We start from the raw sequence: 550,167 nt of genomic DNA on the forward strand, positions 1-550,167 counted from the left end.
ACTGTCTTCAGTTCTTTTCATTCTATTTTCTTTATTCTGCTCCTTGGCAGTTATTTCCACTATTTTGGCTTCCAGCTCACTTATTCGTTCTTCTGCCTCAGTTATTCTGTTAATTGATTCCTTCCAGTGTATTTTTCACTTGAGTTATTGTGTTGTTCATCTCTGTTTGTTTGTTCTTTAGTTCTTCTAGATCTTTGTTAAACCTTTCTTGTATTTTCTCAGTCCGTGCCTCCATTCTATTTCCAAGATTCGGGATCATCTTTACTATCATTACTCTGCATTCTTTTTCAGGTAGATTGCCTATTTTTCTTGTATGTTTTTGCCTTGCTCCTTCATCTGTGTCATATTTTTTTGCTGTCTCATCTTTTTTTTTCCTTTTTTTTTTTTATGAGTGGGATTGTGTTCCTGTCTTACTGGTTGTTTGGCCTGAGGCTTCCAACACTGGAGTTTGTAGGCTTTTGGGTAGAGCTGGGTCTTGGTGCTGAGACGAACTCCGTGAGACTTCACACCGATGAATATTCCCTGTGGTCTGAGGTTCTCTGTTAGTCCAGTGGTTCAGACCTGGAGCCCCCACCGCAGGAGCTTCAGCCCGACCCCAGGTTTGTGAACCAAGATCCCGCAAGCCGCCTGGGGCAGAAAGAAAAGAAAAAAAGAACAATAACAAGTAAAAAATAAAATTAGAGTAGGAAACTAACAGATATGTTAGGAAGAGTATAAAAATATAGATGACAACAACCGGAAGGTACATTAGTACCACAATAGTAAAAAAGAGGAGGGAAAAGAAAAAAATGGTCGGGTAAGGCCTTGGCTGTGGAGGGTAGGGGACTAAGCAAGGGTGAGTTTAGGTGGTGGGCAGGGCCAATGCTCAGGACCCACAGGGCTGGAAAAGGCCCTGGGGGCTGTGGGGGGAGGAGCTTAGGGTCAAGGAACAGAAGGGGCCCAGGTGTGTCCCCCACACCTGGTCTCAGAGGACAGGGGACCTCATCTGGGAGCCCAGCAGCCTTCCTGGGTTCTAGTGGGCGGGGGGCAAACTCTCTCCTCTCCTCTGCCGCTCCTCCAGTCTCAGAGGGCCCCTCCCGCCTGCCTCTCCTGATCTCCCTGGCCTCCCTCCTATGCCCGCTGGACCCATGCAGCCTGGAGGGGGCTTTGGAGGGCAGGGGATCGGCCTGGGAGCTCAGCAGGCTCCCTGTCCCGAGCGGGCACGGCAATCGCACTCTGCTCCTCTTCTGCTCCTCCTGGAGGGCACCTCCTGCCTACATCTCCTGATCTCCCCGGCCTCAGGGGCACTGAGCCTGTCTGGCCTCCACTTTTCCTCCCCACTCAGTGCCCCTACTTCCCACCAGTTCACTTTGGGGCTCCTCCCGTCTCCTTGGGCATCAGGGTCCCCCACCAGCGGCCCACATATTCTCTTTTGTAATCATAATTGTCTTGTCAAGTGACTGGGTCTTATCCTTCCAACTATGTCTTGTCACTTGGAGCTCCATGTACAGGGTCATGCTCAGATAGATGCCGAGTGTTGGCTGACTCAGGGCTTCCAAATGCTGGAGCCACTTCATCATGTCGTCCTTTGCCCACTAGATGTGCCCCCTACCTTTCTTCACTCCTCTCCATCCTCAGGAGTCTGATGGCTATGGACTCATCCACAGCCTCCTTTGTTCTCGCTCCTAGTCGGGTGCAGCCAATGGGAGGCACAGGCAGCAGATAGAGGGTGGGAGGAGAGAGACACTGGACTGTTTATTTCTCTGGCTTCCTCCCTGTTGAACTATGGGGTCACAAGTAAACCACTGGATCCGGAAATTGTACCAAGGGCCGCTTGTTTGCCTCTCATTCCACAGTCTCTAGGAAGGTCCACTCTTCCATGGGTTTTGCTATGATTCTCTCCTGGCACTTTGCAACTTCTTCGGTACTTGACCAAAGACCGTGCAGTTCATAAGACTGTGCAGTTCAAGGGAAGCAACTGCCACAGACACCTCCTTTAGGAAAGATCCCTGAACCCCTCTGGCTAGTGGGGGAAGAGCACCGTCCATTATGTCTGCTCAGGGACAGCACCTGCCATGGGAGATTCCCAGCTGGCCCTGTGAGACTGGTCAGTTGAGGATGGTGGGTTGTATGGTCAGATCCCTGAATATCATGGTTGTTAGTACATTTTACCCCCGGGAGGAACCCCTCAAAGGTCTCTACTACTGCAGCAGCCTGTTTTGGACAATTTCACCTTTTCTTCCTTTATGTGAGGGCCTAAGAATTTCCCGAGATGCAGTCTTAATGCGTTTGAGCTGCTATAACAAAACACCATAAACTAGGTGGCTTAGAAACAACAAGGATTGATTTGTTACACTTCCGGAGGCTGGGAGATCCAAAATCATGGTGCCGGCAGATTCAGGGTCTAGCAAGGCTTTTCTTCCTGGATGGCTGCCTTTTCACTGTAACCCTGTGGAAGGGGCACGGGAGTTCTGTGGAGCCTCTTCTATAAGGGCACTAATTCCCTTCATGGGGACTCCACCTCATGACCTAATCACCTCCTGGTACCATCACCTTGGGGGGTAGGATTCCAACATCTGAATCTTGCAGGGGTACATTCAATCCATAGCACCTGCCCTGACATTCTACTGCCTTGTTTTGAATTAGCCACAGCTGTATCTACCAGATTCAATTTGTATTTATTTCTGTTTCAACAGCTTTTCTGAGATATAATTCATATACTACACAATTTGCCCATTTTAAGTACACAACTCAGTGCTCCCTCCCTCAGCCCCTGGCAACCACTAATCTACTTTCTGTCTCCATAGATTTGCCTACTCTGGATATTTTTATATAAATAGAATTATACAATATGTGGCCTTTTGTGACTGGCTTCTTTCACTTAGCATAATGTTTTCAAGATTCATCTGTGTTGTAGCAGGTGTCAGTACTTCATTCCTTTTACGGCTGAATAATATTCCATTGCATGGATATACATTTTCTTCATACATTCAACAATTGATGGCAGTTGGATTGTTTCCAGTCTTTTGCTGTCATGAATAATGCTGCCGTGAACATTTGCATAGAGATTTTTGTATGGACGCAAGTTTTCATTTCTCTTGGTTATATATCTAGGACGAGAGTAGCTGGGTCATATGGTAACTCTATGTTTAACTTTTTGAAGAACTGCCAAACTGTTTTCTGAAGTGGCTGCACCATTTTACATTCCCACCAACAAGGAATGAGATTCTAGCTTCCCTACATCCTTGTAAGAACTTGTTTCTGGATGCCTTTTTGATTACAGCCATTCTAGTGGGTGTGAAGTGGTATCTCACTGTGGTTTGGTTTGCACTTTCCTGATGGCTAATTATGTTCAACATCTTTTTCTGTGCTTATTGGCCATTTGTATACAATCTCTATGTCCACAATTCCCTATCTAAAACCTTAGGAACCAGATGGATTTCACAATTCTGATCCTTTCTGAAGTTCATTAAAAAAATTTCAGATATGGAAAGGTAACACAGTTTGTATACTGTAAAATGCTTAATATCCCTAGTAGGCTCTTGGGCTGTATCCCCAAAATCACATCCTGTAGTATTTCTGCAGCAAAAATATGATTCACCCTAAATGAGATAGATAAATTATACCCATAACCTCACATATCTTAAGTCAGTTTTTGCCACCAAAAGAGTTACAAATGACATTGATTTTCAGAACTTTTGGATTTTGGAGTCACAGAGAAGGGACCAAGCACCTGTACACGCCTTTGTGTTCCATCCAAGGCTGTGTTGTGGGCAAAGAGCCTGTGGTACCACCCCTGCTCCTCTGTGACTCCCATAAACATTGTCCTCTGTAGCGTGGCTCCTCGGGGGCCAGTTGCGGAGCAGAGCATAAAGACCGGGTACCACGTCCCCTCTCCTCCCTGGTCTGATATGCATGTTGCCCCACCTCAGAGCTGGGTGGCATTCTAGCCTAGCCCCACGGTTGCCTCAGGGTTGTTGAGGTCACTGTGCTTGTCAAGAGAGAGAGAGAGGACAGAAGTGGGGGCAGAGTTGTGATGCCTAGGGTCGGGGCGGGGGTTAATCCCTGCAATGACTCTCAGATATCTCTATTGTACTTTCTGGAATCTTTAACTCTATTTGCAGAAACAGAGAAAGGTTGAGAATTCAGCCAATGCTGAAACCGGGCGAATCAACAGTGTGCATGACCATTTTGGGGTTTTCACAGAAGTAGACTGCAGGCTCAGGGCTAGGAGGAGGGTAATTCAAATGCTTGGTCCTTCTCACCTTCATTTCCTCCTTTAAGTGGCTCTCTGTCTGAGGCTTTCTCTTGCCTCCAGTGGGCCCACAGGGTCCATCCTTGAGAAAGCACAGGGATAGCTCATCAGCTGCCCCTAAACTGCTGACTGTGGGCTTTACCGATCCTGTCCCAGGATGTGGGAAGGAGGGGCTCTATGCCCTGTCCCCAGTTCTGCTCCAAAGCCATAGCTCAGTGAGGGTCTGTGACCTAGAACTGTCCCCTGAAACTGCTTCTTTTCCAGTGGGATGCTCTGAGCTAGAGACCCCCTCAGGTGGTCTCAGGAGAAGGGTTTACTGTAGGGGCTAAACCGAGGGGACTGGTGAACAGCCTGGCATCAGGGAAGTAGTGCTGGGGGGCCTCCCTCCCATCCATTCCCTGTAGTTACTTCTCCTGCTGCCTGGTTGCCCTGTCTCCCTTGCCTCTTTCTCCAAGTTTCCCAATTCAAGTAGGAATGAGCTCAGTCTGGCTTGTGTCCAGGTACTTTCTTCCTCCTCCAATGAAGGAGGTAGGGATGGACGAGGGGTAGATGGGGGCTAGCGGGTACAAGCAGTGATGCATATGAGGTCTTCCTGGGGAGGACGGCAGTTCCTGAAGGCCATGGTCAAGCAGGCAATGTTCATTTCTCTAGTTCACTCACCCAGGATCACACAGCTAGTCAGTGTCAGAAGTGGCACTGAAAACTAGTTCTCACTGGGACTTCTTTTTTCTCCATGATGCTATGTTTTTGTTTGTTTGTTTGTTTGTTTGTTTTGCGGCACGCGGGCCTCTCACTGCTGTGGCCTCCCCCGCTGCGGAGCACAGGCTCCGGACGCACAGGCTCAGCGGCCATGGCTCACGGGCCCAGCCGCTCCGCGGCATGTGGATCCTCCCAGACCGGGGCATGAACCCGTGTCCCCTGCATCGGCAGACGGACTCTCAACCACTGCGCCACCAGGGAAGCCCTCCGTGATGCTATGTATCTGGCGTCTCTGGAAGAAGACAGTCAACTGTACTGGTTTTGAAAATAAATCCAATCCACTAATTGGAGTTCCTTGTTGCTTTGCGCAGCCCCTGATTTTACTCTGAGGCCAGAGATAAAGAAACAAGACGTAAAAAGAGGTCCGAGGTTGAAAAGAATCTAAAAAAAAAAGAGTGGATATACGTATATGTATAACTGATTCACTTTGCTGTACACCTGAAACTAACACAACGTTGTACATCAACTAGACTCCAATAAAAATTTTAAAAAAAACAAAGATGCCTGAGATGCTCTCTAAAAAGCGGTTTTCTTGTTGTGTCTCTTCTTGTCTCTAGGTCCCTAAGAGCAGACAGCTGGGTGGGAAAAGGAGATTGAGGTGCATGGGCAGGACCCCCCCAGGCTGGCGAGGGAAGAGGTCCTCCGAGGTGTAGCTGCACAACACATAGGCTTCACGTTGCAGTGGGCAGCAAGGACCAGGCCAGTCGCCCAGGGCCACCCCAGCTTTTCCTCCGCACGTGGGTATCCTTGTGCTCCCGGTCAGCTCTGCCTGGCGCGGCTCCCATTAGTTGGTGTGACGGTCCTCAAGCATCTTCCAGAGCCTTTACCCTGGGGGCTGACAGCTGCTGGTTTCTAGCAGCTCCTCTCAACGACTGTCTGTTACAAGCTTTTTACAGACTTCTGCTTTATTTTCTAACATTCTGAGGAGTCCACACAGTCTCCAACTTTTGACCTTAAATCACTCAGAATCTTCTTAGACAGTGAACCACACCTGTGATCTCATTCTGATTGTAAGGCAGGGTCCTTACAAAGAACCTATGAGGTTTTACATGATGAGGCTGCTCTGCTCTACCGACTGCATCTCCTGTTCCCCCACACTCAGCCATGGTGGTCTCCCCTCCCTTCCTCAAATAGCCAAACAGAACAGGCTGCCTCAGGGCCTTTGCCTGTGGGGTCTTCAGTGAGTAATCAGTGACCCCCAAATATAAGAATCTTCACTACCTCTGCCAAGGAACCAGGGTCAGAACTTTCTGAGGGTCCACACTAAACAGAGGCAGTAAGACCAGTCAAAAGCAGTCAAAGTAGGTGCTTTTTTTATTGGTGCCTTCCATCGTTCTTCTCCTTCTTTCATCCCTCTTATTACTCTTGCCGATGCTGGGTTAATCCACTAATCCTCTCTAAAAGGCATTAAGCGATAAAGGTTTAAGGTGTTAGCGCTCCCAGGAGTATTTATCCCTTACAGAAATCTTGAAGACCAGCAGTTGGCCAGGATCAGAACGACTGAATTTCCCACCTGGTAGAATTTCAGATTCTGCATATTTGGGTCTGGGGACTCACTTTGGAATTCTTTGAGTTACTGGACAGGGACAGAAAGTCAGCAGTTATTAAGTAATGAGCTGTAACATAGTTCAGTTTGAAACCAAGGCAGCAAATATAGCTATTGTCACTTCTCTTGTACACTCTTCTCATTAACATACCAGTAATAATAAAACCTTGCAACTTCCAAATCTGAGCTCATTTTAAAGCCAAATCTATCTTTATCTTTTCTTCATGTATAATTGGGTTTCCCTGCTACCAGAACTTCCAGATCTTCATCAACTCATCCCCTACAAACATGCATAAGCGTGTCTGCACACACGTGTGCATGTACACACACACATGCACACACACACATACACATATTTTTTGTCCCCTGTCTACCTCAGATACTCCCAATTTCCATCCCCTGTTCCTTTGCCAGGCTTATTCCACCTAACTCTCTCTTCCACCTCCCACCGGGTGTCTTTGCTTAATTTGTATATTCAGAGCTATCTCAATGGCTAAAAAAATTACTGGAGTGAAGGAGCTCAAAAGACTCTTACCAATCAACCCACAAGGCCAGGCAGCCATTCCGGGGGTCCCATGCCTGTGACTACAGGTTCAGAGCAGAATAAGTAGGGCTCTTGCTTGGACCTTTTAGTAGCTTAGTGGAGGTCACCCCAAATCAAAGAAAGAAGCTGGGTCTATTTGTACTGCCTTGTGAGCCAACTTAGCATGGCCTGGGCTGAATTAGATGCCCTGGCCCCTGTGGGTCTGCTTTCCTCCTTTTACCTGCTCCTTAATCTGCCCCAGGACTAGCTGGGGACTCTTAGGACACAAGTCACATCACACAGTGCTACCCACTGTATGGCATATGGCAGCCCTCTGCCCTCTGCCCTACTTATTTTCCACACTCATTTCCTTAGCAGATTAGTCAAGTTAAATCTCCAGGTATTTTTATGCTCTTTAGCTCAAATTTAGAGTTAGAGTTCCAATTCTGGCCAGAGGTAAATCCCCGTAGCTCAAGAGATCATCTGGACATTCCCATAGTATGTCTGTATTAACATCAATTCACTCCTGAAAACCTCTCAACCTGGAACTCGCCACATTCCTCTCTTTTTCTTTATCTTAAGCACTCATCAAATATTATCTATAAGATCAACGTATACATTTCTCTCTAGAATGACAGTTTCGCTCAAAAGTTTGGAGGACGGGTTTAGCTTGTGAGTTTCCTAGGGCTGCCATAACTGTAAGAACCCAAAACTGGCTGGCTTAAAACGATAGGAGGTTCTGGAGGTTAGAAGTCTGAAAGCAAGGTGCCAGTAGGGCTGTGTTCTCTCTGAAACCTGTAGGGGAATCCTTCCTTGCTTCTCTGCTAGCTTCTGGTAGTTTGCTGGCAACTTTTGGTGTTTCTTAGCTTGTAGATGCATCTATAATTCTCCAACTCCATGAGGCGTTCTCTCTGTGCATTTCTATTCTTATATGGCTATCTTCTTATCAGGACACCAGCTGTATTGGATTAGGGGCCCATCCTACTCCAGTATGACCTCATTTTAATTATATCTGCAATGACCCTACTTCCAAACAAGGTCACAATTTAAGGTTTTGGGGGTTAAGACTTCAACATATCTTTTTTTAGAGGAGGACACAATTCAACCCAAAACAACTAGTAAGTGAGTTAAGACATTGTTTATATATTAAAATAAATATAGATGTGTAAGGAGAAGGAAAAATTCACACGCATTTCTAAGAAAAAGCTGGCAGCTTTTTGAAGTTCATCTCATGGTGGCCGCTTCGGTTCCTCTCCATGATCTCCAGTGATACAACTTTCACCCGCCTCTTCACTCTCCTCCATCTTTAGGGTTGCTTTGGTGGAAAAGTTTGAGAAGTGCTGATAAAGAACCATAACTGGTCTATCCGTCAGAGCTGGTTTGGCTGCACAAAACTAAACACCTGGGACTTCCCTGGTGGTCCAGTGGCTAAGAGTTTGCGCTCCCAATGCAGGGGGCCCAGGTTTGATCCCTGGTCAGGGAACTAGATCCCACATGCCGAAACTAAGAGTTGGCATGCCGTTCGCATGCCACAACTAAAAAAAAAAAGATCCTGCAAGCCTCAACTAAGACCCGGCGCAGCCAAATAAATAAATTAAAACAAAACAAAACAAAACAAAACTGAACACCCAACTTACAGCCACCTAATTAAATCAGGGTCGTCTTTTTCTTGTATGTTTCTATGTAATAAGAAGCCCAGAGAAGGGCAGCTCACTCATCCATCTGTACCATGTGCTTCTGTTCTCATGTTTACCTTCTTGCAGTCACACGATGGCCTCTTCACCTCCAGTATTTTGTCTGTGTTCTGAAGAGGACAAAGGGCAAAGGGCTAAGTGCATGCCCTTGCTGTGTCTGAACTCTTTCTTCTGAGACCTGCCCAGTCCCTTCCACTCAGTGGCCAGCACTCTGTCACATAGCCCTCAGAGCTGGGAAATAGAGTATATTAGCCAGGCATGAGTTCTGATAAGAAGGAGAGAAAGGATATTGACTAGACAACTTACCCTGTGTCCCCCAACTGGCTTTCTCCATTTCTTTTGCCCCATGGCTTGGGGACTGGTATAGATCTAGGCACACAGGAGACAGGCTGATGCTTGTGTGCTGACTGCAAGGGATCTCCCCATCTTGTGGGCAAGACATTAAACGCAAAGGATGCAAATAATATAATGCAGTACACGATCAAATGCCAGAACGAGTGGTACTCCAGAATACAGAGAAGGGAGAGGTCAATTCGAGTTAATGTACTGTAGCAGCTTCACGAAAGGGGATGAAATTCGAGCTGAATTTTGAAAGTGGGGCAGGATCAACAGCAGCTGTCATGAAACCCTGTTTAGATCCCCCTACACATGCTCAGATGGCAGAAGGTAAAAAAAAAACCCTGTGTGCAGCCTCTTTCTCTTATTGCGGTCTGGGTGAGCCTTCCCGCACGTCCCACACTCAGACACAAAGTCTTCTATTGAGATTTCTTGGAAATGACTCTACCTGAGACAGAAGAATTGGTCAATATCTGGGTCTCAACACTAGAGAGTTCTTTTTGTCCAAACACACACCAGTCATTCCACTCTGATCCCAACACCCTTAGCAGTCATTACCATGCAGTCAACGTTCCCTTTCAGGCCAACTCCCAACATCTAGAACTTGCCTCCACCCAAGAACCCTCCAGCAGGAGTTAGCTTTTTCCAATTGACACTTCCCAAGTACCACCACTAAGGGATTGCTGATCTTTCTGTGACTGAATGACATCCAGTTTGCCCCCTGCCCCCCAGCAGTTTTGATATTTTCAAATTTTTGAACTTTCTCCACCATTTAGGCAACAGAGGGGGGATTTGTATTCACTACCTGCAGGACAGGATACTATGGGAGGGATGCAGAGGGAAAGAAAGAAGTCGACACTTGGCTTCTGAATTTCAAGAGACACTTCTGGAACCTATGGCAGAGGGAAGAATTGGAGGGAAAGCGTTTATAAATTTAAAACGGAGTCTCCTAAGAACACAAAGGTTATGTCCCAAAGAAAAGATTTTGAAGAAAGCATGTCAAACCTGGAGAGAAGTTTTCTTCCTGCAGAGGAAATAATAATTCTGCAATTTGTGGGAGAGGAAATGGATAGCATTAGACCCCGATGTGAATCTCTGAGAAAGGAAGTCTGTGCCCAGGTGGACTTGAGGGGTCTGGGAGCAGAGAGAATTTGGCCTCACTTTCTGGGGTGGGGTGGGAGGGGGTGGGACTGAGCAGCCCAGTGAGCAGCTGAATGTCTTCCTGACTGCTTGGGAGGAGCTCGGGAGAGGCGCTGACTGCCAGCAGACCTACAGAGGGGGCCCCGGGGTTGGGTGAGCAGAATGCAACATCAGAAGACAAGGTCACGGCAATGCCTGTCGCAGGAGCACTGGGGAGGCAGACACACATGGGACACTCATCGGCACCAGCGCCAGCATGAACCCATAGTGACCAAGGACCGGATGCAATCTCCCCATCCCCATCCCATGCTGTGATGCCACCAATACCTCTGGGAGATTGGCTGCAACCTTGGGGAGAAGGCACGAAGGGGAATGTACTCAACTGACAAAGAAAATTCCTGGAAATTGTTTTCCCTGAACTAGGAGTAAGCCATGAGGAGGAATAAGAGCTGGAGATAGAAATTACCCAACAGAAAACTAAGAAAAAGAAACATGGGCAGCACACCTGAGAAATTTGGACTTACTGAATTTTTTCTTTTTGAGATTCTACATACAATTAAAAATTAAAAAAAAATAAACTTCTATTTTAGAATAGATTCAGATTTACAGGAAAGTTGTGAAGATAGTACAGAGTTCCCATATACCCCATGTCCAATTTTCCCATATTACTCACAATTAATGAATCAGTATTGGTAGATTATTATTAACTAAAGTCCATGTATTATTCATATTTTCTTAGTTTCTACCTAATGTCCTTTTTTGGTTCCAGGATCCCTAAGAATACTGCATTACATTTAGTTGTCATGTTTCCTTGGGCTCCTCTTGGCTGTGACAGTTTTCCAGACTCTCCTTATTTTTGTTGACCTTAGTGGTTTGGGGAAGTACTGGTAGACTGTCTCTCATCTGGGATTTTTCTGATGTTTTTCTCATAATTAGACTGTGTTTCTGGGAGAAAGACCACAGAGGTAAAGTGCCATTTTCATTCCGTCATATCAAGGGTATATACCATCCATGTGATTTATCACTGCTGTTAACCTTGCTCATGTGGCTGAAGTAGTGTTTATCAGTTTTCTTCATTGTAAAGTTACTCTCCCCTCCCTCTTTCCATTTCGTACTCTGGAAGTCGCTAAGTGCAGCCCATAGTTAAGGACAGGGAATTTCTATTCCATCTCATTGAGGGCAGAGTATCTAGGTAATGATTTTGAATTTTTCTGCATGGGATATTTGTCTCTTCTCTCTCAATTAGTTACTTATTCAATCATCGAATTATATCAATATGGACTCATGGATATTTATTTTATACTTTGGGTATAATCAAATATTGCTTTATTTTGCTGTTCAAACTGTTACAGCTTTGGTCACTGGGAGCTCTTTCAGTTGGCTCCTGTGTCCCCATCATTGTTCTGGTTGTTGATTAATTAAAAAAAAAAATTTTTTTTTGAGCCCTTCCTTACCTTCTGGCGCAACAAGATGCCCCAGGCTCTCTTGTATATTTCCTGCCCTAGTCCTAGAGTCAGCCATCCCCCTGAAGAGCCCAGGTTCCTTTTACTGAAGAATGGTGTTAATAACAAGATCTGAGTGCCTGGTGTGCATCTTGCTACAGGAGTGTTACTTCTAAGCCCACTCAGCTGACAGAGCAAGGAAATACATGTACATGTACTAGCCCCTGTAAATATACATATCTGTAAATCTTTCTATATATCCATCTGTATCTATATTAAGCTAAACATGAATTCATACTGATGTTTCCAACTCTAATCCCGTACCACAGGGATCATTCTAGCCTCCCTCTCCAACAGTGAAAAATCTGGTATCCACCACCGACTAGTTATTTACTCAATTGTTCATTTGCAGTATACATGTGTTCTGGTTTCATCAGTATTCATCAGTTTTGTTTATTGTTTTTTTAAAATCGATCTTGTTTCTCTCTCTCCTTGTTTTCGGCAGCATTGGCTCCTTTAACCTCTGACACCCATAACTTCTGCTCCCTTTGCTTGCAGCCACGTCATAGGCGTTTGTACCTGAATATTTGTCAAATGCTGGCTTGACACGGGTCTTCCGTAAAGCTTGATGTCACCTACCCCTCATGTCCTTTGGTCTCCTCAGCCACCATCACCTTCCCCATTCTCTACATTCTGGTGGGGTAGCTGTGAGTCCGCAATCCCATTTTACAGACGAGAAGACGTCCCCCAGGAGTTCAGAGGCTTGATCTGCTCCCTCCGGGACTGGAGTACACAACACCCATTTTCACGATCTCTCTATTCAACAACTATTATGGAGCCCCGTCTACGTGCCGGCGCCCGCGCTGCGCCAACGAGAAACACACCGGTCCCGTGCCGGAGTCAGCCGGCCCCGCGGGCGAGAGCCGCAGTGAACAGCTCAAGCGCCCCGAGGACGGCCTCGCGTAGCACGAGCGAGCGCCCGGCGGGGGGCGCAGTGCTGGGCCTGGAAAGGGCCGCCCTCGCTGGTCAGAGCGCTCCTGCTCCTTCCAAGGGTTGCAGCTGCCGGTGAGAAGGAGCAAGACTGAACGCTCCCACAGGCATCCGCCGGCTCTCTGGGCGACCGGCACCCCGGCGCCGCCCCGCCTCTCCTGCCAGGCCCCGCCCACCATAGGCCCCGCCCACCCGCCGAGCCCACGCTCCGGCCCCTGACGATATTCGCCGGAAATTGCCGAAGCCCCTCTTTTTTTTTTTTTTTTTCCTTCCTCTCTCCTTTCCCTGCTCTCCCTTTTCCTTTCACCCGGGTTCCCTCTGCCGTGATTTCCCCCCTCCCCCTCCTTCCTTCCCCATTTGAAATCAAGATGGAGGCTCGCGGCTGCTGCCGGCGCCCGTGATCCCGGAGCTCCCGCCGGCCACGGGCCCCCGCCCTCGCGACTGCGTGTCCGGCACGGTGCGCGCTGCTGCCCGCGCTCCGGCCGGCGCCGCCGAGGCCGTGGCTCCGCGCCCCCGCCCCGCGGCCGGCTCGCGGCTCTCGGGCGGAGTCCTCGTCTATGTGGGCGCGCTCCTCCGGCCGAGCCGCCGCCGTCGCCGCCGCCCGCCGCCGCCCCGGGGCTCTGCGTCCACGCGCCGGGCGCGGGCAGCTGGGCGCTCGGCGCCGCCAGGCCAGGCGCGGAGCGGGCGGCGCGCGGTGCTAGGGGCGCGGGGCCCGAGCCGGGCGCGGCCGCGGGCGCCGCCGCAGCCATGAGCGGCAGCAGCGGCGGCGCCGCCGCCCCCGCCGCGTCCTCCGGCCCCGCCGCCACGGCCAGCGCGGTGAGCTCGGGCTGCGGGGGCGGCGCCGGCGAGGGGGCCGAGGAGGCGGCCAAGGACCTGGCCGACATCGCGGCCTTCTTCCGATCCGGTGAGTGCAACTGCGCCGCTGCCCGCGCGCGCTCCTCCAACCCCGCCGGGGAGGCGCGGTCCGCGGGCCCTGGCGCGCCCGGTGCTCGCCGCCCGTCGGGCCCGGAGCGCGCTCGCCCAGGCCGCTGCCCCGTGCCGGGGCTCCCGGCTCCACACCGGCGGGTCCCGCTGCCTGCGCCGCCCCCCGTGCCGTGGCTCGGCCCGGACGCCGCCGGCTCGCCCTTCCCTGCGCCCGCCCCTCGTTCCAGGGTGAAATCTCCCCGTCGCCCGCCCCGGAGGCTACAGCTCCACCGGTTGGGGCGCCGGCTCTTTGTCTCTTTCGAGGGAGGGCCGAGGAGGCGGCGGCGGGGACGGCGAGGGCGGAGGCCCCTGTCCCGGAGGCCGAGAGGACGGGGGCGGCGGGGCCAGGCCCGGGAATGCGGGCTCTCATCTGGGCCCGTCTCCGGGGCTGATTTGTCCCTGGCCCCTCGTCGACCCCGTAAGCCGCCTGGTTTCTTCGCTCGGTCCTCTAGCCTGTCACCTCCCCAGACTCGATCTACACTTCTGGGAAACGGGGCAGCCATGGCACCCGCCGCCCAGGGAGGAGGGGAGGTGGTGGCAGACATGAAGCGCGGCCGGCCGGGCGATGGGTGAGCCATTGTCTCCGGGGGTGGCCCGGGAGGGACATCTGGGAACGTGGTGACCCCGGGGGGCGGCGCGGGGCCGGCACTCGCGGGGCACTGCCTGGGAGGCAGTGCCAGGTGGCCCGGTGTCTCTCGGGCGAGGAGGGGGGTGGCCGCGGGAGAGGCGAGCTTTGCGGCCGGCTCGCGGGGAGGAGGCGCGGGAGGCGTGACAGGGCGTCCCCGGGACCCCGGCGGCGGCGCCTCCTCCCGCCCGGGCCCAGATCCCGCGTGAGCTGGCCCCGCGCCCCGCGTCCCCGAGCCCAGTTCCGTTGGCTGGCGCGTCCGGGCGGCGGCAGCCTCGGGGCCCGCAGCCCGGAGCGCAGCGCCCAGCGGGCCAGGTGCGGGGCAGGGAGGATGCAGACTCGGCGCTGGAGAGCCGAGGAGGGCGGGCCAGGTCGGGGCCGCGGCGGGCGGGCGGGCGCAGGGCGCGTGCGGAGTGCTGGCGGCGGCTCCCGGGAGGACGGCTGGGCCGGGGACGTCGGAGGAGCGGCCTGCGACGGGGCGCGCCCCGGAGGCCGGCGGCTCACGTTCCTTCGTGGCCTCTTTCAAAATCAAGTCGCCAGATTCGGTGAGATCAGTTCGGTAATCCGGGTCACAGGGAGCAGTTTGCAGCGGGAGGGCGATGGTCGGAGGCAGAAGTGAGCAGTGCCGGTGCATCCCTGGTTTAGTACTGTCTTCCCTCTTTTCTTGGTCCTTGTCAGGTGGCGTTACTTTTGAGTCGTTGTAAGAGATTGGTTGTGGCTGGGAGTGACATACGCCGACTCAACACTGTCAGCTTGGGGTTAATATACTTCCCACTGCGCCCTCTCCCCGCGAGTTCCCCGCAGAAAGCAAAGGTTTAGGAAAACATGAACTCCTTCAAATGAAAGCATTTTATTTTGTGCAACTAGCCCGATAGAGAAGCCCCGTCTTACCTCTTAATAGCAGACCTGGGACGTCTTCCCTTCATGCCCTGCAGCTAAGTCTAGTATGTCTTCTCTCTGTTTTTACCACCTGTCACAGAATAATGGATTCTGTGCAGAATTCAGCTCCTTTCTCTTAGAAAGGCGCCTGTGCCCTGGTGATGGAATTTTTGGTGCTTTCTGAGACCGGACTTTCTTATATCTTTATTATGCATAGTAGAGAAATCACTTCTTTCGCTCCGAAGAGTCTCAAAAGACATCAGGTTGGACTGGCTGCTCACAGAAAACTTGCTCCCAGTCAGTGTGGCTGTCCTCAGGCTTTACCTGGCGAGGTAAGTCTGTTGGTGGCCATGCCTAGGCCTGTGCTTCTGCTCCTCTGCTTGGTCTCCTGTACATGTTCAGTTTGGGGCAGAGCCAGTCGGTGCTGCCTACGGGTTTATTCCTTTCTTTCTCCTTCCAAAATGATTGGGCAAACTGCCCCTTTAGTTATCTGACTTGGAAACAGGAACCAGAGCAGATTTTAAGTAGGCAGCAGTTGCGCTGTCCCATCCCAGGGGTAGCCTGGAACATCTTTTAAAAGTGCCTTTCCCTCCTTTGGGCAACTCTGAATCCCTGACCTAGATCTTGGCTCCAGCATCTAGGGCAGTGATATCTGGCAGAGGGAGGGTGGAGAGGGACCATTCATTTGGATTGGTCGGATGGGATGGGACGAACGTTTAGACAGATGAAGCAGGAGGACCCTGGGTGGGGACCTCACCTGGTAGAATGGCTCAGGCAGGGGTCCTCCTGGGCAGTTCGGGTTGAATGTGGATGGCTGAACAGAGAGGTCAAGTCCGTTAGTAAAATCGAACATTTTTTCCTAAGATGTAGAAACTCAGGAAATAGGTTCTCGTTGACTGGGGTGGACAGATCAGGGTGTGAACATTTTCCTAGGGTGTCGTGAGCCTGGTACTTAAGATTGCCAGTCTGACTTAGACAAGGCGTTTCTACTGGTTGCCTTTCATTTCTTGGCCCTGGAACTGTTTGCTTGGCTGCCTTATTTTCTTTCCTCCTTTTTGTTCCTTGTCTGTCCTGCATTAAATTTTATCCTTGTAGTCACTGATTGAAAACTGGTACCCATGGTTGGATGAAAGAAGGAGAATTTAGCTTGATAGAACTTTTAAATAATTAGAGCAGTTCAGGCATAGAAGGGGCCGTCACGATTACTGGACACCCTCAAGCAGGGGCACTGCCACCTGCCAGGGTTCGGAGCTGGGTGCTGGGGGCAGGACTCCTGCACTTGGAGAGGGTCTCGGGAGATGGCTCAGGGGCTGTTTCCTTCTTGGATTCCGTAGTTCCCTCTGAGCCCCCAGCACTTAGTGGTTATTCTTCACTTTTCTTTTAAAAAGGCATCACAAACGTGAGCTGGTCCGTTAAAAAAAAATTTTTTTAAAAAATTTTATGGAAGAGGAAGCAGGCTTCTAGGGAGGTTGAACGACTTGCTCAGAGTGGAGCTCCGGTAGAGGTGGGGTCAGGACCGGGAAGCATGCCCCTGACTCTGGGCTTCTTTCCCGGAAGCCTGTCATGGCCAGGACTTTGCCTACATTAATTCTCAGTCCCACCGGGACCACTCACTTTTATTGCCAGTCTCTTTTGGGGCTCTGTTCTTGTGGCAATAAGTCATTCTTTCAGAGCTTTCCCTTTAACCTTTCTAGAGTGTGTGTGGGGTACTTACATAAATGCATTATTTTTAACCTGCTTGGCATGTTTTAGGTTGGCATTAAATGAATGTGCAGAGAATAAGGGTTTGTGGTTATTATGAAGCGTCACGGCTCATCGTGCTGTGTTCCTTTCATTACTAAATCTTATTCTGGACTCCTGGCTGCAGCGCTTCTCTTTCCAATGGAATATGTGAAGACAGTCAAATCTGTTCCTTAGTGAAGGAGCAGTCTACATATCCTTCTATGTTGGTCTAATGGTTTCCTCGTGGAATATCGAGGGAACTTGTCTTTGTATTTATGCTTCTAACACCACTTAAGTAGCTGGCTTCTGAGCTTGTGTTGCTGCTGCTTTGTATATTTAGAAGCCTGGCGGCTTTGGTCTTTGTTAGCACCAATAATAATTATCAGTTGGTCCTTGTTACCCTCAGTGTTTTGAAAAGGAAAGTTGAAGAAAATGAAACTTGATAGTGAATGTTGGTTTCCCCTTTCTCAGTGGCACAGTGAGGCTCAGTTTTAGAGGAGAGCAAAGAGATAGCTGAAAATATCCTGTAAGTGATTTTCAAGAAATCAAAGAGCAGTAAAACAATCATTGAAGGAAACTTTCCGTTGAGACCTTGTAAACTGACTTACTGACATGGAATATTATATTTTTTCCTTTGCGATTTAACCATCCAAGATTCAAATGAAGATTTAGATGAAGCCGTTTAAACCATTTAAATGATTAACCAAGATTTAAATGAAGCCAGTGGTTCTGTTTGAGATGGGGCATGGGTTTAAGTATGTTTTTCAAATGTATATTAAAAATACGTGATTAGGGTGGCCTTTTCAGACCTCTTAAATGTTGTGATAGATTTGGGATTTGTTTCTAAGTGAAAGATGTGTTTGGAGCTGTTATAATCTAAATCAGCTCTATCTGATATTTAAGTTTATTTACTTGACTCCTCTACTGAGAAAATTTTCTCTCATATCCTTGGTGGAATTCCAGAGAAAAGTCAAATTCTTACTCAGTACTGCCTAGTAAAGTCACTTATGTTGCTAGGGATGAATTGTGTTTTACTATAAAAAGCAGTCTTAACAACCCCCTTCTTTCCTCCTCGGATCTATCATGAATTGGTTTTTGTTTCCTTAAATGCATTGTCTTGACAGATTTTTAGTAGCGCCGCTGGCAGAGCAGTAGCTACTCTGTGGATGGTGAAGAAATGGTTTTGGGTGAGAACCCTACTACATTGCCCTGAAAGGCAGTGGTACCTCTGACGCCGCTGCTCATTTCTTCCTCTTGCGAGTGTTCGGCTGAGTGGACTTGGGTGAACTGACTGGGGTGACTGTGTTGTTTGTCTTGTGGACAGAGATGCTGTCTTTTGTATCTTCTCCCTGCTTCTCAGCCCCGCTGAAGCCTCACTCGTGGGTAGTGAATAGGATGGGCCCACGGGTGCAGAAGGGGTGAGAGGGATTAGATGGTACAGAGACAGAGTTCTCTTTTGTTCTACTCCAGATTCTGCTGGTGAGCTGTCCAGCAAGCCCTGGGCAAGGGGATGAGCATGCATGGGAACCTTCCCAGTGTGCCTTGCGAATGGGAATTCTGGCAGATGTATCGTTATTATTCACCTGGAGCCATTCCGGGTATCGCTATCGCTGTGTCTCTGAATTAGGGCAAAGGAGCAAGGCTGTGTGGATCAGGACCCCGCAGGGTGCCTTCCCCTCTGCCTACTCTCCATGGCCCTGGGCTCCTGTGCCCGCTGTGGAGGCACTGCGCACCCGAGCCTCTGGCTCCTGCCCCTGACACAGTGCTCAGCTCCGACCAGACCGCGATGCCACTCCGTCTCTGCCACTTGAAAAAGAGGAGACCCTGGCTAGAGTTGCCAACGCCGTCTCCCAGCATTGTGGCATCCTCGAGCCTTCCGCACAGACAGTCTTGTTTATGGGAATTCTTGCCCCAGCGGTTAATGGTTGGCGAGTGCCTGAGTCTCATCACTTCTTATTTGGTAATGGAAGCACTCAGTTTGCTTACGGAATAGTTGTACCTTAATTTCCTCTTTTTTGTTCCCTCTCCACATAAGGAAGCCCCTGGAAACCCAAGTTCTGAACCACCTGCCCTCTGGGAAAGGTTGTATGTCTGGGGCGAGAGCGAGAGTGAGAGTAGGGTGTGTGGACTTTCAAGCGCAAGGTGTAGGGGCTTGAGCTGGAGAAAGGCGTTTCTCTGGGGTTTCTGGGGTTTTTTCCTTGTGAGACCTCCTGGTCAGTCTGGACTATTTGGTCTAATGCCAGATGTGCTCTGGCAATGTGAAACCTCCTTTTGGTGATAAATATACTTGACTTGTAGATTGCTGACTTTTTTGATCAGCCACACGTCTACTCTTCTCTGGTTGGGGAGGATTGCGGAGTAATCTATAGAGCAGATCTGTGTTTTGGAAGCATCACACTCTTTGGGCTCTGTCATAAATTGGTACATTTTAACAGTTACCCTGACAGGGGAAGCTTTAATAAAAACGTTAGTGAGCACACAGAGTAGATTCTTGGTCTAGGGTACTTTGCGTTAGCAGTGTCCGCGTGAGTTCCTCAGGCTTATTTTCTTACAGTTTGTAGCCCTGTTGTGGACAGCGATGAATTGCACTCGCTTTCTCTTCAGGAGGGGTTTCTGCAAGGTCCTGCCAGCTGCATGGCCCTCCCCTCTTTTCCTTCAGTCTCAGGAAGGTACTTGGTATGCTGCTCTGTTCCTGTCCGGCTGCTGGGAAGGGCTAAGGCCCTTTGCTGTCTGCTGTGGTTGTTAGCATTAAAAGGAGTAGGTGTGAACAGATAAACTGGTACATCCATTCAGTTGATGCTGAGTGAAGGAAGCCTGTTTCAAAAGGCTACATAGGGTTCCACTTGTGTGACATTCTCAAAAACATAGAATTGCAGGGACAGAGAACAGATTGGTTGATTGCCAGGAATTAGCGGTGGGGAGAGCGTGACCACAGAGGGGCAGTGTAAGGGGCACTTTGAGGGATGATGGAACTGTTTTGTGTCCTGGCTGTGGTGGTGATTCTATATATTAAAATTCATAGAACTGTACATGGAAAAAAGAATCCAGTTGTACTGTATTATAATGTAAAACATAACATAAAAAGAAAGGCTAACCACAAACTGGGGGAGAACATTTACATTACAAATCAGACAAAGAATTATATATACAGGATTAAAAAAAGGCTTCCTCAAATCAATAAGGAAGTAGACAAACAGACAATTCAAAGTACAAAATGGCCAACACATATTCAAGGAAATGCAAATAAAAACTGTGAGATACCAACAAAAGTCAAATCTAATAGAAGTCATTTATCTAGGTGAACTTGAACAAAACTGAGTTATTTTAGAAAGATTTTTTATTGATTTTAAGGATAGTAAGAGTCAGAGTGACCTCAGTGGGACCAAACTTCCTGAAACGTCTAGGGGTCGCCTAGAGAGACTTTGAAGATAGTTACGGGGAAGTAAAGATCCTTTTCTTGGATTCTGTAAGAAGCGTAACTTGGGAGTCCATTTGGCATATAAGTCAAGTCTGCGGACTTAAAAAAAACTATCCGTCACCTGCTTCCAATTTTCCCACTCCAGTGAGTTTTGCTGCTGTCCAGATAGAAAAAGAGTAGCACATGCAGGTGGTCCGCTGTGCCTGGACATTCCTGGTGTTAAAGAAGGAATTTCTAGGAATAAGTTTCATTTGGGGGACGGGGCGTTGTTCCTGCATTAATACCTATGTGAGGTCATTTGCCCTCTGTTCATGGACCTTCCTGTATGTAATTGACTCTGAAGCTCTGTGTTTTCGCCGTGTTGACGGTTAATGAATGAATTTATAAAGTGTTAGTTTCCCCACTTAAGACTCATAACCATAAAATAAAGCTGAACTTGAGAAAAACACAATTCAAATTTAAAAGTATGATCCTCAAATATTTTTATATAGGTTTTGTTGGTGTCTTGTTTTTCTTTGTGTGTGTGTGTGTGTGTGTGTGTGTGTGTGTATCTTGGAAAAGTCATACCACACCCCACTTTGGAATTCTGTGGAATGGGTGGTTTCAGTGCAAGAAGAAATGAATATATCAGAGACTGATTTAAAAAAAAATAAATTTATTTATCTATATTTGGCTGCACTGGGTCTTCATTGCTGTGCGCGGGCTTTCTCAAGTTGTGGCGAATGGGGGCTACTCTTCGTTGCCGTGCGCGGGCTTCTCATTGTGGTGGCTTCTCTTGTTGCAGAGCACGGGCTCTAGGTGCGCAGGCTTTTGTAGTTGCGGTACGCGGGCTCAGTAGTTGTGGCTCGCGGGCTCTAGAGCACAGGCTCAGTAGTTGTGGTGCACGGGCTTAGTTGCTCCGCGGCATGTGGGATGTTCCCGGACCAGGGCTCGAACCTGTGTCCCCTGCATTGGCAGGCGGACTCTCAACCACTGTGCCACCAAGGAAGTCCCACAAAGACTGATACTTGAAATCTATCTTAAAAGAACCCATGTTTCTTAGTATATGTGAAGAGACATGTATAAATGACGTGTGTTTTAATTTTAATTTGAAATTTATGCCTATGAAAAGTCTGTGAGAATTTGGTCAAAACAGTATCTATTTACAATTGTTTTCCATCGTTGATTCCTTTTACTTCACTTCGTCTTCTCGCGCTGACCCACATCTTCAGGGATTCCTTTTTCCTTCATTGCTGCTGCTGTTGAACCCCATGTCTGCAAACCCAAGCAGGGTACTCCTGGGCCATTTGGATTCTGAAAGGTGTATGTTTTCTTACTTGCTTTTACTGTTAGTTAATCCTTGTCCTTCATGGCAGATGTGCTAGGATCTTCAGGAATAACAAAATACATGTTGTTTTTTGGATAACTTTATTAGTTTAGCTTTTAAATGATAAGGACCAAAAAGTACAATTCCTCTATCATTCATTCTGAAGGTGCACACAAATATATTGGGAAGCAATACTTTGATTAGAATGTTGCTGTAAGTATTTCTACTGAACTAGACTCACTCATGCGGTGAAATCTCTAAAGTTTAAATTGTCTCATATTTTGGCATCCTAATAACGAACAGATTCCTCATGTCTAATACTAAAATAGATGTTTCTTGCTTGTAGGTAGCTTTTTTTTTTTTTTTTTTAATTCATGATTATGAGAAATCCCTTCCAGCCGTCTCTGCCCTTTTCAGGACCACAGTGATGATAGCTGGCATGCAAGGGACCGTTACTAGCTCCAAAAAGCCAGATTGCACAGAGGCAGAGTATGTTTCACACATTTATTTCGGAGTTATTTCACCTCCATTGAAATGTTGTTGCACTGTCCTAATACATCTTGGGTTCAGGAACGTTGAGAACCGGTGCTAATTCGATGGTTTCCAGGCCAATCTGTTTGCTTCACGTGACAGTTCCGTTCACGTGTCCCTGGACGGGAGCCTCTGGGAGAGCAGCTCCTCACGAGACTAGTGAGCTTCAGCGTTTTCTTAGCTGGCTGTGTACCTGTTTCTTTCCTGATATTTAACCGCAGTCTGAGAGATGCAGGATCTGCAGGGTTCGTTGTCGGGCATCTCTCGTCTCCATGGCATTGCTTATAGGTCCTGTCTCAGCTCTGCTGGTTGCTGAACACACAGAAGGGGACAGCCTGTTGGTGAGATGGGACCTGCCCCCCTGAACCAAATTACTGGAAACCTTTGACTGTAGACCCTTAATGCAGGATTAAGGTGGGATGATGGTAGATTTCCCGTGACAGCTTGCAGTGTGGATCGGGGGCTGTTTGGGGGGCAACTAGGATGACGGGCAGTCTTGGAACAGCCCTCTGCCTCTGCACGAGCTTTGCTGTAACCTAAATCTTTAGTAGCAGCTGCCAGATCAGCGTGGGAGGGAGGACCCCCAGCCGTCAGGGGTCAGGTAACACCTTTGGAATTAGGCTCCATAAGCGGGTAAAATAAGTGCATCCGGAAAGCAGTAACCTGCTTGTAAGGTCAGAGGATGATATTTAAAAGAGGTTTATTTTCTTGTCTCCACATGTTATTAATGCCAGTCCTGTCCTTCAAGAAAACCTGGTAAAGTCTTTCTCTTAACTGTTATCTCTGCTGCTGCTACCATCTGAGTGCCTGTGATTCGAGATGCTGTGCAGGTGTTTTATATACGTTTTCTTATGTAAAATCAAATTCCCCCTTCCAGCAGGTGGATGCTATTTCTGGGTTAGGATGAGGATCTCAGCCTCTGGGGAGGTTGAATGACTGCCCCAGTTTGCACTGCTTGTAGGGGCTGAAGCTGGAATTTAAACCCATGGCTGCCAGACCACAAAGCCCTGACATGCCATTTGCTTCCCTGATGGAGGGAGAGAGTAGAAATGACCCTCACTCTGTACAGCATCCCACAAGGTACTGTGCTGTAACTTTCAGATCTTTAAAGCTGAATATGTATATCCTTGTGTGTTGAGGATGGAAGCTGTAATTTAAAAGTCTCACACCAAACAAAAGTGGAATGAAAGATTCCAGGGTAGAGCAAGCATTTTTTTCACGTTGGTCTGAGCCCTATAATTTAGCTTCTATGCCTTTCCTTTTGTCACCTAATTAAAAATGATGTTCCTTTTTACATAAATAACCCTGGTAAGCCCAGCTTTCCCACTGAGGTGTATTGAGTTTTCCTGGCTCCCAGCTGTTTCTGTCTGGGGAGGACTCCTGTGGAAGTGCTGGTCCCTGTTTCTCTGGCTGTGGACTTGGCCGGGGAGGAAGTCTCTGCGGCGGTCAAGGTCAGCTGTCAAGGTTAGCGGAGGGAGGTTTGGGAAGGGCGGGGAGAGGCTGGCCGGGGAGGGAAGTTTTTTCAGCGGGTTGATGTGTGTGACACCTTATAAAGATTACTGGGTCTTCCTTTCTGATTGAAGAAGGGAGCCCGGGTGGGGGAGTGGGGAGGGGCCAGAAGCTGTTAAGCTGCTTTGTCCGGGACAGTTTTATTGTAAGGTGGGTGTGGTCACTCCTGGGATCTTTCTGTGTAGCTATTTTGTTGCAGCCACTCATGTCTGTGCTGTTATTCATGGAAATGTGCCCATAGATGATGAATGTTGTGGTCATGGGGAATAGATTTATTTTCCACCATCCTCTTTTAGTGAGATAAGTCTCGGGCATGTGTTCTAGGCTTTCCTACATGTGGGGTGCATTTTCGTCAGTCACACCTCATCCCGCCCTCCCCAAACTGTAGCCTGATTTTATGCGATGCTTCAGGTTTACTGCACGTGCAGGTCCCAGCAGCATTTCCACACTGGGAACATGATCAGTTTTCATGTGTCTCTGAGTAACTCCATATCTACCTTGGACTTTTACTATTTCAGTCAGAGGATGGTTGAAATGCTGGTGTCTTGGATGTAGACATTATATAACCGGAAGGTGTATTGTACTCTTAAAATCTGCTTTTCATTTCCTCCTGGTTTACTCAAGGAGTTTCTAAGTTTCAGGTTTTTTCATTTTTGTTTAATTCTCGCTTTTAAAAAATTTCTAGAATTACAAAAGTAGCACTGGCCTGCTGTTTAGTGGGAGAGTGTGCTTTTGACCTGCTATTTTAGTTTATCTTTGATTTTAAACCAACAAAGGAGGTACAAGGCTGAAATCCATATCAACTTAGTCGAATTGAGATTTCACTGTATGTATCATTTTCGGCTGTTTAGTTGGTTCATGTCTTCATTGTTGATTACATTTAAAGTTTGTTGAGGTTTTCTTTTTGGGGGGCGGGAGCAGGTAAGTTTGTTTTGAGAAGCCAGTATTCATGTTCAAAGAACTCATATTCCCCAGTTGTTACTATTTCACCTCAGGTGCATCACCTACCCCTCCCCTCCCCACGCCCCTCTAGATACACACACACATACACGTACATATATGTTTTGTATATATTAAATTTACATATTACTTTGTTTCTGAACCATTTGAGAGTAAGTTGCAAGGTGATGGTCCCCTTATCTGTAAAAGGTGGCTCGATAGTATTGTCTAAGAGCAAGGACATTCTCTTACAGTAGTGACCCAAATCGTTAATTTTGATGTAATATTATTATATAAATCTGCTGACTTTACTAAAATTTTACCAGTTCTTCCAGAAACTGTTGGCGATTAAAAAATTATTGGTGGCCCAGCACTCTATCCAAGACCACATATTACATTTAGTTGTCATGTCTCTTTGGTTTTAATTTGGAACATCTCCCCAGCCTGTCTCTTCTGTTACTTTGACATTTTTGAAGATTCTAGTCACTTCTTTGGAAGACTGTCCCTTGGTTTGGGTTGTATGATTCCTAGGTTTAGGTTGTGCACTTCTGGCAATAAGGGCTGTGTCCTTCCCCGAGTGCCCTGTCAGGGACACAGCTGTCAGCTGCCCCATTGTGGGACATTTGTTCAGTTTGGTCATTTGATTTAGGTGGCGACTACCAGGTTTCTCCACTGTATTTTTCCCTTGTAGTTAGTGTCTTGTGGGGAGATAATTTGAGACTATGTAAAATCCTGTTCCTTTCCCGACTTTCATTTGCTGGTTGTCTCCGTTAATGGCTTTTGCCTGAATCTGATTACTATGATGGTTACAAAATGGTGATTTTTCTAACTTCATTATGTCTTCTGTATTTCGTTGGTTTTCGACCGTAAGGCAGAGCCTCTCCTTCTGCCCTACTTATTTATTTATATAAGTGTGACCTCATGAATTCCTGTCTTATTCAGTGGGTTATAATCCTTTGTTATCATTATTTAGTTTAATGCTTCACTTGTCCAAGATCTGGCCATGATGTCCTTTCAGGCTGGCTCCTTTATCTTCTGTGACATGTTCCCATCATTTTTGGGGCACTTTGTTATTTTCTGACACAGTAAAATATTCCAGGCTTATGTTGTCCTTTCCTTACTCCAACCCTGAAATCAGCTGTTCTCCAAGGAGCCCTGGTTCATTTTAGCAGGAAACAGCATTAAGAAAGTCAGTCTGGGCACTAAGTGTACTTACTGCTACAGGGGTTTCATTGCTTCTAGAACCTCTCAGTGCACAGAGCTAGGAAGTGGGCAGTACGTATGTGTGTATGTCCACACATACATGTATGTACACACACACAGTGTCACATGCACACGTGCCGCTTTTTCTGCACCTGTCTGTCTAGAATAAAAACCATGATTTGCTACTCATGCCTTCAATTCCAGTCCAGTACTACAAACTGCATTTCAGTCTTGCCCTTCCCAAATTCGTAATTCCTTTCTCTGATGGTGAAGGCTCCTTTTATCCTCAGTGTCTTTGCTGATTTACTCAGTCCTAGAAAATGCAGTAAGCAGTTTCAGAATGCTGAGCAATACCACTGTGATTAAAAGGAACCTACATCTTCAAGTTGAAACTGTTCAAATCGGCAGTTAGCGGTCAGCTTCTGTTCAGCTCTTTGCCTTGTCACTCAGTCACCCAAAGAAAACAGATGAAGTCATGCCTGGAACTCCCCTGAGGCATGTTTAAGAAAAGAGCTGCCAGACTCCATCAACAGCTCACTTTCTGGGGATGTGGAAGTGCAAAATTGAAAAATAAGGAGTTGCCAAAAAAGAAAGGGAGATCGATTTCTAATAAGTATGGTTTATAAAGCTGACACCTGTTGTGGGAAAAACACTTTATCATCTTCATTTCCATATACTAATTGCTGGAAGAGAGGAGGAAAAAGGAAAGTGTTGAGATAATAAGAATGAATGAGGAGACGTGAGGGATGGTCTGGGACCAGGTGTGTGTTAGGACCAGGATGGAGCAGTGGTGGTCCTTTCACAGGAACCCATCACATGCTCCGAGTAGGGGGAGGAGCTGAGTCCCTCTGGAGTAAGTCATGAGTCACGACTTGGGAGACCTGCTTGCTGCCCTTCATTGACCAAATGTTTCTTCCCGGAAACCACCTGCAGTAAATTTCATGCCGCTGTGTAGTGTCTGCTGTGGCGCGGGGTTTCTGGGACGTGTGTGTGTGCACTCGGTTCCAGAAACCGTAGACCACTGGGTGCAGATCTTTCTTATGGTACAGGCAAAGTGAATATTGGCTGTTCAGTGTTTTGCTCCATTAAATGATGACATAGAACATGGGCCCTTGATTTGGGGAGACAGTCTCGATTTCGTATATTGTGTTCTGTATTTTCTGTGACTGTCCTCATGCTTGTCAGAGTGTGCTGTGGAATATTTAGCCTCTGGACCTCTACAGGCCCTTCCTACAACTAGACATTTTAGCAAGAAGAATCATAATTTGCTTATTAATGTTCTAAGGGTGAAAGCCTTTTGATTTAGAAAACTTGGGGAGTAAAAGGTCATGATTGCTAATTGGTCAAGCATTCTGGGGAAGGACGTGGGTGCTGAAGACGGTCTGGAATTAGCTAGTGGTGATGCTTGCACACATTGTGAATAAACTAAACCCCACTGAATGATGGCACTTTAAAAGGGAAAATTTTATAGTATGTGAGTTACATAGCAATAAAAAAACGTTATGGCTAAATGGGCAATATTTCAGATTCTTGAACAGCTTCATTTATTGTGTGCTTAAGCCACCAGCTGTTTAATTTTCATAGCCGTCTGCAAGGTAGGCAGTGACATCCAGTTTTATACCTGAGGGAGGGGACTTAGCGAGGGCTTTTAACTTCCTGTAGGTTAGTAGCTAGTAGGGGTGGCCAGGAGGATGCTGAGCGCGGTGTTTGTTCTCCCCCAGGTGGGTGTCCCCGGTGGAAAGCAGATGCCTGCGGATGGTTTCTCCCGCTGCGCCATGCGTATCACACTGAGGTATGTGACACCATCCAGGGAGCTTTCTATGTCCCTTTTTTTGGTGTCAGGGAGAGGAAAAATAAGTCACTCTTTGAAGGAGGGCGTTGTGGATAAGATTTGGTTGGGCTCCAGTTGTGATTTGATGGTACCTTTGGTAATTTCTTAGAAAGCGTTGGATTAACTGTCCCGTTGAAAATTTCAGGGAGTCTCAGTCAAAAAGAAAAGGACGGACTTTGCTTCCCAGTAAGTGGTGTATTTGGGGACAGAGAAGGGCACACCTGAAGTGGTTCAAGCCGGTGATACTTAGTCTCCCTCGTAGCGTCCTGGGGGAGTTGAAGGGAGAGGAGCTCGGCGCTCTGCTCCTGCTGAGCATGGCCTGGACATTAACAGTTGCACTCAGTGTCCTCCTGCTCCTGTGAGCTCTGTATTTTTTTTTTTTTGCGGTACGCGGGCCTCTCACTGCCGTGGCCTCTCCTGTTGCGGAGCACAGGCTCCGGACGCGCAGGCTCAGCGGCCATGGCTCAGGGGCTCAGCTGCTCTGCGGCATGTGGGATCCTCCCGGACCGGGGCACGAACCCGTGTCCCCTGCATCGGCAGGCGGACTCTCAACCACTGCGCCACCAAGGAAGCCCGAGTTCTGTATTTTTGAACATTGGAGTCAGCTCTGCTCACTCGCATACACGACCAGGAGTACGTGTTAGAACTCCAAGACTGAAACTGTATTAATTTGCATAAAATCGCATATGCTCTGTTCAAGAATTTTCATTGTGCCTGTTTTAGAATTGAGTTGATACTTCATAGAGAGTATGTTAGCGTCACTTAAAAGGAGACGTCTCAGAAGAATTTGTGTGGCTTTGAAATTACTTTTGGGCGAGGTCCCTGAAAGAAAGGAACCACTGAAGACTTTCGTTCTTTTTAGCATTTTGAAACTGTTTCTTCTGATTATATACATTAAAAACATGTAAAGCAGGTTGGGGTTTTGTCTGCTGTGTAGCATGCCTGCAAGGGGACCAGAGGTCTGGTGGAACGAGAGCCTTCCTGCTGGGTGGTGACCTTTTTATGATGTTTGGCCTGTCGTCTTTGTTTCTCAGTTTCAGATGCCCAGCTCAGAATTACTTAGCACTTGAAGTGGTTTTCATCTTCAAAGGACTTTATGGGCATTATTTAATATACATGGCACTGTGTAATGAATGAGCTGTTTATCCTTTGAGCAGTGTCAGTATGCCAGGTGCCATACAGCTGGAGAAGACAAAAATAATATTCTGTCCGGTGGGAGTTTGTATTCTAAAGAGGCAAGATGATTAGGCAGATTCTCTCTTTTGGCCTCTTTTTAAAAATGTGCTGGGGAATAATGTAGAAATTAAAATTATAAGAGGTGATCAACTAGCTCAAGTCCACCTAATTGGAATTGCTCTCAAGGTGAAAATGAAATTTGAGATGCTCTTAAAAAAGACCTAGTCTATTATCTCTCACTTATCACACATTTTTTGACATACATAGTATTTTTCCTGTTTACAGATGAGGATTTTGCTAAAGCTAGGGCAGATTCATTTTTAATTCTCTTTATACCACCCCCAAATCCTGTTTTTCTTTACCTGGTGTAGGGATGTGCTTTGCAACCAAGGCTGCGTGTGAGCCACAAACGCAGTTTTCTGAGTTTCCGACTGGGTCAGTCCGTCCACCCTAGCTGTGCTGGCTGGCCTCAAGGGAAGCTTCTGGACCGCTTGCCCCGTCAGCCTCTCGAAGGCCCATCGCACACCCCACGCTGTGTCTGTGTTCTTGCCCCTGTCTGTGTGTTTGGTGTTCCGTCCTCTTCCTGGTTTTCCTATAACTGACTGTCAAGCATCACTTCCTTTAGGAAACCACCTGTCTGTCTTCTGGCCTCCCTGGCCATCAGTGTTGGCGTAGTACCTTGTGTAGACCGTGTTCTGGTTCTGGGTCTTTGGGTCGTAATTGTTTCCCGTGAGTGTGGGCTGCTGGGCCTCTGGGCCTGGGCAAGCTCCAAGGAGAGGCAAAGTAAATGCCTGTTGTGATTTATACCGGTGGTTCCTTAACCCAGACTGTATCAGAATCACCTAAAAAGTTAAAAAAAATTACAAATCTCCAGCGATTTTCATTTAGTAGTTCTAGAATAGGGCCCTAGAATCTGTATTTTGAAAAAGCCTTACTGGTAACTCAGATGCACAGCTAGGAAGAGGAACCTCTGAGTTATGCCGAGGTGCACATATTGGTTATGGGTTATGGGGCCGTGGCCAGTTTTGGTTAAGGTATGATACGTGCGATGTGCAGAACCATTTCACTTCCATGCCTAGAGGGAATGGAGAACGTGAATGTGGTCCATTTATGACGGGACATCCTTCCTGAAGGAGAAGACTCTGGCTCATTGAGGAGCTCGCTGACCAGTCTGGTTTTCTGTTGTGTGAACAGACTGAGTGCACAATTGGCCCACCAAACTTGCATTTGTAGTCACCGTGTTGCCACAGAGATGTTATGTAGTATTGAAGGAGATTAGAGAAATCACATTGTAAATTATCAGAACAGATGGCTTGTAATTTAACACTCTCCTAGCTCGTATTCTTTGTACTGGTACTTGAGAACACTTGAAAATATCTGTTCTTACTTTGTTTTTCATCTTTAAAAATGGCAGAGTTCATACCATGATTTAAAATGGAGATAATGTATGCCACACACACAGTATACAATGGCAGTGATGTAAAGTGGGGAGAATATTTAAAGTATTTTGGGAGTGGCCTCTTTACCTCTGCTTTTAGAACTCACACATGATTTGCAGCTTCTTTTTTTTTTTTTTTGGTCCACTTAGAGATTTCATACTCTCCCTTATTATTTTGATAGCACTAGTCAGGGCTAATTTTTATCTCCTGGCTTGACAGTAAAAGTAATATCACAAGATCGTATAGATTCAGGCAACATACTCACTTTCAAGGTGTTTTATATGTGATCAACAATGTAAAGGGTATTTTCCATAAGAGGACCTTTTTCCTGTTCTAATCTATGGACTGATGTGCAACACTTAAAGACTGCATCCCTCATCAAGGACAGTTATTCTTTGTCTCTTGCAGGGAACTGCAGCTTCACTGGAGTTCTGGAGTGTGCACATGCGTATGCCCCCCCCCCCCACGCTTGTAATTTACATCGTGTACGTGATCAGAGTGGATACATGTCTAAACCACTTCAAATTAGGAAATGACAGTCCTATTAGTGTAATTTAAAAATTCAGTAAAGCTTACTTTGATTTTTACGTACTTGTAGTTACACAAGAACATAATTTTTAGATACTCTTTTTAATTCTCACATTCCTAAAGTATTCAGGAGTCTTCACAGGCTATGCCTACATACATTTTCATGAGTCTCCTTTCTCATTTGCTGTATGTTAACAGTGATTGGCAAAAAAAATTAACAAGTAAGTTTTCTAGTCCCCAGACCATTCCTGACTTGCTTATATGTCAATGTGTGTTTTAAGCTGAGTCCAGACATTAACAGTACAGGGCACTTCTCTTTGAATCTTTCTCTGCCTGTGTAAGTACTTTTTATGAGCCTGTGCTGCTCGTACCAGTGATGGTTTCTGATGCTACTCAGCGGTGGAACAGGTAGGTCAGTTGTGAACCCAGCACTGTTGGATGTAGTAATTCCTTTAGGATGAATCATTCAGGTGACGTAAGTGTATTGACACCTCTGTGTCAGTGCTAGGGGAAAAAAAAACTTGTTAATTATATCGAAAAGCATCTGAAAAATAATCTTATCGGAGGCCTCAGAGCCGTTACAGGAGTGAGGTGGGAAATGTGGGATTAAGCCCTAATTTCCTTTTTTTAAATGCCCTAATATTTATTTATTTATTTATTTAACAACTTTATTGGAGTATAATTGCTTTACAATGGTGTGTGTGTTTCTGCTGTATAACAAAGTGAATCAGCTATACATAAACATATATCCCCATATCTCCTCCCTCTGGCGTCTCCCTCCCACCCTCCCTATCCCACCCCTCTAGGTGGTCACAAAACACCGAGTTGATCTCTCTGTGCTGTGTGGTGGCTTCCCACTAGCTATCTATTTTACAGTTGGTAGTGTATATATGTCCATGCCACTCTCTCACTTTGTCCCAGCTTCCCCTTCCTCATGTCCTCAAGTCCATTCTCTACGTCTGCATCTTTATTCCTGTCCTGCCCCTGGGTTCTTCAGAACCTTTTTAAAATTTTTTTAGATTTCATATATATGTGTTAGAATACGGTATTTGTTTTTCTCTTTCTGACTTACTTCACTCTGTATGACAGTCTCTAGGTCCATCCACCTCACTGCAAATAACTCCATTTCGTTCTTTTTATGGCTGAGTAATATTCCATTGTATATATGTGCCACATCTTCTTTATCCATTCATCTGTCAGTGGACACTTAGGTTTCCTCCATGTCCCGGCTACTGTAAATAGAGCTGCAGTGAACATTGTGGTACATGACTCCTTTTGAATTGTGGTTTTCTCAGGGTATATGCCCAGTAGCGGGATTGCTGGGTCATATGGTAGTTCTATTTTTAGTTTTTTAAGGAATCTCCATACTGTTCTCCATAGTGGCTGTATCAATTTACATTCCCACAGTGCAAGAGGGTTCCCTTCTCTCCATACCCTCTCGAGCATTTACTGTTTGTAGATTTTTTGATGATGGCCATCCTGACCGGTATGAATGACACCTCATTGTAGTTTTGATTTGCATTTCTCTAATGATTAGTGATGTTGAGCATGGTTAGTGATGTTGAGCATCCTTTCATGTGTTTGTTGGCAATCTGAATATCTTCTTTGGAGAAATGTCTACTTAGGTCTTTTGTCCATTTTTGGATTGGGTTGTTTGTTGTTTTGATATTGAGCTGCATGAGCTGCCTGTGTATTGTGGAGATTAATCCTTTGGCAGTTGCTTCATTTGCAAATATTTTCTCCCATTCTAAGGGTTGTCATTGGATTTTGTTTATGGTTTTCTTTGCTGTCCAAAAGCTTTTAAGTTTCATTAGATCCCATTTTTTAAGTTTTGTTTTTAGTCCCATTTCTCTAGGAGGTGGGTCAAAGAGGATCTTTCTGTGATGTATGTCATAGAGCGTTCTGCCTATGTTTTCCTCTAAGGGTTTTATAGTGTCTGGCCTTATATTTAGGTCTTTAATCCATTTTGAGTTTATTTTTGTGTATGGTGTTAGGGAGTGTTCTAATTTCATTCTGTTACATATAGTTGTCCAGTTTTCCCAGCACCACTTACTGAAGAAGCTGTCTTTTCACCATTGTATGTTCTTGCCTCCTTTATCAAAGATAAGGTGACCATATGTGCATGGGTTTATTTCTGGACTTTCTATCCTGTTCCATTGATCAATATTTCTGTTTTTGTGCCAGTACCATACTGTCTTGATTACTGTAGTTTTGTAGTAGAGTCTGAAGTCGGGAGCCTGATTCCTCCAGCTCCATTTTTCTTTCTCAGGATTGCTTTGGCTATGCGGGGTCTTTTGTGTTTCCATACAAACTGTGAATTTTTTCTTCTAATTTTGTGAAAAATGCCGTTGGTAGTTTGATAAGGATTGCATTGAATCTGTAGATTGCTTTGGGTAGTTTACTCATTTTCACAATGTTGATTCTTCCAATCCAAGAACACGGTATTTCTCTCCATCTGTTTGTATCATCTTTAATTTCTTTCATCAGTGTCCTATAGTTTTCTGCATACAGGTCTTTTTTCTCCTTAGGTAGGTTTATTCCTAGGTATTTTTTTCTTTTTGTTGCAGTGGTAAATGGGAGTGTTTCCTTAATTTCCCTTTCCGATTTTTCATCATTAGTGTATAGGAATACAGGAGATTTCTGTGCATTGATTTTATATCTTGCTACTTTACCAAATTCATTGATTAGCTCTAGCAGTTTTCTGGTAGCATCTTTAGGATTCTCTATGTATAGTATCATGTCATCTGCAAACAGTGACAGTTTTACTTCCTTTTTTCCCATTTGGATTCCTTTTATTTCTTTTCCTTCTCTGATTGCTGTGGCTAAAATTTCCAAAACTATGTTGAATAATAGTGGTGAGAGTGGACAACCTTGTCTTGTTCTTGATCTCAGAGGAAATGGTTTTAGTTTTTCACCATTGAGAACAATGTTGGCTGTGGGTTTGTCATATATGGCCTTTATTATGTTGGGGTAAGTTCCCTCTATGCCCACTTTCTGGAGGGTTTTTATCATAAATGGGTGTTGAATTTTGTCGAAAGCTTTTTCTGCATCTGCTGAGATGATCATATGGTTTTTATCCTTCAGTTTGTTAATATGGTGTATCTCATTGATTGATTTGTGTATATTGAAGAATTTTTGCATTGCTAGGAAAAACCCCACTTGATCATGGTGTATGATCCTTTTAATGTGCTGTTGGATTCTGTTTGCTAGTATTTTGTTGAGGATTTTTGTGTCTGTGTTTATCAGTGATATTGGCCTGTAGTTCTTTGTGATATCTTTGGTTTTGGTATCAGCGTGATGGTGGCGTCATAGAATGAGTTTGGGAGTGTTCCTCCCTCTGTTACATTTTGGAAGAGTTTGAGAAGAATGGGTGTTAGCTCTTCTCTAATTGTTTGATAGAATTCGCTGTGAAGTCATCTGGTCCTGGGCTTTTGTTTGTTGGAAGATTTTTAATCACAGTCTCAATTTCCGTGCTTGTGATTGGTTTGTTTATACTTTCTATTTCTTCCTGGTTCAGTCTCAGAAGGTCTTGCTTTCCTAAGAATTTGTCCATTTCTTCCAGGTTGTCCATTTTATTGGCATATAGTTGCTTGTCGTAATCTTTCATGATCCTTTGTATTTCTGCAGTGTCATTTGTTACTTCTCCTTTTTCATTTCTAATTCTATTGATATGTGTCTTCTCCCTTTTTTTCTTGATGAGTCTGGCTAATGGTTTATCAATTTTGTTTATCTTCTCAACGAACCAGCTTTTAGTTTTATTGATCTATGCTGTTGTTTCCTTCATTTCTTTTTCATATATTTCTGATCTGATCTTTATGATTTCTTTCTTTCTGCTAACTTTGGGGGCTTTTTGTTCTTCTTTCTCTAACTGCTTTAGGTGTAAGGTTAGGTTGTTTATTTGAGATGTTTCTTGTTTCTTGAGGTAGGATTGTATTGCTATAAACTTCCCTCTTAGAACTGCTTTTGCTACATCCCCATAGGTTTTGGGTGGTCGTGTTTTCATTGTCATTTGTTTCTAGGTATTTTTTGATTTCCTCTTTGATTTCTTCAGTGATTTCTTGGTTATTTAGTAGTGTATTGTTTAGCCTCCATGTGTTTTTTTCACAGATATTTTCCTGTAATTGATATCTAGTCTCATAGCGTTGTGGTCAGAAAAGATACTTGATACAATTTCAGTTTTCTTAAATTTACCAAGGTTTTTTTTGTGACCCAAGATATGATCTATCCTGGAGAATGTTCCATGAGCACTTGAGAAGAAAGTGTATTCTGTTGTTTTTGGATGGAATGTCCTATAAATATTAATTAAGTCCATCTTGTTAAATATGTCACTTAAAGCTTGTGTTTCCTTATTTATTTTCATTTTGGATGATCTGTCCTTTGGTGAAGGTGGGGTGTTAAAAGTCCCTTAGTATGATTGTGTTACTGTCGGTTTCCCCTTTTATGGCTGTTAGTATTTGCCTTATGTATTGAGGTGCTCCTATGTTAGGTGCATTCATATTTACAATTGTTATATCTTTTTGGATTGATCCCTTGATCATTATGTAGTGTCCTTCTTTGTCTCTTGTAATAGTCTTTATTTTAAAGCCTATTTTGTCTGATATGAGAATTGCTACTCCAGCTTTTTTTAAATTTCCATTTGCATGGAATATCTTTTTCCATCCCCTCACTTTCAGTCTGTATGTGTCCCTAGGTCTGAAGTGGTTCTCTTGTAGACAGCATATATACTGTGAGTCTTGTTTTTGTATCCATTCAGCCAGTCTGTGTCTTTTGTTTGGGGTGTTTAATCCATTAACATTTAAGGTAGTTATCGGTATATGTGTTCCTGTTATCATTTTCTTAATTGTTTTGGGTTTATTATTGTAGGTGTTTTCCTTCTCTTGTGTTTCCTGCCTATAGAAGTTTCTTTAGCATTTGTTGTAAAGCTGGTTTGGTGGTGCGGAATTCTCTTAGCTTTTGCTTGTCTGTAAAGGGTTTAATTTCTCTGTTGAATCTGAATGAGATCCTTGCTGTGTAGAGTAAACTTGGTTGTAAGTTTTTCTCTTTCATCACTTTAAATATGTCCTGCCACTCCCTTCTGGCCTGTAGAGTTTCTGCTGAAAGATCAGCTGTCAAGTTTATGGGGATTCCCTTGTATGTTATTTGTTGCTTTTACCTTGCTGCTTTTAATATTTTTTCTTTATATTTCATTTTTGATAGTTTGATTAATAGATGTCTTGGAATGTTTCTCCTTGGATTTATCCTGTATGGGACTCTGCGCTTCTTGGACTTGATTATTTCCTTTCCCTTATTAGGGCAAGTTTTCAAGTATAATCTCTTCAAATACTTTCTCAGTCCCTTTCTTTTTCTCTTCTTCTTCTGAGACCCCTATAATTCGAATGTTGGTATGTTTAATGTTGTCCCAGAGGTCTCTGAGACTGTCCTCAATTCTTTTCATTCCTTTTTCTTTATTCTGCTCTGCAATAGTTATTTCCACTATTTTATCTTCCAGGTCACTTATCCGTTCCTCTTCCTCAGTTATTCTGCTATTGATTCTTTCTAGAGAACTTCTAATTTCATTTATTGTGCTGTACATCATTGTTTGTTTGCTCTTTAGTTCTTCTAAGTCCTTGTTAAATGCTTCTTGCATTTTCTCCATTCTAATTCCAAGATTTTGCATCATCTTTACTCTCATTACTCTGAATTCTTTCTCAGGCAGACTGCCTATTTCCTGTTCATTTGTTTGGTCTGGTGGGTTTTTAACCTTGCTACTTCATCTGCTGTGTAATTCTCTGTCTTCTCATTTTGCTTCTCTTACTGTGTTTGGGGTCTCCTTTTCACAAGCTGCAGGTTCATAGTTTCCATTGTTTTTGGTGTCTGCCCCCAGTGGGTAAGGTTGGTTTAGTGGGTTGTATAGGCTTCCTGGTGGAGGGGACTGGTGCCTGTGTTCTGGTGGATGAGGCTGGATCTTGTCCTTCTGGTGGTAGGACCGTGTCTTGTGGTGTGTTTTGGGGTGTCTGTGACGTTATTATGATTTTAGGCAGCCTCTCTGCTAATGCCTGGGGTTGTGTTCCTGTCTTCCTAGTTGTTCGGCATGGGGTGTCCAGCACTGTAGCTTGCTGGTCCTTGAGTGGAGCTGGGTCTTTGTGTTGAGGTGGAGATCTGTGAGAAAGCTTTCGCCGTTTGATATTACATGGAGCTGGGAGGTCTCTGGTGGACCTGTGTCCTGAACTTGGCTCTCCCACCTCAGAGGGTCAGGCCTGACACCCGGCCGGAGCACCAAGACCCTGTGAGCCACAGGGCTCAGAAGAAAAGGGAGAAAAAAAAAGAAAGAAAGAAAGAAGGAAAAGTAAAATAAAATAAAATAGGATAAAATAAAATAATTATAATAAAAAATATATTATTAAAAATAAACAAAATTAAAAGAAAGAAAGAAGAGACCAACCAAACCAAAAAACAAATCCACCAATGAAAACAAGTGCTATAAACTATACTAAAAAAACAAAAGAAAAACGGACAGACAGAACCCTAGGAGAAATGGTAAAATCAAAGCTATACAGACAGAATCACACAAAGAAGCGTGCACATGCACACTCCAAAAGGAGAAAAAGGAAAAATGTATATGTATAAAAAAAAGGAACAGAGCAACCAAATCAATAAACAAATCTACCATTGATGATAAGCTCTAAATGCTAAAATAAGATAAACATAAAACCAGAAACAAAGCAAACCCCAAGTCTACAGTTGCTCCCAAAGTCCACCGCCTCAATTTTGGGATGATTCGTTGTCTGTTCAGGTATTCCAGAGATGCAGGTACATCAAGTTGATTGTGGAGATTTCATCTGCTTCTCCTGAGGCTGCTGGGAGAGATTTCCCTTTCTCTGTTCGCACAGCTCCTGGGGTTCAGCTTTGGATTTGGACCTGGCTCTGCGTGTCGGTCGCCTGAGGGTGTCTGTTCTTCACCCAGACAGGACGAGGTTAAAGGAGCAGCTGATTCTGGGGCTCTGGCTCACTCAGGCCAGGCGGAGGGAGGGGCACGGAGTGCGGGGCGAGCCTGCGGCGACAGAGGCTGGCGTGACGTTGCACCAGCCTGAGGCGCCGTGCGTTCTCCTGGGGAAGTTGTCCCTGGATCCCGGGAACCCGGCAGTGGCGGGCTGCACAGGCTCCCCGGAAGCGGGGTGTGGAGAGTGACCTGTGCTCGCACACAGGCTTCTTGGTGGCGGCGGCAGCAGCCTTAGCGTCTCATGCCCGTCTCTGGGGTCCGCGCTGATAGCCGCGGCTCGCGCCCGTCTCTGGAGCTCATTTAGGCGGTGCTCTGAATCCCCTCTCCTCGCGCACCCGAAACAGTGGTCTCTTGCCTCTTCAGCAGGTCCAGACTATTTCCCGGACTCCCTCCCGGCTAGCCGTGGTGCGCTAACCCCCTGCAGGCTGTGTTCACGCCGCCAACCTCAGTCCTCTCCCGGCGCTCCTACCGAAGCCCAAGCCTCAGCTCCCAGCGCCGCCCGCCCCGGCGGGTGAGCAGACAGGCCTCTCGGGCTGGTGAGTGCCGGTCGGCACCGATCCTCTGTGTGGGAATCTCCCCGCTTTGCCCTCCCCACCCCTGTTGCTGTGCTCTCCTCCGTGGCTCCGAAGCTTCCCCCCTCAGCCACCCGCAGTCTCTGCCCGCGAAGGGGCTTCCTAGTGTGTGGAAACCTTTCCTCCTTCACGGCTCCCTCCCACTGGTGCGGGTCCCGTCCCTATCCTTTTGTCTCTGTTTCTTTTTTCTTTTCTGCTGCCCAGGTACGTGGGGAGTTTCCTGCCTTTTGGGAGGTCTGAGGTCTTCTGCCAGCCTTCAGTAGGTGTTCTGTAGGAGTTGTTCCATGTGTAGATGTATTTCTGGTGTATCTGTGGGGAAGAAGGTGGTCTCCATGTCTTGACTTCTCCGCCATCTTGAAGCTATCTCTGTCCTAGCCCTAATTCCTTATTAGGCATGGCACACCACTCAGCAAGGTTGGCTCAACCTCCTGGGAACCGTCCTCTGCCAGTCTGTTGGCACTGGCTTGAATGAATCGGGGTGAATTTGCCCAATTATTGAAATGGATGGCTTGAGGGCAGGTTATTTGGCTTGTAAACCGACCTGTCATGGTAATGAGGCATAACGAATGGTAGAATTTGCCCAGGATCCAATTTACATCAAGGGCAGAAAGGCTCCTGCTGCCTTAGCCCAGGATCTTGTTTTCCTGAGATTGCTTCAGGAAGATTTGGACAATGACCTCCCAGCCAGTGGGATTTGGAGAGTCACTGGGTAGCTTTCCATACACTTACTTCTTTCGTAGGGAAAGCTAATCTTTTCCCTTCGATCAGAGTTGGAATGAATCCTGTTTTGTTCCTCTCAGCAAACCCACTGGCGTTGATGTGCTTGTCTTTTTCCTCTTATAAGCCTCTAAACTCATTCCCTTGTTTGTTGGTTATGTCTGGAGGAAGAGTTTCCTCATTGCAGTGTCTGCATGTTTAGCTCAAATTCAGCCCTTTACACATAGTGTCCTGAAGTGTCACTGTCATTTTGCCTACTGAGTTGCTGGTTAGGAACACTAAGGGCACGTGTGGCCCCCGGAACCACGGGCAGCAGGACAGGTTGGCCCTTTCCAGTTGGCCCCTGGGTGTGCAGTGGCCGTGGAGCTCGCCGCCTCTCAGTGAAGGAAGGATGCTCTCAAGGAAAACGAATGAATGCAAGCAGCCCTTACCCGTTACTCCCACCCTTAAACTTCCCAGTAGCTGTATGTTACTTTATTTTTCCTGGTGACCGTCTGTCTTTCTTTCCAGGGCTCTGTGTCTCTGTGTGTCCTTCAGAGGGACTTTCCTCTCTGTAGGGGAGTGACTCACCCAGAGGTCATTCTCACAGCCTCAGCCCTCCCCCCGAGCAGAGCCCCATCTGCTCAGAAGTAAGCTCTTCAGAAAGGCCCCTGAACCCTATAAATAGCTGTCACCAGTGCCCTCATTCAGAGCTATGTGAACTCCCACCCGTGTATCATTCTGAACCCTGGGTTCACCATCCATTCTGGGTTTTATAGCTTCCAGAGGAGGTCAGGTCAGCTAGAAGGGGATGGATGGTGGCCACCAGGGGCACATGCCCTGATTCCAGACCTATTGAAATAACGAATGCTTTTCTTCACTAAATGGACTCTTTTATCTTTCTTTTCTAATCCCTGTTTCTCTCAGTTCTTCCTTTTTCCTGCATTCCTCTTTTGTCTCTCCTCTGACTGCTTAAGAATGGCAGTGCCCTCCCTGCCATTGCTGGACTCGGCTGGAGGCAGTCAGAGACTTTGATTTCTGGGGCAGGAGTTTAGGGGGTGCTCCCTGTGGAGAGTGTAGATGACACACTGGCACTAAGTGCAGTCTTAAATGGGGAGGGAAGCGCTGCCCACGGAGCCCCGGCCCTGTCCCCAGGCCCCTCACGTCCACGTCACCTTCTGTGTGTCCCCTCCTGTCTCCTGTGTGCCTCTTCACTTGGCAGGCCCTTGACTCTGAACCTCTTTCTACTTGACGCCTCTTTAACCACAGTTTCATGTAATGTAAAATTTGCATTTTATGATGATTTTTGCTAAACTTGGTTTAGCAAATAAGCCCAACAGTTCTTATTTTGGGGTAATTTGATTCCTTCCCCTAAACTATGGTATTATTATTCATCGTAATTCCGTTTGACTCAGTCACCCCAGCATCACGTAATTTCTTCCTGATGTTTTATTTTCTAAGCCATCATTCACATCGAGGCTGAACCTCACTCGTGTTTGTATCCCCAGTACCCAGCACACAGTCGGTGCTTACTAACTGTCGGCTGGAGGAATGAGCAAGTGCACGCACATCCCCATGTCTGAGGGCAGGAGGCAGATGTGGGCTAGAGGCCCAGACACGTTTATGGTATAACGACCTCCCCCGTAGAAGATTGTGAGAGGAAGGGAGCCAGCTGGTCTTGAAGCCGGGGCGTGCGTGTGCGAGTGGACACGGGCTAGGCGGCAGCGGAGAAGGACGGGGGTAGTAGAAGCAGCATCCCCTTTCCTTGTGTGGCTGTGTGCATGTTGCTGCTACTCATCTGCTTGCTGTTGTTACTGATGAGAGTTAGCTGCTTCTCAAGACCCACGCCTCTCGCACTTGGACTTGTCTCCTGGGCAGTCACCGTCTCTACCTAGACTGGCCAAGCTCACCCTAATCCATGTTTGCTGGCCGATTGATTACTAGGTTTGATCAGCTGCAGAGGAGAGTGAAGAAGCATCTTTTCTCAAGGTTTCCTTTCAGATTTAAGATCTAGTTGCCTCTGAATGTTTTCATTTCAATGAGTGGATTTCCCAGTGAGTAGACTGGAAAGGTCGCGTTGGGGAATGATAGTGCTGGTAAGATTTTCTAAGCTCTTGGGAATGTTTTCATAGGAGAGCTTTCCGTAAGCCGGTTAAGAATGTTTTAGGTCCTTCTCGATCTTCCCTTTTGCATACTTCGCTACCATTTCTGGAACTTCCCCTCCCATCCCTTTTAAGGCTTTAGTTACATGAATCTGAAAACAGGCCACAGGGCCTTTTAAAATTATATACATCAATATGAGGCCAACCCAGTTTTTCATAAATAGGTCAAGATGTTTCTACAAAGTAGGGTTTCAAAAACACTCTATCCTTTAAAGAAAGAGGTATTTTAAGGAAAGATGACCAACGTTCAAAGCTCAGCTGTTGGCAGGGCCTGAGAATCCTGGCCACGAGAAGACGCTGATTTCTGGGGCCTGCCTTGGATGGACTGCCAGGTGCCACAGGCACTAATTACTAAGGGAGAGCCTGCTGTGGGCCAGATGTGGCGTGAGGCCCAGGCCGGGTGTGAAAGAGGAAGGCCAGCTGCAGACCTGTAAGGAGCTCTGGGTCCCGGAGAGGCAGCTTGGTTCTGAACAGGGGCCGTGAGGAACCGGCAGCCGCATTCCACCCCAGGAGGGTAGCAGAGACGGCGTGTTTTCAGTCGAAGTATTCCTGCTTTACTTAACGACTGGACGTTCATGTCTTTCTCATGGAGAGAGCGACTTAAATCTCTCCCCAAAGTTCTTTTTATGGATAGTTGTGCTTTCAATCTCTCTGTCAGAATCATCTGATAATAGTGTGATATTGGGAAGGCCTCCAAACTGTAACAAGTCAGGGAGGGGAAGAAACTATGGTGGGATTTGCAGGGTGGTTCTTCACAGTTATCTGAGAATAGATTCCCTTGAAGAACGGTAATAATTTCTGACATGATCCTTGGAAAAGTTTCTAGGACTCTGTCTTATGTTTGTAAAATTGAAAAGAAGTCTGAATAGCTGTGAAAACTGGCTGTGTTCACAGGTGTAAACACTCACAGCATCACACCCGAGAGTATTATCCTGAAGTCAGTGAAATGCTTTACCACGCATTTCACGGGCCTTGTCGTCCATGAAGAGTGTATGTGCCGTGTGTTCAATTCCCCATCAGGTTTTCTGTGCTGTTAACATAGCCTCATGCAAGAGATGCACTTTAAGTTTACCCTAAGTTCCCCCGAATAGGGAGGTCCCACATAGGTGAACTAAGTAGAGAGTCCCCACAAATATGTTATTCATCACATTTTTAACATAGCAGATTCTCCAGTGAATCTGAATATTTGGCAACAGAATGTGACGTATACAGCCTGGTATAAATCTCTTCCTTTTTCCCTTGTACTTGATTTTCAAGCAGGTTGATTTCTAATATACTGTTTGCCTGTAGTGGAATAACTTGCTTTTGTGTTGTTTTGGGTCCTGCTTTCTAGCCCTGGAGAGTGCCTGTGTGTGCATATCTGCTCCTGATTCACTGTGCTGCCCTTCGAGCTGGCCTTCAGTTCGTTGGATTTACTTGGCCTCTTTTTCTTTCTTTTTTTTGTTTTTTGCGATACGCGGGCCTCTCACTGTCGTGGCCTCTCCCGTTGCAGAGCACAGGCTCCGGACGCGCAGGCTCAGCGGCCACGGCTCACGGGCCCAGCCGCTCCGCGGCATGTGGGATCTTCCCGGACCAGGGCACGAACCCGTGTCCCCTGCATCGGCAGGCGGACTCTCAACCACTGCGCCGCCAGGGAAGCCCTTACTTGGCCTCTTTGATATAGTGGATGGCCAGGGCTTATGAGTTCATGCTACTATTTGCAGTAGAAATGTTTAAATTCCTGTATGTCCATATTTTTCATTTTAATTACTGGTCCTGTGTTGAAAATTCATTGTTGGAAATGTCACCAAGAAACCCAGGTCTGCCTGGCATTCCTCTTCTGGGGCAGGCCATGGCCTTTGCCCCCAAGGTGGGACAAGGGAGCCTCAGAGCAGGGAGGCTTTTGCCAGTTTCCCACCCAGATCTGATAGCCAACGCTCTTGGTCACTAGGTGACCTCTGCAGCCATTGTCCTTGGGGCTACTACTTAGAGGGTTAGGGTTTTGACTCCTACAGTTTGATTTTTACTTTTTAATTAGGTTATTTGAGGTGAATGCATGGATTAAGTTTCTTGTTCTTTGTGTAGGACAGAATTAAAGGGAAATTTAAGACATCCTGGTCTGCTTTTGTTCATCACTTCTGTTGTAGTCTTAATGGGTATTAAGACTGCCTCGTTCCATTTTTCTTTTATAGATGGGAAGGTCTCCATTTTTATTTTTATGTCATATTCTTCCATACACATCTTTATTTGACAGTGTAAGTTGTATTTTTAAGGAAATATTCCCACATTGCCATGTCTTTTATTTTTGTAGGATGATGTCATTTCTGATGGTTACTAATTGGTACGTCTGAATCTCTCTCCTTTGATTCCAGGTATTATTTATAGTGATTTTGAAAAGAGAGATTTTGTTTCAAAGGTGTAAAATTTGGGTTACTGCTCTAACTTTACCACTGAGTCCCAGGAAATAGCTTGCCCTGTTTCATAAATTCTTTATAAGTTGGCTTCTCTTGTGGGTGATAATCAAGTCTGTGATGTTCTTTGTTTTATTCAACTGGAGTGCTCGAGTTATTATCATAAAGTGCATATCAGTGAGATGCACTGTGACTTGCATTTATCGTGTGCAGTGGTGGTAATAAAATTGTCTTCTACATTTAGTTATGATTGCTCATATTGGATTCACAGTGAGTTTTTAAAGAAAGGGTCACCCACTAGTAGATTGAAATCTACTGTTGGGAAACTAAGAGTGGTAAGTACTTAATGGTATTTTAGGATTAGCTTGAAAATATCTGTAAGTTGATAGTATTGATACTTGGATCATAGGATCGTGTTGTCACCAGCTGTGGAGTGATTTGGTAATTAGACAGAGCGCTTTAGAAAGGGCTTATTATTAAGAGCAAGTGGTAGCCAGTTTTTATAGGTGAAAGAGAAAGTGGTTGAGAAAAGCAGGGTTCCAGGTGATTAAATGGAAAGCAGATGAAGCTGGGGAGAGGGAGAGGAGGAGGTAGGAGGGTGGGAAATCAGGCCATGTGTTAGGGATTTAAGGAAATGCTTTATAGAACTCATTTATATTCTTGAGGTGTGTTTTCCCTAGTTCCCTCAAACCAGAGGTTCCTGTTGTGACATGTCTTGGATTTGTTTTTTAAGTTTCATGTTAGATATATACAGTTTCTTTAGCTTTATGATATAGATAATATTTAGCTTTTTCTTTTTCAATTAAACACATTCCATGGAGAGAGTGTAGTAATTTGTATATCCTGGGGTTAGAAAGCTTTGGCTTTATTTAAAAATTTGATATATCAATACATTACTTTTAGTAATCCTTAGCTAGTCACTGAACCCTTCGCCATTCAGTTTTACCATTATTTAAAACAATCTTTAATGCTCACTTATTCATTCATGCATCACACATTTATTGAGTGCCTACTATGTGCTCAGCAGTCAGTAAAAGTAAAACCTTTCTTGGAGTCGATTTGAAGCTCTTGGGAGATAATATTATATATGTAGAAATGTGTTTTATCACTTTTTAACCATTTGCATTAAAAATATTAAAATTTAAACACTTGTTTTAACCTGATATATAATTTCAGCAGTAGCAATTTATAATAATGAGAAATTAGTTGGAATGTGACCCTTTTTCAGCATTCTAATTATTAAGTTGTACCTAGCCTTGCCCTAAAATCAAAGACCATGAAGATATATGGGGGAAGGATTGGAAATCATCACAGTCCTGGAGCAGTAAAGATAAAAAGAATGTCCAGAAGGCCCAACCGAGCCCGATTTACCCCAGAAAATAAGTTAAGTCTGACATCTGGTTTGTACTTCAGTTTGTACGACCACAGAGAAAGAACTGATTTATGTTCAGGAAAAACTGTACACACAGCAGATTATTTATACCCTTTTAAAAGAAATAAAATATTTTGTAATAGCTTGCCAAAAATATAGTGCCCATTATAAGAAAAGCCCGTTGCTAAGTCTCTCATTGGTCGCTGTAAGTAATGATACTTTTGACTAAAACTACAGGAATGCCAATCCAAATTTTTCAGCATTTTGAAAGACTCTGAAATTGCACCATTTAAGGTAATGCCGGCTAGCTAAACTTTGTAACATGTGGTCGTAGACCATAAGCTGAAGAGCCCGAGGTCAGAATTAGGCAATCTAAATTACTTGGGATAATGGAGGGCAAAGGCAGGGCTTAGCCGATAGCTGTTCCTCTGTCTGTCCTGTCTGTTTCATGACTCTGCCGAGTGCAGATACGGAGAGGTTGCTGCAGAATCATTGTTTAATAGACCAGAAGTTTATCTGAAACCTGACAAGGTTTAAGGACTAGTTCCTTGCTCTTTCCGGGTCTTTCTCAGTCTGAAACAGTCTTCCCTGGTGATAAGATTAGAAAAGAAGAAAGAAATTAGCCTGTTGCTGATTAGTAGCAAAAATGCTGGCATCAAAGCGCAGAGGGTGTGTGTTATTTCTGTTTTGTTTTGCACATATAAATGAGAAGTGTCTGTCTCTGTGATTCTTGCCCTCCTGTCGTGGTCAGCGTAAGTCTGGAGCCTTGCTTGTCCTCTGAAAATACAGCATGATGGTACAAAACCCCAGCCGTGAACACCAGCGGCTACAAGTAAAGGCTACTGCAGGAAAGTGAAACGAAGGAGCATGTCTGCTGACACTTCAGCATCACCAAGGTATAGATTCTTCATGTCCTTTGGGGAAAGATCCACTTTACAATGCTGCTGGTTTATGGGAAAACTAGCTCTAGTCACCATCAATCCATACTGGTTTAATACTCAATGTCTGTGGTTTTTAGCAGTTTGCACTTGAGGAGTCGCATTACAGTTTGGCATATATTGCACTTTCAGGGCCTGACTTAGTTAAGGCTCTTTTGGCTGCTGTGGCAACAAAGAGAATTTATCCTAAGTGTATGGGACCCTTAGTCGGCCCGGGGGAGGGAGGTGACAAGGCGTGCCCCCCGGGGGGAGCTGCTGGGAGTTGGCACTCTGAAATAGCTGCGCTAAGTCTGTCTCTGTTTCCTGTTTCTCCCTCGGGTCTTCCTTATGTCTGTCTGTCTGTCTACCCAGCCACTTTCATAGCTTTCATAGCTTAAGAAGGGGGTGACTAGCAACTCTTGAGAAGTTGGTCAGTTACGGTCAGGGGTACACACGGCACACACAGGGCTGCCTCCTGAACCTTTGCCTGAGAAAGATTCTGCTTGGAGTTTATGTTCCCCTGGTTAAGAACCTGTTCTTCAGTGACCTTCTTAAGACATTCCCTCCAAAGGTAGAGCTCAAAAAGGCCAGGTAAGTAACACTGTGTCTGGCATAAGAGATTTTGGTCTGGAGTGAAGACCCATGAACTTGGATGGGAAAGAAATTAATTACATCTTTATTTTTCACAGCTCTCCAACTAAATACGCTATTTCTTTCAATTGTGAATGTAATGCAGTAGTTCTGGCAGCACCTGTGACTTGTGACCAGTGGACGTCGCAGATATTTTCAAATTCCGTTACGTGTGGTTACTGCAGATCTCTCAAAATTTCACTAATGCTCAGCACTGCCTCAAAATGACAGTGGTTACTAGACTGATTGCTAGATCTTGTTATTTCATGGGTAGTAAAGAAGCACATAATACTTTAAAATCTTTAGATAACTTTAAAAAAAATGATTGGTTTTCTGTGTAGTTTTCTGTATTTTATTTTATGTATTGGAAAACAGTATTCCGAGAAGAGGTCCATTAAGTTTCTCCAGGCTGCCACTAGTTAGAACTAAACTACTTCGGAAAAAATCGCAATCTGGAATTGGACCACAGTTTTCTTTTTAAGGCTGTCAGATTTCAAATGTTTTCTACAAGGAGTTTTCCAATTTCCTTCCAGTTTTCCCCACTCTACTTAGAACTCCCTTTCCATAATTTTTACTTTTCTTTTTTTTTTTATCTTTTAAGGGTTAGTAATGGATTCCGATTCTTGTTTTTCCTTTGCATAAATTGTATATTCTTTGAAGATTCTAGATTATTGCAGTATTAAAATTTAGAGATATATCGGCATAAAACTAGATCTTGGTGTGTAACCTCAAGATGTGGAAGCAAGATGTGCTTTACAAACCTACGTTTTTCTAGATTAGATGTGATGAGGCTCAGTTCACTTAAGCCTGCCTGGGCCTTGTAAATAGAACTCATTTTATCACGTTGACAATTACACAGATATTTGGGGAACTCCCCCACGTGATAACGTAGCTAGCCTCTCTCTTGTGTAGTCCACTTAGTATGAGCTCAGCATAATTTATGAGAGTCATGAAAATATATAGGACATGTAGACTCCTGTGTGCTGCGTTGCGGGAGACAAAGCTTCTGAAAGAAAGGTTCACAAAGTACCGTGTTACAGTAAAAGTGTATCTTTGCATCAGAAATACTGATATGTGATGATTTTTTGGAGGCGAATGCATTTTGGGATAATGAATATCTAGCATAGTTCTTATTTAAAAATATGTTTTACGCCACTTCTTTATAAAACAGGCCTTATAAATTCCGATTTATGCTTTCAAAGATGATTTTAAAAATTTACATTGAACCTTTCGAAAATAACTTTTTTTTTTTTTTTTTTTGCGGTATGCAGGCCTCTCACTGTTGTGGCCTCTCCCATTGCGGCGGAGCACAGGCTCCGGATGCGCAGGCTCAGCGGCCATGGCTCACGGGGCCCAGCCGCTCCGTGGCATGTGGGATCCTCCCGGACCGGGGCACGAACCCGTGTTCCCTGCATCGGCAGGCGGACTCTCAACCACTGCGCCACCAGGGAAGCCCTCGAAAATAACATTTTTACTTAATGTCAAATAAACGGAGATGGCTGAAACATTTAGTTATTCCTTAAATCATAGTCACTTGAGAACTGGGTTTTAAGTCTCATCTTTATGGCTATTGAACATTTTATGCACATATTTACAGAGTTGATACTGGTTATATGCATTTCATGAATGCAGCGGTCTTCTGAAACCCTTGACCATTAAATTTAGTTTTCACAAGAGTATTTTTAGATTAGCACGAACAGCCCATTTCCGATACTTTGTTTCTGTGTCCCACTTTCTCTGCAGTAGATTTGTCTCATGGACTCTGCCCTGAGGTTTGAGAGAGGAGGATGCTCACAATTTGACAGTAGTAACCATACAAGTACGTCCCAGGGGACAGAGGATTTATTCTAGAATCCATTTAAGTGTTGACAACAAATTAATATTCATGTATTTAAAACTTTCATAAGTGAATTGCCACACTTACAGTTTGTTTTCAGTGGCTTATATTTCACAAGTTTAAAGGTTTCGGAGTTTAAAGATCCCATTTCTTTCATATAATAACTGGACTATGAATATTACAGAATTTTTTTATTATGGAAAATTTCAAACACGGAGATCTTTTTACTGCCATGCATTTCTGGCACTTGTGTGAATTTCATGTTGTCTTGGTATCTGGCTGCCCTGAAACTTGGGGCACTAAGCACTGTACCTTCCTTGACAGAGCTCCTATTCCAGGACCTAGAGATTTGGAGGGATTCCAACATTTTAAAGCATGCTGCCTCTGGTTTACTGGCAAATAGGGAATTATAAAGAATAAAAATAGAAAAGATAGCTGACAGAGGGAGAAGGAGAAAAAGAAACAGAGAGAAAGAAAGAGGGTAAGTACTGCTGGACTAAGTGGCTTCCCTCCCTGGGCTGGGACCCAGGACCCCTGGGAGAGGAAGAATTGCTCCTGTCTCTGCCGAGAACTCTTCTCCTGTCACTGAGTCAGGCACCTAGGGGTTCTTGGCCGAGTATTTTGGCTGCATGAAGGAGACTGCTTTGCATCTGCATGTAAATATAGGACTTTCTCTGGAATTGCCACAGGCCCATGGTTGCAAATTAAACAGAAAAATTCAACCCTGGCGATAGACCATGGCTTGGCTTTGTTTCTAACTCGCTGCAAGGATTTTATCCGTGTTGTCTACTATTTTACATTAATTTCGTTTATTGTGTATGTACCTTGTTTTGTTTTTATTTTTTACAAATACCCCTACCCAATGATTTTCCTAGTTCGTGAGGTAATTCTTCATTTTCTCACTTCTTCTAACCATTTTTCTCTAAAGCTGCCTCTTTTAGGGCAGAGATTTTGTTTGGCCCTTATTGCTCTGTATTTGCCAAGCAGGAGCAGCCAGGTTGTATGTGTGGTGCTAGGACCACACAGCAAAGGCTTTCTTTTGGTGCCAGAGATCAAAAGAGAGGTCACTGTAGGTGATGGCTGTCGGCACAGGAATGCTGCCACTTAAAAGGGTAGAGAAAATGATTAAGTTCCAAGTCAAGTGAGGCACTTACTGCTCAGGTTCAACTTTAGAAGCTCTAGGTTCCTACCTTGTGCTGTGTTGTGCTTAAAAAGCTGTGTCCCTGCTAGGTGTTTAAGAGATGATGGGTGTTGCTGTCAAATGTTGATGCTTCCTTAGCGTGACATTCCTCACTGATAGACTGACCATATAATCTGTGATCTAAGCAGAGGTGCTTTTGAGCGTGAAAGAGATTATTACTGATAGTTATTCTGGAGCAGTAGGTGTGAACGGGGACTGTCCCTGTCAAACCAGGATGTATGGTCACTCGGCTTACTGACCACAGTTTTATAATTTCCATATACAGAGGACAAGAGTCATGTTAAGACAGTCATGTCTCCCAGTGGTGAGTGTTCTGTGGCTTATTCCTAACTTGGATACAGTGATGTGTGATTCACTGGACACACAGAGGCATTGACAGCTGGCCGAGAAGAGTAGTCAGGAGAGATGATGCTGAGTCAGAGCCCCTGTCAATAGTGGTCTGTTTAAAAACAGACCTAAAGTACATTCAAAGTCCACCCCCAGCCCCAGCTCCTTGAGTGGCTGAATCGCCCCTTTTATGTGTGAGCTAAGTGGGACTGGAGCCGTGAATCAGGATTTGTCAACACTCAGGACCTGGCGCGTCCTTCCCTTCTTCACAAGAGCTCAGAAGGGGGTCTTTGTGTTCCCCCTCCCTCCCCATCACAGAAGAAGGCTTTTTAACTTCGTCCTGTTCTGGGTGAGTGAAGAGTGTTTTGGTTAGAGCCTGTCCCACGCCTGGCCAGCAACCCCAACCCCATCCCCCCCCAACCCCGCCCGCAAGGCGTGGGTCTGGTGTCCCAGAACGAGGAAGAAGTCCTCTCCAGCACTTAGATTCCCTGACTGGAACCCCTGGCAACTTCTTCACTACCCGTTAGAGGAGTTGTTCTGTATTTGTTCTTAATTGTTCCATAATGCTAGGTTAAATGCACCCTTTATTTATTTACTTATTTATTATTTTTTAAAAATAAATGCACATTTAAATGTGATTTTAAAACCACCTAAAAATAAAATTTCCCTTTTTTTTCTTTTACTTTTTCTGCCCTCAGGATTCTTCAAAAGGATGAGCATTTACGTAAACAAATCAGAATTAATGTGTGTTAAAACATATTTTTTTCTTACAATCTGGAATTTTCTACATATGGTATATGTATCCTTTAAGTTCACCTGATTTTGGAAGGCATGTTGGGTAAAGTACCATTTAACTGTAATACAGACGTAGTCAAGCCTGTGCCTTATATTCCCTAGTTTTCTGGTACATCCTTCTGAAATAACCTAGATAAAAAGTTGGTTACATGCTGATATTTTCAGTCTGTGTGGCCTGAATTTCCAAACTGATCATTATATCCTGCCTGGAGCTTCCTATTCTCATTGGATTAAAAAAGATCATTTTGAAGGTAAAGGGGCAAAAGAGGCTAACTGAATTTACCACTGTTTCTTTAACTGTGCTGAGAGTATTGAGTTAAATGGAAGCTGTCAGTATTCTTATTGCTTGCTTTAAAAAAAAAAAGTTACCTAAATTGGACTTTGGTAAGAATCTCATTTTTAGCTTAAAAAAAAAAAAATCACAGAAGTAGGACGTGTTAGAACTGTCTCATCTCTGAATATGAGAATACAGGTAGATAGTTTTAATTTTCTTCTGGAGTTTATTATTTGAGTTGGCTTATTTTTCTACATATGATATTTAATTTTATGCAGTGAAATTCTTCAGAAAAGAGCTAAGGTATAAAGATCATGCAAGAAAATGGCATTTGTACAGTTCACTTTTAGAATTTTTTTTGGCTCCATTGTACGGATTATTAAAAAAATAAGCAACATTGGACTATTACAATGCATTTTTTGGTTTGATTCTTCTATTAGCACTATATCTCAGCCTCCTACCTTTTCACAGGACATGTAGCTGACATTACAGCCTCTTTCTAAGTAATAGAGAAAGACATCTTATTTAAAGGGTATAGAATGAATGTTGATTTTTTCTACAGATGCCACATTGTTCTTAGATGCCTCAAAGTGTGTAAGAGAATGCTGAAAAGGGAAAGCCTTCCGGACGTTGGCCTGGTCGTAATTGTGTTAGTGCCTCTCCAAAGGTTCGGGCATCTGTTGAACCTGAAGTTGGAGCCCCGCTCGACGCTTTAGGGCCAGTGCAGGACGGTGGCTGCTTCCTTCTAGCGCAGATGAGTCTGGGAGCTGGTCACCGCCCTTATCAGCTGTCATTAGCTGCCCACTGGTCCCGGTGCTGACCCTTAAACCTCCCGGCCCTTCTGTGATCCATCCCATCTGAGAATCTGTGCTGACCCCCGTGCCAGGCTGTGAATGGCTGTGGGCCGGCCTGTGATGGGCGTGTTTCTGGGCCGGGTGGCCTGTGAGGTGGGACATGGGACACCCAGATGGGACATGTACCCACAGCCGCCCCAGGGCAGCTGCATTGCAGAAATCCCTTTGTGAGCGCCATTTCAGTGCACGTGGAATGCTCTGGCTTCCTCTCGCTTTGTTATATAGACCAACGTCAGGGGCATTTAAAATAGACAAATTAGAGGATTTTAGCCAAGTTTAGGATCTGAGTGGGTAGCTGGAGAAGTAACTGGGCACAGTGGAAAGGACTGAAAATCGAAGAGTTTCATGTTCCGGCTTCTCCACTTCAGGCTTGCAGTGTCACTGCCCTTCACTGAGCATGCGCTCTGAGTAGGCTAAGAGCCCAGGGTCCTTCTTCTGTGTTTTACATCTGTGAGGGGCCTCTGCTGAGCCTTCCTGTAGGTTATCTTACGGGCTTCTCCCAGGGCCCCTCTCACCTGGATCCCGTTATTCTCTCCGTGTAATAGGGGAAGCTCGGAGACACTAACCCACTTAATTTGCTGAAGGTCACGAGGCTAGACGTGCGCAGGTGTTGGGCTCGGGACCTGGCTCGCTCTTTGTCTGGTACTGCGTTGCCTTCCTTAAGTTCTAACGTCTCTTCCAGTTAAGCTCTCAGTCGTGGGGCGTGTGTAGAGAGGCCTGACCAGGGTGTGTGGACCTGGAGGCGGCAACCTGGTGAAGGGGGCACAGAAAGGACGTTCTGAGTATAGAGCCAGTTGGGGGAAGGGGAACAGCGGTTCGGGGCTGGAAACAGGGGCCACGGGCCTAGCAGGGGGCAGGGGTCTCCTGCGTAAGCGCAGCGTGACTTTGGTGTGGAGGGCAAGGCCCTCCTGCAGCCGGCCTGGGGCTGAGCACCCCTCCCGGCAGGGGCCGGCTGCTGTGTGTCGGGAGGGAAGCGGGCACCTGGTGGAGGCATGGTTCCTTTGTCAGTGGCTCCACGGCCGCCACCCGGGGCAGTGCCCACCGGGAGGGCGGCCAGGGCGAGCCCCCGGTCGCGGTGCTGCAGGTCTCAGACCAGCTCCAGGCCCAGGGGAAGAACGCCGAAGGTGAGATCCTCTGGGGATTTGCCTTATTCCTGAGTTATTAGTGGTGTCTGATTTTGCCGCAAGAGTCTTCAGTCCACAGACTTTGAACCGTGCATACATTTTTTGTGATGATAGCCTTGTTAGGAAAGTTGGCCAGTTTTGGCTTCATTTTCAAGAAATGACGGGGCTTCCTCTTTCTAGCCACATCCTTAACGATTTTCGAGGGTTCACGACAGTTACACAGCTTAGAGATTTGGCGAGCCTCATTTTCCTCAGCAAAGGCCTCGGGAGGTTTCTTTTAGCGTGGGGCTGCGGAAAAGGTGAGCAGAAGGTTGCTGGACTCATTTTTGTCCGTCGCAGCGCTAGGCAGAGAGCACACCGGTGAAGCGGGGCACCTCTGGGCTCGGAACTCAGCGCTGAGGGCGCTTGCCGCAGGCCACAGAGACACCGCAGACTTCGCTCAAAGGGAAGAAACTCCTGAATGTCTGCGCAGCCTTTGATTTCTAATCACCTTATCCCTTCTGTCCTCGTCCCTCCACCTCGACGCTCTTTCGAAGGTGAAGTCTCTTCCCGTGAAACTTCAGTTGATTCCAGTTTTGGCTGTTGGAGCCCAAGTGTCCAGAACTGCAAAAGGTCTTTTCTGCTGAGCCTTTGAGATATTTGAAGATAGGGACCAGGTCCCTCCTGGCCTCAGGCTCTTCTTTACACACCCACATTTTTCCTCACTTCCCCCCAGTAGCTTCCACACTTGGCACTGATGTGGATCCCAGAATCCTAGGTCTGATCTTTGTGACCTGTGCAGGGTACACGCCGTCCTGCCCTGCCCTGTTCCTGTCAGAGACCCAGCTCATAGAACTCTCCAGAACACCCTGGGTTTTTTGTTCCTTTATCTTTTTTTCACCCAGATCCTTCCTCACTTGTACTTAAGAAATTAACATTTTGAATGTAAATGTGACTTTACACAGATTGTTGAATTTCATCTTATTACTTTCAGTTCTTCCTGTTCAGATCTTTAGATAGTATTCTTTTTTTTTTTTCCCACTGACACACTAATGATTTCATTCAGCTGTGTGGTCTGAGGATTTGGTTACCTGGACTTCTCTATCTTGTTATCTAAGTCATTGCTAGCAAAGTTCCATGGAGAGGGGCCCATCTGTGAAATATGTGGGCACCCATAGCTGTTTGCTGTCTCATTACCCTTGTCAGGCTCAGTGTAAGATGGGGCCACGTTCTACCTCATGATCCCCTTTGACTTCTGCTGGTACCACCTTTAACCGAAACAGCACCTTGATCCCTTGGTCTTAATAGCAGTTCTGGGGTTGCCCAACAGAGATGCTTCAACCTCGGGGCACACTTGGATCTGATAGAAACTGTTGTCAGTGTGGACTGAATAGTGAAATTTTCAAAGCAAGGAGACAAGCTTTGCTTTAGAAGGGATTGGCTTATCAAATACAGTGTAGTTTCTACTTCCTTGCCTGGAGATATGGCTAAAAAGCTGGCTCGTAATAATAGAAGCATGATTAAATGATGGCATAAATTCTCTGCCTTAATTTTGCTAAGGATTGAAATACAGAAATTAGTGAGAAATTTACACGTAGAAACTCGGTCTGTGAGAAAATGTCATTTATTAAAAAGGACAGTGTTACACTTTTGTTTTTCTGTGGTTAGTCATAGGACTTTTCTACATTTTGTTTTTCGTCCTATGAAATTATCCACTGGAAAGCTCACTAGCATTTAAGAATTCACTTAACTTCTCCTGACAGCAGTGCTCCCTAGGTATGAATTTGGAATTCTGATGATTTTTTTAATCCTTCCCTGATTTTGTAGAGGATTAATAAGGAAAATGAGACTAAGTACCGCTGAGATCCTCCTCTTTGCCATTACCTCCTTCTAGAGCAGGGATGGCAAAGACAGGCGTGTGCGCTCCGTCCGCACCCCTGGCCGCAAGGCATCAGCCCTCTGTGAACTTTCCCCTGAGCCGGGACGGTCCCCTGCTCCCCGCGGCCTGCAGGCGGCCCTGGGGTTGATGGCAGTGGGTCTCAGGACGGAGCCCAGATGTCCCCTGCTGTCTGGGGGTGTGGGGCGTCTTCCAGCAGGCTTCAGAAGGACCCCTGCGCCTTCCTGCTTTCCTGTGGCTGACCCCTTATCATGTCCAGGTTTGTTACTGCTCTCCTGGAATTTTCCTTATCTCTTTCAGCTGAAAGCCGTGGCTCAGTCTCCGGAACGAACGAACACCTGTGGGTCTGTGGTATTGATACTTTGCTTGTGGCTCTGCAGTAGTTCTTGTGATTTCTCTCTCCATCAACCAGATTGTGACTTAAACAGGGTTGTTTTCTCTCTCCTTTCTTCAATAGTAGGAGTCCAGTAAATATAAATGGTAAAAAAAAAAGTCCCTTGGAGACCTTGTTTTTTAAGAGGCTGATAAAAAGGCATAAGTTTACTAAAAAATGTAGTGCACTCTTTCAAAAGAATTAACGCATCCCTTAAACATTACTGGTTTAAACAGAGTATTACCTGTTAAAACATTCCTTTCTTTGACCAACTCCCCCCCCCCCAAAAAAAACCCCTAAAGAAACTCTAAAAAGAGGAAAACAAAACCAATTCAGCGCTGCGCCTTAACCAGCAGTCTCATTTTTTTCCCCTCCTTAATGGGATCGGTTTCAAACTGGGGCTGAACAAAACACGTGCAGTCTCCCCTCCGTCTTCTGGGGAAGGACGCACGGTTAGAGCTGCGCCCACTCTGGGCTGCACGGCTCAGGGTCTCTGGTGCTGTGACCCGGGGTTCTGTGGGGCACTGCCAACTGTTAACCTTCGACAGACGGTGCCTGTTTTATTTTGAATTTATTTCCATGGCAAGCATTTGTTTTTCAAACATATTACCCAAGAGAACATGGCTCGTGAGGGAAGATGGATCTCGCAGTTCAGTACACGGTTCTCACTCCAGCGCTCGGTGTGCGCTGTGGTTGGTCAAGGAGGGCTCCGCAGTGACCTTCACTTCAGAGCCCCTCAACCACACGAGCAGGTGTCCCGAGCCTGCTGCCTGTTCACATAGCCGCTCCCACGTCTACGGAAACCCCGGCCGCTTGCTAACTGAAGGCCTCGCAGCCCTTATCCCGTGGGGATTTTGGAACGTTTTGGGCAGAAGAGCTTTGCTGCTCGTCTCAGCAGCGGCAGCAGCAGTGTTTGGGGACAGTGTTGAAGGGAATACCGCACACTGTTTTCATGTCCTCTCAGCAGAAAGACAACCGGCCGCTGCCGGAAACGCCGTGTCCTACGGCTGCGAGGCTGTCCCCTGCTCATGGCTTCTGTCCAGTCCTCGGATCACAGGGCTTGGCTTCTGCAAGGTGCCTTTCACTGCCCTCTGGTCCACTGAAGGCACCAGACGATATTGTTCAGGCTTTGAACTTGTGATTTTGTCACATTGATAAAATGATAGGGCGTCAGTGTGCTGGAACGTGTTTGCATCTGCTTAATATTAGCTGTGCGTTACGAGGCAGGACTTCACTGGTTCGGAGGGGTTTTATTTCCCTTGCAAACTGTTTTGTCCTCGTATGATTAACACGTAGACTTTAGAGGAAGGATTGCTTCTTAGCGTCTTTTAAACGCTGCTGAAATAAACTCCCCGAACACTTGTGCCATCATGTTTCTTTTCAGTCCATCCTACATAGATAGTTCTTGATGTTTCAGGAAAAAATTTAAGTTAGATGAGTGAGAGCGAGAGCAGACACTTTCTGGGTCCAGTTCTCATCCTGCATTTGGTCACCTCTTAAGCATTGCTGTGCTTTTCCTGTGGCTCCCATGCTTTTCTACATCAATTGTGGCCTTCTTGTTCATTACTAAACTCAAATCCCCTTTGCTGTTCTGAATCCTAAGCAGAGATCAGACGACTCCTGGAGAGCGTGCTTCCACGGAGCAGTGCACTCAGTGCCACCGGCCACAGCCAGGCCAGCTGCCGCTGTGTGCGGGATCCATCCTGGCCCCCAGTGGCTCACAGACTGCGCTGGTTTTAAGTGGACCTCGGTATCGAGTGATGTACATTATCATGTTTGTGTGAGTGCACCCTATGGCCTTCAGCTGTTCAACATTTTTACTTCATAAAGCTTGTTTGTAATTTAAAATATTGTAGATCTTTTGTTGACTTTCGGGTCTTGGCTTTTGTGTGTGAGTGTGGTGGCAGAAAGCACCTAAGGGGTCATGATGTATTAGATTTTGTCCTACTGGTGAGTGTAGCGAAGTGACCAATAGAGATATTTGGAAGGGGGAAAGACCATTTACTTAAAACCATTAGTGATAATTATTTGTAGGAGAACTTGCCATGATTTTCGTCATGATTTGAAAAGTATGAGCTGCTTCTGCCCCATATACTTAAATATTTTTGCCCTATGTTCAGAACATAGGATTTTTATACCTAGGATTCCTGTAGTTTAGCCTTTCACAGCTGTAGTCATTGAGTCATTACTGTGAATTCCAGTGACTGTAAAACTTAGTCTGAAAATGTATCAGTGCTTTTATGAGCCCAGTATCTCTGTATCAGCACACGAGGTGATGAGTAACTATAGATACTGTAAGTTTCTGAAACCTTTGTGCATCTTCCAGTAGAGACGTTTATTTAAAGTGTTACTGTCTCCCCCCCAATTAGAAGCTGTTATTAAACCTTCAGTGTGATCTTAACAATCTGTAGCATCCTGAATCAAGGAAATTAAAAAAAAAAAAGATTTGCTGACGTGCTTTAGAGAAAAATGGAGCAATTTGTTTAACCCACCTTGGAATCGACTCTCAAGCAAATGACCAATAGACTTGGGTGGGGTAGGGTAGGCATAAATGAGATTGTATGTGTGTATGTGGGGGGTGGCAGCCAAGGGGCCGATTTCCCTAAAATGTAAGTGGCCTGCCAGATCCCAAAGGCATTTTAGTCATTTTCAGTGACTGGATCTTTCTACTTTCTCCCCTAAAATTAGGGCCCCTCCCTCTCTCTCTGGCTCCTTCCCCCATCCTCTGCTTGCCCTCTCCTTTCCTTCCTTCCTTCCCTCCCCCCATAAAGGCTAATAGTGAGTGTTCTCAAACTTGAAGCCAAAACAGAGTTACGGAGGATTACAGGAGAGCTTGGTCCTAATGTTTTCTTCTAAGTTGAATTCTGAAGACTGTTGACATCAACTGAAAAATGAATACACAGAAACACTGACAGCGCTTGTCCTTCCCAGCCCTGACTGGGGTGGACGTTCTTCTCATGGGGGCCAGCCCTGAGGAACATTTGAAAGACATGAGCAGCGTAAAAGTATTAAACGCGGCAGTGAGAGCAGCTCTCCTGGGCTCTGAGCCGGCTCCCAGGCCCAGGTCGGCCTCCACAGCCTGGGGGAGTACCACGTGTACCCGCCGCCCGTGCGTACCTGCTGTGCCGCACACCTGACCTGCGGGGTGTGGCTGCAGAGAAGACTTCCCGGCCGGCGGACGTACAGGGAGGAGTTGAGGGCATTGCTGCTCTCATGCCAGACACCTGGGAAAGCAGGAGAAGGGGTCAAAAAGATACGTGGAAATGATTGGGAGAAGACAGAGTGGGGGAAACTAGATGAAATAGATGGGAAGGCGGTAGGTGAGTAACTTCTGGGGCACATAGGGGGAAAAAATTTAAAATATTTTGAAGCTGATTTGATTGATGAGAAGTAGGCTTCCATGGATTTGGCTAATTCATGGCGTGTATTTTCATAAAAGAAACTTAAATGAAGCATTTTCTTACTGCCAGTGAATAAAAGCATTTGCCTGTTTATTTAGTCTTCACTTGTGCCAGGTAAGTTTTGAAGCCTTGCATTTAATATCACTAATGTTTTATGTTGCCTTGCTTAAAGTTATGATATATGTTCAGCTGTTTGTGGCCAGTGGTAGAACTTTAAAATTTATTTATTTATTTTTGGCTGCACTGGGTCTTTGTTGCTGGGCCGGCTTTCTCTAGTTGTGGCGAGCGGGGGCTACTCTTCGTTATGGTGCACGGGCTTCTCATTGCGGTGGCTCCTCTTGTTGCGGAGCACGGGCTCTAGGCGCACAGGCTTCAGTAGTTGTGGCTCGTGGGCTGTAGAGCGCAGGCTCAGTAGTTGTGGCGCTCGGGCTTAGCTGCTCCACGGCATGTGGGATCTTCCCGGACCAGGGATCCAACCCGTGTCCCCTGCATTGGCAGGCGGACTCTTAACCACTGTGCCACCAGGGAAGCCCCAGTGGTAGAACTTCTAACAGAGGATATAATTGTCTCTGATGTGTGTTTGATGGCTTTATAGGGCTTGTTCAGAGTGGTCTTTAAATTGCTTTTTCCTACAGGTGATTTGATTTAGCAGAGGGAGCATTGGTGGTGTTTATATCTGGCATGATGTATTTGGAATGCAGAATTGACAGAATAAACCAAACTGTAGACAGTTGGGAATCATCCCATAGTCTGAGAACACATCTGTAGACAATCTCATGGCAACAGGCAGATCTGCCTGGCTCGCTCCTTTTACAAATGGGTTGACTTCTCTTATTTGCAAAGTGAAATAGACAACTGTTAACTTCCTTAATGATTCCGTGAAACTTCTCAAACCTTCTCCAGTGAACAGACCCCTTGTGGAAGGTGGACATGGGGTAGGAAATGGGGAGTGGGAAGGTTTTCCTTTGAATCAGAGAAGACCAATTTACCGTTTTGAGTACCTCGGCCTGGGAAGAACTGCTGGAAAGACTGATTCCTAGTTGTGCCCTAGTAAATGTTTTCAAAATATTTTTTTTGGCAACTTTGAGACCTGGGTGTTTTGAATAGCTTGTGTAAACAGACTTTTAAGAGGTGGACCCAGTTAGCACTACTGAGTAGTGTTTAAATGTTGACTAGATTCGTGAGACTATACTGGAAAATAAATTGCAAACTTGAGTTATGTGACGTTTTAAACAAGACTTAGGCCCTTAAAATCACTTCTCCTAGGCTGGAGATGAACTGGCTTCTCCTTTGTTTTTCTTGCTTAGTCACCAAGCGTTAGAGCTCCAGGCTAGCCCCTCCAACATATTCCTTTTTTAGAAATAAAAGTACCTGGCCTCTATGATACATAACTGTGAGTCATCCAGTGGATGGATATTAAAGAACTATAAAAACATGCCCCAAGTAAGTTCTTCACGTTGTTCCAGAGCACACTCTAAATTTGGACTCATTTGAAATTGAAGTGAAAGGCTGTATCCTTGGTGCCCTGCCGGAACAGTCTGGTTGATGCTACTTTGAGTTGCCTTTCGGGCGGGCAGGGTCAGCCCACCTGGACAGAGGCACTGGGTTCGCTTGCACTTTCTCTGAAGCGGTGGCCTCTCCTTCGTATATCCATAACAGTAACCAGTTTCTGATGTTTGAGACATTTGGACAAAAAGCCTCAAGGTTTTGCCATGTCAGTGTGAGCCAAACTTGGTGGATAAATTCAGTTTATTTACTGTTTTATATTAGTGTTTGGCAATATTTGGGCAAATTAGAGCGTGAGTGATTGCTAATACCAAGATGAGTAACAATGAGAAAGTCATGCGATGAAAAAGTTACTTGGCCGGAGCAGCCAAAAGTGACGAATGGGAACTTGATAGTGTTTTACGGGATGTCAGTTTCGGTCTGTCTTTCTTACGTGTCTAATTATAGTGTCACATACAATAAGTTGCAGTCCTGGAATGTATTGCATGCTATTTCTCCCACCATTTTGAAATGTAGTACATAGTACGAACAAGGGCTGCAAAGCTCACGCCCAGCCAGGAGTTAATAGGGGCAATAAGGATTTCTAAGAAAAAGCAAAAGTCACCAGGTGTTTCTTGTTGTGTGTTGTATTGTTTTGTTCATGGTTGAGACGCCAGGGTACAAAGAGGATGCCATTCCCTCTGTATTACCGTGAAATTGTAAATATTGGTGTCCTGGGCTTTGTCTGATTCAGTTTTATTGCCCGCAGCCTTAGTATCAGTATAATAACTGGCATATAATTGGCTCTCAGTCAGTCAGGGTGTACCTTTGAATCTATGTTTATGAAAATCATTGTGCCAAGGAGTGTGTCTAGCAGTTACATTCAGTCCTGTGTCATCTGAATAAATTATGTTTCTTTGGCTGTTGGACTTTTTGAATTTATGAACAAAAATGAACATTTGTAAAGAGCCTTGACTTTTGAATTTTTATTTAAATTGATCTCACATAGAACTCCGATTGAGTAAGAGGTGCTGTGAGTGTTTTATACAGAGTGCTTTAAGGGATTATTGTTACTTAGGTGTTACATTTTGTGGGGTTTTCCGATTATTAAAACGATGTTTTTGCTTATAAAACAATGACAGAATGAGGCATGGGTGAAGAGGAGGGGGAAGGAGTTATTACAATAATGAGAGAAAGGCTTCTTTCTTACAGGATAAATGTGTGTTTTCTCATTGAAGCTTTCATTTACCCTGCGGCTGAACCAGTCCTGGTTGAGCTGGGAGCAGACTCTGCTCAGTTAGCTTTGCTGATAAGAAGTGTGAGTCTGTCTCTGCTTTTTTCATGATTACAACCTCGCCTTTCTCCTTGTCAGCCGAGAAGCTGGACTGGAACATCAGCAGGAGGGACAGTAACTTCGGATTTGTGATCACAGATTTTATAAGACCACTAGTGTTTTATTCCTGGCATCTGCCAGGTTATGCAAAATAAACGGTTTAAAAACATTTTGGTGAAAAGGACAAACTGTGCACTTGTTGGAGCTGAGTAAATATTGTGTGATTCAGTTTCAAGTGATCTTAGAGCAGTCATGATGCCAGCTCACCCTTCTTGGGTGCCAACACGGTGCCATCTGCTGTTCTCAGGGCAGTCTTCCTTGCCTGAATTACTTATTAAACCAGTATGCTATTATCCCCACTCCACAGATGGGGAGACTGAGGTGCAGAGTCGTTAAGTAGCCCAAGGGTACACAGTTAGTTAAGGAATGGGTTGGTGTGAACCTAGATCCTGGTCCGTCCTCATAGCCACTTAGCTTTAACTGTTTGCAACTAAATAATTCAGTAGACATGAGTATAAGTTAATACAGTTTCCTTTTTACATGGCTTATCAAATCAGACCCATTATTTTCCATGCCTTCTGCGGAATCTAATGTTATGAAAGCTGTTTCCTATACTTGAGTGAGTTTTCTGCCGTCATTCTCATCATTTTCCCCGGCACCATGGCTGATGGGCTGTAAGTAGGAACTTCTAAAGGGAGCAAGCAGGCAGGCAAGCCCGCCAGTAACAGCGTTTGACTCCACGTGGTTTTCCTCTTTAACCCATTGATGTTTTTCAGCTTTTCTGCTTTAATTCCTCAAGTGTCCAGGTGTGTCCCGTGAATTGAATCCCATGTTGCCTGGGAACGTTTGGGTGGGGAGAATCTGGTGATGTAGTTTAAGTGGAAACACTGCGAAATGAGCCCGTGCACTGTGTGCACAGTGAATGTATTTTTAGCAGCTGAGCTTTGGTTCATTGTAGTGAAGAAGTTTTTCCATGAATAATTCTTTAATGTCGGTCTTGGGTTTTTACTACAGATGTTGTGCGTCTGGCTCTGATTCCCCCTTGAAGAGCTCATACGAATCGCCAGCTTGGTGTCAGAGTTGCCGCATCACATTACGTTAGATTTACATTTATTTCAGTTTTTAGTCTTAAAGTTATTTTTTAATATTGTATTGAAGAAAAGTGTCTACATGTAAAGGGATTCTGCATGAAGCCCAGGCTTTAGTGAGGATTTTGGCACGTGATTTGTAGCACTTGTCTCCTTTCGAGTACCATGTAGAGAGAAGTCTGGTGCTTCTGGTCCCATGGTTTGATGAAGCAGCCAGTACCCTTAATGGCATATTTATTATCAAATTTGGATGAAAATCACTAGCTCAACTACAAGTGGAACATTTTTGAGATTTTTATCACTTTCCAAACACCCGGTATTTCTGTAGAATTGGATTGGAGGGGTCAGGAAAGGGTTAATCCTGAAAAACAAAAAGGGCTGTTGCTCTCTATCATAGCAAGCGTGTGGCCTGGGAGAATGTGTTGGATGATTCCCATCATAGACTGTACACAGGACCAAGGCACTGTATAAATTCATGGATGAGTGCGGTTCACTTTCACGCTCTCAGGAATGTATTTTGTGTTATGTCTGCCCACCTAGGTTTAAACAGGTCTGTATTTCATTCGCAGAGAGCCGAGGTGCTGCAGTTCTGAATGTCTTCAGAAGTGAGTTCGTATCTGGCACAGACAGTTGGCCTTTTTTGGTCAACAGAGCTAGTTTACATAGTACTTAGTGGATGGATCTATGCAGAGAGAACATTTCAGGCTTGAATCTAGTGGAGGCTCCTAATTTTGAAGAGGGGGAAGGCATCCACGGAAAGGGATTGCTTCCTTAGTCCCCAACGGCCACTGCTAACCCATGGCCCTGCTGTGGGGCAGCAGGTGAGAGGTAGTGCTGCACAGGGCCGACCCGTCCACTCAGGTGTGCATGGAAGCCTACTTTGTGACAAAGGCAATATCACCAAATCTAGGCAATCTGAAAAGAAAAAGAAACATCATCCATAAAATCAACCACTTACGCAAATATTTAAGAAACAGCATTGGTGACCCTCTTTGATCATAAGAGATCCTTCTAAAAATGTGCGTATGCAAAAGAGTCTGTTCCTAAAGAAATTGAGCCAGTCAGAGGAGGGATTTAACTGGGCTCCCTTGAAGCGTCCTGCTTTTGCGGCCTCTCCGCAGACACACGCGTTCTTTGGTCAGCCGGGCATTGCATTTACTCGGTTCCTGCCCATTTAAGTGATTCAGGCACGTGAAATTTCCGTATAAATAAATGTTCCTTTATTTTGCCTTCTCTCTCTCCCCCTCATTTATTCATTTGAAGCCAGACTCAGATGCCTGGGGCACTTCTAACCCTTTGCAAATACCTGGCTCCCCTGTCTTCCAAGAACTCCCTAAATGTTGTTTAATTCCTCCTCAAAAAGAAGTGAATGGCCTACTTAGTCTGTTCAGAAGTATCTTAGGACAAATTTACATACACACCCCTGCATTTGACACCTGTGGCTTTTGAAAAGGAAGCCAGATAACGCTGCATAGTAATTTAATCAGTTGTATCCACACAAGTGCTTCTAGGATTTCCCTCCTAGAATTAGGTAACAATAGCCTTCCCCTGAGATTGATACATATATAATTAATTAAGTGGCTCAGCAGGTCCTCCTGGAAAGGGGAGAATGGCAGTACAGCACCCCTGCCTTTGCCATCCCCCAGGGGCGGGTTGGCGGATACGGGAGGCCCTGGACCCGCAGGGTGTTGACCAGAGGCCTGTCCACTGTATGTCTGACTCTGGGGCCCACCCCGAGGGGCAGGGCTGGTGTATTAAACTTTTCACGGTGTGCATCAAAAAAGCCAATTAGACCTACTTGGCGTGTGTTGCACTCTGTGTCCGCAAACGTTGACACGATTTTGCTGGAAACTAGAATTAAGTTATTGACCGCAAATCCCTTGCCAGCCCTGCAGTGCACATGTAGCATTCTTTCACCCGCATTCGAGAATGGCCCCAGATACTGTCCACTTATTTTCATCGTTAACACATAGAATATACTCTATAATAATTATTTAGAAAAATGAATAAATCGTAGGTCAAATGAGTAGGGAAGTTCATTATGATGATAAAGTAGACAGTAATCAGGACTTAGAGAATTAGGCCACAGTCAGGAAAGTTGCAGACTGGAAAAGATAATTATTAGTAGAGAATTCTTGTGGTTCTTAATATATCTTCCTGAAGCTAGTAGCTCTGCTTCTTCACCATGAAATCCTGATAGTGTGGATTAACCTCTGTATTCAATAACCCCAAACAGCTCATTTATTGTTAAATGTTTACACACACACTCTCTTCTTTTTTTTTTTTTTACGCTAAACATATTAGGAGAGATGTTGGCATATCAAAGCTTTGACAAAAGTAGAAGGAGTTTAGAAAGACTAGAATTAGTGTTAATGCATCCTAATGTGAAAAAAAGAGGAATTCAGAAAGAACGATGCATCTAATCTTTGGAGATAATGTGGTTGTATTGTAAGGAGAGGAACATGTTTAGTATGAATAATAACAGTAGTGACAGGAATAAAGAATGCTTTCATTTATTGAGTGTGATACATATATTATCTCATTCAGATATAAAAGAAGTGCTCCCAGTAACTTCTTGGAAGACTAAAGTAGGTTACCAAATAATTTGTTGTACAAATCAGAATATCTTTAAGAATGAAAGGGAATGCTGTTAATAACTGTGCTGGGACAACAGGTGTCAGTCAGAACTACCTGTAAGGTAGTTGATTAAAAGAATAGGGGCTTCCCTGGTGGCGCAGTGGTTGGGAGTCCGCCTGCCGATGCAGGGGACATGGGTTCGTGCCCTGGTCCGGGAGGATCCCACATGCCGCGGAGCGGCTGGGCCCGTGAGCCATGGCCGCTGAGCCTGTGCGTCCAGAGCCTGTGCGCCGCAGCGGGAGAGGCCGCAACAGTGAGAGGCCCGCGTACCACAAAAAAAAAAGAATGTAATAGGACCTACTTATCCACTAAACATAACTTTGGTTTTTCCATGAACATTTACTGGTCAAGAATAGAAGAGGGAAGGGTCTGCTTAATAGGTGTAGTATATCCCCTCACTGACTTTATCTGGTTTGTTATTATACTGATTAAAATTTCTGTAGACATTACCTATCCTCAGAGCAGAGTTTGGACTTCCCTTTAAGTCAGAGTTTTAAAATCGTGACTGTGCTTTACAAGTTAGAAATGGTGACTTTGCAAAGCATAGTTTACTTTGAAGGTAGAAGTGTGATGATAGTTCAGGGAAAGTGCCGTATATGGCATTGTTTTTAGCAGCTTATGAGATTTGGAGAACTGGGTATTTTAGAAACCTTTCTCCTGGTGGTGGGAGTGAAATGGAGGCCCTGCTGGGAAACAATTCAGAAATCTGTCAATGATTGCTCAAATTATAGGAGTTCAGGTTTGGAAATTTTGTCTGCAGAACTGCATTTCCATGCAGCTTCTCTTAGTAACAAGTTTGAATTTATGTTTATTGTGTGATATATATTGTTGAATGGTCCTCAGTTTGGATCTGTGAGCTGTTTCCTCATGATTCGGTTCAGAGTGTGCATTTTTGTTAGGAAGGCAGTGGAAGTGATGCTGTGATCTTCTCCGTGCATTTTACCAGGAGGTACACAGTGTTGGTACGTCTGTCCCATGACTGGTGACATTAACTGTGATCACTTAGGATGGTTCCTACCGATCTCTGTTGTAAAATTAATAACTTTCCTCTTTGTAATTAATGAGTATCTAGTGGGGATTTTCTTTGAAACTGTGCAAATATCTCTTTTCTCATCATCCTTTCCCCCGTTAATTGTTTACCCATTGATGACTTGTGCCTGTCTGGTATTTGCCAAATGGTTAATTTTCTAATTCCTTCACTTATTCTTTTATTAGTTGGAATCCTACCGTAAGAAAGAGCTTTCCCTTCTCATTTACTTATTTATTTATATCAGAATAGGACCATAGATTGTCATTTTGTTCTATTGATTATTATCCATGATAATCATTATTTTTGCTCCAGTTGTTACAGGTTGACCAGTGGGCGCCTGTTCAAGCTTCAGCTTGTCCTGAGCACTTTGTGAGCACTTCGTAGTTTTCTCTGAGCGCTTCTCTTTTGTTTTTTCTATTGTAGTTTAGTTGGTGGAGTGTGTGTGCGTGGAATCACTATTTGACTAGGTTGTGTGTAAACTTAAGTACATATCTGTGACTACATAAATTTTAAAAACTCTCAGTGAGCTTTATTTAAATGTTAGTGATGATTGCGTTTGGGTGGTGGAATTACTGGTTATCTGTATTTTTTTCTGAAAAAAAAAATGAGCCATATCACATGTATGTTACTTTTATCAGGGGAGAAAATGCTTTTTTTTTTTTTCCCTTAAAAAACAGCAGAGATTAGTTGTGATTAGAAATCACGTATCTCTAAGGCTAACTGAAATTATCCTGCCTTTTATGCTTATCATTTGGGAACACTCGTATCCTTCAGGTTACGTTGTATGCGAAATGGAGTACTGCCACCAGATGCCCGTCTGATGAGCTGAAGTGATTATTCTACCTTTAGAAGTTATGAAGTTCTTATAACCTATGCTCTACCCCTTTCTTAGGACAGATGAGGCGTCTGTCTGCCTGGGAGGCTAAGTGACTTGCCCAGAGTCAGAGAGAGGAAATTAAGAGTAAATTTAACGCTCTGGCTCTGAGTCCAGTGTCCTTAGAAAACCCTTAACGCCGTTTCTGTTTCTTCGGTAAGCGCCTTCTAGCTACAAGGTACTGTATGAAGTGTTTAAGAGCCCTCAGCTTAAACTTGTCAGTGCCCTTCACTGGATAATGTTCCAGAGCTTTATATGCAGAAGTCATCAAAGACCATTTGGCTATGGTTGGTGATTAACACCTTCAGGTGACTCTGAATCGGTTTCTTGGTAGACTGTAGTCGTGAAATGCTGATGAGTCTACTGCTTAGCGTTCATCTTATAATTATGCTGTTATTCTGTAATTCTGAAAACATAGTTGGTTTGATAGAACGGGGGCTGGTAAATTTGTGCCAGTTGTTTAGATTTGTAAACTTTTTCTGGAATGAAGACTTGCCTGCCAGGAGAAAAAAAGCGTACTTGTGCACTGTTAGGTGACATCTGTAGAATGATAGGAAAGCCTTCCCTGATCCACCCCCCCCCCCCGGACTTCCTCCGAGTCCCCTCTCCGTCCTCTGAGAACACCTGGTCCTGGCGCGCTCGCTTCCTGTGGTGCCGCTCGCGGGTGTGTATGTACAAGGTGCTTCCTGTCTGCTCTGTCCTCGGCTCCCGGCACAGCACCCCTCGCAGAGCAGGGGCGCCGTAAAAACGAGCGTGTCCTCGCCCCTGGCCACAAGACGAGTGCTGTCGTAGAGAGGTGGCCCCCCTTGATCTTTATTCCTTCCTTTCTATTTTTTAAAGGACATTTAAAGACCTGATTTCTAAAGCAATTCTATCATTAGTCAGGGCTTTTGGTTGCAAGCAGTAGAAATCGTCTTTAGCCAATTATAAGCATCTCAGATGGTAACAATAGCACATATTTGTCATGAACTGTGGAGGGTCTGAGAGCTTTTCCCCCATTTGCAAGCTAAAAGATTAGCCTGCCACAGTTTGATCAATGCTAACAGAAGACACAAAACTCCTGGGTCAGAGACAAAGGACTTTTATTACTCACGGTAGTAACAGTAGTCATGGTATTGGCATTTTTTTTGGGGCACCAGTTCTAGAAAACCCAGTTTCTCCAGGGTGACGTGCAGAAGGCCAGTCAACACTTGTGCACACAGTGGGTTGCATCACTGGAGAGGAAACCTGAATTTAGGGTGCCTGAACTTTTCCCTGGACTGTATGCGTGGCTGCTCTTTGCTCTGAGGAGAGACCGTCTCTCTTCCTTTCAGGCCTGTAAGCAAACCTGCCCTTTGCTCTGGAGGGAAGAGTCACTATCTCTGTCTTCTCAGTCTGTTCGAGGTAAGATTATCCTTGTAATGATGATCTGGGACAAAGATAGTGCCTCTGCTTGCGTGACGTGTAGACTCTTGAGAGACCCCTGGTCCCTACCAGGGCTCTGCCAACAATATGCATTGCGGAAATTTAGAAAACGAGAAAAAAATGTCACTGGAATCCTGCCATCCTAAGATAATCACTGTTAAAGTTTTGAAATACATACTTTCATTGTTTTATCTCCATAAATATAAATGCTTGTATATGGTATGTATTTCATGTGCTGTCTGACTGATAACTGGATGTGGTGAAGCATCTGTGCCCAGTCGTCTGGGCCCTACCCTGTGCCTGGCACTTAGTTATGCTAAGTATGGAATCGGCATTTTAGAGAGTGGAGAAGTTTCAGATCATTTGGCCCAGCCCTTTCCTTGAAGATGTTAATGCTCTCGTTTCACATAATTACATTTCATTGAGACCTTCTGGAAGCAACAACACACCCTTAATGTGGAACTATAATGGTGGGAGTTTGGGGTACTGTGAGAAATTGGTGCAGTAGCTACATTGCTTGGGTGATTCTGCCCCTGATGTTGTACCATAAGTATGGAGGCCTTTGCATTAGGCTCTGAGTAGGTTGTATAAACCTGGGATCTAGCTCCTCGAACCCCTTTTAACCCCCTTGATCCTGCTGAGTCGAGCCCACTGTTGACTACTGTCAAAGCAAAGCAAAGGACCACCTTTGCTTATGCTTGTAACCTCAGAACCCCTCAGGAATCAGACTGGATGTCTTGGAGTAAGTGGCTCGGAGTCTTGGGAATTGCTTGCCCAAACAAGAGTTAGTTTTAAACCTTATTCTTCCAATCAGACTCAAGTCTTTGTGAACAGTAGTAAGTTAGTTCATTTCCAGCGTATACTTCTTTCAGTGTATTAAAGACTATGGAAGAATGTTTTCCTGAAAAGTATTCCCCCAAACCTGCAACTCAAGGTGTTAAATATTCATATTTCTAGGTTCCATTAAAGACAGTTACGAGGTATTTATATAAATAAAACTTGCCTTGATTTAAAAAAATTTCAGTACTTTTAGATTTTGGATTATTAAGGCAGAGATGCTAAATATTCTTTTCAATGGTGTCTTTCTTTGGAAAGATACAAAGCTGTCTTATCTGCTTTCAAGAAAATATTATTCTTTGTTGAATGATTTAAGCCTATTAGTTCTTGGAAAATTATAATGATATGCTGCCTTCAAACAATAAAACAAGTTCTAGCTTCTTTTACTAAGAAGAGACTGTTGTTCTTAAGGATTATTTCTACTCCTCATGTCATTCTATTGACAGGACCTTATGGAGCAGATAGCCAAGAAGCTTGGTGAGGCTGTGGCGTTATGTATTCTCACGACCATCTCTCTTTTCTGTTCCCTCCCCCTCGCTCTCCCAAGGAGGAGGTGTATGCAGGGATGCTGTCCCACTTCTAGAGCTTTGCTGGCCTTGCACAGAGCCTTGTGCAGTTGGTGTCTTGAACTGTATTTTACCTTTGGTCTGACCATTCCCCTGCTGGGTCTTGGTTGCTTAAGTTAGATGGAGTGCTGTACCCTTGCCCGGAAAGGGAGCTGGGGAGAAGGTGTGCGGTGGGGCCTATTCGAGTGGGTCAGGACAGACTTGAGGGAGAGAATGTAGCCAACGTTGGGGGTTGGGGGCCAAGTCAGTGGTTGTGATTAGGAGGCTCCCCTGAAATAGCATCATCCAGGGCGGAGGGCACAGCCCTCCACTGACTAGAGCAGGGTGGTGATGACGGTGCCCTGGCCGCTAGCCAGTGACTCCCCTCCATAGTAGGGGAGAACCAGCCATGGCAGCGGTGTCTCCTGGGAGGCAGACACTGTGCCCTAGGGGCTTTGCATATCGTGTCATGCAGTCAGGTGGCCCTGCCCTTCCCCTCCCTTCACTGTGATCAGTTGGTGCCCCCATTCTGACCCTGAAGGACGCTCCTGCCCTTCTCAGGGCCGCCTGCCTCCCTCCCCCACCCTTCCCCATCCTTAGGTCACAGCTTAAGTGTCACTTGCTGCAAGAAGGTTTCTCTGACCCCTCAGATAAGGAGACTCCCTCTTAGACACTTCGCAGGATCCTGTCCTAAGTCTTTAATTGTACTTGTCAAATTGAGTGCTTACTGTGTTGATTATATGTTTTATTTCAGTCTCCCCTATAGGATGGGTATACTTCTTGAGGCAGGGAGTAAACGTCTGTATTTCATATCTGGACTCCCAGGGCACGTCCAGTATTACTGTGATTGTCCAGTACCTGTTGACTAAGTTTAGGCTTAGTATTTTCCTCACTGGGCCTGGGTCCACCTCGAAATTGGTGCCTGGATTTGCAAGCAGAGATTGAAAGACCTACCAGCCGTAGAGTCGCTGGGGGAGGAGCGTGTGATTCCAATAAGAGGAAAGATGCTGTGCTTTATGGGTTCATAGTGTATAATAAAGCCATTCATCCAATAAGAGTGCCTCCTCTCAGTTTCTGCTTTGGTGTGGTTACTGATGGTAGATAATATTTTCAGTTCCAGCGTATGAGCAAACTGCCCATTTATTGAGTTGATTTTTTCCTCTCTTTTATTAAACGACTGAGTTTTGCTTTTTCAAAGTTAGCTAAAAATCCTCTTTCCACGTTTAAATGATGTTTTAAAAAAATCATTATTCTTTCAAAGATAATTGTATCCGGAAGGAAAACTTATTTCTGATCTGCATTTATGTTTTGGAGTAACTTAAGATTTTGCTTCTGTTTACCATACAACAAAAGTATGATAAGAGTTAAAATCGTACCTAAGCCATAGCAGTTTTTAAGTAGTAAAACGTGCTTGTAAATAGGACTTCTAACACTGAATTGGTTACAGGTAAATGCATGGCATTTTCATTGTAGCACTTGGCTAAGGTCACGACCTGTAGTTTTCAAGAATGTTTGGCTGCATTATTTGTTAACTTTGAGGGTGAAGTGTAACTACTCTGGTAGTCCTGCCAAGGACTGCCATGCAGACATCATGTTAGGCATCTTAGTTCTGCCAGTTTTCTTCACAATCAGGTTAGGGAGGTGATATTTTACAGAACATGTTTGCTGGTCAGCTCTTTCTGGTTCTGTACTTAATAGTGGAGTAATATTATGAAGACACAGATCTTGTATTCAAATTACCTTTTATAGTCTTAGTACAAAAAGTAACACATTCTTAGTCTTTTTTTTTTTACAATTTTGTTATCCATCCAGTGTGCCTCTCAGTGTCTTCAAGAATGTGAGCGAATTGTGGAGGGACACTGAGCCACCCCCTCTAGAAGCATCTGAGGGTCCCTGTCCCGGTGTGGGAGGGGCTCCGGACCAGGGAGCCTGGTCCCTCCAGGCAAAGGCTCTGGACCTGCTCTGGGTTGGGTGGTAAGACGGGGCTGGGTGCAGGCTGAGAAGCACAAGAAGGCGTGGACCAAATCCAGGGAGGAAATGAGCTCTGGCTGACTGTACAGTAAAACTGGTGATTTTTTCCCTTTTTGTTATTTTGTCATTGTTACATTGCACCTCAGAAGCCATCTGCTACTGATGCTGCAGCGCTCTCTCTCTGGGATCTTGAGGGATGTCTTGAATGATTCTGGTACAAAAAGCTGTCAGTGGAGGCTTTGAGTTTTTCTAGACTTTGATAAAAGTATTAGGACCTGCCGCTAGCTGTAGACTTCTAAAAGCTGTTTATGCTTTTTATATTTTGGGAAATGCTTCTTTGGAATTGTATGTCTTGTTTGAAGCCAAAAACACGTTATCGGTGGTTGTGCTACTACTAGGCTTCGCCTTGACCTCTCCCAATAAAATATTGACTAGGAAGGCACCGGCCCGTCTGTTTGCTGCACAGGTAGTTTGGGAGCCGAGTGGAGGGCGTGAGGGGCTGGGGCCCTGGGCTGCCTGCCCTGTGGGGTGCAGGAAGGGAAGGAGAGCCCCTTCCTCCTCGGGCAGTGGGCACGGAGGAGTGTGACTCGCCCTCCTTCCTCTCAGGTCGTCCTCGTCTTAGGAGGCTTGTCCGCTCAGCCGGAAGCGAGGGCCTGGCCCCTCTGGGCTGCTGGAGGTGGACGGCCATCGCATGGTCAGTGTACCGGAAAAGTGCCCTCCAGTTCAATGAAACACATCGAATTGCATAGCGATTTGGAGAAACAAATGAGAGTGTGTCATTGCCAACAAAAGATTTGGGGAAGGGGCTGTCTGAAATAAGACCACTGTGAGGACCCGGTCTCCTGTCAAAACGTCCTCCCGAGTTTCAGACAGTGTAGTCTGGACAGTGACCCTGAGGGTGCTGGTCGGGAGGAGGGGCTGCGACCTGGACAGGTCATTCGCCTCGCTTGCCTCCGCGTCCCTGCTGTGGAGCAGGGAAGGTCGCAGCGCTCGCCGGGGGTCACGCTGAGGAAATCACTGGGTACCGTCGGCGGCCTCCCGCAGGCTGTGTGGCACCACAGCCGCGCTGCCTGTGTTTCATTAATAACCGTCGTTATGGGTATTTGTCAGGCTTGCTGGAAGGAAGCGTGGGGGCCTGGTGTTGCCCCTCTTGAACGTGTGCAGGCCCAGCCTTTTTCCTGCTTTCTGTGTTCTTCCCTGCCTGTAGTAGAGACTGACATCAGTATTTGTGGTGCGAAGCGAAGGGCCCACGGATTAAGGAGGATACAGGATTCTGTCGTCCTGAATTATCAGCTATTGCCAGAAGGATCCAGAGAACATGTCTGTGTAAACTGCAGCTGCACGAAGTGTCTGCTCTGGGACCCGAGCTCTGAGGAGTTGGGGTGCACGGAGCACATCCCTTGCTGCTCCCTCGGCTACTCTTCTGTGAGGTGTAAGTTCTTTGGAAAGTAGGACGTGTGATCCAGAGAAGCAGGAATTAAGAATTCATCAGCCTATTGAAGCGGCTCCTGTTTCATTCAGAAGTATTGCCAGCAGTGAACAGTAGTAGTTCCTCCGCACTTGAAGTTAGCTTACAATGAAACATACTGTTCATTACATTTGGTTCAAAATGAAGATCTATCTTGTTTCTGAAGTTCATTGGCCAAGGATAGAAGGCTAAAAGCTTCTGGCAAAAATAGGAATCTTTCTGTTGTAATTAAACTTAATTCGCGAAGAACTGCATACCACACTCCGTAATAATTCACGAATTTTTATTATCTGGCCACTGTGTTGTTAAAAACTCAACGTATAACAATTACTAGCATTCTAGAACATACCATTTTTGCCTCTTACAAGGTACTCTTTAGAAAAAGAAGCTTCTTTTAAAAAATTGAACATGTTGCTTGGTTCATCCAGATTTTTGTCTATAGTCTTGGGAACTTTGCATTCTTTGCACTGAACTTGAGACCAGACTCTCCAGATGTTTCTCACCTCCAGAAGATTAACTCAACTCTTTTTTCTAACCATGAGGCTCTCTGAGGTCTCAGCAACCCCTTTCCCTAACGTCTTCCTAACCTCCAGGATGTCTCCAGCCGCTGCCTCTGTCCCGGCGCACACAGCCCGACAGTTGGCTGCCTGCTCCCGAAATTTCTCATTCTCTTTTGATGATATCTTTGTGTAGCTTGTGCATGACTAAAGTACACATTCACTGTCTGTGTGAGACAGAGCCTGCCGTTTGGAGTATAGCATTTTGAAACCACTTTATTATATGTTATGCCTAAGTACTGCCAAACAAGAGGAAAATAAAACTTGCTCTAAAATATAAGTACCTATCTGCCGTTTTGGTATATATCCGTTTTAGGCTTTTCTCTTTCTATGTATGTTTGTATGCCTTTAACCATTTAGAAGCATATGTAACCATATTTTTTACATATTTTTCAAAGGGGTCATTTTGCAATACAGTTTTTTTTTTTGTTTTTTTTGTTTTTTTTTTTGTGGTACGCGGGCCTCTCACTGTTGTGGCCTCTCCCGCTGCGGAGCACAGGCTCCGGACGCGCAGGCTCAGCGGCCATGGCTCACGGGCCCAGCCGCTCCGCGGCATGTGGGATCCTCCCAGACCGGGGCACGAATCCGTGTCCCCTGCATCGGCAGGCGGACTCCCAACCACTGCGCCACCAGGGAAGCCCCCTGCAATACAGTTTTATTACTAGTTTTTTCTCCACCAAGGAACAAGCTATGGAAACGTATCAGAAAACTAAATGTAAAACTGTGAACTTCTAGAAGACAGCATAAAGAACATCTTTGTGATTCGGGGTTCAGCGAGATTTCTTAGAAGCAATGCAAAAAGCATAAACAACAAAAGAAAACGTTGATAAATTGAATATCAAATTTAAAAAATTTCGCTTTTTAAAATGTGCCCTTAAGAAAATGAAAATACAAGCCGCAGATCCGGAGAAACTACTTGTAGGTCATATATCCCATAAAGGATCTGGTTATATGAAGAACTTTTACAACTCAATAGTAAGAAAATAACTAAATTAAAAAATGAGCAGAAGATTTGAATAGACCCTTCAGCAAAGAAGGTATATGGAGGCGAAATAAACAAATGGGAAGATGTCCGATATTGTTAGTCACTAGGAAAGTGCAAATTTAAACCACAGTGAAATACCACTACTCGCCTTCCGGCATGGCTGCAATGAAAAGATTGACACTCCCGAGTGTTGGTGAGACTGTGGAGAAACTAGAACCCTCGTAGATCGCCAGCGGGAATATAAAATTATACAGTCACCTCGGAAAACAGTTTGCAGTTTCTTAAACAGTTAAACATATGCTTTCCACATGAACCAGCAATTCTACTTCTAGGAATCAGCCTCAAGAGAAATAAAAACATGTGCTCACGCAAAGACTTTCATACAGATGCTCAGCAGCATTACTCCTGATAGCAGAAATGAAACAGTCTAAATGTCCACCACCTGGTGAACGGATAAACAAGATACGGTATATCATATCCATACAGTGAAATTCCCCAATAAGGAACAAACTTCTGACACATGCCACAAAAAAAGATGACCCTCAACAACAAGAGAAAGCAGCCAGACGCTAAATACTGCATACTGTATGGTTCCATTTATATGAAATTTCTAGAAAAGGCAGAGCTATAAAGACAGAAGCAGATCAGAGGTTGCCTTGGCCTAGGGGTAAGCGAGAGGATTGCCTGCAGAGAGGAACAAGGGAAACTTTGGATTGATGCAGGTATTCTAAAATCGATGGTGCCGATGGTTGCACGACTATAAATTTACTGAAACTCATTGAACAGTCCACTTAAAATGGGTAACTATTTTAAAAAACGTTGTGATCAAAATTTGTCTGACAAATTGCAATTTGCAGGAAACCCTTTGCCATTTGCTTTTTCATGCAGTTCTCAGAGGTAGATGATATACTGCTTTTCCAGAAGAGGAAACTGAGGACCAGCAATGGTAAATTCTTTTCAGTTCTCAGAGTCCATAACTTGGCAGACCAGGTGGCCACATTTCAGGTGTTCCGACCACAGCACCCTGACTGCTAAAATGAGTGAATTTTATGGTATATAAATTTCACTTCATTAAAACACCTCATGACACGTTTTAAAGAATATATCATGAAGACCTTTCTGTGTTAGGACCTGTTTTGGCCATCACATCTTAAAATTTATGTTGGAACATTTTAGACATTCATAAAAATAGAGTTGGTCGTGACCACCCTAGAGTTGGAAGAGTATCACCCATGTACTCTTCACTTGGCTTCAGCCATCGTTTCATGGTCTGTCTTGGTTCGTCTCTGTTCCCTACCACCTGGATCACTTTGAAGCAAGTCTCTGTCATTAATTCTGTTGTTGATTCTGTGGTTACTTCAGTGTATTATCATCCTTTGTAAATGAACGCTTACTATTCTATTGCTTGTACCGTAATGTGTTAAACCAGTCACGGATTGTTGGTCATTTAGAGTGAAACTTACATAGTATTGCTTGGTAGATGATGCTGCAACAGACCATGCGCCTGTTTTCCAGTGCAGCCAATTGAACTCCACGGCTTAGAAGAACTGTGTTGTTTGAGGGATTGTGTGGAAGAACCAGTTTACTCCTCAGTGCTTTAAAATGTATTTTAAAAAGATTTAACAAAACTCACAGTAAAAATAGCCCTTAGGTAGTTTTGCTTGTCTAAGAACATGTGCATAATGAAATAGCCCAACTGTTTCGCATTCTTTTGTTTGTAGTTTGTTCCTTGGAAACAAAGACATTATGGATATTCATGTTCTCCCCCCCACCAAACCCCGTTGTGCCCCCCTCTCCCTTTTTTGCTTGTGTTTGTGATTAAGTGTCTTATAAGCAGAGCTGTAAGTTTTATAGCAAAGGTCTTTAAGAAAATACCTATCATACCTCCAAGCAGGGCCTCTCACTGCTGTGGCGTCTCCCATTGCGGAGCACAGGCTCCGGGCCCAGACGCTCCGCGGCATGTGGGATCCTCCCAGACCAGGGCACGAAACCGTGTCCCCTGCATCGGCAGGCGGACTCTCAACCACTGCGCCACCAGGGAAGCCCCAAGCAGTATTTTAAGGGTGTCAGGAAATTTTATCAGACTCAGATTTAGGAAGAGAGGAAGCTGGGAGGGGAGGAGCATTGCTGTGCCCCCGGCAGACAGTCCCGATGGTGCTGGCTTATCTCTCCTCCCATTGGTGGGCACCCTGGGTCAGTGGAGGAGGCTAGCCCGGCGAGGGGGCAGGTGCTCACAGGCTACAGGTGTGTGGGATGTGGGCACCCGAGGAGGAGGTGTCAAGTCCGAATGGAGGAGCTGGCGGACCCTTTACTTCAGTTTTGAAGGAAGATCAGAAGTTAGATGCTGGGGCCGTTTCTGTGTTGAAGGTCGGAAGCATGAGATGGCATCATATCATTCAAAGAAACCAAACATCGCTTCAGAGTACAAGACTTTGTCTCACTTCCTCACTTACAGATGGAGAAACTGAGTCTAGGGAGCCTGTGGCTTGCGGAAGCTATATACGTAATCGTTGAGTGAACCCTGACCTGAACTGGGGTGTTGTGGTTTCCCACGGGCCCCCCCCCCCCTTACTGGTGCCTCCTTGTTGGCCGAGTGTGTTTAGCCTCGGACGCTGTCCAGAAATCCTTTAACTTAGGCCGCCTTTCGTCAGGGCCACTGTCAGGCCTCACTTTTCCAGGCCTGTGGAGACAGTTGAGAGGAATATTAGTTTCTTCTAAATCTCCTTTCAAGTATTCGGTGGGCCAAAAAGTGCCTTCGGTTTTTAAAGTAAAAATACAAGACACATTTTTCATTTTCACCAAGAACTTTATTGAACAACATATTCATCCTTTCGTTCCACTACCTTCTGCCATTTTCCAGGCAACTTCATAATTCCATCTTCCCAAAACTTTTTATCTTTTTGAGCGAAGAACTGTTCCAGGTGAACAGTCTTCCAGGGAATTGAAATATTTTTCCATTAAGAGAATTTTGTAAAGACCGAAATAAATGGAAATCCGAAGGTGCAATGTCTGGTGAGTACGGCGGACGAATCAGAACTTCCCAGCCGAGCTGTAACAGGTTTTGCCTGGTCATCAAAGAAACATGCGGTCTTACGTTATCCTGATGGAAGATGATGCGTTTTCTGTTGAGTAATTCTGGATGCTTTTCGTCGAGTGCTGCTTTCAGTTGGTCTAATTGGGAGCAGTACTTGTTGGAATGAATAGTTTGGTTTTCCGGAAGGAGCTCATAATAGAGGACTCTCTTCCAATCCCACCATATACACATCACCTTCTTTGGATGAAGACCTGCCTTTGGTGTGGTTGGTGGGGGTAGTTCATTTCACTTGCCCCACAATCTCTTCCGTTCTACATTATTTTACAGTATCCACTTTTCATCGCCTGTCACAACTTGTTTTAAAAATGGAACGTTTTCATTACGTTTCAGTAGAGAATCGCATGTGGAAATATGGTCAAGAAGGTTTTTTTCACTTATGTGGAACCCAAACATGAAAGCTATTCGCATAACCAAGCTGGTGCAAATGATTTTGAACGTTTGATTTGGATATTTTGAGGAGGTTGGCTATCTCCCGCGTGGTATGACGTTGCTTGTTCTCAGTTACTGTTTCAGTTTGATCGCTATCAACTTCAACTGGTCTGCCCGACCGTGGAGCATCGTCCAGTGAGAACTCTATAGCACGAAACTTCGCAAACCACTTTTGACACGTTCGATCAGTCATAGCACCTTCTCCATACACTGCACAAATCTTTTTGTGAGTTTCAGTTGCATTTTTACCTTTCTTGCAATAATGAAGCATAACATGCCAAAAATGTTGCTTTTTTCTTCCATTTTCAACATTAAAATGACTATACAAAAATTCACCAATTTTGATGTCTTTTTTTAAAATGCACTCTGATGTGACAGCTGTCACATACAATCTAACAAAACTGTTTCAAATGAAATTAACGACAACTAAGTGCTACTAGAAAAAACCGAATGGACCTTTTGGCCCACCCAATACTTTTTGAAACAATGTTTTCTTGTTTCATAATTTTTGAAGGAAAACCATGGAAGAAAAAGGGAAGAGTCAAATTTTTATTTCAATACGAACCATAGATATTATCATCCTCACTTTTTCATCAGTTATTATATGATTTTAAAGTGTCAACTTATTCTGTTTAGCCTTATTTATTGTCCAGGAGTTCTAAATTACGTTAAAATTAAAATCTGAAGTCAGCATAAGTGAGATGGATATCGAAGAACGATGCTCCGGCAGGAGTGATGCACACCCAGGAGGCTCCCTGTTCTCACTCAGCCCTTCTGTTAGCACTGTTCTGTCCTCCGCAGTTTCCTGCATCCCATTATCCCCTTTTCCTCTCCCTTCTTTCCAACCTCCCCACTCCTGCCCTCTTCAGTTTGTCATGAGCCCTCAGGCCAAATCTTGGATCTGTTCCCTTGATACTTTTAGGAATTGCTCAAGTGTACTGGTGGCCACCCGTAGCCATGCCAGTAAGGGAGTAGGCAAAGCTTTTGAGGATTCTTCATACACTTGAACTTTGAACAACACAGGTGTGAGCTGTGCAGGTCCACTTATGCACAGATTTTTTTCTATAAATGTATTACCTGTATTTTCATTTTACACATCTTTAACTGTGGGGATAAGTGTGTGTTTGATTAGAGATCACAAAATGTGGAATCCAAAGAACTAGGGTTTGAGCCCTGATTCTGTCCAGACTATCTTAGCTTCTGGCCTCAGGGTGAGTCCTTTATCAGTTTCTTAGTTTTTGAGGCAGAGATAGCAGTACCTGGATTTCCAACTGCACAGGGGTTGGCACCCCAACGGCTGCTTTGTTCAAGGGTCAACTGTAATGCAAAAAATAGAAAGTCATATTAATGTTACTTTGTGACCTTTTGACTTGGTTTTCTAACTTTCCAAAGAGAACTATAGGTTATAATTAGACCAATGATTCATGTTTATAACAACTACCAAAATTAGTTCCTCAAAAGGGGAAGAATCAAAGAGATGGATGTTTATTATCTCAGAAAGAACTGTCATCTCAAAGATTTGCTACAGGGCTTCCCTCGTGGTGCAGTGGTTGAGAGTCTGCCTGCCGATGCAGGGGACATGGGTTCATGCCCCGGTCTGGGAGGATCCCACATGCCACGGAGCGGCTGGGCCCGTGAGCCATGGCCGCTGAGCCTGCGCGTCCGGAGCCTGTGCTGCGCAAGGGGAGAGGCCACACAGTGAGAGGCCCGCGTACCGCAAAAAAAAAAAAAAAAAAAAAAAAGATTTGCTACAGAAAGTTCAGATGTTAACATGTAATACTTAGGGCCTGCAAAATGCTTATTATGAATACTGAGTAATATAAACCTATTCATAAACATACCTGGTATAAAGCCCATATTCTGAAATGGTTTACTCTTACTAACTTTAAGTGTACTAACAACATAAGCAGTCATTATTACTGTAAACTTGCCCCTGCTGTGAATTAATCTATAATACAACATACTCAATTACACAATAATGTAAGATCTGAAACAGTGGAATATTTTGTCATGTGACTGAAAGATTAAACTATTAAAACAAGCATGTACCAGCTGAAGTGTGTATAGGACTTTCCTTTGCAAACTCTGCTAAGTTCCTTTTTGTTTGTAAATTTAAAATCCTTTCTTTAGAAATTAGGTCTTTTTTGTCACAGATGTCCTCTCTGGGCTAGATCTGAATACAGATATGATTTTAAACAGGTTTTTCAAATAGATATGTGTTTAAGAAACAGAATATGGAAATTTTTTTAGTGTTCTGATCAAATCAGTATGATGAGGGAAAAAACTTCTAAATGGAATTAAAAGTATAAAAAGAAATATAATCGACAAAAATAAAGTAGTGGCTAAAATGTATGAGTTATGCTTATTGTAGAGATCTCAGAGGGAAAGAATTAGAAGTAGGTGTGGATGAGCTCCATCCTTTCAAGGACCAACGGGCAGGTTTCTGAAGGCCTGGAGGACTCCTGTTCACCCAGGTTGGCCCAGGGCCCACGCTGATTGGCGTGTGAGCTTGTGGTCCCTCAGAAGAGTCACACCCCACCCAGCACAGTGGGCTGGCTTCTGCTGAACCTTCAGAGCGCCCGGCCAGCTTCTCCAGGCCAGGGTGGAAACTGCTGGTTATCTGATTTGACTAAATTCTAAGAGGGTCAGAGTTGTACTGGCTTCATCTTTGGACATCTTTTTGGCTTAAATAAAGCTCTCAGTACATTATTTGTTGAATGCTAGGTATGGGGTGTGCGTGTGCATAGAGAAGACTGGTACACGATTCCTGGAAATAAAATAGAATTATCATGAAACACAAAAAGGTGCTTTTGATACCTTTTTCTCTACTGTCAGATTAATAATGCAGCATTATTTCTGTGATAAGAAGCTTGATATTACCAGTATAGTCCCTAATCCGTGATCAGGGAAAAAGGGGGGAAAAAGCCCTTTTCCTTCTAATTGGCTACAACCTTTATTCCTTTAAGAGCATTCTCTCTGACATAATCCAGTATTTGAATGTGGAATGCACAGGTATCAAGTACTTACAGAAGTAATTGATACTTACAGAAGAGGAACAAACATTTTTTTGAATAAAAAATTGATATTAACGTAGAATATTAAAAATATTTGAAAAAAATAAAGCAATTTTGAATTGCTTGTTTTAAATGAGGCTTTGCTTGCTACATGCTCTCTTATTTTCTTGTGATGTGATTCCACTCTATATATAAATAAGAGATGACATCTGTTCTTAAAACTGTTAAAAAAAATTCTTGACCATGTCCCTTGGTTTGGCCTTCTCTTACCTTCATCTCGAAAGGAGCGACTACTCGTTATCAGAGCTTTGCACAGTTGTGTGAGTCTAAAGACGAGTCCAGTTGTGCACGCGCTCAGACACGCACATGCACTGCTGTCATTGAATCACGTCGCAGGCACACAGGGTGTTTCACAAAGCCTGTTCAAGGTTTAAATGTTAGCCTGGGCCAATTACAAATAGCAGAAGTGCCCAAGGAAGGGCTGGAACAGGTAGGTAAGAATTGTTGGCATTATTGAAGAGACAAGAAAGATTTTTTTTTTTTTTATTTTAGTTTTCAGGAAAATCTTTACTCTTCCTGAGAGATTGGGAGAACAAAGCAAATGGTCCCATTCTGACTGGGGTACGTAAAGTCTGCCGAGTGTGGCCAGGAAGGAGGGGGTTTTGTACCCCACTGCTTTATTTTTAAATTTAAACCTATTGTGTTTGATTTGGGTCAGGAATTTTGAGAAAATGATTCTCATGTCTTATTCGTGCAGGACTCCTACCAGTTCACTTATTTTCTAGCAATCAAAGAAACCCAACAGGGCAAGCTTTGATGAAAGCACTATACAGTTAGTGACGGAGTTGAGACTAGTGGTCCGATCTCCTGATGTAAAGTTTATTGCCTCTAAGAAAGGTTTCAGTACCATGAGGAACACCAATGGTATATGTTAGAGGGATTCAGAACAGGTGAGAGGTTCTTCCTCCTCCTAGATGTTTGTTTTGTGCAAATAACCTTACAAACACTGACAAGGATGAGAGTGAAACAAGTCTGCTTTGTACTTAAAAACATCAGTAATTTAAATTGGGGCAGAAGGATGCCGGTGAGTGCAAGGAAGGGGAAGGAAAATACATTTCCCCCCTCCCCCCTCCTTTCTGCTCCCACCCCCTCCTTCTCTTCTCGCTTAAAAACGGATATTAACCTGTAATTAACTAGCTGTTAGGAGAGGAGAGCATGTAGCTTAGCAAGCTAGGGCACTTGGTGCTCACCTGTTGAGTAGGTGCACTTAAGCCATGTTTGTTTCCAAACTCGTTTATGTCAGGTGTACTTTTACTATCAGTATATAATTTAATTAAGTGTTATCTAAGTGTTTAAGATGTGAGTGGGAAAAGAATAAATTTCTGTAAAAGCTAAAGTGAATGATATGGGAAGACTTGATAAAGGCAATGCATTTAAAATAAACTGTCATATCAAGTGTGGGAGAGACCATTGTAAAAAGGGAGATTTTTGTAAGTATCTGTAAGCATTTTGCCCTTGGCTTTCTTCTGGAGTGACTCTATATGCCAGCTCCGTTTGAGGACCAATACTAGAATTGGCATATTTGGGTTTATGCAAGTACGCCAGTGAAGACGTCCCATCCAGGGCTTCATACTCTAAGAAAAGACCTTAGCCCAGGTCCAGAAATAAGGGGCCAGGCTCTTGAAGTGGACTTGGCATTGTGTCATACTGAGCAGGAGAAGGAAAGAGAGTCTTTAAGGGGTGTCTTTATAATGGCTTTCTGCTTTAACTGGCTTAGTTAAAAATTAACTGACCAAACGACTAGTGGTCACATTGAGAAGGAAGGCACAGTCGGACGAGCCCCAGACTATCTCGGCATGGCTGTAACCTACAGTGTGCTCCTGTGAAAGTGGTCACACATGTATGGCAAACTAGAGAAGGACTGGGTGCCACCGCGAAGGCTGGCAATGATTTGTTGGCACTGGTGTCTTCTGGCTAACCTGGCAGACCACTAAGCCTTGGTGTTCACAATCGGACGAACCTCCAGGTCTTAAGGAAGGAGAGGCCGTAGGTCACCTAGGCAGGGCCACTGGAAGATGCGTCTCTCCTGCCTCATTTCACAGACAGGGAAACTGAGGCTCTTGGTTCAAGTCTCACAGGTGTCTGGCCACGCTAGAACTGCTGGCCAGCTCAACAGGCGTCTCCTCCCCTGCTGCTTTCTGCAAGCCCATAGGGTGATCTCAGGGTGATTTGGAAATACAGGTTAACCTGACGGACACACAGCTTTTTGAAAAGGTTACGAATAATCTATTGTTTTAAGTCTACATCTCCCATAGCTCGCTAGAAATCTCGAAAGAATACAGCAGAAGGAATGAAAACCTATTATAATACAAATCAGAAATCAATTCTATTGTCACTTTATTTCATGTAATGATCTTTTAATGGATGGATTAAACTGAGTGTTATATTTCGGTTTGAGGATGATATAGGACCTCATTGATTTGTCGATTGACGTCAGTCGATGTATGTGTATAGACTAGGGTACGTTCTGTTTGCTTCTGACCTGCGTGAAGGAAACCCCTTAGGTAACGAAACACATCCTATCTTAGATCATTTTGCCTCACTCATTGATTTCAAATCAGCAGTATGGTAGTTTTTTTTTTTTCTTTCTTTTCTTTTACATTAAAGTAGTAGAATGCTTAGTTCAGTAGTAAGAACAGAGAAATGAATTTACATGAGTAAAATAGCCTAGAAGTGTATTGCACTTTATTATGCTTTTATATTTTACTAGTCAACGTGCTAGTGATAAAAATTTCATTTTCTTTTTCCCTTCGGCTTTGTTTCGACCTGGATTCCTTATATGTGACCTTGGGAACTTTATTCAGCTTCTCCGAACCTTGATTTTTCATCCATAAAATGAAGACTCTGCTAAATGACCCCTAAGGTCTCGCAAGCGCTGATGTAGTGACCTCAGGAAGTGTGTGATCTCATTTGTGTGCACAGATCTTTATTTGCGATTTCACTGATGGCGTGAGTTAAATTCTACTCCTCCAAAGTTATAGACAACGGTTGCAGACTAGAAACTAGTGTTAAGAACTGGTTATTGATTTACGCTGATTTGATTATTTTTTATTTATTTACACTTTAGTGATTAAGAACTTGTGTTCTGGAGTCAGCTTGGAACCCACCCCTCCCTCCATTGCTGTTTGGTCGTGGGCATCTAGTTTACCTTCTCTGTGAATCAGGAGTGATAACTGGTATCTGCTTCTTAGTGCTATCTTGATGGTTCAGTGAGGTAATCCGTGCAGAGCTTGGCACATAGCAAGAGCTTAGTGGGCTGTTCAGATTGTGATCATGACTTTTCCTTGTCTTCGCTAGCCTGTAGAAAGGTCTTTCCTTCCATACGTTTGTCAGGGTTCTCTGAATCTGCCCTGTGATCTGGTTTGACTATGGAAACACTTCAGGCACTGCTTTCCCTTCTAGAATTTATGAATGGGCTTGGTCTCCCCCCCTGCATTAGCATTTGTCCAGTGCTGGCCATAGGGTCCCACCTGTCCAAACATTGGTGTTCGTCTTGTGTGCCCATTTATTTATACGATTATTTGAAAAGAAGAAGTGGTGTTTCAGACAAGGTGATTTTTATCTTCTTTCCTGTATTTGCTTCACCTTTCATGGATGGCTGGGGTTTGTGTTGTATACCCCACCTGTTCAGAGGGAGCTGAATGGTGGTTGCAGTATTGCTTATTTCTTAGAAATAACCTCTGGTTTCGAATTCTCCTGTTACCGACACTGAGGTATCTTGACGATGAAGAGACTTTTCTTCCAGTGCGTAGTGTAAGCTTCTGTACGGTGGATTTGAGCCATGCCTCCTGGATTTTAAAGACCCTGTGCATCCTATGGCGTACTGTTGGTTGTCTGTGTCATTCCTTTTGGCATGTGCTGGTGTGGAAGCAGCGGTGTAAATTGGCATGTTTATCTTTTCACATGATTCCATAATTTGGGGGAAACTACCTGAGTGTGTCCTGAACCAGGTCAGTGCATTTGTTTTCCCTCTTTTCTTATCACTGGCCCGCTTGTCTTGCTTAGCCAAATCCTCATAATAACCTTGTGGGGTGGATGGCAGCCTGGGGCCCCAAGGCTGGGCAGGGGGAGCGAGCATTCCAATCAAGCAGCCTGGCCCCAGAGCCAGGCTCCTACCTGCGTGGCCACACCTCTCAAGACCCTCGGATGCCGCCAGAAACCGCCTGTGGGATGAAGAGGCCTCGGGGACCCCCGGCTTCAGGGAGTGGGTGCAGTGGCCTGGACATGTGGACTGAGGAGGAGATGCGAGTGTGAGGTGGTGGGGAAACACCTTAGGTTCTCCGACGACGCGTCCTTTTGCTGTGTCCTCAATTCCTCTCGTTTTCGAGTGGATGTTTGTTATTAAGATTACCTAGAGCCAGGAATTGCAAAAAAGCAGAACCCCGAATGCTAGCCCCCATACAGAGTGTGATCACTGCACCCCGGCCCCTCAGGGTCCTCTGTCTCAGGTGTGTGACTCTGTTCTGTCACGGTCTCCAGGGGAGCACACAGTCAGGAAACACATCTCTGTGTGTGAAGAGGCACCCTTTTGGGGTCCCTTTCTTACCGTTGGCCGTGGCCCTTCCAGGCACTTCTCCGCCTCCCCTTCTTCTCAGGACGGGTGAGAGTGGTCATTTAAGTGTCCCCATGTCACCAGTGTTTCTTCCTCCCCTCCCCACACCCCCAGTGGAAAGTGATCGCAGGTGGGATTAGGGGTCCAGTGATGCTCCAGTGCACTTTGCTCAGTCACAGACACGCTTAGTTGCTGAAGCCGGATGTCTCATTTACAGGAAAATTGCCTTTTCTCAAAGATGACAAGGGCACGCTTGACCTAGTTAATGAGAAAATGGTAAAGGAAAGCCATGAGCAGCTATTTCAAACTCCGGTCACTATCCAGAAGTGCGGGCGCCTGTGGTGGCCACGGCATCTTCAGGGTCATGGGCCCTTTCTGTGGGACACACGGCCACGACACTGCTCAGTTTCTCATTGAGAAGTCTGAAAATATCTTGTTTTTTTATGTTACTAATGCTAGTAATGTTAGTCTAAGGTTGAGAGTCAAAGGTTTGGGAAAATATTCAATGAATAACATTTTACAGGTTTGAAATCAAACATTAAAAGACATTCAGTAGGGCTTCCCTGGTGGCGCAGTGGTTGAGAGTCCGCCTGCCGATGCAGGGGACACGGGTTCGTGCCCTGTTCCGGGAAGATCCCACATGCCGCGGAGCTGCTGGGCCCGTGAGCCATGGCCGCTGAGCCTGAGCGTCCGGAGCCTGTGCTCTGCAACGGGAGAGGCCACAACAGTGAGAGGCCCGCATACCACAAAAACAAAAACAAAAACATTCAATAGGGCTTCCCTGGTGGCGCAGTGGTGAAGAATCCGCCTGCCAATGCAGGGGACACGGGTTCGAGCCCTGGTCTGGGAAGATCCCACATGCCGCAGAGCAACTAAGCCCGTGCGCCACACTACTGAGCCTGCGCTCTAGAGCCCGCGAGCCACAACTACTGAGCCCGCGTGCCGCAACTACTAAAGCCCACGCGCCTAGAGCCCATGCTCTGCAACAAGAGAAACCACCGCAATGAGAAGCGCATGCACCGCGATGAAGAGTAGCCCCCGCTCGCCACAACTAGAGAAAAGCCCGCGTGCAGCAACGAAGACCCAACACAGCCAAATATAATTAATTAATTAATTTTAAAAAATTCAATAACTTTCAGAAACAAGACTTTGCTTTTCTTATTAAAGGAATAAAGGTGTTTTTAACCAGCTTATTTTTAGTATAACTATAATTTATGTCTCTTGGGAAGGGGGAAGATTATCATTTACCTTCTCCAAATAGGCTGGATTTTAAAATGACTTTTGAGAAGTAAATGACTCAGCAACGAGGACACGTTTTCAGTTCCTCACGTTTGACCACCAACTTCAGTAAGAAATTAAAAGGAACATAAGCATAATATTTTAATAAGGGGCATTTGGCATTTTCCTCCTTTAGTAGATTATGTAAGTAAAGATGTAAATGTGGTTTAAGAAAAAAGAAAAGCAGAAGAATGGACAAAGGAGTGCAGGACTCTCGGTGTGCTCAGGTTGCCAGGGCTCCCAGCCTCCTGCTGTGTGATCTCCAGCAAGCTCTTGCCCTCTCTGTGCCTCAGTTGATGACTGATCCGCAGTGGAAGGTTGTTGGACGATTCAGCGAAGTTGTCTGCGTAAAGAGCTTAGGATGGTGCCTGTGGCCAAGGAGCGTCTCATGATTGTTAAAGTAATTTTCATTATTTAATTATGAAACCATAATGACACATGTAAGAGGCTGGTGTTAAGGCCCCCAAAGAAACATTGTTTCAATGCTGTGACATGTTTTAATTTGAAACAATTCTTAACCTTGCCAACAATTAGAATCCAAGGACCTGAGCTAAGTGACTCTCTGAGAGTCAGCTCTGTCACACAAGGGCTATCAAAATACAAAAAATAGAGTCCAGTTGACTGTCGAGCAACAGTTTGGACTGCCCGGGTCCACTTATACACAGATGTTTTTCAGTAATAAATACAGTACTACACGATCTGCATTGGTTGAATCCATGGATCTGGAACCATGGTCATGGAGGGCTGACTGTGGGACTTAAGCATCCCCAGAGGGTCCTGGAACCAACCCCCCGAGGTTACAAGGATACTGCAGTCTGCAAGGAAAAATAAAATCTCAGTCTCCTTTGAAGGGGGAGGCGGAGGGCGCTCGGGGCAGGGCTCTGCCTCTGGTGCTCACAGCAGTGGTGGCTGAGTCACCAGACCTGCCCCCTCCCAGCCCCCCGCCCCCCCCCCCAAGCACGTGGGAGAGTTGCAGGCACATTGATTGCACAGCAGCCCAGAGCCCAGACCCCAACCCAAGCCCTGTCCGTTCCCCGGACCCCACGCCAGCCTTCTGCATCCAACAGAGCTCTGATTGCAGGAGAAACGTGGGAAACGGTCACTGTGAAGGCTGATGAACTCTCCTAGATCAGTAAAACCCTGCAGAGAGGGCTGGAGCTATTGGAGTGGGATGCCCGTGCAGTCGGCGCTGGCAGCAGCGCATCTGTTCGCAGTGTTGCATGTTGAAAGCCTGTCAGGGCGGCAGGGGTCGGGCCGCCTCACCGAGGGAGGCTGTGACTTTGCGCTTCCGTGTTGAGTTTATGGGGCTGAAAAGGAAGTGCCTCCGTTTCTGATGCCGTCAGAGGTGAATGAAGAGAGAGACCTGGGCCGAGGTGAAAGCAGGCGGCCCAGGGTTTGTCGAATCGGTCGTGGCCAGTGCGGTGACATGACACTGGGGAATGTTTGTTAAATGGAAAAGCACGGCTAGGATTTTAGCAGAGCCAACGGCATATGAAAACTGAGTTTAGGGCCAGGTGCTTTGGGTGGGTATGTGGGGCGGGGAGGGAGGGATGAAGAGTATTTGTTTCTTTTCCTGTAATTTTTGGGGGATTTGCTCTGTGAGAAGCTGACCCAGCGATTGCTTTCCTCCTCCTCTCCCCCGCGGAGCAGGAAAGCTCCTTCTAGAGCCCTCTTTGGCCTCTCTGGACGGGGCTTTGTTATTTGGAACACTCAGCCCGGGAGTCTTTAGCCCCCATTTCAGCGCTGAGGACACATGTGCTTCCTTCTGCAGCGTCCCTAAGCGTCCTCTCAGCCCCTGCAGGAATGGAGTCCCTTGTGTCTGGATTCTTCCGTCAGAGCTGGTGGCTCTTCCAGGCTGTAGTCGGTGGAGACCCTCCAGGTTTGGGGCTTGACCGTTTTAGTAGGTCTCCTCACTTCACTGTCCCTCACCTGTGATGCTGAGCTGCCTCCTTGGGCTGTGCCATCCTTCAAAGAGTGCCCTCGATGTGGGCCAGGCCCCCTCATCCTGGGGTGACCTTACAACAGCATCACCCAGAGGGCCTGGAAAACGCAGCACGCGGAGCCCCACAGGGTGAGGCACCAGAGCCTTCGGGATGGGGCTCAGGTCTCTGTGTAATACCAGAATCTCTACGTGAGAACCAGACTAATGTTGAAGAACCATTTCTGGAGGAAATAAAATCGATTGGTATTGGCCTCTAGAAGCTGGAAAAGGCAAGGAAATAGATTCCCCAAAGAGGCTCCGGAAGGGATCACAGCCCTGCTAGTATCTTAATTTTAGCCCATTGAGATCCATTTCAGACTTCTGACCTCAAGAACTATTAAGATAATAAATGTGTAATATTAAAAAAATAAACGGTTATTTTCCAAGCAGTAGGTTGTTACCTACACATCTTTTTTAAAATTTTTATTTTATTTTAATTTATTTATTTTTGGCTGCATTGGGTCTTCGTTGCTGCGCGCTGGCTTTCTCTAGTTGCGGCGAGCGGGGGCCACTCTTTGTTGCGGTGCGTGGGCTTCTCACTGCGGTGGCTTCTCTTGTTGCGGAGCATGGGCTCTAGGCGCGCGGGCTTCAGTAACTGTGGTGGGCGGGCTCGGTAGCTGTGGTGCACAGGCTTAGCTGCTCCGCGGCACGTGGAATCTTCCCAGACCAGGGCTCGAACCCGTGTCCCCTGCATTGGCAGATGGATTCTTAACCACTGCGCCACCAGGGAAGCCCCAGCGTGTTTTAAAAATTAAAAGTTAGAATAGTACGGTAAGTATCAGAGTTCACTGCACGTACCAAGGGTTGTTTTGTGAGACTGTGTTTATGACATATGTGTTCTTATTTGGTTGCATTGTACACTGTGTTTCTTACCGTGGGTCGAGGTCAATAAAGTTTGAAAGCCAGTAGACTAGACGGTGTCCCTGCGTTCCTTCTCATCACAGTGTCCTTTTGTATTGTTTGCAGTCTAGACTGTGCCCCAGCCAGTAAGTAAATCATCTACTTTGTGGTGAACATCAAAAGTAAAAGATACTGGGGAGCCTTTAACCTGTCCTTGCAGTGGGTCTCAAACTTGGGCATGCATTTGAATCCCCCAGGAAACCGAGTAAAACACAGCCGCACTCTAGACCTTCTGTCTCAGAATCTATGAGGCAGGCGTAGTATCCCACATTTTAACCAGGTGTCTTATGGGATTCCGAGGCAGGGGTTTGTGGGCACCTTTAGGACATTCGACCTGCCTGTGCGGGCACTTTACCTGTTATATGTTAAACCTTGTTAACATTTCTGTGAGGTGACTCCTCCCCCCATTTCACACATAAGGACCCTGCAGCCCACGTTGATTCGATTTGGTGACTCCATGCATGGTGTCTCAGAGATGCTAAGATCAGGGCCTCGACTCACGCCGAGGTCGGCCCTCCCTCCTGGGTGGGAATCAGGTGGCATGAAATGGGAAAGATAAACAGTCCTGGTTGAGGGAGCTGCCCTCATGGGGAAAAAAATAGGATGGTTGAAAAAATGACAGTTTTAGAGAGAAGCATTTTGTCTTGGAGGCAAATACTGTTACTGCTGCTTCTAGGGCGGCCTTTTAGACGTGTGCCCTCCGTGAGCAGAGCTGGAGATTGAAGAAGGGAGAGCGCAGACGGTGGACTGGGTGGCCCCTCCTCCGCGGGGCTGGGTCACCGCAGGAGACTTTCAGTCCAGCTCTGCCTCCAGTCTTGGGATCCGAGGTGACAGCTTCAGCTGTTGGGCCCAGCTGCTTCCTCTGTAACACAAGAGCGTTAGCGGACAGCGTCTAGCCCTGCGAGTGCTTCCAGACTTCAAAACCTGTGATTTCATCTTTGAAAAAGTGGTGTTTCCTCCCTCACCTTGAAGGAGATACGGAATGGCTAAACAAAATGTATGCAAGTGTTTTGAGCCTCCCAGGGAGAATGCTGTAAACAGAGTCATACACGGGGTGCTGCTGTCCACTGATGCAGGTCTCAGCTGCATACTCTCAGAGCTGCTCCTGGGGAACGAGCCCTGCTTTCTAGCAGGAGAGGGATGTCAGTTGCATTCCAGCATTTCCTTGGTCTCCCACCCATCAGGCAGCGACTCTGGAACTAGGTTCCAGAGCCTAGGTGGAGGCTAGCCGACCCTGAGACTGCATACCTTCTTTATGTAAAGAAAGGGAAAATGATTTTCTTTCAAAACTAGGCAACTCCTTGGAGCCGATAGTGTGTAGGCAGGAAGTTATATCCAAGGGGATTTGCGAGAACCAGAGGAAATGGTCATGTTTCTGGGAAGCTGGGCTGGTGCTGGGTAGTTGTGCATTTTTGTGGCCCTAAAAAGGTACTTTATTTTTAATTTGAAGGTTATTGTTTCTCTCCCTGTCTCTCTCTGGCACATGTACTGCCTTCTCTTTTAAAATGCGTGACATTTTATGCTCAAATTCCCATCTAATTTTGGTCTTAATCTAAGCTGGATTATAGAGGTACCCATTCTCTTAAAAATGCTATTTTATAAGCATTCAGTGCTTAACATACCGAAACCCTTGACTTGGATCCGCAGCCGATTAAATTTGCTGTTCCTTCTGCTTGATGTCCTTCAGAGTACCTGGATGAAGGCAGCATCCACATTTGGCCTAAAAGTAGTATTTGGAGGTAAATTTTTTTTTTTAACATTATTTACTTATTTACTTTTAAAATCTTTAGCTATATTGGGTCTTCGTTGCTGTGCGTGGACTTTTTTCTCTAGTTGCGGCGAGCAGGGACTATTCTTCATTGCAGTGTGTGGGCTTCTCGTTGTGGTGGCTTTTCTTGTTGCAGAGCAAGGGCTCTAGGTGCACGGGCTTCAGTAGTTGTGGCACGCGGGCTCAGTAGTTATGGCTCTAGAGCACAGGCCCAGTAGTTGCGGCACACAGGCTCAGCAGTTGTGGCTCGTGGGCTCTAGAGCACAGCCTCAGTAGTTGTGGTGCACAGGCTTAGTTGCTCCGCGGCATGTGGGATCTTCCTGCACCAGGGCTCGAGCCCGTGTCCCCTGCACTGGCAGGCGGATTCTTAACCACTGCGCCACCAGGGAAGTCCGAGGTAAATGTTTTTCAGGCATAGGTTGCAGCCGTGTTTCTTTGATATTCTACTATACCATATCTTTATTTTGAGAATTTACATGTTTAATCTTAATATGTTTGTCCATTTTCCACTTCTTAATTTTTTTAGGGAAGAAGCAGCTTGTTATATTTTGGTTTTCAGAAAGGATATGAAGGCAAAACCCCACATCATGTTCAGGTTAACATTATATGTATTGTTTGTTTTAAGCAGAATTTCTAGCATCTGTCTTTTAAAATAATTTTTTAAATGGAGCAGACTGATGAGTTATAAGTTACTTTACAACCCTGGGTTACTATAAGAGGAGACATAGCTAAGTTAACCTGTGGTCTTTTGAGGAAGACAGTGAAGTGAAGAATATGCTAAAAGTTAACACTGAGGATGACCTAGTCTAGAATGTAGCATCATCTGAAACATTTTGACTTTACACAGTTTTGAAAGGATAGAGAGTAACTTTGGAGGGCTGGATGGCTGCTTGCTTTCATGGATGAGTTATAAGTTGCTAGCTAGCAATACAAAACAAATAATAAACGAGTTTTATAGAAAAAGAGTGGAAGGACTCACAGCTGAAAAAATTTCAGCTGACAAAAAACGATTGTCTTTGAGTTGTTTTCTGGAGGCTTGACTCTAAATGGATATTGGCCTGGAAGTAGAAATTATAGGTTTGGAACAATGATAAAGAACTGAGAAATAGGACATACCACCCCTTTTCCAATGAAAGAAAGAAGAGCATAGACTACCACAGTGTTAACCGTGTGTGTAGGTTAAGTTCTGTAACATTATGTTAAATATATAACGTGTATTACAAGTAAAGTGTGTAAAAATTAAAGGCTATCATTAGTCTTATTCACGGGTCTCACCCAGCTCCAGGGAAGGGGATTACACTAGGGGCACAACTGGGCGTGGGTGTCATGGGGCATCTTAGAGTTCTGCCTGCCACGGTGCTCAGTGCATAATGGCTGAACTAACAAATGGCAGGAAGGAAATAAAGATCAAAAGAAAAAGAGGGACTATAAATTAAAAGTCAACTTTGAGTTCTCCCTTTAAGAGTCAGAGGTCTGTGACGCGTGTGACTGAATGGGGGCTGGGGTCCGGGAAGGTGAGGCAGCTGATTACTGCTGGGCGAGCTGAGGCCTGCTGGGGGGCGGGGCCGGTCCTCAGGCGGGGACGCACAGACCGGCCGGTGGGCGGGTCTTCACGGCACCTGCAGGGAAGGTTCCAGTCCCTCTAGTCTCTCAGGTTATTTGATGAGGGCGGGAATGTTCTCTGACTGGTGTCAGCGGTCTAGGGGAAGGGGGCTTCCAGCCCTTTCTCCTGTAAAACGCTACCTTGCCAGCTGCTAGTACAGGTCGATTTTAAGGCGACCCTGTGAAGGTTGAGAGCTGGGCTGTGCCAGCTGCCTGCAGCTGTCTGGTGCTGAGCAGACTCACCTGGGTGACTGGGGGATGAGCAGAGTAGTTTACTGAGGGAGCCTCAAGTTAGTAAACGGGAAATTGCAACGTTATTTTCCAGGCTGAGTGTATCCAGGTGGAAGGGTCTACGTAAATAGTTTTCTTTTGCACAGTATTATTTTATTCCAAATTGTATATTTATGGACGCTGTGTCTATAACACACAGGAATTCTGATAAGCGTGAATATTAAGTCTGAAGCTGGTGAATCGAGAGGTCTTCATTGAAACAACTAATCTGTTCAGTCCATTGCCTTGGGCATCCAGTGTGGTGGTGGGCTGACACGCACAGTGGATGCACCCTGGGGGTGTTTCCAGAACTCCCCGGGGAGAGCACCAGTGAGGGGACAGCTGGCTCCTAGCCATGCCTCTCCCTGGCCTCCGCATCCCCGAGGCTTAGGACTGGGAGTCCGGAGGAGGGAGGGCTGCAGCCGGGGAGATGTCCTCAGGATGGAGGAACTTCCATAAACTCGTGGCTCCTGTGAGGCCAAGAATTGAGGCATGAGACGGCTTTGGGGAAAACGGACAGAAATAGGAGATACTGGGTCATTTTAAGCTCTCAGTGTTCAGGCCAGGTTTTTAAATTTATTTATTTATTTTTGGCTGTGTTGGGTCTTCGTTGCTGCGCGCGGGCTTTCTCTAGTTGTGGCGAGCGGGGGCTACTGTTCGTTGCGGTGCGCGGGCTTCTCATTGCGGTGGCTTCTTCTGTTGCGGACCACGGGCTCTAGGCATGCAGGCTTCAGTAGTTGTGGTGCGCGGGCTCAGTAGTTAAGGCTTGTGGGCTCTAGAGCACAGGCTCAGTAGTTGTGGCACACGGGCTCAGTTGCTCCGCGGCATGTGGGATCTTCCTGGACCAGGGATCGAACCCGTGTCCCCTGCATTGGCAGGCGGATTCCTAACTGTTGCGCCACTAGGGAAGTCCCCAGGCCAGGTTTTTGTTCACACTCCTCAGTCCTCAAGGGACTTCAGGCATCTGGTAATTCTGCCTCTAAAGCCTTCAGCTCCTACTGTGTCAGAAAGGGAAGGGAACTGACTCTACGACCACCACTTCTATGTTTTCTATAAATGGGGGATGTTTTCTATAAAAGGAGGATGTTTTCTATAAATCACAGCTCGAGGAGAAAGTCTAGAAACAACACCCTCTTGACCTTCGTGGTAAAGGACGGGGCATCCTTGGTGCTGTGTGAAGTGGAATCCTCACCTGTGTCATTGGTTCCAGCGCGACCCCGATGCCTGCCCCACCTCCTCACTAGTGGGTTTTGATTACAGGTTTATTTTACTACGTAGCATACTCCGGTTTTTGTGTGTAATGCAGGCAGTCAGGGAGGACGTTCTCGTGTGTGTTACATGCTCAGGACTGTGTTCTCTAAGCTGTGTAAGACAGTGTTAAGACAGCTCCATCTGAGGGACTTGGCTGGGCAGGAAGACCTGTGTGTGAGATACCCAGAGCCCCGTGTGGTTTTTACCTTGTATGGAATGTGATGAAATCGTATCGGGAGGGTTTGTTTTAAGTCGTACAGTAATGATTCTGACACCTAAATTGTTGAGTTTAGATATGAAATTTAGGGAAATAACTTTAGCTTTTGTTCTTCAACCTCCGTTAAGAAGTTACAGTGTAAGAATAAAGTTAGTTTTTCAGTGTGATGGAAAAATCTCTTAAGAGTACAATTAAAATCCAGTTTTGCTAATATCATATTTGTTGTATTTGAAACTCACAATGAGTACAGCTCATATTAATATTTAGTAAAAAAAAAAAAAATATTTAGTAAAGTATCCCGTAATAGAGGCCCCTGAGAGTTGCTATCTGAGCTCCCCCCAATTCAGAGGGAGGGCGGGGATCCATGTGAGAGGAGGTTAGTGAGAGCTGGGCCCTGTCTGGGTTTCTGATGGCTGATTTCTGAACGGATGAAACACCCCACCCCCTGCGTCCACCCCCAAAAAGGAAAAAGGAGAAATGGGTTTGTTTTCATTACTACCTGGTTAGGTTTGGGAAGAAATTGTGTCTGTGTGTTTTAATGTAATTTCTCACACCCGGAGTTTTAATTCTGCTCTGTGTGTGGGGGTGGTGGTGTCAGGGGCAGATCCCTTCTGGACAGCTGTGACCATGAGAAGACTGTCCAGAGCTGGAGACTATTTCCCGCTCAGTCTTCCCGAGGTCCACACCGAGCTGGTGAGCAGAAGCTATTTTTGAAGTGGACAGATGATCAATCTGCAGCTGTGAGTATGTGACTGACAGAGCATGTACTGGGAATCAGAGGACAAGTGGCTGGGGAATGTTGGAGAGAGAGTGCCCAGTGTAAGGGCAGCAGCACACAACCTTGCATTCAGGGCTCAGAGGCTGGAGAGGACTGGAAAAACCTCACTGTACGGGGCTTGTTTCTTGCAGTCACGTGAGCTTTCCCGAGGTTGCATGTGGATTTAACTGCAGGTAATTTACATGGGCACAAATCCCATCAGTTTGAATAAGCTCTTTAGAACGAAATTGATATCCTGTATCACCACTTGTTCTTATGGAACTCTTTTGACTTTAGAGGAATCTACCTGGTAGAAAAGTTTTCTCTTTACTTAATATTGTTTGAATGTATCACATTATAATTGATGGGGTCAAAGCATTCTAATTGTAGGCTGTGGCCAAGGAAAATCTGGACAGGAAATTTTACATATATATTCATGGAATCAAGGAGACTAAAACTAAGATGTATTTAATAAGGAAGTTCAAAGCATCCTGCGGCATCCCTCATGATGTTTAAATTTACAATATTGATTATGATACATAGATTTTATATATCTAAAACAGATTTAACATAAAAATCAAACATATCAAGGTATGTTTGATCTAGAACAGGAGTGGGTACTTCTTTTGCTGGGTGCCAGATTGTGAGTATCCTAGGCTCTGTGGACCTAGATGGTGTCTGTCACAGCTACTCTGCCCCGTGGTTGTAGCTTAGAAGCAGTTTTCAGGGGGAATGGGCTTATCCCGTGGGTTCTTGTTTGCCAGTCCCTTCCAGTATTGTCTTAAGACTTGGGAGGAGAAGCGGTCTCTCTCTTTTTTCTCTACTACTTTTAAATGAAGTGAAACTGTCAAACCTCAGTGGGGAATCTCTAGAACCTATCCCAGGAGTTTCATGTAGGTTTGGGTTGATGTAATTTTCACCACCTTGGAACGGTCCAGGTGATCACACCCCACTTTGACGGGTTTCCTGTACTTTTAGGAAGACAGGGTTCAAGGCTGGATCCAGATGATTCTTCTCTTTCTTTACAGCAGTGGGTGGTTCCTAACTGCTGCAGACCCAGTTTCCCTGTTTCTAACATACCGGGTAATGCGCCATGTCCTATCCTGAAATGTAATTAATGTATAATTTAAAAATCAAAACAATGCTTTAACTAAGAAAAAAGAAAGGAAATAAATGTAACTTACAAACATGTATTTAAGTATGTAGATGCTGAGATACGACCCTAGACTAGAACAGTGGTACTGGCAGTGCTGGTCTGCTGGGACAACGTGTCTGTTGTGTCTGCAAGTTCCCCAGTAACTTTCTTCACTGAGTTTTGCTGTGGAAAAAAAAAGTCAGCCGAACAGACCCCTTACGTGAGTGCAGGGAAGTGCTAAGGAACTTGTGGGCTTGCAGCCAGTCTTCAGATCACGCTGTGGTAGCACTACTCCAGAAGATGTGACGATGTTTGCAGCCGCTTGCACCCATGTGTGGAGTCTCCACGAGCAGGAGGTCCACGGAGGACACCTGCTCCTGATGTGCCGTGTTGGTGACTCAGAAACCCTGAGTCACATTGCTGCTGGGGGCATGATTTCCGAAGTGAACAGCTCTTGGTGCAGACCAAAGTAGAGATCTCCTCCATCTACAAGGTAGCTGTTCTCCTAAAAAATGTAGTGTATAAGAACCATGTCCCCAACACGGTTTCTGTTTATGCACGAAATGGAGTTAGGTTGTAAGCCCAGGATTTTCACTTCCTTAAATATCCGGCAAGACACTGGAAAGTCAGGCAAGATGCTTAGTGATGGGTGTGTGTGTGTGTGTGTGAGTGTGTGTTGGAGGGCTGTGTCAGATGCAGTTCCTGTCCAGCATTCTGGCCTTTATCCTTTAAATACTAGTAGCGTTCCCCGCCCCCCAACCTTGCGAGAACCACAGATGCCCCCACAGGTTTCCAAATACAGGACACAGCAAAGGTAGATGTCTGGATCGGCATCTTGCTGTGCTCTCAGAGGGCGGGTGGGCTGCGGGGAGAGCAGCTCACCCTCTGCCCAAGCCTCCTCAGAACTTCTTCTGAGCCTCTTCTCTCCCCTTCTCATGGTCTCCTTCTTGGCCTTTTCCCTTCTGCCTCCCTGCCTCCCCTAGTATTGCCCCATTTTACCTGGTCCTCTCTCTTTTGTATCATTCTCTAGGGTAAACTTTCTTGTCTTGATGTTCCAACATGGTGGTGAGTCTTGTCATTTGTAAGATGTGTTGAAAATAATTTATTACCGATGGTAATCAAAGCACTGAAATTTGTAATTTACTTTTTCCAGTATCGCTTACTTCCCTATTGATTTTTTTTTTTTTTTTTTGCGGTACGCAGGCCTCTCACTGTTGTGGCCTCTCCCGCTGCGGAGCACAGGCTCCGGACGCGCAGGCTCAGCGGCCATGGCTCACGGGCCCAGCCGCTCCGCGGCATGTGGGATCCTCCCGGACCGGGGCACGAACCCGTGTTCCCTGCATCGGCAGGCGGACTCTCAACCACTGCGCCACCAGGGAAGCCCTACGTTGCCTTTTTAAAAAAATATTTATTTATTTATTTTTTGCTGCGTTGGGTCTTCATTGCTACACATGGGCTTTCTCTAGCTGCGTCAAGTGGGGGCTACTCTTTCACTGCGGTGCATGGGCTTCTCACTGTGGTGGCTTCTCTTGTTGTGGAAAATGGGCTCTAGGCACGCGGGCTTCAGTAGTTGTGGCATGCAGGCTCAGTAGTTGTGGCTCGTGGGCTGTAGGGCACAGGCTCAGTAGTTGTGGCACATGGGCTTAGTTGCTATGTGGCATGTGGGATCTTCCCGGACCAGGAATCAAACCGGTGTTCCCTACATGGGCAGGTGGATCCTTAACTCCGTGCCACCAGGGAAGCCCCCTATTGATTTAAAAAATTTTTTTGAGCTAGAGAGAAGGTGGTGGAGTGCAGGCTCCTGCATGTCAAGGTTCTACAGATGGGCTACATTAGCACCTTTCACGGAGGTTGCTTGAGGATTCAACTTGCAAGATAGTGCTTTCGAATTACTTGCCAATGCCTGCTCCGTCCATATAGTGGTAGATGTTACAAAGGAGGAGGTTGCTTGAGGATTCAACTTGCAAGATAGTGCTTTCGAATTACTTGCCAATGCCTGCTCCGTCCATATAGTGGTAGATGTTACAAAGGAGGAGGTTGCTTGAGGATTCAACTTGCAAGATAGTGCTTTCGAATTACTTGCCAATGCCTGCTCCATCCATATAGTGGTAGATGTTACAAAGGAGGGAAAGACAAAGAATGGTCTTCCGTGTTTCCTATTGTTTAATATTTTAACAACCCAAAGGTTTAGAAATGCACTTTGCCTCTGCAGCTTCTCTCTCACTTTGTAATGTAACCCTGCGATGCTCAGTACTGATGAACAAGTCCATTTTCCAACAGTAGCACCTCGCCTTCCCCTTTCCCCCCTGCAGGCCAGACCCTTTGATGACCTGTGAATCTGAGTATGAAAGTGTATGTTGGAAGGGGGTGGTGCTACTGCTGTTGTGTCTGAAACAAGAGTTAAGATTATGTTTTATGAAGCAACTTTGTCTATTTCAGTTGACTTTTATGGATTTCACAGTTGAGCAGAGTAATGAGTCATAATCAGTACTACTTAATTTTCTCAAACCAGAAGGTAGACGCATTTTGTTCTCAAACCCTCCCGGCTGTCAGTGAAGGGGAGCAAACCTTTCCTTGGGGTTAAGTTGCAAGTCTGTTGCTAACACCTGTTCCTGGGCCTGTCTTGCTCTCCTGAGCACATCTCTTTTTGGGAGCCTCTTCTGCCTGTCCTCTGTGCAGTAGAGGTATAGAGCTTTCCCCAGCTTCATTCTCTACCCTTATGAGTTTAATATAATAATACGATTAGAACATAAAGTATGCAAGAACAAAATGCCATGACAACACACTTATGTAAAGCTTTTATTATGCAGAGATCGAGAAAGTAATATATTTTATTGTAGACTCGAGGATCCTTTCTGATCCTGGGGACTTGTATTACTTTGGAGAGTCTTACACAGGCATAAACCTGTGACTGAATTAATTTTTCTGACTATTTACTCATACTATCATAGATAATTTTGGGGGCAGGGGAAGCACATACTTGTTAAGAAATCTACATGTGCAAGATCATTCAGGCAGAGGTGTAGTTGAGAACATAAGGATTTAATTATAACGGCACTGGCAGCAGCATCTACCGGTCCCCACGGTAAGAGGTACGTAAGTTATCTAATCCTTCCGACAGTCATGCCAGGGTAGGTCTTGCTATTCTCATTTTATAGTGCTAGACGTTAAAGATGAGAGATGCGAAATGGTTGTCAGGGTCGCATGGCTGGTAGGGGCCAAGTTTGTGTTTTTGTCACTGTCCTTCTTGATTGCATGTTTCTGTCATACAGGCCTTGTCTTAGGTCCTTGAATACGACAGACATACCCACCTGCCTGTGGCCTCTGTTCCTTCTGGCTTCAGTGAACATGCCCTCCCTACACCCCTACCCCTTGGTTAAGTTCTAACCATCATTTAAGTTTTTTCTTAGATGTTAGCAGATAGGCTGTCTTAACCTCTACATTAGCGCCCCTCCCCGCCCCCAGTATGTTCCCTTTATTTCCTGTAATCCCCAGCTTTCTACTGGATTGCATTGGTGGTATGCATTGTTTCATGTGTGCCTGCTTTCCTGGACTCCTAGCTCAGTGAGGACAGGAACCGTCTGACACGGTTGCCTAACTTGGCATGTGGCACCTGGTGGGTGTTCAAGACATATATATTAAATGGATGAATGGATGTTCGTACTTTTGTCCCCCGTGTCCTATGCAACACACACAGAGTAGAAAGAGAGAGAGGTGTTCATCCTTCGAACCATGGGTAACACACTTATAAAAAAAAATTGCACACTAAATCAGTTAAAAAAACGCGTATTTTCAACATCTGTGTTTTTGTTTACTTCATATATGCTGTATACTGCAAAAGTTCACCAAATTGAAACTTTAAAAAGGATGAAGAAAATCTTAAAACATGGAGTTTCTAAAATATTTTTCTGTATGTTGTAGGATCAACTGGTGTAAGGACCTGCTGTACTTGCAGCGGGGGAGCTCGGGCAGGCTCTGTGGGAAAAGGAAGTAACTAATCCAGCTTCAGCACCTGGTGGGATTTGGGACTGAGATCGGATGGGATCTTGGGACAGATCAGAGCTTGATCTGGAGTGGGAAGTACCAGGCTTCCGCAGGGAGGGGTGAGTGATTGAACAGAAAGGTGAAGCATCTAGATCGTGGCAGAGGGGTGGGGAATAATAAGATTCATCAGAAAGGCTGGGACTTGGCTGGGACTGAGGTCTGAGACCAGTTCAAGGTGTAAGACTTCACCATCCTGAAATGACAGCTTGTTAAGTTCTTGAGAAAGCAGATAACTGCACTGCCCCTTATCCTTTAGTAAATATTTTCCCTCCCCTCTCTTATCTCTGGGTATAGTAGAAATAAAGTACAATTTATTCTATCACTTTATAAGATCTTGGTTAACTTTTTCTCCCTCTCTACCAGATAAACCTAAAAGATTTACTCTGTCATTATCATTGAAAATGCTGATGAGGTTACTTACTCTACAAAGGATGTAATGACAGCATGATGCCATGGACTGACTACTTTAAGCCCATAGAGCAATACTGGTAGTATCAGAGGTAGAATGAATGGCAGAGGATAAAAAAGTACAATTCAGTGTTGACATTTGGACGAGCTGGGCAGTGGATGTTGGGACCAGGCAGTTGTGACCTTAGAAGCTGGTGGCCAGACCAGTGAATGGGTGAAATGCTTCTTCTTTGGCTAATCTGTGGGTAGGGTGGCAGCTGCCTTGGCATGTTTAACCTTCCATATTGTGAGACTGCCAGTAATGCTGGTAAAAAGCCTGATGCTGGTCAGAGGCGGATAGCTCCTGTGAGGCAGCTTGTAATCTCAGTATCTGTTTGGGGGAAGATTTACCCCACAACTGAGTTAGGGGGAAATAGACTGAGATCTGTATTTAGAGAATCAATATTGAAAAATCACATTTGGTGTAGTGTAGGGAGTGAAATAAGTAGTGAAAATTATTTCTGTTCTAACTATAATATTGCATCTACAAATAAAGGGAAGCACTGTAATGATTGCAGATTGCAATGCAAAATGTATTTAGTCCATTTCATGGAAGCAGATACGTCAGCCTATTAAGAGGAATGTACGAATTGTCATATCAGGTCATTTAACAGAGCTGTGGGGCATTTAAAAGTGCTTTATTTATAAAAAGATCTGAAATGGCTATTTTTTTTTAAAAAAAGTATGCTCTTATCTCCAAAGCTAGATTATTTTCAAGGAATGTCTATAATGCAGAATATTGATAAGAAAATATTAGTTTTAGGTTAAAATGCATTATTTTTCTTTTTAAATTATAGTTCATAAAAACTATATAAAAGACAGAAATTTTACTTTGCCCTAAGTTATATATTCCAATAACTTGGAAAATTTTATCTAAGTAAAGTATTAGTGAAGACCTCATTTAAGAATATTTGTTCTTTTTGAGGAAGCTCTGATATATTAAGAAATTAAGGGGAAAATGATATCTCTGAAAAACAAAGCAAAGCCGAGACAAAATATTACCCATTCTCACATGGCATATACAGAATATACTGGAAACCTAGGAAGTGTATTTTGCTACTTGTAAAACATTTCTTTTCAGATAATTTTTTGATACTTTAAAAGTATATTTTAAGCATCTTACAATACAGTCTAATTCATTCATACAAACCAATAAATTCTAGAAATAAAATAGATCAGATCTTTTTTTAAAAGCTGCTGGAAGACCTGGATTTGATTATGACTTCGGGCTGTATTATCTCCAGTAAATGGTGATGTCTCATCTTTGACCCTGGAGTCCCTGGTTTCTAAAGTATAGACCATAAATGTATTTATCTTACAGGCTGGGTTACTCATTAGGTGAGCTAATTTGGTTTGGTTACATGCTTTGAAAACTGTAAAGAACTGTATAAAACGTAATAGTTTTAGCGATTCAGAGGTGGGATGTTGGCCAGTGATCATTCTGCTAAGTCCAAAGGTGGTTTAATTTATGGAAACTGGAGACCTTCTTAAAAAAGGAAAAGTATTTTTTCTTCCACAGCCAAAATGTGAAAACCACAAATGAAATTTAAGCACTTATGTATACCCATTCTAATCTACAAGCATGTATTTGTGGAATGAGTTCACAGGAAAGTTGTCAAAAGCTTTTGGATAGGGAAAGTAAGCTTTTTGTGGTTTCACTGATGAAGCTAAACATTTTTGAGGAAACATGAAATTTGTAACTGAAGGTTGAACTGACTGACCTGGTCTGTTAGGTAGATCACCTATTTAACAAATTATTTATTTATGGTAGGAACCAAGCTAATTTTATTGAACTGTTAATTTCTCAGAGTTAAAGTCCAAGTGATATGGAATTGTGGTGGTTTGTAGTGCCTTTGGTGAGGCAGTTTAAATAAAGCTTTTTGCCAGACCATGAAAGGTCCCCAGAAACTAAAAATAAATCTTAAAACGTTTGTGCTTTTTAAATACAGTGACAAAAAGCATTTTATGTAAAAAAGTTAGTCTTAATGTAAAAGCTATGTGTTTATTCTTCAGGCCTTAGTCTTGTAATAAACCACTTGCCAAAGCAAAGGTAATGAATTCGTAAGTAGCCGTTTTTCTATTCAGCGCATCAAACAGAGCTGTTGGGTTCAGGGATTCTTAACTTGAATATATGCACTTATTTCTCCTGAGGAATATTTGGCCAAGGTGGTAAACATTATTACTATTTTAGTTACTCTTGTATATACCAAAACTTTGTGTGCTTTTAGGAGAGAAGAAGTAACCGTACTGTATCTATTCAAAGTGACCTCTCCTTCATTCCATAGATACGTTTTTAATAATCAGTTACAGAATAATGTTTTCTGAAGAATGTCTTTGTAACATTTCTAAACACCCTTTCTTTTTTGGTGTCACTTTATTGGGATATAACTGACATAGTGTCAAAATCCCCCATTTAAAGTGTATGGTTCTGTGGCTTTTGAGTGTATTCACCAAGTTGTACAGCCATCATTATGGTCAATTTTAGAGCGTCTTCAACACCAGGAAGAAATCCCACAACCTTAACACTTGCTGAGCTACTTTGTTCCTTTATGGATTTGCCTATAAAACAACCTGTTTCATAACTTGAGACAGGTATTCAGAGGGAAGTTTCTAGGCCTCTCTCCGATTGCACCATGTGATAACTTGGTGTGCTAAGCTGCTGAGAGAGGGTTGGAACCCCTGCCTGTCTGCTTGTCAGCATTACGGAGTGATTTTTCCCTCTGACAGCATCCCGGAAGTATTCGCCTTCTGTCCTAACGTGGCTGTGGACACAGTGACTAAGAAGTGCGAGGTGCAGCGGTATTGTCGCGTGGCTGTAGGTGTGGCGGGAAGTCGGGCTGGGAGGAGACGGCTTGCTTGTCGCTTTGAACATCAGAGAATCAGCATTAGTGCAGACGGGCCGGCGTGGCACGCTGGAGATGGGTGCGCACACATGGCGCAGACACCTGCTGTTTCCAGCAGTTGTCGGGTGGAAATCGACAGTTGTAGCCTTGACACACATGGAAGTGAACACAGCACAGTTGAAGACATAAAACCCTCTGTGCAGTCACTGAGCTCATGGACCAGCTTGGTGCTTAAAATGTCTGACTGGTGCCTGAACTTAGCAGCTTCATTTCTGTCCCCGTAGACCCTTTGATTGATAGATAATTAGTTGGCCAATAATATTGGTCAGAACTTGATAGCTAGGTATTGAAGAGGGAGACTGTTTCAAAGCTGAGCCCACACCTGCTTGCCTGGGTTTAATTTACAGGTTGCTATGATTTGTAGTAGAATTCATGGCCCAACTATTTTTCTTCTTTCTTAGCATTAATGCTATTTTGTTGGGCAAAATTACCTTAAAATATTACCTTGAATAGTTATTTTATTTTATTTTAGCCACTGTCCCTATTCTGCCTGCCTGTCATCAATTGAACGTGTAGGAGGAGCCATATAAGATACATTCCCCTTTTTATTTTCCATGGCTTTCTTTTTTAACATTTTTTATTTCTTTAATGTTGTATCTATTTTATTTGTTTATTTTTGGCTGCGTTGGGTCTTCGCTGCTGCGTGAGGGTTTTTCTCTAGTTGTGGTGAGTGGGGGCTACTCTTCTTTGCGGTGCGTGGGCTTCTCATTGTGGTGGCTTCTCTTGTTGCAGAACACAGGCTCTAGGCGTGCGGGCTTCAGTAGTTGTGGCTCGCAGGCTCAGTAGTTGTGGCACGTGGGCTCTAGAGCGCAGGCTCAGTAGTTGTGGCGCATGGGCTTAGTTGCTCCACGGCATGTGGGATCTTCCCGGACCAGGGCTCGAACCTGTGTCCCCTGCATTAGCATGTGGATTCTTAACCACTGCGCCACCAGGGAAGCCCCTTCCGTGGCTTTTAAAGTGATTGTAACATTCAGATGAAGTCAGAGATACAGAGTGATATTTACAGTGAGAAAGTGGAGTTTGGGTCAGATTTCTTGAAATAATGGGCATGTCACAGATTCTAACACGAGGAAAATTAGAAAAACGCTCAGCAATTTTGTTTTTGGAGGGGGTGTGGCAGGTGTTGGAGGTGAACCGACTCCCTGCGTGCTGGGAATGGTTTTCTGTGAGCCAGGAGTTTAGGTGTCGTGAAGAAAAGCACTTCAGTGTTTTGTTTGATGCCCATTTGAACCCTTTCATTAATTCGCTCATTACTTTAAATCATAACGTCAGCGGCAGGGTCTTTCCCTATGGTGTGGCGCGGTAGGCAGTAACCTCTGCATGTTGTGACTTTGGTTCCCAGGGTCAGCGCTCTGTCACCACACGTGGACTCATGTGCACCGCGTCCCGTGACTCCCGTGACTCCTGCAGCCTGCGTGGGGGGTGGGACGGAGGCAGGGCCTGTGGGCACTCTGTCTCTCGTTCAGTTTCTAGATGAGGATCTCCATGTGCATATCATTCAGGACCCTAGTAAAGAGACAGTTCAGTGTTCATCCTTTTAATGTAACTTCTTACACTCTTTTTTCATTTAAATAAATAATTCATGAAATGGTCCTTTAAAAGTTGAAGTCTTGCAATACAATTTTGTAAAGAGCTTGGGAGCACAACTGCAGTGTTTTCTGTTTGGTCTTGAATGGTGTTGCTTAGAGCTGCGGGGTCCTGGGTTTCAAGTCTCTGGTTTAACCTGTGAAGTCAATTAGCCCCTGTAAACCCCAGTTTTCTCATGCAAGACAGGTAGAAAAACAGGCCCTTCGTCAGATTAGGAGATCTGCCAGCTGATGGTATCAATTCAGTGAATGGTGATGCCGAAGATGGTGATAATGATGCTGTTGTTCGCCTGATCTTCATAAGGATGGGAGGAGGTTACACATAACCTGGAATTGTTGGCGGTAGACTTGAGATACACAGTGGAATGCCCAGGGTGTTTTGAATAGTCAATAAAGTAAAAAAAATATTGATAATTCAACTGTTAAACTGCCAGGAATAATTCCAGAATATGTAAATGGTATTCTAACAAATTATGCCTATCCATTTGTTTTTGATGGAAAACCTAATGATTATTTTATAACTCTCTATTCTGATTAGCAGTACAGACCTCCTTGCCCCGTGTCCCCCTGCCCTTCTCAGTGCTTGTGTGAGTGTTCTTGAAAATAAAGCTAGTATTTCTCCTCCGATACTTGGCTGAAATGTACAGGATAAGAATTATATGCAGTGACTCAGTCTGCAGGGGCAACCTTCATGGTCTCAAAGTTTGGATCCGTGTTGTCTTTGCTGAAAAGAAAGGCACAAGCACAGCAGTGTGGAAGAAATAGCGTTCATTCCCCCTACTCCCCTTCCCGGTCCCCCCAAATCCCTGGAGAGATGGAGATGTCAAGCAGTGGATCAGCACGTCACTGACTCATGTTCAATGGGCGCTTGACCGGGAATTGATTTCCCTGTTTAATTCTCCCTGACCCCATGAGGTGCCACCCATTTCTCAGATGGGGACTCTGAGGCCCAAGTCCTCCCAGCTGTAGACCTGAATTCTGATCTGGTTGAGCCAACTCTAAAAACCCACATTGTTTCCACCGTTGTCTGCCTTCACGTTTTGTTGAGGGGGAGGATAGAGGAACATACATGACCGTGAAATTCCTGATGGAAGTACAGATTTCAGTTCAGCGAATGCCGAGGGGTGGATAGAGAGCTGTGTGGGGTCTAAAAGGGGAGCAGTCCCCCCCCACCAATCCCTAGGGAAGGTCCCTTGAAGTTTGAGACTTTGAGACTCTCCTTAAAAGAAGGATTTTGCGGGGGAGGGGATGGTGATAGGAGCAGAAGGAATATTTTCCTGATTTTGAAGTAATTTACACATAATTGATAAATTTGGGAATACCCCAGAGTTCCATCTTCTAGAACGTTCGCTAGGTTTCCCTGTCTCCATAACCGTTCCTTTCTAAACTCCTTGCCTGGCTTTTCTTCCTTTGAAACCTAAGTTTTGCTATTTTACAGGATTTCGTCTTTAGTTTGTGAGTAACAGGTTTTCAAACAGTAATAATAAAAGTTAATAGGAATCATACAGGTTTCTGGAATAAGGCTTTAGAAACTAAATGAAGCTTGAAGTTTATTTGCATTTATGAATGCAACGTGGTTCCATTGGTTTATTCTAACATAAATGATTTCTAAAAATGGGGTCAGCTTTTATCTACTAAATGCAATTCAGTAGGGAGATGCTTTCAAATCATGAGCTTCACAGTGGGGATAAATGAAGAAGAAGGGGTTCTTGGTGGCAGGAAGATGAGGAAGGACTGATGTATTTATGTGAAAATCACTGTAAAATTTTAGCTAAGCTGTTATCCTGAGCCCGTTCCCCCCTCCCCTTTTTATATAACAGCAGATTTTCATTCCCCTCACTCTTTCCCTTGCTGTGAACAGTTGCATTTAAGCATTATCAGCATTAAAAACATATTTGGGAGGAGAGCCAAGCCAAGCATCTGTGAAGCAGCCAGACGTTTTTCAAAACCCTTTCAGCTGCAAGCAGTGGGCGTGTGTACCACGTCCTTTGACACAGGAGGCAAGGCAGGCTGCGGGCCTCCTTTGGGGAGGGGTGTGTGGGCTTCTTCTCTAGGCTTTCGGGAGACGGGGAGAGAGAAAGACTACCTGTGTTTCACTGAAGGTGGAAAGTTCTAAGTCGTAGAAGACAAGACCCCAGTTATCAATATCTGATAAAATTCTGCAAGTCTATTAACTGGTTTGAATTTTAGAGGATCTTAAACTTGGATTTTTCTCTCTACGCCACCTCCCTCCCCTTTCATATAGTCAAGATGGGATTTCTTCATTAAAGCTGTTGGCAAAATCTATTTTGGATATAATATGATAAAAACTTGAAATTTACATTATTCTCCTAAACTGTGAAACAGAAGTTTGTAAGAGTAGTTCTGGGGTCCCTAGAGCTTGAGTGATTAAAGTACTGGTGATAGTGTTTTAGGGAAATAGCAGTGCATTTCATTTCAGTACATTGAAAGAAACAAAAACGTCACTTTGGTTCTCTTTTTTTTATTGTTCATCATTGTTAAATCGAGGCTTTTTTTTTTTTTCCTACTGAGCTTATTTTTGGTGAAGACTGCTACAACAGTGTGAGGGCTTCATTCAAAGAAGAATATTTTCCAAAGACCTCTCTTTCATATTAACTTAAAAATATAGGCCTTGGGCTTCCCTGGTGGCGCAGTGGTTGAGAGTCCGCCTGCCGATGCAGGGGACGCGGGTTCGTGCCCCGGTCCGGGAAGATCCCACATGCTGCGGAGTGGCTGGGCCCGTGAGCCATGGCCGCTGAGCCTGCGCGTCTGGAGCCTGTGCTTCGCAATGGGAGAGGCCACAACAGTGAGAGGCCCGCGTACCGCAAAAAAAAAAAAAAAAAAAAAATAGGCCTTGTTTTGGGCCAATCTCATATACATTTAATTTATAATTAATGATGTATAATTATCCTTTGAACATCATAAATTTGCCTTATATCATAATAGGGAATTAAATGATACTGATTTAGGGAAACCAGGTAGAAATTATGAAGTAGGCAGATTTTGGGATGTTTTACTAATCATTTAGTATGATTATAAAATCTGTACACAGTAACACAAGTACTCAGCTAGAATGTTCTTTATCAGATGCCTTGCGAGCAGTCTGAGAGGGAGTAGGTAGGACCAGCTGTTGGTCCTGACTTTAGACTATGTGCTTTTAAAAAAAAGTTTTTAGAACCTTTTATTTAATTGAAACTCGATTCCTATTATAGGCTGATTTTTATATTGTTGGATATAGAGAACTTTTCAGTTCTAAAACTGATCTTTTAGCGTTCTTTGCATTCTCTTTTATGATTTTAAATAACACAATTTGAAGAGGGCAAAGCAGTAACAACTAAGACATGTATTTGATCATTTTATTTCTTGTTTCTTCTCTTAGCTCAGACACTAATTTTATTTGCTTCTACGTTAGCACATTAGGGTGCGCTCGTTATATGAGTAGTGAAGCCTCTTGATGCCACATGTGGGACAAATTATATTCCATGCAAGTTTGGAATATTTTTTGTAGCAGTGTAATATATTTGAGCACTATAATTTTCACTAAAAAATTAAATTATAATTATATAATTAAAAGTAAACTACATCATCCCAACAGCCTTCCGAATAACAGCAACCAGCCACAGGCCTTATGGTGCTGAGCATGTGCCAGGCATTGGCCTGAACTCCTGACTTGTATTAACTGTGACCCACACTACTGCGCTACAAGGGGGACGTACTGTTTTACAGATGTGGAAACTGAGGTACAGAGAAGTTAAGTGACTTATCCACGGCCACACAGCTCCCCAGTGGCAAAGCCAGGCTTGGAATCCAAATCGTGCTCTTAACCACCTGTTTATTGTTCTACTCCACATTTTCAGCTGACGGATGGCAAGTTCTTTTCTCCATTACGTTAACATGGCCTTACAACATGAGTGTATGTATCTGTGTATGCAGTAAAGGTACAGTAAATCACTATCTTTTCTCATCCTTTGTATCTTACATAGACTATGTGGCTAACAGAGAACACATAGGAGACCAATCCTATGTAAATCTGAAGTCTGGTCAATTTTTATGATTAATAATATGATTAAAATTGGTACGGTTTTTCCTTTGGGGAGTCCTCACAGGAGGAAAATAAAGTGTTGTCTGCCAGGCATAGAGGAGTTTCTGGTTCTACATCCACCCTCTCTCACAAATGAATATTAGGAGGAAAACCTAATAACGTGGGACCTTTTTATCTACTCCGTGATTGCTCGGTCAGCAAACCCGTAAGTTCTCACCGTCCCCTGCCTTGTGGGAGAATAAACCAGCGATGGCAAACACAGCGCCACCCTCTCCACTTGGGAAGGTGAATTACAGGTGCGCTTTGAGTCACCTCGTCCGTTGAGTTCCAGCCGAGGGGACTTTGAGGACAGACACGCAGGGACGAGCAGGGGGAGTCCCCTCCCTCGGCTGCACCCGCGAGTGCACAGGTGTGGGGTGGACACCGTCTCCCCTCCTCCGGGGGAGGAGCATGGGGCAGGGTGTGCCCAGTGAAGAGACCCGGGCGCTCTGACCCCTGAGCTGTGGCTTGAACTCTCAGGCTTCTCTGCTTCCTGTAGCGTTTGGGCTCCTGTTCCTGCCGTGGCTGTCACTCTCCTTTCCTCTTCGTTCACATTTACCCTCATTCCTCAACGTTCAACCCGTGTTTTCTTCTTTAAAAAAAGTTTAACTTTGGGAATTCCCTCGCGGTCCAGGGCTTCCACCACTGGGGGCCCGGGTTCGATCCCTGGTCGGGGAACTAACATCCTGCAAGCCACGCTCTGTGGTCAAAAAAAAAAAAGTTTCACTTTGATTCGAGGCTATATTCCTCAATGCTAGTAAACTTCCTCCTACCCCCATTAAGTTGTTCTTAGCTTCCAGAGTCCTTGGTTGGTTTTTCTTTATGTTTGTAGCACTTGATTGAAAAGAGTTTCCATGTACCTACTATAATGGCCAGTTTCATTATGGGAATCTCTTGAATTAGAAAATTTTGGGAATGATATAGCACTTCGGATAGAGATGATAATGACAAAACAGTGTCTTATAATAAATGTAATTTCTGGGTTTAAAAAAAACTATTCAGCAGTAAGCCAAACTAGTGTTTTCCCCCCAGCATTTACTTTTCTCATACATTTAGAAGGAAAACATATGTCATGAAAATAATTACGTGCATTAAAAGACCGTATTGACTGTCTTTTGTGTGCTGGCAGGATTTTTTCCTTATTTGTGTACATTCTTCGTTAGTTTTTATCTTGTGTGATTAGTTTTTGGTATAGGCATGCCAGTAGCCTAGAGCCTCCTAATTCATCAAACAGAGGATATTTCTAAAAAAAAATAGCAAAGGCTTTGTCTGAGCTTCCCATTGCTGTTCCACAAACTAGCTAGTCCCCCATCACCACCTATGTGCAGCAGGGCTGCTCCAGGGAGGGGTGACTCATATCCTGCACGGGGCCTGCTTGGCCGCACTGCTCACTCACTGCTTGTCAGAGGGGAGTTCATTTAGCATTTTATGCTTCAGGTCCATTGGTTAAAATGAAGAAATTAAAACATCATGGAAAAATTTCGAGGCCTTTGGATAGAGCACTTTTAACACAGGGCTTGATGTTTCTTTCATGTAAGTAGATCCTAATACCTTAAAAAATATAACCTATTTTTCATAAGGATGATTATTTTGCATTTGAAGTTGCCAGTTTGGGGAATGCATCCTGAAGTTGTGATTGCCTTTTTAATTAACAGCATTGGGCATAGAAGCGCGTAGGATTTCTGTCTTTGGTTCAGCTGTGTCTGCTGTAAGTGGGGCCAGTGCCGTAGAAAAGTCTGAGTTTCGTCTCTGACGTTGGAGAGGACGTGGGAATTGATGGTTTCTTTCACGGCTCTCAGAGATGTTTGAGTTTTCACAGTAGAATATGTAGAATACTCACATGCAACCTATGGCCAACTTTTCTGAATTGGTTATTTGTATTCTAGAATATGCTTTCCTATAGAATTGATACTTAGTGACTAGGCTTTCAGGCCACCTCCTAGAAATCAAACTACCCTGTGATATCGCTGAACTATCGTTTTAAGAATATTAGAAGAATAAGCAGGGACCATTAAAATAGATTTGAAGTTCTGATGGGCCAGTGGGATCGCAGCCACATTGGCTCCTCGCTGAAGCCCATGTAGCAGGAAGCAGCACGCTTGGCGGTGGCCTGGGAGCTCCGTGCTCTGTTCCTTGTCGTCAGCTTAGGGAGTAGCGATTCCTGGTGCACCCTGGCAGGTCACTCAGGAATGGGTCCGGCTCTTACAGCAGGTTGCAGTCACCAGAGCTGGCAGCGCAGAGAGAATGAGGTTCGGGGCGTGTGCGTGCCAGCCTGAAGTTGAGTATTTTAACGTCGAGTGCTGCATGTTCAAGATTCCCTGCAGCAGACCCTAAAATATTATTGACATAAAGTTTGTAAAAGCTAGTGCATCTTTTGGGTCAGTGACAAGGAGCATTTGCTGTGACACAGTGTCTCTAATATAGTTCCTGTGTAACTGTTCTCAGCGTTCACCATTCTCAACTTTTAACATCCACGTGCCATCCTGTGGTCGATCCACTTGTCCATGGTGTTTAAATTTGGTTATTGTGAAAGCTCGTTTGCACCTGTTGAAAATGCTGGCATAATTTCTACATTAGTAAACCCCAGAAATCTGAGCCCTTCTTTCGCTGATGCTTCTTAGTTCAGCTAGAACAGTGGACGGTTTCAAATGGCTCAGTCTTTCTCGGCAACAACGAAGTTTCTGATTCGGGGGGAGTGCTTGCGGTCAGTCCCTACACCCCGCCCTCCACTTTTGAATTAAGAAAAGAAGGGCTTAGATTATTTTTGAGGCAGCTGCTAACAAAAATCGTGTTTTCTTAAGAGCTGTGCTTGTCGTTGTGTAACGATGGTGTATGTTGGCCCAGGCTGGGAACAGTTCTACTGGAATGAATGGGCGATGCCTCGGAGTAGAAGAGCTTCCCTGTGTGGATCTGCGGCCTTTGCAACAGACCGTTTCTGCGCCTGGAGCTGATTGTAAGGCTGTCTCCGCCTGTGCACACAGAGGCCATTGAGAAGAACACGTGGGCAAAGGGTGTGCAGGGCTGGGGGTTGCCTGGTGCTCCAGGATCCAGGATGACTGCCGGCCTGTGCTTTCCTTGTCACCACTGCCAGCCAGGGCTTTGACCTCCTGAAGCCCAACTTGCCAGATGATTCCCATTCTAATTAAATGATACAGCCTATGGAATCGGCTCTTTTTTTTTTTTTTTTCCATTGTGGTGGGTGCATGGGCTTCTCATTGCGGTGGTTTCTGTCGTTGCGGAGCATGGGCTCTAGGCGCGCCAGCTCAGTAGTTGTGGCACACAGGCTCAGTAGTTGTGGCACGTGGGCTCAGTAGTTGTGGCACATGGGCTTTGTTGCTCCGCGGCATGTGGGATCTTCCCGGACCAGGGATCCAACCCGTGTCCCCTGCACTGGCAGGCGTATTCTTAAGCACTGCGCCACCAGGGAAGTCCTTTGCCAGTATTTTTAAATGACAAGTCTGTCCATAAAATCTCATTGCCACTTTAACTGAACTGTCGGGACATGGGATGGAACAAACAGGGATGGGCTGACTTCGCCTCACGTGCCTCCACCTCTTGCTAGCTTCTCAGGTAGGCCCGTAGCTGTCAGTTCTCTTCTGGGTTTTAGGATGGGGATGCTCTGGGTATTAAGGGCCCAGACCAGTTTAACCCAAAATATCACTCTTTCATCCAACTCCAAACTCTAATCTTCCCCAGTTCAGCCCGCCACCTCCTGTTTCTGCAGAGCAGCCTAAGGGAAGGGGCTGTTGGTTTATTCTTCAGCTCTCCTCTCTCCCGTCCCCCCTCCACTCATCCTCAACACTCCCCTCCACGTGACAGCTGGGGACAGGGGAAGGAAAAGGGTGACATCTGTTGGCTGTTACTATCACCTTGATTTTGCGGTACGCGGGCCTCTCACTGTCGTGGCCTCTCCCGTTGCGGAGCACAGGCTCCAGACGCGCAGGCTCAGCGGCCATGGCTCATGGACCCAGCCGCTCCGCGGCATGTGGGATCTTCCCGGACCGGGGCACGAACCCGCGTCCCCTGTATCGGCAGGAGGACTCTCAATCACTGCGCCACCAGGGAAGCCTTATCACCTTGATTTTGCCTTTGCATCTGTCTCTCTTTTCGTCAGAGACATTCCCTCCCAGCCTCCGAGAATGTCCCCAAGTGCTGGCGAGGCACACTCCAGGTGACCTTTTGCAGCTCCCCGCCAGAGTCTCCCCTGGAGGTGCACCCTGCTCCGTCCCCCTCTGCTGAGACCCTCACCCCACTCCTGGCCTCTCCTTGGTCCCTCTGCCCACAACAGTAGGATGTGTGTCCCCCCAAACTGAAAGGGGCGGGCTGCAGAGTCTGCTGCCCTCTCTCCTTCCCCCACCTCAGCCTGCTGAGCAGGGGGCTGGCGCCAGGAAACCCCACAGAGATGCGCCTTCGGCCTGGCATCAGAACGCATGGGCTCTTCCCCCTTCTGCCCTTGGCTTCAGGCCTGAGCCAAGTTCATGATAACGGGAAGGTCCTGTTACTGTCACCGTTGGGGATTTGGACTTCGCTGCCGTAATCCCTTGTTTTGATGTATGGGTATAAACCTCAGAATTATAGGGAAGATCAGTCTGAATTATGGAAAAATTTAATAACGTGCAATTTATTTACAAATGTAGTGATACACAGCTTTACATGAACAGTTTTGCTAATTTGTGTATCCTGTTACGGTAAAAAAAAAAATAAGTCTTTAAAGGAATTCGTTCTTATAGTTTAACTCAGAAATTGAAGTTACATTGAAGAAATTCTTAATCATTTGAACCTTGTTTTGGAAAGTGCACTAATTTTGTGGTAGGTTTCTTATAGGACACGCATGCATGCACACACATATGCAGTGTAGATTTGTAATGTAGGCGTTTTCATTGTAGTAATGAAAATGAATCTTGATTTTGTTTGAAGACTTGACAGTCCGTGCTGAGAGAGCATACGAAAGTTCATGAGTTGGACTCTGTAAACTTAGACGTCTTAGTGAAAAAGATGGACTACTTGCCGCTGTTTTGTCTTGCTTGCTTTTAACTTTTGAGTGTGGGAAATTTAAATGCATCTTCTACTTTGTAGTGTATTAGGAAATCATCGGGTTAGAAGTCAGTAATAAGTACACCAAGTTAAGATGATAAAGGAGATTTTGAAGGAATCATGCATTTATGTTATAGCCTCCCCGCCACCCCTTTAATTAGAAAGAAATAGAATGTCCTTCCTTAGGCTTTAGGTAACTGAAATCCTGTGTCATACCCTTTTGTTAAGACAGCTGCTGTTGAAGTGTGTTGAATGTATTTTAGTAGCATTGACGGCCACTTCTAAGTGACATTGAGTAGATCAGGAAAGTAAAATACATTGATTTGAACCATTCATTACTTTGATAGTTAATTTTATGTTAATGGGTAGATTGACTATAGGGGAGATATTGGAGCCAGGGCCCCAGGCAGTGTCCTTGCACCCCGTGCTGTGCTGTAGGGGGCCGACAGAGGAGCCCCAGGTCCTGCCTGAACAGAGGGAGCTTGTGCTGTGCCTCCGCCCCTTGAGGGTGAGCCCCTCATTAGCGCTACCCAGGATGGGTGGCTGCCCGGACCACTGGGCACCTCTCCTCCAGTCTTCTTCGTGGTCAGGAACTGCCGTTTTAGGCTCTGATTTGGAACAGATGAGCGTCTTCAGAGCTGACACTGGCTGGACACTATTGGTGCTCAATACTGTGCTGACTTTTCCTTTAATGCTCTGCGTACGTCTGCACGTGAGAAATTCTTATCCTCATTTGATAGACGGTAACCCTGGTGCTCTAAGGAGTTTATTAACCTGCAGGTGGTACTTCGGGGGTTTGAGTCCAAGCCTGAGTGTTCATCACCTCTGAAGGTGATGATTTCTCCTGCGACTCTGAGCCCCCTGAAAAATCTGCCAAGTGCCTGGCACAGGTGCTGGGCTCAACACAGGTGAGCAAGACACAGTCCCCAGGTGGGGACTAGACAGGGCGGCCTGGACCTGCTAATAACCTTGAGGTCCACAGAGGGGCAGGCTGGCTGTAGGTAGTTGACCTGTGTGTTGTTTCTCAGAGGCAGACACGTGGCTTCTCCATTGAAGAAAGCAGTGGGAATGTGTAAGGGAGCCTTGATGGTAAAGCAGATTGGAAGTGGAGAGGATGACAGTTATTTGTGATTTATTGCTATCTGGGCTCTAGAGCCATCCTAAATGCAGGGTGAAAGATGGTGTTGTTCTGAAGCTCATGACGGTCAGACATTGGTTAGACTTTCCTGTTTCCTGCGCCCATCACTTCCAGCTGAAAAGGGAGGGGGTCAGGTGGGCACCCTCCTCATTACTTCGGCTTGAAAAACAGCTGAACTTTCTGGGCTTTAGACGAGGGAGATTACTGAGGAAAATGTGTCCTGTGGTTCAGGCTTCATTTGGCCCTTTGTGTGTTTAATTTGCATGTGTCGCGGTCAGGCAGCTGGACAGACCTCTCGGCACAGATACTTTGTCACCAAGGCCGGAGGGTGAGGTTAGTGCGACCGTAAAGGGCAGACGTGTTTGCTCACAGGACGCATTTTGTGAGCAGAGTTCTCGGTAACGTCATTCTGAGCTGACTCCTGGCCTGTCCGTTTAACAGAATCGTTTTAAAATGAGCAGAGCGGTTCTGGACCTGGTGACAACCTGCCTGGGGGCTTGTTGGGGGACGTGCACGGACGGGCTTGGCTTTGTGACACCCAGAGCAGCTCCATCTTACGGCGAGAACGCGGAGACCGGGTATAAATCGGTAAATACGCCACTTTGCCCGGGATGGGGAGCTGAAGGCAGTCTGGAATAAGAACAAATGTTTTGCCGATTTCTTACCTAGTTTATTTAAAAAAAACTATTTTTTTCCCTTTCCAATTTTAGGAATTACCCTGTTAAGACACAGTGTGCTTCAGAAGGCACAGAGAAGTGATAAATATGAATTTGTTGGTGAAACTAAGCTGCTTGATTTTTATCATCTTGGGGGCATGTTTTATTTTCGACACAAAGGAGAAAGAAGGGAGATTTTTGCCAACGGAAACCGTAGCCTCCTCTAGCCCAGCTCTGTGTGCTGCTTAAACTAGCGAGCGGTGCTTCTCCCGCAGTTCATCTCTGCACAAAGGGGATGATGTAATCTTTTTCACTGCCGGCCACGTGGCCAGCATGCCGTCACTGTCTTCACGCGGATACCTCTGCGCTGCCCAGACGACTGTGCATTTGAAATGAAATTGCGTTCCTCTCTCAGTGTCTTGCTCCTCTCGCCAAGGCTGGCCTTCACCCGCGTATACATGCGTGTGCCTTCGCGCACCTGGATGGCGTGGGTGACTTTATTGCAGAAAAATGACCAGAGTAGCATGTTGTAGAGAGCGGAGCCGGCTGTGTGCATGCATTTAAGATTGGGGGAGGGGACTGTTGCCATTAGCAACCACTTGCCTGTTTATTAGGAGGGTGAAATGCACAAAGCTCGGGCTTCCCCTTCCTTCCACTGCTTTCTCCTGAGCTCTGACAGCAGCTCACCTGAGCCTGTACAGCCCAGAGGCCGTGCTGCAAGCAGCCTCATGTACATGGAAGCACATCCTTTCCAACTGAACGCATCCTACCACGTGTGCTGCCTTTCGGTTGCCCTTCCTCCGCGGGCGTCACTCCATCCTGTTGATTTAGGGCAGTGACCGCTGCTGTGGACTGCGCCCTTGTTTGTTCAGCTCTGGGTTAAGCAGTTTCCCTGCATGTGCTCATTAGGTTCTGCTAACAACTTCGGAAACACAATTACAGAGGAAACTGCAGCCGGTGGCAGGGGTGGGGAGCTTTGCTACACAGAAGACAGACAGGCTGGGGGGCACCTTGCATTTCACCTCTGCTTATTTTTTCCCTGAAGGAAAGATTAGGTTCAGAACTTTCCTCCTCACGCCGCCCTGGTGGTTCTCTTGCCAGTTGTGAAGAGTCCGTGGGAGGGTGAGCCCCTGCCCACTGGGGCGTAGTGACCCCAGGACAGCTTTGCTTCTTTGGGCCTGGCATTCTGCGTGATGTAATTTTGGTGGTTAGGTGCAGCTGCCTGAAATACTTCAGCAACTATAAGATGTCCTTGATTTGGGGGCCCTCACGCCTCTGGGGACCTTATTGTTAAAGCTGTCTCAGTACTAATTTTGATCAGCATTTATGGGCTGCACATAAGGTAACAACAGAGCACCTTAATCCCAGATTCCGCAAGTGCCTTATTTGGAGAATTTGGAGCCCGAGTAGATGGGAGCTGGAGAGGAGCGCGTGCCTGCCCGCCTGCCACGCACACCGTTTCCCCGTCTGCGTGGCCACTGGCCACCGTGTGGCCTTGCTGCGCCACAGGCTGGGATGGCCTGGCTCTCTTCCCCTGGTGGTGGTGCAGCTCAGGTGGTGCAGCTCAGGACTGGGGAGTGGGGAGCTGGGGTATCCTGTCTTTTTATTTATCGAGCTGATGTTTGCAGAGCACCACTGCCGGGCAGTTTTTGGTGCTTTACGTGCCTCCCCTCACCGAGTCCCCGCAGTGTCCCTGGGAGGTGGGGACTGTCCCTGCGGTGGATGGCTGGGGCCTGGAATCCATCTGCAGAGGGAAGCAGAGGGGTCCGGGGGGTGCCTAATTAATGGACGAAGCAGGTGCCGACAGAAGCCCTGGGATCAGGGAGAGATGATTCGAGAAAAGACTGTGCCTGTTTCTTCTCTAAAATCAGGAGGGAGAGAAGGTAGCAGTAGGGGCATTTGGATGCAGAAGGGAAGAAACGTGAGCTTGTATCTTAAAACCTTGCTCTTCTTGGCGAAATAAGAGGTGACTGCCTGGTGAAAGGGTGCGCCGAGGTCGAGGATTAGAGGAGACCAGGGGTAGGGGTTGGGGGACAGCAGTCATGGCAGCTCAGGTGCCCCAGCGGCTGGCAGCTCATCACCGCTGTATGGTCACCTGGTAAACAGTTTCATTTATGGGGGTGACCAGCCTGTGAGACGACAGTAAAGTCTAATAAGCACGAGATTCTGAAGGAGCCAACCTTCAAGAGCTGTTCTTCCCAAGCTGTTGTGATTTTAGCCTTAACCAGATCCTGCAAAATAAGACATTGAAATAAAAATACCAGTTTGGCTTTGTTTGTACTTACTTACAAAGGAAAGGGTCACGTTCTCACTGTATACTCAGTCGTGTAGTTTCGTGTCTTGTTCGGGATTTCGTCTCATTAAACATTAAGCATCTTCTGTGCAAGGCTCAGTGGGCCGTCCCTCTGATTTCTTGTCTGTCGACAGATCCGATCGCTTTTCCTTCACGATCGCTCTTCCTCCGGCCCTTCCTCACTGTCCATCCCACCGGCCTGACCCAGAGCCTGGCCTCTGTCCACGCCACCCGCCCTCAGGCCCCCCCCCCCCTTGACTTAAGCATATGTGCTGCTCTGCACCCGCTGAGGGCCAGGCCTGTCATTGTCCTGCACAGGATGCCAGAGTGGCAGGCGAGCTCCGAGAGGCTGACCTCGCTTCCTCAGGCAGCCTCACCTGCGTCACTGAGGGACGCACGTCTGTTCTTGATGCGGGGCCTGGTCCAAGGGGCACCTGTGCTCTCTGTTGCCACCTCCGGAAGAAGGGACAAAAGATGACAGAAGAGCCCAGGAAACGATTTTTTAAAAATATTTATTTATGGGCTTCCCTGGTGGCGCAGTGGTTGAGAGTCCGCCTGCCGATGCAGCGGACGCGGGTACTTCCTGGGAAGTACCCCCCAGGAAATGATTAAGCCATTGCTTGAACGTTCCTTAAAACCGACCTTTCCAGATCTGAAGTACGCCCCTTAGAATGGGCTGCCTGTGTGTGAACCCAGCATTTTATTAAAATTTAATAAAACCCAGGTTTTATTTTATTTTGTTTGTGAACCAGAAGGCGCGGTTCTTGCCGTCCTGCCAGGAGAGCGGAGGGACGAGGTCCTGCCTCTGGGCAGGTGTGCAGCCTTCCCCACTTCTGCCAAGCTTGTGGGGAGGGGAGGAGGCCCAGTGGAGGGCGGCTGGCCCCCAGGCAGACTCCAGGCAGGACTGGCCTGCACACCCGGGGCTCCTGGACTCAGGGTCCAGCTGTGCACACGGCCACCATTTCACCCACTGGAAGAGCCTGGCCTGAAGTTACAGGTAGCCATGTAACTTCAGGGAAGTTTGCTCAAGGAAGCACCCTCTGTATCAGCATGATTTTTAGTCCCTGATGCAGATTATCCCAGTCAGATCACTGTCTAGCGGTAGTTAAGAGGAACTTGGCTGAAGAAAAGGAAATGCTGATTCCAGGGCGGACGGGAGCTCTTTGTTCACCACAGGGTGTGTGTGCATCAGGATCTCCTGAGTGTGGGAAGAAAATAGCAAAAGCTTTTGAAAGATATTTATGTATAGCTTATTATTTTCAAATTTATATTTGGGGGTATACAATAGACTGGTACAATAGTACACTTAAACATAATTGGGGACATGTAGTAAAATTCTTTGGTGATGGAATTCTTCAGCAAAAGCATTTGAAGAACATTGCTTTAGGGCAGTGGATCTCACAGTGCGCCTCCAGGATCCCGTGGGCTCCTCAGGGACTTTTCAGGGGATCTGTGAGTTAAAGCTGTTTCCACAATAGGCCAATAGAGTCTGAGCGTTTCCTCACTCTCACTCTTTCCAGAGTGTATAGTGATGTTTCCCAGTGGCTGCCTGGCACCTAACATTACAGCAGATTAAAGGCAGAAGCAGATGTGAGAATCTCGATGTTCTACCAAGCATACATTAAAGCCAGTCTCAAAAGTGTAAAACACTGCCAGCCTTCTTCCTGGTAGATTTTGGAAATACAGAGTTTTAAATAGAAAGTCTTACTTACTTTAACATGTAATAGATTTATTATCATTATTTTCCTTTTTAAAAAAATATATATATATAATTTTTTTTTTCTTTTTTTTTGGCTGTGCTGTGTGGCATGTGGGATCTTATCCCGATGACTAGGGATTGAACCCCATGCCCCCCTGCAGTGGGAGCGCAGAGTCTTAACCATTGGACCGCCAGGGAAGTCCCTTTCATTACTTTTCAAGAAATTAATCTTTAAAATTTTTTCTCAGGGCTTCCCTGGTGGCGCAGTGGTTGAGAGTCCGCCTGCCGATGCAGGGAACGCGGGTTCGTGCCCCGGTCCGGGAGGATCCCACATGCTGCAGAGCGGCTGGGCCCGTGAACCATGGCCGCTGAGCCTGTGCGTCCGGAGCCTGTGCTCCGCAACGGGAGAGGCCACAGCAGCGAGAGGCCCGCGTACCGCAAAAAAAAAAAAAAATTTTTTTTCCTCAGTTTTAGGTTTTAACATAGATATTCGATGTCTAGATATTATGTGGCTGGACTGTGACAGGCAGAACCCACAGAAACCAAAGCTCTCTGAGATCCTCAGTGGTTTTTAAGCGTGCAGAAGGGTCTTGCCACCAAGCCTTTGAGATCTGCTTGCTGTGTTAGAGGTCTGGTAGGCTGGTCTGGGCCGTGCAGTCCAGCAAAATGCCCACAGGAGGAGCCTGGGGAGGAGGGCCTGGCAGGCGGGAGGGCAGGAAGGCGAGGACCGCTTTGTGCCTTTGCCTGGCCCCGTCGCCCCTGGGAGCGGCAGCAAGGTCTGTGCTTTTGGCCTCCACTCCTCCTCCCCAGTTCTGCTCCAGCCTCTACGCCAGTAGCACAGATGGGTTACTGTGTGTGTTAAATAGGCTTCTGTTGGAATCCCTGAGACCCTAAGACCAACCTATGGCATTATTGCTGTGGGAAAATCCATTCCTGAAATCCAGTAATGGCGGACTTGCTAACTGAGTTTTGGAACACAGGCTGTTTGGCGGTTAGTGACCGAGTTTCTGTGCAGGTCTCCGCAGCAGTTCCTTTTTGGCAATTACTCTTAAGGAATCTTTTTTTTTTTTCTTTGCGGTATGCGGGCCTCTCACTGTTGTGGCCTCTCCCGTTGCGGAGCACAGGCTCTGGACGGACCCGCAGGCTCAGCGACCATGGCTCACGGGCCCCGCCGCTCCACGGCATGTGGGATCTTCCTGGACCGGAGCACAAACCCGCATCCCCTTCATCGGCAGGCGGACTGTCAACCACTGTGCCACCAGGGAAGCCCTCTTAAGGAATCTTAAATAGGAGGAACTATTAGGGGAATTCAGTTGAGATAGAGATAGAAAGGGAAACACCTGGGGTATCCTGTTCTTTCGGTCTCAAACTTTCTGGACAAAATGTAAAAATCTAGTTTACTGTTCTGTTAGCTCAGAGAGGTTAGAACCTAAAAATAATTTCAAACTAATCTCTTGTCCAGTAACATGCTTGTTTTTGTTTCCTTGTTCAACTCATTTTGGTAAAAGGTACCAAATGGTTGCATCCTTAAAAAAATACTCGGGCTCATCTGACAGACAGTACACGCTTTAGAGAAGATGTGGAGTCCAGCCATTTGGGAAAACATTTGGCATCACCTCATAAACGCTGACCCAGCAGTTTCTCCCCTAGCCGATCCCTCTGCCCGGAGATGCTCTGAAAGTGTGTTCTGGGATACGTGGACACGGCAGTTCAGGCAGCATCATTTATAATAGCAAAAATGGGAGACAAAGCAAATGACCATGAACAAGAGTGCAGGAATAAGTTCATGGTGTAGTCACAGAATGGAGCATTAAACCAAGCTCAGGGTGCAGATTAACGCAGATGAGCCATCCAAACTGGATCAAGTGACAAGAGAACGCGTGTAGTAGGATTACTTTCGTGTTAAGTCCAAAGACAAGTAAAAGAAGCAATATATCATGTAGCAGTAGATTCATAAATGGCAAAACTCTAAAGAAAAGCAAGGGAATGTTTATCCTAAATGCCAGCACAGTGGTATGTCCGGAGCAAGGAGGTGGTACCATCAGGCTAGGGCGTGGGGAAGACTTCTAAGGAATTAGGGTTCTGGTTCCTAAACGGGATGGTGGTTTCAAATATATAAACGTAACACACATACACACCTTCATGCAGACCAGCCTGACATTCTCTTCTAAGTCTGGGGCCTGTTTTTGCCTGGGCTTTTCATTTTAGTAGCTGAAAGAATTAGAAAAATTGATTAAAAACCCTTTTTGTTTTACAGTGCAGTGAATAATCGAATATTTAAAGCCATCAGGGCTCTTGGAAGTTATCTCCTATAATAGCACCCACTGCTCTTCCTGTTTTGAGGTTTCGAGGTGGTACCTTTGGAGAGTTGACTGATGTCATGCTGTGAGCTTCCATAGAACCATCTGGGCTTGCTTTTGCAAAGAATGAAAGGAAACTTAGTGTGGGTTTTCATCACTTTAAAAACTTATTTTCGAATGGGTTTGCCTTCACCACAGTGGGCCGAGGGGGTGGCAGCCTCGGACAGTGGACATATGAAGGCCAGCAGCTTTTGGGTGCACAGTTAGCTGTTCATTGCAGTGCTTATCATGTGTCTGGGCAGAGTGGGAAGATCCTGTTTTTTCTTGATCATCTATTAAAACGAGAGATGATTGTGTATTAAAAAGAGAGACCGAAGGTGGAAGATGAGGTTGGAGCGTGGTCTGTGCTTTCTGGCCTCGGGTCTGAGCCACGTAGCTTCACAGGGGTAGAGAGCGACTGGATTCTCACTCCAGTGGACAGGCTTCTGACAGTAGAGGGATGTGAACTGGAAAGACGTTGGAAAGGGAGCACTTTTTCAGTTATTAAGGTGTTTATTGTCACCATTTTAGTTAGAGGAGGTGATAGCTCCCCCAAAATTTGTTCATTTCATGTGACTTTTGGGCTCATCTGTTTTTATTTCTTATTATATTCTGATTCGCCCCTTTCTACAGTAGGACAGGTTGAGCAGGACCCTGAGAAGGCCCAGGGGCAAGCGGGGTGCCCCTGGGTTGGGGGAGTGTGACCAAGGGGTCAGGATAAGCTGCAGTCTCTTAGGCAGAAGAATATTCTGACTTTTGAACTGCCTTATAGTTCCTTAAATTACTTATAGTCAGTCCCAGGAGAAGGAAATTGCCAAAGTTAATTGTTGATTTTAAAAAATAAGTTTTTTTTTGGTGTATGTGGCTTTTGACAATAACTGCATGTGACACATCTCCTTATAGAATGCAGTAATTTCAGGTAAATGGGCAAGATTTCCCCAAACCCATTTACTTAAAAGCACTTAGCAAATGTGTATGTCTGAGAATAAGCCGCTTTCTCAGAGGTCAGTGGTAATAGTAGTTAGCGTTCTAGGTGCTGTTAGTCCTGTGAGTGGTATCGTTGGGATCCTCATCTGACCCATTTCACAGATAAGCAGTCACGGGTGCAGAAAGACTCAGTGGCCTCCGTGCTCTCCCTGCTGGGAAGTGCAGACTGGGCAGCCAGGTTCCAGCCCTGACTCCTCACTAAACACATTAGTCCCTCGGCAGAAAGTTCCGTGTTGAGTCGTGGCACCGTGGCTTTCAGGTGATATCCATCAGTGTAACGCGGGGGAGAGGGGTGGTGAAGGGTAGCTTTTATACACTCCTCCTGAACTCCCCTCCGCACCTCTCGGGTCTGCGCCATCTCTACCTTGGAAGGAAGTTGTCTGTAACCCTGTGCTGGCCCTGAGCACCTGGGCAGCAGGTGCGCTGAGGTCTGGGTGCAGTCCCGAGCAGGTCCTGCAGGTGCGGGTTGGGGAGTGAGTACGCACCCCTTCATTTAACTGTCCTTGCTGCATTGCTCTGTGCCTTTCTATACGTCCATTTGCATTTCTTTACTAATTGTGAAAAAATGTTCTCTGGGCCTCCCAGTAGAGAGATCGGTATCTATCTATCTCTCTCTTGTTTCCTCGCTGTCAGGGACTTAGCAGTTAGAGGCTTGGAGAAAGGAAAACAGATTGCCCAGCCTGCATGGCCTACAGCTTTGAGTCTCAGCCCACTTAGATGGGGTACTGCCGGGCACGTCTAAGGAAGTCATCTTTCCGGAGAGCTTGCCTCCCCCCACCCCTCCCTCAGTTATTTATTGCGGACCCTACAGCAAGCAGGAAGAGGCCCCATGGCTCACGGTTGCGCGGCCCGGCCCCAGTGCGGGCCCAGGACACGTGTCTTCTCGCCCATTACATGGCAGCAGTTTCCCAGGTGGGATGATGAGTTTTACAGTCACGCAGTTGGAACTTCTTCCCGTTTTGTGAGGGTCTCAGCCCCGCCGGAGCACTTCTGAGCCGGGGCTGGCACCCACTTACTGAGCTCAGAGTGAATCAAAGGGGAGATGCTGCTACACGTGGGCTGGTACCTCCTCAAGTTCACGGGGTCTCCAGCAGTGATTCCCTCTGAGCAGGCTTCCCTGCGCTCCCTCCCAGAGGGTTTAGCCCCTCCCTGGCACTTCGGTCCTCTGTACCTTGGGAATTGCATCTTTTTCTCATTATCAATGAATATGCATAAGAATCCCAAGTGAGAGAGTCGATCCACATTAAATCCATTTTTATGTCAAAATTTGTTTTCCCATCAGTATATCTGAAATTATTTGGCTTAATAAACATATTTTAACAAGAATTTAAAAAACATACTTTTGTAGGTATGCAGAAGGGAATTTGATGTGAAGAGGTAGCAGGAAAGGTGGTTAGAGAATTGAAATGAATCTCTTTTTCTTTTTTTACATTACCAGATGCATTAGTTTTCTCAGCTTCCTTTGTAGTTTCTTAAATTTCTTATTAGGAATTCAGTAGGAAGGCTAATAATAGGGACCTATTTATTAGAATTTCTTTTCCCTGCTTGGAAATGAGGGTAACTCAGGACAGCAGTACCTGAGTTAACATGAATGAAAAAGTTGCTTTAACCTTAAAAGCCAGTGAGTCCTAAAGGCTTTGGCTGCCCTCCTGGTGTAATCTCGATACAGGTGCCATTATCTGTGACCAGAGTCGGGCTGGCCTTTCTCCCGAGGGGCTGTAGCACACCTGTTGAACCATCAAATCTTGTTATGCTAAATAGAAGGATCGGAAAGAAAACTTCCAACTTAACCATAGGTTGCATTTGGAATTCAGCCTTAAACAAGTTACAAACACCACTTTTTTTTTTTTTTTTTTCCGGTACGCGGGCCTCCCCCGTTGCAGAGCACAGGCTCCGGACGCGCAGGCTCAGTGGCCATGGCTCACGGGCCCAGTCGCTCTGCGGCATGTGGGATCTTCCCGGACCGGGGCACGAACCCGTGTCCCCTGCATCGGCAGGCGGACTCTCAACCACTGCGCCACCAGGGAAGCCCTCCCCTCCCTCTTGAGCCTCCCTCCCTATCCCACATTTCTAGGTCATCGCAAAGCACCGAGCTGATCTCCCTGTGCTATGCGGCTGCTTCCTACTATCTATCTATTTTACATTCAGTAGTGTATACATGTATCATTTTGTTTCCTTTCTTTTTTTTAGATTCCATATATATGTGTTAGCATATGGTATTTGTTTTTCTCTTTCTTACTTACTTCACTCTGTATGACAGACTCTAGGTCCATCTACCTCACTACAAATAACTCAATTTCGTTTCTTTGTATGGCTGAGTAATATTCCACTGTATATATTGGCCACATCTTTATCCATTCATCTGTCGATGGACATCTAGGTTGGTTCCATGTCCTGGCTATTGTAAATAGAGCTGCAATGAACATTGTGGTACATGACTCCTTTTGAATTATGATTTTCTCAGGGTACATGCCCAGTAGTGGGATTGCTGGGTCGTATGGTAGTTCTATTTTTAGTTTTTTAAGAAACTCCATACTGTTCTCCATAGAGGCTGTACCAATTTACATTCCCACCAACAGTGCAAGAGGGTTCCCTTTTCTCCATACCCTCTCCAGCATTTATTGTTTATAGATTTTTTGATAGTGGCCATTCTGACCAATGTGAGGTGATACCTCATTGTAGTTTTGATTTGCATTTCTCTAATAATTAGTGATGTTGAGCATCTTTTCATGTGCTTCTCGGCCACCTGTATGTCTTCTTTGGTGAAATGTCTATTTAGGTCTTCCACCCACTTTTTAATTGAATTGTTTGTTTTCTTGATAATGAGCTCCATGAGCTGTTTGTATATTTTGGAGATTAATCCTTTGTCTGTTGTTTCATTCGCAAAAATTTTCTCCCATTCTGAGGGTTGTCTTTTCATCTTGCTTATGGTTTCCTTTGCTGTGCAAAAGCTTTGAAGTTTAATTAGGTCCCGTTTGTTTTTGTTTTTATTTCCATTTCTCTAGGAGGTAGGTCAGAAAGATCTTGCTGTGGTTTATGTCAAAGAGTGTTTTTTCCTATGTTTTCCTCTAAGAGTTTTATAGTGTCTGGGCCTGCATTTAGGTCTTTAATCCATTTTGAGTTTATTTTTTTGTATGGTGTTAGGTAGTGTTCTAATTTCATTCTTTTACATGTAGCTGTCCAGTTTTCCCAGCACCACTTATTGAAGAGGCCGTCTTTTCTCCACTGTATGTTCTTGCCTCCTTTGTCATAAATTAGGTGACCGTATGTGCGTGGGTTTATCTCTGGGCTTTCTATTGTGTACCATACTGTCTTGATTACTGTAGCTGTGTACTATAGTTTGAAGTCTGGGAGCCTGATTCCTCCAGCTCCGTTTTTCTTTATCAAGATTGCTTCTATTCCGGGTCTTTTATGTTTCCATACGAATTGTAAAATTTTTTGTTCGAATTCTGTGAAGAATGCCTTTTGTAATTTGATAGGGATTGCATTGAATCTGTAGATTGCTTTGGGTAGTATAGTCATTTTCACAATATTGATTCTTCCAATCCAAGAACATGCTATATTTCTCCATCTGTTTATGTCATCTTTGACTTCTTTCATCAGTGTTTTATAGTTTTCTGAGTACAAGTCTTTCACCTCCTTAGGCAGGTTTATTCCTAGGTATTTTATTCTTTTTGTTGCAGTGGTAAATGGGAGTGTTTCCTTAATTTCTCTTTCTGATTTTTCATTGTTGGTGTATAGGAATGCCAGAGATTTCTGTGCATTAATTTTCTATCCTGCAGCCTTACCAAATTCACTGATTACTTCTAGTAGTTTTCTGGTGGCATCATTAGGATTTTCTATGTATAGTATCATGTCATCTGCAAACAGTGACAGTTTTACTTCTTCTTTTCCAATTTGTATTCCTTTTATTTCTTTTTCTTCTCTGATTGCCATGGCTAGGACTTCCAAAACTATGTTGAAAAAGAGTGGCGAGAGTGGACATCCTTGTCTTGTTCCTGATCTTAGTGGAAATGCTTTCAGTTTTTTATCATTGAGTATGATGTTTGCTATAGGTTTGTCGTATATGGCCTTTATTATGTTGGGGTAGGTTCCCTCTATGTCCATTTTCTGGGGAGTTTTTATCATAAATGGGTGTTGATTTTTGTCAAAAGCTTTTTTTGCATCTATTGAGATGATCATATGGTTTTTATTCCTTAATTAGTTAATATGGTGTATCACATTGATTGATTTGTATATATTAAATAATCCTTGCATCCCTGGGATAAATCCCACTTGATCATGATGTATGATCCTTTTAATATGTTGTTGGATTCTGTTTGCTAGTATTTTGTTCAAGATTTTTGCATCTGTGTTCATCAGTGATGCTGGTCTATAATTTTCTTTTTTTGTGATATCTTTTTCTGGTTTTGGTATCAGGGTGATGGTGGCTTTGTAGAATGAATTTGGTAGTATTCCTCCCTCTGCAGTTTTTTGCAAGAGTTTGAGAAGGATGGGTGTTAGCTCTTTTTTCTAAGTGTTTGATCGAATTCACCTGTGAGGCCATCTGGTCCTGGAGTTCTGTTTGTTGGAAGATTTTAATTACGGTTTCAATTTCATTACTTGTGATGGGTCTGTTTATATTTTCTAATTCCTCCTGGTTCAGTCTTGGAAAAGACCTTTTCAAGAATTTGTCCACTTCTTTGTGGTTGTCCATTTTATTGGCATATAGTTGTTTGTAGTAGTCTCTTATAACCCTTTGTATTTCTGTGGTGTCAGTTGTGACTTCTCCTTTTTCATTTCTAATTTTATTGATTTGGGTCCTCTCCCTTTTTTTCTTGGTGAGTCTGGCTAAGAGTTTATCAGTTTTTTTGTCTTCTCCAAGAACCAGCTTTTAGTTTTATTGATCTTTGCCGTTGTTTTCTTCGTTTCTATTTCATTTATTTCTGCTCTGATCTGTATTTCTTTCCTTCTACTGACTTTGGGTTTTCTTTGTTCTTTCTCTAGTTGTTGTACATGTAGTGTCAGGTTGTTTATTTGAGGTTTTTCTTGTTTCTTGAGGTGAGATTGAATTGCTGTAAACTTCCCTGTTAGAACTGCTTTTGCTGCATCCCATATGTTTTGGCTCTTTGCGTTTTCGTTGTCATGTATTTCTATGTATTTTTTTTATTTCTTCTTTGATTTCTTCAGTGATCTCTTGGTTATATAGTAATGCACTGTTTAGCCTCCACGTATTTATGGTTTTTACAGTTTTTTTCCTGTAATTGATTTCCAGTGTCATAACGTTGTGGTCAGAAAAGATGCTTGATATGATTTCAATTTTCTTAAGTTTTCCAGGGCTTGATTTGTGACCCAAGATGTTATCTATCCTGGAGAATGTTCCGTGCGCACTTGAGCAGAAAGTTTATTCTGCCACTTTCAGGTGGAGTGTTCTATAAATATCAGTTAAATCTTATCTGGGCTATTGTGTCATTTAAAGCTTGTGTTTCCTTATTTATTTTCTGTTTGGATGATCTGTCCATTGGTGTAAGTGGGGTATTAAAGCCCCCTACTATTATTGTGTTACTGTCGATTTTCCCTTTCATGGTTCTTAGCATTTGCCTTAAGTAGTGAGGTGCTCCTATGTTGGCTGCATAAACATTTATAATTGTTATATCTTCTTCTTGGATTCATCCCTTGATCGTTATGTAGTATCCCTCCTTATCTCTTATAATAGTCTCTATTTTAAAGTCTATTTTATCTGATATGAGTATTGCTACTCCAAGTTTCTTTTGATTTCCATTTGTATGGAATATCTTTTTCCATCCCTTCACTTTCAGTCTGTACGTGGATCTCTTATAGACAGCATATATATATGTCTTGTTTTTGTATCCATTCAGCCAGTCTGTGTCTTTTGGTTGGGGCATTTAATCCATTTACATTCAAGGTTATTATTGATATGTATGTTCCTCTTACCATTTTCTTAATTGTTTTGGGTTTTTAAAAATTTTTTATTTATCTATCTATCTATCTATTTATTTATATATTTATGGCTGTGTTGGGTCTTCGTTTCTGTGCGAGGGCTTTCTCCAGTTGTGGCGAGCGGGGGCCACTCTCCATCGCGGTGCGCAGGCCTCTCACTGTCCCGGCCTCTCCCGTTGCGGAGCACAGGCTCCAGGCGCGCAGGCTCAGTAGTTGTGGCTCACGGGCTTAGTTGCTCCGCAGCATGTGGAATCTTCCCAGACCAGGACTCGAACCTGTGTCCCCTGCATTTGCAGGCAGATTCCCAACCACTGCACCACCAGGGGAGCCCCTTGGGTTTGTTTTTGTGGTCTTTTTCTTGTGTTTCCTACCTTGAGAAGTTTCTTTAGCATTTGTTGTAAAGCTGGTTTGGTGGTGCTGAATTCTCTTAGCTTTTGTTTGTATGAAAACCTTTTGATTTCTCCGTCAAATCTTAGTGAGATCCTTGCCAGGTAGAGTAATCTTGGTTGTACGTTTTTCTCTTTCATCACTTTAAGTATATCCTGCCGCTCTCTTCTGGCTTGCAGAGTTTCTGCTGAAAATCGGCTGATAACCTTATGGGGATTCCTTTGTGTGTTATTTTTTGTTTTTTTTCTTCGCTGCCTTTAGTATTATTTCTTAGAATGTAATTTTTGTTAGTTTGATTAATAGGTGTCTTGGTGTGTTCTCCTAGGGTTTATCCAGCACGGGACTCTCTGTGCCTCCTGGACTTGGGTGACTATTTCCTTTCCCTGTTAGGGAAGTTTTCAACTATAATCTCTTCAAATACTTTCTCAGACCCTTTCTTTTTCTCTTCTTCTTCTGGGACCCCTATAATTCGAATGTTGGTGCGTTTAGTGTTGTCCCAGAGGTCTCTGAGACTGTCTTCAGTTCTTTTCATCCTATTCTCTTTATTCTGCTCCTTGGCAGTTATTTCCACTATTTTGGCTTCCAGCTCACTTATTCATTCTTCTGCCTCAGTTATTCTTTTATTGATTCCTTCTAGCGTATTTTTCATTTCAGTTATTGTGTTGTTCATCTCTGTTTGTTTGTTCTTTAGTTCTTCTAGATCTTTGTTAAACCTTTCTTGTATTGTCTCAGTCCGTGCCTCCATTCTATTTCCGAGATTCTGGATCATCTTTACTATCATTACTCTGCATTCTTTTTCAGGTAGATTACCTATTTCCTTTTCATTTATTTGGTCTTGTAAGTTTCTACCTTGCTCCTTCATCTGTGACATACTTTTTTGCCGTCTCATTTTTTTTTTCCCTTTTTTTTTTTACGAGTGGGATTGTGTTCCTGTCTTACTGGTTGTTTGGCCTGAGGCTTCCAACACTGGAGTTTGTAGGCTGTTGGGTAGAGCTGGGTCTTGGTGCTGAGATGAGGATCTCCGGGAGACTTCACTCTGATGAATATTCCCTGGGATCTGAGGTTCTCTGTTAGTCCAGTGGTTCGGACTCGGACCTCCCACCGCAGGAGCTTCGGCCTGACCTAGGTTCGTGAACCAAGATCCCGCAAGCCACCTGGGGCAGCCAAAAAAGAAAAGAAAAAAAAGAAAAAGAAAAAAAGGAGAAGAGTAACAAAGTAAACAATAAAATTAGACTAGGAAAGTAACAGCTATGTTAGAAAAAAATATATAGATGAAACAACAACCAGAAGGTAGAACAGAACTACAGTAGTAACAAAGAGGAGGAGGAGAAAAAAAAAGAAAGGTGGAAAAGGTCTTGGCTGTGGAGGGTGGCATCTAAGCAGGGGTGAGGCTTGGCTGGTGGGCGGGGCCTATGCTTAAGACCCACAGGGCTGGAAAAGGCAGTGGGGGTGGGCGGGGCTTAGGCTCTACAGAATAGAAGGGGCCCAGGCGTGCCTTCCCCCTGGAAGCCCAGCAGGCTTCCTGGGCTCAGGTGGGCGGGACAAACACCCTCCGCTCCTCTCCTGCTCCTCTAGTCCCCTCCCAGCAGCCTCTCCTGATCTTGCTGGCTTCCCTCCTTCGTCCCCAGGGCCCATGCTCCCTGCAGGGGGCTTTGGAGGGTGTGGGATTGGCCTGGGAGCTCAGCAGGCTCCCCGGACCTGAGTGGGCAGAGCAAACGCCCTCTGCTCCAGTCCTGCTCCTCCAGTCCCGGAGGGCCCATCCCGCCTGCCTCTGTTCATCTCCCCAGCCTCCCTCCTATGCCCCCAGGACCACCCCAGCCTGGAGGGCATAGGATCCGACCTGAGAGCCAGGCGGACTTCCCCGGAGATCGGGCAGGGGAAACGCTGGGCCCGCCCTCCCCTGATCCCAGCCCCCAAGGGTCCCTCCAGGCATGGGAAGGCATCCCTCCCCTGCTCTCAGCCACCCCTCAGGGGCACCGGTCCTGTCCGGCCTCCACTTCTCCTCACTCCTCAGTTCCCCCACATCCTACTGGTTCTCTTGGGGGTTCTTCCCGTCTCCTTGGGCGTCAGGGTCCCCCACCCGCATCTGGCAGGCGCCCTAGTTGTGGGGAGATGCCAACACTGAGTCTTCCCACACTGCCTTCTTGACTCCGCCCCCTTCTCATGATTAAAGCAATCACAGTATTACTCTTTGAACATGTTATAGTATTATTCACTTCTGTGCTTTGTGGCTTTAATCCCTATAGCAAGGGGTTCCAACCTTTTCAGAAGGGTCTGGAGCATCCTTTTCTATGTCAGGGACTTAGTTTTAGTGCCAGTGATTGATACAGAATTTCAGTGACAAAAGTAATACTTTTAGATGGCTTTGTGTAATTAATCACAATAGCATCTACATCTTTTTTATAAATAACAGTACCCGTATTTGTAAGGCATATTTATTTGTCCATCAGACTTTGCTTGTTACGTACACATGGTTAAGGCCACTATTTGGTCTAATGTGTGTTTTATTTTGTTTTAGATTATAAGCTTCTTACAATCAGGAACACGTCATTCAGGGGGAACATTTCTAGGGCTTAAGAGAACACCATGTGTAAATGTGTCCTTTATGAATGCCAAGTGATGAAAAACACAGTTCTAAGCTTCATCAGAGGGACTGGCTGGTAGAAAGTTCTTCCATACCTTTCTAGTGAGTTTATGTTGAAATTAAATCCAAATGGAAATAACTTTTCAGTCCTTCAGGTTCAGTTTTGAGTTGTATGGGGTTTGCTTGGCTTGCTGTTTCCCTCACGTCTACTCTGTTTACAGAATCTCGTAATGAAAGCGCTTTGGTGTAACTCGGAATTCTTGGGTGAAGACAGTCCTGAGTGCAAAGGCGCGGGGCCGCAAGACCCGTGTTTTCCTACTTAGAAACCACTTCCCTAGAGTCTTGCATCCCTCTTGGTGGTTGAGGACGTGGTGTTGACTGAAAAAGAACACAAAGTGAGAGCAGTGAGTTTGTTTTATTCAGTGACCTCACCGAGGACTGTAGCCCAGGAGACAGCCCCTCAGATGGCTCTGAGGATCTGCTCCGAAGAGGTAAGGGGGGAGCCGGGATACAGCTGAACTTTTTTGCTGGAAAAACACGTGGTCAAGAATAAAAAGATCACTGCTAATTACAAAGAACAGACATCTGAAGTTAATGATTGCACTGTTTTTCTGTGTGTGGGAAGATGCAGGAATCTGGGCTCCCTGAAATTTTTCCTTAGGTATGCATCTTAACTCTCTAGGGGCTGGTATGTGGTCTATGGAACTCAAAGCCACTCAGTGTCCTTCCCATCACAGAAGCTTTTCATAAATAATTTTTGTATGTGTGTGGCTGGGCAGCAAATAACTTTTAATTACGTTGTGAAAATCCCAGAGTCAAACTTTTCCTGCTTAAAAAATCTGAACGAAGAATATGTAAATGTAATTTTATGTACTAGATGAAGGACTCACTCGTCACCGCAGCCTCCTCGAATGAGTGTTTGGAGCAAGTTGACCACTTTGGACTGGTTGCTGACTGTCTGGGATGAGACGGATACTTGGCTCAGAGCTGCAGGTTGTCAGCTGCCACTTAAAATTTCCAACTGCTTGAAGCGCTCTGAGCCTCGGGGGCTACCTAGCTGGGGATGGAGCCCTTACTGTGACCATAGCACTCTGCTAGGCAGTGAGATGTAGGACCGTCCCATCCCTCGAGGGGCTTCCCTTATCATGGGGCACGCTGATGGGTGTTTAGGTAATTCTAACTGTGCAGTGTGATAAGGGTTCGGGGTGCTGTGGGAGTGCAGGATGGGGCATCTGATCCAGCACTGAGGGGCTCCGCAAGGCTACAGACGGGCTGGGTCTGGCCCGAGCCTTTCTGGAGGAGCTGGGAGGGTGAAGAGTGCGTGCGTGTGCGTGTTCACACGTGTATGTGCATGTTGGGAGGTGCGGGGCGTGTTTCCGGCTGGTAGGGAGCAGTGTGTGTGGAAGTTCAGCCGTGAGCGAGGACGTGTGTTCCCTGCAGGTGATTAGAATTCCTGGAGTGGGTGTGTGGAGAGGGTACTGAGTCGGGGGAACCAGTGAGGCCACAGAGGTAAGTGGACGTCAGGTCTTGAGGGGCTTTGTGCCACATCAGGGAGTTCGGGCTTTATTCGAGGGCATAGAGAAGCCAGTGGTGAATTTTAGGGGAGTGAAACTGTGAGATGGATGTTTAGGAGAGAGTGGCAGAATGGATCAGAGGGAATCATGAATGTCCATTAGGAGACTATTGGAGTCATGCACACGAGGGAGTTGCTGGCCAGTGGACACGGTGCCCCTGGAGTCTGCAGGAATGCGAGGGAGGACGGTGAGGGGCAGGGGCAGCCTGGGTTCCTGGTTCGGTTGGGGTGGGTGGTTTGTGGGACCAGGGGCTGCGCTGGAACCCACACAGTGGGGGGCAGGTCTGGGGGGATGCGGGTGAGTTCGGGGTTAGACGTTTGGTAGAGAAGCCTGTACTATAGGCATGCAGGTGCCCAGTTCATGACCCCTCCTGGCTCCTGCTCGGCAGCCGAGACCAACCATAATCAACTCCCCCCGCCCCGCCCCCTGGCAAGAATCCTACATCTTACAGGACATCTCTTACTTCGATCCCTCTGGCCCTGGTTTTTCCATACTATGTGTTTGCACTGTACAGAACTGACCACTCCTGCTGCTTTGCCAAACACACTGGGTTCAGCAAGGACCCTAGATTGCACTTGATGTTCATACCACCCCCAAATCAGAGCAAATCAGTGTACACTGAGAGAAGTTTTAATACCGTCAATTTATACCACTTCTCTGTAATTGAAAGCCTTTCTGTATGTAATAATCAAAAGATATTTATATAAAGGGAAAGAGTAGAGTTATAATTATCGCTTTATTATCCAAAGCCTTTTATAGCGTTTGATTGTGATGTGCATTTAAAAAAATATACTTGGGTATTAGAATTTTTTCTTTTCTTATTTGGTAGAGGGTAAGGGTACTACCATTTACAGACTGTTTGATGTAATGATTAAACAGGTTTTCTTTTAGCAGTCAATTTTGGTTGATTGCTGTACAGTTGTATCACTGTTATTCATTTGCTACAAACTAAGTTTTTTTGTGTGTGTGTTTTTTTTTGGCTGCGTTGGGTCTTCGTTGCTGTGTGTGGGCTTTCTCTAGTTGCGGTGAGCAGGGGCTACTCTTTGTTGTGGTGTGCAGGCTTCTCATCACGGTGGCTTCTCTTGTTGCGGAGCATGGGCTGTAGGTGCGTGGGCTTCAGTAGTTGGGAAACGTGGGCTCAGTAGTTGTTCACAGGCTTAGTTGCTCCGCGGCATGTGGGATCTTCCCAGACCAGGGATCGAACCCGTGTCCCCTGCATTGGCAGACAGATTCTTAACCACTGTGCCACCAGGGAAGTCCCGCAAAGTAAGTTTTTAAACAGCTTTCCTGAGAGGCTACTTCTTATGTAAAGCAAACCTTATTTGGAGTCTGTCAGCACACAGAACCATATGAATCAAAGTGTGTGTGTGTGTGTGTGTGTGTGTGTGTGTGTGTGTAGTTTAGGGTGAGTGATAGGTCTCAGGGTACAGCCTGGGTGAGCTTTCCCCAGAGGCATCTCCTGACAGGCAGTACAGGCACAAGCACAGACAGATGTCTTCTTTCTCTTGGCATTAGACAAACACGAGGATAAGGTTTCTCTACGCTTGGCCCTGTGCTGGTCCCTGAGGATGCAAAGATGAACGGCACATCTGGGCACATGGTTCTTTTTAGATTTATGAGATTATAGAGTTGCCTTTTATAATATTCCTCCTTTTTTTGACTATTGGAATATTTCCTTTCATTGGTCTATTCCTTATGCTTTTTAATTAACCTCTAACACAGTTACTGTGTAATTAAATCATCAAATGTTAAAAATTCTGCAGATTGTTTCATTACAGTAAAATATATGCAATAGTTAAAAATATTCTTGCTATGGTTTTGCTTTTGTGTTTTTTTTGGTTATTTTGGTTTGTCTTCTATGTTTTGTGCTCAAGACATTAAAAGCCAGAGCTATTTCGAGTTGAAATGCCCTTAAACTGCCTTGAATCAGACAGCTTATGTTGCTTTTTCTTTCTGCAAGGTATGATATTACAGGCTATTGCTTCTAAAATTATGTGAAGGAATAAATCAACCAGTCTGACAGTTATTATAACCATAAAGGAAATAAGTAGAAATTATAATGCTGTACTATGAAACCCCATCCATATTCCTGTGTGGTGGCCTGTGAACATGTTTATATTCTTGATATAAATACTTAATTCACTTTATATGCATTTTATAATCATTTTATAAGTATGGACTGTAGTTACATATTTATGTAAAAATAATATAAGCATTGCATTATGTTTTGATTTTTTCATGTATTAGTAAAGAAGACACGGTACACCACTTAATTTATAACCTTATATCCCCGCCCCCCGCCCCAAACATTTTCAGAGAGGATCCAGGCTAGAGAAATGCTTCCTCCCTACGCAACACTGGTCTCAATGCTTGCCCAACTAAAAGCCTTGATAGCGCAGACATTGTGCCGCGTGCGCGCGCTGCCGCTCCCAGCGATCCGTGACTAATCCCGCAGGCACTGCAGAGAAAGGTCCGGGAGTCGGAACTGCGGACGGCCTGCCTGGAAAGGGTGACGTCACCTCCATCTGCGCGTGCGCGCTGCCGCTGATGGAGAGGCTTAGCCCCCTGCTCTTTGTGCTGTGGGGTGCATGCGCGCGCGTTTCCCCTAAATAAACTAATGAGCAAAATTCGGTAATTACCACCAAGACTCCGTACTAATAGTGACCCTCCAGCTTACTACTTAATGTTGCTTTCCTTTGTTCTTTCAGAACGCTGCTTTCTTTATTACCACATTGTTTATTACTGCTACCACCTGTGTCTTTAGAAGGATGGGAATTTGTTCAGTCTCTCTCACTTTGTCTTCCCATTTAGTAAATACTAACGTAAGATAGCTGACCGGCAAATGAGACCTCTGAAAACGGATGAGCTGCACAGTTTGCCTTGTGGATTGTCCTTTAAGGACAAATCCCAGTGCAGGAGGTGAGGCGGACTGTTGAGAGCAAGGTGCCAGTTCATCTGGTTCAGCTCAAATGGTGAAGAAATGACTTTTTTTTCTTCTAACAAGCACTGTTTTTATTCAATACTTAAAAAAAAAAATTGACTTGTTTAATTTGAGGATTAGGTAACATTTCAAATGGCTAGTATCTGCTGGTAGTCCTGAGAGAAATATGGGAGAAAAAATTAACCTGTGTTTTGGTTTAGAATTTTAAAAATTTGGTTCATTTAAAAACTCATTTGATTTGTTTCATCTTAATTTCTTTTGAAACCAGCTATGGAAAAATGACTGCTGGGATAATGTTTGCTCATTGTAAAAATATTTCTGTGGTGCTTTTGTACTTCTTAAATAAAAAAACCTGGGGGTGGTTGTTCCTTATCTGTTTGTTGATTTTAAAAATTCTGATACCAAGGAAATGACCAAGTGTGGGAGCATTCTGGTCAGCAGTGACTCGCTTCAAAAGGCATTTGTCAGCAGTAACAATACAGCACCTCCTTGTAGGGTCGAGGGGTGACAAACGAGATTGATCTGACCAGTGGGGTATTAGATAGTTGAAGTTTCAGACCATTGATTCAACTAAAAGATTTTACATTGTTGAATAACTTGTGGAATGTTTTCTCTTAGGGCAGAGAGGTTAATTTTCCTCGTTGTAAATATAAGTCATATCGTAGGCCATCTGAGCAATACTGAGCTTATAGGTTAAACGGGAAACAGGAAGTGCTCAGGAACATTGAGGTGCTTGCATGGGGGTTTTGGGCAAGAAGCTGGAGAAGTATGTGCATGTCTTAGTTCGTTCATTCATTCATTCATTCAGCCAACCCATGTTCATTGACCACCCTGTACCTGCCCTGTCCTAGGCAGCTGGGACACAGCAGGGAACAAAAACAGACCCGTCCTCTGGCTGGCAGGCGGATTTAGAGGAAGAGAGAGAAAAACTGTTCTCTTGATGGGCAACATAATGTTAGTCACTTTAGGAAATGTGAATGATTTGGGAGCGGGGGGTTGAAATGTACCTCAGGCTGACAGGTTACTGAACCAAATAGCAATTTGAAAAGTGGTAACAGAATCAATTTTGGCAAGTCATACCATGCTGAACCTGGGGTTTGAGATATTTTTTAATGAATATGTTAAAACCTCTAAATATTCAAATGTGATTGCTTTAGGAAAAGGGGTTATTTGTGTTGACTGAAACCAGGAAGGAGGAAAGAAAATCAGCCACTAACTGCATGTTTATGTTAACAATGATAAAATCAGATTGTTAACCCAAACGCACTTCCCTCAGTAGCGTTCAACAAATATTAACATCAAGATCTAGAGTAATGGCAAATGTTCTGTGAACATTTTTTTCAGATTTGGTTTAAAAGAGCAGTTGTTGACTTCCTTTTTGGACTCCCCTGGAACACACCCTTTGCACCTACGAAGGAGCTGGATGAGCCTCGGCTGACTGCATCCCATGCGCTGTTCACTGTCCCTTGAAGCTAGCCTTTCATTAAAATTCACAGTGGCTTCTTTGTCTCAGCAAAACGTACTTTAAATCGTAACAAGTATCCAGTCCCTCTGCACACTTCAATATAGGCCTGTGTATTTTAAAAAGTATATAATTGGGGCTTCCCTGGTGGCGCAGTGGTTGAGAGTCCGCCTGCCGGGGCAGGGGACACAGGTTCGTGCCCCGGTCCGGGAAGATCCCACATGCCGCGGAGCGGCTGGGCCCGTGAGCCATGGCCGCTGAGCCTGTGCATCCGGAGCCTGTGCTCCGCAACGGGAGAGGCCATGGCAGTGAGAGGCCCGCGTACCGCAAAAAAAAAAAAAAAAAAGTATATGATTGACAAAATGGGTACAAATACATGTCCTCTGACTTTGGCCATTTACCTCTGTTATATAGTTATTGCCTTTCACATTGCTCTTCTTTTTTTGCCCCTTCTCTCCTAGTTTTACTGAAATTCTCTCTGTGCCACCTATTAAGTTTGGTGGCACTTAGCAGTAAAGTGCTGATGACTTCCTAGCTGTGGCACTGATGAGGTCTGTGGTCTCTCAAGTGTCACTCCGAAATGGCATCTGCCAGTCCTTCCCCTCTCCATGAGGGTGGGAGGACAGGTGTATGTTTCGAGGGTAGTTGCTGAGTGTATCCTTTTGTTCCAAAGTGTAGGTCCCACAGCTAGATCCTTTAATGTATGAGGAAGCAGCACAGTAGTTGTTGTCCTACCTGTCATGTAATCTAGAATCACTGGAATAGCACAGAAGCCATTTATTTGTAATTTTTTTGTAGTCATGCACTCTGTTTTCATAAATAGCTCTTCAGGGCATGGAACAGAATCTGCCATTAGATCTGAGGACATTTCATGGCTGAGTTCTTGCTTTTTATTGAAAGTTACGTGATATATTTAATCTAGCTTTAGTATGTGTACAGGCTTCCGCAGTCCTTTGCCTGTTGGGTGTGTCTTTTAAAAATGGAAACGAGGTTAAACAGTACTTAGGTGAGCGCCTAATAATAGCCACAAACTCAGTTTCTTTGTGTGGTTAGTTTTATGTTTCTTTCTTTCATTGTTTGTTTCTCTATTTTCTTTTATGTTTTAGACGTTTTCATTGTCAATTTTAATAAAATCAGCATGTCTTTTTTTCTGTGCCATATTCAACAAAAATTACAGTAAAACTATTTAGAATTTATATTCTAGTCTATGTTCAGACATGTACGTATATCATAATAGAAGTTAAACACATTTTCACACCAGTTTAGCCATTGATTCATGTGCCTTTCTTCTTCTGGAAAAACTGTTGAGTCTCAATTTAGGGGAGATTGTCATTGTTTTGTTTCCTTCACTTTGTTTTCATATCAGTATGATATTCTTCCGGTGGGGTGACCTGGAACATGGCAGCTCTAAATGGCATCATTCACTCCATCAAGGTTATTAATAAACAGATGTAGTTCAGAGTCGGTGGGACTTGTCAAGAATGCTTTGGAATTCCGTAAGTCACACAGGCTTCTCTTGAGGTCCCCGAACTGGAATGGGGACATTCTCTTTGTCGAGGGCTGTGTGAGAGGCAGCTCCTGCTTCTGCAGTGTGGGAATCCAGGACTGCAGTGGTAGTGGCAGCTCTCTGAGGGCTCTGCTGTGTCCCGGCCGGGGCACGTGTGCGCACGGCTATGGGGGGACGGTGGGAAGTGTGCGTTTTCTTGTCTGGTGGCAGTGGAAGGGGATCCTCTTTTCAAATCCCGGTAGATGGGGGTCCACAGCTATGGCTTCCTTCTTCCTAGTATTCTGGTATTTGATCTGCCTCCTCATTGCCTGGGTCCGTTCGTGCTGCTTACAGAACCTTCCATCCTGTGCCTTTGCTCTCTAGGTGTTCATGAGCTTGTCTCTGCAAAGGCCGCTGTGGTGCCTGATTCCTCTTTGCATTTGCCCCGCTGCCATCCATGTCCGCCTCAGTTGGAAGTGGGATGTCATCAATCTTTGTAGACGCATGCGGTGAATAATTACCCAATGACAGGCAATGAACTGCTGAGATGACATTGCATCCATTCAAGAGTTTTGAAGGAACCTTAAGGATGAAATTGCAGAGCCCTTGGCTCTTGTTTTGCCTTTTATAAATAGCCAGTGTTCTAAAAGCCTGGTGGGTTGGTCCACAAGGCATGGTGTATTGGAAAGCAAAATGGCCTGGTGATCTGGAGGCCTGCGTTCTGTGTTGAGCCATTTCACAACCAGCTGGGTAGTGCCGCTAAGCCCTTGGACCTCAGGGTCCTCGTCAGGATGTGTTTGCTGTGGTCTTTGCACAGAAGTCTCTGGTGATCGTCAGTGTCGTGGTTAGATCCTGTTAAACTGGGTTCTTTGTGCACGTGTAGGTATTCTGTGGACAGGATTGTTATTAATCTACTCATTCTTTGTTTCTGTGAATGATACATTGCGGAGACTAGATTCTGTTGGATTCCTCCAGAATGTGCTGGTTTTGTTGCTGTTCGGGTGCTTGTTTCAGCAGGCTGGACCCTGCAGCGGGCAGCCACTCCAGCCTCGGGTCAGGTCCGTAGCCTTAGCCTGGAGCTGGGGCTGCTTGGAGCTTGCCCTGAACATGCAAGCGCGGGGGACAGCCAGAGGTTTGGGCCAAGTTTATGTACAGAATTTGGGTCTCCCCTTCTCTTTTGCACGATTTCTTATCTTGATTACAGCTGCTGAGGTTGCCCTGAGCTGTGTCCCGACTTGTTTTAGCAGCTCCAGGTGGCTTAGGCTGGGCCCTGCCCTCAGGCTGAAAGCCGTTATAAAGTCACTTCCTTTTTCCTGGTGGCTCTCCCTGCTTTTGGTCACTCTCCTGTGCCTTGAGACAGTCGGTTTTTGTAGGTTTAATCTGTGCCAGGGCTGGTCCGCAGGAACTGCTCAGGCTCAGAAGCGGAAGCTCCAGTCACGTACCTAGAGCACTTTTTTTGCTGCTAATTCCAGGTCTATGCCTTGCATTGGTTATTTGTTACCAAACTCACATTTTTGGATCCTTTCCTTGTACTATTTTGGCAAAAACAAACAGGAAAATAGGGATGGGGCAGCTCTCTTTAATTCTTTCTAGAGATTGCTCTGCCATGAACGATAGTTACTTGTTTTGATGAGTATGGCCAGCATCCTGAACCTGGACTTCCCCTGGTAGAGACCTCCAAGAGAAAAATGCCGAGGCGTTATTACCAGTATGAACATTTCTGACCCCAGAGTCCCATGTGGGCATTCGCCCTGGAGAGCTGGGCCGGTCGTGTTTGGGCTGCCAGAGTTCCCTTTGCGGAGATGGGTCCTGGCCTGGCCTGAAGTGCCCGCCGCGTGCTTCCTTGCCACACTGTTTCCACTGGGCCTTCTACGATGTTCGGGGCGTGGGGAGAGTTGGTTTGATGTGAGGAGAGGGATCTGGGCCACCCAGTGAAGTGGGTGACACCAGGCCATCTTACACGTTCGCCAGTGACATTCCTCCAGGGGCGCCTGCCCCAGAAAGCCTGGAAGGACAGCGCCAAGTGGGAGCTGTGGCCAGTCCCCAGCTGTTTATAATCCTGCTCTCCTCCCTGACGCTGTTTATGTTTAACTGGATTCCGAGATAGGATGAGGCTCTGAGCTCCCCCTAGAGGTTTTAGTGTGCCATGAATCGCAGTTTTAAAACAACCATGTTGCTGCTTTATTTGCCAGTGTTTATGTTAAATCTGTGGAATTAAAATGAAGATTTTTGAAACAATCTGGACTGATTTCAAATCCCGTCTTTTTGGGACCAAACCTTTCTTTAAAACCAGAAATGATCGAGAGCTTGCTTGGTATGGGAGCCTCTGGGTCTGGGTCTGCAAATCATTCTTCCACATTGAAATAGAAGGTATTCCTGTGATCAGAGACTTTCCTTCATAGAATTCAGATGTTTTCAAATGATGATATTTCTCAAGTTGATTTAATGGGTGTGAAGAAAGCAGCTGCGTTGGCATTGAGATTGGGTGGTTAGGAAATTAAATGACACTCAAGCAACCCGCTAATTTTATTTTCTCCTTATGTATTTCAGGGTTTCGAAAAAACGATGAAATGAAAGCTATGGATGTTTTGCCAATTTTAAAGGAAAAAGTTGCATACCTTTCAGGTAAAGTTTAACTTTCTAATCTGCTCTATTGTTCCTTCTGAGTGCTTCGATACAATGTCAGAGTCTGAAATACTAAACTATACACTAGCTCACCTGTCACAACGTAAAAGCATTGGCATTTCGATGGATTTTTAACTGCTTATTCTTGTAGTGTGGTCCTGAGAAATGAGTGCCCAAAGGGTTTTCTTCTAGCTGGCAGGCACATCATAGGTCAGATAGCATCGGTGATTAAAATATATTCGTGATTAAAATATGTTCGTGTCTGTCATTCAACAAACATTTGACAGTTAAGTAAAAATGATTTTTTTAAAATTAGAGTATAATTGCTTTACAATGTTGTGTTAGTTTCTGCTGTACAGTGAAGTGAATCAGCTATACATATACCTATATCCCCTCCCCCGCCACATCCCACCCACCTGGGTCATCACAGAGCACCGAGCTGAGCTCCCTGTGCTGTGCCGCAGGTTCCCACTAGCTATCTGTTTTACACACGGTAGTGTATATATGTCAAACCTAATCTCCCAGTTCATCCCACCCTCCTCTTTCTCCCATGTCCACACGTCCGTTCTCTACGTCTGCATTTCTGTTCCTGCCCTGGAAATGGGTTCAACTTTTCTAGATTCCACATATATGCGTTAATACACAATATTTGTTTTTCTCTTTCTGACTTACTTCACTCTGTATGACAGACTCTGGGTCCATCCACGTCTCTACAAATGACCCCATTTCGTTTCTTTTTATGGCTGAGTAATATTCCATTATATGTATGTACCACATCTTCTTTATCCATTTCTCTGTCTAGGGACATTTTATCCATTCCTCTGTCGAGGGACATTTAGGTTGCTTCCCTGTCCTGGCTGTTGTCAATAGTGCTGCAGTGAACACTGGAGTACATGTGCAGTTTGAATTACGGTTTTCTCAGGGTATATGCCCACCATCTCAGCAGAAGTGGTGGGAATGAGACCATATGTAGATGTGTCCTGAATTCCTTGCCTCTCTTTCTGGCGCTCTGGTCCTGGAATTCCTAGAACCCATGTCATGGACCTGGAAAGCCCTGGTCGTCTCTGCCAGCCGGTCCTCCACTTAACTCCTGGCCCTTCTGCAGCGTGGGGACAGACTGGACCGGTCTCCCAGGCTCTGGGGCACTCACCTGCCCTCTCCTCTGCACACAGAGGGTCAGCTTGGGGGCTTTTCTGGCTGTCTCCTCGGGGGTTCCTTCCTCCATGAACAGAACAGCCATTGGGTATCATACCTTTTTAGCACCAGTTCACTTGTTACAGAACAAAGGTTTGCAGGAGTTTTCTGCTGTGTAATAGCAGAAAGTAAATCTGTGGACTGTCACGTGCTTTTAGACAGTCTTCCTGGATGTGTTTCCCTTGATAAATTTTTATCTTTCACAAACAGGCATGCTATGCTGATCTCATGTCTCCTCTTGAACACGTTTTATTTTAAATTTGTGGCACAGCTAGCTCCTTTTACGTGTTCTGTGTGTCCTTTAAGCATGTGGGATGGCTATATATTTAGGATGCAGCTTCCTGTGGCTTTTTCGCTAGTCTCATCTCGCTTTGTGTCCAGTGGTGTTTCTTGCCTCCTGTTGACCACTGTTTGATGACTTTGCTGAAGTAAATCTAATTCAAGGTGACTTTGAGAGGTTAATAGAAGACTAAGTTCATGAAAAGGAGAAGGTGCTTTAGATTGTTGCAAAAACAGGGTAAAGAAATGAAAGGGGAAAAAAGGCCCTCCTGGCTTCTAATACACTGTTTTCAAATTAGCATTTGCTCCTTTCTAATCATTTACTGACAAACTGCAAAATATAGACTCATGCCAATTTCATGAACCTCCTGACTAGTTCACAGGTGGATTTTAAAGTGAAAGCCTCTAAAATATTACAGGCTTTCTTTTGTAAGAAAGGCTGAAAGGAAGCTGATCTCGCACGTTCATCAGGTTTTGTTTTAAAGTTTGGCTCTGTGATGAGGGCACGTGCTCCTTCGGTCCCTTCTTTTGTTCCTAAACCTCGTCACTGCGCTTTCTTCTCTTATTATGCTTGTGATGGGTAGGTGAAGAACAGTAGAAGATTGAGTGATAATTGTTATATGTACTCACTCTTTTTTTAAAAAAAAATAGTGGAGCATAGTTGATTAACAATGGTGAATTGGTTTCAGGCGTACAGCAGAGTCATTCAGTTATACATATACATGTATCTATTCTTTTTCAAATTCTTTTCCCATTTAGGTTATTACAGAATATTGAGCAGCATTCCCTGTGCTATACAGTAGGTCCTTGTTGGTTATTTATTTTAAATATAGCAGTGTGTATGTGTACATATTCACTCTGTTCTTAAGCATTTAATACAGAATATATTAATAGATGGTGTTTCTATTTAAGTTACTGTCAAAACTAAACTATTTCTCTTTCAACTAATCCAGTAAAATCAATCTTTCAGAGTTTATCGTGAATCTTTGCTAAAACCTTAAATTCTGCAGGGTTAATTAAAGTTGGATGTCTTTAGTGGGGAGGGAAGTTTTGCATTGCAACAAATCAGTCCAGAACCATTTTTAGAGATGGTAGGACTTCTACCAGCTGGGTTAGCAAAATGCAGTTAGTAGGGGACACCACAGTTTCATAGTATTTCCTAATCTGTGGCCAGAATTGGCCAGTTAAAGCAGCATGAGGTCCTTGCTGATTCCCTTAGGCTTGCTGTTATCTTGTTTAGGAAGGGAAAAGGAAAAAAAAATCATTAAATTAAAAACAAATTGATTACTTATGTGGTAAATGTTTTTTTAAATTTCAGTGAAGGAGTAAACTTCTGAAACATTTTTACCTCTGATCCTGTTTTTTCTTTTTTCTTGAGATAAAATTCACATACCATAAATCCACCTTTTATTTTTTATTTATTTTTTAGATTTATTTTTTAAATCCCCCTTTTAAAAGTGTACAGCCTAGTAGATTTTAGTGTATTCGCAAGGTTGTGGAAGCATCACCATTCCCAGCCCCTGATTCCTCCACCCCTCAACTCTGGCAATTGCCAATCTACTTTTTTGCCCTGACCCCATTTTAATACATATCAGGGCTATTTATTATGGTAACTTTGTAAAAGCTCTCCATGTGAGTGGCTTTTAGTAAATTAAGTCTAAGTGGAATAGCCAGGGCTTTGAAAAAGCAGGCCAGAGGATCGGCGATTCTGTGAGATGCCCGTTAGCTCAAGATCTCTAAGAAACCAGTGTGGACTCCTTAAGCTTCAGTATTTCTGATCCTGTCTCATCTCCGGATCCCCTAAAAAGTAGTCCTTTTGAATGAGGTGAGTGACGTGTCTAACTTCATGCATGACGTCAGAGGAGGGGCAGTAAAAGAAGTGTCCTGTAGTTTATGTTTAATGTTATATCTATAAAAGTAGGTATATTTATGGTATACATATTCAGTGTATTACATATTTAATGTTGTGCGTGTGTGTACGTTTTATATATATATATGTACGTGTGTGTATATAATGTCAACCACTTCATGTGGCTCCTGTGCCACTAGGGTTTGGTCTGGGCCATGAAAGAACTCACAGGCAGCCACCAGAATTAAGAACACCTTTTTTCCCTTAACTTTTTATCATGGAACATTTCAACGTCCAAAAGGAGAGAGAATGGTATAGAAAACTGCCGTGAATCCATGGGTCACCTCAGTCATCTTGTTTCATCTATATTCCTTGAAAGGCTTTAAAAAAACCTCAATATACCACATAGACATAAAAATGAATAATAACTTTGATCTATAAAACGCTAAGCAGTATTCATATTTCCGTTTGTCTCGTAATTTGTTTTTACAGGATGTATACTGCAGTTGGTTGATGTGTCTGATGTATCTTTTAATCTTCAGCTTCCTCCTCCTCATCCTTTTTGTGTCACTCCTGTATGTTTATTAAATGAGGAAACGGTGTTTTCCTGTAGATTTCCCTACATTTTGCTGGTTGCGTCCCCGGGGGGTCATGTCACGTGTTCCCCTTGCCCCGTGTTTCCTGTGAGCTAGGAGCTGGATCTTGATGCTTGGTTTTGCAGGGAAATAGGCAGAAAATTTTAATGGGTAGTGTTGGGTGGTTCTACTGGGAGTTTTATTGGGAGAGTCTGGTTGTCTCTCTTTTATGACGTTATGATAATTATTGCTTCGATGTAATTTTTTTTAGGGTTACAAAATAGTGATAATCTAATTATATCCTTTTTTCTTCATTTGTCAACTTGGGTATTCCATAAAGAGAAACGTCCCAATCAGCTTCTCGGTTTCCCTGAGAACACAGTTCATACAGGAAAGGAGGAAAAACGATTGATGCTTGTCCCTTATTAGTTTTCAGACACATCATTAGTCATTTCAGACTAATAAAAAGACCATTGAGTTTTTTTTTAAGTGTCATTTTGAGTTCATGATTTTAAATATATTTGATGTGTTTCAATTGTACATTTCTTTTTTTTTTTTTCGGCCACATGGCTCGGCTTGTGGGTTCTTAGTTCCCCGACCAGGGATTGAACCCAGGCAGTGAAAGTGCTGAGTCCTGACCACTGGACCGCCAGGGAATTCCCCCACTGTACATTTCTTTTTCTCTTGCGAAGTTAAAATGTTCCCATCCTTTGGCCAGTGGGAGCCTCTTCAGATGGGCTCCTGAATCCAAGTACCACAATATTACAGCTTCTCTCTCTGCTGATGTTACAAGATATTTCAGGCCCATCTTGTCTGTTTCCTGCTCCATGTCTGCATTCAGCCATTTCTCTAAAGCGCCCTGGTTCTTTTGCATGGGGAATGGTGCAGGGTACTGGGGAAGCTTGCTGTGCTGGGTGGGTCACTGTTTCTGAGCCTCTTCAGTGGACACATTTAGGAAATCTGTATATATACGTTTTCTAAGTGAGAAAAGATATCATGGCTTCATACTAAGGTTTCCAATTCAAATATAGAATTACAGATATTTTATTTTTCTTTGATTTTATATCTGCATCTCCTTTTCTTTTCCTTTTGCTGAAAATCTTTGTGCCTACCCTCATCAACCTAATTACTTATTTACGTTGTAATACTGATGTTATCACCACAGTATGACTACCAAATGTAACTTAACACTTCTGTTCTTTTGTTGTCCTAAGGGTACATACCACTAAGAACGTACAGCCCTATTACTGTGTTTTAAAGTCACAAAAAATAGTTCCTCTCCGCGTAGATCAAGTTCTTCCCAACCTGAAACTCAGGATCATTTGTCTTATTTAACTTTACATTTTTAAGGCTTAAAAAAACAACCACTTAATCTTGCTTCAATATTAAGTAAAATGTGTACATCATTTGAGGTTTAAAAACTAAAAAAAAGTTAAAAGATAAGGTGTACTCAAAGAAATCTAGTTTCTCTCCTTGCCTCATCCACCCTGTACCTTCCCTCCCCAGTAGGTAAACTTTTTTGCTTTCGTTTTCTTCAGTGTTGGTTTATTTCTTATACCTTTAAAACACAAGCAGTCTCCATCTCCGTCCGTCCACCTATTCTCACCTCCCCGCCGCCGCCCCCAGACCAGACAGTGATGTACTTTGCACCATTTTCTCTGCCTTTCTGCTTTCCCCTTAAACAGTATTCTAGAGAGAGCAGTGTATAGCAGGACAAACGGAGATTCGCCATCCCTTTTACAGTTGTATATAACTGTGCTGCGTACACACCATAGCTTATTCAGTCAGCTGTCTGTTGACGAGCATTTGGGTAACTCTTTGAGAATAGCTTTTTTTGGGCAAGGTGAACACTGACCTTTGTAAATGGGGGAATTGACAGGAATATAGCATCTTATTGCCCAGAGGTTTGCTGTTAGTGTTGAGACCACTGACTCTAGTTCTTGTTTCAGTTTTGCAGAAAATTCCACGTTTCTTGAGAAGGGAAGGGGGACCTCCCACTCATTTTGTGTATTCTAGTTAGCATCTAGCACTGTCCCAGGCTGTAGTGACTGACTGGAGGGCCGGGTGCCTCTAGAGACCTTCCTTCCACACAGAGTACAGAGTCCCCTTAGAGTCTTCATTCGAGACGGTGTGTAAGCGAGTTTCTGATTCCCAGGATTAGGCAGCGACAAGGTATGGGTGGTGAGCGTGTGACGGTCAGGGCTGGCCTTCTGTTGGCCTCGAGCAGGGACCCAGTGGGCACCCTCTTACCAGAGTTTTGTTAGTCCGTAGCAGACTTAATAGATAGTAGCCATAATTTCTCTTTCACAGACTGCACTTTCTCAGAGCTTTGCTTTGGAAAAGTTTGCTTTTCATGGTTAGTGAGTTGCTGTTCCTCAGGGGGAGTGAAGAACCATTTTCAATGGTATTCGAAACCGGAAATTCAGATGGGGACCATGCAGAGAACAGTACTGTTGGTCCATTGAAATTTACATTATACTTCGCAAAGTAAGAATGCCTTTCTTACAAAAGAAGTTTATTCTCAATATTGTAAGTCACTATACTTCAATTAAAAAAAAAGAAAGAAAAAAGTTTCTTCTACTTGGGTAAGAGGTGAGTTTTTATCAATTCATTTAAAGAAAAAGGGGTGACTCTGAAACTGGCTGCTTCTGTGGTCATTCTGGGCCACACTGCTCAAGAGACCGAGTCCCCTGAAGTTACCTCTCATAAGAGGGAAATGAGTATCGCTGGGTTTATTAGGAAAAGAAGCGTCACACAGATATATATAGCTATTACGTAGACCTTTTCCAGCCTTCTTCTGATATTAAAGTAAACCTCAGTTCGTTTAGCATCTGCGTTTCTATAGGAGTGTTCATCAGGCATTTCCATTTTTAACTTCCTGATACCTGATAGTAGGTATTTTGAATTAACTTTGTTTGGAGTATAAAAGAGGAATCCGTTCATTCAGTGACTATTTACTGAATACCTCCTGTGTACCAGCCTGAGAGGGTATAAGATGTCAGTGAGTGAACAGAGATGCCTGCCTCTGGGGGCTTCCGTTCTAGTGGGGAGACAGACAAACAGAAAGAATGTGTGATGTGTATCGTTTGCTAGAAGGTGATAGGTGCCTCACAGAAGTAAAATGTAGTGGGGTGGGGAGGAATGGCAGAGAGGATGCCGTTTTTATAAGAATTGAGAATAGTGTCATCGTGATCGGAAACTTCACGTTTTTTGCCTTGTTTTTCGGCTAACCCAGCATTTGGATAGGCAGATAATCCTGAATGGGCTGTTGGTTTTTGGTTCCAGACACGTAGAGGTCCAGAAGCTGTGAAGCTCTCATACGCAGATATCCTGTGACGTTGGTAGGTGCAGGAAATGGACTTCCTGCCCTTTTCTTTTCATCATAGGAACTGAGGCGCTGAGTTTCCCGTCTATAAAGTGGGACTGACATCTGTCCGTCCCGCCTCACTGTGAGGCTGGGGGTTGACATCAGCCACATAGGAGTGTCTAGTAGATGGAGCTTTTATGAACTGCAGCGTCATTGTTTTTATTACTTCAGGAACCGAAACTGTGAATTTGTGGCTTTTCTGCTTCATAACTGGGTCAGTGTTTTCATTTGTGTGCCTTCTGTGACATTGGCAACCAAGTTAAATCTTGGGGAATATAATATAAACAAACATCTGTGGAGTTGATGTTTAAGCTCCTTAAGGGTCAGAGACTGTATTCTTCTGAACTAATACTCATGGTTCTAAGATTTTGTTTTTAAACCTCACTGGGAGGGGTCCTCATATGGATGATTCGCACCTGCCTGTCACTGACTGTGACACATCACAGATTGGAAGATGCACCCCCATGCAGGGAGGTTTGCAAGTGAAAAGAAATTATTAAATTATTTAATGGGGAATAGTCCATCTTTACTTCACAAGTGATTTTTTCTTAAAATGATTTTATTTATTTATTTATTTGGTTGCTTTGGGTCTTCGTTGCGGCTCATGGGCTTTCTCTAGTTGTGGCGAGCGGGGGCTACTCTTCGTTGTGGTGCGCGGGCTCCTCATTGCGGTGACTTCTCTTGTTGCGGAACGTGGGCTCTAGGCACGCGAGCTTCAGTAGTTGTGGCTCGCAGGCTCTAGAACGCAGGCTCAGTAGTTGTGGCTCGCAGGCTTCAGTAGTTGTGTCTCGTGGGCTCTAGAGCGCAGGCTCAGTAGTTGTGGCGCACAGGCTTAGTTGCACCACGGCATGTGGGATCTTCCCGGACCAGGGGTCGAACCCGTGTCCCCTGCATTGGCAGGCGATTCTTAACCACTGTGCCACCAGGGAAGTCCCTCATAAGTGATTTTTGATGAAGTTCTAAAATTATTGTGGTGAGTTTTCTGAAACTCTTCTGGGAACGGGCAAAAGACAAAATGATTTTTTGCCCCTCTGTCTTAAAATTCAAGTTCAGGTTTAGGTAAGCTTTTTTTAGGACACGAATGAGAGCCTGTTTCGTGGACGAGCTTGCTGGCAGTTCCCTGGGGGCTCCTCACCAGCACCACCAGCTCGAGGGCATCTCTCATCGACAGTGGAGCAGTCACAGAGGCAGCCAGCACTTCGGCACACACCTGCAGCTTGTCGTCACTCATGGAGTGAACAGAATGACGGCGTGCACACCTGTTGACTCCCCCATGGCTGTCTTAGGTGGACGGATTTTGGATTCTACTTTTCACAGCCATGCTGGAGCCCACCTTGCTCGCGTTGTGAGATACGATGACCCCAGAAGGAGGACAGTCGAGCAGGGGTCATGGGCATTTAGTCTCCCTAATGAGCCACACATTATGTTGCATTTAAAATATTAAGAATGGTGGTCCAGAAAAATGTGAGATGCTGTTCTTTTTACCAAAAGTGAGGTGAATGTTTTAATACAAATATCATACTATATGTTTTAAAACTCACATTTCTGTAATATGTCGCTGTATATTTTTTTAATCTTTGAGTATACTTGCTTTACAGTGGTGTGTTAGTTTCTGCTTTATAACAAAGTGAATCAGCTGTACATATACATATATCCCCATATCTCCTCCTTCTTGCATCTCCCTCCCACCCTCCCTATCCCACCCCTCTAGGTGGTCACAAAGCACTGAGTTCATCCCCCTGTGCTATGCGGCTGCTTCCCACTAGCTGTCTGTTTTACATTTGGTAGTGTATATATGTCCATGCCACTCTCTCACTTCGTCCCATCTTACCCTTCCCCCTCCCCGTGTCCTCAAGTCCATTCTCTGCATCTGCGTCTTTATTCCTGTCCTGCCCCTGGGTTCCTCAGAACCATATATATATATATATTTTTTTTTTAGATTTCATATATATGTGTTAGCATACAGTATTTATTTTTCTCTTTCTGACTTACTTCACTCTGTATGACAGACTCTAGGTCCATCCACCTCAGTACAAATAACTCAATTTCGTTTCTTTTTATGGCTGAGTAATGTTCCATTGTATATATGTGCCACATCTTCTTTATCCATTCATCTGTCGATGGACACTTAGGTTGCTTCCATGTCCTGGCTATTGTAAATAGAGCTGCATTGAACATTGTGGTACATGACTCTTTTTGAATTATGGTTTTCTCAGGGTATATGCCCAGTAGTGGGATTGCTGGGCCATATGGTAGTTCTATTTTTAGTTTTTTAAGGAATCTCCATACTGTTCTCCATAGTGGCTGTATAAATTTACATTCCCACCAATAGTTCAGGAGGGTTCCCTTTTGTTCACACCCTCTCCATCATTCATTGTTTGTAGATTTTTGATGATGGCCATTCTGACTGGTGTGAGGTGATACCTCATTGTAGTTTTGATTTGCATTTCTCTAATGATTAGTGATGTTGAGCATCCTTTCATGGCAATCTGTATATCTTCTTTGGAGAAATGTCTATTTAGGTTTTCTGCCCATTTTTGGATTGAGTTGTTTGTTTTTTTGATATTGAGCTGCAAGAGCTGCTTGTAAATTTTGGAGATTAATCCTTTGTCAGTTGCTTCATTTGCAAATATTTTCTCCCATTCTGAGGGTTGTCTTTTCGTCTTGTTTATGGTTTCCTTTGCTGTGCAAAAGCTTTTATGTTTCATTAGGTCCCATTTGTTTATTTTTATTTCCATTTCTCTAGGAGGCAGGTCAAAAAGGATCTTGCTGTGATTTATGTCATAGAATGTTTTGCTTATGTTTTCCTCTAAGAGTTTGATAGTGTCTGGCCTTACATTTAGGTCTTCAATCCAGTTTGAGTTTACTTTTGCGTATGGTGTTAGGGAGTGTTCTAATTTCATTTTTTTACATGTAGCTGTCCAGTTTTCCCAGCACCACTTATTGAAGAGGCTGTCTTTTCTCCATTGTATATTCTTGCCTCCTTTATCAAAGATAAGCTGGCCATATGTGCATGGGTTTATCTCTGGGCTTTCTATCCTGTTCCATTGATCGATATTTCTGTTTTTGTGCCAGTACCATACTGTCCTGATTACTGTAGCTTTGAAGTATAGTCTAAAGCCCGGGAGCCTGATTGCTCCAGGTCTGTTTTTCTTTCTCAAGATGCCTTTGGCTATTCGGGGTCTTTTGTGTTTCCATACAAATTGTGAAATTTTTTGTTCTAGTTCTGTGAAAAATGCCATTGGTAGTTTGATAGGGATTGCACTGAATCTGTAGATTGCTTTGCGTAGTATAGTCATTTTCACAATGTTGTTTCTTCCAATCCAAGAACATGGTATATCTCTCCATCTGTTGGTATCATCTTTAATTTCTTTCATCAGTGTCTTATAGTTTTCTGAATACAGGTCTTTTGTCTCCTTAGGTTGGTTTATTCCTATGTATTTTTTTCTTTTTGTTGCAGTGGTAAATGGGAGTATTTCCTTAATTTCTCTTTCTGATTTTTCATCATTAGTGTATAGGAATGCAAGAGATTGCTGTGCATTAATTTTGTATCCTGCTACTTTACCAGATTCATTGATTAGCTCTAGTAGTTTTCTGGTAACATCTTTAGGATTCTCTGTGTATAGTAGCATGTCGTCTGCAAATGGTGACAGTTTTACTTCTTATTTGGCGATTTGGATTCCTGTTATTTCTTTTCCTTCTCTGATTGCTGTGGCTAAAACTTCCAAAACTGTGTTGAATAACAGTGGTGAGAGTGAACAGTCTTGTCTTGTTCTGGATCTCAGAGGAAATGGTTTCAGTTTTTCACCATTGAGAACAATGTTGGCTGTGGGTTTGTCATATATGGCCTTTATTATGTTGAGATAAGTTCCTTCTATGCCTATTTTCTGGAGGGTTTTTATCATAAATGGGTGTTGAATTTTGTCGAAAGTTTTTTCTACATCTATTGAGATGGTCATATGGTGTTTCTCCTTCAGTTTGTTAATATGGTTTATCACATTGATTTGCATATATTGAAGAATCCTTGCATTCCTGGGATAAAACCCACTTGATTGTGGTGTATGATCCTTTTGATGTGCTGTTGAATTCTGTTTGCTAGTATTTTGTTGAGGATTTTTGTGTCTGTGTTTATCAGTGATATTGGCCTGTAGTTTTCTTTCTTTGTGATATCTTTGTCTGGTTTTGATGTCAGGGTGATGGTGGCATCATAGAATAAGTTTGGGAGTGTTTCTTCCTCTGCTATATTTTGGAAGAGTTTGAGAAGGATAGGTGTTAGTGCTTCTCTAAATGTTTGATAGAATTTGCCTGTGAATCCATCTGATCCTGGGCTTTTGTTTGTTGGAAGATTTTTAATCACAGTCTCAATTTCAGTGCCTGTGATTGGTCTGTTTTTATTTTCTATTTTCTTCCTGGTTCAGTCTCTGAAGGTTGTGCTTTTCTTAGAATTTGTCCATTTCTTCCAGGTTGTTCATTTTATTGGCATACAGTTGCTTGAAGTAATCTCTCCTGATCCTTTGTATTTCTGCAGTGTCAGTTGTTACTTCCCCTTTTTCATTTCTACGTCTGTTGATGTGAGTCTCCTCCCTTTTTTTCTTCATGAGTCTGGTTAGTGGTTTATCAATTTTGTGTATCTTCTCAAAGAACCAGCTTTTAAATTTATTGATCTTTGCTATTGTTTTCTTCATTTCTTTTTCATTTATTTCTGATCTGATCTTTATGATTTCTTCCCTTCTGGTAACTTTGGGTTTTGTTTTTTCTTCTTTCTCTAATTGCTTTAGGTGTAAGCTTAGGTTATTTATTTGAGATGTTCCTTGTTTCTTGAGGTAGGATTGTATTGCTATAAACTTTCCTCTTAGAACTGATTTTGCTGCATCCCATAGGTTTTGGATCATCGTGTTTTCATTGTCATTTGTTCCTAGGTATTTTTTGATTTCCTCGTTGATTTCTTCAGTGATCTCTTGGTTATTTAGTAGTGTATTGTTTAGCCTCCATGTGTTTGTGTTTTTTACAGATTTTTTTCCCTGTAATTGATATCTAGTCTCATAGCGTTGTGGTTGGAAAAGATACTTGATACGATTTCAATTTTCTTAAATTTACCAAGGCGTGATTTGTGACCCAAGCTATGATCTACCCTGGAGAATGTTCCCATGAGCACTTGAGAAGAAAGTGTGTATTCTGTTGTTTTGGGATGGAATGTCCTATAAATACAAATTAAGTCTATCATGCTTAATGTATCATTTAAAGCTTGTGTTTCCTTATATATTTTCATTTTGGATGATCTGTCCATTGGTGAAAGTGGGTGTTAAAAGTCCCGTACTATGATTGTGTTACTGTCGATATCCCCTTTTATGGCTGTTAGCATTTGCCTTAGTATTGAGGTGCTCCTATGTTGGGTGCATAAATATTTACAATTATATCTTCTTCTTGGAGTGATCCCTTGATCATTATGTAGTGTCCTTCTTTGTCTCTTCTAATAGTCCTTATTTTAAAATCTATTTTTTCTGATATGAGAATTGCCACTCCAGCTTTCTTTTGATTTCCATTTGCATGGAATATCTTTTCCCATCCCCTAACTTTCAGTCTGTATGTGTCCCTAGGTCTGAATTACCTCTCTTTTAAACAGCATATATATGTGTCTTGTTTTTGTATCCATTCTGCCAGTCTGTGTCTTTTGGTTGGAGCATTTAATCCATTTACATTTAAGGTAATTATCGATATGTATATTCCCATTACCATTTTCTTAATTGTTTTGGGTTTGTTATTGTAGGTCTTTTCCTTCTCTTGTGTTTCCCGCCAAGAGAAGTTTCTTTAGCATTTGTTGTAAAGCTGGTTTGGTGGTGCTGAATTCTCTTAGGTTTTACTTGTCTGAAAAGCTTTTGATTTCTCCATCAAATCTGAATGAGATCCTTGCTGGGTAGAGTAATCTTGGTTGTAGGTTCTTCTCTTTCATCACTTTATCCTGCCACTCGCTTCTGGCCTGCTGAGTTTCTGCTGATAAATCAGCTGATAACCTTATGGGGATTCCCTTGTATTTTATTTTTTGTTTTTCCCTTGCTGCTTTTAATAATTTTTCTTTGTATTTAATTTTTGTTAGTTTGATTAATATGTGACTTTGTGTGTTTTTCCTAGGGTTTATCCTGTTTGGGATTATCTGTGCTTCCTGGACTTGGGTGACTATTTCCTTTCCCATGTTAGGGAAGTTTTCAACTATAATCTCTTCAAATACTTTCTCAGACCCTTTCTTTTTCTCTTCTTCTTCTGGGACCCCTATAATTCGAATGTTGGTGCGTTTAGTGTTGTCTCATAGGTCTCTGAGACTGTCTTCAATTCTTCTCATTCTTTTTTCTATATTCTTCTCTGTGGGACTTATTTCCACTATTTTATCTTCCAGGTCACTTATCCATTCTTCTGCCTCAGTTATGCTGCTATTGATTCCTTCTAGAGAATTTTAAATTTCATTTATTGTGTTGTTCTTCATTGTTTGTTTGCTCTTTAGTTCTTCTAGATCCTTGTTAAACATTTCTTGTATTTTCTCCATTCTATTTCCAGGATTTTGGATCATCTTTACTATCATTACTCTGAATTCTTTTTCAGGTAGACTGCCTATTTCCTCTTCCTTCATTTGGTCTGTTGGGTTTTTACCTTGCTGCTTCATCTGCTGTGTGTTTCTCTGTCTTCTCATGTTGCTTAACTTACTGTGTTTGGGGTCTGGTTTTCGCAGTCTGCAGGTTCGTAGTTCCCGTTGTTTTTGATGTCTGCCCCCAGTGGCTGAGGTTGGTTCAGTGGGCTGTGTAGGCTTCCTGGTGGAGAGGACTAGTGCCTGTGTTCTGGTGGATGAGGCTAGATCTTGTCTCTGGTGAGCAGGATCGTGTCTGTTGGTGTGTTTTGGGGTGTCTGTGACCTTATTATGATTTTAGGCAGCCTCTCTGCTAATGGGTCAGTTTGTGTTCCTGTCTTGCTATTTGTTTGGCCTAGGGTGTCCAGCACTGTAGCTTGCTGGTTGTTGAGTGGAGCTGGGTCTTGGCATTGTGATGGAGATACCTGGGAGACCTTTTGCCATTTGATATTATGTGGAGCTGGGAGGTCTCTGGTGGACCAATGTCCTGAACTCGGCTCTCCCACCTCAGAGACTCAGGCTTGACACCCGGCTGGAGCACCAAGACCCTGTCAGCCACAGGGCTCAGAAGAAAAGGGAGAAAGAAAGAGAGGGAGGGAGGGAGGGAGGAAAAACTAAAATAAAGTAGAATAAAGATTTTAAGATAAAAAATTTAAAAATGATTAAAAAGTAAAAAGAAAAAAAATGGACAGACAGAACGCTTGATAAATGGTAAAAGCGAAGCTATGCAGACAGAATCACACCAAGAAGCGTGCACATGCACACTCACAAAAAGAGAAAAAGGAAAGAAAGTATATATCTTTTGGGAAGTCTGAGGTCTTCTGCCAGCATTCAGTAGGTGTTCTGTAGGAGCTGTTCCACATGTAGATGTATTTCTGATGTATTTGTGGGGAGGAAAGTGATCTCCGTGTCTTACTCCTCCGCCATCCTGAAGGTCTCTCTTATATTTTTGATCAAGGAGATTGATTCTGTTTTGAAAGGAATGAAAGATTTTGGGAAATAAAAAATACTGCATTTGTTACTGGTCTTATCTTGGGGACAAGAGGTATTCCAAAAAAACTAGAGCCAATGATTTTTCCCTAAAATTACTGTCTGGTATTTTAGAAGATTACTTCATAATGTCATTCTACCATTTACAATAATACTGCTTCTCACTTTTCTGTTTTTTTAGTGTTTAAGTTTTTTACTCTCCACACGTAATACAGTTCTTCAGCTAAAACAGGAGTAATGAGACAAAATGGTTCTGAAAAGTACAATAGAAAAATATTGTCCACTGGTTTATTTTTCCAAATGAGTAATAGGCTATTTACAAATAAGTAGATCTCCAATGATGTATATTAAAATGGCAAATCTATTACTGTTTGAAATCTAAATTTAAAAAAATTTACTGCTTCTCACTTTTAATAGTACTTTTCATCCCTTCTGATATTCTTATTATTTAGAAAGAAGTAAAGCCACTAGTTTGAAAAATTATGCAAGTTCTTATCAGGGCAAAGGGCCCAGTTGCGACATGCTGGCATGGTCCCTTTGTCTTTATATAAGCTCTTTGAGCCTCAGTATCTTTCATGATAAAGCCGGCGCGAGGAAATCTCCTAACAGGATCCTTGTAATGATCAGATCAGAACGCGTGTGTCAAGCACTTGATGCCATACCTAGCGTGTGTCAGCTGTGATGTCGTGTTGTTCCTATTTAATACCTGGGTTATTGGATTTATAAATAATTTAACATCTTCCTGGGCTTCGTAACCTAACAGTACATGTGGGTCAGTTTAAGTGTTCAGAATCAGCACTTAGTTTTATTACTGTTGAGGGGAATTGTTAATCATTCTAGGACATGGTAAAGACCCATGTTGGTAAAAATGTGTTTTTAAAATGCCTGCGTCTTCTGCTGAATATGTTTTTGGCATTCTAAAAGTAAAGAATTTGGTTTTCTCTTGTTTGCTTGCCTGCTTGCTTGCTTTTTGCTTGCTTTTTCAGTTACGTCTGCTGACAAGGTAAATAATTAAGATGAGAAAATAATTGTTTCATGTTGTGGCTTGAATTTTGAGATCTTATTGCTGTACTTCTAGAAAGAGATGACCAGAGCTGTAAAACTAAATGAAGCATGCACTTGGGAAAACAAAGTTTTCTTTCTCTGTGTTCTTTTCTGAAAACCCTAATAGAAGTAATAAAATAAATAGAGTAGTTTCACCAGAAATGTTCAGTGATACCCAGCAGACCTCCTTAGGATTGTATCCATGTTCATGAGAAGCGTTTCTGCCTTCCTGTCAAAGGCCAGTCACGTGAGATTTGTGCTCAGTGTGTAATGTAATATTTCTAAAGTTCTTAAGCTAATTTAGTTCTATTTGAAAATTCTTGTGTGCCAATCTCTCCCTCTCTCTCTTTTTTTTGCTTTTGTGTGTGTGTGGCTTTGTGTGAGAGAGTGGGGAAGCTTGACCACAGGGGTCAGGTACTGCCCTTGAGAGGGGAAGGTGCCCTGGATCCCAGATTATATAAAGTAGCCGTCAGTGCAGAGTTTGAAGAACATTTCTGTCTTTTCCCTTTCATGAGTTAAAGCCCAGTTTGGTTGGTAGCAAAGAGACAGAGCTGAGAGTGATGGGGAGGGAAGGAGAGGGGACAGTGTGGAGGAGAGAGAGAGAGGGAGACAGAGAAAGGGAGAGAGAGAGGGCGTGGTTTTTTTAAAAAAATATTTATTTATTTATTTGGTTGCACCGGGTCATAGTTGCAGCACTTGGGCTCCTTAGTTGTGGCCGGCGGGCTCCTTAGTTGTGGCCGGCAAGCTCCTTGCTTGTGTCATGAATGTGGGATTTAGTTCCCTGACCAGGGATCAAACCTGGGCCCCTTGCATTGGGAGCGCAGAGTCTTATCCACTGTGCCACCAGGGAAGTCCCCGGAGGTGGGAGTTTAAGGTGATGGAAGCACGTATACATGAAACCTTTTTTTCTCTCCAAACATGAAACTGAATAAAGGAGGGAACAAACACTGGAAGAAAGAGCCAGAACCTTCTGTGATACCTTCCATGTGGTGTGCAAAACTCAGACTTCATCACCGGCGTCCTGGGCAGGATGGCATTGCCACCTGTCTCAGGGGAGCCAGGGATGCCAGCTTTTCGTGGGTCCTGCCGGGCCAGGAGGGCTGGGGGCACAGCTTCGCGAGAGTGGGTGGGCAGCTGCGATGCTGGGCGCCCAGTGGCCCATAGAGTCCTGTTTCCTCTTGTTTCTGTCTGAGCCTCTTCCACATGTTTGTTTCCAGGTGGCAGAGATAAGCGCGGGGGTCCCATCCTAACCTTCCCGGCCCGCAGCAATCATGACAGGATACGGCAGGAGGACCTCCGGAGGCTCATTTCCTACCTGGCCTGTATCCCCAGGTGAGTCCCGCGTGGTCGTGGCTGGTCCCTGTCCCAGAGGTGCAGCGCTGCACACACTCCCCAGAAAACAGCCCACAGGAGCCTGGATTCTGATCAAAGAGCTGTCAAGTGAAGATCATGGTCTTTCTCCTTATTTTCCTTTTGTGACCCTCCTCGGTGCGGGGCTGAGAAGGGCAGTGTTCTGAGTGAGCAGACTTGTGTGGTGGCGATGGGGGTGGCTTGGCCACCGGGCGGGGACCTTAGGTTGTGGTGCCCAAGGCGGAGGTAAAGCAGAGATGATCCTGATAACGGAGACCCGGCGGGCCGGAGGCTCACCAGGGGAGTGTGGTTTCCGAGAGGAACTTTCTGGCTCTGTGCTGCGCTTCAGTTCCTGGGAAGTATTCGGTTGATTTGTAGCGTGAACTTTGCAGGGCATTCAGAATCCCTACCAGCTCATGTCCCTGGACATGGAGTTTGGGAGCTCTCATTCAATCTGCGACCCGCTAGTGACAGCCAGGGGGATTTTCGGCGTAGACGCCGAGGAACACGAGGAATAGGCAAGGCTTTATTTTCTGGAGAGCCCTGACGTGAGGAGCGGTTAACAGCAGTGGGCCAGCGTGTATACCTGCGGAGTCTAGCATCTTTGCTTCTGCTCTAGAAACATATTACTGAGGTTTTACCTACAGAGCGAGCTGACAGCTGGCAGAGGAAACCCTCCCCCGCCTCCCACATTAACATCTCCATTTAATGGTTAAGATTAATTTTTGGAAAACAGAGTGCTGCTCTGATATGATCCAAGCATACAACCAGGCCTGGCATAAGAGGTGGCTGTGTGCCGGGGATCGGAGTGGGACCCCCTGTGGGGAAGAGGTACTCTCACCCCAGAAGGGGGTGTGCTAAAGCGGGGCATGGCTGATGTGCGCCAGTGAAGAGGGATTTCCTAGGAGACTAAACGAGCGCAGGAAAAAGGACACTCGGTCATGATATAGACTAACGAGTAGCCGTAAGGAACATGTTATGCCGGGAAAGCATAAAAGACGGTCAACAGCAGCGTAGTGGATTCTAAAGTTTGAGGTGGGTGTAACAGATCGCCCACGGAGCAGGGCTGGTGACTCTCCCCCGACCTCTTTGGGTTGACACCAGCCAGGGAAACAGCACTGTCCTCTGGCAACCCATCCTCACTGTGGCTGAGGAAGGTCAGCTTTGGTGTCGATGGTCTGAGCTTCAGAGGGGGTTCTTGGGTTTTGCTGTAGGGTATTCTTTGTGGGAAAGCTATTACATCCAATCATCAGCAACATACTAATGGGCCCCTGCTTAAATATGTGGAAAAGTTTTCCCTTTCCTCTTACCCTGATATTTTCTTGGACTGTTGAACTGTTGAAATCACAGAGTTGGAAAGAGTTTTAGAAGTTATTTACTACTCACTGTCACTTATAAATAACAACATAGTTTACAGCCACTACTTACTGAGCTCTTACTATGTGCCATGTGCTGTGCTAATGATGAAAAAGAAACAGATACAGACGATGATGTGAAAAAACAAATCCCTGCCATCCAAAATGTTGCTTGGTGTATAGTTCAATGAAACACAAGTTGAATTTCACCCAGGTGATCTTTTAGAAAACATTTCCACCGTTGGAATTCTGTATATAACTTTGGCAACTTGCTTTCTGGTTTTAAAATCCATATTGGTTATAAATATAAAAAAACTACTTTTCCTTTCATTGGTATCATAAAGAAATCGATTCAGGTATATTTTGAATCAGCTGGATGACCCACTTTAAAAAAAAAAAAAACACAAAACTTTGTCCTGGGAATCGTGAGTGTAAACAAAACTAGAGAGAAGCGAACACCCATGGGCCCATCATCCAGCTCCAACGATTATTGGATTCTGCCAATCTTGTCTACTTCCCCAAGAAAACATAGCAAATCCCAGATAGTCTCTCATTTCTCTCATAAGTTCCTCAGTGTGTAGAGTGACCCTCCAAGCACCGAGCACAGTCAGTTCGTTTCATTGCCTGGCTTTGCTTTTGTATTTACAATTTTAAGTGACAGGCAATGCCAGTTTCTTTTTCTTGGTTAATGAGCAAATGAGAGAGATTAATTTGTATGTAAATGATGCGTTTGCCAGATGATAGTGGAGGAAGGTTTCCCAGTGGTCCAAATAGAAGTGACCACAAAAAGAGTCCTCTCCAGGTCCACCGCAGGTCCTACAGCGACTGACAGAGAGCCTTAGTGCCGCCTTCAGGGAGCCTGCAGAGGTGGGAGCGCTCTGGTTTTAGCCAGACAGTGGGATCAGTGATCATGTCAGGAGATGAATGGTGTGTGAATTTTTGGGGACTTGTGGGTTGGCTTGTTCTTTATTTGAGTCTATAATTTGTTGTTACAGTTTCAGAGTGAAATACACCGTCCTGGGCAGTGGGAGGGGCAGGGGGAGGATGTCCTGTGGGACTCCTGTCTCTGTCCACCACTGTCGATGTTTTCTGCGATGTGATGCTAGCCTTTGGCTGCCCCTCAGCCAGTCAGTTACAGGGCTACACATTCCCGGATTTGGAGAAGTGTGCCATCCGGGAAAGCTTGGGGGTCAGAGTCAGATGGACTGACCTGGTTTACTTAATTTTATGGGTTTTCTGATCTACGAGATGTGATAGTAATCTGTACTTCTCGGATCACTGTATTAATAAGTAAGATTATTTATGCACATGCCCAGCACAGTGTCTGACCTCATGGTAGCTGTCTCAGAAGTGGTACAGTAATGTCCATCTTTCGTATTTGCTCTTCGACTTCCCTTCAGTTGATTTTCTTTTTGCCATGTGTTCTAGAACCAGATCATCTTGTCTGTTTTTTTTCTGCGTGGCCTCCTGTCTTTGCCTCTTAAAATGTGGCCCCCAGAGTTAAAACATAATGTGATCTGAGAGTAGCGACTAGTTTTGAGTACTGTTGTTTGGGCCACCTTCCCTCCCCCTCCCTTCCTTAAAAAACGAACAAACAAACAATTAGAATAATAGATTGGTTTTCATATGATTAATTTGCAAGGGAACTTTTCCTTAAATGTGTAGGAGAAAAGTCACAGCGGAACTTCTTCGTGGTGTGATGGGGACTCCTGCACAGAAATGATAATCACGTTAGTCTTGGTGCACCTCTAGGTGTTTATTGCTCTTTTGAATTATACTCATTATGTTCTAGAAAGTTTTGATTTCTTTGGAATGATTTATAGCAACTAAATGGATAAAGCACTCTGACTCTCTTTTGTCACCAATGAAATCATGTGAAACTTTTGAGTTGATTCATTCATGAACATTCATATAAAAAGGTACCTTCTTCATCTAGGAACTGAAGAAAGGAGAGTTTCTCTTTTTTAGAGACCTGAATTGAAAAAGGACCTTAGTTTCATCTACATTTTTAAAAATCTCACAGCTAAAATGAGGCTCTTAGGTAAAACTGCTGAAATTCCTGGTTAACAAGTCACACTTTGCAGTGAGCAGTGCCGTGAAGGAAGAGCGTGGCACGGAGCCCTTGAGCAGCAGCTGTGCTTGTTCATTAGACGCTCAGAAATAGAGCTGTGGCTGTGGTCACGTTTGCAAGTCGCCACTTTCTTAATAACGCGTGGCTTTTAACTTGATACAGACAGATGGGTGCGAAGGATGTGCACTCCCAGCCCAGTTGGAGTGCTGCTTGCTTTACTTGGAAGTCACCGGTGGGAACAGTTGGATGGCGGAGGCAGGTGACTGGTTAATCCTTCTGTAAGCGCTGTAAGCTCAGGGCACCTTTTGCTTGTGTCTCTCTCCAGCTTGTTCCTCTTGTTAAGCCTGGAGTTATTCAGGATTCCTTCTAAGCCCCGTCAAGTGGAGGGGCTTTGTAGTTTTACGTACACACCACTGTGTAGAGCTATGTGAGGAGAAAGGCTGCCAGAGAATTTACCTTGATAGGGGAAGACCGATGCTTAAAGTGCAGGCACCAAACAGCAGCTCGTACAACAGCAGAACCTGTTGCCTGACAGCCTCCTGTCTTTGGTGTACGGCAGCAGAACACGAGAGTCTGGAGCAGAAGGTCCCAGCTGGGCAGCGGACATCCGACGTCCTGCTCAGGCAGGTCTAGCCCCAAGGCGCTGTGGAGCCCAGAAGTTTCTACTGAATGGAATCTTGCAGGATGGCAAGCTCCTTTAGAACCCCAGGAAGTTCAGAATGCTTAATTTCAGTGACTTGGGGGATTTTAGGAAGCATTTCTGGGAGTGCCCAGCTACCTCTAAGGATTTGTGAAGGTGACCCGAGACACTCCCAGGATCGTGGCCCAGGACCTACTTGAGACAGGAGGAGTGATAGCATGAGGAGTGTTGAGCCCTGTTAACTGTTTTTCAGTTCATATTCATACAGGAGTTAATCCAGTCACTCCTGCAGCTTTCCACACTGGAGTGATAAGCCGGTGTGTTGGATCAGTCCGTTTTCTCCTTAGGGCTTTCAGGACTGTGTTCCTAGGACTGCGGGCCACCATCAACTCAGGTTCTGTCCCCACGGACTTTTTTGGAATGTTTTTGGGAGTATGCCTCTTATACTGATGAAGTTGTCATAGGAACTTGGAGTGTCCGTTACTCTACTGGTATGAATCAAAAGATAAGGAAAAGAATGGCGTGTGAGGGAGTGGGGAGGGCATGGAGGCGGGGGATGGGAGAAGGTAGGGGAGTAAGCTCATGTGAGAGAGTGTGAAATTGGTTTTTATTTCGACTTAAATTTAGGTGAGACTATGGATTTTTTTTTCCCTGTCTAAAATGGTCTCACTTTATTTTTAGAATTTGTTTTTTTTTTTTTTTTTTTGCGGTACGCAGGCCTCTCACTGTTGTGGCCTCTCCCATTGCGGAGCACAGGCTCCGGATGCGCAGGCTCAGCGGCCATGGCTCACGGGCCCAGCTGCTCCGTGGCATGTGGGATCTTCCCGGACCGGGGCATGAACCCGCGTCCGCTGCATCGGCAGGCGGACTCTCAACCACTGCGCCGCCAGGGAAGCCCTATTTTTAGAAATTTTTTATTAAAAAATTTTTGAAGTGTAGTCAGTCGCTTTACCATATTGTGTTAGTTTCAGGTGTACAGCAGAATTATTCAGTTACGTGTATTTTTTTCAGATTACTTTCCATTGTTGATTATTACAAGATATTGAATGTAGTTCCTTGTGCTAGTAAATCTTTGTTGCTGATCTGTTTTATGTATAGTAGTTTGTATCTGCTAATCCCAAACTCCTAATTTATCCCTCCCCCCAATCCCCTTCCCTTTGGTAACCATAAATTTGTTTTCTATGTTTGTGAGTCTGTTTCTGTTTAGTACATAGATTCATTTGTATTATTTTTAGATTCCACATATAAGTGATATCATATAATGTTTGTCTTTGTCTGACTTAGTAGGATGATCTCTAGGTCCGTCATTGTTGCTGCAAATGGCAATATTCCTTCATTTTTATGGCTGAGTAATATTCCATTGTGTGTATGTACCACATCTTCTTAACCCAGTTTGTCTGTTGATGGTCACTCAGGTTGTTACCGTGTTGGCTATTGTTAATTGTGCTGTTAGGAACATTGGGGGAGATGTATATTTTTTAATTAAAGTTTTCATTTTTCACTGGATATATGCCCAGGAGTGGGATTGCTGGGTCGTATGGTAGTTCTACTTTTAGTTTTTAGAGGAACCTCCATACTGTTCTCCATAGAGGCTGCACCAGTTTACATTCCCACCAACAGTGTAGGAGGGTCCCCTTTTCTCTACACCCTCTCAGGCATTTATTATTTGTAGACTTTTTGATGATGGCCATTCTGACTGGCGTGAGGTGATACCTCATTGTAGTTTTGATTTGCATTTCTCTAATGATTAGTGATGTTGAGCATCCTTTCATCCTCCTGTTGCCAGCTGTATGTCTTCTTTGGAGAGATGTCTATTTAGGTCTTCTGTCCTTTTTTTTTTGATTCGGTTGTTTGTTTTTTTTGATATTGAGGTGGTATGAGCTGTTTGTATATTTTGAATGTTAACCCATGTCAGTCACATCATTTGCAAATATTTTCTCCCATTCTGTAGGTTGTCTTTTCGGTTGCTTGATGGTTTTCTTTGCTGTGCAAAAGCTTTTAAGTTGGATTAGGTCCCATTTGTTTAGGGTTTAAAAATTTTTTTTTTATTGGAGTATAGTTACTTTACAATGTTGTGTTAGTTTCTGCTGTCCAGCAAAGTGAATCAGCCATATGTATAATATACATATATCTCCTCCCTCCCAGATTTCCTTCCCATTTAGGTCACCACAGAGCACTGAGTTCCCTGTGCTATACAGTAGATCCTCACTAGTTATCTGTTTTATACATAGTAGTGTATATATATCAATCCCAATCTCCCAGTTCATCCCACCACTGTTTTGCTTTTGTTTCTTTTGCCTTGGGAGATTGATCTAAGAAAATATTGCTACAATTTATGTCAGAAAATGTTTTGCTTATGTTCTCTTCTAGGAGTTTTATGGTGTCATGTTTTACATTTAAGTCTTTAAACCATTTTGAGTTTATTTTTGTATGTAGTGTGAAGGGAGTCCATGGATTTTTAACCCAAGTTTATGAACACTCTGACTTTTTTTCTTTACTGCAGATGTGCGTTCTGTATATTTCCCATGTACTCAGAGGTTGAGATTTAATAAAGTTAATAATTTTTATTTCTTCATCAAGGACATTCTTAAGACAAACTGGCTCTTTTGTTTTAACAGCTAGAACGTGGAGAGGAAGCATACGTGACTCCTAGCACTACCTTGACTTGTGCTCAGAGCCAGCGGTGTCCACCGTGGCCTGTGCACCATTGGCGCGACCAGCTGAAAAAGATAGATTTTACCCCACAGACCCCGCCAGAAGGGTGCCAAGGATCCCCGGGGGCGGGTGGACCACACCTGAGAACTTCTGAGGTAGCTCAGGGGCCTGGGACAAGTTAAAGGGAATAAACTGGGACATTCAAAAGCTCCTGCTATCACCAGCACGCCAGTGCAGGTGGTTTCGGCTCCTGTGACCCCAGAGTCCCGCGTGACTGCTGTTCACTGCTCTGCGTGTGCTGCTGGGGTTCTGTCCCTGCTGTTTAGCGGCCCTAACAGTTACTAGACAGCATGTGTGATCGGTTAACGCACAAAAGACCAGAGAGATGGGCAGGACGGTCATTGCTCTTCTCCTAAAGAGAAGGCAAGATGCAAAACCGTGGACACAAAAGAAAAAGTTTGAAGGTTTTTGAGGTTGAACCCTGTGCGTGAATAGTCAGTCTACTCTGTTAAGGTACCGGGGAGGGTGAGGACCACGGGTGAGACCTAAGCTCTTTCTGTAATGCTCTCTCGTCCGCCAGCTCCCTGGGCACAAGTGCTGGCCAGCCAGGCGGTGGGTGGAGGGAGGTGCCCCACAGGCAGCAGGATGACGGAAGCAGAATCGGCCTTGCCCAGCAGGACTCTGACCAGAAAAAGTGGTGGGAGTCGCGTGGTTTCAACCTGTCTTTTCTTTCTCTGTAGTGAAGAAGTCTGCAAACGAGGATTCACGGTGATCGTGGACATGCGTGGGTCCAAGTGGGACTCCATCAAGCCTCTGCTGAAGATATTACAAGAGTCCTTCCCCTGCTGCATTCACGTTGCACTGATAATCAAGCCAGACAACTTTTGGCAGAAACAGAGGACTAATTTTGGCAGTTCTAAATTTGAATTTGAGGTAACTTCCCTGTGTAGCCAGACCAACTAAACCAGTAGGTGTGATTTATTAAAAGCTTTTCCGTCATCATTTTAGGCTGGTTATAGATTTTTAAAAACCACGTATTCAACAAGAACTGCATATCTGACGTACATATGACGTGCAAAATTAGTTATTGTGTAAAATAACACAATTAGGCTTGTTTCTCGCCTTATCCCAGTGGGTGTTTTGCCCATGGAGGGTTTAGGTTCCAGGCCTCTTGTTTCTGGGTAATGGGGCTACTGGGGTGTAAGGCGTGTGTCTTAGAAAGAGAAGCCTGTTTCCTTTTACTACACGGGATAAAATAGCTTTACTGTTCAGTGCAAGTGGCTTTGGGTGGCTTCAGAGCCATCATCGTTCCCTCAGCCTTGGAAATAAGGGAATGTTAGGGGGAGATGCTCAACTTCACGTTTCCTGAGGAAAATGTGTGGGAGAGACTGACTTTTCATCGTGTCCTGGAGAGGACGGTGTGCCGTGTATTTCACACGTCAGGTCTCTCGTTTATGAAAAGGGAGAGGTTCCTTGGAAACCTATGTGGGGCTCTGGATTCAGTTAGCACCCAAGGTCGTTGTCTTTCAGCTAGTGTGTAAAACAGACCTCAGCCCGCTGGCTTACTCTCCTTTCCCCTGGAAACTGCTCTCCTTAAGTAAGCTACCAGGGTTCTGACAAGGCTTTGATGCAGCTGGTCTCATCCGATGATTATGGGGGGAAAGTATTCTGGCCAGCTGGGAACTTGATTCATGCCATATTCTGTAATAAAATTTAAGTATTTTCTAACAATAAATTATAATAATTTTTAGTTGACTAGATCGCTTCCTCTAGCCACTTTGCCCAAACATTAGGTTTCAGTGAATGTATTCACGTATTTCAAGGTTAACGACAATAATAGTATTAAACATACCACACAATATTAATTCTTAAGCTTTATGTTACATGTTACACACACTTTTCAATGTCTTTTCATGGGTACATTACTTGCATTTTAAAATTTCTCAGTCCATGGTATTGATTTTCAACCTGAAATCTGAATTTAGTTTGAATTTGAATTTGAAACTGCACCCAAGAGGTTTAGATGAAAGGTGAAACCAGTAAGCCTTGATCTTCACACACAAGAAGAAGTGATTTTGGAGGACAGTTAGTTGGATATTATATTAGTTATTCTCTTGACGCAGAATGTAAAGTGTGTTGTATTTAATGATACAGGTTTTAAGCAGAAATAATGATGTGGTGGTATAATGTATGCAGGTTTTTGCTTGTCTAATTGTGATCTTTCCCTCTGGGCCTTTAAAAGTTTCCTGCACTGGCTTTTCTATTGAACTTGTCTGTACATTATCACGAGCTTCTGTCTGTGAAGTGATTGTCTCCATGGACATTATTAAAGTCTGGGCAGACGAGACAGGGATGAACAGACAGTCACGCTTCAGGCAAAAGTGCTGGCCGAGGAGCCGCCCCTCTTTCTCGCTCTGCTGCCTTTTGCCATTTCTTATGTCAAACAGCATAGAGATACAGTTCTAGGTTTCTCTAAGGCTGGAGGTGACAGAGGTGGGGCTAAACGAGCCTTTCTCTGTTTTATCTTTTGGTTCTAGGCCACACATCTTTTCCCTCTCCCTTTGTCTTCATATTTACCCCACCTCACCCCCAGTTATGTTTTCCTTGAGGCATAATACTAATATTAACTCTGCGTCATCTTCTGATAGGATGAGATGAAGATTTCTTGCTCAGGTTGTAATTGACTAAAACTTTGTTAGATTGGAATGTAGTCGATGATGTATTGAATACAACACTTGTACTGCTCAGAATCGCTGCCGGTTATTGCAGTGAATGAAGCATTCCCTCTCTCTCCAACTTTGTGAGAAGAGCTTCTGCCAGCTTTCTTGCTAACCCTTGTGTATTTTCTACATTTCAAAAAAGCCATTCATATTCTGATGTGCCTAAGATAGTGGGTTAATTTCCGCATTCTTGGAAAGAAATCTAATATCTTTAGCTGTCCTGAAATTCATATGATTCTATAATTTGGGGTATTGCAACTAACATATATGTGTTGCTCTAATGGATTTGTCGTTCACTGACTGTACTAATGCCTCTTTCATTTACATTTGTTTTTATGGGGCCAGAACAAGGTATGTTACGTTTTCTATAAATGGATTACTTGCTTTAAGTTTGATCTGTGATTAAGCGTTGCAAACTGCATTATGATAAGACCGTATAAGATTGGTTCATCTTCTCATACATGATTTTTTTTCCCCTTAAGACAAATATGGTCTCTTTAGAAGGCCTTACCAAAGTAGTTGACCCTTCTCAGCTAACGCCCGAATTTGACGGCTGCCTGGAATACAACCATGAAGAATGGATTGAAATCCGAGTTGCTTTTGAAGACTACATTAGCAATGCCACCCACATGCTGTCTCGGCTGGAGGAGCTTCAGGACATCCTAGCTAAGAAGGAGTTGCCTCAGGATTTGGAGGGGGCTCGGAATATGATCGAGGAACATTCCCAGCTGAAGAAGAAGGTGATTAAGGCCCCCATAGAGGACTTGGATTTAGAGGGACAGAAGCTGCTGCAGAGGATTCAGAGCAGTGACAGCTTTCCCAAAAAGAACTCGGGGTCAGGCAACGCAGACCTGCAGAGCCTCTTACCCAAGGTGTCCGCCATGCTGGACAGGCTGCACTCAACGCGGCAGCACCTGCATCAGATGTGGCATGTGAGGAAGCTAAAGCTGGACCAGTGCTTTCAGCTGAGGCTGTTTGAACAGGATGCTGAGAAGGTAAAAGACGGGGGAGGGACGCTAAAATGCGCCATGGAGGGAGGCTTCCTGGATCCTTGGGTCTCGGCAGCCGAGGCTGGTTTGGTCAGGAGAAAAGGCAGAATGAAAGGGCTGGGGAAGGGTAAGCCACTCGCACGGCATCGGTGGGAGACCGGCAGCGTCGGTTCAGAGACCTCCCCTCAGTCTGCTTTCCACTGCTACTCACTGTGCAACGCAGAGCTCTTCTAGAAACTTAGAGTTGCTAATTACTAATAGTTTGGTTTAGAATGCCTGTAAGATAGACGAGAATATTTTCAATTAAAAGAGTGAAAACTTTGTAGGATATATTATTGAAAGCAATAGTTGTTCGAGTATTTTTCTAATAACTGCTCTTCCACTCATAAAAGCCAGTGAGAAAACACCCTTCAGATCTACTGTTGAGTATGTTTTTACAATAAAAGGTGAGTAATGAATTAAAAATAATAGCTTCTGGGAAATAGAGGCAATAATTACTTATGGTTTCATGTTTCCGTATTGTGCTCGAGTCAGACCAACTGGCCAAAGTGAGCTCTTGTCTGTCTCAGCAACGTGAAAGCAGGACACTTATTTAGAGGAATACGTTGCAAGCCGTGAACATGAGTGAATTGATCCCTCTTAATTTGAGCTCACTGAATTTTTTTTCATGGACGGGAAAATTTTTTGTAAAGTTAGAAAACATTAAAAATCTTTGCTATAAAAGGACCTTTTGAAAGGTGACAATCCACCACTATTTTCCAGTAATATTATTTGGTAAGCTTTTAACCTCTCTTTATGGTTAAAGTACAGCTGACCCTTGAACAGCACGGGGGTAGGGATGCTGACGCTTCCTGCAGTTGAAAATCCAGACTGCTCTCTCTGCCTCCAAGACAAAGGAATTGATAAATGACTCACCCGAGGACAGCAAGCTGAAACAGTTTGGATAGAATCAGGCCTCCAACTCTAGTTCTTTTGATTCCATATATTGTGATCTCTAGTTGAACACAACTCTCCCCCACACTTAGTTAATTTAAAGATGTGTAAAATGAAAATATAGGTACTCATTTGTTGAAAAATATCTGCATATGAGTAGACCTGTGCAGTTCAGACCCGTGTTGTTCAAGGTTCAACTGTAGTGCCTTGTCAAAGATAACTAGAAAAGCTTCCTTTCAATTACTAGACAAACAGGTGACTGTCCCTGGAAGTCACATTCACATCACAGAAGCAGTGCTAATTGATAATCATTTCTTTTTCCTTAAATGTTTTCCTGGGAACAATGAAATTAACATCCTTCTCCAGGTAGCATCTGTATAGAATCTTAAGAGAGACGTCATTGTTAAAGTTTTCCCCATTTCTTTTTATTTTTACGGTAAATTTTATTGTTTGCATTTGCACAGGGATTTTTTAAAATTTTTTATTCTTGCACTAAAGAGCATAACCTTTTAGTCATTGGAATTGCTGTCAGTAATCTGTGGTCAAAGCAAAGCCCATCCAGAAACCTGTAAGTTTGTAACTTCACCTAACGGGTCTTTTTTTGCAGAGCAGTGTGCCTAATTATGTAGTTCAGTATAGAAGAGAGACTGGGTTGAGAGTCAGAAGATTAGAGTTTTAATTAGCCTGGGGGATTTGAATACCTCTCTTTACTTATCTGCTCCTTAGTCCCTCATCTGTCAAAGGAACACACTAGATAAGATTTTCTTGTAGCTCCTGCAAGTTCAGAGCTGCTGACTGGTTAGAAGTGGAGACTCTTCTGGGCCCTGGCGCCTGAGAGGTTGTCAGAGGAAAGACGCCACTCTTTCTTGGTTCGGTCCCGTGCTGGGAGCCGCGTCAGTCATTTCTTTTTCTGGAGTGATTCCAGGTTGTCTTTCTTCATTCCGGTAGATGTTTGACTGGATCACGCACAACAAGGGCCTGTTTCTGAACAGCTACACTGAGATTGGGACCAGCCATCCTCATGCAATGGAGCTTCAGACACAGCACAACCACTTTGCCATGAACTGCATGGTAAGATCCTGTGGGAACAGAGGTATCCTGTGAAAGTATAAAGCGGGAGGTTATTTACACAGATCATTCCCAGCACACTGCGGGGAGCCCATGCAGGGGCTTCTGACAGCTCAGCGGCAGCAGCTGACCTCCAGGGGCGGGAAGTTCTCTGTGGGAGCAGTGTTTACGTAACAAAAGCGAAAACAAGCAAACAGACAAACCAGTGAAACTCGAACCAATTACTTGGCCAGTGCCACGTGCACGGTTTTGAGTCTGGCTCCTGCGCTGTACGTCCTGGGAGCCCGCGGGGACCCAGAAGAGCTTTTCAGAGGCCGAGTGAGCCTCCGGGACCAGCCCAGTGTCAGTTTGCTGGCCGCCTGCCCTTCACGCTGAAGGAATCAGCCAGCCTGCTGTTCACCTGGAGGGCATCCTTCAGCTCTCGTCAAACGGGAGCGCTCCTCCCAAGGTGAACGCAGGGAGTCGGGTCTGGACGCCAGCCGTGCCTGGAATCCTCTGGCTCCCTTTGATGCCCTGGGCCTCTTGTGATTGGACAGCCGCGAGACTACAGTGCAAACAAACACCCCAAAAGAAACCCAACAGTGAATTTTAAATAACGGTCTTATTACATTTTTGGAGTTAATATAACTGCAGTAGAGCTGTAGTTCTGTAGGGTATATGGTTACTTCTCTAGAGAGTTATTCTAGAAATTTTCACCTTAGAGACAGAGTTTTGGTGTGGACTTTGAGCCAGAATTATGAGAATTCACCCTCTTAGCCTTGTAACGTGCGTTAAAGAGCATTGAAACGATGTGCAGACGGGGTCTTCGTTTAAATTAGTTCAGTAAGATGCCATTTAATTAAAGTTCAGTCCACAAAGTGCTCCACTTTAGGTAGTTTCAAAGATAAGATTCAGCGATAAAATGTTTGTAATAGACACTGTCCCAGAAGTTTGATACTGTTCTTGAGTTTGAGGTAAGAGAATTTTGGGGTTAAGTGATTCAGCCTGGGGAGAGGTGAAGAGAACGCAAATGTGGGCCTTTGGGGGAAGCGTCTTAGAAGAATTTGTTCCTAAAAAAATTCCTATCAATTTTTCAGAATATTCTGAAACTTCTAGTAATGGTGAAAGGCACGTTCAGCCGACCATATCACATACTTTAAAAACTAGAAATGTTAAAATACATTTTGTAAAAACTAGAAATGACCGGAAAGGGTCCTCTCCCTCCCCCAGCATTACTGTGACACATTTAGGAATCAGCAGAAGAGGAAGCATGTGTGGAAGACAGGTGTGGTGTGTTAGGAATGTAGAGGTTTTAAATTCTGACTCTTGTTTACCGCATGACCTTGGGCAGTCTGTTTAATCTCTTTGAGCCTCGGTTTCCTAATCTCTGAAGTGGGGATAATCTCTGCCTAACACGGTGTTACATTATTTTACTTACTCTGTATGTGTAAGACACTAAGCAGAGTGCTGAACACAAAGTAAGTACTTGATAAATGGTCGTTATTATCAGTGATGTTATCATCTAATTAAAAATACTGTCAGTATTTTTAGTATATTATAGTAAGAAACTCTTAAGAGTATGGGTGACTTTTTTAGGTTTAAGTATATTTTCTGTTTTTCTATGATACATTTTTATCACTTCTCTAAGTAAAAATTTTAATGGAAAAAGGATGTGGTAACCCTGTGCACTGCGTGGTGACAGCTCCTGGGAGCGCTTTCCAAAAGCCTACCAGCCCCTGGTTCCGAACACCTCCCTGAGTCCTCAGTATCTGTCTAGGACATTTATTTATGCAGAACCGGGGCCTGTTAACCTTCAGCCCTTTCTTGTGCTATCTACAGTGTTTTCAACATTTTTTGACAAAGAAAATCAAAGTGCTAGATATCAGTAAGCAAAGTTGATAATCTTTTAAGAAAGCATTTTAAGGGACAGCAACAATCGTGCTCATTCTCCTGTCACAGGTTTTTTTTTTTGTTTTTTTTTTTGTTTTTTTTTTGCGGTACGTGGGCCTCTTACTGCTGTGGCCTCTCCCGTTGCGGAGCATAGGCTCCGGACGCGCAGGCCCAGCGGCCATGGCTCACGGGCCCAGCCGCTCCGCAGCATGTGGGATCTTCCTGGACCGGGGCATGAACCCGTGTCCCCTGCATCGGCAGGCAGACTCTCAACCACTGTGCCACCAGGGAAGCCCCACAGGTATTTTTAAAGTCTATGATGGTGAGAGTCTAGGTGGAGGTACTTCTAACGTAGGGAGTTGTACGTTTGTACATTGCCGTGCTTGTGTACACACTCATTTGGGCTGTGTGCCACGTGGTTCCTTCCTCCTGCAGTAAGTGACAGAGGTATGGACGAGGCATAAGGCATAGAGCAGTACTCTATTTGCGGAGCACAGTCTGTTTGAGGGGATGAAAGTAATCCAGGGCCCTGAAACAGCGTCAAGGGGGACCCACAATGGAGCCATCCAAATGGACAGCTCTTCTCCGGATGCCGACAGAGGGCATCTGCCGATGCTCTTCCCGACAGACCTTTTGGGTAGATTTTCCTCTTTGAGCATACAGAGAAAGCAGAACTTAGTGAATGTGGCCACCTGTCACCGGAGAGGGAGAATGCATATGAGAAGGGCAGACACTGCTCTTGACCTAGAGGATGCTAGTTAGAGCGTTAATGCCGCATGAGTCAGTGAGGCCAGTTCCCCAGGGATTGTGGCCTTGACTGGATGTCACAGCCTCACAAAGTACCCCCTCCCTGCCGCTGCAGACACCTGGATGTGTGGTAGCTGATTGGAGCCTGCAGCCCAGAGAAGTACCTCCGAGGCTGGCGGCTGGCTTTCTAAACCCAGATAAAGGCGACTCCACCTAGTTTAGGTTTAGGTCAGAAGTGGAGGAAAGGAATGAGTAAATGAAGGTACAGAGACAGAACGACAAGTGCATTCTCTAGGACGCTTACTTGGTGGGCTGGAGACTAGGTGACAGTGACAAGGCTCATGTAGGGGTCCAGGTGTGAGCCAGTGGGTGACTGGCCTGGAGGACTATGGCAGAAAGGAGGAAGACTGTAGAGGAGTTTGGGTAGGTTGGGTAATTAGATTTGATTTAGGGGCAAGAATCGTAGGAGCCAGAGGTGAGTCTACGGTTTGGGGAGACCCATTGCAAGGTGCAGTGTTGTGATGCGTCACGAAAAATAATAAGTAATACATACATGGAGAGCAGCAGCCTGGGATTTGTTGAAGGTGTGCATTCCTCACTCTGCCTTTGCTGCAATGTGACGCTTAAAGAAGATTGAAGGTGGGAGGGGAAATACCACAGTGAGAACTCCTTTTGCAAGAAAAACGCTTTTTTGTTTTTTAAAAACCTTGCACCCTTATTTTGCGGCAAGCTAGTGGACTTGAAGACAGAGATTGCAACACAGTAGAAAAGTGTGATTTAAAGTTTGAACACAGCGCTGTTCTGTTCGCACCCCAGTTCATATTCCTTGGTGAATGTGAATCCATTTACAGATTTTCTGTTGGCGCCAGAAAGATGACTTGGGCTTATGTAGAAAGGAGAGCTTGTTTTCACACAAAATAGCCTCTGGTTGCTAAGTACATAGTTTGTCGTTTCTGGCTTCTAGTTACAAACTGCAGCGGTGGGTTCCTGCAGTTCTGGGTAACTGCTTGCCACCTGGACCCTTTTCAGGATTTGAGGCCAAGAAGCGAGTCATAGTGCATTTGTGTGCACCCACTTGTGTGTGTGTGACTGCTTTGTGCCTAACAGTATCCCTCCCAGCTAGTTGATCTGTAATTTTGCAGGTTTTTTTTTTTTTTTTTTCGGTACGCGGGCCTCTCACTGCCGTGGCCTCTCCTGTTGTGGAGCACAGGCTCCGGACGCGCAGCCTCAGCGGCCATGGCTCACGGGCCCAGACGCTCCGCGGCATAGAGCCGCTAACTGTATGCATTTCGGTGGGATCTTCCCGGACCGGGGCACGAACCCGTATCCCCTGCATCGGCAGGCGGACTCTCAACCACTGCGCCACCAGGGAAGCCCTGTAATTTTGCAGTTTTAAAAATAGAAACTGAGACCAGTACCTATGGTTTATGGAAATCCAAATAGCAAAACACATGTCCTATTACCCCCCAGCTGAGCCTGCTGTTAAAATGTAACTTTGCAGCGAGCGCTCTCCGCATTTCTTGGAAAGACAGCCCGTGCGCCTTCCCCTGACCAGCTCCGCTTTCTGCCCCCTTCACAGAACGTGTACGTGAACATAAACCGCATCATGTCGGTGGCCAGCCGCCTGGTGGAGTCGGGCCACTACGCCTCCCAGCAGATCAAGCAGATCGCCAGCCAGCTGGAGCAGGAGTGGAAGGCGTTCGCGGCCGCCCTGGACGAGCGCAGCACTCTGCTGGACATGTCGTCCGTCTTCCACCAGAAGGCAGAGAAGGTCAGTGCCTGGGACCCCCCGCCCCCGGCCCGGAGCCCTGTGTTCACACGGCAGAGCCCAGGAGGACGCTGGGGCCCTGAAGTCCACGGCTGCGCCCAGCCCGCTGTGCAACCTCAGGCACGCCGTTCCACCTCCTTGTCCCTTACTTTCCTCATTCGTAAAGTGGAGAGAAAAGTACGAACTTGAGCGGCCGTTGCATGGTGTAACGCGGTCACTCATATTAGCTGCTGCACAGGGCCTGGTACGCTGTAGGGACTCGCAAGTGGCAACTGCTGTCCTTTATCCCCTCCTGTCCCTCCTCATCATCACTTGAGGATTCCACTTAGGGTGCTTTGGCAGCAAGTAACAGAAAGCCTGACTCTCAGGTTTAGACATCAGGGGCTGTTGAGTTCTTGTCTCACAACACAGGGAATTGCAAAGTATAGGGAGTTCCAGCCGCACAGTGGTATCAGGGCTGGGTAGGCTCCTGGCTGGGCCTGGCCATCCCCTTGGGGTGCCGGGTGTGTGCCGCAGCTTCCAGCGCCGGCCCCTCTACTGTGGTGTCCCACGCGTGCAGGATAGCGGTGTCGTGTCCTCTCACTTTCTCGGGGCGACAGTGTTTTCAAAAGGTCCCTCCAGCCCAGCCCGCTTCCCTACAGTCCCCTTGGCCAGGAGAGGGGTGCCTGCCCACACCCTGGCTTCAGCGGGGCGGGGAAGGGCAGTTCTGGGTTCTCAGCCTCCCCGGCAGGGGCAAGGCTCTGCCAGCCAGGGCTGCGGTGGGAAAGTGGCTTTGGGATGTGGTTTCCAGTGTCCCTCACAGTTACTAAGTCACTTGTGTGGATTCAGCTTCGCATCAGCTTCATCTGCTGATGTGCTGGTCACAGTACCTTATTTCAGAGGTAACGTGATGTGCGCCCTTAACGCTCCCCACATGCCCACAAACAGGCGAACCTGCTTCAGTGAACACGCCTGGAAAACAGCAAAAGGAAAGTGAATTGCTGTGACTCAGATGCTAGTGCTGGAAGCCTGGGTGGTGAAACACCTTTTCAAGACATAGAGGAAGAAAGCTCAGGAACTTCGGGCCACCAGGAAGACACAAGTGGTTGCCTCAATTGAAACTCCTAGAGCTTCCTCAGGGATAGTTATGGGAGGAAGCCTACGTTCATAGGGGTCTGCACTGACGCTTCTAAGAAGGAAATAGTATCCCTTTCATCTAGAAACAGTCTCTGTTGAGGAGTGAAGGCAACAGGGAAGGTAGAGGCCCCACCTTGCCTGGCATCTTGGCAAGGCAGCTGGAATGTTGCACCAGGTGCTAATTATGAGTGATCTCAACTCGAAACCTTTAAAGTGTGAAGCAATTGAGGAAACAGAGTGGGATAGAAAGGGGAAAAAATCTTAAGAGTCTTATGTGAAAGCTGTGAGTAGGGACTTGCAGGTTTCAGTGGTCAGGTTTTTCTGCTAACTGTATGCATTTCGGTGGTTTGATGATAAAGGAGAAACAAAGCCCCCCACCCAGAAACAGTTTGAATGAAAGTAACAGGAGCCCCGTTCAGCCTAAAGCAGCGCTGTCTACACTTCTCTGTGGCCACCTCTGGTCCCTGTCATTGTCAAGGTCGTGGTGTGTTGTGCATTGGACATTATCGTGGGTGGGAGAAGAGCTTTGTGGCCCCCGCTCGTGTGCCATCTGGAATGGTAACATATAGTGTGGGCTGCAGCCACCCCCTGGGCCTGGAGGTGTGTGAGTTGCTTGTGGGCCCCTAGAAAGGTCCTTTAAGACGATGTGAATAAAGTTGAACAGGGACAGGCTGCTTGGGGGAATAATGGATAGTCTGAAGCATAATAACGCGTAGGGAAAATCTCTCTAACCATGGCAGCTTTCAGAATTGCAAATAAACCCAGAAGATTAATTGCTGCTCTGACCTACCTGAAAAGAATGTAGAAATGTGGGTGCCATGGGGTGTTTCCCCACCAGTGTTTTATTATAAAAATTTTTAGACATGTAGTGAAGTTGAAAGAGCCTGAGGTGTTTTTATTTGGATAAAATAATGGCTGTCATTTATGGATTTGAAGGAAATGCAACTAGATGAATACACTCTGGAACAGAATTTCGTGGGATCCTGCGTGAGCTCTGACAGCGCTTGCAGTCCCTGCGTGTCAGTGGCCACAGAAGATGCCAGACATGACCACTGACATGCAGATGCGCCGAAGAAGATCACACCTCCTAAGTAGTTTTCCTCTTCCCAGGAGAGGGATCTCCGAATAGGTTAACTTTGTTCCCTCTTTTTAAATGCTCCGTCTTCTAGTTATGCTTCAGCTGTTCTCATAAACTCGGTAGGGAAAGGACCAGAACCTGGACATCATAAATAAGGTTTCCATCACAGCCACCCCTTTGACCCTCATCCAGTTCTCATTAAGAATTTAAATGTGATTAGGGTGACAGAGGGCTCAACTCTGTGACCCTGTGGTAAACGGTGTCACTGAAGGAAGCAGCCTTCCCGGAAGGAGGACAGCTCGGCTTTGGAGGGGTGTGTGCTGCGTGCCCAGCCTGCTCCTCTGTCTCTGTGGGTGTTCCTCTGTTGGTGTTCGTTTGTGGGTTTTTTTAATTTTTGAATTTTATTTTACTTTTTTTTTATACAGCAGGTTCTTATTAGTCATCAGTTTTATACACATCAGCATATACATGTCAATCCCAATCGCCCAATTCATCGCACCCCCACCCCCCGCCACTTTCCCCCCTTGGTGTCCATACGTTTGTTCTCTACACCTTTGTCTCAGTTTCTGCCCTGCAAACTGGTTCATCTGTACCATTTTTCTAGATTCCACATATATGCGTTAATATACAATATTTGTTTTTCTCTTTCTGACTTCCTTCACTCTGTAGGACAGTCTCTAGATCCATCCACATCTCAACAAATCATCCAATTTCGTTCTTTTTATGGCTGAGTAATATTCCATAGTATATATGTACCACATCTTCTTTATCCATTCGTCTGTCAGTGGGCATTTAGGTTGCTTCCATGACCTGGCTATTGTAAATAGTGCTGCAATGAACATTGGGGTGCCTGTGTCTTTTTGAATTACGGTTTTCTCTGGGTATATGCCCAGCAGTGGGATTGCTGGGTCATATGGTAATTCTATTTTTAGTTTTTTAAGGAACCTCCATACAGTTCTCCATAGTGGCTGTATCAATTTACATTCTCACCAGCAGTTTTGGAAGTTTCCCTTTTCTCTGCACCCTCTCCAGCATTTGTTGTTTGTAGATTTTCTAATGATGCCCATTCTAACTGTGTGAGGTGATACCTCATTGTAGTTTTGATTTGCATTTCTCTAATAATTAGTGATGTTGAGCAGCTTTTCATGTGCTTCTTGGCCATCTGTATGTCTTCTTTGCAGAAGTGTCTGTTTAGGTCTTCTGCCCATTTTTGGATTGGGTTGTTTGTTTTTTTTTAATATTGAGCTGCATGAGCTGTTTGTAAATTTTGGAGATTAATCCTTTGTCAGTTGATTCATTTGCAAATATTTTCTCCCATTCTGAGGGTTGTCTTTTCGTCTTGTTTGTGGTTTCCTTTGCTGTGCAAAAGCCTTGAAGTTTCATTAGGTCCCATTTGTTTGTTTTTGGTTTTATTTGCATTACTCTAGGAGGTGGATCAAAAAAGATCTTGCTGTGATTTATGTCAAAGAGTGTTCTGCCTATGTTTTGCTCTAAGAGTCTTATAGTGTCTGGACTTACATTTAGATCTCTAATCCATTTTGAGTTTATTTTTGTGTATGGTGTTAGGGAGTGTTATAATTTCATTCTTTTACATGTAGCTGTCCAGTTTTCCCAGCACCACTTATTGAAGAGACTGTCTTTTCTCCATTGTATATCTTTGCCTCCTTTGTCATAGATTAGTTGACCATAGGTGAGTGGGTTTACCTCTGGGCTTTCTATCTCGTTCCATTGATCTGTGTTTCTGTTTTTGTGCCAGTACCGTATTGTCTTGATTACTGTACCTTTGTAGTACAGTCTGAACTCAGGGAGTCTGATTCCTCCAGCTCTGTTTTGTTTCCCTCAAGACTGCTTTGGCTATGCTGGGTCTTTTTTGTCTCCATACAAATTATAAGATTTTTTGTTCTAGTTCCGTAAAAAATACCATTGGTAACTTGATAGAGATTGCATTGAATCTGTAGATTGCTCTGGGTAGTAGAGTCATTTTCACAATATTGATTCTTCCAGTCCAAGAACATGGTATATCTCTCCATCTGTTGGTATCATCTTTAATTTCCTTCATCAGTGTCTTACAGTTTTCTGCACACAGGTCTTTTGTCTCCCTAGGTAGGTTTATTCCTAGGTATTTTATTCTTTTTGTTGCAATGGCAAATGGGAGTGTCCTTAGTTTCTCTTTCAGATTTTTCATCCTTAGTGTATAGGCATGCAAGAGATTTCTGTGCATTAATTTTGTATCCTGCAACTTTACCATTTTCATTGATTAGCTCTAGTAGTTTTCTGGTGGCATCTTCAGGATTCTCTATGTATAGTATCATGTAATCTGCAAACAGTGACAGTTTTACTTCTTCTTTTCCAATTTGGATTCCTTTTATTTCTTCTTCTTCTCTGATTGCCATAGCTAGGACTTCCAAAACTATGTTGAATAATAGTGGTGAGAGTGGACGTCCTTGTCTTGTTCCTGATCTTAGAGGAAATGCTTGCAGTTTTTCACCATTGAGAATGATGTTGGCTGTGGGTTTGTCATATATGGCCTTTATTATGTTGAGGTAGGTTCCCTCTGTGCCCACTTTCTGGAGAGTTTTTATCCTAAATGGATGTTGAATTTTGTCAAAAGCTTTTTCTGCATCTATTGAGATGATCATATGGTCTTTATTCTTCAATATGTTAATATGGTGTATCACATTGACTGATTTTCGTATATTGAAGAATCCTTGCATCCCTGGGATAAATTCCACTTGATCATGGTGTATGATCCTTTTAATGTATTGTTGGATTCGGTTTGCTAGTATTTTGTTGAGGATTTTTGCATCTATATTCATCAGTGATATTGGTCTGTAATTTTCTTTTTATGTAGTATCCTTGTCTGGTTTTGGTATCGGGGTGATGGTGGCCTCTTAGAATGAGTTTGGGTGTGTTCCTTCCTCTGCAAATTTTTGGAAGAGTTTGAGAAGGATGGGTGTTAGCTCTTTTCTAAATGTTTGATAGAATTCACCTGTGAAGCCATCTGGTCCTGGACTTTTGTTTGTTGGAGGATTTTCTCTTTTTTTTTTTTTGCAGTACACGGGCCTCTCTCTGTTGTGGCCTCCCCCTTTGTGGGGCACAGGCTCTGGACGTGCAGGCTCAGCGGCCATGGCTCACGGGCCTAGCCACTCCGCAGCATGTGGGATCTTCCCGGACCGGGACACGAACTCATGTCCCCTGCATCAGCAGGCGGACTCTCAACCACTGCGCCACCAGGGAAGCCCTGTTTGTTCTTTAATTCTTCTAGGTCTTTGTTAAACATTTCTTGCATCTTCTCGATCTTTGCCTCCAGTCTTTTTCCGAGGTCCTAGATCATCTTCACTATCATTATTCTAAATTGTTCTTCTGGAAGGTTGTGTATCTCCACTTCATTTAGTTGTTTTTCTGGGGTATTATCTTGTTCCTTCATCTGGTACATAGCCCTCTGCCTTTTCATCTTGTCTGTCTTTCTGTGAATGTGGTTTTCGTTCCACAGGCTGCAGGATTGTAGTTCTTGCTTCTGCTGTCTGCCTTCTGCTGGATGAGGCTATCTCAGAGGCTTGTGCAAGTTTCCTGATGGGAGGGACTGGTGGTGGGTAGAGCTGGCTGTTGCTCTGGTGGGTAGAGATCAGTAAAACTTTAATCTGCTTGACTGCTGATGGGTGGTGCTGGGTTCCCTCCCTGTTGGTTGTTTGGCCTGAGGCAACCCAACACTGGAGACTACCTGGGCTCTTTGGTGGGGCTAATGGCAGACTCTGGGAGGGCTCACGCCAAGGAGTACTTCCCAGAACTTCTGCTGCAAGTGTCCTTGTCCCTGCCAGTGTCCTTGGCTACAGCCTCCCCCTGCCCCTGTAGGAGACCCTCCAACACTAGCAGGTAGGTCTGGTTCAGTCTCCCCTGGGGTCACTGCTTCTTCCCCTGGGTCCCGATGCGCACACTACTTTGTGTGTGCCCTCCAAGAGTGGAGTCTCTGTTTCCCCCAGTCCTGTCGAAGTCCTGCAATCAAATCCCACTAGCCTTCAAAGTCTGATTCTCCAGGAATTCCTCCTCCCGTTGCCGGACCCCCAGGTTGGGAAGCCTGACGTGGACTCAGAACCTTCACTCAAGTGGGTGGACTTCTGTGGTATAAGTGTTCTCCAGTCTGTGAGTCACCCATGCAGCAGTTATGGGATTTGATTTTTACTGTGATTGTGCCCCTCCTACCATCTCATTGTGGGTTCTCCTTTGTCTTTGGATGTTGGGTATCTTTTTTGATGAGTTCCAGTGTCTTCCTGTTGATGATTGTCCAGCAGCTAGTAGTGATTCTGGTGTTCTCACAAGAGGGAGCGAGAGTACGTCCTTCTACTCCGCCATCTTGGTTCAGGGCCCTTATAAAGACTGAACCCCAGTCTTGTATTAGCTCAGTCCTTTTAGAATCCAGTCATTCCCTTACAATTTCTTTATCCTTTGGAGATGTTTTCTCCTTTTTCTTCCTTTCCAGATATTTGCTTTGAGTGAGAGGACAGCAATTTCAGCAGTTATAATCTCTTCACATCTTACTCGTGTTCGTTTGTGGTTTTATAAACATAAATCTTGGGGTTAGAACTAGATGAGAGTGACGTTTCATAGAGTACACTTCCAGAGATGTCTTGGCCATTCATTCTCTCCCAGCCTCGTCCACAGTGAGGGTGTGCACAGGATCAGAATGTCAGCTTGCAGAAATGGAGACACGACCACAAGGTTACTGATTTCACCAGTAGGCAGTGTCTACGGCTCCAGCCTCCACTTTGTTTGGTCATGTGTTATATCCCTTTATATTAAGAAGCTTCATAGCAAACTCGTTAGAATTACCTTTTTATAAATCAAAGAATTAAAGTGATTTGATTTTACTGCACCTGAAAATCTCCAATTTTCACTATTTAAAAAAATTATTAGAGCTGCACTGTCCAGTATGTTAGCCAGTCACCACATGCGGCTATTGAAATTACTTAATGTTAAATAAATTTATTAATAAAATAATTTAAAAATGGAATTAGGGACTTCCTTGGTGGTGCAGTGGTTAAGAATCCGCCTGCCAATGCAGGGGACATGGGTTCAAGCCCTGGTCCAGGAAGATCCCACATGCCGCGGAGCAACTAAACCCGTGCGCCACAACTACTGAGCCTGTGAGCCACAGCTACTGAGCCCACGTTCCACAACTACTGAAGCCCACGCGCCTAGAGCCCGTGGTCCATCACAAAGAGAAGCCACCGCAACGAGAAGCCCATGCATCACAACGAAGACCCAACACAGCCAAAAATAAATACATACATAAATAAATTTATTAAAAAAAGAATTAAATTTCACCTCGTTAGTCACAGTATCCACATTTGAGATGCTCAGTAGCAGCTTGTGGCTGGTGGCTGGTGGCCTCAGCAGTACAGATGGGCGTTTCCATCACTGCAGAAATTCTGTTAGTGCTGCAAATGGTTTACCTTCAGAGTGAACCATAAATCTGATCACCTCGTTTTATCCATGACTGTAAGGGCCTCTATAATCAGATCATAGCCAAAAACAAAGTAACCAGGACTTGTATAGCTCTTTGAAATTTACAAAGCCCTTTAAATACAAAATCTCATTTCATCCTTAAATCAGCCCAGTGAAGGACATGGGACTAATGGTGTTAATGTCCTTATATTCTGTGTGGGGAGTGATTTACCCAAGCTGGGACTTTCTTCAAGGTCTAGGAGAGTCTTTTGCTCCTGACATGACAGCACACTGTTTCACAAACAAAGCACTTAGATTTATTTTCTTATAAAATTTCACGTTCAATAAAAAATTTTAGAAGTAACATTTACTTTGAATGTATCATAGTTATCATCTGGATAATTTTATCGTATGTCTGGGTTGAAATTTAGAGGAAGATATTACAAATACTGCATCAGTATTCCCTTTTGAGTTTTTTAAGGCAAATAATACACATGTAATTGTTCCCATTTTAATGTCATTTCACTTTATTAAAAGCATAAGTCTAATTCTTGGCTTGTAGTAAAACAAAAACAAGATTCTCATGTAATAGAAAGGGATTAGAATATATATCTGTATATATGAAAGAGAAGGATACTAATGAGAACAGGTGGAAGGTACTTAGAGTGATCACTGGCATATTTTGGTTCAGATTGAACCTGTCTTCTCCAAGTTACTCGGTTGGAGCCATCAGACCTGGATTCACAAGTAGAAAATGCATGATCCCTCCTGTGACTTTGCTGGGCCGAGAAGGGAGCCCATCTCCCTTAAAGGAACCAGGAGAGTGAGTGTGTTTATTAATACTCAGGGAGTAGAAATGATGAAAGAAAAAGAAAAAGTAGGGTGATATCTCCTAGAAACGAAAGCAGAAAATGAGGAAATTAGAAATAAGACAGGAAACGCCGAAGCTTGAATTCATATATGTATTATACGTACAAAATTCAGCCAGGCTTAATTTTTCCAAAGAGGAGAAACCCCCTCTAAATAAGTATTTTAAACATTTACCTTCTAGGAAGTTTCTGTCCCTTTGTCTCCTGAATCGGTGTAACCACCTGTGCTCAGCTGATGCTCCATCAGGAGCTCCTGGCGGGCGTGAAATTCACTGGGTTGGGTGATCCCAGCACATTGGAAGCCCCTGCTCTCAGCAAATGGAGAGCAGTGCAATAAATGCTTCTGACAATAAGTTTGCTAATTAATTATTCAGGCTCTCCTTTTAAAGCTTTTGTATTAATCACTCTTCCCTTGTCTGCCTGCCTCACTTTTGCAAACCAGTCATCTTCTACTCAGCAGCACTGAAGTGACCATTCTGCTGAGCAGCAGAATCCCCAGCTCTGAAGCCGGTTCCTGGTTTGAATCCAGAGAAGCATTGAATTCCCTTTGCACTCTCCTGCCTCTACCCCCAGGCTGGCCAGACACATTTTGGTCCACATTTGAACATTTAAAGCGTCAGAGAGTCCACTGGTGCTGTGATCTGGCTAGAGTGTAGCAGCGACTTTCTGTTGTCCTTCAGGAAGTGTCAGGCTCTGTGCTGGACATCCCCTTGGTGTTCCAAGCCCACAACATATTTGTCAGGATGGTAAGAGAGGTGTGTGCATGTGTGTGTAGGGGGTGTGTAGTAAAGTGGTCAGAGAGGTTTCTAAGCAAACACACCAGTGTCCCTCCCCCTCCCATATCCACAGGGCACATTATATTAATAGGCTCTAGGAGGTTCTATTCTATAGGTACCTGTTGAACTTTGACACCAAACTTGATTCTGGGATGCTTTTTCTTTGTGGAATGCCTGTTAACGTCGTCTTCCTTGGCTCTCCAGATAGGGATTGCTGCTCTGACTCTGATCTTTTTCGGGTGTTGAGCCTTTCAGAAAGCATTCAGGGACTGGAGCTTGGCCTTCAGAGTCTAAGGCTGCCATCTCAGAAATAAAAGACAAAAATTGTGCTTGTGCAAAAGTCCCTGTAAAAACCATGGCCAGGTTTATTTCTGTCATTGGGGTATTTTAATCGAGTGAATTTAGATGTGCAGAGTCCTTGTTCCAAAGATTTCTGTGTTACAAGCTATTCTGCCCTATGTTTTTAGAACTGGGCTATGTTTCTGCAGGTAAATACAGTCAATACTTCTCCGGATACTTTAAGAAATTATAAGGAAGTTAAGTAACTACAGGCATACATAAAACTGCTCAAATGTTTCTCTTTACCGATAGCTTCAAAAACTGGGATTGAATGTATTTTAGCGGTCGTCTTGGTACAGTAATATATTAGTCTGACACTTCTGCTTATTGTGAAGTGTCGTGTAACCAAAACTTGTTTTCACCTTGTTACATCAGAAGCGTTTTATCCTCCTTAGGAATATGTTCACCTCTGCTTTGTTTTGGGTGTCTCATAGTGGCCAGTGTGCAGGAGCAGTTAATTGCTGACTTGACCTGGCGACTGATGAATGTTGATGGTTAACCTCAGTCAATTTCGTATTTGAAAAAGGTTTACAATAATTTTAGAGTCGGCGTCACATGCAGTAATGGAAGAAGATGGAGTGAAATAGAGATCAAGAATGCTTATAATCATCAACTTGACCTAATTGTAGAACACGCCATCCAAGAAATACTTAGTAGAAATATGCCTAAGTAGTCATAAGTGTATTCATGCAGAGGGGGAGAGGCATAAAGAATTTTATTACTCCTTCCATTGCCATGGTGATGTTAGGAGGAGCTGTAGAGGAGGGTACTGAGGACCTTCCCCTGGGCCTGCATCCATTTAGTCATGTTTGAAGCCATCAGAAGCCACATGCTATCAGAGGACACTTAATGCCCTGGGAATTAGTTTCGAGCCCTAGGATTTGCATACAGGTGTTTTTTTGAGCCAATACATTAATAATAAAGGGATTTTTATAAACAATTATTATTCAGGTGACTTGTCTATTTTAAGTTCCTAAAAATGTCATAAGTACCTGGGAGGTTATTCTCACATATATTTTAAGAGAATTATAGCATGTTTCTTACCTGGCAGGTCAGTTACCCTGTTTTAAATAGTCACCCTCTGCATTCCTTGATAAGTAGAAAGACGGCGAGGAACGAGAGTAAAGGAGGTGAAAGCCGGGGAAATATGTCGATGTCTGTTTGGCTTAATTGAAGTAGCGTCTTTAATTGGGCCTTGGGCTGCTTGCCTGGGACGCTTCCCCGCGGTGGATGCTGATAGGGTCCCCCTAGGAAATCTGGCAGTGATTTCTCAGCTGTTGATGAGTCCTGGGATGTGCTGGTGGCAGAGAAGAAGACAGGGTAGGTAGCAGCAGCGACCCAGGACGGCAGCCTGCAGCCCACACTCTCCTCGTTTACGTGCCAAGTGGGAAGAGCCCAGTGACTCCGCAGCCTCCCTTCCGTTCGGTGGGCACAGCTGAGGAGTTTCGGCCCCGTTCGCTTGGTCTCCCTTGATTCCTGTGTGTATTTGCTTTTGGAAAGATAGACACATGGACGCCCTGCTCTTCCTAATGATAGGTAGATGATTTCAGGAATCTTCCGTTGCCGTTTTAATGTAAGAGGAGAGCAGGAGGGCTGGACTAGAGCTCCAGGAGTAGCAAGAGGCTGAGGGGAGGAAGTGGACGAGGCATCTCTGCTTTCCATGGCTAGCAGCGCAGAGCAGTTGGAAACACAGATTCAAATGCGCAACGGGAGAATGAACCAGGATGCCCCAAACCGCTAATGCAGGGCAGAGATGCTCCCAGGGGTGACCACAGAGCCACCTGAGGCTGTGATTTCAAATGCAGCTTCCTGGGCCCAGCCCCAGTTCTGCCAGAACCTAAGCTGGGCGAGGGGGAGGGGGGCGCAGAGTCCAGGAATCTGGTTTGAGAACTCATGTCAGTGCCATTTGAGATGGAGGCCCAACCGTGCTCTGTTCTTAGACACTCTCTCAACCACGCTTATTTCAAAACCACGTTAAAAAGTAGCTACTTCTCAATATCATTTGCTATTGGTAGACATGATCCTTTTTTTTTTATACCATCCCAGTATATGAGCAACGTGGACTCGTGGTGCAAAGCCTGTGGTGAGGTGGACCTTCCCTCCGAGCTGCAGGACCTGGAGGATGCCATCCATCATCACCAGGGAATATATGAGCACATCACCCTTGCTTACTCTGAGGTGAGTGGTCAGATCTACTTCAGCTGTAAAGCAACACTATTTCTGTGTCATAGCACTGAAAGTTGAAAAAATCAAATTTTTGGCTAGTCTAGAAGAAACTTACAAGTTTCGAGTTGAACTGAAGTTTCATTGTAACTTTTGAACTGGAGTTGGGGGTGAGGGCTAGTGAGTAAAACAGGACGGAGCAGAGAGCAAACTCTTCATGGCCCTGTGACGTTTGTGGATTTTCTTTAGAGTGCTTAGAGTGTCATCTGCTAAAATAAATGAAATTGTAATCTTGACTACATGTATTTAGGAAATAGTGTTTTGTGTGCTATTCAGTATAGTCCAACTCAATCTACTATTCCTGAATGAAACTTTCTAGAAAAGAGGGAAACCTGATGTACCTCATGTTCTGGATTTCAAAGCATACACAGGGGCTTCCCTGGTGGCGCAGTGGTTGAGAGCCCGCCTGCCGATGCAGGGGACACGGGTTTGTGCCCCGGTCCGGGAAGATCTCACATGCCGCGGAGCGGCTGGGCCCGTGAGCCATGGCCGCTGAGCCTGCGCGTCCGGAGCCTGTGCTCCGCAGCGGGAAAGGCCACGACAGTGAGAGGCCCGCGTACCGCAAAAAAAAAAAAAAAAAATACACACTTTTTTCAAGTGTGTAAAGCCACTTGCTGTTCTAGGAATCTAAGTGGAGTGTTTTTCTTTCTTAGTTTAAATTAATTATTTAACATATCCCTGCTTTATTTTCTGCCACCTTCTGTGCCAGGCTTTGTTGTAAGGACATTATGTAATCATTTGTTTAATGCCTGCAGCTCTGGGGCGGGGACTCATACTAACCCGCTGTTACAAATGAGGAAAGCATGGTGCAGAGGTCAGGTGACCTGTGCCTGGTTAACAGCTTGTAGGAGGTGGAGCGGGGACTGAACCCAGGCAGGCTGCCTGTGTGTTCTCAGCCACCACTGTGCTAGATGCAGTGACAACGACAAATACACGTAGGTCCGGGCAGGTCACTCTTGTCCACGTCGTGGTCCTCTGGCCCTGCCGACCAGTCTGCCTTTATGATACTGGTTAAGTTCCTGGAGGTGAGTGGGGAGTGGGTAGGAGTTCTGTGCGTGCTTGCTTTCAGCATCTATAGTGAGCATCTGTAATACTATGTGCTCATGGGAAAGATTACTGTGAGACTCCAGTAAGAAAATGTTTCAAACCACCTGTCAGAGGGCTGAGCATGGAGTAGATGTTTAGGAAGTACAGTCAGCCCTCTGTAGCTGCAGGTCTGTGTCCTGGATGTGCGGGGTCACCTGTTCTGCGTGGTTGTAGAAAAGAGACTTGAGCATCCACTGATTTGGGTATCCGTGGGGGTCCTAGAACCATTCCCCCTTGTTACCAAGGTATGACTGTATTTACATCCAGATCTTCCTTTATTTGAGCCACATCCACACCTGTCAAAGTTGTTCGGCCATTTGATTTTCAGTCTGACACGTCCTGCTTCACCAAACAGCTGTCATTCTCGTGTCCTTGGGCCCAGGTCTCCTGACCCCACCATGTCCGCGGGTGAATTAAATGAACGTGTGTTGCCCTACAATATTTGCTTCACAGTGTGGTCCAGTCTCCTTCCTGCCCGTGAAAGTTGATATCTACGTGTTTGTTTCTCTGGACACCTCTTTACTTAACATGATCCCTCTTTAACACTATTCTATGTTGTCATGCAATTAAAAAATAGTCAACTCTGTATTATGTTTCTTAATTTTGCATCAGGTGTTTATAAGCTAATTTGGTTATCTAGTTTATTAGAAACTGTATAAATAAGTGATAACTTTTTTAATAGGAAAAGTGAAGGTTGAACAGATCTGTATTTTTTTAATCATACTGATTCATGAGGAATGTGTGAGTTCCAAAGAGCATTAAGTGTACCTAGTGTACCATCTCCATGCATCGTCTAATTTTGACCTGTAATATAGAAAGTGGATGAATGACCCTGTTATCCCTGGTATAACTAGGCCTTCACCCATCTTATTAATGATTTTCTTGGGAGCAGCTTTTCAGTTGCATTGGTAGGTTCCAGATTGCTATGGGATTGAACAGCTCACACACAAGGTGATTGGCAGGACTGGCCTACAGTCTTCACCTACAGGACTTGCCTCGGACTGAACCTGACCTGCCCAGTGTCATCCTCTGGCCTGGTGGCCGGTCAGCCTGCCCGCTGCCCCTTGGCACTTTTAGCAAAGAACAGAATTCTCTCACCATTCCCACTGCATTCTATAAAAATGGGGCATCTTAACATGGGAACTTAGGTTTACCTCTGGTGTGGTTTCATTAGATTTTAAATTGATACTAATAATTTAAAATGATTTGATGGCAAGTAGACAGCTTCCCAGGCTTAAACTGCAATTTTTAGCCTAAGAACATGTTTGCAACTGAGTTGTAAACTCAAGGAGATGGTGGTTGGGACTAGATGAACAGAAAAGACTTTCAGTAGAAGAGAATGAATTGAAGAGAAATTCAGTAGAAGAGAAATTTTTTTTTCCTTGTAAATTATTTAAATTTGGAGGTAGTTTCAGGCTGCAGAAAAGTGTTAGAACAGGGAGCTCCCGCATCGCCTCGACCGGATTTCCCAGTGGTTTGCGCTGTCCTCTCCCCCCGCCTCTCTCCAGCCCTCACATCGACAGTGACACAACACGACCATCCTGCCCACGGGCCATCCGTACTTCCCCCTGTCCCGGCTACGTCTCTTTCTCTTCTCCGGCCCAGCAGCATGCGGTACGTTCGTGGATGCGTCTCACTGGCCGCCTTCACACTGGAACATTCTTCAGTCTTTCTCTGCCTGTGTCTTTGACAGTCTTAGAGTTCAGGCCTTTCCTTCTGTAGGATGACCCTCAGCCTCCCACCCATGCAGTTTTCTTGGGGAGCTGACTGGGCCGAGTGTCACAGCAGGGGCGCAGGATGCTGACCCCTCCCTCGACTGCCGGTGTTAACCTTGACCACCTGGTGAGGTGGGTGGCGTCTGTAAGGTTTCTCCAAAGTAAAATCACCATGTAAAAATGCATCTTGGATGAGCATGTTGTGGAGAGAGGCAGTGATGTAACACGACGTCTGTGCTTCCTCAGACTTCTCACGGCCTTAGCGTCCCTGCTGACTCCTGCCCACGACAGCGCCACTGTGATGCCGTCAGATGCTGGGGACCTATTTCCATCGTTCCTTCTGTATTCGTTAGGTGACCTTCTGCTGTAGGAAGGACTTTATTTCCTTTCTTCCCCATTTTTTAATTTATTTATTATTTCAGTATGAATCTATGAAATCTTATTATATTCCATGGGTTAAAATCCAGTACTCTGTTTAGACGCCTAAATTGTCCGTGTTTGGACAGTGGGACAACTTAGGCCTCATGTTTCTGTGTTTTTCTGATCTGTCCTTATGGTTATTTGAGCGTTACTACCTAGCATAACAGGATGTTCCCAGGCTCATCTTGTTCTTTTCCTGCCTCATCCCTGAGATCAGGCATCTCGCCAAGAGGTTCTGGTTCCTTGTAGTGTTGCATGGTGTTTAGAAACAGAGTCTGGCTGCTCAGGAGTGCTCACCTGCTTGTGGGGTGTCAGTGCTTCTAGGCCGTCTGAGCAGAGTCAGGAAGCATGTGAATGTAGATATCCATCCACCCACCCACCCACCCATCCATCCACCCACCCACCCACCCACCCACCCATCCACCCACCCACCCACCCATCCACCCACCCATCCATCCATCCATCCAGCTCTCCCTCCATCCATGCATCCACTCATCCATCCACCCACCCACCCACCCACCCACCCACCCATCCACCCACCCACCCACCCACCCACCCACCCACCCACCCACCCATCCACCCATCCACCCACCCACCCACCCACCCACCCATCCACCCATCCACCCACCCACCCATCCATCCATCCATCCATCCCTCCCTCCATCCATGCATCCACCCATCCATCCACCCACCCACCCACCCACCCACCCATCCATCCATCCCTCCATCCATCCATCCATCCATCCATCCATGCACATACATCTACAGCTATTGCTATGTCTGTGTCTGTCTCTGTTTTAAAACCGCACATGTTCCTACTGACACTTCCGTCTCTAATCCAGTACCAGCCTTTCCCTTTCTGTTTATAAATCCCCTTTCAGATGGCGAGAAACCTGATTCCTTTTATCCTCGGTATATTAAGTTATTTGTTCGGTAAGTGCATTTGCTCTGTCTTCCCAGTCTCCCCCGTTCCCCTGGCCTCTGATCACCCCCAGTGCCCGTGCCCTTAGGAAGCCCAGCACGGGGTCACAGTGGCACCTCCACCCCTCACTGCTGCAGACCCTGGGCACTGGTTCCTCCATGCTAGGAGGGGAGGGGGAAGGGGGATGGGAAAGCAAGGATCACTCTTGTCTTTTCAGTGATCTTTTCTTTTCCTAACTCAGTGGTTTTCTAACCTGAGCATGCTGGTTATAAATGCGGCTTCTCGTACTCCACCCCCAGAGATAGTGAATCGCCATCTTTAGTGGGTTTCCCAAGTGGTCCAGGGACTCTGATGCAGATGCTTTACAGCCCACACACTGAGACATATTCCCTGCCTGGCTCTCAAGAGCTGCCGGCCTGCCCAGGAGGCACTCATCCCATAGAAATTTCTTGCGCCCCTGCCATGGGCACAGGTCACTTAGGAGGAGGAATATTGGTAAGCAGGGCTTGTGCTTCCTTTTTCTTTCACCTACTTTTCCTTTCCTTTCCTTCCCTCCTCCCTTTCTTTCTCCCTCCTTCCCTCCTCCTTCCTTCCTTCCGCAATTTTTTTCTTTAAATAGTTACCTACAGCTTCTAGTCTCCGATGACAAAAGTTTGCAGTGGAAACTTTCCCAGCCCTGTTTTTCTCCCGCAGGACACAAACACCTGCTTTTCTGTGCTTTAATTAGACCTGTCCCGTGTTCCTGTTTGTGCTACAGCAACAGGAGCATGCCCGTGCCTCGCCAACAGGAGCTTGCTTCAGTTCACCAGGTTTGGGGCTAATGCTGTCTGATGTAGTTGACCGTAGGAGAGTGAAGCAATGCGAACATCTGGGATGAGCTGTAGGTGTAGAAACAGCACAGAGAGTAGTCATTTGCAACATCTTATCTTAAGCAGACTTACCAACTACTTTCTCAACAAGCTAAATTCATAGAAGTAGTTTTTATCTCAGTACAGTGTGCCCGTGTCATCTGTAACCCTAGCCCCTGCCATCCGAGTTGTGACGTGAGACTGTGTACCGAGCGTCCAGCCACCTGCCCGTGGTCTTCGCCACAGCAGTCCCAAGAGGGGATTCTTGGAGCAGAGGAGGTGAAATGCCACGTCCACCGTGGCCCGCCCTGATCCAGTGTGACTTCAGGGTTTAGTTTCTGCATCAGTTTCTCAATTTAACAAATATTAAAATGTCAGTTTACCAGTTTAACACGTTTCTCAATTTAACTTACTGCACACTTCAACAGCACCTTGTAGAAGTGACTGATAGGCTGCCTGAAGAGCTGGTAGAGCTCCTTTCTTAAGGAGCTGTACAAGTGGGTGATGGCGCGATGAGGGTTATTAACCCTAAAAGAAAAGCAAACAGAAGAATGAGTCACCTCGGTAGTAAACATCCTGAAATCCTGTCGGTGATGTGTGACAGCTTGCCTGCCTGGGTAGAGAGCAACTTCTATAGAGCGGTTATTTCAAAGCCCCATTAAGTATTGCAGCATCGCTGTAGACGTGCAGGTGCCGGAGTCAATGTCGGGCACAGCATCAGAGCCAACAGACCATCCGGGGGTCTCTCTCTGCATCCCCAAACTTCAGGCCTCGCAAGGGCTTGAAATACAGAAGCGACAGAGGTCAGGCCCACGTGGAATCTGTAGAACATGCATGTTCTCTGCATACAGTTGACTTAACTGGCTCAGCTGTGCCAGCCAGCTCCTTGTCTGGGTCCTGTTTGGGTTTTCCCTTTCTGAGGATCCCAGGTAGAGGTGTCAGCGAGCCAAGCATGCTTAGGTTGATCTGGTTCTGAGTAAGAAATCTAATAGCGGAAAGAAACGGAAATAGGCTTTCAGAATTCCATCCTAAGAGCTTTGCCTGAAGAAAACCATCTCAGCGGGGAGTCCCAGCCTCTAAAGGTAAGGATACTGGGTGGCCTCCCTGGGGTGTGGGAAGCCAGCATGCAGCCTTTCAGAAGGTCATTGGCCAGCGTTAGTGGCAGCAGCTTCTTTGCGGAGCCATCTTAAGACCGGTTTACGCTCCTGACTCAAAGACAAAGTGTTCATCGCTTTGGCTGCAGAGTGTCAACCACAACTGCACAGTAAGCTGTATGCTCACATGCGACCATTCATAACTCCTTCCTGCTTTCCTAGACCCTGGACTTGAGAATAACTTCGTGAGAGTTGGGGGGGGTAGTGGGGCTGTGAAACATTCTCAGGCTCAGCATGGAGGGCTGTGCCCTGCAGGCTGTGATGAGCCACACCCAGCGAAGGAAGCCAAGCGGGGGGATGCTGGTTTGAGTCAATGCATAAAAGATTTGAAGAAGGACCACAGTTTCTTTACGACACGCTGAGTGTAGTCATTTCTAGCCGTGCCTTTATGCGGTTCATGTATTTTGCCTACATTGGTCATACCTTGGGAATACTGTTGGAGCACTGTTAGATCTGATATAGCACCACATTTGGATATAACTGACCTTTCACAGGTCATACTTGGTCCTTGGGTGGTGGTTTTTGCTACCCTGAGCAATAATCTCCAGGTACTGGTCTCTTTCTGTAAATCAGAGCAGCATTCTGTGTGTGAGTGAAGAGTACTCCTCCTGGAGGCTCTGAGCTCTAATTTGATCTAGTGGGAAATGTAGAGACCCAAGTACCGGAAATAAGAACGGGCAAGCCTCTGTGAGGTTTGGCGGAACGTTTTGTAGGGTGGTACACAGGAATCCAAGTTACATCTTATGTGAAGTTTTGATTAAAAGTAAATAATCAAGAACCGGACCACTGTTCTTGACTTTAAACAGTTAAGTTTCCTCTTAAATATTAAGAACGAACGTAACTATGATATGGTAAAATTTTAAACTTCAACCCCTTCTTTTCCTTTTTTGCATTTTTCTTAACTCATTTAGGTATTAGAGTGTATTAGTTCACATATTTATAAAATGTTACTCTTCGTAAAATGTTACTTCCGCTGCCTTTCAAGTCCCTGAGCGCTGTATTGCAAGAGGAACAAAGAGCAGAATGTGAAAAAATGGCCCAATTTGATGTTTTCAAAAATTACAGCAGATAAGTCCTGCTTTTTGATAGTAAAGGTTGATCTCCTTTTTTTTACAGCTGTGGTCTCTTTGTGGGACAGGGTTTGACTGCCTGAAAGCTAAAAACACGTTTTTAGACAAAACATATAACTTAAGTAAATTAATTCACCTGGTTCTATAGTTAAGAAATTCAGAACTGTATCACATACCATAAACTTATATATATTCATTGTTTTAGTCCTTAAATTATATATGAATAATCTGCTATTTTCAGTTTTTTATTTCATTGGTTTTCTGCTGGTTGTTCTGTACCATTTAAAAGTCCTTATTTTTATACAATAGAACAGTCATCTTTATAAAATTCTAGCATGTGTTCCCCTATATAGTACTCCTGTACTTATAAAGACAAAGGTATTTTGCTAAAACTTTCTAAAATTTATACATGGTATTCTTCGTGTGCTTAAATAATACCTTTTAAATTGACAAACTTGTGAATGCTACACTGAAATAGAGTAGAACTATTTCTGAAAGCTTTATTGGAGAATTGCTGCGTATGAACACACATCTGGAGTTCCATGGGGTCTAGTTTTGGTGCAACAGGTGTCCTCTTGACTGGGATTTTTTTCTAGCCACTTCTGCTGGCACACTCTCTACCCACAAGCGACAGTGCCAGCAGGGGCACCAACAGAGACAGTTTAATCCCTGCTTAGGGGTACCCAGAAGGCAGAGCTTTGCTTCATGTGTTCCTTTATATTAAGGTGATTGTGTGTTCACGTACTCAGTCATTGCCTCCCGCCCCTCCACCATGAGTAGGCATGTTGTTCTAAACCCAGTAATAATGTCTGCTCTCGAGCTCTGTCAGACAGTTGCAAAGACACCCAAGAAAGATTAGTTGGAATATTCTCTCTCGGATTATTTATTTATTCTCAGTAGTAGAATATTAATAGTGTCACATGGATGCCTTTGGAAACTTGGTAAGGGCCGGGAACCCATTTGTCATTTTGTATTGTGGTTTAAGATCCAAAACAACGGCTTAAGATAGAGGTTTACTTTTTACCAGTGGGAAAGTCCCAGGGCTTGCATCCCAGGGCTGGTATGGTAGCTCTGTTAGTAAGAGGATCTCTGAATCCTTTTATCTTTTTACTTTGCCTCTTTTAGCAGGTGGGCTACCATCCTTAAGGTTACCTCAACGTCATCAGTAGCTGCTGAAGCTCCAGCCATCTTCACCAAGTTATTGGCAGCAGGGAGGAGAAAGAGGCAAGGGGGTAACGAGCATACTCAGCCCCCTAGGCAGCTTTCCTGGAAGCCCCATTCAGCATTTTTTACCTCCGTTACGTTAGCCATTCCTACTTGGAAGCGAGTCTAGGAAATGCAGGTTTATAGCTGGAGTATTGCTGTTCCTGACTGTGGGGTTTGGCTATCAAGGAGGGAGGGGCAAGTGGACTTTGGGGAAGCAGCTCTCAGTTTCTGCCACACCTTCTGATGTATATATCCTTCTGGCACATGTTCACCAAGTCATATGCTCTGGTGTATGTTTCCTGACTTACGCATATTATAAGGAGTAAAACTCAGAGGAAATATTTATAAGGAATTCTTTCTAGGCTCTGTACAAATGCGAAATGTGTAACTTGGAGTATTGGCCCTCAGTCCTAAGAAATGCTGCACCCCCATTGTTTAACTGAAATTTTAGGGTACCTGCTCAAATAAAATGTATGGGTAATTATTTTCAGAAAATATTTATATTTGTATATATAAATTACTTATATGCTACAATATGAATGAGAGACAAAAGGTGATTTATGATAAAATGTGTTTCAGTCTATAAATGCCTAAGTACATGCAAAATGGAGGAGAAAGCAATTAGATATTCAGGTGCTTGCAATATATATAAAACCATTGTGAATATGGCAACTACAAATGCAGACTGGACATGTGTTATATTAATACTTGTGACTCAAATACTGAGAATGGTATTATTGTGCTGGTATTTTAAAACTGTAAGCAACTCTTGTAAAGTTTCAAAGAAGACCAAGCACTGCCTTCCTTTGATTAACATGGTTAACTGCATTCCTGGAAAAATCAGTGTATATTGGAGTAGGTGAAAAAAAGAAAAAGAAAAAGAAAAAAACCCTCCATGTTTATATGTCAAATAGAGCCTAACTCACATTATTACAAAAAGCAGGATGATTTTGAGGTAATATCCTGCCTCTGTGAATCTGTCACAATAAGTCCCTTCCCCCAAGTCAGTCACTGTGCCTCCCCTCCCCCAGATCATTGTATCAAAAGTGCCCAGGCAAGTTTCAGTGACTCTTGGGGGCAACTCCCTGCTTTGGAAGACTTGCATTTCCTCTGTTTTTGTTTGTACAGGTGCCCGACACAACTGCTGCAGTTCAGTTGGTTCCTTTTTTTCCCCTGTTCTCTTTGGTTATGTCAGCTTGGTTTGTTTCTGCTTCAGTTTTTCTAACTTGATGTATTAAATCAGTTTTAATCTACAAAGGCTGGTAGCCAGCCTTCCTAAGGAAGTCAGCACTTCAAACAAAGGTCTCCGAATCAGGCATTAGGAAACAAACATGTTGCATTCTAGCAAGATTTAAAGTTGTAAGAGGATTAAAGGAAGAGATTAGAAAAATCCACAGGCCTCTCATTTGCCACCAGTTTTTGGTTGCTAAAGGCTTCCTTTGGCCTGTCCCATTCACCCAGTGCCCCCCTCTCCTCTGTCCTAAGGGTTTGCCCCTGAACCCTGTCTGCGTCTGTTAACAAGCCTCCCTTTCGGGACTTCCCTGGGGGCACAGTGGTAAAGAATCCGCCTGCCAATACAGGGGACACGGGTTCGAGTCCTGGTCTGGGAAGATCCCACATGCCGCGGAGCAGCTAAGCCCGTGTGCCACAACTACTGAGCCTGAGCTCTAGAGCCCTCAAGCCACAACTACTGAGCCCGCGTGCCACAACTACTGAAGCCCATGCGCCTAGATCCTGTGCCCTATGGCAGTAGAAGCCACCGCAATGAGAAGCCTGCGCACCGCAACGAAGAGTAGCCCCCGCTCACCGCAACTAGAGAAAGCCTGTGCGCAGCAACGAAGACCCAACGCAGCCAAAAATAAATAAATTTATTTTTTAAAAAATCAAGGCTCCGTTTCGCTCCTCCTTTCCGTAGAAACCCAAGGAGGCTTTCAGATTCGGGAGGATCTGAGCAGGATCCTGGTCATGAGGACTGGCTTAGGGAACACCCTGAACCACACGCACAGCCCAGCTACATTATGTGCACCACGTCCTTCTTTTTGTCCAATCGGATCCTATAGTTTCTCCCACATCTGGCATAATCATTCATACGTTTAAATGTAAAAAATACATAATGCTTTTCTTTCCATATTCTACCCTCACCTTTTCTTACTTTTTCTGGTTAGTCTGATTGCTTTCATTTAATTGTACTTTGATAGTTAACTGCTGTAATACAGCACTGAAATCTCCTTTAAGAAATGATGGCATTTTAATTAAAATTGCTTCTTCTAAGTTAATGAACCAAATAAAATGGCACTTTTTAATTTTCTTTTTTATTTTGTGAGGTAAAATTGCTATCCAACTGTGTCAGAAAGTGAAGGTACATATTCTTTGCCTGGTGCTAGATTATTGATTTCTTTTCAAGTGAGCTTTCAGATTCAGCATTAAAATTTTGCTCCATTGTGATTGTTGTATTCTCGCTAACATAACTCAAGAAAAGTATTACTTTCAAATTTTAATTTGCAGATATCGGAGCAATGAAATTTTATGTCAGCGCATATGTCATTTAAGGCAAAATACCATGTTTATTTATTAAGACTAGCATCTGGTACAGTGTGTTTCGTGATGATGAATGTTCTTTTAGTTCCGTGTTTTACCATACTTGGTTTTGTGATGTAATTGAATAACTGATGGATTTGTTTTCAATTTTATTTTGTTCTTTATATAATATGCTTTTGAATGAAACTGCGGTTTATGTCTGTGTGTGTGTGAGCATGTGTCTGTGCAAGTGTGTGCACACGTACTGGAGGACAGGTTCTGCAACATGGCCTGGGCAAAGCCTTGGGTCCAGAAGAGTTGCTGGTTTATAATCGCTCGTCTGTCCTGCCGGCAGGTGAGCCAGGACGGGAAGTCACTCCTTGACAAGCTCCAGCGGCCCCTGACTCCTGGCAGCTCCGATTCCCTGACGGCCTCCGCCAACTACTCCAAGGCCGTGCACCATGTTCTCGACGTCATCCATGAGGTGCTGCATCACCAGCGGCAGCTCGAGAACATCTGGCAGCACCGCAAGGTCCGGCTCCACCAGAGGCTGCAGCTGTGCGTTTTCCAGCAGGACGTTCAGCAGGTGGGTCTCGTGGACCCCTGTCCTCGCGGGGGCGACTTGTGCCGAGCGAGAGTGTAGGTGGGCGTGTCGTCATAGGGGGCCTCCCTGTGCTGATGAAAGTAAGCTAGGCCAGACGGGAGAGAGAGACACACACAGACACGCACGCACACACCACACACACGCGTGCACATCTCCTTTCTTACCATGAGTGAAAGCGGCGCTTCGAGAACGTGTGTTCAGGCTGCTGTCTGCCACGAGCTCATAGGCCTGGAACACAGGAGACGATGCAGCGCCTAACCCGGGGCCCCTCTGTTTTGTTCTTGAAACAGGTCATCCTTAGTTATGTTTATTTGTGAGAATAATGCCTCTGGAGCTTATACCGAGGCGCTGGTACAGTTGAAGATCTGTCTGCCCTTCAGTTATTTAATGATAAGCTCATCGTGCTTCTCTCCCCGCCTGGTGGATATTGCAGTCCGAGGGGCACAGGGGGGCTTAATAAACAGTCGTCTGATTAATGAAAAACGGACTTTTACAGTCATTCATTTCTAAGCAGTTGACATCTTTGTTGTTGTTACAAAAGTAAGAGTAAGCCCAGTCCCGATACTATTTATTTCCTTGTTATGAAATACGGAAGATTGTCCTGCTACCAGGGTTTTGAGGATTAACGCTGTGGGAGCTTATGAAATATGATATAGCTTTAGTAATAAATAAGATAAAAGTTGTGTCTTTGCCCTAAAACAGAGGAGAGAGCAAGGGTGTGGATGAGGTGTCAGTCTGGATGAGGAATTCTGGGGTGCAGGGAAGCCTGTGGCATCCAGGAGAGTTGGTGTGAAGCCACAGTGATGGGTCAGGAACAGAGCCTGTGTCCCCTCCCTGGGTGTCCCAGAGTCCGGGAGCACTGCTTAGACAGGCAGAGGCTCAGACTGCGTTCTGCCGAGTATCACCTGCCGCTGAGGGGGTTGTCTGCCGACGGACGGAGGCGTGGAAGTCGTGCGGTGTCCTGACGACACGTAGGTCCTCCATATGCACTGACCATCATTCTTCTAGTAGTGGGAATCTGGTGAGTTCCAGATCCTTTTCACTGCTCTATAATTTTTAATTTTCACATAGTATGCTTTGATTTTACTGATGGCTTTTGAGTTCTCTGAAGGTTGCACATACAAAGCGCCATAGGAACAATCATTTTGATACTGTGCATGCGTCTTTACGGTGTTGTTTTTGTTGAAGAAGGTAATTGCCAGGGAAAGAAGATGGAGGAGTCAAGGTCTAGAAGTTACTGTGAGAACTGAAATTGTGAGGTTGAAAGCACCAATATCAGTTTTTCTTAATTGTCCAAAAACTGTCAAAGTGTGGAATGTTAATAGCTTAAATGTAATTATTAAAGGATTTCCCCCTCCTACCTCCGTATCCCTTGGATCAGCTGTTCATTACGTGTCCATGGGCCAGCACACTTTCTGGACTTGTGTCTGGAGCAGCAGCTGGGCACCCCCTTTTCTCCCCCCAGCTCTCATGGCTCCTTGGGGCGCCCAGTCATATAAGAATAAGCCACTGGGCTGCTTACGTCAGAAGAGGAAGCCTTTGGGAACAGGCTGTTGAGAAAATCATCTAGCTTGGTGCGAGGTACTTACTGTGCTTGAATTCGAAAACAGCAAACATTCATTTTTGCAGGTAGAAAGGTAATTTTGATAATTACGAGGCCAGTTCTTTAAGCTGTTAATTTTTTTTTCTCAAGAGCCAGAACAGGGTTGGATGTCGGCAGGAGAGAGTGTTTTGCAGTCCATGGCACTATTAGCATTCTGAAGAAATGATAATTGCTGTTTAAGGGAAACATTTTGTCGACTAAATGATCCGGAATAGTTTGGACTCATTATGCAAACGGAAAATTGCTCTGTCAGCTTGTGAAGCCAGGAGCGAAGTTGATAAGATTAAGCAAAGCAAACACTTTGCTTAGGAGGAGTCCTTAGGATGTCAGAACTGAAAATGTGTTTCTGAAACTCAAGAAATTAATCACACACAGGGAAAAATTTTGCCATCTTGAGCATAAAGGAGGAAAGGTAAGCTGAGGATAAGTGAGGAAAAGAAAATAATGCTTTAGAAAGATGTTGTCAGCAGAAGATAAATTTGTAAAGACAAAAACAATCAAACTCCACAGAAACATAATAAGCCAATTAGAGATACCACAAGTGGTTTTTGTTCGGTTGCTTTGGGTCGTGAAAAGGCATCTGTAAATACTGAGGAAAAAGAAAAGCAGCTTACCACAAAAGAGGTAAGGATGATGACATTCTTGTGAAGACAGCCCTCCAAGAAGTGTATATGCTCGTCTGTGGAGAAATACTTGAAAGAAAAGACGTGAAACCATTAATGGCGTGTGCCCTTGAGGAAGGAGTGGCATGGGGGATTTCATTTTTAAAACGCGTAATTTTGGTTTAGTGGTTAGTGGTTTTTTTCCATAACAAGCAAAGGCAATTCCGTAATTTCTGGATGGACAGTGTTTTGGACAGGAGTCAGGCGCTGTGGGGTACGGGGTGTGAAGCTACCGTCCCAGAGCACTGAGCATGGGTCCCAGTCAAAGGTTGGGGGGCGCAGGTGGTAGGAACACTTGCTGAAGACTTGCCCAAGCACATGTCCTGCCTACTGGACAGCCTTAACCTTGGTCATCATTAGCTTAAAAATAAAATTAATACCATTTGTCATATTTCTTGGTGGTCAAATAATATACCTATTCCCATTGCCTTTTGTTTACTGTTAGAGCAACCCCCAGTGGATGTTTGGTTGAATTAGTGAATGAAGACTTGTCCTACTGCCAAGCGGTGTTTTCCAGTTTAGGGTATGCTTTCGTTTTCTCTAACAGCATAATTGATCACTGCTGCACTTGTTCAAATGAGATGACAGTTTTGGAAGCAGTCCACAGCAGGATGCCATCAAACCCGTTCTCCTGCTCACTGGTGCAGTCTGCCTGCCTCTTGGGCTGGTGGGATTTAGCTGCTCCAACATGTTGTGTGAGGTGAATAGGCCCCGGAAATCTGCTTTCCTGAGGCAGGCTGACTCCCCCCAAAGAAGCCCCTCAGACGAGGAGCCCTTCTCCTAAAAAAGCCTCTGGCTCCCCCATATCCCTTCACCCGCACAGACTTACCTCTTGGAAAAACTCCTTCCAGGTTGGTGTTGGGCCATTAGCTAATATTCTGAAAAAATGGTCAAGAAAATCTAGTCCACTCTAGATTCTTCTCGTCCACACTTCATCCTTTTTTCCAAAATATCTAAAATTGAATGTGTGGTATTCTGAGAGGTACAGAGGTAAATATGTTGACTAGCTCAACCTTCCTTTTCTCAAGGAATTCCAGCCTAGTGAGAGTGGATGGTTTAATAGTCTCATAAATTAGCCCGTAACATGCTCAGAGTTGGCGTGTGTGTCTTTGGTTGTCATGAGGTGTGATTTTGCCCAGGCATGAGTTTGAGTCATGCCTCTTGAGGTGCTGCCCACATGAGGGAGTGAATAAAACTGGCCGCCCTCATTGGTGTTGTCTGCCTGCCTTGCACATGCCATCTAAGGGGACATGTCTGTGCTGTAATGACTTGTGCAGATTTGGGGGTTCCAGGGAGCCTTGTCCGTATCCCCAAACATCAAGGCTGCAGCTTATGAGGAAGATGAAGACTCCTGTAACAGAGGTGCAAGTCACAATTGCCAGGGTGCCAGGGAAGCCTTCCTGAGAGATGCATGTTTCCGCTGGTCTTTGATGGGTGACTGGAAAGTCAGGAGGTTGAGGATTGTGCAACAGGGCTGCGGGGATGGTGGAGACACAAGGGGCGGGGCCTGTCCGGAGCAGCAGGTGCCCAGAGTGGACAGCTGGGAGTGTGGAGCCTGAACTGGTGCAGGTCTGGAAGGACGACCTCCGCGATGAAGGCTTGGGAGTTGTTTCTGTGAGCTTTGGGACACATTGAGGGGACGTGGCGAGCCTGAGCGCCGTGAATGTTTCCTTCCTCTCTTAGTGCTCTCGGCCAGCCTGTGGCAGAGGGGTTAGTGTTTTCCCATTTCACCACATTGAGTTCAAACCCGTAGGCTGTGTGTTTTGACTTGATGCTGCGGCAGTGGATGACAGGGTGACAAGTGTGGCGTGAGAGCGAGATTCCAGGTGAGGAGACAGGCTCGGGCCCCACCGTGGACCAACGTACAAGTCAGGGGGGAGTCCTGGAGTGCAGAACTTAAGGTCCATGGGGCAGTGGTCTGTGTTTTATTCTCTGGTGTTTCCCAAGCGTCTGGGATAGTAGATGCTCAGTAGTTGCTGAATGAATGAATGAATAAATGAGTAGATGAAGAAATTTAAGGAATTCCCCAATTTTGCTAATTAAAGATTATTTGGAGTTAGTCTCTTTGTTTATTCTGGAATGGGGGAGGGTTGGCCCTGCATTGGAATCAAGTCATCTAACTGGGAGATCTTCGTGAAGGGACCAGGAGCTTTGATTAAGGTTGGGGAGTTAGGGGTGGCTGAAGAAGGAAGGGGTAATTTCATGGCCTGGGAATTTTGCCAATGTGTGAGATCTTTAAAATATTAAAGATTTTGGCCACTTGAACGTAAAGAAATGGGTTTCAGGTCCACGGAGAAGCTATTTCACAGTTCTGCCTTGGGTCCTAGGCTGCTAGCCATTTGCCAGTAAAAGTCATCCCTCGGTGATGCCTGACCCAGAGGTTCCACCTACACTGGACCTAGCTCTTAAGGGAAGGTTCCGGAACCTCATTTGTCCTTTGCTCATTAATTTAAGTCAGAAGGATGGGGTTTTCTCATCAGGGTCATTATACAGCCCTCGCTATGTGATGATTTAACACTCTCTTCTGTTTACATATGAGAATGGTTAGAAAATGGCCATCTATTCTGAGAGTTTCTCAGAATTAGGGAGTACTGGAGGGCGAGTGTTTGATTAGGGATTGGGAACCTGCTGGGAGCAGATAGAGGCTAACTGTTGATCTTTCTGGTGGGTCTGGAGCCAGCTTTCATTACCTTCTTTTTTTTTTTTTCGGTACGCAGGCCTCTCACTGTTGTGGCCTCTCCCGTTGCGGAGCACAGGCTCAGTGGCCATGGCTCACGGGCCCAGCTGCTCCGCGGCCTGTGGGATCTTCCTAGACCGGGGCACGAACCCATGTCCCGTGCATCGGCAGGCGGACTCTCAACCACTGCACCACCAGGGAAGCCCTTTCATTACCTTTTGTCATAGAAACAGAGAAGAGACTTGACTGTCAGAGTAATCTTAGTAACCGCAGCTCTCAAGGAGCCGACAGTTCACTGGTGGGGTTAAAAGGGTGGGAAAAGGGACGAATCTCTTCCGCACAGTGGATGCAATACAGGAATGCAGGGCGCGGGAGCTGGCGCTGTGAGCCAGTGGGACGGGAAGTCGAGGACACATTCACTCGGGTCAGGATGACCAGGAGCGGACAGAGCTAAGAACGAGCCCCAGGCAGCTGGGTCTCCCCATTGTTGAGTGTCAGCCGAATTGCCAGGGTCCCCTAAGAGGAAAGTGCCCAGGGATTAGCTGACAGGGAAGACCGCACGCATGCATGTGTGTATGTATATTTCTGTAGTTCAGTGACTAGACTTAAGGTATACATAACATCTGGACGCGTTTCTTAGATAACATCTAGACATATTAAGAGTTTTCTTAGACAACTTTGGACTGTTTTATACTTATTTCCAAATTAAGAATGAGAAAAATAATTTTTAAAAGTTTAGAGAATTGCTAAAGGTATTAGCCCATGTTGGTAGAGTGATGGTTTGATTGGGGTGTGATGGGAGTATCCAAGCTGAGACTATATGAATAGTAACCTACTTACCTCCTTTCCTCCCCCCCTCCCTCCTTCCCTCCCATCCTAAGGTTCTTTTTTTTCCTTAAGAAATTTAATGTACTTATGTAATTAAAACTACGGTAATACCAGGAGAAGTGATTTAAATTTTTTTTAGAAGATGTATAGATGGATGGATGGATGGATGATGTAAAAGTTTAGAAGCCTGCCAGCCTCTTTCTGAGCCCTTCTTCCCTGATTTCGCCCAGGCTCCCTTCCACACAAGAAAGTGCGTGTGGAGCACGCGCTCCTGGCCTTTCCTGTGCTCTCATGGGAGTTAAGCAGAAGTAGTTCCTGCAATGCAGGGCATTTGGTGTCCTGTATCATATGTTTGCTGTGTGTAATTTGACTGAGGTTTTCTTAAATAGCATCTTTTTCCAAGTGAGCATTAGGCTTAGTGTACTTTGAAATGTTCTAGAAACCATTTTTAAAAAAAATTTCAGTATTATGAGTAAGTAGAAGGTGTGGTACATAATGCAATGGAATATTACTCAGCCATTAAAAAGAATGAAATAATGCCATTTGGAGTAACATGGATGGACCTACAGATTATCATACTGAGTGAAGGAAGTTAGAGAAAGAATATCTATTGCTTATATGTGGAATCTGAAAAGAAATGATACAAATGAACTTACAAAACAGAAACAGACTCACAGACTTACAGAAGGAACTTCTGGTTATGGGGGTGGGGGAGGAGATAGGGGCTTTGGGATTGACATGTACACACTACTGCATTTAAAATGGATAACCAACAAGGACCTGCTGTATAGCACATGGAACTCTGCTCAATATTATGTACCAACCTAAATGGGAGAAGAATTTGAAAAAGAATAGAGACATGTATATCTATAACTGAATCACTTTGTTGGACACCTGAAACTGTCACAACATTGTTAATCAACTATAGTCCAATATAAAATAAAAAGTTAAAAAAAGAGTTGGGGCTTCCCTGGTGGCGCAGTGGTTAAGAATCCGCCTGCCAATGCAGGGGACAGGGTTTGAGCCCTGGTCTGGGAAGAATCTCACATGCCGCTGAGCACCTAAGCCCGCGAGCCACAACTCCTGAAGCCTGCGCGCCTAGAGCCCGTGCTCCGCAACAAGAGAAGCCACTGCTCGCCGCAACTAGAGAGAGCCCGCGCACAGCAATGAAGACCCAATGCAGCCAAAAACAAATAAATAAAATAAATTTTAAAAAAAGAGTGATTATATTTTTAGAACAAACTTAATTCTAATTTTGAAATACAATGATTGAAGAAATGGAGAGTTCTTGGCTCCCCTGGAGAGAAGTAAAGAAATGTGTGGGTGGAGATAGTCGTTACTGTCAGGCAGCGGTGAATGCTGGACCTAGAACGTTACTCTTCCTTCACTCAGTCCTCAAGAGCCCACAGATGCATGTGGAATTTTGTGTCTGTTTCATTTCACTGTAAATATTATGCCACGCACTTTACAGAATTTAGACCCAGAGGCCCTTGTGATCACGTCAGACCAGGCCCCTCATTTTCCAGGTTAAAAAACCCCAGACTCAAAAAAGTCGAGCATCTTGGCCGAAGCTGCAGGAAGCCTAGTGGGTTTTTAACTGCTTCACTGCTCTTGACCTGGGGAGGATGCTTCACTCTGAGCTGATCAAAGAGTCGAATTGACATCTTACTTAAGAAGGAATATTTAAGTGGAGCTTCTCAGGCTCCGGGAAGGGGCTTTCATAGAAGCTGCAGTTGCCCATCACTGCAAAGGAAAATAGCTGCTGAAGGAGACTTTTAACATTTCTTCACATTGTACTTTCTCGCTCACTGTTTGCATTCACCTTACGAGTGGATGAGGGGAAACAGAAGCTGCAAGGGAGAGAGGGCACTGACTCCGAGCCCCCAGCGGTCCCGAGCCCAGCTATTCCCAGCTCACAGCTTCGTGTTCTTCTCTGAGCAGCTGATGGGAAAGGGAAGAGCGTGACTGGGAGGCCGGCTTCAGGAGTAAAGTACGCTGTGAGCGTTAGGGAAGAAGGTGCCAGGCAGGCTCAGATGGCAGGGGTGTGTGGGTTCCCTCACTCCTGATTCTTAACTTCGTGATTAAGTGTCATTAACAGCGTAATACTGGACGTCCGTCCTCCTTGCAGCAGTGGCTGAAACACTGGCCTTTAAGAAAAGTTATGTTATTGAAGAGCAGGCCTCCTTTTTGGTCCCCCATTTGAGTTTAGCAAATTTCAAATGATGTGACTTAGTTGTTCGGTCATCCTTTGTTATAATCACTAAAATAGCATTGATTTGATCATCAAGAAAGCTCTTATCTAGGGCTTCCCTGGTGGCGCAGTGGGTGGGAGTCCGCCTGCCGATGCAGGGGACACGGGTTCGTGCCCCGGTCCGGGAGGATCCCACATGCCGCGGAGCGGCTGGGCCCGTGGGCCATGGCCGCTGAGCCTGCGTATCCGGAGCTTGTGCTCCGCAACGGGAGAGGCCACAACAGTGAGAGGCCTGCGTACCGCAAAAAAAAAAAAAAAGAAAGAAAGCTCTTATCTAAATGCTTCTGTCAGGAGCACTTATTTAAAAGCAGAACTAGAAGCATAGTATGTCTATTTCTAGATTGGTATCCTGATGATTTAAATAACAGCCAGCCTGTTGAACAAGGAAGTAACTAAAGTAAGTGAAAGTGGGTTAGTTTTGGTTTTACAGGGAATCTAGGGTAGGGATGGGAGGAAGTTCATATTTTGCCCCTAGAAAATCTGATTTTATATTAAAAAACAAATTCAGAATATTTTAGAATTACCATTGGTTTGTATTTGTTTCATGTAACGGTAGTTTTTAAAACTGAATATAGAATCGGCAGAGTTAATTGTTTCATTTCTGTGTGCTTAAAATGTGACTTAGAGCAGCCGTCCCCAACCTTTTTTGGTACCAGGGACCGGTTTCGTAGAAGACAGTCTCCTTCCACGGGCTGGAGTGGGTGGGGGTGGCCAGGCGGTGATGCGAGCGATGGGGGCAGCAGTTGAAGCTTCGCTCGCTGGCCCGTCGCTCACCTGCTGCTGTGCGGCCGGGGTCTTAACAGGGTGGAGGCCCCCTGACTTAGAGGGAACTCTCATTATTGTGACAGAAAACACTGATTCCCTAGGCCTTGTCTCTTTAAAACAGTAGCTAAAATTGACAGATGTTTGTATGTTTTCCCTGAATACCGTTTGCATCCAAAGTTCCCAGTAAAAATAGATAAGCTTAATGTGCTCCTGGTGGTTTTATGTCAGAGGTCTGGTCTAGTTTTTACAAACAGTAAATCTTAGCGCTGGAACTCTAACGTTAGAAATACTTTAAAGGTTTTCATATAGTATTTACATTTCATAAAGTAACACAATATAACGAGGGGTAGGAGCCTATGTTCGGATTCTTGAAGTCCTGGGTTTGTTTCTCTTTTTCACGAGGTGTTCTTTCCCGGGCTCTTAACTTTCCTGAGCATCCAGGTCTTACTTAATAGAGATAATAATACAAGTCTACTGTCTTCTCTGCAGCCCTTGGGACACATATGTTTTGGAATTAAGAATCTCTCAGAGTTGAGAAAGAGAACAGTGTGTATACACTGTGATACACGCTCTGGTGAGGTCTGGGCAGCCCCCCATCATCAAGCACATGGGGATTTCTGCAGCCATATGTTCAAGGACCCACACCAAAGGGATCAATAAAGACTATTAGTAGCCTCAGGTCAGGTCTTATCGCCAATGATTTTTTCTGACCAAGTTTTGAAAAAATATTTGGAATTTCAGAGCTGTTTTTAGCTTTTTGTGGATAAGGGGTTATGGACCTGTATTGCCCTCCCAAGCACAGCACAGAATAATCTCTCAATAGATGATGCCAGAGACAATGACATGGTACATGGTGATGATAGAAGGCTGTTCTAGTAAGTATTTGAAATAAACACCTCTGCATTTTCAAGGGAAAATGTCCTTACATTGGTCTTTATATTGCATGTTGTTGACACATAGGCCCTTGAGAATGTCTCCTCTCTGACAAGGGTTTAGTATTTAGTTGTAAGTTCTTAAGTAGTAATTACTTAGAAATATTAATCCACAAAACATAGTGAATATTAGGTAGTAGGGGCTTATGGCAGAAAATTACTTTAGAGGTTGTACGGGATGGCCAGACTCGGCCACGTGAGTGAGGGTAGAAAAGGCAACAGTGGCCAGTTCCCGAGACGTGTGGTCCAGGCGTGGTGTTGTTTGCTGGTTCACCTCCCCCAGTTTTGCTCTCTATTATAATAGTGTCACTTACCCAATAGCCTGAACTGTTCTGAAGCAAAGCAGCTCTTTCCTTCCTCAGTTTGCCACCTGTGTGCCAGCTCTGCTGACTTGAAGAGGCAGTGGCGACTAGAGGTTAAGAGAATGGACCCTGCTTCCTGGGTCCAGGTCCACAGACTGGCTCTTCCACTTGGTAGCCGTTGGTCCTGCGTCTTCATGTATGAAACAGAGTCACGATGTACCCCCATCCAGCTCTCCGTGAGGACTGGTGGTGTAGTGTACGTCAGGGCCGGCTTCAGTAGCAGGTGCTCAGACAGCAGCGCAATTATTCGTTAAGAGATGAGCATTATCATACTGCCGTCGTCACGTTCAATCTTATAATTACATTACAAGCAGGGAGCTAAGCAATCTGAGATTTTCTGCACAGCTGACATTTTGACTTAGATGCTGAGAAGGATTATCTGTGTTTTAAGTCTTGGCGGCTCACTTTGGAGTGATCTTGACCTTGGGGCTATCATGGTGCCTGTTAGAAGACACTGTACAGAGGAACGAGCTTGCCCCACATTCCGCGAACAAGGAGGGGGCGCTGTCGGCCTCCCAGCCTTGCTCTTCTGCCTGTGAACCAGGTGCCCTGGGAAGGACTGGCTTTTGCCCTTTTTCCTCGAGCCGGCTGCAGAGAGCAAGTTGTTGTTCAGGTGAAGGTCACAAGGCAGGGAGAGGGCAGCTGCCACCATGGCTGAGTCAGGGAGGGGGCCGGCTGGACTAGCGTGATGGAGCCCCTGGCTTGCAAATACTTTTATGTTTTAGATGGAAAGATTCCACAAGCTTGTCTTTCAAATGCTCCTTGGGCAGGTACGTTCATTCAGGATTCCTTGGCGATCTGGGAAACATTCTCAGACTTAATGAGAAGCAAAAGCCTCCTGGGGAAGTTTGGTTTTGAGTATGAGCTAGATTTCACAATTGTCTGTGACTGTTTTTAAGAAGTGCTTGGAATTTGTAGTCTTCTTTGAATTACTTTCATGTTTGTTGGAAATATAATTTCACTTGGTATTTATAATTCTGTGAAAAGGAACCACTAATAAAAGAAAAATTGTAACCCTGAGTGATTGGTTCATAATAGCTTTTATTTCCAATTTATGCTTTCTGAAGCAACTTTTCTTGGGCTTGAAAAAACAAATTCTTATTTTTTAAAAACGACTGTGTTTTGCTCCCTCCAGCTCTTTCTACCAAATAGTGTTTGTCTTTTACTTTTTGAAATTGTGCCCTTACTTCAAGTCTGTATTGAGTCATCAGTGCTCATCAGGTTTGCTGTTTACCAAACCTCGATTTTTCTTTTTACACTATGTTGGGGAGTATACAGCAGATACTATAGCTGTAGTTTAAAAAAAGAGTCTCCTAGTCTTTCATGCAGATCTGATAGGGAAGTGGACAGTGGCATAGATGTACTTACGTATCTCTCAACTCTTTTCAAGCTTAATATACTTGATCCTAGTCTTCTGCCTGGTGCTGGCCTCATATCGAAAGGCACATTCCATTAACTGTATCCGTTCTTTGAAGTTGAGACATCTTGAAATTATCATTGGGTATTTCTTTACGAGGGAGACAGGACCTGTGTTCTGTAATACGTAGTAAGAGACTGTCATATAAACAGCAGCTTGATATCAGGTGGTGAATGTGGTATTACCTACTAATGGTGATACTGAAGGTCTCTCTCTCTCTTTTTAATCTGAAGAAAGAAAAATAATATACTAAGTGCACTGGTTAAAAAGCAATGGAATATTCATAGCCTGTGCTACCAAAGAGCTTGACATTAGATGGAAGCTGTCTCTGGTGACAGTTTGTGGGTGGGGATGGCTTGTGTGCTCTATACCTGCCACGCCAGGATATTAAGGTGCTTGACAACTCACAGGCCCCCATTATTATCCCCACTGAGCAGGCGAGAAGCTGCGGCTCAGAAGGGCTACCCCGTGTCTGTGGGGCAGAGGGCTAGACGTGAAAGGTAAAGAGGGAGCTTTTCAGAAGGGCTGGGAGGTGGACAGACAGAAGACAAATGGATCCACAGTAGGAATCACTTTGATAGTGTGACCCCGGGTGACCCCGGGTGACTGGCAGAGCGTGGTGTTGACAGAGGTTCAGAAATAAACTATGGTAATAGGGTAAGCGTGTACCTGTAGCCTGAGCAGCCGCTGCGCTGCGAGGCGTGACCTCCGTACCCCACCCTGTCCTCCCACACGCGCGTACACACACACACACACACACACACACACACACACACACACACACACACACACACACACACACACACACACACACACACACACACACACACACACACACACACACACACACACACACACACACACACACACACACACACACACACACACACACACACACACACACACCGGCTCATTCTACAAGGCTCTTTACAGAGGACCACTGGGGATTTATTCAGGTTCGTGAGCCATTTTATTTACACGCATTACTGACTTTGCTAAGCCCTATGCAGAAAGGACCATCAGTCAGACCGGAAGGTGACTGGTGTGGAGCAGAAGAGGACGAGTCCGGCTGTCCCTGGACAGGCCTTTAGCAGCTGCCTCTTTTTATCTAGATGTCTGTCAGCACAACTGATCTCTCAGTGGTGGAGGTAACAAAGGGCAAGGGATCACTTTTGTAGCAATGAACCTCAAATTAACGCCCCTTTTATTTATTTACTTTAACTGAAATATAGCTGGCATGCAGTGTTAGGTTAGTGTCAGGTGTACTCTGTAGTGACTCGGCATTTGCATACATTGTGAAACAATCACCGGGTAAATTTAGTGCCCAGCTGTCCACACACAGTTATTGCAGTATTATCCACTGTCTTCCCCAAGCTGTGCATTGCATTCCCCACCCTAAGGCCCCCTTAATTTTGCAGTTAGTGGAGGGCTGTGACTGGGCCCCTTCCAGGTTGCCCTCTAGACCACAGTCCTAGCTGTGCGACTCCAGGCAGGTCTTTAGTCCAAGATTGTTTTGATCTGCATCCTTAGTTACCATGGCTACTAATTGCAGAATCCGAGGTGGCCTTCAGTACTTTGCAACACATGAACAAATGTCTTCAGATATTCAAATATCTTTTAAGGAAAGTTTCTGGCTAAAGACGTCACTGACTTCGTTTTTGGCTGATTATCTCCTGTCCATCAGAAGGAGACGAATGTGTATTTGACGTTGTCTTAAATATGTTGTGTGATGATGTTGGCGTTTTGCAACTTCTCAAGTGCAGTAGCCAGTGAACTACTCAGCCCCAGCTGTGACTTAAAAACTTTGGGTTGCCCTGCTTTACTTTTACTCTTTTTCTTTAGTGTGGTGGATTTCAGCTAGCAAGAACTCTTATGTCTTTAAGTTCACGGGATGTTTAGCTTTCACAACCAGCTTAGTTTATAGAATGAATTATCCTCGAAGACCAGGACAGAGGCATTTAGCTGTTTTGTTTTCCTGGGTTTTACTTACATGTTTCAAGTCTTTTAGAAGAGACAGAAAAACATGAACTCTGTAGTTAAACTTCAATTGTCTGAGTTGTGAAGCTTTGAGCCTTATAAAAATGTTAAGTTAAATTGCTCCTCTGTGACTTGACTACCACTATCTCACACAAAACCCAGGCAGTTTTGTTGGCTCAGTCATGCATAAACTGAGGTGAGATTTAATTTAATCATTATTGCATGTAATATTTATACATAGACAGACTTGCACTATTAAAGTAAGAGCTGATTAAAATCGTGGTGGGAAAGCTGACGGAAGATGTAATTCTCAACGTGTTAGATTACTGTCCGGTTGCTCCCAATTTTTTTTCTCCGTTGTTTCTTGTTTCTTAGAGAGTTTAGATAAGAGACTGTATCGTTAATGGATAGCCCTAAAACTGATGGAGGCAGGCATGGTTTTTATGGCATGTATATCTGTATTTCATTGTAGGTGCTGGACTGGATTGAGAACCATGGAGAAGCATTTCTGAGCAAACATACAGGTGTGGGGAAATCTCTCCATCGGGCCAGAGCTTTGCAGAAACGTCATGAAGATTTTGAAGAAGTAGCACAGGTAAAACAATGGCTTTTACTATTTTCTTCCATAAATACCTGTGTGGTTGGTTTTGAATTACAGTTTTAACCCCACCTCTGTTGACTTAGCTTTAATGACGTAGGTTTGAAGGTGATTCAGAAAGAATGCTCAGATTTCAGATGAAGCTGTCATGGCCCGGCCGGAAGATGATTTAGACGGTTGACCCTTTCATAAATGCGGAGTTCTTGAAGCAGACAAATGTCTTGGATATTTTTGCCATATTTATGGTACAAGTGTCTGTTGACGAGTTTGTAAAATTCCAGTTCATAATCAGGGAATAACAGTCCTTGAATTTCTGTAATGATGGGCCAGCATTTCTTTTCCCTTTTCTATTTCTTTTAAAGTCATGTGCTTCAGAAACAGGAGGCAGGGGTGTGGTGTGTTAAGAGCATGAGATTTGTGGAGTTGGAATGTTGGCTGTAATGCTCACCAGCTGTGTGGCTTTGGAAAAGTCTCTTAACCTTTCTGAGCTTAACTTTTTTACCTGAAAAGTAGGCACAGTGAGGGCTGCTGGAGAGGAAGTAAGGTGTGTGTGATAGTGTCATGTATGGCATCTCGCCCAGGTCTTTCCCACATTGGTAAATGTGCCTTTCATTTAGTTTTGTGTTTTGAAAGAAAGAGGAGTGAAGGAGGGAGAGATTACCATGCCATGATATATATGTGGAAGCTATAGGAGCTAGGGTAGAAGTTGTTTTAAAAAGAAATTGTAGGATGAATCCAAACTGAGACACATTATGGTTAAAACGGAGGAACACCAAAGGCAGAGTCTCAACAAGGAGAGAGAAATAACAAAATCACAACCGTGAGAATGACTCTTAGCTGACTTCTCACCAGTAACTGCAGATTCTGGAAGACAGTGGGATGGAGACCTGAGGGAAAGGAACTCTGAACCTGGAATTCCACACCCAGTGGAGCTGTCATTCAACAGTGAGAATAAAATATAGACCAAGACCAAGAGAGTTTACCATTCACTTACTTACAGGAGAACTGAGGTGTGTAGTTTAGTCAGAGTAGTGGAAGCACCCACTGTAATTTAAACTCCACGAGTGCAGGGATTTTGTGTTGTTCACTTCTCTGTCACTAGCGCCTAGAACAAGGCTGGCGTGGTGCAGCTAAGCGTCCAGCAGTATTTGTTGAACGAGTTAATTTAATGAATGAAAAGGAAATATGAGAAGAAAGGCTTGAGGTCAATAATGAACACAGAAATTGGTAAATATGTTTGTAAATCAAAGGATTGACCATTTAGACACAAGACGGTAGAATTGGGCGGTAGTTAAAAACAAGACGGAGCAAAGCCCCGGAGCCTTGAACACAGAAGGTGGAGAGGTGTCCTGAGGAGGTTGGCAGGAGGTGTTGCTTATCTTAGATTTGTAAAGACAGGGGTGCGTGTGAGCGTTTTGGAATGACTACTAAATGCAGGGATAGAAAACAGCGCTTCCCATAAGTATAAAGAGAAAAGAAATACAGAAAACCAGATAAGTAAAAACTCAGGAAAATGGGTCTAGTGGAAGCAAAAGAAAGGAGAACAACAAAAATCATGTCGGAAATCACAAAATAAGATGTAGCAATTTGTCCCCAAATAGCAGTAATTAAAGTCAATGCAAAATAGATTATACTTGTTAAAAGAAAGATTCTCTGATTGAATAGTTTTTTAAAAATCATACTGTGTATTGTTTTCAAAGGGCAAACCTAAAACATAAATACCCAGGAATTTTGAAAGTATGTAAAGTGTTAGAAGAAGATCCACCAGGCAAATATTAAGCAAATGAAAACTGGTATAGGAATATTGGTGTTAAGCAAATAGATGTGAAAGCATAAAGACGTCATTAGAAATAAAGAGAGCCTTCAGTTATAAAAGGGGGAGTGTCAATATACATCTAACGGTTTAGTCTCAAAATCTGTAATGCAAACATAAGCAGGAGTGGGTGCGTCCCTGGGTTTTACATGACAGAGGGTTCAGGAAACTGATGTGAGATAGAGTCATGAGATAAGAAAGCAAACTGCACTTCAGTCCTGTTCAGGGAAAATGCCTTTAAAAAGTTACCTCCTTTAGGGCTTCCCTGGTGGCTCAGTGCTTGAGAGTCCGCCTGCCGATGCAGGGGACGCGGGTTCGTGTCCCGGTCCGGGAAGATCCCACATGCCGCGGAGCGGCTGCGCCCGTGGGCCATGGCCACTGAGCCTGCGTGTCCGGAGCCTGTGCTCCGCAATGGGAGAGGCCACAACAGTGAGAGGCCCGCGTACTGCCAAAAAAAAAAAAAAAAAAAGTTACCTCCTTTACACTGTAAAAGTCTCTGTATGTAAAGTTAAAGTGACACCCAGCCTCGTGCATTCTTGATCTTAGAAGCGGGATGGAAGAGGCTCCGTGTTCAGCGGCCTTGCCGCACCAGGATGGGTCTCTGGATTTCTCTTTTCTGCATTACGTGTGATGTCCCTACTTAAGGTTGCTGGCAAATATTTTGCCTTCCTCTCGTAGCAGAAAAAATGTGGAAAATGTGTTCCATCTCCCCTTGGTTTTTCCATAAGATAAGCTACTGCTCTGTAGCCTTGTGGTTTGAGGATGGATGTGAGATTTGGATCCTCTGAGCAAAGACTTCAGGCGCCAAAGAATCTAAGAGGTGGGACTGCAAACAACCAGACCCAGAGCAGGCTCCTGCCCCAAGTAGCAAGGTCACCCGTGACTGTGGGCTCGGGTCCAGTGTGAAGGCGCTGGCCCGCCGAGTGTCCTCGTGTGCGTCCAGCACCTGTTGACCCCTGCCTCTAATTCCTGTGGTGCCTTCTGTGGCGACCCTCGCCCTATCTTTTCATGGTACTCTTACTTCTTCAGATCTAAGATGACAATCAAAGCCGTCAACACAGGGGCTCAGGGGGCAGCAAGAGGGAAACACTTTCTTTGTCGGGCACGTTTGCGTCTTGAGGTTTCTGGGGCGAGCCCCAGAGCGGAGGGAGGACTGCCTTTACCCCTGGTTCAGAGAAAGGCAGGGGCCTGTCAGCTTCCGCCGCTCCCCGGCCAGGTCTCACTGCTTTCTTATCATCTTTGGCATTTTGACCCTGGGACTCTAAGGGGTACCTGACCCTCTTTTCCTTAATTTGAGAGTCCTTAAGCCCAAGTCTGAACTGTGCATGAAAAAACAAAAACCTTAAACGCAAACACCTTTTGCTCACTTTGCAAACATCTGCACCCGGTTTCCCTCCCTCTGGTCTTCATATAATCACCAGTCGTGTGCCAGGGGTTCATTCTGCCGGGGCCTGGGGAGCCACGCACAGACACCCAGCCTCCCCTCTCCGCGGGCCTCTCTCCTTTGCAAACCCGCCGGGGGGCAGGCTCTGAGCGCTCCGCCCTGGACCTGGCCGTGCACTCATTTCCACCCCCTGCTGGGACCTGGCCCCTCAATTCTGGCCTCTTGGCCCAGCATCTCCAGCTTCTCCTTCTCTTCGTTCTTTTCCTTCTGGCATGAAATGTTTATAGGCCCTCCCGTCACTTGGAGAATGTCGCTTGATGCTGGTGCATGTTTTAGATACCGCTGGTTCAGAGGGAGTGTTGTGCACTTTAGCTCCATCGCCCCTGGCACCGGCCTTCCGGTTTCTGCGTCCCTGGCTGATAAAACTGTAGCCAGGAGGCACACAGGGACGTGCCGTTGCCCAGAGTGGGCATTCAGCAGTCTGTCCTGGTTGGCTGTGAACGGGACCAGCCCCTCCTGTATGATAAATCCCCTCCACTTGCCTCAGGGTGAAAGGCTCTGGTCCTTTCTGTCCGCAGACACACGTCCAGCTCAGTGTGTGTCGTGTGACAGGGCCCGAGTGGTCCCTGATGGGGTTCTGGAGCCCGGTGCTCGCTGCCCGTGTACCTGCAGAAACTGCGCATCACGGACCCACTTCAGGCTTTTTCTGAAAGGAACGTGCCCTGCCTCAGAGGACACCGGGGGGCCACCCTGGACCCCTCTGTGATAAGAACAGATTAAGAGTAAGCTGGGAGGGGGCTGTAGACCTGAAGAAATAGAGTGGGCTTCTCTCTCTAGCCCCCCCAGCTTGTTTAATAAAGATTCTTTGAGGGGCATAAGAGGGAGGAGGGTAGGGTTTTAAGCCAGGAGAGGTCTGTCGTGTGAAGTGGCTGCACAAGGAGCCGGGCTTTATTAAGACCACGTGCAGCGGACTCGGGCTAGACAGACAGCGGCCTGGATATCGAGCCAGATTACACTCTGTGTTTGTAGCTTCATTCATGGAAAGCTGTCTGCCTCTTCCCAGAGAAGACGACGTCAGTCTTGCTCTCGTGCAGGGGCGAGGCCACTGGAGGGAATGCCTTCCCCACCTTTCCTTCTCTACCCTCGCGTCTTCGATTGCTTTCTGTCCAAACAAAGTATAATACAAGTCCTACGGCAGAGGGAGGTCTACGGTCATGCTTTAGATGTATGTATGTTTTGGACAGAATGGCCTTTGGAGGCACCTTAAAAACAGGAACAGAGAGGCATCTTTAGTGCTTAAGAAAGAGCCTTTTCTCATTTTCTGAAACGTACTCACAAAGGTAAAACACATTTTGGGTTTAGGGAAAAGAAATTTCTTTTTCATAGTTAAGTTTAAGGTGAGTTAGTGTGTGTCTTGGGGTTGTGTTTTGAAGGGTTCTTTGTAAAATGAATTCTAAATTGTCTCTAGACAATCTTTAGTTTCAAGATATTGAATTAGCAGTTTATTTAATGAATTTTTCTTAAAGTCTGCTTCTTCAAAACATGACATGGTAAAGTAACATGACAGAGATTCAGAAACGAAGTGTCAAAAGTCTTATGGTTGAATTCATTTAAAACCTCCTAAATATAGATTATTGTGTAGAACGGTTCTAGTGTTCTGAGAAGGGGGAACCCGAAAAGAGCCTCTTGTGTCCTTGGCGGCAGCGAGCTGTGCAGCCGGTGTGACTTCTGCAGGCCCTCGACTTCGCTGCGAGGCCCCTGGTCTCAGCTGTTTCAGACACTGCTAGAGCCACATCAGGAAGCGTTGGACCATTTCTGCACACGGTTCGGCAGACCCGAGAACCCCCTCATGACTAATCTGAAGATCATTCCTTCTGTATGTCGTACAGTGATTGTTGAGTAGATAGATCCTATCCGATGACGCCACGCTGATGAATTTCTAGAGCACAGCAGACGCAGCCACGTTGCACGTTCACGCAGGAGCTTTAAAAAAGAAATGAACAATGCTTTCCACGTGAGGCTTTTTGCAAATGACTGGGCAAGGAAGGTGCTCTTTGACAGTCATCTGCTCTTCTACCTTCTAAATAATTGTCCAAGTTTAGCGTCCCTTTTTAGATTTAAAAAGCTATGAGTACAGCAGCCAGGAAAGCTGAGAAAATTCTGGTTCAAGGAAGAAGCTGGTTTTGAGAGCACAGAAGATGTCTCTAATAGGAGTCAGTACATCTCTGGCATAGCATCTTCCCGTAGGTGCCTTCTCTCATGTCTGCTTGTCCCCTGGGATTCAAATCACCTTCCAAAGACGTAAACATCTCAAAGTTGTTCTCCAGGAAGCCATTTCTGTCAGTAACTTTTTTTGTGTGCGATATAATTAACGTGTCTTCCAGGATAAAGAAGTGTGGCATTCGGGAAAGCAGGAGACCTTAATCATTCATTCTGGATTTTCAGAAGCTAATCAGGCCAATTCTCTAACCCCCGGGGTCTCTCCTGAGCTCATTCATCTTTTGCAGGGAGGATGCTCTGAGCACAGCATGTGGGCACTTTCGGCACACCCGAAATTCAGGCGTGACATGCTTGTGTTTTCCTCCTTTCCTAAGATCAAGAAAACCCATCTTTTTTTTTTTTTTTTTTTTTTAACCAGTTTCTAAATATAGCCTCTGGCCATCTTGCGTAAGACCCAGGCTGTAGCTGCCGTGGGTGGTAGGGAGAGAAGGTCTGATCCTCCTTTGAAAGGCTCTTCTGTTTCTTGAGACCTAGGACATTGTGCAATTTTAATTTATTTCTCAAGAAAAAAGGAAACTCTTTGGGCGCACCCCGGCCTGGCCCTACAGTATATCTCCTTCAGTCCTCGCTGCAGGGATTGGTACCCCACCCCATGGACCAGGAACTGGGCCCCGGGGGAGATGCCCTGGGGACAGGGCAGTGGGTGGAAGAGGGGACTCCAGTCTCTTCAGACCCAAAAACAGCCTCCTTTGCTTGACGCCTCCTCCCTGCTGTAAGTCTAAGATTGAGTGACTCAACCTTCCCTTCTGAGAGGACCGCTGGCCGAGGCCTTTGTTTTGGGGACAGTCCCAGCTCTCCTGACTGCTGGCTGAGTTTCTGCACCTCTTTGTCTCCGTGTTCTGGCTTACAAAGTAGAAGTGAAATCGTGTCCTTGTCACAAGGCTGCTTCGGGGCACAGAGCAAGTGCTCCAAAGCTAGTGTTTCTCATCCATATGTTTATGAACACACGGAGATCCATTTCTTCCATGGCCAAAGGATCCAGGGTAGGTTCTGTGCACAGGGAGGCCTTGGCCTTGGGTTTCAGACAGGCCGCGGGCTAACCCTAGCTCCAGCAGCACCTACTGCTGTGCCGAGGGAGAGCCACGGAGACCTTCCTACTGGCTCAGGGTCTTCAAGCGTAAAATGAGAGGTGAGACGAAATGAGTGCTGTTTCGTGTCCCAGATCATTCAGAAATGCACTTCTTCCTTTGGGACGTTGATTTACCTGCTGGCCAAGAGGCGGAAAGCCTTCAAAATTGGCATGTGTTGGGAGGCTCTGTCACCTGCAGATCCACTTACTAAACTCGAGAGGGAAGCGGCTTCACGGCTATAGAGACAATAGATGCGAGAACAGGACTCGGCTCTTAACAGGTGTGTACGTGCAGCGTACAGCGTGCTACGCTGTCTGCTCCGTCCAGCACCGAGGCCCCGTCGCGCCTCTGCTCAGAGCTGCAGAGCACGGTCCTGGGAGGCCCCACAGGGAAGCGTGGATCCCCATAAAGCCACCATCCCCAGGATTGTCACCTCACTGTGCGGCCTCTGATGAGCGGAGGCCTCTGGGGGCAACGTGTGCAGAACCTGCCCAGCAGGAACCTTGAGGCTGGTAGCTGCCCATCGTGAGGAGAGCTCTCTCTGTGCCCAGGGGCTGCGCTGAGGGGCCGGAGGCCAGCCTCCCCGGAGGGAAGAACTAGGTCAGGGGTCCGCAAGCGGTACCGGTCTGCGGCCTGTTAGGAACGGGAGGTGAGTGGAGGGCAGGCGAGCGAAGCTTCCTCTGCCGCCCCCATCACTAGCGTGACCGCCTGACCATCCTCCCTCCATCCCCCGGCCCCATCCGTGGAAAAAGCATCTTCCACGAAACCGGTCCCTGGTGCCACAAAGGTTGGGGACCGCTGGACTAGGTGACAGAATCTGTGGACAGTGCTCAGGACCTGTTCCCTAGGTGAAGGCTGTTCTTTAAAAATCTGCTCTGTGTGTGTGTGTGTACATACATACACATCATATCTTTTTAATAAACTTTCTTAGACAACTTTTAGATGTACAGAAAAATGGTGGGGCTTCCCTGGTGGCGCAGTGGTTGAGAGTCCACCTGCCGATGCAGGGGACACGGGTTCGTGCCCCGGTCCGGGAAGATCCCACATGCCGCGGAGCGGCTGGGCCCGTGAGCCATGGCCGCTGAGCCTGTGCGTCCGGAGCCTGTGCTCCGCAGTGGGAGAGGCCACAACAGTGAGAGAGGCCCGCGTACCACACACACACATAAAAATGGTGAAGATGATACGGAGAATTCTCATACCCTGCACCCAGTTTCCCGTTATCAAAACTCACACCGTTCTTTAGTGCGGTACATTTGTTATCATTAATAAGCTAATATTGATCTAATATCATACTAATAATATATAATATTATACGAATGTAATATTGAACCGATACTGTTAGGATTAATAACTAATACTGATGAACTGAAGTCCGTACTTCGTTCAGGTTTCCTTCTTTTCCCCCTGTTCGGGGCCCCATCCCGGATCCACGCTGCATGTGGTTGTGAGGCCCCCTGAGGCTCCTCGTGGCCCCGACATTTTCCGTCGCTTCTTTTTGTGTCGTCGTCGATGGCTTCCTTATCCCTCATCGTTACCGCATCGCTGTGATTCTCATTCCTAGTTTAACTCCTCCCTCGTCCGTCTGGCCACGAGGAGGGCTGAGAGGAGGGCTGATCCTATCCAGCCTGAGGCTGTGGGTCACCACTGCGACACCCAGGTACTGACGTGACAGTCTTTCTGTCCTGTCCTTCGGAATCTCCCAGGTGGTTTGATAATCTGCGTGAAGGGCTTCTTGTCACAAAGTCACCGCTGGCCAGAGTCGCGCAGGACGGAGAGTGGACTTTTCTGAAAAGTGCTTTTGTCGTTCCAGAACTCTTTTGAAGTGGGCAGGTGCACTGTCTGCTCTGCGCAGGAGTCAGGACAGCTTAGCTTCCCAGTGGGTCACGGTGAATATATACAAAACCCTTTAACTGTGCTTTGAAGCTCTGCAGTCAGATTGGGAATGACTGCTTTTCAGATGAGGCCACGTAATTGATTTCAAAGACTCTGTAAAGTGTGCACATAGACATTTTCCGAGTCTGGCCATGTCGGTCAGTCTTACGGGGTTCTTTGACGTCTCTCCCATCATTTCTAGGAGTTCTGAAGGATCCTTTGTTAGTAGTGCAGAACATTCTTGTGAGACTTGGATAGTACCAAGAAAGAAAAGTCCCCTGAAGATTGTTTTCCAGAGGGACAGGGAGAAGGGGGTGACTGTCAGCCCTGCAGCGTGTGAAGCAGGGCGGCATGAACCACCGTTGTGAGGGGTGAGCTGAACAATACACTGGGCTGTTGAAAGCCCAGGCCCCTGAGGCAGACCTGGATGCGTCCCCCTCCACCACCTGCCAGCCTTGGCCTCTGAGTCTTGAGATTGGCCTCCTGGCCTCAGTCTTCTGACCTGTAAAAGGGGCTGTGGTTAGGATCAGACAGCTCAGTGTGGGGGAGGCCCTTAGACCCACGCCCAGTAAGTGCTCCTGCCAGGGGCACAGTTGGAGCAGGGAGCCATCGACCTATGCTGGTGACGAAGAGCAGACCGCCCTCCAGCTGGTCTTTATTGTCACGTTTAAATCCCCTGTCGACACTGTACCCCCTCAGAGCCTGCCCAGGACGGACCGCTCCACCCCACCCCACCCTGACGCTTGGGCCTCGCGTGCTCTTTAAGTGTGCGTCAGCGTCATTTTTGAGATCACCTCATACTTATCACACTGAATGTTACTCTGTTGTAAAACTTTTTTAAACTTGCAGAAGAGTTGGAAATACAGCACAAAGAACCTACCCGCCACGCTAAACCGTTGACTCGAGTGTGTGTTTCCTACCAACATCCTGCTATACAGCCGTAATACCGCCATCAAAATCAGGAAATTAACACTGACACATGGCTACGTTCTAACCCTCAGACCACCGTGTCCTTCATAGCTAACGGATCCAGTGTAGAGCCACCTGTGACATTTAGTCATCACATCTTAGTGTCCTTCAGCCTAGAGTCGCTCCTTGGTCCTTCCTTAACTTCTGTGACATGACATTTTGGAAACTCTGAGGCCCGTTGTTTTGGAGAATGCCCCTCACGTTGGGTTTGTTTGATGCTTCCTCATGCCTGTACTCTGGTTATACGTCTTCGGCAGGTGTATCCCGGGAGTGCTGCCGTGTCCTCCTAACTCTGTCCCTTCAAGGGTTGCACAGTTTAATCTGTCCTGTTACCTGTGGTGTCCACTTTGATCCCTGGGTTAAGGTGGTGTCTGCCCGACGTCTCCGTTGTAAAGTGAGCCGTTCCCCCTTTGTAATTAGCAAGTACTTTGTGGGGAGGTACTTTGAAATTCTATAACTGTGCCGTCCATCCTCCAGTTTCACTTTCTGTGTCAGTCGGGACTCCTGGTTTCCGGTTGAGTGGACGGATTATCCTCCATCGCTGTCACTGTTCCCTCTGATGCTCAGATTGTCCCTCGTTTGGCCAGCATGCGCCTCCTCAAGCTGGCTTCTGTCTCCTGTCCACATTGTTCTTGGGCTTCTCCTTGCTTTGGGGCACGGTAAGATGTCGCAGATTCATCTTGTACTTTGTCTCACCCCAACCCTGGAGTCCGCCATTTCTCCACGGAGCCCTGGTTCCCTCCAGAGCAGAATGGTGCTTACAAGTGGAGATCTGGGTGCTACCATGCTTAGTGCTGCTGGGCCATCGCTGTTCCCAGGCCCTCTTGGTGGATGGGGGGCGGGGGCGGGACATGAGGGTACGTGCGCACTTACACACGTGTCTCTTGAAAACCGTGAACTTACGTGGATCCTCCAGTTCCAGTCCAGTGTTGCAGGGTTGACTCAAGTGTTCTCCTTCTCCAAAATGAGGAACCCGCCTCTCATCATCCTGATGCATTGGCTTATTAGTAGGTTAATACCCCTGGAGGCCACCAGTCTCCACCTGGGAGGCTTCCCAGTGCAGGGGCACCCCGTGCCCCATCAGGCTCGGACTCCCCACAGGGGCGCCTTCGCACACCTGGGGCCACCCCCATCTCACCCATGAGGTGCCGACCCTGCTCGGCTGTGGGGCTGAAATGCTGGGGAAGGAGAAGGACGAAGGGCTCAGCCAGTCTCTCACGGGGAGCCGCATGCCTCTTCTGGGCTTCTCGGGGCCTGAATTCTGTTCTTTCCTGCACTGAGGTCCCCCACCCGGCTGGACTGCTCCCCGTCCCCGTCGGCAGCCCTCTGGCCAGCAGGTCCCTCGAACACTGTCGGGTCTCTAACAAACCTGTTGATTTGAGGAAGCCATTTGCAGCCTCGCTTATCAAGAATTAAAACAGTAATTTTCAGAGTATTTTAGACACCCAATTGATACTCAACTCTCAGCTCTCTGGCTACTTTATTGCCATTGTAGTTATTATTTCCTTTTTCTTTAAAAAACGTATCCCCCGAAGTAGAGGAAAGATAAGCACAGAATTACTGATAAGTAGAAACATGTGAAAAGAGGCAGCAGCTTGTGTTTGTTTGCAACGTAACTTTTCACTTGATCTTGGGGAATTATCCTAAAGCGGCATATCATACTGAAAGACACAAAACTGGAACTCTGCACTCTGTCATAAAACCAGGAGAAAAAGTGAGGTAGGCGTTTGTGGCTACGCGCTGTCTTCTGGCTGCGCGGCAGCAAAAGGCCCAAAGCCCTTTATGAGTCACGAGACGGCCAGCAGCTGCCTACCAGATACCCCATCGCTGCCTCAGACGGAAGGGCTTTGCCGTGAGGTTCAGGGTTTAACAGCCTCAAACGAGAATGGAAAAGGCTGCTCATGGAGATGTTCTGAACTCCTAAAATCATCTCTTCCCCTCCTCTTTTCTCTGTTTGATTTACAGAAAGGAACATCACACGCTGACTCTGTTCCAGTGTATTATGGCTCCCAGCCTGGCCAGTTTGTCTTTTATTCACCTTCTGTGTCTCTGAATGTTCTCTTGCGCAGAACACATACACCAATGCGGATAAGTTACTAGAAGCAGCAGAACAGCTGGCTCAGACTGGGGAATGTGACCCGGAAGAGATCTATCAGGCCGCCCATCAGCTCGAGGACCGGATACAAGATTTTGTTCGGCGAGTTGAGCAGCGGAAGATCCTCCTGGACATGTCGGTGTCCTTTCACACCCACGTGAAAGAGGTGAGGCGTCCGGAGGCAGAGACGGAGCCCCGTCTGGAAGGGCCTCTGGACTCCGGGGAGGAATGAGGATGGGCGTGATGTGAGAAAGTGGACCAGAGGTGGCCGTTTGCGCTGGTGGGGGCAGGGCTGGCCTCCTTGCTGGCCGTCCTCGCCACGGGGGCACACGCGTGCCATTGCAGGGGGTGGCATCTGCCGGGGCGGACCTGTGAGGGAGGACGTGGCTGGGAGCTGTGGACCAGGAGGGGAGCGGGTAAGACAGGAGCTGAAGGGGGTCCTTGGCGAGAGGCAGGGCACAGCCATTGTAGCAGAAATAGACGACCTGCCTTTTGGGCTCAGAGCTGTGGGACCTCTTTCTGCCTGTTAGCCTGTCATGTGGCTGAAGTCCTGGCTGCCTTCTGATTTTATCAGGCTGTGCGGCTGCTCTCAGATCCTCGCAGAAGTGCATTTTACATAATGTTGAATTTAAACGTAGCAAAGCCAGCACGGCCTTAATGATATTCACGTTACTGTCATAGGTATGCTGTTCTGATAAACTTGTCTCAGGATAAGAGGTAATGTGTTATTTGGTAAATGGAAAACACGTTGGTATTAATTATACCTTGCATATATGTTACTCTTGTGAAAATCATAGTCCAATATAAAGTAAAAATTAAAAAAAAGAAAATCATAGAAAGTTACAATTGAAGAAACTATTACGTCGCTTTTGAGATAGAAGGATTTATAATAAAAAGTAAAGTTTTCGGTAGGACTACAAATTAAGATGTCAACTTACTGCATCTTATTTCTAAGGTGAAAAAAATTCTCCACTTGACAGCTCTTTATAAGTTGGAAATGAGGGCCCCTTTTAGGTTATTTGAGATTGAGTACATGAAGGCGGTAGTTAACAGGCTAGGAAGAAGGATCTGGGAGGAGTAAGACTCTGAGAGACACTTGGAAGGGGCCAGGCCTGGCTTGCCTTGTGTAAAGGCATCCAAGATCAGGAACCAATGAAATTGTTTAAAGGGAAAGAGCTTCACTACCGGGTCCGGGATCTTGGGCAGTCAGTCCCCCACCAGCCCGTTTGTTTGACTTGAATGTTTGGCTTCAGGACAGCCATCTTCACTTCCAACTCAAACTTCGTGAGCCCAGGAAGACAGTGTAGGGGGCATATTTGGCAAATGGCCGGGACCCTGAGCAGCCCTTTCTGCAAAGGGGCTGGTGCTTTGTGGACCCTGGACAGTTGTCAGAATAGAAAACTGACAGGAGTGGCTTCTTTTCCTGGTTTAATAATGCCACCACTGAAAAAGACTTCACGGTGTTCACAAAGAGACTGTTTTTCCCAAGGAGACACGTTAAGTGGACATCGGTCCATGGCAGTTCTGATTACGGGTGCATGTGTCACCAGTTCCCCTCTCAGCTCGAATCAGGCCACAACCACTAAGTAGTCTCCCTGGCTCTGCAGCCCTGCCACCAAGGCATATGAATTTGATTAGGTCACACCCTTGCTTTTGAACCATCAGAGATTCTGTGTGTATCTGGAGCACCAGCCTGAATCACCTCATCCTCATGATCTGGTCCCTGCAGTGATGTACTGCTTCCCTTCACTCCCCCAGGCAGAGTCAGCTGTTCCCCCTGCACTCTACAACTTTCTTTACACACACCTGTTACAGCGCCTGTTTCGGTAGAGCTGTGTGTTACCCTCTCTTTCCCATCAGTACTCGTATGCCACCTCCTCTTCCTCTTACGCATTTTTACACCCTAGCCGAGAGGGAGAGAAGATGATGCCTGTGAAAAAGCAGGTTGTGCCTTTGTTCATTAAGCTGTGACAGACAGAAAGCAGGCGAGGGGCTCTGGGCAGCCCGGACCTTCCCGAGGGAGGCGCGGTGGGTGGGTATGGGGGCTGGCGTTCCTTATTCGGGCCGCAGGGAGCGCCGCGGGCCCGGAGGGGCCCAAGAGGAAGGACAGGCCGCTGGGCAGCGTTCACAGACTGAGCAGAGGGGAAGGGCAGCAGTGGCGGCAGGCCTGGAGTCTGGAGATCGAGAGCCAGTGCTCGTATCCTGATGTTTGTCTGTGTCACAGGCCTTAGGAATATTCTTTAGCAGGATTCATGAAGATTTAACTTGCAGTTAGGACAAAGAGAGGCTCTTTCCATGAAGCATTATTTATGACTTTTCAACCTTGTTATGCTTCTCCAAAAGCAGGCGTTAAAGGAAACTAGAAGGAAAGCCGTTTACGAAAGCTGCTCTCCGGAGGCTATGTTTGGGTTCACTGGTTTTTGTAACAGCAGCAGCATTTTTAAGGAAAAATCTTACAGTAGAAGCATTCCAGTTAGTAAACTATGGAGTCTGTTTTGTCACTAGGCTTGGAACTTTATGGAAAAGTGAAAATACATTTTGTTTTCTCGACTTACGCTGTAGGAACTTCCAGTATATGTGAAGTTTGTAGACTGAGGAGAGCTTAAAGCTGCTTTGAAGGTTAAGTGGTTCACCTTCACAACTGGAGAATTGTCAGTCCATTCATTCTTTACTTTTTATATGAAAGACCAGCACGGTAGCAGAGAAACTGGTATTTTACTGTGATTTGGTTCCTCTTAATCTCATGTGACCCCGGGTGACCCAGGTCAGGGAAGGATTCGGTGACAGTTGGAGGCGGGGTACCAACATGCCCAGGTGACTGGGAGGGCAGGACTTGAGGGGAGCTGGCCACACACAGGCGTGGAATGTTGTCTGATTCTTCCCCTCGATGTGCTTGGACTCCATTTTTAGCCTCAGCCATTTTCTCGGTAGATTTATTTTTTCCTGACCAGCCCCAGAATCTTCCTCGCTCTCCTTTCTCTGGGCTGCACCAATGCCCTCAGACCCACCAGGATACTTGGTAGGTTTTATGCAGGAGGGACGGCTTCTTCAGTTGCTGTGAACAAGTTTTGAAACTTGTTATTGAAAGAAAACTTCATTTAGAACCAATTTCATTATGTGTTTTGAAACCAAATTAACTGCTTTTTTTAAAAAGTATTTTATTATTATTATTTCTTTATTTTTTTGGCTGGACTCTGCAGGCTGCGGGATCTTTGTTCCCCAGCCAGGGATCGAACCCGAGCCCCTTGGAGTGGAAGTGCGGAGTCCTAACCACTGGACCGCCAGGGAGTTCCTAAACAAAATTAAATGTGAGAGAAGGGCCAAGAGGAGGAAATCATGCTAATTAAATGTGTGTTTGCATCAAGTCACTAAGTATTTTAGCATATCAGATGAATGAAAAAGTGCTAGAAGATTTAAGTTAGCAGAATTAATTTTCTCAAGCAGATCATACAATTTCCAATTACTTGGAGGGAGATAGGAAAAGCAAGTGGCCTTTTTCATTCAGGCAAATACGTGAAGCTTTTTAGAAGTTAACTGTCGAAGGCTCTCCTGACGCGGAGGTTAACCTTCCTCGCTCCCAGATGTTCAGCAGTGGTTTTAAGGCTCACTCTTTCCGGAGAGTAGCCCTCTAGCCCTCTCTTTTGCAGTAAATTTCTGGCTCTCTGAGGAGCAAGTAATACAAAGGTGATCTCATTAACAACCAACTTTGAAAAGGTGCCAGGTCAAGGTGATATCTGCTCAGTGTTGACTCAGGAATTGTTTTTAAGAATCACACCTGGGAGAAGGTTGGTGGTTTTAAGTCTGTTGCAGACCAAGCACTGAGGTTCAGCACGGAGACCTTGGGCTCTACTCTCTTACCCCGGAGGACAGAACGCAGATGCTTGTTCCCGGGAAGAGAGGAAAGAGGAACCCGCAGCTGACTCTTGAACAACATGGGTTTGAACTGCACACGTCCACATACACGTGGACGTTTTTCAGTAGTAAACTCTACAGCGCTACACGATCTGCGGGTATAGAATCGCAGGTGTGGAGGAACCTCGCACACGGAGGGCTGACTGTAAATCCTTCATGGATTTTTGACTGTGCGGAGGGTCGGCGCCCCTAACCCCCGCTTTGTTCAAGGGTCATCTGAATTTTCACGTGGGTGGCAAATATTTTATACCTTGAGGTTGAATACAGAAGGTGGTTGATAGAGGTGTCAGCCCAATTTCACCCTTAAACCCAGATTTGGAAGCATCCTGGGACCCTTTCCTCTTTTTTCTTTTTCTCTGAAAGAATCCATGAGGTGTTTAATCTCCTCTCAGAAGACCCGAAGACTGATAATCTGTCCTCTTTTTTTTTTTTTTAATGTCTTTGAAGTAGTACTGTAGTATTTAGAAGGAATGTTGACTTTATTTTAGGAGAGTTTTCGTCCTCCTGTATTTTGTCCTCCTGTAGTTTTTGTCCTCCTGTATCCCTCTCTTCCCTTCAGTGTTTCTAGCATTTTATTCACCTCCATTCTGATTATAATTCTCCCATTATTAGGCCTTTGTTACCTGTCCTCCTTTCCTTTTGAATGCTCTTTGCACTGTTTGTTAATTCGTTCATTTACTCTTTCACTTACTCCTTTCAAAGTGTCTCCCAAAGCCACCTGTAACATACGGGGAGGGGGTATAAAAATGAATGACCACTGGAAGAACGTACTTCTGCTTCTGTGCATCACGTATTTTAGACATCTGTTGGTTTCTCTTGATAGAGGTTAAGCTACTTGAAGACTGGAAGCCTGTCTCCCTTGTCTTTGTAGCCTGCCTCCCAGACTTAGCAAATACTCAGTCAGCTTGTGGAACAAATGATGTCTATTTCTAGCCCATCATTCTGAGACTTAATGACAGAGAGACATAGTTCCATTTTCAGATATAGCAAAGGCATAATTATTTTCATCCATTCGTTCTCTTCAACTTCATTCTCAAAATTAGGTCCCGAGTTAATTGACAATTACCTTGGAAATGTGTGGGTTATTTGAGGCAACCAGGTGGTGACATTGAGTTCTCAGCCAGAGTTTATTTCTGGAATCGATTCAGTGGCCTTGAGCTGGTTTTTCTTCACTTGATTCCCAGAAACCATGGTTTCCCAGGAAAGATCATTCCCATTTGAATGGGGCTGTGATTCTTGCTGGGTTAAGTAAAGAAGCCTTTTGGTTCTGCTTCTGCAAACTTACACACTGAACTGGGACACATTTTTGTTTGGGGTAATGCCTGGGAAAAGAGGAACCTTTCATTTTATTCAGAAGTCAAAAATAAAGGCATCCCAACCACCTGGAGATGTTTTGGTCGCAGCATACCAGCCTGGCTTCATTTTTTTTTTTACATCTTTATTGGAGTATAATTGCTTTACAATGGTGTGTTAGTTTCTGCTTTATAACGAAGTGAATCAGTTATACACATACATATGTGCCCATATCTCTTCCCTCTTGCATCTCCCTCCCCCCTCCCTACCCCACCCCTCTAGGTGGTCACAAAGCACTGAGCTGATCTCCCTGTGCTATGCGGCTGCTTCCCACTAGCTATCTGTTTTACATTTGGTAGTGTATATATGTCCATGCCACTCTCTTGCTTTGTCACAGCTTACCCTTACCCCCGCCCCGTGTCCTCAAGTCCATTCTCTAGTAGGTCTGCGTCTTATTCCTGTGTTACCCCTAGGTTCTTCATGACATTTTTTTTTCTTAAATTCCACATATATGTATTAGCACACGGTATTTGTCTTTCTCTTTCTGACTTACTTCACTCTGTATGACAGACTCTAGGTCCATCCACCTCATTACAGATAGCTCAAGGCAGGCAGACCTCTCTCTTTACACTCGGCCAGCGCCCAGCTCTCCCCAGGGAGCAGGGAGAGCGCCATCCGGATCTTGCCCTGTAGTGGGTGCAGGGTTACGAGGAAGCGGGCTCACCGCTCCTCTCCTCCAGGTGCGGAGCTTCCCAGCTGCGTCTCCTGCCATCCTCACTGAGTTTGAAAACATACCCAGTGCCTTTTCAACCAGCCACCACTCAAAGGGCCCGGATTCCTTTTCTCTTCTTCCCCTGTGGAGCCGGAGAACCAACCAGTCAGGCATCTGCCGGGTAAACTAATTCAGGAAACTTGACTACAGGTAGCTGATGCTGCCCGTGTAGACCAGCTGCCCTCTGATGGATCTCGTGGTCATTGGCAGTTGTGGTGCAGCCCCGTTCAGGACACCTTGCTTTCCAGAGAAGCCCTGTTTCTGTTCTGCACGACTCTCGGAAGGGGAGGGGTCCCACGCCTCCTCGGGGTGATCCCAGCCTCTCGGCATCGGATTCTTCCAGATCCCTTCTGTCTCCTGTGCAAAGATCTCTAAAATTTGGCTTCCAACTTTCAAGCCTTTTATTTTGACCTTCTCAGCTGGATTTTACTGATGACTCATCTCTCTCTATTCTCTAAAATGACTTGGTTTTTTGTGCATTCCTATGTATGGGTGATACCTTTAAACATATTTCCCAGCTTTTTTTTAAAAAAACTTTTTATTTTGAAATATTTATAATCCCTGAAAGTTGGGGAAAAAAGAAACAGACAAGGAGGTCCCTGCACCCTTCTCCCAGCCTCCCCCCAGGAGTCATCTCGCATAACCACGTGCACTGTCAAAGCAGGAAAGTGGCTTTGCCACGTTCCCCAGAGCTTATTCCTAGATTCTGCTTCCCCCGGTGTGCAGTGCATGCACTCGTGTGTGTGTGTGTGTGTGTGTGTGTTCGCGTGCGCACGCATGCTTAGCTTCGTGAGATTTTATCGCGTGTAGATTCGTGTAACCACCACCACTTTGAATGTACAGAGTCATGCAGCATCATCCCATCACCAGCGGGCTCCCTTCTGCCGCCTCCTTACACCCATGCCTGACCCCTACCCCCTAACCTCCAACCCCTGGCAACCACTAGTCTGTTGTTCTCCATCTCTATAATTGTACTTCAGAAATGTTCCATAAATGGAATCATACAATATGTACCTTTTTGAGATTGGCTTTTTCTACTCAGCAAAATTCCCGAGACCCATGCCTGTTGTTGCGTGTGTCCGTACTTTATTGCTGAGTAGTATTTCATGGTTTGGCTGTATCACAGTTTCTTAACTATTTACCCTTTAAAAGACCGTTGGGATATTGTCAAGTTTTGGCTTTTCCAAACAGAGAAGCTGTGGACCTTCATGTACAGGTTTTTGCGTGAACTTAAGTTTTCATGTCTCTGGGATAAATGCCCAAGAGTACAACTGGCAGGTCCTTTGGTAAACACATTGTTTTAAAAGAAACTGCCAGACTTTTCCAGAATGCCTGTACCATTTTACACTCCCAGCAGCAATGTATGAGTGACCTCGCTCTTTAACATCTCAGAAGTCCAGTGGGAAAGGTTAAGATCAGATGCATAATATTTTAGGAAGTAATGTTTACCTTCTATGATAACATCTCAATAATTTTTATGTTAATATTCAATTCCTTAGATGAACTCTCTAAATACACTCTTAAATGTTTGATTTCTTTAGCTTGTTTATCTGATGTAGACAGAAACGAGCAATTAAATGGCCACAAGCCAGAGAAGCAAGAGGGAAACTCAGGACCTAGAACCGTCCACTACATCATCGCCCCTTGCAAGACTGAGCATTGGATTTGACTTTGGTTTCAAAGTCAACATTCAGTTGCTACCTACTGCTTTGGCAATTATGCCTTCACATAGATTGTGGTATCTGGTATTTAAAAAAAAAAAAGGTGGTCTTCCTATAGGTGGGAATATCCGAAAAAATAGATCTAATCATTTATGCTTTCTTTCTGTAAAAATATAATCTTTATTAAAATAATTAAGAAAGCATACTATAGTGTAGCACATCCCCTTACTTAACTGGCTGAGTGACCTGGGACAGGCTGCTCTGTGGTGCCTCAGCTCTCTCTCTGCAGAATTGGGAATAACAGCATCTCTGCGGGCTATGGACCAACTGGATGCAATTACACACTCACCATCCTAGCTGCCAATAAATGTCCTTGTTTTTCCTCCTCACCTGCCTTGTTACTCGACAAACGATTTAACTATAAGACACAGAGGTGTAATAAATACCTGGGTATGAATACTTGGGTATAATCCTGATACCTTCCTTACTCATCTTTGAGCAACAGGAACTGCTTAATCTGTTTCTGTTGCCCTTTCTCAGGGTGAGCGCCTCACTCTGACCCTTCAGATCAGCAGTCAGAGCCCTGCTGGGTGCACAGCTCCAGCGCTGCATCGACTCAGGGCAGAGGAGGCTGTTACAGAGAATCTTTGCTCATGGTTCCGTCACATTGGCGTACATTGCTTTGTTCACATCACTAACTACTTTTGTTCCCAGCCAAAGCTGCAAAATAAATGAATTTTTTCACCAAGTAAATACGTGTAAAACATTTGGGTTGGCCAGTGGGGAAGAGGGATGTTATTATCTAAAAGGAAAATCCTTTTGTCAGTTTAGTTTAATTCATGTAAAGCTTTTTTTTTTTCCCTAGAGAATGGTTTAAAACTGGTTTAAATTCATGAAGTTTCTGTTTCTTCTTATCGACCCAATATTTTGAGGCAGAGAAAATTTTTAGATCAAGAGAGAAATTAGAAGTTAGTGTGTAAAACTGTACGGAACTCTAATATACCTGACAGAGAATAGTCACTTAGTAGATGATTATTAAATGAATGAATTAATAATATACTGTCTTATCTTTATTTGTAACCCACTGTTACAGTGGGGACTAAATGTATATCCCTGTGCACTAACTCCAGATTTTATCATTTCTTACTGAAGGGAGAGTCTAAATGTCTGCTTTTAAACGGAGAGTCGCAAACATACGCTTTAATTAGTTGTTTGTAGATTGGCCTCAGTTAATGTAACGAGGAGGTGAGGCACTTGTACAGAAGTTCAGGGAATACAACATTAGGTCTTAAAATGCCCAGCTGAAAATGGATGTATGTGTGATCTTGTTTACTTGTTAGACTTCTTTTTAGAGGGCATTTTAATATTTTGATACCTTCATAAACTAAATGTGATAGGGCTTCGGTTAATTGAGAGAAGTAAACTATTCATGTGTATTTCTGTCATGTACTATTTGTTACTGTTTATTGTTCTTATTGAATAAGCTGTAGAAAGATTGATCACCAGCAGTGTTTTGTCAGAAAGCTTAAAAGTTCTAGGTGAGCTGGGCCTACAGAGACTGAAAAGCCTTTTTTGGTTTTGTTGTTGTTTGTTTTCTCTTCCTTTTTATAAAGCACAAACTGCAGAACCACAAGATCAAGGAAGGTTCGGGCTTTCTGCTTGGGGCCCAGGATGTAGATGGATACAAGTTGATGACCAAAATGGGTGAAGATTTTTATAAGAACGAACTTATTTCTCCTAAATGATTTCAAGTCCGTATTCCAAGACACATTAGATCCCTGGGTAGTGAAAGCACTTGATAGTTAGTTCACCAGATTTGGTGTATTGCTGTCTAAGGAACTGTGGGGAAAGGAAGGGATGCCAGAAGGCCTTCTTAAGAAGGTAGATTTCACATATTACTCAGGTTGAGGTCACTCCTAAGCAGAGTTCTAGAAAAGACAGTTTATAAACTGCCTTTTGAAAGGGAAGAAGTGAATGAACAAGTTACGCCATGTGAACCGTATTTCATTCTTTACTAGGTTTCTGATTGGATGAAGAGTATGCAGTGGAATTAGTGAGCATTTAGCCAGGCATTTGACATTTAATTTGTACACAGACAGGAAAATATGGGCTGAATCACTGTGAAAAAGAATCAGTTGAGGGTGTCAGTTAACACAAGACCAAGAGTGTCCTTATCCTCCCATACTGATCTCTGAGTAGGCCATGCCAGGAAGAAAGTGTTTGTGATGGGAAGACATTGCTCATACCCTGCCTGTGAATGAGGAAGTTACTTCCAGCCCAGACCCACAATTGAATCAGCTTTCTGATGAAGGGGGTGATGGGAGGGGGTAGACCAGTCATCCCAGGTGGACCTGAGGCCCCACAGACAGATGGTTTTAATCCCTGGTGTCACCTGCTGCAGGGGAGCAGCCTGTGCGGTTGCCATGTCTTTGAACTGCCTCCACCCACCTATTCAGAACTTCTGCGTCTGTCTGGGACATCTGGAGAGATTGTACATCCAAGTCCAGGCACCCTGAAAACTTGCCTTTGTTGTGCTGAGAGCATTTTGTCTTGAAAGTGGTCAAATTGCGATAAAGCCAGGACAGACTCGGTGCTGAAGCAGAAATAATCGTGGCTGCGTTAAAAGGCTTGCAGCCGAGGCTGGCAGTGGGAGTGTTGGTTAGTGGATGACCTCAGCGGGGCTGGAGGTTGTTTGCACTGCAGACCTCTGTCTCTAAGCACGAGGCCTGTGAGTGTGTGGATTGGCATGGAGGGCAAGTTGATCAAAGTCTAGACCAGGGGCTGCCAGATATATCAGATAATAAAATAGAATCAGAAAAGATCCCGGCAAGAAGTCCAAACCTATGACAGAAATTTCATTCATGGGTTTTGATTCATGAGTCTGTTTTGAATCAGAAGTAGGCGGGTTACAGAGGTAACATAAGCCACATAGGTGGCAGCAGCACGTGTTAAACAAAGAACGTTCCTACCTGTGTTTATGGACAGTGTCCGCAATAATTCCTCCACCAGGGTGACGTATCTCGCTGCTGCCTTCAGTGCTTCAGCCCCCGAATTGGGGGGCGGGGAGTTCAGAGGAGAGACAGCTGGTGCTGCCAGAGCTGGCCGAGCGCAGGGAATAACGCGTTAGTCTCCGGAGAGGGAGGCCGGTCTGCAGGAACAGGCACTATCTCCGGAGGTTTGAAGAGCACAAGAGGAAGTACACTTGGACCAGCTGCATACTGTTTCGGGGAGACAGGGTTGTGCTCAGAACGACCCTGGGTGGCGAGGCACTTTCCCCCAACTTGATGCCTCAGGGAGCGACAGCTGCTGGAGGGAGTGTCTTACCCGCTGGGGATGGGGTGGAATGAAAAGAAGATTTAAAATTCTAAATCTCAACATCTGTTTTTAGCGAAGTAGACTTCATCTAAATACCTGGGAGGCTGAGGTTCTGGCACTGCCCCGATGTCCGAGTCGGCCGTGGGCCCAGCCGTGTCACCTGTGCCTCACCTTGTCCTCGCTTCCACTGCAGAGCCCGATGCCCCCTTAATGGTGTCCCTCCTTAATGTGTGGGCTGCCCTTGCCATGCTCCTGGGGTTTCCTCCTTTTCTGTCCCCGCTTACACATATTTGCCTTGGTATTATTTCATGATACTGACTTTATTTGCCCTCTGCCCCTCCCTTCATACATTTCATTTCATCATGCTAAGGGATCTTTTATCACCCATCCAAGAATAATTGGTACTCCTGAAACCCTTACTCCTCAGTCAGGTGACAGGCATGTGCCCCAGAATCACAGTTGGTCATTTCAGGCTAAAGAACATGCTGTTCATGGCTGGAGCGGTTCCCCTTTGATCCCTGCTTCCTCTGCCTGAAACGGAATCATGTTCTGTGCTCATAGCAGGTGCCCTCTGGAATTCCCCCTGCAAGTTGCCCTGCAAGTTGCCGCCTGCTTCTGTTCCTGGCTTTTTTTTTTTTTTTTTTCAATTTATTTTTTATTTTGGGCTGTGTCAGGTCTTAGTTGCGGCAGGCGGGATCTTTCGCTGCGGCGCTCGGGCTTCTCTCTAGTTGTGGCGTGCGGGTTCTCTCTCAGGTATGGCGCACAGGTTCCGGGGCGCATGGGCTCTGTAGTTGTGGCGTGAGGGCTTCAGAGGGCGTGGGCTCTGTAGTTTGCAGCACGCGGGCTTAGTTGCCCCACGGCATGTGGGATCTTAGTTCCCTGACCAGGGATCCAGCCCACGTCCCCTGCACTGTAAGGCGGATTCTTTACCACTGGACCGCCAGGGAAGTCCCTGCTCCCGGCTTTTACACTTCCCCACTGGTACCTGAATGATTGTCAAGAACAAGAGTAGGGAAAGGGACACCAGTGGTGGTAGCTTCTGTTCACAAAGTGCTTGTGGTAATTGAGCACTGCCACACATTTGTGGTCCTCTCACTTGATTCTCAAACTCATGGTAAAATGATCCCATTTCACAGATGAGAAAACTGAAGCCAGAGAACTCCAAGGACTTTTCCCAAGGTCACATGGGGGATAAGGACCCCCCAGCTGGTGTGTTGCACTCCTACCTCCAGATGGACCAGGCTGGTAGCCTGCGTTCAGACAGTGCATCTTGGGAGCGGTTGCAGCTAGAGCAGCCCCCAAATCTCGGGGCTCCCATCTGACCACCCACCGAACCAGCTGGAGACTCAGTGCTTTCCTGGGATCTCCCACCCCAGTGAGTTCCTCTCAGATCCCTCTCTAGCAAGCAAAGGGCTTTTTCAGGGGCTTTCTCCCAGCAGAGCTTTGGCTCCTTCTTTAGGCTCCCCCCAGGACGGGCGGTGTGGGGGAAGGGACTGGGATAGGAGACACACAGGGGTCAGACCCAGCAGATGCTCGATCCAGGACCAGGCTCCCCCACAACTTATCACAGGAGTTTTCTTCCAAGAACTCCATGGGTCTTTCTAAACCAGCCTCCTCTCTGGATCCTGGACTGTGACCCAAGTCTGTACGCACCTGCACCCCATTCTGGGCTGGGTTCAAGTTCTCATGCGTGGAACGCTCCTGGCCACAGCTCGGGTGGCCTCTAGGTGACAGCGTTGCCTAACTCCGGCTGCCTGGCCGTCACCTGGCTGTGGGCACAGTTCTCTTAGAAGTGGATTTCATGCTGCTGAGGACTTGGATAAGATACAACTCCTCTCTCATTGTCGGGCAAAGATTTATCTTTTCATTGTAAATTAACAGCATGCCCAGAAGTGCAATTTTTTTCACCCTCAGGAAGTCTATGGTAAAAATTTCACAGGCATCCTAGAGACTATTTCTCATTCCTTTATTCAGACGTTATTTTGGGCGTCACGTGTACCACTTCGAAAGCTTAAAAATAGACTTTGTCTGACTCATATTGTATTATGATATGCATCAGTTCATCATCGGTTGGCATTGGAAATGACCTTTCTCTGAGACGTTTTCCTCCAAAATGAATGAGAATATTTCCTGTAGGACCCGACAGAGGAATTCTAAAGGGGCAGAGGAACTTTGGGCATTTTAATCATGGATTTAAATGTAGTCTCGCTCCTTCTACCTCAGTTTTTTTTCCCTTTTCAACTGCGTGAACCCCTCCAGAGCTGGGCCCTTCCCTGGCTCCGCAGCCGGCTGGGCGGTGTGCACCCTCCACCGTGGATGCGTGTCAAGATGTCCAGGCTCTTGAAGGAATTAGCTAGTTCTTTCAGAACTTACCAGGAAGAAAGGAAAGGGTTTGACCCACACATACTCGTGGCACTTTCCCCAGAACCAATGGGAAGAGAGTTCTGTAGGATCTGGACTAATTCCAGCACCTTTTCCCTCGTACTGCACTGTTTTTAGGTGTAAAAGATTTAAATGCGGCACGGTATTAAGTTTACCAGACTAAGTGACATATTTTGAACAGTTGGTTGGAACTTGGACGTGTTTTGAAAAATACCCAGAGAAAGAACACTTCTAAAAACTTTATGATTCTTATTATCAAAATTTATCTTACAAGAACAAAACTATAATAGTGGCTAACATATGTTATTTTGAAGAAATATGTATCGTCTTGTTGAATCTTCTCAGTAACTCCCTGGAGTAGGCGTTATTACCATGTCCATTTTACAGATGAGAATGCCGAGACATGGATCCAGGGAAGTTGCTCTAGGTCACACCCTAGGAAATGTTAAGTCAGGATTTGAACTCGGGCAGTCTGGCTTCAGAACCCACTCCTCGTAATCGTTATTCCATATTACAAGAAAAGTGTTTTTTAATTGTGGATAAAACACTTTTTAATTGAGATATAATTGACATATTATTAGTTTCAGGTTTACAGCATAATGATTCAGTACTCCTATATATTGTGAAATGATCACCTTCCCATGGAAGATTTTTTGTGGGAAATATGAGAGCAAATTGGGAGATTCTTTATGGTCGTAATGCTTTCATCCTTCCTGTTATTTATAACTGCAGCAACCAGTTTCATGGGAATTTAGAGAATAAAACAAAACAAAATGAAAAACAGGGGTATGTTATTGATTGGACCCTTAATAGATGTGCAAGGTGTCAGTCCCTATTTGGTCTGTTGATGAATGGCGTTTTTTCATGTTGAAATGCGGTATCAGTGTGAAGTGTGACCAGGTCTGGAGGCCTCCTTTCTGATACCATACTGACTTTGCTCATAGGTTGGCGCTGCTAATAGGTTTGCCCATGTTGTTCAGGTCACTTCATCACCTATGGCCTCTTTTCCTTAATCTGTAAGATCACAGAGGTGAACCAGCCTCCGTCTAAAATGCCTATAATTAAAATCCTTGGATTGTATGAAATTTGATATCTTACAGAGATGGGTAAATAATACGATTCACATTGACATTTTAACATTTTTAGTAAAATTAACTCTTAGGACCCCAAGTACTTGACTAAAAGTAAGTTCTTTGCCAGCACTCGCCTTGATTTTAAATTTACCTGCCCTATTTAAATACTTATTGACCGAACAAGAGCCAGCTGGCAAGACTTTGTTTTCACCTGAATACATGTTTAACAACAAAAGAACTCTTGAAAGGTTAGCTTGGATTTGCCATCATTAGTCATTAGGGAATTGCTGATTAAAACCATAATGAGATACCCCTCATTTTGAATGGCTACAATTAAAAAGACGGACCACATTGGTATCGGTAATGATGTGGAGGGATTGGAGCTCTCAGACACTGCCAGGGGCAGCGGGGGCCGGGGAACGTGAAATGAGCCACTTTGGAAAACAGTTTGGCATTTTGTTAAAAAGTTAAACATACACCTACCATATGATCCAACCGCTCTGCACCTAGATGTGTACCTACAAGAAAGGAAAGCACAGGTGCATACGGAGACTATACACCAGTGTGCATAGCGGCTGTGTTTGTAATGGCCCCAAACTGAAAACAACCCAGATGTCATCAACATCTGAGTGGATAAATTGTGGCGTCGACACAGAATGGAATATTACTCAGTAACAAAGAGGAGAGAACTGTTGATATACGCAGTAGTATGGATGAAATCTCAAAATAATTATGCGGAAAGAAGCCGGACCAAAAAAAAAAGAGGACCTACTATATGATTCTGTGAATGTAATTATTTTTTTAGAACATGCAAGCTAATCTGTAGTGGCAGAAAAGGCTGGTGATCGCCTGGAAGGAAGACAGAGGGAGGGATTACCAGGGGCACAGGAAGACTCTTGGGGTGATGGAGCTAGTCAGTGTCTTGATAGCGTTGATCTTTTCATGGGTTTACATGTGTCCAAACTTATCAAATATCAAAGTATTTTAAACTTGTGCCCTTTCTTCTGTGTCTGTCAGGCCTCAGTAAAGCAGTGGTGCTGTGTCAGCCACGAGGCCACGTGGCCGGCAGTGTCGGGGCCCCCTCTCTCCCCGCAGCTTGGGCAGCCGTCTGTAATGTACACATACCTTACTGTACGGGAGGTGATTATTCCATCCCCGCGGAAGCAGGAAGCCTTTTCTCCACGCACAAACCACTCCCAAGCCACCAGGGCCCTTTCAGTTTAATTAATTGTCCTTTCAGTTCACTGAATGGCTACCCAGGGACCTGGAAGAGGCAGTGGGCATCCCAGAAGCGGTCGAGGTGCTCTGTCCCCGCCAGGCTGGAAGCAGTCCTTGTCCCAAGTTGTCTTTGCCTATCCATGTGTGCGAACACCTTGTTAATGGTCATGGCAGTGAAGGTGATCACGTGTTTCCCGTATGTACTCCTGTCATCGAAGGAGTGACCTGTGTCCGGGTTGACCGTGGCCTGTGTTGGGAGTGGGGACCTGGCAAGAGCCGCATCCGAATCTCCTGCCGGGCGTGGTGACGGGTTGATTTTACCACGTTATATGTTTCCTTCCTTTTGAGGGATGTAAAGCCCCCTGTCTGAGCAGCAGTTTAATAATTAGTAATGGGCTGTCATGCTCTTGCTAAAAATAAAACTATGCCTCTGCTAAGTAAGAGTCAGAAGACTCATACAAGTATGCCCGTTACGTTTAGCAGACGTTCCAGCTGTTGGGATTTTTTTCTGTTTCCCCTTGCACTTGGGTTGGGTCTGGGAAGGACTGGGAATGGTCGCTGCCCTCCCCTTTCCTTTCTCTCCTTTGTGACAGTCCCCTCGGGCTCTCTGCCTGGTTGTTTCTTCACTTCGCGTCCTGCTCTGTGTCCCACTGGCCGCCGGCCCCCCTGCCGCCCGCCTCCCTCTCAGCTCCCTGGGAACCGCTGCCGCCGGTCCCCTCCCGGCCCGGACCCCCCAGCCCCGGGGAAGTGGGAAGGGCCGGGCTCACAGCACTGTACCCGCAGCTGTGGACATGGCTGGAGGAGCTGCAGAAGGAGCTGCTGGACGACGTGTACGCCGAGTCTGTGGAGGCCGTGCAGGACCTCATCAAGCGCTTCGGGCAGCAGCAGCAGACCACCCTGCAGGTGACAGTGAACGTGATCAAGGAAGGGGAGGACCTCATCCAGCAGCTGAGGTGGGCCACGCCCCATCCCCGTCCCCCGTCCCCGCGCGGACGCTCTGAGATCTGCGGGGGGGCTTCCCCTCCCCCTCACTTTTTGGAACAATTAGCTATAATCCTCTGTCCAACTAGGCAGAGAACGAATAACAACCATGCATGCAAAGGAGACCAACATCACTCTCTCTCTTTTCTTTGCTCTTTTTCTCTCTCACAGTGTTTTTCACTCTTATGATTTTTCTCACTATGGCATTGACTAATACGCCTCCCCAGGATTCAGGTCTTATTAATATTTCCTTTTAACAGCTACCTAGAAATTACTGAAATTTCTTTACAAACCAGATGAATTTAGACCTCCCAGGACTGCGTCCTTCAGGCCCTGAGCAACCTGCTTTTCTGCGGTGAGGTGGGCGTCACTCCTCTCAGACTCCAGGCTCAGCAGGCCTGGCCTCGGGTGGCACCAGGTGACACTCAGGTGCTCCTAGTGGCAGGAAGTGGGGAGGCAGGCTGGGGCAGAGAGCATATCCCTATCCTTGGGTCACAGGGAACCATCACGTAAATTCAGCGCCCCTGCTGGATCCCTCGGGGTGGCTTATCTCATCGCCCCTGACAACTTCCCGTGATGCTCGCTTTTCTGAGAGTCCGGCAGACTTCCTCGACGAAGGCTCAGTTGGCTGCATTACAGCTTAACCCCACAGCTGACGTGGCTCCACCATTTGTAGTGAACGGATGCCATCTGTTCTCTACTTACGGAGAAAAGTGGCTGAAGATGAAACTCTACGACATGATTCACGTGACTGTTAGCCTTCTTCTAAGAGAGCGGCTGTGAAAAAGTGCAGAAGGAGTTCCTCAGCGTATGCTGAGATCCAGGGAGGAAGGCCCGGCTTGTCTGGCGGGAGGGGCGGCTTATTCCGTGTTCCGAGCGGGGCAGTCCCGCTTCCCGCCGGCTTCTTCCCCGAGGCCCCAGCCGCCGGTTCTGGCCTCCGGCAGGGTGAGACTCTCCCATCCAGTTCCTGTTTGTCCCTCTCCGCCCCTTCTCAGGGACTCCGCCATCTCCAGCAACAAGACCCCACACAACAGCTCCATCAGCCACATCGAGACGGTGCTGCAGCAGCTGGACGAGGCCCAGGCCCAGATGGAGGAGCTCTTCCAGGAGCGCAAGATCAAGCTCGAGCTCTTCCTGCAGCTGCGCATCTTTGAGAGGGACGCCATCGACGTGAGTGTCCCCCCCGCCCCGCCCACCCGGTCCTGCTCCCAGAGCTCCAGCACCCCTCCTCTGCCCCTCGCCTACTGCCCCAGCCTCTGCGCCGGGAGGGGGAGGGGGAGGGGAGGGGAGCGGGGAGGGGGAGGGAAAGAGCGGCTCCTCCCAGCTCGGCCCTGGGAGATGGGGCCTGGCTCTGGGGCAGGCAGGTGGGCAGCGGGACAGACACCACACAGCAGGACAGCAACGTGAGCGAGCTTTGAGAGTGGATCCAGGCAGGGCTTCTACAAACAGGGCCACCTTGTCACCTTGGCTTGTTCATCCTTGATTGGACCCCTCAAAGCAGTCCCCTTGTCCTGGAAGCGGAAGCGCAAGCTCAGGGCAGTGATGCTCTTCCTCCCTCCTTCCCTCCCCCCCGCCATTCCTCTCCCTTCAAGAGTGAGTGTTCCCAGAGCCTGTGGTCATAAGCTTGTACGTCCCAGGAAACCCCGTTTTTTCCCCACAGAAGTGTTCTCAGGCGATCTGTAATTCTTACCTAAAGATTGACTTTTGCACCTTATTTGTGACTAGGAGAAAGAAGGACAGGTTTCTTAAGAGGGCGGTTCTTAATTCTCTGCCAGGCAAGATCTTTTATTTTTGAACTTGGTGAAGTACAAGCAGAAGTAAGTATAATTGGATGACGCTGAATCTGTGTGTGAAATATGATAAAAGGAACCAAAACTCCGTGGGTGAGCCTGGCTTCCTGGAGCCAGTGGGCTTCATGCCGCTGCTGGCAGGGACCTGCTGCCTGTCCAGGTACCTCCAGGCACCCCAGGTGGCCCGTGCCTGGCGGCCAGAATCTGTAGAGCCTGCTGTCTCCATATCTATCACTTGTCCTGCGTTCGGAACAGGGCCTTGAGGGCAGTGGGGTCTGGACCGAGGCGCCACCGAAGGCAGGGGGATGGCAGGGCTGCCGCAGCTCAGGGGGACCGTCTGCCCGGAGTGGGCCTTGGAGCTTGTCCCTCGGTCCCGCCCCGAGTGGTGGTTTGGTGTGTGTGCCTCTCACAGGGGCCTTTGGTTGCCTGCTTGTCTAAACTTCCATCAGTGTTTTCATTAAAGAAAGGCCGTCTTGGCTGTTTCATTGTCATCACTGGTTGATGACAAGAATGGAGTCAAACCCTGCACATGTTGCCTGGTAACAGCTACTCAAGGGCTCTGGTCTTAACCTTCCCATCCACGTGGAGCCACATGAAGAAGAGGTGCGCTGGTCTCAACTCACGGTGCCGCGCCACAGCTGCCAGTTTGCAGCGTTTGGGGGTAGCCAGGGTCACGGTGCATCATTGGTGGGTAGCCAGGGTCGGGCGTATCATCGGGGGGTAGCCAGGGTCAGGGCACATCATTGGGGGGTAGCCAGGGTCAGGGCGCATCATCGGAGGGTAGCCAGGGTCAGGGCGCATCATCGGGGGGTAGCCAGGGTCAGGGCGCATCATCGGGGGGTAGCCAGGGTCAGGGCGCATCATTGGGGGGTGGCCAGGGTCAGGGCGCATCATCGGGGGGTAGCCAGGGTCAGGGTTCATCATCGGGGGCTAGCCAGGGTCAGGGCGCATCATTGGGGGGTGACCAGGGTCAGGGCGCATCATCGGAGGGTAGCCAGGGTCAGGGCACATCATCGGGGGGTAGCCAGGGTCAGGGCGCATCATCGGGGGGTAGCCAGGGTCAGGGTTCATCATCGGGGGGTAGCCAGGGTCAGGGTGCATCGTTGGTGGGCATCCAGGGTCAGAGTACATTATTGGTGGTCAGCAAGGGTCAGGGTGCATCATTGGGGGCTGGCCGGGGTCAGGGTGCAGCGCTGCATGAACGGAAGAGCCAGCGTGGCTGCCTTCCTCTCAACCTCCACTTCGTAGGAATTGCTCCTGGTGACTTAGCTGCTTACTGAATAGTTTCGATCAAGAAACACAGAGCAATCAGAAGTATTATTGGAAGTTTTCTTTCCAGGACATTTTGATATTTGAAATAAAATATTGGCTTTACTTGTATTAATGTTATCGCAAAGGGAAAAAATTTTTTTTTATTGTATTTCTACTTTCATAAAACTACTGTTTTAAAACGTAGATCAGGAACCAAAAACATACATTTTCCCCACATGATAGCCACAGAGTTCCACATGGCCTCAACAAAGCCACCGCTCTCGGCCAGGGATAAGGGCTTTCCTAAGCTGGGAACGTAACCCTGCAGTTCAGTCACAGACCAGCTAAAATATAGTTTAAAAGCTTTTAAATGTCACAGCCTGAGAGCCTCTGTTCTCTGGAGTAATCCTGAAAATGTGAAAAGCTGAGCAGTTTAGGCTCTGCAGGGATTTCCTCTCCTGTCTGGGAAGATGCCCCCTCGGACTGCCCATAGGAGGCATGGAGTTACCTTTGTGGCAGAAATTCATCTGTTACCTGGTCAGTGAGAAAAACCCCCCGTATCACTTGTATTTCGGTTGAAATAGCATTTCCCTCTCTCAGAAGTGGAGCAGGGTTTCTTATGGCTTAGAATATTGCTATTTCAGTCTCCAAATATTCCCTATAAAATCTGCTGTGTTGGTCTAAAAAGAACAACAAAAGCCTTACACTAGCATCTTGTGACAGTTTAGTTATGGAGAACAGTCATAACTATCTGCATTTAGAAAGGAAAACAGACTTGCTAAAAGTTCGGGGCTACATTAAAAAAAATTGTGTCAAAGTTATTTCTTCAAAGAATCTCTGTTCAAAAAAGCCTCCTTTCTGGAGCTTTGTTTGTGCCACAGATTTCTTTTCTTGGCTTGTGTGGTTATTAACGACGCTGAACGTGAGGGCAGGATTTTTCCTGATGATCCTGGATCCTGACCATCGCCAGCGTTTCTCTGTGCTCAGTGAGTGTTTTTGAATCCTGCTGCTTTTAGCACACCGACCTTTGTTTATTGTCCATTTCTTGAGTGTTTTTTGAGCCTAATGTTGTCTCCATGAGGCACTGTCGCTGAGTCTGTAACTCACCACCACACCTAACTCTCTTCTCCCTCAGTGTCAGAAAACAAACAAACATTAAGAAAGAAAATTCCTGGACTCCCCTGGTGGTGCAGTGGTTAAGAATCCGCCTGCCAATGTAGGGGACACGGGTTCGATCTCTGGTCCGGGAAGATCCCACATGCCGTGGAGCAACTAAGCCCGTGTGCCACAGCTACTGAGCCTGCGCTCTAGAGCCCGCGAGCCACAACTACTGAGCCCACGAGCCACAACTACTGAAGCCCGTGCACCTAGAGCCCATGCTGCACAACAAGAGAAGCCCGCGCACCGCAGTGAAAAAAGTAGCCCCCACTCACCACGACTAGAGAAATCCCATGCACAGCAGCAAAAGACCCAACGCAGCCAAAAATAAATCAATAAAATTAATTAATTAATTTAAAAAGTTCCCCTTAGAATAGAAATAGAGATTAAAGTTATGGTAATTTCCTTCCTTTTAAAAAATATTTTTCTCATAGCCTCTTGGTTTGTGTCTAACTTGGCGTTGTTTAAAATGATTACTTTATAAATTGATATAACTTAATAAATTAATATAATGTGCACATATATTATGGAGACCAAGTAATAAAAGGAAGAAATCAGGAAGATTTGGGCAATAGGAATTTGGAGAAGCCTTAAGATGTTTATTACTTCCCATCTCCCAGCTGGATTCTGTGTAAACTCTCTCACATTCTCAAATTCTCAAACTAATTTCCTTACAGCTCCTGTGGACAAAGTCAATGAGGATCCATGGGAAATGCTATTTCATTGAAGTGTGGAGTATAATATTCTTTCACAAGAAGTTTTTCTCCTCCTTTCTGGATTTCATAATTTTTGGTCTTAGTTTTTAAAAAGTATAGCATGAAAGTTTTCAAACTACACAGAAGTAGCGAGAATAGTACAATGACCTTCCAGATGCCTGTCCTGTAAATTCAACATGAGTTTGCCCCTCTTACGTCAAGTATCCTCTTGCTATTGCTGTGCTGTAGTGTTGCAGAGGAAATCTTTGCCAGCTGATCATGTTTCTGTCCTAAAGGCTTTGTGAATATCTCTAAAAAATAGGCCATTTTCTTGCATGACCACATCCTAAGCACCCCGCCGTTAAGAGTGATGCTTTGGTGTCTGCTAATACCCAGCCTCTGTTCAGATTTCTGCAAGTACTGCAGAGAAGAGGCACGTGGGGTCTGCCCCTGCGTTTGGTGGTTAGCCTTTTCATCTAGAATCCTCCCCCCATCCGCCCTTCTCTTTTTCCCGTGTTGTGACTTGTTGAAATAACATTCAGTTGTCAGAGGAACCAGGTCCCACGTTTTGCATTTTCTCACTTGATCTCTGGTAGGCTGTTTAACTGCTGGTCTTTCCTCGACATTTCCTGTAACCTTAGAAGGCAGATGGGAAGACCCAGTCAGGTTCGGGTTCATTTTGGTACCAGAAGCTGCGCAGGTGGCTCAGCATGGTTGCTCCTGTCAGGAGGCGTGTGCTGTCTGGTCCCGCATCTGCAGGGATTCTGTGGGCGGTCTTTGGGGCAGGAGGTGCAGCCTGGTCCCCGTCAGCCTCTTGGGATAGTTCACTGGGCGCTGATGACTTTTACCTCAACAGGTGTTGTAGTAGTAGTTTTTTTTTTTTTTGTTACAAAGAAGTTTTTTAATTTTATTATTTCTACATTTAATAGCTAGATTTAACTGTAAAGAGGAACTTTCCTTCATCGTTGTGTGCTTAAATAATTAATTTACTCCTTTAAGAACCAATTTTGTGGATGAAGGTTGGTGCCCTTTAATCAAAACCAAAGAGCTTTTCATTAATTTCTGGCTTTTTAGATCTTTTTTTAACATCATTAGGAATTAATGGACTTTTGTGTATTCTGTGTATTTTATTCAATTGTAAATTTTTTTAGGGTCTAATGGTCCCAGTCACCTGGCTCCTGTGTCCTTTTGACACAGTCACCTTATTCTCTTCCTTCCCTACCTGGCACAGTGAGACGTCACAGCAGATATTTATTTTTTAAGTCTTGGTCCTAAGCAGATAACTTTCCTCTGTCAGATCATCTCAGACCTTGAGTCTTGGAACGACGAGCTTTCTCAGCAAATGAATGACTTTGACACGGAGGACCTCACAATAGCAGAGCAGCGCCTGCAGCACCACGCGGACAAGGCTCTGACCATGAATAACCTGACCTTCGACGTCATCCACCAAGGGCAGGACCTCCTGCAATATGTCAACGAAGTGCAGGCCTCTGGTGAGCAGCGCGTTCCGCCCTGGGACGGGTCTCATGTCCCCGCAGGAGCGCATCCGGTTCCTTTCAGGGCGTGCGCAGGTCCCTTACCCCTGTGATTGAGGTGTTATAAATACCTGCTCTCTGAAAGGAAACGTTTTGCTTTCTTTCACCCACATAATATGATCACATTTAACACTGACTAGTGTACTTACTCTTAATATTCCTGCATGTTATTTCAAGTGGCACGAACTTTAGTTTTACAAATTATATATTGTTGGATCTCCACGAATGAAATGTAAACCCCAAGAAAATATTTTCATGTCCTTTATTTTTTTCTTAGTTTTATATTTTACCAGCAGATGTCACTATAGGCTCAAAAACGTAGAGGGAACTGTAGTGTTAGAAACTTAGCAACAACCTGTGTCCTACGTTACTCATTTTACACAAGTCAAACTAAATGCTTCCTCAAGAGTGAACGGGTATACAGTGGATAACAACGGAAACAAACCGAAGTTTGTGCATTTAAAAAGGACTCACTTTCACCAGATATCAGTGTAGGAGCAGAAGTAGATTGATAGGAAACGGGTTTGCTTTGATTAGCTGTATGTTATATTTGGCTTTGGACCACATCGAATTTATCCTCTGAGACATGCTCGGAGGCAGGCATAAACCTCCTCTGCTGCCTCTGACCTCCTCAAACTTGGCCTTCACAGTAATGGCTTGACCCGGCGCCGGGCAGGTAGTTCACAAATGCAGCATGTACGTCATGCTCCCTTAAGAACAGGTTGAGTTACGGTTTTCTCAGGGTATATGCCCAGTAGTGGGATTGCTGGGTCGTATGGTAGTTCTGTTTTTAGTTTTTTAAGGAAACTCCATATTGTTCTCCATAGTGGCTGTATCAGTTTACATTCCCACCAGCAGTGCAAGAGGGTTCTCTTTTCTCCACACCTTCTCCAGCATTTATTGTTTGTAGATTTTTTGATGATGGCCATTCTGACCTGTGCGATGTGATACCTCATTGAGTTTTGATTTGCATTTCTCTAATGATTAGTGATGTTGAGCATCCTTCCATGTGTTTGTTGGCAATCTGTATATCTTCTTTGGAGAAAACCATAATTCAAAAAGAGTCATGTACCACAATGTTCATTGCAGCACTATTTACAACAGCCAGGACATGGAAGCAACCTAAGTGTCCATTGACAGGTGAATGGATAAAGAAGATGTGGCACATATATACAATGGAATATTACTCAGCCATAAAAAGAAATGAAACTGAGTTATTTGTAGTGAGGTGGATGGACCTAGAGTCTGTCATACAGAGTGAAGTAAGTCAGAAAGAGAAAGACAAATACAGTGTGCTAACACATATATGTGGAATCTTAAAAAGAACAATGGTTCTGTTGAACCTAGGGGCAGGACAAGAATAAAGATGCGGATGTAGAGAATGGACTTGACACGGATGGTGGGACGAAGCTGGGACGAAGTGAGAGAGTGGCATGGACATATATACACTACCAAATGTAAAATAGATAGCTAGTGGGAAGCAGCTGCATAGCACAGGGAGACCAGCTTGGTGCTTTGTGACCACCTAGAGGGGTGGGATAGGATGGGTGGGAGGGAGACGCAAGAGGGAGGGGATATGGGGATATATGTATATATATAGCTGATTCACTTTGTATACATATAGCTGATTCACAGAAACAAACTAACACACCACTGTAAAGCAATTATACTCCAATAAAGATATTTTTTAAAAAACAAAAAGAAAAGAACAGGTTGAAGTGCTGTTTGAATTCCGGGCCTCCCTTCAATGTCCGCAGGCGTGGAGCTGCTTTGCGACAGAGACGTAGACATGGCCACCCGGGTCCAGGACTTGCTGGAGTTTCTCCACGAGAAGCAGCAGGAGCTGGATTTAGCAGCCGAGCAACACCGGAAGCACCTGGAGCAGTGTGTGCAGCTCCGCCACCTGCAGGCCGAAGTGAAGCAGGTAAACGAGTGTGCGGAGTGAAGGGGACCCAGCCGACAAGCGAGCGCTCGATGAGTGCTCTCCTGGTAGCTCGGATGTGTAAGCCTTGGGGCAGATTGTCCCTGATCAGAACACAGCTGTCCTGGTGTAGAATACAACACACCCCCGACACACCACAGCTAGCGTGTAAAATTGAGCCAGTGCCTGGGCAGCTCTGTGTTTACTCTGGAGTGGAAAAGCCTTCGTCACCCAGCAACTGGTCACTTGAGAGTCACCTCCACTTAGCTTGTTTTGTTATTGGTTGTCTCTTGCCTGAAACCCTGACCACGTTGCTTCCCGGGCTGAATAACTATATGATTGATTTTTTTTCCCCAAATAGACTGTTATCAGTCTGGCCGGGATCACAGGCTGTGTATGGCTTGGGTCTTCTTGTGTTCTCAGGATACGATACTCCCATCTCCCAGATGGCATGGCAAAATACCAATGGGACATTTGGAGGAGATTGCTTTTGGCTCAGTGCCAGTGGGATTCCATGCATGTGCATATTTAGCATGTCTGTTACATTTTAGCACGTGAGCAGGGAAACCATGGAAGTATGGCTTTCTGGGATTCTTGTAGTTGTGTAGAAAGGCATCTGTTTGTTTGATTGGAGGGGCTTAATGGTTGCCGAATGGCTGTTGTAGCCCCAGCTATCACCTCCACATTCCAGGTATCAGGAAGGGAAAAGCATATCAAGAAAGAGGCAGCACCTGGATCAGAAAAGAAATGTGTTCCCCAAATGGCCCAGAAGCCCCTGCTTTGATCTCAGTGGCTAGAATTGTGTGGTATTTGCAACCAAGCTGTCATAGGAGCTGAGAACTGGCTTTATTTTAAGCTCTTTCCCAAGTCGAGATTTTCTGAGTAAAGGACATGAAGACACTAGGTACTGGTTAAGTAACCAGCAGTTTCTGCCACAAATGATTACCCAGAATGACCTTCCACATCACTGTGGCTTCCATGGTCAAAACTGACTTCTCATTCTGTGATGCTAAGAATCTGGTGGTGTGGCCCTGAGCATTAGCCAACAGCTAAATTCATCCTTGGGTCAGTGTGCTGTCTTAACACTGACTCTAAAGTGGAAAATACATTAGTGACATCAAAACAGTTCCCTTATCAGGCACTTTGCTAATTCTGCATGTCCACGAGGCCTAAAAGGAGTGAAAGATACATATGTTTGAGTATCAGGGAATTCTTTGCAATCGTAGGTTTCCTCGTATGTGATCTTCAGTCTGGTTTGACCTGTGGACTGATGATCAATCCTCCGGACCCTCCACCTTTTCCAGCTCCCACTTGAAACTAAACATGATAGAATTAATTTTAAAATGCAGCACTTAACGATCAGATACCAGGGAAGGGTAGCGGGCTGTTGCCAGTAGGATCACGAGGAAATCCCTGCTTCGCAGGTAAGTGAGCAGCTCGACCGCCGAGCACTCGGACTGCGTCACTGCTGGTCCATGGCCTGGATGCCCCAGAGGGGCTGCTGCATGGAGTTCCCTGTGTCGTGTTTCAGGTGCTGGGCTGGATCCGGAACGGAGAGTCAATGCTGAACGCCGGGCTCATCACGGCCAGCTCGTTGCAGGAGGCGGAGCAGCTGCAGAGGGAGCACGAACAGTTCCAGCACGCCATCGAGGTGCGGACGCCCAGCCTGGCCCCGGAACCTGGCCTCTCCAACCTCAGGACCAGCCTGTTAAGTCCCCTCACACGGCACTGGCCCTGGGAGCCAAAGGGGGTTTAGTGGAAGCCCAAACGGCTGCGCTTACGAGCCTGCAGTTCGTTACAAGAGGGGGAAGCAGTCTGGCAACTGCAGCAATGGGAGGCTGTCCATGCCCACCAGGGCGACCTTACCGCAAGGGTCCCAGAGGCCGGGGGTGGCTCTTGCTGTCCCCTTGCTGTCAGGGCCCTGGCAGGATGCACCTCACCTGTCGGGAACATCTCGGCACCAGGGAGCCCGAGCTGGGGTCTCAGCTGAGGTTTTTCACATTTTGCTGATGTTATAGGCACAGTTGCTGCTGTGTAACTGGTCTTGAAAAATCAGGGCACTTGGGGTGGCTCTTCAGGACCGGGTGCCAATCACCAGTTCCCTTTCCCCCATAAACAGTGCTGTGCACAGAGCTCCTGTGACCCTGGGGAAAAGCAGCGTCCCTCACCAGAGGGTTTTGTGCCTTGACGGGGTCAGTGCTGTGCCGGGACTTGAGCAAAATGGCTCGGCCAGTCACTCTCACAGCATATGGATTAATTCATTTTAGAGTATTTTTGGAGGGTGGAGGAGTTAATGATTGTGACGGGTGGTCTCAAGGCACAGTCAAGGGAAAGAGAGCATTTGATTATAGAAAACTTGTTTCCTGCTCTAGTTACATACATATTCTCAGCCAGAGATGAAAACCAAAGAAATTACCATTAATGTCTTCCCTAGATTAATTTACTCACTATTCAGCGCCGGTGGACAGACACTAACACTTCTCCCTGAAGCCCAGACTCTGGGTGAATCTTGTGAAAATCGTACCCTGTGCCAAGTGCCTTCTAGTAATTAAATCACTGATGCGCCTCACCGTCTGGGTAACGGACAGGATTACGCTGGGTACGGTGTTTTATGGGGCCATTAGTACCACTTCAGGTGAAATGCAAAATTTTGCCATTGTTTAAAAAAAGAGAAAGCTCTGTGTCCACAGAGACCCATGTGCTTCCCCCTGACGGCTGCCCTGCCGGGCCCTCTGGTTTCCCTGAGGACCCTGACCTCAGCCCCTCACAGAAGCTTCTAGTGAGGATACGAGAGCAGGAGTTGTTACCGGATTTGCCAGTTTGTCTTCGTAGATTCATCGTCTGGCATGGACCTCCAGAGAACACAATTGGTTCATTTTTAGCTTTTAACTGTGTTTCTCTCTTTCTCTTTTTTTAAATCAGTAGTTTTTGAAAACCTTTTACTCGAGTCCAGAGTTTAAGGTAAAAGTGAAATAAAGAGCATTCACTTAGGCCACCTTTTTCTCCACTTGTTCATTAGCCCCTGGCCGCTATCATAAGAAGAATCAATAGGAATAATAAACTTGGAACGTTTCAACAGCTTTTTTAGAATATTGGCTGCTAAGGGTTTTTCCTGCTATCTCTCAAAAGCTGGCAAGTCCACAACCAAGACCCCATTCTGGAAAGTCCTAAGGCATTTCATCATTCCCTGGGTAAATATAAATAGTTGTTGGTAGGCGTAAAAGCTTTTTTTTAACTAACCTGTCAGCTGTGGTTTTCGAAGCGTCCTAGTGAGTGTTAACTGAAGTCGTTCCCGTAAAAGCGAGCAGACGGAAGAGCTGCGGCCTTCCCGCTCCTTCCCCGTGAGTGCGCGACACCCCCGCTGAAGAGCCTTCCGCTCTCTCCCCCCCCTTAGAAGACCCACCAGAGCGCACTGCAGGTGCAGCAGAAGGCAGAAGCCATGCTGCAGGCCAACCACTACGACATGGACATGATCCGGGACTGTGCCGAGAAGGTGGCCTCGCACTGGCAGCAGCTCATGCTCAAGATGGAGGACCGGCTGAAGCTGGTGAACGCGTCCGTGGCCTTCTACAAGACCTCGGAGCAGGTAGGGCTCCCCGCCGCTGCCGCCTGCTGAGCCTGGCTGCACGGCACGGCTCAGTCCTTACCTCGCCGGTCAGTCCTGGGCCAGTCGAGCAGAGAAAAGCGGCATTATGGGATTAAGATTATTCTTGCTTCCCTTACGTATCAAAAAAGAGCAGGTCGGAAAGGATCTGAGGAGATGTCCCTTTTCCTCTCATTTAAATGGATGGCCTGACACAGGGCAGAGAGAGGAGGGAAATTCACCTTGTATTTTGGCCTTGTTCTGAAAGCCTGCATGGCCGCACGCCAGGTGGCGGTCCCGGCCCTCGGGCCGGCACTCGTCATCCCATGGGTGCCGAGTGGTCCCTCTGAGCCCGGATTCTCTCCTGCCGCAGGTCTGCAGTGTCCTCGAGAGCCTGGAGCAGGAGTACAAGAGAGAGGAGGACTGGTGTGGGGGGGCCGACAAGCTGGGCCCCAACTCCGAGACGGACCACGTCACCCCGATGATCAGCAAGCACCTTGAGCAGAAGGAAGCGTTCCTGAAGGTACGGAGCCGGCCTTCTGGGTGTGGTGCCTCAGTGACGGGGTTCGCAGCCCCCCCGAGGGTCCACCTGAGCCGGTGGGGCGTCCGGACCGTCAGTCCCGCAGCTGCGGCCACTCCTGCGGCCCCGCCTGCCTCGCAGCGCCCCTGCCCTGGAGAGAGATCGCGGTGACCCTGCCTCGGCCATAAGTCAGCTGATCGGAGATCTTAAACTCTTGTTTCAGTTGTCATTTGTACTCTCCTTCTAGTTTCCACAGACAGACAACTAGATAGAAAGCTGTGTGCATAAAGATCGGGTGGAAGTCACAATACCAAGTGATCCTGAACAGACACGCAGAGAGATTGATTTGGGGGAACAAAAATGCCTAGAGCTTAAAATAATCTTCCTTTGGAAATTCAGCCTCTTGAGGAATAAAGACTGTCTCAGAACACGTGTGAGCCCAGTGTAGAGTGGACACAAAGCAGGAACACCCCTTGTGGTTCACAGGACCAGTTACTAATACTGTACTTATTCAGGAAGTGTTTGCTGCAAGAGAAATTTAATCCCATTCAAGGCCTGGCTGAAAGTTTTAACTCTGAGAAGCTTTAAATGAGGCACTTATCAAGCCTGCTTTGTCATTTGTATATATAGTCCATACCTGAGTTACTGGTGTGCTTTGCAACAATTAAATTTTAAAAAGTGGTCAAAATGTTTAGATACATTGACTTTGAATGTTTCCACGTTACATTCTTTCACTTGTGAAAAAGTTCTCCTGAGGTTCTGCTGGTGGCCACTCAGACCTATGAAAACTAGGTGTGGTGTTTACTTTCCATGTTACTTGGTTTAGTTTTCCTCCTTGCTCCAGCATCCTGACCTCTCTGACACCATTTCCTGTCACATTTAATCATTTCTGTTTCTGTTTCATTTCTGAAGGTGATCCTCTGAGCTGACAGAGAGTTATTGTTTAGTCTGGGAGGACAAATTGTAACTCTTTGAAAATTCTTACCTGGTAACTTATTATGAGCTTCCACCACAGAGATTTTCTTTTTAAGCAAATCAAGGTGGGAAAACAGTTGGAGCTGCCCAGGGTCATTAGTTGTAACTATTCCAAACAAGACCTGAAAGCCCCACCCCTGCTTGTCCGTGCTGTTTAAGTTTAGGAAAGGTCCACCACTACTGGGATGTTTTGAGGTGGAATCGTTACAATTGCCTCTCTTTCGCTGGAATCCATTTAGTATAAAACAAAATTACATACTACTTAGTTAATATAATTAAGAAAGATATTTAGGTAAAATTACAAAACAAAAATAATCACAGACCTGGTCAGAGTCTTTCATTCAACTAGGATTATGTCTTTGGTGTGTTGGATATCTTTAAACTTATTATGGAAGTTTAAAAATGCTTATGGAAATTAAGAGAAAGGATAATGAACCCCCATGTACTTCTCACCCAGCTTCAATAATTACCAACATATGGGCATATGCCCACCTTAACTGGATTATTTTAAATTCTAGATATTACACCATTTTATTTATAAAGACCTCTGTGTATATAAGCATTAAATTCTGCCTTTCTAAAACCATCCTTCAACCACAATACCATTATTGGACCTGAAAAATTAACAGTAACTCTTATTTTATATAAAATCCAATGGTGTTCACATTTCTCTGATTGTCCCATAAATGTGTTTTTATACGTGGTCTTGATCAAAATCCAAACAAGACCATGCATTGATTTGATTGGTATGTCTCTTAAGTCTCTTTCAGTCTAAATCCCACCCTCCCTTTTATTAGCATTTGTTAATTGAAGAAATAAGTTATTCATACTGTGGAATTTCCCTCATTCTGGATTTGGTAATTGCATCCTGTGGAGTCATTTAGCACCATCCCGGATTCTCTACATTTCTGTTAGTTGTGTTGAGGGCCTTGACCCGGTTCAGGTTTAAGTGAGTGTGTGGGGTACACTTAGGGTACCTGATGGGTGGTGGTGTGTACTTCCAACGGCATTGCTCCAGGACACACACAGGTCTGCTTCTCTGGCTGTCTCTGTGATATGAGGGCTTTTCAGTGCTTCAGATGTCGTAAGTCCACGTCATCCATTGTGTACTTCCCCATCAGCGTTTCACCCACTGGGTTTTGTAGCAGTGGTGATATTGTTTCATTAGGAGTTGCAAAATGGTGGCATTCTATCATTCTTTCTGCCTTGATTAGCTGCAGTTATTCCCTCCTCAGCTATTTGGTTATGCTAAAATAGAGTTTGTCCAAAAAAAGGGTGGGGGGGAGGTAAATGCTTGATTCCTTCCCTTTGTTTATGATTTTCAGAATAATGATCTGCTGCCCTAGCAACCTCTGCATATGATTAATTTGTTCTTTCAGTATCATCGTGGATTTTAACATTTGGTGTGTTTCAATCAGTTACAGTCATTTATCTTTCTATATTCAACTTGTCCCACTAGTGGGAGCCCCTTCAAGTCAGGTTGGCTCAGATGTCCTTTTGATGTAACCCTAGCAGTCTTTACGGCTTCCTTGCTGTTTGGAATGACAACTTATTTCGGTCTTATCATTAGAGACTCATGATGTATTTTTCTCTTAATTTAAAAAAAAAAAAGGTGTTGCAGCTCCATTTACTGAAAAGGCCTAGGAACGATGCCCAGCCCAATGATAACGAGCATCCCTAGTGCCCACATTGTGGGCTTTCAGTGCCATTTACCACAAGAAGGAGACCGAGCTCCTTAAAAAAAAGATTGATTCCAGATCTGGGCTAGGAAATGTGCAAGATATTTCCAATTCTATTACAATTAAGGGATTTTTTTCCTGAACCATTTTGATTTCATATTTATATCTCTTTTCTCTTAAATAAAACTTTTTTAAATACATGAATGAAATTACTTATTCAGTTTGCAAACATGGAATATCAGTTTTCTATTACCACAATAACAAACCACCCCACAATTCAATGGCTTAAACCAAGGGTTAGCAAGCTAAGCCCTGAGGGCTAAATCTGGCCACTCCCATTTATCAGTCGAGGCCACTTTCATCTACAATGGGCAGGTTGAGTAGTTGCAACAGAGAGATGGAGCCCACATGACTCGGGGAGCTGAAGATATTTACTGTCTGCCTTTTATAGACATCCCGGTGCAGCTTAGCCAGGTCCTCTGACTCAGGGTTTCTCCCAAGACTGTGATCAAGTTGTTGGTCAGGGATGTGGTCACCTCAAGGCTCGACTGGGGAAGGGCTTTACTTCCTCTTGGGCTGCAGGCCACGGGGTCACCCTCAGTGTCTGGCCACCTGGACCTTACCATGGGGCAGCTCTCAACATAGCAGCTGGGTTCAGCAGAGCAAGGGCTCCAAGACAGAGATTTTTTTTTAAGTTGAAATAGGATTTAGCCTATGTATTCTCCAGACACAGATTGGCCAGATGAATGCTTTAGGTTAAGACCTGTGTTAGAGCCACGTGATGTCATCCATATACACTGAAGATGCATGTCTGTATGAGTCACATGAACACGTTGCTCTGTATTATTTCTTAGGCTTGCACGCTTGCTAGGAGGAATGCAGATGTCTTCCTGAAATACCTGCACAGGAACAGCGTGAACATGCCTGGAATGGTGACACATATCAAAGCCCCTGAACAACAAGTGAAAAGTGAGTACACCTAGGAGTCAGCTGACGGATGAGCTTGACAAGACGTGTTCTAAAATCTTGGTCCAGGGCTTCATTTGGAATGTCCTTTTCATATCATTAAAGTTCTCCTAAGTTATCTTATTTTAATAATAAAATATTAAACAGATATATAGCTTGATAATTTATTGAATAAAGTTGAAGAATATAAACAGGGAGAAAATGCAGCACGCTCAGGATATTTATTGGCATCGACTGTTTTGTTAAAAGTAAGTGGAAATATAAATCGGGAAAAAATGAAAGCCAGAATCATCTACAGGCCAAATACTTTTAAAAGTTTAAATCACAAAAATTATATACCCATTTCATTGCCATAATGTATCAGTTTTATATACTTAAAGCATTATTAATAAAAGCAAATTGCCAAAGAATGTTATATAGATAGATGGGTATCATTTGAGTTTAAAAACGTACAAAACCGTACACAAACACACACACACACGCACGCACGCACGCACGCATAGAAAAAGACCTGGGAACAATTACACTAAAGTGTAAGTAGGGTTGTCATGGGTGGAGGTTAAGGGTACTGATGATTTTTACGCTGTAGAATTCTGATTGAATATTTTGCAGTGAAAATGCATCCAGGTGATACATCATTTTAAACTTAATCATACATTTTTTTACAAGTTTAATTGAAATGACATGGAAGTGGGTCCTCAGAAAATGAGAATTGTTGAAAACAGTCTCGGTATTCAGGCCCTGTTCTATCAGCTTTAATCCTCACCTGAGCTTCAGTCCTGCCCCAGGCAGAGGCTACGGAAATAAGAGACTAGAAAAGACTTACGCTCGTTTTCCTTTCATTTAAGTGGTAGCTTATTTTATGACAGGCTTCAAATTTCAGTGCTAATTTGCTTCACTAAACTAGTTCACTTTTCAGTCGAGCAAAGATAATGTAACAAGACCAACCAGTGAGCTGGCGGGTACATGCTGCCTGCAGGCTCCTGTTTCTCACAAAGTACTCAGCCTATGAGGAACTCGGTAAATATTTGTGGAGAGGTTATTATTTTTAAAGTTTTCCAATAAAGTTATATTCCAGGTACCACTTACTTGATTTGCAATTTCAGTCAGGGAATCTTTTTCTGAAGTTTTTTTATCTGTTTACTTTGTAGACTTCTAGAGTAAAAACAGACTCAGTGTAAAGAATGTTTAAAGTGTACAAATGTATATAAATTACCTAAATTCCTTTGCCAGTGGTAACCACTGTGAAGACCTTTTTGTGCTTCCTTCTATGCACATAAATGGAAATATGCAGAGATACAAACGTGTAGCTTCAACTCACCCATCTGGCTTTCTAATTTTTTTTTTGAAGTGGGACTATATTCCCCTGCAATTTTCTTCTTACGCTTAGTAATAATTTCATTCTATATCAGAATTTGGAGATCTGCTCTGTTACTTTTAACGTCCAGTATGGCGACTTTGTAATTGATTTAATCTGACCCCTAATCAATGGGCTCATACGTTGCTGCCAGTTTTTCCGAACAGTACCTCAGTGTGTGTGCATCTGTGTACAAATTGTGTCGAGAGCTTGTGCCAGCACCGTATCTGAAAGATAAATTCCTGGTTCAAGGGTGCGCACCACTCAGTGTCGTTACCTGTCACCAGGTGACCTCTGCAGGGGTTGTGCTCCATTTTCCTCCCCCAATAGTGCAGGCACACAGGTTTCCTCTGTCCCTTCTAGCCCTGGGCAGCGTAATCCTTGCCAGGGAGTGGTGTAAACTGGTCTCATTGTTTGAGTGAGACGAAACGTTTCTGTATTTTTAGTGGCCATATTTCATTTCATATAATCGTGGCCTCCATGTTTATATGCTTTGCTCGCTTTGCTAACAGATTATTCATATTTTCCTGTTGACTATTAAGTAAGTTAGATCCACCTTCTATGTTGCCAATAGTTTTTCCTGGCTTTTTACTTGTGTCATATTTTTATGGCGGTTGTTATTTGGTTATGAGATTTTTAATTCTCTTGTAATCCGATTGCTGTTTTAACTTTTCCTTTCTAGCTTCATGCTTCTCAACTTCATTTCCTTCCCTCTCCTAAGGGTTTATGTTTTTGGTTTTGTTTTTAAAGCCCCCATCGTTTTCTTCTAGTACTCCACTGTTTCATCTGACATCTTTTGATGTATACTAAATTCCTTCCGCAGGAAGGTTCTCATGGTCTTGCACAAAACATCTAATACTGGTGTTTTTCCAGCCATTGTCAGATTGCCCCAGCAGGGGACTCAGTAGCTATCCCACTGACCCAGCCGACCTGAGGGATTAGAGGCCAACTCGAGGGTCGGGTGATGTCAGTCGTAAGTGTAAACTGGAGTAGGAGAATGAGGAGGGGTCTGGACAGGCGTGTCAAGGAGCCAGGCAGGCAGGCCGTGCGGCTCAGCGACTATACTCTGGCTCACCACGGCCTTTGCATTAAAATGTCTTTAAATAAGAATGAATGGGATTTTGTGGGTGTTGTGCTTGATGGCCAGCGCCAACATGCGGCTTTCTCTTCATTCTCTCAGATATCTTGAATGAACTCTTCCAGCGGGAGAACAGGGTGTTGCATTACTGGACCATGAGGAAGCGGCGGCTGGACCAGTGCCAGCAGTACGTGGTCTTTGAGCGAAGCGCCAAGCAGGTCAGCCATCACACAGCCCTCCCGGCGCCCTCCTCCCCGCGCCCAGGCCTCCGTCGTCAGACGGGCAGCTTCTGACGTGGCAGCCGATGGAAAACCACTGCCTGACCATCAAAACAGCCTTGCCTTTTACTTGACCGTGTGTTGCCAGAAAACCCCCCAGCCTCGTAAAAGTGTGTTACTCGGTGATTTTGGCCTCAGCGGGTGTGCCATTCAGCTCTGTCGAGCTGCCGTCACCCCACAGTTAAGACAGCGAAGTGCGCGCAGTCGTGGTCATGATTTAAGTCACTGTTAAGATAATACGGTGGGCAGTGTTCCATGTTGGCGTCCTTATATCTTCAAGACAAAATTGTGTTCTTCGGATAAACTGAGCTAAAATTAAGTAAGAAATGTGGCAGAATTTCTCAGAATTCAGTATACTCAAAAAAAGGTCACACATTTGGCTAAGGCAGGGACCTCAAGAGGGTACGTTTACAGTGTCCCCCTCCCCTCCCCCGCCTGCCGGAAGTCATTCTGGGATCGATGGCCAGTCGTGGAGATCATTTTAGGGTAAAGTCTGTCTGACTGTAACTCAGACAGGAAGATGCCTGTCACTTCTCTCTGGCCTTAACAGTAGCCTAGGAATCCGTGCCCATTAGTCCAGAATTCGGAGGGTCAGGAGGGAGCGGGAGGGAGAAGGCTTGTTCTCAGAAGCCCCCGCGAGTCGCCTCACATGCACCACGTCCCCAGGGCCTCCTCAGGGCTGCCGGTCCCTGGTGTCCGCGTGTGACCTGCTCTGTCTTCTGGATCCACCTGGAAACCTGACACGTGCCTGATGCAGCGTAGGCATTCGATAAAATCCGTTTAGCTCAAGAAAGATCACATTTTCCTCAGCACAGATTTCTCACTTGGGGAACATATTTTGTTTAATTTGGTAAATGTCAGTCTCTCACTGGGCAGCCTGCTGCCCAGAGCAGCTCGGTGTCCCAGGGCGTAAGCAGGAGTTCCTGGTCCCTGAACCTGGCACCCTGACCCGACCTCTCCCTTGTCTTGATTGGCTTTCCCAGATGCAGTTACCACGTTCCCAGCAGGGGTGGCAAGCGGTAGTATTTTTTAATGTTTAAATTCCATTTTCTTAACATTTAAGGATAATCTAACCGTATTTCAGATTTATGGGGGCCTGATTTTATTTCTAATTAGAGACTATTTCATAATCTTTTCTCACGTCTTTGTTTATCTCTCTGTTGAAAGACAAGGAGTCATTCAGCTACAGAGAACAAAATTGTAAATAATGCCCTTGACAGAGAAGAATAATGGAATACGCTGTTGCTTTTTCCTAAAGCCAGTTCGCATGCCAAAAATAAAATCATTCAGTTTCTGCCGTTACAGATGATGGCCCGTCACCCCACGGCCCTGTAGGGTTGGCTTCTGTGCTGTACGATAACAATCCCACAGTAAATACCGAGTTATGGGTGGGCTGTGGCAGGTGACTTGCATCCCCTGCTCTGCTCTGGGCACCTCCTGCCTCGGGGCTGCTCCTCCCGGGCTGTCTGTGCCCCCTCTCCCTTACCTCTGCCTCTGAAAGTTGGCTTTCAGTTCAGGGCTTGTTCTTGTTTCTCTTTCCTCTCTCCTTAGCTCTCACTGTTGGTGTCTCCCAGCCCTGACCTCCATTTCTGGTCTCCAGATGTAGAAACCCCAGCTCCCTCCTTGCGTCTCTCCACTTTGGCCTTAACCAAAGCAGAAGTGGACCCGGGACTCCCCGTCTGCCGTGTCCCCGCCCTCATCTTACCTGATTCCCGCCTTTCCCTCATCTTCCCAGCTTCACCCCTTCATCGGGGCCTGATGCAGCACATCTGCCCTCTCCTCCGCCCCCAGAGCCATCACGGGTACCAGCCTAGCCATGTCTCATATGAACCCCCTGGACCGGTTTGCCAACCGGTGTTGCTTTTCTCTCGCTCACTCTCCACTGCAGTCCCTTTTCCATGTGGCAGCCCCATTCACTTCCAGACCAAAGTCCAAAGGCCTGCGGCCTCCGAGGGCCCCCTGTCGCCCTCCAGCCTCACCTCCAGCCTCCCCCTGTGCAGGGCCCCTTTCCTCCTGAGCCCATCCCTTCTCAGCCTGCGGGTCCCTCATGGTCACAAGGGCAGGGCCCAAGCCTCCCCCACCCCAGCGCCCCCCTCAGCACCTGCCTGCATAGAGGGCGCTTGGGCACGATTCGCTGTGTGAACGGAGGAAGTAGGGACCTTTGAATAAATTGACCCAAATGGCTTTCTGCCTTGATGCACTGTCAGTGGCAGCATTGTTTCAGAGGTGGGATAGCCATGCTTGTGCAAAACGAAAGTAAATTCCCAGCCAGGAAGCTGCATGGTAAGTAATCTGGGTCGTGGTTTCCTTTTCATTTTTTTCTTCTAAAATGCCATAAATGCTGTGAAGTATCTAATAGAGACGGTGATGTTTCTGTTCCAAGACCAGCAAGTCACAGCGGACGACTAAGATACTGCGAAGGGCAGATATGAAAGCTTCCATGTTTTTATGTTTCTTTTCCATAGTGTTGCTTTTTCAGATGTTTATGTTTAAGTAAGATTTCACTTCAGATCTATGCACATAGAAGGAAAAAATGGCTTCCATCTAAAACCATGAAAGAATAGGAGTCAGAATGTGTCCTTCTGTTGCAGTCTGGACCTTGCCGGCCCCCTTCTTCCCAGGTGGGGTCATCTCTCTCCTACATCTGGGAGGTTAAGCCACTTCTGCCAGCATCTCCCCAGAGCATCTTTATGCATAATGACGCTCTGTAGGAGCCCCCAGAAGGCCAGTGAAGTGGGTGCACACCTCAGGACTCACTGAAGGCAGGAATAGGAAGAAACGGCTAACATTGTACATTTGAAAGCTGGGAATTTGCATCTGCTTTCTTTTCCTGTTTTAAGTTAGATCACCCCAGGAAGGCTGTCAAGTCCCTGTGACGCGAATGTCTCGGTGTTCAGCAATGCGAGGGTCTCAGACTTCCCGTTCCCCACACTTTCTCAGTATTCTTGAGGGAGGCTATTCACTGGACTCTTATGGCCCTTTAGGGTCATGCTTATAAGAAACTCCTGAGCTTGTTATCATTGATGCCTAAGTGACATGATTACAGTTTTCTAGAATGTCAACTTTTAATTTTGGAATTAAGATACATGTCTCAGAAGCTCATCTCTCTTTGAGGGAGTGTTTCTTGATGCGCCTGGGAGTGTGACTTTGCGTTTAAATGAGATACTGAGGTATTGGGACTTGCTTCACTGACGTTGAGCCGTGAACCTGTTTCCATTCCTTCCGTCTCTAGGCTTTGGAGTGGATCCATGACAGCGGGGAGTTCTACCTTTCCACACACACCTCCACAGGTTCGAGTATCCAGCACACCCAGGAGCTGCTGAAGGAGCACGAGGACTTCCAGATCACGGCAAAGGTGAGCTTGCATTGGCTCAGTGCCTGCGTGCCTCCTGCATGTTTCCAGGAAAACCTCAAACAGGATACTTTGTGTAAAAGAGATCTTTCCTAAAAATTTCATTGAAGAAATACCTTATGCAATGGGAGGAACGGGGTGAGCCAGATGGACTGTTAGACCCTACTTTAGTGGTAATTCTAAGGCCTTTCACACTGTCCTCATTTGTCCCTTTGTTTCTCTGTTTCCTTTTTGTGCCTCTGATTTCTGGAAATGCCTCCCACCTCCTTCCTTTATTTTTTCTTTCTTCTTTGTCCTTTTCGTTCTTCTCTTGTTTTCATTCGGTTTTCCAAGTATTTTCTGAGTACTTGCTATTTTTATGGAACGCTGGTGTTCCCAGCTTGACTTAGACGGATCCTGTGCGTGTTTCCTTTCCTTGTCTTGAACAGTGAAAACTGCTGCAGTAGCATCATGCCCAGTCGTCCAGTCACGAAGCTGTCCGGGTTTTATAGTTGGCAGAGTTTATGTCAGTGGCTGTTCATAGGCTTATAAAACTGGAGGCATTTTCACTTTTCTGCTGAATTAAATACATCTTTATGGCATATGCAGTACATGTGACTGTGAATTTTTAAGCAGATGTGTAAGAATTCACACACTGACATGAATGTTTTCTCAATTAAAATATTTGCAGGGGCTAATTCCTTCTTTTACCTCAAAACAATTTTGAGGCTTCTAGGCTTCCCTTCTCAACCTGTGGTGTTCTTGTTTTTTGTTTTGCAAAGTTTTGAATATACATGCTATGTACTGTTTTCAGGACACCTCTGTTTTTGATGATAGAGTTAAGGTTTTAGAAAAAATTGGAAATTAATTCACATTTAAGAGTAGAAAATAAATGATGAAGCTGCATAATAATTTTTGGGTAAAAAGAAGTGTTCCTGAGGAGACACCTTCAAGATAGTGGAGGAGTAAGACGTGGAGATCACCGTCCTCCCCACAGATACATCAAAAGTACATCTACATGTGGAACAACTCCAACAGAACACCTACTGAACGCTGGCAGAAGACCTCAGACTTCCCAAAAGGCAAGAAACTCCCCACGTACCTGGCTGTGTGGCTGACAGGGTCTTGATGCTCTGGCTGGGTGTCAGACCTGAGCCTCTGAGGTGGGAGAGCTGAGTTCAGGACATTGGTCCACCAGAGACCTCCCGGCCCCACGTAACATCATTCGGCAAGAGCATTCCCAGAGATCTCCGTCTCAACACTAAGACCCAGCTCCACTCAACAACCAGCAAGCTCCAGTGCTGGACACCCCATGCCAAACAACTAGCAAGACAGGAACACAACCCCACCCATTAGCAGAGTGGCTGCCTAAAATCATAAGTTCAAAGACACCCCAAAACACACCGCCGGATGTGGTCATGCCCACCAGAAAGACAAGATCCACCCTTATCCACCAGAACACAGGCACCAGTCCCCTCCACGAGGAAGCCTAGACAACCCACTGAACCAACCTTAGCCACTGGGGGCAGACACCAAAAACAACGGGAACTACGAACCTGCAGCCTGCAAAAAGGAGACCCCAAACACAGTAAGTTAAGCAAAATGAGAAGACAGAGAAATAAGCAGCAGATGAAGGAGCAAGGTAAAAACCCACCGGACCAAACAAATGAAGAGGAAATAGGCAGTCTACCTGAAAAAGAATTCAGAGTAATGATAGAAAAGATGGTCCAAAATCTTGGAAATAGAATGGAGAACATACAAGAAACGTTTAACAAGGACCTAAAAGAACGAGAGAGCAAACAAACAATGATGAACAACACAGTAAATGAAATTAAAAATTCTCTAAAAGGAATCAGTAGCAGAATAACTGAGGCAAAAGAACAGATAAGTGACCTGGAAGATACAATAGTTGAAATAACTACCACAGAGCAGAATAAAGAAAAAAGAATGAAAAGAATTGAGGACAGTCTCAGAGACTTCTGGGACAACATTAAATGCACCAGCGTTCGAATTATAGGGGTCCCAGAAGAAGAAGAGAAAAAGAAAGGGTGTGAGAAAATATTTGAAGGGATTATAGTTGAAAACTTCCCTAATACGGGAAAGGAAATAGTCCAGGAAGCACAAAGTCCCATACAGGATAAATCCAAGGAGAAACACGCCAAGACACCTATTAATCAAACTATCAAAAATTAAATGCAAAGAAAAAATATTAAAAGCAGCAAAGGAAAAGCAGCAAATAACATACAAGGGAATCCCCATAAGGTTAACAGCTGATTTTTCAGCAGAAACTGCAAGCCAGAAGGGAGTGGCAGGACATATTTAAAGTGATGAAAGGGAAAAACCTACAACCAAGATTACTCTACCCAGCAAGGATCTCATTCAGATTTGACTGAGAAATTAAAACCTTTACAGACAAACAAAAGCTAAGAGAATTCATCACCCCAAACCACCTTTCCAACAAATGCTAAAGGAGCTTCTCTAGGCAGGAAACATGAGAAGGAAAAGACCTACAATAAGAACCCCCAAACAATTAAGAAAATGGTAATAAGAACATACATATCAATAATTACCTTAAATGTAAATGGATTAAATGCTCCAACCAAAAGACACAGAATGCCTGAATGGATACAGAAACAACACCCATATATATCATGTCTACAAGAGACCCATTTCAGACCTAGCAACACATACAGACTGAAAGTGAGGGAATGGAAAAAGATATTCCATGCAAATGGAAATCAAAAGAAAGCTGGAGTAGCAATTCTCATATCAGACCCAATAGGCTTTAAAATAAAGACTATTAGAAGAGACAAAGAAGGACACTACATAATGATCAAGGGATCAATCCAAGAAGATGATATAACAATTGTAAATATTTATGTACCCAAACATAGGAGCACCTCAATACATAAGGCAAATGCTAACAGACATAAAAGGGAAAATCGACAGTAACACAGTAATAGTAGTGGACTTTAACGCCCACTTTCACCAATGGAGAGATCAACCAAAATGAAAATAAATAAGGAAACACAAGCTTTAAGTGATACATTAAACAAGATGGACTTAATTGATATTTATAGGACATTCCATCCAAAAACAACAAAATACACTTTCTTCACAAGTGCTCATGGAACATTCTCCAGGATAGATCATATCTTGGGTCACAAATCACGCCTTGGTAATTTTAAGAAAATTGAAATCATATCAGTTATCTTTTCTGACCACAACACTATGAGACTAGATATCAATTACAGGAAGAAAACTGTAAAAATTACAAACACATGGAGGCTAAACAATATGCTACTAAATAACTAAGAGATCACTGAAGAAATCAGAGAGGAAATCAAAAAATACCTGGAAACATATAACAATGAAAACACAACGACCGAAAACCTATGGGATGCAGCAAAAGCAGTTCTAAGGGAAGTTTATAGCAATACAACCCTACCTTAAGAAACAGAAAACATCTCAAATAAACAACCTAACCTCACACCTAAAGCAATTAAGAGAGAAGAACAAAAAAAAACCCAAAGTTAGCAGAAGGAAAGAAATCATAAAGATGAAATCAGAAATAAATGAAAAAGGAATGAAGGAAACAGTAGCAAAGGTCAATAAATCTAAAAGCTGGTTCTTTGAGAAGATAAACAAAATTGATTAGGCAGACTCAAATCAATAGAATTAGAAATGAAAAAGGAGAGGTAACAACTGACGCTGCAGAAATACAAAAGATCATGAGAGATTACTACAAGCAACTGTATGCCAATAAAATGGACAGCCTGAAAGAAATGGACAAATTCTTAGAAATGCACAACCTGCCAAGACTGAACCAGGAAGAAATAGAAAATATGAACAGACCAATCACAAGCACTGAAATTGAAACTGTGATTAAAAATCTTCCAGCAAACAAAAGCCCAGGACCAGATGGCTTCACAGGTGAATTCTGTCAAACATTTAGAGAAGAGCAAACACCTATCCTTCTCAAACTCTTCCAAAATATAGCAGAGGGAGGAACACTCCCAAACTCATTCTACCACCATGACCACCATCACCCTGATACCAAAACCAGACAAAGGTGTTACAAAAAAAGAAAACTGCGGGCCAATATCACTGATGAACAGAGATGCAAAAATCCTCAACAAAATACTAGCAAACAGAATCCAACAGCACATTAAAAGGATTATACACCATGATCAAGTGGGGTTTATCCCAGGAATGCAAGGATTCTTCAATATACACAAATGAATCAATGTGATACACCATATTAACAAATTGAAGGAGAAAAACCATATGATCAACTCAAGAGATGCAGAGAAAGCTTTCGACAAAATTCAACACCGATTTATGATGAAAACTCTCCAGAAAGTAGGCATAGCAGGAACATACCTCAACATAATAAAGGCCATATGTGACAAACCCACAGCCAGCATCGTTTTCAATGGTGAAAAACTGAAACCATTTCCCGTAAGATGAGAGACAAGACAAGGTTGCCCACTTTCACCACTATTATTCGACATAGTTTTGGAAGTTTTAGCCACAGCAATCAGAGAAGAAGAAGAAATAAAAGGAATCCAAACTGGAAAAGAAGAAGTAAAACTGTCACTGTTTGCAGATGGCATGATACTATACATGGAGAATCCTGAAGATGCCGCCAGAAAACTACTAGAACTCATCAATGAATTTGGTAAGGTTGCAGGATACAAAATTAATGCACAGAAATCTCTTGCATTTCTATACAGTAATGATGAAGAATCGGAAAGAGAAATTAAGGAAACGCTCCCATTTACCACTGCAACAAAAAGAATAAAATACCTGGGAATAAACTTACCTAAGGAGACAAAAGACCTGTATGCAGAAAATTGTAAGACACTGATGAAAGAAATTACAATGATACAAACGTGGAGAGATATATCATGTTCTTGGATTGGAAGAATCAACATTGTGGAAATGACTCTACTACCCAAAGCAATCTACAGATTCAGTGCAATCCCTATCAAACTACCAATGGCATTTTTCACAGAACTAGAACAAAAGATATCACAGTTTGTATGGAAACACAAAAGACCCCGAATAGCCAAATCAATCTTGAGAAAGAAAAACGGAGCTGGAGCAATCAGGTTCCCTGACTTCAGACTATACTACAAAGGTACAGTAATCAAGACAGCGTGGTACTGGCACAGAAACAGAAATATAGATCAGTGGTACAGGATAGAAAGCCCAGAGATAAACCCATGCATATACGGTCACCTTATCTTTGATAAATTAGGCAAGAATATACAGTGGAGAAAAGACAGCCTCTTCAGTAAGTGGTACTGGGCAAACTGGACAGCTACATGTAAAGGAATGAAATTAGAACACTCCCCAACACCCTACACAAAAATAAACTCCAAATGGATTAAAGACCTAAATTTAAGGCCAGACACTATAAAACTCTTGGAGGAAAACAGGCAGAACACTATGACATAAATCACAGCAAGATCCTTTTTGACCCACCTCCTGGAGAAATGGATATAAAACCAAAAATAAACAAATGGGACCTAATGAAACTTAAAAGCTTTTGCATAGCAAAGAAAACCATAAGACGAAAAGACAACCCTCAGAATGGGAGAAAATATTTGTAAATGAAGCAATGGACAAAGGATTAATCTCCAAAATATACAAGCAGTTCATGCAGCTCAATATCAAAAAAACAAACAACCCAATCCAAAAATGGGCAGAAGACCTAAGTAGACATTTCTCCAAAGAAGATATACAGATTGCCAACAAACGCATGAAAGGATGCTCAACGTCACTAATCACTAGAGAAATGCAAATCAAAACTACAATGAGGTAACCTCACACCTGTCAGAATGGCCATCATCAAAAAATCTACAAACAATAAATGCTGGAGAAGGTTTGGAGAAAAGGGAACCCTCTTGCACCGTTGGTGGGAATGTAAATTGATACGGCCACTATGGAGAACAGTATGGAGATTCCTTAAAAAACTAAAAATAGACCTACCATATGACCCAGCAATCTCACTACTGGGCATATACCCTGAGAAAACTATAATTCAAAAAGAGTCATGTACCACAGTGTTCATTGTAGCTCTATTTACAGTAGCCAGGACATGGAAACAACCTAAGTGTCCATCGACAGATGAATGGATAAAGAAGATGTGGCACATATATACAATGGAATATTATTCAGCCATAAAAAGAAATGAAATTGAGTTATTTGTAGTGAGGTGGATGGACCTAGAGTCTGTCATACAGAATGAAGTAAGTCAGAAAGAGAAAAACAAATACTGTATGCTAACACATATATATGGAATCTAAAAAAAAAAAAAAAAAAAGGTTCTGAAGAACCTAGGGGCAGGGCAGGACAGGAATAAAGGCGCAGACGTAGAGAATGGACTTGAGGATATGAGGAGGGGGAAGGGTAAGCTGGGACGAAGTGAGAGAGTGGCATTGACATATGAACACTACCAAATGTAAAATAGATAGCTAGTGAGAAGCAGCCGCATAGCACAGGGAGATCAGCTTGGTGCTTTGTGACCACCTAGAGGGGTGGGATAGGGAGGGTTGGGAGGGAGACGCAAGAGGGGGGAGATATGGGTATATATGTGTATGTACCGCTGGTTCACTTTGTTTTATAGCAGAAACTAACACAACAATGTAAAGCAATTATCCTCCAATAAAGATGTTAAAAGAAATAAAATAAAAGGTTATATTGAAAAAAAAACAACAAAGAAAGAAGTGGTGTATATGTACTACTATATTTAAAAAGGATAACCAACAAGGACCTACTGTATAGCACAGGGAATTCTGCTCAGTGTTATGTGGCAGCCTGAATGGGAGGGGAGTCTGGGGCGAATGGACTCATGTGTATATATGGCTGAGTTGCTTTGCTGTGCACCTGAAACTATCACAGCACTGTTAATTGGCTATACTCCAATATAAAATTAAAACTTAAAAAAAAAGAAAAAGTGTTCCTAAAAAAAAAAAATGTTCCTATAAAGTAAAAAGATTGAATTTCTTGTGTGGCCCTTAACTTGGCTTTGAAAACATATCCATGGGGAATTTTTAAATCGTTTAGAGTGACAACAGCTACTTTGTATTATGTTTATTTTTCCTTTTTGATACATTCTGTAACACCTTCTGAGTCCTGCTGTTCTTTCTTCCCGGGGCTCTCTTCTCAGCTCCCCTCCATCCCAAGCTGGAAGTGTACCTTTTCCATTCAGGCTCTCGGTGCCGGGCTGTGGGAACCCCTGGTCTCTGTTCTGGAGGACACACAGTGTAGCGGGGCTCAGTGGGGAGGCCTGGCAGCAGGAGCTTTTGCGTAGGGCGAGCCACACCCAGAGGGGCCGTGAGCGCTCCGAGGGGACCCCCGCCCGCTCGGTTAAGGGGAGCTGACCTGTCGTACCTCTGCAGGTAAGGATCGTATCTTTTCCTTCCTCTAGCTGCAGTATATGTTTGACTGAATAATTCTTATTTTTTGTTAATAATTGGATAATAAATACAGTTATTGTGTGCCTTATATGACTTATATTTGTTTCATTGAATGTCCTTTGGTTATAGATAGTAAGAAAATGCCTAAGATACACTCAGGTAGATTTAAGCTTTGCTCATTTGCACTGACTTAAATTTCCATGGATGCTGCACTCTGCAAGCCATGCGTACAGCCAGACAGCTGTTCACTGCCCAGCTCCGGGGGATGCCATGCCACGCCACGCACACAGGTTGTGGTGGGAATGTTGTCATCTAGAGCTGAGTAGCGTGGCAGCTTTGTGCCACCAGTGGAGTGCATACAAAGGGATTTTTCCATTATTTCTAGTTTGCCCTTTTCCTCAGACTTGGGTTGTGGTTTTGGGAAGAATGAGCAGTAACAGGCATATTTTTGCCTGTATTTTATTTTAAAAATAAGCATCTGAAATCAAAGGTGACATCTGATCTTTCTATTTCCCAAACAGAGCTGTTTCTTTTGTTGGGTATATACTGAATTAGTTTTGCTAAGAGGAACTGATAGGTTTTGAAAAGAGCACCTCTCAGGTTTTTTTCTTAGCATTTTTTCCTTGGTTTCTGGCTCCTTTTCTTTTAATCAGAAAACGTCTGCCCTGGTGCTTGGCGACATCATTCAGTTTTTCGTGTTGAAATGATGCTCTTGCTAGCCTTCTGTCCCTCTGTCTTAGCATCTTCTAAGAAGTCATTTTTCTCTTGTTACGTAGAAAATCCTTCGTTCTGACATGACATCTTCCAGTTCAGTAGTTACATAATTAGTATTGTAACATTTTTAGGGTTCATGGAAATGAAACCTCTCCTCACTCTCTGATTATGACTCAGCTTGATTCCTTTGCAACTCAAGGCAGTAATTTCTCAGAATGCTTTTAAGCACCACCGGCATCCAGGCCATGGGTGTTTCCTTAAAAGCAGATTTCTGTCCTCACCAGGCACGTACTGACTTGGACTCTCTGGGAGCAAGGCTTGAAAAGGAGCATTTCTAACAAGCTCACCAGGTGGTTTTTATGCACACTCAAGTTTGAAACCCACTGCCTTACTAAGACCTTCACAACTTTGTCCCCCATGCCAAGTGCCTTACTTTGCTGGAAAGTGTCTGAGACCATTGAATATGTATCCTTTCTGGGTTTCTGATTACCTGAGAACATGATGAGTAAAGCTCTCGTGAGCATGTGGACTTCAGCCTTCGGTCTGCCTTTATTTTTCTCCAGTCCCTTGATTATGCCTAAAGGTGAGGTTGTTGAGATTATATTTGTACTCTTCAAAAATGAAAATCTGCTTTCATAACAATCTCTTACACAAACAAGGAGGCAACTGTGTCCTGATAGTGAAGGATAAGCAAGAGTTGTTAAATGAAAATGCTAGGTGCCGCGCACTGCTTATCATAGGCATTTATGCAAAAAAGGGAAGGGAGAAAAATACACATATACATACACGCACTTGCTTGTATATAATAAAACATCTCCGGGGTGGTACACAAGAAGCTGATACAGGTAACAGGTGAATGTGGAGTGAGAAGGCTTTTCACTTAGTGTCCTTTTGTACCTTTTGAATTTTGAATTCTGTGAATGCATTTTAAAAATACCAGTTAAGGGGCTTCCCTGGTGGCTCAGTGGTTGAGAGTCTGCCTGCTGATGCAGGGGACATGGGTTCGTGCCCCGGTCCGGGAAGATCCCACATGCTGCGGAACGGCTGGGCCTGTGAGCCATGGCCGCTGAGCCTGCGCGTCCGGAGCCTGTGCTCCGCGATGGGAGAGGCCACAAGGGTGAGAGGCCCGCGTACCGCAAAAAAATAAATAAATAAAAATACCAGTTAAAAATACACCGTTATAAAGGTTCATGGATTAGCAGGTTCATCCTACTTAATTTTGATCGCACCATTCATTCACTCAATTGTTTATTGGCCTCTACAATATACCAGGAACCACTCATTGGTGCAGAGCTCATGGATTGCACGTTCTAGTTAGAGAAACGAGCAATAACATGATAAATGAGTAAATATATATATACACACATGTTAAATAAGAGAAAAAGCCACGGGGGAGGGGACGGTTGCCATCTTTGATAGAGAGGCTTCGGCAGGTCTCCTCAAGAAGCCTTTGACTATCTGATGAGCATTTTTGTTTAAATGAAGTTTGCAAAGGGAAGATTTGTAGATCTACCAGCCTTTGCCTATAGGAAACCTTTTGTTCTGTATCTAATTTCATAGACTCAACCTGTCGGCGTCACATGCTTGCAGCTAGGTCTGTGTTGTGATGTGTTTTTGACATATATGAAAATCTTCCTTTAGTTTCTTGGTGGCTTTTGTTTTCTGTTTTAATGTAGGTAAGGTGCATTATCTTTTTTATCTTCACTTCTATGTCCCCACTGCTTAAAGCATGAAATAACTTTCTTAACCCCTTAAAGATTAAGGGGCCCTTGGACAACACGGGGTTGAGCTGTGTGGGTCCACTTATACTCAGAGTTTTGTCAACAAATACGTACTATAGTACTGCCTGGTCCCATTGAAGCCTCGGATGTGGACTTCATGGGGGCGGGGTGAGAAGTGAGGCGCAGGGGTCAGCACCCCAACCCCTGAGTTGTTCAAGGGTCAGCTGTTTGCAGTGCCCTCCACTGATGTCATTCATGACAGTGGAAAAGAAATGCTTAAATGGTGGTAAAACCCAACTTCCCCGTGCTTTTCAGAAGATTAATATCTTGGTAAACAGCAAAACCTTCTTTAGGCAACCTGATTTTTTAAAAATCCTGTATCAGCCATGTCAATTCTCTTTGATATTAAAATTTAATAATGTTTCTAACTTAAATCCGTTTTGGAATTTATGCTTCCAAGTCTGAAGCTTTGATTTCTTACTTCCTTGATATATAATTGGGCTTGTCTTAACCAGAAAGGTATCGTGTTGATCACAAGTCAGAAGGTTTGTTTGACAGATATTTTCCTTTTAGCTCACTCTACTTGAGTTCATATCCACACAAGATGAAGGCCCTAAAAACTTTCAGAGTGTTTTGTTTGGCTGACTTTCTCCAATAAACAGCTTTTATGCAATTTGCAATAGCAGTATTTTTCACAGAGGTATTAATATCTCTGGAGTTCTGTTTTCCTGTAGTTTTTTTGTAAAGTATGTTTTCATGCCAGTTAAAAGTAACTACCACTCCCATTAAAGTTGCAGGTGTATACACACTTGCATAAAGGACCTAATGTTAATTTATTATCTCAATAAATATTTGGTAGATGGCCACCATGTGCCAGACACGTAGAAGGTGTGTGAGATACTAGTGAGCATAGGAAGCAAATGTCCCTGGCTGCTGGCAGGTGCATTCTAACCAGGAGAGAGACAGGCAGTGATCTTAGCAAGTGAATTACACCTCTTGGGAGGGTGAGGCGTGCTGTGGGGCAGAGCAGAGCAGACAGGGTGAGGGAGGCGCGTGGCAGTCGTGAGGGTTAGGGAGGCCGGTGAGAAGTGGCCTTTATTCGAGCAAAGTGTGAAGAAACCATGGAGACGTCCAGGGGAACAGCATTCCGGGTGGAAGGGGCACTGGTACACAGAGGCGGAGGCCAGCAAGCCTGGAGGGATGGTGGGCAAGCTGGACCCTGTGGAGGAGCCCGGGGGGCGTTCGTGTAGAGTCTGAGGATGTTCACAGCTGGCTCTGCAGGCTGCCTAGTGAACTCTGCTCAAAACTTTTATTGTACAAAGTAAGGTAGTTTATCCAGGTTTTGAACCCTGACCTCCTTCCTTTGGGGGATTTTTAAAGTCAATTTCCTGAGTGTTAGTCATAAAGATTTTCTAGTTAAAGCCTAAGTGAGAAAAGCAGGTTCCGTAGCAGAAGAGTAACTGTACTCCTACGAAGTGCCAGTGGGAACGTTGAAGGAAGCCTAAGGGCCAAATGAAATGGTAACAAATGATACAAGTAGTAAGTCGTAATGCGTGAGATAATGAGTGAAACGGATGTGACGAAAAATCTGTTGAAGAGTCAGATTTGAGTGAAATCACTGCCGTATGTATGTATGTATCCATCTATCCATCTGTCTGTCGGACCAGTGTTTTATGGTTATCCGTAGCTATAAAAGTAGGAAAGTCATACTTAAAGATCTTTCTATGTGCATATAAAATGAAATAAGTGTATTTCTGAGAGAGAGTTTTAAAACAGGGACTAAGTTTAAAATACCTCTATGAAGGCAGCTTCCCTAGTCGTGGCTTTTCCTCCGGGTCTACTGAGAATTAAAGAAGAAACGAGCGCGTGCTGTGATGCTGCGCCATCAGGGATTTGGTTGCGTATCTGTGGGGGGCGGTGGGGGGCGGCGGCGGGGGCTTAGCCACATAGGCTCCAGGAGAACGAAAATCTCAGACGGCTGCTGCCCTAAAAGGGCTTTCGGTCTAACTGGGGACACAGACTAAACAAGCGTAAGGCGGGAGGTGTCTGTAAGCACTACCTATGGCCTTCACAGGAGGAGAGTCGTGGAATGTAGAGGCCGTCCTGAGTGAGCATCCTCTTGTTCATTTTGCAGAGTGACTGACCATCTACCAGGTGAAGACACCGTCCAAAGACTTTTTCCTCGAGGTCATAAAAATGCCATTCATTGCAGAAGAGCTGAGGAAATGGAGCCAGTCTAGGATCGGGGAGATGAATTGGGTGGACTTAGGGTTTCAGTCTGAGTTTCTGTCACCAGCAGTTATTTTCCTGTTCAGAGCTCAGAGTTGTAGGCAAGTTGCCACTGTGTTTCTGGTTTCTGGCAGTTGGGTTCATTTGCTTCACAATACTTTCCTGTTGTTTTTTTGCAGCAAACCAAAGAGAGAGTGAAGCTATTGATACAGCTGGCTGATGGCTTTTGTGAAAAGGGGCATGCCCATGCGGCAGAGATAAAAAAATGTGTCACTGCAGTGGATAAGAGGTACAGAGATTTCTCTCTGCGGATGGAGAAGTACAGGACCTCTTTGGAGAAAGCCCTGGGGATTTCTTCAGATTCCAACAAATCGGTAAATTGCTTTGTGCAAATTGAATAAATGACTGTTTTCTTCTTCGTACTGTTTGTCGATTTAATTAACTGAAGTTCATTGACTCCCTTATTCCACAGAGTAAAAGTCTTCAGCTAGATATCATTCCGGCCAGTATCCCCGGGTCAGAGGTGAAACTCCGCGATGCCGCTCATGAACTTAATGAAGAAAAACGGAAATCTGCCCGCAGGAAAGAGTAAGCTTGTCTTTAAGAACCTGCCAGGATTCACTGAAAAAGTGAAGAAAATGTCACTTGGACAAAGATGCTTACTTCTGTGTGTGCTTTGAAATCAAGCAGAGTTAATACTTTTCATTGCTCTGAATGTGCTTAGTTTTTACAGCAAAAATGCCACTGTGTCCACTGTCCCCTGATGCAGAAACAGTATCTTGTTGTTTTGTCCATGCGCCCCCATTTCATATGTGGTTGACAAGTTGTTTTAGTGTCATTTGTCATCAATAGGTCATGAGTAATAATACTAAGGAGAAGAAATTAATGACACAAGTGCAGCTGTTTGGAAGTTGCTAATTAGTAAACTGTACTAAATATTAATAAAGACAAAGGATTGCCCTAAACCAGCGGTTCTCAGTCGGGGCCAGCTTTGTCCCCCCGGACGGACATTTGGCAATATGTGGAGACATTTTTGGTTGTCACCCAGTGGGGAGGGGGGAGGGCTACTGGCATCTAGTGGGCGGAACCGGGGATGCTGTGAAACGTTTTATAAGGCACAGGACAGTCCCACAGCAAAGCATCCTCCAGCCCCAAACGTCAATATTGCCAAGTTGAGAAACCATGACCAGTAGGTACCTTAACAAAATTTTTTCCAGAATGTTTTTTCCTTTGAATTGGTGACTGGATACTGTTAATTCTTCTATTCTTGCTTGAATTCTCCAGAACATATCACTGACGAATGCTTTTTCAACCACCTTATTATTTCATAGACCCTAAAAGTAAATAGTTAAAATAAGCATGTATCCTGACTGTGAACTAAACTAGTTGCTGTCTTTTCCTCTGCTTTAAGGTTCATAATGGCTGAGCTAATTCAAACTGAAAAGGCTTATGTAAGAGACCTCCGCGAGTGTATGGATGTAAGTAAGTTTTTCTACTTATTTATTTAGATGGAGTATAGTGTCGCTGTTTATTCTTACCTGTTGGCAGTTCTTAAAACAATCACGTTTTGTTGTTATTTTGGAGATTTGAAGTGCGCACGAGCAACCTTCTGTGCACGTTGCTGCACTTCTGTGAAGTTCTAGGCGTGTTGTTGCTCATTACAGAGATGATGCAGCACTAATCCTCTCATTCCGTTTACCACATGATGGCCTGGCTGACATTCTGTCTGTGTAGAATTTTACAGCAGCTTCAGAGAACTGTGCCTACCGTGATGATTGCCAGCTGATGCTCAGTAGTTTAACGAATCTTTGCCGTACTTGTGGAGTAGGTTTATCCCAAAATTTGAAGCTGGGAATGCATTTAGAGCTGAAAAGTATGGAAACTATTCTCAAGTCTTAATAACAACTGAGATTTTTAAAAAATAGTTCCTCATGTTTTTGTTTTTTGCAAAAGGTTGTATTGTTAAGATATATTTTCAATTATACATTAACCCTGGGTACGTATTCACAGAGGTCAGGAGTACCTGTTTCTGGAAGGTGAGGTGTGGGTTTTCGTCTAACCCTCTCTGTTTCCCTCCCGGCCAGACCTACCTGTGGGAAATGACCAGTGGTGTGGAGGAGATCCCGCCCGGCATTGTGAACAAAGAGCTCGTTATCTTCGGGAACATGCAGGAAATCTATGAGTTTCACAATAAGTGAGTGGCTTTATCTTTGGGGACCTCATTAGCCACTCTGGAAATCTGTGCTGAAGTTTCATGACAAGTGAAAGTTTCCAATAAATAAGCATAGATTCCAGTGATTTTGTTGAAGTTTGCAGGAAGCCTGCCAGACTCGCTTCACAAGGACAGACATTCTAGAGACTATTTCAGCAGAGACTCAACTTTGTATTTACTTTTTATAGAAATGAGATTAGGAAAACTGAAAGCTGGTTTTGTAGGAACCCTAACTTCTCTCAAGCCTTTGTCATCAGCTGCTGCATCAGTTACTTCTTAGGGTTAAAAGAAAGAAGTGCCCTCTGTGGGGCTGCTGGCTGGTGTTTGGTCTTTTCTAATAAGAAGGAGGAAGGAACTGAGGACTGAACAGATGTGTAGTGTGACCAAAATAAAGTGCCCTTTCCACAGGCCATAGGAGGAACATGGTTTTATTTTCAAGATCAAAAAAAAAAAGGCAGCAGAAGCTCCTCTAGGTGGAGTCTGTGCAGCCCAAATAGCCTGTGGAAAGATGATGCTGGGCCAGAGCTGGCGGTGTCTTCCTCACTTGCTTGCCCCCCACCCCAGCAAAGATGCTAGAATCTAAATGGGTTCTCTAGGTTGAGTGTTTACCTCCCTAACTTATGTCCTTAGCTACTAAACATACCACTTTCCCAGAAGTAAGCTACTGTTGAAAGTGTTCAAAGGCTAAACTGGTTAACTCTTTGAAAGTCGCAATAATTTACCCTAGTTCAGAGCACTTGCTCTACATTTTGTTAAATTAAAATCTAGAAGTTACAGTTTTCACTGCATTTAATTAAAATGATGAAGTTCAGACATTGTCTGAATTCACGGTATGCTTGGTCTAATTCCCGGCATATCTCACTAGTAAAATGTTTTAAAACACCGTAATCATTTAGTATCATTTTCTGTCTCTGCAGCATATTCCTCAAAGAGCTGGAAAAATATGAACAGTTGCCAGAGGACGTTGGACATTGCTTTGTAACCTGGGTAATGAAACCTCAGCCGCTTGTTCTGTCACAGTTGCTTTGAGGGAAGTTGGAAGGAATACTGTTCATTTCTCAAGTGTCGCCATTTCCTCCTGGTGTCTAAAGAGAGAGAAATAGACTTTACCTCAAAGAATTACATTCTCCAGCTAGTTATTAATGTGGAATAAACTTTTTATTGATAGTAGTGATGGTTTGAGATAGAATGTTGAGTTAGTGTGCCAGGCCTCTTCATGGCCCTGGGGATTCACGGGTAATCGTGAGTGCCCAGCCCTGCCTGGGAGGATTGTCCGGTCGGGAGGGAGGGGAGGAGGCAAGTGACCTGGTGATCAGGCCCTGCTCTCTAAGTGTGACACTCACGTTTGCATATAGCATCATGGGAAGATGGGCCGGCATCCAGCCCCGACTCTGCAGGCCAGGGGAGGACGTGTGTCCTATTAGCAGGATGTGTTTCTTATTTTAATAGTTTCTTTATAAAGCAGCGTTTCTTAAATTGGAGGCTTGAATTTCATTTATACACACAGCTTCTTTTCTACATAAAAGTTTATCATAATTTGATTTTTTGTCATTTGAAAGAGATAGTCTAATTTTCGTTTTGTTTATATAGGCAGACAAGTTTCAGATGTATGTCACATATTGCAAAAATAAGCCTGATTCTACTCAGCTGATATTAGAGCATGCAGGATCCTACTTTGATGTAAGTAAGAGATTACTAAAGAAGCTGTGATATTTTCTGAGTTGCATTTCGTGTACATAAAATGCAGCATGACTCATAACTTTCACCTAATAGATGGCATGATACCATTTTTATCGATCACATTTATAATTGGATTTTCTTATATTCTGTTTTTAAAAGATGCTTCTCAAATACTTCAAGCTGTATATCTGTAAAAAAATTCAGATTTTAATATATACATGTGTGTGTATATGTCATTACTTACAATTTATATATAGTCATTAATTTTTTACATGTAATATCATGTAAAAAGTATGAGTATTAACTATTAAGCTTCTTTTCCCCTCTATAAAAAAAAAACTTTGGATCTTTTTCGATCATTTATTTTTCCCATTTCAATTTCATGATGTTATTCACTTCCAGAAGTGGCCTATCAGTACAATTTTACAAATAGCTCTCTAACAGCTCAGACCGTCGGGAGGTTCATTAATTATATTCTCATTGGTGTAAACATAGTTCGTCTTTTGTGGGACCATGTTGCGGGGAGGTTATTTAGTACAAATGGTGGTGGAGCCTCATGATATAATATATGAGTGATTTGGGGGTTTCCAGAACAGAGCCAAATGTGTGCCAAATAAATTTTGATTAAAAGATAAGGTACTTTTGAATTTTACGTATAATAATTTGGGGCACGAGGCCACGAGGGTATTAGACTTGTTTCCGTCTTTTTGTTTGTACACGGCCGAGTGTGATCATCTGCTCTTCTCCGAAAGTCTGGGACGTTAGGATACGTTTTAGCTCCTGTCTTTCGAGGTGGAGCCCTGCCTGTAGATGCCCCTATTTTAGTTGCCATTCTCATGCCAGTAGTTACACGTCACTGCCTGGGTGAATACGAAGCCCTGCTCCCAGCCCAGTGAGGCCTTCTCTTTCCAGTATTTCACACGACCCTGGGTCTTTGCCATCATGTGGAGCCCAACACTGTGGCTCTATGCAGTTAGGATTATTGAAGGCCTTATTGAGCGTATGGCACACGTGCTGTTTGGAATCAAAAGTCATTTAAAAAAACCCATGCCCTAAGGAGGATGCCAAGAGCTAAGATACTGCAAATACAGTAGGTTGGTGTGAAAACGAGAGCAAGCAGGAGAGAGGACTTCCTTATAGCGAGGGCGAAGGAAGCCTCCAGTAGGGAGGGTTGCGATGTGGTCTGTGGCGAGGGTGCGCACGTGGCTGAAGCTTCAGGAGCTGCAGTGGAAGAGTCTGACTGCCGGGCAGGCGCAGTGATGACGGCACCAGGAGTGGTTGGCTTCCCTGCTTGACCTCTGCACGTGGAGGCCTGTAATACAGGGGAAACACTGTGTCTTTAATATTCAAAGTGATGACCGAGATTTGTTATTTTTATGTTGAGCTTATTAAAAGAAGCAGTAGTGATTTCTACTTTAGAAAAAGTGGTTTGTGTGTATTCATCGTGGGAGTAAATGAATGTAAATTTTTAGTTCCTGTTATCTGACTTACACAGTGGTGTGTGTGTGTGTGTATGCTTTTTCTTAATTCAGGAGATACAACAGCGGCACGGATTAGCCAATTCCATCTCTTCCTACCTTATTAAACCTGTTCAGCGAATAACGAAGTATCAGCTCCTTTTAAAAGTATGTATGAAGCCTCTTCAGCCTGAAAAATTTTATGCACTGTGCATTGTCATTTTGACATTGTTTTATGTATATAAAGTACCCTGAGTTTTTGAAATAACACCTAGCAAATTAATGTTATTTTATAACTCATTGCCATATATTGCCCTGACCGATTTGTCAGTGCATCTGGTAAAGAATAGTATATTCCTTGATTATGCACCTGAACTTTGTTGACTGACCCTAGCCCTTGACATAAAATGAGAAAGGAAGGAAAAATTGTCAATCCTGGACGATTTAGTACCATTGTTCCCAGTATGACTTGTATCAGACTGACCTCTGCTGTTTCTTGGTTATGAATGATTATAGTTAAAATCACACTTGTAAAAATCAAATAATGATTAGTTCTGACGATAGAATGGTGAAGAAAACTTAGAATTTGTGATAAGAGTTGTTACGGAATTCATTATATATAACTGACGCACATTTTCTTGACTACAAGAAAAATAATATACAAACTCTATCTCATGCTGTTTACCCCACCGTTTCCTTGGCTGGTGAATGTTATTAAACATTACAACGTACCCACATCCGTTCATCCCAGTAAGAACATTGCATGAACCCAACTAAGTCCCCAGTTCGGTCCTAACACAGCAATAGGAGATGATCATGTAATTTTTCTAGATATAAAAGAAATACAGAAGATGAAGTTATGAATGCCTGAAACCCCTACTTTTACCCTTTTTGTGAACACAAAAAAATCTAGAAACAGTAAAAAGTGGCTACATTCTTTGGTGAAGGGATACCATTATGGCATTCTTACATTGGAAAAGCTCTCCTGCACTTCCCTATCAGAACCCCATTAAGTGATTTTATGACCACCACGGCAGAAATAAGTGGTTGCTGTAAACATGAAATGAAAGTCAGGAGGCTAAGTTGTTTATATTCACGTTTGCCCTTTGCTTTCTAATTCTGCAAAGGCAACTTACCTCTTAGTGTCCTCAGGATTGATGGGTTTTGTTTTTAGCACGTGGTTCTAGTAAAGATCTCTTCCTCGGTGACCTCACATGTAGTCATTCACTATTAAACCTCTGCTTTAATTTATAAACCTGACTTTATTCTGCCCAGGGGTTCTTCAAGAGAGCAGTCATGAGCTATGCTGAGCTCCCCAGCAAGGAGGGTTTTCTGACAGTGATGTTAGTCTCAGCACATTGCAGTTTTAAAGCACTTTTTGCCAAGCTGCTCAGAATAATAGGTGCACACCATCTGTCCATGAGAAGAGGGGCCTGTCAGGCAGCTGCATTGCCCGAAACCATCCAGGGTATGACTGCAGGGCCACGTCCCTCTCGTTGAGCCCCAGGACACAGAAAGCTGTTGTTACTGTCACTGCCTGATAAAAATCATAGATGCGCTGGTGAGAAAATACCTTGGAGCCCACCAGAATGTGAATCTGTTGTCCTGCTGTCACTCCTCTAATGACAGGCGTTCCCCTACGCAGATCTTATGCCCGGGGAGGCGTGCTGCAATCATTAGAGCTTTCTGAATGTCCCAGCACAGAGAAGAAGCGTTTCCCTGTAGGTAACTGTGCAGTGATGCTGTTCCCGCTGTGAGACAGGGCAGCTCCAGGGCAGAGGGGACGTCGTGTTCATGGCACCAGAGGGCTCAGAATCATGCTGGGATCCTGTGCAAGCAGAGCAGTACTAACTGGACTCTGGCTTGACCTTCGGATGTAACCACTAGCTGACTGTGCTTTGCTACACTGCTTAAATATTTCATTTGTCATTTTTGAGGCTCGGTAGTTGACGTGGACACTAACTTTGTTTTAATCTCTGACTGCATCTGGTTTCCTCTGAACTGAAGAAACATCCTGATTTGAGCAGGACACACTCTTGCATCCATTGGATTAAGAAGCAGTTCAGTTTTATCATTCGCTCTCTATGCGAATCTCTGCCCAATTGACCACAGTTTGTTTTTATCTTGCCAGTCGTGGATTTTCACAAACTCTTTCATTTCTGCAAAGCCCTCCGTAGCAGAGCATTTTGCTCTCCTGGGCTCGTTCACGGTGTCGGTTTCCCACAGGAGCTGCTCACGTGCTGCGAGGAGGGGAAGGGGGAGATTAAGGACGGCCTGGAGGTGATGCTCAGTGTGCCAAAACGGGCCAACGACGCCATGCACCTGAGCATGCTGGAAGGTACGTCCTCCCGCCTCCTGCTGACGCCACCTGTCCACCCACCCCACCCCACCCCCCGCGTCCTTGTGCCTCTGTGTTTAGTTAGGAGTCATCAGTGCAGGTGCAGGTGCCTTGTTTTTGCAATAATTGGTCTCGTTGCTTCCCTTAAGGAGTACATGACATGCTTCGACCTCATCACAAGCCTGTCCTTGTCCCCTCACTGGAGAGCAGCCGCTCCACACTCTGAACCCTGGGAGCGCCTTGTGTCACTTGCCTTCAGCTACCTGGTCTCTGTGTTAGAAGGACAGGTGGAAGGATAGGTAGATCCGTCCCCCAAGATGGTAAAATCCCTAACAGCGCTCGAATCTTCCCCATCTCTGAGCCGTGAACCGAGCAGGTTCCACATCCCTGCCCGTGCGGCCAAACAGCGCGTGGAACGTGGCGAAAAGAGAATCAGACAAATACGCCTAAAAATGGTCATCGCCGGTATAATTTCCGTGAATGCTTCTGTTTAAGAAAGCTGTTTCTGTGTTTCAGCTCAACTCTCATTATCAGGTTCCACAGAGTTATTTTAAGAAGTCATCCTGCCCCAAACGCTTCGGCCAGCCTGTGTGGTCACCATTGGTCCCATTGAACAGTTTCCCAGTTAGGGCAGAGGTGCTGCTGTTTGTTAGTTACAGAGACCCCCCCCCCCCCACCTCAGAGGCCAAGCCAGAGCACCTTTTCCCCCTCTGATGTAGAATCCCGAGCTGGTGGGCAGCCCTCAGGGCGTCACCGGGGACTCAGGCTCTGTCCAGCTGGTCTCTCTCCACTCCTTGGATGTTTTGCTGGTTGGCCAGCTGCAGGGTGTGTCAAGGCCACGTTAGCCTTCCATCTAGCAGGAGGTGGGGAAAGAGCGGGGAGGGGACAGCTCGAAGGGCAGAAACCAGAAGTTGTGGCCCAGGCGTAGGTGAGCGTGCTTGTGGCTGCTCCTGGCCGCACGGGGGGCTGGGAAGGGTAGTGCTGGCTCGAGCGGCCACAGAGGGGCTTCTGCTCGTAGAGGAGGGTGCCCCTGGAGGCTGGCACGTAACTAGAAGCCCCTGCCCGGGTGTCGGCCACTTCAGGAAGAGACAGCCGCCGTGAACGGCAGCCAGTGACCAGAGCGCGACCAACTGGCTTGAAGAGCTTCGTGTCCAGAGGAGAGAAAACCCCCCAGGGAAGGGTAGCCAGAGGCCCAGATGGGAAACTTTAATCAGAGACTGAGTGGATGGGCGTTTTGCAAATGTTTAAGTAGCCATGATGCTACTACTGCATCATTTTTCATTTTCTTTCAAATTGACCGTGCCTCCTTTTTTTCGTGTTCTAGGGTTTGATGAAAACATTGAGTCTCAGGGAGAACTCATCCTGCAGGAATCCTTCCAAGTGTGGGACCCCAAAACCTTAATTCGAAAGGGTCGAGAACGGCACCTCTTCCTTTTTGAAATGTCCTTAGTGTTTAGTAAAGAAGTGAAAGATTCCAGTGGCAGAAGCAAGTACCTTTATAAAAGCAAATTGTTTGTAAGTATAGGCCTTCAGAATTGTAAGTTTAAAGGTGACACAGTTGCAGCTTCTTGTGGTCAGAGAAAAATGACTGTTTGTGGCCTTCAGTGTAACCTCCTAACTCCTAAAGTGTGACTCTGAAGCAGCTTCTTCAGTGAAATTCTGACAGCCTTGAGTCCACTGGAGGGCGCTTGTGAGTTTGAGTGTCCCTAGACTTAGGAAACTTGCTTTTTCTAAATTCCGTAGAATCCAACTGCAGCATAAGAAGACACTTCGTAAGTGAACTTAAATTATTTATCTCCTGTGTGCCTTAACTAGCTTTATAAATAAATCAATCATGTTAGACTATAATTAAGTAAGTTCTCATCTCATTATAATTAATATTTCATTCACCGACATTGGAATTTATTGAAGCAGCCTACTGGGTGGCTAACTGTGGGCTCTTAATGATGAAGTTTGATTTTTTCATTAAAAATACATTTATGAAAAACAGCAGCAGAATACCATTATTAGAGAAAATGTATGTTATAAGCAGAAATCGTTTTAAAGATACACAGCCCCACCTGCCTAGAGACAGCCTCCCTTGAGCGCTTGGTAGATAGAGTGATGCATCTGAATTCTTCTTTAACTTGTCGGCCTACTTCCGGGCAAGAGAAACACACCTGGTGCTCTTTTCCATGGGTGGCAGCCCCACACAAGTATCTATAAACCACAGGTCGACGCTCCAAAAAGTCTCGGACGGGTGTCATCCTCGCCTTCCCTGCGTGGGCGATATCTCAGAGGCCTTTCAACACAAAATTGCTGGGCAGGGGGAGGAAGAACTCACAATCAGAGAATAGAAAATGTGGTAGAATTTGGTTTCTTCACAAGATATGGCAGATCACTTATAAATATTGGTAGATGTTTGGACTTTGGACAACTTATACATTATACGTTTTTATGATATCCACGTATTAATCAAATTCCCGAAGTAATAGAATACTACCAAGTGTAGAAATCATCTTAATAATAATCTGGAGTTTGCAAGTTCAGGCTAACGATAGGCATACCATTTTCTTTGGCTTGTTTCCTGTTTGAGATTGTCTTTTGGATCACAGCCCACCTTACATCATTTTAGATCATATTGTAACTGGAAAGAAAACATGAAGCATTGCTGCCTAATAATTTCACTAGCTGGCCTTAATCAGTCCCTAGGGACCAAGCCAGTCTGTTTTAGAAGCTGACACATCTTCACTTACTTTATCTTTTAAAAGTCAAGGTTCCCTCAGAGGCCACAATTATGAATCACTTCCTTTGCTGGAAAGGAGAGAACGCATTGGGGTGAACCCGATTGCGGGGGAGGGTGAAGACGTTGACCTTCATCTACACTCTTCCGGGTTCTGCATCTCCTGCAAATGCATGTATTATAGAGAGAAAGTTTGTCTCTTAGCCCTTAACATCATTGGCGAAATAGTAGACATTAATGCTATCGATAAACACAGTGGAAACGAACTGCGTTTTAAAGTATCATTTAGCTTCTCCTGTGAAGCTAGTTCGTTAATGAAGGTGCATGGTAGCAGCTCTTTTGCAACTAGGACAGACTCATTTTATTGTTTATGAGGTTGAAAATAGTCAGCTCTTGATTTTCCAGATAACAGGAAATAGAACTTTCCAGATATTTTGTTTTCTTCTTCTGGATTTGCTTGTTGACCTGCTTCAGGATTTCCAGTGGAGGTGCTCAGAGGAAGCGGAAGAGATGAAGCCAATCATGTGTAGCCTAAGAACAAAATTTCCTCATTGTAACTAAAGTGAGGTCTAAGGAGTATGTATCAGTGTAAACAAAACCGTGTCATTACAACCTAGCATGAGCACGAGTCACCAAAAACGGTTTCCTTTGTCTCTGTTCTATATCCTGCCAGAATTTTACTGTTGCCTAATTATGTAATTGTCTTTTTATCCAGACCTCAGAGTTGGGTGTCACAGAACACGTTGAAGGAGATCCTTGCAAATTTGCACTGTGGGTGGGGAGGACGCCAACTTCAGATAATAAAATTGTCCTTAAGGTAGGTCCATCCGAGGCTTGGGAATGTGCTTTGTGACAAGATGACCATGTCTGTGAGTGCTTTTTCCTGTTGTTGAGCCATATTGGTTTTCATGTCCTTTTATCGTTCCCTTTGTGTTCTGTAGAGATTGGGGATTACCACAAAAAGAACAGTAGAATAAATTCAGTTTGGTATTCTAGTGGTGAAATTACTCAAGCTAAATTTTTGCTTGCCTACAAAAGGTCACTTGGAGAAAGGTCTTTCTAAACTTCTCCATTCTTCCAGTCTTGCAAAGAATTGGGTGATTCCATAAGAGATGCAAGAAGTTGAGGTACAGGAGGAGGGAGATATGGACCAGTAGCTCCCATTGTGCACTTGACCTCTGGTTTCCAAAGGAGAATAGGCATCTGATGAATCTGTGAGGGCCTTTGACAGTTTCAGGGCTGAACGTGCCGGGAGTCTTCATGGGGTCCTAAGAGTCTTTGGCTTCCAGTTTGGAGGCAGAGAAAAACAGTGGCGGGTGGTGGGGGCGGGTCATGATCAGGTATAGGGTTTGGTAATGTTATCATTTAAAGTGTTCAGAAACACTAAGGGTGCTTTGGAGTGTGTAGTCTTTGAGGGAGGAATATATCTTTGAATATTTAATTTGAACGCTGTTTTGAGTACACTAACCTCTCCTAGGAAAGTTGGAGGGCTCTAAGGGTGTCTTGTGGACTTTTCCCTCCTCCTGTGTTTGAGAAAATGCAGATGGAACTGTCTTTCTGAGCTATCTGGAAAGACCATAAGCGACTTCAGATGGAGCTGAAGATTTGTAGAATATTGGGAGACGAGCCAAAGGCTTAATGGGCCTCTGGTGTGTGGACTTGCATGTCAGCAATTTTGTCCCTTACATTCTTTTTGAATCTCTCTACGGTATTTCCAGCAACTGTGAGTTATTTAACAGTACAGCGCTCTTGTAGAGCCTGTACTTTAGTGACCGCTGGCTGTGGAAGCCATTGTGTTCCTAAGGTCTTTATTCACATGGAAATGATGGATTGTTTTGCAATGAATATATGACTACCAACCCAGTGTATTCTCGTTAGTACTGGCGTAAAGCCCTATAAAATATAAATTGCACTGATAGCTCGATATTAGATAGCTGAACTTTTCTAAGGGATAAAGTTTTAAAGTATACTCAAGACCTTAAAACTTCCAACTTATGAGTATTTATCCAGATTAGCTGCAGTGACACATGCCAAAGGGTACATCTGAGAAATAGTGCCAGATATTCTAGCCAGATATGGACTACTTTCATTTAGGACATAATAAAATACTCATGATGCAATTGAAGAATCAGATTTCCTTGCAGGCTTTACCAAATGAAAGTTTTCTAGGGAATTGAGGGTAATATTTTTCTGACTTCTAATGAGAGGCTAAAGGAAATGCTGTCCTTATTAATTTCAGAGACTGCTTAGTGGTGGTGGTGGTGGTGGTGTTGATGGCGTAGATGGTGGTGGAGGTGGAGGTGGTGGATATTTTAGCAGTGGTGATGGTGGTTATGGTATAGGTGGTGGTGAGGGTGTCGGTGGTAGAGATGGTGAGGGTGTCGGTGGTAGAGATGGTGAGGGTGTCGATGGTGGTAGAGATAGATGGTGAGGGTGTCGATGGTGGTAGAGATGGTGAGGATGGAGGTGGAGGTGGAGTTGGTGGATATTTTAGCAGTGGTGATGGTGGTTATGGTATAGGTGGTGGTGAGGGTGTCGATGGCGGTAGAGATGGTGAGGGTGTCGATGGCGGTAGAGATGGTGAGGGTGTCGATGGTGGTAGAGATGGTGAGGGTGTCGATGGTGGTAGAGATGGTGAGGATGGAGGTGGAGGTGGTGGATATTTTAGCAGTGGTGATGGTGGTTATGGTATAGGTGGTGGTGAGGGTGTCGATGGCGGTAGAGATGGTGAGGGTGGAGGTGGAGGTGGAGTTGGTGGATATTTTAGCAGTGGTGATGGTGGTTATGGTATAGGTGGTGGTGAGGGTGTCGATGGTGGTAGAGATGGTGAGGGTGTAGATGGTGGTAGAGATGGTGAGGGTGTCGATGGTGGTAGAGATGGTGAGGGTGTAGATGGTGGTAGAGATGGTGAGGGTGGAGGTGGAGGTGGAGTTGGTGGATATTTTAGCAGTGGTGATGGTGGTTATGGTATAGGTGGTGGTGAGGGTGTCGATGGTGGTAGAGATGGTGAGGGTGTCGATGGTGGTAGAGATGGTGAGGGTGTCGATGGTGGTAGAGATGGTGAGGGTGGAGGTGGAGGTGGAGTTGGTGGTTATTTTAGCAGTGGCAATGGTGGTTATGGTATAGGTAGGTGGTGGTGAGGGTATAGACAGTGGTAGAGATGGCAGTGGTGTAGATGGTGTAGACAGTGGTGGTGGTGGCAGTGGTGACAGTAACGGTGGTAATGACGGTGGTGGTGATGGCCTAGTACTTGTAGAACAAAATTGTGACCTGTTTTTACTTTTACAGTCTGGAAAGGAGAATTTTATTTCTAAATCCTTTCTTGAACAGATTGAGACTACTGAGAGTATGAAACAAATTATTCCCTTCTCTTAGCCAAGTGGGGCCTTTGCTTAGTACTCTAGCTGGGTTACCTTTCTTTTACTGTCTCTGAAAAATTGGTGCCTTTTTCCTTGTTTAATTTCTTTAAGGTTAGGAGAATTGCTCTCCATAAAGGTAATGGTCAGTTTGCTCTACTTAAATTATGAGAATTTTCTTTATTTCTGAACATGGTACATACAGATCTCCAAACTTTGCCAAATGGCCTTTCTCAGATACTTCACTTTGTTTAATGTCCCAAATATTTGTCTCAGGCATTTAAATGCCAGTAGTTCTGTGTTGTTCACAGTTGTCCATCCTGAGATGCTGATTTTATGCACAGATTCCCCTGTTCCCTAGTCACACTGCCTCCTGCCCCAGGAGAAATCGGTTTAACTGCTCTCCTGGCATCAGATCTGGGGAGAGGGACAGGAGGCTCCTTTTCTCCTTCACTTATTTCTCTGTTACTGCCTCTCATTAACTTTGAAGACACACCCTCCAGTGAAAACATTTTATTTAGAAAGAGAGTTCTCAATTTTAATTTCCTTCCCCAGCATGGGCTTTGACCTTGTATTTTCAAAAACAATGTCCACCACGAGAAAATGCTGGGTTCGCCTCCCTGCGTGATCTCATCCATAATCCCACTGACGATTGTTTTAATCATTCACAGGGAATTATGCTTATATCATAGGAGGTTGATGTTTTCCGTAAGGAAATTAAAAGCTGTTACTGAGGCCCAGAACATGTAAAAAGGAAAAAAAAAAAACTACCTCCTTTGAGGCACAGTGAAAGAAAAAAATCTAGAAAAAGTGATGCCATATGTGTTCATTCCACCGATGCTTGTTGAGTATCTACGATGTGTCATTTCCAGAGAACCTTTCTCCAGTGTTGCAGTGGAGTTGAGGGAAATCCACCATATGTAACTGGCAGTAGGCTACCCTGGTTTATCCCAGTGGTCTAACCAGAGGTGGATACAGGCAGAGATTGGGGGGATGGGCTGGGGTGTCCACCCCCCGGGAATCCCGGCTTCTTCACCTGCTGGCAGTGTGGCCTTAGGCACATTTCCAGTGTGTCCACACTGCAGGTCCTCATTTATAACAGGAGGATTAAGGAGGCCCCAACTCCATAGAGTGCAAGTGGGGATGTGGGGAGCGGACGCAGCTGGGGAAACGGTGCAGCTGCACCAGTTGATCATGAGTCCAAGGGGGCGAGGTGGCAAGCTCTGGGGCACTGGCCACTTGTCTGCCTAAAGGGCCTCAAGACACTTGGGTTTGGGGGTGGTTGTGTTTTCATATTTACCCAGGGCTGCTTAACAGGTCTTAGGGCTGGAGAATGATTGATTACTGGAATATTCAGAGATCTGGAATAACACGAACGCTATAGAATAAAAATGGTCTTGATGACAGAACCTTCAAAATTAGGGTCATTTATTTGGTGGGAAATTAAACACAGGAGATGGTTGCTTTTCTGCTGAAAAGTTATTTTTTAAATGGGCAATTCCAGGAATGCAGGGACCTGAGTGTGGTTAGTGCAGGTTCTGGAAAAGGCCCCTTCTGTATCCTGATTGATTCTAACACTTTGTCAAGGCCTCCAGTATAGAAAACAAGCAGGACTGGATCAAGCATATCCGGGAGGTGATCCAGGAAAGGACCATTCACCTGAAAGGCGCCCTGAAGGAGCCCATTCACATCCCCAAAACAGCTCCAGCAACGAGACAGAAGGGAAGGAGGTCAGTGCCTAGGGATTTTTTTGTAAGTTTGCTTTTATTGAAGGAAAGGAACAAGGCAATGTTAACATACTATTTTTCAAAAATCATTTTTCTCAAATATTTTTGAGAAGTATTGAGGAGTAATTTTTTAAAGAATACAATTTATATATAACATCATTCTTAGTAATGAAATTCCTTTGTCAAGACAACAACCTCCTTCAGCTTAAAGTAAATGAAAGTCTATATGCAAATCCCTAATTCTTTTCCTTTTCCACCCCAAGTGTTATTAATCTGTGCTCCTTTGTAAGTCGTGCATGTGACCTTGGACAAGTCATGTAGCAACTAGACGTTTTTGCTTCTCATTTCTAAAATGGCAGTGACCCTATCAACTGGATTTTTATTACTGTGAGAACTAAGTGCAGTGATAGATGTTAGACTCTCAGCCCAGGGCCCAGCAAAAAACCTGTTCTCAGTGAAGTCAGTCATCTATCGTCATTAATACCGTGGTGGCAGCCGTAATCAGAGACTGATTTGCACCTCTTTAAACAAATCTGTTCTTCCTCCCATGGCTGATAGCCCATCTTTACCATTCTTGAAAAGCAAATCCAGCAATGTCAGGAATTTCTCTGTGTCTCCAGGGATGGAGAGGATCTGGATAGCCAAGGAGATGGCAGCAGCCAGCCTGATACGATTTCAATCGCATCCCGGACGTCTCAGAACACGCTGGACAGTGATAAGGTGAGCCAGAACTAGCCCCCCCTTTCTTTGGGGAGGTGCATGTGGCCAGTCTCTGGTCGGTCGATAAATGACATTTTGTCATCAGCATTTCAAACAGCTGCCATGGGTTAAAAGAGGTGCCTGGACATTGTACCAGGAGCAAAGATTTGCAGTGTCAGGGCTAGCAGACTTGAACCCTGAAGATTCAGGAAAAAACCACTCGCCCTTCCCAGTGCCGTTACATGGTTTTCTATCCGAGTGTTCTAAGGCAGTGTGTTTAAGCTATTTTATTTTATATTAAGCAGAAGACCCTATTATTTTAAATTAAATCTTACACAGAGCCGTGGTGTGTGAAAGCGGGGCGCTCTGATTGAAGCAGGGGCAGCGGCATCTGCCGGTGGGCCCTGAGGCGTCCGTGAACTACCCACCAGGAAGGAGGATCTGATTTGCAGCAAAGAAGTCTGTAGGTTTACCTTCTACAGCAGTGGCCTAGAGTGTCCTGTGATTCTGTCTTGATAGAATCAACTAACCTACAAAATAAACTGATGGGAGAAGTTGGAACCCTGGGCTTACGTGATGCACAGGTGACCGGAGTCCCCTGTAAAAGCCAGTGGAGGCATTGATGTCCACAGAGTCCTCAGTTCCTACTGAGATAAGCACCTATTCTGTTCTTTTTCTAGAAGGCTTAAGACCAAGTTCTTAAAACAAGGTTTTGACAGCAAGTAGGGATTTCATTGAACTTGCCGTTGGTTCAGAATTCCTGGGTTTCTCAGTGCCTGACACGGGCTGGACTTTCCCACGAGAGACCTTCGTCCCGAGGGGGCTGGAGGAGTCTGCCTTTGCACGATGTCTCCACAGCCCACTCGCTGTCCTGACCTCCGTCATTTGGAGACGGCCGCTGTCAGAGCAGAGAGCCCAGTGTCGGGGTTTGCTTCAGCGGGCAAGTCTGAGTCCCAGCCTTCGGTCTTTTCTCACTTGCTTTCACAGAATTCATGGTGTTGAATGTTGTTTCCAGGACAGAAGTGAGTAGGTTTAAAAAGATTGGTTTCCTACATTGATTTCATTTTCAGAATCCTTCTAATAGGAGTAATTCGCTCTTTCTCAACCTCCTTTTTGACTTCACTAAATAAGCAGCCCTAGAACTTACAGTGCTTAGAGTAGCAGGACTGGAGAACAAAAACAATGTCTCGTTTGATTTTGTTCGGAGCTCAGTGTATTACGTTCAGAAAATATTTCTCTCCAGTAGTAATAATGAGGAATAAGATAAATGACATGTTCAGTCATTTGGTCCCTAATAGCCTCTTCCCCTGAGGCCCACCCACCCCCCATAGTCATTCAGTGAAGAAAATAAAGTTTGAACTTGGAAACATTTCATTAGAGTAATCCCAATTATTTTCTTTTAAAAAAGTAGTAATTGAGGTGACTGGGTTATCTTAATAGTTACACAAGACTTCCACCTGAAGGAAAGGTCCAAAGTAATCGTGGCTCCTGCCGAGGGGACCAATTCACAGACTCGCCAAGGCTGAGCATCGCCGCCCCAGCTGGAGGTCCACCAAGCCCCCAAACTCACAGTCTTACCAGATGTCCTCTCATGGATCTGGTCTGGGTTTACCTGAGTTTAAAAGTTTATTTAAAAAACAGGTTATTTGAGTGAAATTGCCAGAGAAAAATAAATGTAAAAAGTTCTGTCCTTTGGAAGGGGTGTTAAGATTTTTCTGGTGTTTGGCCCAAGAAGAAAGGGTAGCTTTGCGTCTTGGGTGGTTTATGTATAAATGGGTGGTGGGGGGAGTCTGGAAACGCCCCCTGCATCTGGGAAGGGGCTCCTGGCTCTCCAGCCCCCGGCTCTGAGATGGAGCTGCCTGGTACCAGGTTGTGCCTCTGGCCCACAGAGAACCGTGTGCTAGTGCCCCCGGGCTCCCTGTCCCCCGACACTGGGGGCTGGCAGCTGCGGGGCGCCGACTGGGATTCACAGGGGGTTTGCCCCACAGATGAGGCTCTGCCCTGGAGTTAGGAAGAGGCAACTCGTTCTACTTCGAATCTATTATAGCAGAATAGGCTTATGTGAACTTGGATTTGAGTCTGTACAACTCCTGTAGAAAAATAAGGCATTATCCTAGGAACTGTTGCTTTTAAGACAACACATTGGGCTTCCCTGGTGGCGCAGTGGTTGAGAGTCCGCCTGCCGATTCAGGGGACACGGTTCGTGCCCCGGTCCGGGAAGATCCCACATGCCGCGGAGCGGCTGGGCCCGTGAGCCATGGCCGCTGAGCCTGCGTGTCCCGTGCCTGTGCTCTGCAACGGGAGAGGCCTGCATACTGCAAAAAAAAAAAAAAAAAAGACAACACATTAGGTACCCAGTGAGAGAGAAGGGATACATCACTAGCAACAGTATAGGTTTGCGGAAATTAATCATTTTACACTGGGGATCTACTGGGGTATTAGAATTATTAAAGAACTGCCTCTTAAATATTTTATCTGTGAAGGTAGCTCACCAGTTTCTGTTCACCTCATCTCATACCTTAGGCACCGAACTTCATTCCGTAGCTCAGAAATCCCGCCAGGGCCCCTTCTGCAGGTGCCGCCTTGCCTGTGCTCCCGGGTGAAGCTGTGATAGCAGCCCCTCACTCAGCCGCTCTCAGCCTACCTGACGTGCTCATGACTCTTAACCATCTGGCGTAGTGACGTGCCAAAACTGCTTTCTTAAGTGGACGTGGCATGTATTTAATACCCCTCATTGAGTCCATAGGTCCTTAATAGGAAGTACACAAAAAGGATTAAATGTCTTCCTAAGACCGTAGAATGGCAATGGGTTGTCTTCTTCCGTTCTTGTGTTCTGTGTTTGGGAGGAAAATAAGCAGCGTGTGACACTTGATATGGATAAGTCAGAGTGTGGAGTTTGGAGGGGCCATACCCACGAGGCCTTATACAAAAGAAGGCCCATGTTTGCGACCACACATGTCTGTTCTCTGCTTTGGGGAGGTTTTTCTCCTTTTATGTACTTCTCTGGTAGAACATTTCAGGGTCAGTAGATGATTCAGGAGAATACATTTAAGAAATTGCATCCTTTATGGAGTCAGTTTGTAAAATGCACTGTTACTCTGAACTAGGCTTAAACAGAAAGCCCTGTTATCTCTGATGGCAGTAACTTTTCATATGTCCCAAGGTTCTTTCCACCCTACATATTCCAAGTTTAAATAGCCTCTGATGACATGGGCAGATAGATCTGGCAAGGGAAATTACTTAACCGTATTCTGCCTGTTTGACTTAATTTATGATGTCTGTTATGAGTTAGTTGTTATCATGGAGTTTGGTTCCATTTCAGAAACCGGGTGGGGGGATGTTTTCGGCTTGGCCTCTTGGAGAACTCTTGGGGAGAAGTTGTCTGCCCAGTGCTGTAGTAACTCTCAGATGAGGCACAGGGTTTTAGAAGAGTCAGGTAAGGAGGGGCCTGGAGACACCCTCTCTCCAGGGACACTGTTAGCAGATACAGACCACAGGGCCCCCGAGCACCTTTCCTTCTTTGCAAACGTCGGTTTTAAAAGCTGCCATCTCTTTGTTCCAGATGTCAGTGTAGCACTGATTCTCGCCCTTATTAATGGTGCTTGCACTGGTAAAGCGATCTCATGAAAATATAATGTGGGTTCCAAAGAAATCAGATGCTTGCCAGATTCTTATCTCATTTGTCCTGAGCTTGTCTCCCTGATGTTGGGAGGGGACGCCTCCAGGTCACTGCGGGGACGAGGGAGGCCAGGTGACCCTCGCAGGGCCACCCGGCATAGAGAGCGGAAGCCAGAAACGGAATGTGGATCTAATTACCTGGCGGGGTCTAGACCCTGTTACTTCACACTAGAGCTGAGGAGGAGCTAAATATTTCGGCGTATTAAAGAAGCATTTTTAGTATTTTTTCCTTCTGTGTGCATTATTAGTCCGTGGTTTGCTTCATATAACAAAAATTTATATTATAAGGAAAATAGAAAATATGCAAATCAGATATAGGCTACTACTATAGAACAACCCATCTTGAGGTCAGGATGAAAAAAATAACCAAGGCCAGACAGGGCAGGCTGTGGAAAAGCGGCCCGAGGCAGCAGGGGGCCAGGTGTGAGCCTTCTCTAGGTCTGAAGCCGAGCTGTGCTATTTGTAATGAACGAGAAATTCAGTTGAGACTTGATACTTGGCACGAATTTTGCCCCTAAGCTTGTGATGTGAGTATATGAACTCACACATTTTAAAAAAATAAATGGTTTCAGTTACTTTTCATGAAGTATATATAGCACTGTGTTGGGGATATGAAATTTATGTAGTTTAAAAAGTCAGTAAACCTCTGTGAAGTGACAGTCTGCACCATAGGAACTTGGATGGATTTGCATAAATTGCAGCGCTGAGGTAGTGTATAAAGTCATTAATGCCAGTACGTTTTAAGATGAGGCTGGCTTCAAGTTTTGGAGGAAGGAAGCCTGCATTCAGCCTGCTTAGGAAGTGCCTCGTGCTTGCACTCAGCCCCGTCCCTCACGTACCTGGCACTGTGTGCCGCCCGCCTAAGCTCACGCTCTCCCCGCTGCCTGCAGTTGCCAGAAGCAGGAGGGAGCCTTGGCTCGAGGCGCTGCCCAGCCTGCTGCCCTTGCCGCGGTGTCCCAGAGCCTCGTGTAGGTTTGCCCGCGTGGGCATGAAGTTGAGTCGCTTCGTTCAGAAGCCTTTCTGGGCACAGCACATAGTTTTAATCCCGGGATGTCAGTTAAGGGTCCCGACTCCGCCCAGAGGGTAACGGAGTCGAGTAGGCAAAGTATTTAGCGTCCAACAGCAGATGGTTAAGAACAAGCAGGTGCTCCCCAGCCAGGCCTCTGAGCTCTGCTTCTCAGCAGCCTCTCTGTGCCTCAGTTTCCTCATCTGTAACAGGGGACAGTACGACTCCCCCCTCTAGGGCTGTGAGCATTAAAAACGTGCGTTTGGAACAGTGCCTTACACGCCCTGAGCACTGCCTAGATGTCGACGGTCACTGTGTCTTCGTTTCAAAAATTGCCTCCTTCTCCCTCGTTACTGGCTGTTGCAGACCCGCTGCACATCGGCCTCTTAGTGAGCACTCCTGCCTGCAGTGGATTTAGAAGCTAATTGTGTTCCTTAGGAGCTAGAAGCTGTGCTAAGGGTAAGTTGCTCAGACTCAGTTCCTGAACTTGCATGTCTTGGTGGCTCAGCAGCTGAATACTGATCACGTGTTGAACGGGCAGCCTCTGAAGAAGCGGGAGACTCTTGCTTGAAACGTTTTCCCAGCCGCTCCCCTGTAATCCTACCGCATCAGCCGTAGGATGAGTCCGTGCTCTTCACGAGGTCGGTTCGTGCCTTCCCACGTGCAAGGGCATCGAGCCCTGTGCAGCCCAGGACAGGTGCCGTTCCACAGGAACAAGCAGAGAAAGCCCTCCCCGCTGGCAGCCTGGCGAGGGTGGCCCCTGGCATTGGTTCCCTCTATCTTTCTAAGTGACTGTGGCTTTTTGTAATTTTTAACAAGTTTCTGAAGTGCTCTCATAAAGCCACAGAACGAATGCAGCCTTTGCTAACTTTACTCAATCAGAAAAACAAAATTTTCCCCATGCTGGAGCAGAGAGCCTCAGTTCTAAGAAAAGGCAGAGTTTTCAAAACTACAACTTCAGGTATAACTGTTAACAAAAGTGCTTCTAAAAATAGTGGTGCATCGGGAAGTGCTTTTCAATGTAGATCTTACAGTACTGGTCAAAGTCACTGCTGACAATGGCGGCCCAGCTTTGATTCAGACTCGAGGCTGGTGGTTTATCCTGGTTGTTCTTCCTCTGGGTGAGGGACCCAGTCGGCTGGTTACCTGGCTGTCATACCTTCGCTTGTCAGGGGGGAAAAAAGAGGCCTTTCAAATGAACTTTTCTGGATAGGTGCTGCTCACCCAGGAAACACAGCAAACAGGCTCCTTTGGGCTCAGTTTTCCCAAGAGGGGTCTTGCTTTCCAGGGCCTGTGATTGAAAGTAGTACAGGTGGGGTCCAGCTGTCTGCTTCCCGAGCCCCATTCGTGTTTCTGCTTTTCAGCCAACGAAGCTTTTCGTTCATGCCCCGCGGCTCAGCCCTCGGCGCCTCTCGTTCTAAAATGTTCAGAGTGAGGGCAAGTGTGGCATTGGTCCAGGCCAGCTGCCGCTGAGCCTGGAGGCCTGGTACCTGGGAGCTGTCTTCTCTCTGATCTGCTTGGCTTTTTACACTTAAAGTTTGCCTTTTCAAATGTATCTTTTAAATTTAGCTTCTTGACATCTGACTTTCCACTGCACCTCATGTGTGTCCCAGTCAAGGAAGGCTTCCAAGGGTTATTTGCATGTCAGAACCAGCGTGTGATCACATCAGCAAAGAGTAAAGGATTAACCTCCCTGAATGTTATACTCAGTATTTCTTTTCTGGGTAAAAATGTTGGGTAGGTTAAGCTGCTGCTTTTGAAAACGTTTTTTCTCACAGGCTTTCTTTTTCTTTTCTTTTTTTCTGTTTCCTTTTGTTTCGTTCTTTTCTTCTTTTTCTTGGGGGAGGGGTGGCAAGAAACAACATTTTTGCCAGCTTAACCATTTTTCAGTTCTGACAGATTTCTTTTTGCACCCCAATCTGTGAGAGATTCACAGTGGTCCTCTTGGAAACCCAGCAGCAGATTTTGTGACGGCTTCTCCTGTGAACTTGGCCTTGAGTTTGGGGTAAGCAAGGGGCCTGATGGTCCCGTGGTTAGGACGGCCACTGAGAAGCCCAAGCCTCCGGCCTCCGCGAAGTTGCCCAGGGAGAAGCTGGGGTAATGCGTTTCCTTGGGGAATTGTTCTGACTGCCGGTGGTGGCCTTTCTCTTGTAACCACGGAGCTGGTAATTCACGGAGCTGTACTTTCTAGTCCCCTTTAAGCGAGGAGCCACTCTTTGGTCTGCTCTGTGTGAAGCCTGCACAAAACCGCAAGGCCCTTCTAGTGCCTGCACCGTGCTGGGCTGTAGGATGTGACTGTGGGTTGGTACACTATTCCATAGGAGGAGGTGGCTTTTAGTAGACCGCTTCCCCCTCTCCTTCTGAAGCGCTCTCAGAAAGTTGGCCAGACACCCACCCGCAACTGATCTTAGCTTCTCGAAGCAGATGCATTCACAGGGAGGACTACACCATCCGCGTGTCAGTTGTAAAGAGCCCCTGTTCCTCTGGGGGAACCCGCCCCAGAAGTCACCTGCGAGCCAGTCATTCACATCAGGTGTTCGCTGTTGTCTCTCGAGAGCTATATGTTCTCGTAAAGTAGACATGCCTCGTTGCAGAGCTCCGGGGGGGGACGCCAGGGCCCGAGCGGTAGGTGAGAAGCACCCAGCCACGGCTCCGCTTCAGTTACTGTCTTTAACTGGGTTCAGGCAAAGCGAAACAGTATACCGTGGTTCCTCCAGAAAATGTAAAAAGGAAAGTCCTGTGTGACGGTGTTTGAAGGTTCACGTGCCCGCGACCAGGTGAGTATTTCATTCTTTTGGGTGAAACACAGCAACTTGTTGATTTTCAGTCATTGCGAGAACTCAGGCAAGGGCGCCCTGGTTTGGTTCTGCGCATCGTCCGTGCACCAGCATCCCTGGAGTTCCCCCCGGCAGCCCTTTCGTGGCTGGTCCTGGAGGAGGCATTTCATTATAGTATCCACGGTCCTTGCTCCAGTTAAGGCCATTTTACTGTCATGCTTTTTAGTCACCACATTTAATTTTTTTAAGGTGAAAAGCAGAAAGATTGGGAAAAGAATATCTTCTGATGAGAATGTCACAAGGGTTAATGTGAGTCATGGAAATTGAGATTTTCATAAATTGCAATCCTCAACCAAATGCTAGTGGTAAGGAGCCCGTGATACAAGTCCATAAAATACAGAGATGTGACAAAGATAATGTGAAAACTTTCACAGAATATGGTTGGAAAGGAAAAGTGAATTTTTAAACTAGATCAATGGAATGGTAACACTTTCAACATAGTGAAGAAATTGTGTCACTAGGGGTAGAAATGTCACTGACAATAAATAAGGATAACCCAACCTTTTTCTAGTTAGGAGATCAGTTCTACATAAAAGGCTGTAATGACTTGCATTGATACTCGAAAATAGTTATTTTAAGTCTTTTATACCAAAAAAAAAGTCTTTTTAATTAACAAGCCTGGTCTTAAAGACAAGCTTTGGAATAAGTTTAAAATATTCAAATGCGAACATGAGGCAGAAATCCATGGGTTGTCTCCTCTCTGGACTAGAAAACGCCCATTTAATCCTCCCCTTATAGATTTGTGCAGGAGATTCTTATGGGAAAAGTCAGTTTATTCTTAGGGGCAGAGCCAAGAAGATATGGTTTTCTTAATGATAATCTAGCACTGTTTGAAGACATTCTTCTGGTACTAGATTTTGTTACTAACTCTCTAAAGGCTTTGAGAAAGAATTTTGACTCAGTATGCGATTCTTTGTCAGAACAGGCTTGATTTTCATTTCTCAGGCTCTGTCAAGTGCACAGATGTTTCCAATAGTTCTGATTACTCTGTGAGGGGCTGGAGACTCAGCGCCAGAAAGAAAGTCTAGCTTCATTCCTCTTGGCAGCCGCGTTCTCCCTTCCCACCCTTCCCCCACCCCCAGAACACACCACGTGGCTTTGAGCAGTCTGAAGAGTTCCTACAGTGGGAGAAGGAGACCAGCACAGGCCGGTGATGAGGGAACACGTCTGAAGTGGAGCTTCCCAGGGCCGGGGGTGGTGACACGCGGGGACCACGTGCACGAGCGGGCCCAGCAGACGGGCGGCTCGGGCCGAGGGAAGGCTCCATAGGGAGTGCAGGCCGGGCTCCCCACGGGGCTTGTTCACGGGTCACATTTTCCCTGGGATGGGAAACATTCCTCCTTTTCGTTACAGGGATTAACCACTTCCATAACGTGAGGTTTTACGAGGAAAATTCTTCTCCGGGCTGGGCCTCTGCTGTTGACCTTTTAACATTAGCATCTTCGAGTGTTCACAGAAAAATGTGTGAGATTCAGCAGAGTTTTTCCAAAGAGAAGTTTGTAAAATTTAGAAGGGGGTTAGTCACTTGGGGAAAATGTCCTTTGTGGCCCAGCAGAGACAATTCCTTTTGTCGATATTTGTTTTATTTTGGAAGAGTTTTGTTTTGTTTTGCTTTCTGTGGTTGTCAAGTGGACATGTGTTTCTTATTCTAAATATCTGAACTTTCTCTGGAAAGACAGGAGGGCAGTGGAGAGCATGGAGTGTGACAGAGGGCCGGCAGGCAGCCGAGGACGCTGCAGGGCCGCGAGCCCGGGTAGGAGTCAGTTCTCTGCCGGGGGTGGGGCTGGGTGGCCTCTCTGGAACAGGATGTTTCCCGGCAGCAGGCCTGGCCGCCCCTTCCTCCTGCACATCGCAGCTCAGCCCGGCGACCGTCTTCTCTTCTTCTGTGGTCTCTGTGCTGATGCCCAAAGGGGGGCCAGGAAACACACAGGCAGAGTTCACTCCCGAAGTCACAGAGGAAGAGCCCATGTTTTGTTTTGGTTTTCAGACAGCTCATTTTTACAGCAAACCTATCTTACCTTTTTCACTTCAGCAAATGTGTGACCACTTGCTGGGTACAAAGCCTGCTGCTAGCTTCCTCTTACAAGCTGTGCGCCGGCCCTTGGCACCTGGGGCCTCACACACTGGGCATGGAAAGGTCGCAGAAGAATGACACAAACCTGCTTTCTGGTGCGGAGGACAGACACACACACACACACACACACACACACACAACCCAAAGCCTGGCTCGTGTCAGACTTGAGACGTAATTTGTTTAAGGACAGAGTGCTAAGGACGGTAGACACAGGAGCAGCTTCTCAGAGGGATTTGACGGGGGCTGAGACGGGAGCAGCTGGGGAGGTGAGGGCTCCAAGCAGAAGGGCTCACGGACACAGGGCATGCAGGACCCACCTCAGAAGGAGGACATGGCCGCTCTGGGCTGTGAAGCACGGGAGAAGCACGAAGCCTGCCCGGGGAGGCGGGCTAGGACCCGGTGACGGGAACGTTGCGTCTTATGCTAGGGAATGTGTGCCTAAGGTTCTTGAACAGGAGGATGGCATGTGTGAGCATTTTAGGAAGGGAACTGTGGCAGCAGTGTGCAGGTGGTTTGGAAGGAAAGCCTGGATGGGGCAGGGCACTCAGGGGACCAGTGCAGAAATCCAGATGAAGTGATTGGTGTGGGCGTGCTGACGAAGGGAGAAGTCAGAAACACATTCTAGAATCCGACTGACCGTGTTTCAGGGGTGCAGAGGAGTGCGGTTGACTGTGATACTGTTACCCAAAAGGCAACGCTGGAAGAGAAACAGATGTGAGGGCGAGTAATGAGTCACGTCCCAGACTCACTGCTTTGAAGGGATGGGGAAGCAGCAGGCCCGGATGCCTGCTCGGAAGTGCCCAGCACGGAGGCTACGGCGTGCAGCCTGAGCCTGGGGCTGCCCGGATTGGAGGGCCAGAGGGGGTGGGCCAAGGACGGGGAGCTGGTCACAAGGTTCTCCTACAGGGGGGCGATAGTGAGCATACCTGTGAACTGTCCCCAAGGAGCGTTCGGTCGAAGGGAAGATGCACAGCAGCGGTCGTGAGAAGGCCCTGCACCTGTTTTCCAAAAAGAGATCATGGAGTCGGTGCTCTTTACAGAGTTCCTGGGTGTGCTTCAAAGGGCCCAAGACTTAGAAGAGTTCGGACAGAAAATGGGAGTGAGCTGAGAGGAGGGAAGGAGGGAAAGGCCCTTCAGGCCAAAAGCCACGTGGCACGTGAGGGGTCAGCCGGTGTCCACGCAGCATGTGGAGGGACGTGTTGAGGCCTGGGGCCGGGAGGGAGCCCGGGCGGAGCTGGGGTGGAGGGCAGCAGTGTGGGGCAGGGAAGCTTGCGCTAGGGAGTATCCTGGGGGCTGGCGAGGGCTCTCGAAGGGTTTTGGAGAGAGAAGGGCGTGCTCCGCCCGTACTTCCGGATGCTGCGCTCCCTGCTCTGCGGCTCTCCTCCCGATCCGGGGGGCACAGGCGCTGCCCCGGCTGCACCGCTCTCGCCAGGCCGGAACCGACCTCCAACTTTACCACCGTATTTCGCAACAATCCCCGCAAAGGCCTACAAGCAGAGTTCTTACTAGTTTGCCCTAAGTTTAAAAATGAGTGCAGTTGACCTTTAAACGAGTGCAGTGCCCTGGTCCACTCATATGTGCATTGTTTTTCAATAAGTACATATATGTGCTGTAAATGTATTTTCCCTTCCTCATGATTTCCTTAATAATATTTTTTTCTAGCATACTTTATTGTCAGAATACAGTGCATAAAACTTACGACATACAAAATACGTGTTAGTCAACGGTTCATGTCATTGGTAAGGCTTCTGGTCAACGGTAGGCTACCAGTCGTTATGTTTGGGGGGATTCGAAAGTTAGACGCAGATTTTTGACCGTGCAGGGGGGTCGGCGCCCCTAACCCCGACGTTGTTCAAGGGTCACCGGTATGTGGCACTCTTTGAGAAGGGACATATGTCTCAGGCACAAAAGTAGTTGGACACTCATGGAAAACCATCAGATTCTGACAGTGTAACACACAGAAAATCATTATTATACATTAGAATGTGAAAAAGTAAATGTTCGAGTGTTTCGAAAGGGACGTAAATTAAGGGACAGGGAAACGGGAGAGCCCTCGTTCGGCTGGTGCCCGGTGCTCTGACCCAGCTGTGGAATGGGAGCCGAGCTCCCGGCCCAGGCGCCAGCCTCGCCCGCTGAGGGCTGGTGGCTTGGGCTCGCTGACCTGTCCCCTCCCTCCCCAGCTGTCCGGCGGCTGTGAGCTGACGGTGGTGATCCACGACTTCACGGCCTGTAACAGCACCGAGCTGACCATCCGCCGTGGCCAGACCGTGGAAGTCTTGGAGCGGCCCCACGACAAGCCTGACTGGTGTCTGGTGCGGACCACCGACCGGTCCCCCGCGGTGGAAGGCCTGGTCCCCTGCGGCTCCCTGTGCATCGCCCACTCCAGAAGTAGCATGGAAATGGAGGGCATCTTCAACCACAAAGGTAGGAGTTCGCGGGCGTGGATGGCAATGACGGTCCTACTGGAAATGACACCGGTGCTTCTGTCCCTGCTCCCTGCAGCCTCATAATAGGTACGATCCCTCTTGGTCACTCGTGCCCCAGTCCGTTATCCCTGTGTCTCCGGGCCTTCTTAATCCATCTGGAGCTGAGATGGAGTAAGGATTTCACCTGTCACTCAGAAATAATGAAGCATCGCCTCATTTCCCAAGGCCGTGTAATAAGATAGCCGGTTAGCGAAGGACAAGGGGGCTGTTGTTGGGGGCCAGTGCCATCCATAAATGGAGGAGACAGAGAAGACGCTGTTCTCCTCCAGGTGGTGTTGGAAACAGGTAGGGGAGGTGGGACCAGACTCAGCATCTTCCTAATCAGGTTTTCACATTGTGGATTCTTTATTTTGTTAGTGTTCAGTGCTAGACAGTCAAGCATGCAGGTTCTGAGAGTTTGTCTTTATAGCTTGATAAAGTGTCTTGGGGCATCCCAGACTCCCCAGGTTCCCTGCCTGGAGAGGGAACGCAGCTGGACCCCCCGGTGGGGAGGCTGGCCAAGTCAGGCAGGGCTCAGTGTCAGGGGTCTGCAGCTGTGACAAGAGAGGTGGCTTTTGAAAAAAATGCTTTTCAACTGAAATAACAGGGTATTTGAACAAAACGGCATTTGGCACTGGGGACTCCTTTAGAGGCAGGCAACTGTAGCAAGGCCGCTTTTCCACGTGTGTCTGGATGGGTCAGTAACGAGCTCCCCGCGGGAGTATGAGCGTCTGTTTATCCTGAATGTCCAACATGGTTGCTGCTGGACTGATGTGGCTTGAAACGGGACCTGTCTGAATCGAGCTGGTCTGCAGGTGCAAAATACACACTGGATTGCAAGACTTACCATGAAAAAAGAATGTGTAATTATTTTATAGTCATTGCAAAGTGGTACTATAACATACTTTATAGGGTGGGTTAAATAAAATGTATGACTAAAATTAATTTCACCTGTTTCTCTTTACCACTTAAATGATGGCTACTAGAAAAATTTAAATTACATACGCAGCTTGCACTGTGTCTGTTGGACGGTGCTGGTTTAATCTCTCATCTTACTGAGGAGCTAATTTGAGCCTTTAAGACCTTTTCAGAAACACTGAGCTGCATAGCTTCTAGAAAAATGCAGAATGGGTAGAGTTTATACGCTTCAAACCGCATTAGGTCAGTCTTCGTTTTTCTGCCATGCTGGCAGATGGCCGATTCTTCCAGATCTGGGGGTCAGCGGTTGGTTTACCCTTCCTGAGAGAACTCCATTATACTCTGCATATTCCAGTTCTTTTAATTTTGAACATTCCAGTTGCTCCCTCCGTTGGTCAGCTGTGCCCTCTTTTTTTTTTTTTTTTTTTTTTTTTTTTTTTTGCGGTACGCAGGCCTGTCACTGTTGTGGCCTCTCCCGTTGCGGAGCACAGGCTCCGGACGCACAGGCTCAGTGGCCATGGCTCACGGGCCCAGCCGCTCCGTGGCATGTGGGATCTTCCTGGACCGGGGCACGAACCTGTGTCCCCTGCATCGGCAGGCGGATTCTCAACCACTGCGCCACCAGGGAAGCCCCTGTGCCCTCTTTACATTCGTCCTGACGCGTCCTGCAGACCATCCTCTGGCTGCTGAGGGGTTAGTCATGGCGCTGAGCTAAGTGAAGCTGCACAGGAAATAGCCGGTGACTCGCCCCCTCGGGTATTACAGGCCCGACCATGTTCCGGATCCCTCGGGGCCTAAATGTGACTGTATCATCACCTCAGTAAGCAGCTGGAAGAATTAGGCTGTGGTGTCTCCAGGGATCCAAAGAGAAAGGCAGGGAATTTCCCAATTTTGCCCCGAAGCTGAGGCATCTGCTTGCAATTACGGGGAAGCTGCCCCTGAGTGCCAGCAGCCCTGGACCTGCCCGGCTGTGGTACCAAGTTCTGAGTTCAGATAGCGGCTGGTGCTGGGCTACCCGTTGGCACATCGCCTGGGTGTTCCCAGAGTTGCATAATGTAGTTAAGTCCTTGAGTCTGAGTTGAAAAGGAAGTACAACGTTTTTTTCAAGTTCATCTATTATATGCAGAGGAGCCCCGGTGAACTTAAGCTACAAATAACGTTTGTTCTGAAAGATTTCTTTTCACATGTACCTTTCCTGTGGTGTGTTCTCTACTTCCTGGTGTTCGCAATTGCAGGCTAGCCCAGCAGAAAGAACCGTGTATTTATCACACTTGCCTTTGTCCTGAAAACTTCCTACAGAGGTTGGGTTTGTGCTTGTCTTCTGGCTTGACTACCATTCACAGCCTGTTCTCTCTGACGTTCTGTGACTTTCCGGCACCTGAGACGTCACTCCTCACGAACCCTCTGCGTACTGAGAAGGTGTCTCTTCGCTGAGTAGAACCTGTTGTGAACTAACAGTCAGTTCACAGATTGGGGCTCGGAGCCTTAGGCACTGTTTTCCTCCTTTTCCGAATTTTTGTTTTTCCTGTAGTGCAGGGAAGCTCTTGAGGTGGCCTGTTCCTGGCAGTGTTGGGACTTGGGTGGCAGATGGGGGAGGGAGGATCCTCCTTGGGCTCTTGGACAAGCCTCTGCCGGAGCCTCCTGTGCACGGTCAAGTCCAGGGGATCGGGCAGTGACCCGCGGCTCCGTCTAGGAGAAGAGTCTTCGTCGGGTAGTCGGGGCAGCAAGGGGCGAGGGTCCAGAACGAGCCCCAGGGACTGCGGGAAAGAGGCCGCCGCCCCCCTGGGGAGCAGGAGGTCCCCAGGGCATCTGCTTGGCGCCACAGCTCCCCTCCTGGCTCTCGTGTGCAGAGGACCGCGGGCTGTTCACGTACCACCGCGCGCTGGGCCGGCGGGGCTGCTGCTCAACCGGCCTCTGCTGGCGCGGCGGCTCATTCGGAGTCCTTTCCGTCTGAGAGCCGGGCTGGGCCGCAGGGCCACTGCAGGGAGGGGTCCAGTGCGGCCCCTCCTCTAGAGAACTGGGCGCCCCGCGCCCCCCAGGCCTCCTTCGCAGGGTCGCGCGCGCGGGCCATCTGGCCTTTCACACGCTGCAGAGCTCCGGAGCGCCGGCGGGGCGGGGGGTGTGTGTGTCGTGATGTCTCGTCCCTGGCCACTCGCTGTTGATCTGGTTCCTTAAATGTCTGTGATTCTTGCTGCTCTGACCTTCCAGGTGGAGGAACAAGCACATTCGCTAATCTCTAGTCCCACAGTTTTCTCAGCCTTAGTGCTTCAATTTGTTCACAACTCCCCAATCCAAACACCTTAAGTTTCCAGGTGAAAAACATGCCTGTTGAGATTAAATGTCTGTGTATTTGGTTGTGTGTGATATTTAAGAATCGCAGTGTGGCTGTGAGGATCAATACTCAGGTCAGCCCAGAGGGACCCATGACGCACTGGGACCACCGCCCGGGTCGCAGGCGCTCTGAGGCGTGGCTGCAGTTGGACGTGTGCTGGACGGCACGAGGACTTAGGATTTATGAGCCCCGGGCTCCTTGGATCATGCCCAGTTTCCCTGGGTGATGTCGGGGGAGGATAGAACATCACTGATTTAAACGAACAAGAAGTATAATTGTACAATTTGTTCTTCAGGAAGATATTTTTGGGTCTGAGGCTAGACTCCAGTGTGGACATGATTCAGGGGAAAGGTCGGTACGGGAGGGTAGCCGTGGAGCGGCGTCCGTCGACGGGCAGCCTTGGTGTCTGGCATCTTGCTCTCATCTTGCCCTGGCCGCCCTTCTCCCCTCTCACAGCCTCTCAGTCACAGGCGGCAGGCAGGCAGGCAGGCAGCAGCCACTGTCAGCAGAACGGGGCCTCTTCAAGTCCCTGTGCCCCTCCAGCGCGTGTGTGTGGTTCACACCACCTCCCACCGCAAAGGTTCTCCTGGTCTGGGGCCCGGTGAGTCCGCCGAGCAGCCGGATTGAGAAGCAGTGGCCCCCAAACCCCCGCGTGTGGCCATTGCTAGGCTGCTGATACAGGGTCACGGAATTATCTTTAGTCTCTCAGAAAATGCACAGGATTTTTCTGTCCTACTGTCTCAGCGTGGAAAGCTGTCACTGTTCTCTGTTTATTTACTTTAGTGTTGGTCCCAGAAAGTAAACGGGAATATCAGAAATGTTTATATTCCCGACGAGGCCCGTTCACCACATCGCCTTTTGGTGCTACCCTAGACTGAGTAGGTCAGCTGTTCTCTTTCGTCACAGCCAGAACTACCATACGTGATAGTGTTTGAGAGCTTAGCTCCATGGTTCGGGGGTAACCCAGCAAGCATCCCTGGAGCAGTGCAGGGGCCCTGGATGGGCAACAGTGCCCAGCGTTGGCGGTGAGAGGGTGGGAGATACTCAGTAAAAGTAGGATTGTCCCGGGTCAGTAACGGGGCAGAGTCGCATCCCGAGCTTCCTGCAGGACACATGCCTGAAGCGCGTCGTGGCGGCCTTTGGACTATATGCTTTTTTTAAGGGTAAAACAGTAATCTGTCATCAGTCTTGAGGAGCTCCTTCCACTGTCCTCACACCCGGATTATTGCATCTGAAGGACTGCCCATGTGACTGTCATGGTGCCACTTGTCAGTTGAGGTCTTCCACTGCCTGGCCTGGCCCACTTGGAGTTGCGCTTTTAGCCACCACTGAATTGTTTTTTGCTAAAATTCAGCTTTAAGAGAAGACATTTCGGGGGTGAGAGTGACGTTTTATGGTGGAGCCTTTAGAAGAGGTGATGTGTTGAACTCGCAAGGTCTGTGCTTTGTGTCAGGAGGACCCGAGTTCTGATTCCATCTCTGTCTTCGGTGACGTTGCAACCCGGGGCCTGAGGTGGGTGGCAACGGGTGGTCCCTGAGGTCCTCCCCAGCTCTGACGTTCTCAGGTTCTGTTTCTCATGAGACCTTTCTGAATGAAAGCCAATTCCAAACCTCCCCTTTTTCCTTATGCTGACCCCTAATGAGGTGGCCAGGTCATGTTTTTGCTAGTTTGTTGATCTATTTAGGAGAAAATACCCACTTAGGAACCTTAGCCTTAACCTCTCTTGAAGTTGTTTATAAAGTTTTTCTCTCTGGGATAGTGTATAGGTCAGTACTTGCATTTCACTTTGAAGAAGCTAAAAACATGATTATTTTTTCCCTCTGAATTCTTCATTAGAAAAACAGAGGAACAAAAACATGAGACATAAAATTTGTTGCTTGCTAACCACTTGGGCCTCTACGCCCTGGGGCTTTGACTCAGCCCACCACACTTACTGAAAAACGACGTTCCGGAAATAATCCCCTGTGGTTTCCGGTTTACCACATCACCTACAGAAAAGTGGGTGCTATCAAAATCAGGTCAAAGAGAAAACCCAGGAGTTATCTTTCATAAATGCAGTGATATGTGATTGATATCAGTGAAATGGGACGTTTTCTTTAATTCAAATGAAAACTAGGAAAGTGAGATTTTTCGTGAGAAACTACCTGAAATGTAGGTTTTTCTCTGGCTTCCACCTTGGGCTGCCTCCTTGTCTCTCAAAACTCTGCCAGGGTTTTCCTATCCATCCTTCTCTCTGCCTGAATATTTGACTCTCCAATATTCAGTCACTAGACTGTCCTCCCAAGTTTTTGTGACTGGTTTCTTTCACTTAACATAACGTCTCCAAGGTTCATCCGTGTTGTAGCCTGTGTCAGAATGTCCTTCCATTTTAAGGTTGACTCTTACTCCGCGGTATGGACAGACGCCAGTTTGCTGTCCATTCACCTGTCGATGGACACTGGGGTCTGCTGTCAGTAGCTGCTCTCCTCCAGTCTCTGCTTCCCGTGCATTGGGGAGGACACCCAGACGTGGAATTGCTGGATCATGATAGTGTTGTTTTTAATTTTTGAGCATGCCTACCACATTTTGGTACCTTTATCTAAAGTGTGTATTTCAAGCATATTCTCCTTTCCATCGCCACCGTTGCCTCCTTACCACTAAGTCTCCCAGCCTCACTTCTCCCCCTCTTCTTGCAGCTAAAACACAAATCCGGTCATACTGTGCTCCTGCTTAAATTCCTTCAGTGTCTTGCTGTTGGTCACAGAATAAAATCCAGTTTCCTAACATGTGCCACAAGGCGTTGCCCCTCATGCTCGTGTGCACAGGTACACACACGATGAGTGCACACACCCCCTCTTTCTCCCCCTGGTGTGGTCGTAAAGTAACGGGGAGCGGGGGTTCTTCCTGCCTGACACTCCTGTCCCTTCTCACCAAATAAAAAATCCTACAGGAAAATATGAATGGATACAGTGAGTCTGGCGGGGGGATGAGGGTGCAGTTAACAAGTATTTCAACACAAAGGCTAACATCAGGGTAACCTGAGAAAGGCCCCATGAGATGATGAACTCCAGGGACCACTAAAGACACACAAGGAACCTCATAGGAACTCACTGAAAGAACTTTAAAACGTTTTAGTAGGAGCCATGGGTGCAGTAATAGTGCTGAACTTATAAATGTGATGGAGGGAGGTACAAGTAACGCAGGCTTTAAGCAGCAGGGTTGACGAGGGGCAGAGAGCCTCCGCCCACAGCCGTCATGGAGAGAAGGGACCCTGAACAGTGGGCACGAGGGCTTTAAATGGAGGCCTGGGGACTGGGACTTCCCTGGTGGTCCAGTGGGTAAGACTCCGCACTCCCAACACAGGGGGCCCGGGTTCGATCCCTGGTCGGGGAACTAGATCCCGCATGCATGCTGCAACTAAGAGTCCACATGCTGCAACTAAGGAAAGTCCGTGGGACACAACTAAAGACCCCAGGTGCCGCAACTGAGACCCAGCACAGCCAAAAAAGAAAAATCGAGGCCTGTAACTTGGGGGGAAAGGAGCCTCGGCAGTGTTCACAGGCAAATAAATGAGTACGGTTCATCGTAATCCGCTTTGTCCAGTTCTGTTCTGTGTTTTTTACTTTAAAGATACACACCTTACATAGATGAATCCATGGGGCCACTGCTCAAAGTTGTGAAAAATGGACATACCATTTATACCACATGCAATTTCTTAGAATGAATGAATGGATGAAGTGTCCCTGTCCCAGACCTGGAGGTTATAAACTCCACATCTGATTCTCAGGGTAACCACTGGCATGGCCACTAGGTGAGGATAAAATTAGGGCACCCAAGTTGCAGTGCGTCTGAGCCCCTATTGCCCCCCCTCCAGGGCTGTTCTCCTCACCTAGCCTCTTCAGCCTCCCTGGCCACGTCGGGGCCCTGTGAGGTCGTGGCTCTGCCTGCTTGCTGGGTGGCGCCCACCACTGCCTGCCCCTCAGCTCCTGTGCCCCTCGGTCCCGTGCTGTACAGGTGAGACCAGGTGACAGGACTTAGCAGAGGTTTGCAGATAGTGGAAAAGTAGGACTCCGATGGCCACTGGTGCGTCATCCCGCAGGAATCCCAGGCCCTGGCCTCACCACCTGCGTCCCCAGCCAGTGCCCGACATCTGGTTTTGGCTGACCCCAGCTCAGGGGCACTTTAAAGCGGTTTCCCTGTTTGGAATACAAGCAGTTACTAAGATTCCTCACCCCCATCCAGACCACCTTCCCAGTTCCTGGGACAGCATCCACTCCATGCAGCCCAGCTGGCAGAGGGACGCCCCATCCTGGGAGAGGAAGCCTGGCCTCTGTGCACGGGCCAAGGCCTCATCCTGTGCTCTCTCCCCAGCCCCCCTGCCACCCAGAAAAGCAGCATCTCTGCAGATGCTCAGGTGCTTCTCTACCTTCGATAGAAATCTGTGCAACCAAAAATGGAGCTCCCGGTCCCAGGCCTCTTGCATTTCTTCAAGGATATTGGGGAAAACTTGGTTTAAATTTGTTCAACCCAAATATATCATCTTTCCCAAGTCATGAATCCCTCCTCCCCAAGGATGAATCTAAGTCTTCTACCACTGATGAATGCTTATGACTTTTTAAATGACGTGTATGTTTTTGGAAAACGTAAGGCATTCAAAAAGCTTTAATAATGTTAAAATTTTTCGTTGAATAGTTTGTGATTCTGCTGTATTCAGACATTTGCTTAGTGCCAGATTGTCCCCGTTAATCAGAAAACACATCCACCCCAGACACACCAATGCATAGACGTTCGACCCTGTATCTGCCCACACGTTCTTTAAGAATATGTATAATGGAAGATCTGTATATATATATTTTTTAATTATCTTGGAAAAGAGCACTTTTTCGTCTGTTTGAACAGCTGCTTATGTAAATCCCTGTGGGAAGAAAAACCGAGGAACAGACAGTTGCACCAAGAACAAAGACTTAGTCTCTCCCCTGAGCCCTGTGGATCCGGGGCTCGCGGATCAGCCCGAGGCCTGTGATTAAGGAGCGCTTTCCATGCAGCATGTAATTACGGAGCCTCACAAGTGGGCCGTGACTCTCCTGAGTGCTTCATTTTGGAGGTATTTTCATGCGCCAACTTTACGTGAAAGGATTCATTAAAACAGGAAAAAACCATGAGCAGGTATTGACGCCATCCATATTAGCTGATCACAAAAAATTATATATATAGCAAAGCCATAAACAATGAATGCGAACAGCATCTTCCCACAGCCGGTCATGACACAGTGTTCAGGGAAAGGTATGTAATCAGGGGAGAGGTGATCCCCAGGGAGAATTGAAACGTGTCTTGTTCGGGGTGACTTGGGGCCGGGCGGGGTGTCTGCTTCCTGCCTCTCTGTGGACTCGACGGTTTTCACTGCCTCCTTTCTGACACGTACGCATACCAGACTTTGCGATTTGTTAGACAAACTGGGGTTTCTCTTTTAAATTTACTCTGATCAGCGCCTGCAGAAGCTGTGAAAAATTACAGGGAGATGATGTGCTTGGTAAGAGGTTGTTCAGTAGCACAGTGTGCTGGTTTCCTTAAGTATTTTGAAAATGGATAAATGCTGTACCTGCAGGGGATGTTCACGTATGTTTCAGTCAGAGTCAGTCGGCACTTCTTTCCTGATGGTATTTACTCGATCGTGGTTCTGAGGACACCTGATAAAACTGCACCTAAGCGCCCATGGGCAGGTGTGGGCCAGAGAAACTAAAGTGTGTTTGGCTTTGGCTTCTACGTGCCTTTCTCTGTTCTGAGAAATGGGAGATGATTTTGTGATTATTTTGTGTGCCTAGAGCTTACTTTCCCATCAGCAGTCCGAATTTTGAAAGATTTGACTGTAGATCCTCATAACTGAGCTGCACACGGCAAGGAGAAGGGAAAATACCTTCAGAGATCCTGGCTGATTCAGAAGCAGCGCGCCCGGAAAGCTTTAGAATCATGTGTCCCTGGTCAAATCTGATGGAAGCTGTGGTACCTAGTCCCAGAAGAACGAACATCGGTACACAACTTTTACGTACGATTTCAGCGACGCCACATTCGTAACTTCTTTTCTAAAGAAGGGAAGAAATAACAAATTTTAAAACTTATTTTTAGATGTTTTGTGTGGTTCAAAAATAAAACTGAAAAGGTATAAACTGAGAAGTCTGGTTCCCACAGTCCCACTGGCCACGTATAGATCACCATTTTTATTCATTCCCACCTTCTACATCTGGCACTGTGTTAGGCACAGATAAGCATGTATTCATTCCTCCTTCCGTTTTCCTACATAAAAGATAGCGTATTTTGCCCCGGCTTTGTCACTCAGCCTTACCTTTTAGGAATGACTTTAGTACGTGGAGAGGTGCATGCCTCTTCCTTTCTCACGGACAGGAGAGCTTCCCATGTGCACGTGGCTTAGGTTAGTACCTAGTACAAGGCTGAGCACCCCAGGTCGCTTCTGGTCTGCTGCTGTTATAAAGAGGGTCACAGAGGATCACTGTGTGTGTCTTTTCCTTCATATGCAAGCTTGTGTATACAACGGAATTCTACAAGTGGGATTGGTGGGTTGAAGGGTCAGTGCATTCATGGAAAACAGACTTTTGAAGAAGAGTCACCTGCATCATAAATTAATCACATCAGAAAAAAAATCACAGTAAACATGCTATTTAATGACATTTGTTTTACATATTTTTTATTCTTGATCAGAGTCGTGATATTTGCACTGTACTGAACCCCTTGAGCTCTCTAATTTCATCTTACCCACCTAGGAAAACAAAAAGAAACTGTCCCCTTGGAGTGAGAGTACTCTTTAAAATCATTCATGTAAATGACATCAGAAGTTTCCATGTGACTCCTGTGAGATGAGATTTTGGTGGACGTTTTCCCACAGAGCTCTGCACAGGAGCGTGCAATATTAATGCAGATAATGTTTCACCAGTGTCTGCATTTGACTGCAGATTCAGTCAAAGAGGTGCAAATTAGGGGCTTGACACTAAATGTAGAGGGGTCGTAGTTTCCAAGGAATGGGTAACCTCCCGTAGTGTGTGTCTAAAAATAGCTTTTTGTGGCACTTCTGTTTTGCTTTCCACCTGAGCCAGGCTGCCTCTGAATCCAGGCCGCCCATCACCTGTGAGAAACACATTCCGGAGACAGTGCTGTCCGTGCTTGTCACAGGCTTTGAAGTCTCCATATAATCTCTATACTTTATGAAGGCTTCACTTTCCAATCACGAACATTTCACAGTGAATTTTGAAACATGCTGTTTTTAAAACCATCCCCAGTGTAACTTTTTTCTTTCTTTACTGACACTCTGAAAAAATGTTGGAGGGAAGAGAAGAGTGCGGGAGGCTGGGGGTCAGTCGGACGGTTCGAGAGGTTGACCTTTGAACTCTGACCCCCAGCCCAGCTCTGTCTAGAAGAAGGGTCCTGCCCCCTTCCTGGTGCTCTCTGGACAGAGTGGGGCTGCCCTGGAATCTTCTGACATACTTCAGTGCTTGGGGCTTCGAGGCGCATGGTAGCGTGGTCTGACCAGTGGTGGCTGGGATGCCTTGGACATCTTGGTTGTTCCACGTGGCCAGCTATTCAAGGGGGTCGTCATTTTCCCAAAAGTCTTCTGACCAAGCTCAGGACAGGGGACCCAGCGTGTTTGTCGTCTGAGGGCCCTCTCAGACATTCGAGAAGACAGTAAATAGGCTCACTCACCTTGGCTGCGTTGCAAGGCAGCTCTGGGATTCCGTATTCTTTTCCCTGTGTATTCAGTTGCATCCTTTTCCTCCCCCACCCCTTCTCCTGGGTCTGTAGAACTTTGAATTTTCTAGAAGGAAAGAATATTAAGTTCTGTTCTTAGAGATAGATTAGCTTCCGCCTCAAAATTAATGGGACCATTTCAGTTCCAGATTATGGAGCACATTGTTATCAGACGGGGGCAGAGGCTGCGTTAGTCATCCCGGGGTGTCATAACAAAAACCACAGAGTGCACGGCTTAAACAGCAGACGTTTACTTTTTCATAGTCCTGGATGCTCGAGGTCCAAGATGAAGGTGTGGGCAAGGTTGGTTTCTTCTGAGGCCTCTCTCGTTGGCTTGCAGAGGGCCACCTTCTTGCTTGTCCTCACATGATCCTCCCTGTGTGTATACCCCCGGTGTCTCTCTGGGTGTCCGGATTTCCTGTCCTTGTAAGGACACCAGTCATATTAGATTAAGACCCACCCTTACAGCTTCATTTTAACCTGGTCACCTTTTTAAAGACCCTGTCTCCAAATTTGGTTACATTCTGAGGTACTGGGGGATAGGACTTGAACTTAGGAATTTGGGGGGGGGGTCGTAATCAGCCTACAGCAGAGGGGCTGTTGGAGCCTCAGAAGAGTAACAGTAATAACAGGTAAGATATGTTGAGGGCTTGCCCTGTGCCAGGCACTGTGCTGCTTTTCTGTACATTTAATCCTCAAGATACCCCGATGGCAGTGTATACTATTATCATCCCTGTGTTATGATAGGGAAATGGAGGCACAGAGAAATTAACTTGACCAAGCTTAGTAGGCGATGGAAAATGGGGTTTGAAAAGCAGCGGTCAGCCTTCAGGGCTCAAGTTCTTAACCCCTGTGTGTCCTGCTCTCCATACAAGCTGGAAGGAGCCTCTGGTCCCGGAGGGAAGCTGGAGCCTCTAGAGACAGACTCAGTTGCCCAAGGCCAGGCGGTATTGGTGGAAGAGCTGATTCCGGAAGCCGGTCTCCCAGGCCCGCCGCTCTCGAGGCCATTTGCCTTCCGTGGGCTGTGGGCGTTCCCAAAACTACCCCACCACCACCCCCAGCAGTCAATTTTCTCTGAGAAGGATCCATTTTCAACCTTCTGGTTTCACTTACGATACGATAATTCCAATTGCTTTCCACCACCCGAAGAAGCCACCTTGATGGAAATCTGTCCTTTTTCCTTCTCTTTAGGTCCCTCCCCTCCTCTCCCTCCTCTGTGAGTCAAGCACAGAACTTGACCGTCAGGGGGCTTGTTGTGAGTCAGTGAACGGAAGAACCAGTAGCAAGAGGGAAAATGAAAAAAATTTTTTTTTTTATCAATTTGCATCCAGGAGTAAAATTTTCCTGCTCCCTCCCTGCCTAAAAAAATAGGAGTCTGCCGCTTGGCCTTCCTTGGAAGAGCTGGAGAGATAAGTAAGCTTCCTGTCGGGGCTTCCCATTCACCCTGACCCCTCCCTGGGTTCTCCTGTGGCCTGTGTCCTCGCTCTCTGATGCTTCACAGAACTGGGACATGAAAGGCGCGTATTGGCTGCCAGGAGTTGGCGACATTGCTCTAATTTTTTGAACACTATTGTTTTTGTTAGTTTTTTAGGGAACGTTCTTGTGGGGTTACCATCTCATATTGCCATTCTGCAAATAATCCACACGCTGATGCAAACAGAGAAGGTCACGTAGTGAGTTAAAGTGGGAAAGAGGAGGCCTTGAATGTTGGTTTTGTTCAAGTAAGAGAAAAACTCCCACCGTTTGTGAAAAGATAGTTAAGTAAAGCAGTGAAAAGGAGCCTATCGAGTTTTTGGCACCCAGATGAAGAGTTTGAATGCCTCAATAAAGGTGCTTTTGTGGATTGGCAACTGCGCTAGAAAGCGGCAGGAAATAATGTGCTGAATGGGGCCCTCAGATGCAGGATTCAGTCGTCCTGTCCCCTCCCTCCAGAGCGGGAGGTGTTATCTGCGGGGTAAGAAACCGGACACAACGTCCTCTGAACAGGAGTATCTTTGTGCGTGGAACCTGAGAAACTCGATCCCGGCTGTGCAGCTGTGCAGAGGCCAGCGCTGTGGACTCGCTGGACAGAAAGGAAGTGCCGGGAAGGGAGGAAACCAGGGCCGGGGAGGCAGGATGGGAAGCAGCCGCATGAAGCAGTGGGATGCTCCGATGCTCCAGCTGCAGCGCTGCCTGCTTCTACTAATAGTTGAGGTTTCAGGACTGGATAGAGGATAAGACTGCTGAAAACTTACCGGAATTGTCGATAGCGTTTCAGGTCTCAAGAAAACACTACTAATTTTTAGAGGAAATGATAAATAACATTCCTCATAGTTGTGTTATTTGAGTTTCCATCTCAAAGTGTAGCTCCTGTTGTGTTACGGATCCCATCTTTGGCTTTGAAGATTTCGAGGACCTTTTCATCCTACATTAACTGCCTAATTATTAATGTTTGTTCCCTCTTCAAAAAGCGCTATAATCTTAATAGAAGGACTTTAGGTCCTTTGGTTCATCTGAATTTTAGTTTTACAAATAGCTTTAAGTATATTTTTAGTTCTGATTTAATAAAGCACCATTTATTATATGGACCTATTTTACTGGTGTGAGTTTTGGAATTTTTTTTTTTTTGAGATGACCTTTGACAAAAAATGACCCTGTCTCATTTTTTTCTGAACAATAACAGGCACTTGAAATTTGAAGTTCTCATTTTAAATATTTGAGGATTAATTATCACAAGAGAAGCTTACCTGAAAAGTGATTTGGGTGGTGGGGGCATTGATTTTGACCAAAAGAATTTCTTGTCAACCAATTTAAATAAAAATACCTTTATTTTTATGAGATTGGCTATTATAATTTTACTCACAGTTATGCGAAGGATGATTTTATATTTCTTCAGTAGATTTTTTTCAATAAATCAAAGATCCCTTTGTTCACAGGTGATCAATTTGCCTAACAGGGTTTTTTTTTAATAAATTTATTTATTATTTTTATTCATTTATTTTTGGCTGCGCTGGGTCTTCCTTGTGGTGCGCGGGCTTCTTCTTGCGGTGGCTTCACTTGTTGAGGAGCACGGGCTGTAGGTGTGCGGGCTTCAGTAGTTGCGGCACATGGGCTTCAGTAGTTGCGGCACGTGGGCTTCAGTAGTTGTGGCTCGCGGGCTCTACAGCGCAGTCTCGGTAGTCGTGGCCCACGGGCTTAGTTGCTCCGCAGCATGTGGGATCTTCCCCGACCAGGGCTCAAACCCGTGTCCCCTTCATTGGCAGACGGATTCTTAACCACTGCGCCACCAGGGAAGGCCCCCTAATAGGGGTTTTTTCCCCCACAGAAGTTCTCTGACTTCGCCTATTTCTCTGGTAACTTTTTTCACACTCTCAATTTCTTTAGCTGTTTACCTATCTATAACAACATTCAATTTTTTATTTTTAAAAACTTTTCATTTTGAGATTTTTTTTCCCCCTTAATTTTTATTTATTTATTTATTTTTTGGCTGCGGCCCATCTTAGTTGCGGCACATGGAGTCTTCGTAGAGACATGCAGGATGTTTCATTGTGGTGCATGGGCTTCTTTCCAGTGGTGGCATGCGGGTTTTCTCTCTCTATTTGTGATGCGCAGGCTCCAGGGCGCATGGGCTCTGTAGTGTGCAGCGTGCGGGCTCTCTAGTTGAGGCGCGCAAGCTCAGTAATTGTGGCCAGTGGGCTTAGTTGCCCCGCGGCCTGTGGGATCTTAGTTCCCCCACCAGGGATCGAACCCGCATCCCCTGCATTGGAAGGCAGATTCTGAACCACTGGACCACCAGGAAAGTCCTGAGATCATTTTAGACTTGGGGAAAGGCTGCGGAACTAGTATTGAGAATTCCTGGACCCCTTTACCTGGCTCCCCTGATGTGACGTGTCACATGACCCTGGTTCAGTGACCAAAACTAGGAATCCAGCCTAGTTAACTGGGCCACAGACCTGATTTTGGATTTTGCTTTAATGAGTCTTTTTGGCTCAGGATCCAGGACCCATGTCATATTTAGTTTTCTCCAGTCTGTGGTAGTTCCTCCACCTTCTTTGATTTTTCATGAACTTGACACTTTTGAGGTATTAGTCATCCCTTATTTTGTAAGATGCCCCCCAGGTAGGGTTTATCTGATGTTTTCTCATGAGTACATGGAGCTTATGCGTTTTTGGCAAGAACACCACAAAAATGATGCTGTGCCCCACCCGGTGCATCACACTGAGGGTGCAGGGGGACCCAGACGTGTCTCCTTGCTGGTGGTGGTGACCTCGGTCGCCTGGATAAAGTGATATCTGCATATTTCTCCCTATGAGGCCACAGTTTTTCTCTTTGTAGTTAACAAATACCTTGTGGGAGATGTTTTGAAACCGAGAATATTCTGTTTCTCCTCTTGCCTTTACCCACTCGTTTCCATCCATCTGTGGGTCTTGCCTACAACAATAATTACTGTGGAGCTTGCCTACTGGTGATTTTCTGTTTTCCTCATTCCTGTTAAAATTATTCATTAGAATTCTGTCAGGAAGAGTGCTTCCCCGCCTCATTTATTTATTCAGTTATTTATATTGGTACAGAGTCATGGATATTCATTTGATTGTATGAGTCATTATCCAATACTGTCATTACTTATTTTGTTGCTCAAATTATTCCAGCTTCGGCTGTTAGGAGCTCCTTCAGGTTGGTTTCTGTGTACTCTGGACACATCGCATCATTTTTGGAGCGCTTCCTTGCTTTCTGGCAGTGCGCGGTGCTCCTGGCTCATCTTGTGTTTTCCTTGCTGCAGTGCTGGAGCAACTGTTTCTTTTAGGTCTTCTCAGCAGACATGTATGTGCACCTACCCATGTGTGCACACATGTCTATAGCCATGTTCTGTCTCCCTCTCTCTCTCTCTCTCTCTTTCTCCATATATGTATGTGTGTGTGTAGACATAAAGAAACATAACTTTCACATCACGCTGAAACCTCTGACCTCTGTCGAACAACACAGCATTCATTCTGCCTCTCCTCCGCCTTCCCTTACTTGGAACCATTTTCTCTGACAGTGAGAGACCTGCATCTCATTATCCAAAATATGTTTACTTATTTCTTCAATCCTAGTCCAGAAGCCCATTTTTTTTTCCTCTTTGGAAATTAAATATTTTCTTTACCTAAAATGACTTGGCTTTGAAAGACTCAGCTCTACCTTTTCTCACTGCCAACCCATGACAGGAACTTACGATTCTTGTTGTCTTTGGTTTTACAGTATACAATCAAAATACTGTTTTTCAAAGTTGCGTAGTAAGCGCTTTTCTTCCCCACCCTCTGCAGCGTGGTTATGTTTTTCCCTGGCAATTCAACTAGGTTCATTTGCTACCGTGTTTACCTTGCATTTGGAGGACACACCCCAATCCTCATTGATCTTAATTACTTCTTTGGGAGTGTGTGAAACATAACCATGGTTCCAAGAGTCAACGTCCCCGGTTTTCTGACATACAGATACGTCTTATTTTTTCTTCCCAGCACCCCTTGCTGTTGAGCCTTACAGAGAATCACTGGGTTAATGCGTTGAAAAGCTCTGTCTTCGGCAGCACATCTTCTATTTCCTTTGTGACGCTTTTAATTATATGCCTAGCCATCAAATGAAAGCAGCAAAAATACCAAAAAAAAAACAGAATTTCTTGTTTTCCTTCACAAAGTCCACTTTTTAATTTCTACATTGCGTATCTCCTCTTTTGCCACATGCCTAGAATGTTCTTTTTTAAGCCACCCCATTTAGTCAGTTTTCATGTCTGTCAAGCTCACCTCCATCCGTCCTCCGCTGAGCTCACTGTTGCGTTGCACTCCCGGGTCTCACACTGTTGTCGTGGTTTCCTGACCACCCTTCCTACCTGCTAGCTCACACTCACACTGCAGATAGACTCATTCTGTGCTGAAACCTCAGCCTCCCTCCACCCATCCCGGAGCTTCCCAGTCGCTTCCTTTCTGGTCACGGCACATTCGCCTCTTTTACAGCCAGTCACCTGAATTCCCCAGCCTCTGTTCCCACCAGCTGCTCCCTCCCGCCCTCAGGGCCACGGTTCCCACAGGCTTTGCCCCCCCAGGTCAGCTGAGGTCACCCATGGGTCTTTCTCACCTGAACTTGGTTCAGACTCTTCGAGTCCCGGTCATACCACCGAGGTAGAAACACGCCTTAGAGGCAGAACTTATTTCCAGGAAGCATTTGCCAATTGTTTGGACTTTTCTTCCTTTTTCTCAATCCTCTCCCATCCCTTTCACTTATTCACATCAGCACTTCTGTTGGTTCCATGTTTGTCTGTCCAGCGGTTAGATTATCACCACTTCCAGGTGAGGGCCATGTGGTACCATTAGTTGACATCATTTATCTTTACTACTTTTTTCAAAATTACATAGTAAACACTCTGCAGTGTCACACTTCCATGAATAGAAGGAAGGGGGAGATGGAAGAAGCTTCCTTCCTTCCTTCCTTCCTTCCTTCCTTCCTTCCTTCCTTCCTTCCTTCCTTTACTCCTGCTGTGCTACATTTCTCTGACAGATGTGAACTTGAAATTTGAAGAGAGCAGTCACTGAGGAAATTTCTCATATATCTTCGCCAAAATTATTTTATTCATTTTTAAGCACCATTCCCTGCCTCTTGAGTAGAGAACATATAATTACACATAAAGTAATTAATTTCCCTGACAGCTCTTTTTTTGTTGTTTTTTAATTAATGGCCCTCGCTTGGCAGTCTGTATTTTTGGAAGGGGACAAAGTAAAATATTTAATAAAGGTTGTAGCAAATGAAACCCTAGAATGTCAGTTAACTTGATTTCCTTTAGGACATAATTTTTACTGCTTTTTTTGCCAAGAAGAGAGAGGGTTATTTATTCGGTAATAAAGTTTTCTTTTCTTGCATAAAAAGTGCTCTGTGCAGAATTCCGCCTCTTGCTTGGTCCTGGCATAAGTATGCCATCTGGCTCTATCACGGGACCATTTATAAGGAAAAACAAACTTATGCTTTGTTTCTGGTCTTTTAAGAAGAATATGAGGCCTAATGTGGGCCTATAAATGACAGACCCCACTTTGCAGCAGTTTGTTTTAGGGAGGTATTACAGTGCCGGGGACAGCTTTCTTTGGGCGCCCTGGGTTTATTCTCTTCTTTTCCTTTTTTAAATAGTTCTTAATTGTCCTAAAACGAGAAGGAAACTATTCAATAATCCCCCCTTGGAAAATGTTTAGGTAACTGAGGGCCAGATTACAGTTTTAGATATGTAAAGAATATTCCAGGTGACTGCCTCACAGCAGGAGCTGGGCCATGAAAGTAGAGGTTGGGGAGCACTGAGTGCTTCTCCAATTAATGAGAAACAGGAGAGGGAGTGCGTCCACTTAGCATAGAAGTTGAAAAGTCAGACTTGGTGATTGTTAAACAATGGGTATCCCCCTAAGAAGCCCTTGTGCTGTGTGAGACGGGGAGAAAACTACATGTAAACTTTCATAGAGAGAGTGAGCATTTCTGTAGGCTAAATATCCAGTTTCTGAAAAGGACAAAAATAAGCTTTTAAGATGCTTTAGTAAAAATGCCTTTACAGATCACAAGTAAGGATATTTATTTTCACTCGTACGGCTGCTTCTTGTAAGGAAGGATGAAGATATGTTTTCAATAAGCGAGGAGCGGCATTGCAGTTCAGTGATGTAACCAGTTGGCTATAGACCGAATTACGTTTCTTTTTGATATCAAGTCACATCAGGAGGCACTGTGTTTGTTGTGTGTCTCAGAGAAGCCCTCCATCCAAAGGCACACAAAGCCCGAGTCAGAGAGCCCAGCGGGGGGGGCAGCTGGCACTTGACATCTCCCTGAGTCAGGAAGTCGCAGCTCTGGCTCGAGTAGGAGAGGAGAAACATCTGGCTCCCAGCGCGCCTGCAGAATTTCCTTGAGCTCCAATTAGAGTGACTGTGGTAGAAAGCAATCCACGGGCGGCGTCTGGCTCTTCCCACATGTGAAGCCCACTGCAAGGCAGTGCTGGGCCGCCAGGCAGAGGGAGCGGTCCCTCACGCCTGCGTCTGAGTGCCCGGGTCACTGGCGCCTGGTTCGCTGCCCCCAGGGTCGCTCTGGCTGCCTGGAGGCATAGGGAGGGTCAGAGTGCTGAGCCTTTAGGCTCGGGTCAGCCCGGCCGCACCATGCCAAACGGAATTAAGCCGGTTGATCCGCTGGACTCGCTTTCGGCCGTCAGCACAGCCTACCGCAGTGGCGGGCAGCCCGGCACCTGCAAGTACTGGATCCTGGACCTAGGTACACACCTCCCTGCAGCCCCAGCTGCTCTCCCCGGGCTGTGTTCTTCCAGGCAGCTGCCGCAGTGGTGGTGGTGGGCTTGAAAACAGAAAGGGTCTGTGCTTGACCACCGGGATGCGTTATCTGCGCACCGTCTTGTAAGAGGGACTGCATGGGGAGGTTTTGCGGGGGACCTCTAGCAAGGGGATGAGAAACGGGAACTGGGCTCTGTGCAGTGATGTGTTGATTGATTGCTTTGTTGTAAGTTATTCTTAATATCTGGGGATTGCTTTGATTATCCCTTTTTTCTTGTAAATGGCATAAAACAGTCTAAAGTAATCTATGCTACAAATTGCTTTCTTGTGGTCATATGTCTGTTTCAGGTTTAATTTTGTTTAGGGTTTTTCAGGCTGTTCAGGTGTCCTGCATGTATATTTAGATTCTCTGTTCCCTTCTCTTAAGAACTGCAGCCATATAATAAGTTAATATAAAGTTATGTGCGGGGAGCGGGTCTTCCAATAACCACCAGTCTATTTCAGGGGAGTGTGTGGGCCAGGCTGCGGTTTCTACACAGAACTGGAGTCAAGACAACGAAACATGATTCCTGCAAAGGTCATTTGAGAAGTAGATAAATTCCACTTTGAGGAAAAGGCAATAGGATACAGAAGAGTGAAGCTAGGGAAGAAGTTAGGTCTGTGGGTCGCAGAGAACCCCTGCCCTGCAACGCTCCAGAGGAGGCTAACTTTCCAGCCATAGCCTTTGACATCTGTCCAGACTGTACAGCCATGGAAAGGAATTTCTCACAGGCTGTGTCCTGCATACCATCCGGGATGGCTTCTACCAGAATGTTGGTGCTGGCCTGGTGTGCGTTTAATGTTTGCCTCCACTCTCCCACCCGCTGTTATTCACATGTGCACTTAGAAGTGGACAGCAAGCAGGAGAGAGCCCAGGGGACCTGGCGAGACCTTTGGGGCACTTCAGTGTACTGTGAGCTCAGTGGACAAGGTGGAGGTGGAGGGACCCACCAAAGAAGGGGGGAATCGGAGGAAGAGGGAGGCGCAGAAATGTGCTTTGAGCATCTGAAGGCGACATGGCACTGCTTACATGTTTGTGCATGAAATGCCGGAGGAAAACAACCAAATCTCTGATTAACGGGCCCCAAAGGAGCCCCAAAGGAGGTGTTGGCTATGTGAATATTGACTTTGTTGGTGTGAACGTGGGTTTTGATAATATTCCTCGTATTTTTTTGTTCACAAAGCTGTCAAAGCATTTTTAAGTCACTGACCATAACTTTTGTCATATTTATGTTAATTAAATTGTTCAAGAATGGCCCCCCTTTCTGGAGGGGTCCAAGCTGAGCAGGTCCATTGGTGATACTGTGCACTGGGAATCTGCACTGGGGGTGGAAGTAGATCATCTGTGAGATCTCTTTATTGAAAATAATAACGTCTGTGCAGTGAAAAGAACAACCGATAATGTCAAAAGTCAGATTTAAAGTCTCAGTCACCCAGTAACTCTGGGACTCGAGTGAATGACCTTCTCTCTCTCTGAACTTCACTTCTTTGTGTGCAAAATGGGAAAAGCAATAGAGCACCCCTCTCAGTGGATCATAAACATCCCCAAAGTGTAGACCAAAATATTTTAATAAACAATTTTGCTAAGATTTTAAGAAGACATGGCATTCTTCTTACAGGGGGGATTTTGAATCCTAGCAGCATTTTAGGTCCTTAGGAATTCTTCCGAAGAGACGTTATTAAACTAACTTTTTACATACAGGAGGATCGTCATGCTGTTGTAGTCTGGGTTTCGCCTGGATATATTTTTGTCCTGGTAATTCTCAGACTATAATGGAAACTCCAGGTGATGTTATCCGAGCTGTCACACAAAATTTTTAAGCTAACACAAATTTGGAAAGAAATAGATGTCCACTGGAATTTTCATGGGGAAAAAAAAAATTAATCTCTTCACAGTAAAGACTAGAAGAGGAAAGCAAAACTCTACTTTGATTTTTTTTTTTTTCCGTAGAGAAATATGACTGTCCATCTCTTTCTAAACCTTCATAGTAATTCCTAGGCAGTTTCCTGAATGCCATGTTATATCAGAGTGATATTTTAATGAATTCTAATTCCACTCATTCAGTTGATTATGGGGACATATATATGCATCAGATTGGGAAATGAAAAATGATGATTCTGAGTAATATGCAAGAAATGAATCCCAAAGTAGCTTTAAAATACCCAGCAAATCGTAGAGAGTGATTGCAAAGCCTTTTTTATACCCACCAGCAATCTGGGAGTTCATTTATTGGAGTACGTTGGGAAAAGGCAGTTTTTCTGCTTTCTGACGTATGCAGTGGGGCATTCTTGTCCAAATATGAATTCGTCTCGCTTGGAATTTTATTTGCAGATGTTGCCATTTCCAGTCACTCACACAGCCATGAGCCCTGAGACTTTTACTGCCAAGCTGTTGTTAGGAAAAGGACTTAAGAGAAGGTGAGGTCAAGGAGAACGATAAATTATCTTTTAAGAGGGTTCCAGTGAGAGAGCCCATTTATCCTGATAAGATAGTGGGACTGTTGAGTTGGTTCTCATTCTGAAATAAGCGTTCCCGTTTATAGGACACATGGAATCTATTCCAGTGCTGGAAAAACATACAGTGGTGATCCTCCTTAATGTTAAACAGACCCCTGTACACGGGGAGCTGTGTGCCTCAGCATTCCTCTAGAACTCTCTTCAAGTTGTCTTTGTTCTTTTTCGACGAGGAGTGTGGATTCTCACCAATGCAGTTTTTGTTTTTGTAAATTAAAGGACAGACCTTTCAAAGGCTAAATATAGGGATGTGAAACTTGTTCTAGAAGCATGCAGGTGGTTAGCAGCAGTGCCCACTTCACGTCAAGGAACCAGTGCACAGGCCATCAGTCTCCTGTGAGTGAGCGAAGCCACAGAAGCACTCGGCACAATACTGTCTGTTGCCACGATGAAGACTGACTGTTGCATGCAAGTACTGTGCAAACTAAATTCTATCCTAAATCTTTTTTGCTCTTTAAGTTTTTTTGTTTGTTTGTTTGTTTTTTGGCGGTACGCGGGCCTCTCACTGCTGTGGCCTCTCCCGTTGCGGAGCACAGGCTCCGGACGCGCAGGCTCAGGGCCATGGCTCACGGGCCCAGCCGCTCCGCGGCATGTGGGATCTTCCTGGACTGGGGCACGAACCCGTATCCCCTGCATCGGCAGGCGGACTCTCAACCACTGCGCCACCAGGGAAGCCCCTTAAGTATTTTTAAATGAATCCGAGTTTAAGGCATGGTAACGATGGGAGTAGTGTGTGACTGTGCATAGCAGACCACCAGTGCTCCTGTCTGGGCAGCCCCCCTGCCAGAGTGAGCCAGGTCCTTGCTAATCTTGCTCAACTGCAGTCTCCTCGCCTGGAAAATGTTTTTAAAAAGGAAGCTTGCTGCTATGGTTATTATGCTCTTCAAAAACTACAGTAAAGGTTATTTTTTTTATTTTCGGCAAACCACAATTATAAAATAATTTTAATTAGTTTTCTCACTTTTCACTAATCAAAGATGTATTTGTCCCTCTGAGCTTATGATGACAAGTTTGGCGGGGTCGGGGGGGGGGGGGCCGGGGGGGAGGAAGTGTTACGTGCCGAACTTGTATACATGCATATTTCCAGCCAAAATGCAAAGAAATGTTAAGTTATTGGGCCTTATTTAAGGGGAATATACAAATTTTGAAATAGTAAAGCTTTTTGAAGTTCACATGGAAAATAGGCTGAAAAGTTCCTTCCCAGTGCCCTGAAGGTCCCAGGTTAGGAGCCTCCAGGCCAGGTGACCTTGCCTTGTTCTGGAATTTGACCTTGCCTTGTTCTGGAAGCCTTTCCTCTCTCTCCTCAGCTGTCAGCCCCCTTTGGTGTGTGCTCTTTATATCCCTTCAGCTAGGCTTCGTGGCGTTTTATGCTGAAGAATTTCCTCCAGGTGCTCCAGCTGGCCTCAGGGTGGCGAGTCTGCCTGGGACCGGGTAATGCGCTGGGAGTTCACCCTCCGAGGCTCCCGCTTCCCCTGCCTGCCCCTGAGGATGGGCGGGAGAGGCTGGGCTGAGGGGCCACAGCCCAGATGTTCCTCATGAGTTTTGACAGTTCTCACATAAAACCACACAAACGTGAACAAAGTGTACCAGCCCAACACAGAGTTGGTGTTTCTCTGAAACTGTATGCCAAGGGTTTAAAGAAAAAAAAAAAAAGGAAAATTCACAGACATATGGAGCAGCAGAGGGGAGGAGAGAACACCCATAGGCAACCAGTGACAATGTTCAGACAAATTTTTAGGCTTTTTATATGAAAAAATGATGTCTCTTTTATTTATACTTTTAAAATTTGACTGGAAGACATCATCTCTCAATGCTTTCCACCGTCCATTTTCTCAAATGCACGGTTAAAGAAAGTGTCTATTGTCACATCTTGTTAATAGTAGTAACAGTTCACACTGTCATGAAAATGGCCCTTTTGCAAAAAGACTAGAGTTTTTCTTCCTTCTAAGGATGGAGCCACTGAGAAACATCTGAGACAAAGGACATCTCCTCCAGGCAACCCCCCTTCCTCTTTTAGCTCTTAAATAAGCTGATGGATTATTTTAAGAAATGGCCCAATGGCCAGAAACACATGTGAAGTTGACGAAGAGTCTTCAGTAACAAGAAGGGACCGTGCTCGTTACGACGTAGAACTGGAAATGGAAGGTTTTTCCCTTTGTCTCTCTCGGGCACACAGCGCTTACCCAGCCCTGCTAGACCCTGCCCGGTGCGGAGGCTGTTTGGTTGTTTCCTCCTATTGCTTCCCTACCCCCCCCCCGCCCCGGTCCTCAGCAGTGGCGTTCTATCACACGGGGCACTAATTAAAGCCAAGGACAGAATTTGTACCGTTAATTGGTGTTCAGAGCAGAGGCGTTCTTTTCATTCCCTTTGTCTCTGAGGCAGCTTTGTTCCTTCCTGGAATAACTCCAGGCCTCCCTTCCTTCCTTCCCACTGTAGTTACTCAGCTGCTTGAGTAACACCGAGGTGGGGAAGATGCTAACAGGACAACCTCTGCATGAGGAGTGCGGGGGATGCTAGAAGGCCGCCCTGGCCTTGCGCACTCCTCCTGAGACACATCATAGATGGAGATTTCACCTCCGGTGTTGGAGACGTGAAGAACTCTAGGAACAGTTGCCCTGATCCTCTTTTCATTTTGTGTTTTGGCTTTTGTTGTTGTTGTGTTAGTATGTGATATCCTGGAGAGGGAGTGGGCAGTTCTCAAGAAAGTATGAAATAATAATTTGAAAAATAAAATTCAGCGCCCTTCAGTTCTTACAGGGGAGTGAGGGGGCAAGATGTCATAAAATCAGGCGAGATAAGGTTAAGTGGATTGTGGATGCAGGGTGCACACACGCAGTTGCGCAAAAAGCCACACAATTGTGTGGTTAACATTTTAATCCTGTTTTTCAAGTGCTTAGTTTTAGTTAGAGTAGCATTTTGCTTTTGGTAAAGGTGTTACTAAAATACAATTGTAAAAGGAATTCCTAATTGGTTAGGGCTTTTTGGTTCTCTGATTTCGAACCAAACAACCACGGACCCTAGGATATAATGTACTAGATACTTGCTTTGTGGTTTTGGGGGGTGGGGGGATGGAATCGTCCAGTTCCTCATTCTCCACAGCTGTAACTCTTTCTAAACTAATATTCCGTCCCTTGAGACCGAAACTTCAGCTAACCTACTGGGTGGATGACGTGAAGAGTGATAGTGCTTGGCAAGCTGATTGCAAAACATTCCAAGGCCAGTTTTTGTTTCCTGATGCTCCATAAAAATGAGTATAGGGCTCTATGAATGAGTTATGTGGCTCTAAAAAAAAGTTCATAAGTTTGTGTAGTTTATAGCATATTTTGGTTAGAAATGTTCTTATGTAATTCATGCATTTTCTGGAATGTAGGAAAAAGACTCAACAGTGTTGGCATTCTGAATCTGGTCTAAATTAAAAGTAATAATTTATATACGAATGAAGAGAAATCTGTCACCACCTGAAATAAATCAATCACGTTGTTTAAATCACTAACTGCATAATGTTCTCTTAAACCATTTTGCAAGGGAGTGTCTTTGCATGTCCCTGGCTTCACCTAGAGCCACGTCCAACTGAAGAAATCTACACATTGCCCCCTAAAAAATGCTTTGGCTTCCTCTTTAAGAAGGTAGCCCAAGGGCTTCCCTGGTGGCGCAGTGCTTGGGAGTCCGCCTGCCGATGCAGGGGACACGGGTTCGTGCCCCGGTCCGGGAAGATCCCACATGCCGCGGAGCAGCTGGGCCCGTGAGCCATGGCCGCTGAGCCTGCGCATCCAGAGCCTGTGCTCCGCAACGGGAGAGGCCACAACAGTGAGAGCTCTGCGTATCGCCAAAAAAAAAAAAAAAGGTAGCCCAAGTTATTTTATCTTTTGCAACAATATGAAGACATTAATCGAAAGCATCAATATCCATCATGAAGAGCACAGTTCCAAATGTCAGCCTCCCTCAAATAAGATTAGATCTTCCACTGACTAACACTTTGTGCTTGACAGCAGGGACAGTTTTGCCCACGGGTTAAACATTCATGGTTCTAATTAGCAGTGTAAGAACCTCTGAAAGCCAGGATGAGATGGAGGGAATATTTTGTGAGCACCGTGTGATTCCTTTTTCCCCCACAAATTAACTTTCTGTTCCCTTGAAAGATGATTATCCATTCAGGGCAATAATATATACTGTATTGCCTTGGAAATAGCTTCCCAAATCAAGAAATTAAGAATCAACAACCCACCATTTTATCACAGAGGAAACCTCATTATCCCTAAGTCAGCAGTATACTAAATACTAAGCAATCTGAGAAAGATGCAGAAATTTTTTTTTTTAATTATGTTTTCTTTGTGTAAAGAAAAGAACAGCCATTTGACTTTTGGGGGGGGTGGACACAGAGGATCTCAGCCTCCGAAAAAGCCGAACAAACAGAGGCACCTTTGGGAGCTTTTGTGCTTTCTAAGCGTTTAAGCAGCCCTGGGCCAGAGCAGCAGCCTGCAGGATGTCATTCATTGCCAGCGTGGCGGTGTGGTCACGGCGGTCAGGGGCAGCACCCTCTCGTGCAGAACCCCCACAGAAGCAGCCTGGTCTCCGGCTGACACCTTTTAATCACGTAGGAGGGGGCCGTGGAGCCAGCTGAGGTGTCAGAGGGCCCCCTTCCCCCGCCTCTGCCCCCACTGGTGTCAGCGCTGGTGTCATCAGTCACTTCCAAGGCCTGGGACTTCACCTGCAGCCAGCGCCGCGTGGGGCGCAGGGTGGGCAGCAGGGCCACTCGCTGGCTGGAGAGCTTTCCATGTGAGGCTGCTGCTAACCGGCCTCTCACCCTTTAGACATCCCCGGGGGGTGCGGGGGGACCCGTCCATTCGGAGTATGGGGGCTGGGTTGGGAGTGTCAGGTTGGGGATGGCGGCATGGGGATGTAAACATCTGCAGCTTGCAAGGTTGTGTGTGTGTGTGTGTGTGTGTGTGTGTGTGTGTGTGTGTTTCAGGTCTCACTTTTATGTCGTTTTTTTTTTTGGAAAAGTGTCTTTCTTTCATCCAGCAAGGATATCTTGAAACATCTGCTTTTGTCCTTGTATAAAAGTCAGGAATGAGCCCCAACCCCCTCCCAGCCCTCCCTGGCAAGGTAGCCCTTCAGGAATTTCTTTTGCCTTTTGGGGCAGCATAGAGTTTTGGTTGCAGGAAAAGCCTGCTGTTCATCTCCCCCAAAATATGTATTTCAAGGGCTAGTCCGCATTAAAAACCAAACCAAAAGAAAACCAAAAAACAGAGAAAATGGCCCTGTCATTCCAAGGAGACAGGAACATGGGCTAGAAACTCTCCTCAAACAAAGCCAGTTTGCCCAGAGCAGAGAAAGATCCCCTTAGAATTAAGCCCCGGCATGACATTGGCATTCCAAAGAAGAGGGCTTTCTGACAGCGTCGTCGTTTTATGACCACATGGTTTTAACCATTCGAGGACGTCTGCTCCATCCTCCAGGCCAGCAGGTGACACAGGTCCTCCCGCCCTTCCCCGCCGCACCCCTGGGAGCGGGTCAGGCAGGCAGGTCACAGCACAGCCGTGTCTCTGCCACGGCCCCTTTTGCCCCTTGGCACGTGGCTGCCCTCTCTCAGCCTTCTGGTCACCAGGCATGGCAGCTCCCAATCTCATCACTTCCTGGAAGCCAACAGCCTGGTGATAAACAGTCACCAGCAGCAGACCCACTGATACCTGGAATGTTCCTCGTCCCACAGATGAGCCAGGTCCAGTTCTGTTGAGGGCTTCATAACTCAGTTCACTAGATTTGTATTAAATGCCTTACATTGATCCAGACTCACCCACCCTTTCTATTATCCACTGTCAGTAATGACTCCTCCCTCCTCATTTCATTTCTGGGGTGTTTCAGCTTTCCACTTTGGCAGTATGTGATATCCTGTTCATCTGATTCGCCAAGGAAAGGATTATGCCATCTGCTTTTATCTTTATTTAAGTTCTTCACACTTCCTTTTGGGAAGTTCAAGCAGTGACATTCGGATGGAGGGCAAACCTTTCAAATGAGATGGGTTTTGACTAGAAATTCTGACAGGTTAGCATTTCTCACAAGAATGAATCTGAGGTGGAAGAACAGCGCTTGAAGTTTTGTGTTTGTGACACAGCCACGTTTTCCAAAGACTATGTAATGGTTTAGGTGTTTCGAGAAGCCGCACTAAGAATAAATAGCGTTTAGAGGTTCCCTAAGATTCAAAGAGTGAATTGCACGTGCGGCCGCTGTTTGCATGCTCTGTTTGGGTAGAGGTCACGAGCCTTGGGTCTCTCTTGCTTCTCACATTGCGGAGAGGTGCTGGTGCGAGGACCCTCTTTTTATGACACGACTCCCTAGGACTAGTGCACGAAACGGGTCAGCTGCTCTGTGTGTGCGCACACACCCTTGCTTTTCAGCCTTCACAAAGAAAAAGGTAGAGCAGTTGCTTCCAGTTGGGTCCAGTTGTTTCTAGTTGAGTGTTTTAATTGATGCCAGTAGTTATGTTATGTTCTTCCATTCAGCGGTCCCGGGAGGTGGCCTGAGAGTGAGCGCTCCCATGGTGTGAGTTCGTGGAAGGGGGCTGCACAGGGAACAGTGAATGTGTTGGTCATTCATGTGCGTTTTCTCAGGCAGCAGAGACCATGTGTTCTTCATTACTGCGTGATCCATGGCCGTGCTATGCTGGACCTCTGGTTAAATCTAGGGATTATTTAAAAAAAAAAAAAAAGCTGGGGAATTTATCTTGCTTCTTCGTGTTTTCTGTATTCACTTCATATTTGAAGCAGAGACAGAGTTCCCATTTTTGCATTGAGGACCCACTGCACCAAATGGCGAAGTACGTGAAACTGGTTTATAATACTCTTCTGCCACATTTTCAGTCGTTACCATCCCACATCCGCGCTCGGTGCCTCTGTGCAGCTTCTAACTTTTTAAAAAAGATTGTTTCCCATGTTAACATGCATTTGCCATGACAGTGACAGCCCGGAGTGAAGCCCTGGCCCGCCTGAGCCTAGGGGTGTGCAGAGGAGCAGATAACCCCCCGAGGATGCAGCGTCCTGTCCAAGCCTGTGTCTCAGCCCCTGCTGAGGCACAAATTAAGAAACAAGGGCTCTCACAGACAGAAGATGAGTGAGGTGACCAGATGGAAAATTAGGAGTCTAGCAAGAAAAGTTTTCAGATACTTATTCACAAATAGAAAAAGGATTTAAATTGGGGCAAGTATTATAAAATACTTGCTCTTATATTCTGACCCACCAAAAGTGTAACCATATCACCAGGCAGTCAGTTACTTCTTCTTAGTTACTTAAAGTTCTCCAAGTAGTACCCCAGCTTCATCTCACTCCTCACTGTTGTGAATTAAGACACCTAGCCTGCCCAGGCAATTGTAATCACTGTGTAAATCAGAGAGATGTGATCCCGAGAAAGGCATCCGGAAGAATGATTTAGGATGACCTCACCTTCTATGTGACCTTCAGGAGAATTTCTAGTGTGTGATCGTTTTCAATTATTATTCCCCCCCAAAAAAGTTACCTTGATTCTAAAAGCAGGGAATTAAAATCCAGTTTGAAAAATGTAGAGACAAATGACAATCGTTTACTCAGAAAATTTTGCTCTAAAATACGTTAACCAACCCAGTCAGCAATCATAAGCTAACAACTTACTCTCTCTTTGATTTATAAGTAATCTGGAGACCCGACTTCCACGTGTCCATTACAACCTTCCTGGTACAGTGGAAGAATTCCCTAAATAAAAGGTGATTTGCTGCATTGAATTCATGACAAGACGGTGGTTTGAGAGAGTGCCAGAGGCCAGGCATGCCTGATCACACCCTCCAGTCTGTTCTAAAATGGTCTGGTGGAATTGTTTTCAGCCTTAAAGTGTCCTTGAATTATCTTTTTCTAGCCCATAGCAGTAATGGCTAAATAAGCAATTCTTTAAGTCCTTCCAACCAGAGCTGTAAATTAGCACTTTGCTTTGGGAGGGTGCCAGGCTCTGAGTTCAGCTTACCCTGTTTGGGGTCCGCATCAAGACAGCCCTGCAAGGTTCATTTGACAGATATTTTTGAACACCTACAATGGACAGAAAGATGGGAATACCTTTCTTTAAAACTAATCAGCTAAAATTGCTCTGGGAGCCTCCGTGGAGGAGCCATTGAAATGTGAGTCAGCTGTTTGTTGGAAAGCGTCCCAGTGTGGAGTGTCCGCCTCTGCGTGGTGGTCGTGCCTCAGACGTGACAGGCCGTTGGCGCTGGTCCCACGTGTGCACGTTTGGCCGGTGCTGCAGAGCGCAGGGTGCCTGTCACAGCAGACGCTCGGTGACACAGCGAAGACGGCAGCACCAGCCGGCAGAGAGATCCGGCTTTGCTCTCCAACTGCTCTTTCTTCCTCCTCTCAGCCTGGGGTGCCTGTCTTTCAGATGGACCCTTACACATCTCACCACCCCACTGCATCCTGTTTTATTGCTTGTCTTTCGCAGTTTCCCTTTTCTGTGTAAGAATGTGAGTACTGCCTCGTGTTTGTGTTAGGCTATATGTTGACAAAGGCGTTTTTGTTCCTTTTCCCCGCAGCAGCCTGGTAAAGAATCGCAGTCATTTCACCGTTAGGAAACTGGACGACTTGTCAGATACCCACGCCCAGTACCTGCCAGGGAGAGTGTGGAACCGCTGCCCCATTGCTTTGAGTGACCATTAATCTGTGAGGCGCTCGCTTGAAGGGAAAGGCAAACCTTATACTCTAGAGATACAGTCTGAACAAAGCAGCAGCGATCTCTGTCCTCCTGGAGCCCCTGTGCTGCTAGGGCTGAAATGAAGGCAAGCAAGAGGGCGTGTTGGTGAAGCGTGTTCAAACTCAGGGGCTGGCCTTTTGAATTCAGGGACAGCACCCTCGGCAATCCGGTCTGTGCTCTGGGACACTTAGGAACATCTTCACGCCTTCTTACCATCGTGAAAACAAGGAGAGGGTTAAAATGAAACGTGATCCTTTTCTCAGTCTGCAGCTAGCAGGATATGGTCCCTTTTCCTTTTTTTCTTACATTAGAAAAAAAAAAAGGCTTTATTAATCACAGATGTCTCAACTGTCGAGACGGGGACTAGAGGGCGGTTTCCCTTCTCCCAGCAGTTTGGGGCTGTGTGTGTTCCCATGGTGGAACTCTCCTGTGGCGGCCAGAGGGGCAGGGCTCCCGCTTCCCCCTCCTTTTTTTTTAAGTTTTTTTCTTAATTTTAAGAAGAAATCTAGCATGGACTTTGGGTGAACTCTGACTTCAGCAGAGAACCATCTTTGTGGGGTTGTTTTCCCTTCAAAATAAGAGAAACTTTGATTTCCCCTCTTAGGGCTTCAGGCAGCTCACAACTGGCTTTCTCTTATACACACATGAGCGTCTTTTGAAATGAGTGGGACGTGCTGACAGTATCTTTATGCTACAGTTTACCCTGTCCTCTTAATAAGGGACAAGTTATTTTTTTAAATGGAAACAGAATGAAGTAATTCATCTAAGTTGCCTCACTCATCGTTCATACATCAAAAATGACTTTGAGTATGTAGCTGTTTACCACGCTAGGCCTATGATTGGAAAATCATTAATCCAAATCGCCATTGTCTGGGTACTCACAGTTTTGCATGCATGCCATGTAGCAAGTTCTGTGCTACCAGGGAGTCCGGGAGAAGCTTGCCTCAACCATCTTATGTTTGCAAATAGCAGTTTACAATTTGCAAAGCTCATTCCTTCTCGCTCCTTCATGTAATCCTACCGTAGCCCTGGGAGATGAGGGAATTCAGGTGCCAGGATGTTGGCCTGGGTCAGGGCCGTGGAGTGGAAGAGCCAGTCTCAAACTCAGACCCTGTGACAAGTCCAGAGTCCTTCCGACGTCCTCAGCTGATCTCCCACCTGGACCTTGCATCAGCGGAGCTTCCCCAGGCTGGGAAGAGACAGGCACATCCCAACGAGGCGTGTTGTGAGTGCCGGCATCCTCATAGATGCGGACGGCGGTGACAGGGTGGAAAGGCAGCAGTACTGAATGTACTGAGTGTTAAGTCTTTTTTGTCTTCCAAGAAAGTAGGAGTTGAGGGGAAGGCAAGAGATGGGAACTGAAGATGGGAACAGGGACAGTACAGTTGCCTTGAGTGACAAATGAGTTTTCCATCGTCTTTCTCAGGTGAGTTCAGTCCCGACCCCTCTTTTTGCCACCTTGCCCACACCGCACGTGCTGGGGGGTGTTCACGTGCTCCCCACACTCACCAAGGGCTCCTGGGCCTGGCTCTCGCCTGCAAGAAGGCATCACATAGGGCAGGCCGGTACAGGGACAGCTCTCATCTACTCTGAGTTACCATCTTGTACGTACATAGTTCAGACTCACAAGCTGGACGAAAATTAGATGTGACCTGTAGCTCGTCTCCAAACTGGTGGGGTATAGCACCAAGTCAGGATGTCACTGTTCACGGGGTCAACGTACGTTATCAGGCTCGTGAGCTCAGGCTGGAAAACAGCCTGTAGCTGGCAGTCAATTCACTGACTCACCCGTTCGGTTGTTGGTTTTTGGGCTTTTTTTGCTGCATGAAGGATCTTAGTTCACCAAGCAGAGGTCGAACCTGGGCCTCTGCAGTGGAAGCTCAGAGTCTTAGCCACTGGACCGCCAGGGAAGTCCCGACCCATTCGTTATATATTCACCATAAACTTACTAAGCTCCAAGGATGTGCCAGCTGAGCACGTAGCTGTAAACAAACCAGACCCAGCGCCCGCCCACGTGTAGCCTGGAGTCTAGGTCACGGTGGCTTCCTGTCCTGACAGTTACCCAGCTGCAACTGCAGTCATGAAAGAGAGCCTGGCCGTGGGCCTCCGCCCTAGGATTACTCTTGTCATTGGCCTGAGCCGCCCACAATCCACCTGAACAGAGAGGAGGGGTCTCAGAGGGAGGAAGGGGGCCTTCCCAGCAGCGTCTGTGCCCAATCGTGACCCTTCAGACGCAGCGGGGCAGAGCCGCCGGGAGCTCAGCTGCGTGAGGCACCTGTGTGCAGACCAGTAATTTAGGATCTTCCCAAGGAGACCACCGAACTCGTTTATCGTGTGAGTCACGATAACTCCGGTAACACTGGAGACCTTAATTCTACTAGATGTCATTAGGACCCGTTGTTGAATTTAAATTTTGCATCAGAGCAGTGGGTCTAGTGGTCAAAGTCTGTTCTTAAGATAACAAAAAATAATAGCAGGTCCTTTATTTCATTCTATTGATAATTGACTTAAGTAATTTTTAAGTGTTTTAAAATCTGATTTATGCATTATGTCACAGAGCATGTAAATGGACTGTTAAAATCCATTGATTTGGGCAAAATGAGTTTCTATGTTGAAAAGAAAAAAATAAGATTTTTTTTTGGAAAGTGTCAAACAGCATGAAGAATTAAGTATTATTGTTAAAAACAAAGTGGCGAGAGAAGGAACGTATCTGTTTGCTGTAGTTTGTGGTCATTTTTTCATTGCTGATCCCCCGGATTGTGACTAATGTATCAGATCTGCACAGCACGAAATATCTGTTACTCTTAGAGACAGGGGAAGACATTTTCCCTCTACATTTTCAGACTTCTGAAACGAAATAGATTTTCAAGGTAAAATTTAAGAAACGACGAAATTTTCTTCTTAGTTTGTAATTGCTGCTAGCATATTTCTAAGTCATGAATATTCCAGTAAAGTGAAATAATGTCACTTAAGTGACGATAAATAGTAGCTCAAGAAGAGAACCGCTATTCCCTGAAGCCCTGGTGAGCTCTGACCTTGGACAGCTTTGCCTCCCTCCTGGGTCTAGGCTGGACTGGTCAGGCCACGGCCACGTTGGTAATGCTCAACCTGCCAACTGAGGGAAAAAATCTCTTTTGAACCTACTTCTCAAAGTGCAGAGAACCAACTCTTACGCAGCTGAGCACCCAGAGAGAAGCTTGGCAGTGTCGTCTCTAATCTCTTTTTCTTTCTGAACCATTTGGTGAACCACCATCTCCTTTCCTAAGCAAGGCAGGGATGCCCTGAGAATCACACTTGCAAAGCCAGCCGGGTCCCATGAGGCCTTGGTGATGGACTGCAGTTCATCGCCTCGTGCCGCCCAAGCCCGCTGGGGCTGCTGCCCGGGGGCGAGGTCTGCGTGTCGGGGCGACGGCCCTCAGCTGCCCACCCGGCCCAGAGCTCTCACTTCTCCGTAACCTCGCACGTTTGAGGGACACAGAGACTGTGCCAGGTCTCCCGGTGGGCGGCCTCTTCACTGAAGGTTCATATTATGGGCCGCGTTGCTCCCGTGTTGCGTCCCCCCAGATGCTTGCTTTTAGGCACCCAGACACGTGGAAGGTTCGTTTGTTGGCTTAGGCGGTGTCCCCGTCACTTGGGACGTGTGAGGGTTCTGCTGGTGACGTTGAGGCCTGCAGTTGATTCGGTTTTATGAAAGCGAGTCTGCCTCTGTCGTTTTCCTACCACGGAGCTCCATCACGGACACTCGTCACCTGTCGGGGACGCGCCCACCCCCCCCTCCAGCCGGGCGCCACCTTCGTGGTTCTCTGTCTCGTGTGGTTGCGGCTGAGTGAATATTCCTCGAAGCAACGCCCGTCCCGAGAACAGGGCCGCGGGTCAGCTTGCTCTGTTTCTCTGGGCTGGGATTTCTGCTGTTTCCAGTCAGTACTTCCCAGGTGTCTGCTGTACGCCAGGCACCGCGCCAGGCCCCGGGCACACCTTCGGAGACACGTCAGACGAGGCCCCCGCCCTCCTGGAGCTTACGTCCTTGTGAGCTCCTCCTGATGGGTTGTTCAGGCCCAGCTCCTTCAAAGGCCAGCTTCAGCGTCACCTCCTTTAGGAAGGCCTCCGTGATCCCTCCACCTGATTCCCCTTCTTCTCAACCTCTACGAGAGTTTGTACTCGCTTACAGCATGAAGTGTCACAGTTCTGCCTGAATGATGGTTATGTGATCACTGAAAGCCCTGCAGGTGGGTCCCCGGGGTAAAGGAGGATGTAGGTTTTGCCATCTCTGTCCAGTGGCAAGTACAGGGCTTGGCTCTGCATCCCAGCACAGCAAAGGCACAGTAAACGCCTATGAAGTACATCCCCTGCTGTGGCCAGCACAGTGCCTTGCTAACATTGATAGTGGGTACTTAGAAACACTTTAGCTGAGTAAAGTATCATCTACACGTGGACTGTGCAACCCCTCCTCTTCCTTCTGTCCTTCCTGTTGTCACTGCAGCAGGAGTGCCCAGGGTAGTGACAGTGCCTGCCTTGTTTGCCCTTTACCCTAAGTCAGCACCTGAGAAAGTCCCCAGGAAGCTCCTTACAGCAGGCGTGCTGTTAACTTCATGGCTTCGTTCTGCTGCCTCCTCCCGATGGTACCTGAGGAAAACGAGGCTGACGTGGGGACGTTTTAGTCACTCTTCTGTGAAAAGAAATAAAATAAAAATATATGCTCACACACACACATATACACGAGGAAGGGGGGAGATGCTGTATTGAGCCTGAGTCTGCCTCTGAGAAAATCTAGACTTTGAAGAATGAGTGATCCAGCTTGAAACGCGTCATCTGTTTATGGAAGATTATACCCTCTCCCCTGCTCCCCTGCAAGGCTCGGCCGAGGAGGGAACGGGCAGCAGTTAGACGGCGCTCCGCTGTCTCGCCCGGGCATCTGAGCGTGAGCGGGAAACTGCTGTCAACTCTGTCGTACATGTAATCACAGGACTGGAATTAACTGCCTTGCTTTGTAACTGCAGCAGGTAATGGTCTCCAGTGCCGCAGAGGTAAATACAGCTAATACAGGCAGCTGAATAACATCATCTTTTTAAAGGTTAATTTTAATTTTCAAGACTTAACAAGATTTAAGAAAATAACAAGCATATAGTGAATGATCTCGCTCCTTCCATTTCCTAAAGTGAAGCGGTTTATTCCATTTTGCTGTGGGAGGAGTCCTTCAGAGTCCAGTGCTCGGGACAGGGCCAAGAAGTGTCCCAGGTCACTGGTCTTCTGTTTGTAAAGTAACGTCTCACGTAATTCCACAGATCTGTTGAGTGTCAGCTGTTACCTAAGTGTGTTTATATCTCCTTTTTTCTCCTGAAAGATTAACAACTCAGGGTCGACTATATTTAATTTTTCGAATCCAGTGAGAAGATTCATTTGGATATATTTTCAAGTAACATTTTGGTTACTTGAGGAAGGTTTCTCCTACTCACATTTCTTTTTAAAATGTGTTGTTGTTTTGTTAAGTGTTACTGGTATTTTCTCCAACACGTGAAGTAACTTTGCTGAGGCTGAGAGCAGAGGCTGCAGATGCCTGTGTAGTTCCAGAGAATGGCTGGGAAACAAGGGGCCGTGAGCTGGATTTCCCAGTGAACCAGCCAGCTTTACCCTTCCACACTGAACTTTCTAGAAGGGTGCCGTTTGTCACAATGCCTGACCAGCTCACGTCTATACCAATTTATACACCCACGCACGTATACATACATACAAGTATACCTCGTTTTATAGCACTTTGTTTTTCTGTACTTCACAGATGCTGCATTTTTAACTAATTGAAGGTTTGTGGCAGCTCTGCATCAAACAAGTCTGTTGGAGCCATTTTTCCAATGGCGTTTGCTCGCTTTTGTCTCTGTGTCACATTTGTTGAGTCTTGCAATTTTTCAAACCCTCCACCAGCAAAAAGATTACAGCTCGCTGAAGGTTCAGATGATGGTTAGCATTTTTTAACGATAAAGTATTTTTTAATTAAAGTATGTACATTTTTTTAGACAATGCTATCGGACACTGAATAGACTACAGTAAGTGGAAACGTAACTTTTATATGCCCTAGGAAACCAAAAACTCTATGACTCACTTTATTGCGTTATTGGCTTTATGGCAGTGGTCTGGAACCGAACCCACGACGTCCCCAAGGTGTGCCTGTACTCGTGTGTGTTTATTTATTTATTTTTTAAAACATTTTATTTTTTAATTTATTTATTTTTGGCTGCATTAGGTCTCTGTTGCTGCGCGTGGGTTTTCTTTAGTTGCGGCGAGCAGGGGCTGCTCTTCGTTGCAGTGCGTGGGCTCTAGGCACACAGACTTCAGTAGCTGTGACTCGTGGGCTCTAGAGTGCAGGCTCAGTAGTTGTGGCTCGTGGGCTCAGTAGTTGTGGCTCGTAGCCTCTAGAGCGCAGGCTCAGTAGTTGTGGTGCACAGGCTTAGCTGCTCCACGGCATGTGGGATCTTCCCAGACCAGGGCTCGAACCCGTGTCCCCTGCATTGGCAGGCGGATTCTTAACCACTGCGCCACCAGGGAAGCCCATGTTTATTTATTGAGTGGTACTTCTATTCATGGGAGTGAGTGAAACTGTACATTTATCCACCAGGATTAGTTTTTAACTTCCTTTAAATTCTTCTTTAAGCCATTCTTTCTTGGTTCTTGTCTGTCAAGGAGATGGGTGAAAATAATTCAAACAGTGTGTCCTCCAATGTCTGTGATATTTTAAGTGACAGTGACATTTTGAGCCTGTGCGATAATGATGCTGGTCTCCAGGACTGGTGACTTGGGGGGTTTTGGAGGGGGCAGTACACCTGGAGAAAAATCACCTCTAGCAAAGCTCAAGTTGGGGAGCCATTTGATGGGTGAGCATGTGGACATTCCCCCCAGGGCAGAGCCACCAGACACCGCTCCCGGCAGCCCCTGAACTTGGTGTGCACCTGGGTGGTGACGCTGCTCGTCGGCACAGCGGCACCAACCAGGACTCTGGGGGCTGCCAGTCACACTTGTTTGTTTCTCGCTCTTGCCCCGCAGACTCGCTGTCCGTCTCCAGCAACGATGCCAGCCCGCCTGCCTCTGTGGCCTCCCTCCAGCCCCACATGATGGGGGCGCAGAGCTCCCCGGGCCCCAAGCGCCCAGGCAACACGCTGCGCAAGTGGCTGACGAGCCCGGTGCGGCGGCTGAGCAGCGGCAAGGCTGACGGGCACGTGAAGAAGCTGGCTCACAAGCACAAGAAGAGCAGGGAGGTCCGCAAGAGTGCCGATGCCGGCTCGCAGAAGGACTCGGACGACAGCGCGGCCACCCCGCAGGACGAGACGGTGGAAGAGGTCAGGGCCTCCGGCATCTCCCTCCGGGTCGTGGGAACAGCGAATACACCCGTCTGGTGGTTTTCCCTAAGTTCTGGAAAGGACCAGGGTCAGAGCCCCGCTCCGTTCTTCTAGCAGCGTCTAGAGTCAGGGACCCATGCGTGGCCTCGGATCAAGAAATCAGAGGACCATGGGCAACCCCGCCTGCTTCAGGAGAATGTGGTGCCCAGCCACCGTAGCCCCCTCTCACCTCCATCACAGGCAAAGCCAGGGGTGCCTCCCGGGAGGCAAAAGATTTACGTGGCCCCTGAGGTTAGCACTCAACCACGGGGGCGGCATTTTGCAAGGAAAGCACCAGTTTTAGACTTGGAAGGACTAAGGGGATGTTTGCATCCTCCAGTTACCTCCACCACCACCCCTGCCCCCGTACTCATACATATTCATGCTTATGTCTTGTCCTGAGTAGAAAGCACACAGTTAATATACTTTGCTAACCCAGCAGTAAACACTGGATTATTCCCATGTCATCGAAGATAAATGTATGTAGGTCAGCCAGGAATTATTTTTAATTTCCCCTTTTTTGGAGGAGGTGGGAGCTTAAAATTATACTGCAAGGAACCGAATTCCTTTATGGTCCCCAAGATGAACCTTCAGCAGTGTGGTGTCAGTGAGGGGCCCTCAGAGTTTTTAACTTGGACCTCTATCCCCCAGTTCCCTCACAGGCTCAAAAAAAGGCAGAGAGAGAGAGAGAAGACAGGATTTGTATCGTTCAATGTATTTTGCAGATGTGGGGTTTCTGCTGCTTTTTGCCCGGGCGTGTTTTCGCCGTGGGTTTTCACTGGAGCGTAGGGTTCATTTACGTCCTCATCTCTCTGTTTTATATACTGTGTCCCCGTGATAGAAATGAAAAACTGAAATTTTTTTCTAAAAGTAAGAGTGGGGGGAAATTAATGGGATACTTAATTCAGATTCTTAAAGTACACCTTGAATTGTATTTTTCTCTATGTCCTCCTGATGTCAGTGAGTTTTATTTGAGCAAAGTAACAAAAAGTGAAGTATGAGACTAGAGAAACTAAGGGTTACGGTTCCGATTTTTGAACCTTCTTTTTAAATTGGCTTCTTGAAGATCAGATGTGTTCAGAGCCTAACGGTTAACGTTGGCAGTTCCTTCCCAAGACACTGTCAGTGGCCCTTCCCTCGTCCAAGTTGGCAAGCGAGGGAGCTGGGTTGCTGGAGGGAGTGGAAGCTCCCGCCAGGGTTGGAAGGAGCTTGGCCTTGACTTCTGCTCTCAGTTTCGATCCCGGCTGTGCTTTTCCAGTTAACCCCTGAGGGCTCAGTTTCTGTGAACTGACATTGGACAGTCAGGGCCGGGTTCCAATGGGCGAATGTTGGTCTGGTTTCAGAGAGGCCGGAACGAGGGCCTGAGCAGCGGCACGCTCTCCAAATCCTCGTCCTCGGGCATGCAGAGCTGCGGAGAGGAAGAAGGGGAGGAGGGGGCCGACGCCGTGCCCCTGCCCCCGCCCATGGCCATCCAGCAGCACAGCCTGCTGCAGCCGGATTCACAGGACGACAAGGTAAGGGGGGCCCACGCCCACACCGAGCCTCGCCAGGAGAGGGCCTGGCGGTTGCCTGCCGCTGTGCCCCGGCCTCCTTGCAGGACATAGAGAGCGACCCGGGCTGTGAAAAGGCACCTGGAAGATGCCTTTCACCCCAAAAATATAGATAGCAAAGGCCATTTAGACTAAGCTGTAGGAACCCACGCAGTCTCTCGTACACGTGTGCTTGTATAAATACGTTCAGTGCATTTTTAATGGATGCTTTCGTAATTGCTACTTTTCAAGTCATTTTAATTTTTCTCACTGTACTAACCAGGGTCCCTGAGAGGGCAGAGAAGTCGCACGCCACCTGCGTGATTGCGTCCTAAACGCACACGAGCCCATCTGGTTCTCTCTGTTAGGTGTCTGCACACAGGTGTGGTTTTCAGATGGGATGGATTGCTGTCCAGTTCCTTTTACCAGCATGGCAAACATCTGGGTCAAACCGGAGTTTGTCAAAGTGCAGGAATCAGTTCGAAACCATGAATTTCCTCTTTGGATGTATGCAGAGGCTTCAAGCCAAGTAAATCTTATTTTTTGTTTTCTGGGTTTTTTTGAGTTCTTACATAATCTAAAATTACTCTGTACAGCCCTAAACTATCAAGAAGGAAACCTGGTAACTGTGGCTTATACATCCTCTCAATTTCTGGCCCATCCTGCTTCTCCAAATTGGCAGGTGTTGAAAACCATCCTATGGAGTTATTACTGGTGCTTTTTTTTTGGCAGAAACTAAGGTTTCTGAATAAAACAGATGTTTTCGTCAGTTTTCCCCCTTCGTCCCCTTTTTCCTTCCCTGACTTCCCTCAGTGCTAACACAGTCACTCGCTGGATGGGCCCGTGCGTGATGACCCGGGGTCGCCCTGGCTCAGTGATCGACGGCCGTGAGGCCAAAGGCCGATCACGCGTTAGCCCTAACCTGAGGCGCCTTCTCTGTAGAACTCCTCTTCTCCCTCCTGCTCCGGGGCCCTCAGTGCACAGCAGGGGCGCAGTGGGCTTGGCAGAAGGAGGGAGCTTGGGTTCGAGTCTGGGTTTTGGAGGGCATCTGAGGTACAGACCCTGTGCCATGGGGGGGAGGGGTGGCGGGAAGGGTGGCCTGAGATGGGAGAGAAGCTCGCGCCCCACTGCCCAGAGCAGACCCGCCAGGAAGCCAGGCTCTGACAGCTCCTGGGTTATTTTGTAGCGTTCTAAGCCATAGCTCTTTAAAAGCAGAAAACTGGAATTGTGTAAATATGGATGGTTAGCTGAAAGTGAGGTGCCAGGCCTGGTTGACGTATTCACCGAATAAGAGGGTCTTTTTCTCCATTGAAAGAGTGGATTGCACTATATTCTTCTGTTTGCCAAAATCACTTATTGGTTATCGTGTTACCTCTTTGGGTATTAGCCACAGAAATTCTTCCTTTACAAAAGTCTATAGTGATGTTCCCGGAGAGTATATTATCTTGTGACTAATGTTTTGTTTTGTTCTGTTTTCTCTTTTCGTAAACTTTCACTGCAGCATTATGTTGATTTGTGTTCCGTGTCTGTTTTGGCTCAGTTTCCTTACCTCTCCATTTGAATTTTTTCCTTGTTTTCTTCACCTCATCTTCCAGATTTCATTAGACCAAGCCAACATTTGTTTTGCCAAGTGCATATCTGGATCCGCATTGTAACAGCCTCGTTGTAAACGTATAAATCCGTATCTGTCTGCTGTGAGACATGCATCGTTAGGACAGCTAGCCGTGTGTCACATGCATCTCTGCTGTCCTTAATATGAAGCAAGGTTCATATTACACCCCTCTTCTAGTTTCCAGTAAATTAACGGTGCAAGTAATCTGCAAACACAGCGTGTTTGCTAATTACTGAAACTCGAACTCAGTAGCCCCTCCCCCAGATTCCTTACCTGTCCACCCCTGTACACCCCGACTCTAGCCGTAAATGGCATCTGATAGCTTGTGAGGCCACAGATCTCCTGTCCTCTGCACTAATCACTGGGGAAGTGGATGGCACAGAAAATGGTGAGCTTGTCCCCCTCTTCCCTGTCTGGCCAGTACTCCCGGTTCCTTTCCTTTTCTTGTTTCTTTCTTTTAACCCCATCCACAAAGTAAAGCCATTTTTAGTATCCAGTTTTGTTTCCCGATTTTTTAAAGGGTTCACTCATTAGCCCTTAAGCCTTTCACTCTTCCGTTGATCAGATTCTCTGCCTTTTCCTCCTTAGCCAGTAGCCTAGCCAGCAGTTGCAAAAGTTAGAATTTTCCCGTGCCCAGTGACCTCTTTGAAAAACATTCTGATGGTACATGACTGCTGATTAGAAACAGACTTTGTCTGCTTTCCACATGTATCCCAGACAGGTCTTATTTAGTATTTCATGTCAGAATATTGTAAATTTTAAAAGATGACTTGAAATAAATGCAAACAAAGACAAACTTGTGGTCTTTTTGTCTGGAATTACTTTTGAAAGGAGATTGAGCTTGCAGGAGAATTCTGTCTGCCCAGTGACTAACACGAGGCATTTCCCTCCCCCTCTCTTTTTCTCAACTTCCTCCATAGGCCTCTTCTCGGTTATTAGTCCGCCCCACCAGCTCCGAAACGCCGAGCGCAGCCGAGCTTGTCAGTGCGATCGAGGAACTCGTGAAAAGCAAGATGGTAAGGCTCCCCAGAGACTCAGGCTGAGGTCTGGAAGCTGCTCCAGGGTGCTACTTGTAGGTGGGCGGGCCCTCGTCCAGGTGTGGCTCTGGTCTGCAGGACAGAGTTCAGGAAGCCCAGGCCCACCCTCAGGTTCAGTAATTGGCTTGAAGGACTTACAGAACTTAGAGAAGCCGCAGATGCGGTTCATTGCTGTGAAAAGACACAGGTGAAGATCAGCCAGGGAAGGGGTGCAGGAGCAGGTCCAGGAGGGTCAGGTTCAAGCTGCCATTGTCCTCTCCCAGTGGAGACTCTCCCCACCTCGCACAGTGTGTGATGATATGTGCAGGGTGTCACCAGCCAGGACACCCCCCGCCCCGCCGAGCCTTGGTGTTCAGAGTTTTTATTTGGGCTCAGTCACATACACGAGGGTGAGCTCACATGGCTCACCCTTGTCCCCTGCCTCTCCAGGGATTAAGATAGGACGTGGACCAAAGCCCTCACCCAAAGTCACACTGTTAGCATAGACTGTCTGTCTTAGCCCCCAAACCCCAGGTAAACAGAGACTTCATCAGGCAGGACATTCCACAGGCTTAGAGGGACCTCCCAGGAGCCAAGGTCAGTCCTTTCCTGCACCCACATTGTCTGCGGTGCTGGCACCGTCATAGCCAGTGTGGTCAACTCCAGTCTTGTCCGAAGCTGTGCACAGGGTCATTGGACTCCCAGGCACCACTGGGAGTCTCTCTCTCTGTCTCTGAGATCTTTCACTTGGGTTTGCAGTGTATGAGAGAGAAGGGTTTGCATTGCTGTATAAGGGCTTTATTCTTTTTGTGACCTCTCTGTTGCCACTTGGTCAACATGGATTCATTTAATAAAAGCCCCAAATCAAATGTTGATTTATTGAAGTTAGACAGGTTTGCATTGTTTCTAACTAATTCAAATCAATAAACTTCTGTGTTTCTTTAGTTTTCCTGTGAAATAGAAAACCCAGTAATGGTAACAACATTTTAGACTAGTATATCCTGCTACCCTACAACATCTTTTAAAAGTCACACCTCCTAAAGTAAAAGCCCTCGGCCTCTCCCACATTCCATTCTCCGTAAGAGTTTGATGTGTTTCCCTCCAGACAGTTTCTTTGTATATGCTCCCCACAGCAGCCCTACGAGGTAGGCGTGTACTATCACATTCTCATTTTACAGATGAGAAAACTGAGGCACACAGAATGCTTAAAGAGTTGACCAGCTGCTAAGGGGCAGAGATAGAAATCTACTATAATTTATTTAAATAAATTCATAATAATATATATCAATTGTTTTCACTTTTCACTATTATAAACATAAACATCCATTGTTCATTTATATGTGTGATTAAACACGTAGGGTAAATTTCCAGCACTGGAATTGCTAGATCAAAGGGTATGTAGTTGATCCTTAAACAACGTGGGTTTGAATTTCGTGGGTTCACTTACATGCAGATTTTTTTCAATAGTGAATACTCTAGTACAACACAGTCTGCCTGGATTGAATCCACAGAATCAGAACCACAGATACCAAGGAACCACGTGTACAGAGAGTCAGCATCCCAACCCCTGCATTGTTCAAGAGTTAACTGTACTTCTTTAAAGTTAGGAATTTATCTTCCAAAGCCAGTATTAACTAGGTACCATGTATATACCTCCAGTTTCTTCTCCCACCCACCCCTAAGCAGCTTCTAATGAGGCTGGTTGACTAGGTCAAATGGGGAATTGTATCCAAAATTCAGACTGACAGGTATTGCCCTGCCGTAGCTGGAATTCTCCCTGCTTGGTGTTCTGTGCTGTGATCTGAGAAGGACGCAGTGGGCTTCGAGCTTAGACAAGACATTAGGCAGGAGGGCTGCTAGGACTTGGTAAATAAGTCAAGAACTTGACTCCACTGGTCAAAAATTTGGGATCATGTCAGTAGGAACTGAGCTAAACCACATCCTGGCTATCTTTTTGAGAGACAAGTTGATTAATGGTCTAAAAAGATGCTTAAATTATATCTAATGAGTTTTCAAGCATTCTTAAACATCCTTAAACATTTTCAAAACAGCCGTTTATACACATCAGTTATATGATCATTAAAATCATTTTTGTCTAGTAATTTAAGTAGTTTTCCCAAGGAATGTTGTGAGACAACACTTTGTCAACCTGCTCGTCATTATTCTGCAAGTATCTGAATGGATTACATTGTAAGTGGGCTGAGATTCATGTGTAATTAATTCAGATGGACTTCAGATGGAGAGGAGATCTATGGCTGGTCTCTCAGCTCTTACTGCTTTACTCCCCCTTTTAAGTTCTGAATAATTAAACTTTATCCATTGAAACTGACTTATTTCTACTCACTTGTGTCTCTCCTGAAGTTAACGGGCATAAAGCTGTTGGCAGAGTGGAAAGGGCGTAGGTTTTGGAATCAGATAGGTGTGGGTTCAGACTCTCCTACTGACCGCTTCCGCCTCTCTGAGCCCATCTCTCAGCTGGAAACAGGGGATGGTAAACCGACTGCTGTTTGTTAAGCTCCCAGCCGGGTTCCCTCCACCTGGGCGCTCACTCGTGCCTCCCCTCCCCGTTGCAGAACCATATTTAGGCTTTTTATGGTGAGCGCATCTCTTCTTCATTCTACATGGAATGTAATCTAAATTCTGCCCTCTTTTCAGGGGAAACAACTCTCCCTTGGTTTCTGGTCACTAATCCTCAAACAGGAAGTACTTTTTGTCACTAAAACCTCTAGTGAACCATTTTAATATCCTTCACCCTGTCATGCTCCCCATGACTCTGAGTTACTCCTGCGTATTTCCCCGTGTGCTGTGGCTCCTTGGTCTTCCTGTTCGTTTTCCTGAGGGCCGTCTCTTAGGCTCTCATGACTTCGTGATCGGATTTGAATGCTGAACCATTATCCCGCCAAAGCTGTGTGTGCAGTGGACTGGGAAGGCGAGGGGAGAAGGTGTCCTGCTGTCGTGCGGTGTGTGTTCAGGGAACTGACTCTCCTCGCCCTGAACCTGCGGATTCCGTCTGAAAAGGAGAAACCGCCCTGCACACCTTTCCTTGGAATTCGCCTCTCTCTCCACCTCCACGTTCCTGATCAGTATTGGAAGGTGTGGGCAATGGCGGCTGACAGCTGCAGGGACTGAATTTGACTTTGGAGTTTTCTTCTCTTTGTTGATCTGAATATAAAGGGAGATACAAGAAAGAATGAAAATCAATGAAATAAACATGTAGCTCAAGATATTAGAAGAACAACAAAATTTTCTTTAAAAAAGCAGAAGGAATGAATTCACAGAGATAAAAGCAGAAATGAATGAGTTGGAAAACAGAAAAATAGAGTAAGAAATAAAACCCAAAATTTGTTCTTTCAAAACATATGGACTTCAGGTAACCTTCCAAAGAAAACAGCCCAAATTCACAAAAGAAGAAATTACAAAGGAAAGATAAACTGAGGGAATTGAAACAATCATGACATGTTACTTTGTTCAACGCTTTGAAAGCAAATTTGAAAACCTGGATGAAATGGGCAGTTTCTTAAGAAAATCAGTTTACCAAAACTAACCTCAGAAGAGCTAGGTCTGCACAGGTAGTCTCTCTTCATTTAAGAAACAGGGAAAGTTGACAAGAACCTACCCACAAAAACCCACCCAACCCAGAAGGTTCCACAGATAATTCATCCGAACATGTAAAGTCCCAGTAATTCCAGCTCTGGGGCAGCTTTGAGCCTTTCCACTCGCGCACAGTTGGTGGGAGAGCCGCTGGGTGGCCAGGAGTGGATGGCACAAGCATGACTGCAGCCTTGGGGTGCGCCTGCACCCTCCCTGGCCACCCACCGGGGTCCACACCAGCATGTCCAGGAGAGGCAGCGGAAGGAGCCTGGATGCCACTGGGGCAGGTCCAGACGGGGCCTCTCCGCCCACTCCTCTGCGTGAGCGGCCATCTGGAACCTTTCTTGTCTCTCTCTTTGCTCACCGTTCAAGTGACCGTAATTAAAGCTAACGAGCTTCAGCTGTTTCCTTGCACATCTGGGCAGGAGACAGCCGCTGCTCCCTCCCTCGTCCTCCAGCCTCCAGTCTCCTGAGTCTCCTGTCCAAGGCCTCCAGGACCCACGCGCATGGACCAGGCCCTGCTGCTACCACGAAATGTGTGCTTCCACTAGAGGTCAAGAGCTATTTATTTAAAAATAAGAATGCTACTTTCCCATCAAGCCCCGTTCCTTAACTGTTTTTCATAACTAAGAGCAGGAGTTGGTGTGTTTGTACAGCTCCATGGGTTTGAACAAGATTGCAGGAACAGACTTGGTGTTCTCAAAGCTGTGCTCAGTGATGGCGCCAGCTTCAGCCTGTTACTCTTAGGGGGGAAATAGGACAAGCATTAGAGGTTTTAATATGGTAGGAAATATTAAGTGTTCTTGTAGTTTGTACTGGGCTTTTGTTTGAAGAGAAGTAAATCACATTTTCCCCGTTAAGTTGCTGAAATACCTTTTGGTCATCTCTGCCCAGCCAGGGTGCTTTTGAAAAATATAAAAGAACTATCACCTATTTGCAAATGATGTGACTGACAAGGGATTAATCTCCAAAATACACAAACAGCTCATGCAGCTCAATATCAAAAAAAAAAACAACAATCAAAAAATGAGCAGAAGACCTAAATAAACATTTCTCCAAAGAAAACATACAGATGGCCAACAGGCACGTGAAAAGATGCTCAACATCGCTTATTATCAGAGAATGCAAATCAAAACTACAATGAGGTGTCACCTCACACTGGTCAGAATAGCCATCATCAAAGGGTGTGGAGAAAAAGGGAATCCTCCTACACTGTTGGTGGGAATGTAAATTGGTACAGCCAGTATGGAGAACAGTGTGGAGGTTCCTTCAAAAACTAAAAGTAGAGCTACCGTATGGTCCAGCAATCCCACTCCTGGGCATATACCCAGAAAAGATGAAAACTCTAATTCGAAAAGATACACGCACCACAACATTCACTGCAGCTCTATTTACAATAGCCAAGACATGGAAGCAACCTAAATATCCATCGGCAGATGAATGGATAAAGAAGATGTGGTATATATACACAATGGAGTATTACTCAGACATTAAAAAAAAAGAATGAAATAATGCCATTTGCAGCAACATGGACGCAGCTAGAGCTTATCATACTAAGTGAAGTAAGTCAGAGAAAGACAAATATGATACCACTTATATATGGAATCTTGAAAAATTATACAAATGAACTTATTTACAAAACAAATAGACTCAGAGACATAGAAAACAAACTTACTGTTACCAAAGGGGAAAGGTAGGGGGGAGGGGTAAATGAGGAGTTTGGGATTAACAGGAACATACTTCTATATCTAAAATAGATAAACAGCAAGGACCTACTGTGTGGCACAGGCAACTATTCAATATCTTGTAATGACTTATAAGGGAAAAGAATCTGAAAAAAAACATATAGCTGAATCACTTTGCTGGATACCTGAAACTAACATGACATTGTAAATCAAATGTATTTCATTTTTTTAAAAAAGGCACTATCACCTATACCCCTGGTAGTTTTGTGAATTCAGGTTAAGAGAGAAAATTAATAGGTACCAATTAGAAAGGAACCAGTTGCTGATCATTATAACACTAACCCAGGGAGAAAAGTCACCAATATTCAACTCACAGATTTATTGATCACCAAAAAAGTTGTGTTCAAGATTGGCATGGCAACCACTTACTAAGGAAGAAGAAAGTTGCGAGTGTCAGAGATAGAGATTACTTTTAGCTGCGTGATCTCTGTGCACTGAAGTATGAGTCTGTTTAATTAAAACAGGTTTGCTAACGTTGCTGCATGGTCCACCAGCCAGGAATGTGGGCAGTGTGTCTGGGTACACCGACCTGAACGAGGCGACTGCTCACACTTCTGAAATGGTCATGCTTTCATGTGACAGGAATATAACTGGAAAGAAAATGGCTAGATTTGAAATGGGTACAGTCTGTGGTATTGTTTCCAATTATTTGGTAACCAGGAACAGAATATATGAACGGATATGAATTCACCATTCTTTTCATTCTAACTCTCCTCTTTTGTGCAGCCCCTCTTACTCAGTTGCAGAATTAATGCTGGGGGTTTTGTTGCTAAATACGATGTGATTTCACACACATAGACTCTACAGTGTTGTAATCAGGCCTTCTGTATTTTCTGACGTATGAGATTTTCTGGTCCTAATTTCAGCCTCACGCGCTGTGTAGGCAGGAGGCCTGACGGGCGATCTGGTTTCTTCTAGGCGCTGGAGGATCGTCCCAGCTCACTCCTCGTGGACCAGGGAGACAGTAGCAGCCCCTCCTTCAACCCTTCAGACAACTCCCTTCTGTCCTCCTCCTCGCCCATTGATGAGATGGAAGAGAGGAAATCCAGCTCTTTAAAGAGACGGCAGTAAGAAATGTTCTCATTGTCATTGTTCGGTGGCTTCCCTCCTGGCTTTGTCACCTACGAAGCTGTGGCTGGGATTCATCTCTGAGTCACACGAGGAGGAGACCTAGGGTCTCTTGCCGAGCGATTGTACGTTTGTTTGCAAACGTACAGAACCTCAAGAGGGTGCAGTAAGCCATAGCTGCAGCTTTTATTGTTCTATTTGTATATTATACTTTATTTATAAATAAGAATGATACAAGAATATTTTTTGTCACTTCTGGTGAGAAACAGCCATACTTTCTATTATATACATAGTTGTGAAGAAAAAAGAAGATAACATAAAATTAAATGCAGTCCCCAAAGCTTGAAACATACCTTAGTGGTAGAGCTTTTCAGTTTCAGTTAAAAAGTCTTGAAGAATATTACAGAAGGTTTAAAATTGCATTTGGAGAACAGGAAAAAACTTAACCAGCTGCATGAGTACAGAGACTTGGTTTTATTGAGTGCTGTATCCCAGCACCTAGAGTGGCATCGGGTGCATAGGAGGTGCCTGGCCAGTGTTGGCTGAATGAATGAATGAACAAACCAACCAACCAACCAACGAACCTTTTTAGGTCAACTGAGGTTGTTTGCTGTAACCGATCAAGGAATTGTCTTCTATTATCTGAGTGGCCTTAAACGGTTACTGAACCTTACGAAAAGAAATACTTCTGAATGATGTGATCAGACCCAAGGCTTTAAACATCTGAGTTAAATTTCTTTTGTATGTCCAGCGAAGCTTAAAATGACTTTATCATGAAAACACAAACAAGCCAAAGCCCTACTTCCTACATCTTGCCTTTATAACAAAGTTATGTCTGTCCTGCTTTCGGTCCTCATACATGTGATCAGAATCCGGTGCTGTGAATTCCCGGAATGCGAGGTGTCTTGTGACCTCTGCAGCACCCGTGGGTCACCCACATGAACCTGTAAGTGACTGGAGACACACAGGAATTGGAGATCCAGTTGTGCAAGTTTGAGAGGTCACTTCCTAGCAGCCCCTGCAGAATCTGACCTGACGAAAGCAAAAGGGCGGATGAATTCATTCAGAAAATTCCTTGGATTGTGGGTGGTAAACGCTGTTTTTTCTGTCTTTTTTTCAGCTACGTTTTGCAAGAATTAGTGGAGACAGAACGTGACTATGTGCGGGACCTCGGCTGTGTGGTGGAGGTGTGTGTTTCAGAGATGTAATAACCTGTATCGATCCGCCCTGAGGGTTGCCACAGGGGGTGTTGTACAGGACAGTTGAAAGCTGATACCTTCTCAAAAGCTTTAAAAATATTTTTGACTAAAACAAAACACAATAACAACCAACAAAATATTTCTGAAAAGTAAAATTTAGCCAGTTATCTCAACAATTGGTATTCACTTTTTAAAGGCTTCTTTTTTGCATGGTGCCTCTTGACATAGTCTCTTCTTTTTATAATTAAGTTTGTAAATATTATCTCCAACCTTTGAATTTCTTATATGGAAATCTGGCCTTTAATTATTTTACAAGAGTGGGTATCACCACAGAAATGAGGACATCATTGGTTGAAAAGTCAATGTGACCAGCTATGGATTCAGTTACATCCTGAATCACCTGGGTTCAGGGCTTGGTCTGTGGCTACCGCCCTAGGCCATTTGCACAGAACGAATATGTCACCACTTTCACTGACCAGAAGTTGATACGCACTTTGTACCCATAGCAAAACCACTGCCTTTCATACTAAATCAAGGGCTCTCTCTAGGCTTGTCCCTGCCATTAACTTTAGGGCATAATCATATTAATAAACTCAACTTATCAAACAGCTATTTTTATAATATAAAACTTTATCACTTATTCTTTCAACTTTGCAAATATGTACAGGGCAATACTTTTTGGATGTACATTCCATTAAAAGTAATGGCTGTTACAGTTAATTGCGTAACATAAAGGATTAAACATGCTTGACATGTCTGTAATCATTACTAACAGTAACTTGAAAACTTCAGAGCTTCTTGTACAGGCTGAATCACATTCAAGTTATATAGAAGTTTTAAACCACATTTTAGCAACATAGTTAATCAACTGTTATTAAAAATCAGTTTGTGAAAAGTATGTTGTTAAATCCGTGTTTAACAAATTATGTAAATAATCCAAAAAGAAAAGAAAATCTGTTTATATCAGATCAGTACCGAGAACAGAGGAAATATGCTTCTGGCCAAGTATTTAATCTTTACAAGCTGACAAGATGATTTGTTTTATGAAACCATTTACATTTATTTAAACTTTCCAATTCCTCAGAAGAGTTTTGATCTTTGAATGCTAAATAGTTTAGGGAGAAAATCATGTCAATGAATGTAACTGTATTTCAAGGGCAAGTTAAGGACACATTTCACAAAGGGTTGGGTTTTTTTCTGTTTGTTTTGTTTTGTTTTTGCGGTACGCGGGCCTCTCACTGTTGTGGCCTCTCCCGTTGCGGAGCACAGGCTCCGGATGCGCAGGCTCAGCGGCCATGGCTCGTGGGCCCAGCTGCTCCGCGGCATGTGGGATCTTCCCGGACCAGGGCACGAAGCCGTGTCCCCTGCATCGGCAAGTGGACTCTCAGCCACTGCGCCACCAGGGAAGCCCCACAAAGGATTTTTGTTCTTACATAGTTAGTTTACAAGACAGTGCGTATGTCTTTTTTATCCTTTGTGGCTCTCAATCAGTAAACCATTACTTGATTCAAACATGTTCAATGACATAATCTTATCTTTAAATATTTAATTTTAGGGCTACATGGCACTTATGAAAGAAGATGGCGTTCCCGATGACATGAAAGGCAAAGACAAGATTGTGTTTGGCAACATCCATCAGATTTACGACTGGCACAGAGAGTACGTAAAATGCATACCATGCTCGTTGGTGGACAGTCTGTCATCACCCGCTAAACTGCATCACGCCAAGCGAGCGAGAAAGGATATTTGTTGATTCATTTCATTTCCTTACCTATGTGGCCCCATGGAGGTAGCTGGTGTAAAGGAAATATTGGTGTTCCGAGGCCTTTGCTGGTTGCATTTCACAGCACGAGGAAGTCTCTTACCTTCTTTGTGCGGACCCATCCAGGTTGCCCGTGTTGGGAAGGCTGGAAGCCCGGGCACCGAGCCTGACCGCCTGGGTTCACAGCACGGTCCTGACCCCGAGCCCTTTGCTTCCCCTCTCTTTGCCTCCATCCTTTTCTCTGCACAACGTGGGTCACGGTGTTACCCTCTTCATGGGACTTTTGTGAAGAGTGACTGAGTTAATACATGTAGAGCACTTAGAATAACATCTGCATAGAGTGAGACTCGGCGAGCGTTTCTAATTAGAATTGCAGCCACCTCTTTAATAAATCCAAATTACTGTTAGAGAGTTTTTTCAAGTCAGCTTGAATGGGAAAGTAGACATGATTGCCCATGAAAATCAAATTTGATCCCAGTACCTTGCCACACCTGTCCTAATCTACAGTGAAACCTATTTTTAAAAAGGATATTCGGTGCTGTCATCTAGTCATCTGCTCCCAAGGCTGGTTTTAAGCTGTGACAGGGAAGGGGAAACAGCACAAGGCTCCTGGGACGACCAGACAGAGAAATTGCTCCCGGCAACGTGGTGTCTGCCGTGGTGTGCACAGAACTAGGGGATATTGAATCCTCAAGTGCAACACAGTTCAATGTAGCATTTATTGGTGTACTGGTTTGCAGGTTAGTAAAATACCAGATAAAAATATCAACATATGGAAGTGATGATTAAGGTGGGCATACATCTTACCAACTACTGTGGCCCAGAAGAAGTGAAGAGTGGTTGTCCCCAGCTGCTTTGTTTCTGTGCATACCTAATTCTGATCTTAGTGGAAGCTAATATGTGTCACCTAGAAGTTGATTTTGATAATATTTGAGAAAACTTTATAAAGCCAGCCCAGGTAACATTCAGTATTTTGTATCTGTTGTTACCCAATTTGAGCCTCCTAAAAATTACCATGGAAAGAATATGAAACTCACAGGTATGAGGACCAAGTTTTTAGAAAGAAAAATGACCAATTGCTTTGAAACATTTATTTTTTACCCCATATTCAGATGGGGTATTACTGTTTGTGTCACTTAAAAACAAAGTGAGACAAAAAGGTTGATTATGCAGAGGAAGGGAAGTTTGCCAGTCGAGGGATGTCTCACTCTGCCTTGCCTTGTAAACCTGTGTCTCTTTCTGTTTTCTGTCCTAACAGAATGTTTTCAGTGTGTATTGTATTTGTTAAGCATATACTTTACACTCCCCAATTGTTTTTGTCAAAACAGAATATTTTGAAAATATAAATCTCAATCTAAAATTAGCAGGCCAAGTTGGAAATGGTTCTAATATTTCTCCTTTCGTTTCAGCTTTTTTTTAGGAGAGTTGGAGAAGTGCCTTGAAGATCCAGAAAAACTAGGATCCCTTTTTGTTAAACATGTAAGTACAATAGCATTATTTACATTCCGTTCTGTATTGTCATATTTAGTAATTGGCTTGTCAGATTAAAGGTGAACTCACGTGTGGGTTACAAAAGTCCTTACATTAAGAATAAAATCAGACTGTACAGTGTCGGCGAGTTGGACTCAAAATCCCCCGTTGCTTCTACACGTGAATGAGCAGCTTTCCCAGTCGCCTGGCCCCAGTTGGCTGTTCAGTTCACAAACAGTACAGGATGGTCAGAAGGGGACCAGAGCCAGACCAGAAGGAGGAACATTTGGGGATGTCTGTAGGCAACCAAGTGTCTGGTGCAGGTGGTGATGTATCGAGACGTGCAGTGGGTTTAATATAATAACCAAATTTTTGTGTGTATCTAAAAGAAGCATGTTAACAGTAAAAGTTTGGGGGTTTTTCTAGGAAAAAATACTATATTTTCAAAAAATTAGTGACCAGGATTTTTGTATTTTTGCAAATCTCCTTAATGTCTGGCTTAATAGAAAACAGATGCATTTTTATATCAGTTTCTGTATTGAACCTATTGTAGTGTGTTTTTTAGTTAAAATTTATGAAGAAAATCCATCCTCACAGATATTTGGATGGAAAGGGATGAGTGTTTTAATAGCCTTTTCTGATAAGTATAGATAATTTTCTTAGATACTACATCAAAACTCAACAAGTGAGAATTTCTTAAAGGTTAGTCACAACATGGAATCTGAAACCCATTGGTGAACTTCTCTCTTGCTGTTGCACTAGAAGCCATTGAACTGTCTCACACTTAAAGGCTCTTTTACCCCTGCACCAGCTTGTGACATCCTGCATTGTAAATTCTGGTTCACTGATTCAGACAGATCTTCCAGATGTTGAAACATTTCAATAAACAGTATCAAGAATTATCAGATTTGTTCATTGAGTATTGTCAATGTTCTTTAAGTATTTAAGTATTGTCTTTAAGTATCGTCAAGTTCCAGGTAGCAGATCCATGTTTTCCAAAAGTGTAATTGTTTGCTTGACAGCTCAAGTTTTCATCATTAATAGACATTGCAGGTTGTTTGCCTTGAAATGACAGGCTTATTTTATTCATATTCAGGAAACTGCCTACCAGATACCCACGTGTAAATAATTATAGTTTGTGTCCATCATTCTTTCAAGTAAAAATGGTCCATGAAAACAAGCAGTCGGTTCAGCTCATGGCTCAGCCACACGAGGGCTTTTCCTTGACTACTGTAGCACATGTCACAAGTGCCACAAGGATCTGCATTTTGTCACAGGATCGTTAAAAAGATGTATAGTCCATGGTTGAGGGTTTTTTTTGGTATTTATTTATGTATGTGTGTATGTATGTATGTATGGCTGCGTTGGGTCATTGTTGCTGCGTACAGGCTTTCTCTAGTTGTGGTGAGCAGGGCTACTCTTCGTTGCAGTGCGTGGGCTTCTCATTGCGGTGGCTTCTCTTGTTGCGGAGCACAGGCTGTAGGTGCTCAGGCTTCAGTAGTTGTGGCACGTGGGCTCGGTAGCTGTGGCTCGCGGGCTCTAGAGCGCAGGCTCAGTAGTTGTGGCACACGGGCTTAGTTGCTCCGCAGCATGTGGGATCTTCCCGGACCAGGGCTCGAACCTGTGTCCTCTGCGTTGGCAGGTGGATTCTTAACCACTGCACCACCAGAGAAGTCCCCATGGCTGAGTTTTAATACAACGAATTTTTATCACTTCATCAAGGACATCCTTAGGTGAAACTGGCATGTGTAGCAGTGAAAGATATTTGCTAAGATGCCAGCAGTTTCTCCCACCACTGGTTTTGCACATCACTACAAATGGTAGCGCAACAGAAAGGGCAGATGACAGCTTAGTATTGTTTGGAAAATAGTTTTGATCTAATGGGTCCCCGAAAGGCCTCAGGGACCCCAGGGGTGTGCACACCACACTTTGAGGATCAGGGCATTAAGGGATGGCTCGCTGCCTTCAGTATTTGAGACTAAAGTGGTTTTTCTAACCTCCTGAAAAGAGCCAGGCTTCCTGGGACCACTGGCAAGGTTTGAAGAGGGGGAGAATGATTCTTCGTTTAACATTAAGAACTGTGTCCTTTCACTGCCTCTCGTATTTGCTGGATGAAGTATGGGGTTTTAAGAAACGTTCCTTTATGAATGAGCTGACACTTGCATGTGCACCTGTGTTCTAACCCATCTGTGTGCCTTTCATTCCTAGGAGAGAAGGTTGCACATGTACATAGTTTATTGTCAAAATAAACCAAAGTCTGAGCACATTGTCTCAGAATACATCGATACCTTTTTTGAGGTAAGACCTAAGTTACAAACAAAGTATTTCTGAATCCTTTGTTACAGTTGATTTCAAAAAATTGAAATATCATTTGTTTCCCAGGACATTAAGCAATCCTCAGGAAATCTAGCCTCAGTTATATGAGTTCTGAACCTGTATTTCTTTCCTATAAATCAGAGAAATGAGTGTAAATTCAAGCTGTGATCGTATCCCTTAGTATTCAGAGGACTGGGGTCATGGTTAAAATATGGGGTTTTAAAAATCAATTTCAAACTTAAGGCTCATTTCAAATTCAGAATAATTCATGATCTAGACTTTTAGCCTAGAAATAAAATATTTGTTTGTATGAATAAAAGAAAGCAATTGAGAGAAGGCCATTTTAGGCAAGCATTAAAGACGCTTTTGAAAAACAGCTCAGAAATCTTTCAGTGTCAAACTCGGACATTCTGAGCAAAGGCACAGCACTTGTCGGTTGTGTGCAGCGTGGCATCTTTTCTCTTTTTTACTCTTTTCTAGAAGTAGTTACTTCTACTGCAGTGTAGTTAGTTAGCATTTCTGACAGTTACAGGGACTTTAAAAGACAAAACTTACGATCCTTCTTTCTACTTTGAAACCACAGGACTTAAAGCAGCGCCTCGGCCACAGGCTGCAGCTCACAGACTTGCTGATCAAACCAGTGCAGAGAATCATGAAGTACCAGCTGCTGCTGAAGGTGAGGCTTTGCCGGTGCCCGTGCTGGGGGCAGGAGCCCGTTTGGCGGGAGGACAAGACTCGTGAGGGGATGGAAGGGCTTGGCAGGTGACGGGAATCTTTTCTATAAAAAATACGAAGCAGCCTTGTCATTTCTGATTTGTAATATTTGAGTAAATTTTTAAAACTTTAATAAGACACCTTACACTGTCATTTACATCAGGTTCTGAGCCAAAGGTCCGTGAAAGTGAGCCTTTTCCCCACCACAGAGCTGTCTTGGGCTCTATCCACCTTACGTATCTTCTGATCTTCTTGGGGCTCCAGATGAAATCAAATATTTAATCCCTGCCTGTTCCTCTCTATGGGCTCAGCAGTGGCCCTTGATTGGTTCAAACTCCTAAGCACCACTGAAGACAAAGTCACACCATTTTCCACCATAAAAGTGACTGTTAGAGGTGTTGAGATTCCTTCATGTATAAAACTTAGAACCTGGATGTAAAGAGAGATGAGCGCTTGTCTTGGAGTGAAACAGGAACCATGACCCGCTTAGATAGATCTGGTCTGACTTTGCTCTACTGTGCCTTGAAATACACAAAAGGATACCTTTTCTTTGTGTTACTGGGAGGAAAAAATGAGGATTAGCCAGCGCCTGGCGTCTCACGTGATCAAAAAGGTTACTGCTGTGCGACCATCACCCTTGTCATGCCCTTCTCTCCATTTCCCTTGCAGGACTTCCTCAAGTATTCCAAAAAAGCCAGCCTGGATACGTCGGAACTAGAGGTACTTAACACCCCCGGGCCCTGGGCTCCCTTCTCAATCCCCGCTCATCCCCAGCCTGTCCCTGGGGGGGGGGGGGGGCGGGGGGTGATGGCGGGTCTACCCAGCCCCGGATGTGCCCTCTGCGCACCAGCGGGCGGGAACGGGGAGGAACTGATGGAGGAGCGGCATCTGAGGGTTAGCGCTCCAGCCTTGCCCTCTGGAACTGAACGCTCACTCTGCTTTCCCCCCACCCCACCCCGCAGAGAGCCGTGGAGGTCATGTGCATCGTCCCTAAGCGCTGCAACGACATGATGAACGTCGGGCGGCTGCAAGGATTTGACGTAATGCGGCTGTTCTTCTTTAACCTCGGCCTCTGGCTGCCATCACTTTCTTTGGTCTCGGATTCTTTGTCTCCACCTGGAGAAAGCTGATCCTTTTTGCTTGGTTTTCTGGCGTCTCTCACCGTCCTTCAACCTGATTGATATTTTCTTTCACCTTCTTTTGGTGCATTTGATTTGCTTTGGGGGGGTACCTTCCTCTGCTCAAAGCCCAGCGCCTTGTGGCGGGAACAGGCAGGACTCTGCTTTGTCTCTTGGGCCCTGTGCTGCTGCAGGAGCGGAGTTTCCTTCCCTGGCATGAGGCGTAGTGGAAAGCAGGGGGCCCGTCCTTCTGTCGTCTGTCAGCCTGGGAGTTTGACCCCAGGGTCACTGTGCTCATCGTTAGCCTACAGACTTTTCTATGAGTTGACAGTCTACTCAGATTACATATTACCTATTAGTATCCTAAAGATATTCAGAACCAGAAGCCTTTCTTTCTTTTTTTTTTTTCAATTTGACTGTTGAGTAAGAAGACGGGAAGGTTTTACTTTTCTTGCCTACTGTTTTGCTAGAGATTTGGGTTTAACGTGCTGGTGCTGTGGTTCTCCAAAAAGCACACACAGGCTCTCCTGGAGAGCTTCTGAAAACCCAGGCTCCTGTGCTTTTGTGAGCGGGTCCCGCCAGGGGTGCTGGTGCCACCGGGCCGCGGACCGCACCTAGAGAAGCATTCGTCCACTGTGAACTAGATCCTTAGATCCACTTTCAGTCTTTGACTGTAACTGAGGCCAGTGATTTACACAGAGGTTGCCAAGAATTTTATTTAGATGATTTTTCTGTTTGGAGCTAAGACCTCATTTTAGTGAAAGAAATGTTTATGCTGTATAAATTAAGACAAGAAAAATATGTTTAAAATGTAGCATTCTGTGGGAGGAAAGCTAAAAAACAAAAAGCAGAACTTCCTATGTCTTAACTTCGAATGCAATGTTTTCTTCTCCTATTTCTTTGCCCCCTTCTCCGTGTTCTAGGGTAAAATTGTTGCCCAGGGCAAGCTGCTCTTGCAGGACACGTTCTTGGTCACGGACCAAGACACGGGGCTTCTGCCTCGATGCAAAGAGAGGCGGGTGTTCCTCTTTGAGCAGATCGTCATTTTCAGTGAGCCGCTCGATAAAAAAAAGGGCTTCTCCGTGCCAGGATTCCTGTTTAAGAACAGTATCAAGGTAACTTGTGTTTGCCTGTTTTCTCATGGGTTAACGCATGTACCCATCATGCTGATAAACTGTCTCCTTCTTAATTATGACATGTCCTGATCTTCAGTTTATTAAATATTTAGAGAATTTTCTAATACGTTTCAGAACCTTTAAATTCACTCCATCTGTCTACGGTCTGTATTCCCCAGTGGCTGACGTCTTACACATGTGGCTGCAGCATTCATTTTTACCATAATGAGAAGACCTCATCTTGGTTAGTTTTTGTGCTCCGTCTTCTCTAGGACCATGTAAAATTACTTAAGTTCAGAGGATAGCTTACCCAGGGTCTTCTTCTCTTCTCCATTCAACAAGGACCTACTCTGCCCTCAGAGCTGGGCAGGGGCTGTAGGGATGGACAAGGTAGGTTGGCTTGCTCTCTGATAGAAGAAAAAGACAAATAAAATGACAGCAAATGGCCCTGAGTCTTGTAAAGGGGACAAACCAAAGGTGAGACAGAGGAGGCCTGAGGTCCCAGCAGGTTAACCTTTCTAGTTAACTGTTTAAGCTACTAGTTAAACCCCCGGTCATCCCCATGTACCTGAGTTAAAGGAGTCATGAAAAAGCAAGACAATGATTTCTGAGGCAGTAAAAATGGCAGCTCAACCAAAAAGTGGTGGTTTCAGTTCTGACCTAGGATGAACTTCACTTTGCACTTGACCAGTGGAAATAAATGTGCTTTAGTTTTTTTATTGTGGTGCCTCGTAACATAAAATTTACCATCTTAACCGTTTTTAAGAGTATAGTCCAGTGGCATTAAGTACATCCACACTGTCGTGCAGCCATCCCCACCATCCATCTCCAGGACTCTTCATCTTGTAAAAGTAAAACTCATCCTCATTAAACACTAGCGCCCCATTCCATCCCTCCAGCCCTGCAGCCACCCTTCTACTTACCGTCTCGAGGAATCTGACTACCTAGGTCCCTCATCTAAGTGGAATCATAACAGTGTTGTCTGTGGCTGGCCCACTTCACGTAGCATAATGTCCTCCAGGCCCACCCGTGTTGTAGCCTGTGACAGAGTGTCTTTCCTTTTTAAGGCTGAATAATAGTCCTTTGTATATACAGACTGCGTTTTGATTATCCATTCACCTGTTGACGGACACTCGGGTTGCTTCTGCCTTTTGGCCATTGTGACTAATGCTTTAATTTTTTTTAAGGTGAGTTGCCTTTGCCTGGAGGAAAACGTGGAGAATGATCCCTGTAAATTTGCTCTGACGTCAAGGACGGGGGACGTGGTGGAGACCTTCATCTTGCATTCGTCCAGTCCAAGTGTTCGGCAAGCGTGGATCCATGAAATCAACCAGATTTTAGAAAACCAGCGCAATTTTTTAAATGGTAATGTGTGTTGTTACTGGGCACGTGTTTTCTTTCCCTAATGTACACATTCCTATTTCTCGTCTCTCCCCTATTACACACGACTAGGAATGACAGGACTTACTGAGCACTTACTGTGGACCAGGCTCTGTTCTAAGCATTGTCCATATATATTGCTTCATTTCATCTTCAGAACGACCCAAAGTGGCAAGTAGTGATATTATTCCCATTTTATAGATGACGAAGCTGAGGCACAAAGTGGATTCGTAATTCACTCGAAGTCCCACGAGTCGCTGGTGGCAAAGTCGAGATTCAGAGCAGCCATGTGCCCCTCACCACTGTACTGTTCACTCTGTCCCACAGGCTCTCGTACCACATGCGCCCAGAGCCCTGTCCTGGGAAAGAAATGTATGAGAAAAACTAAGGCAGCAGATGTAATTGGCCAGAGACATTGGAGACATTCTTGCGTGCAACTTTAAAATTGTGTGTTTGACCACCTTGTACATCTGCACCACCCTCCTCATTATAAAAACAAGACATCTTTTTCCTTCCCACTTCCACGACATGAGTGATTTTAGAGGAGCAATACAGTAATAATACAGTAGAACACAGGACAGTAGTAAGGTGCCAGCCACCTCAGGGAAAGGCCTTCTCCACAGGGAGAGTGACCGCACAGGCCTTACGTTGCAGACAGTTCGACTCTTCATATTCCTGACCTGAAACTGCTGGCTTCTCTTGGTGGCCACTGACTTGGACTCTGGTTTTAATTCGGTGATCAGTGAAGAGCGTCAAATTCAGTGAGAAGCTAGATACTCATTCAATGTCACATCCTTGTCCTTTTCTCCATGTCCGTGTTCCGTGTCCACACCCCGGTCCAGTAGGATGCTGTAATCTCTCTGTCACCTAAAACCGCCCCCATATCTCGAGTGACATTCAGGAACACAGGCACTCAGTGAAAATTCAAGGTCACGTGGCATTTTTGGCCAAGGGGTCATCAGCTGCCCGGGTGTTAACTCCAGGCTCCCGTCATGACTGTAGACTGAGCGTTTCTTCCATGTGCAGTTAGAACCGGATGGCTGGGGCTGGCCAGTGCGGGGGACGGCTCCTGTGCATGGAGAAAATAGTTTTGCTCCCGTGACTGAGAGCGAATGCAGGTCTCTTGAAACGTGTAGCTCTTAAGTACTGCATTGAATGCCAGTCCATAGCAGGTAACTACTGGGAAATCTCTAAACGTTTACCGTCTTCTTTAAAATAAAATGAACTGCCTCCCGAACTGCAGGCACGAGTAGGCCGTGCTGTTCACGTTTCCTGGGCGCTCAGTCTAGAGACCGATGATACTGTTCCCCGGGGGCTGAAGGAGGTCGGGAATAGAGGGGGCTCCGGGCCTGCTTCCCCACTTTGCTCTCCCGTCCTGTGAGCGGGGGCCACGGCCAGCACAGAGCTTGTCAAACGTCGTATGGCTCCAGAATGCTCCTTCACATCCGCCTGCTGCCTCCCAGGCAGGAAGGGGCTACATCTGATTGTCGCACGTCTCAAAGGTTTTAGCTCTTTAAGAATCTGTGTTAGTTTCCATGTATCTTATTGGGCGTGCTTCCTGCCTTTTCCTGCAGGTGATGCTGTAACTGAATCACTAAAGCCCGGAGATGGGACAGCTTCACCACCCACAAGGGTTTGTGGAGCTCCTTCCCTTCCCGGGGTGGAGGTCTCTAACACCACCTCCGCGTGGGGTAACCCCCAGCCAGGTTCTTCTTTGCCTGACTGCTCCCTGGTTTAACGAAGACCTTTGCGGTAGCTGGGCTAAGCTTTCCCAGCGCGGGAGCCAGCTGGTACCGGTGGAGTCCCAGTTGAATCTCCCCTGGCAGCCCTGGGCCTCACCGTTGACCCTGGCCGTCTGCCTGGGATGCTCCAGGCCGATTCCACTGCTTTTCACTTGGCGGAGATGCTAAGGCTGTGCTGGCTGATCCTGGGCAGTAAACTTCTCCCCGCGGCAGCGCACCTCCTCCGTCACCCTGCACTTCTGCTCCCCCCTGCCTCGCACACGCAGACGGCCCTCCACGGGGCCAGTTTAACTCGTTCATGAACAGGAGAGTCGTTAAATTTAAGAGCTTTTCTTTTGCCTTCCCTGATGGGTGGTGTCAGCCTGCTGCCTGGAGGGTGGGTGGGTGTTTCTGGATGACGGTGACTGGAAGTTGGTGGCCACCCTGTGACTTGACCCTGGGCCATTAAGCCAGCGCTCCCTCTCCATTCATCGTGCCCCCTTTTCCCTCCGCCCCTGTGACCGTCCTTTTCTCGGTGCCCTGACTGAGTCTCGTCTGTGTCTTGCAGCCTTGACATCACCCATCGAGTATCAGAGGAACCACAGCGGGGGCGGCGGCGGGGGCAGCGGCGGGGGCGGCGGCGGGGCCCCCAGCGGCGGCGGGGGCGGCGGCGGCGGCAGCGGCGCAGGCAGCAACCACAGCGGCGGTCCCGGCAGCTGCGGCGGCCTCCCCAGCGCGAGCAGAAGCAGGCCCTCCCGGATCCCCCAGCCTGTCAGACACCACTCCCCCGTGCTGGTCTCCTCTGCAGCCTCGAACCAGGCAGAGGCAGACAAGATGTCAGGTATGTCCACTCCCGGCCCGTCACTGCCTCCTCCCAGCAGCAGCCCCGCCCCGGAGGCTGGCCAGCCCGCCAGGGCGCCCCCCAGCGGAGAGCCCGAAGGTCCCGAGCGAGAAGCGGAGCCGATCCCCAAGATGAAGGTGCTGGAGAGCCCCCGGAAGGCGGCCGGGAACGCCGCGGGCGCGCATCAGGACGGACCCGCCAAGGAGGCGCGGAGCGGCCCGGGCTCCCTGCCGCCGGGCAAGCCCAGGCCCGGGGCCATCTCGCCTCTGAACTCTCCTCTCTCCGCTGCGTTCCCCTCTCCGTTCGGCAAGGAGCCCTTGCCCCCCAGCAGCCCCCTGCAGAAGGGGGGCTCCTTCTGGAGCTCCATCCCCGCCTCCCCCGCCAGCCGGCCCGGCTCCTTCACCTTCCCGGGGGACAGTGACTCCCTCCAGCGGCAGGCGCAGCGCCACGCGGCCGCCAGCAAGGACACGGACCGCATGAGCACGTGCTCCTCGGCCAGCGAGCAGTCCGTGCAGTCCACCCAGAGCAATGGGGTAAGAGCGCCCGGCCGCCTCCGCCCGCCCGCCCCGCTGCCTCTGTCCCGCGGCTCTTCTGCTAAACCTCCCGCGTGGCCGCCGCTGTCCTCGTACTAACTCTGGGCTCCCGGCCACTGCGCTGCGGTCACCAGCTCCATCCGCCCTGTGCCCTGGCCGCGCGGACACGCGGGGACGCCTTCTAACTTCCTGCTCCCGCCGGCGGACGGCGCGCTCTCATCTCTACTAACTCGCTCCTTGCTTTGTTTGTGTCTCCTTAATACGGGAAAGCAGATCATTAACCTTCCGAATGCAGCATCTCTAAGCCTCTCACGTTTTCCGAGCAGCAGCGTATCTGGGAACTTCCTCTCTCGCCCCTGCCTTCCTCGCACACTTTTTTTAGGGGGGTCCGTGCCCCTGCTGTCTACCTCCTGCGTCAACTGAAACCTGTACACTCTAAGTTTTCTGCTCGTCGCTTGGTTGTGCCCTTTTATGCCTTAAATTAATCTTTGCAGCGTTGTTGACTCATCTGCTGAAAAAGGGGAAAAAAAATCCCTCAAGAAATTTCCAACAGCAACTCAAAGCAAACTAAGCTGATACAGTGGGGGGAAGGAATCTCTCCAGTGGAAATATTTCCCCCCGCCCCCCCCCCAAAAAAAAGAAAGAAAAAGTTTCACTGTGGAAGAGAGAGACTGCTTTAGGGCCCCTGAATGTTGGGCTCCGGCCGGCGGCTGGGAGCGGAGGCGCAGGCAGGCTGGATTCCCAGCGCCCGCGCTCTGTCCGGCAGGGGGCGCAGTGCGGGCTGCGGGCGCCGCGGGGCGTCGCGGATCGCTATCCGCGTTCTTAGCAGAAGGGTTACTGGGGGGGCTTGGCCCCCATCCTCTGGCTTCCTCCCTGTCCTACCCGACTGCTTCCCACACGGCAGGTGGTCTGACCCGTAACACCTTCCTAAAGGCATGCGTGAGGGAATAGAACTGTTCTATTGCGTGTATGTTTGATCGCTTTATAAATTTTTAAATACATTTCCCTAAAAGGGTCTGTGTCTCTCTTTATAAAAAAAAGAAAGGAAGCAATCCGGGTTTTGCATGTCTCTCTCTTTCCTCTGGACTTCCGTTAATGCCTTGTTTGGGTGGACATGGCCTTATTCGTTCCTCTTATTTTTTGTTATTTATTTTGTTACCCTCGGTCTTTAATTGAGGAAGAAATTGGAAAACGGGTCTTGGTACGTGTACCCTGTAGTCTTATTCTCAGAAATAAGCGGTCAGGGCGGGCCTCCTCTGCGGTGGCCGCCACCAGCGTCCCGGTCGTGGTGCCTGACCGTGTCCTGCAGGGGAGCCTGGACCCCCACCTCTAGTTAGTTCTGAAATGCTAGGTGTGCAGGTGAGCGTCAGCATGGTTGCAGCCAGAGGAAGAGACCCAGAGGCCCAGTGATGCTGTTCCTGCCAGCACCTGGCTGAAGGTTCAGGGTGCAGGCGTGGCCTCGCAGCCGAGGCCCCCTCCGAAATCGGCCACGGGAGCAGCTCTTCAGCCCATCCTAACCTGGACGCTTTCCCCTAAGCGCCACCCGCCCCAGCGTGGGAGCCCGTGCTGGTCTCTGCGCCCCCCGTGAGCGTGCTCGGTTCCCGGCCCTGCCTGGCTCCCCCCGGGATGCTTACTCTGAGGCCAGCACCGTCGCAGGCGGCACACGTTCTGGCAGGTTTTAGGTCGCAAAGGTGCCTTTTATTTCTGCCTCTCACTGTTTCTTATGTGGTTGGTAACCTGGAAAGGGAAACTGCCGGGGAGTCCGGGTGCCTTACAGAAACGCCCTGGAGGCCTGGGAAGACCACGAGAGGCTTAGAATGGGCATGAGAGTGTCCTCTACGACTCCTAAGTTTTTCGGTCAAGAAGAGCTACCGCCCTGCCTGCTCCCCCCGATTCAGACTGTCTCATCCCCCTGGCGGTCAGCAGCGGCCTCCTCCCTCCTTGTCTGCTTCCGTGAAGCTGTCTGCGGTCACAGCCCAGCAGCTGTGCCTAACCCACGGCCCAGGTCCTTCTTCCTCCTTTAACGCACACCTTCTGGAAAGTTCTGCTGAGAGCAGGAGTGGAGTGGATGTGGATCAGCCCAGGCAGTGACTGCGCCAGGCCCGAAACGTGGACACACTACCTCCCTGCATCCGCCCACCCAGGCAGCAATAGAAGTACAGCCCTGCCTTTCTCTCAGAGGCCGGGTGACCCGTGCAAATCCCTAACCTCCACTGTGTGAGGGGTGGTGATTGTGCCCACTGACATTAATTGAGATCCATTTTTAAATGCCTCATACTTAGATCGGTACATAGGAGGTTTTCAGAAAGTACTAATAGCTGTTATTATCCTGGCAAAATACTCGCATTACGAGACAAAGGGTGGTACGCTACACGATAAAAAAGAGCCGTGCCACAGAGGTTGGTTTTGTTTACATTTTCTAGCAAATGTGGCTTTGTAGTCTCAACACTGTTGGGTGTTGCTATATAAGTCACGCTAAAAGGATAAAATTGCGTGAAGGGGTGTGCACAGGCCAAAGCCCGACGTGGACATCCACGAGGGACGGGAACACGTACCAGACTCCTCAGCCGCGACAGGACCGAGAACCTGGCACTCCGGTGTATTTAACTTCGCCACCCGCTGTGGGCCTAGAGTCCTGGCCCCTGGAATTCCCAGCACACAGGCTCCTTGACAGCGGTCAGCCGTCTACTCCGGTGTGTCTCAGTAGCCCAGAGCCGTCAGGCATATGGCAAGGTTGCTGACAGTCGCGCCTACACCGACCCAGGACCTGCCCCAGACATCCGAGAGACCAGCGGAGGGAAGCAGCGGAGCCCTGGGAAGCCGTGAGCGGCCAGACAGCGTCTTTGGTGGGAGCCCCTGAGAACAAGCTAGAGGGGCGCCTGACGCCACTTCCACATCCCAGCTGTTGACGGGGGGATTGAGCAAGATGCAGCTCCGGCTTTGGAGGTCTCAGCTTCCTCTTCATCCCCTGGAACAATGGGGTCACTTGGTAAATGACAGCTCGGGACAAACACCATTTGTGTTTCTTCTCCTCAGCAGCTAACGCCACTCAGCTTGTGAACCTGAGTAGATGGTCTTGAGAAACGATCTGTGTTTAACTTTTGCAGTCTTGCTCCATTGAGTGAGATACTGGACATGTATTGGGTGCCTGCCACGTGTCAGTCACTGTGATGGACACTAAAGACACAGTAGTGACCTGAAGACATCGGGTACCACTGGGACTCCAAGATAAGGGGAAGATAGGCTTTCCCACGCCAGGGGCTGTCCGTGAAACTTGAGTTGTGAGGCCAGTGCTGTCCACAGCTGCTCTGCGATGCTCTGCCGTCCCCACGACAGCCGCACCTTCAGGACAGTTGAATCGTCACGCTCACAGGAGGACCACCCACCCAGGGATACATACAGGAGGCAGAGCAACTCTCCATGAGAGCAGGACAGTAGTTGGTCTGCTTTTCAGGTGTCCCGCATTCCTCCTTTAGAAGGGAAAAAAGGTGGAAATGATGAGCGATGCCAGCAGCGTGACGGTCACAGTGACAGGACTGTGACATAGATGGAACCCAGCGTGGCATCAGCATGAGGATGAGCCATTCCTCTGATGGTGCAAGGAAGATGGGACTGAAATAATCAAGCTTCCAAAGTAGAGTGTCATCATCACTGTGTCGTTCCTAAATTGCTCTCTAGAGAAAGCCTGACGGTCAGTTACTGAAAAAGAGGCACCAAGTTAGCTAAAGAGTGTGGAGGCGTCCGTCCAGTGGGCCCTGCTCTGGGCCGTCGTGCCGTGGCGCACGCTGACGAGCGACTTCGTGTCATCAGATCCCATTTCAGTTGCCCTCTGCCTTTTTGTCCATCTTTCCCTCTACAGAGTGAAAGTAGCAGCAGTAGCAACATCTCCACCATGTTGGTGACACACGATTACACGGCAGTGAAGGAGGATGAGATAAACGTCTATCAAGGAGAGGTCGTTCAGATTCTGGCCAGCAATCAACAGAACATGTTTCTGGTGTTCCGAGCCGCCACTGACCAGTGCCCCGCAGCCGAGGGCTGGATTCCGGGCTTCGTCCTGGGGCATACCAGCGCAGTCATCATGGAGAACCCCGACGGGACTCTCAAGTGAGTGCCCGGCGGGGCAGCCGTGGCGGGGCGGGGGCAGGCGGCGCTGAGCACAGACGAGGCACAGAGGCCCTGGGAGGGTGAAGCCCATTGAGAGAAAGCAGTGCTGTGGTCTGTTGAGCCAGGTCATCTCTATACACAATGTGGAACCCCGCAGTGAAGGTGGGGCGCGTTCCATCTCTCAGACCTGTTCTGATGGGTTCTTTTAATAACCTGCCTTTGTACACACATAGCTTTTTTAAGCCGCTAGACAGAGCATCACGGTATTTTAGTTCCCAGAGGTCTTGGGTGAGGGGTGAGGACTTTCCAAGGGCCCCTGACTCGTATCGGGCGCGCTGAGGGTGCATCACTGAAGATCCTCGTCCCGGGAGCTTCAGCTAAAGATCCGTGTGGTGCCACTGCCGACGTGCCTTGTGTATATTAGGTGACTTTAGTCAAGTAACTTGACACCAATTTTGCCGCGTTAAACATTACTTTAAAGAAAACTGAGTTCAGGGGCTGGTTTCAAACTCCGCCCTTCGCTGAATCTCTCTGGCTGTAGGAGGCGCCAGCCAGGTGGCTTCTGGCAGTGGAAGTATTGCAAAACTGTGATTTTTAAGCTTCCAGAGGCTTCAACCCAAAAGACCAGACTCAAAGGCACAGGCGGTGGTCACGTTCCTCTCCAGGCATGGCAGTACCCCTGGCTGGTTTGCAGCCCAGCCTGGCGAGCCTTCCAGCACCACCCCAAACCTCTGGGCTAAGCACCTATACCCCATGGGGAGTCCAGGCTTGGAGTTCAGGCTACAAAGAGCCCATCTTCCTTGACAGTCCCTTGTCCTGTTTCTCCTTGATACACAGAGATATTTTATTCTAGTACATTGTTCAAGAATCCCATTTTATACTTTGTTTCCTCAAAAATATTCTTAGGCCCTGTATTAGGGTTCTCCAGAGAAACAGAACCAGTAGGGTGTATGTGTGGTCAGCGGGTGGTTATTGTAACCACACGGTTGTGGAGACTGGTGAGTCCAGACCTACACTGTGGGCCAGCAGGCTGGGGGCCCAGGAGAGCCAGTGGTGCAGGTAAAGTCTGAAGGTATTCTGCTGGAGAATTCCCTCGTGCTCAGGGAGGCTGGTCTTTTTTTGTTCAACTCAGGCCTTCAACTGATTGGATGAGGCCCACCACGCTATGGAGGGCAGTCTGCTTCACTCTACCAGTTGAAATGTTAATCTCATCTGGAAACACCCAGAATGATGTTTGACCAAATATTTAGGTCCAGTCAAGTTATACGTAAAATTAACCATCACAGACACCTTTGTATTTAATCCTTAAAATTTGATTTAAGAAACTTGGGTTTTATCTCTGGTCATTGAGAATCTCAGAAAAGTTTTCCTTCGCTGAGATCCCTGTTCCTAAAGGAATCTCAGTCACTCTATATCCGTGTAAATTGGACAGTCCGCTTTTCTTTGATGCTCTCAGGAATTGTTTGCTGAACACCAGGAAAGCGTAATACTAACAATGTGTTGTGGTCCCCCTAGGAAGTCAACATCTTGGCACACAGCACTCCGTTTAAGGAAAAAATCTGAGAAAAAAGATAAAGACGGCAAACGGGAAGGCAAGTTAGAGAACGGTTATCGGAAGTCTCGGGAAGGACTCAGCAACAAGGTATCTGTGAAGGTGAGCAAGGGTGTCTCCAGGAGCCTGTGCTCCTCGGGGAGCACACAGGGCTGGTGCCGGCCCAGGAGGAGCCGTCGCGGACCTGGCACCCAGCCTTGCCTGGCAGCAGCCCGCCTCTCTCCGCCCTTTGAGCAGACCTGCAGGGCTTTGTAGGGTGCTCTCACGGGCAGTGTGGCGCAGGTATGCATACGTACTCTGAGGAGCCGGGTATACGGGTAAACCCCTAAGCGGGCGCATGTGTAGCTTGCAAAGAAGGCTGCTGGATTCCCAGAGGGAGCAGACACTAGGACCTCAGAAGCAGACAGAGCACAGAGCAGCTGTGGCTCAGACCACAAGGGAAGCGACTAGACGCCAAGATGCAGGTTCACTGCTGCAGCAGATTCCCTCGGCGGGTGCTTCAGTCCACTTTCCTTCTGTAATCAGAGTGCCTTCAACCTGTGCAGGTTTTGCCTGGGGAGAAAGGAAATATCTCTTGAGGGGAGCTCGAGGCCCCTGAGTCAGGGCCCTGGCCATTCTGCGGAAGTGGGTGGTTCGGGGATCTGCTGGACTCAGCCCACAGGATGAGTAAAAGGGACTTCTCTGAGTGTAAGCAGCATTTGTGCGTTTGTGGGTAGGAAGAAAAATCTCTCCTACACCCGTGTGCCACGAAGCCTTCCAGTGCATTCGAAGGCAGTCGGAACGTGGTCGGTTTTGATTGATACGCAGGCAAACCAAGTCGTGTTTCCTTTCATCTTTCAACAACTGTAGCCCTAGAGTAGAAGCAGTGTATCTTAGAGTAGCTCATGTATCTGGTTAATAGCGGTGCGCTTTTTCCATTTCAGCTTCTCAATCCCAGCTACATCTATGACGGTGAGTTCTGTTCTTTTTCTTGCAGACTTTAGAGGGTGGGTCCACGGGGCGTTTCAGGACACTCGAGTGTAGCCTGTGGACGTGGGTTTTCTGTGGAGCAGCATCTCCTTCATTTGTTGGGGGAGGTTGGTGGGCACAAGAGGGGGCGCTGGGTGACCAGTGTTACTGACTCCTTTCTCGCGCAGTTCCCCCAGAATTCGTCATTCCCTTGAGCGAGGTCACGTGTGAGACAGGGGAGACCGTTGTTCTTAGATGTCGGGTCTGTGGCCGCCCCAAGGCCTCGGTCACCTGGAAGGGCCCTGAACACAACACCTTGAACAGCGATGGTCACTACAGCATCTCCTACAGGTGAGGGAAGCCCCCTCGGGGGTCAGTTTCCCAGGCAGTGAGCATGACCTTGTTCCACTGGGACTGACGCGGCCGATTGCCTGAGTCACCTCTGGCCCTGGAACGTCTCCCGTGAAGGAAGGTGTCATACCTGGGCGTGCAGCTAGGATTGAAATCCCACTTGAAATTGCCCGTCAGCATTTGAGCTCCTCATTTCCTGTGACCCCAAAGGAGAGAGGTCGGGGGGCTGGCGGCGGGGAGAGCTGAGCCTTTCTGAACGCCGTGTGCCCTCCTCTGTGGCAGTGACTTGGGAGAGGCCACTCTGAAGATCGTTGGTGTGACCACCGAGGACGACGGCATCTACACATGCATCGCAGTGAACGACATGGGGTCAGCCTCGTCTTCAGCCAGTCTGAGGGTTCTAGGTAAGCTGCACCCCGAGCCCCACACACTCTCGATGTGGCCTGAGATACGTGACAAGTCACTCGGAGGCTGCACGGAGCAGGCCAGCCTCTGGGACACCCGGGCGGGTGCCCTCGGGCAGGGGAGGCGCACGGTGAGGGCTTCCGCCCACGGCCACTGAGCGTGTGAGCGTCTGGTCCAGCCTCCAGGTGGGAGCAGGGCAGCCTGTACTCCTAGTGTTCAAAACATTCTCGTCTCCAGCTTCTCACTTGTCCGATTGTTCAGTTGGTGCTTTAGTTCTAAGAGAAGCTCCTCTCCGTCAGTCTCACGTAGAATAGAATGGAAAGAAAGGAAAGATGGGAGTGTGGGTGAGCCCCGAGCAGGCTCTGTACCCGTCCTAGACCGTAACAGCCCTTCCAGAGGGTGGGACTAAAGCCCTTGCTCCCTCCATGCCCAGCAAGGTCTGATCTCTCTCCTCAGCTAAACTCTGAGCTGCTGGCAGCAGAACTCATATCTTAGGCCTTTTAGAATTTCCTGTAGATGCGCCTGACGTATGCACATGCTTAGTGAGCAACACATACTGGCTGATTTCCAGCTACCATTTCACAGGAGGCCAGCTGTGCCAGCTGTGCGGCCCAGGGCTGCTGAGATTTCTCCTGGGTCCTCCAGCTGCACCAGGTATAGGATGCAGCCTCCTAGAATGACAGTTAAAGAACTAAAATAAGTTAAGTAAATTAAACAAAACCAACTTTTTAAGACTATGGTAAGTAAATAAATAAAAGGACTAAAAGATGAATTGAGTCCAGGAGTGCCCTGTGTGTAGACAGTAAACAGAATTGTCTTTAGAAGTTTATATGCTGTATATCTTAATCCCATATATTTTAACCTCGTAAGTTAAAGAAGGGAAGGGTTCTGGTTTTGGATCACAGCGCAGGAAAGGAAGATAATTTTGAATTTGACAGTAGAGAATCACCAATGTTCTAATTTTTAAAAGATGTCAGAAAAAGTATACAGGTGATTTTTTTTTTTTTTTTTTTTAACAAATCACTGGTGAAAGCAAGGGAGCTTAGGGAGACAGAAGGCTGTTCCTAGGAATGGTCTTACGGAAGTGCAAATGGGAAAATAATGGAAAAGCAAGTGCGTGTTTATTTCTGTCACATAAATCATCTTTGTCTCATACTAAGTCCCAGCGCAGTGTGGGTTTTATACTTCCGGTGCGTCTCCATTTCCACGAGCCTCCGTTCAGACGCTCAGCAGCGCGAGCAGCTGCCACATTGGACAGCGCAGGGCTCTAGTCTCCTTCCCCAAGAGGCGCCCCGTACACCAGCCTCAGGGAGATGCTGCCTTTCTTGCAGGTCCAGGCAGTGATGGCGTCATGGTGACCTGGAAAGACAACTTTGACTGCTTCTACAGCGAAGTGGCTGAGCTCGGCAGGTATGGTGGGAAACCCGGAGCCCCTCCCGAGATCGCAGAGTCAGAGACACAGCTCTGTAGGAGCCCACAGAGAAAGTTCAGTGGCGGACTTTGCCAGCAGTGGGAAGTTAGATGTATTACATCCGAAATGTAAGCGGTAATTGCCTGTTGGTATTAAACGCGGAGGAAGAGAGGAGGAGATTGCCAGTGCAGGTTCCAGGAGAGAATCAAGGCTTCATACCGGGAGCCATCCGGTGACGTGATGAGTCCGCTTCTGCTCCGTGCCCAGGCAGCACTGGCTATGCCCTGTTCTTGGGAGGATCCAGGGAAGAGTCACTCACGCCCCTTCTCGTGGCACGTGATTCTCCTCTGGAACCCAGTTGAGAGGGGCTGCATGTGTCCTTCAGGTCTCGGCTGTGCCTGGAGATTAGGGTTCCCCTGCGTGGACCAAGAGGGGCTTCGACAGAGAGGGGCTGTTCCTCTCTGGACGGCAGCCAGGGCTCAGGCGGCGGCTCAGCGGCGCCCTCGGTCACCCTGCTCCTTCTGAGGTGGCACGGCACTCGGCCACACCTCATGTCGCATCCCGTAGGGCAAGAAGAAGGTCAGAAGCACGACAGCTGAGCTTGTCCCCGTTATAAAGCTTTCCGAGGACCGCCCCCCCGCCGCCAGCAGCAGCCTCGTACACGCCGATGGCCGTTCCTGGGTCCGCGGGCCCCAGGGATCCGTGCACACGCCTGTGTGGACCAGCCCGAAGTGCCTGTCAGTCATGTGTCGCCACACGAGGCTCAGCCCTGCTGTCCAGAGCAGCAGAGATGTATCACTTTGTGCGGTGTGCCACTGACCGGAGTTACTCTCTTGGTCCCTCCTGGGCTCGGTCAGCTGCCACCCCCATGCCTCGCCCACGTGTCTGTGGCCTCTGTCCACATAGACGTTCACCCTGGGCCTCCTCGTGTGATGGCAGTCGCAGCCCGGGAGAGCAGAAGCAGAGGCTGCCGCCTCTCAGGGCCCAGCTTCAGAAATCAGCAACCACACTTTGTCCACATTCTGTGGACACAAACAGCCACCCGCCAGCCCAAATTCAAGGGAGGAGAAAGAGACTCCGCCTGTCCGTGGGAGGAGGGGCAAAGCAGTGTTCCCACCTTCCTCCCCACAGTCTGCACTCCCCAGCCCCCAAATCTCATCCCACCGTGGCAGCCGGCTCAGGCTTGAGGTCCAGGATCTTGTTATCCGGATCCAGTCGAGGTGCAGCCCAGGCTTCCTGGGTGCAGCTCCGGAGACCACAAACTAGAGATGAGTTACCAGCCCCCCGACTCACGTCCTGCAGCGGCAAGGCAGACACGGTGATGACAGTAGACGCTCCCGTCCGAAGTGGGGGGCGTGGGGTGCCCAGGAGCCACCTAGTAGTCCGTTCCAAGCTGCTTCACGCGACGAGGTTTCCACGAGAGCAAGGTGGAAGCCGCCTGGTACATCGCACGATGTCACTGCTGCTCCATTCAGCGGCGGCAGGAAGTCACGTGGCTGTCCTTAGCCAGACGGAGCCCGCCTCTGGGAGGGGAGGAGACAGGACAGGCACAGGCACGGAGGGGCGCGGCTGCAGCCCCTCCGCTGGCGGCTGGGGAGAGCGGGGCCACCAGCTGGGGAGGCTGCCTGGGTTCAAAGAGTCTTTTCTCCGAGACACACTCAGAGTCCTCTGAAAATGACCTTCTCCACCTATCTTCCAGGGGCAGATTCTCTGTCGTTAAGAAATGCGATCAGAAAGGCACCAAACGCGCAGTGGCCACTAAGTTTGTGAACAAGAAGTTGATGAAGCGCGACCAGGTCGCCCACGAGCTTGGAATCCTGCAGCACCTCCAGCACCCGCTGCTGGTTGGCCTCCTCGACACCTTCGAGACCTCCACCAGCTACGTCCTGGTTCTGGAAATGTGCGTACACGCCCGCTGCCTCTCCTCTTTCTAGCGCTCGGCCTCGACTCCAAGTGGTCTTGCTGTTTATTCTCTGAGAAGTATAGAAATCAGGATGTTAGGATTCACAGAACTTCTAAAAAAGCACGTCTGCTCTCAGAGACCACAGTTCTAGAGCTTTCCAGCAATGCTAGAGGGAAGTACAGCTGCCTGACGAGGAAGCACAAGCCTAGCATCCAAATGCTCCCCCCCACCAGGCTCCCTCGGGGGTCTCAGCCAACCTGGAGATGCCCCCTGGTTCCCAAAGGTCCCGAGAGGCCAGGCCTCTGCGGACCACAACCCTGCTCGTGCTCTCAGGCTGACCTGGTCCCACGTGTCTGCCCAGCTGGGCGAGCCCGGCTGGTGGGCGCCTGCAGTGGGCCGGCTGAGACCTGCTCACGTCCGGTGCTTCAGCATGCAGCTCTGCCCCGGGGCCCGTCCTGCCCCTCCGAGGGTGATTAGAATGGGAGCGTAGCTGCGCCCTCTGGAGGCGGGTGGCTCCCCCCAGGGCAGCCCGCTGGTCCCCGTGGTACATACTGGGCCCTGTGTGCCATCTCAGGAAACGTTTGCGTCGTTTAAAGGTAAAGTGTGAGAGCTCTGACCCAAGAGCAGGGGGCCTCAGCCTGGGGACATTTTGCCCCCCAGGGGACATTTGGCAAAGTCTGCAGACGTTTTGCTGGTCACAGCTCACCGCCCTGCAAGGCACAGGGCGGCCGTGCAACAGAGGACCGTTGTCCCAAAGGATCAGTAACACCGGGTTGAGAAGCCCTGCCCTTAGAACATTCTGGTCTCTCTGAGACACCTCGTCATGTAGCTTTGTTGAATTTCCTAGTTCTCCTTTTCAGGGGGAGTCATTTCATACATTTCCTTGGATTCCTGAGTCCGTTTCCATCGGCCGGAGCGCCATCTTTTGTGCCATTTCCTAGTTCTTTTTTTTTTTTTGCGGTACGCAGGCCTCTCACTGTTGTGGCCTCTCCCGTTGCGGAGCACAGGCTCCGGACGCGCAGGCTCAGCGACCATGGCTCACGGGCGCAGCCGTTCCGCGGCATGTGGGATCCTCCCGGACCGGGGCACGAACCCATGTCCCCTGCATCGGCAGGCGGACTCTCAACCACTGCGCCACCAGGGAAGCCCCATTTCCTAGTTCTTGACACGTTGTTGGGAAGAGTGGGCCTGGCAGGAGGGCCAGCCGTGGAGCCGCGCGGGGCGTGGTCACAGGGACCGTGAGCTCCTCGCTCGCGGGCACTCCCTTGAGGCCCCGCACCCGCCATCCCATTGGTCACATCCGTAAAGACTTTGGAAGTGCGGCCGCATCACAGCCTTCACGGGTGCAGCTGCTGCAGGGCCCTCGGCGCCAGGTCGAGCCTCAGCCTCGCTCCCTGCCGACCCCGGGCAGGGAATGTTTCGAGGGTGTCCCCGCCCAGGGCTCCCGCTGGCCGCTGGAGCATCTCTGTGGGCCTGTCCAGCCCTCTCTCTGGCGTAGCAAGCCTCCCAGATGGCGGAGGGAGCAGGAAAGGCCTCCGCCCTCCCCAGCTGCCCCCAAGGCTGGCCATCGTGTGCGAAGGGCAGGTCAGCAGACCTGGGGCTCATTTCTCAACCTTGGCTCCCGTGGACGCTCAGCGACTTGAAGGATCGTTATGGGGCTAAAACGATGTCCAGGCAGAGGCCTGGCCCCTGTGGGCCCTCAGTACCGGGGAAGGTGCTTTCTGGCTCTAGAAGCTTGGTGACTGAAAGCCTCTGCTCATCTTCCCCAGGGAGTTTCAACAAGAAAGAGAGGCCTAGAGTCCTTGTCAGAAATCTCCTGCAAGACCTCGGTTTCTGGTTTACGTTTTCAGTGCATCCAGCTGTCATTTCTTTTCACTGGAAACTAAATGGTTTGGCCTCATCATTGCTGTTAACAGGGTTACTGTTTGTAACAGACTACTTCCTACCGAAGTTCCCTTGATTGCTCGACATTACCAAACAGGTGGCTGATCTTTCCATAAATTTCTGTTTTGCAAAGAGGGCAGCCTAGCCCAGTGTTCAGGGAGGCCGGGGCCAGACCACCTCCTTGCAAGTCTAGCCTTCCCTTATGAGCTGTGTGACCTTGGGAAAGTTACATACCTTCTCTGTGCCTCCGTTGCCTCATCTGTAAAATGGGGACCATAAATCACTCTTCCCAGAGAGTTGTTGTGAGGATTTAGTGAATTGATAGAAAGCACTTAGTCCCTGGCACAGGGCTGCTCTGTATAGGTGTTTTTTAAACGTTAAAAGCAATTTCACAGTAGGAAGACTTTGAGTCCAACATGAAGCCCTCACTGTGTTGTCTGTGTCTTAACGTTCTCTCGTTCAGCCGTCACATGACCCATTTTCCAGACGACGAGACTAAGGCTTGGGGAGGTGGTCTCACATTATCCCCTCCTCCAGCAGCCTGCTGGGGGCGGGGTTGGGGAGCCTGGGTGCACCCATCTCTGCCTCCCAGTTCCCTCTGTGGGTCCAGATGCCGTGTTTCCCACTTGTGCCTCCACAGTGAGCTTAAAAAGAAATCGCCCCTTGATCCCGTCCTGCCTTCAGGTAGAGGCATGATCCCCAAAAGCTGACAGAACAGTGACAGCGGGGCACGGAGGTGATGCGTATATCGCAGGAGACGGGTCTGAAGTGACCGACCCGCACCGTAACGCGTATTCCTCCCTCTGCAGGGCTGACCAGGGACGGCTCCTGGAATGTGTGGTGCGATGGGGAAACCTCACGGAGGGGAAGATCAGGGCATATCTGGGGGAGGTTCTGGAAGCCGTCCGTTACCTTCACAACTGCAGGATAGCACACCTGGACCTAAAGGTTAGTGGGGCCCCGGGGACGGGAAAGCTGAGGGACCCCAGCGCGGCCATGCGGGATGCAGAGCCCACTCTCGGCCTGTCCTCTGAAGCCAGGTCAGGAGCCCGCGGGGACTGGGGACCAACACAAGGAGTGGGAGATGGGAGCAGTGATTTCTAATCTCTGTTTTTAAACGTTGGATATACACAAACAATAAAGTACCAGGTAAACGTGTGAGCTCTTCAGACATTTCTTGCGATTTCAGGGGGTTCCTGTGAGTGTCGCTGGGTCGGGGTGGGGCTGGAGCAGGGTGACGGAGGCGGGAGGCGGAGGGGCACTGCTGCCACCGCCGGGAGGGAAGTGAATCCCCGGCTTCACTCACCGGCACAGTTTAACACAGCAGCTGCGCGTGACAGTTGCGGAGAAGTCAGGGCAGCTTCTGCTCTGGGTTGCCTCTGTGTCCTCCTCCCGAGGGCTTTGTCCTGTTTTGCACGTGGACGGTCGGCGCCAGTCGACCTCGTAGATTCCTGGTGAGCCTTGCACCTCAGCTTGAGACTGGGGTTGCCGGAGTGGATGACGGTTGTCTTGTCCTGTCTCCTAGCCCGAAAACATCCTAGTGGATCAGAGTTTAGCCAAGCCAACCATCAAACTAGCTGACTTTGGAGATGCTGTCCAACTCAACACGACCTACCACATCCACCAGTTACTGGGGAACCCCGAATTCGCAGCCCCCGAAATCATCCTGGGGAACCCGGTCTCCCTGACCTCGGACACGTGGAGTGTTGGAGTGCTGGCCTATGTGCTTCTCAGCGGCGTGTCCCCCTTCCTGGACGACAGCGTGGAAGAGACCTGCCTGAACATTTGCCGGCTAGACTTTAGTTTCCCAGATGACTACTTCCAAGGAGTGAGCCAGAGGGCCAAGGACTTCGTGTGTTTCCTCCTGCACGAGGACCCTGCCAAGCGTCCCTCGGCTGCACTGGCCCTCCAGGAGCAGTGGCTGCAGTCGGGCCACGGCAAAGGCGCGGGCGTCCTCGACACGTCCAGACTGACCTCCTTCATTGAGCGGCGCAAACACCAGAACGATGTTCGACCGATTCGTAGCATTAAAAACTTCTTACAGAGCAGGCTTTTGCCTAGAGTTTGACCTATCTTGAAGTCCTTTCTCATTCTCTTTCACCTGCCAATCAGCTGTTCATTTGAATTTTGAAGAGAAACACAAACCAACATAACTGATCAGCTGCCGTACGTTCATCGTGTGAAATTGCATTCCGAGTGAGCTGTGCTCGGCAGTGCCTGGGACTCGGGCTGCAAGCTGTGCTGGGGTGGAGGACCTTCTCAAACACTCTGCGGGGGCGGAGACAGCATTGCTGTGTCACAGTCTTTTATTCAGGTTTCTGCAAAAAAAATAAAAAGAAACTTTTTTAAACGAACATGAGTAGAATTTTGCAAATTTAACATTTTCCAGGATTTCTTCAAGGAAGCGAAATGCCTATGTTCAACCACTGGTGTTAACGAACAAAACAGAGATACTGGACACCTCTGGGGAAGACCCCGGCCCCAGCGGCGGCCGTCTCCGTGGCCTCGTCCAGCTCGGGGTCCACCTGGCTCTGAGCTTTTCCAGCTGCCTGGTCTGTGTGCCTCTGGCCCCTACGCCAGACCAGGCTTCTGAAACGTGCATTCAACCTCAAACTTTTGCATAAAAATAGAATGAATCGTTTTGCTCTGACGAAATGTAGGCCTTACTTGTATATAAGACTGGTCCTGCCTTCGGTCTGTCCTTCCCCCACCCCCCCGCTCCCCGCCTCCTGCCCGGGGCTTCCTCTGGGGGTCCGAGGGGTCTGCCCACCCACCGAGGACATCAGGTTGGCTCCTGCCCCTCTGCCCCTCCCCACACGTCCCACCCCCAAGCCGTCAGTCAGATTGTTGAGCAGTATACAGTCAGATGAAAATACTGTAAATGCACTCGTTGGGGTTTTTTTGGTTTTATTTCATATCATGTGCAATGTTGTGGCTTTAACATTTTATGCAACTATTTATGAAGACCTCTGTTGTACCTGTAATAAATATATAGAAAAAGCACATACTTCGTACGGTGAGCTTTATGGTTTTGTGCGTGTGTCGGGGGGGGTGGGAGGGGGGTCTTTGCCCTGTGCCATCGGTTCAGAGAGATTAACTCTTCGTGAAATTTGTCAGTTTTGAGGACTGTAAAAAGTGATTTCATACTCTGAATATAAAACTGGATAATAGGGTAATGTTTTAAATTTTATTATGCTATTATTCAGAATGCCAAAGTATTATTTTTTTTCTCCCAAAATCAGTCTGGACATTTCCTACTTTTTAGACTTTTTGACATTCAACTTTCGGTACAAAAATTGGCTGGATTTTGAGCTTTTGGTAAGAAATAAAAGCCAATCAAGCAGTAGCCGCCTTGAGGCTGGCATTGGCGTCTGTGGCACTGTGGCAGAATTCACGCTGGTGTGGGAGGCCCTCAACAGAAGACGCTGCGTTTCTGGGCACGCTTGAATTTTTCTGGATGTCTTTTTATCCTCGTTGTGTGAAATACACTAAAAAAAAAAAAAAAAAAAGCCCGCTTCCCAAGCCAGCCAGACACCTGGGTCTTCAGCCATGAACTGGCGTAGTTGAGCTTTGCAGCTTCCAATGTATTTTATTTATTCTTTTGTTGGGTTTTTGTTTGTTTCTTGTAAAATTGTACAGAAACTTTTTAAAAGAAATTGGATTCAAAACTGGATGTGTATTCGTAACCTCACAACTTTTATTTGTGTATTGTTTCTTTTATTATTTCAGTTAAATTTTTACATTATTTTGCATGTATATTTCTTTGTACAGAGACCTTACATGTTTACACAGTATGATGTGATGTAAATATTTTATTTTGCCATCAGTTATTTTAAAAAATTAAACATATTTGCCTGATTTTTGTGTTAGGCCTTTTATTCAAGTTGGTCACTATTGAATCAAAAAGCGAGATCAATGAGGGAGAGACTAAAGGAGAGGCCTCCGGTGGGTCAGGGGAGGGGCGTGGGAGGAGAATATTCTGGATTGGGAATCCACTGCAGGCCACCAGAAACGGGAGTCGGTCATACCCCTGCAGACTGGTGCACAGCCCAGACTCAGAAGGTATTACAGAGACGCTGCACTGGTCCTGGTTGGAATAACTAAGGTGCCCCCGGTTCTTGATGAACGCATAATCAGAGCAAGGGGAAAAGCGGTTGCAACTTGGCCACAGAAAAGCAAAATTAATGCTGTTCCGATGGATTAAAGCACATGAAACACTAGGTTCCAGCACCTGCATTAGGAACAATCCCAAGAACGAACACCTGCGAAGACCGCCCCCCCCCCCCCCCCCCCCCCGCCCAGTGGTGGCTTCTGCCTGCTTCTGACAGCAGGTCATCTTTCCTGCTGAACACTACCATCTCTCTGGTTTTGATTCCTTTTTGCTTTCTTTTTGGACTTGTTCCCCCTGGGATCATGACTCTTTGCTCAGCACACTATAAAGGCTCTATTTTTCATCTGTTTGATCCTGAAGTTAAGTGTGAGAGGATGACATTTGTGCTAAGACCCCAAGTCCGGGCGTGGGAAGCTCGCTCCCCCTGAGGTGTGTGCTTCCTCCCGGGTGCCAGGACAGCGGTGGTCGGTGGGCCCTGGAGGGACGGAAATGCAGGGTCAGTCCTAATACGCCGCAGCAGCTCGGCGTCAGGCCCCAGAGGGAGTCCTGTGGCCACCACGTGGCACACCTCAGCAGCAGGAGGGAGGCAAGGGTCTGCTTTTTAATCGGACACTTGTTGAAGGAAGTAGTTATGTCTGCAGGTTAGCAAAGCATCCCACGAGTGAAAAGTGTCCTGTCATGATCACTACCTAGATTTCTCAAATAGCAAAATATTATTCTGCATGTTACTCTCTCTCGCTCTCTCGCTCTCTCGCTCTCTCTCTCTCTCTCTATATATATATATGTATATGTATTTTAATCCAGGCATTCTCTTTAGTTCTAAAGGAAAAAGATTACCAGTATTTTTGTGCAATAAATTATGAGTATCATAGCAAGTCATATCCAAAGAATATTAGACCATTGGAAGGAAAGGCCTTTCAACTGTACATCTTTGAGACATAACCGTAGAGACAAAGAATCCGTGGGATTGATAGGTTGCTCTGTGTGTGAGTGTGTGTACATGATTTAACTTACAAAAAATAAAGTACCCAAACCATAAGTAAATAGCTCAATACATTTCTATACATGTGTTCGTACCTGTGACCATCACCCAAAGCAAAATAGTCCAATATTTCCACCGTCCCCCAGAAGATTCCTCCAGCCCCTTCCCAATAGGTCCCTACCTGCCAGAGCTGATGGCTGTTCTGATTTCTATCACCCATGAATTAGTTTGCCTTTGAACTTCATGTAAGTAGGATCATCTAGTATGTGTTTTTCAAAATCAAGCTAAACTTTTTGTTGAGAGATCACTGTAGTCATATGCAGTTGTATGAAATGTACCCTTCACCGAGATTTCCCCAGTGATAACATCTTGAAAACTCTTAACACTGTGTCACAACCAGGATTTTGACGTCAGTACAGTCAAGGTGCAGGGCATCCCATCGCCACCAGGATCCCTCCTGTTGCCCTTTTCTAGCCACACTCACCTCCCTTCTGCCTTTAACCCCTGCCAACCACTGATCCATTCTCCATTTCCATATCTTGTCATTTCCATAGTCTTACATGAATGGAGTCATATACTACATAACCTGAGATGGATTTTCTCACTGAGTGTAATTCTCTGGAAATTCACCCAGGTTGTTGTGGGTATCGAGTTTTCCTTTTTATTTACCAAGTGGTATTCCACAGTGTGGATGTACCATAGTTTGTTTAACCATTCACCCATTGAAGGGCATCTGAATTTTTTCCAGCTTTTAGCTGTCACAAGTAAAGCTTCTATGAACATATGTGTACAGATTTTCATGTGAACATACGTCGTCATTTCTCTGGCATAAATGTCAGGCAATTGGCAGATCGTATGGTAGTTGCATATTTCATTTTTGAAGGTTTGCTAAAATGTGTTCCAGACTCTACCATTTTACATCCTCACCAGCAACGCATGAGTAATCCAGTGTCTTCAGATCTCTCCCAGCATTTGGTGTTGTCACTGTTTTGGCCAGGGGTAGAGGGGGCATTCTGACAAGTGCATAGTGACATGTTGTTGTGGTCTTAATTTGTGTTTCCCCAATGGCTAGTGATGTTAAACATTTTCCATGTGCTTAATTGCTATCTGTTTATCCTCTTCTGTGAAATGTCTCTTCGTGTCCTTTGCCCATTTTCTCATTGGAGTCTTTGGCTTTTTATTGTTGAGTTTTGAGAGTTCTTCATATATTCTAGATACTAGTCCTTTGTCAGAGATGTGATTCACAAATATTTTCTCCCACTCTGTAGTGTGTCTTTCAGTTTTCCAAACAGGATCTTTCATAGAGAAAAATATTTTAATTTGATGGAGTCCTACTCATTAGTTCTTTCTTTTCTGGATCAAGCTTCTTGGTATTGAGTCTAAGAACTCTTTACCTAGCCCTACATTGAAGCTTTTTCTCCCAAGTTTTTTGTTTTTTCTAAACGTTTTTAAGTTTTACATTTAAGTCCATGATCCATTTTGAGTTAATCTTTGTATAAGGTATGAAATATAAGTTGAGGGGTTTTTGTTGGGTTTTTTTTTGTTTGTTTTCTTGCTTTTGTTTTGCAGATGGATGTCGAGTTGTTCTAGCACTGTTTGTTGAAAAGGCTACCCTTCTTTGATTTTGTTAAAAATCAATTGGACCCATTTATGTAGGTCTATCTCTGGGTTCTCTGTTCTGTTCCACTGATCGAATTACCTGTCCGTCCACTGAAACCACACAGTTTTGATGAATGTTGCTATTCAATAAGTCTTGAAATCAGGTAGACTGTACTGCTCCCACCACTTTAATCTTTTTCAAAATTGTTTTAACTATTCTAGTTCCTTTGCCTTTCCATATAAATTTTAGGATACTCTTGTTTTTATCTACAAAAGATCTTGCTGGAGGTTTTATAGAAATTGCGTTAAACCTGTATATCAATTTGGGAAGAATTGACATCTTTACTATGTTGAGTCTTCCAATCCATGAATACACTGTAGTTCTAAATTTATTTAGATTTTCTTTGATTTCTGTCATCAGCATTTTGTAGTTTTAAAATTTCTTGTATATGTTTCATTAGAATTATGCCTAAGTATTTCTCTTTTTTTAAGCAATTATAAATACTGTATTTTTTCTTTTGGTGTCCATGAATTCATTGCTACTATTCAAAATACAATTAATTTTTTAATGTTTATCTTTTCTACATATTTGCTAAACTCACTGGTTCTAGGTGTTTTTGTAGATTTCTTAGGATTTTCTACATAATTATGTCATCTGCAAATAGAGAACAGTTTTATTTCTTCTGTTCCAATTTGTATGCCTTTTATTTCTTTTTCTTTCCTTATTTCACTAGCTACAACTTCTAATATTATGTTGAATACAAGTAGTGAGAGCAGACATCCTTGTCTTGTTCCTCATCTTAAGTGGAAAAGCATTCCATCCTTCACCATGAAATACAATGTAAGCTATAGATTTTTATACATACTCTTTACCAGGGTGAGGATGTTCTCCTCTACCCCTGTTTTTCTGAGAGTTTTTATCATGAATGGGTGTTGAATATTGCCAGATTTTTTCTATATCAATAGATATGATCATGTAATTTGTCTTCTTTAGCCTATTAATATGGTGCACTATACTGACTGATTTTTTGAATATTGAGCTGACCTTGCATCCTTGGAATGAACCCAACTAAGTCATGGTGTATCATTCTTTCTGTGTTTCTGAATTGTATTTACTAATATTTTATTAAGGATTTTTATGTCTATATTCATAAGGAATAGTGGTCCGTAATTTTCTTTTTTTGTACTTTCTTTGTCTGGTTTTGGTATTAGGTACTACTAGCTTCATAAAATGAATTGAGAAGTGTTATCTCCTCTTCTGTTTCCTGGAAGAGATTGTATAAAATTGGTGTTAATTCTTTAAATGTTTGGGAGACTTCTCTAGTGGAACCATGTGGCCTGGAGATTTCTTTATGTGAAATTTTTGCTTTAATGAATGTACTTTCCTTAATTGTTATAGTTATTCAAATGATCTATTTCATATTGAGCGAATTGTGATAGTTTGTACTTTTCAAATGGATCTATGTCATGTCTAGCTATTCAATTATTGATAGAAGAATGTTGAAGTCTCCAACTATAATTATGGATTTTTCTGTTTCCTCTTTCATGTCTATCTGGGTTTGCCTCATACATATTTTGCAGCTCTGTTCTTTGACACGCACATACTTGGGATAACTATGTCTCCTTGGTAGGTTAACCCTTGTATCACTATGTAATATATTCCATTCTTCTCTCTAGTAATTTCCTTTGCTCTGATACCCACTTCATCTGATATTAATGTAGTCGCGCCTACTTTTTTTAAACTAATGTTTGCATCATATATCTTTTCCATCCTTTAACTGTTAACATACCTATATCGTTATATACGAGTAGATTTCTTACAGACAACATACAATTGGATCATGCTTTTTAATCCACAGTGCCCATTTCTTTTAGTTGGTGTATTTAGATTATTTACATTTAATGTAATTATTGGTAAAAGTAAGGCTTAAGCCTGCACTTTTATTTTTGGATTTATTGTTCTTTTCTCTGGTTTCCATATCTTTTCTTTTGCCTGCCTTCCTGTGGGTTGCTTGAGCACTTTTAGAATTCCATTTTGATTCATCTCTACTGATTTCTTTGTATCACTTTAGTGGTTTCTCTAGGTATTATATATCCATAACTCATCACAGCCTACCGGTGTCACCATTTTACCACTTTTTGTGACACTTCCATCCCTTTTTGTCACATTATCCTCTCCAGTTTATAACTGTTGTAAATATCTCCTCTATTCGGAACACATCACACAATGTTAGAACTTTGCTTCAACCGTCAAACATAATTAAAAGGACTAAAATGTACTCTATTTACTCATATTTTTGCTCTTTCCATCGTTCTTTCTTCCTTCCAGATATTCCAGGGTTTCTTCCTTTATCCTTCCCTTTCTACTTAGAGAACTAACTTAAACCATTCTTTTAGGGTAACATAAAATAAGCCGGCAACATATTCCCTTAACTTTCCTTCATCTGAAAATGCCAGGATTTACCCTTTCATTCCTGATATTTTTCCTGGACGTGGAATTCTGGGCTGACAAGTCTTTTCTTTCAGCACTTAGAAAATGGGCCACTTCCTTTGGGCCTTCATGACTTCTGATGAGAAATCTACTGTCATCCAAATTTTTTCTCTTACAAGTAAGATGTTTTTCTCTCACTTTCAAGATTTCTTTGTTTTTAATTTTTGCAAGTTTGTCATGATGTGTCTTAGTGTGGATTTATTTGTGTTTTTTCTGCCTGAGATTCATTCAGGTTCTTGAATCTGTAGGTTTATATCTTTTGCCAATTTTCAGACATTTTTTCCGGTATTTTTAGAGCCCTGCCTTCTTTCTTCTCTCCTTCAAAGACTTCAGTGACATGAGTAGGTAGACATTTTTGACTTGGTCCCACAGGTCTCTGAGGCAGTGTTCTTCCCCTCCCCACCTCCCCAAGCTGTTTTCTCTTTGTTGTTCAGATGGGGTAACTTCTATTTTTCTATCGGCCAGTACACTGAGTCTTTCCTCTCTCCACCCATACACTCCTATGTTGAACCCATACACTGAGTTTATTTTGGCTGTTGTATTTCTGTGTTCTAAAATTTCATTTGGTTTTTCTTTATATCTTCTATTTGTTCACTGAGACTTTTGATCTTTTCATTTATTTCAAGCACATTCGTAATTGTTCCCTGAAGGGTTTTTATCGTGGCTGCTTCCAAACTTGTGTCAGATAATTCTAACACCCCTGGCATCTCATGATTAGTGTCTATTGCTTATCTTTTTTCATGCAAGTTGAGATTTTCCTGGTTGGTATCATGAACGATCTGCACTTGAAATGGAGACATTGTAGTTATTATGAGGTTGAGAGACTCTGAATCTCAGTTAAACCTTCTGATTTAGCTGGCTTTCTCTGACACCTTTCCAGCAGGGGGAGGGGGCTGGGTGCTGCCTCATTAATGGTGAACAGGGTTCTGGGTTCCACAAGGCCTCCTCAGACACCACGGGGAAGATACAAGTCCTGACCCTGCACTAGGCCTCCTCTGACACCACCCCAGTGGGGAAGCGAAGGGGTCTTGTGATCGCTTGGTAGGATGGGAGCGGAAGGGTAGGCTCCCCACAGAATTCCCACTGCTAAAAGGAGTTGGGAGATCTCGTTACTGCCCTTAGGGGATGTAGGTCCCAGCTCCCTATTTGGCCTCCTCTAACACCACCTTGGCTGGGGGCAGGGGGTCCCCCTTGTAACCTGGCAAGGGTGGGGATCTAGGCTCCCCCTGCATAGTCTTTGCTGCTGGGTGGGGGTGATGGCCAGTGTCTTCTGTAGTGTCTGGCTGAGTGAAAAAGTTATTGCCTGAAAGTTTTGGTCTTGCAAGGCTGCCCCTTCCCTGGTCCTTTGTCCAGAGAGAGCAGGGCTGTGTTTGGACCTTCGCTGACTGCATCTGTTGGCATTTCTGGATTGCAGACTTCTTCTGCTCTCAGACTGGGATATCCGAGGCAAAAAGAAAGCCAGAGAACTGAGCTGGGTTCTCAGCTTTGAGCTCCCTCACTGCTCTGCTTTCTGCCCTTCGCCTTGCAGAGTCTTCTTAAGTTTGTTTTCTGTAAAGTGTCCAGGGTTTTCCTTGTACTTAGTTGGCGAGAATAGGAAAAGTATATCAAGCCCAGCTTCCCAGAAACGGAAGTCCAGAATCAGTGCTTCTCTTTTTATTTGTTAATTGTAAGATCATGTCTCCTGTTTTAAGATTATGTGACCTTGGTCTCCTGAGAGCTACAAAAACAACTGCATAATCTTCTTCTCAAAAGAGACCAATTTTATCAATTATGAAAGGGGGGAACTACACAACCAGGAACGGTCAGAATTTAAGTTCGTTGCACGTTTTACCGTCTGTGCCTTTTGCTGACTCATTTCTCGTTGAAGCCGTATTTAACTACCAACACTGCGATTCTGCTCCTATGCCACGATAACCAGGCAGAATACCTAGGCAAGGATAACTGACGAGGATGGTAAGTAACGGCCAGGCTGCTGAGAGCCAGTGGCCTGGACAGGAAGAGGTGGGCCCGGGACAGGACCAGAGGGCCTGCAGAGAATGCGTGGCCAGTCCTGGTCTCTAGAAACATCTGGAGGGAGAGAAGGGAAGAGCATTGCCTCCAGTATCTTCTAGAAGGGGACATGTGATGAATTGTCCAACAGAAGTTCTGAAGGAGCAGAAAAGAGCAGGGTTTCCAGACTGGCCTCAGGTTGGGTCCAGGCGTCAGGTTGCTCCAGCAATGGCAAGGTTGGGAGAGAAGGATATGATTCTGCTGTAATTTACGGCAGCAGAACATTTGCTTCCTTGGAGATCTGTTGCTTCCATTGGCCGTCTCTCATTTGCAAGTCAAAGCTTTTATAGGGGTTTGTCTTTGACTCTGTGGCTCTCATTCTATTGAAGCCCCAGTGCAGAGGCTTCTTCTCAGGACTGCTGAGTTTACCAGAGCATCTTCCTGCTTCCTCCTTCCATAGACGATAAAAGGTAAAGGGCTTGTAAGGCAAAGCCTCCTGTGAAAGGCCAAGAAAAGTAGAGCCTTTAAAACTAATTGCCTCCTTTATAATTACTGCTTATAGAAAACATGCATCTCTGCTCCATTTTTGAAGACTAAAAAACCTTTCACTCGATATTACCCTACCCATCAGTTTCTTTATAACTAAGTTTACCTCATGTGAATGTGCTCGTACAGGAAAGAAGAGGTCAGAACAGGTGACATTAAACAGATTTTTCAGACACACCTACTGATAATTTGAGAACTGCCTACATTGCTGGGTGGTTAAGATATGGAAATGACCTGGTTTCCCTGTTTATTTTTAAATGCTCACGCCAAAAGAGAAAAGATGCAAAGCATCACTTTTCTGCAAACATGAAAATTACCTCATGGCACTAAGCTCTACCATGCCGGGAGTTATAATATTCCCCAAAGGTGGGAAGAAGTCAGCGTTCCTTTATTTTCTCTTTGAATTTCACGGCCAAGTGGGCAACATCGGGAATATAAATGAGAGCAGGCGTTGCAGCTGTGCAGATGTTAAATTCACTTGCCTCCGCTCTCCTGGACCATTCCTTTTTTCTTTGATGCTATCTCCCCTCTGTGGGACTTAACAGGCGTCAGCTGGGAGCCACCTTCTCTGATGACACGGGCTCTTTTGACCTCAATTGATTTCATCCTTTTGTATAACACTGTGTTAGTTGCCTGTGGCATTTAACGAATTACCACAGACTTGGTGACTTAACACTAAAGTTCATCCTCTCGGGACTTCCCTGGTGGCATGGTGGTTAAGAATCCACCTGCCAATGCAGGGGACACGGATTCGAGCCCTGGTCCGGGAAGATCACACATGCCGCGGAGCAACTAAGCCCGTGAGCCATAACCACTGAGCCCGTGTGCCACAACTACTAAAGCCCACGTGCCTAGAGCCCGTGCTCTGCAACAACAGAAGCCACTGCGATGGGAAGCCCGAGCACTGCAACGAAGGGTAGCCCCCGCTCGCCACAACTGGGGAAAGCCCACGTGCAGCAACAAAGACCCAGCGCAGCCAAAATAAATAAATAAAACATTTAAAAAAGAAATAAAGATCATCCTCTCACAGTTCTGGCGGCCAATATCAGTCTTACTGAGCTGAAATCAAGGTGTAAGCAGGGCTGTACTCTCTCCAGAGGCTCTACAGAAGGATCTGTTCCTTTCCAGCACTTCCAAGGAGTGTCAAGGAGTGTCTGGTAGTTTCCAGCATTCCTTGGCTTGTGGCCACATCACTCCAATCTTCAAGGCCAGCATCATCAAATCTCTCTCTGCTCTATCCTCACGTTGCCTTCTCTTCTGTGTATATAAAAACCTTCTCTGCCTCTCTTTTATAAGGACATTTGTGATGGCTTTTTAGGCCCACAGGGATAATCTGGGAGAATCACCCTAGCTCAAGGTCCTTAACTAACTTATATCTTTGCCATAAAAGGTAACATTCATACGTTCCAGGGATTAGGACATAGATGACTAATGAAGAGTCATTTTTCAACATACCACGCCACCTCTGTGCCAACAGTTCCTAGCTTTACGTCTCCAGTTTGGCAGCGTCTTACAAAACTAAACAGCCTTTACTCTACACCCCAGCAGCCCTGCCCTTAATATTTACCCAAAGGAGCTGAAAACATGTCCACCCCAAAACATGCACACACACGTTTACAGCAGCTTTATTCATAATTGCTAAAACTTGGAAGCAACCAAGATGTCCTTCAGTAAGTGACTGAATAAATAAACTGTGGCCCACCCATACAGTGGAATTTTATTCAGCACCGAAAAGAAATGAGCTATCGAGCCATGAAATGGAAGAACACTAAGTGTGTAATGCTCAGTGAAAGAAGGCGGTATGAAGAGGCTATGATTCCAACTATATAACATTCTGGAAAAGGCAAAACCAGGGAGACCGTAAAAAGATCAGTGGTGGCCAGGAGTTCGGGGTAGAGAAGGATGAACAGGTAGAGCACAGAAGATTTTCAGGGCAGTGAAACTACTCTGCGTCATCCTATAATGGTGGATATATGTCACTATACTCTTACGCAAACCTGTAGGATACACAACACCAAGAGTGAAATGAAACTATGGACTTGGTGGTGGTGATGGTGTATCGATGTAGGTTCGTGGGGGCGGTGACGGTGTATCTATGTAGGTTCGCGGGGGCGGTGATGGTGTGTCGATGTAGGTTCGCGGGGGCGGTGACGGTGTGTCGATGTAGGTTCGCGGGGGCGGTGACGGTGTGTCGATGTAGGTTCGTGGGGGCGGTGATGGTGTATCGATGTAGGTTCGTCAGTTACAACGCACGCACCTCTCTGGTGCGGGATGTTACTAGCCAGGGTGGCTGTGTGTGTTTGGAGAAGGGGGCACATGAGAAATCTCTACGTTCTGTTCAATTTTGCTGTGAACCTAGAACTGCTCTGAAAAGTAAGTCTGTGTTTTAAAGGGCACTGGCTCCCAGAATTGGCAGACGAAGGACTGCAATCCAATCCAAAGTCAAAGAGGACACACGGATGACAAGTAGCCCTGGAAAGGTAAGTCAACATCACTAGCCATTGGGGAAAAGCAAATTAGGACGCTGGTGTGTTATCACCACTAGTACCCCCATCACAGCAGCAAAAACTAAACATAGTGATGACACCAAATGCTGGCGAAGACGGAGAAGCTGGATCACTGGTTCCCACGTGGCTGGTGGGAACCTAAAATGATACGATCACTATGGAAAACAGTTGGGTAGTCTCCTTAAAAACTAAACATACACTTAGCGTACAGCTCAGCAATCACATTGCTGGGCATTTACCCAGGAATGCAATGAAAATGGACGTGCGCACACAAGGCTGTACACAGTTGTTCATAGTGCCTTCATTTCTAATAACCCCCAACTGGGAACAACTACAATATCTATCTTACAGTAGGTGAACAGCTAAACACACTGTGGTCCTTCCACATCCTGGAATACTACTTCACAGTGAAAAGTAACAAACTACTGATACGCACAATGACTTGGATGGATCTCAAGGGAAGTGCACTGGGTGAAAAAAGCCAAACTCGAAGGTACATACTGTGTGATTCCATATATACAGAACACATTCAAAGTGACAAAGTTATGGAGGGGAACACAGCTTGGTGGTTACCAGGGGCTGAGGGTGGTGGTGAGAGAACTCTTATGAGGGAACCATTCTGTATCTCGACTACAGTAGTGGTTCCACAGATCTACACGTGTGATAAAACGGCACAGAACTGAGCACGTCCATTGTACCAGTGTCAGTTTGCTGGTTGTGACGTTGCACTATAGTTACCTAAAATGTAACCAAACTGGCTGAATGGTTTAAGGGACCTCCCTGTTCTATTTTTGCAACTTTCTGTGAGCTTATAATTATTTCAAAATAAAAAGTCCTTGAAAAGTCTTGTCCTTCCCATAGCCAGCCAGAGGCAGAGCTGGCCCAGGACTCATGTTTTAGCATGAGTCCAGCCCACTTCCTCCCCAGACCACTAGGACAGACTTTCCTGGAACCATGAACATCCCACAGACAAAGTTGCCAGGACCAGGGATTACCCCAAGAATACCCTTCCCTCCGACTCAGGAACCGGAAGTCCCTCCCCTTGCCCCCGGAGGCTCTCTGCAAAGCCCATGCCAGCCCCCTCTCCCGCCTGGCTCCTGCCTACCTCTTACCTCTTCCCCTGTGAGGAAGGAGGGAGCCCATACTCAGGGGCTTCTCCGTCAGCCCCAGGCTGCATCCCGTCGCCCCTAATCCCCTTGGGCTCCACTCCCCAGAGTCCAACCTCATTACTGCACAGTCAGGAAAACTTTCTCACTGGAAGGGGAAGCCAAACTCCATGGGCTGGTCCCCGAGGGCATCTGTGTCCCTCTGGCTAGTTGGGAAGGGGGTCCTGGGTACCTTCTGGCTTCAGCGGACTGCCAGCTCCCCTGAAAGCTAACCACTGCCTATGCGCCGTTACTTGCATAGGAAATTTTATCCATAACCCCTGTTTCCTATTGGACCACAGTCCAGCTTGGAAGTTGGGACCTGATCTGCTAAGGTGGAAAGTGATGGGCCATCCTTATCCTAACATAAACGCCGTGAGTAAACGTCCTTAAACTATCTGTCAAAAGTCCGGGCGGCTTCTACCTCATATTATATGTTGACTCTGTGGACACGGTGCAGGTTGTTTTTAAGGAGGGCGCCAGCTTCAGATTTTTATATTTGTGTTTATAGGACTGCTTGCTTCTACGAGTAATCTAAAATTCTTTGAATGTTTGCTTAAAAAATTGCTGTGTTTGAAAAAAGTCTTTTCATAAGGCTATTTATCTTTTTTTTTTTTTTTTTTTTTGCGGTACGCGGGCCTCTCACTGCTGTGGCGTCTCCCGTTGCGGAGCACAGGCTCCGGACGCACAGGCTCAGCCGCCATGGCTCACGGGCCCAGTCGCTCCGCGGCATGTGGGATCTTCCCGGACCGGGGCACGAACCTGTGTCCCCCGCATCGGCAGGCGGACTCTCAACCACTGCGCCACCAGGGAAGCCCAAGGCAATTTATCATTTTGCAGGTGCCAGTAAAAAGAGAACATCGGTTTATTAATTAACAAGATAAAATCTGAGACACTAAATGGAAAAGACCATTTCCTTTCATTGGGTTCCATACGCCATTTAAATACATAACACTGTCCTTCACTTTTAAATGACATTAAGGCGAACTAATCTGTGCTAGTATTGACTTTAGGTGGCATTTGGTCTTTTGCCAGGGAGCTTGGCAGTCGTTTCTTTTAGGTTAAATTGCTGCCCAAGCTGGGAAGGAAAACAATGCCTGGAAGATAAGCAAAGTAATTATAAAAAAAAAAAAAAGCCTTGAGCAGATAGCTTTGCTCTCTCAATTAGAGACCCGGAAATAGGTTTCCATCTGTTGGAAGTTTCCATCTGTTGGAAGTTTGGCTGCACCTGCTCTTTGCTTAGTCTGGTCTCACTGCAGGGCGACGTCTTTGCTCGCTTCACCAAGGGATAGTAACTGTCAGCTCTGGCCCATAATCGAAATTGACAGATTCTGCCCTTGACATTGAGCAAAGTGGTATCGAAGTCCTAACTCTAGGCAAGAATTTCCAGTTCCACACCAGTGATAACCCATTTGCACCTCATATCTTAAAGTGCTCCCAAATTTGGAAAGCAGGCAAATCAAACGTGTTTCCATAAAATAATTTCTAAGAAGAATTTGTGAAGCTGAGATGCCAAGGATGACCTGAACACTGCATGTCCCTTGGCGTGGTCAGAACCCTTCCGCTCTGCCTCTAACTTCCTCAAATGGGTTCTATTCCACAGTTCTGTGTATTTTTCTTCCTTGGGAGCATTTTGATTCCTGAGGAGACTCTAATTGTCCACAGTTGGGAATGGTTGTGAAATCTTATCCTCCCTATCAGTGCGTGCCAGTGTCCCCAAGGCAGTCATGTCTCAGTGTGGGTGAATAAGCCCAAAACAAGGAAGCTATTGCTCAGTTTGAGTTAAAAAAAAATTTTTTTTTAAGCAAACGTAAATCATAGTCATGAAAGCACGGATTTGGGGGGTGGTAGCCAGGGTACTTTATGAAAGAAAACTGACTCATTTCTCATAATATTTTTAAAAATAAAATACCTAGGAAAAGTCTACCAGAAGGTGCATAAAATCTCTTCACTGAAAACTGCAAAATGTTGCCAAGAAATTTAAAAAGTACTAATTAACAGAGGGAAATACCACATTCATAGATTGGATGGCTCAATATTGTAAAAAAGTCAGTTCTCGGGCTTCCCTGGTGGCGCAGTGGTTGGGAGTCCGCCTGCCGATGTGGGGGACGCGGGTTCGTGCCCCGGTCTGGGAAGATCCCATATGCCGCGGAGCGGCTGGGCCCATGAGCCATGGCCGCTGAGCCTGCACGTCCGGAGCCTGTGCTCCGTGACGGGAGAGGACACAGCAGTGAGAGGCCCGCATACCGCAAAAAAAACAAACAAAAAAAAATCCTGCACATGGCAACGAAGATCCTCTGCTGCAACTAAGAGCCGGTGCAGCTAAATAAATAAATAAATAAATATTGGGGGGGATGGGGGGGGAAGGGAGAAGGGGAGGGGAGTGGAGAGGGGGAGGGGCGGGGAGGGGGAGGGGTGGGGAGGGGGAGGGGGGAGGGGTGGAGGAGGGAAGGGGTGGAGGGGAGGGGAGGGGTGGAGGGGAGGGGAGGGGAGGGGTGGAGGGGAGGGGGGGTGGAGGGGAGGGGGGTGGAGGGGAGGGGGGTGGAGGGGAGGGGGGGTGGAGGGGAGGGGGGTGGAGGGGAGGGGGTGGACGGGGGGTGGAGGGGAGGGGAGGGGAAGGGGAGGGGAGGGGAAGGGGAGGGGAGGGGAAGGGGAAGGGGAGGGGAGGGGAGGGGAAGGGGAGGGGGAGGGGAGGGGAGGGGAGGGGAGGGAGGGGAGGGGGAGGGGAGGGGAGGGGAGGGGAGGGGAAGGGGAGGGGGAGGGGAGGGGAGGGGAGGGGGAGGGGAGGGGAGGGGAGGGGAGGGGGAGGGGAGGGGAGGGGAGGGGGAGGGGGAGGGGAGGGGGAGGGGAGGGGAGGGGAGGGGGAGGGGGAGGGGAGGGGAGGGGAGGGGAGGGGAGGGGAGGGGAGGGGAAGGGGAGGGGGAGGGGTGAAACTTCAGTAATCAGGACACTGGGATTGACACAGGGACAGCCAACCCAGTGGGACAGCCTAGTTTTATCTTTGGTTGTTCTAGGCTATGCCAGGATTCAAAGAGACCATGATTGCTTGGGAGAAGATCCTGGAATTCATACCACCTAGTAAATGGCTGGTACTTACGAGAAAGACCTGAGCTGGACCCACAGGTTAGAGAATCATCAGAATGTTGACGTCAGAGGTATTAAAACTTTCCTGTTAAGAAAAGAAGGCAGAGCAAGCGGTAAGTGAGGGAGGGGACGGAGGCTGGAGCCATAGGCCTGTCATTCAGAAAGTGATATCACTGTTACTTTAAGAACATATTTTTCTAAATTTCCCTTTCATTAACTTCCCCTTGGGAGGTGTATGGTTTAGGCCAACTGACTAGATTATCATCAATTTGTGACCCCTCACCCCAGGCCAACACTCAAGAGTTCCACAGGATACCAGGCGAGCATGAACACGAGGTCTCCACTGGTCATTTTTGGGGCATTGAAAATGCTAATGTTCAGGGTATTCTGAAAACCTCCAAAGATAGATCTAAACCCAAACTAAAGGATCACTCGTATTGGATCAATTGAATAAGGTACCTTCATACAAGGGAATACTATACTATTTATTCAATCAATAAGGTCATTTCTCTATGGATTTGGAAAAATCACCAGGATAAATTAAAAAAAAAAAGAAAGCACAGTGCAAGACAGTATGTGTGGACCCCTGAGTGTAGGGAATGTTATTTTTATTTAATCCTCATAGCCATGTATAATTAATCCTATTAACTGGTGAAGAAACAGAAGCTCACAGGTTATAGAATCTGTGGTCTACAGAACAATTATATGTGTTTAATTCTACTGGAGTCTCATGAAGAATTTGATTGTTAACTTCATCCTGGCCCCCTAAATCCTGGGCATGTGTCACGTTCAACTCCATCACTACTCAAATGGGGCCCCTGGGCCAGCCGCCTCAGCATCCCCCACGAGCTGGTTAGGGAGGCAGAATACCGCTTCCTGCTCGGATTATTAACCCCAGCCATTCCTTCCTGCTTTCAGCCAGAAGTAAAGAGTGCCATGCTGGTTTTAGCTTGTGGAATGCATGTGTAAGCCTAGTGGCCAATGTAAAACTCCACGTGGTGGAAAAGAACCTACGACTGCATCCTGCTCAAGGCCTGCAGTTCGCTGCTGCATGAAAGCATGTAAACCTATGGTAACAGAAGTAATGAGAGAAATCCATAGACAAAGAGAGGACTGATCTTAAGTCTTCTCATGACCTCATGACTTCCCATTACTTCATTCATGACCTAGTGTTTCTGTCCATGCATATCTATGAGGAATAAAGAATTAAATCAGGGACTTGCCTGGTGGTGCAGTGGTTAACAATCCACCTGCCAATGCAGGGGACATGGGTTCGAGCCCTGGTCCGGGAGGATCCCACATACCGCAGAGCAACTAAGCCCGTGTGCCACAACTACTGAGCCTGCGCTCTAGAGCCCGCGAGCCATAACTACTGAGCCCACGAGCCACAACTACTGAAGCCCGTGCGCCTAGAGCCCGTGCTCTGCAACAAGAGAAGCCACCGCAATGAGAAGCCTGCGCACCACAACGAAGAGTAGCCCCCCGCTCGCCACAGCTAGAGAAAGCCCGCGTGCAGCAATGAAGACCCAACACAGCCAAAAAAATCCATAAATAAAATAAATAAATTTATTAAATAAAAAGAATTAAATCTATTTCAGCCTAAAAAAATGCAGAATGTCAGGCCCCATCTCAGTCCCACTGAATCAGAATCAGCATTTTAGCAAGATCCCCAGTGCCGTGGATGCTTGTTAAAGTCTGTGCAGCGCACATGGGGGTGAAAAGCTTTGCTCTGCGCTTATCATATAAGCCTCTGAGGGTCAGTTCATTAGCACAAAACCACAGACACAGAGATGAAATCTTTTCACCCGTCAATGCAGAGTTTTAAAAATGACAAAGATAAGGGTGGAAAGTTACCTGGGAACCACATGGTGCATCTCCAGCCTCTATATCCCGATATAAATTGTTGGGGTTATTTCGGAGCAGGGGTAAGGAAGAGAACAGTCAGAGAGTGGCAGCAGCAGTGAGTCAGACGGGCCTCTGCGTCTCGCTGCCTTTGTCCCTTCACGGTCCAGCCCCGTTTCTCCCAGTGAGTAAACATGCCAGGCTTCATTAGTCCCGCATGATAAACAAGACAGAGCACTTGGACAAAGAGCATCGAACAACGTCCTGCAGGAGGAAAGTTTTTAATCCATAAATTACAACAACAACTTGGAAGGAAATCGAGGTCCTTGGCCAGGCACGAGACTCTTCAGAAGTATGTTTCCAGAATATACAGACAGCCAGGGCCTTAGGAGTAAGAAGCAAGGTGCTTTCACATCGTCTCTTTCTGTATCCCTTCTTTGCTGAATTGGTGATAAACTTGTAATTAAATGTTTAATAATGAAAGCCCAGTGCCCAGTAACTTAAAATACTTAAGGTTTGAATATCCCACTCATTAGTTTGAGTTGTACAAAAAAAATGTTTTAAGAATAAAATTAGGGGTCTTCCCTGGTGGCGCAGTGGTTGAGAGTCCGCCTGCCGATGCAGGGGACACGGGTTCATGCCCCGGTCCGGGAAGATCCCACGTGCCGCGGAGCGGCTGGGCCCGTGAACCATGGCCACTGAGCCTGCGCGTCCGGAGCCTGTGCTCCGCAACGGGAGAGGCCACAACAGTGAGAGGCCTGCGTACTGCAAAAAAAAAACAAGAATAAAATTAGAATTTGAGTTTTATGTTCTTCTTTTGGCCGGAAGTCCTATTAGCGGCAAGGTGTAATTTAGTGAAGGAAGTTTGTTAGTTAGGACAACCAAAGAATGGAGAGGCCAGTCTGTCAAAAGAGGCATCAGTGGTTTTGGTGAAGCCATACAGGGGAATCCAGGGCATTTTTCTTTTCTTTTTTTTTGGCCACACTGCATGGCATGCGGGATCTTAGTTTCCCAACTAGAGCTCAAACCCGTGCCCCCTGCAGTGGAAGCACAGAATCTTAACCACTGGACCTGGGAAACAGGGTCAGCTTTTCTGTCTTGGTTTCATATTAGGGTAGGACCAGTTTGCCTAGGTTGTTTCCAGGTTTAGCACCCCGGGAACCCCCTCAGTCCAGGACAAACCAGGACAACTGGTCACCCTCCTAACCTTTAAAGTGGGAACGATGGGTCTGTGAGTGGAGGTGCACCGGCAGGGGTCCTGGCACCCAGCGGCCCTCTCCAAGCGCCAGCTGGGTCTAAATCTGTGAGTCAGCAGTGCTGGGCTCTTTGCTGTCTGCAGCACATGACTTGGAAGAGAAAAGGGTAGGGGGAAGGGGTGGGGCTCATTTCCCAAACATAGGCCCACTCGTCCCCAATGGAAACTCTGCCAACCAGGGTGTTGTTTGTAAAATCCCACTTTTATTTGGAGAAGGCTCCTTGAAAATGCTTCCTGTTTTTTTTTTAATAAATTTATTTATTTATTATTTATTTTTTTTTTTTGGCTGCATTGGGTCTTTGTTGCTGCACGCAGGCTTTCTCTAGTTGCGGCAAGCGGGGGCTACTCTTCGTTGCGGTGCGCAGGCTTCTCATTGCGGTGGCTTCTCTTGTTGCGGAGCACGGGCTCTAGGTGTGTGGGCTTCAGTTGTGGCACACAGGCTCAGTAGTTGTGGCTCGTGGGCTCTAGAGCGTAGGCTCGGTAGTTGTGGTGCACGGGCTTAGTTGCTCCGCGGCATGTGGGATCTTCCTGGACCAGGGCTCGGACCCGTGTCCCCTGCATTGGCAGGTGGATTCTTAACCACTGCACCACCAGGGAAGTCTGGGACATTTCCATGGGCTTTCATAGTGCCCTTTGCGTTGAGATTTTATTCTTTCTCCTCACACCACATCAGAACTTAACCCAAAACCAAAACGTCACCCCCTGCACAGGGGGTATTCACGAGTTCAGTTTGAGACCCTTCCCCGAAGGGTAGGATGAGATCAGCCTGTTTCCTAAGCTGCAGGCTCACTGGGCAGGACGGCACGACCCGGGTCCCTTCTAGCCTCAGCAAAGGCACCACATGGGCTCTGAGGACGCAGGGCTTCCTCAAGTGTCCTCAAGCCACGGGGGCCTTAGGCAAAGGGTGCGCATGCCTGGGAGTCTGAACCACCCAGCCTCCGGTGCTTCAGCAGCCGTGGAGGTGGACCTCATGAAACGGTAGCAGGACCCTATGGTCCTTGCCCCCCTCCCCATGTCCTCAGCCTGCCTTTTGTCTGTGGAAAAACTTTGGCCAAAGAATAAGTTTAATCAGAGAAGTGAGAAAATGCAGAAACAGAGGAACGGTCAAAGGAGACCAAATAATAATAGTTTAGTCATTAAGCATAGTCAAGGACCTTTAGTTCCTCCTTAAGGGCTACAGATAATATTCCAAGTCATCTCCTGTGAGCTGTCTTATAGATAGAGACCTCCACCAGGTGGAAGAAGTTAACTACATGGTGACCAGGTTGTAGCCATGACATAAGCTGCCACAGTTCCCAGAACTGGCCTCAAAGAAATGGAAACAAACTGACCCTGGAACTGTACCTAAAACAATCAAGATGACGCTGATCAGACCACCGATGACCAATTTCAAGATGACTGTCAGAGCTGCCTGTGCTGTTTGTGCATGTAGCCCCCTCCCCCTGTCTATAAAAGTTCTTGCCCCCTGATTGTCGGGGGGGGGCGTGGTTAGGGGGGAGGTGGCCTTTGGACAGGCGTCGGCCCTCACCACTGGTTGCCAGCATCCAAATTAAAGCAAACTTTCCTTTCCACCAAGCTGGCCTCTTCACTGGCTCGTGAGCGGTGAGCAGCTGGACCCCACTTTCGGTTACACGAAGATTCTGCACCCAGTTCCAAGGTGTGGGGTTTCTCCTGCAGCACCAAGCAGTTCTCAGACACCAGCTGGGACCTGGGAAACAGGGTCATCTTTTCTGTCTTGGTTTCATATTAGGGTAGGACCAGTGTGCCTAGGTTGTTTCCAGGGGGTTCCTCAATTCAATTCTGACACTATTTGCCTTACACTGGGGACGGGCTGGCGCTGGGTTTCACGTGTCGAAACTTTTGAACGTCTTCGATCTTAAAGCCTGGCTCTCTAGCCACACATTCCCCCATGGATTTATGAAGTCACTGTTTATAAATTGATAAATAATTATCCCAACACGTTTTGTTCTGTCCAGTTTAACAGCATTGAGTCTGGGAGGAGTTGCTGTGCTGTCCTGGGTTATTCATACACAATAAATACATTGACTTATATACGTATGGCCTTTGAAAATAAAGTATATCATGACATGCCCTCCCCAGAGTTTGTATCTGTTATAGCAATTTCATTCCCCCAGGAAATGTGTTATAAATGATATGGAATGATATATAAGATAGATAGGTAGATAGATTAGATAGATAGATAGACAGGCAGGTTTTGTTTGTTTGTTTTTTGGGGGTTTTTTGCGGTACGCGGGCCTCTGACTGTTGCGGCCTCTCCCATTGCAGAGCACAGGCTCCGGACGCACAGGCCCAGTGGCCACGGCTCACGGGCCCAGCCGCTCCGCAACATGTGGGATCTTCCTGGACCGGAGCACGAACCCGTGTCCCCTGCATCGGCAGGCAGACTCTCAACCACTGCGCCACCAGGGAAGCCCCAGACAGGTAGTTTCTTAAAGCAAGTTGTAGAATGGGGTATAAAGAGCTCCTGTTTGTATAAAAAAGAGAAGGAAAAGGGAGACTATATACATTTATGTATGTGAAGCCCCTCTGGTGGAATATATAAAGACACAGAATGTCGGGGAAGGAACACAGTGGCTGAGTGACAGGGGTGGGGGAGGACTCTCAGCTGTATGTTCTTTACGTGTGTCTTGGCTTTCATAATATTGAAATCAATTTTAAAACTTCATGCTTTTAAATGTCATTCTGGCCAAAGTAACTGCTCCAGCCAGTGAGTGACTTTTTTTTTTAAATGAAGAAAATCAAGTTTATTTCTTCTAAATAACTGCTTATTTGATAGGCTCTAGAGCTAAACATGTCATCATTTTGTGGAACTGAATATTAATAACCTGGAATGTTTTTCTCTTAGTTTGTTTGTAAATTTCAGCTCTTTTATCCGAGTTTCATTGTATGACTTCTGTTCCTTCATCTAGTGCCATTTCTGCGTTAGTTTAATGAAGTTATTGTTCATCCTCGGCTCCTAAAAGTAGATGAAATAAATGCAGCTGGTGATCAGCATACTCCTGTATTCTAGTGACCGGCTCTCGCTCACAGCCAGGGGCCAGCTGTCATTCCGCTCTGGCCCTCATCCCAGCTTGTCCACCTTACCCTTCACACATAGCTGAGTCCCTGGGGTGGAGAGCAGAGCCAGGCCTGGCTCACTGCCCATCCAGGCGATCCTCTTTCTCCTCCATCGTGGGCACGGTCCTGCACACAGGGATCCTGCGCACACGAGGTGTTTGCTGGGGAGCCAGCTTTGCATCCATCATCCCTCGTGCCCACGCACAGGTCCTGACGTCCCTACAGGTGGTGGCTCTTCCGTCCCCCACAAGGCAGGTTCAGAAAAATGCATTGTCAGGGCTTCCCTGGTGGCGCAGTGGTTGAGAGTCCGCCTGCCGATGCAGGGGACACAGGTTCGTGTCCCGGTCCGGGAAGATCCCACATGTTGCAGAGCGGCTGGGCCCGTGAGCCATGGCCGCTGAGCCTGCGCGTCCGGAGCCTGTGCTCCGCAACGGGAGAGGCCACAACAGTGAGAGGCCCGCATACTGCCAAAAAAAAAAAAGAAAGAAAGATGCATTGCCAGGCTCCTCACCTGTCCTGGCTGTGCGCAACCCCAGGCCACAGGGAAGTCCCAAGCTTCAGCCACGTCGGTGGCCACAGGCCAGGAGGCGGTCCCACGTGGTGGGTAAGAGCCCAAGCCCCACCTGGTTCCCCTTCTGTAAAACTGGGCTAATGATAGTGCTTACCTCACAGGGCTGTTGTGGGAATGAAAGGAATCAGCACATAGAAAGTCTCTAGAACACTGTCAGGCATACAGTAGCTCTACTATTATTACTTGCAGGGAACAGCAGAAGCTCTGCTCCATCATTCTCAGAAGGCGTTAGTTCAGGGAATTCCAGCAGAACACCGTGGGAGCAGAGAGGGACCTCCCCCTCCCACATAAGGGAGATAGATTTTCTGGTCATTTCTCTTGTAGGAGTGGACCAAGTTAGTTATGTGATTTAAAAAATGAAGGTAGCATTTACTGCAGCTGGGTGTGGTGGGACAACTGTGTAGATGCCCTATGTCTACATGCATATCCATACGGGGAGACACACACACACACCTTCAAGGCAGAGTAGACCTTGCAAAGAATCAGTGCTTTGGTTACTAAAGGCTTTGCAAGGGCCCACAGTTCCCTTCCAAGTTGTAGAAGGAAGAAGCCATTTCACCATCTGCTTCCTCATTCTCTATAGTTTCAAGCCACTGTTCTTCACACATGTGGGTTCTAGAGGGAGAAACCAAGATCACCCTGGGTTTGTTCTGCTCCACGACAAGGACCCCCTCTTCCCTGGGCTCAGCTTCCGGCAGGTCAATTAGGCTCCTGTGGGTAGCCCAGGGCCCCGATGGCCGCTCACTTTATTTCCCCGGTAAGATGTGCCTGGAATACCAGATTTCCAGCCATGGGCAGCTCATAGGTTAGGGATCTCCTTTGTCCCAGTAGATTTTTCTCAGGGTTTGTCTGCACTTCCTGTGGTGTGCTGAAGCCAGACACTATAGCAGTTACAACGCCGGGGAAAACTCAGGCTGGCCACGCCCCTAAGTCCCTAAGTTGTGTGTTATTTATGGTGCGTTCCCGTTCACATCGTGGGCTGAACTTGATTTCCCCTCAGGTACTAACGTCAACAAGATATTTTATGTGGGATTAATTTCTTGGCATTTGATATAAAAGGGAAAACCTCAGCGTCATGCTTCTCCCTAGGGAAGGTGGAAGGAACTTTCCCTACCATGCCTGGCAAGCCCTAACCATGCTTGTCTCACGTGGGAGACAATCTCAGCTCACATCCCCTACCCCGACCCAACGCTTCACTCCCAAAGATGATTTATAATGAGAAACTACCCCCTCAAGGTCAAGGAGTGTCCATCTGTCCAACGACAAAGATGGCCGTCGGGTTGCAGAGGCGATACTAAATCCTTCTGGAGTTTTCTTTTTTTTAATGCACTTTATTAAGGTATAGTCAATTTACAATGCTGTGTTAGTTTCTGGTATACAGCAAAGTGATTCAGTTATACGTGTGTGTGTGTGTGTGTATTCTTTTTCATATTCTTTTCCATTATGGTTTATTATAGGATATTGAATGTAATTCCCTGTGCTATACAGTAAGACCTTGTTGTTTATCCGTTCTATATGTAATAGTTTGCATCTGCTAATCCCAAACTCTCAGTCCATCCCTCCCCTGACTCCCCCTCCCCCCGGCAACCACAAGTCTGTTCTCTATGTCTGTGAGTCTGTTTCGTAGATAAGTTCATTTGTGTCATGTATATATTTTTTTGGCCACACCATGTGACATGCAGGATCTTAGTTCCCTGACCAGGGTTCAAACCCATGCCCCCTACAGTGGAAGCACAGTCTTAACCACTGGACCACCAGGGAATTCCCTTGTGTCATATTTCAGATTCCACATATAAGTGATATCATATGGTATTTGTCTTTCTCTTTCTGACTTACTTCACTTAGTGTAATAATCTACAGGTCCATCCATGTTGCTGCTGATGGCGTTGTTTCATTCTTTTTTATGGCTGGGTAGTATTCCATTGTATGCATGTACCACATCTTCTTTATCCCCATTCATCTGTTGATGGACATTTAGGTTGTTTCCATGTCTCGGCTATTGTGAATAGTGCTGCAATGAACATTTGGGTGCACGTATCTTTTCGCATTATAATTTTGTCCAGATATATGCCCAGGAGTGGGATTGCTATATCATATGGCAACTCTATTATTGGTTTTTTGAGAAACCTCCATACTGTTTTCCGTAGTGGCTGCACCATCTTATATTCCCACCAACAGTGTAGAAGGGTTCCCTTTTCTTTCTGGAGTTTCTTGACATGTCACCAGACACAACATAAATGTATATTTCAAAGTCTGCAGCACAGACTGATTATAGATAAGCAGGTCTTGAAGCAAATCTCAGGCAAGAACATCTATAGTCTTAAAAGCAATTAGAGAGTGATTATTTGCATTATGAATTTAATCTTCCTAAGAGTTACATAAAAGTAATACAGTATTGTGGAAACTAAGAAGGGATTCCATCACCAGCATCACCCCTCTTGACATTTTGGATGTTTTATGACCTTTCACTATTTATCCTATGCAAATTTTATATAGATGGATTTATAGTTTGATGTCTTGTTTTCTAAAGTCTAACTTGCCTCCATGTGCTTTAAAATGTTAATATTTATAATTATAGTGACTGCTTATTGTATTGCCTGCTTAACATACCCTAATCTGTTGTTCAGATTGTCCCAGCTCCGGTCATTGGGAGCTCTTTCCGGGAGCTCTTTCTGGTTGTCTCCTGTGTCCCTTTGACATACCCCTATCTTTTTTTTTTTTTTTGTACTTCCTTACTTTCTGGCACTAAAGATGCGTCAGATTCATCTTGTATTTTCCCCACCCCTGCCATTCCACTAAGGCATCCTGGTTCCTTTTACTGGAGAATGTTCATTTAGAAACAGAGATCTGAGTACTGGTTTCATTGACTTTTATCTAATGAAAGAGGTCCTGCAAACCAGGTGACACTGATCGTTTTCCAAATTTGTAGTATAGGATATAATTAAGATAAGAGAAGAAACGTATAACATTGAGAACAGAAAAAAATCATTAGATAAAAAAGAAAGGATGATGATGACATGATTTAAACACCAGACTCAGCCATGTCTACAACCAGAAACAACCCAGATGTGTTCGTAACGTGAGCCACGAATTCCCTTTTTTGTTAATGGCAGTTTTAGTTATGACTCCTTCACTCCCAGCTGCAAGAGTCCTGAATAGTTTGCATACTTAAATAAACAATAACTTGCACAGGTTATTCAATGGGGTCCTGTTATAAATAAAACTGAAGGTCTGATGGCAACCAGTGTGCCCAGAAGAAGACAGACTCTATTTTGGTCTAGTCTGTACTTTCTTCTCTATGCTCCAGACCACCTGGGTTGGCAGGACCTCTTCTCTCTTAACACTTGTATGGAAATTCTGTGTCACATCCCGGGTAACACCAATAAGCATCCTCTCAACAGCGAGGGCACAAGGTGTGGCCAAGGACATCAGCTTTCATTGCCACATGCCCAGTATTTTGTGGGCTACAGTATTACCTAAATTTACAAATGCATTCTGCCATCATAAGAGAATCATTAAGCCGTACTTAAACTATAGATGACCCCCCTAGGGATGCTTTCTCATAGCTGGTTACTGTATGTTCTGCCCTGTTTTGCAGACATCTTATGGCATAATGGCAATGCCCATCTGGAAATGCCAGCCAACACAACTCCCACCAGCCTTTTCAGGCTCCAGAAGTTAGGTTGGAACAGTTGAGAAGCTCTGAACAGTGCCCAGAGCCCCTCCTGGTACTGTAACTGCTTACCAACAGTCAGCCCTCAAAGAGGAAATTCTACAGACGACGTTACAGAATTACTTCTCAGTTTTCTTCCAGTGGGACACTTGCCAGACGGCTGGGGGCGGGGAATGCCCTAGAAAATCTGGAGAGACAGCTTGTCCTGACCACAGGAATAAACCAGCAGCTTCTCACGGGGATGGGGGTGGGGAGAGGAGTCTAGGGCAGGATGGGGTCCGTGATGCCTCTTTACTGTCTACAGTGTTTTGTTTTTTGTTTTTTTTGCGGTACGCGGGCCTCTCACTGTTGTGGCCCCTCCCGTTGCGGAGCACAGGCTCCGGACGCGCAGGTTCAGTGGCCATGGCCCACGGGCCTAGCCGCTCCGCGGCATGTGGGATCTTCCCGGACCGGGGCACGAACCTGTGTTCCCTGCATCGGCAGGCGGACTCTCAACCACTGCGCCACCAGGGAAGACCTGGGTCTCTTTTCTTTAACACCCCCCACCGAAGCATAACTAATAAACTTATATTGATTTTGTTCTCATTTTTAAAAATTGTGGTAAAATGTACAAAACATAAAATCGACCACTTTAACCATTTTTGAGTATACCATTCAGTGGTATTAAGTACCTTCATATTGTTGTGCAACCGTCACCATTATCCATTTCCTGAATTCTTTTCATCTTGCAAAACTGAAATTCTGTACCCATTAAACAGCTCCCCATTCTTCCCTCTCCCCAGTCCCTGCAGGCTATTTTCTATCTCTATGAATTTGACCACTCTTGGTACCTCACGTAAGTGGAGTCACACAGGACATGTGCTCTTGTGGCTGGCTTTTTTCACGTAGCATAATGTCTTCAAGGTTCATCCATGTTGTAGCATGTGTCAGAATGTCCTTCCTTTTTAAGACTGAATAATATTCTGTCGTGTGTATATATCACAATTTTGGTTATCCATTCATCTGCTGTTGGACACTTGGGCTCTTTCCTCCTTTTGGCTATTGTGAATAATGCTTCTATGAACATGAGTGTACAAATATCTATTTGAGACCCCGCCTACAATTCTTTTGGGTGTATACTCAGAAATGAAATTGCTGGATCATATGGTAATTCTATTTGGGGATCATATGGTAATCTATTTTTTTTTTTTTTTTGAAGTGAGCTCTAATTTTTGGAAAGCTGACATCTAGCTTTAGGTACGACTAGCTAGTGTTAGGTACACACATGGTATTTTACTGTGAGGGTTTTGCTTATTAAAAACAACAGTGTCATCATCCAGGCTTGTATGACAAACTCAACACACATCAGTCCAAGCATTCTCACCTTCCTAGGGGTACCATCAGTCCCTGAAACATTCATTTTAAATCTTCTACACAAAAATGCTTTTTATTTATGGGAACAAACTTATACCCAAATGCCATACCCCAACTTATAAATCTTAATAACATCTCCTTTTTGAAGACACTCTCTTATTTATTGTATGTTATGCCTGTAACTTCTAACCAACAACAAGAAAATTTATCATTTTTATTTATGATGTTCACTTTTGTACTGAAGAGTAGATTATAACCCTTTGGAGGGAATGACAGCCAAGTGATGCAGTGAGACTGGGTTTCCCTGGTCTGTTCACCCTCCTTTTACATGCCCAGTGTGTGTGCACATCTTTGTTAATCAATTTATACGATCATCTCATAAATGTTGGCCATTATAGAAGTAGTCACCTGATTGACAGTTACCCACTTCTGGCTACTAACCTAGTAATGCCTGAAAAATAACCCCTAGGAAAATAAACTATATCCAAGCTTTAGCCCACTTTCTAAACAGAGAATTTGCCCATCAGAATCACCTGGAAACTCTAAACCGCAGAAACCTCAGCCCCATTCCAACCTCCATCTTAGAATCTCTGGGGCTGGTGGTCTGGAATCGGGTTTTGGTTTTCCAAAGTCCCTCGGGTGATTCCAATCTGGGAAGGACTTAAACTAAAAGACCTTGTAAAATAGAGTTCCAGTCCTTTCAGATTAACTGAAATAACATAGCATTTAAATCTGGTTTCTCTGAATCAAAGGAACTACTACTGCCCAGTGGGGTTCCCTTGATGTTGGACGGCAGGAGAACCAAACACCTTCCATCAGTGGGCAAGGCCTTTTGCCCCCTCAGGACCTTCTCCATCCCTCACATTCATCACTTTGTACCCAGGGTGATTCAGGTGTGCAGCCAGAGGGGCAGAAAGGCAGGCGGTGTCCTAATGACCAGCTCTGGTTATGGACTTGATGTGCCTGGTCCCCTCCTTTTCCACACAGACGCCTCAGTCTGTTCCCTGGAGATACTGCGCTTTTGTAAACTTGACTGGGGAAGGGGGAGGGGATGCCCACACCAGGTCCCCACCCAGCTCCCTCCCCTGGATGGTGCACCTTGACTCTCTCCTCCCTTTTCCTCTTCTTAATCAGCAGAGACCAAGAAGTTGAAAGTCCATGCGGCTCTCCCAGGAAACTAACCACATGGGGAGCTGAGTGATTCTCAGACTCTCCCTGTTTACATTCAAGATGCCTGTAAATGACAGAGGCCGCCCATTTGCCTCTGACCTTCAAGTTTTTTTTTTTAGTTGTACTTTTTTTTTTTTAACATCTTTTTTGGAGTATAATTGAATCAGCTATACATATACATATATCCCCATATCCCCTCCCTCTTGTGTCTCCCTCCCACCCTCCCTATCCCACCCCTCTAGGTGGTCACACAGCACTGAGCTGATCTCCCTGTGCTATGCGGCTGCTTCTCACTGCTAGCTATTCTACATTTGGTAGTGTATATATGACCTTCAAGTTGCCCAAGTGAATTCCCACCAGAAAATCCTCAAATTGTAGTTGACACAATCGCAGCAGTTCTAAATTTCAACCCTTCCATTTGTAGAGGTTTGGAGGAAAGCTCTTCAAACAAATTTTTTTTAAGGAGGGCTTTAGAATACATTTCTGCCTGTGCACACGGATGTCTTGCGTTTCGTCTCTGTACACGGAGGGCAGCCTTAGGAACTGGGGGCAGAAGAATGACTCCAGGGGGCGAGCCCAGTTTGCAATAACAAGCGTCAAATCAACCCAAAAAAGCAAAGCTGAATTTCTGTGGTCACTGACAGCTGTCTGTTATTATTTTTTTTTAAGGAAGCAAAGGAAGAAGAAAAGAAAAAATTTTCCATGCTTGACTCCAAGGGTACCCAGCAACAGGACGAGATAACACTTATTCCATGATTTCTGTTGCTTCTGTCTGAGCGGCTGCTGAAGTTTTATGAGACTTTGCTTTAAAGCAAACCAGTTAGAGGCAGTGACTACCCAGTGTGGTGAACTCAGTTCCTCTCTGTTTTCCTGTGGGCCCTGCAGGGTGAGACTGTCGCCGGCACTGCTACCTGCTATAAAACCATCTTTACCCTGTGTTTTTAGTCGGGGGTGATTAGGGCCCTTTCCTGCCCCACCTACCCATCTCTTCTGTTTGCCCAAGCTGCTCCTGGGGCAAACAGCAAATGGTCAGGGTGGAACCAGTAGCATCGCAGCTGCAGAGCAGGTGAAAGTGAACTTGCTGCCGTGTGGGAGCCGGAATGGGCGTGGACATTCTTACCAGAAGTTCAAGCTGCCAGCCATAGAGTAAAAACCACATGAAACTTGGGTTCCACACCGTCGTCATTCAGAATTCATTCAGGAGATGGCTGCCAACCATTCTCGGTCTCTACCTGGGACCAATGTCTCTTCCATCCTAAACGTGTCTGAAATGTGAACTGCTGAGAGGTACCCTGACCTGTAAATGGGTCAGGAAAGCAATGACCTAAGTTAAAATTTCTCTTTAGTTCTTCACAGGGATAAAGAGGACATGCGGAAGGTGGGAAAGAAGTAGGATGAGAGATTCAATTAAGTGAGCAAAGCGGGGAGATGGCGTTCTCCACCACGAAAAAGAAATGGCAATTATGTGAGTGATAGACATGTTAGCTAATGCTTTGGTGGTGATCCACTGCAATATATAAATGTATCAGATCAACATGCTGTACACCTTACACTTACACAATGGTATGTGTCAATTATATGTCAATAAAGCTGAAAAAAAAAGAGGGAGATGGGAAGAGGGATGGGGACAGGAAGATGGCCGACTGGGCGACTTCACCTCCCTGAAGGATCAGGGATCTGGGTGTCTTTGAGCCTTGCTTTGTAGTATGTTGAATCAATTTAAATATTGTGATTATTTATGCATAACTGTTTTTATTTTTCAAGATAATAACTTCAAGATAGTATGTGTAATTGTTGAGTCACTGACAGTGCTCCTAAAGGGGCCAAGCATGAGACCAGTGACACGCAGATTCGAGAGACCGTATCTGGGAGGAGATTAAGTATTTCTGGAGCCTCGTGTGCTCATACCCTCACTACCCTCATCTTTGGTCCTAAATTTAAGCCAGTTCCTTTAGACCTAGCAGCAATATCCGAGCTGTTGGGAGTCAAGAAAGGCTTCCAAATATAAAACACTGGATTTGTTTATACTAAAACTAGGTAACATTCATTGAGTGATAACTCCAATTAGGATTCAGTCTCTCAAAACCACGAGGTCCTCCCTTATACATCATATAAGCGACACTCCACAGGGCGGATCCCACTTCTTTTTCAGATCTTTTGCTCTCCTGTGATCCCGTGCGTGGAAGAGGTCCTCCTGGTGTAGTTAGAGACGGTGCTTCAGACCAGGAGTTCCCAAATCATACCCCACGTGATTCTGGAGCTCAGCCTGGGCAGAAAGGCAAGTAGCAACCCTCTCTCGTGGTTCACACAACTCAGGAATATTCTCTTGGCCTTCAGGGCAGAACTGAGAGCATCACAAATGTCCCGTGCATCACTGGCAGGACTTTGGAGGGCTGGGATCAAGGGGAAACGGTTGTAGGGAGTTAGTCCCAAGAACTGCAGCAAGAAAAGAAGTCTTGGGAATACTGAGTGCCTGGAAAATGGAAACTTTCTTCATTTTTATGTGGCACAGATACACGCCCACAATTCATAGCTGTTATTTTTAAGATGTTGACATTTTTATGGACTGAGACCTCAGCCCTGCCCGTGAACATGGTGTGCTAAAGGGTGTGGGGCCAGAGCCTGGCTACCACTCTATTAGGTGGAGTTCCAGGGCCATCATGGAGGTAAAGACCTCTTTTTTGCATTGTTTTGTTGCAAAGATGTTGATTTTAATGAAAAATTTTTTTCCTTTCCTTTTCTTCCCTCTATATCATTAAGTTTTACTGTATTCACAGAGACTTGTGTTTGAGGGAGGCATAGGACTTTATTTCTTGTGCTTATTTGCTGACTTATATATAATAGAGTAAGATAATGGCCCCACTCGCATTTATGGCTTATGAGGGACTACTGATTATGTTACATTTTTCCAAAATAAATACTTTTTGGAAATTTGTATGTATTTAGTAAGAATATATATATTTACTATATATACAACATAGTCATATATATGGTTATATATAAATATACATATTTACTGTACAAGTATTTTCTATTCATAATATGTATAAAATAGTAAGTATGTATAACTTTAAAACCACATAGCTTTTTAAAAATAAATTTTATTGGAGTATAGCTGATTTACAGTGTTGTGTTATTTTCAGGTGTAGAGCAAAGTTATCCACTCTTTTTTATTTTTTTTTAATTTTCCATTTCTTCTTTTTCTTTTTCTTTTCTTTTTTCTTTCTTTTTTTTTTTTTGGCTGTGCTGTGTGGCCATGCGGCTTGTGGGATCTTAGTTCCCCAACCAGGGATCAAACTCATGCCCTTGGCAATGAAAGTGAAGACTCCTAATCACTGGACCACCAGGGAATTCCCCTATCCACTCTTTTTTAGATTCTTTTTCCATACAGGTCATTACAGAGCATTGAGTAGAGTTCCCTGTGCTATATGCAGCAGGTCCTTATTAGTTATCTATTTTATATATAGTAGTGTGTATATGTCAATCCCAATCTCCCAATTCATCCCTCCCCCACCCTTCCCCCCAGTAACCATAAATTTAAAAACCACATAGCTTTTAAGAGCTCATAACAACAGCAAAACTCCCAAGCTTTGTGCTCTATAACTTCAACTCTTTTCCTAGTTCTTCTGGTGTTTCTTTTCATATTCCTAAATAATATACCTTTTCTACTGTTTATCATTTTAGACATTATCTTTTGACTTCCTGCTACAAGAGATGAAAATTTCCGTTACTCTTTCCCACATTTTTAATGTCCTTCCATCCCGCTAGCATGTGTCACAATTTTCTAACCTTATTATAACAATGTCAATACTGCCCATCGATGAGCCAAGAATTATGATGTAATATATGTTTCCGTTCTTGTACAACTGTTTGCTCTTCCTGGAGTTCATTGCCTCACTTCGTCCGCTTGCTTGGTTTCCTATGTACTCATATTTTTTTTTTCCAAGTGTGCCATCAGCTCCACCAGGCACCTGCCATGTTACTTTTCAAAAGCTCAAATGCATTAATACAAAACCAATTCCACTTTCCTCCCTGGAGGCCTCCCTTCTGGAATCCTGCAGCTTCCTGTCTCAACTGGACTGAATGATCTCTAGACCAGCTGCACACACAGCTGTCATCTAGGTACTTCCCTTGGCCACACTCAGTGGCATTACCAAGGCCGTCTATCTCTGTCTCCATCTCCGGGGATGGCCCTGCCGTCACACTCGATACAGTAAGATGGCTGTGGCCACTCTGGCTGCAGATCCTCCCCAACAAAGAAAGGGTACCAGAACATGCCACACCCAAAGTATTTTGAGCTAAAGACTTCTCAGGTACAAATGAACTTATTTACAAAACAGAAATAGAGTCACAGATGTAGAAAACAAATTTATGGTTGCCAAGGGGGAAGGGTAGGGGATGGGAGGGATAAACTGGGAGATTGGGATTGACATATACACACTACTGTATATAAAACAGATAACTAATAAGGACCTACTATATAGCACAGGGAACTCTACTCAATACTCTGTAATGGCCTATATGGAAAAGAAATCTAAAAAAGAGTGAATATATGTATATGTTTAACTGATTCACTTCGCCATACAGAAGAAACTAGCACAACATTGTAAATCTACCATACTCCAATAAGAATAAAAAAAAAAAAGACTTTTGAGAATCAGCAGACACAGGAAAAACTCCAAAAACAGGGCACAAGTTGTCTTTTTTGGTAAAGGAAATTTATATTTTTGAAGTAAATTTCCATTTGTCAAGAGGTCTCCCTTTCCTGTAGTAGGAAGAGAAGGACCTTTACGCACTGATTTAACTCTGCATAACAAACCTCACTAAACAACCCTGGTTTAGCACAGCTTTCCTGGTCACCTTTCTCATAGTGCCTCGCTTGTCCAAAAGCCCCAAACCCCTCTTCTTTGTTTAGCCTCAGATGGCATATAAGCCCAAATTCTAGCCACCTCTTTGGGCTACCCATCACTGGGTGCCACGTAATGTGCGATGCACATGAGAAAAAACTTCTGTTTGTTTTTCTCTTTTAATCTGTCTTTGCCTGCCTAATTTATAGGATCTCAGCCGGGGTACCTACGATGAGTATAGGAAAAAGATCTTTTTTCCTTCCCCTCTACTAGCAACCCTAGTGAAAAGTGACTTCTTTATTCTAATGTCCATATTCCAAACCCAGGGAAGGCTCCAGTTGGCTCTTTGTGGGTCATTGACCCCTTCTTGACCAGAGCAGTGAGGTGATCTAATGGCCCCTGTGATTTGCGTTCCCTTTAAGACATCATAGAACCAGGGAGGGTGGGATGCCCTGAAAGAAGGGGCCTAGCTGACCCACCCCGCACATCCACTGCAGTGCTGAACCAAGAAAAGACCGATGGAGGGCATTCAGTTGGGAGCCAGGGGACCAGGGCTCTATTCTTGGTTGTACCTACTAAGTAGTTGCATGACCTTAGGAAAATTGATGGGCTTCTTTTCACCTCAGTCAATTCCCTTCAAAGGAGGGATCTAGAGTCGAGTTTGTGCTATTATCCAAGATACTAAAATCTTATCCTCTGTCCAATAAGAGCTTGTCATAACATAAAGGGTGCTCGGTCTTGGATGCAGGTGTAGATCATAAGACAATAATGGAAAAGAAAAGTGAAACTGGAAAGTAAGTGTTCCTTGATTAAACTTATACTCTGGGTCAGGCAGTGTTGAATGTTTTATTTGGATTATCACATTTTTAACTTCCAAGAATTCTTTCTTGTTCTCTGATTAATCCAGTTCCTAAGCATCTTGTTACATCTCTGTGCCTCTGTCTCCTCATCTGTAAAATAGGGACAATAATCTTACCTACTTGGTGAGATTTTGGTGAGGATTAAATGAGATGATGCATGGAAGTACCAGGAATATAATAATCATTCAGTATATATTATCAAGATTATTTTTAGCTATTCTTCTTCTTGGTTTCTTCATAGTGGGCACTGAAGGGGGAAGCTTTCTCTCTCTGTTCAGTCATCCCTGCTCTGTTTACCTTCCCTCATCTAAAAATGTGATGCAATTTTTTTTTTTTTACCGAGTGGTGTTTCTTCTTTGATTTTCCATTTCCTTGTTTTCTTCTCCTCTGGTCATGTTAGGTTAGAAGAGACAATGCCTTCAGGGAACCTGCCACTGTTAACCACCGTCTACCAATTTTCAACTTTCAGTAATTTAAAATTTTCCTTTTTTTATCTTGTTTCATTTAACCCATGACATTTCTCAAAGGCTCACACTTAATCGTGTGAGCTTTCTCTTCCTCAGTGATAAAGTGTGAATAATCATATGTAATCCCCCCCGTAGTACCTGGAACATAGGAAGGGCTGAATGAAGCTTTGTGATGCTGTTCCGCAACCCCCATCTCTATCCTCTTTATGCTAACCCGTCTCCTGATTTCCAGCTCTAGGTAGCCACTAAACAAGCTTCATTCTGAACTGGGCAAGTGGGTGGAAGCAGTGCATCTCCTCTCCGCAGTCAAGGAAGATGCCCGTGAACAGGTAGGATTTCAGCAGGGTTTAAATGATGAGCAGAGACAGCTGGTGAGCTGTGTGTAAGGGCTTTCAGTCACAAGGTGCAGCTTTCAACCATGCTTGAAGATTGGACAGACATGAGTGAACCAAAGGGTTCTTTGTTGGTGTGTTATCCAGAAAAAGATAGATCATACCTACAATGAGTTTCCAGGAGGCCTTGTCATTGGCTCATTTATTCATTCATCCTGCAAATACTTATTAAGTGATTTCAGTGTGCTAGGAGCTGGGGATACCGCAATGCACGGACAGATGAAGTCTGTGCTTCCTTGAGTGGTCTGACCCACGGTGTAGGGTGAAATAGCTTTGCTTGCCCTCAGGAATTTTATTCAGTACCACATAAATGTTATGCCAACCACCAGCTCCTCCTAATTCCTGTCTCTATTGCTACCTCCACCTTAGAGGCTGAAAAAGCTCACGCTTTCTCTCCCAGCTTCCACTGAAGCCAGGGTGGTCACATGACACCATTCTGTAGAATGTCACTTAAGTGGTTGACTGCTGGCGGCTTCTGGGAAGGATACCTATAGCTGGTGCTGTCTCTTCCCCTTCTCCCTTCCCTGAATTTGAACACGATGCTTAAAGCATCAACAGCCTTCATGTTAGAAGGACCGAGAGAGTCACAGGATTGAGCAGTGGATTCAACACCAACAATGCCTGCCTCTGGACTTCCTGTGACCTGAGACTCTTACTCATTTTATTGACCATAATTTAGATTTGTTGTTAGTTATAGCTGGAAACATTCTCAACACACCAAGATGGCAATCAATGTAAACCCCTTTACTTGTCTTTTCCTTCTTAAAGTGAAACTTCAAACATGTTCCCAACTCGAATATTCTTTTAAAAATTTAAATTGCCATTGGCCAATCATTTACCTAATGTTTTTGACTGAGCAATAAACTTCTTCCACTTAGGGATCATCACAGAGTAGAAAACCAGTCTGGCAGCCATGAACAAAAAATCCTTCAAAGTTCCATCAGCTTCAAGCTCAGATTGCAAAGTGGGGCTTGACCACCCCAAGAACTGCCACATGGCTGCTCTCTTGAGCAGGGGGGTGAGAATTCTGACTCTACCATAAAGGGTGGAAAAGCAGGAAGATTCCTACATGCATCTCAATAAAGGGAAAGAACACTAATGCCTGCAGAGACACAAACATCATCGACGACTCCCAAGCCCCTGACATTTGCTAAAAAACCATGCCAGGCATGGTAGGACTATCATTCCTAATGGAAACTCAACCCAGAATGTCACAGACATGCAAGTTGAAGCAAAAGCTAGTGTGATGACAGAAATCCTATTACAGAGCAAGGGGTCAGCAAAATACATCCTGCAGGCCCACTACAGCCCAGCACATGTAATTTTTATGAGCTGAGATTGGTTTTTACATTTCTAAATGGTCGAAAGTAATTTAAAAAAGTATATCTTGTGACATGTGAAAATTACATAAAATCTGAGTTTCAGTGTTCCTAAATAAAGCTTTATTGGAACACAGCCATGCTCATTCATTTATAAATTATCTAGGCCTGCTTTCATGCCATAATGGCAGAGATGAGCGGTTACCATGAAGAGTATGTGGCTTACAAAGCCGTAACTATTTGCTATCTGGCCCTTTACAGAAAGCTTGCCCACCTAGGGCCTGAGCAGTGACTATTCCACAAGAAACATCAATAGTGTATGAAAACAACCTCAGATAAAAAGGCCAAAACAAGGAGGCAAGATTCTCTGTAACACAAAAAAGTCCCCCCAGTTTCTTAGGGGATCATGTGTTAAAATAACACTAAAAATTATACCAGTAATATATAATTTTGGAACACTTGAAAAATACTGAGAAGTAAGCAGAAGAAAATAAAAAATAGCCTTTAGTCTTATCATCCATGATAATGACTGTTAATATTTGGGGGGTTACTCTTCCAATATTATTCTGTGCATAGATATTTTTTTCTACAAAATTTGGCTGCCTATACTGTATTAGTATTATTTCAGTGGTGACCGTTAGGAAACCTATCTTAAATAGGCTTGAGCTATTAAAATAAAAAAAATGGGAGTAAGGGGAGTTTTTAGGCTCCTGTAACTGCAAGACACAGGAGTATTACTGCTGCGGGTACGGCTGAATTGAGGAGCTCAAACAATGAACTAGGGTTCTTTCTCCATCTCTTGGTTCCACTTCCTCCACATACATGTTAATATCATGCAGGGTTTTTCCTTATAGTGACAAAAGGGCTGAAAAAGTCCCCATCACACCTTTAACCCACATAGTAACAATCCCTCCAAAAGGGAAGAAAGAGAGTTTCTTCCCCCCCCAAAAAAACAAATATGTCTTTCCAGTGTCCATCAATATCTTTGACACGATGAGTTTTATTTGATTCCTGATATGTAATCATTTAGGTGCACCACAAGTTTTTAACTTTTTTTTTTTTTTTTTAATTTGGCATGCGGGATCTTAGTTGTGGTACGCGGGATCGGTGCTCAGGCTCTTTGTTGCGGTGCGCGGGCTTCTCTAGTTGCAGCGCGAGGGCTTCTCTCTAGTTGTGCTGCACGGGCTCCAGAGTGCATGGGCTCAGTAGTTGCGGCACAGGCTCTTTAGTTGTGGCGCGGGGGCCCTAGAGCGCGCAGGCTCAGTAGGCGCACGGGCTTAGTTGCCCCACGGCATGTGGGATCTTAATTCCCTGACCAGGGATCGAACCCATGTCCCCTGCATTGGAAGGCAGATTCTTAACCAATGGACCACCAGGGAAGTCCCAAAATGCACCACAAGTTTTTAAAACAACCTGTTGGAGGAAATCTTCATCTCACAATCATGATTATAGGATTAGGTGGGATCTGAGAAATCATATCCAGTACATTCTATTCCTTTTACAGTAAAGGAAATTGAGACCTAGAATGGGTAAGCGATTTCCCATTATCTTTCAAGTAACTGATGATGGAGAGCCAGATCTAAATGTTTCCAAGGTTCACTCTTTTCCAGCGGCTTTCTCTTTTTCTTTTCTTTTTTTTTTTTGGCGGTATGTGGGCCTCTCACTGTTGTGGCCTCTCGTGTTGCGGACCACAGGCTCCAGACGCGCAGGCTCAGCGGCCATGGCTCACGGGCCCAGCCGCTCCGCGGCATGTGGGATCTTCCCGGACGGGGGCACGAACCCGCGTCCCCCGCATCGGCAGGCGGACTCTCAACCACTGCGCCACCAGGGAAGCCCTCCAGCGGCTTTCTCTTAAATGTCAACCCTGAAGCAAAATGTCAGGCTGGAAAAGCAGTCAACTAACGGAGTGTGCGTGCCCAGGGAGCCTGAAAAATAAATGATTCAGAGAAAAAGAGCAATATGGTTTTCTTCCCTGCTCCTGGATTTACTTATAAAAGTGAGGGTGGCATGGGGGTAGACAAAGCCGCAAAGGCTGCTGTTTGTCTGTTCCTTTTTAACTAAATATAAAAATATGCTTTGTTGGCTAGTCAGAGCTGCAAGCCCAGTAACACATCTAAAAGTTTCAGAGATCGTGCCTCTTCATGTATTTTCACTTAATCGTCAAATTATACAGCAAAATTTTTTTCATTTGTATATTTCATGTGGCGAGGCTCCTGCTGCCTCTGTAATCTCAAAGAGCTTACCAGGCATGAAGGAGGAGGTGCCAAGCTTCAGGAGACGAATTCGTTGACAAGGACCTCTGCGTCCTCAGAGCCCATTTGCAGAGAAAGAGAAGGAATCGATCTGCAGACTCACTGAGCCCAGCCAAGAGGAGGCAAGTGGGTGGCAAGCCCTTGAAGAGAGGCATGATTCCTACATTCTGTACTCTGCAAGGGCTCATGCAGTGTCCCCCAGACTTTGAGCAGGAGACCCAGGGGAGACTGAGATCTTGTCCCTGGCCTTGGGACCTCACGGTCAAGCGTGGGGAGATGAGTGCTGGGTGCAGTGGGAACAGTGGGAACACGTGAGAGGGCAGTGGAGCCAGACTGCTAACTCATCATGGGGGTTCCAGCAGGCTTGAGCCGAATCTGGAAGGACCACTGGAGTCAGCCAGGTGAAAGCACACCCAGGGAGTGCAAAACACCAAGGTCAAAGGCCGGAGACCGTGAGCAAGCCCCGCTCTATGCAAACTGCAGGCAGGGCAGTTGTCAGGAATTTGGGAACAAGTGAAACCATCTAATTTGCTGGAAAAAAAAAAAAAAAGGAAGCACTAAGTTCTGGTAAGTTCTGGTCTGGACGTACACAAGATTGTGAAGTTCTCCACACACACCACCCTCACATCCTTCAGTTCCCTTTATGGCTCTCAGCTGATCTCCTTTATCCCTCTCGCCAGCTCTTAGGCTCTCTTTGCACTCTACTTACCAACCTCTGCTCTTAGTGGGAACCAAGGCTTGTTGACACTAAGGTGTGAATGACTGATAGGATAGTGTTGTAATTGAGTTCACTGATACTATTTTTACAGTAGACAAAATCCCAGACCAAGGAACACAGTTTAAACTGTCGCATGAGGCCCCAGCTGGGACAGCTTAAGGCTTCAGTGTCGGGAGTCACAGAAGCGTCTGCCAGTGCCCTCTGGGCAGCTTCAGGGTTCTTTAGACCTGCTTCTACTCCTGCCACGTTGGCCCCTCTCTCGAGGACTCTCCTGGTTTCTCTGCCGGTTTAGGCTTCACACCTTGGCTTCCCCATTCCTGCTTTGACCCTCTGGGTTTCTCAGCTTTGGCTGTGAAATGCCAGCTTGGACCTTGGTCTCACACATTTGCTCTGCCTCATGCTGTGATGGTGGACATGGTGCATCTCAGCCAGGCCCTGGACTGGCATGTTGCAGGTGGACCAGGGTTCTCTGAGCCTCAGCTCATTCAGGGAAAAGAACAGACGTGGCTTTCAGGGAATCATTGAGTTCCACGAGAAGTGATTTTTTTTTAGGAGATACTTTCCATACGGGCCCAGAAACTGGGTTCAACTCTCCAGCTGCCATTTACTAGCGGAATGACCTAGTTCCTCAGTTTCTTTGTCTGTATATTGGGAATAATAATAGTACATATCTCAAGTGGGGGTTGAATTAATTAATACATGTGGAGCACTTAATAGAGGCTGGTACTTCATGAGTGCTCGATTAAGCTCTACCATCGTCATCATCAGTACCTGTTAACCTCTACGCACTGCCCTCTGTTAGAAAAACTGACCCTACCTGATACAATGCAGAACCGAAGTGAAGATAAGCGTCTCTCAAATTTTAATTTTTATAGATATCAACAGTGATGGCATAATGTTTTCAAAGACAATAAGTAGTCAAGGGACTTAAATGACATTTCTCCAAAGAAAATGTACAAACGTCTAATAAGCACCTAAAAAATGCTCAACATCCCTAATCATTAGGAAAATGCAAGTCAAAACCATAGTAAAGGGCTTCCCTGGTGGCGCAGTGGTTGAGGGTCCGCCTGCCGATGCAGGGGACACGGGTTCTAGCCGCGGTCCGGGAAGATCCCACACGCCGCGGAGCGGCTGGGCCCGTGAGCCACGGCCGCTGAGCCTGCGCATCCGGAGCCTGTGCTCCGCAGCGGGAGAGGCCACAGCAGTGAGAGGCCCGTGTACCGCCAAAAAAAAAAAGTTAAATTTTATGTTATGTATATTTTACCACCAAAAAGAAAGACGATGGATTTGGATAAGGACAGTTGGAAGTGAGTACAGTTGGGAAAATTCCACTGATTCTCAGTAGTAAGTCCAATCATTGCCTTCACTCACACATTCACTCGTTCTCATTCAATGAATACTGAATAAGTACCTTCCATGTGCCTGGCACAATTCCTGGGGTAGGCAACTTCCTTTGCAACCTCCCAGCTAGAGGAGGATATTTAACTAGAAGCCCGTCAACGAAGCAAACTCTCAATAGCAATGAAGATTGCAATTATTGCCCAAAGGTGTAACGAGTTCCGCTGTTCTCAGAACAAACGTCAACTTGTCCTAGCCTGAGGCTGATCCAGATATGAATGAGTGACTCCTGAGTAACATGAAAAGTTTGGCATAGCAATGGAGAATACGTTTTGCAATGTCTTCAGGGGTTCTCGATATTCACGTTCCATTCTCAGAGTTCAAATGGTCAAGAAAACTTTATGAAAACAAAAATTCTCAGAAAATATTTGCTATGCTTTATTGACCAGTGAGCCTCCCCCCTCTTCCCCCCCCCCCCCCTTCTTTCTTCTGATGTGGACCATATCAGGCTCGTCCATGTGACTAACTGGAGTAGCCGTTGCCCCTGGCCACTCAGTCCAAACTCTCCAGTATCACAATCAAGCGATGTGCTTCTAGGCACAACGCTAGGCACTGACTTTGTCATCAGTTGTTCTAAGGTCAATATTTCCGTGAGTATAATAATATGTGTCAACATTTCAGCTGAGACAATTGCTACAGGCATCTTTGCTGAATGCAACCTTTATGAAAGTATGGCCTCACCCATTCAAAAAAATTCAAGCTCTACGTAATAGGTCCATGAAATATGATTTTATTATACTGGGCTCAATGATAGTTATTTTTCTAGTGCAGCACCAGCCAGATAGTTTTTCTTTTAAGCCTATGTATTCAAGATGTGATATAATGTAGAAGGCAAGAATGTGTGTTAGTAAAGGCCATAAAGGTTTGTCACAGTCTATATACAAAAAAAAAAAAAAATTCAATCACTGAGCTAGACACTAAGGATTCTAGATCAGAATTCTTGCCCTTAAAAAGCTCACAATCCATGTTGATAAAAAAAGATCGATAGCCTCGTAACTGTTAAGACAGGTAGTAAATCACACTTGGGTAGACCAGAAAGCCAATCAGAAATCTCTAGGTGTAGCCACATCCTCTATTTGATGAATAGTTATGTGGTGTTTATTATGTGCCAAGCATTACTCTAAGGGTTTGGGATATATTTAATTACTTCATCCCCATAACAATCCCATGAGGAAGATACTCATTTGAGCTCCATTTTACAGATGAGGAAACTGAGGCACAAAAAGTTTAAATAATTGAGCAAGTCCATATGGCTAGTATGCAGCCAGGCCAGGCAGTCTGGTTCCAAGGTCTAGGTCTGTAAGTACCACACAAAGAGGCCTTCCACTCAGCTTTCAGAATAACAGTGAACATTACAGCAAACCACTGAACCCTGACTGTGAATTAATTGAAAGGATTTTAGGCTGAGTCCAAACAGCTGTGTTCATAAATTTTCTCTTGTGGGAGGAGGGGAAAGTTACTGGCTCATTTGTTTTGTGGTTAAAGGACTCAAGAAAATTTTATTTTATTATATCACAAGAAATTAGCCCTGGTACTTTCAGCTTCTAAAATAGACAATTTATACTCATCACAGCTCATAACTTTGTTTAGGTTTAATTATACACAGCAATTTTAAGTCATTTACTTTGTATAACATGGCTCTATACATGCAAATCATGGTTTATGGCTGTGGAAAACTACCCCTCTAGGTTAAAATCTGACTTGGATAGAAGGGATTTTTTTTTTTCTAAACATGCAGCAGAGTTTGGGAACGTTTCTTATTATCTTCTGTGAATCATGGGTTGCAGAATGGTGGGGTGGTTGAGAGATCAGACCTAGGTTCAAACTCTGCACCAGCATTTACTGAGCCTCAGTTTCCTCATCTGTAAACTGGAGATAACAGTACTTACCTTGGGACTTCCCTGGTAGTCCAGTGGTTGAGAATCCGCCCTTAATGCAGGGGATGTGGATTCGATCCCTGGTCTGGGAACTAAGATCCCGCATGCCCCAGGCAACTAAACCTGGCCGCAACTAGAGAGAAGCCTGCAATGAAGAGCCCGCGTGCTGCAGTGAAGACCCAGCACAACAACAAGACAACCAATAGTACCTACCTCCTGGGCCAGTGAGGATTAGGTGAAATCATACGTAAAGTAAGACATAAAAGGATTACCAAAGTGCCTGGCCTGATGTCAGCTCTCAGTAAATGTCCAGCATTATATTAATTGCTGTTGCTCTGATTCAGAATTTTCCGGAAGTTGCCAAAGACCTGTGGGATCCTCTAATCATTTGCACTGAGACTCAGAGGGGGGAAGTGGTTACTTGCAGACATTGCCCTAAGTATACTGGAGTCACCTAAAATTCCAGGGTGTTTCCCACATCTTTCTTTAGTTATGGAATTTTTCAAAAGGTACCAAACCATGTCACATGCAAGTCTGTTTGTCTCTGGAGTTGTGTATATTGGAGAAGGAGGAAGTGTTCACCAAGATTTTAAGTTTCTTCCTTTTTCTTGTGGAAAAAAAAAAGGTCATCTGACAAGGAAATCAGGGGTGAAAGAACCTTGTTGTGAGTGCCTTTTTATTGTTGGACTGTTTAATTTTACTATTCGCTACTGCCTTGTTTTTTCCTTTTGATAAACCACTTTAACAGATGATCAGCTTTGTCAATAACCTAATGTAAACTGAGTTCTAAGTGAGCACAACCCCGTTCTGCTGAGCCGGAGGGAAATCAAGATCAGGAAATCTGCCCAGTCTAGTGGAACAGGCCCTGGGTCAACAGCTGGATTCCAGTCTCGCCCACCCATAACCTTGACCGACCAGCGGTTTAACGTATGGGCCAGGGAAGGGAATGCTGTAACCTTGCCATGAAAGGAAAATGGGACCAGTCCCTCTCCCACACCATCTCACCCACCAGTCTTCCTTCCTTCCCACTCAGTGGGCATTCGATATAAAGTGCCAGGGAGGTCGTAGGACCCGTCCAGGTGGAAGCCCCAGGATGTTTCCCGAGAAGCGGCGTTTGCATCCCAGCAGTGTCTTTCCCACCCCCGCCCCGCGGAGCACCAGCGGCTCTGCGCAGCCCGGGCTGGCGACCCAGAAGGCGCAGAGACCCCGCCCACCCCTAAAAGCCCCGCCCTCTTGGCCCCCGCCTCCGCCCCCGCCGCGGCCTCCCATTGGTGGCCCGGTGTGTCAGTCGACCAGCGGGCTCCCGGGGCGGCAGCTCAGGCTGCGGTCCCCTGCCGGCGCCTCTAGCGCACGCCAGCCGCCGGGAAGAGAGACGGGGCGCCGGCCGGCTGCCGCCGCGTCTGACAGACCCACCGGTCGAGGCTCCGCGGCCATCAGCAGCACGCGGCCGCCATGGCGGCGCGGAGGAGCCCCCCGCAGGAGCGGGAGCGGCAACGACCTCGCGACTCCGCCGCAGGTGGGCCCGGGGCCCGGTGGCGCGGGGCGGGGGCCGCGGGCGCCCGGGAAGCGGTCTCCCCGCCGGCCGTCGGCGCAGCCCTGCGTTGGAAGGTTCGGGGCCCGCCATCCCAAGGGTGGGAGGTCCTGGGCGCCCTGCCCGGGGCGGGGAGGGGGACGGGCTGCAGGGTTTGGGGGGGCCGTCGGGGGCGGGGTCGCCCCTCAGTGAGGAACTGCGCCCTCGGGCCGAGGCAGCGAGCGACCCTCCGAGGCAGAGCTGGCGGGTTCCTGGAAAGAGAAAGCGGGTCCTGCGGGCTAGGATGCGTTGCGGCGGCGTGAGGTGCCCCGGCAGCGGCTGGGGTCGGGCCCTGGCGCCCACGAGCGCCGGTGTCCCCTTCTCGGTGTCCCCTCCGAGCCCTTGATTGTTGTCGGAGGGAAGTTGACGGGTTTCGCGCTTTGCTGGCAGAGGATGTGGCCGACACCTTCGCAGCAGTCGAGACTCGATGAGCAACAGAGAAAACTCTGGCTTTTGAAACAAAAATGTCACCAGGGACAGGAGCGGCAGCACAGTATATGGCACAGGTGGCCGGGGTCGCCGCGCGCCACCTGTGTCGCGGTGTCTCTGCCCTCTGCGTGCGTAGCGGGGCCCTCACCGGACGAGTGAAGGGTGCTTTCCTTCCCATGCTTTCAGCCCCAGGTCTGAGGAAGATGAGCTGCTTCTCAGTTTGGAGCACATTCCCGATTGTGTATTTCCCTGGAGGCCACCCGGGGGGTGAGAGCCCACTGGTGAATTTGGGGAGCACGCCTGTTCCAGGTGCCGCAGCGTCACTGGGAAGTTCCTGGGACTGCTTTTTAGTCCGGATTCTTGGTCCCAGCGGGAACTTTTGATTCACACAGCAAAGTGTCGGGTGTGGTGGAAACAGCCCGGTTCTAGGAGACAAGACATGAGTTCTAGACATCCTTTTGCCCAGGACTGCGGGCCTCGAAGCTTCTGGGTCCTGGTCCATAAAATGAGGGCACTGGGCTAGCTGATCCATAAAGCCCCTCCCAGTCTAGAATTCTGTGGTTGACGTATCTCCCACCCTCAAAAGTTTGGAGAATGAACTCATTTTCAACCTTTCTGCACCTTGGATTCTTATAGAATCCTGGGGGTGTATCCATCCGAACTTTTTCATATGTGATTTTCTTCCCTTCTCCCTGTGTTGTTTCGGTGGAGCAAAGCTGGAAGCGGAGGTGGGGCACAGCTGGGAAAAGCTGACTGGGGGGCGCGGAAGGGTATCTACTTTTGGCTTAATGTAATTGTCAGGAATTTTCCCTTCCACGGCACCAGGTTCAAGGTGTGCAGGCACTGTGAGCGCAGAGAGAATTCTTTCCTCAGCTCCAGCCTAAAGGGAAACATTTTCCTTCCTTAAAAAGTAGTTTGAGGGCTTAGGAAAAGGAAAACCAACACTGCAATTGAAAACACATGCCCGCAACAGAGCCTACAAGAGAATGTTTACAACCAAGTGGTCCACAGTTGCTACTTTTTGCCAGCCTGTTTGTCACTTTTATACTTCTACTCTTACGTTCCTGTGAGATGGATTAAATAGCAAATAAAATGTAAGTTTTGGCACCATGTGTTTTAGCTAAGTAGAAATTCTTGATTGGCACAATGACTGAATTTGAAAGTGACCTTTCACCTGGCTCCCCGGAGCAGGTGGGTGCTGTCCTATGTGTCTGCAGCCCCCAGCGTTGTCCCTGCCACAGTAGCAGTGGGTATTGGAGTTCTCTTCTCGGTGCTGGACGCGGAGACACTGCCCATACATAGTCTTATGTAATCTCTACAACCACTGTCCTGTGATGCTCGGAATGGTCACGGAATTTCCTCAGAGTTTCCAGCTAGTAAGTGGTGCCGGGATTTAAGCCCTGGCGGCCTGGCTTCTCCCGCAGCACGTTCTTAACCATCGCCCGCTTCTGTCTCCTAAAACAGTCAGGCTTATACCTGGGAGCACTCTAGGTTCCAAGGGTACCTCATCGCAGTTAAGCTGTTCTAAAGTAAAGTTGGCTTATCAACGTAATACCATTGTTGTTGCTCAAGGGAACTCACAGGTGTGTGCCCGGGAGAAAAAGTCATCGTTATCGAGCTAAAACTTCCTACACGTGTGTTTCTTTATATGTGGCTCTGAAGTCTCTATGTACCGTTTAAAGGAGTTAATGGACTAGTGTATCTGACCTTTCTCTCCTGCCCACTTGAATCCTCTGGTCCACGTTCAGTTACTTAGGACAATCTGTTCTCAAGACGGAGGTTATATACACATTTATTGATTTGTAATTAATTGAATGGAAGAACACTTAAATGTCACTTTACAATAAGTCAACAGGGAGAAGTTTTTGTTTATACACTCATTTTTCCAGTGATCTTTTGTTCTAGTCATACTCTGTTCTACTTTTTCATTTAACTGAGCCGGAATAGACGTGCCATCATGTTTAAAGTAAGAGGAAGATAAAATGTTTATGTTCATTTCTAGGAGACTAAGGACGCTTGTCTGTTAGTACTGTTGCTGGGATTCCCAGGCAATAAACAACAATCCCAGAAACCGTAGCACGTAAGATGCTATGCTCAATAAACCTCTGAATTAAGAATTTAATAGTAAGTCTTCCACTGTTGATTTAACCAGGTGACTCTGACTTTGCGTTTACGTGGAACTGTTGGATGTTAGATACATGGTAATTTAAAACACCTTATTAGCTCTGTCTCTGCTTGCCAGTGTTATTGATTTTTATTGAATATTAGTTAGGGTTAGTCTTCTGGCAGAGGGAGTAATAATGTATCGATAATTGGAAGTTAGCTTCTCAAGAGTCCTCTCCCAACTTAGAAGCAGAATCCCAGCCCACTTCCCTGAGCACCGGCAGCTGCCCAGATACCTGGGTTTGGCCTCTTGGGTGGGGTCTGAGTGCCTGCGGCCCCCAGAGCCACAAGATGCCTTCCCGACCTGGCCTGGCCTGTGGGGCGCCTGCACTCCGGGTGGGCTCTGTGCCGTGGGCCCACCTCAGAGGTCAAGCTGGCCGTCAGACGCTGAGGCCCAGGCGGCCGGAAGGGACCCAGAAGACCTGGGGGTCCCGGTCTCGGCCTGTCAGGCTGTCCTGGAGGCACTGCCCAGATCTGGGGGGGCCAGGAGCGCAGGACCACGCCTACCCCTCTCTGTAAATCTTGTTAAATGTAAATCACATACAGCTGTCTTTTTCACTGGGGGGCGGGGGAAGCGTCCTTCCTTCTCATGTGCCCATACAGTGGACCTGAGCTCCTGTTCCCCCCAGGCTTGGAGGACCTCGTGGGCACAGGCTCGTTCCCAAGTGGCTCAGGAGTGGAGGTGGGTAGGGGCGCGGGCTTTGAACCTTGTGTGTCTCTCCCCTAAGCCGGGGCAGAGAAGGTTCCCCAGAGCGTCTTGTCTCCCAAGTTGAAGAGAAGTGGACTGAGCTTCTTCCCTGTAAAGAGAGAACCTTTCCCTGGGTCTTAGAGTGACACCAGGCACATCGTGGGTATATTTGTTGATCTGCGACAAGAAGGCCTCAACTTTGCTGTGAGATCTCTAAAGTGACAGGAAAACAGTGCTCTGTGCCTTCCAAATCGCCTGCCAGGATAGGTCGAAATGCTGTGGAAGAAGCAGAATGGCTGAGAGGACGGGAGAAGTGGAAGAGATGGCCAGCCAGGCCGGCTTGGGTGAGGACAGTCAGTCGCCATCCAGTTGTGAAGGGCTGAGTGGCAGACCCAATCAGCTCTGTGTCATTTTACCTGGTATTTAACAAATGAACTGGGAGCTCAGTTCGTAGCTAAGGCTGGCCTCGCACCTTGAAATTCAAACGTAGCCAATCGAATTATTAATATAAATGTTGGGTCCCTCAGTTTTGCACCTGAAGCAGTGCAAGCCTTGGGTGCATCGATTCCTTCCTCTGAAATCTGAAATAAAAAGAAAAATCTCTCAAACTGAGAGTTTATTAGATCAGTTTTATCCACGGTGTATCCCTCTCTTTTGTTTCTTAAACATTTGTTAAACTCAGTTTGGGATACTCAGCTGGTTGTCATGACAGAGGACTGGTACAGCCACTGCTTATAGACCTACCTTGTACTGCACTGGTCCTCATGCTTGGATATTCCAGCATCTTCTCCCACATATACCTCATTGATTCATTCAAAGTGTGGAGCCTCTAACATGTGAAGGTACAATTCTCCTTTCCCTCCCCACTCCCCCAGGCTCCTCAATCTTCCTCTTTTATTTCTTGCTGTCATTTAGAAACTGGGGTTCCACGCAAGTCCTTGCGGAAAAGGCTCTTTATCAAAATTCTGCTTTCAGGTCAGCTGGTGTAATAGACATGCAGACCTAAGCACGCATGTCTCAGGGGTGAAGTATTTGCTGGCATTTGTCAAGGTCTCATGTATCTTCTGTACACGCTCAGGCGTCTTTCCTGTAGTGCAAGTTTTGAGTGATGTTTTGAGTTCAGTTGAACCTCGGTTGTTTCACAACTGCTTAAAATCCTGTGCCTGTACCACAACGTGACCATTCCACTAACATAACTCTGAAACATGTTAACATAAAGAGGCATTTGGAGGAGAATGGCGCTGAGTGGCCTGGCCTCCTTGTGTTTGTTTATAGGGGAGGAAACTGAGGTCCAGGTTGCTCGACTGTCTAGGACCAGACCTGGAGTTGAGTTCCTGACTCCCTGGGGCCCGCTCATTCCACTGCCCTGAAGCCATCCCACGAGGTGACCGCTTCACAGCCTCACTTCCTGCGTTATATTTACATGAGTGTATTTAAGGGAAGGGAAAACAAGAGTGGTGGCTCACCATTTCTCTTTTTTCTTTTTGCTTTGCTTTTTTGTGTTTTTGCCATGCCACACGGCTTGTGGGACTTAGTTCCCCAACCAGGGATTGAATCCGCACCCCCTGCGGTGGGAGTGTGGAGTCCTAACCACTGGACCGCCAGGGAATTCCCACACCATTTCTGACATGCATGTTAGAAGTCAGAAGGGACCAGCAAGAGAGAGGCTGTTAGGCAGGATTAGGTATGGTGGAATAACAGAACAGCCCCAAATAAGTGAATTAAGTTTATTTCTTTTATGGCAAAGCTCAGACATGGCTCCCCAGGGCTGGAATGGGCTCCGTAGTGTCAGAGGCCCAGGCTCCTTCCACTTTGTTTCCACCCTGCATGGGTTTCACGCCCACAGCTACTTCCTGATCCAAGATGGCTGCTGAATGTCAGTTATCACACCTACATTCCAGCTAGTAGGGAGGAGGGAGGGCAAGGAGTACACACTCCTCTCAACAGAACCTTTTGAAAACTGCCCATAACACTTCTTGGCCAGAATTCACTTACATGGCTCTACCCAGCATGTAGGGAAGGTGGAATGTAGCCTTTATTCTGAGTAGCTAGGTATCCAGCCAAAGTCAGGATTCTATTCCTGTGGAAGAAGAGAGAACAGATACTGGGGTTGGCCGGCAGTCTCTGTCGTGGAGACATGTGGACTGGATTCTGACTACATCGATTCATTTCATTTATTCAACAAATATTTATTAACTATCTACCATGTTTCTAGGGACCAGGAAAGCAGAGAGAAAACAGACACAGTCCCAGTCCTTAAGACATTTACCTACACAGGGAGACAGACACTAATCAAACACAAACACAGTTGTATAAACTGTGACGAGTGCTGTGAAGGAAAAGGACACCGTGTGCTGTGAGAGAGTTAGCAGGGATTTGACCAAGCCTGGGGTTTGGGATTGGGTCAGAGAAGCTTGGCCCCAGGAAGTGACATTTGAGCTGAGAGCTGGAGAATGAGTAAAGTGAAGAGTATTCCAGATGAGGGAAGAGCATGGGCAAAGGCAGGCCGGGAGGCAAGAGTGAGCCCTGATGGAGGAACTGAGGGCCGCCAGTCATCCTGGAGCCAGAGGAAGAGGTGAGAGAATAGGGAAGAGTCAGGGTCAGACCAAGGGGGACCCTGGAGGCGGGGTGAGCACCCGTCCTGGTTTGCCTGAGACCAAGGATGTCCTCGGACGAGGAGCTTTTCAGCACTAAAACTGGGGGAGTCCCAGGCAAGCCAAGAGGAGTTGGTCAACCTCCCCGGAGGTCACATTAGTAGTTGGGTTCCTTGATTATTAATTTCAGCAAAGTTCTTTTTTAGGTAGGCATAGATCCCAGCCTTGGAAAAATAGCAACTGACTAGTAAAAGTAGCCCCACCCTGGCCAAAGGGAAAGAGACACAAAACACAGGCAGCACTTACTTGTAGCTGGATTACATGACCAGTGAGACTATCTGGCATGATTCCCCTAAGGGTAATTTTGGAAATCAGTTGGCACGTGATAGTATATTTGAGCTAACAGAAACAGCCGAGGGTGGAGGAAGCCCTGACTCCGGAGCAGTGTGTCTCATCGCCAGTGATACACTGGAATCACCTGGGAGCTAAAGAAAAGCCCGGCGCCCAGCCAATAGATAGATTCTCCACAGGTAGAGCCAGGGCAAGGACGGTTCCCTCTCGGTGGCGGTGGCTCCCAGGCTCTGGTTCCGCTTGAATCGCTGGGGATCTTGTAGAACACAGATTCTGCTTCCACGGGGCCCGAGGATTGTCTTTCTGAGTGCCCAGCTGGTAAGGATGTCGCTGTCAATAGACTTTGAGTACAATGCTCTATAATGTTTGGCGAGTTTGTTTGGAAGCCTCTGGTTTCTTTTCAGGGGAGCAGATCTGAAGGACCACGTAAAGGTAGGTGGGTCCGCGAGGGCTAGAGACTAGGGGAGGAGGACAGGGAGCCTCCGCCCTGGGCTCCCATCAGTGGTGGGCCCAGCCCGACTTCTCAGTTGGTTCCACCAGTGGCTGGGGTTACGTGGTGAGGCCGGTCCCTGGTTACAGGAAAACCAGCTCTCCGAGGCCTGTGGCTAGGATGGTGCAATAGGCGTTGCCCCATTACTCTCTTACTTGTTTAGAGGCCTTTCCAGATGACTCCACTGGCTGCCAGGATGTGGGTCCTTCCTATAAGTAAGAAAAGCCAAAAAGATTTTTGAATAGGAGATGACACGTCCATTGAATGTAAAAAAAGATACAAAAAACAAACCAACAAAACACACACACCATTGGCTTCAGAGCGGAAAATGGCATTGGAGAAGGGAAGCCAATTAGAAGGATGAGTAACCACTAGCGACAGAGGCCAAATGATTCTGATTAATGGAAAAATCACTGCAGCGAAAGTGGCTTGTCTCAGGGTGTACCTTATTTCTCTCTTGGTCACATGTTCATAAATGATCTATTTTGGGATGTGGAAGACAAGCTTAATTTTTAAAGGCCTAAGAGTTGAGACAGGGACAGAGCACCACGGAAGCCATGACAGGTCAGAGCAGTGAACCAAGTCCAGTAACGTGAAATTTAGCAGGGCTGTGTGTCAGCTCCTGGGTCGAAAAAGCACAGAGCTTGCACACGCGATCTGGATAACCCCTTGCTTCCCTTCCCAGGTTCTGAACTAACTAAAAGGTGGACATGGAAGTCAGGGATTTTTAAAATGCCGGCTCGGTGATAAAATCCCTATGTCTTAGTCATATGGCCAGATGGGCTTGCAGGCAGTGCCTGAGCTGTACTCTCCCCTCAAAGGTCAGGCCTCCCTCCCAGAGAGACAGCAGCCCCAAGGGCACCTCTCGGCAGGCAGGCAGATCCTAGTGGAGAGGAGGGGGCTAAGCTGAGCACAGGGTCTTACACCTGCCATCAGGTAAGTCTTCCTCCCTCAAGAAAGAGGAAGAGGAGAGGGTAGAGGGGTGGAGGCCAGCACCAGATCTCCAGGACAGTTCTTCCCCCTGGAGGTTTGAGGACAGTGGGATGATAGCACCTTTTCTCTCTCCCCCTTCAGCAGATGGGGAGATGTGCTCCAGCGACAGGTCTAAACGGCTTTAGGTTGATGGCAGGCTGAATACTCATACAATCGCAGGCCAACCACGGCCCATGGGCCACATCTGTCCCACTCAGTTTTTGTATGGCCTGTGACCTATGAATGGTTTTTACATTTTTTAATGGTTGGAAAAAAGATCAAAAGAAGAATACCATTTCCTGACATGTGAAACTTATATGAAATTCAAGTTTCAGCGTCTGTAAAAAAGTTTTCTTGGAACACCACAGTACCCGCTGTGTACTGTCTGATGGCTGCTTCCCCTCTGTCGGGGACGATCTGAGTGGATGGGACGGAGACCAGACGGCTGGCAGTGCCGAAAATACTCTCTGACCCCACACAGAAAACTTGCTGACTCCCGATGGAGCATGAAGAAGTGGTTACGTGGCTGAATTCTCTCCCGCTTGGTCACACCCAGGACAGTGTGTTCTGACCTGCGGTCTCACTCTGAGTGTGGGGTGGGTCCCGAGAAGAGTGACCGGGATGGTGAAGAGACTACCCCCCTGCCCCTCGCCACCAAATCATGTCAAGTGAGGCCTGGTGGAGAGAAGGGGGAGTGTCTGATCTAGAAGAGAAAAAGGCACAGTGGGAATGACAGCTGCCTTTCGAGTTCATGCTTATTAATTATTTTGAATTCTTGGAAGAGAATTACTCAGGAAGGGCAGTTGTGTAGTTAATTCAAAGGGCTCTGACCTTGAGTCAGAACATGTGGGTTCAAGTTCAGGCTTCTGCTTGCTTTCTCTGGGCTTCAAAGATGAAGTGTGCGTGTGACAGCTCATCAGGTGGCCAGGTCCACAGTGAATTAAGCTTCAACTTTCACCTCAAAAGTGCTTTCCAGCCAGTGCTTTCCAAAAGGGGACACAGTCATGAATCCACTGAACTGGAACCCACCTGCAGTGTGGACAGCGTGTGTGTGTGTGTGTGTGTGTGTGTGTGTGTAGGGGGGAACCGGGGGAGAGATTCATTCTGCTTGAGGGCCTGGTGTGACTCAGGCCTTGGAGAACCAGTGGGATTCCAGCCCCTTCGGCCCAAGCATCCCGTGTTTCTGTCAAAGATCGTGTGGAGGAAGAATCAGACACGTTCCTCGTGACGCCAAGCAGCAACGATTCAAGTTGTGGTGACAGATCTGGTCACACCAACCGCTTGCCTCTTTGTTGAGACAAAGTGATTCATCTGAGGTCCTGCAGCTAGAAAATGGCAGAATAAAGACTGGGTCCCGGCCTTGTTCTGCCAGCCCGCTGTCTCCACCGGACCAGGGACAGGGAGTCTGCCTGGCTGGGTACAGTGACCTGGAGTTCTGGGGTCCCCGGAGCCTATCCCACCTACTGCTTTTGTAGTTGGGTGGGTTTTAAACCTCTGCCACATGGTTAGAAAATTAAAGTGACGGGTGGGACTTAACACACCGAACGCTGTGCCCAGTACATGAAAATACTCTGAGCTATGATGTTACTAAAAACACGCACACAGTCCCCTCAGTGTTTGGCAAGCAGCATTTCCTGCTGTGTTTGGTGACTCTTGGTCGGCAGGAGCCTTGGGTGACGCGTGCCCAGTCCCACGGGACGTGAGATTGCGCGCATAGCCTTGTTAAGTTGGTTGCACGACAGGGCTACCCTTGTGTGTCTCGCTGGTCATGACTTTCGAGATAAAAACTTTCACGTTGGGGGTTCTCTTCCTCAGCGATACTGATCTTGTAGTTGTTGGTGATAGAACTCTACTAAGCGGGAGACCATTGTTTCTTAACTGCGCAGGATTAGTACCTGAAATTCCAATGTGTAGAAAGTCTTTTGACCTCCCCATTTCAAAGATTTATTAAGAGGTTATTTGTTCTCTTTCCCACATAGCTGATAAAAAAAAAAAAAAAACCCAACTAACCTATGGTTTTGCACGAGCCAAGACCATTTAAACGCAGCCTTTCACTCCACTGTGCTGACTTTTCTCTAGGAGTCTCCCATTTGCTCTAAGTTATTCAGAAGCCTTGACGTCCTAACAGGATTTGTTCTGTATGTCTATCGCTCTGTTTGCATATTGCTTAGCTTATATGTTTGGACGAACGTACCGTATTTTGCTTTATTCTCGAGCCTCTGAGGTTCTCAGAGCTCCCCTCTGAGAGAGATGACCCACCTGGGCATCCAGCATGAGGGCCTCGTGTTAGCCGGACCCCGACAGCAGGACGTGCTAACCTGCGGGCCCGGGCAAGCTGACCAGTAGCCTTTCCTGACAGCAGAACCTCGTGCCACCAGACCAAGAGCTCCCTGGGGCCAGAGCATGTGTCTTTTCAGTTCACTGCCTGCCAGCCTGGCGCCCAGCCCAGGGTAGGAAGAAGTAGCATAACCAAAGGGCGAGGGGCAGGAGGGAGGGGGGCTTCCCGGGCCGCTCCCAGCCCACTGTACCACGTGGCCTGTGTGTATTCCTCTCTGGGGCACCCCCATCCCTTCACCACTCCTGCCACAGAGAAGGGGCACGGCCGTCCCGGGCCCTGTTTGCTTCCCAACCTATCCATCTCTCTTGGCCACTCTTCCTACCATCTCCTGCTAATCAGCCAGAACATGGCATTGAAGCTGATAGAAATATCTGTTGTATTTATTATGTTAAATTTAGTATTTTTCACCTTAAAGTTTTCAACAAGGTGATTTTCCCATGTTGTGTGTCTCGCTGCCCCTGCTGTCTTCAATGTCGAAATTAGGTCGCCTTTTCCACTGTTTAGCTCAGGCCTAGTCTCCGCCGCGAAGCCCGCCCCGGAGCCCTTGTTCTCCTCCTCTGCCTCAGGAGATGTCAGTGGGCTGGACCCCGGGGGAGGGGGGGGACCCCGGGGGGGGGGCAGAGGAGCCGAGGGCGGAGCGAGCTCCCTGTGCCGCCGCAGCCCCAGGGGTGGCCTGTGGGGCAGGGGCCAGGCCCCAGCCAGGCCCTGGGGCTCTCCCTGAGAGCGCGCCTGAGGCTGGGGCCAAGTGCTGTCAGGGTGATCACTCGGTTTCCTGGCTCCTCTGGGTCTTTTAAGTTTTGTTTTCAGGTTTGTTTTTTTCTTTTTGGTTTCCTGTTTGAGTGTTTGAATTATTTCAGTTTTGGTACAGTTTAGAGAACAGAAAAAAAAAAAGGCTGAGTAGAATTTTACCACAAAAGAACAGTGGCTTCTTATTTTTTCAGTTCTAGTCAATGGTCTCATCTGCCACATGTAGTCTGAGTGATCACAGATCGGAGTTTAGCGTCAGATGGCCACACTACTGGCTTCAGGAGGTTCTGGTGTCATTACCCAAAGGACATCGCAACTGCCTAAGGGTTGCCTCGGATTGTGTGGGTTGAGGTCTCCGCAAGTGGTAATGCTGATGACTGGGGGGATGTGTAAGACCTAGTTCGTCCACTTTCCGCTGTCACAGGAATGCCTGGTGCCTCATGTATCACCTCATTTCAGCCACCACCCAAGCGGTCCAGCCCGAAAGGGTTAAAAAGAAATTTCATTTTTATCTCTTGATGAGCGTTAAAAAGGATCAAATCCATAATTCCTGGCAACGCTTGTTTTCTGCCTCTTCGTTGCCAAAGCCACCCCTCGTCCCCTACTCCGCTTGTTTCTTGCCCTTCTCGCTCCTCTGTTTATTATGTTGAAAGACTGACTCCATGGTGGTGGAACTTCTCTCTTTTCCTGTTAGTCCAGGGGCCACCCCCCAAGGCCAGCTCGCTGTTAGGCAGGGCACCGGGCAGGGGAGGGGAAGTTGGGCGGGCGGGTGCTGACTTCTCCCTGGCCGGTTGGCCGAGGGGGACCCCGGGAAGATTCTGACATGGAAGATCTTATCCCGTCTCGGCTGCTTTGGGGGAAATGAGATTTGACTCAGGAGATCATCAAAGCTGTGATCATGATAGTATTTTGCTGGGTGTCTCATTTATGGTGTTCTCCTCCTTGTCTGTTGTTTTGAGTTGTAATCCAGTTATGGACACATGCAGGAGAAATTTTTTAAACTCTCTTTTTAAAGAGCCTGGATTCCACTTGCTGTAGCAGAGCTGGCATGGGATTCACTCCGCTCCATCATTCAGAGGCAGGGTAGGCAAGTGGGACGGCGTCCAGCTTCTGCATCGCAGTGCCCCGTGTGCTTGAATTCTAGCTCTGCGTCTTATTTCATCTTTCTCTCCCTCGCAGTGTCCTCAGGTGATAAAATAATAATGAACATGTTTTGGGTACTTGCCGTGTGCCCGGCCACGAGCTCGGCACTTTTCCCAACATCTCCTTGGGGCATCCCGCAGCTCCAAGGGGGCCTCCGTGTTACCAGGGTAACGGCAGTGAGAGGAGCCCCTGAGCCACCCTGCGTCCCCGGCGCTGGGCTGTCCTGCTGCCCTCCCTTCCGGGGTTAAGGAACAGGCACTTGGGGGCATGGAGTCACCCACCCCGTGTACTGCAGGACCAGGGCCTCCTTATGCCACTGCATTTCTAGGAGCAAATGAGACAATTCCTGTAAAACGCTTGCTGCAGGGCCTGGCACATAGCAAAAGCTCAAACTGTAGCTCTTTTGAACTGCCAAAGCCCCACTCCTGATAATATTTCCACATGAAGTTATGTGAACACCTCGGGGTTCTCTCTGAGCTGCAGCCCACTCCCCTGTGACCTCCTGAGTCCCACCTCCAGGCCGCTCCCTGGTACCCACACCAGCCCCCCTGATCCGCTCCCTGGCCCTTCTTGGCTAGTACCCGTGGCTGCACTGGGTAGAGTGGATGCAAGGAGTTTAGGCTCGTGTTCTTGGTTTGCGTGGGAAGGGGGTGTTCAGCCCTCACATGTTTTTTTCTGAGAAGTTGATCGTATCGCCCTTTCTTGGGTTGGAGGTGGGTTTAATTTCAAGGATTAGGGCGGTAGGCTAGGGAAGTGCGTGTGTGCGTGTGTGCGTGTGTGTGTGTGCGTGTGTGCGCATGCACGTGTGTATAGGTGTGAGGAGACCATAATCTGCGGTGGGTCCCTATGGAGGCCCTGGCAGCTGTCGAGAGGCCTCAGGCCTCAGCCCCCATTTCAGGGGTCTCAAATCAAATGCCCCGAGGGGCCGGGCAGTATCTTTTAAGAATGCAGCATGTCGATTGGAGTCTGTGTGTGGCAGATGAGAGCAGTGCCCCATGGAGGGGGCAGCAGCCAGCCCCCAGCCCAGTGACTGCAAGCCCTCCAAGTCCACACAAAACCCAGGACGACCCGGTGGGAAGCAGGCAGATGCTCCAAAAGGCTCTTCACGGAGGAAGAACTATGAACGTGTTACTGCAGTGAGAAATCATAACCGGTCCTGGGGTTTAGGGAAATGGAGGCTCGTACATGTGGCGGGAGTGTCAGCTGTTTGAGGGGGCACTTTGGCAACATCTGTAACATCTGGAGATGTGCACACCCTTTGACCCAGAGTTTCCTCTTCTAGAAATTATCCTAAAAGATACCGTGAGTCCACGAGGACTGTTGGAGGAAAATGTTTGTAAAAGTGAAAAGCTGGGAAACAATCCACATGCTCGTCAACAAGGCAGTGATTGTGTATACATATGATGCTCTCTCTTTATACTAAAATATTATACATTCTTTAAGGAGAATAATGGAGGCTTTAATAAAAGTCTGAATTATAGATGCAAAGGCATTATAGCTTACGTTTTTAAACAATTCATTAAAAACTTTGTACTAAGTATCTAGGTAGAAGTAAATACATAATTAACAGCCAATCAATTGTTCTAAACAGGTAAGTACCTGCTTTTGAAAATGTACTTTTCCAGTAAAGGGTACATGATGTCTCTCTGTCTCTGGTAAGCTTATTTCTTAGAGCTGCGTATGAATGTACAACGATCTACAAATAAATAGTTTAATTGAATAATAAAAAAATGTACTTTTAAATAATTATAAACATGCATATTTTTATTTGCTGGTAACTTTATTTCTTTATTTGCTGGTAAATTCTTTCTTTATTGAGAGTATATATATTTATTGAGAATGTATAGCAACTTTACTGAGATATGCATATCAAATATCCATACGAGCAAAAATGCTAAACTTGTAGATTCCGAATCCAGGAGGCTTTTACTACAGTTAATCATTGGAATTTTACTAAACCAATGTGCCAGGGAGGGAACTGTTGCACAACGAACCCCAGGAGGTTTGGCCACCATTCAAAAGTTCTCTTCCTCATTTGTACTTCAGCATTTTCCATGTTCAAACACAATATAATTAGGAATCTGTTGCACACAGTAAAACATTGCAAGTACGTAGTTTGGGCTCTCCTGGCCTGTGAATTTTCTCTCCTGTCACATCAGGAATCGTCGTGTACCCTGTAAGCTGCACACCTAGCTCCATCCACGACTATTCTGAGTGGCCCACTTTCTGGAAACCATGTCTCTGTGCCTGCTGTCTGAGTCTCGTTCTGTGCGTTCAGATGATGGCATGTGTTATGCCCCATAATGACCTAAGAGTATCGCCGTGGGCAAAAGTGGGTGGTGGCCACACGGCAGGAGACCCCCCTGGTGTGATTGACTCCCGTGGGCTCGGTGCTGAGCAGACTCCCTTGATCATTCTTGGATTTAACAGATATTCTACACAGTGCAAGGCGCACTGTGCTAGTTCTTAAATGATTTCATTCCATCTTTCTCCAGCGAGGTCAGTATTTTTACTCCCATTTTACAGTCAAGAAAATTCAGGGGAAGAGAAATGAGGTGTCCCACAGTCAGACAGCTGAGTAAGTAGGAGAAATGGGTTTTAAATTCAGGTCTGAGGGATTCCGAAACCCATGCTGTTTATGTTCCCTATTCCTCTTGAATTCTGTGGAACAAAGATATCTTTATATATGACACTGATTATAGGAGAACTAGGTGTTTCTTTAATCTTTAGATTGAATTTTCAAATGCTTTAAAAAACGTTTATTTAAATCAATGATAGACTCTTTACAGGTAAAATTATCCAGTGTATCTTTTTTTCCCCCTTAAACAAAGCAGGCTTGTGTAATTGTGATGTATATTTATTTTACTTTTTATTGAAGTATAGTTGATTTACAATGTTAATTTCTGCTGTACAGCAAAGTGACTCAGACACATATATACATTCCTTTTTATATTCTTTTCCATTATGGTTTATCGAGTATATTAAATATAGTTCCCCATGCTATACAGTGTTATTATTATTAAATTTTTGTAGGAAATGACCAAGTGCACTCCTGGACACTCGTCACCAGCCAAGCCTTAGATACCGCGTGGAGAGTAGGAAAGGGGTCAGTGACACTGGCAGTTTCATTTCTGGTGGGCACCCTCTGCTACTTCAGAAGGCTACATTTATATTTAGGGCACCGGCTGAAAAGGTATGTGGCTATGTCATCTTTAATTTTCAAAAATGCCCTTGCTGTTTAAAATAGAATTTTGATATTATCGTTCCCTTATCTTTTAGGTGGATTGGATATCTGCAGAGGAGATTCAAAAGTAAATATTTTCATGCATATGCTTCCTTATTTTTAAAGTGCAGAGAGGGTTCAAGAAGGGAAAGGAAAGGGAAAATTCACCACCTTGTATCTTTGATTTGGTCCAGGGAACCTCAGTGTGGAGGCAGAAGTTGATTTACTCAGTTATTGTGCAAGAGAATGGAAAGGAGAGACACCCCATGCCAAGCTGATGAGGAAGGTGTGTCTGTTTATACAGCTCGTGGTGGGTGGAGAATTTGTGTGTAAAAATCGGGAAACACGCATTCCATTCTGCTTTACCAAATGTGGCACCAAGAACAACTGTGGCTCTAATTAAAAGCCAACAGCTGCTAGACATTGCCTTCAGGCCTTTCACCTAGAGCTAGTGCCTTCGAGGACTTGGGTAAATTAGGCCCGTAATTTCAGGACACTTGAGCGTTGTACCCTTTTCAACTCCCTGCTGACCAAGCCTATGAACACATCTGCACATGCAGTGGAGACTCCTGTCCTTGAAGGGATTCAGGCACCTTGACATAAAACATTTTGAGGATTTTTAGAACTTTCCATCAGACCAGTCTTGGTAAATATTCCCAGCAATGCTGTCCAACCTTGTCACTAGCTAAAGCCAAAAAAAAAGAGTGAGAGAGAGAAAGAGAAAGAGAAAGAAAAGTACATTTAAATGACACTTTAGCATGGGCTTAAAAGTATATATAGTATTTTTCACTGTGTTCAAGTTGCAGACATCATCTCCCCAGAATGACATTTCCTGGCTCTGGGCTTCCAGGAAGTTACCAACTAAAATAGCATGACATGGACTCCATACACACACAAGTCACTTGAAAATGACACGTGTTCGTATTCATAATTTATAATTGTTTTGTTTCTGTTGTCCACTTTATTTGGGGGTAACACCTGCTGAAGGTGCAGTGGATTTGCTTTCTTTATTCTCTCATCCAGTGGAATTAAAGACAGCCTCTCCTCTCGTGCTCATAGGCTTATGAGGAGCTGTTTTGGCGGCGGCATATTAAATGTGTTCGACAAGTAAGGAGAGACAACTACGACGCACTAAGGTCGGTGCTCTTCCAAATCTTCAGCCAGGGCCTCTCTTTCCCATCCTGGATGAAAGAAAAAGACATTGCGAAGGTACGTTCTCACACCGGAAATTCGGGAAAGGTCACACTGATGGGGACTGCAACACAGATGCTCGGGGTCTTCTGTGGGTGGCTTTGTACACAGGGCGTCAGGAGACTGAAGGCCCTTTAGCCCAGTCCTCTGTCTCTCGTGTCAGTTTGCAAACAAACCATCTCAGAAGGATAGTCGCACTCAATTTTGTTTGTTTTTAATGCCGGCATCTTTTCTGGAGCAGGGCATCTGTCCTTTATAAGTTAGGTGGTCTGCTAAAATTCACTTTTCTACCCTATGGTTATTTGAGTGTTGACAAGCACAGTATGTAACCTCCATCCCAGAGAATCCCTTGTATCCCTTTTTGTCAATCCTTCTCTCACCCCCAACCCCAGGCGACCACTGATATGTCTTCTGTCCCTTTAGTTTTGCCTTTTCCAGAATGTCACGTAAATGGAATTATTTGGTGTGTAGCCTTTTGAATCTGCCTCTTTCACTTAGCATAATGCATTTGCAGTTCATCCACGTTGTTCCATGGATTTGTAGTTCACTCCTTTTATTGTTGAATGGTGTTCCATGATATGAATGTCACATATTTTGTTCATCTATTCATGAGTTGAAGGACATCTGGATTGCTTCCAGTTTATTTATTTATTTATTTGGTTGCCCTGGGTCGTAGTTGCGGCAGGCGGGCTCCTTAGTTGCAGCTCGCAGGCTCCTTAGTTGTGGCATGTGGGACAACTCTTAGTTGCGGCACGCATGTGGGATCTAGTTCCCCGACCAGGGATCAAACCCGGGCCCCCTGCCCTGGGAGCGTGGAGTCTTAACCACTGTGCCACCAGGGAGGTCCCCAGATTGCTTCCAGTTGTTGACAGTTATGTATAAGGCTGTTATAAATATTCCCATACTGGATTTTGTATGAACGTAAGTTTTCATTCCTTTTGGGTAAATACCTAGGAGTGAGATAGCTGGGTCACATGATAGGTTTAACTTGATAAGAACCTGCCAACTCTTTTCCAAACTGGCTCTGCCATTTTGCCACCAATAACGGAGTTCCAGTTGCTCCACGTTCTCAGGTTTATTGTTTTGTTTTTTTAGCCATTCTAATAGGGGTGCATTTGTGTCACTGCCTTTTGTTTGCATTCCCCTAATGGGTAATGATATTGAGCATCTTCGCATGTGCTTATTTGCCATCCACATTACCTCCTTGGAGAAGTCTCTGTTCAGATCTTTTGCCCATTCTTTTTTTTTTTTTTTTTTTTTTTTTTGCGGTACGCGGGCCTCTCACTGTCGTGGCCTCTCCCGTTGCGGAGCACAGGCTCCGGACGTGCAGGCTCAGCGGCCATGGCTCACAGGCCCAGCCGCTCCACGGCATGTGGGATCTTCCCGGACCAGGGCACAAACCCGTGTCCCCGGCATCTGCAGGCGGGCTCTCAACCACTGTGCCACCAGGGAAGCCCCGCCCATTCTTTATTGGGTTGTTTGGGTTTTTTTAATATTGAGCTTTGAGAATTCTTTATATATTCTGAATATGAGTGCTTCATCAGCTATGTCATTTGCAAATATTTTCTCCCAGTCAGTACCTTGTTTTTTTCATTTTCTTAACAGTTAAAGCAGCACAGTCTTATGAATAACCTTAATTTTTATTTGAATGTAGTATGCCTAACCACAGATGTACATTTAAGGATGGAGGAGCAAAGAAATATAAAGTATTTGCATATATATGACTACACATGGTCTATTTCCTTACCATCTTTTGTTTAGAGCTGTTTTTAGTGGTAGTTTAATTGCGTCTAGCGGTTAAGCGTGTGCTGTGTGCCAGCCCTGCTGCTAGTTGCTGAGGACAGAGAACTTAGCTGAGGCCCTGGGCTCCACAAGCTCAGCTGGGTGGGAAAATGGATCAGATACCCACAATGGATCAGATTCTTATGTATTCTGTAATCTTATTTAGTCCCAACAAGAGTCCTGCAAAATGGATAGTACTGTCATTGATTTTTGACAATTGTCATTGTCTCCATTACAGTGGAGGATGAGGCTAAGAGGTTACATAAACAGTGTTGGGTGAGTAATCTCTCAGCAGGCGTGACAGAGTGACAGAGCTAGGTTGAACCCCAAAGTGCATCCTTGTACAATCTACATTCCCCTGATATACTATGTTACTCTAACGGTGCTTGGTTAAAAATAATTTCTAAAAGGGTATACCTAGGAAGTTCGGGAAATGTTTTATCCAAAAAGATTGTTTCTGTAGACGTAATCTTCATTTAGGTTTTCATTAGTTGTGAAACTGTGAATTAAGAAGATGATCCAAATCACTTAATCCACAAATCTAAAACAAGACTATAGGGCTTCCCTGGTGGCGCAGTGGTTGAGAGTCCGCCTGCTGATGCAGGGGACGCGGGTTCATGCCCCGGTCCGGGAGGATCCCACATGCCGCGGAACGGCTGGGCCCGTAAGCCATGGCCGCTGAGCCTGCGCGTCCGGAGCTTGTGCTCCGCAACGGGAGAGGCCACAACAGTGAGAGGCCCATGTACCCCCCCACACACACACACACAAAAAAGACTATATGTTTTTACTTAACTGTTGTTATAGTCTTTTAAAATAAAGATTCTGAATGGGATAAGATTGTCTCCTGTGACATATTCCAAATTGTGTGTCAGACATGTTGAGATACTGATCACTGTTGGCATCTACTTCCTTTTTAAGCTTCCTGAAAAACTGCTCTTTTCACAAGGTTGTAATTGGATCCAGCAATACAGTTTTGGTCCTGAGAAGTATACAGGTTCGAATGTGTTTGGAAAATTACGTAAATGTGTGGAATTATTGAAAGCACAGGTGAGTCTTTAGGGGGGAAAACTAGGAATGAAAGCATGCACCCCACACACAGCCCCTTTTCTCTCATGCCAGGCATGTCGCTCTACGCCCCGCTAGTAGGAAGTGGGGCAGGAATGGTCTTCCAGCAGCTGACCACTTCCTTCCCTGCTCTTCTGTGTCCTTCCCAGTAATGAACGGGAGCGAGGCTGTTCTACGCGATGATTACACCTATCACGGGCTAAGAGGGCTTTTGTGGACTGGCCGGGAAACCTTAACAATCACGTAGCTCTGCTGTTTCCCCAGAAAAATGTGGTGCAAGGTCCAGACAAGGCACTGGGAAATGCCCTTCTGAAATGTGCCTATTAGTAACTTGGGGACAGGACAGATGTTATAATTTGACTAAGATTGTTTTTCCTGCTCTGAATAAACACAGATTTTAGATCGTTGAAATGAATCCTCCTTGGGAAATACCATTTCTGTGCCACGGTTTTCTGATCTGTAAAACTAAAATGTGAATAGTCTCAACCCTGTACAGTTAGTTATTGTGAGGATTGAATGAGAGAATGCATGTAGATCGCTTTATACTCCGCCCTGGCACACAGTGAGTGGTAAAGAAAGAATACTAATTAGTACTGTTCATCACTGGAAAGTCCTTTGTGTAACCCAACACCCTTAGAGGCAGCTTTAGGAAACTGACCTGTTTAGTATTTTACCTAGTAGGTGGTGCTTTTTTGAAAAACTAGTTTAAATGAAATATTTTGTTAATGTAAAAGTAATAAGTACTTAGGGTTAAAAAAATCAGTGTCAGATGATATAAAATGAAAAGTTAAAGTTCGACTCCCCTCTATTAATCTCTGGTTTGTTTTATAAGTACTTTAAAAGTTATGCAATGGTCTATGTATTCACCTTTTCCGTTTAAGTTTCACTTTACATCTGTGTTTTTAGTGGACTGAATTTAGTGGAATTAAAGATTATCACAAGAGAGGAAGTATGTGCAACATCCTTTTTTCTGATGCTGTCCTGGAATATAAACTTTACGAAGCTCTGAAGTTCATCATGCTCTATCAGGTCACTGAGGCTTATGAACAAATGAAGACCGCAAAGGCCATTCCCAGTCTTTTTCGACTCCTGTTTACCCGGGAAACCTCTTCCGACCCTTTAAGCTTCATGATGAATCACCTGAATTCTGTAGGTGACACGTGTGGACTAGAGCAGGTAAATGGGGCAGAAGAATCGTGTGTGTATGATGAAGGACGATGCTGGCAACACTTGAGCACATAGGTGTTTGTTTGTTTGTAGTTTGCTTTCAGCCATGATAAATCCAGCTGCAAAGAGGTGGCGGGTGGGTATGATTGCCCTCAAGTGAGGAAAAGGAGTGATAAACCTTCCTGCCCGATGCTGGCGGCTGCGTCTTTGCAGCCCTGTGGCTGGCGAATGGCAGTCGTGGGAGCGTTCCTGACCTTCCCGCTGCCTCTCAGGCAGTAACAGGCTTTCCCACAACAGAGGTTACCCAGGAGGAAGTCCAGCTGCAAACTGAGGCAACATCTGGGAGAGCATTTGGCTACTTAGTGCAGACAAGTAGAAGTTATTGAAATTTTAAAAGAAGTCCAGACAATGCTTTCATTTCCCCATAGAAAAGGGCTTTCGTTTTGCTTTGCTTTCCTTTCCTAGGAGGTGCTCAAAATCATGACATTTTAATAAAAATTGATTTAAGACGATAAAAAAAAAAACCGTTGGAAAAACAGTGTAACTATTACTGTAAGCATTCCTTTTATTAGTTTTTTTTTTCCAGGCAGCTTTCCCTGTGATTTCTTCACGCTACTCCCCGGAGACGTTTCTCTGCTTGTCCCCTGCCCTCCACGCAGCGGACGTTCGTTCCCCAGCTCTGTGCCCCCTCCCTGGTTCATGTGTGGGTCAGCAAATACATCATCGTCTCATGAGCAGCAGAAGAATACTCGCCTTCCGCTGGTGAGAGGTGGGAATTTGGAGATGTGTATCTGTGACCTCTCTTTCGTCTCGTCCCCAGATTGATCTGTCTGTACTTGGATACTCCCTGGAAGTGAAGATAAAAGTGTTCAGACTGTTCAGGTTTAACTCCAGAGACTTTGAAGTCTGCTACCCAGAGGAGTCGCTCAGGGAGTGGCCGGAGGTCTCCCTGCTGACCGAGAATGACCGCCACTATCACATTCCTGTCTTTTAAGTCTGCCTGGACCGGGCACCAGCTCTCGCCGGTGACAGTGGTCACACTTGCAAGTCATGTTTCTAGAAAAGCAAAGCTAGTATTGCTGCCATTGGAGGAATCGGGACCTCCCTCTCCAGGATTACAGGTACACTGGATGGAGACCCACGTGCCTTCCCTTTGTTTCCAGTGATTTCCTCCAGAGCCCTTGCACTAATGCATTTGTGGGTTGGTGGTTTGACGTTGTTTGTAAAGGCTCTGGTCATTTCACACACAACAGAGCACAAGGACATTTAGTTTGGGAAGAACAAGAACAGGAAGAAAGCGAGAAAAAAACAAGTAGGGGAAAAGGACTAAAGGGAAAGAATTGCTTTGTCTATAATCTTGATGTTCTTTGTTAAGAATCTTGTCTTTGACTGATTTGGGATCTTCATAAACATGGCCTTCTTTTATAAGCATTACCATCCCAGGGATCTCTATGGTATATTGATTTTCCAGAACCATTCAATTAACTTTAAAATTGTGTGTGTGTGTATTTACACTCACACATAAACATGTATGATTTTATATATACACATCTAAACACATACTTACACATAGCCACTACTTTGTAATGTTGTACAATTTGTTTTATCTCTTTTTTTTTTTTACTATTGCATCTGGCCAGTTTAATATGTTTTATATAGCTCAAAAAGAGAAATTCTGTAGATTAAGGCAACTGAATGACAATTATTGTACTGTCACAAAAATTTTAAACAGTATATTTAATGTGTATTTACATGTGTATCTAATGTGTGTAGGGAGAATCCATCCAATCCCCAGAACCTGTAAATATGTTGGGTTAAATGGCAAAGGAGAATAAGGTTGCAGGTGGACTTGACTTAAGGGACTAATCCACTGACCTTGAAATAGGGAGAGGAGTCTGGGTTCTGCAGGTGGGCCCAACATAATCACAAGTGTCCTTAAAGTGGAAGAGGGACTTGGGAGAGGGTCAGTCAGAGGGAAGTGTGAGGTACAATCAGAGACAGATGCAACATGGCTGGCGTTGGTTACTTACAGCATATACAGGAAGAAAGTTACTGCAGGTTCGGGAAGGAGCCACAAGCCAAAGAACGTGGGCGGCCCCTGGAAGCTAGAAAAGGCGAGGGAACAGATTCTCCCCTAGAGCCTCCAGAGAGGAACGCGTCCCTGCCGACACTTTGATTTTAGCCCAGTGGAGCCCATGTCAGACCTCTAGCCTACAGACCTGTAAGACGATAGATATGCTGTTTAAGTCGCTAAGTTTCTGGTAATGTGTTACAGCAGCAGTAGACAACTAATATACTCAGGCTAACTAGCTTTTGATCATCTTTATTTTGGAAATACTTTTTCAGTTTATTTTGGTAATCTTTATTTTGGAGGTACTCTGCTCGTCTGTTTTGAATTTCAACAAATATTGAATACAAAATAACCTTTAAAATCTTGGCTAATGATCTACTACTTCAAAGTTACACATCCCTTCTAAGAACGTCTTAACATGTTTGACGCTAACATTTTCTCACATTTCTATATTTTACTGTAAATAAAAAAGAGGTATGTTAAATGCTGTGGTGTATGAAAATAACATTCAGATTCTTCTGTAATGGGGACGATCACCTGTATGTACTACATAAGCCAGTGCTGTGCCTGCTGTCATTTTGTTTTCTGGGTGAAGAGCTGGAGAGTAACGAGCTCAGATCCAGGGGCTGTGCATTACCTTGACAGGCAGGCGAAGCAGTTGTTCTCACTAGATCTCTACAGTCCTTTCCTGCTTGGAGGCATCTGTGGTTGTGCATCACCCCTGTCATTGAATTGACACTGTTGCACGTTATCCCCTTGATGTGTTACTGTGACCAAGAAAAAATGAACTGTCCCTTCTGTGTTCACAAGCAGATATGATGACAGCCTGCAGCAGTTCTGCTGAGACTGATACACGTAGAATTGCTGCTCCGGACTCCTGGCTCCACCTGAGCCTGTCCAGGTATGTACCTGGCACATGTGTATTCCCACTGGCCTTGGCATCTCCTTATCCGGTGCAATGATTTCCACATCGATCCAGGACTGAAAGGAAGAACTTTTTCACAGGGATGGGCAGCCTATAACTCTGTGACATATCAACCCATGATGTTTATCCTTAACTGTGTTGGGGGGATGGGGCAGGGTGGGAAAAGAATTCTTTAAAAAGAGGGGCAAGACCAGATTGTGGAAAACATTTCGATACAATGAAAGTAAAAAATAAAGACTTCTCAGTAGTTGCTGTGTTTTGGGAAAGCATCAAAACAGAAGATTTTAAGGGAAGAGGTACTGGGTGTTTTTATGTTTTTAATTCAGTTGTATAATTGAATGTAACAAACTAATTAATAGGAACTGCATATAAATTAGCACCACTTTTAAATGCCAACAATAAATTGGAAGTGAATTTCCTGTGTGATGCCAACATTTAATGTCTCTCTAACCTTATAGGGTTCAAATGAGGAGAGGAATTTTAGCAAAAATGAAAACGTATGCCCTTGTCCTTTTTTGATTTTAGAATAAGTTTCTCTCTTAAATTTTGGCCATGTGTGTCCACACTGAGGGGTTGTATGAATATTAGTACAAGACTGACTTTTTTCTTGTGGTAAAATATACATAATATAAAATTTACCATTTTAACCATTTTTAAATGTTTAGTTCAATGGCATTAAGTACATTCACATTGTGCAACTATTATCATCATCCATCCTTAGAACTTTTATCTTCAAGACTGACTTTTTTGATAAGCAAGTTTAATTCCCCTGCCTGGTACCTGGATTTCTTTTCCTTTTCACTTTATCTTTCTATCGTGCCCTTCTAATCTATTTCCTCTAGCCTTAAAAGACCCTCAGTGTAAAGTCCAATGTGAGGGAGGTTTAGGTGACCAAATGAGTCATGCAAATTGTGTTTTGCTTTGTCTCCAGAGTAAAGAAATAACTACAGATGGCTTCTGGTTTCATCCTAGGAACACTATCATTTGAAAGGTCCCCAAGAAACTGTATTAGTTCAGGGCCACCTTAGTGACTTGAATTTCTTGGATGTGGGCCTTCACAGCCCTGAACCAAAGTCATTTCCACCCACGGGGGAGCCAGGGGAAAGCCCCAGGGCCTTCTCTGGTGTACGGGAGAGCCCAAGACAGAGCTAGCATAGGTTCAGCCCAGCCTCAAGGAGAGAAGAGCAGCCCAGATCAGGGGCATTCCTGTTAATTTTCCAGGGACGTTCTGCAAATGGATTTTGGATGGAAATATTTGTTTTTGTTATATATCAGATGATTTTCTCATATTTTAATGAGATCTAAGAAAGACCATTTTAATTCTGTCCAAGCAGGCCTTGGGGAGGAAAAAAAAAATCTAATTTATGAGTACTCTGAAAATGTTGAGAATCCACATTAAAGAAGGTATTTTTTTTTTCTTTTTTTTTGCGGTACGCGGGCCTCTCACTGTTGCGGCCTCTCCCATTGCGGAGCACAGGCTCCGGATGCGCAGGCTCAGCGGCCATGGCTCACGGGCCCAGCCGCTCCGCGGCATGTGGGATCCTCCTGCGCCACCAGGGAAGCCCTGTATTTTAACTGATAACTGACTTGATATGTGAAAACCTATACAAATAGGAATAAAGGAATGACTAATTCAGAATTAGGTCTCTTAAATAGCAAGTTTCTAAAGCTGTGTGATTCTCTTTATAAGAATGTGTTTCACACTGATTAAGACTATGTAAATCGTTACTGTGTAAATTTTTAAAATATATATTTTTATAGATCTAAAACTTTAATGGTCTATTGGGTTGCTTGTCATAAGTTGAATATTGTTTCATTACCTTAGTATTGACTATACTTAGGTTTCTGTACTTTTATACTATATAGTATAGTATAAAGTATACTATATAGTATAAAAGTATATAGACTATACTTTTCTCTATAGTCACTCAGTTTCCTTCAAATCCCGTTTGTCACAATGTTTGCTTTATAGTCAGACACAAAATTAAGTGGGTCCAAATGGTACAATCACTTCTATATTATTTTCTGAAAACAGTTGAGTCGTCCCTCAATTCACTTTGGTTTTAATCCTGTCATACTCCTCTAGGCTAAGAAAATGAAAGCTTATCTGGACTACATTTATGCTTAATATCAACATGGTTTATAAGTGATAGAAAAACTACTCACATATTCAGTCAGCCCTGGACCAGAAGGCTCTGTAGAACAGCCAGAAGTGCGTGCCATATGTCTGCACTGGAAGACCATAGAATGCGCTTTAGGAAACAAGAGCTCAGCGTGGAATGAGTGTGGTTCAAAGCCAGCGTGGATGAGTGGACCACATGTGGGACATTCAACTTATATTCCTATCTGGTGTCTCTGGAGAAAATACCACTCTCTGTTTAAAAAAAAAAACAAAAACAGAGTTCTGAATATAATTGATCCATTGGTCCTCATAGTCAACGTCATCAGGTCTCAGATTATTTAAGTCATTTTGCTGCCACCAGTGTCACTTAGTCACTTGGAAAGTTTAGTCAAGACAATTTCCTAAAATTTTTTTAAATGCTCACTTTAAGTATTTTCAACTTAGTCTAGATGGGTTGTAAAACCCATTTCTGTACAAGTAGTTTATTTAAATGAGGAATGTGCCCTAAGAAGCATTCCTGAGGTACAGAAATATTTTTTCCATTGAAATAATATTCTTTGTTTACGAATAGGCTTTCTTATTTCTAACTTATAAAACCTCAGACGGAACATCTGGACAGAACCATATAGAGGATGGTAGTTAAAACTATCAGCATAGCATTTTACTATTCTGTTTACTCATCCTCGCGTTAGAAAAGGTGGGGTGAAGGTCAAATCGGTAATGCTAGAAGGCTTCATGGACAACGTATAACTTTACTCCATTGCTCCTTACCATACATCAACACCTTTATAAGGACAAACATGAAGGCCTGAGACTTTCCTGGCCCCATGTCTTTTTATCACTGTCATCCCCAAAGACAGAATCTGGGAAGCAACTTGGGATCTACTTCATGTACCTTCAAGTCTCGGCTTTTGTCCTCTGCTCAGTGTGTGCATGGACTTCCTTTGGGTGCTGGCTTCTCTGTTCGGTCTCTGTTGGACCGAACTTCATGGGAAGGACCCCAGGGCTAGGTGATGAGAAGCAGCTGGTGTAAACTGACGGTGGGGGTGAAGACCTGAAAAGCTGCGTGAATGTTCTGGAACTTCCCGTATGTGATTCCAAGTAGACACATTTATGACTCCCTTAAATAAAAAAGGAGCAGAGATGAGGTGATACCTGGTGAAAATGATGTTTATTATAAAATATTTGTATCATTATAGCTAAATAGGAAAGATAAATATATGTTTATATCTCTTATCAGAAGCTACCCTTAGCTATAATTAAGCATGCTGGATAGATTAAAAACTGAGCACTGGTGTATATTTGATCTATGTTTAAATTCATTAGTCAGAAAGTGGTAAATGAGAAATTAATTTTTCCACTTGGTTTATATTTCACAAGATAAGAGTGGACACTTCAGTCGGCTTGTGAGGCCAGTTGTATTACTGGTTGCATTTTCAGCTGTCCCTCCTGTGTGTCTTTCTAGGTGCTAGCAGACTGGAAGACACTCCATGTACTGTACAGGAAAAGGAAATGTCACATGATTCTTTTTAAAGCAGGAAGTCAAGTGGCTTTTTCCTTTGAAAACTGTGACAGAACAGTGCTTATAAAACTATCCGTGGTGAATCTGTGGTGATGGACCTGTTCTTAAAATTTCCAATTCTTTGCAGACTGGCACTTTTGTAAAATTAAATTAAAATGTTGCACTGAGATCAAATTGCTATAAAAGTTTCTAAACACTTGCTCTCAGTTTCTGTACATTCTTGCAGATGGGCAGAAAGAGTTTGCTATGTGGCACTGGTCTGTAGAGCACCCTTTAGTAGCAGTGAAACATGAGTTTCAGGCAAGGATCAATAGCTTCTGATGTTATTTATCCGGGAGCTTGGGATTTTGCCCAGAACGGGAGGGCAGTTCTTTCGTTTTGTTGTTTTGCTATTGGTCCAACTTTTGTGTAGAGTTGCCCAGTACGTGCCTTGCTCAGGGCACCTGACTGAGGAGGTGCGTGGGGGCTGGGATCTCTCCTCTGAGTCATACCCTCTGCTTGGCGGAGGTCCTTGGATCAGCCATCAGATAGTCCCAGTTACATTTGCCACCTTTCTGAGAAGGCTTCCCTAGGTTCCTACATTCTCTTAGCGGAAATCAGCAAGAACCCCCTTTTGATTTCAGTTCGTTACGGTTAACAAAAATCTTCACCACGTTTCTTTCTTTACTGGATTTCACGCTCCTGTGGGAAGGAGTGTGGGTCTTAGACTGTGACTAGAACAGTGCTCATACTAATATCAAATGAATTTCGAATCACAGGTTGGTAGTGAAAGCCACACTCAGCTGTTAACCTTCTTGAAGAAGCAAAGAATCTCATAGTGTGATGACTTTTTTCCTTCTTTTTTTATTGATCCAGGACTTGAAGAGACAAAGTTTTTAGACGTAGTCCTGGGGAGAGAAGCTCCCTGAAGTTAATGATACCCCGACGTATTCATCCAGTCAGAGAGACCTATGGAATGGCCATGATAGACATAAGAGGTCAAACCAAGTATTGTTAACATTTTATCTTTAGTGAGGTTAAAATTAACCAAGGACATTGAGTTCACCGAGAAACAGGTTCTTAAACAAATATAGCTCATGAAAAAACATTGCTTATTGGGGTCACGGACTCCTAACAATGAACAGAAACTTAATATGTCTGGGGAACACACGTGCCATGTTGCACTGCTGGTGGAAGAGGCCTGACCCCAGCCTGGACTCTGCAGAGCCTCCTGGCAGGTCGCAGGTAGCGGACAGTGGTGTAGGGTGAGGCTGGTGTGGCAAACAGGGAAGCAAGGGCATAGCAGCCTGAGACCACCTCAGGTATTTATCAAAGTCAGAAGCAGGACACACCCCTTGGCATGCACAACTGACATCAGGAAAAATGAAGGCCTGGAAACTTACCACCAACACAGAGGAAATAACTTTTGGTGGCAAATGGGACAGGAGAGAGTTCTTAAACAATGAGTGGCTTGTAATGGTCTCTTCTCCACCAGACACATCCATCACGCCTTGGTTCCTAGGGTCTTCACGCATCTGAAAGGCACACTGTTTGACCCTCACAGGCCTCGTCGATAGTGGCCTGAAGAGGGGGCACGGGCTCAACGTCTGTAATAAGGAAGAGTTTTGAGCAAATCCATGAATTCCAATTCTGTGTGGGATTTTAGTGTGAATGACAAATGTTTATGAGCCTAAGTTGCTGTTTTATGATTAATATGAAATACTGCCTGAGCCTAAAAGCCAGTCTTGCCAGAAACACAAGAAGTATGTGTCTAACATATTTTGGGTTCTGTTCAAGCAGTTAGGTTGTGAGGACAGAAAACCACTTAAGTCAGTTCCATAAGGAGAATCCCACAGACCGACAGGGCAGGAAGTACAGCCAGTCCTCCTGGAAGGCACCTGGGACTTAGAGAGCCAAGAAGTAAAGCTTCCAGCAGCATCTCTCACAATCCACGGAGAGATGGTCTCATCGCTCAAGATTTCCCCGCCTCACTCTGTACATGATCTCTATTTCCTTTCGTCTCTTTGTCTCTCTCCACCTCCATCTCCCACTCTTCATCCTCCGGGCACACAAGGGTGCTCCTGCCACTGAAGGAAGCTGCATCTTAGCTCACCAGTCCAAAATCCTGAGAAGTAGAATCTGATTGGCTCAGCCGACCTACGGTCCTTGAACCACGTGCACAACTCTATCCAATCATCTGTGGCCAAGGCATGGGGCCCAGGCGCCTGCAGCACAGATTCAAAGTTTCTGGGAAGCAGGTGTGTTCAGGGCGTGCCTCAAACCATATCAAATACACGTGGATTTTTCACAGCTCAGGTGCACACATGAGTGACCTTCAGCGAAGGAAGAAGAATCAGCGTAGTTCAGAGCACCTCGTAGTTAAGGTTGGTAATCATCCAATTAGCATCCTCACCGATAGAAATGTTAACGAGTTCATCAGAGAAGAACAAAGACAAATGCAGGTAACATCAAAGCTTTAGGGTAAGAGTCACACAAGGTTGCCCTCATGAGGCAGTTTTCTTAGCGGTCGGAGGGGAGATAGGAAAAAAAAAGAGTTACAGGTGTCCGGAGTAATTCCCTTCGTGTGCAGGTTTGTTGCTGTTGATCTGCTTAAATAGCCTAAAAGACACACATGTGCTGTTTTTCAAATGCAGACCGAAGTCCTGCGAGCTTTCCTGCAGCTTTTTGATGGAAAGGGGATTTACAGTTCTGTCCTCTAAACTTCAACTACGTGTGTTTTCAGCCCCATTTTTGGCCTGCGGTTGGCTAGCTCTGTAAAGTGCTCTGGGCTCCAGTACTTGAACTTCATGTTGAAAAGGGTAAATTTAGCATTGTCTGCTTCCTCCAAGTTCCATGACGACTTCCTTAATTTGTTGTTCTCTTTGTGCCCTGGGTAGTAAACTCTTATGGACAGTGGAGACTGGCTCCTGCACTCTTAAGCCTAAGTGCCAAGGTTGTCTGGAACCTTATGCACAGAATTCCCAACAGCTCTGTCACAGGTTAGTTTAGTGTTTACTGTAATGAGGTGTTGTTTTCCCTATGCCTTATTCCTTCTACAGGATATTATATTTGTTAAGATACAGCCTGGAGCCAGGGAACAGAGCAGAGAACCCAGACCCTTCGAAGGGTAAACCTGCTGGTTGTTCTCATCCGTCAGATTACATGTGTGGCTTTCTAGACACTAAGTAAATAAAAACAACGGGAAATCTTTGGAGAGCCTCATGGTGGATATCAGAAAAGATAGTTTGGTGTTGTAAATGAATATTCACTAAATCTATTTCTGGGCCAACCTGTGTTGGGGACATTAAAATTACCTACATTTCAAAGGTTAACAATGCAACTAAACTAAGCCAATGTAAGTTTAGGCTTAAACATACAGAGAAGAGGAACTATTTCCCACAAACTAATGGTCGGCAAGACCTAACGGAATGAGTGTGTTGAACAATGCTGTAAAAACCACAATAAAAAAAGCAGTCAGACTTAAGGCTTCATTTTAATAACCTCAGACACCAAGTTGAATATCCATGTGGGAAGAAGCAAACACCTTATAAAATAGATATGGTTGGTGCTAAACCTATACTTACCCCAGCTCAGGGAAAAAGAAGTAAATAGATATGGTGAAATGATTTCAAATTGTTCCAAGCCATCTCCCTTACTTTACTCCTAAACCATCCCCAGATAATGCGATTTTCAAAGTCAGTTATTGTGTTGAACAAAGGACAGTGATGAAAAATAGTAACCAAAGTCATTTTCAAATGAGTGAAACAAGATATGCTTCTTCAAATATGAAGAAATCTCTCAACATAAAACCATTTAACAACTTTTATGAAGTTTAGGAATTAAGCAAAGACGTGGTAAAGGACAACTGCTTCAAAATTGTAGCAATGCCTCTAAGTTCCTATTTGTAGGCTGATGGTCCTGAGGAGATGCATTAGGACCTCGTACATTAATGCAACCTTCAGTGCCATTTAATCCTAACAGGGACCAGAAAGTTCAGCATCATCTATGTAGCAGGCCAAAACGCTGCCAAGTCCTTGTATACAGAGGAATCAAGTATCACACTGAAGTACTGACCTGGTGATTAATGACCCACTATCCGCCAGCCACTTTTCTTCACAGGAGCATTCTAACTGTTTCTCAGCATCCAGCCATACGTTGGGTCCCTCTATGCAACTGCAGGCAACCTCAGTTCCATGTTCCCTCACAGCGACTCTTTGGTCTCAAGCTGTACCATGTGGAGAGAGGATTTTATGAATCTCTTGCCAAGGATCTTTCAGGTCAAGGTCAAGCCATGGATCTTTTCACATTATGCCTTCAAGAGACCAGCATCCAAAGTGACTGTGCAAGAGACCCAGAGGGTCACACCTTAGTAGTAGAGCTAAACTAGTCCAGAATAGAGACTACTCCAGATGTACCCTTAAACACTTAAAAAGAAGCCATGAAAGGATCAAACCAATCTGATCTTCCAGGACTTTAACTAGCTTCCAGAACAAAACCAACATTCTTTAAAGGAGGATAGCTAAGTTCAGATACTCAATGATCTAACGACTCAATGTTCAGGATCCCAAAAAAAAATACTAGACATGCCAAGAATCAGGAACTATGACCCATAACAAGGAGGAGAAAAAGAGTCAATAGAAAAAGACCCACCAATGACAGAGATGCTGAAATTAGTATTCAAAGACAATGAAATAGCTATTACAAACATGCTCAACATGTTTAAGGATCTTTAAATAATATGAATATAATCAGGAGAGACAGTGAAGACATAAAGAACCAACTGGAACTTCTAGAGATGAAAATTAAGATATCTGAAGTGAAAAAATACACTGGGTGGGACTAACTGCAGCTTAGACATGGAAAAAGACCAGGGAACCTGAAGATGTAGCAGTACAAACTATTCAATCTGAAACATTAACTAACTAAATAAATCAGGCCTCAATGACCTGGGGATAATATAGAGTGGTTCATTATATGTTTGACTGGAGTCCCAGAAAAGTGTGTGTTGGCAGGAGGAGAGGAGAGGGAGACAGAAAGATATTTGAAGAAATAATGGCTGAAAAACTTCCAAATTTAATAAAAACTATGAACCCACAGATCTAAGGACCTTAAGGAATCTGAAGTAGCATAAACACACACACACACACACACACACACACACACACACAGTAACATCAAAGTACATCAAAATCAAATTTCTGAAAGACAGTGATAAAGAGAAAATCTTAAAATCAGCCAGAGGAAAAAGGCACATGGTGTACAGAGGAATAAGGATAAGAATGAGAGCAGATTTCAGAAATGATGCAAGTCAGAAGACCATGGACATCTTTAAATTGTAGAATGAAAGAAAAAATACTGTCAACATAGAGTTCTATATCCAGCAAAAATCTTCTTTAAAAATTTTACCTTAAGGTGAAATAAAGACTTATTAAGACAAACAAAAGCTGAGAGGCTTTGCCAGTTAACATCACTATAAGTATTGTTAGAGGAAGTTCTTTAGATAGAAGAAAAATAAAACCAGATGGAAACTTGGATCTAACAAAGGAATGAGGAGTACAAGAAATGGTAAATATGTGGGTAAATATGAAAGTATTTTTTCACTTTTAAATCTCTTCTATGACTAATTACCTATATAAAGCAAAAATAAACATGTGTTCATAACTTATGCAGAAATAAAATGTATGACAACAATAGCACAAAGGATGGAAGGGGAAAATGGAAGTATATTGTTATAAGGTTATTATACAATATTCAAACATTATTAATTAAAGTAAACTTGGTAAGTTGAGGATATATATTATAAACATTAGCACAACCACTAAAAGCTAAAAGGTAGAGGTTATAGCTAAGAAACCAATAACAGGAAATAAGGGTAAAAAATGAACAGAGAACAGATGGGATAAATAGGGAACAAACATCCAGATGGTAGATTTAATCACAACCATTACATGTAAATGGTTACAAACACTCGAAATAAAAAGAATGAATTAGATCCAGCTGACTGGAGGGAATTCCTGGTGCGCTGTGAAGTGGAAAAAGCAACGTACAGAGTTGCTGTTAGTATTTGTTTATCTATGGGTAGTAGGAGGGAGAGGTGAGGGAAAAACAAAAGGAGACTGACAAAATGAAAACAGATGCATGATAAAATAACAAGAAGTGTTAAATATAATCTATGACAGTGTTGTCGATAATAAAAATGTGTTCTGAACATAGACCAGGATTAGAAGATGACATGAACAAGTGAAAACATTGAATTGACCTAGGATGTGATTGTGGTTAATTTTATTCTTAGATTCTTGACCTTCCATATAACTTTTATAACAAAATATTGAAATTTAAAAATAAATGTATGAGGTTGGAAGATACAGAAAATCATGACTCAAATTCCTTTTATAGTGAGTGGTTCTTTGACTCTCTAGTTTTGTGGAAGGAAAATGAAGACCTTTTGTGCAATAATTCTCCCAAGATAGTTCCAGCCCTGTAAATGCTTTAGCATCTTATCTGGTATTAGCACAGGGCACTGGCTGTTGTTGTAGGTAGTCATTAAACATGGCAAGAAACTCCACCTGAAGTGAGAGTTGGTCAGAGTTCTTTGGTTGCAGGTAGCAGGAACTGACTTTGGCTGACTTAAAGGAAAGAAAATCATTGGGAAGACCAGAAAATTAGTCTTGGAATTGAGGCAGCTCCAGAAGGAGGAAGCAGGAATTCCAGGGATCGTCCATAGCAGCAGCAGTCTGGTTGGGTTGCTTCCACTGAACTAGTGAATTCCAGTCTTACTTCAAACTTACATCACTGGCTCAAGTGTCAAAGTCCCAGAAAAAAGCACTGGACTCACTCATCATGTGCTCACTCTCTAGATACACTAGGACCTACTAGGAGGTGCTCAGGACCGCTTAGGGTCTTGGTAGCAGGAGGGCTGCTTCCTGTAATCACAGTTCTACCAAAATCACATGCACATAGAGAGGGAAGGCTATTTCCCCAAAAGAATTCAGGGTGTTCTAAGGAAGGGCTCATGGACACTGGGTGACCAAAACATACCTTTCTTGGTACTGGAAAAAGGAAGAGGAATCGTGGGGAAATTTTCACAGGGTTGAGCGTCATACCAAGAATGTGGAGTCTACCTGCAACGCAAGATCCCACTGCATTCCTGAGTCTGGGGTCCAAATTGAGGAGGGCAAGGTTTGCAAATGCTTTTGTGCTATGAACTGTGGGAATTGAATTTATGGTCCAAAGCCCAATATAATAGACATGATAAGGCTTGCCTTTAGCCTGAAGGAATTTGATATAGTGGTTTGTGTTGGTGGCTTATTTATAAATATTATATGAATTTTTTCAATATAAATTTGTTTCAGTCTCTCATCTCAAGTGCTCCCATAAATATGTATTAATTATTATGGGTTGTTTTTTTTTTTTTTTTCTGATGGGCCTCTAAAACTGACCAGAAAGAAACCACATTAATACATTTGGGAAAAAGATATTCTAAATATAATAAATGTTGCTGGGTGATATGAAATGACATAGCACATCTAAATTAAACCTTGAAGAAGAGTATAGGCAGGTGGGCAAGTCAGGAAAATCATTAAGGAAATGAAGCAAACTGTTGAAATTCTGTGCCCCACAAAAGAATAGCCATCTTGCAGATGGGCTTATAGTTGAAGAAAGCAATAAATAATCACTGAAGGAGAAAGTAAGGGTTAAAGAAAGAATAAATGAAATGGAAATGGGAAGTGTTTGCTTTTGAAAACATCTGGACTCAAGATCCACTCCCAGCTTCTCAGAATGATAGGGGCTCCTGTGTGCCTGCTCAGGGTGATGCTCTTTCTTTTCTCCAGGAACAGAAGTACTATTTACGATGTTTGTGTTAAGAAATTCCAGGGCTCCTACGGAAATGTACTCTGACCTCTTACACAACATGTTTACTTAAGCCAGAGCAAAGGAAATAATGGACGTTGAGAGATCAAATGGCTGCCTTCCACCCTGTTCCCTTTAAAAATCAGTATTTTTTATGTACTTCTTTTTCTTCTTAAGGAAGCAGCATCTGGCTTCATGGACTTTGGCAGAGTTAAGCATCCTGTTCTAGTTATGTTGATTTTTAAATACAAATAAGATTGGTAAATGTCAACTAAAGTTGAACCATCTGAGTAAGAATGAGAATAATGAAAGCCAGTGAGACTGAACCATACATTTTTAGTTAGGTCTTTGTAGGTCATCTTTTCCCTCTCCCACCCACAGTCATACAGATGAAAACATGACATCACATGATTTGACACAATTTTTCTGTTCAAACATTTGTGGGAACTTTCTATATAATTTCTTATTTTGAAGTGCTATTTTTTACACAATTCTTTTATAACAGTGTTGTATGAGGTTAGAATTAACATCTACCATACAGATAAAGTCTGTTATGACAGGACTGATCACATGGAAATATGTGTAGGGGACATGTAGCTGCAATTATGTGCTGAAGTTCATCTTTGGACTAAATTTAGAAAGGTGAAGGATTGGATATATAACTTTTAATCCTTTCCTCATCTTTAGAAAATGGGCCCATTTCCAGGCCAGGGCCAGGATTATGTCTTAGAAATTTGAGCCCATGTGAAGCATGCTTAAGAAGATTATTCTTACCATGAAGGCTCTTAACAGAATTAATCTTAAGCCTGAGTATGACCCAGACACTAGTCTGGGCTTCTAGTGTCACAGGATATTACGTGCACCCAGAATAAAATAAATTCCTCAATAATGCAATGGGATGATTTGCTCAACAATTCAGTAATAAAAATAACTTCATGAATACAAGTCATATGACTTATTTCACAAATATTGTCTTAGTTTATCATGCATGTATAATTATTCACAAGGTTTAGATACGAAAATGAAGCTAATAGAGGCAAGTGACTTGTCTAAGAACTCATGCTGAGTGAGTGCCTGGCACACAACGATATATTTTGCTAAGTGGATTAATGAAGTGTTGTAGCAGATCCTTTGTCTTCTGGTCAACTGCTTACGAAATGTACAAATGAAGACAAGCATAGCTGCCATAATATACAGCAGTGTTGAAAAGAAGAAAAGCATAATAGAAATATCACTTTTAGAAAACTTTTGCAGGACTTTGGTAGCCTTTTGTAAGCTAATTTTGAAAAGATGGCAGGCAGGGGAGCTGTCCTTGGTGCTGAACCTTCCATGAGGCGAACAGGTTAGAGGATGGCCTCAACCAGTTTTCCTACATATTTTCTTCTGGGCTTCTATTACCAATGACAATACTATCAATAAAAAATTCTACTTCTAACAAATTTTCCTTTCTAAATATTTTAAGGATTTTATAATATTTTTAATTATAGCTTTGTTATTATTTTAAAAGGTAAATTTAATGCTATAATTCACTAGATTTTAGTATAGTCACAAAGTTGTGGAATTATCACCATTATGTAATTTTAGAATATTTTTATTACTGCTGAAAAAACCCAAAGAAACCCCTCTCCTCAGCCTCTGGAACCAGGAATCTACTATCTCTATAGATTTGCCTATTCTGGACTTTTCATATAGATGGAATCATACAATATGTGGCCATTTGTAACTTACTTCTTTCACATAGCATACTGTTTTTGAGGACTATCCATGTTGTGATATGTATCAATACTTCATTAAGTTTACTGACAAACAATAATCCATTGTATGAATATACCACATTCTATTCATCAGTTAATGAACATTTAAATTGCTTCTCCTTTTGGGCTATGCTGCTGTGAACATCTATGTACAAGTTTTTTTGTGCGGCTATATGTTTTCAGTTCTCTTGTGTGTATACCCAGGAATGGAACTGCTGGGTTATATGATCTTTTTAATATTTTGAGGATCTGTCAAACACTTTTCCAAAGCACTTGCCACCAGCAATGTATGAGTATTCCAATTTTTCCTCATCCTTTTCAACAACTGTTACTGTCTGTTTTTTTAATATTAGTCATCCTAGTGGGTGTGAAATTGTATCTCATTGTGGTTGACTTGCATTTCTGTTGACTAATGACGTTGAGCATCTTTTCATGTACTTATTGGACACCTGTCATCTTCTTTGGAGAAATGGCCATTCAAATTTTTTGCACATTTTTAAAAATTTGGGTGGTTTTTCTTTTTATTGTTAAGGTGAAAGAGTTTTTTATATATTCTGGATACAAATCCTTTATCAAATATATCATTTAGAAATATTTTCTCTCGTGCTGTGGGTTGTCTTTTCACTTTCTTGATAGTGTAAATGACTGTTTTCAACACAGTGATCCTTCTCTGATGGAATATTACTCAGCCATAAAAAAGAATAATGCCATTTGTAGCAACATAGATGGACCTAGAGATTATCATACTGAAACAAGTCAGACAGAGAAAGACAAATATATGATGTCACTTATATGTGGAATCTAAAAAATAGTGCAAACAAACTTATTTACAAAACAGAAATGGACTCACTGACATAGAAGACAAACCTATGGTTACCAAAGGGGAAGGAGAGAGGGATAAATTGGGAGTATGGGATTTACAGATGCACACTACCACATATAAAATGGGTAAACAACAAGGATTTACTATATACAGGACAGGGACTGTATACAATATCTTGTAATAACCTACAATGGAAGATAATTTTTTATTTATTTTTTTTGCAGTACGTGGGCCTCTCACTGCCGTGGCCTCTCCCATGGCGGAGCACAGGCTCCGGACGCGCAGGCTCAGCGGCCATGGCTCACGGGCCCAGCCGCTCCGCGGCACGTGGGATCCTCCCGGACCGGGGCATGAACCCGCGTCCCCTGCATCGGCAGGTGGACTCCCAACCACTGCGCCACCAGGGAAGCCCGGAAGAGAATTCTTAAAAAGGATATACACACACACACACACACACACACACACACACACACACACGTATAATCAAATCACTTTGAGGTACACCTGAAACTAATACAATATTATAAATCAACTATACTTCAATTTAAAAATTGTAGAAAAAGAACAGAAATACACAAATAAAAAAAGAAAAAAAAAAGAATTCCAGTATCTATGCTCCAAGTAGCTCATTACGAAGGAAGGAACTCATTTACAACATAATTGTTGGCAAATATTATATGAAAGAAAAATTTTAGTGGTTCTCTGGTAAAAGGCTTGCTTATAAAACTGGACGATGCAGAATGTGTGGCATCTGTTCCCTGCAGGAGAAGAGGTATGCCTCACTATAACACTGTACTTTTCTCATTGTGTGGAACCTACTCTCCTATCAATAAAACAAACTCTGCTTGAAAATGATAGCCAAGGAAAAAAGGGATGGAAGCATAGAACTGTTTTATATACTAATAAGTATTAAACCCCTGTTTTCAAATTTTATTCTTTGGCAATAAAATATATTCCTCTCACACAATCAGAGAAAGATTAAACTATTTTTTAATTGGAAAATATTTACATCAGCAAGAGCTTTTCCCCCTTATTGGAAAGCAGAATAAAAAAAAGAGTCTAGTGAGTTAACTGAGATCAATTTTATTCCTTTAAAAAGTTTCAAGGTTGAGAGATCAAGATGGTGTAATAGAAGGATGTAGAGCACACCTCCTCCCACAGACACATCAAAAATACATCTGCATGTGGAACAGTTCTCACAGAGTACCTACTGAATGCTGGCAGAAGATCTCATACAACTAAAACTACAAGAAAGATAACTATTTAACCAGATAGGGTGAAAGGAAAAAAATAAAAGGAATTAGGATGGGACCTGCGCCCCTGGGAGGGAGCTGTGAAAGAAGGCTTTCCTCACCCTGGGAACTCCCTTCACCAGTTGGGAGATCATTTGGGACAAATAGGGAGCTTCAGAGGCTCACAGGAGAGTGCAGCAACTGGCTTATGGCAGGCAGAACAGAGACAGACCAGGACAGACGGTCCTGGACACCTCACTGCACTCCCCAGCCTGAGATGTGCATCTGCTGGTGTGTGCAGGGTCTTGGTGCTGAAACTCAGGCTTCAGTGGAGAGGACTGGGGTTGGCTGCAGGGAGACAGCCCAAAGGAGCTGGAGTGGGGTCCAGGTCGCAACTGGGGGTGTGCTCAGGACAGAGCCCAGATCTGCCGTAGCAGCCCCATTGTTAACATGTGCAGGGAGTGAGGGGCAGGGCCCTGACAGAGCAGCCTCATTCTATGTGTGCCTACAGCAGGCATGCATCTGCCTCTACAAGCTCTGGGAGCATGCAAGTGCCAGGGGGTTGCTGGCACGCAGAGGCAGGGCTGAAGTCTGAACTGATCCCTGGGTCCATGTGACTTTGAAGCAGGGCTAAAATCTGCAGAGCCATATCCCTACAGCTGTATGACATTGGTGATTTACACCACCAGGGCCTTTGTAAACTTCGCACCTATGGGACATCCAGGTGGATTACTGGTGCTCCCATGGCTAGGGTGGGTCTGGTGTTAGCAGCTGCGGGCTTTGCAAGTGTAAGCATGCAGAGGTGCAGCTGCGGTCTGGGCTGATCCCGTAGCACCCAGGGGTAGAACTATGGTGGGTCACGGGGCCTGATCAACATATCTGTGCTGGTGGCTTTGTGAGCATGGAGCCTAAGGGACATCCAGGCTGGGTGCCAGAATTCCCACAGCTGAGGTGGGACCAAGGGCAGTATACTTTCTGAGCATGCATGGGTGACAGGCAACCCCAGAGAGCACACTTCCAGGTGGAAAGCTCTTATGAAGGAATACTCAGTGGCTCCTCTTGCAGTGGAAGTACTCCAGTAACATCAACCTCAAACTGCAGCTCAGAAACAGATCTGAGAGCTAATACTTCAACAAATAAGGAGCAGACCCTGCCCCCAATAGGGCTGTGACAACCACAGAGCAAAGAGGAGGCCCCACTAAACATCCAGTGCAGGCTGCGGTCACCACAACACCAATCAAGCCCCCTATGAAGGAGACAACACTCAGCACACACTGAGGAGAGATGTGGAAGGCATCCATACTAAAAACAGTCTTCACCCCAAAAATATAAGACTCATGCAGGTTACACAGGGATGCTCCCACACCCTCAAGAACACAGTGGGTAAATTCATACAGTCAGAGAAATATAAGAAAAATGAAGAAGCAGAGGAACCAGTCTCAATTAAAAGAATAAGAGAAATCCCCAGAAAGAACAAACAATGAAAGAGACCTCTCCAGCCTGCTAGATCACGAGTTCAAAATGGAGGTAATAAAAATACTGAAGGAATTAAGAAAGGCTATCGATAGAAATGCAGATCACTGTAGCAAGGAGCTAGAAACTATAAAGAGGAGTCAAGAAAAATTAGAAAATTCATCTGCTGAGACAAAAGCCAAGCTAAAGGCAATAAATAGCAAACTAGATAATATAGAACAATGAATAAGTGATCTGGAAGATAAAATAATGGAAACCACCCAATGAGAACAGCAGACAGAAAGACAAACGAAAAAAAAATGAAAGCATTGTGAGACCTATGGGACAATATAAAGCAAGCCAATCTACACATAATAGGGATCCCAGAAGGAGAAGAAAGAGAAAAGGGGATCAAAAATGTATTTGAAAAAATTATGGCTGAAAACTTCCCAAACCTAAAGAAGGGAACAGATATCTACGTACAGGAAGCACAGAGGGTCCAAAACAAACCTACACCAAGACATATTATAATTAAAATGGAAAAAGTTGAAGATAAAGAGAAGATTCTAAAGGTACCAAGAGAAAAACAAAGAGTTAGTCACAAGGGAATCCCCATAAGGCTATAAGCTGATTTCTGTACAGAACCATTGCAAGAGAGAAGTGGCAAGATATATTCAAAGTCCTGAAAGGGAAAAACCTGCAACCTAGGATACTCTGCCCAGCAAGATTATCATTTAGAATAGAAGGAGAGATAAAGAATTTCTCAGACAAGCAAAACGTAAAAGAAGGGGAACGTAAAAAAAAAATCCCTTTAAAATTCGCATCCAAAAAAATAAAATACTTATGAATAAGCCTGACTGAGGAGGTGAAAACTTATATGCTGAGAACTATAAAACATTAATAAAGGAAACTGAAGATGATTTAAAGAAATGGAAAGATATCCCATGCTCTTGGATTGGAAGAATTAAAATAGTTAAAATGACGATACTACCCAAAGCAATCTACAGACTTAATGCAATCCCTATCAAATTACCCATGACAGTTTTCACAGAACTAGAACAAATAATCCTAAAATTTATATGGAACCATAAAAGACCCAGAATTGCCAAAGCAATCCTGAGGAAAAAGAATGAAGTAGGAGGCATAACCCTCCCAGACTTCAGACAATACTACAAAGCTACAGTAATCAAAACACCATGTTACTGGCCCAAAAACAGACATATGGATCAATGGAACAGAATAGAAAGCCCAGAAATAAACCCACACACCTGTGGTCAATTAATCTTCGATAAAGAAGGCAAGAATATACAGTGGAGAAAAGAGTCTCTTCTGTAAGTGGTGCTGGGAAAGCTGGACAGCCGCATGTAAATCAATGAAGTTAGAACACATCCTCACACTATAACAAAAATAAACTCAAAATGACTTAAAAACTTAAATATAAGACAGGGCATTATAAAACTCCTAGAAGAGAACATAGGCAAAACATTCTCTGACATAAATCATAGCAATGTTTTCTTTGGTCAGTCTCCTAAGGCAATAGAAGTAAAAGCAAAATTAAACAAGTGGAACCTAATCAAACTTATAAGCTTTGCACAGCAAAGGAAACCATAAACAAAATGAAAAGACGGGGCTTCCCTGGTGGCGCAGTGGTTGAGAATCTGCCTGCTAATGCAGGGGACACGGGTTCGAGCCCTGGTCTGGGAGGATCCCACATGCTGCGCAACAACTAGGCCTGTGAGCCACAACTACTGAGCCTGTGCGTCTGGAGCCTGTGCTACGCAACAAGAGAGGCCGCGATAGTGAGGGGCCCGCACACCGCGATGAAGAGTGGCCCCCACTTGCCACAACTAGAGATAGCCCTCGCACAGAAATGACCCAACACAGCAATAATTAATTAATAAACTCCTACCCCCAACATCTTAAAAAAAATGAAAAAACGACCTACACACTGGCAGAAAATATATGCAAATGATGCAACAAGGGATTAATTTCCAAACTATACAAACAGATCATACAACTCAACAAAAAAACAAACAATGCAATCAAAAAATGGACAGAAGACCTAAACAGACATTTCTCCAAAGAAGACATATAGATGGCCAACAGCACATGAAAAGCTGCTCAACATCACTAATTATTAGAGAAATGCAAATCAAAATTACAATGAGATCTTACCTCACACCAGTCAGAATGGCCATCATCTTAAAAATCTAAAAATAACAAATGCTGGAGAGGGTGTGGAGAAAAGGGAACCTTCCTACACTTTTGGTGGGAATGTAAATTGGTGCAGCCACTATTATGGAGAACAGTATGGAGGTTCCTTAAAAAACTAAAAATAGAATTACCATATGACCCAGCAATCCCACTACTAGTTATATATCCAGAAAAGATGAAAACACTAATGTGGAAAGACACATTCACCCCAATGATCATAGCAGCACTATTTACAACAGCCAAGAAAGGGAGGAAACCAAAGTGTCCATTGATGGATGAATGGATAAAGAAGATGTGGTATATATATATATATGTATATATATATATATATATATATACACACATACACACACACATAAACACACACACACACACACACACAATGGAATATTACTCAGCCATTAAAAGGAATGAAATAATGCCATTTGTAGCAACATGGATGGACCTAGAAATGATCATACTAAGTGAAGTAAGCCCAACAGAGAAATACAAATATCGTATGATATCATTTATGTGTGGAATCTAAAATATGATACAAATGAACTTATTTTCAAAACAGAAATGGACTCACTGACATAGAAAACAAACGTATGGTTACAAAGGGGAAAGGGGGTGGAAGAGGGATGAAGTAGGAGTTTGAGATTAGCAGATACAAACTACTATATATAAAATAGATAAACAAGGATTTACTGTATAGCACAGGGAACTATATTCTATATCATGTAATCACCTATAATGGAAAAGAATATGAAAAAGTATATTCATATATATATATACACACATATATATATAACTGAATCACTTTGTTACACACCAGAAACTAACAGAACATTGTAAATCAACTATACATCATTAAAAATAAAATAAATTTAATTTAAAAAACTTTCAAATATAGCATTTATCCAACACCTACACTGAGTTGAAAAATATCTTCTCATATCCCTGAGCTAAAAATGTATTTTCCCTACATGGGCAGTTTTCCATTATTTGTTTCAGTTAAGGGAATGTTCTTCCTCCTGCAAAAAATCAATAATTGCTATCAGTATAACTGAAGAATCATTCAAACATTCAAAGTTTGATTTGTTCATAAGGGTAAATGATATTTATTAATCTTTATTTTTAAATGCTTACTTTGTTGGACAGAAAATGAGAGTTATCTAATAGCTTAATTTACAAACATCTGAAATTCACTATTAATTTATTTATCTTTCAAAGTGTTTTCCCCTAGTATCTTAAAGTCATTACAGGGCCATCTGAAATACTTTTTATATTTTACCCAAATAATTCCTCTGTACATTTACTTTAAAAAATAAATATATAGTGGGAGTCAGAAGACCTGAGTTCTATTTTTGATGTCACTGTGATCTCTAGAAGATAGTAAACTGCAGGTTTAATTTTCCATCTTTTGAGGATGCTATGAATGATTAAAATTGGCTTTGAACTTTTCTCTGCTGGTGTCACCAGAATTAGAGTAAAGCAAGAATTTTTTTGTTTTATTTTGCTTTGGGTTTTTTTGATTTTGGTTTTTGTCTTTAACCACTGTTCACTACTGGGTTATGGAGAAGACACAGTCTACAACAAAAATCCTCATATAAGAGTCTTCTCAGTCAAGTCACCACTTCAGTCATTACCCTGCCCTACATAATGTCAGAAAGATGAGAGCTTTACAGAAACATGGGCTCTGTCAACCTCCACCCTCTCCTTTGTCAAAAATTTCAGAGCAGGTGCAGAACTGACAAAGCTCACCTGGAGTTCACAAAGCTAAATTCTGGGAAGGTCTCACTAGGAATTATTATGATACCTGGGGAACAAAATTTCCTATCACCTGGTGGTCTAGGTAATATCACTCTGCTGGGATGTCTCCAAGGGCAACAGTTATAAAGCTTTGGATAATCAGGTAACAATTAGACACTGAAATTTTGCCAGAGCTAGCTTCTACTGGAAGAGGAGGAAAATTTAATTTCAATAGAATTTTTTTTTTGTACTTCAAACGAACCAAGCAAATATTTACTTGTTACTAACTCTGTGCCAGGAACCGGGCCAGGTGTGGGGACATAAAGAATGATGGTATAGTCTTTACCCAAAGGAGATCACATTATAATTGAGAGACTAATGGAAAACAAATATTGATAAACCTGTTTTATTCCTATCTACATTTGGAACCAATATAGGCAGAGAAATTAATTCTCACAGGCAACTGAAGAGTGTAGATGTTATAGTTTAGAAGGTAGGATGGACCAAATTGTGAAGAAAGTGGAATGTCACATAAATAATAGTCAATAGGGAAGAGAGGGGGAAGATGGCGGAAGAGTAAGACGCGGAGATCACCTTCCTCCCCACATATACATCAGAAATACTTCTACACGTGGAACAACTCCTACAGAACACCTACCGAACGCTGGCAGAAGACCTCAGACCTCCCAAAAGGCACGAAACTCCCCACGTACCTGGGTAGGGCACAAGAAAAAAGAATAAACAGAGACAAAAGAATAGGGACGGGACCTTCACCAGTGGAAGGGAGCCGTGAAGGAGGAAAGGTTTCCACACACTAGGAAGCCGCTTCGCGGGCGGAGACTGCGGGTGGCGGAGGGGGAAAGCTTCGGAGCTGCGGAGAAGAGCACAGCAACAGGGGTGCGAAGGACAAAGCGGGGAGATTCCCGCACAGAGGATTGGTGCTGACCGGCACTCACCAGCCCAAGAGGCTTGTCTGCTCCCCCGCCTGCTGGGAGCTGAGGCTCGGGCTTCAGTCGGGGCGCAGGGAGAGGACTGGGGTTGGCGGCGTGAACACAGCCTGCAGGGTGTTAGTGCGCCACGGCTAGCCGGGAGGGAGTCCGGAAAAAGTCTGGACCTGCCGAAGAGGCAAGAGACTTTTTCTTCCCTCTTTGTTTCCTGGTGCTCGAGGAGAGGGGATTAAGAGCGCTGCTTAAAGGAGCTCCAGAGACGGGCGCGAGCCACGGCTAAAAGCGCAGACCCCAGAGACGGGCATGAGACGCTAAGGCTGCTGCTGCCGCCACCAAGAAGCCTGTGTGCGAGCACAGGTCACTCTCCACACCCACTTCTGGGGAGCCTGTGCATCCCGCCACTGCCAGGGTCCCGGGATCCAGAGACAACCTCCCCAGAACACAGGGCGAGCCTCAGGCTGGTGCAATGTCACGCCGGCCTCTGCCGCAACATCACGCCGCCTCTGACGCCGCAGGCCCGCCCCGCACTCCGTGCCCCTCCCTCCCCCCCCCCCCCCAACCCCGGGCCTGAGTGATCCAGAGTCCCCGAAGCAGCGGCTCCTTTAAGCCCTTCCTGACTGAGGGAAGAACAGACGCCCTCCAGCGACCTACACGCAGAGGCGGGGCCAAATCCAAAGCTGAGCCCCTGGGAGCTGTAAGAACAAAGAAGAGAAAGGGAAATCTCTCCCAGCAGCCTCAGGAGCAGCGGATTAAAGCTCCACAATCAACTTGATGTACCCTGCAGCTGTGGAATACCTGAATACACAATGAATCATCCCAAATTGAGGAGGGGGACTTTGAGAGCAAGATTCATTATTTGTTTCCCCTTTTCCTCTTTTTGTGTGTATGTGTATGCTTCTGTGTTAGATTTTGTCTGTATAGCTTTCCTTTCACCATTTGTCCTAGGGTTCTATCCATCTGTTTTTTGTTTTTTACTTAAAAAAATTTTTTTTCTTAATAATTATTTTTTATTTTAATTATTTTATTTTATCTTACTTTATTTTATTTTATCCTCTTTCTTTCCTTCTTTCTTCCTTCCTTCCTTCCTCCCTCCCTCTCTCTCCCCCTCTCTCTCTCCCTCCCTCTCTCTCTCTCTCTCTCTCTCTCTCTCTCCCTCCCTCCCTCCCTCTCTCCCCCTCTCTCTCTCTTTCTTTCTTTCTACTTTTTCCCCCTTTTATTCTGAGCCGTGTGGATGAAAGGCTCTTGGTGCTGTAGCCAGGAGTCAGTGCTGTGCCTCTGAGGTGGGAGAGCCAACTTCAGGACACTGGTCTACAAGAGACCTCCCAGCTCCACATAATATCAAATGGCGAAAATCTCCCAGAGATCTCCATCTCAACACCAGCACCCAGCTTCACTCAACGACCAGCAAGCTAGAGTGCTGGACACTCTATGTCAAACAACTAGCAAGACAAGAACACAACCCCACCCATTAGCAGAGAGGCTGCCTAAAATCATAAGTCCACAGACACCCCAAAACACACCACCAGACGTGGACCTGCCCACCAGAAAGATAAGATCCAGCCTCATTCACCAGAACACAGGCACTAGTCCCCTCCAGCAGGCAGCCTACACAACCCACTGAACCAACTTTAGCCACTGGAGACAGACACCAAAACAACGGGAACTAGGAACCTGCAAAAAGGAGACCCCAAACACAGTAAGATAAGCAAAATGAGAATACAGAAAAACACACAGCAGATGAAGGAACAAGATAAAAACCTACCAGACCTAATAAATGAAAAGGAAATAGGCAGTCTACCTGAAAAAGAATTCAGAATAATGATAGTAAAGATGATCCAAAATCTTGGAAATAGAATAAAGAAAATGCAAGAAACATTTAACAAGGACCTAGAAGAACTAAAGATGAAACAAGCAATGATGAACAATACAATAAATGAAATTAAAAATACTCTAGAAGGGATAAATAGCAGAATAACTGAGGCAGAAGAACGGATAAGTGACCTGGAAGATAAAATAGTGGAAATAACTACTGCAGAGCAGAATAAAGAAAAAAGAATGAAAAGAACTGAGGACAGTCTCAGAGACTGCTGGGACAACATTAAACGCACCAACATTCGAATTATAGGGGTTCCAGAAGAAGAAGAGAAAAAGAAAGGGACTAAGAAAATATTTGAAGAGATTATAATTGAAAACATCCATAATATGGGAAAGGAAATAGTTAATCAAGGCCAGGAAGCACAGAGAGTCACATACTGGATAAATCCAAGGAGAAACATGCCAAGACACATATTGATCAAACTGTCAAAAATTAAGTACAAAGAAAACATATTAAAAGCAGCAAGGGAAAAAAAACAAATAACATACAAGGGAATCCCCATAAGGTTAACAGCTGATCTTTCAGCAGAAACTCTGCAAGCCAGAAGGGACTGACAGGACATATTTAAAGTGATGAAGGAGAAAAACCTACAACCAAGATTACTCTACACAGCAAGGATCTCATTCAGATTTGATGGAGAAATTAAAACCTCTACAGACAAGCAAAAGCTGAGAGAGTTCAGCACCACCAAACCAGCTTTACAACAAATGCTAAAGGATCCTCTCTAGGCAAGAAACACAAGAGAAGGAAAAGACCTACAATAACAAACCCAAAACAATTAAGAAAATGGGAATAGGAACATACATATCGATAATTACCTTAAATGTAAATGGACTAAATGCTCCCACCAAAAGACACAGACTGGCTGAATGGATACAAAAACAAGACCCATATAGATGCTGTCTACAAGAGACCCACTTCAGGACTAGAGACACATACAGACTGAAAGTGAGGGGATGGAAAAAGATACTCCATGCAAATGGAAACCAAAAGAAAGCTGGAGTAGCAATTCTCATATCAGACACAATAGACTTTAAAATAAAGACTATTGCAAGAGACAAAGAAGGAAACTACATAATGATCAAGGGATCAATCCAAGAAAAAGCTATAACAATTGTAAATATTTATGCACCCAACATAGGAGCATCCCAATACATAAGGCAAATACTAACAGCCATAAAAGAGGAAATCCAGAGTAACACATTCATAGTAGGGGACTTTAACACTCCACTTTCACCAATGGACAGATCATCCAAAATGAAAATAAAGACGGAAACACAAGCTTTAAATGATACATTAAACAAGATGTACTTAATTAATATTTATAGGACATTCCATCCAAAAACAACACAATACACATTTTTCTCAAGTGCTCATGGAACATTCTCCAGGATAGATCATGCCTTGGGTCACAAATCAAGCCTTGGTAAATTTAAGAAAATTGAAATTCTATCAAGTATCTTTTCTGACCACAATGCTATGAGACTAGATATCAACTACAAGAAAAGATCTGTAAAAAATAAAAACACATGGAGGCTAAACAATACACTACTTAATAACGAAGTGATCACTGAAGAAATCAAAGAGGAAATCAAAAAATACCTAGAAATAAATGACAATGGAGACACGATGACCCAAAACCTATGGGATGCAGCAAAAGCAGTTCTAAGAGGGGAGTTTATAGCAATACAATCCTAACTTAAGAAACAGGAAACATCTCGAATAAACAACCTAACCTTGCACCTAAAGCAATTAGGGAAAGAAGAACAAAAAAACCCCAAAGTTAGCAGAAGGAAAGAAATCATAAAGATCAGATCAGAAATAAATGAAAAAGAAATGAAGGAAACAATAACAAAGATCAATAAAACTAAAAGCTGGTTCTTTGAGAAGATAAACAAAATTGATATACCATTAGCCAGACTCATCAAGAAAAAAAGGGAGAAGACTCAAATCAATAGAATTAGGAATGAAAAAGGAGAAGTAACAACTGACACTGCAGAAATACAAAAGATCATAAGAGATTACTACAAGCAACTCTATGCCAATAAAATGGACAACCTGGAAGAAATGGACAAATTCTTAGAAATGCACAACCTGCCAAGACTGAATCAGGAAGAAATAGAAAATATGAACAGACCAATCACAAGTAATGCAATTGAGACTGTAATTAAAAATCTTCCAACAAACAAAAGCCCAGGACCAGATGGCTTCACAGGCGAATTCTATCAAACATTTAGAGACGAGCTAACACCTATCCTTCTCAAACTCCTCCAAAATATAGCAGAGGGAGGAACACTCCCAAACTCATTCTATGAGACCACCATCACACTGATATCAAAACCAGACAAGGATGTCACAAAGAAAGAAAACTACAGGCCAATATCACTGATGAACATAGATGCAAAAATCCTCAACAAAATACTAGCAAACAGAATCCAACAGCACATTAAAAGGATCAAGTGGGATTTATTCCAGGAATGCAAGGATTCTTCAATATATGCAGATCAATCAATGTGATACACCATATTAACAAACTGAAGGAGAAAAACCATACGGTCATCTCAATCGATGCAGAGAAAGTTTTTGACAAAATTCAACACCCATTTGTGATAAAAACCCTGCAGAAAGTAGGCATAGAGGGAACTTTCCTCAACATAATAAAGGCCATATATGACAAACCCATAGCCAACATCGTCCTCAATGGTGAAAAACTGAAAGCATTTCCACTAAGATCAGGAACAAGACAAGATTGCCCACTCTCACCACTCTTATTCAACATAGTTTTGAAAGTTTTATCCACAGCAATCAGAGAAGAAAAGGAAATAAAAGGAATCCAAATTGGAAAAGAAGAAGTAAAGCTGTCACTGTTTGTGGATGACATGATACTATACATAGAGAATCCTAAAGATGCTACCAGAAAACTACTAGAGCTAATCAATGAATTTGGTAAAGTAGCAGGATACAAAATTAATGCACAGAAATCTCTGGCATTCCTATACACTCATGATGAAAAATCTGAAAGTGAAATTAAGAAAACACTCCCATTTACCATTGCAACACAAAGAATAAAATATCTAGGAATAAACCTACCTAAGGAGACAAAAGACCTCTAAGTAGGAAATTATAAGACACTGATGAAAGAAATTAAAGATGATACAAATAGATGGAGAGATATACCATGTTCTTGGATTGGAAGAATCAACATTGTGAAAATGACTCTACTACCCAAAGCAATCTATAGATTCAATGCAATCCCTATCAAACTACCACTGGCATTTTTCACAGAACTAGAACAAAAAATTTCACAATTTGTATGGAAACACAAAAGACCACGAATAGCCAAGGCAAATTGAGAGTGAAAAACGGAGTTGGAGGAATCAGGCTCCCTGACTTCAGACTACACTACAAAGCTTCAGTAATCAAGACAGTATGGTACTGGCACAAAAACAGAAATATAGATAAATGGAACAGGATAGAAAGCCCAGAGATAAACCCATGCACATATGGTCACTTTATCTTCGATAAAGCAGGCAGGAATGTACAGTGGAGAAAGGACAGCCTCTTCAATAAGTGGTGCTGGGAAAACTGGACAGGTACATGTAAAAGTATGAGATTAGAACACTCCCTAACGCCATACACAAAAATCAGCTCAAAATGGATTAAAGATCTAAATGTAAGGCCAGAAACTATCAAACTCTTAGAGGAAAACATAGGCAGAACACTGTATGACATAAATCACAGCAAGATCTTTGTTGACCCACCTCCTAGAGAAATGGAAATAAAAACAAAAATAAACAAATGGGAACTAATGAAACTTCAAAGCTTTTACACAGCAAAGGAAACCATAAACAAGACCAAAAGACAACCCTCACAATGGGAGAAAATATTTGCAAATGAAGCAACTGACAAAGGATTAATCTCCAAAATTTACAAGCAGCTCATGCAGCTCCATAACAAAAAAACAAACATCCCAATCCAAAAATGGGCAGAAGACCTAAATAGACATTTCTCCAAAGAATATATACAAACTGCCAACAAACACATGAAAGAGTGCTCAACATCATTAATCATTAGAGAAATGCAAATCAAAACTACAATGAGATATCATCTCACACCGGTCAGAATGGCCATCATCAAAAAATCTAGAAACAATAAATGCTGGAGAGGGTGTGGAGAAAAGGAAACACTCTTGCACTGCTGGTGGGAATGTGACTTGGTACAGCCACTATGGAGAACAGTATGGAGGTTCCTTAAAAAACTACAAATAGAACTACCATATGACCCAGCAATCCCACTACTGGGCATATACCCTGAGAAAACCATAATTCAAAAAGAGTCATGTACCAAAATGTTCATTGCAGCTCTATTTACAATAGCCAGGAGATGGAAACAACCTAAGTGTCCATCATTGGATGAATGAATAAAGAAGATGTGGCACATATATACAATGGAATATTACTTAGCCATAAAAGGAAACGAAATTGAGTTATTGGTAGTGAGGTGGATAGACCTAGAGTCTGTCATACAGAGTGAAGTAAGTCAGAAAGAGAAAGACAAATACCATATGCTAACACATATATATGGAATCTAAGAAAAAAAAAGTCATGAAGAACCTAGGGGTAAGACAGGAACAAAGACACAGACCTACTAGAGAATGGACTTGAGGATATGGGGAGGGGGAAGGGTTAAGCTGTGACAAAGCGAGAGAGTGGCATGGACATATATACACTACCAAACGTAAAACAGATAGCTAGTGGGAAGCAGCCGCATAGCACAGGGAGATCAGCTCGGTGCTTTGTGACCACCTAGAGGGGTGGGATAGGGAGGCTGGGAGGGAGGGAGACGCAAGACGGAAGAGATATGGGAACATATGTATACGTATAACTGATTCACTTTGTTATAAAGTAGAAAATGTCACACCATTGTAAAGCAATTATACTCCAATAAAAGAAAATAACAGTCAATAGGAACAGTCATTTGAATTTTAAAAGAATGACTTGGATGGAAGCATGGAAAATGTAGTGAGATGGAGGAGAGACACCAGAGGCAGGGAGATCAATGACAGGGCTTAACGACCAATTGGACACAGGAGGCGAAGAAGAGAGAGGAATTTAATAAAACTGGGACTTTTCTGATAACCTATATAGCATAGCATATTTTGTCATTCACTATCCCTTTACTCTGCTTTATTTTTTCCCCATAGAGCTTGACACTAACACACACACACGCACACGCACACACACACACACACAACACCCCTGTGTGTTTTAGCTATTGCCCATTTCACCAGTACAATATAAGATTCATAAGGAAAGGGATTTCGCTGTGTTTACTGTTATATCCCCAGTGCCGACCACCAAAAACTACTTAGGAAAGGATGAATTAAATGGCTAACTTAAGAGAATAAGTGACTTGCAATATCATTACCTAGGATAGGAAACATAGAAGGAATGGCAGTGTTGTGAGACTTGTGACAGATTCAGTTTGAGGCATGATGATTTTGAGGTGGAACTTCGAGGTGGAATATATGGTCTGGAACTTGATAGAGAAGATGGGGCTACAGATTGATATTTGGAGGTCATGGGTGCTCGGGTATCAGTAAAAGAACAAATTTCTAACTGAGGAGACGTGATATACTGTGTGTGGATCTCAGAGTTTTGTGTGGCTTCTGGCCTCAGAACTATCATCTTAATTATCTGCCTCTGGTTCACAAAATTTGTAGGTATGCTTTACAGATGGTAAGGCCATTGGGAATGCTGTTCCTGTGGCCACACCTAACACATACCTGCCTGGCTATCCCTGTTTACTCTGTCATTGACTCCAGTTTACTTTGGAGGTGACAACTTATATATACATTTTCAATTCTTTGGACAGTTTTAATATTGTTGGCTGAGCATGTCTGCTTTCTTCCCATAAGCCACTTGAAATAACTGCTCCACTCCCTAAACACAAAACACACACAAACACACACACATGCATGTGATAAACCTAGAAACTAACAATGAATACAACAGGAATAAGTAATTTGAAAACTCATAAAAGAGGTAATGGCAATGAAGATGTTCTACAGTTCAGTATTTAAGACTATTTGGCAGGCAGTCATGACATTCCTTATTATTGAATGTCAACTACTAGAGGTCATATATTTTTGTTCCTTAAAAGAGCAAGGGCATAATGGCCTGTAATAAGTATAACCCATGTCATCTCCCTTCTCATTTCCCAATGTCACTTTAATTAAAAATTACCTGGATGCGATAAGACAGCTCTCAATTTGACTGCCATTCTGCATGTATCTTGAGTCCTCACACTTTTCACAGCAATTTGATGTTTCACATGTTTCATGAGAAAAATAAACTATAGTATAATTTACTCCATTGGTTTTTAAGCAAATCTGAAGGATACAGTGTAGTAACCAGCATTAACAGTTGGATACAGAATATATCAAACATAATATTTGTTATAGGCTAAGACTCATCTGTCAAGGTTCAAATTGGATGAATTATATTATTCAGTTATTAGATACTTTCATTACATTTCATTTAAAATGTAATTATTGCTTCTATGGCTATCAAAATATACTTTCCCAATGACCTTCATTCAGGGTTGTGCTCCTTTCAGGAAATGTTGAGACTTTAGGATAGCCACCTCTGTACTTAGATAGAACTGTAGTAGTTCTGAATCAGACAGCTCTGACTGTCTTAACTGACTCCTTCCTTCAAAAGACATGGCTTAACTCCTAGACTGTGCCCCCTCCAGCACCACTTTTGCTGCATTTGTCAGACTGGCTGAAGTCTGAGTTAAAGGTCCAGGCTTGGAGTCTCACATGCTGTTTCCCTCCCTAACTTCTGGGTTTGGATGAAATGCTACATCATGCAGAATGGAATCTAGCCTCCTGAGTGGCCACTGAAAGGCTTGATGACACCACACAGTAACGTGGTGAGTTAGCTTTCTGTGGGGGTGAACCTCGACTTACAGGAAATAGGAGATGGGGGTGGGGGGTGGGAAGTCAGGCAGGTAGCATCTTCCTACCATGGAATAGTCTGAGATGGAATTCTTTCTTGCAGCCCTTCTGGAAGAGTCCAATGTGTCAAGTAATGACCAGCCTTTTTTTTTCTTTTTTTGAAGTTTTGTATGAAGTGGTAGCCAGTCTAGTAACACACTGTATCACTTTTCCTTAGTTATTTTTCCCCTCGCACTCACTGTTTTCAATTTTCACCTCCTGTTATGCACTGAATTGTGTCCCCTGCCCTAGTCCTAAATTCATAGGTTGAAGCCCTATGACCAATGTGACTATATTTAGAGATAGGCCCTTTAGGGAGGTAAGTAAGGTTAAATGAAGTTATAAGGGTGGGTCCCTAATCCAGTAGGGTTGGTGGCCTTTTATGATGAGGAAGGACAGAGCAGCCAAGATGGCAAAATAGAAAGACCCTGAGCTTACTTCCTCTCACAAGCACACAAAAATCACAACTATCTGCAGAAAAATCATCAATGCAAAAGCCCATCAGAAAAGATCTTCTACAATTAAAGACATAAAGAAGGAACCACGGGACTTCCCTGGTGGGGCAGTGGTTAAGAATCCACCTGCCAATGCAGGAGACACAGGTCCAAGCCCTGGTCCAGGAAGATCCCACATGCCGTGGAGCAACTAAGCCCATGCAACACAACTACTGAGCCTGTGCTATAGAGCCCATGAGCCACAACTACTAAAGCCTGCACACCTAGAACCTGTGCTCCACAACGAGAAGCCACCACAATGAGAGGCCCGCACACTGCAATGAAGAGTAGCCCCTGCTTGCTGTGACTAGAGAAAGCCCACACACAGAAACGAAGACCCAACACAGCCAAAAATAAATAAATAAAAGAAATTTTAAAAAAAATAAAAGAAGGAACCACAACGACACAGGTAGGAGGAGTGGACTCACAATATAATTAAATCTCATTCCCTCTGTGTGGGCAACTCACAAACTGGAGAATAATAATATTGCAGAGGTTCTTCAATGGGAGTGAGAGTTCTGAGCCCCATGTCAAGCTCTCCATGTCAGGTCCAGCACCAGGAAGAGGAGCCCCCAGAGCATTTGGCTTTGAAGGCCAGGGGGGCTTAATTGCAGGAGCCCCACAGGACTAGAGGAAATAGAGACTTCACTCTTAAAGGGGGCATGCAAAATCTCATATGCACTGGGACCCAGGGCTAGGTAATTTGATAGAAGCCTGGGCCAGACCTACCTGCTGGTCTTGGACAGTTTTCTAGAGAGGCAGGGAGCAGCTATGGCTCACCCTGGGGACATAGACACTGGTGGAAGACATACTGGGGGACATTCAAACACCTGAACACTGATGTTGGTGGCTAACATCTTGGTTCATTAATGCCAAGACCTGGCCCCACCCAACAGCCTATAGGCACAAGTGCTGGGGACACCTCAGGCCAAATAACTAACTGGGTGGGGACACAGCACTAACCATCAGCAGATAGGCTGCCTAAAGACTTCCTGAGCCCACAGCCATCTCTAGAAATACCCTTAGACATGACCCTGCCCATCAGTGGGCCAAGATCCAACTCCACCCACCAGTGGGCAGGCATCGGCCTTCCTACCAGCAAGCCTGCACTAGCCTCTAGACCAGCTTCACTCAGAGGGCAGACACCAGAAGCAGAAAACTATGATCCTGCAGACTGAGCCTACCAGCAGCAAGCCAGAGCCTACCCTGGAACCAGCTGAACACTGGCCCTGCCCATTAGCAGGTCAGTGCAATCTTTGGAACATCCTGGACCCCATACACAGCTGTGTCAGGAACTTTCCCCCTCCCAACAATCTGAAACAAGCTCTGGGATCCCCAGGCCTGCAGCCAGACTCCAGGAGCCAGATCTGCCTGCAAGTAGTTTGGCACTAACTGCAGGATCTGGCTTCACCTGCAAGTGGGTGAGCAACCACCCCAGTCTTTTGGACCCTGACTCTGCCCACCACTGAGCAAACACTAGCTCTGGGACCCCCTAGGGTTCTGCAACCAGCTGCCTTGTAACCAGGCACCACTAAACAGCAGCCAACAGCATCCACAGAAGGCAGGGCCTGGCAACCAACTGGACTAGGGGCCAACCAAACCTACCAGCCCGCCCACAGAGTCAGCCTAACACAACAGAAGGACCCATGCAGCCCTCTTAGGGGGAACCACCAAGCATATAGCTTGGGTAATGAGATGGGCGTGCACTGCTGGGATGCATAGGACATCTCCTATAAAAGGCCACTTCTCCAAGGTTGAGAAACGTGACTAACCTACCACATACATAAAATACAAATAGCAACTTAGAAAAAATGAGGTGACAGAGGAATATGTTTCAGACAAAGGAATAAGATAAAACCTCAGAAGAAGAACCAAGTGAAGTGGAGATAGGCAATCTACCCGAGAAAGAGTTCAGAGTAATGGGCCCACAAAGCCTACATAGGGAGCACTCCTAGAGCATATAGCTCTGGTGACCAGAGAGGAGTGCACTGCTGAAATGCATAGGACATCTCCTAAAAATGTCCACTCATCAAAGACTGGGAAAAGTAACCAACCTACCAGAAATAAAAACAGAGAATTAAGCAAAATGAGGCAACAGAGAAATATGTTCCAAACAAAGGAATAAGATAAAACACCAGAAGAAGAATTAAGAGAAATGGAGCTAGGTAATCAACACAATAAAAAGTTCAAAAGTACTGATCATAAAGATGTTCCAGGGACTTCCCTGGTGGTCCAGTGGTTAAAACTCCACACTTCCACTGCAGAGTGCACAGGTTCGATCCCTAGTCAGGGAACTAAGATCCCACATGCCACATGGGATAGGCAAAAAAAAAAAGAAAAAAAGAAAGATGCTCGAAGAACTTGGGAGAAGAATAAACAAATACAGTGAGAAGTTTAACAAAAAGGAAAAATAAAGAAAGATGAAATGGAGCTTAAGAATACAATAAGTGAGGGCTTCCCTGGTGGCGCAGTGGTTGAGAGTCCGCCTGCCGATGCAGGGGACACGGGTTCATGCCCCGGGCTGGGACGATCCCACATTCCGTGGAGTGGCTGGGCCCGTGAGCCATGGCTGCTGAGCCTGTGCGTCCGGAGGCTGTGCTCCGCAACGGGAGAGGCCACAACAGTGAGAGGCCCGTGTACTGCACACACACACACACACACACTCACAAAAAAAAAAGAATACAATAAGTGAAATAAAAAATACACTAGAAAGAATAAAAGTAGATTAGATGATACAGAGGAATGGATCAAACTAAAAAAAGAGAGTAGTTGAAATCACTTGAACTGAACAGAAAAAAAGACAAATGAGTAAAAAGAGATGAGGACAGCTTAAGAGACCTCTGGTACAACATCAGGCATACTAACATTCACATTATAGGGGTCCCAGAAGAAGGAGAGAGAAAGGGGCAGATAACATATTTGAAGACATAACAGCTGAAAACGTCCCTAACCTGGGAAAGGAAACAGACGTTTGGGTCCAGAAATCACAGAGTCCCAAACAGGATCAACTGAAAGAGGACCATACTAAGATACACTGTAATTAAAATGGCAGAAATTAAAGAGAGAATATTAAAAATAGCAAGAGAAAAACAACAAATTACATACAAGGGAACTCCCCTAAGAGTATCAACTGACTTTTCAGCAGAAACTCTGCAGGCCAGAAGGGAGTGATATGATATATTTAAAGTGATGAAACAAAAAACCTATGACCAAGAATACTCTACCCCTCAAGGCTATCATTCAGATTTGAAAGAGAGATCAAAAGTTTTACAGACAAGCAAAAGCTAAAAGAGTTCATCACCTTGAAACAGCCTTACAAAAAATGTTAAAGGGACTTCTCTAAGCAGGAAAGAAAAGGCCACAACTAGAAACATGAAAATTATGAAAGGAAAAATCTCATTGGTAATGACAAATATACAGTAGTGGTAGTAAATCAATTACTTATGAAGCTAGTAGGAACGTTAAAAGACAAAGTAGTAAAATCGTCTATATCCACAATAAGTAGTTAAGGAATACACAAAACAAAAGGATGTAAAACATGATGTCAAAAACAGTAAACATGAGGACTGGGAGTAAAAATCCCAGGTTTTAAAAATGTGTTTGAACTTGAGAGACTGGCAACTTAAAACAATCAGGTAGATATATAGATTGCTATCTATAAACCTCATGGTAACCACAAATCAAAAATCTATAATAATACACACACCAAAAAAAGGGAAAGAAATCCAAACATAACTCTAAAGATAGTCATCAAATCACAAGGAAAGAGAGCAAAAGAAGAAGAAAGGAACAAAAAAGAATTACAAAAATAACCCCCATACAATTAACAAAATTGGAATAAGTACATACCTATCAATAATCACTTTACGTGTAAATGGACTAAATGCTCCAGTCAAAAGACAGAGTGGCTGAACAGATACAAAACAAGACACAAATATATGTTCTCTACAAGAGATCTAAAGACACACACGAACTGAAAGTGAGGGAATGAAAAAAGCTATTTCATGCAAATGGAAACAAAAAGGAAGCCAGGGTGTAGCAATACTTATAACAGACAAAATAGATCGTAAAAAGAGACAAAGAAGGGCATTACAGAATGATAAAAGGATCAATCCAAAAAGAAAATATGATAATTTAAAATATATATGCACCCAACAAAAGAGTACCTAAATACATAAACCAAATATGACCACCTAAATACATAAACCAAATATTAACAGATATAAAAAGAGAAATTGACAAATAACACAGTAATAGTGGGGGAATTTAAAACCCTGCTTACATCAATGGACAGATCATCTAGATAGAAAATCAAAAAGGAAACACTGACCTAAAACAGCACATTAGACCAAGTGAACTTAACAAGTATACATAGAACATTCCATCCAAAAGCAGCAGAATACACATTCTTTTCAAGTGTCCATGTAATGTTCTCCAGGATAGGTCATATTGTAGGGCACAAAACAAGTCTAAGTTTAAAAAGATTGACATCCTATCAAGCAACTTTTCTGACCACAACACTGTGAGACTAGAAATCAACTACAAGAAAAAAGACTGCAAAAGACATAAACATGTGGAGGCTAAATAATACACTACTAAACAACCAACTTGTCACTGAAGAAACTGAAGATGACACAACCTGATGGAAAGATATATCATGCTCATGGACTGGGAGAATTAATATTGTTAAAAATGACCATACTACCCAAGGAAATCTACAGATTCAATGCAATCGCTATCAAAATACTAATGGCATTTTTCACAGAACTAGAACAAATAATTTTAAAATTTGTCTGGAAACACAAAAGACTCCAAATAGCCAAAACAATATTGAGAAAGAAGAACAAAGCTGGAGAGATCACAATCCCTGATTTCAAACTATACTACAAAGCTACAGTAATCCAAACAGCATGATACTGGCACAAAAACAGACATATAGATTAGTGGAAAAGAAAAGACAGCCCAGAAATAAACCCACAGTTATATGGGCAATTAACCTAAAACAAAGGAGGAAAGAATATACAATGGGGAAAAGACAGTCTCTTCAATAAATGGTGTTGGGAAAACTGGTCAGTTACATGCAAAAGAAGCAAACTGGACAACTCACACCACGCACAAAAGTAAACTCAAATGCATTAAAGATATAAATGTAAGACCTGTAACCATACAACTTCTAAAAGAAAACATAAGAAGTATACTCTTTGACATTGGTCTTAGTAATATTTTTTTTGAATATGTCTCCACAGGCAAGGGAAACAAAAGCAAAAATAAACAAATGGGACTACATCAAATTAAAAAATCTGCACATAGGAAACTATCAACTAAATGAAAAAGCTGCCTACTAAATGGGAGAAGATATTTGCAAATGACATACAGTAAGTCCCCTACATACAAACCTTCACGTTTTGAACTTTCAAAGGTGTGAATGTGCGTTCCATCAACGTCAGGCATGAGTGAAATTGCAGCTTGCCCTCAGTCTTCTATTGCTGAAGATCTTTCAGCTCTACCCTCTCCCACCTCCTCTCCCTCCCCCAGTCAGTAACTCTTCTTGCCTGTTCCCTCAATGCCAGCTGTTGTACTGTACTACTGTACTTTTCAAGGAAACATACTGTAAGATTAAAAATGTTTTCTTTATTTTTTGTGTTTGTTTTTTATGTATTATTTGTGTGAAAGGTACTATAAACCTATTATAGTACAATACTATATAGCCGATTGTGGTAGTTGGGTACCTAGGCTAATATTGCTGGACTTACGAACAAACTGGGCTTATGAATGCACTCTCAGAAAGGAGCTTGTCTGTAAGTAGGGGACTTACTGTAGCTGATAAGCGGTTGATAGCTAAAGAATTCATACAACTCAACATCAAACAAAAAACCAATTAAAAAATGGACAGAGGATCTGAGTAGACATTTTTCCAAAGAAAATATGCAGATGGCCAACAGACACATGAAAAGATGCTCAACAGCACTAATCATCGGGGAAGTGCAAACCAAAATCGCAATGAAATATCCCCTTTATATCTGTCAGAATGACTATTATCAAAAGACAACAAGTAACACGTATTGGCAAGGATTGGAAAAAAGAACACTTGTGCACTGTTGGTAGGAATGTAAATTGGTGTAGCCACTATGGAAAACATTATGGAAATTGCTCAAAAACTTAAAAATAGAACTACCATATGATCCAGTAATTCTACTTCTGGATATTTATCCAAAGAAAATAAAAACAGTAATTAGAAAAGATATATGCAACCCTATGTTCATAGCAGCATCATTTACAATAGCTAAGATATGGGAGCAACCTAAGTTTCCATCCACAGATGAATGGATACACACACACACACACACACACACAGTGGAATATTACTCAGCCATAAAAAGAATGAAACCTTGCCATTTGTGACAACATGGATGGCCTAGAGGGTATTATGCTAAGTGAAATAAGTCAGAGAAAGACAAATTATGATATCACTCACATGTGGAATCTAAAAAACAAAAGAAATGAACAAATATAACAGAGACATAGACACAGAGAACAAACATGTCGTTGCCAAGGGGAGGAGTTGAGGGGGAGATAAGACATAGGTGAGGGAGACTGAGGCACACATTTCTAGTTACAAAATAAATGAGTCATGGGTATGAAATGTACAGTGTGGGGAAAATAGTAAACAATTAATTATGTAATATCTTTGTATGTAATATCTTTGTATGTAATATCTTTGTATGGGGACAGATGGTAACTAGACTTATCGTGGTGATCAATTTGAAATGTTTAGAAATATTGATTCACTATGTTAGACATCAGGAATTAACATAGTTTTGTAGGTCAATTATACTTCAAAAGCAAACAGACAGACTCATGGAAAAAGAGATCAGATTTGTGGTTACTAGAGGCACGGGTGTGGGTGGGATATTGGGTGAAGGCAGTCAAAAGGTACAAAACTTCCAGTCATATGATAAATAAGTACTAGAGATGTAATGTACAACATGATAAAGATAATTAACACTGCTGTACTATACATATGAAAGTTGTTAAGAGAGTAATCCTAAGAGTTCTCATCATAAGGAAAAAATTTTTTCCCCTATTTCTTTAATTTTGTGTTGATATGAGATGACGGATGCTCACTAAACATGATAATCATTTCATGATGTATATAAGTCAAATCACTATGCTAGACACCTAAACTTATACAGTACTGTATGTCATTTATATCTCAATACAACTGGAAAAAAATTAAATTCTAAAAAACTTGCTTGTATTAGTCAATATTGTGTAGGTTAGCATTCTCCAAGTGTGGTCTGGGGACATTTTCCCTGGGTCTATGAGGTCAATTTCAAAATCAATGACTAAATGTTATTTGCTTTTTTCATTCTCAATCTCTCATGAGTGTATTGTGGAGTTTTCCAGAATGTGATACTGCAGCTCTTTGAATGCAGAAGCAGACCCCAAAACCCAGCTTTATTCTGCTTAGCCAGACATTAAAGAGATTTGCAAAAATTGAAACAGTGCTACTCTTCTCACAGTTATTTGTTTTAGAAAATATATTTTTCATTAAGATATTACTATGCTAATGTATAATGGATTCATTTACATATTTTTAAAATTTCTCAGTTTTAATATCTAAAACAGTAAATATCAATATATAGAACCCACATAAACAAAAGTCCATTGAGGTCCTGTTTTAAAATGTAGGCTCTGTTATTACTCGGGTATGGTTAGGTCAATAGATCAGGAGATGACTGTCACTGAAAGGGAAGTCTGTTCCCGAGAGTAGGAGGCCTGCCATGTCACACAGGGCCACACAGGGCCACCGGGAAGTCAGTCAGAAGGCTGAAGGAGCGAGGGGAAAGCATGGGTGAGAGCCTTACTGTGGTTTTCGCAGAAAGGAACAGGCAAGGCAGGGTAAGCAGGTTTGAATAATTTCAGCAGGCTCTTAGGTGTAGGGGTTGTCCTACGGTTTCCTGCATTTGGCCCTGAGGTGACTAGGACAGGTGAGTACAGGCATACCTCGGAGATACTGCTGGTTTGGTTCCAGACTATTGCATTAAAGCAAATGGGGCAATAAGGCAAGCCACACGAATTTTTTGGTTTCCAGTACATATAAACATTATGTTCACACTATGCTGCAGCCTATTAAGTGTGCAATAGCATTATGTCTAAGAAAACAATGCACATACCTTAATTAAACTAATGCTGCTGGAAAAACGGCACCAATAGACTTGCTCAACGCAGGTTTGTCACAAGCCTTCAATTTGTAAACAATGCAGTATCTGCGAAGTGCAGTAAAACAACATATTGCTGTATTGGCCCAGAGTATAAGAGCCCTGTGAGAGCTGGAAAAAGGGGGTGCTTATGGGGGCAGAGGGGGTATGGTTTTGGATTGGTTAGCTTGCACATGAGAGGTATATTCACAAGGGAGGAGCTTGTTATCTCTAGGAATTAGCTAGTCCTCAAAGGAGCAGTCTCCCCTGTGCTAGCAAGGTCCCAGGTGCCAGAGCTTTAAGAAGACAGAAAGTAAGGAAGCATAGTCAATACAGGTCCTTAATAGTTTTCAAGAGTGTAGAGATGTTCAGAGACCAAAGAGTTTGAGGGCTTCTTGGCTCGGTAATGCACAGTAAAAAAAAAAAAAAAGGTGCCCCAAATCTCAACGTCTTACAGCAAAGAGGGTTGTTCGTTGCTCAGGTGAAGTCTTCACACTTCTGATAGGTGGCATACAGTCATCTCTGGGGATCCTTGGGGGATTTGTTTCAGGACCCCCAAAGGATATCAAACTCTACGGGTGCTCAAGTCCCTTGTATTAAATGGTGTGGTACAGTCGGCCTTCTGTAACCAAGGATACAGAACCCACAGATACAGAGGGCCTCCTATACAAAGAATATCAGAACATTAAAAAAAAGTCATAATTTCAGAACAAAAGAAAATCATTTAAATTGAATTACTTTAGCTTAATGAGAAACTCACTATATTATCCTTATTTGCTCAAGTATTTATCATGAATTAGTGAGATTTCCTCACTACTTAGGAAGAGTTCAGGGACTGGTGCTTGGAAATTTCTGAAATCTAGGACAATTGTAGATGGAAGTGACATGAAGGTGAGGAAAGACCTTACCTTGTTTATACGCTGAAAGGACCCAGCAGAGAGGGCGAAGATTGAACATACTGGAAAAAGAGACACCTGAGAGAACTCCTGGAGGAGGTGAAAGAGCAAAGGAGGGAGTGGTCTGAAATAGGATAGAGAGAGAAACCTCTCTTTCGAAAATTGGTTGGATAGGAGAGGGTGCTCCTGACGATAAGTTGAGGGAAGGAGAGAAGCTGAGAGAGTCCACCCCTAATGGCACTGATTTTCTCTATGAATCACAGGCAAGTTTACTGCTGAAGGTGAGCAGGGCAGGGGATGTTGAAGGTTTAGGCCTATTGCAGGGATTGGTGAAGGGAGCCCACGGAGCACAAACAACAGGAAATGCAGCAGAACCGAAGGCCCGGCTGAGTTCAAACCTTAAATAGTAAGAGCATGAAACACATGGTAGCCTGCCTTTCCTAACTCAGCTTCTTAGCCCCGGCATTGAACCGAGATGGGGTTGGGGTGAGTGCAGGGAACTGATGTTTACTGAAAGGCTGTGTAGGGTGATGGTTACGAGCACGGCCTTTGAAGTCAGCTGGCCTGAGTAAAAATCCTGTCACTTTCCTATTCAGTAAAATGGAGCCAATAATAGTCTTGTGGTGCTGTTTTATGTGGGTAACAGTGGTTTTGTGGAGTTGTTTTGAGGGCTAAATGACTAAATATATGCTGTGGATTTTCTTTCCACATCCTTGCTTCTGGGGCTTAAGGGACCCACCTAGGTTTCAGGGTTTCACGATTAGGTGAATATAGGACTCTTGAAAAGGGACTGTTGTGCTGCACCCCGCAGGCCTGTGAGCCCAATATTTGCCCAGCTTGAAGACCGTAGAAGGACCCCAGAATCAGTGACAGAGACGTCAGTGGTGTTAACGGATAGGAGGGTCTTACCTGTGTGAAGCGAGGTCCGGGCGTCACTCCCCCCACCCTGTGGAGCAGACAGCGGCGTCTTCACTACCTCGGCGAGAGGGAGGTTACCAGCTGCAAGGGGAAGTGACGTCAGGTTGGCTCATCGGTTACCAGGGAAACCAGCAGAGGAGCATGCCCCTCCCCACCCCTTTGATGAGCTAGCAAGGTGCGGATGTTCTGATCTAATGAGCAATCAGGGCCCGGGGCGAGTACGTAGCCATTTTTTGAGGAGGGAAGGTCGGTCAGGTGAGTAGGATGCAGGTGAGGCAGGGACTGGTCAGTCAGGGGATGCACAGAGAGCAAGGGAACAGCCATCGCGGGGGGCCTGACCATACAGGGACAATGCAGCCCCTCTGCCCCCCCTGTTTCCTCTGAGGTTCCTCCTCCATGGTCTTCACGATCCTTTCTGGTTGTGGCGGGAAACAGAAGGCAGGTATACCTGGGTCTCCCGTTTTGTCTCCAAAGGGCCTAACCTCTAGGCCCTACTTTCTTCAGGCCTTTAGTTTTATATCTCAGTCACCTGTTCTAGAAGTAAACTACACCCGGCCTCTTATTTGCGTTTCACCCTCATAATCCTAGTCCACCTATCATCCACTTGCCCTCCACAGAAGTACCTCTGGATCGCAGGGAGAGGTCACATATGTGGAAGAGGCAAAAGATAAAAGCATAAAAATATGTTTTAGAAAATCTCTTCTTACCTACTAACTCTCTTACTTCTCCTGTGGGTAGATGTTTTCATCCCCCTAAAATACCCCGCGCTGGTGCTCAGAGGGACCCGTAGTGTACGTGGGCAGGGTAACTTACACAGCTCGTCACTGTGTAAAAGCTGGTAATAAACAATTCTACGCCTGTGCTCTTCCACCTGGCGCTCTGCGCTGCCTCAAACAGAGGGCTGCACTGGTCCCGTGGGGGCCTGAGGGCTGGAGCATCGGAGGACTGGGGAGAGGGAGTCGCAGGTGCTGGTGAGAGAGTACAGAGCTTAGGCAAGAAGAGACGGAGGGGCTCTGTGCTCAGAGAAGCGGGGGCTGGCGAACAGGGAGAGAAGGAAGCCGTGGAGGAGCTGGAATCGCAATGAGGGGATGAGCAAGTGGGGAGGGGAGAGGAGGGACGACTTCTGCAACAATGGGACGTGAAGCTGATGATTTTAAGGGGTTCACTTCCAGCTGATGATGAGTAGCCACAGGACTACTGAAGAGAAGCTGAGCACCACTGGGGTGGGGGACACTAAGAAGCATGAGTTTCAGCCGTTTGAGTGAAAGTGGAAAAATAGATCTGTTGTGAGAGTCCTTTACAGATGCTTGAGGAGTGAGCTTGTGGTTGAAAACAGAGTAGGCAGGGGCCAGGGTAGCAGAGGCCCGGAGCTGGTGCAAAGGCAGGAGCCTCCCAGGAAGAGGGGCTGCAGAGGTAGAAAGAACCTTGTTTTTTAATTGTAGCACGTGGGGCTTCCCTGGTGGCGCAGTGGTTGAGAGCCCGCCTGCCGATGCAGGGGACACGGGTTTGTGCCCCGGTCCGGGAAGATCCCACATGCCGCGGAGCGGCTGCGCCCGTGAGCCATGGCCGCTGAGCCTGCGCGTCCGGAGCCTGTGCTCCGCAACGGGAGAGGCCACAACAGTGAGAGGCCCGCGTACCACAAAAAAAAAAAAAAAAAAAAAAAAAAAAAAAATTGTAGCACGTGGCAGTTCTCATACACGACTCTGTATGGTCCTCCCAGCAATTCTGTGAGATGCATACAGGGCAGGAAACAGACTTTCTCCGCAAAAACCTGCTAAGCATCAGCACTGGGACTCAGACCAAGCCTCCTGACTTGACCCACGCTGTCTGTAGTTTCCCACGAGAGTCTTGATCCTCTGCGTACTATTCACAGTAGGAGAGCAACCTCTTAGAGAGAAAACTTATAGACTCTACACAGAAATGAAAGAACTTTTCTTCACCCTAGAGTCTGTGTTAAAAATCTTCAGGCTGTAAATTGTGAGAGAGCTGTTGGACTGTCAGGAATTGGTGCAGGTGAGGTTCTTATGGTGCCATCTAGTGTCCGTGATTGGACTTACAAAACTTTGGCTATAAGTATTCTGAAAACTAATTTATTTAAGGAAATAGCAAGTAACTGATTAATTTTGCAAAAGAATAGACATTAGAACACCTAATATTTTCCTCTCCCTGCCGGGAAGATTTATTAACCTGGCCTCTTGATCACCCTGAGAGCTAGACCAATGCAGTGAATTACTTCATTGCATAACACAGAAATTATGACCTAATGAAGTCCAAGGCTACCTTATTTTCTTTTCACAATACCAGTTGATCCAAGACCTTAAAGATCATGAAGCTTGGTGCTACAAGTGTCTGAGGCATTCAGGTCTTCATTCAGTAGAATGATGTATACAGCAGTGCTTCATAAACTGTAAAATGTTAAGCAAAAGTATTATATAGAGCTATTATTTCACACATACGATTCCATACCCTTGACACACCTCCCTTCTAAGCTTCATATTTATAAGAGTTGCCATCTAGACTTTACATCTGAAGAAGCTGAGGCTCAGATATGTTATATGACTTGCCCAAGGTCATAGAGCTAGTTTTCTCTTTGCTATACTGCATTGCCACTATGACACTGATATAAGGAATTAATATGAGTTTATTCAGCAGAAATTTATTAATGCTCACTAGTGCCATCCGTTGGGTTAGGAACAAGGTATATAAAGATTTATGAGTGTTGGGAACTGAATGTTTGTGTCCAACTAAAATTCATAAGTTGAAGCCCTAGCCCCTAATGTGACATATTTGGAGGTAGGGTCTTTGTGGAAGTAAAGTTAAATGAGGTCATAAGGGTAGGGTCCTGATCCAACAGGATTATGTCCTTAAGGATAGGAAGAGAGACCAGATCCAGATCTTGCTTTCTCTTGGCAGGCATATGCAGCAAGAAGGCAGCTGTCTGCAAGCCAGGAACAGAACCCGACCATGCTGGCACACTGATCTCACTTTCAGCCCCCGAACTGGGAGAAAATTAATTTCTGTTGTTTAAACCACCCAGTGTATGGTATTTTGTTATGGCAGCCCAGCCCAAGCCAACTAAAACAATGAAGATCTACTCCCCCTAAGCTGCTTCCAGCTTTGTTAGGGAAGTCAGCTGTCAGATAAATCACAACCCAACTTGCTGAGATAGATGTATGGACACCTCATATTTCTAAATGATTGCCTTAGAAGGAATCCTGATGAGACTAGTGGTGACAGGCTACCACAGATGTCAGACAGCTCTAAACTCAAATACATTTAAGAGATGACCTTTTACTTAGAGGTACCTTGTCATTAATAAACATGGACTTTCTCTCAGAACCCCGTGTGCCCTCTTTGCGTAGGAGATGGAATGGAGTTGCAGAGCGAGTGACTGAATGTGGCTTTGGGTTCTGGTTCAAGAACAGAACTTGTGGTCCTCAGCTGCTACATCTATAAAATGAGACAGTTTTGACTAGCTGCCATCTGAGGCAGTCATCTGAATATTTTTGCTCACTTTGTCCCTAAAAGAGTTTTGAAAAACTGTAAAACTGTTTCAAAATATTATAAAATTTGAAAGTTGACATCTAAAATTTTCCATTAGAAACGTAGTTTTAAAGAATGTAATTTCCATTATACTATAAATATTGACATTTTAAAATAAAATCATCACATGACTCTTATGTTTCCAGTACCATCAAAATAACATATTTATTAGAAAGTCACTATCATTCATAAAAAAGACTGCATTTCACATCATTCCTTTTTCTCAATGAAATATTATTTTCATTCCATTCTCCATTCCCAGAATTTTATGTAATGCGGTATATTTTTATGTTTGAAAGTCTTTTAAAATTAAAAATTAAAATTACCTGAAAGTTTTATTATAATTATCAGTAGTTAAAATTTGAAACAATATATTATAAATTTTGATAATAATTACACATAATTAGTAAAATTTTATTGGATACATCTCTCAAAATCTATTGATGAATGTTATTTATTGTTAGAGATAGAATTTAATCTAGTTTCAATTTCTATTTTGGGGTTTTATAGATATAAGCACTCAGAGACACTGTTCTCATAAATAGATGAGAATAGTTTTATTATAGTAAAGTCCTTCAATTATTTCAACTTCTGAATTGCATGCCAAAAGTATCATAGTAATCTCTCATTAAATGTTATTTTAAATCATCAACTTTAGGTTCTCCATCAAATTTGTTGAAAGCAAAGAATTAGAAACCCCCTGAATTACAAAAGGATTGATTATCCAGTCTTTACAGTCAATCTGGGACTACTATAGGACAATCATCTCACTTATAAATATTAATTTTAAGGAAGAGTGCTAAGTAAGGCAGAGAGCAATGAGCAATGAGCATGTCACCTGGATGACCTAAGATGCTACCAATGTTTCTTACCTATACTCTGCTTGGTTCTCTCAACTCTCTCACTCAGGAGCAATGCTTTCTTTGAGTAAAATTATCAACACTCTTATAACCACACTCTACATTATATCTGAATGAACATATTGGGCAAACTGTTCCACTGAATACCAAAATACCCACTCTTAAAGAGAAGAAAAGGAAAGACACAAAGCCTGAATGCAAATTTTTGATGCCTTATATGGGAGACTTCTCCGAAAGCAGAAGTGCTATCCAATAGAAATATAATGTGAGCTATATATGTAATTTAAAATTTGTTTAAAAAGCAAAAAGAATCAGGTGAAATTAAAGTTATATGTAATGCAATATTTCCAAATATAATCATTTCAACATTCAGTCAATATAAAAAGTTAAAAATGAGGTAGTTGTACATTTTTTTTTTTTGGTACTATTCCTTGTAGTATTTTATACAAGCAGCAAATCTTAATTCATACCAGCTACATTTCAGGTGCCCAGTATCCACATGTGACTAGTGACTATTGTATTGGACAACACAGCCCTTGAGATACACACTGTAGTAAGATTTGGGACGGATAAGAGAGCAATCTTTTGTTTTTGTAAAGTAAGAATATGGTGAACGTAAGAGAAGTGGTCAGAAAGGAAAATAGTTCTATCCATGCCCTCGTACAGCTGTGAAAGGTATCTTTCACCCCAGGGCCTACGCTGCACAGCTGTATGAAGTGGCCCTGGTGTACCTCAAGAGATAGAGGTACCCCACTTTGAAGATCATTATTTTAAGATGAATTCTAGCTGCCAGGGTCTTTGGAAAATAATGCAATGATAATGAAATTATGCAGCCTTATCTTCTGGAGAAGACCTAGTCAACTATCCTCTAAAATTCTGGAGCAAGTAAAAAATCATGAGACAATGATTAGCAAAAGATCCAGAAAGCCCTTGTTACTTTGTCAGCAATATCTTGGTATGACTTTTTTAAGGTATGGTTGACAACCTACCTTATTGCAAGCAGAGAGTTTTTGGTAATAGTAGGGTGATGTTTTCCCCTCTGACTTTGATGGAGATAAGATGAGGTTATAGGAAAATCATCAACCTAACATCAGATTACTCTAGGAGGTGAAGATTTCCTATGTTAGGGCACAGAAATGACTAAGAATCTCTTCCTTACCTTTATTTTCTTAGGAAACTTCTACAGTTTGTCCCCCTAGCTCTTTCTAAATTCCAGTGTACAGTATGAATGTTGGGCTTCCTTTCCAAAGGAACCCAGATGCTTGTCCTAAAAGGTAACTATAAAGAAGTACTCTATGATACTGTCTTAGTTGGCTTGGGCTGCCATGACAAAATACCATAGACTGGGTGGCTTAAACAACAGAAATTTATTTTCTCACAGTTCCAGAGGTTGGGAAGTATAAGATCAAGGTGCTAGCTGATTTGGTTTCCGGTGAGAGCTTTCTTCCTGGCTTTCAGATGGCTGCCTTCTGTGTCCTCCATGGTAGAGAGAGAAGTCTGGTGTCTCTTCTTTTTCTTATAAGGACACCAACCCTGTCAGATTAGGGCCCCACCCATATGACCTCATTTCACCTTCATCACCTCCTCATAGGTCCTATCTCTAAATGTCTTAGTGAATTCAAGTTGCTGTAACAAACTACCATACACTGGATGGCTTAAACAACAGAAATTTATTTCTTACAGTTCTGGAGACTGGAAGTTCAAGAGCAGGGTGCCAGTATGGTTGAGTTCTGGTAAGGAAAGTTTTCTGATTTGTAGACTGCTAACTTCTCCTTATATCTGCACCTGGCAGAGAGCAGAGAGGAAGAGCAAACTTTCTTGTGACTCTTTTTAAAAAAATTAATAAATGTATTTTTGGTATTTATAATTTTTTACTGAAATATAATCAAATTACAATGTTTCAGGTGTACAGCAGTGATTCAGTTTTATATATATATATATATATATATATATATATATATATACACACACATATATATTCTTTTCCATTATAGGTTACTACAAGATATTGCATATAGTTCCCTGTGCTATACAGTAGGTCCTTGTTGTTTATGTATTCTATATATAGTAGCGTGTATCTTTTTATCCCAAATTCCTAATTTATCCATCCCTCCTGCTTTCCCCTTTGGTAAGTGTAAGTCTGTTCTCTGTGTCTGTGAATCCATTTCTGTTTTGTAAATAAGTTCATTTGTATCATTTTTTAGATTCCATATATAAATGATATCATATGATATTTGTCTTTCTCTCTCTGACTTACTTCACCTAGTATGATAATCTCTAGGTCCATCTGTGTTGCTACAAATGGCATTATTTCATTCTTTTTTATGGCTGAGTAGTATTCCACTGTATAAATATACTATCTCTTCTTCATCCATTCATCTGTCATTGGGCATTTAGGCTGCTTCCATGTCTTGGCTATTGTAAATAGTGCTGCTACGAACATTGGGGTGAATGTATTTTTTTGAGTTAGAGTTTTCATCTTTTCCAGATATATGCCCAGGAGTGGGATTGCTGGATCACATGGTAACTCTATTTTTAGTTTTTAAGGAACTTTCATACTGTTCTCCACAGTGGCTGCAGCAATTTACATTCCTACCAACAGTGCACAAGGGTTCCCTTTTGTCCACACCCTCTCCAGCATTTATTATTTGTAGACTTTTTGATGATGGCCATTCTGACTGGTGTGAGGTAATACCTCACTGCAGTTTTGATTTGCATTCCTCTAATTATTAGTGATGCTGAGCATCTTTTCACGTGCCTATAAATGTATGTCTTCTTTGGAGAAATGGCCAGCTGTATGTGTTCTTTGGAGAAATGTCTGTTTAGGTCTTCTTCCCATTTTTTAAAATAGATTTATTTATTTTTATTTATTTAGTTTTGGCTGTGTTGGGTCTTCATTGCCGTGTGTGGGCTTTCTCTAGTTGAGGTGAGTGGGGGCTACTCTTCATTGCGGTGCATGTGCTTCTCATTGTGGTGGCTTCTCTTGTTGTAGAGCACGGGCTCTAGGTGTGCAGGCTTCAGTATTTGTGGCACTCAGGCTCAGTAGTTGTGGCTCGCAGGCTCTAGAGTGCAGGTTCAGTAGTTGTGGTACACGGGCTTAGTTGCTCCACAGCATGTGGGATCTTCCTGGACCAGGGCTTGAACCCATGTCCCCTGCACTGGCAGGCTGATTTTTAACCACTGAGTCACCAGGGAAGTCCCTTCTGCCCATTTTTTGATTGGGTTGTTTGTTTTTTGATATTGAGCTGTATGAGCTGTTTGTATATTTTGGAGATCAATTGCTTGTTGGTTGCATTGTTTGCAAATATTTTCTCCCAGTCTGTAGGTTGTCTTTTCATTTTGTTTATGATTTCCTTTGCTGTGAAAAAGCTTTTAAGTTTAATTAGGTCCCATTTGTTTATTTTTGGTTTTGTTTCCATTACTCTAGGAGATAGACCCAAAAAAATATTGCTACGATTTATGTCAAAGAGTGTTATGTGTATATTTTCCTCTAGCAGTTACTGTACTCCAAAAACTATATGATGAAGATGACACAAACAGATGGAAAGATATACCGTGTTCTTGGATTGGAAGATCAATATTGTTGAAATGACCATACTACCCAAAGTAATCTATAGATTCCATGCAGACCCTATCAAATTACCAATGGTGTGTTTTTGTTTTTCTGTTTTTTGTTTTTTGTTTGTGGTATGCGGGCCCCTCACTGCTGTGGCCTCTCCCATTGCAGAGCACAGGCTCCGGACACGCAGGCTCAGCAGCCATGGCTCACAGGCCCAGCCGCTCTGCGGCATGTGGGATCTTCCTGGACTGGGGCACGAACCCGTGTCCCCTGCATCGGCAGGCAGACTCCCAACCACTGCGCCACCAGGGAAGCCCACCAATGGCGTTTTTCACAGAACTGGAACAAAAAATTTTTAATTGTGTGTGGAAACAGAAAAGAAACTAAATAGCCAAAACGATCTTGAGAAAGAACAGAGCTGGAGGAATCATGTGCCCTGACTTCAGACTATACTACAAAGCTACAGTAATCAAAACAGTATGGTACAAAAAAACAGACACATAAATCAATGGAACAGGATAGAAAGCCCAGAAATAAACCCATGCACTTATGGTCAATTAATCTATGACAACAGAGGCAAGAATATACAATGGAGGAAAAACAGTCTCTTCAATAAGTGGTGCTGGGAAAACTGGACAGCTACATGTAAAGGAATGAAATCAGAACATTTTCTAACACCATATATAAAAATAACTCAAAATGGATTAAAGGCCTAAATGCAAGACCAGATACTCTTGTGACTCTTATAAGGCACTAATCTCATTCATGAGGACTTTACCCTCTTGACCTCATTTTATCCTAATTACCTCCCAATGGTCCCACCTCCTAATACCATCCCATTTGCGTATAGGGTTTTAACACATGAATTTTGGGAAGACACAAATATTCAGCTCATATCACCAAATATAGTTACATTAGGGTTAGGGTTTCAACATATGAATTTGGAGGGGCCATGATTCACTCCATAGCAGATATTAAGGTACTAAGGGGTATGGAATTCCATTTTAGAAGCTCTTCAAATAATTTAAGATAATCAGCTGCCTGAATTATTTGTTTAGGATGAAATTGTTTAGCTGGAGGCAAAAGACTCATTTAATATTTTCCAGAATTCCAAGTCTTTTTATAACATCATCCTCTGTCATCTCCTTATGTATGAAATGGTTTGAATTTCATGATAAAATTTCATTATTACACACTTCTCCCAAGAAAAACTCTTGTGGACAATTTTGGGGGTTTTCAGGTAAACTATTACTAGTGCAAGATATTTTTAAATTATTTCTCCTAATTTTTTCCCTGTAAAGTTATTTCTTCTAGTCTCAGAACTGCAAAAAAATAGTAGTTCCCACCCCCAAAGTCCTATTTAAAAATAATGAGCATTCTACAATCAAGAGACATGCTGAAAAGGGGGGGGGTCTTTCAAATAAATACACAGGTATTCCTAGAGTAGTTAATTTTTAAGTGAAACTAGTGATACTTCCTGCCAAGCTTGAGTATAGTACATGAACCTGTGAAACTAGAATAAACTAAAAAGTACCTGTGACTACTTTAGAAACTGATGTACGGAATACACTTGTAGTCTATTTTTTATAGCTGTGACAATGGGAAATTCCATAGAGTAAAAATATAGGGTGTTTTAACTTTGCTGTAAAATATGAGTTTTTGGTATTGAAGAGGGAGATATGCATCCAACTTGTACTAAGTTCCTTATAGAGAACTTAAAAAATCAATCATTCCAACAAACAAATAAAAAGTGTAATGGCTCAGTAGTATTCTTCATGAACAGTAAATAAGGGCTGAAGTATTCAAAGAAAAGGAGCTCAGAATCTTTCATGCATTAACTATTCCAGGGAAGGCCACTGAAGAAGTAATATCAGTTTGAGATGGTTCAAAATCTGTTATCAAGTCTAAGGACTTACACATTATTATGTCACCATTTTACTTTTAGTTATCTAATTTACAAATGTTTGATTTTAAGAGGAAGCTGGAAACTAACTGGAATTGTCTCTAGCAATGTTATTATATAGGCTTGTACTTAGGCTTATAGATTTTTCTGCTATTTTTTATTCATCTTGACATAATAACAGGCTAATTGTAATTATATCACAGTTCATGGGCTTACGTTTCACAACTTCCTCTTAGAAACTCTGATTTAGTTTTTGACTTATTTAGTTTACACCCTTGCTCTCTAATAATTTAGTTCTGTAATGCTGGTTAAAAAATTTTTGGACATTCCCAATATGCACATATACATTAAAAATACACGTGTACCTTTGTGTGTATGTATTATGTATACTATAAAACACATACACAATAGCAATTTTAAAGGATTAAAGATGAAATAATTAAATTTTAAATTTAAATCTTTCTATTGAAGTACAAAATAAGAACATGATTTGACATTCTTCCTTATTTTGGAAAGTCTTGGTTTATCATTTTGTGACATGGTGATTTGAGTTTGAGTTTTTTCTAATATAATAGACTTTGGGGGGGCAATTGTTTTATATTTATAGAAAAATGGATATGATAGTACAGAGCTCCTATATACCCTGTACCCAATTTCTCCTATTACTAACATCTTACATTAGTATGGTATATTTATTACTTAATGAGCCAATTTTGATCCATTATTAACTAAAGTCCATAGTTTATTCATACTTCTTTTGTTTAACCTAATGTCTTCTTCTGTTCCAGGACCCCATCCAGAATACCACATTACATTTAGTTGTCATGTCTCCTTAGGCTCCTCTTGAGTGATAGTTTCTCAGACTTTTCTTCTTTTTGGTGGCCTTGACAGTTTTGAAGAGAACTGGTGAAGTAATTTTTAGGATGCCCCTCTAATGGAGTTTGTAATTTGTCCAGTGTTCCTCTCACTAGACTGGGGTTATGGGTTTGGAATATCAAAGAGGTGTGGTGCCCTTTGCATCCGATCATATCAAGGTTACATACCATCAATATGATTTATCACTGAGCTCAGGTCGCATTGTAACTTGGCCCATGGGTAAGTATTCATTTCTGCTAAGGTCCATCAGCAAGCCAAAACTTGTTTCTCACAAGGAGAATAGTTATTTCACAGGATGGCAGGGCTTTGCTACAAAATCCTAAAGGTTTGCATTGTGATTCAGTTATACGTACTTGCCAAAGACTCCAAATATCATCTCTATCTGCCGCTTCAAGCATCACTGGATCAACTGAATCATATGACCCAAGTGGCAAAGTAAGTTGCACAGCAGCTTGGACTGTTGCAGAGACTTCTCTTCTCTCACTTGGTTTTATGCCTCTTTTTTTTTTAACAGTAGGAAGGGCCAGATGTAACAACTTATCCTTCACTTAGAAGTGATATCTTGATATACTCAACTCCACTGGACCCCTAGAAATTTCACTGAGGTAGAAGGCCTCTGAATTGGGGTGGATTTATTTTCCATCCTCTGACATGCAAATATCTTACCAATATGTGTACAGTAATTGGTACTTCCTGTCTACTAGGACTAATCAGCATATCATCATCAACGTAATAGACCAGTGTGATGTTCTGTGGAAGGGGAAGGGGATTTAGTCCCTGCAGACTAAATCATGACATAGGGCTGAAGGGTTGATATAACCTGTGGTGGGACAGTGAAGGTGTGCTGCTGACCTTGCCAGTTGATTCCTTCCGGTGGTCTTTTTCAACACATATAAAGGAAAAAGCATTTGCCAGATCAATAGCTGCACACCAGGTACTGGGAAATGTGTTGATTTGCTCAACAATGAAACCACATCTGGAATAGCAGTGCAACAGGGATCATCACACAATCGGATTTACAAAAATCCAGTCATGCTCCAAGATCCATTTGTCTTCTGCACATGCCAAATAGGTGAGTTGAAAAGGGATGTGATGCGTATCACAACCTTTGCAACTTTCAAGTTCTTGATAGTGGTACTAATCTTTGCAATCCCTCCAAAAATGTGGTATTGTTTTCGTTTACATTTTTATAGGTAGCAACAGTTCTAGTGGCTTCCATTTGTCCTTTCCTACAGTAACAGCATTCACTCTACAGGTCAGGGGACCATTGTGGGGATCCTGCCAGCTGCTGAGCATGTCCATTTTTTATGCATTCCGGAACTGGGGAAATAACCACAGGTCGTGTTCAGAGACCCACTGGGCCTAATGCAAGATGAACCTGAGCTAAAATTCCACTGATAATTTGACCTTCACAAGCCCCTACTCTGATAGGTAGATACTTCAGTGATATTTTGGGTTTCCATGAACTAGGTCAAAGCCACTGTCTACTAAGCCCCAAAAGTCTGGTTATTTCCTTTCCTCCAACGAACAGTCACTCTTGTTGATGGCTATAGGACCCTGTGGGGAAGGCTGGGGAAAAAATTAACACTATACATTTTTGGCACTGAAGAAGGGTCCTTCCTCAAGAAGATCTGGCCTGCCCTTCAGAGTTCTGGGTATGTAAGTTGGCTCAAGCCTGGGAACTGATTGAGGGGCTGTGACTTTCTGTTTCAGTGACACAAGTTAGGGTTTCTGTTCATAGACCCAGAACTCTTCTGCTAATCTATTTTTTGGCTGCGCTGTGCAGCTTGTGGGATTTTAGCTCCCTAAGGATTAAACCAGGGCCCTCGGCAGTAAGAGCACTGAGTCCTAACCACTGTACCACCAGGGAGTTCCCAGAACTCTTCTGCTTATAAAGACCAAGTAAGAATTTAGTAATTATCCATCTATTTCTTTTCTAGGGACACCATGATCAACTAGCCAATACCACAGGTCTCTGCGAGTCAGACAATTCTGATTACTGCTTTGGCTCAGCTGTCCATTATAGCAACCACACTGGTACCTACCTGCCACCCTGAGATCCCATCATTACCACTGCATTTAAGAATCTCAGTTTGATAACAGGTTCCATTGTAAGATACATCTGAATACAGAGAGAAGCAATTGCAGATCTCTTCAAGGGTGCTGGAACTCACTTCACAAATTACTTCTCATAGTCATGTTGATGGGTAATGTCCTCTGGACCCTCCTGAGGTGGGTGAGAAAGTCTTACATGATAAATCAACTCTAAGATTCCCATCTTCCCAAGACTTTGGAGATCTTCCTCTACAGTATCCTAGGCAGTTCTGGCACTTCAACTTCATTTAGTGTAGGCACTTTGGGGTGGAAGGAAGTCAAGTGATCAATGGTGTTTTCGCTCAGTTTCTTCTCACAGTGGGTCCATTGGGCTCTGAAAGCCATCTTGTGGTTATTTTCTTAGTTCCATGGGTACAATTGGAAGAGACATACTCCGCAAACAATCAAACAAACTTAATCTTTTTCTAACCCTTTGATGTAAAATGTATCTGCTTTGTAGGCTCTTATCAATAAATTCAGCCTAATAGTATTTTACAAGCCTTCATCTTTATCCCTGTATTAGTTTCCTAGGGCTGTTACTGCAAAGTACCACAAACTGAGAGGCTTAAAACAACAGCAATTTATTCTCACAGTTCTTGAGAGTAGATATCTGAACTCAAGTTGTCAGCAGGGCCACGCTTCTCCTGCAGGCTCTTTGGAATAACCTTTGTCTTTTCCTAGCTACCAGCAGCTCCTGTCATTTCTTGGCTTCCAACTACATCACCCCAATCTCTGCCTCCATCTTCACATGTCCTAATTCCTTCTGTGTCTATATATGTCTGCACCCTCTCTTCTTATATAAGGATACCACACATTAGATTTAGGACCCACTCTAATCCAGCAGGACCTCATTTTACCTGATTACATCTTCAAAGAACCTATTTCCAAATAAGGTCACATTGCATTTCCAGTTGGAGAATGAATTTTAGGGGACACTAGCCATCCCACTATAATCCCACACCCTTAACATCCATACAAAATTTGACTGTATATTCTCTTGTGTGCTCTGAATTTTTTTAGCATGTGTATTTTACTTTTTCAAATAAAATTAAAGCAGAAAACTCGCCACACTTCTTTGCCATAAAATGCAAGTATTCTTTTCAGCCATTTTCTCCCTTTGATGCCCATTACTACATAGTCTCCCTATATTGGTTTCCTTGTCTTGCCCTTCTCCAACCTTTTCTCTAACTGCAGACAAAATAATCTCCTTCCGATCTTTCAAGGAGGATCAAACACAAAGTTCCTCGTCAGCTGAAGGAGGATTTTCAAGATCTGGTCTCCAGTACCCTTCTTCCAGGTTCATCTTTCAATAAAACCCCATTATGAACCCATTTTACCCCAGAACCCCTTGTAGGTTTCCGAACTGCCCAAGCCATTCCCTTCCTCCATACTTTGGCCCTGCACTCTTTGCCCCTTGCACCTATGACTGCTGCTCATCTTTAGCAGCTACTCTGCTATTCCCTCCCTGGACAGGAAGCATTTTTGTCTTCTCATCTTTGAAGTCTGTTAATATTTTCCCTTTGCTCTTGCTCCTCCTAAATCAAATTTCCTATTGGTTTTTTTAAAAATAGATTTATTTTATTTATTTATTTATTTTTGGCTGTGTTGGGTCTTTGTTGCTGCAGGCTTTCCCTAGTTGCAGTGAGTGGGGGCCACTCTTTGTTGTGGTTTATGGACTTCTCACTGCAGCAGCCTCTGTTATTGTGGAGCATGGTCTCTGGGCTTTGGTAGTTATGGCACGAGGGTTCAGTAGTTGTGGCTTGCAGGCTCTAGAGCGCAGCCTCAGCAGTTGTGGCACGCGGGCTCAGTAGTTGTGGCTTGCGTGCTGTAGAGCGCAGCCTCTGCAGTTGTGGCATGCAGCTCAGTAGTTGTGGCTCGTGGGCTAGCACAGGCTCAGCAGTCGTGGCTCAGCAGTTGTGGCACGTGGGCTCAGTAGTTGTGGCTTGCAGGCTCTAGAGCGCAGGCTCAGTAGTTGTGGCACGTGGGCTCAGTAGTTGTGGCTTGCAGTCTCTTGAGTGTGGGCTCAGTAGTTGTGGCTCGCAGGCTCTAGAGCACAGGCTCAATAGTTGTGGTTCGTGGGCTCTAGAGTGCAGGCTCAGCAGTTGTGGCACATGGCTCAGTAGTTGTGGCACACGGGCTTAGCTGCTCAATGGCATGTGGGATCTTCCTAGACCAGGGCTCTAACCCGTGTCCCCTGCATTGGCAGGTGGATTCCTAACCACTGCGCCACCAGGGAAGCCCCCCAAATTTCCTATTTGAAAGAATGTAGTCCAACAACACACACACACACACACACACACACACACACACACACACACACACACACACACACACACACGGTGCTGCGCTGGCTCACCAGTTGGGTAGGACCGTGTCCCCCTTCTCACGGAGGGGATGGCTGTTAACTCAGCTCTGGAGCGACAAGCCCGGCACCACGCCGAAGGCCAGAGCCCGCCGGGCTCCAGGCTCGGGTCTGGGTGGTGACCGCATCGCCCATGGGAGGCCGGGGAAGCAGCACATCACCCACTTGGACCACATTCCTCGCTCTACAGCCGAGGAACCTCTGGCGGAGGGCGAGGCTCCGAAGCCCAGAGCGACACTGTAAGGCGCCCAAACATATTCGTACCCTTCACGCCCCAGGCCGGCCCTCTTCCTCCTCACCGAGGCCGAGTCCCGCCGCCCGTCCAGCGCTTTCTCTCCCTCACGCCCGGGGACTCGACGACAAGGAGCTGCCGCGACTCTTAGGTCAATGACCGCGCGCTGGGAACTCTGGGGCTGGCCGGCGGCGCGCGGGGGTGGAGCAAGCGCAGTAGTGTTTCGCGTGGGCGGTCCTCTCGGGCGGCTCGGCCCGCGCAGGCGCATGCGCAAGCTCCGCGTCGCGGGACTCCCGGCCGTCGCGGGCCGCGCCCCCTCGCCGCGGGTCAGAGGTCGCGGGGCGGGCGGTGGTGACGTGTGCGGAAGCGTTCTGTGAACAGTCGGTAACCGGCGGGCAGCAGAGCTGCAGCGGCGGCCACGGCCTGGCGCCCCGACGGGAGGGGCTCCGGATCGCTGGGAGGCGGCCGAACCCCTGCGGCGCCGCCGCCGCCGGCGGAGGCCCCATGAGTCGGGGGACGATGCTTCAGCCCGGAGCGTGGCCGGGGGAGAGCTGTGCCGAGAAGCCGGCGCGGGAGGCGGGGGCCGCGGCGCTTGAGGGCGAGAAAGCGGTGGCCGGGGGCCAGCCGCGAGTCGCGGTGCGGTGCCCGGCCGAGCAGTGAGTTCGGGGCGCGGGGCGGGGACGGCGGGAGCGGCGTGGGGCCCCGGGCTCGGCACCCACGGGCGGGCGTGGAGTGGGGTGAGGTGGCCGGGGGAGGAGCCGGCGGAGGGCCCTTCGCCCCCTTGTTTTTAAAGTAAGGTCGTCGGTGAAGACACTTTTGTATCCAGTGTGTCCGATGACAAAAGTTTTTCCGGAAGGCGCGTTTTAAAATTCTGGTTATCCAGTACCCTCCCCCGCCTTTTTGACATTTCCATATCTCCAAAGCTAAAGAAAGCTCCAGCAACTTGGGAAACAGACTCCAGAAGCGTATTATCTTATAACCCACTCCATTAGCGCTTTCCCCCAACCTGTCGCGGCAAGGGGCTGAGGTTGTCGCTGTCACAACCCCAGGAAAGCTGAGCCACGCGACCTGCTTGTTCTTGGAAGGCAAGTCTGTGCTTGATGAGCGTCCCACCTGTTGGACAGACTTTGGACGGAGTCTGCCCCAATTTTTTTGCCCGTTAGCTGCTTAACTAGATGTCCCCAACCGCCTTGATTTTTAAATACGAAAGGCAGTGCTGCTTAGATCAATTCCTTATTGAACTGTAAAGGCGGCTGCGTACATCGGAAGAGTTTATAGTTTCTGCAAGGATTTGGGGGCAGGGGTGGAAGCAGAATATAAACTTGAAGGCTGAAACTTTTCTGCACTTTCAAGTTCTAGTCACATATAAATGCTTTTGGAATTCCAAAATTGACGAAAGCACTCAGGTAACCAGTTTGACAGAGATCTTAATTGGCTGGGAAGTGTGCTTTTCCCCCCCATTTCCTAAAAAGGGGTCCTAGGGGAACTGTTATTGCAGATAATGTATTACAATAATTCTTGCTTGCATGGCTCTTTATCGTGGACTTTGACCTTCTCCTTGAGCACCCAAGCCCCTTGGGATGGTATTATCCACACTTAATGGGTTAAGATTTAGAGCAGGAGGTCTCAAACTCCTGCCCCCAGGAGCTAGGCAGGTGTCACATGGGTTCCTGGAGAGCTGAGTCCTATGGGGACAGGGTCCACTAAGTTCCAGCCTATAGAAGATTCCAGATATTCTGACTTTTGTTTGAAATGTCCTGATTTTTATTTTATTTTTAAATTACATCCAGGTGTTTCACTTTTATTTTTTAAAATTTTTTGTCTGTGCCACACGGCTTGCAGGATCTTAGTTCCCCCGCCAGAGATTGTCACCACTGGACTTCAAGGGAATTCCCCTGATTTTTAAATAGTAGCCTTTTATTTTTTAATTAAAACCACTGTGCAGGCCCATGTGAGCAGATGTGGCTGCAGTTTTGCTCCCTGGGTTTGAGCCCTACCTAAGACTCTGCAGCGGGTGAAGTTGGGGTGCGCATGGGGGTGGTCTTTGCCTCTGCCCCTTCCCAGCCCGTGCTGGTTCCTGCCTGCGGCTTCCAGGCTGACTGCTGCTGCCGCACTTAGGCCCCGGTGGTCTCAGCTGTGCTCCCCACCTAGCGGCCCTGGCCCTCAGATGCTGTTTCTCAGCCTCAGCTGTGTCGTGCCCTCCTGGGAGATGCAGAAACTTTGAAGTCCGAACCACGGTCCCCCAAATACACAGAGTTATTTGGCAAGCTTTTCTGCTGGATGTGGTTCCCAGAGTCTGAGCACCTGGGGAAATGGGTCATGGTGCAAAAGGAACACTCTTACCTGATGAAAAGGTTTTGTGGCACAGGTGCCTCTTCTCTCTACTGTCAGTAGAATTATGGGCGTGGAGCTGAAGGGAATGTAAACAACCCAGCCTAGGTTTGTCATTTTATCGGTTAGGAAACTGAGTTGCAGATTTGATAGGTGCAGCTTGGCCAGGAAGGAGCAGGGAGTAGGTTTCAGGGCCAGGTTCCCTGATGCCTGGGTGGGGACCTCCCCCCATGTCTTTCTGGCTTTCTCAGCAAAACTAGGTAGAGGGCCATGACATATAATCATGCAGACTTCACTTTTTTTTTTTTCTGGAATAAATATTCCAATTTGCCGTTTATTTACTAGCTTAATTTCTTTTTCTTCCTATTTTTGTTGTCTTTGATGATCTCATTCTCTTTTAACTCTCATAAGAGAGCAAGGGGGAGCCAGGGACAGGAGGTGAAGATAACTTCAAATATCAGCTTCTGAACGTCGTATCTTACGTTCTGGGCTTCCTTGTTTATTATACGGGCAGTGGGGCTACTTCTCATTGCACTCTGATATTTTCTTAAGGGCTAGAGAAACTGTACTGCAGCATATAAACATTGCCATTACATAGTTTGCAGTATAATGTGTGCACATCAGTTCTTACATGATGATATATGCAGCCTAATAGTTGAGTGTAGATATAAATAAATTGTGTAATAATGCCTGAACTAGGTCCTAAAATAGTTTTTGAATATTGTGCTGTTCTGTCATTGGAGCCAAATCCCTTCTTTCCACCCAGAAAGTTAGGTTTGACCTGCACAGGAATTGAGTAAAATATTTGCATCTGGAAATATGAAACACCATAAAATGCAGATGTTTTGAGATACCCTGCAGAGTCATTTTAATTCATTCAGTGGATAGAAATTATGAATACAAATCACAGCCCAACTTTTGTAGCCATTATATTGTACATCCGGGCTGTGACTCTGAGAGGTGCAGTGAAGGGTAGGGGAAGGGATGGCTCATTTCCTACAGGCTGTACTGTAGGACACAAATTCCTTGTGACCAAGCTCACTGTGTTTTGCAAGGGAGAGAAATAGTGGGGAAGAAAGATATAAAAATCATATGGATAAGCTACTTCCTAAATCTCTTTCCTTCCTTTCCTTTCTTTCCTTTTTCTTAGTTCGCTTGAGAGCTGTGGTTGGCTGACATCCCTTGGACAAGCCCTAGGGATGGCTCACAAGATGATTCAGGGTTCCTTTTGAGGAAGTATTAGGTCAGACCAGCTTCAGTTGACTTGTTTGGACATTACCTCCCTCCTATCAGCAGGTCTCCTATACTCCATCCCCTGCTCACCTGACCCATACAGTTGAAACTTATGCTGTGTCACTTCTTCCTCTTAGCTAAGCTAGTACTACAGTCCTTGAGGACCAGGATGGTCCTGGGACATGGTTGGTGGCCAGGCTAGACATGCTTAGGGAATTGAGAAGTGAGACTACTCCGTGGTCCTTCTCTGTCTGCCTGACGGTGGGACAGGGTTTGAATCTGGGGTCCACAGGCTGGCTGTGTGTAGGGGGGAACATGATGTGTCTGTGTACCCCTCTGAAGTGGAAGGCAAAATTATGAGTGTATTTATGTTTTTCTGGACTGAGGTTCTGAGGAAAGCTGTGGATTCTCAGAAGGGCTGTGAACAACAAACTGTGAAGCCATGGTCCTCGGGTGTTGCTAAATGTACTATTGTGCGAATGTGTTTTCCCACCCACCTTAGCAGCCCCGGGGAGTGGGGTGGCTGCCTTTGATGGGGTAACAGCGACTCCCTCCTGCCCCTTCCCCCTCCCGGATGTAGAACCTGCTTCAGAGCTGGGATGCATCTGAGAAACCTCCTTGTTGAGGGTGTCTTGGTTGTCCCCAGACACCTCTGGAAGTCACGTGGAATAGCCCAAGCCAGTCATGGAAAGTCCACTTGCAGATCGGAGGTGGAATTTCAGCCTGGGTGCCGGGACTTTCCCGCATTTGATGTGTTGTTCACTCATCTCTACAACCGCTAAGAGGTGGAGAAAGGCTGGGTTGAGTGGTCTTTGCTTTTCCTGTGCCTGTGTGGGATGGTGCGTGGTGTCACAGTGGTTGACACTTTCAGCAACACTGCCTGGGCCATTAGTCTTCTAGGACAGGCCAAGTTAAGCATGAACTGCTGCGTTCAAGTCCAGAGAGCTGAACAGAGTCATACTCAGTTTAGCTTTTTTAGATAACTAAGGGAAGCTTAGTGCAAATGTTCATAACGGTGAGTGATTAAAGTGCTGTCTTGTTAGCTTTGCATATATGTTAGAATTCACTTTTTCATATCATGTGTTTACTTGTATCAGAAATTGAAAAACTGGCTTCACAGAAATGTCTTCTGCTTCACTGAGCCCTGTGTTTTTCGCTTATAGCTTTTGTTTTGGGGAGTAGTATAATTTTGTCTACATGTAGTAAGCACTTTAAAATTAAGTTTTCAAACATTTATTGTTATCCAGGTCTTTGAAAAGAGCAAGAGGAATAATAATAATTTAGTAGACAATGTCATGTCACCTACTCAATGGTGTATATTGCCTTAATATTGAGAGTAAAATAATTCATCTCTGAGAGAAAATGGGAGCTCGAAAATACTTTAAAGTAACATTATGGTACTAAACTAATAATTTTCTAAGTAGAAATTATTAGCATTTTGGTTTTAAAATTTAACTTGACTGTGTACTTGAGTATGACTCACATGCCAGGGTCCGCAAGAAATCAAGTCAGATTTAAGACTTTTACTTTTCTTTTTTTTCTTTCTTTTTTTTTTTTTTTTTGCGGTACACAGGCCTGTCACTGTTGCGGCCTCTCCCGTTGTGGAGCACAGGCTCCGGACGCGCAGGCTCAGCGGCCATGGCTCACAGGCCCAGCCGTTCCGCAGCATGTGGGATCCTCCCGGACCGGGGCACGAACCCGTGTCCCCTGCATCGGCAGGCGGACTTTCAACTACTGCGCCACCAGGGAAGCCCAAGACTCCTACTTTTCTTTACTACTTTTCTAGTGATGGGTATGTTTTCTAGAAGGAAACTTTTTGCTGTGGTGATCATTTGAGCCTGTGGACTTCAGTGGCCTCTTTGTGCTAAATGGTGGACACGCCTCATCCCTACCCCAACTTGACACACACAAAAGATTGCCCAATTTCTGAAACTGGTCAGCATCAAGGATTTTATCTTATCATATATCCCCTTTCCTTGCATTGTTTCACTGTCTTCCCTTCCCATGACAAAAATTTAAACTTCTAGCTATTTCAGATTCCCAACTTTAAATATAATTTTTTGTTGTTATTTTCAGCTTTAATATTTTGATACTTAAAAAAGTTAAAGCAGAAGTTTATTGAGTGAAGTATTTTCTTAAATAAAATTATTTTAATTTTTCTTGCTTTCATATATCTCTCTCACTTTCCAGTTGATGGTCCTTATGTTGGATGAATATTTCATTTTGGCTGTTAAATGTCTTATTTTCTGATCATATTGATTGAGCTTTATTGCTTGAACTTCTAACTTATCTTCTCTCCAAGGAGATAACAGTGGCTTTTAAAAGCCATATTATCGTTTCCCTGGTGGCCTTGGCAAGTTAGCAAATGTCTTTGGCCACATGTCCTTGGTGGCCATGGACGTTGGCAAACGTTTGTGCAGGGAATCTGAATGAAATCTAGTGTGGCTACAGTCATTTGAATATACCCCAGGCCTCCCATTCCTCAATTTCTGCTTTACTTCTTTTGTATCTCTTGAGTCACTGCATTTCTATTACCAGTAATCTCCCTTTCTGCTCTGTCTTCCTTTTGCATTTAGTCTCCTTTGCGTCCCTTTCCTGTTGGTCTTTGGCGGAATTTGTATTTGCGGCTGTGCAGAGAGATGCTTGTTTAGAGAACCTCCTCTGGGCACTGGTGTTGCCATTGCACTTTGTTTATTTTGTAGATTAGAAAGGAAGGAGACGAGTGCATGTGAATATGCCTGCCCGTAGCCACAGAATTGGCTTGACGTGCGAATAGATTCATAGTCTGTTAGAACTAAGAACTGGAAGAGGAACCATGTAGATCATTTAGGTCTTGTCTGGTCTTCTTGTTTTGAAGATGAGAAAACTGAGGCCAAGATTAGGGAAGTGGCTTCCCCAAAGACATGCTTCTGATGATGATACTGTGAAAATGATTCACTTAAATGCCTGTTTTATAGGATCAGAATTTCTCTCCTATTTGATAACGCTAGGAAGGAGGCCAAAGGATAACATTAAACTATTGAAAAAAGACCTTAACACATTTAGTCACTTTTTATTTTAAGCATTTGATGTATAGTCCCTGCGAGTCTGGTTTCTGTTTGCTTTTAACCCTGGCACGGGCTCCATGGGTGACATCACACCTGTTACTTGAAATCTCACTGGGGTTAGAGCACATGGAAAGTACCTTTTCCCTAGTATGTCCCCTCAACCTCACAACGTTAAAAAAGACAGGCACACACGCCCCATCACCTTTACGTGGAGAGAAGAAAAGGAAGAAAGGAATAAGAAATGATCTTACCACTACTCTACACGAATGGATGTAGCATGAAAATTAATAAGGCTAGCTAACGTTTTTGAGTGCTGAGTATTTATGCGTCTGTTTTCACAGCAGTCTCTTGAGGTGAGCGCTCTTACTGTCCTTTTTTTTTTTTTTTTTTTTTTTTTTTTTTTGCGGTACGCGGGCCTCTCACTGTTGTGGCCTCTCCCGTTGCGGAGCACAGGCTCCGGACGTGCAGGCTCAGCGGCCATGGCTCACGGGCCCAGCCGCTCCGCGGCATGTGGGATCCTCCCGGACCGGGGCACGAACCCGTGCCCCCTGCTTGGCAGGCGGACTCTCAACCACTGCGCCACCAGGGAAGCCCTTACTGTCCTTTTTACAGGTGGATACATTTAGGTGGTGAGAAGTGTGGTCACTTGAGTTGCACGGTTATACGTATGGCTAGTGAGGAGTGGTTGAACCCTGGGTGACTCCAGCCATGGCACCCCCAGCGAGGCCACCCACACGGCATGTGCCCTGAGGTGGTAGGTGGTAACCCATTCGTGCCGGGGCATGGATGGAGCCGATCACAGGTATGAAAGCACAGGCTAGAGTCGGTCAGGTGTTTGGACAGAAGTGTGGGTGTGTGTAGGGCAATCACAGAATACAAGCTAGAGTGGTGGGACGGGTCCAGATTTAGACTTCCTTGCTTATATGGGAGCCATTGAAGGGTTTCAGAGGGGTGGAGGGTATGTTAGTGCCCAGCTCAGTCTCTGTCTCAGCGGCCCTTCTTCTGTCTCTTGTTCCCTCTCACTTGGTCCCCTTTCCTCCGGCTGGGCTGATGCTCGCGGAGCTGGGGGGCTGAGGGAATCCAGGGTGTGAGTACGTCTCTCGAGTCGCTCACCCGGTTCCTTAGTAACTCCTCCTTCCTGTGTCCAATGTCCAGGGTGCCTGGAGCCTCCTGTCTTGTGTGAGGAGTGGGGGTGTGCTGTCATGGGGAGGGAGTACTGGGAATTGGGGGTCTGATCTCTCCTGATGTGTACACCAGCCAGTTTCCTTGTGTTCAGCCCTGGATGTCTCCTATACCATCTGAAGCACTTGGCACCTCCAGTTCCTGAGCCTTACTGGGGCCCTGCAGGGTGTGCTGGTCTTCCCTTCCAGCAGATGCCCCTCCACTGGCCTCGAGGCTTCCCCCGTCCTCCGTCCCTTCCTACCCCTTCTTCCACTTTTGGACGGTTTGGGCTTTCACATGTCTTGTGGTTTCAGCAAAGATAGAGTTGGCACTTCTCTTTCCCATCATTGTCACGTTGTGGTGTATCTTGAGGGGAAAAGGAGGCATCTTAAAACTCAGAAGTCCCGTTTTTCATCCTTGTCTGGCACCCAGTGGGGTCTTCTCCCTTTCCAGGGCTTAGTAGGTTCTTGTTAGCTCACTGAAGGAGCCTAGAGACTCTTTTGGGAGCTGTTGTGCTAAGTCCCAGTGAAAGTATGCGGGGTGCCAGGGATGTGCTCGGCAGAAGGCGGGTGGCTGCTTGCGTGTGGGCCTCAGGGACCAGGACGGGCCTGAGGGAGGTTTTGTAGCTCTGGGGACTTGTAAATCTCCTATCCTTGTTTTTAGAGTAGCTCTTGTAAAATTTGCTTGTGACATACTAAAGTTGGCACTTGGCCTGCACTCCTGTATACTTTTATTAGCACCATCTCCAGCATGGCATGGCTTCACTGATAAGATGCACGCTAAGATGCTTACATACGTGAGGCATTAAAGACGTTACATTTAAAATGGCCTCAGAGCCATGCAGCCAGTGGAGTGGTGTAGAATGTCTCATTTAAAGTAAAAAACTGAATTGGAATGCTAGAAACATGAGTCTAAGATAAAAGACCCATATTTTATCAGACTGTCATCATGTAATGTGAAAAAGTTAAACTTTGCGTGTCATAAATTTTTTCAGCAGTTGCATGTTGTGATAAGAGGGAACTTGTCAGTGCAACAAATTTTTGAAATGTCTAACTTGGTATGATTTCAGCGAGGAGGACATGTATCGTGCGGCGGATGAAATAGAAAAGGAGAAAGAATTACTTATACATGAAAGAGGGTCATCAGGTATGTTTGGAATTGTTTTCTTTATAGAGTTCCTACTGTTTATAGTAGAAAATGCAGTTACATCGGTATATCCATTTCCATGAAATATTGAGATGTACTTCCTAGGAAACATGCGTGTGCGTGTGGTCTTATCTGTATTGGATTATTCATTTTGCTGAGGTATGTTTGGGGAATACTGTTTCCTGAGGTTTTACAGTTTTAATGCAAATACTTCCCCTGTGTTCTTTACATTCATATGGTTTTTGCACCCCTGAGGCTTTGTTTAATCTCTTGACACCACTCTCTCTCAGTTCTTGACTTGCTGATATTCTTAGAGGGAGAGTTTGGGTTTGAAGGGCATTTTTCATTTCAAGTGGAAGGACTTACTGAGAAGCCTGCTCTCCGGGTCTTTGCGTGCAGAAGGCCACATGAATTTGATTAACTGATAAGGAAGAACGGTCATGGAACTGAGAGCACTAATTCTCCTGTCATTTCATGATCTTGTGTCCATGCTTCTGCTCAGTCGTGCCTGCTCTGCTCGCCCCACCAGGGCCCGTGGACCCACGGCTGCAAGGCTGAGCCTCTGCTGGGGGCACGGCCGGCGGGGCTGTGTGTGAAGTGCCCCCTTCCTTCCCTGCTAGCCTCGTGCGGGAGCCCAGTGGAGATGCTCCGAGTTGGGGGTATGCCACAGATGGTTCACAGGGGGCACTTTCTTGTGCACCACTTGTGTGATGTGTGTGTTCTGGTTGAAGAACTAGCTCCTGTTTGTCGTATGGTTAGCAAAGCATTATACGTGTAATTAGGAACAAAAGATACAAAGTGGGGTCTTTGATGATAATTTTTGAGTCTTCCTCACAAGGAGTTGGTGGAACTCTTCACTGTGGTAGCCAAGGGAGATGTTATGGTCCCCCATAACCTTCAGAGGATGCTCGAATCTTCTGCTGCAGTTGCACACAGTTCACCTCGGATTCAGTCCTTAGCAGTCATATTCCTGAGGAGAAAGTGCTTCTTCAGCCATGGTTTATTCCTGCTGTGTGTGCAGGGGCCCCTTGCTTTCTCGCTCACTCTGCAGGCTCTCTGTTGGAATTCTCCTCTGCCCCCCAGGGAAGGCCTGTGCAGGTGCTCTGGCTTTTCAGGGGACCTTGTCTGAGGCCTTGTCCAGCTTTAGTCTGAGGTCAGAATGGATCCCTTTATACCCTGAATCTCAGTCCTCCTGGGTTCATGGCCCTTCCCGCAGTAACATCCTGTAGAAGTGCCTCTGGTGGGAAGCTCTGTCCGTATAAAAATTTCTTTATTTTACTTTTCTTGAATAACCCCAGATGAATTTTTGTTTTTTCTTATTTTCTTGATGATTTTATTGCATTGTCTTCTGGTTTCTCTTGTAGTTGAAAGTACTGCAGTCAGTCCGATCCTTGGAAATCTGTCTTTCTCTGTCTTCTCTTTGTCTTCAGTGTCCTACAGTTTCTCCTTGAGGTTTCTTAAGTATGGATTTTTTTTTTTTTCTTTTAAACATTTTGCTTGGGATTTTTTTTTTTTTACTTTTTGAATCTGAGGATGGCTAGTTTTCATCAGTTCAGGAGAATTCTCAGCCACTATCTTTCTGAATATTGCCTTTTTCCTATTCTCTCTACTTATTCCTTTCATAGCTCTAATGAGGTGTTTGCTAGCTTTCATTCAGTCATCCAGGTCCCTCTGTCACACACCCTTTCAAATGTTTTCTGACTTTCAGCCTCTGTTGCATTCAGGACAGTTCCTTCGGAAATATTTTCTTTTTCTTTCTTTTTTGGAAAAGTTCTATTTCCCCTCTGAATTTGCTTGGTCTTTTTTTTGATAGTGTATTGCTCTTTGCTCATGTTTTTATTCCTTCCTTTAAGCATTTTGAGCATACTCTTTCAGGCCTGATAATCCCATTACCTGAAAATCCTGGCAGGCCTAATTATGCCAGTTGCTATTTTTCCTTATTTCTTGTTTCTTCAGGGTTTGAATTCTAAGCTCAGCTTTCGTGTGTCTGTGTAGAGTATATGCAGCCTGTCTTGAGTGTGAGAGGATTTGGCCTTGTTTCTGCCAGGCACCCAGGGAGTCACCTGCCTTGGGCCACCTTAGGTTAATTTCTGGGTTTGAGCTTCCAGGGTCTTGCAGCTAGTGTGAAGTCACACCCTGGCCCTGTGTGAGAGCCGGCCTGTGGTTATGAATTCTCAGCGGAGGCTTCCTCTCTCTCCGAGTCAGAGCCCAGGCCAAGGCAGAGAGTTTATTTATGCTCTCTCTTTGTTAGTGAAAAGCTTTTTTTCGCCTTGTCCAGGCAGGGGTCAGCAAACTATAGCTCCCTGGCCAAATTTGACATGGCCCCTGGTTTTGTAAATAAAGTTTTATTGGAACTTCTTGGTTTACACATCACCCATGGTGATTTTCATGCATAGTAAAGTTGAGTAGTTGTGAGAGAAAACTTTACACCCTCAAAGCCTACGTTACTTACTCTCTGGCCCACCAGAGAAGAAGTTTGCGATTCTTGCCCTAGCCTCTCAGTTGAGAGCCCCAGCGTTCTGGAGGGGTTCAGTTTTAACTTCCCATCCTCTGAGAGTCTGAATCCTTGTCTTTGTCACCATATGGTGGTTAAGGAACAAACCTCTTGGTTAATTTGGCTTCTGGTTGCCACTCTGATTTTCAGCTTCCCCCTTTGTGTTTTTTTTGTGCGTTTGTCTTTGTGGGGTTTTTTTGCCACTAGAAATGTTCTTTCCTGGGAACAGTAATCAGTCTGTGTTGGATGCAGTTAAACAAAGCAAGGAACTGTTGTATACTTAAACCGCTTGAGGTCAGGCACTGCCTGTCCTGTGTCTCCGGCTTCTAGCCTGGAGGATGGCATGCGGTGGCTGTTGGAGTCCTCCTCCCAAAGAATGGTGGCAGGATGGGACTGAAAGTATAATTTTGATGCTAGTGCTTTGTGAGTATCCATTTTCCACCCTCAGCTGTGTCCCGCGGACCTCTGATTCAGCACAGGGCTGTGGCTTGCGGCTTGGCCTCTGAGCCCGCTGAGCCTTCTGCCTTCTCCCCTCAGTCCTGGGGTGTGGCCTGCCTCCCTGACCAGGGGCCGAGTCCTGTCTCGGTGCACACAGGAAGAGGACTGCAAGTGAGGAGAGTGGCAAGGCTGGACCTTCTTCCCGGGAGGCCCTTCCTGAGCTGGAAGCATGCTCTGCCTCGTGGCAGAACGTGCCCCGCTAAGTGTCCTCAGCTCTGGACATTTGTAGTTCCTCAAGCTTTGTGGGGAGGTGAGTAGGAAGGCGATAAAAGGGAAATCTTCCCTCCACTAGATAGACACTCAAACAGTGTTTATTGACTTCAGACAATGACTGGTTTGTATTTGAGGGTTGGCTCTGCAGCGGTGGTATTTGTGGTCTCCGTGTATTATGCTCTGGGGTCTGTTTCACCTTTAAGCCAGTCCTGACTTATGCCACAGATAAATGTATCTGTTATCTGTATATGTGTTATTTTCCCTTTTGTATAAAAGGTTTGTTTTCCTTGTGAAAGGATTTACCATGAGATTTTTAAAACAGGTGGTTCTTACATTTTTTGTTTTTCAAAAAAATTGGTTTACCTGAACTGCAAACAGGGATTAGGGGCTCCTCCTGGGCTCCTGCATCAGTCATCCCTCATCTGTCACACCCTGTGTGGTGAGTACCTGTGGTCCTTTCTTCTTCAGTAGTCTCTAAACACATTCAGGACAGAATCTGGGGCTTTAATGTCTTCTTACCCCCCGTTCCTAGCTCAAAGCTTGGCACATACTAGACACGCAGCAAGTGTTTATTGAATTGAGCTGAATATAACATCTTTATTTTGTGTTCAGCTTCCTCCTGAGTAGATATGTTGTAAGGTACTTCTGTGTTTATATCCCGATTTCTTTGGTAACATTTACTTCTTCAGTATTTTAAAAAGGAAGTCAAGAGATGCCTGGAAATTTACCTCTTTCTTCCTAGAACAGACATACGCATGTGTGTGCATACGCATGTGCCACAAAATCAAATCTCAAACCTCATAGGTTAAACAAGGAAGTTTAAAGGCCATTTTTTTACTATATCGTTTGATCATAAGTTGTATTTTTTAATTTGGGGGGATGTGTTATTAGAGTCAGACGAGGTCTGTGGTTCAGCTGATGTTGAGAGCTCCATTAACTTCTGGCTGATTATCAACAGTTTATAGCCTTTTGGGATCAAGGCGGGATATAACTAAATAGAGACAATTAAATATACTTTTGTAATAGAGGTCTTATCTCTTTGTATAATGGATGTAAAAAACAAATTACAAATCATTAGATGTATCTTCTCAGAGCTTAGACTGCTGCATATTTAATGTGAACATTATTCATGGGCACCTGGGTCCGTGTGGTTACAGGTGCTGAGGGCACAGCTGAGAAACAAAACAAAGCCCCTGCCCTCAGGGAGCTCATGTTTTGTCGTGTGTGTGTGTGTGTGTGTGTGTGGTGTGTGTGTGGTGTGTGTAGGGGTGGGGAAGGCAGGGTGCAGAAAAAGAAATATGTCAGGTGTTGATCAGTGCTAATAAGAAAAACAAAACCGTGTAAGGGGAATAGAGTGAAGGTGTGTGTGTGTGGCATTTTGATATCGGGCATCAGCGTCAAGAGGTGAGCAGAGACCTTCAGGGAGCGAGGAGCGGGTGCCCCGCAGGTAGGGCAGGAACCGTCAGCGTGGGCAGTGGTGGGAGCTGAGGCCGGAAAGGCAGCGGGCGGCCCGGGCACGAGGCCCTTGTAGGTAGTGAGGGAGTAGAGTCGAGTGTGATGGGTGGCCTTGGAGCCCAGCGGTGGTGGGTAGCATCTGACTTACGTTTTAAATGCACCCCTCTGGCTGCCGTGTGGAGAATGGTTGGTAGGGTGTGGTGACAGGGAGGCCCACTGGGAGCCCTCGGTGGTCACCTAGGAGCGAGGTGCTGGAGGTCTGGACCAGGTGGTAGGCAGCAGTGGAATTCTGGATTTTGGGGGACCGCAGTGAGCGAGAAAGGAAATCTCAGGTAAAGCAGTACCATTATTCTGATGATGCTTTGTTTCATTGTTTCCCCCTCCCCACCCCCCCACCCCCCCTTTTTTTATTCTTTAACAGAGCCCAGATTAAGTGTAGCTCCTGAAATGGATATCATGGACTATTGCAAAAAAGAATGGAGGGGAAATACGCAAAAAGCAACATGTATGAAAAAGGTATGATGCCTGGATGCACGCATTTTGAGTCTTTCCAATAGTCTATCATAAGTAATTATTTAATATGTCCTTTTGTATTTTTAGATGCTAGTTATGACAACTGCCACTAGACTATGTAATTATTGGTGTTCTAACGTTAGAGATGAGGAAACAGGCTCCAAAGATAAGGGACTTGTTTGGAGTCACAGTATTAACATAGAATCATAATCAGTTATTCAGTAACTTGATTTCTTTGGAAAACACATAAATGGCTCTGTGCTGTTCAGGGTTGGGCCAGCCATTGGTTGTCCTCTTGGGGTCATTTGGGAACACTGCCCTTCTGGCCTGGTGAGGTAAAAGGCGCAGACGTCATGCATCTGCTGTCCCCACTCAGCTTTCTTTCCATGTCCTCCAGTTCTAGGGGCCTGGACTCTCCTGTACCTTCTAAGCAGAGGGATCTGGAACTACTTCCTTTATTTAGGGCAGCAGTCCCCAACCTTTTTGGCACCAGGCACAGGTTTCGTGTAAGACGATTTTTCCACGGTCTCAGGAGGGGGATGGTTTCGGGATGATTCAAGCGCGTTACATCTATTGTGCACTTTATTTCTATGATTATTACATTGTAATACATAATGACATATACAACTCACCGTAATGCTGACAGGAGGCGGAGCTCAGGTGGTAATGCGAGTGGTGGGGAGTGGCTGTAAATACAGATGAAGCTTCGATCGCTCGCCTGGCGCTCACCTCCTGCTGTGCGGCCCGGTTCCTAACAGGCCACAGACCGGTACCGATCCATGGCCCAGGGGTTGGGGACTACTGATTTAGGGCATCCCAGGAGTTGTCCCCCTTTCAGTCCCATTGCATAGATTGGTGACCCTGAGGTAGTCCTTCCAAGGCTGTGGGACATCAGGGATTCCCATGACACGGTCCCACTGTGGCTATGACTGGGTTGGGTCATTACTTGAGTCAGGCCCCTTGACCCACTCCCACTGCACAGCAGGTCGAGTGGCACATCCTACTGGTTCCCCCTCAAATGTATCCTGAATCCAGTGTTCCTTCGTAGATTGAAGTTGCTACTCCAGTTGACACTTGAAAAACACAGGTTTGAGCTGTTTGGGCCCACTTCTATGCAGATTTTTCCAATAAATATGGACTACAGCACTACATGCTGCATGGATGCAGAGGGCCGCCTGTAAAGTTACATGCGGGATTTTGACAGAGTTGGGGGCCAGCGGTCCAACTGCGCCCCACACACGTACCCCGGCACCCCAGGCTGTTCAAGGCGTGGCCTTATCTGACTTCCTCCGAGCTACGGAAATGGCAGTTTCACCCTAATGCTTCTACCACCTCTTGTAACTTATGGATTATACCCTTTACTTATTTTTCTCTTGGGATTATTTACGTTACAAGTTTGAACGCACTTCTGGCACGTTAGAGATATTGACCTGTCATGTTTGATAGAAATATCTTTAAAATTTTTGTTTGTTTGTTTAGAACTGTACTGTTCAGGATTTAAGATTGTTAAGTATTTGAATATATTTGTTCTTGTCCTCAGAGCTTCATTTTGTAGAAAATGTTGTGCCCCTTTCATCAGGCACCTCAGCTGCCCATGCCTGCCCTGAAATGGGCTGACCATACTCGAATGCCACTGCCACTTTTGAAGCTCTGAGAGCCAGTGTCAGCCCTGTTTCCCACAAGTCTGGACTGTAGACTACTTGTGTCTCAGGCACTCGTTAGAGAGCTTCAGACAATGACACGACGTACCTGGGACTCTCAGTTCCTGCCAGAGCTTAAGAACGTTTAGATTTGTGTGGCTATCTGCTGAATATGCATATTGGCTACTTGTAGATTTTGTAAAAACCTCCAGCTCTGTATCAAAGTAGATAACCAGAGGCCAGGTATCTAAACTGTATTTTCTCATCTTCCCCAGAAATGCTTACACTGACATGCAACCTTATTTTTGGATCTCAGTCTCTTTAAAGGATCTCTTCTAACAGTTGGCACCTTCAAGCCTGTAATTGAAGATGTTTACTAAGTTATCCAAGTGTTCCATATTTTGGAACTCATGCTGAAGTCATTCCTCTTTGATTTCAGTTTGAGGTAAAGATATGACCCTATAGTTGGACCCTTTGGTGACCAAATAATCAAAGGCACATCAGTTAGAAAAGCATCCCATCGGGACCCGTGGCAGTCAGAGCATTTCTGGGCCTGATAACAGCTTGGATCTCTGTTATCTTTTAGTCCTTATTTGTCTGATTGTTTTGTTTTGGGTATTCATTTACACACTTGGAAAGATACAGTTGCTGTTGAACTAGCCATCGTGAGTATTTGGGGTAACTAGAGGTTCACCATAGGGAAGAGGTGCATATTAGCAGGCATGAGTCTGCTTGACGGGCCCTTACATTGCAGTGGCTGGGCCACTGAATAAAAATGCAACTCTCAAAATTTTATTATTGGAAAGACGTACTTTCATATCCACTTAGAACATCATCCTGTGACTTGAACCTTGAAAACAACTAATAACAGGGTCCAGTGCCTGGACACAGGATGACTGTCTACATGGTGCCCAACCCATGAGGGCGACACTTCTTCTTTTGTGTAAATGTGGGTAGGAAGCAGGGTTTCGAGTGATTGTTGTGGAAGAGCAGGACTAGCGAAAGGTCTGCCAGGTCGGGGGCGAAGCTGTGCGGTGGGGAAGCCGTGAAGCCGACGCCGACGCCTGAGCAGCGTCCAGCGGGGAATCAGTCATCTGGGCCCCTGGACCAGGTCGCTGGGATTTTATGCTGTCCTTTTTGGGGGGCATGCTCCAAATGGTCCGTTTGGATGGCTGTATTTGAGTTGACTGAGCATGTCACTGAGCATTTTCATTTCCTTGTTTCACTGGCAGGCTAAACAAGAATGACACTTAAATCCACTTTTTGAAAAAGTCTAACAGAATTTATCCAGGCACCTCCTAGCATGTAGTTTTTTTATGTATTTCACGGAAATTTGGGATTTGGGGGTATTATTTTTAATGTGGAGATACGAGCTGGGTACATCTCTCTTTTCTTTTCTGTCTCCATTAAAGAGTTTAGGGTCAATCTAAACACAGATTAAAGCCTTCAGAATGTTGGTTATTAATAAGTGAATGTTACAACGGTTGCTAAGGGGCATATAACTTCAACTTTGGGGGTGACTAGTGTTTTAATAATACTTGGTGTATTATTTTATATGTTCTAGTATGTTGCGTCTGCTACCTATGCTGATACTATGTACAGTACTAACATTTGTTAATTTCCTTTGATTAATTAAAAAAAGAATTCAAATATCTTACATGAAAGACTCAGCCAGTCTTGTTTCCGTTCTTCTAGTGATTGGGGGCACACTTTTTCCACAGGAATAAAATTCTCCCCACTCTCTGAAGTCAGTAATGACCATTTTGAATTCTCTGATGCTTTTGTCCAGGGCTACGAGGAGGTGTCTCAGAAATTCACCTCCATCAGGCGAGTCCGTGGAGATAATTACTGTGCGCTGAGGGCCACGCTCTTCCAGGCCATGAGCCAGCCGGCCGCGCTGCCCTCCTGGCTGCAGGACCCGGAGCTCACGCTGGTACGCTGCTGCTGCAGGTTTGAGTCTGCAATGTTTCCAGTTGCTTTTGTGAGAAAGACTTCCCCTTCTCTGCCCTGTGCTACGTGCTTGTACTGTCTGCGGTGTGACGTCAGTGTGTGGGTTTATTCAGTTTTGTGTGGCTGAGATGATTTTGCATAGCAAAGTGACTAAAAATGATTGATATTTCCCCAGAAGAGGAAGGTGATAAAATTTCTTCAGTGCTTCAGCTTAACTAGAGAGCAGGTGTTTAGGGTTTGTTCAAAGCACTTAGGGCAGTTTGACTTCAGTGTTGGAGTCTCTACCAAGTGGGCTGTATATTGTACTATCTGAGAACCTGCTGGGGTTTTAGGAGGCAGATTTCTGTGATTCTAGCTCCAATTCAAGGAATCAGCACCCTCTGCAGAGTGATAGGAAAGCTGGCGTGGCAGGCGGCAGAGCAGCAACCCTAGAATAGAGACGGTTGCTGTCAGCCTGGGGGAGGCTCCCTGGGGAGGTGAGGGTCAGGGGCTGTGTCCCAGGCCTGACCCTCTTTAAGGTTTTAAATCTGCAGCCTAGTCGTGACACCCCAAGAAGTCACATCATCAGTGTGTCGTGGATACACGACACACATCAGCTTGAGGTCATGATAGGTTGGATGATAGAATACCCCAAAAGAGTTTGGTGGGCAGGCACGATTGAGCAGAAGTCACAATATGACATTACTTGGAAGAAAATAGGAAACCTTGCGCCTGTATTAAAACAGAACCCCAAACCGAAACTCAGAGTGCTAGCTGTGGGAGATCTGCCTTACCAGCAACTTATGAGGGGGGAAGGAAGAGTCAGGATTTTAATGGATTGCAGGCCCAGTACGAGCCCACTGATGTGTGATGCCTGCAGTGATAAGGAAGCCCTGTCTTAAAAGGAGCGCTTCTAAAACACAGGCAGTGACAGCCCTGTCTTGAACAGGGCTGGTCACATCCCATCTTGAGGACCCAGTTCAGCTCTGTGCCTGTACCCTCAGTACAGGTGGGAGTGTGCCCGACAGGGCTCATCTGCTTTGGGGAACAGTTGAAGGAGCTGGGGTATTTGCCTAGAATAAAGACTTTTAGAGGATACTGGTTGGCAGTTAAGCTAATTAGAGGTCTGTTGGGTGAACGGGGTATCACATACCCTCAAAGAGCAAAACCAGGATCAGTGGGTGGAGGATACCACCTGTCTCTCAGGTGATTATCTACTTTATAAACTGGTGTAAAATCACATGTGTATAAGCTATTTAAATGATATCTGTGAAAGATACTTCTAATCAAAGATACATTATCTTTTTTTAATATAAATTTATTTTATTTATTTTTGGCGGCATTGGGTCTTCGTTGCTACGCGTGGGCTTTCTCTAGTTGTGGCGAGCGGGGGCTACTCTTCGCTGTGGTGCGTGGGCTTCTCATTGTGGTGGCTTCTCTTGTTGAGCACGGGCTCTAGGCGCATGGGCTTCAGGAGTTGTGGCTCACGGGCTCAGTAGGTGTGGCGCACAGGCTTAGGTGCTCTGCGGCACGTGGGATCTTCCCAGACCAGGGCTTGAACCCGTGTCCCCTGCATTGGCAGGCAGATTCTTAACCACTGCGCCACCAGGGAAGTCCCAAAGATATGTCATCTTAAGCAGATTTCTCAGTGTTAGCTTTTTTTTTTTTTGAGAAAGGAGCAAAAGAAATTGATGCACTAGGCTATTTTTAGCTTTGCAAATTAGACATATCAGTACTGAAATATTTCAGAATTGTTGGTCAGTCAAAAGCATGCCTGTGGACATGAGACACTGCTTGGGAAGCAGACATGGGTGATGTCACTGTATTTTGCTTTAACTTTTGTTTGACAGCCATAGCTTTATTTATTGATTGTGACAAAATCCTCCTCGATTTTAGGCTGCTTTCCTTTGAGCCTTTTACTTTAAGGGGCTGCTTAGATTTATGGACTTAATTGATGTAATGAATTTGAAGTTTTAACTTTCCAAGGAACTCTGGTGCAAGCAGTGCTCTACATAATTAAACATACAAAACACGCTCCATGAAAGTAAAGCATAATTTTTATTTTACTAACAGGATACATTTGGGTAAGGTTATCTGCCAAATTAAAAATAGTCTAGGTAGGTTGTGCTTGGTTTCTGATCGGTATGAGAGCACGTTGCGCGTATGAGCAATGGGGGCTTTAAGGTGGTTTTCCTGACTTCATTTGAGTCATGCGGAAATTCTCAAGTACTCTTTCTAATTTCTTCCCTTTTCTGTATGTATCAGTCAACAAGTAGAGTTTTTCTCTTGGGAGCATAATTAGTTGGTCACAGTGGTATTATTTTTGTCATCTAACCTTTCTCGAATGCCAAGATGCCCACGTCAGAGAGAAAAAGCACATCATACCTGTCCGTGAGTTTAGTATGAAAGTTTATTAAACTTTTCTTGCTCTCATCCAACTAGAAGACTTGTCCCTGTGTTGACTCTTCAGCCCCCAGCAGATTCCCTCGATTTGAGCACTTTCCTGACAGGGTCTGTTTTGCTATGTGTCTTGGGCAGGTGACAGATGCACCACACGCTTCTCATTTGAAGTGTCAGTGCAGGAAGGGGTACACAGACTTGGTTGTCGTACTTGACCAGACTAGTTTTTAACCACCTCCCAGGTGTCTCAGGCAGCCTCCTGTGGATGGCATTCCATCCCTGTTCTCATGCTGGCCCTTCTGCCTCGTCTCCTGTCGGAAGGTCCACACTGACAGGGGTCTCGTTGGGTGAGCGAGAGGGCGGTGCAGCGTGACTGGAAGAAGTCGGGGTGGAACCAAGTACGAATACCGCCAGGTGGTGAGGCCTGCAGAAGCCGGCGGTGCACCGTGGTGGTGGGGTACCCGGACCACCTCGCCCCGCAAGTGGGGCCTCTCCGTTACCAGAGACTACTTGTGTAACTGTAATAAGGAGGCGTCTTAATATTTGTTAACGCTCGTGATTAAGACAAGCAGATCAGGTGATACTTAACTCAATTCTACAGAACAAGAAGGTCTTACAGGAGTTTTGGTATGAAAGTCTCTGTGCCCATTTCCTACCCATCTTCCTACTAAATCAGAATAACTTGTATCCTGTCATGTTAATTAGGCCATGCTTGCTGTTACAGCTTGGTATAAATTATGGGGTTTAAAATGGGGTAGGCTCGCTGTTATAAACACAATAACTATCTGACAAATAAGTCTGTCTCAGTTTACCCTGATCCTTGATCTTTCTGAATTGCCAAGGGCCTCTTCTGACCACTACCCTGCATCCAGTGACAGTCATATGTCCTGGTGTCCACGGGGCTTTTAGAAGTCCTTGGAGCACTGACCACTTCTGGGGACATAAAAAGGCTGCTCTCAGCAGGCAGGTTGGAGGGAACCAGTTTCAGCATTGTTAGGGTCTCCTGAACTGCCCAGGCTCTGTAGTAGCCCACCTCTTCACACTGGGCATCGGGCAGGTCCTGGGACACCTGAGTTTGTATGTGAGTCTGTGGACTCAGAACCAGTCCTGGCCCAGCCTGCAGGCTGCATGCTGTGCTAAACATCCCTTGACCTCAGCTTGCACTTCGTCAAGAATCCGGTGAGCCCAGAGAAGCTACACACCCTGTAGCTGGCTGTATCTGCTTCCATTTACATTTGGAGAGATGTTCTTTGTAGCGTTTTGCCATTTTCCCTCTCTCCTAGAACATGCATGGTTTCAGGAGATTCAAGGGAAGTAGGAGCGCTAGACCGAGACCCTCCCCTTAATGTGAGCTCAGTGGAGGCGAGCGAGCCCAGGCTGCTCGTCCCGTGCTGCTCGGCTCCTCTGGCTGTGCTCGTTCGTGGCCTGTCTGACAGTCCGGCTGCCTCTCATCTCCTGTCATCATGTCTTGGCTCCCTGTCTGTCGTTCTCGCTTCTGTCCAGATCCTAGTCTCTGTGTTTGACTGCAGTCGGATGATCTGACCGTGACCCTGACCTTGGACGTGGCTTGGTCTGGCTGTTTTTAAACTTGGGCAGCAGCTGGGTCCCCAAGAGGTGGTATCCTTCGGGGCAGGGGTCCTTTGGTTCCATAGTTTTAGAATGTCTCTGAGTGGGTGGGACCTGTGACAGTGTTTGCTTGCTTAGGGTGGGATAGACTGTATATCAGAACTCATGAGACAGTTTGGGGGTGACACATTCTTGTTACTTGCTATCCCTTTAACCATGGTGCTGATTTCGAGAATTGTGGACATTTGCTAGAGAAAACAGGCTGTTTTTATATTTCAGTCACAAATGAAATTATACCTAAGCTAATTAGGCAGTTTAATACTTTATTAAGTATTTCCCGTCATTGTTTCTTGTTTTTCATTGTTTCTTCTTTACGTCTCCCTTACCCTAACAGAAGTCCAGTCTCCGTGTGTGTAGTGTAAAAGAATGGCTGTGTGTGTGTGTCGTATGTGTCATGACCCCCTGAAAGCATTTAAAGCTATCCTCATTTTTTTCATCTGACTAAAGAATTTCAGCTCCATTATTCTTTCCTCATAGTTTCTTTTCACACCTCAGTTTGGGGCTTTCTCCAGGCTCCCCACAGCTCCCAGCATATACAGCCCTTGATAATTATTCCAGCAATACTTTGGCCCATGCGTGGAAGGAATGAGGAAACGGACTTTTTTTTGGGTTTTGCTTGGTGTAGTTAGATCGTTGGGGTCTCTTGAGTAATTGAGCATCGTGCCTGCTTTTTAGGTACATACACAACATCACGTGATGCCTATGTTTTCTGGGCTTCCTTCCACGCCGTTTCCCAGCTCACATCTGCGTAGCCAGTATTTTCTGCTCACTGCACTTCTCTGTGCCCAGTTGTGATTTCAGCTTATTGCCACTTGAGGGCATTTTAGAGTCTGGTGATAAACCAGAGAACCTGAGAGAAAAGTTGGCAGCAGAACTGCCCACATGTTGCTGAAATGTAGGACAGTGTGGGCACAGAGCTGGGCTGCTCTTGGGTGGGTGGTCATTTGTCATCATAAGAAGATGAGAACACAGCCCCTCCCCCATTAATGCCATCATTGTGATAACCACCTGAAGAGGAATTTACGTCCCTGTTGTGGTTTTGTTTTTTTGTAGAGATGAAACCACTGTAGTTTCACATGACTGCTGTAAAGGGAAGGTAAAACTGGAGTTCCCGTTCATGCAAGGGTCTTCAGAGCCTTAGATTCCAGGAGAACTGAACACATGGCCTCATTTAAAACTGTATTATAACTGTTAAATAAACTCAGGTTCTAGGGAGGAATTAATTATTCTCTAATGATCTTTTGACTTGGAGGTGAACTCTTTTTTCCTTTCTGCATTTTATAGCACTGAAGGGACATGCCTGTGCCCGGCCTAATTATATGGATTTCTCCAAGACTGTTGGGAAAGTCTGAGTTCCCATGCTGACATCGATCCGGTTATGTCCCAGCTTGCTTTTCAGACTCCAAATTCTATTGATGATGAGGGGAAAACAAAATAGCAAACGCTCCAGGAAAAAAAAGGAAACAGGCAAAATAATAGTTGAGCTGTCAGTTCTCTAATGAGCTAGCCCATCACAACTCCCTTAACCCCTGCATCTTGTTCTCAGTTGTATTTTCTATCTTACTACACTGATTAGTTAAACTAGATACCATAGTGTTTCTTTCTAATATTAAAACTTTGATGATAGTGTAAGTATCAGAAGTTAGGTTTTATTTTCCTAGTCAGGAAAGGAACAGGTTTTTACCCTATCCTGGACCATCTCACAGGCCCAAAGCGCCTTCCTGAGTCAGGCATTAGGGAGTGGTAGGGAGGCACCAGTGAGCCCCGCAGCTGCTTGGGTGGTTTATGCGAAGACCTGGTGTGAACGCTGCCTTCACGTACCCTTACAAAGTGCTGTGGAATGTTCCTGCCCGCGGCTGGAACCCAGCCAGGTACATTGTGCCTTTGGGTTTCAACCAAAACTGCCATTTCACTGTAGAAGCCCTCCTCAGGGTGGGTCTTTCCGAGATCCTGACTTCCAGATTTAGGTCCGCCGTCCTAAACCCAGACAGATGTGCAGGAATTAATTCTGGAAACGAAGGTAGGTCTTGTAGGCTTCATTGTTTCTTATAGCTTGGATCGTGTGATGGCCTTTCTGGAATGTTAACATTTTCTCTCTCTGTTTCTTGATACTCTAGTTACCAGAAAAACTCATAAGCAAATACAGCTGGATCAAGCAGTGGAAGCTTGGACTGAAGTTTGAGGGGAAGAGCGAGGCCCTGGTTGATAAAATTAAGGAGTCCCTCACTTTACTGAGGAAGAAGGTTTGGAACATGTAGTTTCCTTTCTGTGATAAGTGCAAAGCTCTCACTCCCGGGTGCCCCAGCACACCACTTCTTGGTCTTCACTTAGTGGATTACCACACGCTCTTGGCTGGTTTTTAGGCAAAATAATTCTAAACGAACACAAACACTTCCTATGAAGTGTTCGGTAAAATGAAGAAATATCAACATCGTGTATTCTCGGAGGAGATGATGTGTTTAATGAAACGTTTAACTTTGTTTAAAGGAAACCGTACAAATGTAGTCTTTTCTTCAGTTCTGACAAGTTTCAGGGATATCATTTAGTCCATATCTCTTACAGGATTATCAGTGATAACGAATTCACATTTATTAAATTCTTCCCAATTATGTTCATGTTTTAAGATTCTGTCCATATTTATTAGACTTGTTTTCTTTCATGATGATTTTCCAGGGAGCAGATTTAGTAACTTGTCCTTTGACAACTGTCCTGAGGGTTTTTCTGAAGCAGACTTGTGAGGAGGAACTTGGTCTGCTGATTCCCAGTGATTTGGTTATTAAATGCTCCCTCTTCTGTGGCTTTCCGCTGCCTTATGTGGGTCGATATCCTGCTTGCACACTGGCCCACACAGAACTCTAGGTCGCTGGCCTTTGAGCAGCCTAAAAGCTCTCCTCACCAGGGACCCGGGATTGAGGGCCTGTTAGTTGCTCCAGGCTTTGTAGATGGAGGAGGGAGGCCGGTAGGGAGGTGTCAGGCATCGGCTTTCGGGATTCCCCCAGCACATACCCTGGTTGTTGATCTGTTCACTTGACTGTGGTCTGCCCCCATGAGACTTTCAGCTTCACCAGAGACTGTCCTGTCGATTCCTTTACAGCCAGTGCCGGGTGCTGAGCCTGGCACATAATAGGCATTTGGTCAATATTTTGTTGAATGAGTGGAGGGCCCTGAGTTCCTGGAGCCTAGTTTTTATTTACAAACATGAGAAATGTGTACTGGAAACTATACTGTCGAAGGAAGACCAGTGATGAAGAAATGGGAGCAAGAGAAGGGGAGAGGGGGTCTGTTCTTGCTGCCTGTTGGAGCAGAGCACAGGATTCAAGGGGGCTGGGGGACCTGCGCCTGCCCAGGCCCTGGGTTAGCAGGGGGTTGAGCATAAGGCTCTGGCCCTGTGGGAGTGAACAGGAAGGCTCTTCAGCTCAGCCACTGGTGACAGCTTCCTTTTTAACTCTTTTAAGTTCTTGTGAGGTTGCTTTATTAGCTGTGCCTACTGTAACTAGATCCTCATTTGGGGGAATGTTTAAGTGATTCCAGTTTGTAATAACATTAAAATTATACATTAACACTCTGAGCCAAAAAAAAAGCCTCTGAGCCGGCATCGTTAGCACTTTGTATGTGCCAGGCTGCACACTAAAAGTTTGATACATTGTTTAATCCTCACGACTACCTGGGTATCGTTGCTGTGGTATCCTCACTTTGCAGATGAGGAGACGGAGGCCCTGCAGAAGCCACCAGCTGCTCGGTGGCAAGGCCTGTATTCCACCCTGACTCTCTGACCCCAGAGCTGCGTTCTTGCCTGCCAGCTTGGTCCCCTTCTGGAAAATATGAGGTGTTCCAGCTTGCAACCCAAATATTGGAGCGAGTCCGGTGGCACAGTCATTACTATTAACACTTACTCTTGTATTTAAAATGTTAATGGTTTTGGGGAGGAGCAGTAGTTACTGGTTATTCATAAGGATTAGTTTTATGTTGGCACCTCCTATCCTCGTTCACTTTAACTTAAAAGCACATATGTTTATAGGGTTTTCTTTTTCACTTAAAGAGTTTGCTTATGTTAGCTGAATACCTGATCCTCTGCTTTACTCTGAATCAGAAGTCGGTAAGAATTTCCGGAGTGGATTTATTCATTTGAAATTCAAGTGTATATTTAAGAGGTTAGAAGAATAAGTTTAGTAAACAGATACTCAGGATACCCCGCAGTCTTCCTGGTGCATCTCCATGTTTGAGGGTTGGCTTGGTGTTTCTGGGTGGTAACGGCTGCCGTAAACCCCTTAAGGGGAGGAGTAGTTTCAGCTTCGCTTCACAGCGTCTCACACGGGCCTCACACACGCATGTTAGCTCTCCTGTAAGTATTTCTGATTGACCGGTTTGATCTCTTTGCCTGGGAAGGTAGGGGAGTTGAAATTTCCATTCCATGGCCCTAGAGTTCTCCTTAGTACATTATACTTTTGTTTCAAGTTAGTGGGGGAAGAAGTGAATAAGGAATTTGTGAGGTCTAAAGAGTGCCATTGTTTGAGCTGGAAGCTTGAGCATTGAGCGTTGGTACGTGACCCATGGTTGCCTGCCTATCTTGAAAATAATTTTGTGCTCATCGTGTGGAATTTTACCAGGGACTTTTAGAGCAACAATTTAATTATTATGTAACTTTCTTATTACAGTGGACAGACTTGGCTGAACTGAGAACTGCCGAAGCGAGGCAGATAGCTTGTGATGAACTGTTCACGAATGAAGAAGAGGAGTACAGCCTCTATGAAGCTGTGAAATTTCTCATGCTAAACAGAGCCATCGAACTATATGATGATAAAGAGAAGGGAAGGGAAGTGCCGTTCTTCTCTGTGCTTCTGTTTGCTCGGGACACGTCAGGTGACCCCGGACAGCTGCTGAGGAACCATCTGAACCAGGTGGGGCACGCCGGTGGCCTTGAACAGGTGAGCTGTACCTTTGGGAGTATATTGGCCCAAACAGCAGCTTCAGCCGCCAAACCTCATCCCAGTTTTTGTGAGCCAGGAGTCGAGGGTCTCGGGAGGCTGCAGTTGGATCTTGTTCAGGGCTGCAGTCATCTGAGGGCGTGATTGGGGCTGGAGGGGCCACTTCCAGTATGGCACGCTCACCTGGCTGTTGGCAGGAGGCCTCAGTCCCTTCGCTGGGAGGTGGTGGGAGGGTTCTGTTCCTCACCATGTGGGGCTTTCCATAGGGCTGCTTGGGTGTCCTTGTGACATGGCGGCTGGCTTCTCTCGGAAAGGGATCCAAGAAGAGAGCAAGGAGGAAGCTCCAGTGCCTTCTATGATCTAGCCTTGCGAGTCACGCACGGTCAATTACACTCTATTCTGTTTGTTAGAAGCAAGTCACTTAATCCTTCCCACATTCAAGTGAGGAGTGCCAAAGAATTGTGAACGTATTTTATAACCGCCGTGGTTATCTCAGCCTGGGCTTGCTTCTGTAGTGTGGTGGATGGGATCAGTACCCTTGGCTCCAGTAAACAAATAGACCAAGCTCTTGGAAGAGTCCTCTGAAGGGTCTTGTTTTTTTTTTTTTTTTAATTGAGGTGAAGTTCATATAACACAAAATTAACCATTTTAAAGTGTACAACTCAGTCACTTTCGGTACATCTGCGGTGTTGTGTGACCATCACCTGTGTCAAGTTCCAAAACTTTCCTTCCCCTGAGAGAAAACCTGGTGCCCGTTAAGCAGTCACCCCCAGTGATTATCTGTTTGATTGTAGCCATTCGAGTGGGTGGGAAGTGGTTTCTCATTGTGGGTTCAGTTTGCATTTCCCTGATGACTTTTCATGTACTTACTGGTATTTGCATATCTTCTTTGGAGAAATATCTGTTCAAGTCTTTTGCCCAATTTTTAAACTGGTTATTTGCTTTTTTACTGTCGAGTTGTAAGGTGTTCTTTGCATATTCTCTACACGAGTCCCTGATCAGACATAGGATCTCTTCTTGATGATGTGCTTGTTTATAACGACCCATATATACAAAAGGACTGGGGCTGGGCCCACGGGGAGGAAGAACGGTTGTGGCTGAGCCATGCCATGCACCTCGGGGACACCAGGGCGGGAGTGGGTGGAGAGCCCTATCCTTCACCGTGGCTTCCCGCCACATCCTTCAGTGTTTGCTCTTCCCCCAGGTTGAAATGTTCCTTCTCGCCTACGCTGTGCGCCACACCATTCAGGTGTACCGGCTCTCCAAGTACAGCACTGAAGAGTTCATCACCGTCTATCCCACCGACCCCCCCAGGGACTGGCCAGTGGTGACGCTGATCGCCGAAGATGACCGGCACTACAACATCCCCGTCAGAGTGTGTGAGGAGACGAGTCTGTGAGACACTCCTGGACAGCCTGGTGACGCGGCTCGGTCCTTGGGACTGCAGGTCCCTTGGAGTGACCTCTGAGGACTCTTGGGCCTTGTGAGCCAAGCTGGACTGGAATGTTCTGAAGACTAGCTTTTGATAATCAGAATTAATCAAGTTTTTTTCCCTCACCTATGATGCACTGTGTTTCACTGGGGGCCTTCAGAGCACACCTGTTGAAAGGTGCAGACTGCATCTCCATAAACAAACACATTTGTATCAGAGGAGACTTATTCTGGAGAGGAATATGTTCAGAGCTCTCTCTAATAGTAAACTGGCTTTCCGTTTTTTTTTAAAGATGGTAATTTTTTTGTTTTGGTGGTGATGGGTCTCTGCAGTGCCCTTCCTGTGCACCTACGCGGTCTGCTTATATGGTAGAGTTCTGGGACAAAGCTTGTCAGCGGCCCAGCCGTAACATCCTCTGATAGTCTCATCGAGCAGTGGTTTGGATTTACATGTTAATTAAAGCTGTTCTAAGCAGATTGTCTAATGGAAGGTTAAGAACTGGGTCCCCAATAGTGAGTTATTTAAAGGCTGGAGAGGGAGCTGCAGGAAGAGGCAGTGGCAGCAGGACGTCCTGACTCTGAAGAACGTGACAAACGCCTGCGGTTGGGAACACACCAGGTCTGGTGCTGGGTGCAGGCGCTGGGTGCAGGCGCTGGGTAGTTGGCGGGTGAGCGCAGCTCGTTGCTCTCTAGGATCGGGGCTGCTCCTTAGTCTCCACTTCCATGGATCCACCATTTTATAGTCAGAACAAGGCTTAGATCCACCTGTTTTAGAGGAGACCAAGGCCAAGTGATGATTTTTTTGGAGAATGCTTCCGTTGCCAAATCTGTGTGGCTCCTCTGTTGGATGAATAACAGCAAAGCGTCTCAGGCTTTTTCTGGGTAAGTTTAAACAGAGCGTGTGCTTAAAACTGACTGCAGCAGCGTGGCCGAGCTGCATCTGCCCTTGATTTGGCTATGCCCTGGGGAGGCGGTGTTCTGGCCATGAGTGATTGCATGTCACAGGCTAGGGTGGTGCCTGGGGGCTGGACAGGGCAGCCCAGCTGAGCGTGGTCTGCATCAGGGCCCGAACCATCCACGTGGGGCGTGTACTGTGGCCACGGCGCAAGGGACGGGACGTGTCACTCTTTAGGACTGTCAGTGGCATCTGAATTGGCTCAGTATTTGTGGACGTGGTGTTACCCTGAAGCACTGAGCTTTATTTTATAGTAAGTAAGATCTTTATTTGGTCCAATTTAAGCTTATAGTTTATAAGCTATCTAATCCATTGTTGTTTTTTTCTCAGAGGGGCAAACCTTTTGTGATAGTGTTAGTTTTGCTTTCACTTAAAAATTAAAATTCTTGGTTGAGAAAACTCAGAGGACACATAAAACTATGCAGACGGTTACATCAATATTGATATTTTCCCCATTACCTCATCAATAGTATTCACCACGTTTCGGTAGCTACTTATTCATTGGAGCGTTTGAATTAAATTCTGCTCTAAATGGTGTGAATGTGTTGAGAGGCTTTGCTTTTCACTGTGAAATGCAGTGGTGCCTCAAATAAGGAGGCACCTAGAAGCCAAGTGAAAGTAAAACTGACGAATTCTTGTTGGCTTTGATGCTTCATTTTATGGAACTCATTTTTCATGTAACTTACAACAGGAAATGCTTACCGTTCATTCCTGAACATTTTTAAAAGCACAACTTCAAACACTTAGGTTGTATAAGGCAGTAGGAGTCTGTGTCCATCTAACCGTTGGTGCATAGCCGCTGCTGGATTTAATAATACTCATGATCACCTGTCTTTGCGTTTTGAGAATGTTCTAATCTTAGTGAACTTGAGTTGAGCTGGGCTTCTGGGCAGCTTGTTTATGTTTCATACTTTTTTCTTGTTCCTGTGTGTGATATTGTTAGAGTGTGTGCAGAAATTGTGGTCTTAACCACCCCACTGATAAAAATTCACAAGGGTGCGTTTAAGTTGCTCTCTGTCCCAAGGCCTTATTACACTCTGCTCTCAGACTGCCATCCAGGCTTAGAGGGATCACAGCATAAGAGAAGTAAAACTTTCAAAGAAACAGTACTTCAGGAAATATAGATGATTGGCCAACTTTAAAAATGTTTCTTTTTGTTGCAACATGCAACTACAGTCGCCCCAAGTTTTAATTCCATTTTTCATTCCTGGTCTTGGCCTGGTCAGGTGACATCAGCAGAATTGAAATTGAACTGAGACCAAAATGGATTCAGGAGGATGATCTACTCAGAGGGAATTTCTAAAATGATAGTGTTCCAGAAAAAGGAAGGTAGTAGGAATGACACTGTGCTTACTTTCTGTCCCAGAGTTTATTGCAGGAGTTCAGTGGTTTGGACCCTATGGTCTTGGCAGAAGGATAATGTCTACCTTAAACAGGCGTGACTTAAACCTTTGAGCTCATTTAAGGTGCATTAAACCTAAAAGAATTTCCCTGTAACAAGTTCCATGGAATTAACTCTGCTCACTGAGAACTTTTCCCACTTCCCCTCCTCACCTGCTAAGCTCCTACATTTACAGCATCCATTGATTTCACTCATAACACATGGAACAGTGAGGGTGGCAGCTGAGAACAAGCTGCCAATGTGTGCTCTTTCACTTATGATCTCAGCGTCGGGGGGGAGGGGCGGGGATTTGATCTGAAATGTCAGTTCCTCTTCCTTAGAATCCAGCATATCCAAAAATGCTTTAAAGGCACAGAACAGGATTGACCCTGCTGTCTAGATAGAGCCATTTACACTTGTGTTATTCTGTACACATTCGGTTAATATCTGATAAATACTGGTGTTTTTCTCTGATTGTGGAAAACAGACATTGCCTTTGTTTTCTTTCATTATTCTTTTTTCCCTCCAATTCTAGAGCTTATCAAGTAAAATCTCAGGCCACCTGAATCTCACACCTCTGTCAGGAAGAAACACCTTTGTTGGTTTTTATGTGCTTGTGTTTTCCTTTGTTTTTTAAGAGGCTGTGTTATTCCTCCTGCCCTCTTCACCCCAAGGTGCTCTTTCACTTGAGAGTCTGTAGTCTGCTTTTTGAAGAGCTTCCAGATGGTGACGGTTAGGTGCTCTCTCCCCTTTAATGATCTAGGATTCTTACCTCACAGCACAGAAGTAGGACTCAGATAGACTTCCTGGCTTTTTCTCCTTTTTGGTGTTAAAGTTTGATTGTTTTCCTCTCTCTCTCTCTTTCTAAAGCAAGACTTGGCAGGTACTCCCCCTTTGAAAGCCAGAAAGTGTTTTCAGAAGTGTAAACCTCCGGGGAATGTTATTTGTAGGCATACACAAAAATACATAGGTGCCTTTTTAAAAAGATCTGTATCTCCTTAAAAGCAATAAAAAGGAAGCCCTGAATGTGTGTGGAGTGAATCTGAATCTGAAACGTGTGTGAAAGGTATAGAACCCCCAAATAGTTGAGCACAGGCAGGGCACAGTGTCAAGCTCAAGGAACTGTACGAAGTGAACTGAAGAAGGAGGAACTGATTTTAGATTAAAAATGCCTTTTAAAAACAAAACAACAGACGCCTGACAGACCTCCATGGCTTACGTCATACAAGGATAAAAATCTGAACCAGTGGAAGACTTCTGTGCGTGGATTCTGCAAACTCCTTTTTCTAAAGTTCTAAAGTTTTCTAAAGTTTTCTAAAGTTCTAAAGTTCTAAGTTTTCTAAAGTTCTAAAGTCCCCTACTTAACAGAAGGAGACTATGTAATGCTTAACTCTTTCGGAAAAACTTCTTGGTGATGTCTTCTGAGGGACTGGAGAGATCAGGGAGCCACTGCTGAGTTACGCAGTGAATTAAGACATGGGCAGCTGATGATTGATACCTGTGTGATCCAGTTAATAACTTGGAGCTGTGAGAAGCACAACACTAAACTGGCTTGGCTCCTCCCACCCTTGGTAGCAGCAGCAGTAGGAGCAAGGCAGGCTCGGCCGTGACCAGAAGGGACGTGTGCGTGTGTATGAATGTGCCTGCTTGCTGGCCTGCAGTCGCATTGGGACGTTCTCACGTACGCGAGGTCCCACAGCCTGAGACCCGGCCACATTTGGGAGGGTGAAGGTGAGCTGTCCCGTTTGCATTTTTTTCTTTTCATGGTAAATTGATATTTGTTACCGGGAATGGTGGAATGGGTTAGTAGGCATAATTGAACTATACAGAGTGGTCATTAAGTCCGGAGATAATTGTAGTGGAAAGTCATATCAACAAGCCATTTATTGCGTATATCTCTGTTCCCAGGCCTTTATGGCCATCTGTATATTTCCATATTTTGAATACTCATTAATAGGGAGAACACTGACCAGAGCTTTATCGCATTCTTGTTGATTTCTTGGGTGTAGTTGTGGGTCAGGGGTGAGAACGCCGAAACATGGGTAATCCAAGGAAAGGATACGGGGCTGGAGATAACCACGGTCTCGGCAATCTTTTGGGGGTGGTTGAGCTTAATTCTGAACTTTAAAATAACTTTTTGTACTCAAGACCTTTTGTATAGTGAAAAATGCCTTGATCTGTCTTCTCATAAATGGTGCTAAAATACGGTACTCCTACAGGAACCAGAGCAATCCACAGTAATGTTGGTCACGTCGAGTATTTCGTTGTGGGAAGAAAGCCAAAGTGAATGTATTTAATGAGCCCCCTTCTCGTTTCCATTGTCTTTATAAAAACGTTGTGGTATTGTTACTCACCTTTTAGCCGCTTCCGACTCTCTGTGTTGTGAATTCTGAGAGGGTAACGACCCACCTTCTGTCTCTGGCGGTGGTTTTCCTTCCTTGTCAGCCGGGCTGCGGGCTGCAGAGGGAGGGCAGCCGGGAACGTGGTGTGAACCTGGCCCACTCGCCTTGGCTTGTTTAGCAGAGTGTCCTGTTTACACTGTAAAGTGTCAGCACCTGTCAGAAACCGCGCCTGCTCAGAAAACTGTGCCCCCAAGGCTCCTGTCAGCTTGGGGCCTTGGTCCTACCTGCATCCGCGGCAGGAGTGTCCCCCGTGACGTGCTGAGTCTTCGTCTTCACCGTCAGAGGCAGAGCCTACTCGGGTTTTGCTGCCGATCCCCTGTAGCAACCTGGCCACTGAGGATTGTAAAAATAAATAGCAAAAAACAAACTTAGAAAATAAAAACTCAGAAGCCTGGCTGTGTTGCTCTGGTTAAATGCCTCACTTTGAGGACCTGGGAGATTTGGGTTCAGTGCTTTAAACCTTCCGGCACCTCCAAGACGGGCCTGTGATGCCGATGACTTTACAGTGTTGAACCTGTAGGAAGTGATCCGCCCAAATTAGATGCACACTTCTGGGCCTCTTGGGTCTGGATTCAAGACCAGTCTCATCACCCACTACTCGGGGGAGCTGGGCCCAGTTACCCCGCCTCTGTAGCCTCAGTCCTCACCTCCACCACCGTCTGTCTCCCCTGCGGGTGGGGGGAAGCAAGGTGCAAGCACTCAACAGAGTGCTTCCAGGAAGATCCCCTAGGCCTGCAAAGCAGGGCTGCAGTCACAGTCCAGACCCAGCCTGGCCGTGTGTTTGCCTGGGAGAGGCCCTCAGCGTGTGCAGCGTTCTTAGGTGTTTAAGAACCAACCAGACCGGTGGGAGCGCACCCAGAAGTGTGATAGCAAGACCTTGCATGCACTGCGTATGAATCGGACTGCCACTGAAAGAGGTTAATCATCTGAAGAAGGGGGAAGACAGCAGGCTTTCACAGGTATTCTTGGGGTTAGAGGATGAAGTTTCGGCCACCGGTGCCCTACCTTCCTGTGAGTCAAAGAACTGAGTCTTTGCAAAATGTTGCTGGGCTTCTGAAGAACCCACTGCTTAGGGGTTGGGCATCCAGAGAGCAGCAGTGGCAGGTTGGTGATGGCCGCAAAAAGACCTCCCATACCAAACAGCAACAGCAAGCTCTCCTTCCTTCACCGCCCCATTCAGTTGCGTTAATAAACTAAATGCTGTAAATACACTCTCCCCTTTTCCCCTCCTCTTGTCTGACTTGTGGTGCTGTCCTCGATTCCGAGGGCAGTGTTTCTGGCATTTCTCCTCCATCGCCTCCCCCCACGGTAGGAAGTGTGGAGAAAAACAGGGATCTGGGCTGTGGATCCTAGGGAGGCCCTTAGGAATTATAACCATCAAATAATCAAGAAAATACCGACTGTCATATGTGTGTAAAACGAGAGTATTTATGTGTATATAGAGTACATTCCCACTTAACATGTCTCCCTTGCTCGAAATCTCGGCATTCTTTCTGCAGATTCTCTAAATTGTCTCCCCTTCCCACTCCTCCGGCCCCTGCCTCTTGTCTGGGCTCCGTGTGAGTGGCCTGGTAATGACCTTCTGACTTGCTGGGTCTGGAGGGTTCATTCCAGACTGCCAGCCCCCAGCACAGCTCCAGAGGCAAAACCGATTTGGCCCTGGGGCAGAAAAGCCCAGGGTGACACTCTCCCAATCAGCTCCCTAGGGCTGAGTGCGGATTCTTCCCCTCCCCTGTCCACGACCCTGCAGCCCAGCCCTGCACCCTTGCAAGACCCTAGCAAGATGGCTGAGAGGTCTGGTGATGGTGGTTTTTCGTTCTCTGTTACAATTTGGAATATTCATTTAAGCTAAGCTAAGGACACTGTCCTCCAAATACCCGCCTAGTGCCGTCTCCCGAAATCAAGAACTGGGATGCAGTTTATGGCAGATAAAAACACTGCCGTGCTGTGCCATTCCTGAGGAGACCGCACTCCTCAGGATGTTGGGGAGGATGCTGAGAACATAAAGAGCAAACACGCAGTGGAAGTTGTCTTTTACGTTCTTGGAGATCACATCCTGATTGTGCTAGATGGTGAGAAACTGTGATACACTAAGGTTTAAAAAAAAATCTTTAGAACAATTTTATAATTAACATCATTGGCTATTTCCAGTGTTCTCAATTATAAGTAGTGCTATAATGAGCCTTCTCATTCATCGATCTTTTTATGCATCCTTAAATTGACCCTGTTTAAGGCTCTTGGAACGTATTTCCAACCTTCCCTTAAAAGAGTTGCAGGGGGCTTCCCTGGTGGCGCAGTGGTTGAGAGTCCGCCTGCCGATACAGGGGACACGGGTTCGTGACCCGGTCCGGGGGGATCCCACATGCCGCGGAGCGGCTGGGCCCGTGAGCCATGGCCGCTGAGCCTGCGCGGCCTGTACTCCGCAATGGGAGAGGCCACAACAGTGAGAGGCCCGCGTACCGCAAAAAAAAAAAAAAAAAAAAAGAGTTGCAGGAATTTCATCCTCACCAGCAGGTACTGCGGAGCCTGCTTCATTGTCCCCTAGGTGACACTAGGGGTAATTTAATTTTAAACTTTGACCACCTGGCAAGAAAAAAGAAAATGAAAAGAGAAAGGAAGGCGTTCAGCTTTAAATGGCTTTTGATTCTCATAATGGTGAACATTTTTCCTAGATATTTATGGGTCACTGGTATTTCTTCCCTGCGTTGCTTTTATACGTCCTTTGCCCATGACGTTAACCTCTTTCCCTAGTTGAGTGTAAGCTTGAAACATGTCACCGAATTGTCCTCTGAAGAGGTACCACTGCTCAACATTCCGCTGCAGAGGAGGGCCACTTTCCTTAGGCCCTTGCCAGCGCCGGGCTCTGTGGAACTTTGCTCTTTGCTGAGTTGATAGTTGGACTTTCAGTCTGTGTTCCTTTCCGCGAGCTAGACTGAGCCTGTTTGCCTTTGTAGAAGCCATTCACGGGGCATTTTCTGGGAGCGCTGTGCTCATTCCCTTTGCCCAGCTGATAACAGTCTCTAACTAGGCAGTTGTATGTGAGAATACTTCCAGTTTTCCCATCTGTGTTTCACAGAGAGACTTAGGGCTGGGAGCTTCCAGAAGGGAAGGCCAGCAGAGGGGCTGTCAGGGATCCACGTCAAGCCCTTTTGGGGGAACCGGCCCAGGTTATCTTAGTTCATGGAGAGCTTGACCTTAGTGACAAGAAGAGGGGGTTGGAGGTGAGAAGGCTGCAAGGAAGAGGGCTGTTATGCAGGGGGTGTAGAATCAGTGTGTGTTCAGGGGAGGCGCGTGTGAATAACTTCATTCATTCACCAAAGAATGTCTGCTCTGGGCAGGCACGTGCCAAAATGGGATGCAAGAAGAGCCGGCCCAGCGCTCCGCTCCGCATCCCTCCCGGCCCCTCTGAGGCCCTCTCACCCCGCCCCGTGCGTTTGTAACAGAGGCGCTGGACCAGGGGTAGAATCGCTGATCACTTACCGCCCCGTCGGAGTTGGAGCGGGGGCAAGGAGGGAGGACGGAGGGTGAGAGGTTTTACTCTTGGTGGTTGCTGTCTTACGCCAGCCTTGCGCCCTGGGCCTGCCCGGGGCTCAGCTCTTGTTCTTTCGTTCTCACACGGGGTGCCTCCGGGGGCCTTTGGAGACCCCGCTGCCCCCAGCTCAGGTCCTCTCCTCGGCCCCGCCCCTGGCCCACCACTTCCTCCTTTGCAGTGCCAAGGGTGCAGTGTTACCTCCAGCTGCTTTCTTCTGAGCCCCATTCACTCCCTCAGGACCTGAGATGACCCGCAGGTCAGCTGGTCGATGTGTGTCGCCCAGGCCTTGCTCATGGGGAAGACCTCGGCGCCTTCTGCCCTGGTGAACGTGGCACGTGCCACCCCCCCGGGCCCCCTCTCGTGCGGCTCACTGTTCCGTCAGATCGGACGGGCGAGTTGGACACCCGTCCACCGAGCGCCCACCACGGTAGGGGCCCATCTCAAGGTCTCTGAGTGTCTCCTGCAGAGCCTGGTCGTTAGGGTTAAAGGGTCAAGGGACCCCCTTCCCCCTACCCCACCACACGCGCATGCACACACACCCCTGAGGAGGGGCGGGGCTCCGTGTAGCGCCTCGAGGAAACCATCTCTCCAAATTCGCTTTTTAAGATACCTCTTCTTGGTCCTTTGATGCCCTCATGGTGAGTGAGGGATGAAAGCGGAAACAGGTTCTGGAAGGGGGTGTGACGTTAAGAAGCTTGGTGCAGGAGGCTGGGGTGCCATCAGGAGTCCCCGTTTTGTATTGCTGCTTCTCTTTGGGTGTTAGCATCCTCCTTTCTGGCCGAGCCCTTGCTTACTGCATGTAGCCCAGACTCAGCCTGGCGCCCACCCATGTAAGCGCAGGGCCCTCCTTTCAGCACCCCAATGCCTAGCGAGACAGGAAGGGCCAGCCTGGAGGAGCAGGGTGAGGTGAGCAGGGCTGCTGGGAATGGTTGTGCAGGTTGTGCACTGCAAAACTCTAGATGTCATTCACATGATGGTCCAGGAGGACACATGAGCTTGGAGAAATAAGAACCAGCTTGGAGGCTTTTAGCCTCCAGGCCTGAGGTGACCCGGAGCCCCTGAACTAAGCAGTGGGACTAAGACAGTGCAGAGGAAGGGACAGAAGTGAGAGATAGTGGGAGAGAACCGACAGGGTTAGTGGCTTGACTGAGGGAGAGGTGGGACACGGTGTGGGCTGGTTTCCGGGTGGGTGCTCATGTGATTCATCTAGTCAGGAGGTGGCATGGGGAGTGGGGAGGGAAGGGTGCTAAGGCCCCTCTGGGACCCTCTGAGGAGATGTTGGGAGGTGACTGGACCGCAGCTCTTGAACCGGTCAGGGCTGGAAAAACAGCCCTGGGGATCCCCAGCGTGTATCTGGAATTGGAAACAGGCCCAGGTTAGGTCACCCAGGAGCGTGTAGAGCTGGATTCCCAACTGAGGTGGGAGCAGGCCTGGGGCCTGGGGTGTAGGGGGCCGCTTTGAGTCTCTCTTAAAGAGAGTGGAATTAAATAGCATTGAGAAACACAGTTGGAGGGTGAGGAAGGCTGCTGACGTCTGGGCCGTGGCAGCATTTAGGGGAAAGGCAGAAGAACAGAGCTGAAATAGGACGTGGCGTTGCCAGGCACGGGGAAGAAATTGCTTTTTGACTCCATCATGCGTGAACTCGGGAGCCTCTGTCCTAACAGGGCCCCAGGGCTGGGGGACACCGGAGCCGACCACAGCCAGCTTTCCTCAGCCACTTGCCATTAGAGCAAGAGAGCCTGGTACGTGAAGCAGATGAAAGAAGTTTAGGTGTGTAGTATAATGTAAAGTTTGATCATAATAGTTCTATTGGTTCATTCTGCTTTGGTCTCTGGATTCAAAGGTTCTGAACCTAAGATACGATTAGTCTTTGTTTTGTTCTGTAAAAGCTCTAGTAGTTTTTCTTTGTTGAAAGCAGGTCGGCAGTAATGTTCATAGATTTGTTGGCCGGGGCACTTCCAAACCACTTGGAAGGTTAGCAGACGTGCACGCCCGTCTTCACGCACTGCCATCGACGGCTCTGCAAATCCTGATGTCACAGTAGATGAGGGCTAGAAAAGATCTCATTCTAGAGCAGAGGAGGCGGAACCAGAGGCATCCAGTAACTTGCCTGCTCACAGCTAATAAGCCACAGAGATAGAATCAGGCCTCGCGGCTCCTGATTTCTTTTGTTCCTTTTGCACAAAGACCAGTGTGTTGAACTGTGACATTAGCACGGTATGTACTGGCTTGCATTGTCCAGTGAGAAGCCTGGAGCTTGTTGGGGGCAGAAAGTAAGAATATAAGCAACGCCAGTATACCTTTCATCCCAGCATTGCCTTTAACAGCGTTGAAAAGGAAGACTTAGAAGAGGGCATAGTTTTCTCCCTGATATTAACAGAAACACCCCTTAGATTGTATCTGTGAATGTATCCAAACTAGTTATCATAAGCGGAAACATTCTGGAAGTTTGCTACCATTGTATAAGGTGTGGATGTGGTGGCTTGGGATAATTCACAGATAGGTAAAGGGGGGAGAGGCAGGCGTTTCAAAACCAGGAACTGGCTCATGACGGTTACTTTGACATCCTCCTGATTGGAAGCCCTCAGCCCTCATAAAGGAAGACAGGTATGAACACTAAAGGTCTTCTGCAATGTGAGACAGGGTGGGGGTGAGGTGGGCTGGCGGCTGGGAATGGTTGTGCAGGTTGTGCACTGCAAAACTCTAGGAGGTGCCATTTACATCGCTGTCCAGGGGGACGCACGAGCGGAGAAGGAAACTGTTTTGGGGGCTTCTTTAGCATCCGGGCCTTAGGTGACCAGGAGCCCCTGAGCTAAGCCAGTGGGACTTAAGATGCAGAGGGAGGGAGGGACGTGTGAGAAACTAGGAGGGAAACTGATTGGGGTTAGTGGGACCCCCCACTGGCGGGGGATGGGGGTGTCATGGAGTAGGTTTTGGGGAGGATGATAATGTGATTCATCTGGGACATCAGGAGGAAGTGTGGGAGGGGTGAAGATTTGCCCCTTGTGGTAGGACTGCTCCCCATGGGGAAAATTGACAATGCTTGGGCCAGCACAGCTCCACATCCTGGCATCACAGCCAAGCAGGAAGACATGCCATATCCCAAGTGCCGTGGGTGGAAAGAACGATGACCTCTTCGACTTCAAAAACCTGTAATATTAGAGGCAAGTAATAGGGAAGCATGGTAGAGGTAGGGCTGAGATCTTTCGTTTAACTCAAAAACGTCATGAAACAGTAAAGAAAATATGCGATCTCAAGCAAGTCAGTAGCATGCTAACATCCTTGTTGATTACAGGCAGGTAATAAAACACATTCTCTATATAATCTTTCATAGGAGGTTAAAAAAATGAGAGCCATCATTCTCTGAGGTTAAGACGTTAGGGTTTAAAAAGAGAAATGCTTTTCACATCAAGACTGATAAGAGCAAGAGTCCCTTAGATGTGGGCAGGAGGGGTTTTCACCTTCTTTTCCTCTCACTTTCCTAAAGCCGGGCTATCTGGTATCCCCATTCTAGAAGGGGTGGGGAGAAGCTGGGCCTCAGAGAACTTTCAATATTACTGCAGTTATGGGAAGTAAAAATTCATTTTAGTACAGAATAAAATTTGAAGAAATAGGTCATATTTAAGTAAGACACAGAGCTTGGGGAAGTATCCCAGTGGGTAGAGGTTTCAGCTCTTTACCAAGGCAAAGGGCGAAATTTTAATATCCACGTACGTTTGACAAAAAAAGGGAAATTGTAGTCAGACTTAGGTAACCATGTAATTTGGGGTGTGTAAACAGACTAATGGTTAGAATAAGAAAATTAAGAAACTAAAAGCAATCTCAATCAATATGCTGGCCGTTTAAGCTTTACTTAAAGTAAAATTAGAGTATGAAAGCTATTTGACAATATATGAGCATAAATTTCCTCCCCTCCAAAAAAAGTCCACAAAAGAAGCACATATAAATGCTCTTAACAGTGCGAAAACTTACATCTATTTAATCCATACACATCACCTGTTTAAATGCAATATATATTTTATACCGACCTCTGCAGTCAGTTTTAATCAAGGCTCCACAGATATTTTAATGTGATTGATTGGTTTCGACAGTTTAAATTAAACCCACAGTTTTGATGAAAAACTGAAAAGCCTGTAAGCTGACAGCCACACAGAGAAAAATGACTCCCAGAAGACTTAACTTCTGTTAAAAAAAAAATTCTGGATCACTGCTAATATTCAGATCTGAAACGGAGAACGAGGTAATTTTATCTTTCCATTGCAGGATCCCATACCATGTTCTAAACCCCAGATCCTGCATAGACTGTTAGACCAGGAAGGAGCCTTCGCTATAATGGCCTGAGCTTCTCATTGTTCAGGTGACCAACCTGGACAGAATCCCGTTTGTGGCGCTGTCAGGACTCCTGAAGCTCTATGACGAGCTCCTTGGTCATTCCAGCTTTAGATATTTGCCCTCTCAGTACATCACTAAGAAAACCAAATAGAGCATGGGCCCAGGGAGCAGTGTATTTGCCCAGAAGCCCTGCGAATGTGGTACCCCTGGAGGCGTGGCCTGCTTCCCAGTGACTGCTCCCTGCTTTGGCTGCTGGGTGACTGGTGGTCATGGGAACCCTGTACCGCCTTTGTTCCACCAGAGTAGCTTGAACTTCTCCTTCAGTGTCCGGTTCATCCAAACTGTGGGTCCCCCATGTCCGCAGCCCCACACTTCAGGGAACCAGAGTCCACCTGGCCGTAGTGTTCCCCACCCCCAAGACACCATTTCTTGTCCCTGGTTCATGGTGGAGAACATCTATGCCTCTAAATCTTATAGTAACGACCAATCTCCATACGTCACTGAATTTCCACGAAGCTGGATGGTGAACGAATGGTACAAGCATTTTTAGCTGGTCTGCCCCGTCTCCCTGCTTCTTGAACCTAAGGAGAGCACATATACTGCTGGAGAGAGAAAGGCTTCCTGGCTCTTGTGCGCTTCTGTTTGCATGTACGGATTGTAGAAGCCGCTACCAAATCTTGTTAGTGAAGTGCACTTCGGGTTACATCTCCTAACTTAAAAAAGGGTACCATATAGAAACGTGTGCTGAAGCCGTGGGTAGGTGACAGCAATCTATAAAAGTGCGTGGATCTTACACAGTCTTTCAGAGACCCTGGTTGATTGCAAATGCAGCAGAGAAGAAAATTCTCCCGGAACCACTTGGACTTGGCAAGGATGATTTCAAAAAAAAGACTTTGGAGGCCCATCTTTGGTGCTCTTCTTTGCGCAGAGTGCAATAGCTAATAGTTCTAACCTCCCCTCTGGAGGAGAAAGTGAAATCTTAAGCTCTCACCAGCTCGCCTTCATTGTTTTCCCTTTTGAGATCAGACAGTGAACTCTGTAATTCGTTACAGCTTTTCTGACTTCGGAGTGGGGTTTGGGCTATTTTGATTGTGTAATAACATATTCCTCATTTTGCACATTTGGGTAGTTAATTTTAGACCTATAACCTTTAAAAGGGCAGGCAACAGGGTCTTCCCGTGTATCTTCAGATTTTCTCTACATCCTGTTTTATGTGTGGTTAGATCAGTCGATGAATCACGTGATGTTTTGCTGCTTCAAAGGACAGAAGTAGAGACTCCAAGTAACCACGTAGAGGAGCATCCTGAATGTTTACCAAACACGTTGCTTAAAAACATGCTTTTCTAGGTTCAAGTGCTTTTTATGAAGGAGCAGTGCGAGGGCGCGCCTGAGGGTGCCTGTCTTCTCAGAAGGTGGGCAGGAGCCTGCTTTTAGGGAATTGGCTGCACGTGCAACACAGGCGTCTCAACACTTACAAATCTCCACGAGCTATACATGCTCATTGCACTTTTGGTTATATATTTTAAAAAAAGGTTAGGACTTAGAACATAAAAGGCCCCTATCCTGGACCATGCACTGCTTTGATTGATGAAGACCTCATCCTAGGTTTAGAAGTCAGCTCGCCTGCAAAGAAGCCAGAAACCCTGACTAATGGGTATACACCAGCTCATGCAGTCCTGGGCACTGGTCTGTGTAGAGATTTACATAAGTAGAAAGATTATTAAATACAAGAAAATATTTCTCAAGATAATGTCATTTAATTACAACTATATAAATACTTTCTCAGTCTCTCTCCCACTTCAGTTTGAAGAAAAAAAAAAATCCAGTCAAAGAACTACTGAGTCTTTAAATGGATGTGTTTCTGGAAACTAAGGGTACAAAAAAGTGGCTCTCCCCCTGCCCCTTCCTTCCAGAAGACCCCCAAATGAGAATGAGGTAGGAGGGTAGGGAGGTGTTAACTTTTTCACTCTTGCTCTAGAGCTATCACTAAATAACTTTTCTGATATTTGGGAAATGCAGTGATTATCCCAATCCCAAGAGAGACCAGAAAAGGCTGCATGTGGGGACCACAGAGCCGGCTCCTGGTTGGGAAGTGCCCTGGGGTCTTGATGGAGCGGGACTACAGCGGAGCCCCCGGGCCTCCTTTCTCGTGGGCCTCCCGGGCA

At 45.4% G+C, this 550,167-nt stretch overlaps 3 protein-coding genes and 1 long non-coding RNA gene across 6 annotated transcripts; 3 read left to right on the top strand and 1 right to left on the bottom strand.

Moving 5' to 3' along the window:
• Nucleotides 1-13,411: 13,411 nt before the first annotated feature.
• On the top strand, nt 13,412-384,337 carry TRIO (trio Rho guanine nucleotide exchange factor; the record flags this gene model as incomplete). Its single annotated transcript, XM_082651933.1, has 57 exons — nt 13,412-13,568; nt 143,167-143,241; nt 160,373-160,487; nt 167,967-168,159; nt 170,429-170,941; nt 172,817-172,939; nt 177,132-177,323; nt 188,987-189,118; nt 200,457-200,687; nt 214,652-214,774; nt 226,235-226,426; nt 242,670-242,839; nt 243,863-244,037; nt 249,059-249,254; nt 251,054-251,220; nt 252,749-252,868; nt 254,612-254,803; nt 255,174-255,323; nt 258,829-258,943; nt 261,478-261,593; nt 264,886-265,008; nt 277,255-277,449; nt 277,548-277,663; nt 278,487-278,553; nt 279,160-279,269; nt 280,205-280,274; nt 280,878-280,967; nt 282,500-282,592; nt 284,651-284,762; nt 286,087-286,277; nt 288,200-288,301; nt 292,428-292,570; nt 293,188-293,287; nt 305,042-305,285; nt 342,857-343,149; nt 344,532-344,702; nt 347,250-347,345; nt 353,600-353,748; nt 354,870-354,936; nt 356,504-356,607; nt 358,120-358,189; nt 360,389-360,478; nt 361,080-361,172; nt 361,880-361,930; nt 362,173-362,250; nt 363,252-363,443; nt 364,631-364,808; nt 367,113-367,918; nt 371,778-372,025; nt 373,541-373,679; nt 374,501-374,528; nt 374,714-374,876; nt 375,159-375,280; nt 376,613-376,691; nt 378,392-378,592; nt 381,289-381,427; nt 382,005-384,337. The coding sequence occupies 57 exons, from the start codon at nt 13,412-13,414 to the stop codon at nt 382,545-382,547; spliced, it is 9,303 nt and encodes a 3,100-aa protein (XP_082508059.1). The 3' UTR covers nt 382,548-384,337.
• Nucleotides 384,338-427,434: 43,097 nt separating this feature from the next.
• Nucleotides 427,435-451,305, top strand: OTULINL (OTU deubiquitinase with linear linkage specificity like). Of its 2 annotated transcripts, none has more exons than XM_082650155.1 (8): nt 427,435-427,521; nt 442,524-442,683; nt 442,770-442,801; nt 442,908-442,999; nt 443,773-443,922; nt 446,605-446,733; nt 447,658-447,927; nt 448,739-451,305. In XM_082650155.1, exons 1-8 carry the CDS (start codon nt 427,458-427,460, stop codon nt 448,910-448,912), a joined length of 1,071 nt encoding a protein of 356 aa, XP_082506281.1. In that variant the 5' UTR covers nt 427,435-427,457; the 3' UTR covers nt 448,913-451,305. The 2 variants fall into 2 exon arrangements, with proteins under 2 accessions (XP_082506281.1, XP_082506282.1); XM_082650156.1 differs by lacking the exon at nt 427,435-427,521 and adding an exon at nt 433,323-433,430.
• Nucleotides 448,717-453,274, bottom strand: LOC309819723. Its single transcript, XR_014296461.1, has 2 exons — nt 453,081-453,274; nt 448,717-448,765 (listed from the first exon to the last, which is right to left on the bottom strand). It is a non-coding gene; the product is annotated as an uncharacterized lncRNA (long non-coding RNA).
• A 54,458-nt stretch (nt 453,275-507,732) lies between these two features.
• OTULIN (OTU deubiquitinase with linear linkage specificity) lies at nt 507,733-540,532 on the top strand. Of its 2 annotated transcripts, XM_082650273.1 has the most exons (8): nt 507,733-508,014; nt 512,496-512,714; nt 516,200-516,276; nt 521,358-521,452; nt 524,879-525,022; nt 531,162-531,287; nt 533,700-533,969; nt 535,174-540,532. In XM_082650273.1, the coding sequence occupies exons 1-8, from the start codon at nt 507,863-507,865 to the stop codon at nt 535,366-535,368; spliced, it is 1,278 nt and encodes a 425-aa protein (XP_082506399.1). In that variant the 5' UTR covers nt 507,733-507,862; the 3' UTR covers nt 535,369-540,532. The 2 variants fall into 2 exon arrangements, with proteins under 2 accessions (XP_082506399.1, XP_082506400.1); XM_082650274.1 differs by lacking the exon at nt 512,496-512,714.
• Nucleotides 540,533-550,167: the final 9,635 nt, after the last annotated feature.

The sequence above is a fragment of the Grampus griseus genome (genome assembly GCF_964374135.1).
Source record: "Grampus griseus genome assembly, chromosome: 3".
Classification (NCBI taxonomy): Eukaryota; Metazoa; Chordata; class Mammalia; order Artiodactyla; family Delphinidae; genus Grampus; species Grampus griseus.

Bases quoted from the DNA above. Each gene is read 5' to 3' on its own strand.
- OTULIN (XM_082650273.1), top strand. From the start codon at position 507,863: ATGAGTCGGGGGACGATGCTTCAGCCCGGAGCGTGGCCGGGGGAGAGC. The intron at 508,015-512,495 runs GTGAGTTCGGGG...TGCGGTACACAG, and splicing joins GTGCGGTGCCCGGCCGAGCA to GCCTGTCACTGTTGCGGCCT. The intron at 512,715-516,199 runs GTATGTTTTCTA...GTATGATTTCAG, and splicing joins TACTACTTTTCTAGTGATGG to CGAGGAGGACATGTATCGTG.
- OTULINL (XM_082650155.1), top strand. From the start codon at position 427,458: ATGGCGGCGCGGAGGAGCCCCCCGCAGGAGCGGGAGCGGCAACGACCT. The intron at 427,522-442,523 runs GTGGGCCCGGGG...AAATTTTTGTAG, and splicing joins ACCTCGCGACTCCGCCGCAG to GAAATGACCAAGTGCACTCC. The intron at 447,928-448,738 runs GTAAATGGGGCA...TCTCGTCCCCAG, and splicing joins ACACGTGTGGACTAGAGCAG to ATTGATCTGTCTGTACTTGG.